The sequence below is a fragment of the Ambystoma mexicanum genome, chromosome 14 (assembly GCF_040938575.1).
Source record: "Ambystoma mexicanum isolate Mex_15411 chromosome 14, UKY_AmexF1_1, whole genome shotgun sequence".
Taxonomy (NCBI): domain Eukaryota; kingdom Metazoa; phylum Chordata; class Amphibia; order Caudata; family Ambystomatidae; genus Ambystoma; species Ambystoma mexicanum.
In genome coordinates this window covers 637,148,882-637,725,597 of record NC_090940.1, presented here as the reverse complement: position 1 = coordinate 637,725,597, position 576,716 = coordinate 637,148,882, and the positions used below count along the sequence as shown (strand labels likewise).

Genomic DNA, 576,716 nt, shown 5'->3' with positions numbered 1-576,716 from the left:
CCCCACCCCCCAGCCACCATGGGCAGCCCCCACCAGGCCCCCACTCATGTCTCCCACCCACCCCCCCCCAGCCACCATGGGCAGTCCCCACCAGGCTCCCACCCATGTCTCCCACCACCCCCACCCGCCAGCCACCATGGGCAGCCTCCACCAGGCCCCCACTCATGTCTCCCACTCACCCCCACCCCCCAGCCACCATGGGCAGCCTCCACCAGGCCCCCACTCATGTCTCCCACCACCCCCACCCCCCAGCCACCATGGGCAGCCCCCACCAGGCCCCCACTCATGTCCCCTATCACCCCCACCCCCCAGCCACCATGGGCAGCCCCCACCAGGCCCCCACTCATGTCTCCCACCCACCCCCCCAGCCACCATGGGCAGTCCCCACCAGGCTCCCACCCATGTCCCCTATCACCCCCACCCCCCAGCAGTGCAGGGGCAGCCTCCACCAGGCCCCCACTCATGTCTCCCACCACCCCCACCCCCAAGCCACCATGGGCAGCCCCCACGAGGCCCCCACTCATGTCTCCCACCCACCAGGCTCCCACCCATGTCCCCTATCACCCCCACCCCCCAGCAGTGCAGGGGCAGCCTCCACCAGGCCCCCACTCATGTCTCCCACCACCCCCACCCCCCCAGCAGTGTGGGGCACCCTCCATCAGGCCCCCACCCATGTCTCCCACCACCCCCACCCCCCAGCCACCATGGGCAGCCCCCACCAGGCCCCCACTCATGTCTCCCACCCACCCCCACCCCCCAGCCACCATGGGCAGCCTCCACCAGGCCCCCACTCATGTCTCCCACCACCCCCACCCCCCAGCCACCATGGGCAGCCTCCACCAGGCCCCCACTCATGTCTCCCACCCACCCCCACCCCCCAGCCACCATGGGCAGCCTCCACCAGGCCCCCACTCATGTCTCCCACCACCCCCACCCACCAGCCACCATGGGCAGCCCCCACCAGGCCCCCACTCATGTCTCCCACCCAACCCCCATGCCCAGGCACCATGGGCAGCCCCCACCAGGCTCCCACCCATGTCCCCTATCACCCCCACCCCCCAGCAGTGCAGGGGCAGCCTCCACCAGACCCCCACTCATGTCTCCCACCACCCCCACCCCCCAGCCACCATGGGCAGCCCCCACTCATGTCTCCCACCCACCACCCCCCCAGCCACCATGGGCAGCCCCCACCAGGCTCCCACCCATGTCCCCTATCACCCCCACCCCCCAGCAGTGCAGGGGCAGCCTCCACCAGGCCCCCACTCATGTCTCCCACCACCCCCACCTCCCCAGCAGTGTGGGGCACCCTCCACCAGGCCCCCACCCATGTCTCCCACCACCTCCACCCCCCAGCCACCATGGGCAGCCCCCACCAGGCCCCCACTCATGTCTCCCACCCACCCCCACCCCCCAGCCACCATGGGCAGCCCCCACCAGGCCCCCACTCATGTCCCCTATCACCCCCACCCCCAGCCACCATGGGCAGCCCCCAACAGGCCCCCACTCATGTCTCCCACCCACCCCCCACCCCCCATGGGCAGTCCCCACCAGGCCCCCACTCATGTCCCCTATCACCCCCACCCCCCAGCAGTGCAGGGGCAGCCTCCACCAGGCCCCCACTCATGTCTCCCACCACCCCCACCCCCCAGCCACCATGGGCAGCCCCCACCAGGCTCCCACCCATGTCCCCTATCACCCCCACCCCCCAGCAGTGCAGGGGCAGCCTCCACCAGACCCCCACTCATGTCTCCCACCACCCCCACCCCTCAGCCACCATGGGCAGCCTCCGCCAGGCCCCCACTCATGTCCCCTATCACCCCCACCCCCCAGCCACCATGGGCAGCCCCCACCAGGCCCCCACTCATGTCTCCCACCCACCCCCACCCCCAGCAGTGCAGGGGCAGCCTCCACCAGGCCCCCACTCATGTCTCCCACCCACCCCCACCCCCCAGCCACCATGGGCAGCCTCCACCAGGCCCCCACTCATGTCCCCCTGCCCACAGGCCCTGACAATCCTCAAGCATGTGCCTCATGGCCAGCCACCACAGCCCAAAGACACAACCAAGTATTACATGCGCCCATGATACTACTCCAATGGAAACAATGTAAATCAACACATGTGTCACACACACACACAATGGTTGCAAGAGAACCTGAAAACCCATATCATGACATGCATGAAAACAATGAGATGAAACCACACATTGAAGAATTAAAAAATCCAAATAATGTATTACTAACAACAGTAATGGCAAACAAAATTAAACAAAATGCATAAGTAAAAAAAAAAAAAATTAAGCTGGCTGTCCCTTTTCAAATTAAAATCAATAAATGATAATCCAAAAAAATGTCTTCCAAAGTTCAACTCCATAAAAAGGAAATGAAGGGAAAAAAGAAATAGAAAACCATTGCTCCATGGGAAAAAATATTCATAGTAAAAAAAAAATCCAAATCCAAAGTCCAACTATGTACAAAGTATTCAGGGTCCATCATCCCAACAGAAGAAATGAAACCTACCAAAAAACCTATCTAAAATGGGACTATATACAAAAGGTGGAGCAGTGTCCGTCGACTCTGAATAAAAATAAACTATAAAGGAAACCTATCACTAAATAACTATATACAATGGCGGCGGGCCAGTCCAGCGGCTCACTTAGTGGTGTTCCGGGCCAGGGCATCATCGAACTCCTCGTCTATGTCCCGGAGGCGGTCCTGTTCCATGGCCCAGAGGGTCCGCAGGGACGCCGACATGTTCACCTCCAACTCCCTGCGGATTGCCTCGAGGCACTCGGCCTGCCTCAGGGCCCTCCGCATGGAGTTCTCCACCCTGACCACGTGAGCCGCGCCTCTTCCGCCCGCCGCCGCTCCGCATCTATGGCGTGGCCCAACCGCTGCCACACGGAAGACATTTCCCGTCCAGGGTCCTCCTGCCCTCCGGCCGATGCCTGCCCCTCCGATGTTGAAGGCCCCGAGCTATCGTGGCTCCCACCTACAGCCTCCTGCTGCTGCAGCTGCTGCTGTCCATGTGCCCTGTCCGATGGTGCCTGCACATCCTCCTCCAGCTGGGGTGCAGTCGTTGATGTGGCCACCCCTGCTGGACGTCCGACTCCCGACTGTGGCAGGGATCTGTTGTCCACCAGCCTGGCCGCACGGTCGGAGGCAGCTCCACAGGGCACCCAGGTGACACATGGGTGGGAAGATGGCATGGAGGACGACTGGGGCATAGGGGTTTCCGTGGAGGAGGGGGTCGGAACAAGGTCCAGGAAACGGAGGAATCCAGCCCTGGTGAGCTGTCCCAGTGGGTCAACGCAGTCAACGAGCCATGCAAGAAGACGTGCAGACTCATCATGAAAAGACTGCAGGTCAGCTCGCATGGCCCGTTGACGCAACGCCACCCCACCCTGGACAGGCTCAACCTGGTGTAGGATAGCCACATCCGCAGGGAGAGGAAGGTCAGGTGTTGTAAGCCAATCCCCTCCCTGAGAACGGGTCTGGAGGTAGGCATCCCCGCTGGTGCAAGATGATGCAGTGACAGGAGCAGGGACAGGATTGCACACAGGCACCTCCGCGGCGGCCTGTGCTGCCTCTTGTCCCAGATCCTGCACTGCACCACTAGCACCAGTGGAATCCCCACCTCCAGACCCCGCCTCTGTCGCTTGCACGGCCTCCTCCTCCTCCAAACCCCCCACCAACCTGGATGACTCCGTGCCATCTTCCTCCGTTGGGCCCTGTGGGGTCCCAGCTACCCCTTCTGCTGCCGAGGAGTCCAACTCCAACCTCCACCTCTTGGACCTCCCCTCGGCAGCTGCGGCCTGGGACACGGCACCGGACTCCTCACTCCCCGACGAGATCAGAACCTGGGAGGGGATCCCGGCCTTGCGTCTCCGGCTGGTGGTGCGACCCCTGCCGCTGTGCTCCACAGCACCTTCTCCGCCCTCTTCATCAGTTGACGCTGCAGACAGGGAGAAAGAAAACACAGGCATCAGGGCACTGTCCAATGGACTCATACACACATGACAGTCATACATGAGTGGCATTGGTAAACCTCAGACATGGCATCACAATCCCCAACACACATGTCATTTCAACTTGCACACATGAGCCATACCACAGCCATATTGCAACAGCCAGCACCATCCATTCACATACAACAGCATGAGCAGCCAAAGGTCATCCACACATCACATGCAACATAGGGAGTACACTGCACATGCACACACACCACCAAACTTGCATGCATGTGTACACCTCCGCCAACTGTCGCAGTGTTCCGATCGACATCCATGTCACACCTGACAATCATTCCTCCACATCCTGTGCCATGCAAGCCCACACACACAAGCACCATCCATGTGTCACACATGAGACCCCTCGCATGTGTCACCCTCACGGCCCTGTACACCCCCCCTACTTGCCCACATAAAAATACATGTTCAACCTGCACACTCCTGGCACACCACACGCACAGCTTACAATCAGTATGCATGTACACTTACCGCTCGACTCCAGACGGGTCTGCCTCTCAAGGACCTGGACGTGGAGCGCTGGGGATATGCGTTCCAGGACCCTCATCTGATCTTCCGACAAGTGGCCCCGGCGCCCTTTAGCATCCGCTGCCTTCAGGAGGCGCCGGGCCTTGTTGAGGGTCCTGGACCTGAAGTCCTCCCAGCGCTTCCTGACACGTTCGTAGTCGCGGACTGCCACCTCCTCCGCGTTGATGGCAGTCACGATGTCCATCCAGATCCGAGTCCGTCCTTCCTTGTCGGCGCGCAACCTTCCGAAGAGGGCATCATATTGCACCAGGACATGCTCCACCAGGACACCAACTTCGGTGGCAGTGAAGCTGGTGCCCCTCTGCCTCCTTGGCCGGGGGTTGCCACTGGTGCCAGATGTTGCAGTGCCCGACATGGCAACCCCAGAGGCAGGAGTGGGTGGGCAACTGGGTCCTGGGGCTGGGCTGTAGGGCGATGGAAAAGCAGTCGGGAGTCTTCGGTTCCAGCAGGGGTGGTCACAGCAACAGCACCCCTGGCTGATGTGCAGGCAGCAAATGGCAGGGCACGTGGGCAGCAGGCAGTCAGGCAGCAGCAGATGGCAGGTGGGAGCGTGCTCAGGGCTCTGGGGGGCAGTAATTCGGCCTTCTGGGCAGGAGCGTGGTCTTCCGTGTGTGAACGCATGGCCAGCTTGATACGGAGTGATTTTACACGTGAAAATCCAGCACGTCTGCGTGTAATTCGAGGAAAGGCCCTTAGCGCGTAAGCGCGTCAGCACACGTCTGTACATTCATTGGCCCAAAGGCCACCAGCATATGCGCGTCTATGAAGTCACGTGCACGTTGAATATGGCACACGTTTGAAATGTTGCGTGTAAAAAAAATGAAAGACACGTCCGAGTGTCAAAGCGTGTAATTGGTGGAAATGGCCTTAGCGCGTACACGCGGAAGTGACAAAGCGTGTAATTGGTGGAAATGGCCCGAGCGCGTACACGCGGAAGTGACGCTGGACGTGTGGGCCTGCATAAAAGGTACGTGTAGAACACCATTTCCTTGTACGTGCTTTTCGTGGAGAGCGAGTGGGTGAAATCTGTACTTTTTGTCGTTTCACACGCGATTTACTTCACGGCGTTTCAAGTTCGTACTCCCTGTTACCTCTGACAGCTTTTTCTCTTTCTTCTCTTTTTCTGGTTTTCCTGGGTCTGTTCCCTCAAACAGCGTTCCCTTCTACTGTTGTCCTGTCTCCTCAGACAGAGTACAATTCTTCTTTTGGCGGGGGTGTTGCCAACGCGCACACACGCTTCTTTTTCACGCTCTTTTTCCTGGCAGACGGTGAGTCACGCACGTATCTAACATCTGTGCTTGCCCCGTGTGTAGCCTACCCCTTCAGAGGTCAATCTAGGCTGCGTGTGACACGCATACGTTCATTCTTGTGTTACTGGGTGCCACAGCGTAGTGCAGGTTTTTTTTTCCGCACACGTGGTCTAGGAGGGGTTGCATGCACGTCATCTCCCTTTTTTGGGCTTCCTGTGCGTTGCGTGACCCGTCATCTTTCCCCAGGGGTCACATTCAGCCTTGCTAGAGTACTAGGGTACAATTACCATCTGGTACCCAACCCCTTTGACCCCCAATTGCCCAGGACAATAGTTTACAGCCTCTCCCATACGCACATTAACATCAGTGCCATGGTTGGGAGGCGAGGAATCCGTAAGGGTGGCAAAGGTGGACGAGCCACAAGTGGTGGCCGTGGTGGATCCGGTAGGGGACGTGGTTGTTACTTGCAGGGTGACCCTGTCCCCCCATGTGTGGAGGACCAGTCAAGGGCACCCATAATCCCCCCCCACCTCCCCTGGTTGAGGCTGATGTGGCTGACACCATCCATGCTCAGCCCTTGTTGGACCAGCCCATTGTGGCACCAGACCTGGCTGACTCCATGGCTGACTTCCAGGTCAGCAGGCCTATGACACGTGCGCTGGTGCACTTTGATGTCATCAGGCCACTGGGATCAGGGGCAGCAAGGTCATCTGCTGCCCCAAGTAGGCAGGGTGGAGAGGCTGCAGGGGCAGCTGCGGCTCCATCCACCCCAGCTCTCACACACCCAGCCAGGACAGTGTCAGTCCTAGTCCATCCTGCTGACATTCCCCCTGACACCATTACACTTGAGCCAATGCCTGCACCAACTCCCATGCTGAGTGTGCAATCCCACACTCCTGATACAGAGTCCACCAGGGCTCCTGCCCCTAGTGTCCAGAGCGGCGTAGGACACTCAGGATCACCACCACCTTCCAAGCAGAAGAGGAAGAGTGCTCATCCGGCACAGGCTGATGCCCCAGACACGGCTACACAGTCCGGCCCGTCGAGGAAGCCCAGCTTCACGGATGCCGAACTGAATGCACTTGTCAAGTATGTGTCCACACATGATAACGAAATGGTCATTGTTGCAGGATCCAAGACCACACCTGCACAACGCCAGGCACACTGGCAGACCGTTGCGGACATCGTAAGTGCCCTTGGAATCGTGAGGCGCACAGCCAATGATTGCTATAAGCGCTGGAATGACCTAAAGTGCAGGGCAAAGAATAAGCTGGCCTCAAGTCATGCCGCAACTCTAGTGACTGGAGGTGGGTCTCCAGTAGAAGACATGGAACTCACTCCACATGAGTCAGTCGCTGGGACCTACGTCACGGAGGAACAGATCCAAGGCGTGGGAGATCTGCCTGATTATGAGGCATTGTCCGGTGAGTGCACATGCATGTGTGTGTCATCCATGTGCATGGTGTGTGTGTGAGGGCTTCTGTTTGTGTGCCAGGTGAGGGTGTGTGCGCCTGAGTTGTTTGGGTCACCCATGTGCTTCATGCATTACATTCTGCGCAGCAGCATTTGGCCATAGCAGTATCCCATCTGCCAACAGTAGACATCTAGCCCAACAGCACGCCAGTTGCCCTTGAAGTGTCACCTTGCCACAACATTGTTGCCTATTTTCTCTGTTCATTCAGGCAGATTGTTTGCATTCCACCACTTTTACTAGGCATTTCTCAGTCCTCTAGTCACATGTCTGACATGGCTATGGTAAAGTGGAGTGACTTTGTTACCTGGATATCATTTGTTTAGACATGTCCCTGTGCAATCGGATATCATTTGTTTAGACATGTCCCTGTGCAATCGGACCATTTTGGACTGGCAGCTCCAGGTGAAAAATCAGACCTGTTTGAATTAGAAAAGCTATTACATGAGGGAACTGGACTGAATGAATAAGTGCTGCCCTCCTCTCCATCTTCACTCAATAGCAATGGTACATGCCATCTGTGTGATGGCATGTGTATTTCACCTGGCAATCACAGGCCAATGTGTGATGCCACTGCCAGGCAGCATGCAGAAAATGTGTTCATCTTCCATCTTGGTGTCATCAGTGTGTGCCATTTGCCTACCCTTCATACGCAGTGAGGGTGCATGCATGGGAGTGTTTTAGTCATGTGGGACATGTGTCAATCAAGTACTGTTTCTGTAGCCTCTCAGCCCTCATTGTGTGCCATGGTGCTAATGCCTGTTTTCATTTGTTTGCTTTTATGTCTTTGCAGGGGAAGACGCACCTGATACTGCTGGGGTTGTGGAGATGGTGCAGACCCAGGAGGGGTCTGAGGGCCGACCGACCACCAGTGAGGGACGTGGTGTGGTGGTGGGTGAGAACCCACAACTGCTGCAGGTCATGCTCTCAAGGGGTGACTCTGGCTGCACCTCCCCCGAGCTGTACTCAGGTGTTGATTCGGATGATGAGACCTACGTGCCGTCGCAGGTGAGTGTTCCTGGGAGGGATTCTGTTCTGTCCCACCTACCTGCACCAGGGTCAGAACCCTCAATGGGGATGTCAGTGTTGGCAGCTACGCCTTTGGTGGTTACGGATGCAGGGTCACACTCCGCGACATCTGATCCTGTTTCTGGGCCAGCAGATCAGAGGGGGAATGCAGTCCTGCAGCCTCAGGCAGTGCCGGCACAGCAAGGCGCAGTTCGCCTTGCCCCAGACAGGTGTGGTGCCCGCCGACGTGGTGGCCGTACGCCACCTGGCAATACGGCATGGGAGCAATCCATTTACGGTATGGCAACCCAACAGGCAGTATCATCAGAGATGATGGCTCAGGCCATGGATAGGGTGGCCACTTCCATTGTCCCCCCCGAAAGGCTGATGGAGCGACTACAGCAGGCAACCGACTCCATCTGCCAGTCACACAGGGAGGACATGTTGGCGTCCAACAGGGACAGGCGGGCGGCACTGGCGACTCTGCAGGAAGCCATCTCCATAGAGTCCCAGGGCCACAGGGAAGCCCTGAGGCTGGAACTCCTTCACCTCAGGACAACTCTTGTTGAGCTTGAGGCTTCAACAAACCGAAGGACAGAACAGCAGCTGGAGCGTCTCACCCGTACGCTCTCAGCTGAGATGCAGGCAACTAGGGCGGAGGTCCGGGCATCCCGTGAGTTGTTGCATGGGGACCTCCGCACACTCATCCTCCAGAACGAGACCTACCACACCCGCATGCTTGCAGCCATGGAGGAACAGACTAGGGCCTTGCGTGGGCTGCCTCCCATATTGCCACCACCTCCGGGTGCAGCTGCACAGGGTGATAATAGCGACAGCAGTGATACTCCCACAATAGGGTAGCCGTGTGGGCCATGAGCCCATGGAGGTGTTTTTTTTTCGCAAGATCCACACAGGTGGGTTTTGGTGTGCACCCTGTCCTCGGACCTCCTGGGTGGCCTCCCCAACCCCCCCCCCCCCAGGCCCATTAATGGCCATTTTTTATTTTTTTTTATTTTTATTTTTATTGTTTTATTTTTTTGGGACAGTGTGTTGCCTTGTGTGGCTCCCGTGGGCATACGCTGCATTGTGGCTGGGCACATGCAGGCTTGTCATGTATTTGGTTCAGATGCTTGGGTTTTTGTCACACACACCCCTCCTGCTTCCCGTTTCCATGGGATTGCAAAGGGTGTGCCCAAGTGACATTGACGTACATGGTGACATTGGACTCCCACTACATGTGTGGGTAGTCTAGTCAATACTGTGTATACATTCCTAGTGCATATTGCTGTTGTGTTGTGCACTGCATGTTGCATTGATGTGTAACTCATCATCCATGTCTACCTCCTAATTTGCAGGTCCTTTCCTCATGTCTACACAAGGCCCTCTACTTTGGAGATGGGGTCCATGTTGGCAGCAGTGCACCGACAACTCTACATGGCGGCAACACTGTACAGTTGGAAGTGGTGGGAATGCAGGCATTTGCAGGTGGTGAGACTACTGATTCCTTACATTCGTAATGTCATGTTAATCGTAGTTTTGAGGGTCAGTAGTTGATAAGTGTTATTGCTAAATACCTGCTCAAGTGTGTTGTTGGTCCTGCATTACTGTGAGCATTTCAGGTGTAGCGAGTTTCAATTAGGGACACTGTACTTTGTGACACTTGTGTCATGTTGTGGGGATTACTTTGTTTACCTGCACATAGCATGACATGGCACAGTGTGTCGTGTGGCGGTGCTGGGGATGGGTTGGGTGACATGGCACTGTCCTCATGTTGCATTTTGCAAGTGGGTATTCATTTTAGCTGCATGAATGTGTTTTTTCACGAAACTGCATTGGTGGTGTCTGTGTAGGTAGGGATGCACACATTGTAACACTTCCAGGTGAACAATCTCAGGCTGATATGGTTTTGACGGTTGATTCTACAGTGTCAGGTTGAGTCATCATTGATTGTAAGATGGTATGTGCCAGGGCAGTGTGCACTCCACAGGGGTGTGATTTCTATGTGAAGTAATTAGCCACTAGCTGTGTACGGGCTGCCTCCCCCCGTGCCCTTTCCCCTCCCATGCGCAGCGGGCGTGCATGTGGTTGGGGACGTGGGGGCACCACCATGTCCACGGCCAGGCCCCGGCGTGTTGCAACGTTGTGCAGGACACATGCTGCCACTATGATCCTGCACACTACTGGGGGAGCGTATAACAGCTGCCCGCCAGAACGGTCAAGGGAGCTAAAGCGTGACTTAAGCACTCCGAATGTGCGCTCCACTATGCCCCGGGTTGCAATGTGGGCTGTGTTATATCTTACCTCGGGTGGCGTGGTGGGGTTCCGAATTGGCGTCATCATGTGGGGGCTGAGAGGGTAGGCACTGTCTCCTGTGGAGGTGGTGATGGGTATCATTGGTGGGGTTGTGACCTTGCTCAGTATCTGACATGCATGCATGTGCAGTGGCATTCATACTCACCAAGCAGCCATGTATCGCCATGCCGCCCAGCTTCTAGGTCCCGGCTTAGGGTGGACATTCGGTAAATGAAGCTGTCGTGGGTGGACCCGGGATAATTGGCATATACTGAGGTGATGATTCCCTTGGCATTACATACTACCTGCACGTTGATGGAATGCCAGTGCTTGCGGTTCCTATAGATGTGCTCAGATGCCCTGGGGGGGACGTAGAGCCACATGGGTGCAGTCGATGGCACCTAGCACTTTGGGGAATCGTGCCACACCGTAAAAATCCAGGGTGGCAGCATGCCTTTCTGCAGGTGTTCTGGGCAGGTATATGTGCCTGCGGACTGATGGGCGTGCAGTGATGATGTTCAAGACCTGGTGTAGGCAGCGTGACTGCGTGGCCTGCGACACCCCACCCACTATGGCACTTGTCCGCTGAAATGATCCAGTGGCTAAGAAGTGCAGTACATTGAGGACCTTCTCCAGGGGGCTGAGTGCTTGGGAGCACAGGGTGGGTGATGTGAGGTCATCCTCCCACTCACTCATCAGGTCCAGTATTATGTGTGGTGGAAACCTGTACCTCCCATACACCTGGTCATCAGGCATCCCGAAAAGGCTGGTTCTGGGTGTGAAAATTCTGGCCCCGACTATCCTCCTCCTCCTCCTTTGGTAGCCCACGGCCACTGCTGCTAGGAACGGTATATTCATCCTGGCGTCTGAGCTTGTTAGTTTTTTGCGCGCAAATTTATGTGTCGCGGGTCGACGTATGCCTGCTTCCTACTGGCGTACGTGTTTCTTTGCGCGTGTTGTAGGCGAGCATGTGAAACTTCCCGCGCACCCCTGAAATCCAGTACCCAGGCCAATAGCGTGTGGAAATTTCCGCGTACCCCGGAATACACGTGCGCTGATGTACTCGCTGTGTAAGTGCCCGCGCACCCCTGAAATACACGTACATAGGCCAATCGCATGTACGCGCACTTTTGTCCAATTACACGCGATGACACCCTGACGTGCAGTCTTTCCACGTGTGCTCCAGCATCACGTGCTATGAGGGAAACACCCGTGCGGGTCACGTCACAGACGTGCTTACTCGCTGAGGGCCTTTGGTCCAATAGAATCGCGTATGCGTGCTTACGCGCTGAGGGCCTTTGGTCCAATAGAATCGCGTATGCGTGCTAACGTGCTTACGCGCTAAGGGCCTTTCCTCGAATTTCACGCTGACGTGCAGGATTTTCACGTGCCAAATCACTCCGTATCAAGCTGGCCACGCAAAAACACACGGAAGACCACGCTCCTGCCCAGAAGGCCGAATGACTGCCCCCCAGTGCCCCGAGCAGCCTCCCATGTGCCATCTGCTGCTGCCTGCCTGCTGCCACCGTGCCCTGCCATTTGGTGCCTGCACATCAGCCATCTGCAGGGGTCCAGTTGCTGTGTCCACCCCTGCTGGAACAGAAGACTCCCGAATGGGATAACATCGCTCCACAGCCCAGCCCCAGGACCCAGTTGCCCACCCACTCCTGCCTCTGGGGTTGCCATGTCGGGCACTTCAACATCTGGCACCAGTGGCAACCCCAGGCCAGAGGGGCAGAGGGGCACCAGCTTCACTGTCACCGAAGTTGGTGTCCTGGTGGAGCATGTCCAGGGGCAGTATGATGCCCTCTTTGGAACGTCCCACGCCAGGAAGGAAGGACGGGAGAGGATCTGGGCCGACTGTGTGGTTGCCATCAACGCGGAGGGGGTGGCAACCCGCGACGTCCAGAAGATCAAGAAGCGCTGGGAGGACTTGAGGTCCAGGACCCTCGTGAAGGCCCAGCGCCTCGTGGAGGGGGGCCGGGGCCGCATGAGTTCCATCCAGATGAGGGTCCTGGAACGCGTACGCCCAGCGCTCCACGCCCAGATCCTTGAGAGGGAGACCCGTCTGGAGTTGAGCGGTAAGTGGCCAAGCATTGCTGGGTGAGACAGGGCATGTTGCGGTGTGCTGATTGTCTGATACTTGCCTGTATGTGTGACATAGGCCATGTATGCATGTATGTGTGCAGGGACATCATGGTAATGCATGTGCGACCAGTGATGTGTGAACCACATGGTTGTTGCATGTGTTTAAATGCGACATGGGGAGCCGTATGCAGATTTTACACATGAGAGCATGCCAGTCTCTGTTCCTGGACATGGGTGGGGGTGAGGGATGGGTGCTGATGCCAGGTACATATATGGTAGCCATGTCTGTGTGCCTGACCTGCGTGTCTGTGACTTGTGAATGCCATGGATGCATGCCACATGTGTGTGACAATGCACAGATTCACTGATGCAGCCTAGTTATCCTTGTATCCGCTGTGTTTGGGGTGCATGAGGCCAGATGGATGTGACTGAGGTGAAGTGTGTGCATGTGATAGGCATGACCCATGATGCATGTGAGTTCCATATCATTGTATGTTTCAAGAGTCCATTGGACATGTATGGAAATGTCCATGGCATGCACCATGCCTGTTACTGTGTGTGTTTTGCCTGGACTGACCCATGTGTTGTGGAGGGACATGATGGAAGTGTACTTTGACAGTGGTACTCATCTGCTATTGCTTCCTGTCTAGGGGACCATTGTACAGTACCCTGATGCTTGTGTTCTATGTCTCCCTCTAAGCAGCGGCTAGTGAAGAAGAGGGCGGAGAGGGCGCTGTGGAGCAAGGCGGCAGGAATGCCCCCACGGCTGCAGCGGAAGGGGTGGGTGAGCCCCCACAGGGGCCTGCTACGGCGGAAGACGGTGAGGAGCCATCCAGGTTGGTGGTTTCCACAGATGAGGAGGAGGCCGCCACTGAGGCACACATGGGGCCTGGTGGGGGCATCCCTGCTGGTGCAAGTGGTGCAGTCCAGGGGCAGGAGGCAGCACAGGTCACCGTGGAGGGGCCTGTGCATGTCGCTGTCCCTGACCCTGTGAGTGCACCACCATGCACCAGCAGGGATGCCCCGTCCCAGCCCGTCCGCAGGTAGAGGGGATGTCCATGTCACCTGACTCCCCTCCACCTGTGGACGAGGGGACCCGTGGCCGTATGGAGAAGGTCCTGATTGGGGTCGCGATGCGCGCGGGTGCAATTCGTGATGACGTGCGTGCTTCCCGGGAGGAGCACGCACGTCATCACGAAGAGCACCGTGCCGACGTGGCCCAATTGGGATCTTCCATGTTCGGGGGTTTCCTGCATGTGTCGGCCAATCTGGCGGCCCTCTCCTCCTCTGTGGAGGCTATAAGCCGGTCGTTCTCCTTGACGTCTTCCAGCCCAGATGCGACCAGGGCCCCCTGTGGACCTGCCCTGACCAATGCACCCAACTTGGTGGGGATCCCATCCCTGCCACCGTCGGGAGTCGGAGGTCCAGCAAGGGTGGACACCACAGCAACTGTACCCCAGCAGATGGAGGATGTGCCGGCATCATCAGGCAGGGCACGTGCACGACGGCGTTGGTGGATTCCATCAGCCTGGATGCCGTTGTGCTGGCAGAGGCAGTTGCGTCGGAGGCAGCAGCAGAGTCAACGTGGGAGGCATCATGGCTCGGGGCCATCAACATCGGAGGGGCAGGCATCGGCCGGAGGGCAGGAGGACCCAGGACAGGAAGTGTCTTCCGTGTGGCTGCGGTTGGGCCAGCAGATAGGTGCGGAGCGGCGGCGGGCGGAAGAGGCGCGGCTCACGATGGTCAGGGCAGAGAACTCCATGCGGAGGGCCCTGAGGCGGGCCGAGTGCCTCGAGGCAATCCGCAGGGGGTTGGAGGAGCAGATGGCATTGTCCCTGCGGACCCTCGGGGCCATGGAACAGGACCCCCTCCGGGACATAGACGAGGAGTTTGATGATGCCATGGCCCGGAACACCACGGAGTGAGCCGCTGGACTTGCCCGCCGCCTTTGTATATAGTTCTTTAGTTTTAGGTTTCCTTTGTTTCTTCTTATGATTTGGAGTCGACGGACACTGCTCCACTTTTTGTATATAGTTGCATTTTAGTTAGGGTTTTTTGTAGGTTTCCTTTGTTCAGTTGGGCTCATGGACCCTTGGATGTTTTGTACATAGTTCTTCATTGGATTGTTTTTTTTATTTTTATTTTTTATTTATTCACCATGGAGCAATGGTCTTTGCATTTATTTTTCTCTCTCGGATTGATTTTATTTTTAATGTGACTTTGGACAAAAAATTTTTGGATTTGGATTTGTAGTTTTGATTTTTTTGGACGGACATGCAGCTTATCTTTTTTTCATTGCCATTGTAGTTTGTTTCATTTCATTTGCATTCAATTTTTTTTAATACAATTTTGTTTTCATACTTCACTGTGTGGTATCATCTCATTGGTTTCATGCATGTCATGTTGGGTGTTTTCCCATTCAATTGCAACCATTGTGTGTGACGGACATGGGTTCATTTGCTTTATGAACATTGGGGGTGTAACATGCAATTTCCATTTCCATGTGGGTGAATGGGTTACTTGGTAGGGCCTTTTGGCTGTGGAGGCTGACCATAACGCACATGATTGGGGATTGTGAGGACCTGGTGGAGGGGGACATGAGTGGGGGCCTGGTGGGGGATGCCCCTGGATGCTGGGGCGTGGGGGTGGTGGGGGACATGAGTGGGGGCCTGGTGGAGGGTGCCCCTGGATGCTGGGGGGTGGGGGTGGTGGGGGACATGAGTGGGGGCCTGGTGGAGGGTGCCCCTGGATGCTGGGGGGTGGGGGTGCAGGGGGACATGAGTGGGGGCCTGGTGGAGGGTGCCCCTGGATGCTGGGGGGTGAGGGTGCAGGGGGACATGAGTGGGGGCCTGGTGGAGGGTGCCCCTGCACTGCTGAGGGGTGGGGGTGGTGGGAGACATGAGTTGGACATGAGTGGGGGCCTGGCGGAGGGTGCCCCTGGATGCTGGGGGGTGGGGGTGCAGGGGGACATGAGTGGGGGCCTGGTGGGGGATGCCCATGGTGGCTGGGGGGTGGGGGTGCAGGGGGACATGAGTGGGGGCCTGGTGGAGGATGCCCCTGCACTGCTGGGGGTGGGGGTGATAGGGGACATGGGTGGGAGCCTGGTGGGGGCTGCCCATGGTGGCTGGGGGGGGGGGTGGGAGACATGTGTGGGGGCCTGGTGGGGGCTGCCCATGGTGGCTGGGGGGTGGGGGTGGTGGGGGACATGAGTGGGGGCCTGGTGGAGGGTGCCCCTGGATGCTGGGGGTGGGGGTGGTGGGGGACATGAGTGGGGGCCTGGTGGAGGGTGCCCCTGGATGCTGGGGGGTGGGGGTGCAGGGGGACATGAGTGGGGGCCTGGTGGAGGGTGCCCCTGGATGCTGGGGGGTGAGGGTGCAGGGGGACATGAGTGGGGGACTGGTGGAGGGTGCCCCTGCACTGCTGAGGGGTGGGGGTGGTGGGAGACATGAGTTGGACATGAGTGGGGGCCTGGCGGAGGGTGCCCCTGGATGCTGGGGGGTGGGATACCGGGGGACATTAGTGGGGGCCTGGTGGGGGATGCCCATGGTGGCTGGGGGGTGGGGGTGATAGGGGACATGAGTGGGGGCCTGGTGGGGGATGCCCATGGTGGCTGGGGGGTGGCGGTGCAGGGGGACATGAATGGGGGCCTGGTGGAGGATGCCCCTGCACTGCTGGGGGGTGGGGGTGATAGGGGACATGGGTGGGAGCCTGGTGGGGGCTGCACATGGTGGCTGGGGGGGGTGGGTGGAAGACATGAGTGGGGGCCTGGTGGGGGCTGCCCATGGTGGCTGAAGGGTGGGGGTGATAGGGGACATGAGTGGAGGCCTGGTGGGGGCTGCCCATGGTGGCTGGAGGGTGGGGGTGGTGGGAGACATGGGTGGGGGCCTGGTGGAGGGTGCCCCACACTGCTGGGGGGGGTGGGGGTGGTGGGAGACATGAGTGGGGGCCTGGTGGGGGCTGCCCATGGTGGCTGGAGGGGGGTGGCTGGGTTGGGAGACATGAGTGGGGGCCTGCCCATGGTGGCTGGTGGGTGGGGGTGGTGGGAGACATGAGTGGGGGCCTGGTGGGGGCTGCCCATGGTGGCTGGGGGGTGGGGGTGATAGGGGACATGAGTGGGGGCCTGGTGGGGGCTGCCCATGGTGGCTGGGGGGTGGGGGTGGTGGGAGACATGAGTGGGGGCCTGGTGGAGGCTGCCCCTGCACTGCTGGGGGTGGGGGTGATAGGGGACATGGGTGGGAGCCTGGTGTGGACTGCCCATGGTGGCTGGGGGGGTGGGTGGGAGACATGAGTGGGGGCCTGGTGGGGGCTACCCATGGTGGCTGGGGGGTGGGGGTGATAGGGGACATGAGTGGGGGCCTTGTGGGGGCTGCCCATGGTGGCGGGGGGTGGGTGGGAGACATGAGTGGGGGCCTGTTGGGGGCTGCCCATGGTGGCTGGGGGGTGGGGGTGGGTGGGAGACATGAGTGGGGGCCTGGTGGGGGCTGCCCATGGTGGCTGGGGGGTGGGGGTGGGTGGGAGACATGAGTGGGGGCCTGGTGGGAGCTGCCCATGGTGGCTAGGGGGTGGGGGTGGTGGGAGACATGGGTGGGGGCCTGGTGGAGGGTGCCCCACACTGCTGGGGGGGGTGGGGGTGGTGGGAGACATGAGTGGGGGCCTGGTGGATGCTGCCCATGGTGGCTGGTGGGTGGGGGTGGTGGGAGACATGTGTGGGGGCCTGGTGGGGGCTGCCCATGGTGGCTGGGGGTGGGGGTGATAGGGGACATGAGTGGGGGCCTGGTGGTGGCTGGGGGGTGGGGGTGGTGGGAGACATGAGTGGGGGCCTGGTGGAGGCTGCCCCTGCACTGCTGGGGGGTGGGGGTGATAGGGGACATGAGTGGGGGCCTGGTGGGGGCTGCCCATGGTGGCTGGGGGGTGGGGGTGGTGGGAGACATGGGTGGGGGCCTGGTGGAGGGTGCCCCACACTGCTGGGGGGGTGGGGGGGTGGGAGACATGAGTGGGGGCCTGGTGGAGGCTGCCCATGGTGGCTGGGGGGTGGGGGTGATAGGGGACATGAGTGGGGGCCTGGTGGGGGCTGCCCATGGTGGCTGGGGGGGGTGGGTGGGAGACATGAGTGGGGGCCTGCCCATGGTGGCTGGTGGGTGGGGGTGGTGGGAGACATGAGTGGGGGCCTGGTGGGGGCTGCCCATGGTGGCTGGGGGGTGGAGGTGATAGGGGACATGAGTGGGGGACTGGTGGGGGCTGCCCATGGTGGCTGGGGGGTGGTGGGAGACATGAGGGGGGGCCTGGTGGAGGCAGCCCCTGCACTGCTGGGTGGTGGGGGTGATAGGGGACATGGGTGGGGGCCTGGTGGGGGCTGCCCATGGTGGCTGGGGGGTGGTGGGAGACATGAGGGGGGGCCTGGTGGAGGCAGCCCCTGCACTGCTGGGTGGTGGGGGTGATAGGGGACATGGGTGGGGGCCTGGTGGGGGCTGCCCATGGTGGCTGGGGGGTGGGGGTGATAGGGGACATGAGTGGGGGCCTGGTGGGGGCTGCCCATGGTGGCTGGGGGGGTGGGTGGGAGACATGAGTGGGGGCCTGTTGGGGGCTGCCCATGGTGGCTGGGGGGTGGGGGTGGGTGGGAGACATGAGTGGGGGCCTGGTGGGGGCTGCCCATGGTGGCTGGGGGGTGGGGGTGGGTGGGAGACATGAGTGGGGGCCTGGTGGGGGCTGCCCATGGTGGCTGGGGGGTGGGGGTGGTGGGAGACATGGGTGGGGGCCTGGTGGAGGGTGCCCCACACTGCTGGGGGGGTGGGGGTGGTGGGAGACATGAGTGGGGGCCTGGTGGAGGCTGCCCATGGTGGCTGGTGGGTGGGGGTGGTGGGAGACATGAGTGGGGGCCTGGTGGGGGCTGCCCATGGTGGCTGGGGGGTGGGGGTGATAGGGGACATGAGTGGGGGCCTGGTGGGGGCTGCCCATGGTGGCTGGGGGGTGGGGGTGGTGGGAGACATGAGTGGGGGCCTGGTGGAGGCTGCCCCTGCACTGCTGGGGGGTGGGGGTGATAGGGGACATGAGTGGGGGCCTGGTGGGGGCTGCCCATGCTGGCTAGGGGGTGGGGGTGGGTGGAATGACATGAGTGGGGGCCTGGTGGGGGCTGCCCATGGTGGCTGGGGGGTGGGGGTGGTGGGAGACATGAGTGGGGGCCTGGTGGAGGCTGCCCCTGCACTGCTGGGGGGTGGGGGTGATAGGGGACATGGGTGGGAGCCTGATGGGGGCTGCCCATGGTGGCTGGGGGGGGTGGGTACTAGACATGAGTGGGGGCCTGGTGGGGGCTGCCCATGGTGGCTGGGGGTTGGGGGTGATAGGGCACATGAGTGGGGGCCTGGTGGAGGCTGCCCATGGTGGCTGGGAGGAGGTGGGTGGGAGACATGAGTGGGGGCCTGTTGGGGGCTGCCCATGGTGGCTGGGGGGTGGGGGTGGGTGGGAGACATGAGTGGGGGCCTGGTGGGGGCTGCCCATGGTGGCTGGGGGGTGGGGTGGGTGGGAGACATGAGTGGGGGCCTGGTGGGGGCTGCCCATGGTGGCTGGGGTTTGGGGGTGGTGGGAGACATGGGTGGGGGCCTGGTGGAGGGTGCCCCACACTGCTGGGGGTGTGGGGGTGATAGGGGACATGAGTGGGGGCCTGGTGGGGGCTGCCCATGGTGGCTGGAGGGGGGTGGCTGGGTTGGGAGACATGAGTGGGGGCCTGCCCATGGTGGCTGGTGGGTGGGGGTGGTGGGAGACATGAGTGGGGGCCTGGTGGGGGCTGCCCATGGTGGCTGGGGGGTGGGGGTGATAGGGGACATGAGTGGGGGCCTGGTGGGGGCTGCCCATGGTGGCTGGGGGGTGGGGGTGGTGGGAGACATGAGTGGGGGCCTGGTGGAGGCTGCCCCTGCACTGCTGGGGGGTGGGGGTGATAGGGGACATGGGTGGGAGCCTGGTGTGGACTGCCCATGGTGGCTGGGGGGGGTGGGTGGGAGACATGAGTGGGGGCCTGGTGGGGGCTACCCATGGTGGCTGGGGGGTGGGGGTGATAGGGGACATGAGTGGGGGCCTTGTGGGGGCTGCCCATGGTGGCGGGGGAGTGGGTGGGAGACATGAGTGGGGGCCTGTTGGGGGCTGCTGATGGTGGCTGGGGGGTGGGGGTGGGTGGGAGACATGGGTGGGGGCCGGGCGGAGGGTGCCCCACACTGCTGGGGGGGTGGGGGCGGTGGGAGACATGAGTGGGGGCCTGGTGGAGGCTGCCCATGGTGGCTGGTGGGTGGGGGTGGTGGGACACATGAGTGGGGGCCTGGTGGGGGCTGCCCATGGTGGCTGGGGGTGATAGGGGACATGGATGGGAGCCTGGTGGGGGCTGCCCATGGTGGCTGGGGGGTGGGTGGGTGGGAGACATGAGTGGGGGCCTGGTGGAGGCTGCCCCTGCACTGCTGGGGGGTGGGGGTGATAGGGGACATGGGTGGGAGCCTGGTGGGGGCTGCCCATGGTGGCTGGGGGGGGTGGGTGGGAGACATGAGTGGGGGCCTGGTGGGGGCTGCCCATGGTGGCTGGGGGGGTGGGTGGGAGACATGAGTGGGGGCCTGTTGGGGGACCTGCCCTGCTACTCATTTGTACTGTCTCCCGCTTACCGTTTTTTCTCCTGCATTGGAACTCTGCACCATTGGTACACGGACTAGAGACTGCCTTTACTGTACCTTTAGGCGTCCTCGTGCCGTCGGGTTAGATTTTGCTCTTTGGACATTCAGCTTGGATCTTCACCCTGCTTCTTGCTTTGCCTTCATTTCTGGATTGATTTCCTGGTCCTTTAGTTTTGGGTTTGCCACTACCTTACTTCTTATTCCTTCCTGGGGATATTCGGAGATTCGGAAGTTCTGAAGAATCGCACAGGTTAGTGGTTGGTTTCTATTTTGATGTCTGCATTTTTGGCATAGAGTCGCATCTGTGTGATTATTGCTCTTATTGCAGCTGTCTGGGGGTCTTGCCTGTTCACCTTGAGAAGACATCCCGTTCCAGTATCCTGTTCCATGCGGTTCTGGATTATTCATTGGCATTCCATCTTTCCGCCAATCAATTGTTCTGGTTGTTCATTGTACTGACTAGTTCGGTAGATTGGCGAGAAGAATTCCTCGGCTACAGTACGAGGGCAAGAGCGCTACTGACATATTCAGAAGCCTTCTATATAAATGGATGCCAATGAGTCTTTGACAGCCATCATGGAATTGGTGGCGGATCTACGCAGTGAAATGGCTAATGCCCATGCTGCCACCGAAAGACGCATTGATGAGCTACAGGCTGGTTTTCAGCCCACCGGTGCTGGGGCGCCTTTGCCCGCTGTGGCATCGGGTTCTGGGCTATCTCCTGCCCGTTCTGACACTGGGCCAGTGTACATGACTGCTCAGTTTCCCTTGGCTCCACCAGAGCGGTTTCTAGGTGACCCTAAGGCCTATCGAACCTTCCTTAACCAGTGTAGGTTACACTTTCTATGTAGGCCTGCCTCGTTTCCAGATTCAACCACTAAAGCGGCCTTCCTATTGTCACACTTGGGTGGTACGGCGGCGGAATGGGCCAATCCACTATTGGAAGAGGGCAGTCACCTCTTGTACAATTGTGACGCGTTGATTGAGGCTATGAGTCGGGTTTTTGATACGCGGTATGCTACGCAAGCCACCGACTTACAGTTATTGGCCTTACAGCAGGGAACTTCTACCCTGTTGGCTTACTTAGCCAAGTTTAATCAATTGGTTGCCGAAACTAGTTGGCCAGAGGAGAAGAAGGCATCCTTATTTTACAAAGGGTTGTCTGATTCCCTTAAAGATACTCTATCCACGGCACCGGTAATCCCTACAGCGTTCTTTGAATTGGTTGACTTGGTACTCCAAATTGACTGTAGACAAGCAGAGAGAAGGGGGGAACGGAGACCGCTTCCTCCTCTTACGACCGACACGTCAAATCCTGCCACCGGGTCCTCAGAACCAATGCAAATCGGAGCATTGCGGGGACCGTTGTCAGCAGAAACAAGGGAACACAGGAAAAAGAACGGCCTTTGTTTCTATTGTGGGTCATCAGATCATTTACTACGATCATGTACTAAGAAACCTGTTAAGAAACAGGGAAACGCGAAAGCCCGGCAATAGAAGGGTTCAGTTGCCGGGTGGTTCTTGCAGCAACCCCCTCATGTCTACACCTTACTGTTTATCCGTCACTCTTAATTCCACCTCCCTCGGTAGGCGGGTGATTCCAGTTGTTTCGGATTCAGGTGCCACGGGGAACTATATTGACGGTGATTATGCTCGAGAGCTGGGTATACAGATTGTTTCCAAAGACTGCCCCGAGGTCGTGAATGCGGTCGATGGCTCAACCCTGGTTTCTGGTCTAGTGACTGAGCGTACTGCTACTTTGGTCATGAGGACGGAATGTGAGCATACTGAAGAGATCTCCTTTGACCTGATTGCCGCCCCACAGCTTAAAGTTATCCTGGGGCTTCCTTGGTTGAAACTACACAACCCCGTGGTGGATTGGCAGTAGGGGGAAGTGAACTTCCTTTCAGAACATTGTGACCAGTTCTGTTTGACATCAGTTCAGAGAACCTCTAGCCCAAGCCATGCTCTCATGGATTCCGCCTCCACGATAGGGGCTGTTCTTAACACTCAATTACCCTCAGAGTATCGAGAATATCGGGATGTCTTTGACGCAAGTGGGGCAGAAATCCTTCCACCCCACAGGCCTTTTGATTGTCCTATAGAATTGGTTCCTGGGGCCAAGATACCATCTGGTAGGATTTATTCGTTAACACCCAAGGAGGATGTCATCCTTAAGGAATACATCGACAAATCTTTAAAATCCGGCTTCATTCGGCCTTTGCGTTCTCCGGCAGCTTCCCCTCTGTTTTTTGTTCCAAAGAAGGAGGGAGACCTTTGCCCTTGTATCGACTATCGGGCCTTGAATGCTGTCACGGTCAGGAACCAATACCCGATTCCTCTGATATCAGTCTTGCTTGATCAGCTCGGCTCGGCCAAGGTCTTTTCCAAGTTAGACTTACGTGGGGCGTACAACCTTGTACGCATACGTGAAGGGGACGAATGGAAGACCGCCTTTAAAACTAAATACGGTCTATACGAATACACTGTAATGCCCTTTGGTCTAAGTAACGCCCCCGCCACTTTCCAGTTCTTCATAAATGAAGTCTTTCATGACATGTTGGATCAATATCTGATTGTTTATCTAGATGACATTCTGATTTACTCCCCCAACCATGAAACCCATGTTGTTCATGTCAGTAGAATCTTACAACGTCTGCGGGACAATCATTTATATGCTAAACTGGAAAAGTGTCTCTTCCACGTACAAGAGGTTGAGTTCCTTGGCTTTAACCTCACCAACAAAGGAGTCAAGATGAGCAGATCTAAGGTCTCTGCTATTCTGGATTGGCCGGTTCCCAACAATCTGAAGGCGTTGCAATCCTTTTTAGGTTTTGCGAACTTTTATTGACGTTTTGTTCAAGACTTTTCAGCCATTGTCTGTCCCCTTACGGCTCTGACTAGCTCTAAGAGATCTTTCCATTGGAATGGGGAGGCTCAGCAGGCTTTTGATTCTCTGAGGTCCGCCTTCACCTCAGCACCGGTGCTCCAGCATCCGGACCCAACCCAACCGTTCATAGTCGAGGCTGATGCTTCGGATGTTGCTTTGGGTGCTATCCTGTCCCAACATTGCCCAGATGATGCAGGTTTACATCCAGTAGCCTTTCATTCCAGAAAGTTAACGCCTTATGAAAGGAATTATACTATCACGGAGCGCGAATTGTTGGCTATCAGGGACGCCTTCTTGGTTTGGAGGCATCATTTGTTGGGTTCTCAAGTGCCTGTTCAGGTGTTCACGGATCATAGGAATCTCTTGGCTCTTCACTCAGTGAAATGCACCACTGCACGGCATGCTTGTTGGCATGAATTCTTTTCAATGTTTGATTTCACTATTTCCTATCGTCCTGGTTCTCAGAATTCTAAAGCGGATGCTCTCTCTCGTCTACATGGACCCGCCAAATCCTCTCACGCCACTGGTGTACCTTTGTTACCCACTCAGGTGGTGTGTGGTTGCTCTTTACGTCCGTCACTTAAGTCCTTAATACAGGAATGGCTTCAAAACGATCCGCCAGAAGTAGCCAAATACAGACTGGAGATCATAAATTCATTGCCCTATAACCAGGGTAAAATATTCCTGCCTACTCTAGGGACGCGACGTACTGCTATACAATGGTGTCACGATTCATCTCTGGCTGCTCATCCAGGTATTAGGAAGACGGTTGATCTACTAAAAAGATGGTGTTGGTGGCCATCTTTATTGCAGGATGTTACTGATTACATAAATACATGTTCGGTTTGTGCTCAGTGTAAGACATCACATGGCAAACCCGTGGGTTTGCTACAACCTATGCCTCTTCCAGATCGCCCTTGGTCCTCCATTTCCATGGATTTCGTTGTGGAACTACCTGTGGTGGAAGGTTTTGATACTATTTGGGTGGTCATCGACTATTTTACCAAAATGGCACTATTTGTACCTTGTCAAGGGATCCCTACTGCTCCTAAACTGGCAGATCTCTTTCTGCGGAACGTGTTTAGGTTGTTCGGTCTCCCTTCTATAATCATCTCCGACCGCGGTCCTCAGTTTACTTCACGCTTTTGGAGAGCCTTGTCGGCTGCTTTAGGTATTGAAGCTCGGTTTTCAAGTGCTTATCATCCTCAGACGGATGGGCAGACTGAACGTCTGAATGCTACTATGGAACAGTATATAAGATGTCTCATCTTTCAGCGTCAGGACGATTGGCTTTCGGTACTGTCTATGGCCGAATTTGCCTATAATAATTCGCTCCACACTGCTACACAGGTTTCTCCTTTCTTTGCCCTTTATGGACAACATCCACATTCCTTGCCTCTTGCCCCTGAACTGCCGGCTCACAACCCTGCTGCCCTTGCCTGTGTTAGGGACATTTCCGGCACCCATGTCCAGGTTAAAAGACAGTTGTTGGAGGGTCAGAACAGGACCAAGTTTTATGCAGACTGGCATCGTACCCCCGCTCCGGTGTATCTCCCAGGCATGAACGTGTGGTTATCTACACGCAACTTACGCCTGCCTGGTCAGAGGAAGTTGCTTCCACGTTTTGTCGGGCCATATGCTATATCGCATGTCATTAACCCGGCAGTGGTGCGTTTGGTTCTCCCACGTTCGTGGAAACTTCACCCAGTATTCCACGTGTGTTTGATCAAACCATGCCGTCTTGATACCCGTCTTCCCTCCCATCCTCCGCCTGTCAGGGTTCGGGGTGCTGTGGAGTATGAGGTTTCAGCGATCTTGGACACCAAGGTTCGGAACGGTAAAAGACTCTACTATGTTGACTGGAAGGGTTATGGTCCGGAGGATCGCACCTGGGAACCATATGAGAACATACATGCCCTGGTTTTGTTGTCCCGTTTTTGGAAATCTAGGAGTGTGGGGGCCTCTTTGGGGAAGGAAACTGTCAAGTATCGGCGGAAATCATCAGTGTTAGGACGCCGTAATTATCCGGCTTCCACGGCTTCCACGAGACCTAATACTTGTGGTTCTCGTATTTGCCGACGAACGGTGGTTACGGTCCCTTTAAGACCTCGTCTGCCGGGAGCTTGGAAGTTGGCATGGAGACGATGGCGTCCTCTCACGTCTTTCACTTTTCCCCGTACACGTTGAAAGACGTATAGTGATCATGTGACTATTATTTAAGCCACGTCTGTGCGTTTTGCCGGCGCTTCTGAATCTTGTATTCTAGCGGCTTGCTTTCTCTCGTATCCAGGTTCTTGTCCCTTTTGCCTTGTTTTCCTGTTTCTCGACCTCGGACTGCCTTCGGACCCGACTTGCTTACTCCTTTGTACTTTTGCTGCCAGTCCTGCTCATCGACCTCGGATCGTCCACGGACCTGCATTGCTTACTCCTTTTTACTTTTGCTGCCAGCCCTGCTCATCGACCTCGGATCGTCCACGGACCTGCATTGCTTACTCCTTTGTACTTTTGCTGCCAGCCCTGCTCTTCGACCTCGGATCGTCCACGGACCTGCCCTGCTACTCATTTGTACTGTCTCCCACTTACCGTTTTTTCTCCTGCATTGGAACTCTGCACCATTGGTACACGGACTAGAGACTGCCTTTATTGTACCTTTAGGCGTCCTCGTGCCGTCGGGTTAGATTTTGCTCTTTGGACATTCAGCTTGGATCTTCACCCTGCTTCTTGCTTTGCCTTCATTTCTGGATTGATTTCCTGGTCCTTTAGTTTTGGGTTTGCCACTACCTTACTTCTTATTCCTTCCTGGGGATATTCGGAGATTCGGAAATTCTGAAGAACCGCACAGGTTAGTGGTTGGTTTCTATTTTGATGTCTGCATTTTTGGCATAGAGTCGCATCTGTGTGATTATTGCTCTTATTGCAGCTGTCTGGGGGTCTTGCCTGTTCACCTTGAGAAGACATCCCGTTCCAGTATCCTGTTCCATGTGGTTCTGGATTCTTCATTGGCATTCCATCTTTCCGCCAATCAATTGTTCTGGTTGTTCATTGTACTGACTAGTTCGGTAGATTGGCGAGAAGAATTCCTCGGCTACACTACGAGGGCAAGAGCGCTACTGACACTGGATGCTGGGGGGTGGGGGTGCTGGGTGACATGAGCAGGTGTGCAGGGTAGTCCCCTGTGGTGTCGGCTGCCTGCAGGGGCCGTGGAGGGTGTACAGGGAATACCTGGGAGCACACAGCCAAATCGCGTGTAGAATTTCCCGCGTACCCCTGAAATACACATACCCAGCCAAATCGCGTGTGGAAATTCCCGCGCACGTACCCGGCCAAATCGCGTGTGGGACTTCCCGCGCACCCCTGAGATCCACGTACCCAGCCAAGTCGCGTGTGGAAATTCCCGCGCACGTACCCGGCCAAATCGCGTGTGGAACTTCCTGCACACCCCTGAAATCCACGTACCCTTCCAAATCGCGTGCGAGACTTCCCGCGCACCCCTGAGATCCACGTACCCTTCCAAATCGCGTGCAAGACTTCCCGCGCACCCCTGAGATCCACGTACCCAGCCAAATCGTGTGTGGAAATTCCCGCGCACGTACCCGGCCAAATCGCGTGTGCAACTTCCCGCGCACCCCTGAAATCCAGGTACCCTGCCAAATCGCGTGTGGGACTTCCCGCGCACCCCTGAGATCCACATACCCAGCCAAATCGCGTGTGGAAATTCCCGTGCACGTACCCGGCCAAATCGCGTGTGCAACTTCCCGCGCACCCCTGAAATCCACGTACCCTGCCAAATCGCGTGTGGGACTTCCCGCGCACCCCTGAGATCCACATACCCAGCCAAATCACGTGTGGAAATTCCCGCGAACGTACCCGGCCAAATCGCGTGTGGAACTTCCCGCGCACCCCTGAAATCCAGGTACCCTGCCAAATCGCGTGTGGGACTTCCCGCGCACCCCTGAGATCCACATACCCAGCCAAATCGCGTGTGGAAATTCCCGTGCACGTACCCGGCCAAATCGCGTGTGGAACTTCCCGCGCACCCCTGAAAACCACCTACCCTGCCAAATCGCGTGTGAAAGTTCCCGCGCACCCCGCAATACACGCACACGTTATTTTTCAGTCAGCGGGTGTCACAGTATAGGACATTCATCATAGCTGTATATAGGTGCTATTTGTTGGCGCACCTTTATTACAGGCGCAAAGACGCTACCGCCTGCTTTCTTGTGGCGGTCGTGTTTGTGCCTGTGCGCTGGTTTGACCGTGCGCTTTTTTGCCCTATTCGATTCCATGAATACGTGTTGTAGGCGAGCGTGTGGGCGTTCCGCGCACTTGCACCCTGTACTTCCCCCGTGACGCCCACATTTTGGCAAGTTGTTCCCCATCGAGTGTTACACCCCGTGTTCCGCCTACTTTTGTTGTGTGCGCCGCGCTATGTGCGATTTTCGCTGTGGCCTGTGCGATTTTCGCTGTGACCTGGCGCACGCCGTCAGATGGCCTGTGCGCCAACGTGCGCCGCGCACTTTTTTAGCGCACATCTGATGGTTTTCTCGCGCACGCCCTTCCATGAATCGATGTGCGCTGCTTTTCGTGCGATTTTCGCACTTGCACTGCGATTTTCGCTATTCCACTGCGAATCGCACGTTTTTGGCCACTTGCGCCGCGCTAATTATTCCATGAATCGGCCTGCAAGTCTTATTTGTCCCTTGGCCTTTGTTTAATTTTCAGGGACTAGGCGAGGAATCCGTGTGGAGGAATGGATTCGCCGAGGTAAGCTCAGGTGAGTACTTTTAATGAATGTGTGCCGTAGTGGTTTGCTCCGACACCTTAATGAGTGTGTCTTATTTCCCCATAGGGGCCGGGGTACGGAAAAGCCAGGAAAGCCGCTCCGACCCGAAAAGGGAACTGAGGTCCCAACAAAATCCAGGTAAGACTTAAGGTGAGTAATCTGTCCTTTTGCAATTAGTTCGTTGCTCACCTTGTTTTGTCCTTTTTCTCCGTAGGTCTTGAATGCGACCGATGTCGCCTATGGGTGCTGAAAAGGTTGCCGGCGCCACGTGAAGGTAAGTGGAAGCGGCGCGGCAGCGTGAGAAGCGGAGCGCTTCTAACTATTGTCTTTCTTTTCCGTAGGTGCTGGGATGCGGCCGATGTCGCCTATGACCGCTGAAGAGGTAGACAGTGCCACGTGAAGGTAAGTGGAAGCGGCGCTGCAGCGAGCGATGAGATGCGTTTCTAACCCTTGACTTTCTTTTGCAGGATCGACGCAGTGAAGAATCCGGATGCTGGATGAAGGTAGGTATTGTCCTAATGCTTGCCTTTCTCTCCTTGCAGGTGTTCCAGGTGCTGGCGGGCGTGGCAGGAGCCAGGATGCAGGAGCCAACTCGGTGAGCGTCCTGCTGCAGAATAACGCGAAGCACGTGTGGCCATCCGGGCGTGGTTTAAATAGCCTTGGAAGAGCTTCAGGTGAGTGTTCTTCCACTGGCCCCACCCGAGTAAGAAAAGAGTTCCTGAAAGAAAATAGTTCCTCCCCAGCCTTAGTTGGCTTGGAGCTTCAGACAGCATGGTCTGCCTCGGGTGAGTATGCAGCATGGTCTGCCTCAGGTGAGTTCACCCAAGCATTACCATATGTTCTGCCATGATGAGCCTGGCGCCTATGGCGCCAGGACAGATGCCTTTTATGAGCCTGGCGCCAAAGGCGCCAGGACAAGGTCCAAAGAGCCCCGATAGGGGTTTGCTTGGTCCTGCTTGGTGAGTATGAAGTCTGCTTCGGGGGACGCTGGGCCTGACCTGGCTCCACGGGAGCAGGCATCATGACACTTATGACAATTCAAACAAAAGAAAAAAATCAAATTTAGCAAAAGCAGATGAAACCTCCCCATGCACATAATTAACCGGGCCCAACCGGGCCTTGGGGATTCCAAAGAGTTTAAACACCGGACCCCAAGGTATGAAAGGGCTGACAGATTAGGTTTATTGGGGACGACACCCTATGAGCGATGAAGAGTGATTCACAAGGAGCCCATCAGTTGGGCTAGTTGTGATCCTGGAGCCTCAAAGTCTCATTGTACCACAGTCCTCGTGCAAGAGTACCACAGTCCAATCCCGCAGGAAGGACTACACTGTGTCATGTGTCAGCGCTGGCGCTATATAATTTTATTAATAATTATACACACCTGGCATATCTCTAGAATGCTGTTAAAGAGGGTGCCGTGAGGTTGGTTTAGGATCTGTCCTGCTAGGTTCTATTCTTGCTCAGCGAGGTTTACCTGAGTCTTTAGATGGCCTGATGGACGTATACCTGGGTAAGATTGCAGATTCCTTTGCTAGAGAAGTTGAGGTGGGTATAGGGCATTCTATAGTTCAGGTGGTGGGGATGCTGCCCTAAGTCTCAAGCTATAGAATACTGCCAACACAAACCACTTAATTATCTCATTCATCGTTGAGAATACTGCCAACACAAACCACGTGAATACTGCCAACACAAACCACGTAATTATCTCATTGTTGAGAATACTGCCAACACAAACCACGTAATTATCTCATTCATTGTTGAGAATACTGCCAACACAAACCACTTAATTATCTCATTGTTGAGAATACTGCCAACACAAACCACTTAATTATCTCATTGTTCAGTAGGAAAAATGTCACTGCACTCACCACTGCTACGAGACAGGGCTTGATGCTGTCGGAGGTCGGTACAGTCCTGCGTTCACAGTAAGCCATACCTCCTCTCCCCTGGTGAGAATGTGTTCTAGTCAGTCTGGAGAGGGGCCACTTCCTCATAAAGGAAGTCTGGCCCACTTCAAGCATACTCACTACTCATCTAAAACATGTTGGTTCCTGGACAAATAGGCACTACTATACTCGAGAAGCTTCACCCAGGCAATCCCCTCATGAAGGCACATTCGATCTAAATAAGATCCTAGCGCTGCAAAAAGCCCTAGAAGGTAAAGGTGCAAAGATGCAACAGTGGAAAGGTTACCTAGATTAGGATTCCGAAACCACCAAGAGACAATCAGAGTCGAAGCGCTCAAAAAACTGCAGGGGCAAGTCAAGACACTAAAGACAAAATGTGCCAACTTACAGGTGCCAAAGCACAAGCCTGGTTATAGTCGTCTATACCCATTCATCCAAGGGGCAGCCCCAAGAAAATAATTGATGCAAGATATTCTGGACTGTTACAGCCCTGCAATCCTGAATCCGACATGAATCCCCCCCACAGGGACAGCTTTCCATCTCTGCCTCCACTTCTGCCCTGCCCCAGAGTGGGCACAGTGCCCCCAGTCCCGACTCCAACATGAACAAACCGCCCTAGTACAACCAGTCCACTGCAATACAATCACTTACCAGCCTGTGCCTATCTTCCTCCATCCTTGACTCTCTCCAAGCCCAAGTATCCAGCCTCTTTCGATTATCATCAAAGACGTGTCCCAAACCTTCCAAAACTTCCCCAATTCCCACAAACCCAGCAATATTGCAGCTTCCCTTTAAGACAGCGCCCCGGAGGAGGGAAAGCAGTTTCTGCGCATGCCCTGTGGAGTGCAACCAATCTGTTTAACATCATTCTGAGGTTTCCTAAGATTCGAGATTTCAGGAGGAACTCAAGCTCATTATTGACTGCTACGGTTCTACATGTGCCAACCATAACAAATTACTAGGGCCTGCTCTGACTTCCAATACCTTTAGCCTGCTAAAACAAGGTACTAACTGGTCAGCTGAAGAACTCCCCACCGAAAGGCCACTGAGATCTTCCCCAGGAAGACCGAATGGTCAAAGATCAACTCCTGCAAAGAAGTCAAGGGTGAAACTCCTGCGTGTTTTCTCGAACAACTGAAACAATGTTTGGAGCAGTATTCCAGAGTATTAGTTGGCTTGGAGCTTCAGACAGCATGGTCTGCCTCGGGTGAGTATGCAGCATGGTCTGCCTCAGGTGATTTCACCCAAGCATTACCATATGTTCTGCCATGATGAGCCTGGCGCCTATGGCGCCAGGACAGATGCCTTTTATGAGCCTGGCGCCAAAGGCGCCAGGACAAGGTCCAAAGAGCCCCTATAGGGGTTTGCTGGGTCCTGCTTGGTGAGTATGAAGTCTGCTTCCGGGGACGCTGGGCCTGACCTGGCTCCTCGGGAGCAGGCATCATGACACTTATGACAATTCAAACAAAAGAAAAAAATCACATTTAGCAAAAGCAGATGAAACCCTCCCCCTGGAGCAGGCATCATGACAGCACTCCCCCCCAAAGCCCCTCCCAAGGCTGTTTCCCCGGGGGTTTTGGTTTGTCTGGGAAGGTCCGGTGAATTTTTTTAATTAACCGAGGAGCATGTACATGCTTGAGGCCCGTAACCCTTCCAATCGATTAGATAGAAAAGCCTTGATCTTATCATTTTAGAATCTAAAATGTTCTTCACCTCGAACTCAGGTTCTCCCTCCACTTGAATGGGTTCTGGGGTTTGATTAGTCTGGTTCCAGGTTGCACAGGTTTCAAAAGTGACACATGAAAAACAGGATGTATTCGCATATGAGATGGTAAATCCAGTTTTACGGCCACAGGATTGATTATGGCCGTAATGGAATATGGTCCCAGGGATTTGGGATTAAAAGTTCGAGGTCCTTTGAGTGATAAGTGTCTGGTAGCCAGCCAGACTTGGTCCCCAATCTGGTACTGAGGTGCCTCACTTCGATGCCGATCAGCACTTTTCTTGTATCTTTTCTTGGCTTGTTGTAAATGTTCAGTTGCTTCTTTGAAGGCTTTGGTAATTGCGGTATGCAGCTGGTCCACTGCGGGTGTTCCGAGATCATGAGGTGGATCCAGGTTTGAGGGTATAGCCCATATAAAGTGTAAAAAGGACTTTGCCCAGTTCCAGACTGCACAGAATTATTATATGCATATTCAGCTATCCAAAGAATGTCTTTCCAGTTACTTTCAGATTGTTGCAGCATACAACGTAAATATTGTTCGAGAGTCTGGTTCGTTCTTTCTGTTTGACCATCGGTCTGGGGGTGATGACTGGTTGATAGTCTTACATCGATTTGTGCCAATTGACAACATCTACGCCAAAAGTGGGAAATAAATTGGCTTCCTCGATCTGAAATCAGCACAGACGGAAATCCGTGTAACCGGACAACATTTTCAAGGAATTCTTTAGCTAGAACCGAAGCTGAAGGTAAACCTTTTAATGGAATGAAGTGTGCCATCTTGGAGAATAAATCCACAATAACAAGAATAGTGTTATATCCTGAACAGGGGGGTAAGTCCGTAATAAAATCCAATGACAGGGTGTGCCAGGGCGATGGTGGAATGTCTAACCGTTGAAGAAGACCGGCTGGTCTTTTCTTTTGGCCTTTATTTTGGGCACACACACCACAGGACATCACAAATGATTTTACATCTTTTCGCCAAGAAGGCCACCAAAATTGTCTTTTCACCTTTTCCTCAGTTTTGGCAATGCCGGGGTGTCCCTCTATTAGTGTATCGTGATAATAAGAAACAACTAGCTTTTGTAAATCCGTGTGTGGAAGAAATAATCGTCCTCGGAAATAAGGCAAATCGTTATCTATAGTAAAATCAGATCCCTTTTGAACCCAGTCCTGCAAGTCTGTTGGGTCCAGGAGTTGTTTAACTCTAGTTTGGATATTTTCTAGCGATTGTGAAGAAGTCATACCTAAGATCCTCTGTTCGGGAATTATCGGCACAGGCTCTGAGTTAGTGACTGTGTCCCCCATTCCAATTCGGGATAGAGCATCCGCTTTGCCATTCTTACAGCCAGGACGGTAGGTGATTATGAAATCAAATTCAGCAAAAAACAGAGCCCAACTGAGCTGTCGAGATGACTGAGCCTTGCCGGTTTTCAAGTACTGTAAATTCCGATGGTCAGTGATCACTGTGATGGTATGTCTTGCGCCAAGGAGATAATGTCACCTGGCCTTAAAAGCAGATTTAATCGCTAACAGTTCTTTGTCCGTGATGGCGTAGTTAATCTCGGGAGCCGAGAATTTTCTGGACCAGAACGCAACGGGATGCAGTTGGTTAGTCTCTGGGTCCCTTTGAGAAAGGACAGCTCCCATAGCTAGACTGGATGCGTCGGTTTCGACGTTATAAGGGAGATCCGGGCGCGGGTGTTTCAATACGGGTGCAGAAGTAAATTTAGCTTTTAGTTCTTGAAAGGCTTGCTCAGCTTCTTTAGACCATTCAAAACGTTTATTTTTTCTTAAGAGTGCAGTGATGGGTTGAACCACCTGTGAAAACTCCGGAATGAACCTGCGATAAAAATTGGCAAAGCCAAGCATGCTTTGAACACCTTTTACAGAGCTGGGTGATGGCCATTTGAGGATAGCATCCACTTTTCGTGAGTCCATGTGAACTCCTTTAGGTGTCAGGATAAAACCTAGAAATTCGACTTCTGTGACATGGAAAACACATTTTTCAAGTTTAGCAAATAGTTTGTGTTGGCGCAATTTCTCGAGGACTGCCCTGACATGGTTTCGATGATCAGATTCTGAAGAGGAGTATACAAGAATGTCATCGATGTATAAGATAACACAAACATCGATGAGTTCCCCGAGGACAACGTTCATGAAATATTGGAAGGCAGCCGGTGCATTGCACAGTCAAAAGGCATAACTAGGTACTCGAACAACCCATATTTAGTGCGGAAGGCAGTTTTCCATTCATCGCCTTCTTTGATTCGCACTAGATGGTAAGCCCCCCGGAGATCTAGCTTGGTGTATATGCAGGCATCTTTCACTTGGTCAAGGAGTTCAGGGATCAAAGGCAAAGGGTATGTTTTTGACAGTTATCTGGTTCAGAGCGCGGTAGTCTATACAAGTTCTGAGATCGCCTTCTTTTTTTGGTACGAAGAATAAAGCCGAGGATGCAGGAGACTTAGACGGGCGAATAAAACCATTGGCTAAGTACTGGTCCAGATATTGTCGTAAATGAAGATTCTCGGGCTCGGTAAGGGCATAGATCCTGCTGCAAGGGGGTGTTGCACTGGGTAGTAGATCTATCTGGCAATCGTATGACCTGTGGGGCGGTAGAGTATTGGCCTGTTCCTTTTGGAAGACGTCTTGAAACTCTTGGTACTCTGGCGGTATTTGCAAACTGACAGGAGTTACGGTAGCTAGGCCAATGCTTGTATTTCGTGGATAGCAGGTTTGTACACACTCTGGAAAGGTTATCCTCTTTGCTCGCCAATCAATTTGAGGATTGTGTGTTTCCAACCAAGGGGTCCCTAGAATTACTTGAAATTGCGGAGCCTTGATTACGTCAAACACCATTGCCTCCCGATGCCCGTCTTGACCCAGCAATGTCACTTCCGTGGTGGAGTGAGTTACCGGCCCAGAGGCGATTTCGGTTCCATCCACAGTGGTGATGACATCTTTATTGGTTTTAGGGCAAAGAGGGAGGTTCATCCTAGAAGCCAATTCACGATCCACATAGTTTCCTATAGCCCCACTATCGATGTATGCCTTAATTGCATGCAACCGTTCAGGCTGCTTTGGATTTACGAGGACCATTGGCATGGTGAAGTGCGAGGTCAAAGAGTTGGTTTTTAAGCTCGGCAAGCGGACCTCTACGCTTGTCGGGCGTGGTACTTTCCCGGCTCAGATTCTACAAGATCTTTATCCGTGGCTCCTACTGCCTTTTTGGGCGGTTTTACAGGGCAGTCTCGTAAGAAGTGTCCTGAAGTTCCACAGTAGAGGCACAATTGCATTTGCCGTCTTCTTTCACGCTCCCTTTGGGTCAAAGGTCCCTTGACTACTCCAATCTGCATAGGTTCAGTAGCATCGACACCCTTGGGATGAACCTGGGCTTTGGAAAAAACCTGGGTTTCAAACCTGGACCGATCTGTTTTTCTGTTTTGTTTTGAAGCCTGTGATCCAGTTGGACCACTAAGTCAATATAGTCCGAGCAGTCCTGGGGTGGATTTACGACCTGGGCCAAGGCATCTTTAAGTTCTCCACATAGACCTCGATGGAATAGCGTAATTCTCTTATCCTCGGGCCATCTTGTTTCCACAACTAACCTATTGAAGGTCGAAATGTAAGCTAAGAGGTCCAGATTACCCTGTCGTAGAGATAGGAGTTCGTTGTCCAGGGCCTGTCCCTGAGAATGCCTCGCAAAAAGTCTTTCCATACTTGTCTGGAAGGCTTGAAAGTTCTGAAGGATCGGGTCGTCTTGAGTAACCAATGGGATTGACCAATCAGCTGCGCTGCCGCTGAGATAAGAAAGTACAAAGGCTACCTTGGTTTGGTCATTCGGGAAGGCCCCAGGTCTGCAGAGGAAATGCAATCGCCATTGATTCATAAATACTACGAATCCTTTGGGATCTCCAGCAAAACGTTCTGGCGAGGCCAGTGGCACGTTTCCAGGTAGATTGATTTGCACTGGATTAGTTGACGCCACAGGGGTGAAACTACCCCCTGAACTTGGTAGAGGAGTTTGACCAGCTTGACTCTGCAACAGATGGCGGGCAAGATCATCAGTTCGTTCCTTTAACACAATTAACTCCCTCCTGAGGGCATTCGTCTCCTGGCGAGCGGAATGAACTTCGGCCCGTAATTCCCCTAATAGCTGGGCCAGCTGGTCTGTCTCGGAAGTTTCCATGGCGCCTGGGTAGGAAGTTATTGGTAGGCTTCGCGTTCTGTAACACTCACCTGATTCCCACGGAGGCGCCAACCCATTCTGGACTGCTACAACTTCTTCCACGGTAAAGCGTAGTGCTTGGAAGATGGACTGGACTGGACCCCCAAACCTCGTCTGTCTGGCCCGTAAAATAATCCTTCTGTAGATGGGAAAAGGGAGTTAACTGTCTGCTAGATTGTGTGTGAGATTCCCCCCTTTTTCCCCTTCTCACCCTCCTCGAACCCTAGCTGTGCCTTCCGCAGACTCTCACCTTAATTTATGTATGGACGAGCTCTCCATCCTGCTTCTGACGCAGGGACGCGTAGATTTCCAGTTACTTCACTGGATCTCGGATTTGGCGAGGGTTCGATGTCTGCTTGCCTTTACCAAAATGCTGCCGTAAGTATTTAGTTTAAAAGATCAAGTCTTATTTGTCCCTTGGCCTTTGTTTAATTTTCAGGGACTAGGTGAGGAATCCGTGTGGAGGAATGGATTCGCCGAGGTAAGCTCAGGTGAGTACTTTTAATGAAGGTGTGCCGTAGTGGTTTGCTCCGACACCTTAATGAGTGTGTCTTATTTCCCCATAGGGGCCAGGGTACGGAAAAGCCAGGAAAGCCGCTCCGACCCAAAAAGGGAACTGAGGTCCCAACAAAATCCAGGTAAGACTTAAGGTGAGTAATCTGTCCTTTTGCAATTAGTTCGTTGCTCACTTTGTTTTGTCCTTTTTCTCTGTAGGTCTTGAATGCGACCGATGTCGCCTATGGGCGCTGAAAAGGTTGCCCGCGCCACGTGAAGGTAAGTGGAAGCGGCGCGGCAGCGTGAGAAGCGGAGCGCTTCTAACTATTGTCTTTCTTTTCCGTAGGTGCTGGGATGCGGCCGATGTCGCCTATGACCGCTGAAGAGCTAGACAGCGCCACATGAAGGTAAGTGGAAGCGGCGCTGCAGCAAGCGATGAGATGCGTTTCTAACTCTTGACTTTCTTTTGCAGGATCGACGGAGTGAAGAATCCGGATGCTGGTTGAAGGTAGGTAATGTCCTAATGCTTGCCTTTCTCTCCTTGCAGGTGTTCCAGGTGCTGGCGGGCGTGGCAGGAGCCAGGATGCAGGAGCCGACTCGGTGAGCGTCCTGCTGCAGATGCAGAATAACGCGAAGCACGTGTGGCCATCCGGGCGTAGTTTAAATAGCCTTGGAAGAGCTTCAGGTGAGTGTTCTTCCACTGGCCCCACCCGAGTAAGAAAAGAGTTCCTGAAACAAAATAGTTCCTCCCCAGCCTTAGTTGGCTTGGAGCTTCAGACAGCATGGTCTGCCTCGGGTGAGTATGCAGCATGGTCTGCCTCAGGTGAGTATGCAGCATTGTCTGCCTCAGGTGAGTTCACCCAAGCATTACCATATGTTCTGCCATGATGAGCCTGGCGCCTATGGCGCCAGGACCGATGCCCTTTTTTTTGAGCCTGGCGCCAAAGGCGCCAGGACAAGGTCCAAAGAGCCCCTATAGGGGTTTGCTGGGTCCTGCTTGGTGAGTATGAAGTCTGCTTCCGGGGACGCTGGGCCTGACCTGGCTCCTCGGGAGCAGGCATCATGACACTTATGACAATTCAAACAAAAGAAAAAAATCACATTTAGCAAAAGCAGATGAAACCCTCCCCCTGCACATAATAAACCGGGCCCAAGCGGGCCTTGGGGATTCCAAAGAGTTTAACCACCGGACCCCAAGGTATGAAAGGGCTGACAGATTAGGTTTATTGGGGACGACACCCTATGAGCGATGAAGAGTGATTCACAAGGAGCCCATCAGTTGGGCTAGTTGTGATCTGGGAGCCTCAAAGTCTCATTGTACCACAGTCCTCATGCAAGAGTACCACAGTCCAATCCCGCAGGAAGGCCTACACTGTGTCATGTGTCAGCGCTGGCGCTATATAATTTTATTAATAATTATACACACCTGGCATATCTCTAGAATGCTGTTAAAGAGGGTGCCGTGAGGTTGGTTTAGGATCTGTCCTGCTAGGTTCTATTCTTGCTCAGCGAGGTTTACCTGAGTCTTTAGATGGCCTGATGGACGTATACCTGGGTAAGATTGCAGATTCCTTTGCTAGAGAAGTTGAGGTGGGTATAGGGCATTCTATAGTTCAGGTGGTGGGGATGCTGCCCTAAGTCTCAAGCTATAGAATACTGCCAACACAAACCACTTAATTATCTCATTCATCGTTGAGAATACTGCCAACACAAACCACGTAATTATCTCATTCATTGTTGAGAATACTGCCAACACAAACCACTTAATTATCTCATTGTTGAGAATACTGCCAACACAAACCACTTAATTATCTCATTGTTCAGTAGGAAAAATGTCACTGCACTCACCACTGCTACGAGACAGGGCTTGATGCTGTCGGAGGTCGGTACAGTCCTGCGTTCACAGTAAGCCATACCTCCTCTCCCCTGGTGAGAATGTGTTCTAGTCAGTCTGGAGAGGGGCCACTTCCTCATAAAGGAAGTCTGGCCCACTTCAAGCATACTCACTACTCATCTAAAACATGTTGGTTCCTGGACAAATAGGCACTACTATACTCGAGAAGCTTCACCCAGGCAATCCCCTCATGAAGGCACATTCGATCTAAATAAGATCCTAGCGCTGCAAAAAGCCCTAGAAGGTAAAGGTGCAAAGATGCAACAGTGGAAAGGTTACCTAGATTAGGATTCCGAAACCACCAAGAGACAATCAGAGTCGAAGCGCTCAAAAAACTGCAGGGGCAAGTCAAGACACTAAAGACAAAATGTGCCAACTTACAGGTGCCAAAGCACAAGCCTGGTTATAGTCGTCTATACCCATTCATCCAAGGGGCAGCCCCAAGAAAAGAATTGATGGAAGATATTCTGGACTTTTACAGCCCTGCAATCCTGAATCCGACATGAATCCCCCACAGGGACAGCTTTCCATCTCTGCCTCCACTTCTGCCCTGCCCCAGAGTGGGCACAGTGCCCCCAGTCCCGACTCCAACATGAACAAACCGCCCTAGTACAACCAGTCCACTGCAATACAATCACTTACCAGCCTGTGCCTATCATCCTCCATCCTTGACTCTCTCCAAGCCCAAGTATCCAGCCTCTTTCGATTATCATCAAAGACGTGTTCCAAACCTTCTAAAACTTCCCCAATTCCCACAAACCCAGCAACATTGCAGCTTCCCTTTAAGACAGCGCCCCGGAGGAGGGAAAGCAGTTTCTGTGCATGCCCTGTGGAGTGCAACCAATCTGTTTAACATCATTCTGAGGTTTCCTAAGATTCGAGATTTCAGGAGGAACTCAAGCTCATTATTGACTGCTACCGTTCCACATGTGCCAACCTTAACAAATTACTAGGGCCTGCTCTAACTACCAATACCTTTAGTTGCTAAAACAAGGTACTAACTGGTCAGCCGAAGATCTCCCCACCGAAAGGCCACTGAGATCTGGCCCAGGAAGACCGAATGGTCAAAGATCAACTCCTGCAAAGAAGTCAAGGGCGAAACTCCTGCGTGTTTTCTCGAACAACTGAAACAATGTTTGGAGCAGTATTCCAGAGTATTCGACATGACTGTTGTCACCACAGAAGCCGTAATATCTCAGTTTATTATGGGTCTGCAACCCAAGGTGGCAAAGGAATAAAACATATCTTGATTGGCTGGAAAGGAAAGAATTTGACTGAGGTTCTGTAGGCAACATTTTCAGGTGAACTGAGACAAAGTATTGAAGCGAAACAAATTGCTTTTCAGATTCAACAGCTCCAGCCCTCTCAAGGAAGAGGAGGCTTCAGACCTACAGCGGGGTGGAGAAGAGGATGGGGGCGAAGATGAAGCCCTTCCCTGCAGACAGATCATGAGAACAGCAGGGAAAGACCTCTTGGAAATGTGTATAATTGTCGAACGGAAAATCATATTGTGCCTCCTATACTGTATGAATATATGTATATTGGCCTACGCCAAGCTGCTTATAAGTCGCTTACGGGGAAAACCACGTTGCAAGGTCTTGACCTTAGATCAGTGTAAGCTGCCATTTTAGGTCTATCCGCCATTTTAGATTCTCCCTCTAAAGTCACCCTGTGTTCTAAGACGGTGGACAGTGTCATTCCGAATGTAACATGGCCGTCTGGACCTCTTGTGTACAAGCTAATGTGCAACTTGCCTGTAGGCCACATGTTAGGGTCATGAACTAAGACCTTGTCCTTCGCTGACCTGTGTGTAGAGGATTACCTGCGCCAACGAAGCTAATCCGCGAGCATATGTTAAACGCAATATATTCAAATACCGAATTGTGAACACTTGTTTGACTGTATTGTATAAAACTGTTTGAGAAGGCTCTACGAGAAATTCTAAAACAAACTGTTGCTATTGTAATCTGTTAGTGAATGTATTAAAGGTAAACCCTAAATGTATAGATGTATGAACTCGGCACGAACCCTAGATCCGTAATGTATTAACTTGTATTAACTTGGAAGTGGGTTGAACATCATGATTTCGAGAGTATAAAAAGTGTGACTATTCTAATATACAGTCCCACTCACTGAGCACACCGAACCAAGCTGGAGTTCGCTGTGTTGTAGTGAGGGCCAATAGCTATCTGTTGCTTTGTTCTTTGAAACTGTTCAGTATAAAATAAAGATCTTTTGTGTGTTCCTTTGTAACCCGCGTTTGGTGTATTTCCTTTTGGGGTACTCAGCCTCGATATCTTCTTTTTCTTTTCACAGTTGGCGCCCGAATAGGGACCCTCAAGATTGATGCCGGATCGTCGAAGGTTGACACGAGCTATCCGTCTGGGATCGGACGGTGTAACAAAATAAAGGGGGCCCCTTTCCGGAAGAGACACGACACCTCAGCAGCGCTGCATGACCCGATCCCTGGACGATGAGCTTGTGGTCCGAGACGGCATCTTGACGAGGGTCCACTTATCGAGGCGGGCAGATTTGCCGAAATACCAAACACGAGGTAAGATTAGTTAGTAAAGAATCTTTGAAATCCGATCGGACCTCCTTAGGATTGATCAGGTGAGTCGTGTCCCGATTCTTAAGTATCCTGATCATTTGTTTTGGCGCATTGTATCTGCAAATACAATTATTGACCAGGTAACACCAATATTTTAATATGCTTGGGAAATTGTCTACCTGCTTCAGGGCGTTATTCCGCAGTGATAGGCAATCTTTGGAATTTAGCCGTCCGGCCCCACAGGAGGGGGTCGCCGGCTTGTACTATGTACTGTAAGCATGGCATTGGTAGTATAGTGTTTAATGATATTTGGCACAGACAAACCAGACATGCTTCTGAACTTCAGTGGCCGATCAATGGTAGTTTTGAAATCCCTCGTATTGAGTATTTAGAATCCATTTTATTAAAGAAAAAGGCTAGACCTGCAGCATTCGATGCTTTACAGAATTGGAAGAAAGAAGCTTTGTTACAGCTTAAGAGGAGAGAAGAACAGGTGCGCCGAAAAAGCGTTGTTATATGACCAAGATAAACAGTCTAAGTCAGCTAGGAATATGGATAGGGCTTTCTCACTTGGCATTCAGAAAATCTATCCTTCTAAAGACTTTCATGTTTCTGACGAATGTATTGATAAATTGTTAAATGAACGAAGGCCTGGTGCCACTGCGCCACCTCCGTATGTTCCTCTTCCTGCTGCTTTGCCTTTTCCTGCTGTTATTCCTGCTCTTCCTGCTGTTGTGCCTGTTGTTACTGCTCCTCCTGTTGTTCCTCTTCCTCCAGTCGTTGTCCCTCCTTTTGTTGCTGCTCCTCCACCTGTTCCTCCACCTCTTCCTATTGCACTAGTAATAGTACCTCCGCTGAACTTGCCTGCTCTTCCTCTTACAAGTGGTCCTGCACCGCTTGTAGTTGATCAAGGAGCGGGATAAAGGGTTGTCACTCGTAATACTGTACCTCCAGAGACGAAACGGAACTTGATTGTGTGGGCTAAGCATTGTATGGAGAGAGATGATCGAGCTAATGTTTTTGCCACACTTTCTAATATGGACAATTTTCCTGAGAAAAATGTTTTTATTGAGGGATTAGGGATTCACTTATGTGTAATGTGGGACAGATTAAACAATACAGATCTCCCACAACGGTTGAGGGATCTGAACACCTTAGCGCTTTCTAGAGACACTGTGGAGAAAGTACAAGAGCATGTTGAGAGGATATTCAAATATAGGAAGGAGTTGGAAAGGTTACAGAATGAGGTTGACGATGAGGATAGTATGCATGTACAAAAACGGTTCCTTCCTTGTCGTAAATTGATTTCCGAGGAAACACGAATTTGTACGAAAGATGCGATTAGATGGATCTCAGACATGTCGATAACTCCAGTTTAAGTATATGACACGTATAGTCAGTATACGCCAGAAATGCAGAGGAAAGTGATACAGGTAATGGTAGAGTACCTGCAGGATGAATGTGTGAAAAGAAAGATTTGTTGTCCCACAGAGTTATTGAGTATTTATAAGAGAGCTTGTTCACTTGACACTTCGACTGCTTTAGCGCTCGATTTGGCTCTGTTGCTTAGTAAGCGTTCGGAGTTGCCTACTTCTCAGTTGCCAATGAGAGAGGTTCCTCTGACATTTTTTCCGAAAGTTGAGATTGCGGCTGATGCTGTAGCAGGTACACCTGCTCAAGATATTCCTGCACATTATGTGTCGCAGTTCGTTCACGTCCTGTTCTCAAGACAGGAAGTGAACACCATTAGACAATCTATTCCCAACATTAGGAAAAATCCGACAGGATTCTATAAAGAAATAGAGTCTGTCTTGTAATCCTCAGTATTCACCTTAAGTGATATTAATCTGTTGTTTCCTGTACTCCTGCCCGTAGATTTGTGGAAACAGGTTAGGATTATAGATGATGTAGCAGGGTTAGGAGATAAATGGGCTAACATAATTAGACTCGATGGAGAAAGTCCAGCTGGCGAGAGACCGCCTCAGGTGATACTAACTTTACCTGATAGAATCGTTGCGAAATTGAAAACCATAATTCCTGAAAAGAGAATTATTTGGGACAAGCTTACGGTCTGTGTCCAAGGGAAGTCTGAGGGTGCTACCGAGTTCTTTAATTGGTTCGAACAAGTATTCTCGGATTTTAGCGGACAAGACTTAGGCACAGAGTCTGGGAAAAGATTATTCATAGACAAATTTATGCGTGGATTGTTGCCCGACATCCAGTCGCAAATTATGTCTTCTGAGAGCGCTTGGCAAGCAAAGTCTCAATCAGAAGTACTGCACATGGCTCATTACTATAAGAATCGTGTCAATAATGAAAAAGAAAGTCGAAAAAAGGAAAGGTGATTTGAAGACAAAAGTATTATTGCAGCAAATTGTTAGAGGCCCTAGAGAGGGTAGTTCACAAATTAGAGGTCAGTATGTTCCACAAGGAAATGTGCCCTTGGGTCCTGTAAACATTAACCAGTGTGCTTATTGTAGGCAAGAGGGTCATTGGCATGCACAATGCCCGGTCCTTTGACTAAGGTCAAATAACGCATTTGGAAACATGGGTAGACGATCCAGAGGTCGCCCGGGTGTTGGGGGCCCTGGTAGAGGTCAGTTTGCACAGGATCCACAGCAACCTTTTTCACAGGATAATCAGGTACCAAATGTGGATACAAGAAACATATTCGATTATCCTTCTGCCGCTTACCTCTCTGAAGAACTTCCTTTTGATGACATTCTGTTTCGTTAGGATTGCCGAAGCAGGGTTTGGAACCGACGCCTATTCCCGTTAATCAGAAAGGTCCCTACGTTGAAATGATAGTGGAAATAGGAAGCATCTATTCTTGATAGATACAGGGGCGCACAAGTGTCCCATTGATCATTCTTGGGTTCCAAACATTCCACTATCAGGGCAAACCAATGTTTCTGTAGGGTTTTCTGGCACACCAGTTGTTTGTCCAGTTTCTTCGCTGGTACCTATTTCTTTGGGTCCCTTTACGGACCACTGTCCATTCCTTTTGACTTCGAATTGTGGAGAGAATTTGCTGGGGTTGAATCTGTTAATTGAATTAAATGCGGTAATTTATTGTTCTTCTGATGGAGTGCGTTTGACGATTTCACCACAGCAACTTTCTGTCTCACAATTATTAACCAGACCTTTGCCACCAGAATTCAGTGATGTACCAGAGAGTTTATGGGCAATTGACGACAATGATGTCAGTGTTTTGCAGATCGAGCCTGTTAAAATACTTCTACAACATGGAGTAAAGCTGCCACGTATTCCACAATATAAGATTTCAGTTGAGGGTGAACAAGCTTTTAAATGCATTGTTTCCGATTTTGTGCATCGAGGGGTGATTGAGGAAATTGCAGGTAGTTTGTGCAATAGTCCAATTTTTCCCGTGTGCAAAAAAGGCGATAATGCAATTCCATTTCGTTTCATAATTGATCTACGTGCCATCAATAAGGTCGTTGTTCCACAATTTCCAATTGTGCCTGATGTGACGACGATATTAACTATGATTCCGGCTTCAGCTACTTACTTTAGTGTTGTGGATCTGAAGAAGGCTTTCTTTAGTATTCATATACATAAGGACAGTAGATATTTGTTCGCGTTCACCTTAGAGGGATGCTCGTTCACCTTTACCCGTGCACCGCAAGGTTACACGGAAAGTCCTAGCATCTATAGTAGGGCTTTGAAAGAACAGCTTGATACCCTTGAGTTGCCCTCTACTTGTACATTGCTTCAGTATGTTGATGACTTACATTTGGCTGCCGACTCTGAGAGCGCTTGTAAGGAGGGCACTGTGTTATTACTTATACACCTGGCTGAACATGGACACAAAGCTTTGCTTAAAAAGTTTCAATATTGTTGTCAGGAGGTCGCCTATTTGGGCTATCTCCTGTCAAAGGAGGGAAGAAGATTGACACCTGAACGGATAAAGCTAATTTCTGGCATGCCTGTCGCAAATACGCAGAAAGAAGTTAGAGCCTTGACAGGAATGGCTTCTTACTGTAGGTTATGGATCCCGAACTTCTTACTAGTGATTAAGCCGATGTTGGCTTTGACGAAGAAGGGCATTTCTTCGCCATTGCCATGGAACATGGAGCACCAGCAAGCATTTGATCTTCTCAAGACTGCATTGTGCTTGGCACCGGCTTTGGGCACACCAAACTATGAAAAGGCCTTTGTGTTGTTTGTGCATGAATGTGATGGATGTGCTTTGGCTGTATTAACGCAGGAACATGGAGGGAAGAATAGGCCATGCGGTTACTTTTCTTCCACCCTTGATCCTGTAGCATGCGCTTTGCCAAGATGTTTGCGAGCTGTCGCTGCTGCGTCTGTAAAAAAGAGTGAGGGAATATGTCCTAGGCCATCCTCTAACCCTGATGGTGCCTCACTCTGTAGATGTTCTATTGAACAGAACTCAAACGCAACACCTCACTTCCGCACGGTTGACGAGATATGAATAGATCTTGTTTGCTCCTCACATACAAATTAAGAGGTGTTGTGTTCTTGATCCGGCTGAACTCTTACCGTTCCCGCAAGGTACTGCTTACAGTGACGAAGAGTCACATGACTGCCTGTACACTACCGAACAAGAGACAAAGGGTAGAATTGATCTAAAAGACACTCCTTTGAATAATCCACAAGGGGAACTGTTTTGCGATGGCTCCTGCTTCAAACTTCTGGATGGTACATCCACAGCTGCTTATGCAATCAGCACATTAAGCACGGTCGTGGAAACCAAGAGAATCATGCATAACTCAGCGCAGGCCGCAGAGATTATAGCATTGACTCGAGCTTGTGAACTTTCCGAAAGGCTTACAGTAAATATATATATTGACAGTCAGTATGCCTTCGGGTTGGTTCACAACTTTGGTAGACTTTGGTCAGAAAGAGGGTTCTTAACTTCACACGGTACAAAGATTCAGCATGGCTCCCTAATAGTACAACTGTTCTCAGCGCTTGCACTTCCCACTCAGTTAGCTGTCGTGAAATGTGCAGCACATCAAAAAATTGTAGATAATATAGGAAAAGGGAACGCTTTCGCTGATCAGATAGCTAAACAGACTGCCACCAACCTCTCTGCAGATATGTATATTTCAAGGGAGACCGTGAATGCCTATGTAATGGAGGAGGGTGTTGACTCTGTAAAGGACATCCAAGCCGATGCCACATTAGAAGAATCCAAGAGATGGGCAGAGGGCTTGGGGAAACTCGATGATGATGGGTGTTGGGTGGATGTAGTTGAAGGAAAATGGCTACTTCCTGACGCATACGTAATGATGATGGTCGTCATGGCTCATGGCCCTACCCATATATGTGCCCGGAAGCTTACACAAATGTTGGAGAAAGTTTGGACAAATGACACAATCTCTAAAATAGCTGAACGTTATGTTCAGAATTGCATGATCTGCTTACAGCACAATGTGGGAAAGGGACCATGAACTCCCAGGGGAGGTTTTGGTCCACCTTCTGTCCCCTTTGAGGTCATTCACTTTGATTTTATCAAAATGGAACGGTGTAATAACTTGAAATATGTGTTAGTTGTCATCTGTGCTTTCAGCAAATGGGTTGAGGGTTTTCCTGTTAAAAACGCTACAGCCATGACTACTGCAAAAACTATGTTAAAATAATATTTTGTAGGTTTGGGCTACCAAGAGTCATCTGGTCGGACAATGGTCCACATTTTGTCGCTGCTGTAATTCTGCAGATATGTGCAGCATTGCAAATCGACAAACGGTTCCATTCGGCCAGACACACTCAGAGTGCCGGACTAGTAGAAAGACACAATGGCATCATCAAGAACAAGCTCGCTAAGACGTGTGCCGGCACCAAACTAAAATGGTCGGACGCCTTACCGATCATGTTACTAGCTATGCGTACAACCCCTCAAACTAAGACGGGGCTCTCTCCATTTGAGGTGGTAATGTGGAGACCTGTGAATATCTGGAACCTTCCGAAATGTCGGTCTTTAAAAAATGTCAAAATTGTACTTTTTTCAGATTACTGTAGCCAGTTGACTAAAATCCTGTATTTGATTTATCACCAGGTGCAAGAGGCTTTACCTGTACGATACGAGGGCCCAGGTCATAGCATTCAGCCCAGAGACTGGGTTTTGACGAAGGCATTTGAGCGATCCTCTTGCCTTGCACCTCCGTGGCGGGGCCCTTTCCAGGTCCTGCTTGTCACACAGACTGCGGTGCGTGTCGCAGGCAGAAAAAATTGGATCCACGCAACGCATGTCAAGAGGCTTCCACACCCGGTGCCATACGATAAAGAAGAAACAGAACCCCTCACCAACACTGCAACCAACGATCCTGAAGCAGTAAATAGCGACGAGAGTGCATCAGAGATTCTCTCTGAGCCCGCGAGGCCTGGGGAACCAGCCATTTTGTCTCCACACTCTCCAAACGTTTTGCTTCCGGAAACTGTTGTTCCGGATCTTGCATCTTCACTTGCTCTTGATATGTCGCTTCCAACGGGAAGTGACGACACATTGTTCTCGGATCAATCAGTACCAGGGACAACAGGGTACAATTTGCGTCCAAGGAAATAGACTTACGGCACGGTTCGGCTGTGCACTCGAAGAAGGAAGGAAAATCATCAAGTGCTTGCTTTTTGCCCAAGTAATTGTTTGAAAAAGGGGATTCTGTTGGCTAGGGTTGTGGAAGGACTAAGAAGTCGCTCGGCCAGGAGGTCGCCAGCAAAAAAACATTGGGGTTTTTCGTTTGAAGACTGCAATGCCTGCAACCGCTACCGCTCGTACAGGACTGATAAATGATCGTGTGACCAGCAGTGAGAACGGACAAACTGTTTGGGCCCCGAAAACGTACTGCTGTCTTTATATAATGTCAATTGTTTTTATAATAGTAATTGTTCTAGGCTTTTGGTACCTGTAAGAAGTGCATCCATTCGAAACCTTGTTTGAAAATGTACCTACTGTTTCTACTCCTTTCATGCATCTGCACACTTTATCTCCTAGAGACTCTCAGCATAGACAGAGATACTACAATAATACATTGTTGCTTATCATGAATGCTACACATGCCATTTTTAATAAGTCCAACTGTTGGGTCTGTTCGCATTTACCACCACACGGGGATAAGGGACTAGGTTGGTATATTCATCCTTTACCTTTGACAACTGCTTGTTATGCTTCTCTTAGAGCACTATTCTTTGGCCGATGGAACAATAGCATCTCGGGGAACTTTGATGGTACTAATTTGAATAGTTTTGAGAGACGTGTTCTTACGCCCTTGGGATGCTCGCTTTTCGCGAATAGGAGCAAGCTCAACGTTGCTTCCATTAGGCCTTCTGATAGACTGTCTCGTCCTTTTCAATCTTTGATCTCTTTCAAGATGGCTCCTATAGGCAATAATGATGCCATGCCTCCTTCTTACACTGTTAACCATAGCCCTTATTCAGTTTCTTTCTGCATACAGAGGAATGGCACTCAGTAAATGGGAAATTTTAAAGGTTGCGCCAACGTTGGGAATTTGACTGGGGAAGACAGACCTTTGTATGTAGGCGAACATGTCTACTTTGTTTGCGGTAATGTAGCATTTCCATGGTTACCCAGGGATTGACAGGGAACTTGTTATTTAGGCATCCTGTTACCCGGGGTATTCATAGCTAGTACTATAGAGGTTTCAAAGGCTCGTCCACGGCGGGATGAGAATGGTGACACTCCAGCACAGGTTCTGGGAGACGTAGCAAAATCCCTTGTGCCATTTCGGGAGACAAATTGCAAACTCTGAAGACATCAGGAGACTAGCAAGAGTACTGGAGAGAACCATCAACCGGACCACGGACATACTCTATAATATGACATTAGAACAGAAAGCAATAAGATTAGTAGCACTTCAGAACCCGATGGCATTAGATGTCATTCTGGCTGAACGTGGTGGAGTGTGTAAATTAGTGGGGTCCGCTTGCTGTGTTTACGTGCCAGATTCCTCCCCAACTATTTTCAAGGCAATACAGAATCTCCACGTCCTTAGTTCAGAAGTGCATGTTCCCGAGGGAAAATGGGATCTTAGCGCTTGGTTCTGGGACTTCTTGCGATCTTGCAGTTGGAAGGTGCTTTCGGTCCTACTGATCACTCTGGGAATTCTGTTGTTTCTTTGTTGCTGTTTACAGTGTTTACCTAGTATATGTTTGATGCTAGGGGGATGTTGCGCACAGGCGATGGGTACAATAGGACACAAGGCATACGCCACAGATAAGAATTCTAAAGAGTATGTGTTGAAAGAAATCCTGATAGACGATCTAATGGCAATAGATATTTCTGACAGTGATTCAGGGTGTATGGACGTTGAGATGTGGAGTTGTTCGTAAAGTGTCCAGAAGTAGCTTAGAGCTTGGCATAGGCCAAAAGGAGGGTTTGTCGAATGGAAATGCATATCATGCCTCCTATACTGTATGAATTTATGTATATTGGCCTATCCCAAGCTGCTTATAAGTCGCTTACAGGAAAACCATGTTGCAAGGTCTTGACCTTAGATCAGTGTAAGCCGCCATTTTAGATTCTCCCTCTAAAGTCACCCTGTGTTGTAAGATGGTGGACAGTGTCATTCCGAATGGAACATGGCCGTCTTGACCTCTGTGTACAAGCTAATGTGTAACTTGCCTGCAGGCCACATGTTAGGGTCATGAACTGAGACCTTGTCCTTCGCTGACCTGTGTGTAGAGGATTACCTGCGCCAACTAAGCTAATCCGCGAGCATATGTTAAACACAATATATTCAAATACCGAAATGTGAACACTTGTTTGACTGCATTGTATAAAACTCTTTGAGAATGCTCTACGCGAAATCCTAAGACAAACTGTTGCTATTGTAATCTGTTAGTGAATGTATTAAAGGTAAACCCTAAATGTATAGATCTATGAACTCGGCACGAACCCTAGATCCGTAATGTATTAACTTGGAAGTGGGCTGAACATCCTGATTTCGAGATTATAAAACGTGTGACTATTCTAATGTACAGTCCCACTCACTGAGCACACCGAACCAAGCTGGAGTTCGCTGTGTTGTACTGGGGGCCGATAGCTATCTGCTGCTTTGTTCTTTGAAACTGTTCAGTATAAAATAAAGATCTTTTGTATGTTCCTTTGTAACCCGCGTTTGGTGTATTTCCTTTTTGCGGCCTCGATATCTTCTTTTTGTTTTCACATAATGATGAGTGGAAATATTGTGAAGAGTTCGGCCACTAGAAAAGTGGAATGCCCAAACAGACCACAGCATGGTAGATGAAGGGGCAGGCTGCAGCCCCAGTCAGCCCCACGTTCTTACCGCCTCCTCCGCTGCCCTCTGTGAATAACTGTTAGGACAGCCAGGGGGTCCATGAAATTGTAGCTTTGCTCATCCCAGTGCTCCCATGTAGGACTGCGCTGTCAATGGTCAAAAGGTTTCCTTTTACCTGATACTGGGGCATCCCACTCCGCCCCGAAAGCTTCAGCTACCCCATGCCATGTATTGGGGGTATGTCTATGCCTCCCCCTGTCTCTCACCCTCTCTCTCTCTCTCTCTTTGGGTCCCATCTCTGAAAAGCATGCCGTCCAACTCAGCCCTTCGACACTGGTTAACTTGGTTGATTTGGATGTGATTTGCAAAAGGAGTTGTTCCATTTACTGCTCCCCGGATGGTATCTTTCTGGACATCCCGGTACATAGACAACTAGAAGTCTTGACTGCATTACAGGATGAGGCTAATCTGACCCAGAGAAACTGCATCACTTCTCCCTCATTGTAACAGGGATGGTTGGATTGAGTCCCTTCCAAATTATGGTCCACACATGCTTGTGGGATGCACACTGAATGCCGAATCTATAGAAATTACCCTGAACCCAGCCAAGCCTTTGCCCTGTGTACCACAGTACCCCATTTCTAAGCAGACGAAGGGAGGCATCTTCCCTACCATTGAATCACTACTCGAACAAAAGATTATACCAACTCGCACGCCCCTGTAACACTCTGATTCTTCCAACAAAGAAACCATGTAAAGAGGTCTACCATTTCATCCAAGATCTGTGGGTGGGAAATGCTGCTGTACTGCCCACCTTCCTGGTGGTTCATAACCCCGCAACTACTTTGTCCTGCATTCCTACCTCGCCCCTCACTTCACTGTTTACTTATGTTCTACTTTCTTCTCGATACCTGTACATCCTGACAGCCAGTACTTGTTCACCTTTACTTATAAAAATCTTACAGTGCATGTTCACTAGGCTCCCAACGGGGTACGTAGAGAACCCCCCACCCTGTTCTCCCAAATCTTGAAAATAAATAATCAACCTGTTCGAGCTCCAAGAAGTGTCGGTTCTGCTGCAGTATGTCGATGACCTTCTGCTAGCTTCACCCTCTCTGGCGGCATGCCAGTAAGGTACTCTTGCGCTGCTGACAGCTCTTGTTCATAATGGTCACAAGGCTTCCAAAGAGGAGCTACATTTGTGTTTACCCATTGTGCGATACTCATGCCATGATATTTTGGTAGGCCAGAGACATCTGTCCCAGGATCGCATTAAGGCGATCCAGCATGTTCCCAAGCCCCAGACTAGAAATCAGATGAGGGGATTCCTAGGGATGGTCAATTACTGCAGGCAATGGATACCACAGATCCAAAAACATAGTTAAGCTCCTCCAGGCTCTCGCGTATGATTCGACCTCTGAACTCCTGCCATTGCCTGACGAATCCGGGGAAGCCTTTGTCACCATTAAGCAAGAGCTCTCAAAAGCATCAGCCCTAGGTCTGCTGGATTATCAGAAACTGCTTTTGTTATATTTCTATAAACGTGATACCTTTGCTCAAGGGGTACTGACGCAGCTGCATGGTGATAAATACAGGCCCATTTCCAAACTCAATGTGGCATTTATTTATTTATTTTTGCATTTATTTACAGCGCACATAACCCATAGGTATCTAGGCGCTAGTTTCATTGCAGGTTATTTATAACGCGCTGGTTTCCCCCCTCGCCCCAAGCACGGGTCGGGGGCTTGAACCTGCGTTTGCTCAGCGTGGTCTCTCTTCCAAGACCCACGCGTTGCCACAGAGTTATCCTCCCGTCCCATCTTCAGCACTGGACCTGGTGGCTGCTGGTTTGCTGGCTTGTCCACGCCCCATCGCGGCTACAGCCCTGCTGGTAGAAAAGACTGACGCCCTAATCCAGGGTCATCCTGTGCTGGCTGTTCTGCTCAAGGGGAAGGCTCAACACATCTCTAACTCCCAATTGACCAAGTAGGTACATGTTACTTACTTGTAACTCCTGTTCCCCTGCATTGCTATCTTTCATGGAGTCACTTGCTCATGAATATTCCCCGTTGTCAGGCTGGGAATCTCCAGTGATATTAAAAGCAGTTTAGCTTTAAAGTTAAAAACTGCATGTCACTTATATAGCCTATTCCAGTCACTTGGGGTCATACAGCCCAATCCAATGGCACTAGACCGCCTTAGCTCCACCCCTGGTGGCCGTCTTCAGATTTGGAAGTGCACATAATGTGCCAGTAGGAACCAGGAAAAGCCATAGAGGGGTAGGAGGGAGGGTTGCATGTAAATTTGTGAAAGATATCCATGCTGGAGAACAGGAGTTACAGGTAAGTAGCATGTTACTTCTCCAGCAGGGGATCTTTCATGGCTTCACATGCTCATGAATAAGAATACATATATATCACAACCAATGGGAGGCGGTACAGCTCTAGAGAAGCAATGGCATTCCCCTCTGGAACAGACTCACCTCAAGTAAATAGGTTGGGAAGCACTGCTTGGCCGACACAGGACTCCTCCCTGGAATCGTCAATGCAGTAGAATCTTGTGAAGCTGTGGGTAGACTCCATGTAGCAGCCTTGCAGATGTGGAGCAAGGGAACACCAGACAGGAACGTCGTCGTACAGGCCATGGCCCTGGTGGAATGTGCTTTAGGTCTACCTGGCAGCGGCATGTTTGCGAGCAGATGACAATGGGAAATGCAGCCAGATAGCCACCTGGAAACGGAAGCCTTGGACAAGGCTTTCCCTTTATCAACAGGTCCAAATGTCAGAAAGAGGTCCAAAGTCTTGCAAAAATCCTTAGCGTGTTTGTTATAGAATTTCAATGCATGGGCAATGTCCAGTGAATGAAAGTCTCTCTCTCTGCCAGAGAGGTGGGAGAGCCAAAGAACACAGGAAGGACTAGAGGTTTGTTGAGAGGAAAAGTCAACAGTACTGTAGGCATAAATGAGGGACAAATATGCAGCACCACCCAGGACGGATGCAACATGAAATGTGGTGGCTTGCAGGAGAGAGTCTGTAACTCTCTGACACGTCTGGCAGAAGTAATATCCATTAGAAAAGCAGTCTTCCATGATAGAAACTTCAGAGAAACCTGGTTCAGAGGCTCGAGAGGCGGGCCCATTGTTGTTAGTGGCTCTGTGATATTCCTCATGTTTCTCATGAGCCACCTCGTCTCAGTACTTTTAGTCTCCTCATTCTTCCAGGCACTGCATTGGTACTTGGGTCTACTATTAGTCGGTGTTAAATCAGCAGGTTTGCAGAAGTACAAGGAAGTGTTGGGTCTACATAGTGGGGAGGGGTGCATGGTTAGGGGTACTGTACCGCTTTCTCCCTAGATGGTCGTCCTTGTCCGTAGAGGGGGAGTCTCTCCCCACAAGATGCTCCCGCTGAGTACCACCCCCAGGGGGACTATCGTGGCCTCATAGGAAGTGGCTCTTCATCTGGCAGAAGTAATGACCTCTCTGGATTCGTCACAGTACCAATGCCACTTTTCAGTCAATGCCATGCCTTTAAAAGGACTGTACTCCTGCGCTGATCATGTCTTTTTCAGGTTGGAATCAGCAATTGCCAGATTCTTATGGGGCTTTAGGCAGGCCGGTCATGCTATCAAGTGCCAACGGCTCGACTACTCGGTTGGTGGTCTGATACCCCCTGATCTGCAGTATTAACTGGCGGCCATGAGCAGATGCTGATTCAACTATCGGACCATGCACTACGCTCCCCAATGATTCCATTCCCGTTGAACCAGAAGGAGAGCAACCAGTATTTCTGTCAACACTGGAAGTCTTGCTTTCTATGGAAAATGCAGATATGATACTCCAAACACTTTAAATAGAGGACAGCTAGACATTAGAAATACATTGAAAATACCTGAATTCTCATCATACGCTCTACTATGGACCATTGAGTCTTCGTCCGCAATCTATGCAGACTCAATTACTGAATTGTGGCATTGGCTAATTCAGCGATCTTCAGCAAGGTACAGCTATGAAATCATTCTCACAGTTCCAAATCGGAGTCCATTATTTCTTTTCAGAAGCGTAAACATTTTTTTAAAAAGAGATACCTCCTAATATGTCTCATTTGAGCAACTCAAATCTATTGATGCTCGTGAACATGGAGGAGGGGTGGAGGGGAAGGAGTACAAAACGCTAAACTCTACAAAATACAGGGGACTGCTAGATCCTCCAACCTCAAGCAAAAGGTGGAAGACAGATAGCAATCCTAGGAACTAGTGATAGCATCCTGGGAACTAGTCATTGCATCCTGAGAACTAGTCATAGCATCCTGGGAACTAGTCATAGCATCCTGAGAACTAGTGATAGCATCCTGGGAACTAGTCATAGCATCCTGGGAACTAGTCATTGCATCCTGGAAACTAGTGATAGCATCCTGGGAACTAGTGATAGCATCCTGGGAACTAGTCATTGCATCCTGGGAACTAGTCATAGCATCCTGGGAACTAGTCATAGCATCCTGGGAACTAGTCATAGCATCCTGGGAACTAGTGATAGCATCCTGAGAACTAGTCATAGCATCCTGGGAACTAGTTATAGCATCCTGGGAACTAGTCATAGCATCCTGGGAACTAGTCATAGCATCCTGGGAACTAGTGATAGCATCCTGGGAACTAGTGATAGCATCCTAGGAACTAGTGATAGCATCCTGGGAACTAGTCATAGCATCCTGGGAACTAGTCATAGCATCCTGGGAACTAGTCATTGCACCCTGAGAACTAGTCATAGCATCCTGGGAACTAGTCATAGCATCCTGGGAACTAGTCATTGCATCCTGGAAACTAGTGATAGCATCCTGGGAACTAGTGATAGCATCCTGGGAACTAGTCATAGCATCCTGGGAACTAGTCATAGCATCCTGGGGACTAGTGATATCATCCTAGGAACTAGTGATAGCATCCTGAGAACTAGTGATAGCATCCTGAGAACTAGTGATAGCATCCTGGGAACTAGTCATAGCATCCTGGGAACTAGTCATAGCATCCTGGGAACTGGTCATAGCATCCTGGGAACTAGTGATAGCATCCTGGGAACTAGTGTTAACATCCTGGGAACTAGTCATAGCATCCTGGGAACTAGTGATAGCATCCTGGGAACTAGTCATTGCATCCTGAGAACTAGTGATAGCATCCTGAGAACTAGTGATAGCATCCTGGGAACTAGTCATAGCATCATGGGAACTAGTGATAGCATCCTGGGAACTAGTCATAGCATCCTGGGAAGTAGTGTTAACATCCTGGGAACTAGTGATAGCATCCTGAGAACTAGTGATAGCATCCTGAGAACTAGTGATAGCATCCTGGGAACTAGTCATAGCATCATGGGAACTAGTGATAGCATCCTGGGAACTAGTCATAGCATCCTGGGAAGTAGTGTTAACATCCTGGGAACTAGTGTTAACATCCTGGGAACTAGTGATAGCATCCTGGGAAGTAGTGTTAACATCCTGGGAACTAGTGATAGCAAGCCAATTCCAGATTCATTTACATCGGTTTACCAAGTAATTATCTAACCAGGATGAAAAGTGCAACATTCTGTTATACAGCACCAATTACCACCATAGCTGCACACTACTATACGCATATATTATAATCCTTTTAAGTGGGACTGTGCTGATAAAGCATACTAGCCACAATGCTGACAGTACTCAGAGGTTAGTCTGGTGTGACGGGGTCAGGCTGCTTAGGTCCACATATTGGAAGATAAAGACGATACTGGAACACGCCCAAAGTCCTTTTTAGATGTTGGGAGGAGCAAAGTAAAATGGCTTTAGAGTTGGAAGTTGTCATCACTTCGTTCGCCGGACTGCGTCAACCCCTCTCACTATCCAATAACGGCGATCGAAGTTTGGGAATTAAAAGTAGTTCTTTGAAAACAAATCTTGACACGTGGCCTTGCAGCACTTTGAAGTACAATGGGGCTGAGGGCAAGCATGAGGGCTGAAGGCAAGCATGAGGGCAAGCATGAGGGGCAGACTGACACACTGTCACTTCCATTTGATTTTAATTCATCAGGACTTACATTTGTATTGTAAATCTTGCGTATTGTCCTTGGTTGAATCGAAAGAATTTAAAACATATATCGACGTAGGGTATTGACACGCAGCGATGGACTGTTGCAGGTGAATCGTGGTCATTAGATAATCTCCAGAATCACGCTGAATGCGTATAAAATCTTAAGGTCACGCTTTTTGTGAGTTGCCCTTTTCAAGTTTAAAATCCTTGATGCCCTGATATATATGTGTGGCTTGGTTAAGCAGGGGTTTTACACTGGAGGCCCCTGGATGCACATTCTGTGCGTTTGTGGCAGACTAGTCCCTCTCCGAGAGCTCGGCACTTCATCTTTGCTGTCATGATCTGCTTTTGTTAAACCCCTGAGGATTAGCTCTCCGCTGAAGCATGCTCCAAGCTTTGCTGATGAATCCTACTGTATAATGCGAAAAAGAGGGCCGGGCCCGGCATTAAACTGCAGTTAATGCTGCAGAAGAAATTCGTGCAATGGAGCGTGAAGTGCGGGCTATAAATGGCGACTGGGTGACTCGGCAATTTGCAGCAGAGTTTGCAATCTTTCCCCTCTCAATGATGGGCTCAGGGCAGGACAAGGGCGGCAGTGAATACATATCCCAGCAAGCTGCTGCTTCAGGGAGCTACATGTGAAGGGGGCTGGGAGCTGCAGACAGCACGCAGGTGTAAGGGGAAACCATATAGTGTAGTGAATGGCACTGCAAGATGGCGTCCTCCGCGGGGAACACTCGAAGAACGCAGAAACCGCATCATGGCTGATACCCGCTGGGAACAGGTCCGCATATTCTGCCCAGCACTCGCGCGGTTTCGGGTAAGGCCACAACAACATAAAAAGAATTGCCGGTTCAATAGCACAGCGAGTAGAGCGCTCGCTTTGACATCTGTGCAAAGGCTGCTGCTGACCCAGGTTCGGTCCCGACTCAGCCTTTCATCCTTCCGAGGTCGATAAACGAGCACCACACACCGTGGGTAATAATACGCAGCGCTCAGATGGCTTCGTAGCGCTATATACATGCTAAATTATTATTAATTGGGTTTGTCTTGCAGCCAATCAAGCACAGTGAAAGGCCCCTTTTTTGTTGCGTATAGATCACACAACTAAATAATAGTCGTTAACATGTTTAAACTATTTAAAACATGGTATCGCCACCCGGATACACAACCCCTTGAGTGGAACAGAAAATATTGTACCATTAATGGACTATTTCGAGGTTCAATAGTTCACTAGTAACCCAGGAGACCAGCCAGTCTAATTGCTTCGATTTTTGTCCAATTCTTTGACATGTACTCCACATCCCACAATGCAGCTCCATAGGATCTCAACTCATGGTCTCTCTCCTGCTTAGAGCCTTTGGGATTGAACTCCACTTCCCGCAATGCAGCTCCACAGGATCTCAACTCATGGTCTCTCTCCTGCTTAGAGCTCAACTCATGGTCTCTCTCCTGCTTAGAGCCTTTGGGATTGAACTCCACTTCCCACAAAGCAGCTCCACAGGATCTCACTCATGGTCTCTCTCCTGCTTAGAGCCTTTGGGATTGAACTCCACTTCCCACAATGCAGCTCCACAGGATCTCAATCATGCTCTCTCCTGCTTAGAGCCTTTGGGATTGAACTCCACTTCCCGCAATGCAGCTCCACAGGATCTCAACTCATGGTCTCTCGCCTGCTTAGAGCCTTTGGGATTGAACTCCACTTCCCACAAAGCAGCTCCACAGGATCTCAACTCATGGTCTCTCTCCTGCTTAGAGCCTTTGGGATTGAACTCCACTTACCACAATGCAGCTCCACAGGATCTCACTCATGGTCTCTCTCCTGCTTAGAGCCTTTGGGATTGAACTCCACTTCCCACAATGCAGCTCCACAGAAACTCAACTCATGGTCTCTCTCCTGCTTAGAGCCTTTGGGATTGAACTCCACTTCCCACAATGCAGCTCCACAGGATCTCAACTCATGGTCTCTCTCCTGCTTAGAGCCTTTGGGATTGAACTCCACTTCCCACAATGCAGCTCCACAGGATCTCAACTCATGGTCTCTCTCCTGCTTAGAGCCTTTGGGATTGAACTCCACTTCCCACAATGCAGCTCCACAGGATCTCAACTCATGGTCTCTCTCCTGCTTAGAGCCTTTGGGATTGAACTCCACTTCACACGATGCAGCTCCACAGGATCTCAACTCATGGTCTCTCTCCTGCTTAGAGCCTTTGGGATTGAACTCCACTTCCCACAATGCAGCTCCACAGGATCTCAACTCATGGTCTCTCTCCTGCTTAGAGCCTTTGGGATTGAACTCCACTTCCCACGATGCAGCTCCACAGGATCTCAACTCATGGTCTCTCTCCTGCTTAGAGCCTTTGGGATTGAACTCCACTTCCCACGATGCAGCTCCACAGGATCTCAACTCATGGTCTCTCTCCTGATTAGAGCCTTTGGGATTGAACTCCACTTCCCACGATGCAGCTCCATAGGATCTCAACCCATGGTCTCTCTCCTGCTTAGAGCCTTTGGGATTGAACTTCACTTCCCACGATGCAGCTCCACAGGATCTCAACTCATGGTCTCTCTCCTGCTTAGAGCCTTTGGGATTGAACTCCACTTCCCACGATGCAGCTCCACAGGATCTCAACTCATGGTCTCTCTCCTGCTTAGAGCCTTTGGGATGGAACTCCACTTCCCACAATGCAGCTCCACAGGATCTCACTCATGGTCTCTCTCCTGCTTAGAGCCTTTGGGATTGAACTCCACTTCCCACAATGCAGCTCCACAGGATCTCAATTCATGGTCTCTCCTGCTTAGAGCCTTTGGGATGGAACTCCACTTCCCACAATGCAGCTCCACAGGATCTCAATTCATGGTCTCTCCTGCTTAGAGCCTTTGGGATGGAACTCCACTTCCCACAATGCAGCTCCACAGGATCTCAACTCATGGTCTCTCTCCTGCTTAGAGCCTTTGGGATTGAACTCCACTTCCCACAATGCAGCTCCACAGGATCTCAACCCATGGTCTCTCTCCTGCTTAGAGCCTTTGGGATTGAACTCCACTTCCCACGATGCAGCTCCACAGGATCTCAACTCATGGTCTCTCTCCTGATTAGAGCCTTTGGGATTGAACTCCACTTCCCACGATGCAGCTCCATAGGATCTCAACCCATGGTCTCTCTCCTGCTTAGAGCCTTTGGGATTGAACTTCACTTCCCACGATGCAGCTCCACAGGATCTCAACTCATGGTCTCTCTCCTGCTTAGAGCCTTTGGGATTGAACTCCACTTCCCACGATGCAGCTCCACAGGATCTCAACTCATGGTCTCTCTCCTGCTTAGAGCCTTTGGGATGGAACTCCACTTCCCACAATGCAGCTCCACAGGATCTCACTCATGGTCTCTCTCCTGCTTAGAGCCTTTGGGATTGAACTCCACTTCCCACAATGCAGCTCCACAGGATCTCAATTCATGGTCTCTCCTGCTTAGAGCCTTTGGGATGGAACTCCACTTCCCACAATGCAGCTCCACAGGATCTCAATTCATGGTCTCTCCTGCTTAGAGCCTTTGGGATGGAACTCCACTTCCCACAATGCAGCTCCACAGGATCTCAACTCATGGTCTCTCTCCTGCTTAGAGCCTTTGGGATTGAACTCCACTTCCCACAATGCAGCTCCACAGGATCTCAACCCATGGTCTCTCTCCTGCTTAGAGCCTTTGGGATTGAACTCCACTTACCACAATGCAGCTCCACAGGATCTCACTCATGGTCTCTCTCCTGCTTAGAGCCTTTGGGATTGAACTCCACTTCCCACAATGCAGCTCCACAGAATCTCAACTCATGGTCTCTCTCCTGCTTAGAGCCTTTGGGATTGAACTCCACTTCCCGCAATGCAGCTCCACAGGATCTCAACTCATGGTCTCTCTCCTGCTTAGAGCCTTTGGGATTGAACTCCACTTCCCGCAATGCAGCTCCACAGGATCTCAACTCATGGTCTCTCTCCTGCTTAGAGCCTTTGGGATTGAACTCCACTTCCCGCAATGCAGCTCCACAGAATCTCAACTCATGGTCTCTCTCCTGCTTAGAGCCTTTGGGATTGAACTCCACTTCCCGCAATGCAGCTCCACAGGATCTCACTCATGGTCTCTCTCCTGCTTAGAGCCTTTGGGATTGAACTGCACTTCCCACAATGCAGCTCCACAGGATCTCAACTCATGGTCTCTCTCCTGCTTAGAGCCTTTGGGATTGAACTCCACTTCCCACAATGCAGCTTCACAGGATCTCAACTCATGGTCTCTCTCGTGCTTAGAGCCTTTGGGATTGAACTCCACTTCCCACAATGCAGCTCCACAGGATCTCAACTCATGGTCTCTCTCCTGCTTAGAGCCTTTGGGATTGAACTCCACTCCCCACAATGCAGCTCCACAGTATCTCACTCATGGTCTCTCTCCTGCTTAGAGCCTTTGGGATTGAGCTCCACTCCCCACGATGCAGCTCCACAGTATCTCACTCATGGTCTCTCTCCTGCTTAGAGCCTTTGGGATTGAACTCCACTCCCCACGATGCAGCTCCACAGGATCTGAACTCATGGTCTCTCTCCTGCTTAGAGCCTTTGGGATTGAACTCCACTTCCCACGATGCAGCTCCATAGGATCTCAACTCATGGTCTCTCTCCTGCTTAGAGCCTTTGGGATGGAACTCCACTTCCCACAATGCAGCTCCACAGGATCTCACTCATGGTCTCTCTCCTGCTTAGAGACTTTGGGATTGAACTCCACTTCCCACAATGCAGCTCCACAGGATCTCAATTCATGGTCTCTCTCCTGCTTAGAGCCTTTGGGATGGAACTCCACTTCCCACAATGCAGCTCCACAGGATCTCAACTCATGGTCTCTCTCCTGCTTAGAGCCTTTGGGATTGAACTCCACTTCCCACAATGCAGCTCCATAGGATCTCAACTCATGGTCTCTCTCCTGCTTAGAGCCTTTGGGATTGAACTCCACTTCCCGCAATGCAGCTCCACAGGATCTCAACCCATGGTCTCTCTCCTGCTTAGAGCCTTTGGGATTGAACTCCACTTACCACAATACAGCTCCACAGGATCTCACTCATGGTCTCTCTCCTGCTTAGAGCCTTTGGGATTGAACTCCACTTCCCACAATACAGCTCCACAGGATCTCACTCATGGTCTCTCTCCTGCTTAGAGCCTTTGGGATTGAACTCCACTTCCCACAATGCAGCTCCCCAGAATCTCAACTCATGGTCTCTCTCCTGCTTAGAGCCTTTGGGATTGAACTCCACTTCCCACAATGCAGCTCCACAGGATCTCAACTCATGGTCTCTCTCCTGCTTAGAGCCTTTGGGATTGAACTCCACTTCCCACAATGCAGCTCCACAGGATCTCAACTCATGGTCTCTCTCCTGCTTAGAGCCTTTGGGATTGAACTCCACTTCCCACAATGCAGCTCCACAGGATCTCAACTCATGGTCTCTCTCCTGCTTAGAGCCTTTGGGATTGAACTCCACTTCTCACAATGCAGCGCCCTGATTTCACCAAACGGCTTTCTCGTACGTAGAAGATCTTGGTATGTTGCCCAATTACCAACAATGCAGCCTTGCGTCTGCGGCTTTGGATAATTCAGCTTTCAACTCACTGAGGTTGCCGGTATCTTCGCAGCCTACTCGCCTGGGAGTCCTAGCAATGCCTCTGCACTACCCCAGTGCCATGGGTGGTCTCTGCAATAGGTCAGTGGACTGGTTGCCACAGCCTCTCTCGCAGAGGGTCATGAGCATTCCCGAGGTTTGTGCTCCAAAGCGTATCTTGTGGCGCAATGGCACAGCTTGGGCCCAGCAGCTTCACACTGGCATTCCCAGCAGTTTGAGTGATCAGCATCTAAGCAATTCTAAATCAGCTAGTGCCTGGCAGCAGCCACCAGCACTCCAAGCAGCTTGCGCCACTCAGCGTCTCAGCAATTCTAAATCAGCTATGGCCCGGCAGCATCTCACCAGCACTCCAAGCAGCTTGCGCCCCTCAGCGTCTCAGAAATTCTAAATCAGATAGGGCCCGGCTGCATCTCACCCGCGCTCCAAGCAGCTTGCGCCACTCAGCGACTTAGCAATTCTGAATTAGCTAGGGCCCAGCAGCATCTCACCCGCGCTCCAAGCAGCTTGCGCCACTCAGCGAGTTAGCAATTCTGAATTAGCTAGGGCCCAGCAGCATCTCACCAGCCTTCCAAGCAGCTTGTGCCACTCAGCGTCTCAGCAATTCTAAATCTGCTAGGGCCCAGCAGCATCTCACTAGCGCTCTCAGCAGCTTGCGCCAGTGCGTCACTCAGCGCCTCAGCAATTCTAAATCAGCTAGGGCCTGGCAGCAGCTCACCAGTGCTCCAAGCAGCTTGAGCCTATCGGCATCTAAGCAATTCTAAACCAGCTAGGTCCCGGCAGCATCTCGCCAGCGCTCCATATAGCGTGCGCCACTCAGCGTCTCAGTAATTCGAAATCAGCTCAGGCCCGGCAGCATCTCACCAGCGCTCCAAGCATCTTGCGTCACTCAGCATCTAAGCAATTCTAAATCTGCTAGGGCCGGCAGCATCTCACCAGTGCTTCAAACAGTTTGCGCCACTCAGCGTCTCAGCAATTCTAAATCAGATAGGGGCCGGCAGCATCTCACCAGAACTCCAAGCAGCCTGCGCAATCAGCAATTCTAAATCAGCTGGGGTCCGGCAGAATCTCATCAGCTCTCCAAGCATCTTGCCCAACTCAGCACCTCAGCAACCCTAAATCTGCTAGAGCCAGGCAGCTTCACACTAGTGTTCTCATCAGTTTGCAATGCTCCGGCACTCATCAATTCTGAATCAGCTTAGGCTCGGCAGCTCACCAGCACTCCAAGCAGCTTGCACCACTCAGCATCTACGTAATTCTAAATCAGCTAGGGCCCAGCAGCATCTCACTAGTGCTCCAAGCAGCCTGCGCCACTCAGCATCTAAGCAATTCTAAATCAGCTAGGGCCCAGCAGCATCTCACCAGCGCTCCAAGCACCTTGCGCCACTCAGCAATTCTAAATCAGATAGGGCCAGGAAGCATCTCACCAGCGCTCCATGCAGCTTGCGCCACTCAGTGTCTCAGCAATTCTACATCAGCTGGGGCCTGGCAGCATCTCACCAGCGCTCCAAGCACCTTGCGCCACTCAGCGTCTCAGCAATTCTAAATCAGCTAGGGACCCGGCAGCATCCACCAGCGCTCCAAGCAGCTTGCACCACTCAGCATCTACGCAATTCTAAATCAGCTAGGGCCCAGAAGCATCTCACCAGTGCTCCAAGCAGCTTGCGCCACTCAGCATCTAAGCAATTCTAAATCAGCTAAGGCCCAGCAGCATCTCACCAGCGCTCCAAGCACCTTGCGCCACTCAGCAACTCTAAATCATATAGGGCCCGGAAGCATCTCACCAGCGCTCCATGCAGCTTGCGCCACTTAGTGTCTCAGCAATTCTAAATCAGGTAGGGCCTGGCAGCATCTCACCAGTGCTCAAAGCAGCTTGCGCCACTCAGCAATTCAAAATCATCTAGGATGCGGCATCTCACCACTCTGCTCCAAGCAGCTTGCTCTTTCAGTGTCTCAGCAATTCTAAATCAGCTAGGGCCCAGCAGCACCTTGCACCACTCTGCGTCTCAGCAATTCTAAATCAGCTAGGGCCCAGCAACATCTCACCAGTGCCCCAAGCAGCTTGCGCGACTCAGCAATTAAAAATCATCTAGGATGCGGCATCTCACCACGCTGCTCCAAGGAGCTTGCTCCACTCAGTGTCTCAACAATTCTAAATCAGCTAGGGCCCGGCAGCATCTCATCCGCGATCCAAGCAGCTTGCGCCACTCAGCATCTCAGCAATTCTAAATCAGCAAGGGCCCGGTAGCATCTCACCAGCGCACCAAGCAGCTTGCGCCATTCAGCAATTCTAAATCAGCTAGGGCCTGGCAGCATGCCACCAGCGCTCCAAGCACCTTGCGCCAATCAGCGTCTCAGCAATTCTAAATAAGCTAGGCCCAGGCAGCATCTCAGCAGCACTTCAAGCAGCTTACGCCAATCAGCGTCTCAGCAATTCTAAATAAGCTAGGCCCCGGCAGCATCTCAGCAGCACTTCAAGCAGCTTGCGCCACTCAGCAGCTAAGCAATTCTAAATCAGCTAGGACCCAGCAGCATCTCACCAGTGCTCCAAGCAGCTTGCACCACTCAGCAATTCTAAATCAGCTAGGTCCCAGCAGCATCTCCTCAGCGCACCAAGCAGCGTGCGCCACTCAGCAATTCTAAATCAGCTAGGGCACGGCAGCATCACCAGCGCTCCAAGCAGCTTGCAGCACTCAGCATCTCAGCAATTCTAAATCAGATAGGGGCCGGCAGCATCTCACCAGCGCGCCAAGCAGCTTGCGCCACTCAGCATCTAAGCAATTCTAAATCAGCTAGGGCCCATCAACATCTCACCAGTGCTCGAAGCAGCTTGCGCCACTCAGCATCTAAGCAATTCTAAATCAGCTAGGGCCCATCAACATCTCACCAGTGCACCAAGCAGCTTACGTCACTCAGCGTCTCAGCAATTGTAAATCAGCTAGGGCCCGGCAGCATCTCAACAGCGCTCCAAGAATCTTGCGCCACTCAGCATCTCAGCAATTCTAAATAAGCTAAGGCCCAGCAACATCTCACCAGCGCTCCAAGCAGCTTGCGCCACTCAGCAATTCTAAATCAGCTACAGCCCAGCAGCATCTCAACAGTGCTCCAAGCAGCTTGTGCCACTCAGCATCTCAGCAATTCTAAATAAGCTAGGGCCCAGCAGCATCTCGCCAGCGCTCCAAGCAGCTTCCGCCACTCAGCAATTCTAAATTAGCTAGGGCCTGGCAGCATCTCAACAGCGCTCCAAGCAGCTTCCGCCACTCAGCAATTCTAAATCAGCGCTCCAAGCAGCTTCCGCCACTCAGCAATTCTAAATTAGCTAGGGCCCAGCAGCATCTCGCCAGCGCTCCAAGCAGCTTCCGCCACTCAGCAATTCTAAATCAGCTACGGCCAGCAGCATCTCACCAGCGCACTAAGCAGCTTGCGCCTCTCAGCGTCTCAGCAATTCTAAATCAGCTCGGGCCCAGCAGCATCCCACCAGCGCTTCAAGCAGCTCGCGTCACTCAGCGTCTCAGCAATTCTAAATCAGCTCGGGCCCAGCAGCATCCCACCAGCGCTTCAAGCAGCTTGTGCCCCTCAGCAATTCTAAATCAGCTAGGGCCCCGGCAGCATCTCGCCAGCGCTCCAAGCATCTTGCGCCACTTAGCGTCTCAGCAATTCTGAATCTCCTAGGGCCCGGCAGCTTCACACTCGTGTTCTCAGCAGTTTGCAATGCTCAGCATCTAAGCAATTCTGAATCAGCTTAGGCCCAGCAGCTCACCAGCCCTCCAAGCAGCTTGCGCCACTCAGCGTCTCAGAAATTCTAAATCAGCTAGGGCCCAGCAGCATCTCAACAGCGCTCAGCATCTAAGCACTTCTAAATCAGATAGGGTCTGGCAGCATCCACCAGCTCTCCAAGCAGCTTGCACCAATCCGCATTTAAACATTTCTAAATCAGCTAGGGCCCGGAAGCATCTCACCAGTGCTCCAAGCAGCTTGCGCCACTCAGCGACTCAGCAATTCTAAATCAGCTAAGGCCCAGCAGCATCTCACAAGTGCTCCAAGCAGCTTGCGCCACTCGGCAATTGTAAATCAGATAGGGGCTGGCAGTATCTCACCAGCGCTCCAAGCAGCTTGAACCACTTAGCGTCTCAGCAATTCTAAATCTCCTAGGGCCCGGCAGCTTCACACTTGTGTTCTTAGCAGTTTGCAATGCTCAGCATCTAAGCAATTCTGAATCAACTTAGGCCCAGCAGCTCACCAGCCCTCCAAGCAGCTTGCGCCACTCGGCAATTGTACATAAGATAGGGGCCGGCAGCATCTCACCAGCGCTCCAAGCAGCTTGCACCACTCAGCGTCTCAGCAATTCTAAATCAGGTGGGGCCCGGCAGTATCTCACCAGCGCTCCAAGCAGCTTGCGCCACTCTGCGCTTCAGCAATTCTACATCAGCTTAGGCCATGCAGCGTGTCTCACAGCCTCTCTCCAGTGGCTTGTTCTTCAAAGCATCTCTCCCAGCGTCTCAGTGCTTCTCAAGCAGTTTTGGTCTCCTAGTAGGACATTGTCTAGCCTTCTACGACCACTTTGTGATACTGGTGGGATGCAAGCTCCCAGTATCCATGTTTTGCCAGCAGCATGAACTACTTATTAACTCTTCTACAGTTTGTAATCTCACTCAATCCATTTCTTCTTTCCGCACACCCTACCACAGGTGCAAGTGCGTTTTTATAGGCATCTTCAGGACTCGAGTTCTTTTTGTTAGAGAAAAGACAAACCAAAAGGATTTTATTCTGTCATCCACATGTGATAACACACATGCACAGTTTAGATTGTGAACTGTCACCAAGGCATAAAATAAGCATTGTCGCATAGCAATTTGCTATGCAATTCTGCAGGTTTGCTACTTAAATTGACACTTGTGTAGCACAGTCTATTTAAATTATTCTGTTCAATGAAAGCACAACACTCTGTTAATTGAAGACAGTGCAACAGTAATCATCTCCAATTCGAAAGTGCAAAAAACCTGTGTGAGCGTGCTAGGCGAGACAAGTTCTTTCTTTTTAAAGTAATTGCAAACCAGAAGTAATCGGGAAGATACTTCTATTAAACATACTCTTTGGCAAAGACTGCTATGGGTTAATTTATTTAAAAGACAGTCCTGCAATTTCCTCCTTAAAATATAAGGTCTTACATAATGCATAATTACAGTATTACTACTGTAAAACATTGCATTGTCTACACTCCATGTTTTTCAGTAAGGTTTAGGTTAGTGTATTTGAATCTCTGTGTCACCTTTATTTCATTTTGTTGGGGAAGATGCATTATATTGACAAGCAGACATTTGTTAGCCTGATGATGGCAGTACGAAAGGCACAATGTTAGCCACCATGCATTAGATGACTGAAAGAGAATTGCCCATGCCAGAAGGGCCAAACGTCACAAACAGCTGTGAAGACTTGGGAAAAGTCCTACTGCGAGGGACATCGAAATTTTAGGGCTCACACCACATCCAAAGAATGCAAGAAGCATTCCACAGGGAACCAAAGAAGACAGGTAACACCACAAGTTTGTTAGGATGGAACGAAGACAGAACCGTGGGCATGGAAGTCGGGTTCATGCAAAGAACCACTTTGAATTTATGAGAAATCAAACAGGGAGGCTTTCACGAGAGTGCTTGGATCTCCCCTCACAGGCCTTGCAGAATAGATGGTAACCAACGGGGCAGTCTTTCAGGACTCGTGCATAGGCTCAAAAGGTGGCCCCATGAGTTTGGAGAGGGCCACGTTTAACTCCCAAGCTGGAGCAGGCACTCAAACAAGAAGGAAGGAGCAAAACAGTCCCTTGGGGAATTTCTTAATGAGCCTGTGTGACTATACAGAAGGTGTTCCAGGGGAATGAAAATGGCAGCTATGTGTACCTTAGTGGTGGAATGAGCCAGACCAGACCGTGCCAAAGACAAAAAGGTAAGGCAAGTTGTCCTGGGCTTGCATGCAGAAGGGGTCAAGGTCTCAACTAGAATACTAAAGGAGAAGCGCTTCCACTTGCTCTTTTAGCAGGAAATCATGGAGGACGCAAAGCTCTGGCCAAAACATCCTGACAAACCGGAGGCATAGATATATTACCCAATTCTACCAATGCAGGAGCCAGGCCGTCAGATTGAGGGAGGCCGGGTCGTAGTGCAGCACTGCTCGGCCGTCTCTGGAGAGAAAGTTGAAGAGCGGCTTCAGCCTGATGCGACCGTGGTCGTCCAAGAACCAGAATTTCCTCAGCCAAGCTGGAGCAACCAAGACCAGTCTGCACTGAGGCGGTCTGAAATGTTGAGAGATGAGAGGGATCGGGGGAAATGCACAAAGAAACATCCACTCACAAGGGAAAGGTGAAGGCTTCCACCAGGCTCCTTGCATGATGGAACCTGCTGGCAAAGGCCATACATTTCTTGTTCGCCTCGGTAGTAAAGACGACACCCGGAATTACCCAACTGAGGAAGATGCTGTGAACTTGTTGCCACTCATGGCAGCATCACAGTTTTCTGCTGAGCGAAACTGCTGCGTTATGTTATGTTGACTTATACCGTGTACTGCTACCAACGAGGGGCAGTCACGTGGCTCTGCAAGAAAGAGGACAGGGTTGGCTAGTGAGGGTAGAGGGACAGGATAGGTCCAGCACCAGGAGAAACAGCGTCTGTGTGTGTTGGGTTGTTTGCGTACACTGGCTTGTTGTATCTGTAAGGGCGAGGCCCAATGCCTGGGTTATTTGTTGTATGTGAATGTCTGTTATGTTGGGAGTGTGTTTAATGTGTACATTGGCTGGTATTTAAGGTTATGGTTGTGCGCACTGGATTGTGTATCCATAAGGGCGAGGCCCAATGCCTGGGTTGTTTGTTGTATGTGAATGTTTGTTGTGTTGGGTGTGTGTGTTTAATGTGTAAATTGGCTGGTATTTAAGGTTATGGTTGTGCGCACTGGCTTGTTGTGTCTGTAGGGGTATGGTCCAGTGCCTGGGTTTGCTGTTGTATGCAAGTGTTGTGTTATGTGTGTTTTTGTGTGTAGTTTGGCTAGCCCATGGGTGTGTGTACTACAAGGAATGTGTGTAGGAGGGGAGCAGGCGCATGCTGGTTATTGCATTGGGTGCTGAAGTTCTTCTAGGTGGCTAATCTTCACGATTCTATCTAAATGTGGCGCATGGCTAATCTTTACAAATCTATCTAAATGTGGCGGGTGGCTAGTCTTCACAATTCTATATAAATGTGATGCATGGCTAATGATAATGATGTGTTTATTTATATAGTGCTTTAATCCAAAGTGCTTTATTGAACACATATTTACATACAATATCACCCAGCCAAAATTGGTACTCATTTATCTGCCTCGGAAGGATGAAAAACTGAGTTGGCCTTGCCGGGATTCAAACATGCGACCTGCAGATCACAGCAGCGAGCAATGAGCCCACTGAGCTATCTTACCAGCACAATCTTCACAATTCTATTTAAATGCGACACATGGCTAATGATGTTTTTATTTATATAGCGCCTTAATCCAAAGTGCTTTACAGAGCACATATTTAAATAAAATATCACCCAACCGAAATTGGTACTTATTTATCCACCTGAGAAGGATGAAAGGCTGAGTTGGTCTTGCCGGGATTCAAACCTGCGACCTGCAGATCATGCTAAGATCGCAGCAGCGAGCACTCAACCCACTGAGCTATTTTACCAGGCTAATCTTGACAATTCAATATAAATGTGACGCATGGCTAATCTTCACAATTCTATCTAAATGTGACTCATGGCTAATCTGTGTACGTTCCTGGCAAGTGCAATGGAATTAGAAACATCTTGTGGGCTAGTGCCCATGTCCACGGTGCCTGAACTTCCATCAACAGTTTGGGGGAATGTGTGCTACCTTGTTTGCGAATGTAGAACATGGTGGTCGTGTTGTTGGTGACCACCCAACCCCAAAGCTGAGGGGAAAAGGACTTGAAAGCCCCGGACATGGCACGCAATTCCAGAATGTTGATATGCAACTTCTTTTCCTATTTGGTATGGAGGGGACTCGTGTACGCTCCCCAGCCCACTAGAGACCAATCTGTTGTGGCTGTGGCTTGATGGTCAGCAGTAACGCACCTCTGCTTCGCTCCGCCACGAGATTGGAGCACAGCATCAACTCAGCATAGTGCGTTCTGAAAGGGAGAATCTCGTTTCACAGGACCCAGAGATTTGCTTCCACCGTGCATCAAGTAATTCATGGAAAGGCCTCACTGAAGCCTGCAGTGCTGGATCAGTGGAATACAGGATGACACTCCTAACAGGGACATCAGGTTGTGGACCGACAGCTGTTTTCCGTGAAAGCAGGAGGCCCTTCGCAAGGATGGACTTCATTCTATCCTACGATGTGAAAGCGATGCAAGACAGCGTGTCCAGATGAGCTCCCAGGAACGCAGCGCGCTGAGGAGTCAAGCAGGACTTTACATAATTGAAAGAGAACCCCAGTGATGACAGACACAGGATTGTAGAATCCGTATGTCGAGGAGCCAGAGGAAGAGATTCTGCCTGGACCAGCCAGTCTCCGAGGTATGGGGAAACATGGCTTTCCGAACGATGTAGGTGAGCCGCAACCGGGTTGAGGTATTTGGTAAACCCCTTCAGAGCGGAATGGAGGCCTCGGGCCAAACCTTGAACTGGAAGTGCTGTCCTGTGACCTTAGAAACCTTGTTTGTTAGCTTATTTATTTATAGCGCGTGCCAGACCCGAAGGCATTGAGAACAAGAATACTTTAGGCTTACAAGGTTACATAGTCACATAGATAAAAGTCAGTGCAGCCGTACACCACGTAGTATATATACATTTACAAATAAAGGATTTGCAGTTGAAAACCGGGGTCCAGTTTAGATACCAAGTCAATCAGCAGGTAATGCTGGAACTACAGATTGTTTCCTTTCAGCCACTTGATGTTTAATCTGAAGTGTGGGTAGGATTGGTCAGTCCTTAAGGTGGGCGGGAGGGAGTTCCACAATTGTGCCGCTTTGACGGGCAAGGCTTGCATGAGAACCGTAGATGATAAGTCCTGCTACCAGACCAGAGGTATGCATAACGCACCATATTGTAATCTGGCCAGCAAGCACCTCCCGACCGCCATCATCTCCTGTCCGCCATCACCTCCCGACCGCCATCACCTCCCGACCGCCATCACCTCCCGACCGTCATCACCTGCCGACCGCCATCACCTGCCGACCGCCATCACCTCCTGACCGCCATCACCTACCTTCCGCCATCACCTCCCGACCGCCATCACCTCCCGACCGCCATCACCTCCCGACCGCCATCACCTCCCGACCGCCATCACCTCCCGACCGCCATCACTTACCTACCACCATCACCTACCTACCTCCATCACCTCCCTACCGCCATCACCACCAGACCGCCATCACCACCAGACCGCCATCACCTCCTGACCGCCATCACCTACCTTCCATCAAGAAATGTTGTGTGTGGTCTTGCGGAGGCAACCTAAAATCAGCAACAGCATCTAGGACTGAGTACAAACTGAGTACCTCTGTGCGACATTTGAATCATTCGCATCGACCCGAGCACTGTCCAATGCCCTGACTCTTTCACTGAGACCATGTAAACCATGTTGGCCTTGCTCAATACATTCTGTGGCCTTTGCTCTTCTGCAGCCTTGTGGAGACACTACGGCGATTCTCCTCAACATTCATATTTGCCCATGGGCGTAGGACATGAGGGGGACAGGGGGGGGCAAAACCCCCCCCAATTTTAAGTGGGGGGATACAATGGCATTTATCCCCCCCAGTTTCCCCCAGTTTGTGTCGCTGTGCAGCCTGTGCAGTGATGCGTGCAATAAACTTCAGACAGCTGCAGCGGGTAAAGAAGTTTCTTCCTTCCTTCCTCCCCCCACCCCCTCCCTTTCTCCCTCCCTTCCTTCCTTACTTCCTTGCTTTTCGTTCCTTCCTTCATTCCTTCCTTTTCCTTCATTGCTTCCCTTCCCTTTTCCTTCTTTCCTTTTCCTTCCTGCTTTTTTCTTCCTTCCTTCCTTCCTTCCTTCTCCTTCCCTTCCTTTTTTCCATTCCTTCCTTCCTTCATTCATTCCTTCCCTTTCCCTTCCTTCCTTCCTCCCAGCCTTCCCCCTTTTTCCTTCCCTTTTTCTCCCTTCCTTTTCCTTCCCTTTTTCTTCCTTCCTTTTCCTTCCCTTTTTCTTCCTTCCTTCTTTCCCTTTTCTTCCTTTCCTTCCCTTTTCTTCCTTCCTTCCTTCATTACCTTCCCTTCCTTTTCCTTCCTTCATTTCTCATGTCAGATGCACATTAAAAAAATAAGGCACACTTTAAACAGCCATTGGTGGTACTTTTCGTTCACCATGCCAAAAAATCCCCAAACCCCTATCGGCTGCTAATGATGGTGAAGAGAGTGGTATTTGCATCGTTCTTACCCAAAGAGCAACTCGACAGCGCCAGAAAGGCGATGACCAACATCCCTTTCATTTTTCCCCGCTCTCCTCGTAGTCATTGGGTGCCCTGATGCCCCTCGTTGAAGTGTCCTCAGGCCTCCCCTCCTTTAGAGAAAATGGCAGTGGTTGGCAAGTAGAACCCTGAATATCTTCTCTGGCACTGCTGCGGACGGGATGAGTCTAGAGCTCCAAACTGGGCATTGAAACAGCCCCATGCCCCGGTGGGTTCTGCCCAGGGCCAGGGTTTGGATGAACCCTGTCCCGCCTGTGCTTGCCTATATTCCCTCCCTCCCCCCTTGCAGGACAGGCCCTGGGACCCCCAGAACACTGAAGGCTGGCTGGACTGTCACCCAAGCTTGGCTGTGAGCCACTGCCAGGCCTCGCAATTGGGCTGGGAGAGGAGAGTTTATGGGAGGAAGACATTCACCCACCAACAATGCAATGTCCTCTGCTTAGGAGCAACCCTTGGCAAAACAATGTTTGTTTGTTTATTATTTGATAATGCGCACAAAACCTAGGGGTAGCCGGGCGCAGCAGGTACAAGGTTACTTAAGCTTAGGTTGCATACAGAGGATAAGAAGCATAACAATACAGTGCATGCATGTCCATACAAGCAGTTGGAAATGAAAAACTAACATGTTACAGTATTAAAGGTGTATACAAAAAGGTAAAAGGGTAAAAGCAGAATAGTCATAGACTAGGTTTCAGGAGTATTATGGTCATAGGTACCGAGCAAATTAGTTGTCGTTGGACCAGAGCCAGTTTTTTACCTTACATCTGAAGTTGGTGTAGGGTAGGTTAGCCCTTAATGCAGTAGGCAACGCGTTCCACGCCTGGGCAGCTCTGACAGGAAAGCTAGCTCTGCCCGCTTTGGATCGTCTAAATCTAGGGGTTTCAAGCAGGAAGTGGTTGGTAGCCCTAGTGTGGTGTCTGGACGATTTTCCGGTCAGTCTGGCCGAGATGTAGGGGGGTGCTGTGTTGTTAAGCCCTTTGTGGGTGAGCGATAGTGTCTTGAGAAGGACTCTGTTGCTGATTTTAAGCCAATCGTGGTCTTTCCTGATGTTGGAGATATGTTCTCTACGGGGTATGTCAAGGGCTGCTCTAAGAGCGTTATTTTGAAGGATTTGCAATTTATTTATAATAGTTTTGTTGGCTCCTGCGTAGAGGGCATTGCAATAGTCCAGCTTGGACATTACTAATGCGTTAGCTAGTGTGATGCAGTTAGTTTTGGAAAGGTACGGTCTGCAGGTCCTGAATAATTTACAAGTATACGCTGTGGAAGATGCCAAGGAGTTAACTTGTTTTTTGAGGGATAGAGTGGAATCGAGGTAAAAGCCTAGAGTTTTTACCTCAGTTGCCACCTTGATTATATGTTACCATCTATGTTGGAGTTACTATAGTTGGGACTCCGTTTTTTTGGTTGGATTCGGAACCCAAGATCAGTATCTCTGTCTTGTCGTCATTTAGACAGAGGTCGTGGGAGGCCATCCATGCCTGAATGAGGAGGTACATTTTGTTTACTAGAGCTGTGTCTTCGACAAAGTTGCCAGATAGTGGTATGAGAATCTGCGTATGTCCCATTGCATGAGTCCTGATGTTCTGTTCTATATACTAGAAAGTCCACCCGACCCACTTTACTTAGAGCACTGCGCACAGTGTAGTCATGGTTTTTCAATCTGCTACTGGCTAGCGACGAAACAAAATGTGATTGCTTACATTCTGACACATGTAAATGTCATGGCATGACTGATCATGTACAGGGCCGTCATGAGGTGGGTGCCAGACGGCAAACTGCCCAGACATTGCAGGGCACAGGGGCCTTGCACGCTGCGGTAGATGCCTTCCTACTGCTCTGACTGCAGTCACATACGTGTGCTCCCTTGCGCATGTGTGTTTTGCAGCACGCCCCTTATGGGGAGGAAGAGGAAGTAGGGTGATAGCTGACTACAAAGGGGTGTTCCCATTGTGACCCCTCCTCTTCATTCAGGACACTGAACTCGTGCAAGCCATAAGTCTATTGGACTGAATACACAGAGATGTTCCAACCTGGCAGAGGCCCCTCACCTGGCAGTGCCCCCCCCAACCTCGCAGAGGCCCCCTCACCTGGCTGTCACATCCAAAGATGTGATCAAACTTTTTTTTTACAAGACTTGCACAAGTCATGGAGATGAATCGTGCGCTGATGAGTCGATGGAAACTAAGTTGAAGGAAATTCATTGAGCGTGTATTTACTGCAGGCCCACTGCATTGCACCCAGTGTCCACTCACTACAGCGTGTAGTGCACTAGATATACTTAAATCTGTGTAAGCGAGAAATGCATTGTGAACTTTCATCAAAAAGCTTTCTGTTCAAGTTGCACAGTTGAAACCCATTAATCAGACGTCGCGCACCAACAAACCTGGGCTACCACAACAAACATCAACACAATGCTGTGTGTTTTCAAATCTTTTCAAGATGTAACTCTGCTAAAAGGGGCAATTCTCCTGACAGGTTTAGGACTAGATGGAGCAGCGCACACCACAATGAAAGACCAGCATCAGCCAGAGTTTTACATTAAGCATTCTCCTCTCGATTTTGCTGTTTACTGTTTCCACTGGCTATGTATTTGCCTGCACATACAGGAAAATCTATCGCACTAGGAGAAGGCCTAACATCGTGCTCTGTCGTTCCATCGGTGTATCATGTTTCTAAAGTTTGTTAATAGTTCAGCTCAGTTAATGGCCATAATTGGAAATGCTGAGTCATGCCTCAGAGTAAGGAGTTTGTGTATGGTATCCTCGCCAGAAGTGGTGGCCTCTTATTGTGCCAGATGTTAAATAGTAAAATGCGTCTCTTGGATACTGCTTTGAAGCTTTCAAAACTTTGTATGTATTGAAACCAGGAGTGTATCCTGATTGGGGATCACCTACCATTATGAAGTCTTAGATACTCCGTCCTTTGCACATCCGGCCCATCTCAACTCAACAGAAGCCAAGCGCACACAGAGTCTATATTCCAATCAGAATGTACACAGGTTCTGGTTCTTTTATCTAATTGCAGAAATGTCAGGCGAACAGTCCTTAAGAATGCTGCTGCGCGAGTGCAGCTTTTTAAGTATCAACAGGAGACTTTGCTTCACTCCCATGGTTGATTCCAATAAGGATTTTGAGACCTTAAATATGTATTTTAATGCTTAAACATTGGTGCCTCCAGTGGAGCTTGTAGAGAGGTCCCCACTCTAGTGTGTGAGCATGGAGTAGTAGGTGAGTGCAGAGTTATTGTGAGATGCGACTGAGACCAATAAACAAGATGCTTGTTCAGGTATTTACAGGAAGATGGGCACTTCAGGGAAGGAATCCCGGCCTCTTAAACTGTTTAATGAATTGAGAAACCTGAGGGGCGTACCCTCGTTTCATTTCATGAATCATGATAACAGGAAAAGACAGTGGCTGTGCCTGAGGGGAGCTGTGTGCATTACCTTTAGTTGTAAATCAGTTTAGGCCCATTGGAGGCAGATTTGTTCCCGCGACCCCTAATACCTGTTGAAAGCAACCAGTCCTTTTCAAACGTCAGTTTTTTTGTGCAATGTACACCCGTGCTTTTTAAATTCCATACAAGAATTCAAGTCGTTTTATTGTCGTCACCAGATGTAAGTAACTTACTTTCTTGGTAACGTAAGGGGATCCATGCAAGTCACATTTGGCTGGGTGGCTACTCCCGCCGTGGCAGATGTGGTAGCTGACAGTCACTCCAGTCCTGTGGCTACCCCCTTCATGGCGCAAAATTGGCTGGTTTCCCTCTAGCTTGCACCCCAGTGAAGGGAGCCTGAGGGCAGGTGTTTTTGGGGCAGACATAAAAGATCTATCGATCAGATGGTCCACACGTTTGATTGCGAGTGGGATAGAATTGGTGCTTTATTCCCGAGGTTGCCGAAATAAATGCCATTATGTTATAATAACCCATGCTTTTTAAACACCCTGAAACTATTGTGTTTGTGTTAAAAAATGGTGAATACGACTATAACATTGAAAAAAATAAACGTAGTGTTAAGAGGGACGACAGAATTGAATGATTTTGTACTCTGAACTGCTTTTCTTTTTCTTAATTTTCTTCTGTTTTCTTTCTTCTTTTCTCTTGTTTTATACAGTGATATGTGATTTAATACCTACTGCTATTTTAATTTTGTGAAAAGTCGAGTTCTTTCACTAAAATACAATAAATAAATAAACAAATAAATAAAGCAAAGTACCAAGGTGTCCCCTGTCTCCCCCAGATTTTATGGGTCTCCTACGCCCCTGTATTTGCCGCTGACTTGGGTCTAGAACACTGAAGTCTAATTATTCACATCCTTCCTGTATTTTGAAAGGTTTCGGACGAAAAGTCTGAATAAAAATTACCGACCCCACCAAAAGACCTAAAACACACACCACGAAAAGTTCTAACTACCAAAAGTTCGAACTTTTCGTGGTATGTGTTTAGGTGTTTCGGTGGGGTCGGTATGGGCCCTGGTGGGTGTCCCCTGCATACATTTCCCATGGAGACATTTCCGTCGCGGTCCATTCCAAGACGGTAAAATCACGCAGATCCATTTTGAAAGCCAATGTGCAGTGTAACCCAGTTAATACATTATACATTGTAAAAGCATTGACATGTTCTTGCTCACTTGCATTTGTACGAGTTGATTTCTAGATCTAGTACTCCTTTGACTGAGTTAAGCCATTAAGCTATTGCGCTCAGCGGGTCCGCAGCTTGTGGCTCTCCAGGCGTTTTGTATTGTGAATCCCATGAGCTCTTACCCTTGACTATGCTGATGGGAGTTGTAGTCCATGACATCTGGAGAGATAAAGGTTGCAGGTCCTAGACTTGTGTGAGAAAAAGGGATCCTAAGGTGCCTCTTCCCCAAATCAATGCTATGCTCAACTATATCCTAGGTAAGCCCGGATCTCCTCTCCCATTTCTGCAGATTCTGCTGGAGTTGTGTTACTTGCTGGTAATCTTCATTACATGGAGTTCTACTCTTCCTCGTCACAGTCCTCAACTTGAGTGATATATCCCTCAAGACATGCCCTAGTCTCGATGAGTTTACACATGCCACACCCCACAAGGGGAGTGTTAAATAATAACCCTTACTCGTTTCTTTTACCCTGTATAACAGCAAGCAGTGCACATAGCATCCATCCTCCAACAGGGCGGCGGGCGGGAACTAGGAGTGTGACAAAGAAGAGTACCACTCAATGTACTGAAGATTACAGTATGTGATCAGACCACTTGTCCGCATTCATCAGCCCAGACTTCAACATGACGATCTACAAAAAACAGTGCACAATACATGGGATTAAGTACCCTGCACCAAACATACAAGTATAAGGACATTGCAATAGGTTCCTTGGGCAAATAGGGGAATAAGACTGAAAGCTAAGTTTCTTTATAAGGTCAGGGAACTTCGAGGTGTATTTGCTATATCGGTTCTACATATGGCAGGGGTATTTTATTATTTATAATATATGGCCTCACTATCCTTCTATTAAATACTTGGTCTCTTGTTTACTCTGATGCAAGAGATCTTCCAGTCGTTCATACATTAAATAAATGTAGAATGTTTGAATGACAAAGAATTCACCAATATGTGGCTTACAATGTGTTGCAAAAATATTTAAAGTGGTTAAATGCAATATATTTAAAAGCCATTTTGTGGTTTGAAATGAATGACGTTCAGACATTAACTCCAACAGTGTGAAAAATGAACAAATGACTTGCCTCTCTGTAACTGTCCTTCCTCGCGCAGAATCCAAAACTTCTATATTTTCTAGCTCTAGCTGTATGCAAAAACATTTCCAGCCACAGGGGGCGCCATGCGGCTATGCCCAACGCCCATAAGCGCCCATGACAACAAGCTATGGGGAGGATTATAAGGAGTCATTGGCACGCCACGATGACTGTTCTGTCTTTTTCCTTGCACTAAGCGGCTAGTCGGCCACAGAACAGCAGGATGTGAACAAGTGAATCACAATGAGTGATAGGATGGGAGAGTGAGGAAGAATCGGTCAGAGGAAGGACATTACCAAGAGATAAGTGTTTTAATCTTCTAATGACAGACTCTTGGACCGCACAGCATACAAGCAGCTGGGCCTTTTCACTGAAGCCAACAACCTCCTAGACCCTGTGCTATCGGGCTTCAGGCCGCGCAGAGTAACAGAATCCTCCCAATTGTCCGTCTGGGGCAACCTAAAAAGAACAGCTGATGCAGAAGACTGCCCTGTACTCGTCCTCCTTGACCTCTCCACAACCTTCAATACCATCGATCACACTATCCTACTAGAGAGGCTACGAAGACTAGGAATCAAAGACACTGCCCTCTCTCGGATCTCCTCTTTCATCTCTAAGCGCTCACAATTCATGCACCTCCACCCGTTCACATCCACCTCACGACCAGTAACAAAAGGGGTCTCACAAGGTGCATTCCTATCCCCCCCTACTCTTCAACATCTACCTAAACACTCTGCCTGCACTCATCCGCTCCACAGTCTTACCTGCTACAATTACGCAGATGACACCCCAAATCGCTGGGCTCCAACCGTCCAGATCTGTAATCATGCCTCTCGGATATTGACTACTGGATGATGACAAACTACCTCATCCCAATCATCGGAAACCTGAAATCCTAGTTTGCAGGAAAACAGTGCTCCTTCCCCAACTGATTCGGTGGCCGCAATCCATAGAACTCCCACTGGCAACTTCCAATTTGGAGAAAAACCTCGCATGCCCACTGGACAAGGACTTAACCCTCTCCCAACACATCAGAGGCGTAGCAGGGTAGGGCCTGAGGTGCAAAGCCCACCCAAAATCTGTAAATGCCCACTGAGCAGCGCTGTGTGGGCATTTACAGTTATTTTTGTCAGTGCAGTGGGCCCAACTACATTAGCATCAGGCCCCATTTGCTAGACAATCCTGGCTACGCCTCTGCAACACATCCCTTCTGTATCTAAAACCTGCTTCTTCCATCTACGGATTCTCAGGCGTATTTTCACTTGCCTTACCTATGCTCACCATTTCTTGGCCAGCAACTCCATCATCCTCTCCTTCTTATACTACGCAAACTGCCTTTACCTATGCGCACTGGCGTTTCAAATAAGGAAACTGCAAAGAATCCAAAACGCTGGAGCACGCCTGCTCATTAACTTACCCCCCAGAGATCACATCGCCCTACACCAAGAGTCCTCTATTTGCTCCCGATTGATCAACGCACTACCTTTAAAGCCATGTGCAGTACCCACTGGGCCATCCACAATACTGGCCCCAATCCAGCGCTGCCACCACTCAAGGAGTCTCAGATCTCCCACAGCATCTCGCCTAGTGGTCCCACTCTACAACTCTTCCGCCAATCTCTTTTTCCGTCCAAGCGCCGATCATCTGGAACTCCCTGCCCCTACATATTTGGAACCATGAAAATCACCTGGCATTCACAAAGGCCCTCAAAACCAGGCTTTTCCCTCCCTCCCCTTGAAAGCCTCCGAACGTTCTGAACTATATCGCTGAACCCAAACACAACATTCCTATCCACCAATACCGCACGGATGCAGGCAGTGTTCGCAGCGCCTCACCATGACAAACTATCGCCCCCTTCCCATGCACAACACAACTCCTCCCTATCAATATCACAGGGATGCCGGCAGCGCTCGCTGAGGCACACCGTAATAAACTTTGTTCCTCCTGAGAAAAAACACTCCTACCCACCAATATCTCACGAATGCTGGCAACTTTCGCAGAGGCACTCTAACATATCGCCCTCCCTATCGTTCTCACTCACCCCCCATTGTCATCCCTCATCCCCCATGCCCCTGTTGCTGAGACTTCTGTTCCTGTGAAACCACGAATAGCAAGTCCAGCCAACCGTATTGGACTAAGACAAAAAACTCTGCAGTCGAACTCCATCCAAGCATATGCTACATATACCTTGCACCACGTCTGTGGCCACAGGCACGGCCAACCATCCACGCACCATAGAATGCAGCTATGGCTATGCCATTCCGGTCTGGCAGCACTCAGCCGTCCATACTGAAACCCGACGTACCTGAACACCTCTGCCACTAGTATACAGCGACAACCAAGGAAAGAAATGTGGTCTACCTGGTCACACATCAAATATCCAGAAATAGCACTCTATCCTAAACCACCAACAGCATTCACCCATGTGCCTGACTTTTCGGCTGCTTCCTGGAGCCAAGCCAGCCACCAAAGTCATAACTCTGCAAATATGCACACACGCATCTTTTAATTTAAACACTTGGAACCTCCTGTGCATGGGTTGCTGACACCAAGGGCGTTCCAACCACAAAGCACATTGATGCCATACAAATGGGGAAAGAATGCTATATAAATAACTAATACAATACAATTCCTTCCTCACACAGATTCCTCTTCTGGGATCAAACTCCCACAACAGTATAGAAACCTAGAGAAGAGAGAAGAGCGACAACCACCGCTTAGACCAGAAAACTCTGCAGTACCACCCGCGTAAAATGGGTATCCTGGCCAGAAAGTAATCCAGGAAGTAGTGCTTGGCTAACAAGTGCAAAGCCCACATCACCGCCTGAGTGTCCAAACCTGGACCACCCTCCTGCAGGGCAGAAGTGGCAACCAGACCTGAGCCCCGAGACTTTCGGGGCATCCTTCCCAGACAGAGCGTTGCACTGGGAGACGCAGAAGATGATCCACTTGGACAGATTCAGCTTGGTGACAACTCTGCCCTAACAAGCACCATCATAACCCACTAAGAGCGGTCATGCTTTCTAATATCCCTTGGCCGAGAGGTATACTAACTGAGACCCCGCTTGGGTCCCAGCCAACGAAACCTCTCCTCCACCTTGGATGGCTGGGGTGGAAGGTAGAAAACCTTCAGATGGATCGTCTGAAAAAGATGGAAATGTGACATGACCTTCGGAAGGAAGGTCAGACGAACGCTCAAAGTCACTTTCTCGTTGGAGAATACGAGGCACATAGACTTCACCAAGAGACCCCCTGGACCTCACTGTGAACGCAACCAGAGAGATCACCTTGAAGGTCTGGAATCTTAAAAAAAAAGAAATATCAGGAATGAAGGGGCTCAACAGAGCCGCCATCAGGAAGGGAAAACCAGATTCAGGTACCATGCCGGAACAACAACCTGGGGCAGAGGGAAAAACAGTCACCCAAATACCACAAAAACTGCATAACGGTGGGGATTTTGAAAAATGACGCCTATTCAGGAGACCTCTGCCAGGCACCCCTTCACAGTGCCAATCTGCAGGCCCACTTTGGCCAAACAGGACAGAAATTCCAGAACAGCAGTGGTCCGAAAAGTTAATGGGTCCAGACATTTGCCCCTGAACCAAGACGAAAGGTTACACCATGTGCAGGCAAAAATAGATCAGATGCCCAATATTCTGGAGGAAAAGACTACTTTCAGAACTTTGCCAGAGACCTTTGCCAGATAAAGTGTCCCTCGCTACACCTTAGACTCTCAGCAACCAAGCCTCAACATTGAGGCTTCTGAGGTCTGGAGGGGACCTGACCCATGACTGGGAGAACAGGCCCAGATGGACATGTCCAGAAGTTCCGGGCACCACATTCTCCGAGCCCATGCGGAGCAATCGGGATCATCGTGGGACCCGTTCTTCTGCAGGATCAGCAGAATGGCAATCGACGAGAATGCATGAAAGACAAGCAAGTCCCATTCAACGAACAATACGTTCAAACCACATCTTCCTCTTCCATCTCAGGGCAATCAGTAATCATCAAAACTTTCTCTCAATGGACTTTGTGCAGCATATGCAATTTAAGGTTTCCTTAAATTTGATTTTTTTCATTTTTTACATGCACAAGACAGAGAAACCTACAATCAGCGCAGATGTTAACTATATCACAGATAGAAGTGGGAACACGATTGCAAAGAGTGGTACGACTTTTATTTAAATAGGTACGTTTTCATTTTTTCCTAAAGCTTTCCAATGACAGAGAAGCTCGAATGTCCCAGGGTAACTGGTTCCAAATCTTTGGTGCAAACACTGCGAACCTCCTGTGTCCTTTGTATACCTTTGTGGTCCGAGGTACACACATCAGGAGTTTATCTTCAGAACGAAGATTTCTTGTTGGGTGGTAGGCACAGACTTTAGATGCAAGGTACCCATGTGCCAGACCATTAATGCTCCTAAATACCAGGCGGGCCACCTTCAATTTAATACGATCTTCGACCTGTAACTAGTGCAATGATCTGCGGAGGGCAGACACATGGTCCCGTTTCCCCAAGTGCCCAATGAGCCTAACTGCAGCATTGTGTGCCTTCTGTACTCCGTTGATCTGCTTACCTGGCAACCCTGCTAAGAGGCTGTTACAGTAGTCTAGATGTCAGTTGGTCAGTGCATCTACTACTGTTGCCTGATCCTCTTTTGGGATAAAGGGGAGTATGTTTCTCAGCACTGGTAATGAATAGTAGACTGCTTTGACTTTAGCCCCCACTTGTGCTTCTCCCCCTAGGTTCTCTTGCCGGAGATGCCCGAGATTTCTAACTTTCTTGGAGTGGCACAGTTCTTCCCCCAATATACGCGGGGCGGGGCGGGGTGGAGAGGCTATTTGTTTCTCCTGAATCAGTTTCCCTTCAGGGCCAAACAGTTTCAGTTCCGTTTTTGAAGCATTTAGCTGCAGTTGGTTACCTGCCATCCACATTTTAATTTCTCCCATGCATTCATTGCTTTTTCAAATGCATCTTCGAAATTATCTATTTCGATGTAGATTTGGGTATTGTCTGCGTAGAAGTGGAATCGCAGCCCATGTCTCGTGAACATGTTCAATACTGGGAGGAAATGAAGATTTAAAATCAAGGGAGACAGCCATGATCCCTGTGGAACTCCACATTTCAACCAGATTAAATCTAAGAGAAAACCTCCTAGGGAAGCCTGTTGGGTTCTATCCTTTAGAAAAGAACTGAACCACTGCGTCACTAACTCGGATGCTCTCCCAACTTCCCTTATCCGTTGGAGTGCAATCCGATGGTCCACCGGATCCAAGGCAGCGGCCAGGTCCAGCATCAGCGGTGCGGTGGCCTTGCCTCTGTCCGCTGGCTCCAGCAGGTCATCCTGAACGGTCAACAGTGCCGCCTCTGTCGCAAACTTGGGTCTGAAACCGGACTGGAGCCCGTCCAGTAGATCCTTATTATCAACAAAGGAATGAAACTGGCTACAAACCACTTTCTTCGATATTTTAGTGGTCCAAAATAAGTTGGCCACTGGGCGATAGTTTTTGTATATTGTGGGATCCAAAGTAGAATTTTTTTAACAAGGGTTTCACTATTGCCTTATTTAGAGGTATCAGCACCTGGTCTTTTTGTAAACATTTGTTGAGGAACGTGGTTACAAATTGAGTTATGTAACTCGCTACGTCTTGAGCCGGCATTGAGAACGTCCAGTCATTTGAGGGCTTCATTTGGGAGCATTAAGGAGTGTACCAATTCTTCATTTACCATCTGAAAATGGAACTCCTCCTCTCCCCTCCCCCCCCCCCCCCCGCCCCGATTTCAGGCATGACGCTTTGGTGCAGTCATTTCCACTACCTCTTCAGATGCTTAGGCAATTTAGGCACCTGCTTTGAAGGGACATGGAGGGTGAGCACCCTTGATTGTGAGGTCTGGGGTGAGGAGGAGGGGGGGAGTGGGAATGGGCCTGGGCTGCGCATGAGACCTTGCTTGCAGGCTTCAATTACACCGAAACAGTCCCTGGATTGCGAGCCGGACCTTCATATAAAAACAGCACATGACCGCGTCAAACTGCACGATTTTAGAAATGTTAGCACGCCCGAGACTTGGCTTCTAAACTGAACAAGAATCGTGGAAGGAGGAGGGGGCAAAGACAGGGAGGGGGAGGTTTATACAGGCATCCCATTTGGACTTTGAAGTAAGCGGCGTGGGGCAGGACATTAATTGTGCTCTTGGGAATGGAGTACCTGTTGCAATTAAATGATTGGAATCGCGCCAGCACCTCGGCCTTGGGCCCTGCAGTACAAGCAAGTTCTATGGAGCACTGGGACAAACGCCTGTTTGTTTTTCTGGCTACCTCTGTGATTCAGAAAAGAAGGTTGTGCCAAAGTGTCCTTGTGGATCCCTGGAGCCACCGGCAAGGGAATTTACTAATGTTCTAACTGTGTGCACATGGGGGCTGATGACACAGGTTGCACAGGAAATCGGATGAGACGGGGATGAAAGCAAGACTTTGTATGTGGGTGTGCAGTAACACAGGTAGTAGGAGGCAATCCTGCACGGACTGGGCAGGGATTAGCACATTACTGTTAAAACACAATCAGTTTTCATTACACAGTCCAATAAGAATCCAAAAACTTGAGGATGGGGATTGAACGATCTGAGCTCCAACGTGGCTCGCCTTCCTGGGCCTACCACCCATTGTCCAACTGCAGAGTGGTGTCCCGGAGAAAGGCGTCCGTGCGCGCGATCACACCGCTTCTTTTGGGAATCCTAAGGTGACCTAGATTGATAGGGGTATCAGGTCATATTATTCCCACCAATAATATCGCCATATGGTTGTCGGGAATGGCCAGAGTCGATACTATTAATGGGGATCATTTTTGGGGTAAATGGGAGGTGTTGTGGGGGTGTCCCAGCTCACTATAAAATAATATAGGGGTTGGGGAGGGGGGTTTCCCCCACAGGTTTAATGGGTCAATATCTCAAAAATATGGCGCCATTCTTGTATGGCAATATTTTTGCAGGGATATTAACACATTGAACCGCATAGGACAGTAGCGGAACTCCCTGAATCGTGCGGCCGAATAGGCTGTGAGATGGAGGACTGGCAGTCATCCTACACTGAGCATGTCTTCCCCGCCAACAGGGGGTGGGGGGGAAATCGGTGGGGGTAATTATCTGGACAGAAGACCCACAAGAATATCCAGAGCCTTCTCAGATAGATGATTAGGCTGTGGCGATGGACGGTTGGTTGGTGCGATGATCCCCTTCCTTTGAAATTGACAGAGGGTTGTTTGGTTCTCACGATGCACCTACGTACGCAGCGAAGCATTGCCTGTGCATAGTGTGTCGGGGGAGACTATTTTGTCTGTCCGGGACTGGTGACTTTTCCCACTATCCAATGCATAGCCGCAGTCTCATCATTTATCGTTGTCCAATGGGGAATCCATCCTGATGGAGGTGCACAAAGGCCATCAGAAAATAAGAAACATGGAAGCCAAGGTGACTGTACTAGAAAATAGGTGTGTTGGTCTTATTCCACGTGCTGATGCGACTGAGAAGGAGTGTAGAAGATGCAATCGTTGGTTGGAAAACCTGAGTCTAGGATGTCTACTTTATACGAGAACGATGTTGACGACCGAGTCCTTACAATCCACAGCTGATGTGAGAATTTGGTGAGGCCATCGAACCGGACCAGCTGAACGCCGGGGGCGATGAAACCCTGAGGGCTCTGGCATAGATGTTTCTAACTACGGCTGAATCGCAGGCAAGAGTGACGCAACACAAGGTGGTCCACCTGGAGACGGTGAAATGATACTAAATGTTATTTTTACTCAGTCTGGATCTGACGGAGGGATATGGGTGTTGGGATATCTTGCTCGATGTTTCTCCAGTAGCGACAACAGGATAAACAGCAGGGAAAGAAGATCCGGAGCTTGAACGAGATCTCAACTTTATTCTATTAAGAATAGTTCATGCTCTCCCAACTTCTGCACCGGTCACTTCTAGGGAACCTTGGTTGCTGGGAGGTCTGTGTCACTGAGTCAATATCTTTGGATCCTACATGGCCATGTTGCTATAATGAACTGAAATGTTTGGGGAAAAGGTAGTCTTTTGGAGTCTGGCACCCTAAATCTAGCCAGTGAAACAATAGTTAATCTTTGTTCACAATGGGTATATTCTCATGTTTAGCCGAGTGATTTTATGCAATACACATTTGTTGAAAGAACACAGGATTTGCACTCCATCGAAACCAGAAACTTGGACCCAGTATTGAAATCTAACCTTGGCCTAAGTGACATTCCATGGCAGCAAACTCGGAAAGAGTGCTCCACAGGAGTTCAGTACCAACACAGATTCATATCGCCCCACTCCTGAAAAGACTACATTGGCCATCGGTAAAGGAACAAACTACATATAAAGAGCTCTTACAATGGCTCAAAGGTTTGTACGATCCTGCCCCTACCGGTCTTCAAGACCAGGTCAAATGGTACTATCCATGCAGAAATCTCTACCCCAATAGTAAAGGATTGAACGCAACTCTTTGTTTCAAATATACGAATGACTGGGCTGCTCCTTCCAGGTGCAGACAGCTAAACTTTGGAACGCGCACACGGACGATGTCCACAGAATTGGTCACCTCCAAATTTCCCTCAAGCGATTAACACCAATCCACTTTCAGTAAACCTGCCTACCTGACTTTCATCTCTTTAGCGCTGTGAACCCCGGTTGGATCTTATTTTGCGCTACACAAGTAAACCCTTCGAAGTCAAGTGATCAAACTCTGATTTGATATAGTGTCCCTGAGGGCTGCCTCAGTTAAAGTGATTCAAAGTAGAGGGGGAGGGCCAGTTAAGGCTAACTTTGCAGTCGGGTGGACTTTGAATTAGGGAAATACAAAGTGCTCATATATTAGCGTTGGTGTTGTCAACGTTTCTGTGACAAGTTTATATGTAGTCACCTTATTGCTTTTAAAAAACTTTTTTCCCCACGGTTTCCGTGTTTTCCATGTTTTGTGTATCATTATTCTTTCGAAACTAAACATACATGTGCATTGCGTTTTTGTGCCCCCATATGCACGTTCCATGCCTATTAGCTAGATTCGTTCTTAGGTTCCATCCAAGCATCAGGCATGTGGTGTATTGGTTTTGCAATCATGTGTGCTCTTTGCGTGCATTAACGACGGACTAGTGGTGTAATCCTGATGATGGAAGTCCGGTACAGGGAACGCATGGCATATATTGGGACAGCCAGCATGGACGTGTTTTCATTAATGACTGTAGGGGGAAAAGTAAACCTGGGTATGTTTCTTACATGGAAATAGTGGAATATTGTTGCGGCCAGCAAGGACATCGTTTTCTTTCACTACTGCCAGTATTGGACACAGCCTGCAAGGACATGGTTTTCTTTCACTACTGCCAGTATTGGACACAGCCAGCATGGGCATGTTTTCATTAATGACTGTATGGAGAAAAGTAAACATGGGTATGTTTCTTACATGGAAATAGTGGAATATTTCTGCAGCCAGCAAGGACATGGTTTTCTTTCAGTACTGCCAGTATTGGACACAGCCAGCAAGGACATGGTTTTCTTTCACTACTGCCAGTATTGGACACAGCCAGCATGGACATGTTTTTATTAATGACTGTATGGAGAAAAGTAAACATGGGTATGTTCCTTACGTGGTAATAGTGGAATATTGCTGCAGCCAGCAAGGACATGGTTTCCTTTCAGTATTGCCAGAATTTGACACAGCCAGCATGGACCTGTCTTTTCAGACCTACAGAATGCTTGCATATATTGTGGGCAAAGGCATCATTGAAAGTGCTCCTAGGAACCCTTAGTGACCTGGCATCTATTGGATTTTGTCATTTGTTACCCTAGAAAACCAATTGTGAATTGTGTCTTTTCATCCAATTTTTCACAAGAAATAAAATGCACCATTTAAACCCATTGTTTAAAAAGAAATATATTTGGTTGGCGAACGCCCCTGGATTAGTGAGGGGCCCCCACACACTGGCGAGAAACATTTAGGCCTCCTTGTACTAGACGTCTTCCAGAAATCCAGCAACTTCCAGAGCATATGTATGCAGGCCTGACCCACACAATATCCGCTCCACTGATCTATACGAAGACAACAATAGATCGTGTAGTATATTGTGTGAGATTGCATTGCTTTTCCTGATCATTTTTAAGCTTTCTGTTTGGCAAACGAGGACTTTTCCTTCCACTTAACTCAATATAAAAAGCATAAGATCTCACAATTGTTTGTCATTACAATCGATAGAATATCGCCCTTTTCCTTTTTTAAAAAATGCCTTTTCCAATTTCCAAATGAACTCCAGCAGATCACTCTTTTCCTTTTGGATCTACTAATATTTGTAAACAGAGTAGAATGGGCCCCCCATAGTCCCCACAGTATTCCTGGCCATATTCTAATACACTTCTGTGATTTCGTCCCGGGGAAGGGCACAGGACCCGGTATGATCTCTTGGTGCAGATGTGTGCAAATACCCTTAGCGGCATCTGAATCATGCATGCTCTCACTCAAAACCCAACTAAGACAAATAAATGTGCCCACTGTAAAAACAGGGTGGAAACAATCGAACATTTTCTTCTGGCACGCCCCTCGATCAAGATGTATTTGCGGGATAGATTCCTTTAAAATGGGATGAGGTCGACAGAGATTCCATGACCTTATGTAGGAGAACAACTGATGAGGTCATGAGGCTCATTTAGAGTTCCCCGGTATCCTTACGGTAATTTCGGCGGGATACAAGGGACCTACCGTACCGTCTCCACTGCCCGATATACCGGTATTAACGGGATGATACAGGTGGCAGTAACTCCCCCATTCCATGGAGTTCTCTGGGACTCCATGGAATGGGGTTGCTTGAATCATTGGCACTGTTAGTACTGGTGCCGGTGATTCAGGCATTGATCTGCCGGTAGGGGCCTGATCTACGGAAAGCTGCCAGCATACGTTATTACCTGCACTTTAGTTACGGACCAGCCAACCTGTAATGAGCCTGATGGTCTTTGCGGTTTCCAAATATGTACTCTCATCATGACTTAGGAGAGAAGGCATGCTAAAGTTGGCAATACGATTCAACAAACTCGAATGGTATATTAATTACTTTTTTGTATGAAATTTTTAATAATTATTGATGAGTCATTGGCTTAAATGCTCTGGAATGTTTTCTAGTAGAGCAGCTTTTAGTCGGATCTATGTATTTGATATACGATTGTTTTTTATGGTGTGCCTAAAGGCAGACGTTGTCAAACAAAGGTATTTTTGACTAATTATTCCGCAGAAGGAGGCTGCCTAAATGTTGAGAATTTGTTTAACGGCAACCTAACATTAAGTAGACTTGGAGACAAATTCTCTAATTTATATCAGTTTTCCATAATACCTCATTTATAAGGGGGCCCAAATTTATTAGAAGTTTTGTTCTTTTCTTAATATGGTTTTAGTTTTACGTGGTACAAATATTGTATACGTGCACAGCACAGAATGCAATTAAATCTTGTATTTCTATATAGCCTAATGCTTCTGAATGGCAATCCATAGGATCGTCTTCAAGGCTTTTTCCACGTGGTGTATCCTATTCGTTTCTTCACGCACAGAGCAATACAGGGCCAAGGAGCAGAATTGCTAACAGAGAAAATAACCATCTCCCCCCAACCCCCCCCCAGCAAGACTACACAGCTCTAGCAACTGCATCTGCCTAGAACCAAAACCATACAATAAAAGAACATTTGGAGGATCAACTTTCTCTCACCTGGCAGCAAAAACCTGGAATTGCCTACCAAAAAACATAAGCAATACAAAGGAGCACCTGGAATTCAGAAAAAAACTTAAAACCCAGCTCTTCACATTAGAATCAGAAGGAAATGACTTGGAAACAGACTTGGCACGAAACGGGAAGCCCAGGGAGATACCCACAAGCCCCCAACTTAATGGTCACTAGTGGAGGGTGGGGGGGGAATGCCCAGACCACCTGTCCACATAGCGCTAGAATTCTACCACCCATGTCCACATACAACTAGAATCTACAGAAGGAATCTCTAACTTTATCATCTCTACCCAAGGGCAGGGGAGCCCGCCCCTACCACTCACATCCACATACCACCAACATTTTACATAGGAAAACCACCAACCCGCAAAGTGCCTGCCGACTAGGCTGCCACACAATATCCAACTCACAGGATGGTCAGAGATGCCGAGCATAGAAGCTCAAAGCAAAGAGGTAAGAAAGAAAAAAGAAAAACCCGCTAACAAAACTCTAAAAGCACCAGGGGACCACTCCGGGGGTGATAGTTCACGGTACAAGTACCCTTTAACATGATCTTTTGGGAAGTTTCAGTTCTGTTTTCTACCATCCTTAAGACTTCATTGTTCAACTTGACAGGATTCTTGATTAGTTTCTATGACATACTATTCAAGAATGTCCCTTTATTCTGTGGCTTCACGGGTAGTTTACCCTTTTCTCCTGCTTTTCCGCTCAGTTGGAGGATCCTCTGACTTTTCTGGCATTTACAAAAATTGTATTGATATTAATGAAGATCCTATGTTGGAGAACTGATTTTCCAGGAACCCCAACATTTGTGCAGTGCAATGTAATTAAGTCCCTTTTTACAGGTTGGGAAGTGTAGATGGAGGAACTCTGGTTGCCATGAAAGACAATCCACTAGACAATGTCACCTGCACAGGTAGTAAACAAAGCATCCTTAACTGCTTCTCCCAACTCCCCCATCTCGATTCCCGACCTCTGTGCAAGAGACAACAAGCAGTCCCCTAAAAAAGAAAGAATTACTGGGACACCATGGCAAAGGTGAACACAGATCTCGATCGCCACCTGTGAACCACAGATAGTGAGTCGGCGAAAAGCTGCTTGCATGCTCGTGGACTGTGAAGTGCTGCTTACCCCCACAGCCATTGATTCAGTGAAGTCGGCTCGGTATATGAATACCGGATATAATCTGAGGAAGCCTACGACAGAGAGAGCTATAGTAGAATCAGGCAGCCAGCCTGACGGGGCTGCCTGACTCCAAGATGGCAACCAACCATTTTATGTCATAGCCTAGGAGCTGTAAGCCTCTCACTGATACTCAATAGATTAGCCACACCTGGGTGGGTCAGGGCAAAATACCAGAATGCAATCATCAGGCATGCTTGATAGGCCCAGGCAGGTAATCCTGCATAGAACGTTATCTTCTTCATTAGCCACAGCTAAGAGTATAACAAGTGACCGGAGTTTGGGGTTCAGTGTAGGAGCGTAAAGATTATCGGAATGCACGAAGGCAAGCACCAGGTTAGAAGAAGTTGGCCGACTCCAGAGAGGGCACACATGCTAGGATGGTACGGTCAGAAAGAGGGAAGGAGAAGCCAGAAGGAGGGAAGAAAGGAGAAATCATGAGCGAGAATGAGGAACGAAAGGCCACAGAATTGGTGAAAGAAATCAGGAAGAGGGAAAGCAAATAGGAGGAAGCAGATGAGTTGGAGGAAGGAGAGAGCACCATTAGGAGGTGGGAACAAGGAGGTGCAGAGCAGTAGGTTCAGAGAAGGACCCTAGCTATTGGCCAAGCCAAAAGGGGGGGCTAGGAGAAGTAAGGAAGAGCCAGTGGGGCATGGGTTGGGGGAGCAGCCATGGTAGTAGGGCTCAGCCAGTTGCATGGCTTGTAGACCTAGAGTCAAAGACTGGCAGGACCCAAGCCTACAAAACCCAGAGAAAGGAAGCAACCGAGTCTAAAGAACACTTGCTGGCCCAGAAAATATGAAACTGTCGACTCTGCATCGCACTTGGTGGAAGGCTACAATGACAATGGCCTGAAACTCTAGCAAGGACCACCCCGGGGTGGGGGAAACAGGGGGGAGCGGGGAGCAGAATAAAAATTTTAAAAAAAGAAATCACAGGGACGAACCATCTCATCGACATGTTAATGTTAAAGGTATTTGCACCGTCCATGGTCACCACCGGAGTGGTCCCCAGGTACTCTGGCGGATCTGAAAAGGAGGGGGAGGGTAAGGGGGATTAGTAGGGTGTAGTGGGAATAAGAGAGGGAGAGTTGTGATGTCCTGTTGGCAGCTTCAGTTTGGTTTGCACCGTTCCCTGAGCTTAAGTGCATTTTTTGGGACGGTGCGAATTCTCATGTTCTGTTGTGCCAGGTTATGAGTTGTTAGTCTGTTGTTGAAATGTAAAGTGAGTGCAAATTGCTGTGCAGAGAGGTGGTTGTGTGAGTTTCTGTATAAGAAGTGAATGGGGAAAGTTGAGGTTTTAGAGTTGGGTTAGCAGGTTTTCCTTACCTCTTTGTCTTTGATAGTGGGAGGAAAGGCATAGGTTTGACAGAATGGTATTCAATGAGAAAACACACCTAGATTGAAAATTCCTAGATAGTGGGAGAAAGACCTAGGTTTCACAGAATGGTATTCAATGAGAAAAACACAATTAGATGTGAGAATTCCTAGATAGTGGGAGGAGAGGCCTGGGTTTCACAGAATGGTATAGAATAAGAAAACACACTGAGATTTGAGAATTCCTAGATAGTGGGAGGAGAGGCCTGGGTTTCACAGAATGGTATTCAATGAGAAAAACACAACTAGATGTGAGAATTCCTAGATAGTGGGAGGAGAGGCCTGGGTTTCACAGAATGGTATAGAATAAGAAAACACACTGAGATTTGAGAATTCCTAGATAGTGGGAGAAAGGCCTAGGTTTCACAGAATGGTATTCAATGAGAAAACACACCTAGATTGAAAATTCCTAGATAGTGGGAGAAAGACCTAGGTTTCACAGAATGGTATTCAATGAGAAAAACACAACTAGATGTGAGAATTCCTAGATAGTGGGAGGAGAGGCCTGGGTTTCACAGAATGGTATAGAATAAGAAAACACACTGAGATTTGAGAATTCCTAGATAGTGGGAGAAAGACCTAGGTTTCACAGAATGGTATTCAATGAGAAAAACACAACTAGATGTGAGAATTCCTAGATAGTGGGAGGAGAGGGTTTCACAGAATGGTATAGAATAAGAAAACACACTGAGATTTGAGAATTCCTAGATAGTGGGAGAAAGGCCTAGGTTTCACAGAATGGTATAGAGTGAGAAGAACGAGTTACTTTAAACTAGTAACGTTCTTTCGACTGGATTTTCCTCCAACGTATTCCACATCTTTGACATGTAATGTCCGCAGCTGTGCACAGAAACTTTTCCGGCAGAGGGAGTCCTGCGTCGATGATGTCGGGTCGATGTCCTGCGGAGGCCTCAGTCGAGGGCGACGTCACCGGATGTTATAAATAGGAGGCACGGCGCCCGTAGCCTCAGTTTATGTTTTTTACCCCAGAAAGTGTGGCACCAATCCAGTGCCTGCTGGACTGCACATAGCCTTGCGGAAACGTAAGCTGCAATCACATAGGAAATTCTCCAGAGGGGCAGGTCGGGAGGGCGATGTTGAATACGCTGGAGGAACATCCAGTCGAAAGAATGTTACCAGTTGGTAAGTAACTTGTTCTTCGAATGGATTGTGTCCTCCAACGTATTCCACATCTTTGAAAGACTCCCAAAGCAGTACCATAAAGATGAAGGAGGGAAAAGAATTTAGAGTACCCAATCAGATGGCGGAATACGGAACCTCCTTACCAAAGGCCATATCTTGACCATGGCTCGTATCCAGGGAATGTTTAACAAAAGTGTGGCTCAAAGCCCATGTGGCTGCTTCACAAATATTCCTAATAGGAACTCCCCGTTGGAGGGCGGTGGAAGTAGCCACGCCCTTAGTGGAATGAGCTCGCAACCCTTCAGGTGGGTCCTTACCCGCCGATCAGTAGCATTCAGTAATGGTGAGGATAATCCACCTGGACAAGGTCCGTTTGGTAACAGCCTGGCCCAATCGGTGTCCAGGATATCTCACAAAGAGTTAATCGTCCACTCTGACCCTGACATCCTAGAAATGTAAAAGCTAAGAGCTCTCCTAGGATCCAACCTATGGAGTCGCTCCCTTTCCTTACCAGGATGAGGAGGACAGAAAGAAGGAACAACCACTTTCTTACTAAAGAAATTCAGACACTACCCTAGGTAGAAAGGAAGGATGTACAACCCTGTCCTTGTGGAACACTGTAAAGGACAGCTTAGATGAAAGTGTCTGCAATTCACTCATTCTGCGAGCGGATGTAACCGCAACCAAGAACACTGTCTTGAAGGACAAGAGTGCAAAGGTTCAAACGGAGCACCAATGAGAATCTTCAAAACCAAGTTCAAATCCCAAACCGGCACCTGGAAAGGGGACGTTGGGAATACATTAGTCAGTCCTTTAAGAAATTGAGTAATCAAAAGGAATCTTAAAGTAAGAGCATTCTTCAGACGAGCCCTTAAATATAGACAGTGCCGCCAGGTAACCTTTAATGGTACCTACACAAAAGCCCCTGTGGGCCAAAGAAAGTAAGATAGACAAAACCATAGAAACGGAACACTGAAAAGGATCAACATTATGACCTCTGCACCAGTCGCAAAACGTACGCCAACGGTACAGGGATTTTGTTGCTGGCCTTCTGGCCGAAAGCAACACCGCCATCATATCATCCAGGAGGTCCCAATCCTTATATCTCAACCTTTCAGATACCAAGCGTGAAGGTTGAGAGTCCTGACCTCTGGATGGAGAACCTGACTCCCCCTGTCGCGAGAGCAGATCCTCTCAGTAGGGAAGACGGCATGGAGGGCAGATGGACTTTGAGACGATACGGGTACCACACTCTCCTGGCCCAATCTGGAGCAATGCGGATCATGTGGGATCCGAATCTCCGACAATCCTTGAGGAATGACAGGGACTGGAGGAAACGCATACAGCAGTGGGAATGGCCAATGCACCACAAACACGTCTCCTAAGGCTCCTTTCAGAGAAAATTCCCTTGAGCTGAATCTCTCGCACTTCCGGTTGGCACTGGTGGTGAAGATATCCACTTGCGGAGCCAACTCCCACTTGTGGGAGACCGTGCTCTGCCTACTCAGAGCGTCCGCTGCACATTTTCGTCTCTGGCCAGATGAACTGCTGAGATTGAATTCCCTCCTGGATGGCCCAGAACCAGAGCTGCATTGCCTCTCTTCACAACGGGAGTGACCATAGCCCCCCTTTTTTGTTGAGGTAATGCATGGCCACTGTGTTGTCCATCATGATCGGGACACTCTTCCCCCGCACAGACGGCAGAAAAGCCTTCAGGGCTAGCCTGATGGCCCTCAGCGCTAACAGGTTGATGTGGAGATTGGACTCGACAGAGACCAACGAATGCTGGCAGTCAAGGCGTTGGCATGAGCTCCCCATCCTGTGAGGAAAGCATCCATCACTACCGTCACCTCTGGCCACGGTTGCCAAAACGGCTCCCCCTTCATCAGGTTCCCTTCGTTGGCCCAACACAGAAGATCCTGGGAGACCTAGAGTGGAATCTGATCGGGATCCGACATCTTGCCTCAGAACTGCGACCACTGCATGTTGAGGACCCATTGCAAGGATCTCATCCTCAGTCTGACCTCTGGCACCAGAAAAATGCAGCATGCCATGAGACCGAGCAACCTTAAGAATTTGAAAGCCGGGAGACACTAGGCATGTTGAAACTTGTCCACGATCTGCACAATGTGATGAGCCCTCACCTTGGAAGGCGAGCACTTCCAAGGACGTGTCCAACATAGCCCAGGTGTACTGGAGCTGTTGGGAAGGTGTCAGATGCGATTTCTTGAAATTGAGGGAGAATCCCAGCTTGTGGAGGGAGCAGCAAGTGAGACTGAGATGATACGTCAGTCGTCGAGGTAGGGGTAGACTTGAATCCCCCCTCACCTGAGATACGCTGCCACCACCACCATGAGCTTGGTGAAGACCCTCGGGCGGAGGTCAATCCGAAACGGCAGGACCTGAAACTGAAAGTGTGAGTCGCTAGCTGCAAACCGCAGGTACTTCCTGTGTGAGGGATGAATTGGCACATGAAAGTAAGCATCCTGTAGGTCCAGAGACACCAACCAATCCTGAAGTTGAAGGGCCTGGAGGACTTGAGAAAGAGTGACCATCTTGAACGTATCCTTCCTGAGAAGTTTGTTCAACCAACGCAAGTTCAGGATGGGTCTCAATCCCCCTTCTTTCTTTGGGATAATAAAATAAGGGGAATACCAACCCTTGTTCCTCTCTGCTATAGGCACCATTTCTATGGCACCTTTCTCCAGCAGGGTCAAGATTTCCTGCACAAGGAGCGGATCTGGAAGCTTCAAAGAGATTCCCCGGTGGATTGTTGTGATGGCCCGGCTAACACTGTCGGCCGTATCCAAACCAGACTGAAGGGATTCCGGTGACTGCCAAGCAACCGCCACCCTTTCCTGTAAAGTGAGATGAAAAGTTAACAACGGGTCAGAGGACGGACTTTGGTCTAAGATGTCCGTAAGATCATCTTGTACAAAATCTTCAGGAGGACTGGACCAGCCCAGATACTCTGTCACCCTAGCCATGAGCCACCTGTATGACGACTCTGCATGAGCCCCAGGCTCAGGCCTGCCAAATTCCACTTCCGGAGAAGTGTCCAACCCACTGGAATCTTGGCGAATTTGCCTTAACTCCTCCAATTGACTGTCTCCAGAAAGGACTGGAGTCAAATCCTGCTCAACAGGGTCCTCAAAATCAGACTTTTCTTCCTCCTCATATGTGTCATCCAGAGGAAGGTGAAACCCAGGTCTGGGGACAGAAGGCCGCCTGGAGTCCACTACTGGCCTCACAGACTTAGCAGTAGCCTTCCTTGGAGGATCCACCAGATCAGGGTACTCTAATGGTTAATTTTGGGCAAAAATCCCTGAAGGCATCGAGGGCGCCGAGGGCTGATAAGTCAAAGCCTCGAGGTCCGATTCCTACTGACACTGCGCCAACGGAGTCGACGCATGCTTCGAACCGTTAGCAGTTTTCTGCGGTCTCGCTGGGGACAAGGACCGAGACCTGGAGGCACGTCTCTTGCGACTTTCCTGAGCCTTGTCCGAACCGGACCTCGAAGGTTCCTAGTGTGAGTCGCGTCGAGGACCCGATCCAAAAGGCGTGTGAGCCACAGTATGAGACCGTTCCCTGCCGGCTTCGTTTGAAGGCGCGACTGGAACCGTGCCCTGCGATTGGAAAATCACCAACATCTGATCCTTAAAGGCAGCCCATTCCTCCGGAGTCGAGGACTTTGTCGGGCATGCCTCTTTCCTCGAGGCACCATCCTCTGAGGAGGACTGGGAAGGTGACCGGTCACGGCACTTCCTAGAATGCCGGGACGAGGAAGAAGAAACACGGGAACCACTCTGGGACCGAGATCCCTGGGCCTCCTCCCGGCGCAGAGAGTCGCCTCTTGAGTCATCGGTGGAAACCCTTGGACGATTTAGATTTTCGGGACTTACTGGGTTTAGAACCCGTACCCACCTGAAGCTTCCCCCTATGCTACTGCAGGGCCTTGGCAGTCAGCGACTGGCATTTCGAACAGTCGTCGGTGTTGTGCCTCTCGCCCAAGCACCACAAGCAAATGCGATGTGGGTCGGTGATCGACATTTTAGACTTGCAGTCCCTGCAAGTCTTGAAGCCAGACCGCAGAGTCCGAGGGGTCGAAGAAGAAGACATCACTATGATGAAACACACGAGGCGCGCCGAGTTCTCGAAGCAAACACGTTTGCGAAAAAACAGAACTGAGGCTACGGGCACCGTGCGTCCTATTTGTAACATCCGGTGACGTCGCCTATATAGAGGAGGTGTGCCCGAGAGCATACAATATACTAGGAATGCTTGACCTAACGCTTCTGCTGCATGGGGCTACCTGGCAGGTGCCATTATTTGTTCTCTTGTCTTGAGATATTCGTGTGGTGGTTATACTGTCTTACGATGATTTCATGACAATCTAGATAAATAAATAAAAAGTTTCCGAAGTGCACAGCTGCGGACATTACATGTCAAAGATGTGGAATACGTTGGAGGACACAATCCATTCGAAAACATGGTATACAACGAGAAAACGCACCTAGATTTGAGAATTCCTAGATAGTGGGAGATAAGCCTAGGTTTCACAGAATATTATACAATGTGACAAAAGGTTTTCAAGACCAGTGGACCCTAAGGAACTGTGAGTAGCTTTGTTTAAAGGGCTCGATCCTCGTGAACGTTTGCTCGTACCTGCTCATTTCTACCACCCCTCACTTTTAGGAACCATGTCCCTCCTTAGTTTTCTTGTTAAACCCTAATCTTCCTCCTTGGTCCTTTGTTTATCTCGCTCATTACGACAGCTATAGTCCCCCCACCCCTTTCCATGTAGATTATTGGTTCTCTTTATATCAGAAGATGTGTTTGAAGCCCCTCCCGACACCTCAAAAAAAGTGCATCTAGATTGTCATGAAGTCATCATAAGACGGTGGTGTTCTATAAAACAACCACACGAATATCTTAAGACGAAAGAACACATAATGGCAAGTGGCAGGTATTTCCATGCAGCAGAAGCCTTGGAGGGAGCATTCCTAGCCTGTGTGATGCTCTCTGCCACACACCCCCTATATGGTGACCCCTTACACATTGTACCTAGAGGCTGAATTTACGCTGCATGGACGAGGCCCAGCGAGGCCAAGTTGCCTCTGGGGTTGCTTGTTGTCCAGCGCATAACAGACGTGGGCTCTTAGTCTGTCGCCGGGGTGCATTTTGCTGAGGCAGCATTGAAGAATTGCACGTGGTTGGTTCACCTCTGTAGAAGGGACACTCTCAGTACTTTCAGTGGGATAAGAAATCGAGGGGGGCTCCAACGCGTCATGATGCGTCTCGTGCATCTTCATTTCCCAAGTACGTAATAAACCTTTAAAAGAGGTGGGCCCTGTGTAACTAAGGGTGTGACCCAAAGGCGCCGATCAAGTGTTCGTTCATATGTGCGATGAAAAGGAGTACATTTTACTTTAAAACATGTAGCAAAATACAATGAATGTGTGTATAGTGACCAAAACAAATGCAATGAAATGTAAAATAGATTATCAACTCAAAATAGGTCAGCGGACCATGCAATCCCCAAGTTCTTTTGAAAGAAATCCACGATTCTTACAAATTAAAATCATTCTAATGACAATTCTTTAATATGAGCTGCAAAAAATACATTTTTTTTTTAATCAAACTATGTTTTTTAATAGCATTTCCACCATGTGTTTGAAAACAGGCAGGTTATTTAACTTATGTATGGTTCTAATCGTGGCTGAAATTGTGTTCATTTGCATTACTGCAGAGAATAACAGTCGTGGCTCAATGTCAATATTTGGAGACTGTCTGGCTGAGTTCTGGCTAGTCCTGGCCCACTTAAAGCCCTGGACAGTTTATTGAAATGGCGGGAGGTAAGTATTATTTGTGGTTCATATGCAGGTCGCTTGGATTATGAGCCAGTATGAACATTAACGCCCTCAGCTATTGTGGAAAGGGTCCTACCTTGCAAGCATATGTCTGCTCCTTTTAAGAGGATGTGGGTATCTTGGAGGCACTGCACCGAACTCGGAAACTAATCGCTCTGTTTCTGTATAAGTGTGGGGAAGTCCAGGCCCCTCAGCCAGCCATATGTGGTTGATGCGTGAGCTCAGAATCTGCACACTAAATAAGGAAATGAGAAACGGAACATGGCGTGGAATGTAATGCTGGGCGAGCGGCCCCAGACCCCATGACAGCAGAGCACCCACCCGCATGACACAGACATGGAAACAAGGTGCTATGCAAATGAGCTTTTATTATTTCAGACTAAAGGAGGCTGCAGAACGATGTACCTTGGGGCTGTGGCAGGCGGGAGCGCTGCTCCTGGGCCCGGGCGCTCTGGCCAGTCTATTCTTGCTCGTGTGTTTAAACAAATGCATACTCAACTCACTCTGACTATATATGGACTTCTCGGCAGCATGAAACGAGGATGGTACAGTCACGCGGGAAAAAAAGCGTCTAAAATAAACTTTTAGTAGCAAAAGTTAAATAGCCGGTGTGTCCCACCACTTCCTTAAGGGGCACTCCGCTCTTGAACTGTGCAACCCCCTGCGGGGCAGGGCACGGCAGGGAACTGGGGGTCCCCGCGCCGAGGTCCGCGATGGGCAGGCTGACGGTGCGCACGTCGTAGACGCGCAGCAGGATCTCCAGCGTGTCTAGCTCCGTGAAGCCGTGCTCCTCCAGCGCCAGGCACGTCCTCTGCACCTGCTCGATGCAGGGCGAGAAGGAGCAGATGCGGCCGCCTGCAAGACACCAAAAGGAGAGAGGGTTACTGTGCAGGCCAGGCAGGGGGGTCACAGGGCAGCTGCAAGCAACACACACGGCGGAGAAAGCACCCACACCCCCACCGTGCACTGTAAGGAGATTGCAAGACACGGAGAGGGTTACTGTGCAGGCCAGGCAGGGGGGTCACAGGGCAGCTGCAAGCAACACACACGGCGGAGAAAGCACCCACACCCCCACCGTGCACTGTAAGGAGATTGCAAGACACGGAGAGGCTTACTGTGCAGGCCGGGGGTCACAGGGCAGCTGCAAGCAACACACACGGCGGAGAAAGCACCCACACCCCCACCGTGCACTGTAAGGAGATTGCAAGGCACCAAGAAGAGGAGAGGCTTACTGTGCAGGCCGGGGGTCACAGGGCAGCTACAAGCAACACACACGGCGGAGAAAGCACCCACACCGTGCACTATAAGGAGATTGCAAGATACCAAGAAGAGGAGAGCATTACTGTGCAGGCCGGGGGTCACAGGGCAGCTACAAGCAAAACACAAAGGGGGGGGGAGGGAGGCACCGTACACTGTAAGGAGATTGCAAGACCCCAAGAAGAGGAGAGGTTTACTGTGCAGGCCGGGGGTCACAGGGCAGCTGCAAGCAACACACACGGCGGAGAAAGCACCCACACCCCCACCGTGCACTGTAAGGAGATTGCAAGACACCAAGAAGAGGAGAGGCTTACTGTGCAGGCCGGGGGTCACAGGGCAGCTGCAAGCAACACACACGGCGGAGAAAGCACCCACACCCCCACCGTGCACTGTAAGGAGATTGCAAGACACCAAGAAGAGGAGAGGTTTACTGTGCAGGCCGGGGGGTCACAGGGCAGCTGCAAGCAACACACACGGCGGAGAAAGCACCCACACCCCCACCGTGCACTGTAAGGAGATTGCAAGACACGGAGAGGGTTACTGTGCAGGCCAGGCAGGGGGGTCACAGGACAGCTGCAAGCAACACACACGGCGGAGAAAGCACCCACACCCCCACCGTGCACTGTAAGGAGATTGCAAGACACCAAGAAGAGGAGAGGATTACTGTGCAGGCCGGGGGTCACAGGGCAGCTGCAAGCAACACACACGGCGGAGAAAGCACCCACACCCCCACCGTGCACTGTAAGGAGATTGCAAGACACGGAGAGGGTTACTGTGCAGGCCAGGCAGGGGGGTCACAGGGCAGCTGCAAGCAACACACACGGCGGAGAAAGCACCCACACCCCCACCGTGCACTGTAAGGAGATTGCAAGACACGGAGAGGCTTACTGTGCAGGCCGGGGGTCACAGGGCAGCTGCAAGCAACACACACGGCGGAGAAAGCACCCACACCCCCACCGTGCACTGTAAGGAGATTGCAAGGCACCAAGAAGAGGAGAGGCTTACTGTGCAGGCCGGGGGTCACAGGGCAGCTACAAGCAACACACACGGCGGAGAAAGCACCCACACCGTGCACTATAAGGAGATTGCAAGATACCAAGAAGAGGAGAGCATTACTGTGCAGGCCGGGGGTCACAGGGCAGCTACAAGCAAAACACAAAGGGGGGGGAGGGAGGCACCGTACACTGTAAGGAGATTGCAAGACCCCAAGAAGAGGAGAGGTTTACTGTGCAGGCCGGGGGTCACAGGGCAGCTGCAAGCAACACACACGGCGGAGAAAGCACCCACACCCCCACCGTGCACTGTAAGGAGATTGCAAGACACCAAGAAGAGGAGAGGCTTACTGTGCAGGCCGGGGGTCACAGGGCAGCTGCAAGCAACACACACGGCGGAGAAAGCACCCACACCCCCACCGTGCACTGTAAGGAGATTGCAAGACACCAAGAAGAGGAGAGGTTTACTGTGCAGGCCGGGGGGTCACAGGGCAGCTGCAAGCAACACACACGGCGGAGAAAGCACCCACACCCCCACCGTGCACTGTAAGGAGATTGCAAGACACGGAGAGGGTTACTGTGCAGGCCAGGCAGGGGGGGTCACAGGGCAGCTGCAAGCAACACACACGGCGGAGAAAGCACCCACACCCCCACCGTGCACTGTAAGGAGATTGCAAGACACCAAGAAGAGGAGAGGATTACTGTGCAGGCCGGGGGTCACAGGGCAGCTGCAAGCAACACACACGGCGGAGAAAGCACCCACACCCCCACCGTGCACTGTAAGGAGATTGCAAGACACGGAGAGGATTACTGTGCAGGCCAGGCAGGGGGGTCACAGGGCAGCTGCAAGCAACACACACGGCGGAGAAAGCACCCACACCCCCACCGTGCACTGTAAGGAGATTGCAAGACACGGAGAGGATTACTGTGCAGGCCAGGCAGGGGGGTCACATGGCAGCTGCAAGCAACACACACGGCGGAGAAAGCACCCACACCCCCACCGTGCACTGTAAGGAGATTGCAAGACACGGAGAGGGTTACTGTGCAGGCCAGGCAGGGGGGTCACAGGGCAGCTGCAAGCAACACACCCGGCGGAGAAAGCACCCACACCGTGCACTATAAGGAGATTGCAAGATACCAAGAAGAGGAGAGCATTACTGTGCAGGCCGGGGGTCACAGGGCAGCTACAAGCAAAACACAAAGGGGGGGGGGAGGCACCGTACACTGTAAGGAGATTGCAAGACCCCAAGAAGAGGAGAGGTTTACTGTGCAGGCCGGGGGGTCACGGGGCAGCTACAAGCAAAACGCACGGGGGATGAAAGCACCCCGCCGTACACAGTGACATAAGAGGTCCCCGATCACACAGAGGAACCAGGCCGAAGGCAGAGTTCCTTTCCAGATCACACACCTCCGAGGTGACTTGCAATACTATTGTATCCTTTTTACAAACTCCAGGGGCCGTTCTATTCCTTATAATGCACGCACACCCCCTCGAATGCCCGGCCTCTTCTTACATTTGCTGTTCCAGGCGGCCAATATGCAGCTTCTCATGCGTTGCAGAAAAACATATTTAAGCAGTTCAATAAAACAAATCGAAATTGGAATTGCGCTTTAAAATAATAAGTACTAACATGAAGCTTCTGGCTCACATGTGTCAAATCCCAAAGTGCGCAAATGAAACATTGCATCATAGACAGTTCCATGTCAATGAACGCTTGCAAGCCGGACTCCCACTGGCTCTAGTGTGCTCCTGCCCTAGGTCCCAGAACATTCCAGAGGGTTCTAGTCAGGTGGTCAGAGGTGGAGAGGAGGGCCAGAGGCATAGCGGTTACACACTAGGCATGTGTCTGGTTTCTGGGTTCTTCCACATACAGGGCAGGTGTGGGGGCAGTGATTGACATTAACATGTTGAGAACAAGAACACACATCAACTATCTGCAACTCTTTAAAACTCGATTTTCTCCAAATTAGGGCATTCCTTGTATAAATCCCCAAAAAACTCACCAGATCATGGTCTGCATGTCTTTTAAGGTTTACTCGTAACTGTCAAAAGAAGCATGGAATGATCTAATATTTTGAGTAAATGTGAGTCCCACCGGGTCTGAACTCGACAGCGCATGGGAACAGTACAGCAATCGGGTCTGAACTCGACAGCGCTTGGGAACAGTACAGCAATCGGGTCTGAACTCGACAGCGCATGGGAACAGTACAGCAATCGGGTCTGAACTCGACGGCGCATGGGAACAGTGTAGCAATCGGGTCTGAACTCGACAGCGCACGGGAACAGTACAGCAATCGGGTCTGAACTCGACAGCGCATGGGAACAGTACAGCAATCGGGTCTGAACTCGACAGCGCTTGGGAACAGTACAGCAATCGGGTCTGAACTCGACGGCGCATGGGAACAGTACAGCAATCGGGTCTGAACTCGACGGCGCATGGGAACAGTGTAGCAATCGGGTCTGAACTCGACAGCGCATGGGAACAGTACAGCAATCGGGTATGAACTCGACAGCGCACGGGAACAGTATAGCAATCGGGTCTGAACTCGACAGCGCATGGGAACAGTACAGCAATCGGGTCTGAACTCGTAGCAATCGGGTCTGAACTCGACGGCGCATGGGAACAGTACAGCAATCGGGTCTGAACTCGACGGCGCATGGGAACAGTACAGCAATCGGGTCTGAACTCGACAGCGCATGGGAACAGTACAGCAATCGGGTCTGAACTCGTAGCAATCGGGTCTGAACTCAACGGCGCATGCGAACAGTACAGCAATCGGGTCTGAACTCGACGGCGCATGGGAACAGTACAGCAATCGGGTCTGAACTCGACGGCGCATGGGAACAGTACAGCAATCGGGTCTGAACTCGACAGCGCATGGGAACAGTACAGCAATCGGGTCTGAACTCGACGGCGCATGGGAAAAGTGTAGCAATCGGGTCTGAACTCGACAGCGCATGGGAACAGTACAGCAATCGGGTCTGAACTCGACGGCGCATGGGAACAGTGTAGCAATCGGGTCTGAACTCGACAGCGCATGGGAACAGTACAGCAATCGGGTCTGAACTCGACAGCGCATGGGAACAGTACAGCAATCGGGTCTGAACTCGACAGCGCATGGGAACAGTACAGCAATCGGGTCTGAACTCGACAGCGCATGGGAACAGTACAGCAATCGGGTCTGAACTCGACAGCACATGGGAACAGTGTAGCAATCGGGTCTGAACTCGACAGCGCATGGGAACAGTATAGCAATCTGGTCTAAACTCGGCAGCGCATGGTAATATTGTAGCAATCGGGTCTGAACTGGACAGCGCATGGGAACAGTATAGCAATCTGGTCTAAACTCGGCAGCGCATGGGAACACTATAGCAATCTGGTCTAAACTCGGCAGCGCATGGTAACAGTACAGCAATCGGGTCTGAACTCAACGGCGCATGGGAAAAGTGTAGCAATCAGGTCTGAAGTCGACAGCGCATGGAACAGTACAGCAATCGGGTCTGAACTCGACAGCGCATGGGAACAGTACAGCAATCGGGTCTGAACTCGACGGCGCATGGGAAAAGTGTAGCAATCGGGTCAGAACTGGACAGAGCATGGGAACAGTATAGCAATCTGGTCTAAACTCGGCAGCGCATGGTAACAGTACAGCAATCGGGTCTGAACTCGACAGCACATGGGAACAGTACAGCAATCGGGTCTGAACTCGACAGCACACAGGGACAGTGTAGCAATCGGGTCTGAACTCGACAGCGCACATGAACAGTGTAGCAATCGGGTCTGAATTCGACAGCGCATGGGAACAGTATGGCAATCGGGTCTGAACTCGACAGCGCATGGGAACAGTGTAGCAATCGGGTCTGAACTCGACAGCGCATGGGAACAGTGTAGCAATCGCGTCTGAACTCGACAGCGCATGGGAACAGTGTAGCAATCGGGTCTGAACTCGACAGCGCATGGGAACAGTATAGCAATCGGATCTGAACTTGACAGCACACAGGGATAGTGTAGCAATCGGGTCTGAACTCGACAGCGCATGGGAACAGTATGGCAATCGGGTCTGAACTCGACAGCGCATGGGAACAGTAGCAATCGGTCTGAACTCGACAGCGCATGGGAACAGTATAGCAATCGGGTCTGAACTCGACAGTGCATGGGAACAGTATAGCAATTGCGTCTGAACTCGACAGCGCATGGGAACAGTATAGCAATCGCGTCTGAACTCGACAGCGCATGGGAACAGTGTAGCAATCGCGTCTGAACTCGACAGCGCATGGGAACAGTGTAGCAATCGCGTCTGAACTAGACAGCGCATGGGAACAGTATAGCAATCGCGTCTGAACTCGACAGCGCATGGGAACAGTGTAGCAATCGGGTCTGAACTAGACAGCGCATGGGAACAGTATAGCAATCGCGTCTGAACTAGACAGCGCATGGGAACAGTATAGCAATCGCGTCTGAACTCGACAGCGCATGGGAACAGTGTAGCAATCGGGTCTGAACTAGACAGCGCATGGGAACATGTAGCAATCGGGTCTGAACTTGACAGTCATTTATGATAAAAGGAAGTCTTTTTCTGTGACGTCGCATCCCCAGTTTTGGGGACATCCTCAGGAGAAGTGGCCAGAGCAGAAGACCACCTGTGGTGTACACCAAGCCCCTTGAATTAACAAAGCCCGGCCGGGGTTGGATCAGCGGAGAAGGTACACAGAGTCTGGCAGTCCCTGGAGTGTTTGTGCAGATGAGGGAAAGCAGGTTCCAAGCGACGCAGAACTCGCTCCATACAAGGGCCAGGCTGCAACCTCCACATGGAAGCAGAGAATCCGCCACACATGAAAGGCCCAGAGAAGATTCCGATCCAGGAAAAATAGCAAATACACAGAACTTTCCCAATGCACTGACTTTCTAAGCGATACATCCAGCAGACATTCCAGCATCCGCCCCGAGTTGTCCTCCACTAGGCCGGTTTTGGTTTGTGAACATAGGACGTCAATATGATGTCTGGGTGGCATTCATGTTATGTTGAGCAGACATTTTTATTTAAGAGGATGAGGAGAGGTCTAGCGCAGAGTTACTCACTGTGCCTCAGTTAAGGCGCGTGCAGTGTGCTCACATCTTCAGCAACTCCCCCTAGCACCCAGGAGCAACAGAACTCACACAACAAGCTAAGGGCCAGCCCATGCATTCCCAAATCTAGGCCAGGGCTGGCTAAACATTGGCCTGGCCAGTGGATTTCAACGGAAACTCAAGAGGGAGAACTATCGGAGAAGGTAGGAGTATAGCGCTACACAAAAAGGGGGACGTGTATCCTGCTCTTCCAATTATCGGTCTGACCCCCAGACCAGTTGGGGTTCACATCTGGAAATATCCCTAGCTGCTTGCACAGGGGCACGTTCTTCTACACCCTTTTGAGTGGGAAAAAGCACCTGTGGCTGTTGGCGCTCGACAGGTGCACGGTGCAACGATGCGCAAGGAGGACACCAGCTCCTTCCTCGTGCAATAATGCTTTCAATGGGACCCAAGAGCGGCGGATTGATGAGAGATTGCAAGAACATAGGAAGCACTGCAGGTATGCAGAGGGTGTGCAGGTCCCACTGTCACGTGCGAGCCAGAAATAGCCGGCCACGTCCCCTCCGAGAGTAGACGGGATCTCGCTGCTACCAGGCTTGCGGAGAAGGTCGAATACAATCAGATTAAGAGGCCCACCTTTGTGATGGTAATACTGCACCCTGCTCCTTTGCCAAAAGTCATTGGATCTCTAAAGCACACCCAAACACAGGACGCAGTAAGAGAGCAAAGCTATGCCTGTTCTGAACCGAGGAGATGAAAGCACACACAGCAGGCCTTCCCCCCCTGCTCTCCCCGTGAATGGCGAGTTCTTCTCCTTGGGAACTCGCCTCATGGCCTTCGGTGCTCTGGGGAGACCACCAGACGAGTGCTCTTATTGCTGCTGGCCCGAGGGCTTAACACGTTAAGTGTTTGCAGAGCCTTAAATCCGCCTGCACGAAGGCAGGGATTACCCTGGAGTATCGGCTCTCATTTACAGAGTACAGCACACTGCACCAGCAAGCACCAGCACAAATTAAATACTCATTGCGATGTTGCACGCCTGACCAAGACCCCAGCGAGTAAACGCAACACCATACCAGAGGAACCCCCAGTCACCCCAGTTCTCCAAACTATACTGACTGTAGGTGCGGAGCTACTCGCAGTTACAAGGCTGTATGTGGCACTACAAGGCAGCAAGACACTACCCCGCCTGAAGGTTTAAGAAAAATGGACGCAGGAGAGATACGGGAGGAGAAGGCATGGTACAAGCTATGCTCGCGAATTAGCAAGGTATGGCTCTAACATTGTGCACCCCGCCTATGCAACCCCCCAGAAACTACATATGATGAACAGATGCACGGCCAAGGTGCAAGGCTGAGTCTGCGGGGTTCTGGCATATGCTTTGGGAATGCCCAGTGTTAGAAGGTTACTGGCAGGCAGTAGTGCACAAAGTCAACAGTTTGCTGGGTAGACAATTGGAATTCACTCCTAAGCTCTGCCCATTGGGAAAGGAGAAGACGGACAGATGAAATGGCCGCCTTTCTCCTACTATTGGCGAGGCGCCCTATGGCATAGGGGCCCTTAGTGAGTCAGTGGTCTCAAGGTGTATTGAAGCGGGTAACGGGGATAAGAGAGGAATCGGGTGGCCTGGAGCTGGAGTGGGGCACCCTTCTCAATGACTTTCAAACGCCCCCACATGATCTGCCGCAGTAAAGGGGTGAACCTATAGACACTGGGGCGACCCAAAGGCCCAACATGCTTTCATACAAGAACCTCCAAGATGTCTGTGAATGATATCGAATCACCCTTAACAGGCCGGGTTACAAGTGGCTAATTCATGACAACGGGGGCGGGAAGTCACTACCGAGATGACATGTCTCTTGCTTTGTTGTAATTGTAAAAACCAATAAAACGGTGGAAAAAATAAATCTTTAATGACATGCTAGATGGTAGCAAGCCCTGTAACATCTAATGCCATCATGGATGACATGCTAGATGGTAGCAAGCCCTGTAACATCTAATGCCATCATGGATGACATGCTAGATGGTAGCAAGCCCTAGAACATCTAATGCCATCATGGATGACATGCTAGATGGTAGCAAGCCCTAGAACATCTAATGCCACCATGGATGACATGCTAGATGGTAGCACGCCCTAGAACATCTAATGCCATCATGGATGACATGCTAGATGGTAGCAAGCCCTATAACATGTAATGCCATCATGGATGACATGCTAGATGGTAGCAAGCCCTATACATTCTAATGCCACCATGAATTACATGCTAGATGGTAGCAAGCCCTATAACATCTAATGCCACCATGGATGACATGCTAGATGGTAGCAAGCCCTATAACATTTAATGCCATCATGGATGACATGCTAGATGGTAGCAAGCCCTATAACATGTAATGCCATCATGGATGACATGCTGGATGGTAGCACGCCCGATAACATCTAATGCCATCATGGATGACATGCTAGATGGTAGCAAGCCCTATAACATCTAATGCCATCATGGATGACATGCTAGATGGTAGCAAGCCCTATACATTCTAATGCCATCATTCCTAGATGGTAGCAAACCCTATAAAGCGTGTGATTGGCTCGTTATTTCAGCAAATTAAGCCCCGACCTGAGAGCCGGCAGGCAAACCAGCCCCCTCAAAGGGCCACCTTTAAGAGCCTTGGAATACCCTGTCTGGGCATGGTAGGGCCCTCTGCCCTGCCCGCTGTTCCTGCAGCTGCCATATGCCTCCCATCGGCCCTGCACGCCGCGATCGCTGGTAAGAACCCCTTCCTATTCCCATCTCTCCCATAGCCTGGGGGTGGTTATAAGAACCCCTGCGATTCCCACCGGGTTCTCTGGTGAAGCGCTCCCACCCTTTGGAGGTAGCCTCTTCGCCCTCCGTCCTGCATCAGAGTCCCCTGCATGGCCTGTTGTGCCAACTCTGTTCTCTGTCCTTCGCCGAAGCCCAACTTGCGCACGGCCAAGTTTCTTCACCTCCCGGCAGCCTGACGCCTTACCTCGCTCCCCGCACCATCTACGATGCTTCATGCTGGCCTGAACTGTCCTGCATTACACCACTAACTTCTCTCAAGTCACCCTGCTTCCTGACTTAACTTCTACAATTTTAACTTGCTAAGATTCTGCAAGTCACGCCGCTACCAACCTTTCCTTGTCTTCTTGGCTGGAGGCCCTCACTTCTGCGCGCATACTGGCCTTTACCAACTATCACCTTGCCTCCACACGATACTACTGGTCTTGTTCCTACGTGTTCTGCTGCCTCACTCTGCATTAGCTCTTACCTGCCTACCCCAGCCTGACACACTCAATGCAGTCAGCGAAATCGATCTGTGTTCTACTGGGCAATTGCCTGCTATGTTTATTGTTAGGCTTTTTACCCCTATTTAGTAAACCGAATCTGGGGGCTCCGATACCACTGGTTGTGCATACAGGTTAGGCCCCCCACCTTTATTCTGAAGTCTTACCTCTGTGCTTTGGAATTGCTGCTGTTCTATAAATCTATGCATCTTCCCCCTCCATTGAAAATCAAATTAAGGTTTTCTGCTACTACTAGATGTGTTTAAAAGTTAGACCCTTTTCCTTATTTTAGAAGTAAAATCTATGCTTTTACTTACCTGTAGGAAAGTCATACCTGCTAACTACTGGCTATGTTTAAAAAAAGTGTGCTTTTCCTCTTATATGTGAAAGTCGAAGCTGCATACTCCTGCCATTGTTCTCGTTCTCTCCCTCTCTCCCTCCCCCTCTCCCTCCCCCTCTCTCTCCCCCTCTCTCTCCCCCTCTCTCTCCCCCTCTCTCTCCCCCTCTCTCTCCCCCTCTCTCTCCCCCTCTCCCTTCCCCTCTCCCTTCCCCTCTCCCTCCCCCTCTCCCTCCCCCTCCCCCTCTCCCTCTCGCTCCCCCTCTCGCTCCCCCTCTCCCTCCCCCTCTCCCTCCCCCTCTCTCCCCCCCTTGCTTCCCCTGCTGTAACCCATACTCCATTCTTTCACTCTTCGCCCGATCGTTGCATTGCTGTGTGGCTAGTTAGTTGGGTCATGCTCTGCAGTTACTCCCTCTTCCACCCCCCCAATCTCCTCATGGTGCTCTCCATCTCCCCCATCTTCTCTAATTGCTTCTCTATCACCTATCCTACCCCTCTGTCAAAGACTGGGATGAGAAAGTTCATGAAGGATCTCCTGGTCTCCAACCCTGGCCTGCCTATCGCCAACACCTGTGTCAAGGCCTCTTCCAGGCAGACCCTTACTGACACCCTCTTCTTCATTCCCTCTCCAGACCTTTGGGTTCCCCTCATGATCTCTACTCACCCCCGCCTCTTCCTCTCCCATTAATGGAGGCCCCCAAACGTGGCAACCTGCTCCACTTAGCTACCCTCAATGCTCGCTCTGCTGTCAAACACTCCTCTGACATCTGCCACCTCCTTAAGAACCTTGACTTAGATGTCCTTGCTCTCACCGAGACATGGTTCATTAACAGCTGTGTCACAAGTTTTGACACTCCTCCCTGAGCGTTACAAGATCCTCTCTAACCCCAGGCTTAACCGGCATGCGGTGCGGAGTGGCCCTGATCTTCCCTGATACTATCATACCCACTCAGACCGATTCCTCTTTTGAATGCCTTGTCTGCAGGCCTGGTGTCTCCCCTGCCCTCTCTCTGACTCTGGCCACCATCGTCTCCCACTTCCTCTCTGAATGGGCTGACCTCACCTCTTCTCTCCCGACTGCGTCCTCCAAGCTTCTCTTCCTTGGAGACCTCAATATTCACCTGCACTCCCATGATGCAGCCTTAGGGTCTTTCTGCAACGTCTGTGACCATCTTTCCCTCTCAATTCTTTCCTCTGGTCCAACGGACTCTGCAGGACATACCCTGGATGCTCTCATCTCCCCAGACCTCCCCATTTCCAAACCTCTTGTTACACCTCTCTCCTGGTCTGATCATGCCCTAATTTGCTCTCACTTGGACCTCCTTAGTTGCCCGGCTAAGCCTCCGCCCGCACTGCCAGCCTCCTACTCCTTCACTCAACCAATGAAGCGAGTGTCAGCTGCAGCTTTTGCCGCCACCTTCACTCCCGCTCCTTCTGCTGATCCTTCCTGTCCTGCAAATGACCACTCAATCTCTACTCACCCCTTCTTGGGCAAACTCTTGGAGAAGCTTGCCATCTCCCAGCTTGTCCACCACACGATGTGTTGATTGCCTGCATGAACACCAGTCTAGCTTTTCAGCTACCAGAGGCAAGGAAACTGCTCTCCTGAACACCTGTGAAGGCTTGCTCAATCTCGATTCCCGTTCTTCTGTTCTCATCCTTCTTGACCTCTCCTCTGCCTTTGACACAGTCAATCCCTCCATCCTGATAAAACGGCTCCGACACCATTGGCATCACGGACCTTGCTCAGGATTGGTTGACCTCCTTCCTCTCTGATAGACCTTCCTAGATCCAATTGGGCCCTTTCCGCTCCACCATCTCACTCCCCACCTGCGATGTCCCTCAGGGCTCTATCCTCTCACCCTCGCTCTTAAATATCTACCTAGCTCCCCTAACCCATCTGATCACCTTCTCCCCTAATGTTTAGTGTTATGCTGATGACACACAGCTCTCTTTCAAGCTACCCTCTCCTACCTCCTCTTCTTCCTTTCTCATTCCTGACGGCCGGTCTGCTATTCAGGCATGGTGCACTACTAACAATTTCTGCCTTTATTCCAATAAGACAGAGATCCTTTACATTGGGACCCCTGCTCCCTCTCTCCCTCCCACACTCTGGCCACCCTCCTTGGGCCCGCTTCCCCTCACCCTTGTATGGAGCAAAACACATTGGCGTCATCTCGACTCATGCCTCTCCTTCTCTTCACATCATGGACCTGCCAAGAAGAAGGCCCACTTTCAGCTGCACCTCCTCAGAGGCATTCCCCCTTTCCTCACCTTCCCCCAAAAACTCAATGTCTCCAGAGCTCTGGTTCTCTCCAGGCTGGACTACTGCAACAGCATCTTCCTCAATCTGCCTAACTCCTCCCTTTGCCCACTTTAACTAATCCAGAACAGGACTGCAAGACCCATCTTTGGCCTCAAGTCCAGGGACTGCATCCCTCCAGCCCTTGAATCCCTCCACTGGCTCCCGGTTGCCGTGAGGATCAAGTTCAAGACCCTCTGCATCACTCACAAGGCTTTCTGGAGCCTGGGACCACATTATATCAAACTCTTTCTCCTTAAATACCTCCCTACTAGAGCCCTTCCCTCCTCTGGCTCTAACTCTGCAAATCAGAGGGCCGGGGATCGAACCTGTGTTGCTCCGCGTCGTTGTGCTTCCAAGACAAGCGTGTTGCCCCTGAACTATCCTCCCGGGTGGAGATGGTAGCAAGCCCTATGAAATCGAATGCCATCATTCATGACATGCTAGATGGTAGCAACCCCTGTAAAATCTAATGCTATCATGAACTACATGCTAGATGGTAGCAAACCCTATAAAATGGACTGCTATCACTGCTAGATGGTAGCAAGCCATATACATTCTAATGCCATCATTAATTACATGCTAGATGGTAGCAAACCCTATAAAATCTACTGCTATCACTGCTAGATGGTAGCAAGCCATATACATTCTGTCATCATTAATTACATGCTAGATGGTAGCAAGCCCTATAATATCTAATGCCATCATGAACTACATGCTAGATGGTAGTACGCCCTGTAAAATCTAATGCTCTCATGAACTACATGCTAGATGGTAGCACACCCTGTAAAATCTAATGCTATCATGAACTACATGCTAGATGTTAACAAGCCCTATAAAATCTACTGCTATCATTGCTAGATGGTAGCAAGCCCTATACATTCTAATGCATTAATTAATGAAATGCTAGATGGTAGCGAGCCATATACATTCTAATGCCATCATTAATGACATCCTAGATGGTAGCAAACCATAACCAATCTAATGCTATCATTAATGGCATGCTAGATGGTAGTGTCAGGAATGGCACTCTGTCAGGAGTGGCACAGGGTACCCAAGTAGGGTTTGGGTGGCTGTGCTGAGGTAAGGTAGCAGATAAGCACACACAGCAGGAAGTTCAACAAGAAAGAAGAGTAGGAAACAGTAGCTGTGAGCCAAAAGGGGCAAAAGATACAAAGGTACAAACAAACTGGATTCCCTCTTGGGGTGTATGCTGAAATGGGAAAGAGTGTTCCACGAACCTTAGGAAACTCCAGCCTTCTGCACAGATTGCTATAACAGAGGCCCACGCTGTATGCTCATGGCTGGGAACAACAGCAGTGGGTGTCTGTAACACTGAAAACGCGACAAGGGAAGGGGCAGAGGTTGCCTGCCGGAAACCAACAGGCAAGCTCTGTACAAAGGGATTACATAAGACACATGAGAAGACAAGAACAGAAATATCCAGCGAAAAGGAAGTCAATGAGCAATCTAGCAGAAGGAAATGAAGGAAAGGCAGTTAGACTGAAATAGATAACCTAAGGTGGAGTACAGAGGACTCAAGGAAGAGAGCAAGGAGCAGCAGGCAGGAAAACAGAAGGCTGCAAAGTAGGAAGCAGGTCTGCAGTCAAGAGTGGCACTAGGTGCAGGCAAACTGTATTGGACTGCGGAGGACTGTAGTAGGCTGAAAAGCAGGGAGTCCAGAAGAACAGGACAGAGAGAGATTAGTAGTAGGCGACAGACGGAGAGCCCAAAAGAATAGGGCCGCGAGGTAAGGAGCCCAGAGGAGCAGGGCTGTAGGCAGCGGAGGGAGACAGGCTGCAAGGAAGGAGCCCAGAGGACATGGGCTGTAGGCAGTGAAGAGGTGCAGGCTGCAAGGTAGGGAGCACAGGGAACAAGGGCTTGGAGACAGCAGAAGGTTGCAAGCTGCACGGTAGGGAGCCCAGAGGACAAGGGCTGTAGGCAGCCGGAGTGAGGCAGGCTTCAGGGCAGGGAGCCCCGAGGACAAGGACGGTAGGTAGCCGGAGTGAGGCAGGCTGCAAGGCGGGCTGCAGAGGACTAGGACTGTAGGCAGCCGGAGTGAGGTAGGCTGCAGGGCAGGGAGCCCAGAGGACAAGGACTGTAGGCAGCCGGAGTGAGGCAGGCTGCAGGGCAAGGAGCCCAGAGGAGCAGGGCAGCAAGGAGTGAGCCCAGAGGAGCAGGGCCGCTGACTGTAGAGGGCTGCAGAGGACTGTAATAGGCTGCAAGGCAGGAAGCCCAGAGGACAAGTGCTGTAGGTAGAAGGCAGCGGAGCGTGATCAGCTGCAAGGCAGGGAGCCCGGAAAGGGCACTGGAACAAAACAGGATAATGCAGCAACAGGAACAGCATACAAAGTAAAGGGTCAAGGCAAACAGGAGCGGGGAGAACTCAAGATGCAAGACACTGTGCTCCTGCAGGCAGCTGCTTATATACAGCCCTGCCCTGTTCTGAGGCAGGCTAATTGACAGCACCTGTAGCAGCACACCTGAAGACAATCTGCCTCCTCCCTCTCTGGTCGTGAGCAGGTGGAAGCAGCACTGGCCGCTAGGGCTTCTGGGGATTGTGGTCCCAATAACGATGAACGAGAATAGCCAGGAATTGAGGACTGCAGCCAGGTGCATTATGGTAAATGTAGTTAATTGAATAAAATAAGAAAGAACCAAAGTTGAGCAAATGGAAATAAAAGACCAAGGCGTGAAAAAGAGTTCTTCAAGGAGTATTAGGAGGATAAATGAGTACCAAGTAGTCCATGATGGTTGCCAATGCGTGCACCAGCGGCGCGGGCATGACAGGTAGCAAGCCCTATGACATCGAATGCCATCATTAATGACATGCTAGATGGTTGAAAGATGGAACCAAGTAATTATTGGATGGATTTGTTCAGAGCGAGGCCTCCTTGGTTTAGGGTCATTGAACGCTCTCCTTTTCCCTTTCTCCCCATTTTTATATTTTCGGGAGATAAAAAAGCTTCACTTTGCCAACTGTGGGGTCTTCTAATGAGTGGCTCAGGGCCCTTGTCTAGGGGAAGACCCGATGGTCTACACAACCATACATTAACCCATGCTGAGAGCAACATGATTCTCAAAGTGACAAGCAATGAAGATAAGCCCTGTAGACCTCCCTATGGGACTGCAGGGAATAGTAACTAGAGACTGGCCATGAGCAAAGTGCCCAAGTGCTTGTTTCTCTGCATCAGTGGGAGTCGCATTGCAGATTGGTAGTAACTAGAGCCTGGTCATGAGCAAAGTGCCCAAGTGCTTGTTTCTCTGCATCTGTTAGAATTGCATCGCGAATTGGTAGTAACTAGAGCCTGGTCATGAGCAAAGTGCTCAAGTGCTTGTTTCTCTGCATCAGTGGGAGTCGCATTGCAGATTGGTAGTAACTAGAGCCTGGTCATGAGCAAAGTGCCCAAGTGCTTGTTTCTCTGCATCTGTTGGAATTGCATCGCGGATTGGTAGTAACTAGAGCCTGGTCATGAGCAAAGTGCTCAAGTGCTTGTTTCTCTGCATCAGTGGGAGTCGCATTGCAGATTGGTAGTAACTAGAGCCTGGCCATGAGCAAAGTGCCCAAGTGCTTGTTTCTCTGCATCTGTGGGAGTCGCATTGCAGATTGGTAGTAACTAGAGCCTGGTCATGAGCAAAGTGCCCAAGTGCTTGTTTCTCTGCATCTGTGGGAGTCGCATCGCGGAGTGGTGTCTGGAGTGAATTAGTTGCCACTGTCTCAATGCTGCTACAAGGTGGAGGGGAATTCCTGATATGATTTAAGCACTAAGCCCCGACCCAGGGGGCATTACCGTGTCAGGGAATGCCCCGGGGCCAATAGTTAGACCCTAGGGAAGCGAGGGCCTTAACGAAGACCCGGGGTAATGCCCCTCCACGCCCCCTGCAACACAATCCATGCAGCAGGCAATTGCTGGCTGACATGACTTCCTCCCCCATTCAGCTTCTGATTGCCCCAAACACACAGGATGGGTACATGTCCATGCTACGGGTGGTGTCCCTATAGTCGGTCTCCTTTTTCTTGTGCCAGCGCCACAGCAACACATAGGATTTTGTGGCAGGTGAACTTCATTGAATTGTTGGCAGTTGGGAGTCAAGAGGAATTTTGGAGACACCGGGAAAGTAGTTCCCATTCACAACTGGAGTCTGTTTTATCTAGTACACACATTTTTAATTTTAAAAAACAGGCATTTGTGCTGTAATCCAAACTTTGTTGCAATGAGTATTTATTGCAAATGAATAGACGGTATCAGGTGATAATACCCCTATATATATGGTCGCCGTATATAATGTCGCAGGGAAAAGGTTGTGGCGACATTATATAGGGGAGTATATGGGATACATTACTCACCGTAATCGTATTTCTGATGCTTGTATCTGCTTAGATTCACATGCTGTGCAAAGGCCGACATCTAGTGGAAGCTGCGGAGTATTACAGTTTGTTTTTCGAAACTCGAAAATGGGCGTCGACACAGGCGTGCCAGTAATACTATCCCTAGTGTGACGTCCACTGTACCCAAGATCCCTCACGCGTCTAAGATCCTCAGATTGTATTTTTTCTGACATGAGGAAGCATGAGGAGTAGCTTGAGTACAGATAATCCAAGCAGATAGACAGGAAGGTAAGACTACAAGCAATCATGCGCCTTCTCTCGGAGGGGAGGAAGGGTGGGTCGCATGTGAATCTAAGCAGATACAAGCATCAGAAATACGATTACGGTGAGTAATGTATCCCTTCTGAGGCTTGTGGAATCTGCTTAGATCACATGCTGTGCATAGATTAGCGAGCAGTACCAGAAGAAGGAGGTGGGATGTGAGAAGGGTCATGAGCAAACAGGTGTCTTAGAACCGCTTGTCCCACTTGTGTATCTGTCTTGGAATGAGTGTCAATGCAGTAATGCTGAGTAAAAGTGTGAATAGAGCTCCAAGTAGCTGCTTTACAAATGGTGTTGAGGGGAACATTTGCAATAAAAGCCAGAGTGGCCCCAATGCCTCTAGTAGAATGGGCCCTTGGCGTAAAAGGCAGAGTTTTTTCAGAAATAGTGTAACACAGCTGTATACAGTTGATAATCCACTTCGAGATTGCGCCTTTAGAGACGCGATCCCCTTCTCTGCCTGTAGCTACGGAGACAAACAGTTGATCTGTTTTCCTTAGCGGTCTGGTTTTATTTACATAGTAGAGGACCGCCCTACGCACATCAAGGGTGTGTAGTTTCACCTCAGCTGAGCTTTGCGGGTTCTGGAAGAAAGCCGGAAGCTCGATGGACTGGTTTACATGGAACTTAGATATAAATTTAGGTGAGAACCTAGGGTGTGTGCGTAAAACCAGTTTGTCTTTGTGGATAGTAAAGAAAGGATCCTGCACTGACAGAGCCTGAATTTCACTGACCCTTCTTATAGAGGTAATGGCTACTAAGAAGGCCGTTTTATAAGTCAGGTGTTTGAGACTACTTTTATGCATGGGTTCGAAAGGGGGGCCCATGAGCTTAGCTAGCACCACATTGAGGTCCCATCCTGGCGGTGGGTTCGAAATAGGAGGGTGAAGTCTCTTTACTCCTTCCATGAAGGCTTTAACTACTGGTACTTTCCACCACGATACTTTGTTATGGGATGTGGTGTAAGCCGAGAGGGCTGCCAGGTGTACTTTCAGAGAGTTAAAAACCAAACCTGCGTCCAGCAGGTGGAGCATGTATGTTACAACGTTGGAAGGAGTGCAATCAACTGGGTTGATTTGTTTATTCTGGCACCAAAGAACGAATCTCTTCCACTTGTCAAAGTAACAGTGCCTTGTGTTTGGTTTTCTGGACTCTTTTAGGATGTCCATACACCTTTGTGGTAAATTGAGATGGCCAAACTCTATGACCTCAGGAGCCATGCTGCCAGGTTCATTGAGTTGGGTTCCTGGTGCACTGTTTGACCTTGTTGCTGGGACAGTAGGTTGTACCAGGCTGGGAGTTTGATGGGCTCGCACACCGCCATCATGCGTAGGTGTGGAAACCATGGTTGTCTCGCCCACATGGGAGCAACTAGGATGAGCGTCATCGATTCCTTGTTCATCTTGTACACCACCTTCCTGATGAGAGGAGTTGGTGGAAAAGCGTACGCAAACATCCCTGACCAGTTCATCCACAGGGCGTTCCCTTGGGAGTCTGGCTGGGGAAACCTGGATGCAAATCCTGGGCATTGTTTGTTTTCGCTTGTGGCGAATAGGTCTATAGTGGGGAAACCCCACTGAGAGAAGAGATCTTCTACGATATCTCTGTGAAGGACCCATTCGTGTTCTATTGGGAGGGAGTCTCTGCTTAGGGCATCCGCTAGGGAATTGAGCTCCCCTGGAACATGTTGTGATGACAGGAAGATGTTCCGTCTGAGTGCCCATATCCAGATTTTCTGGGCAAGCTTGGACAGATTTGGAGAACGAGTCCCTCCTTGTTTGTTCAGATAGAACATGGCTGTCGTGCTGTCCGTTCGGATCTGCACCGACAAGTTTAGCAGATGGGGCTCGAACGCCCGAAGCGCTCGGAATACTGCCAGAAGCTCTAGCAGGTTGATGTGGTTCTTGGCTACTGAGTGAGACCAGAGACCCTGAGCTGTGTGGTGGAGGTGGTGAGCTCCCCACCCAGTCAGGCATGCATCTGTAGTCACCACTGCCTGTACTTCTGGATCGTAAAAGGGTTTTCCCCTTGCGAGATTCTCTCTTGTCCACCAGTGTAAGCTCTGGACGAGTGTTGGCGAAACGACCACTAGATCGTCCCACTGACCACTTGCCTGAGACCACTGTTTCGCCAACCATTCCTGCATGGGACGCATGCGCAGACGCGCGTGGGGGACCAGGTAAATGCATGACGCCATCATGCCCAGTAACCGCATTGCTTTGCGTACCGTTATTTTTTGACCTGACTGATAATGTGGAATTTGCAGTAGTATATTCCGAATTCTCTCTTCCGAAGGGAAGGTCAACCCTTTCTGAGTATCTAGGATTGCTCCTAGGAACTGTTTTGAGGTGCTTGGCACCAGACTTGACTTCTTCTCGTTGATAGAGAAGCCTAATTCGTGGAGGAGGTCGATAGTCCTCTGAATGTTTGACCTGCAAATTCCTGGGGTTTCCCCCGTTATGAGCCAGTCGTCCAGATAAGGGTACACTGGGATTGCCTCCCTGCGTAGGTGTGCAGCTGCCACCACCAGTACCTTGGTGAATACCCTTGGTGCTGAAGCTATCCCGAAGGGCAGTACCTTGAATTGGTAGTGGCGACTGTCCACCTTGAAGCGCAAGTATTTTCTGTGCGCTGGGAGCATGGAAATATGAAAATAAGCATCTTTCATATCCAAGGTTGCCATGTAATCCCCCTTTTTTTAGGAGGGGGATTACCTCTTGTAGCGTGGTCATACGGAATTTTTGGGGCTTGACATACTTGTTGGCAGGCCGTAAGTCCAATACTGGGCGCATTGTCAAATCTTTCTTTGGCACAAGGAAGTAAGTTGAATAGATACCCTTGTTTACCTGGTGTCCTGGGACGAGTTCTATCGCGTCCTTTTCTAGCAGAATGGCGATCTCCTCGAGAAGGATTTTCTGATGTTCTAAGGAGTGTATTCTTTGTCGTGGAGGGTGGTTCCGGGGACGCTGCAGTAATTCTATACAATATCCTGTGGACACTGTTGACAGCACCCATCTGTCTGAGGTGATCCCTTCCCAAGCCTGGGTGAAGTTGGAAATGCGTCCCCCTACTGGGGTTGCGTGAGAAGGGACCCTGAACTGAGCGTCACTGCTTTGGTGGAGGCATGCCACCTCCCTTGTTGGGGCTGCCTCTGCCTCTTCCACGACCTCTCTTGTTACCCCTGCCGTAACCTTGGGTAGACTGCTGGTTGTTGTTCCATTGTGTACCCTGTCCTTGGGCATAGTTGCCTCTTTGTGAATTTTGGCCGCGTGGGCGACGAAAATTACTGTTCCCCCTCTGGTTAGGGGGTTTGTTGGTAAGCTGGCCAAGGGATTTGAGAGTCTCGTATTCGTCCTTGGCATTCTTAAGTGCGTCTTCGACCGCTTTCCCAAACAATAGATCGGGTTCCACCGGCTTGTCTATTAATGAAGCCTGGGTTTCTGTTTTGAACCCCGACTGCCGTAACCACGCATGTCTCTTGATAACAGTACCTTCTGCTATCAATCTTCCTGCGTTGTCCGCGGCGTCGAAAGTTGCTTTTAATATGCAACCAGACACGGCTCTCCCTTCTGCCGAGATCCGAGCCAACTGGCCCTTTACCGGTTCAGGAGCAGAGGCTATGAGCGCCGCGACCTCTTCCCATTGATGGCAGTTGTAACTTGCCAACAGGGTGGTGGAGTTTGCGATCCTTGCTTGGTAGGCGGACGTTGAGGCTACCTTCCTGCCAAACCCGTACAGTTTTTTGCTCTCCTTGTCGGGAGGAGCTTCTGACGACGATAAGGGTGTCCCAGCCCTCTTCCGAGTGTTGGTAACCACTAGGGAGTCTGGTTTAAGATGTCCTCTTATAAAAAGAGGGTCAGACTGGGCTGCCCGAAAAAGTTTTTCGACTCTGGGGTTGACGGCTCTGGTGAGGTTAGGATTCACCAGGGATGGATCTATTCTACGTTGGATGGATTTAAGGATAGGGATGGTCTGAGCGACCGGCCTCCTCTCTCCCACCAACTCTTCTGCGAAGTCCCTTTCCTCCTGTACACCATGGGTGTCGATGTGAAAATGTTCTGCTGCGCGAGCGAGAACTTCATTAAGGAGGGGCTGGTTATCAACTGGCGAGTCGGTAACTGGGGCTTCGCTCTCTACCGGGGAATCTACTCTGTAAATTTCCTGCTCATCTTCTACCTCCTCCAGGTCCTCATCATCCGCATAGTATTCAGTCCCGGTTTGTTCCTCCATAATTTCAAACTCCTGGTCCCCTTCAGGGAAAGGTTGTCCTTGGTATCTGGGGTGTGGAGTAGAGTATGGAGTAGAGTAAGGCTGTACCTCGAAGGGTTCAGGTCTTTCGAACCGGGCCTTTTTACTTAGGGGGATAGGATCAGAGGAGCCTGAGGGTGTGGCCCCTTGAGGGTCATACGAAAGGAAATGTTCTGGGTTTTTGTCATAAAAATCAGCTAAGGAAGACATCCTTGACATGACCCTGTCTATGTCTTCACTGGACCATTCTTTGGAACAGGGTATGACTTTAGTGGGCAACTTAGAGGACTTATCAAGGGTACCCTTGCTGGATGTTGATGTCCCAGTAGATTTGTGTTTGTCTGATGGTCTTACAGGAGTGGAAGGCTGTGCTTTCCGCTGTTTCCCCCCTCTCCGTGCGTGGAAAAATGTTTTCCCTGCCCCTTGGAGGCCCCAGAGACTTTCGACGCCTGGCGTCGAGGGTCTGGAGAGGTATCTGTGTGTTTCGAGCGTGGGGCCTCGCTGGTGTTAACTGCGGCCTCGGTCTCCTGGAGCGCGGCCTGGGGGTGGAAATCGTCTTCGTCTTCCGACGATCGAACTTCCGTTAATCTAGGGAGCGAGGCACTCTTGGCAAGAGTGGATGATTGCCTTGCATCATGAGGCGATCTCGATCGAGAGCGCCCAGAGGACACCGAGTCAGACCATTCTATCTGTGCCTCTTTCCGAGAAGTCGACGTCGTCGAGGTTCGGTTGGACTTAGTGTGCTTAGTGTGTGTAGGGTGTGTAGCGCTTGCGTCGCCGGGGGTCTTCCCCATAGCCGCCCTGCCGGACAACCTTCCGAGGTCGGGGACCTGCGCTCGGCAGTCTTTCGACGCCGTAATGCCCTCGCCGTCCGAAAGTACGGCGTCGCTGCCATCGCTGAAGGCGCCCTCCGCTGCCATGGCCGCCTGCCTGGCGTGGTGGGCCCAACGCTTTGTCGAACGGTCCTTAAGTGTCTTAGGCTTAAACCTACTACACGCTCTGCAGTTCGCTTCGGGGTGGTCCCTCGGCAAGCAGAGATTGCACGTGGCGTGCCTGTCGACCCAAAGGTATTTGCGGTTGCACTTGGGGCAGAATTGGAAAGGGGTACCCTCCATACGCACCTTGAGGCAGCGGGCTGGTAAGTGTAGGAAATATATAAGGTGTACCTATATACCAAGAGTGAAGAGTATGTACCACCCCCCACTCTCCCTACTTGCAGGGCCGAGGCCAGCGGCCTACTAGGCCCGGGCCGAGGCCAGCGGCCTTCCGAGGCCCAGATCCGTCGTGCAGCAGCCGACGGTCGATGACTTCTCCAGCCGTCGTCGAGTGTCGAGGGTCGACGTTGGGGTGGGGAAGGATGTTAATAAATAATTTTAAACTTCAATAATTAGCAAAAGTATGGCTAAGGCCAGGGGACTCCGCAAGATGCTTCCGACCAGTATGGCGGAAAAAAACAATCTGAGGATCTTAGACGCGTGAGGGATCTTGGGTACAGTGGACGTCACACTAGGGATAGTATTACTGGCACGCCTGTGTCGACGCCCATTTTCGAGTTTCGAAAAACAAACTGTAATACTCCGCAGCTTCCACTAGATGTCGGCCTATGCACAGCATGTGATCTAAGCAGATTCCACAAGCCTCAGAAATATATATATATATATATATATGGACAGGGGCAGCGGGGGTGTCCCCCGCTCCCCATGAAAAATGAAAGGATTTGGGGGTTGTGGGGATGTCCCCCGCATGTTCCATGTAATAATGTCCCCACAAAAAACGGTCATGTAATGTAAGAAGCTCCTGTAGCGTGCCCTTCTGCCCCTTTGGGGTATTTTGCTGGGCATGGCCCGGTAAGTAAACAGAGGTTGGTGGTGGAGGGCTAGTGGGGTGGGGCAGAGGTAGCTGGGAAACCTCTGGTGTTGATCAGTGCACGTGGGCATCAGTGCCACTCTGATCCAATGTGCTTGGCTCCGATACTTAGGAGTACGTCGATTCGGAACGGGAGGTCCCCAAGTCTAATACATAAATGCAGCACTAGGAGTCTTCGTTAGCTGGTGGGGCGGGGTGTGGTAGGGCTAAAGGGGTGCGCCTCATCATAGCTCAAATAACCTTGCTGTGGTAACTGAGACGCCAGGGGTGGCCATGTGAAGCATAGGGTGATAGGACATTTTGGGGGGTGAGGGGTTAGTCAGGGAGAAGCGGGGAGTACACAATGGCAAGCTAAGTAGTGAGGCGAGAAACACTTGCCAGGAGCCAGGGAGTTGGCACAATCAGGGAAACGGTTAGGACTGTTAGATGTTTGTGGAAGTTTGTTTATTTATTTATAATGCGCGCCTCACCCTGAGGTATCGGGGCGCAGTACAAGGATATGCAATTTCTTAGTTACACAAAGTAAAAACACATATAAAGTATATTATACAGTATGTTATATACAATGGACAGCGGGAGTAGACAAACAATAACAGTAGGAAACAGTAATAGAGTATGCAGTAATATTTACATGAAAACAGTGTTGTACCCATTTAGGGTGGGTAATATTTATATGAAAACATGTCGTACCCATTTAGGGTGGGTCTCGTCAAATGCAGGTGTCAAGTAGGGAGGATCAAAGTGTTTAGTAGGGTGCATCATTGGTGTTAATCCAGTTTTTCATATCTTTCCAGAATTTGTAAAAAGGTAGGTCAACTCTAAGAGTCGTGGGAAGCGTATTCCAAAGCTGGGCCGCCAGGACTGGAAAGCTGCTTTCACCTGCTTTTTTAAGTTTGTACCTAGTGTGTGTTCCATTCCCAGTGAAACTCTACTTGTGTAAAAACGAACACCTTCTTGTCGGCTGCCTACAATCCTGCGCTGGGAGTTCTCAAGAACTCGCGTTACACAAACGCTCGCTTCCAGGAAGAGGCGGAGCACTGTGGCCGTCACGTGACTGCTCACGTGACCTTCCCTTGCCACAAAGCACAGCTCAGTCCACCCTTGCGGCGTTAAGCCCGACGGAGTAAAGGTCGCTGGCTGTTGTGCGGCTGTTCGGTGCTGGAGGTGCTCACCCTGAAGTTAGCCAGGAAGCGATTAAGGTGAGCTAAGCAGATCATTGCTTAAACTCAGTTGGTATCGTTATCTATTGATAATATTGATCTGTAAACAGTGATTCTTCTTGATCATATCGCATTACTGTAACAGCTGTGCCCGGGCTAGGGAGACTGCAGGGGGTTGACCCCTTTGATCCCTTGAACCCTGTGATCCCAGCGAGTCCTGAGAGCCAACTGAGTTTAGTCAAGCCAACCCGGTTGGACAAACTCTGATTAAATGAGCATATCTGAGCTCTTACGCCAGGAAAGGATAGGCATAGGATGTCTGCAACTTATGGCAAAACTAATACCGAACAGTTGGCACGCGGGAAAGAGGTGCCTAATGCTCCAACACACACGGAGAGTCAGATTCATCACCAAACTAGATCACAGCTGCGCAGATGGAATTTGCTAGCTTCCTCTAGCAAAACCACACGCGCCCTCGTAAGCAAGTCAGACTGTGATTACTAGAGTATGGAAAACAGCCTAACACCTGACTCTGCTTTCGACATGGTCTAACTTCTGTTACAAATCAGATACAATCTGGGAGCTTACACTCCAAAACAGATTGTAATACCCTAACTAGCGAAAAGGAGGTCGCAGACCTTACTGTCATTAATCACCAGGATATCACTGAACCACATGCTGCGAGTGCAAACCGGATGGTGAGCTGCCCGGCCGACTTGTGTCCCGTCAGTTTAAATCCTGATGGAGCCCGCGAAGGAGAATCACTCTGCAAAGCCGGGACCCAATGCGTGTGTGATCATGCGCCAGGCCTTTCTGGTGCTATCTACAAGCCGTCTTTAAAAGATGGAGAGGTGGTGACTCTCGTCCCCGTTGTAAGCGGAACTGTGCCTTCAATCTGTCAGATCGAGGGTTCCACTCGAAGCTCGCTCACAACGGGCGTACAACTCACACAAACAACCTTAAAGAGCCCTCAAATAATCGGAGAGGAGGCTCCTTGTAGAAACTCCAATTGTTGGAAAGACTCTGCACCCCTTGATACCTTGCCTGAAAAAAAGAGCCTAGCGCGCGAAGTTATCTCAAATGACGAAGTATTCTTGCAAGCCCATCATTCCACAATAGAGACTCTATGCTGCGAGGAGTTCAACAGTTCAGGAATAAATAGACGGAACTCGTTGGAGGTTGTCAACAAAATTCTAAATGACATTTCCTCTATAAACAAATTACGCAGCTCTTTCAGTAAAGAAAATGTGGATGCTACGAGACAAAAGGCCAGCATTAAAGAGGCCATCATAAACATCACGGAGGTAATGCACGAGTCGCTGAGCGCATCGTCTATGCGGAATAGGAACAACACCTATGGGAAATGCAGGTGCATTGAAAATAGCGTATCACCACTCTGCCATGCTCACAGACCGAATATAAGGTCAGACTTTAGCCGGGCACAGGAGACCTAAATTCACCGTCTCCTCTTCGTACACTCTCACAGCGTGTTCTTCATTCTCAATGACATGTGACACTTTGTTTTGTAAGCTGATAATCATATGCACAAATGACTAACCCACATCGCATGTCATTGAGTACAGTTTTTCTACAGTGAATTTTCAACTATGTATGTTATTTCATGAATGGACATCATGGATTGTTATGCAAAGAAACAACTTGAAATTGCTGCACAAAAAAGTTTTAAAAAAAGCTTATAATAGAAAGCTAAATGAAAAATTAAAAATTCGTTTTATATATTTTTTGAGTCATGTGTTTAGCATCAGCAAGCATGTCGCTTTTCTCAATGGTTGCCCAGAATGACATGTGCTCCCATTAGGGTCTAAAAAAAACAGTGTACATTGAACTTCCTCCGTACACCTCTCAGATTTATAGAGGGTAGGACAACCCCCTTGTTATAGGTGCTCACAGAGGAAAGACATGAATCCAACTGTCCTGCCAATAAAGAGTATCGATACACCTACTCATACGCATAGAGGTGCTCACAAGGCAAGAAAATCATCTACCTCCTCGTCCTCATCCCCTGACTCGCTTACCTCAGATCAAAACTACACCAAACCAAGATACTCTAAATCTCGACAGCAGGCATCTTTTCAACAAAGGAACAAGGAGGCACGTTCAGAGCTAGTGGGTTCCATAATGAAAGAAATCCAACCCCTAGTGATGTCGTCGCTTGCCATTTCAATAGCTCCATTCATAAAACTCTATGAGCAAGTGGACGGGAATCTGAAGGACCTGACCACCCTGGTCGCAATGATGAACTCAAAATTGGTTGGCATGGACATGGAAATCACATTAACCAACCAGGTACAGTGCGATTCTAATAAAAGAATAGAGGCCTCCTTAAACACCCTGCTGGATCAAAGAAAAATTAATGGTATGGAAAAAAAGCTGCTGGTTGAAATCACGAAAGAGGCACTTAACTTATTAAAAACAAAGAAAATTGACAAAGAAAATTTCATCTGAGATCGCCAGAGAGGAGACCATGCCTGTCAATCCGAATCAACAGGAATTGAGTGTGTCTAACAAGAGACCGAGGGGTCAGGCGACTCCAAATCTGGCACCTTCATCGAACACTGCAGTATATTCGTCTGACCAGACAGCATGCACGATAGGTCGAAGACATGAAGAGATTGACCTAATGCTGCCTCCCATAGACCTAACTAAAGACGAACATATACAGCAAGACAAGATACAAAAGAAAAAAAGCCTGGATACTCAAATAAGAACTGAAGTACATAATAACTCGATGGAAACCAACATACCATGCTCCACTGTACTCGAGGCTGGTAGAAGAGAGGATCCCGAACCAAAAAACATGTCCTGCTTCGAAAGTATTTTGGAAAAAACGAGATCAACAGATAATCCAGCTGTGCTGGATCGACAAATACCAACTACCTCATCAGACATGAGCAAATGCGGAACCCTTCAAACCAGCGAATTAACGATCCCTGATACATAGGAGACAACAAATAATGACATCTTTCCGATCTTCAAGGGAAACAACAATCAATTGTATGAAACACTTAAAATCAAAGTAAAAAAACCGTCACAATGTAAAAAGTCTAAAAACCAATGCAGCAAGAACTTTCGACGTGGTAACGACTCCAGAAAGTTCTTACATAACATAAAACTGTTAATGTTACTGTAAATCAAAATCTAAGAGCAGAAGATCAAAATCTAAGTGCAAAAACTCGAACTCAGCACAAGAAAAACTCTGAAACGGCAAATGTAGGGGAATTGGATGTAAATTCACCTGTGGATGCTAACAAGAACGAGCAAATTAATGAATTACTGAACTTGTCCACCCACGAGGATGCAGATGAATTGGAAGCACCCAAATCTGCGTTACTAAACGGGCCACTGACAGCCCATAAGGTTCCCCTTCAAGAGAATGAATCGACTAACATCGAGCCAAAAGATATGAACCCAACGTTGGCTCCCACTGACCCAATCCCTCAAAGAATATGTTCACTTATACCGAAGTTGGCAAAAACAGTAGATGAGCAGGCCCCTGAGACAAGCCCGATCTTCCTAACAATGAAAGAAAGAAGAGACAACCTCATCAAGAAAAATGCTGAAAGAGATAAATGGGAGATGGACACAAAAAAAAACACCCCTTACTCTGAATGCTCGGAGGAAACTCGAGGGGAGCAAGCGGAAGTTAGCAAGTTTGTAACCATCAACCATACCGGGAAGGGGTCCCTTGCAAGAAACAAATTTGTGCCGAAACAAATGCTTGAGGAGTCTAAAACACGAACAATATTTCAAACACAAAAAAAGTCGGCAAAATTCCTGTTGTAGTGTACAAACCGAAACTAGAAAGAATTGAAAGTCCAGATGATCTGATCATGAACCGCAACAATGTTCTACGCCTCTTGCACTGTGTACCGCGTCTGCGAACCATACAATCGCTTGATATTCAAACAGTGGAATTCCCGCAAGAAGGCCTGAATGATCATGTGATCCTCCATCTGAAGTCAAAAATGATATTTAATATTATCTTAGAGGCAACTTCAGAGATGATGTCTTTAGGTTTTGACATCTTGGAAGTATCTGACAGAGATAACTATAACAAACACATACAAGAGCACACAGAAGCTTGGTCAGCTCCTCCTGACAGGAAGAAATCCATCGAGGCTCAGTTATCGGCGTCAACGCGACAGGACCCGACGCACCAGATAAAACGGGATCACGAAAGTAGTCACGACTCAAAAAATGTGACATACAATGCAAGAGACGTGGGGGAGCAAATCCAAATAACATTTGCTAGTAACGAAGCCTCCAATATGAAAAACAGCAAAAATGAAGATAGAAAATCTGAGATGGAACAACCTGAAAACTGGGGGTGGCTCGCTAAGGCCCTAAATAAGGCAAACCAAAGTTAATGCCAATCGGAGCCCAAGTTACAAACGATTAAGATTGGATCCTGGAATACCAGAGGATTCTGACACTTGTTCCAAGAGAGCTGGTTTTCTGATTTGGATATTGTCTGTCTACAAGAGACGTGGATGGGCAACTGCCCTAGTTCTGGAGACTATGAGATTGCTTTCAATTCCGCCATCAAACAAACACTTGGTAGACTTATGGCAGGCCTTTTAACCTTGGTAAAAAAAAGCTCTGGACACTATATCATCAAATCGGAAAATGTGTCACATTACATTCAGATAATCACAATTGCACAGAAGAACACGTAACAAGAAAACGCATTTTCTAAATCTATACTGGAATCAAAAAGCAACTTGCGGTATTGGCTACGTAGATGAAGTTACTTCGGTCATAGACGAATGGCTAGAGGCTGACGCTGACACCAATATTGTGATCTGTGTAGACCTAAATTTGAATTGCCTAGCACCTTAAAGATCTTAAAGTGACCAAAACTAACAAATCCCAACTCGCTAGTCAATGGAGGCTAGAGATGGAACTAAGAAACTTGACAATGATGAATGGAAACATCGCAGGCGACATCCCGGCCAAACCAACATGGGCCAAAGGTAATCAACGATCCACGCTTGATTATTTCTATGTCAGCGAGAAAGTACACCAAATGTTGATTTCGCTTGAGGTGCATCACACGTCCCTGAGTGATCATAACTTAGTCATTTTGTCACTTGCTACAACCAATGGACTTAAAACCCAGCATGGAACTTTCCTCTACTGATCGAATCTAACAGAGTGAGACTGAGGCTAAAGAAGATGGAGGTTACACACATTATAACGTCGTATGTAGAAGAGCAAAAAGAAATAGAGTATACCCATCTGCTAGTCGATTATAAAGAAAAACAACAGGGCTCTAAAGCCTGTGGATTCCTCACAAAACACAAATTTGACCTAGAGGTGCGAAAAAGGAAGAGAGAACTGAGAGCGTAAATAAGACATCTGACAAACTTGGATTCTAACACCTACTTAAACGCGAAAAGAGTATGTAAACAAAAATACAAACACTGGCTACGAAACCACAAAGCAACTATGTTGCAAAATTATTCAGAATTAATAATGGAAAGGCTGCAAAACAAAAACTCCTCTGAATTCTGGAAGCTAATTAATAACAAAGGAGCGCCACAAATGGCATTGCTGGCTAACGTTATAACCGAAGCTGAATGGGTTAAACACTTTTCAGAATTATACAGCAAAAGAAGAACGGTAAAAGAGAGCTCACCACCCAAACTCGAAAGCTGGAATTTAAACTTTGAAAAAAGTGATATTGATGAGGTAATAAAAAAAGCCAGCTCCTCCAGAGCTCCAGGTCCCGACGGCTTAACAAAACACACTATCAAAGCAAATCCGGAGATGTGGACAGAATTATGCTATGCTTTGTTTCACAGAATATCGGCCAATTGCAAAAGCCCCGAATCGTGGAAATGTGCGATAATTATCCCAATTTTTAAAAAAGGGAACTGCGCGGATCCAAAGGACTATCGACCCATTGCGCTACTAGATGTGTTGGGCAAAGCGTATGCTACCCTATTACAGCAGCAACTAGCGAAATGGGCAGCCAAATCAAAACATCTCGACCCACGTCAGATTGGCTTTGTCAAGGGAGTTGGATGCGCCTTGAATCTACTACTGATAAATCTACTCAAAATGGAAGCCATAAGAACTGGAACAAAGGTGTATCTAGCCCTAATTGACTTCTCCCATGCCTTCGACAGCATGAATCGAGACCTATTATGGGCCAAAATGAAGGCCTGGGAGTGCCCTGAAAATTTGATCGCAGCCATCCGTGAACTCCACACTGGCACAAGCATTAAAATCTGACTTGATCAAAAAGGCACCCTTTCTGAAGCTACCAACACCTTTTGTGGAGTCAAGCAGGGCTGTCCGTTGGCTGCAATGATATTTAATCTATTCCTATCGGATATTGGAGGTGCAATGGATAATGTCCGATCCTTCTCTCCGAAAATACATGGCTCCCCAATAAGTTGGATGTTGTATGCAGAAGACCTGATATTACTGGATACCACACCAATAGGTCTACAGCGTAAGATGGACGCCGTGGAACAGTACGTAAGAGATAACGGTCTACAGATCAACAAAAAAAAGTGTGAGGTGCTAACATTGCAAAACTTGAAGAACTCAAAGAAGAAGTCATTTAAATGGCACCTAGGGAATGAATGCCTAAGTAACATAACAAATACAAGATACTTGGGCATGCAAATCAATGCCAATCTGAATGATAGTCCCTGGGAAGAGATTGTCAAAACCAAATGTCGGCAATTTCTTTGCCAAGGAAGCGTCTTACTTAAAAAATATGGCAAATTCTCCATAAAACCAGTAAGGAACTTCTACTGTCAAAAGGTAGTGCCTGCACTCATATATGGCGCAGAAAATGCATTTGGTTGCTCCCCTGATGTTTGGTTGACTCTAGAAAACATCTTTTGGGTACGAGTCTTGCAATTACCGAAGGGAACCTCAACTGCTTGCATTAGATATGAATTAAATCTAATATCAATCAATACACGAGTTAGTTGGAACATGTTGAGCCTCTTCCGGAAGGTTACCATGAAAGAAGTAGCCCTGCAGTTTGAGATACTCCAAAATCCAAGCAAGGGAAATCCTGAGTGCCTTTTATCACTATGGAATAAACGTTCCGAGGAAATTCTTGCTTTTTACAACATAGACCTAATAATTCTCCACGACAATCCGAATGCAGCAAAAAGCAAAGTCTGGTGCCTAGACTGGATTCTGACAGGGGAGCTTAGGACATCAAACAAGCTAATGAAAGACGCCCTGCCTGAAGCCAGAAAGCTAAACAAGCTGCAGAATTACGTCGATATATATCCAGACAATGTGAGTAGATCGCTGTATATACTGTTTCGACTAAATGTCTTCAAAACTAAAGAGTGGCTAAGAGAGTTACGTAATACAGAAGACTCCAATGCAAAGTGTAGATTCTGCAACCAGACGGACGAAACGCTAAAGCATCTAACACTCTTTTGTAAAGGGCTACTTGAGCAAAGATCGCAGACATTGGGACCACAGCGAACCAAATATCAAACGCCAAGTGCTGATGAATGGTGGCAAGCCTTGTTTGATAGTCGTGAGAAGCAGCTGAACTATGCCTTAATCCGCTTTTTGACTCTGCTGGAAAAATTGTTGACGTAGTACAGGTCGCTGGATGGTTACACGAAAAACATATGTGGGGAAATATGGATATCTGTAATGCTGTACGTGTTTCTTTTTTTAAAGGCTAATTTTTGGCAAAAAAAAAAAAAAGAGGTTTGTACCTAGGTACTTGAAGACACCCGGAGTTGGAGGATCTCGTTAGTTGGGCATGATGGGTTTTGTGGAATTTATCCATAAGGTACTGCAGAGCTGAGTTACTGAGGCATTTATGCGTTAGGGATGCTGTTTTAAGATGGATCTGTTCCTTGATAGAGAGCCAGTTACTGTCTCGTCGAGGAGATATGTTGTCTACGTGGAAAGCTGAGGGCTGGTCTAAGGGCATTGTACTGTAGGATCTGTAGTTTCTTTATGAACTGTTTGTTGGCACCTAGGTATAGTGCCTTACAATAGGCGATTTTGGAGAGTACTAGGGCTCTAGCTAGAGTAATGCATCCTTTTGTGGAAAAAAAGGTCTACAGGAGCGAATAAGCTTACAAGTGTAGGTTGTAGCCGAGGCTGTTGCACTGACTTGTTTGCACTTGTTCAGGGAGAAGTCTAGGTAGAAACCTGACATTTTTACCCGTTCAGCGACCCTGATGACATGTCCGTCAATGTTGAAGGATCGGTAGAGGTCGCCCAGTTTAGTGATGTTAGTAGGGGTGGCTAGTATCTGTTTGTTTTAGATTGTGGGAGTTTGGCCCGGATAAATCCACACTAGAATATACCTTTGTTGGGGAGTTGTGTGTGGGCGCCTGTAAAGCCCATATACCTTTTGTGGATGCTTTCTGTTGGGTTCACATTTCCACAAGGAGGTGTATAACTCGGGGAGCTTTCTGTGCTGTTCACCTGCTACTTCTAGTTGAATGGGTTTTGGTGCTGCTTGCAAGAGAATAGTCAGGCTTTTAGGGCTTTTCTGAAGGCCAGGTGGTCTTCGGGCAAAGTGCCAGCGATGGAGGAGAGGAAGGAGAAGTTGGAACCTCCGTGCTGTTTCCAGTTGGAGCTTGGCAGGGTCATTCATGCACCGTTGCAAAGTAGAGAGCACATGTCCTCCTGATGGATTCAGGGCACCAGCCATGAAAGGCCTGGAGAGTAATGCCAACAGTGCTGGTGTACCCTTAAATGGGAGCCAGCGGAGCGTACCAAGGGCTAGGTGGTGTGTTCGTATGTGGTTAGTCTCCTGATGCCTTTTGGACTCCTTCAGTTGGGTAGATATCCAGGAGTCGAAGGCACAGATGTTTGGAGTACGCCAATCATGAGAGTAGAATTGCAATAACTGCTATGGTGCTGTGGGTGAAGGTCGGGTAGGACATGAGCAGTACAGGTGGCATCACGTGTAAGAAGGCACCTGCATAATGTTACTTTGTTTTCTGTACAGCAGGAGCCTGGCATCAGGGAGTGGAGTGGGCAGGTGCGCTACTCTCGAGCCCTGGCCAATGCCAATTCTTTATCTTGCCACCTGCCCATTTACACAAAGTGGTCAAGAAAAATCACCCAACAAGTCCATCTGTCTGCTCGGAAATTACCTTTAGAACAGCACACGCCGTGCTTCTCTTCACTTGGCACCGAAAAGGCTCTGTAAGGAGCCAAAAAGCCCCCCCAAACCTGCCCCTGCTCCCACCTCCACGTGTCTGTGCGGAGCTGAAGTGTGCCTTTCATTCTACAGTCACACGCCCCTCCTCATGCACCATTCAGCACCACTGTCCCCCTCGTGCACAACACCCCCCTCCGCCCCCAACACTCTTCCTGCACTCTCCTTATTAATCACTCCTCTATGTATGTAGGTGTGAAACCACAGAAATCTTTTCATCACATAAAAGACAAAAACTTTTTTTTTTTGCCAATGTAGGCTGCACCTCGCTGCTGTTTTTGCAACGATAAACCTGCCATTCCACGTCACCGTTCTCCCTCAAGTGCCATGGCATCTTGTTCCCATGGTAACACCTAATTTCAGTCAGCAAACATACCTCCCACAAATAACCCTTGGATTCCACTGTATCCAATGGCAACACCTGTAACACACTCAGACGAGTTCTGCCTCTGCACAGTAACTGTATACACAGCTATGCAGGTTATGCTAAAAGCTGCATTGCCTTTGAAAAAGCAGAAAGCGACTTAACATCACATCGCCTTCAGAACAGGCCCCACCCAAGAGTCCAATTACCACCAGAAATTGACACTAGTTCTCTTGAGTCCTGCAGAACTCCTTCTCGATGGTTTTGTACTTGCTCTTCAGACAGTTTGCTACCACTGCGGTCTGCTTCTTTCCACCTGGACTGCGAGTACCAGTACCTCCGCTTGAGCGGTGCCTCTTGCTGGCGTTTGACCCGCTGCCAGGCTATATACTTGGGGGCATTCCACCCCTCCCAATCACACTCTTATGCGAGGCCGTGATCAGGGACTCGACCTGAGGAGGTTTTCGGGAGAGAGGGAGGGAGGGAGGCAGCAGCCATTGCACCCATAACACACAAGCCCGATAGCTCCGCACTGTTGGAAAACCAAAGCAAACCCCATTGGGCTGGTGGCCCCACTTTCGATTGACACCCTTCTAATCCATGCACATTCTGTCACAAATGGCCTTAATAATTCGCAGAAGCTGGGACACAGGTCAAGGATTTAAATTCTTCTTAAAGTAGTTGAGACGTGGATTTTTTAGACTGAACATGAACACGCGTTCCAATATAATAAGTGTTAAATATACTTCTCACTGGGCTAGAAAGTTAGGGATGCACTCATGGGTGTCGCTCTCATATCTACTGCGGGCATGTCCCTCCCTAGCCTCCCCGAGTCCCTCAACCCAGGGTGGGAACCGCTACACTGTGCAAGTTTCTCTTAATTTGTTGGGATGGCCTAAAGGTAAAAGCCTGATCTTTCTAAATCTCTCTCTGGGAACACACTAAGCCATCCCTGCTCTGGGTTACCCGATGTGATGTAGTGTGATGTGAGCTGGGGCGTATCTTAGGTAGCTATTTCAGCACACTCCTGCTAAAGTTGTCCCAGATTCCTGGAAGAGGGCAGAAATCGTACCCATCGTTAAGAAAGGGAGACGAGATTCCCCGGTGAACTATCACCCCCTTGTTAGGTTCAATTAGGAAGATATTTGTTAAGACTCTTCTTGGGCACCTTCAGGAATGGGCTGACTGCCCAGGTACAATCAGCCACTTACAGCTGGTTTCCAGGCTGGGAACAGCACAGCTGGCCAAGCATTCCGGCTCTAGAGCCACTTACAGCTGGTTTCCAGGCTGGGAACAGCACGGCTGGGCAAGCGTTCCAGCTCTTCAGGCACTTACAGCTGGTTTACAGGCTGGGAACAGCACAGCTGGCCAAGCATTCCGGCTCTTCAGCCGCTTGCAGCTGGTTTCCAGGCTTGGAAGAACACAGTTGGGCAAGCATTCCAAAAGTTGGCCAAGCATTCCCGCTCGCTCTTCAGCCACTTACAGCTGGTTTCAAGGCTGGGAAGAGCATGGTTGGTGAGCATTAGGGCTCACCAGACACTTGCAGCTGGTTTCCAGGCTTGGAAGAACACAGTTGGGCAAGCATTCCCGCTCTTCAGCCACTTACAGCTGGTTTCCAGGCTGGGAAGCACACAGATGGCCAAGCATTCCGAAAGTTGGCCAAGCATTCCTGCTCGCTCTTCAGCCACTTACAGCTGGTTTCCAGGCTGGGAAGAGCACGGCTGGCCAAGCATTCCGGCTCATCAGCTACTTACAGCTGGTTTCCAGGCTGGGAAGCACACAGCTGGCCAAGCGTTCCAAAAGTTGGCCAAGCATTCCTGCTCGCTCTTCAGCCACTTACAGCTGGTTTACAGGCTCGCAAGAGCACAGTGGGCCAAGCATTACGGCTCTTCAGCCACTTACAGCTAGTTTCCAGGCTGGGAAGAAAACAGCTGGCCAAGCATTGCGACAGTTGACCAAGCATTCTGACAGTTGGCCAAGCATTCCCGCTCGCTCTTCAGCCACTTACAGCTGGTTTCCAGGCTGGGAAGAGCACAGTGGGCCAAGGTTTTCGGCTCTTTATGATCTTGCAGAAATATGTCTCTTTCAAGAAAGCCAACATTGACGCAGTCTTCGTCAATCTGAAGACTGTGTTAGATGGAGTTCCACGTGCACGGTTGTGGCATGTTCTCACAGATCGGCATATCCCGGACCATCTCTGCACTCTGATCCAGCTTTTCTATACCAATAACAAAGCAGCTGTGCACTGGGGACTGGGGGCCTCCTCACTCATCCCTTCCCAGTGGAGAAGAGGTTCAGGCAGGGCTGCTCTTTGGCTCTTTGCTATTTTGTGCATATATTAATGAAGTTATAAGGGATCTTGTGGATTATTCAATGGACCAGCCCAGGCGAGGTGTGTTCAGGATACCCGACCAGCACTACATGGTTACACAGCTAATGCCCTGCCTGCTGCAACCTATGGGGCCGAATTAGGAGGTCTCCCCAATATCCAGACATTTGCAAATGCGGAGAACATTTTTCTAAAGAAGCTCTTACTGCTCCCCTTAAGCACCCCCAGTGTTCTGCTTCACCTGGAGACGGATATCAAACCCATTGAAGAAGAGCTTATGCTCACACCTGTTCTGTATTGGATTCAGATATGGGGGTCCCCGGAATAAAAGAAGGCACTGATACATGTTGTGACCATTGAGAGCAGGAGATCACTCCCATAGTTCCCACATAACAAAGGATGCTTGATCACCATGAGGCTGAGATCCTATTGGAATAATCCCCAGAGCATCAGTCCTGGGTCTAACGCTATTGTGAAAGGAGCAGGCATTGTCCTAACACACACCAGGATGAGCAAAGCACGCTCCCGGTTGGGAAAAGGGCTGCAGAATTTTGAATCTAAGCTCGAGTTTGGCTACGAAACAATTTGGATGTAGTAAATTCTCGCCATGCACGCACACTTTACTTAAAACATAGGTTGGGAACTTTGGCTGTGACTAAATAAAATCAGTGGAACCAGCCTCTGCTTAATGTGTGGCGCTGGGGTGGAGGCATCGGTGGAACCAGCCTCTGCTTAATGTGTGGCGCTGGGGTGGAGGGATCGGTGGAACCAGCCTCTGCTTAATGTGTGGCGCTGGGGTGGAGGCATGGGTGGAACCAGCCTCTGCTTAATGTGTGGCGCTGGGGTGGAGGCATCGGTGGAACCAGCCTCTGCTTAATGTGTGGCGCTGGGGTGGAGGCATCGGTGGAACCAGCCTCTGCTTAATGTGTGGCGCTGGGGAGGAGGCATCGGTGGAACCAGCCTCTGCTTAATGTGTGGCGCTGGGGTGGAGGCATCGGTGGAACCAGCCTCTGCTTAATGTGTGGCGCTGGGGTGGAGGCATCGGTGGAACCAGCCCCTGCTTAATGTGTGGCGCTGGGGTGGAGGCATCGGTGGAACAGCCTCTGCTTAAAGTGTGGCGCTGGGGTGGAGGCATCGGTGGAACCAGCCTCTGCTTAATGTGTGGCGCTGGGGTGGAGGCATCGGTGGAACAGCCTCTGCTTAATGTGTGGCGCTGGGGAGGAGACATCAGTGGAACCAGCTTCTGCTTCATTTTATGTTTTTATGTGCAGGACATAAAGATCTAAGAGGCAGATATTTAATGCAGGTTTTTAACCTTTACAAGCCATGAGCTTTTGCAAATCATCAAATGATTTAAATGTTGTTTATTTCGTCATAAAATATCTTCATCAAGCATGGCTCCGAAGGTCTCCATTGCTGAAAAGTGCACCTTAGGCATCAAGGCCCAGTTTCTCTATAGATATGCATGTCTCATGTGTTTAGATTGATGCTTGTTTTATAGTAGTGTCATTCTAGTGATCACCTATAGTTCATTTCGTATATGTTTTTATAAAATGTTTTTCCCATGTGACTTTCAGGTCGAATAAAAGCTGAATGAATGAATGAATTGAATAAGAGTGTGTGCCTTCGTGACACTCGGGCCCCACTGGGCATTATCCTTATGCGCTCTGATGTTCCTCTCCCAATGTCTCTAAGTCGCTCCCACTTATCTCCTCTTACTCCCACCCGAGTCTCTCCTCACACTCCCTAAGACTTCCTTCTCTATCCTTCTTATGCTCCTCTCTCTACCGTCAACCTCCATCCTCCGATCTCACTCCCGGCTACTCTTTCCCTCCCACTCCTCTCAACACGGCTACTGCTCTCCACACACTACACCATTCTTCTCTACCTACGCCTTATCACTCCCTTCACTCCTGATTTACACCTACCTCAACTCTACTCCCATTAGTGTCTTGCACTCTCTCCATCCCCTCCCACCATACACGCTGTCCCTCTCACTTTGTGCAAATACAGTGTTTTATTTCCAGTGATTAAGGAACTCCTAGCCTACATTATTATTCATCAAAAAGCCATTAACAGTATGACAAAAATAAACATTGCTATTGAACACATTTAAAGGGCAGTCTTCAATTCATGGGAACAAACCACCAACCCTTTCTTCCTTAGTTTTCGATGGGGGTTTTGTTTAGTCCCATTCTTAGAGTCCCACCCCCAATACATTTCCTTGGAGGCTCACATATGAGGGTATCCAAGGCATTTGAAAGGCAGGACGGAGTAAGACTACACTGCTGAAAACCACCATCTCTTAGCAAGGTGGTTTCTCAAGTCATTGATACAGAATGCAAATCAAAAGAAAGTAACATTCCAATTTGCGTACCATCACCCATGCAGGAACAGTCGATATGGCTGTTGATTGCCAATTTGCCCCTGTTGGTTGCCAGAGGAGGACACCTCAACCCAAGTGAAATGAGGACAGATTTGGAGGTTGCATATTCATATATACAAAACAAACACGTGTTGGAGGCAAATGCCGCGAAGAAGAGTCGCCAGGCCTTCAAAGAAGACCTGGCCTCAATTCTCCCTTGTATGACTGATGGGGGTGTTTTTTCATTTCCTGTCTGTCACTCAGTTTTCCATTTCCAGGTGCCCTGTTTCGGTTTTGCAGCCAGCCACCTAGCCCAACGCCCATCCTAGGTTAGCCAATTCCTCAAAGGCAACATTTCCCCTAAAAGGAGATCCCTAAGGACTGCAAAAGACAAAGTGATACACCTTAATCAGCCATTATAAGCACACTGCCCTAGGCCCAGGTGAATATTCAAAGTAGTCAACATAGAAAGGAGCATCTTTAGCACAGTGACTCCACACTCATCCAAAGCCATAACTTGACCACAGCCAAGGCACCGCCCATCCCAACCAATTCTGTACATTAACATTGAATCGGCACAGAGTGGCTCCACACTCATTCAAAGCCATAACTTGACCACAGCCAACACACCGCCCATCCCAACCAATTCTTTATACGAACGTTGATTCTGTGCAGAATGACTCCACACTCATCCAAAGTCATAACTTGACCACAGCCAAGGCACCACCCATCCCAACCAATTCTTTACACTAACGACGAATCGGCGCAGAGTGACTCCACACTCATCGAAAGCCATAACTTGACCACAGCCAAGGCACCACCCATCCCAACCAATTGTTTACACTAATGATGAATCGGCACAGAGTGACTCCACACTCATCGAAAGCCATAACTTGACCACAGCCAAGGCACCACCCATCCCAACCAATTCTTTACACTAATGATGAATCGGCACAGAGTGGCTCCACACTCATTCAAAGCCATAACTTGACCACAGCCAACACACCGCCCATCCCAACCAATTCTTTATACGAACGTTGATTCTGTGCAGAATGACTCCACACTCATCCAAAGTCATAACTTGACCACAGCCAAGGCACCACCCATCCCAACCAATTCTTTACACTAACGACGAATCGGCGCAGAGTGACTCCACACTCATCGAAAGCCATAACTTGACCACAGCCAAGGCACCACCCATCCCAACCAATTGTTTACACTAATGGTGAATCGGCACAGAGTGACTCCACACTCATCGAAAGCCATAACTTGACCACAGCCAAGGCACCACCCATCCCAACCAATTCTTTACACTAATGATGAATCGGCGCAGAGTGACTCCACACTCATCGAAAGCCATAACTTGACCACAGCCAAGGCACCACCCATCCCAACCAATTCTTTACACCAACGTTGAATCCGCGCAGTGCGACTCCACACACATCCAAAGCCATAACTTGACCACAGCCAAGACACCGCCCATCCCAACTAATTCTTTACATTAACGTTGAATCCGCACAGAGTGACTCCACACACATACAAAGCCATAACGTGACCACAGCCAACACACCGCCCATCCCAACCAATTCTTTATACCAACGTTGAATCTGCATAGTTTCCCTGCCATTATCATTGCCCATAGACCGCGTCAGTGCTTCAGTGGAATGCCAATGAGAGGAAAGTGCATTTATCCCGAGCACAACATATGGGTAGGTTGCAGACCCATACTAACAGAAACTCTAAGAATGGTCCAAATCGGTCTGAGCCTTCCTCATTGTCTCTTTAGCAACAGGAGATTAACATTTTATTTTTTGCAAAACGGATGTCAAGGTAAATGTAAGGCCGAGTTCCCCCAAAGTATTTTTTTCATTATTTTGTCTTACAACCTAGCGTAGCCAAGCCAACATCACAGTTAATTCAAATGATCTTTAATGAAATACCATTGAAAACAGTGACTTCATTACCATCATCGTCTACCCCCGCTTTAAATTGTATGCTTGAGAAAAAAGGAAAACGTGATGTCAGAAATCATGTTAAGATTAAATATTGCAGTTCCAATATTGTAAATAAAGTGATGATTAGAAGCTGTGTAGCAGCTTAGACTTGTGTATCTATTCAAAATGTACCATTAATCCTTCTCATCGTTTGCCAAATATTAATAAAAAACAAACATATGTAAGGGTGCAGAAGTACGAGTCTGACACAGTGGTGGTATGCAAAGACTTTTTTTATTATGAAAGAAAAGGAAAAACCTACCTTGCCCTATATCTATGAGGCGTTGCCCTACCTCAACAAAAATACTAAAGATGCCCGTAACGTCAAATGTCCACCGTCCTGGGTCCAAACCTATTTCCGACCCCCACAGTAAACTAAGGAAAACTGTGCGTCTTCTTAATGCATGGGGAGGCTTCTCTCGCCCTCTGGATGTGGCCCTTTTAAAGTACACTTCAGAACATGAAAACACTAGTGATACAGTTCCCAAGTATAAAAAAGACAGACGTCCCTTTCCTTTCTTTCTTCCTCCAACTCAAAAACTATAGTGCCAGAGGGACTGTAGAATTCAGCACTCCAGTAAACGTCTCTTCCTTCTAAAGTGGCACCTCGACCGCTTGCACTTTTTTCACATAGATCCCAGAACCCTATGGGTGGTCTCGGGTTCTCCCCAACTTGTTCTGTCACTCCTGTGATGGTCCCAGACCACTTTCGGCTTTCTCAGGTTCTCCCTAAATTGTCTTTGGGCATCAGCCCCTTTTAAAGTGTTTCTCTTTTGTGGTTCGTTGATCCCTGTGCCTCGCTTTTGTGGTTAAGTTCTTGCACTCTTTCACCTGATCCCCAGATACCTCCGGGCGGTCTTGGGGGTCTCCCTGACTTCCTCACATAGATCCCAGATCCCCCTGGGCTGTCTTGGGTTCTCTCAGACTGGTTTTGCCGCTTCTGTGTGGGTCCCAGCCCCCTTTAGACTTTCTCGGGTCTGCCCCGACTTGCTTTGGGCCTCAACCCCTTTGAAGTGTCTTTCTATAGTGCAGGTCCCTGACCCGTGTGGCTTGCTTGTGTGGGCCTTGTCCACCTTCATTTGGGTCCCAGACCCAGGTGTGTTGCACTGTCCCACTGAACAGACCTGGTGCACTCTCCTGCCAGGTACTGTACCGCATATGATATGTTACACAGTTTGCAGAGGAGCAGCTACATGCCTCTGCAGGAAACCCTTCCCCACTACATCCCATATGTTGGGAGACCTGAGATTGTGCCGTGTTTGACACCAGCAGTTGTGCTAATACAGCAGCGTGTGTTTGCAAGAAGATACTCGTTGAGACAACCCTACCGAATGTGTCCCCGAAGTGATGACAACCTAAGGGAGGAACTCCCTGAAGGAATATGAGAAAGCGCTGAAAAGAGAAGCCAGTGACGTTATACAAAGTATGCACGACGTCCCGAGACACTGACTGACGAGAATGTATAGACCTTAAAGAAACTAATGAATAAGTAAAGAATCGAGTAAACCCTCAAATGTAAAAGCAGAAGATTACTTGTGCACAAAGAGCTGAAGAAAATAAACCGTTCAATAAATGTACAGATGCTGAAACACAAGGTAGACTAAGTTATCATAGAAGCTGGCTGTACGCAGTAAATAGAACGCAGGAGAAGCTGCCATTCTATTGAAGCTGGACATCGGTGTCATGAATTTAGTAATCCAGGACCCATGAAGCGGGTAGGGAAAGCTGTGTGGCAGCAAAAATAAGCAGAACCGTGGAGCTGCAAGACGAGGCTGTCTGGCCTGGAGTCAAGACTGAAGCAGCCAAGGTCAGCTACCTATTCGGGAAATGAGCAAACGTGCGAAGGCTTAATCATCCCTTGTTAAGGTGTAAAGAAAGAACACCAAGAGTGTCAAATTTAAAGCATTTAAAACCTGCAAAATTGACCAAATCGTGGGCTCCTGTCAAGTGAGCCAAGTATGAAAACAGAGTTCGAACTTGGGATCCCAGAACACAATAGCGAGTGCCCTCAATCCAGTACATTCCCAAAGACAAGGATACTTTGCAAGGCCAAGTTCAAAGACAATCTTCATGGCAGAAAGACCAAGGATGGGCAACCCCTACAACGTAGACCCGGGGAACAATAGATAAACAGAAAAAAAGAGGGTGCGTCACATGGAAAAATTGACTATAGAGTCAAAAAAGTTGGTTCAACTTCAATTGTATGGACCAAGGATGGGATAGGCCAGGTCAAGGAAGGTGTAAAAAGTACATATTTTATTATTCACATATCAAACACATATATAATGGCACATAATACATAGTAAAAATACATATAAATTCACGGATCAAATTTGGTGCAGGGAAATAAACTGCATATCTCAAAAAATTGTTGATAGCTGTAGTTCTCACTCCGATGCATAGATTATGGTAATAAAAATATTTTATTTCTATTATATGTATCCAAAAACCCCCACTGCAGTTAGGGGTAGGAACAGCGTAATAGGAGTATACTACTGTTAAAAAAAATAGGGGAGAAAAAATACTCTTTTGATAATATAATTGAAGTTGAACCAACTTTTTTTGACTCTATAGTCAATTTTTTCATGTGACCCACCCTATTTTTTCTGTTTATCTGTTGTTCCCCGGGTCTAGGTTGTAGGGGTCGCCCATCCTTGGTCTTTAAGTAGTACAACAATTTAATTGTATGGGCTATTGATTTACATTGAGACTCCATGGAGTGTATTTGTTTGACGGGACATTGACCAGCATTAATTACTGCTACCTTTTTTTTTCCAACCCATCCATAGAATAGCGGCGTACTTTGAGAATATAGACGCGACCCAAGGGTCTGGTGATACCTCGAGTATCAGCAGTGAAACTATCTTGAAACTTAGAAAGAAAAAGTTCTGCACAGAAATGCACAGCTAACTGAATATCTCAAGAAAAATATAATTCCACACGGTTTGGTGGTATGTCTTGAACTATGTTTATTCATTGATGGTGAAGAATATAAACTGGCATTCTCTGGCGTGGCTATTAAGTGCAGTCGCGACTTACTGCTCTTAACGATCAACACAGCTCTCAAAAAGAGTATGATTATTGGCGACGAGATTAAAAAAGCAGAAACAGTATTTTCACTAGATACCTCAATTGCTAATTTAAAAGAAAAACTTGAACTCATCGAAAAACAAACAAATGAGTTCATAAAAATAACTACTAATAAGAAAATGGAAAAACTCAGAAAAGACATCTCTGCCTTTACTAAGGAAGGGGTTTTCCCCTATGTTAGCGCTGATTATAAGGGACCAGGACATTATGGTTCCGAATCCGGCCCTGTACACGAAAAAAGTCACTTTCTCAGATACATCTTCAGATGGCAGTAATTCATATCCCAAAAGAGGCCCTTGTGGTACAGGCAATAGAAGGAATAGAGGACAGAATCGAGGAAGAGGAGCTAGACCGTATTGGCAGTATTCACATTACGCCCCCCCCCGCCTTTTGGCCAATATGGCCAGAATGCAGCCTTTCCGGTTCCTAATCTCCCTTTTCCTCCACCCAAACTAGGACCACCCGCGTTAGACAATCTATTCCAAACCAGGAGACAGTTTTATCAGAGGTAGAAGGCAGATCAGCAGTCTACAATATTTCTCATAAAAACTTGAGCCCACTGAAGTTATCTATGCTTCAAAGAGGCTTTTCGTTCGTTCTGATGAAAAATCCCTCCAAAATGGAGATGGAAATCTACAGAGCCTCTTTCGCAAGATTAGACTCAGGGACTTTTTCGGCTCCAATGAAAGAGAGACATTGGAGGGTGATTCGCATACACCCTTTAGATGTAAATCCACGTTTACTCCTCAATATGATCTCTGGTGAGACAGCCATTTTTGAGAAAGCAGTGCTTAGAGACTTTCACTCCATGTACAAAACACCGGATAGCCATTTACAGACACCTAGCTTTAATTTTTCTAAGAAAGAACAGGACTGCCTTAGAACACTTAAAGAAGATCAGTCCATTATAATCAAAGAGGCTGACAAAGGTGGTGGGATTGTGGTTCCTGATGCTGATGAATATGATCAGGAGATTATGAGACAATTTAACAATCCTACCTTCTACTGTAAATTGAGTGTTGATCCCACTGAAGGTATAAGTAAAGAAATAGGTGCCATTCCTCTATCTGCCCATGAGGCAGAGTTGATTAGTGAAAAGGAATTTCTGCTTTTGACTGCCAAGGGCACCAAGGTCCCATTATTCTATATATTACCCAAAGTACATAAAGAATTTAACAATCCTCCGGGACGCCTGATAGTGTCGTTATGCATCTCTATCGTAGAACCTCTACACCAATTCCTGGATTATTTTTTGAAATCCTTGGCAGCCAGTACAGATTCCCATCTATCGGACACCACAGATGCCATTAAACATCTCGAAGAGCTAACATTCAATCCTGAGTCTGATATGCTTATCACATTGGATGTAGAGTCTCTTTACTCCGATATACCTCAATTTGAGTCATTACAGATTATGAAAAATTTCTTGGATAGCCGACCTGATGTGCAACATATTCCCAGCAAATTCTTGATACAACTGCTAGAGATAGCCCTCAGATAAGAATAATTTTTGCTTTAAAAAAAGGAACGGCAATGGGGCCAGCATTTGCCCCCAATTTTGCTACCCTCTACATGTGGCAATTTGAGAAGACCTTTATTCTACACGACTCGAATCCTTTTTCTGCAGCCATTCGTCTATACAAGTGCTATATTGACGATATAGTAATTATATGGGACACTACGAAGGTAGATTATAACTCTTTTCTCCCTTAGATTAATACTCTTAATTCCAATCTTAAATTTGCTATGCCCAAAAGTAACATTTCTCTTCCATGTTTGGATTTTGTTAAGATCGATGTGGATCACATTATTGAAGACTTGTTTCGAAAAGACAAAGATCGGAACATGATATTGCGTTTCGATAGTTTCCATCGTCAGGCCCTCAGGGAGAGTATCCCATACGGACAATTCCTGAGAGCTAGAGGCAATTGTTCCAAGATCAGTGATTATTCAGCTCAAGCTGATATCATCTCTGATAGTGTTGGCCAGAGGTTATCCTTCCCATTTACTTTAACAGTCACGCAAGAGAGCTAGAAATCAACACTGTGACGTGTTACTTAAAAAAATAGAATGATCGACATTACAAATTAAACGTATTTTATGTGCTACCACCTTTAATACACATCAGAATGAAATGTAAAAAATTATTTATAGACATTGGCACCCTCTCCAATTAAACAATTCTGAATTACAGCGACCCTTGTTTGCCTTTAAAAAAGGTAAAAATTAAAAAAAGATTGGCTCTCGCTGGCCGATCGAGCTAAACCTACCATCAAACAGTCTACCATTTATTCCCAATGGGGCTTTCAGCCCATAGTGGGACATTTTCAATGTGGATTTTGCAGCTCCTGTAGCTCCACTACAGCCTGCTCGAGAGTTACTATTAATGGGAGAGTGTGGTCTCTTAAATATCATACCACATGTAACTCTACTAATGTGATTTATGTAATCATTTGTCCATGTACAAAATCTTACATAGGCAAAACATCTAGACCTATTAAAACACAAATTTCTGAACACACATCTAGAATTCGTACTAGAACGATTAGCTCTCCTTTAGTGGCAGACTTTATGGAACATGACCATAATTGTCACGATCTTAAATGGTGGGCTTTAGAACGAGTGTTAGGGACTGATCGACTTAATACTGCAGCTAGATTGTCGCAACAGGAACAGTGGTGGATGTACCAGACTGACAGCTACCAGAAGGGTCTAAACCATCAGGAAAAATGGCTCCACTGCGTTCCTTGAGGTTAGGCATTTTTTCCTTATTAAGTCGGTTGCACTTCCATTAGAGTGTATGAGTCTGCCATCCCTCAAATAAGGTTTTATTGGAATGTATTCAGGCTTGCCTGAGGGGGGGTGCCCCGCATTCAACTTTGAATCGCTTTTTATTGTAATCTTGCGCAGGCGGGGAAATAATGTATTTTTCCCCTTTAACACGACCTTTGTGTGAGCCGGTCATGTGATATTGTATTCAATCCTGTGACAGGGTTGCGACCTACTTTTACACTTTACGGGCTTAGACGCCTTCTATTCGCTATTCTCATTGATCGCTTGATGGCGGCTTTATTCTCGCCGTGCCACTGCTTGGATGGCGGCGGCTTTGTAGCAAATTGTTTTCTCCTTGGGTCTTCTTTCATAGACGATTTTCGCGGCGGCGATCTGGCCGGTTAAGGTATGTGTATGAGCTCACTTATTTTTGATGCTGTACTCTTACCGCACATGTTTCTCTATGAGCCCCTACGACATGGATCTCTACTGATACGTAGATGTGGATGACCTGCGGAGGCCGTGTCATTTTCCGCTTCCATTATGAAGAGCAAGCTGATTTGTTTAAGAGTGTTCTACAATTCAAGCTTTTGACATGATAGTGCACAACCATGTCTAAACCATGCAAGCCTTTTCTCCTTTTTTTTTATTAGACTAAGCATTCGTGTTTCATGACGGTAGTCTTTGTTTGGACACCTATCATGGCGGTTGGCCAGGCTGTTGGAATTTATGGATTCTAGCTAATATCAGTTTTATAGTCATATTTATCCAACAACCATTGACTATCCAGGACAACCATGTGTTTTGCTTTATTTCTACCTATCGTAGTTGGAGATTCACGAACAAGCAAGCTGTCACGTGCTTTTGAATGGGACCATTCTTTATTGTGAAATCGTAGTCTATGAGATCAGCGCCTCTCCGTTTTTGGCTGAGGATGATTTTCTCCTACGAATTATGAAGGTATGCAAGGTAGTCATGTTTTTTATGTTGGTTGAGTGTCCCGTTTATGACATTACTTTTCCCCAGGGGGGGTAGTGACACTTTAATTGAATTATGCTCTCCTTTCCCCATACTATGTCTCTACAGATTGACACATTTGAGTCTCTGTGATTGTCCCAATTGGATGGATGACGGATCCTTACCTGCTATCCAACTTGTGGACTCTACAAGGGGACTGTTTGGAGCATCTTGTTTTCTCTCGGATTTCTTTGGAACCGTGTTGTGTTGATTTGAACTTGGTTGTTGTTTGGTTACCATGGAGTTGCTAGGCTAGGTCAAGGTGTTTTAATAATGTGTTTTAACATTTTCTCTATTTTATAACTTTGGTTGTTTTGTTTGTTTTAGTGACGAATCAGACAATGATTGAGCAATAAGAATTACTAATGTTCACAGAAGAAGACTCATGATATGGAAGAAAATTAAGATGCTGATCCATTAATATTATTGTTGAGTCACTGATATATCTCCGTTTCTCACCAGTCCTGATGAAGACCATTGTCAATTCGTCCCTCTCTTGCTTGAGAGGCATGACTTAGACAACTCTTAGTTCGTCAAAACTAAACATCTTTGTGGGATACCTTGAAATTTAAAAGAATGCTTAGACTATATAAAGGTACCGGTGGTTGGCTATTAGGTTTGAAATGGTTGGGAGCTTTACATGCAGCATCCCAAAAATGGTTGCGTTGTAATACTCTTTTGATAATACTCATTTGAATATTTCAGGCTATTAGGCTGGAAATGGTTGGGAATACCGCACGGAGCACTTTAATATTTGCTGCATTTTTAATGTTGTTGATAATATCCATGCATAAATTGAATGTCTCATGAATATATTGATTTGATATTGTGAAATTGTATGAACTAACACTACAAGATGGGAATTTGCACTTATCCAGGGACTTATTCAAAGTCCAGTTTGGTTTTTTTCTCCCCTAATTTTTTTTTTAACAGCAGTATACTCCTATGACGCGGTTCTTACCCCTAACTGCAGTGGGGGTTATATAATAGAAATAAACTATTTTTATTATCATAATCTATGCATCGGAGTGAGAACTGCAGCTCTCAACAATTTTTTGAGATTTGCACTTTATTTCCCTGCACCAAATTTGATCCCTGAATTTATATGTATTTTTACTATGTATTATGTGCCATTATATATGTGTTTGATATGTGAATAATAAAATATGTACTTTTTACACCTTCCTTGACCTGGCCTATCTCCCCCTTGGTCCATATAATTGAGGTTGAACCAACTTTTTTGACTCTATAGTCATTTTTTCTGTGTGACCCACCCTCTTTTTTCTGTTAATCTTCATGGCAGAAGGCATGGGCGATGAGAGATGCTGGGCTAATTGGGTGGGGAGGTAGAGTCATGCCCCATCTCCTTGCACCTGGGTCTACATGTTGCTAAGTGAACCGGATGCTCCAGACCTGGCACAAGTGTGCCAACCAATTGTAGTAGTCCATGTAATGAAGGACCCTATATTTTGAAAACCAATGAGAAACTGGGCCTCATTACAACCCTGCCGGTACGGCCCAAGAACGGTGGTGGTAAAACCGCTGCCACCTTTCTTTCTGGACTGGCTGATTAAGAGTCCTGCAGGCGGGAGGTGTCACAGACCTGGCGGGTTTAACACCATCCGCCTGCAGGCGGACATGGAAACACTCGCTCGGTCATGGACGGAACCAGCGATTCCATTATCCCCATGGAGTCCTATGGCCTCCATGGGAATGGGGACTTACACAATTCCGCCTCCGGAATTCCCGGGTCACTGGGGTCATAATGCCCCGGTGATTCCGGGAATCACGGAGGCGGAATGGTAATACGGGTCCGGCGGTAACATGCCGGTTTTTCCGGCTCGGTTATCGCCGGACTCGTGATGAGGCCCACTGTGTTTCTAATGTTTCTGAAGATGGTATGTTTTTTTTTTCTTTCAAAATGTATATTTTATTCAATAATTAATCAAACAGAAAACAAATTAAACAGTAGACAATGGAATTAGCACACGATCGTAATGACACAGTTCATTATACTGGAAGAGTGGATATTAACGGTAAAATTCAGTATGCAATTCATTCCTAAAATGGTATGTTTTAGAGGTATGAATAGGTTATACACCTGATAGTGGGCAGCCAATCACAATCCTAGCTCTTAGAGAAAAGTATACTTAGATGTTCCCCTTAGCCAATCCCAACCCTTGATAGGTTTTTCATTATTGCCACGTAGTAGGACGTCATCTCTGACATACTTTTGATATAAAAGCTATGATTTGTGTGAAGATCGCTGAGAGAAACTGAACGCACGTCTGTTGATGTTCATTGTAAACTCTGTTTTAGATAAATGTTAATAAAACAGTACTTTACCATCTTCCTTTGTTGGTTCAGTTATTTGGACTCAGAATTAATCTGTGTGATCCCACCCATTACATATGCACATTCCTAACGGACCTTCCCCTTCTACTTTCGGGTCTCTGGCCCGATTTAACTTCTGTAATTCCTTTGGGTCCCGGATCGCTTTACATCGGCCTTCCAGGACACTTGGTTCACTATCCTGCCAAGTGCTCACTGATGTAGCGCACTGGTTTGTCCTTACACTCCTTCTGGGATCCTTGACCCACGTGTCATTAGTTTCAACTTGCTTTGTGTCCCCAATCCTCCTTAGGTTCCCTCTGCTTTGGTTTCCAGCCCCTCTGAAGGGCCCACGCAGCACCCGTACCTTGATTGCAGGCTCTGGCTGCATGGCATCATGCTTGGGGTCCTCTAACTCAGGTCAATCTTCTGCTTCTCTTGTTCCTGCTCACGCTTTCTTCCGTGACCCTGCTTTACCTTCAGGGTGTGGGGCGGGGTTGGGCTGCACAGCTCCCTTCACCGTGTGGGGCTCCATGGCTCCACTCAGAATGTGGTGCTGCGCAGCTCCATTCAGCTTCATTGGGTCAGGCAGCAAGGCTTGGCTCCACAAGGCATCCCAAGTGTTCCTCACGCTTGGGTTCGCTCTTGCTTCCCTGGGTCTACCTGCTCATGGCAGCACCTCTGTGGACAGCGGGTTCGTTACACTGTCTTCCGGGACTACAGCTTCTTACTGTGATTCCAGATTTGCGTTATTCAAACTTCACTCTCGGTTCCTCCGGGGCAAGCTTGACACCTGAGTTAGTCCATCTTCTAATTTGTATTCGTATTGCCAACAGGCAGTCTCCAACAACTAGACTGCATCGTCTGGTTCACATAAATAGTTCTCCTTGCTCCACCATTCTTCCTTGTCACAGTACTGTACTGCAAATCTCTATAGAGTACAGTATCACTCTTCTTCGTCTCAGTGGGCCTCAAGACAGTGGGCCTCAAGACAGTCCGGTTTCCCGCCAGGACACGGGACTGAGTCAGCTTTACTCGACCTTAAAATACAACTCGGTGACATCATGGACAAAGGCAAACCGGCACTACTACTCCTCCTAGATCTGTCCGCTGCCTTTGACCTTGTCAACCATGATATCCTAGGAACGCACTTAAAAAATGAAGCCCACTTCTCACCAGAAACTATCGCCTGGGTGGCCTCCTTCCTAAATGGAAGACTCATGAAAGTCTTCTCAGACACCGCATGCGTCTCCCCCACCACCATCCATTACGGCATCTCGCAGGGCTCATGCTCTGTCCCCACGCTCTACACCCTCCCGCTCTTCAACGATCTCGACTGTCGGAACATAGCTTACACCAACTACGCTGATGACACTCGGGTACTACTCCCCCTATCTGGTACATACGAACAAGACTCTGCAGCTCTAACCAAAATCTACTCAGCTATCCAGACATGGATGACTGCCAACAACCTCTGCCTAAACAGGCACAAAATAGAGATCCTCACAGTAGGTACTAGGGAAACTCAAGCTCCTACTACAATACAAAACCTTTACTATTGACAACTCTACCATCACATCTCAACAGCTGTAAAAACCCTAGGAATTTACCTTGACACTTCAGTGTCCATGTCCCACCAGGTCTATGCTATAGCCTCCTCCACCGCACTCACCACCAAGGTTATCAATGCGGTCAAGCCTTTCCTCTCTACCAAAAATTGTCTATCGCCAGAGCCACAGTAGGTACCAAACTGGACTACTGCAATGCTTTATTCCTGGGAACCTCTGCAAAAAACCTTAACAAACTTCAAGTTACACAAAATAATGCCCTTAGGGCAGCTCTGAGCATTCTCAAAAGTGAACACATTTCACAAGCTAGGAAAGATGCCCACTGGCTACCGGCAAAAGAACATATACTTTTCAAATCACTGGCCATTGCACACAGGTGCCTCTCTTCCGATGCCCCACCCTACCCATCAGACAGAATCACCTTCAACTCCTCTAACAGACCCACCAGATCCCATCTGTCCAACCAGATCTACGTGCCCACCTTCAAAAGAACCAAAGCGGGAGGGTCCAGCTTTCAACATTTGGCACCCAAGAACTGCAACGCACTACCCACCACTCTAAGAAACGAAAGTCGCTATACTACCTTCCGCAAAATGCTGACAACTATACTGTTCCGTTAGATCTAACCAATATGTACAGAAACGCTGTTCAACTGTAACCTAAGCAACAGCGTAACATACGTATGTTACCACTGTCTATTCTACTGTACCTGTCCATATACTGGCACCCCTGTCTTTGCCTGTTCCCAAGTGAAGTATTCTGGAACAGCGCCACAATGCCCCAGGGCCATTGTGTGCCTTATAAATGCAAATAAATAAAATAAATTACGAGTCTGCTGGTCCGGGAACTACGGTACCGGTAAGCTTGCCGGTACCGTAGTTCTCAGACTGGCAGACTGCGAGTTGTGCTCGCGGGTGCCTTTCTGCCCGCCAGGTCTGACCGCGCGGGCACACAAGCACCCGCGAGCACAACACGTCGGATGCACCGGCACCATTCATGAATGGTGCCGGTGCATCCGGCTTCCCAATTCCCATTGAGCCTTATGCGGCTCGAGTGGGAACGGGGAAGAATTTTTTCCGGCGCCCTGGAATGGGCAATTACAGGGTCCGCCTGTGTTGTAATACCCTGGCAATTGCCCATTCCAGGACGCTGGAAAAAAAATGACTCCGGCGGCAGCCGTGCCTGTAGTACAGGCACAGCTCCCGCCAAGGTCGTAATGAGGCCCAGTATCTTCTTGAGACTCAACTTCCTCAACTCTACAGAGGTGAATGCAAGTGCGGGGAAATACAGGGTACTCTGTGGTATAAAGGGAAGGAGGGGTAGAGAGAAGGCGGAGAATACTGCGTTCTCCCAAGGTGATGGCCACTGGTCCCATGGAGGATGTCCTCCCCAATAGATCCACCCACTGAGTACCAACCCCAGGGGAACTATCGGGTAGCGGCCTCACCACCTTGACTCATGAGAAGGGGATTCGTCAGACGTATTAAAGAAAAGGAGTTCTGCAGATTTCGGTGCTCCAACTAAAGGATGCTGCCGTCACATTTTGACGATTTACCCGCTAGCATGCCGAGGCACCTTCTCGTCTTCTCCACAACCTTCACGGCTTGCCAAGAATAACTCTGCTCTGAGCTTCGACAACAGAAACTCCACTGACGGCTAAAATAAGCAAAGCATTTAAAAAGGTCCAGAAAAAATGCAAAATCCACATTGAAGCCGGGCGTACGCTGAAAGGCTTACAGAGCTGAGAAAGGCAAATTGAGAGCATGGTGTTTATGCTTATTTACTCGTCTTGTCCGTGTCGCAATAGAACATTTTATCCAGGAAGACGGTCTACTTCGCCACAGGGTGAAGGAATACAACTGCAGCACTAAACAAAACAGGAAAAGTAATTTCAATTTCTTTAAAAAATACTGTCAAATGTTACCTTTTTAATTGAAGGAAGCAGTACTTTCCTACAATACTTCAAAACCTTATGAACTCTCTAAGACTTTGCAGAGTAAGGATGGTGTCAAACCAGTCATTTTTTTCAGACAAATAAAGAAAGCTCAACTGTGGGGAGAGCCTGCACTTATTGATTTAAAAATGTTGGGTATAAAGCGCGAGACCAAGGCCCTGAAGCATCGGGGGTCTGCTACACACAAGACGACTAATAAGAAAAGAAGAGATAATCCCTAGCACAGAACTTAAGCAAAGAGAAATATTTTTAAGGCTTTACAAAAGGAGAGATGGTCAGATAACTCTGTGTGGTGGGAAAGCAGAGTGTTCCATAACTTTGGGGCTAGAACGGAAAAGGAGCGCCCAGCCTCTCCTGCCCTACGGAATCTATAAACAGTGAACAGGATCCGAGGTCCTGAACGAAGGGCTCTTGAAGGAAAATATTGACAATGTTTCTGTTCAAGAAAAGGAGGGCCCACATGCAGGGCCGCTTGGTGAAAGATGCATAGAATCTTAAACTTAATGCGCTGCTCGACAGGAGGCCAGTGTAGCTGACGAAGCAAGGGCAAAGTATGGGAAAGTCTAGGAGCATTAAGTGCGAGACGAGCTGCGGAATTCTGCAGTATCTGTAAACGATGCAGTAAGAACTCTGGCTGTCCTAGATGGATCAAAAACAAAGAGGTGATGGCTGGAAGGTTTAGACTGAATCTTAACCACTGGCGTTGCTCTGGGCAACCTTCCAGACCATCGTTCTTCGCCTGCCAAGCCATTACAGAAGGGGAAAAACCATATGCAAATCAGGCTTGCTCCCACCCCAAAAGGGGCAGTCCAGCCCGAACTGCTAGGTCACATCCCTTCTGCACGAGACCACATGCATCCCCAAACATGTTTTCGGCCTTGTTGGGCCTCATCAGTGAGGAGTAGCTTGGGTCTCTAGGCCCAGCAGGCACGGGACCCACGTCTGGGCATACCCATCCCACTCGGGGTGACAAAGCAAAAACAAAGGGGTGATGGCTGGAGGGTTGCCCCGAGCGATGCCAGAAGTTAAGATTCATTCTAAACCTTCTAGCCATCACCTCTTGTTTTGCTATTGTCCTAGATGTATCCCATTGTCAGGTGAACCCATAATGGAAGCTCTGACCACTCGGGAGCGGAAATCTGCGCCTCTCATGAGCCCGGTGACTGAAGTTTAATGCCAAGGCTCTTAGTTTATACACAGGCCTTTGGCCAATGGCCCAATGAGTCAGCCCAAAAGTCTGCAGTCCACAGGTTACTCTGAGTCTGGTGCCGACCAAGATCTCTGTCCTTTCAGCATTTAACCTCAACCACTTTTTCGTCATCCAATCCCCAATATCAACCATGCAAGATCTAAGTTTGCTGGGAGGGTCAAATTCAGGGGAATTGAGACAAAAACCATTTGGGTATCGGCATAGGTGTAAAACCGTACGCAATGAGACATGATCAAATCCGCAAAAGAACAGAGATGTACGTTAAAAAGAATGGGTGATAAGGAAGATCCCTGGGGGATGCCGCATGTCACACTTGTTGAATTTGACGGAAACAAAGAAATTGTTTGGGTACGATCTGACAGATAAGATCGAAACCAGGCAAGAAGAAGTCTGGTGATACCAGCTGACTCCATCCTTACAAGAAAAATGCCAGCGATCATATCGAAGGCCGCAGAGAGGTTGTGCAAAATAAGCACTCTGACCATGCCGCGGCCCCGAAGGATGGCCATGACGTCGAGGGCGGAGATTATCACAGACTCTGTTCCTCCGCTGGGTCTAAATCCTGCCCGTTAAGGATGGAGATGAAGATTAGATTTAAGAAAATATCAGAGCTGTGGGGTGACAATCTGCTCCATAGGTTTGGCCATCATGGACAAGAGGGAAATCGGCCGATAGCCAGAAGGTTCAGAAGGAATGAGATGAGTTTTTTAGCAAAGGTATACAATGCATGTTTAGCGATTCAGAAATAAATCAACTTAGAAATGAGTGGCGTATAGCCTCAGTCACAAAATGGAAGACACTGAACGATCTTTAATGGCATACAATCCAATGGAGAAGAAGATTTGAGCTTTTTTAGAGCTGCATTGACCATTTCATTTGTAATAGGATCAAAACGGACATGGACTCTAACCCGTTCTAGTATAGCAGGGTTTATAACTGGGGGCACGGTGGGATTCATTATCTCAGTGGCCACAATTTGAGATAGTATTTTGCAAATGTTTTCAGTTTTAAAAAAAAAGCACTGATGGCGTTACATGTGGCTTGAGACCGTGAGGGAACTATTTCAAGGGAAGGAAGGGCAGATAGCTCCTTAGCAACTTTACGAGAAGAACAGGTTGTCTCAATAATACGGCTGACGTAGAAAGAGGATTTTGCATCTTTAATACCCTGATGGTAAACGGTCATGGTAGTGTTATATATCGGTTTAGCTGCCGGAGAGTAACCCATACGTCAGTTGCGTTTAAGCATCCTCAGGTTTGAATTAAACCAGAGAGCTGAAGGCTTTGAACGACAGCAGCCCATTTTCAGGCGCTACCTGATCGGCAATCGCTGTCATAGCTTTTAGAAGAGTTGTACAGGGGTCTAAATTAGCAACATTTCTCAAAGATAATGCGTTAGTGTCTAAAATAGTAGGTATTAGAGCTCGGGGTATCTTTCCAGCAACACTGAATGTTGCATAACGATAGTCCCGACTCGTAGGACAGGGGGAAAACAATTACAAATGGCAGCACTAACTTCGAAATTTGTTGTCAAAGAGATATCTGAAAATAATTAAATCCAAGGTGTTACCCCCAATATTTGTGGGTAAGTGATTATGCAAATAAAGATGATCATTGCTAGAGGCAGCTATCAATCTGCAGCGTAAAGGTCAGAGGTATCATTTGGGTGCACATTGAGGTCACCTAGTACAATCAGATTAGAATAAAGAAGCATCAAATCTGAGAACCATTGGGTAAAGTTGGGACGGGGGTGGGGGGGGAGGACTATGTGCCAGAAGAACATGAGTGGAAAAATTGGGAGAAAGCTGAAAGTGCACCAAAAAAGGTTCACATGAAATCTTATGGGAAATCGGGATCACTCGGCATTTAATAGAGCCATGGTAAACTAAGGCAGGACCGCCTCCCCTGGAAAAACAAGGCCGGTCAAGCCATTCTATCCTATAATTAGCATCTGAACAATAACTGGGTCAGAAGTGGCATTAAACCACGTCTCTGATGCATCAGAAATCAGGCTTTAATTCATCTAAGAGTGAAAAGATATTGTCATGATAGAGACAAAAGCACTAGGGTAACTGGGAACAAGTTGCAAAAGGGAGTCGTTAACTCAACCATGATTGCTGGTTCACATCTTAATATGCGCCACTAGTACTTTAATGAGGGCCGGACTTGCAATGACCTGCTAGCATTTGAGGGATTAGGCTTTTTAAGAAGGCGGGGAGATTTACTGACTCTTCCAGGATTTGATGTGTAATCAGCATCATCATAATCTCGGCCGCCAGCTCTGCACACCCCCGAGCAGCTGGGGGCGCTCTGTCAGTAGAGCAGGAGGGACCCCGAGCGGCTATTCAGGGGATCCGGGGTGCGCCAAGGACCAGTGGGCCGCCTGGCAACAAACGGATGGCCGCAGAATGATATGCTGAGAACGGCTGTGTTGGACTATTACTGAGGCAGTGGTGGAGCACACACACAGTGGGAAGCCTGCAATGTTTGCAAGCCCCTTGTTGGGTAGGTGGAGGGAGTCATGGGTCTCCTACTGAGAAGTACCTCAAACAGGCCACAGACACATTCACAGCAGGTGGCGCAGCGGTGGGCCACGGTCCACTCAGTCACCATTAATACAGCTACCTACTGGCACTGTACGTCGTCTTGCTTTTCGCGCTGCAGCTAATTGCTCCCATGCGCCTGCCAATTTACAATCATGATGAAAGACAAAATAAAGAAACTCTGAGCAGGAAATACTTGGCGCCCTCCAAAACTACTGCGCCCACGCACAACTCGCACAACAAACATCAGGAATGGCTCATTCTATCTTTCGCTGATCGACGACACTCTTACATCTATGTAAGGCAGGCTGGATGGATTATGCTCCCAGGTCTCCCTCCTGCGCCATGATAAGATAAGTCATTTATAACGTGCCTGTAGACTCTAGGTGTGACAAGACAAGGAGGGGGGACAGAAGGAGAACAGAAAAACGATCTTACCAGCCCTTGTGTCATTCAGATAATGCAAGTGTGGGGAGGAGAGAGGGGAGGAGTGCAGGTAACAATACGTGCTGCCACAGGGCACCTCATACGTGCAGAGACCAGAAGGACTGTAGGGTTGCAGATACAGACCCCAAATGCTGGGTCTGTATCTGCAACTCTACAGTCCCGTGACATGCACAAAATGGCCTTGAGAGTGGGGGAAGCAGGGAAACGTATTTCGGACACAGAGGATGCCATCTGTGTGATGGAGCGCCAAATCACAACAGTCACAAAACAGGCAACAGTGTTAGAAAACAGTCGGGGAGTGTGAGAGCCACTCCAGAAGAAATAACATCTGCATCTTGAGACTCCCTGAAGAGTCAGAGGCCCAAGCATTGAGCTCTTTTTAGGCCAATTGTTGGCCAAAGTGATGCTGCCCTTAAAAGCTTCAAAAGGTCTTCTCGGTGAACTGAGTGCATAGAATGCCCACTGGCCAGCTAATACCTGGAGCCTCGACCCGAACAGCGATTGCCAAACCCCTGAATTATCGACACCCTACTCTAAGTATCATGCTCGAAGGGAACGGTCGCATAGAATAGCTCAAAGTGAGAGGTACAAAAAGCCCCCCAATCTTTAGATGGGATTAAAAAAAGGCACTTGACCCGGGGCATTGAACATGCATTATTCTTCCCAGTTGGATTGAAAGTATATTTTAAAGCACTTCAATGATCCCCTGGATGCATGGACTTGTTTTGAACAGAACATTGGGCGGAAGCAATGTTTGAGGACCAAAGACGCAATAACCCATCTTCACAAGATCGCACATCACCACCGCAGCCTACTCGATCCAATGAGCCGAATAATTTTCCTCTGGCAGATGAGGCGAGAGCATTCTGGAATAGTGTCTGAGGATCCCCAGAACTCCAGAACTCACTTAACCCACGGATGGGCAGGCATAACAATGAATACGCAGGATTTTGACAAGGAGGTCAAGCATGAAACACAGGGCCTTGACAGAGATGTAGTTCCCTTCCCCCTGCCCCCATTTACCTCTTATTTTTTGCAGGTTTCAACTTTTAGCAGTAACTGTTTTGCTACGATGTTTGAGCGATAGGTCCTTCAGGTTGGGGTGGAGCATAGGGAAGGGAGTTTTGGGGAAATATTGTTTATTTACAGGTTCAATTGGCACATCACATGAGACATGGATGGTCCATCCCCGCCGGAACCTAAAAAACACAAAGGCAATGTCCCCCGGAGCTGTACACTAGGCCTAGTTCTGTGCTATAGCCACTAAGAGGCTCATTATGTTCCTAATGTGAAATGCAAACGGGATGGGTACCAACATGAAACAGCGGCTAATCTCTACATCTCCCCCACAGATATACCCCAGACTTGGCCCTTCTCACCCTACACACCAGGTGGGATCAGAGTGATCAAGCCACATTAAATCCCATCAGAATACCGGGTACGCGTGCAATCTCTGCTCTTGCTTTCAGATAAGCCTATATGGGGATGGGTGAGACAGAGAGACTCCTTAAGTTCCTGTTGTGGAACGTGAATGGTGTGGGCTCTAGTGTAAAGCGTAGGCTAGTTTTACAATTCCTCAACACACATGGCCCGGATATGGCCCTCCTCACCGAAACACACTTGACTGGGTTGGTGTGTAACTTCTTTAAGAGATCACATTATAAGACTTCAACGCATGCCGGGTTTTCATCCGGGGCTCGGGGCTCAGGGGATCTTAGTCCTCCTACACAAACGCTTGCTGCTCCGGTTGATGGCAGTGCAACAAGACCCACAGGGTAGATTTGTATTGCTGATTGGAGAATTAAGGGGGTGCCACCCGGGGGGTGGTTGCACTTTATGCCCCACCGCCTGTGTTAATAGAATTGTTAGACAAAATCCAAACCATGCTTATACATCATCATGTCGACCTCTGGGTCCTGGAGATGGGGTGGGGGGCATTTTATTGGTGTTATGGATGTATCCCTAGACAGAACGCAGCTCTGTGGCAGGAATCCTAACATGCCCACATTATCCTCAGCGATGTATGGAGGAAGCTACACTTGCATTAGCGTGGCTATTCCTTACACTCCGGGGGGGTGCACACATCCATGTCCCGGGTAGATCATTTCCTTCTCTTTAGACAAGAGGCACATACAGTGACCCCAGCACGGTTACTTGCAACGGGGAATCTCAGACAACTCCTCGCTCCTGATGGAGGCTCAAACTAACCGAATGAAGCACACATCACTATGGCATCTAAATGGCTACTACCCTGGCTTTCCTGATTCGTTGAGGGATAAGTATTTTCCTCTGAACTCTGGATCGGTGGATAGTCCCGTAACACTGTGTGGGAGGGTGGGGGGTACAAGACCATGCTCAGGGGTGAGATGATCTCATGGATCTCTGCAAAAAAGAAAGCCCAATTGCAAGAAATATAAGATGCAGAGGGTGAGGCAGCACGTCCCGAAGCAGAATTTCTCAGTACTGGCTCCCCACGGGTACATGCGTCACTTCGGACGGCCAGGGAAAGGCTTAGAAACATCTCTCAGGATAGCGCAAGGCATGCCTAATGGGAAACACCAAGTCACTTTTATGAAGCAGGAGACAAGGCAGGGAAAATTTTGGCGTGGCTGGAAAGGAGGGACAAAGGGCTCAGACCGGTGCAGGAACTCGCAAATGGTGTAGAAGAAACGGTCAGGGAAGAGGAGTGAATAGCAGAGACCTTCGCTTCTTATTATATCGGTGCCCATGAGGTACATATGACGAAAGGGGCACTGCCCTGTTACGTAACATTACTCTTCCTTAGTTGTCAGATGTTGGAATTGGAGGCGGAGAGCCCGGAAGAAGAAATGATTAGCGCCATCATCCAACTTCACTTCGGGAAGGCATCGGGGCCAAATGGTTTCCCCATTGAGCTATGGAAGAGGCGGAGTATGAAAGTTGCTACCCCCCTGTTTGAACTCTTCTGTCACAGCAGGGACACTGGTATTCTACCCCTGGATCGCCAGTATTGTGGTCTTCCTAAAAAAGGATAAGCTCCCCATGCAATGTGCTTCCTGCCGCTCTATCTCACTCATCAACTGGGAAGCAAAAATACTGGCCAATATACTTGCTGACTGTTTACTACGGGTTATCGCCTCGCTAGTACATCCACACCAATGCAGCTTTTTGGCAGATAAGTCTTCCCGTACGAACATCCGACAGTTGCACTTGGCAATCTCACGCTCCTCTTGATTGATTCAGAGAAGGCGTTTGACACAGTGCGGTGGGATAGTTTATAGGAAATCATGGGAAGGATGGGATTCAGTGCTAATTTTATCCGCTGGGTCTGCTTGCTCTATTAAGCACTGGTTATGGAGGTCAGAGTGAAAGGGGTGATCTCTATGACCCTCCCGCTGGGACGAGGTACCCGACAGGGGTGCCTCTTTTCCCCAGGATATTCACCCTTCCTATTGAGTCACTAGCGATACAACTCAGAACTGACCAAAGGTGAGTGAACTTTAGATGGGTAACAGGTTGAGAGGACAGGGTCTCTCTATATGGGGGACCTGATACAGATCTGGTGACACGGAAGCTCCAGGAATACATGTCCGTTGGTAGGTTGAAAATGAACTGGAACAAATCTGTATTTCCCCCAGTACAGAGCGGTGATCAGGCCATCCCTTCCGATTGCTCATGCCGAGTTGAGTTGACAGGATTTCAATATCTAGGTATATGCGTCAAAACAGATCACTTGAGGTTTATCGTTCATAATCTTCACCCTATTTCAGACAGCATGTTAAACATTGGAAGTCTCTCGAGTTGACCCTACTGGAGAGGGCCGTGTTATTTAAAATGCAAACACTGTCTAGAAACATTTATATCCTTCAGAATGTCCCAGTTTGGGAATTAAAAGTGGAAGTCCAAAGATTGACGCAACAGATCTCTAGTTTTGGTGAACTCAAATATCTGGATTCTGGGCGTAGTGAAAAAAGAGGGTACGCTCGTGCCCTTTGGAGAACTTCAACGATCGCATGGACTTCTTCACACTGAATGCTACCATTATATGCAGCTATTTCATGTATTACGCACACAAAATGGTGACTTTCAAGAGACCACGCAATGCTCCCCAGTGGAGAGAAATATCCTACCAGAGTGAATAGTAAAAAAGGTCACCACCAGGCTCTATTAGGCCATATCCTCTTTTGCCAGAAGTGAGCGCCCCACACTTAAAATCAGGTGGGAATCGGATGTGGGAGTGATCGAAAACAGAGGACTGGATTGAGGCACTAACGGTTCCTAGGGAGATTACGATTTCATCTCGACCAAGGTTGGTGCAACTTAAAATACTACACAGGGTGTACCCCAATTCCTTGCTCTTCGGCTGGGGCTCATTGAAACCCCAAATTGTCCACGATGTGGAGGTGGGGGCTACTTTCTTTCATGTCTTATGGGAGTGTCCACGGATTTGTTATTTTTGGAATACATGTCTGGATAGATTGATTACCACCCTAAGATCATAGATACTGAGTGACCCAAAGCTATTGTTATTCGGGAGCTTTCTTAATACATTAGATTCCAATTTGTTCAATTCCTTAAAATATTTCCCACTCCAAATTTCAGCACCATAAACCATTATCGAACTTTGTTTATTCTTATACAGAATACAGTCTGTACAGAATATCCTCCATTATTGCCAGCAAATAAGTTATAGCTCCTGCAACTTGAATTGCCTTTGCATTCGCCAACTACCAAATCAAGTATACTCTTTTACCAGTTCCATTTCCTGTTGCTCAATGGCCCATTTATACTTCTTAATCTTCATCCGAGAATAGCATTATTTTTGTTTTGGAGGCGTTTATTTTGAGCCCATTCTCCTTCGAGTTTACTTCTAATGGATCTAGTTTCTCTGTAGTCCATGCAGAGTATGATCTATCAATAATACATCATCTGCATGGCTCGGCCAAGATCTCGCCAATACTACCAAACTTCACAGCGATGTTCCAGTTATATCGAGCGCTTCCGGCAGATCTACCAGGTACAGATTGAACAAGATAGGTGCTAGGATGCCCCCTTGTTTGAACACCTCTCGTAGTAGTAGGTATTCAATGTGTTACCTTTCCCAGCCCATCACACTGCACTTGCACCCGGGTATCCGAATGTAGCAATATTAACATCTGCTAAAGACCTTTAGAAATGTTGCTTGCCATTCATTGCTGCCATAGACTTGCTCTCAGAACAGTACTGAATGCTGCACGCTAGTCTATGAAGGCAGCATGGACTGGCAATCTACGCCTAGACCATGGATATTCAATTAGAATAAGCAGCGCCAGGGAATTGTAGCTGGTGCAGGATCCCGTACGAAAGCTAGTTCGATTGGAATGCAGAACCTGCACATTATCACTCCATGCTCTTAGCAAGCATTTCAGAAGGGATTCCTAGCATTGCAAGGAGCCTGCAATTAGAGGGCTCAGCCCTTTTTCTTTTCTCGTGCACTGGTAATGTAATACTAGCACTCCAAGGCGTAGGAATACTTCCAGTACGACTGATAGCAGTGAACCTTTTTATGCGTTTATGCAATGCCTTAGCGCATAGAATCGGTTCCATTTTTAACAAGACATTGCACGTACCATCGGGCTCAGCGGCTCTCAACATATTAAGTTTCCTTATTATGTCAGGCCGCTAATTGTAATATTACAACCATTCGTCATTTATACCTAAATGTGTAATGTCCTCTGGCTGTTGTAAGTGCGCAAGAGTAAGGCTCGGACACAAGTGTGGTATTGTTTTGGTTATAAACTTTGATTCATAAAAGTAACAGGGTTGGAGAAATGCCCTTTCTATCCCTAAACTAAGAGGTGTTTCGCTGCCTCCAAGAAAACAAAGGAAAACGGTCAGAATGTCCAAATAAAAATAGTCTTTCACTGCCGTGTCCCAAAACCCTATTTCTGACCCTAACCCTATTACCTGATAACTAATGTGCTAGGACACCAAAATCCAAAGTAAACAAGTAGTGACAGCTCTTGCCACTTAAAAGTCTCACGTGTTCAAAGGAAAACAAATTCTTAACAATCGATGTCCCAGTGATCAGGGTTTGGCTCCTTTCCTCTGGCTTCGAACTGGTTACTCTCAGGCCATTATATGGGTGCGAGTCACAAAATCTCAAAGCTGCATCACAAAACGTGGATTTATTCTCTTAGCAAACATACACTTCCTTCTGGACAGTCTCCATTTCTCGTAAGGTCCCAAACCCTCTTATGTGTTCCTCATATGGGTGCGAGTCCCAAACTCGCAATGCAGAAACAACACAACTTGGTTTACTCTCCTAATTAAGTCTGCCCCTTTCAAATGTGTCAATTTTCTTCAGGGTCCAAGACCCTCTTGTGCCTTTCGGAATTAGTTTCCTATATGGGTGCGGGTCCCAGACTCGTAATATGTGGTTATCACGGCTTGCTTCACTCTCCTGCCAAGACTGTGGTTCTCTTTCTCTGGTTACTTTTAGGGTCCCAGCCCCTCTCCCTCTCTGTTTTTCATGGGCCACATGTCTCCAACTCACACACTGCTTTCAGGGTCCCCGACCCCTCTCAAGTGCCTTCCACTCTTCTCCCCAGACTTCCCCGGATCTCCAGCCCTGCCCGCGTACCTTTTCTCTTGGTTTGTGTCAGCTGTGAGAGGGCTCTCACTCAAGGCTCCAGTGGCTCTAAGGGACTTGTCTGTGCTGCGTGTCGCTACGCTGCCTTCTGCGTCCTTATCAGAGCAGCTCTGATCCACGTTGCTACTCTCCAGTTCGTGGAACCCTAAGGGTTTGCCTCGGGTGCTCACAACATCCCTTCTTTCTGGACTTCCAGCACTTTACCTCCGCCTTCCTGGCATGGAGTCTCCCCCTTCTTTAACGGGCTTGCAAATGTGGTTCTCGTGGCTGCTCGTTGGCTCCCACAAGCTCCCGACTTTCCTCTTTGGACATGGATTTCAACTCCCACACTTCCCAGTTGGCTTGTTCTCGACCAATCACATTTTGGTGAAGAATAGACCATTCACTCCGGTTCTCTGGGGACTCTAGTTGGGCTTTATTCAGCTGTATTATAGCGCACAGGGATACATGGCCACTCTCTGATGTTATACAAATCACCATATCGACAGCGATTGTCAATGCCAAGTGGTTTACAAAAAGATAGTCAATGGTGGCGGTGCTTTTTCCACAAATAAGCGTGTATCCCCCCACGACAATCTCGGGAGGATAGCTCAGCGGCAACGTGCGCGCCTTGGAAGCAAGACGACACGAAGCAACACAGGTTCGATCCCCGGGTCCGCGCTTAGAAACCTCTGGGTGTTTGAGCGCGTTATAAATACGCAACTAAGACAAAAACAATTATGCAACTAAATGAACAAAAACAATTCTTGTAACAGTGCCTCGATGCTGCGGGCTGTGTGAGCGCTTTAAAAATGTAAAATAAATAATATGTTGCCCATCGAGCATTTTAATCCTGTATAGAGTAAATTGGCCCAAGATATACCCTTTTTATTATAACATATCTTTAATTGGGGAAGAACTTGCATCAAAGAATGTGGAGAAGGCCCGCCAACCACATAGACCGCCTCTTCACCAGGGAGAGATTATCTCCAGCATGTTGTCTTTGAGTAGCGGCACCTCATTTTGCTCCTCAAACATCCCGCGCTACCAAATATGACCCAACATCCTTGCTCTCACCCTTTTTTATCTTCATATTTTCACCAGTACCACCATCACCACCTCAATCCCAGGCAGACCGACTTCTTCCAACACAATATTGTTATTATGTCTTTCAGTATTATTTACACACGTTTTGTTTATTGTATTCCCCATTTCGGTGTCACACTCTTCCTCCTGTATCTTCATTCTCTAGCCCATCGAAAACCCCATTCTCCTTTCAATTGACGTCATCTTTTCTGAGTTAGACGCAATGACATTGTTCTTGCATCTTCCTATTTTATTATTGCACATTATTGCTTGGTGCACAAGCCCTCCCTTCCGTCCCCACTAACATTCGGCGTACGAGTGGGCTCCTCATCAATGTAAGGTTTTACATCAGTAGATCATTTCCCTCCACTTTCCTGTCTCCTATGTTTCAGCATCCTCTACACAGGTTGAGGTGTCGATGGATACTATCCACTCCTGTATGAAATCTCCCAGCAGTATAGTTTCATGTGCAAGCTTATTTTCTACAGATTCACATTTTTCCGTGAACATCATTATGAAAACTGTATTGCTCATTTCCCAATGCACGCACATGCCTTAGGTCTTTCAAAATCACTGTGTGCGACTCCAACTTGGACTATCATTTCACACTTGCCTATGGCTACTGTCAATAGTTGTTTGACCGCCAAGTATTGAGTTATCGAAGACGCGCTCTCTCATCCACTGCATGCAGACTCATTGAGCGCGTGCCACCCATCCACCAAATTGTCCTCCTGTGGTTGTGACACTGCCATGTTAGTTTCTTGGACTACGTCCGGTGTATCGTCAAGTATACAGTCAGCGGCCACATTCTCCTCTGACCTATGCACTTTAATCAACACCATGGAGGCCAACTGCACTTCCGGCCGTTCTACGTTGATATTAGACTCAATATTTGACAATAAGTTCTCCAACTCAGCACTGATTGTGTCAGTCTGCAGCGGTTCATCAGTTATATTTGCCCCCTGCTGTATACTCGAGGTATCCACTCTGCTCGCAACTTTGCCCACTACCGCCTGAGTAGGTCTTCGTGCCTTGTCAATACTATCAGTCAACTTTGAGCCCAGACATGCTACAGATGTAGGCAGCTCCAGCCCCTGTGGCGGTAAGAATAAAATCTCTCTCACTGATAGGAAAAAAAACAAATCAGTGATCTTATTGGAAGGAGTCACGGCCTTCACCTCTTGGTTAGGCCTCACCAGTGCTTTGGTTACTTTGGCTGGACAGTTTCTTGGATGTCTGAGCGAGTACGTGCAACTTGCATGCATTGTAGTTTGTCCCGCACTTCCTGCTGTATTTCCTCCCTTACCTTGTGGCACAGGAGTTTCCCAGCATTTCAGAATTTTCAGCAAGTCTGTCTCCATCAAGCCGCCTTCTACCTCCATTGCTTTCCCGCCTAATGGCGTGACGGTGACGCGCTTCGCACATAACGCTGCGCGTCCAGGCAAATGTATACTGAGGAAACCTGTGGCTCCAAGGGCTCCACCCCACAACCACCTCTGGCTTTTCTGGATTTAGGAGTCCTTCCACCAATTAACTCCGGTAAGACAGCTCCAGTAGGACATTATCCAGCGCCTCACAAGCCTCATCTACTCACAAAGGGGTTCCAGGAACTGCACGTACAGCTCCAATGCATGCCAACAGCCTGAACTGATTTTCTTTCTTTGCTGTAACTTTTTCAGTCACGTTGAAAAGCATGAATATCGTCCTAAAGCAACAGGCAAAGATAAAAATGAAATGTAAACGAGGCCTCTGCAGGGCCGTGGGGATCCAGGGAGAGGTGCTGGGGTGCGGAGGGAGCGAGGGAGGAAGCGCAACATTGGTTACAAACTCAGAACACTGGCGCTTCCGCTTCATCTAAAACGAGAGAGTTGCAAGATTTCCAGTACAGAAAGATTATGCTGCGGCCAAGCGATGGTCAGGAGAAAACTATATTACAAATATTTGTCACTTAAAAATTAAGCATTAACAGCCATTTAAAAATAAATGTAGATGCACGTTTTTAAACATTTAATGGTTAATATCAGATGATATCGCAGCAAACAGTCCTTCATAGCTGGGACATAGGGAGGTTTTTGGAAACCAGCCAGGAGAGGACATTTGTGGGGACAGCTACGAAAGTTTCCCCCAAAAATGAGGTCAAGTGCATAGGTCTTGAATTACACGAGACAATAATGTTAAGAGTTATGCAGTCATTTGACCAAGCACTGCTAAGTAACTTGAACCAAATTTGCCTCATCGAAAAAACTGCAATCCTTGTATCCCGGCATCTCAAGCACGACACACACAGATGCAGCTGTCTGGCACGGAAGCGAATAATCCAAATCCCTGCATCTCAAGCACGACACACACAAATACTGGCACAGAAGTGGATAATCCAAATCCCGGCATCTCATGCACGACACACACAGATGCAGCTGTCTGGCACGGAAGCGAATAATCCAAATCCCGGCATCTCAAGCACGACACACACAAATACTGGCACAGAAGTGGATAATCCAAATCCCGGCATCTCATGCACGACACAAACAGATGCAGCTGTCTGGCACGGACGCGAATAATCCAAATTCCGGCATCTCATGCACGACACATACAAATACTGGCACAGAAGTGGATAATCCAAATCCCGGCATCTCAAGCACGACACATACAGATGCAGCCGTCTGGCACGGAAGCGAATAATCCAAATCCCAGCATCTCAAGCACGACACATACAAATACTGGCACAGAAGTGGATAATCCAAATCCCGGCATCTCATGCACGACACATACAAATACTGGCACAGAAGTGGATAATCCAAATCCCGGCATCTCAAGCACGACACACACAGATGCAGCTGTCTGGCACGGAAGCGAATAATCCAAATCCCAGCATCTCAAGCACGACACACACAGATGCAGCTGTCTGGCACGGACGCGAATAATCCAAATTCCGGCATCTCATGCACGACACATACAAATACTGGCACAGAAGTGGATAATCCAAATCCCGGCATCTCAAGCATGACACATACAGATGCAGCCGTCTGGCACGGAAGCGAATAATCCAAATCCCAGCATCTCAAGCACGACACATACAAATACTGGCACAGAAGTGGATAATCCAAATCCCGGCATCTCATGCACGACACATACAAATACTGGCACATAAGTGGATAATCCAAATCCCGGCATCTCAAGCACGACACACACAGATGCAGCTGTCTGGCACGGACGCGAATGATCCAAATCCCAGCATCTCAAGCACGACACATACAAATACTGGCACAGAAGTGGATAATCCAAATCCCGGCATCTCATGCACGACACATACAAATACTGGCACAGAAGTGGATAATCCAAATCCCGGCATCTCAAGCACGACACATACAAATACTGGCACAGAAGTGGATAATCCAAATCCCGGCATTTTATGCACAACGCATACAAATACTGGCACAGAAGTGGATAATCCAAATCCCGGCATCTCAAGCACAACACACACAGATGCAGCTGTCTGGCACGGAAGCGAATAATCCAAATCCCAGCATCTCAAGCACGACACATACAGATGCAGCTGTCTGGCACGGACGCGAATAATCCAAATTCCGGCATCTCATGCACGACACATACAAATACTGGCACAGAAGTGGATAATCCAAATCCCGGCATCTCAAGCACGACACATACAGATGCAGCCGTCTGGCACGGAAGCGAATAATCCAAATCCCAGCATCTCAAGCACGACACATACAAATACTGGCACAGAAGTGGATAATCCAAATCCCGGCATCTCATGCACGACACATACAAATACTGGCACAGAAGTGGATAATCCAAATCCCGGCATCTCATGCACGACGCATACAAATACTGGCACATAAGTGGATAATCCAAATCCCGGCATCTCAAGCACGACACACACAGATGCAGCTGTCTGGCACGGACGCGAATGATCCAAATCCCAGCATCTCAAGCACGACACATACAAATACTGGCACAGAAGTGAATAATCCAAATCCCGGCATCTCATGCAAGACACATACAAATACTGGCACAGAAGTGGATAATCCAAATCCCGGCATCTCATGCACGACACATACAAATACTGGCACAGAAGTGGATAATCCAAATCCGGGCATCTCTTGCACGACACATACAAATACTGGCACAGAAGTGGATAATTCAAATCCGGGCATCTCATGCACGACACATACAAATACTGGCACAGAAGTGGATAATCCAAATCCCGGCATCTCATGCACGACACATACAAATACTGGCACAGAAGTGGATAATCCAAATCCCGGCATCTCATGCACGACACATACAAATACTGGCATAGAAGTGGATAATCCAAATCCCGGCATCTCATGCACGACGCATACAAATACTGGCACAGAAGTGGATAATCCAAATCCCGGCATCTCATGCACGACGCATACAAATACTGGCACAGAAGTGGATAATCCAAATCCCGGCATCTCATGCACGACACATACAAATACTGGCACAGAAGTGGATAATCCAAATCCCGGCATCTCATGCACGACACATACAAATACTGGCACAGAAGTGGATAATCCAAATCCCGGCATCTCATGCACGACACATACAAGTGGATAATCCAAATCCCGGCATCTCATGCACGACATATAAAAATACTGGCACAGAAGTGGATAATCCAAATCCCGGCATCTCAAGCACGACACATACAGATGCAGCCGTCTGGCACAGAAGCGAATAATCCAAATCCCAGCATCTCAAGCACGACACATACAAATACTGGCACAGAAGTGGATAATCCAAATCCCGGCATCTCATGCACGACACATACAAATACTGGCACAGAAGTGGATAATCCAAATCCCGGCATCTCATGCACGACACATACAAATACTGGCACAGAAGTGGATAATCCAAATCCTGGCATCTCATGCATGACACATACAAGTGGATAATCCAAATCCCGGCATCTCATGCACGACACATACAAATACTGGCACAGAAGTGGATAATCCAAATCCCTGCACCTCAAGCACGACACATACAGATGCAGCCGTCTGGCACGGACGCAAATAATCCAAATCCCGGCATCTCATGCACGACACATACAAATACTGGCACAGAAGTGGATAATCCAAATCCCGGCATCTCATGCACGACACATACAAATACTGGCACAGAAGTGGATAATCCAAATCCCGGCATCTCATGCACGACACATACATATGCAGCTGTCTGGCAAGGAAGTGAATAATCAAACTGCAACAGATAGACCCAAACTCCAAGGAATCATCCATGAATGACAAACCCGAGTCATGCTAATGGAAGCAAGTCCCATGCTGATTTCAGAAAGACAGAACCACTGTATGTGTGCTGGTACTTTCAATATTGCATTCTTCTGTATCTGAAGTGCAGAGCTGGACCTCTGCCTTGTGTCTAAATTACTACTTAGAAAATTGCAACGTCCCCTCTCGTGCTTGGATATTGGTAGATTCAGATAGATTTTATCGAGTGTACTTTGCCAGTGTCATACCCACTCCTGCACCAAGTCTGTGTTAGTCATAAGCTTGCCAACTTCGAGCAATGAATCACAGTCTTAACATGATTTCCATTGTCAATATTTAACCATCTCCACCATCTCTAACATAAGATCATGATACAAACTGACAGACGTAAAATAAATGCATTCAATGTGTAAGAATACTGCACATGAAACACTATGGTTTTAGAAGAACATTTGTAATACCTTTGTCAATCCTTTCAGCTCCACCTTCTAAGAAGTATTCTTCCTTTCCTTGCCTTTCCCCAAAGCTCAATGTCTCCAGAGATCTGGTTCGCTCTAAGCTTGCCTACTGCAACAGCCTCTTCCTCAATCTGCCTTAATCCTCCCTTTGCCCCCTTCAGCTAATCCAGAATAGGACTGCAAGACTTATCCTTGGCCTCAAGCCCAGGGACCGCATCTCTCCAGCCCCAAAAAGGATAAAATTCAAGACCCTCTGCATCATCCACAAGGCGTTCTGGGGCCTGGGCCCACGCTAAATCCAACTTTTTCTCTCTAAATACCTCCCGGATAGAGTCCTTCTGTCCTCTAGCTCCAACTCTCTGCAGACCGAACGTTTCTGCAAGCAGCGAGTAGGGCTCCAAGCAGAGAGTGGGGGGTGCATCTCTTTAGCAGGATCCTCCATCTGGAACGGCCTTCCTGCCCCCTCAGACTTGAGTCAGATCACCTTAAGTTCCGGAAACATCTCAAGACTTTCCTTTTCTTCTCCTCCTTACCTCTCCGCTCCCTTGCTAATAGCCCCCTGCCGCTGCGACTGGCACCTGGTCGCTTATGTGCCTTACAGGGGCCAGGCCCTTCTCGTCCTATCCTCCCCAGCACCCCTTAACCAGCACTTGCCCGTGGGCACCATTCCCTGACTAGCCTGATCCTGGTCCCCCCACCCTGGCACGATCTGACCCTTACCCCTGTCCACCCTGGCACTTGCCCACCTGGATGCCCCTCAGCACTTGGCCTGGCCCTGGGTCCCCATGCATCCAGCACTTTTCCCCTCCCTTCAGCCCCGTCCTGCCCCCTCCGCCTGGACTTCTTGTTACTGCACTTGCAGGGTCTGAATGTCACAAGGCCTAGTAGGACAATTTATTGTTGTTTCTCCCCTGTGCCCCCTGGCCCACTTTTTTATCTTGTGGTGCCTTGAAACACGTGTGTATAGGTGCCTTAACAAATGTCCAATAAATAAATAAAATAAACAAATATTAGAACCCAATACAAATCCACTGCTAAGAAGAAGAAGAAGAGTGGAGGAGTAATGCTGATAGCTCCTCTATGGCAAACAAGAGTATATTGTGATGAATGGAAACTATGGAGTAGGAAAGAATACTCCAGAGAAAGAGAAGGACAACAATCCTCCGCTGGGGAGGACTGAGCTAAGAGGCATAAAAACCAAAGAAGGACTTGCATTAAAGAGTTCTGTTCACCAAGTCCGAGAAGTTCAAACCTAGAAGAGAGAAGCAATGGCTTTCTGGGAGGTCCTCAGTCGAGGGGACGTGGAGAACTAAGAAAGAAAGCTGTGCAGAAGTTGGCAGGGAGCAGACTCGTGTGGGTGGCAAGCATTGCCAGGTGGTGCCGAGACCTCAAGAAGGTGAACCGCGTGATCCGACAGTGACGCAAGATCATCCAGGAAGATACTCTGCAGAGTCGTGGAGATCGAAGCAGAGAAGGAAAGGAAGACGTTGTAAGCGGTCCTCAAGACGGCATAATACAGACTCTACAGGAGGAACCGGTGACGCTAACCCGACAAGCTAACGGGAACGGCAGAAGACACCGGGGGCATGGGCAGAAACTAAACAGCAGAGAGTATCACGAACACTGAGAGACTCATCAAACTCTTCTAAGTATACAGAGGGATTCACCACACTCCTCCCAGTAAGTGTTAAAGCAGCAGAGTATAAATGGAATCCAGAGGGACTCATCACATGTCCTAGTGATTACAAAAGCAGTCAAGCGAGGGAAGAAAGTCAAAACACTGGTAACACGTGCCTCAGTGGTTGGGAAGAGCAAGACAATAGCAAAGAGGAACATACATGGTGGTTACCAAAAAGGGAGCTACTAAGAGGACAACGAAGTGCTAAATGAAACCAGGGACACTGATCTCAAGGGAGTGAGAGACTGAAACAAGTACGAGAGAGATATTAATATAAAGAAAATCCAGAGGAATAAAGGTCAAGAGCCTCGAGTAGGGAAACCAGGCACTGTAAATAAGTCAAGACAGGGGACACCTGAGAGAAGGTGGAAGAGTCCCCTTGAGGAATTAAAGGAACCGATTAACTATGTCACAAGGAACAACTCAAGGTAGACCATTAAGGCTGAGAAGGCATGTCCAGGAGAAGGGGGCCATTCTCCTGGAACCCTCGTTTTGTTGGTTGGTTATAAGTGGTAGGGTTAGAGTAGGGTCGTTTCTGGACTGAGGATGGACTATTTTGATTTGGACGACCTCATTGACGATGAGCGCCCTAGTTAGATTCTGTTAGGTAGGCAAAGCCTCTGTTTTGTAGGGTTAGGTAGGTATTTTGTTTATTTGAATAGAATTGCAGGTAGAAATGCCACCTCTTTATCTGCCTCCTTCTTCTGACCTACCACAAGATCCTGAGAAACACAGATGTGAAGGGCATTGAGCATGCGACGGGGAGAATAGCAGTGTGGCATGAGGTGGCGTTTGTTTTAAGCAACAAGATACTGCATTGGAGAAAGAAGTGCAGTGGCAAGAGAGATGCAAGTGCAAATCTTGCGAGGGGAATACTAGGGCGGGGGAAGAGACTTGTGCGCCAGCCCAGCGGCACTGGTGAAAGGAAAACCACAGTATGAGGCTTTACCGTATGAAAGAGTTTGTGTCAATGCACAGCGGAGTATAACATCAAGCAAGAGAGTGGTGCCTCCAAATGGCAACCTAAGCGCCAAGCGGACTGTCACAGTCGATCTGAAACAGAGCTGGAGGCGTTGAGCAGGAATCAAGGTGGAGTCCAGGGAATACTGCAGACCCTCGTGTTTGGAGAAGAGAAAATGGCGGTCTGGATCAGGCGTGAGTAGGACCGTATGGACCGTAAGGGATACACAGAACAAGCAACAGGGACCATCTATGAATCAGAAGCAACCTTGCAGTAAAGCGTGAGATCCCTGTCTAAGAGACACGTGAATGAAAAGAATGGAGTGAAAGGCAGACCAATGCATGTTGGGGCATGTAGCCCAAGCATGCTTGAGTTGCTGAAACATGAGGAAAACCCAGGCCATGTGAGAAGCCATTCCATGGAGAGAAATAATGGCACATGCTGAGCTCTGTAGTCAAAGGTTCCCCCAAGACTGACCTCAATCGCTGTAACACAGATCTCGGGCCAAGTCAAAGAGACAATGGCACAGATGAGAAGGGGAGATCGAGACTTGAATCACTGGATGTTAGAGCATGTCAAAATAAGAAAGATTTGAAACACTGCAATGCTAAGAGAGTCCAGGTCAAGTGACCGAATCATTGCTCATTGTACAGAGAGAAAACGACTTGCGTCACTGAAGCACTCGGAAAACCCAGACCAAGCTAGAACTAAAGAGGTTCAATTTGAGGTTCTTTTTGGTGATACCCTTAGATTTGTACTCTCGCGACCGATACTTTTGCTCCATATCTTTTTTGGAAATTTTGAATTGGAGATTCTGTTTTGTTAACCTTCAGTTTGTCGCACAGGTGTATGCAAACCCAGACACCATGAGCTCCTCAACTCCGTTAGTAAAAATAGAAAGCGTGTCTCGACGCTTGGAGCATGTATTGGACTTTTTTCAGATGGGATTTGACCCCAATTACTAACTGGACTGCAATAAAGCAGACTATCGGGACCGCAATACTTTAGGAAATGCCCGGTTATGAGAAAGGCAAAGTGTAATGCCGAAACACGTGTCATCCAAAAGGGTCTAGAATCATCACAAAAACAAAATCTACACACAGACGGACTTGAATGCTTTCATTTAATGGTTGGGAATAGCATATGTCATATGTGAAGACAGGAAATACTGGCGCAAAGAAAGATGCAAGCAAAACCAAAAAAGTTTTCTCAAGCTTGAACTAAAGACTGGCATTGTGGTAAAGGTGTGCGCCAGACCAAAGGGCATCAGGGATACACACAGACTGCACAAGAGACTGTTCAAGGTGCTTGCTTGTGGAATTGTGAAAACTAGGGACGCAAAGATGCTTCTTGGATAACAGAGTTAAAAAGACTCTAGACCAGAGGTCTTCAAACTGTGTGGGGGGGGGGGCAGGGGGGAGGGGAGCGCCAGAGCCCAGCATGAAAAAAAAAAAAAAGAAAAAACTTTTCTTTTTCTTTTTTAGTTTGGAGGAAATGGGAAGAGCCAGCTAACATGGTCGTCTGGGCCATAAAACGGTTTTAGGCACCAATGAAAAAATGGCCAGCAGTTGCAAATGGATATTCAGTGTTTAGTCACAGACTGTTTGAATAGTACCCAAGGGGTTGTTTTTTTTGTTCAAATGTAAACAAATGGTGATATTTAAAGAATATTTATTCAGCAACAATGGCCAAAACTACTAGCTGCATAGTGAAGTAACTCCTCAAACTGGCCCACATTGGCCAAAAAAGTGGCCCATTTTTATTGGCCTACACTAGCATTTTGCATTTTTGGTACGGTCATCTCCCTATTGCCCTACAGGCCAGTACAAGCCTGCCGGCTCATCCATAATGGGTGAGGGGGCGTCCACCCACTGGCCACCTCACCCATTATGGAGGAGCCGAGGAGCCAGCCCAGTGAAACACTAAGCAGTCCCTCAGCTGCTTTTTCCAGCTGAGGGAGTGCTCCTGGGCTGGCTGAACTGTCATAGGGAAACTGTTTGCCTTTGACAGTTCAGTTCCCCAGCCGCACATGATCACTGAGCCATGCAACGCTGGGGGCGTTTTGCTTCGCCAGCCTTGCATAACTCATTGGAAATGCTGGCTGGGGCACTGCATGTATGTATGTGCGAGGTGGTGCTCTTGCGCCTCCTAGCACATACAGGCAGAGCAGCCTGGAGCAGGGCATTTTAGCATCCACGCAAGGTACATTTATGGCGATTTATTTTTTATTTAAATGTGTATGGATGTGTGTATGCTTGTGTTATGGGACTGTGGTGGGAGCAGGAAGGGCGGCAGCACTGGGATAGTGGTGGGAGTAGGGTGGGGAGAGCCCAGGATCTGTACTGGGAGTAGGGTGCAGTGACGGCACGCAAATGTTCATAGAAATTTCTACATACTGTCCATCTGGCACTTTTGGGGGGGCCCGGCCTGCCCAAACTTTGCTCTGGGGGGGCCCAGGCCAAAAAAGTTTGAAGACCACTGCTCTAGACAGTAAGACAGAGATTCTCCTCATCAGCACACCTGCACTCTGCTTCCTGTCACTCTCTGGCCGGCCTCCCTTGGCCCTCTTCCTGCTCCCACCTGTGAGGATAAGCACGTTGGGATCATCTTTGACTCCACGCTCTCCTTTTCTCCTCACATCTCTAAGAAGTCAAACTACCAACTGCACCTCCTCAGAGGTATTCTTCCTTTCCTCTCCTTCCCCAAGAAGCTCACTGTCTCTAGAGCTCTGATTCTCTTTAGGCTCTGACTATTGCAACAGCCTCTTTCTAAATCTGCCTGCTTCTACTCTCCACCCTCTGCAACTTATCCAGAACAGGACTGCAAGACTTGTCCTTGGCCTTAAAACCGGGGATAGTATCTCTCCGGGACTGAAATCTCTTCAATGGCTCCCAGTGGCTGCAAGGATTAAGTTCAAGACCCTCTGCAATTTCCACAAGGCCTTCTGGGGCCTGGACCCTCAATAACTCCAACTCTCTTCATAAATACCTTCCCTCTCGAGCGCTTCGTTCCTCCACCTCCAACTCCCTCAGGGTCAGTCGCTTCTCCACGCAACAAGTTGGTGGTAAATCTTTCTAAGGCTGGGGCCTCCCTCTGCAACAGCCTCCCTGCCACTCTGAAACTTGAGGAGAACCATCTCCGGTTCCGGAAGCACCTCAAGACCTTCCTCTTTGCTTCTGTCTTCTCTCTTCCTCTCCCCTGCTGATTTCCTGTCTGATACTGCACTGGTCACCTGGCTACCCTCTGATTTCGGGCCCAGGTCCCTGCCCGCCCAGTTGCACACCCACACTGGTTCCCTGCAATCCCCGCACTTGGGTTTGTATCTGTAACACTACAGTCCCCTTACGTGCACTTTTGGACACCTGCTGTCTGCACTTACCCTTGCACCTGCCACCTTCTGGCCACACTTCTTGTTATTGTTTTGATCCCATGTACAACACAATCCCCGCCCCTTTCCCCTGGCACTTTCCCCTTTCACCTCCGAGCGATCTCAATGTCACTTGGCCTAGTAGGATCGTTGTCTCTGCCCTTCCTCTGTTACCCCCTCCCTTGACTCGTCGCGCCTTGAAACGCTTCTACAAATGCCATATCATAGACGAAATGTATGTTTTACTAAGCCATTCTACTTTTCAAATCGGTTTGTGTGAGCGGAGAACCAGTAAGTCACATCTTTCAGCCTGCACTAAAAACGTTCCATTTGCCTTGAAAAAGTACATTTTTTGCAAAACACGTGTGGACAAGTTACATACTTCATAAAACGTGCCCTGAGACCGAGTACACATGGCTCACGGTTTCTTGGTGATGTATTTTACATACAATGTCCCCTTGTGTCGCATGCCTGGGTCTGCAAGCCACGGGTCATGCCATGTGCGGCCTGTGTTGCATGCGATGAGGAATTACCGAATCCCACTGAGTGGACAGCAGCGATGGGTTCGTTGGTGCAGACTGATGGGAACAGGCAAGGCTGAGCCAGGCTGCTGCAAGCAGAAGGCAGAAGGCAGGCGCCTGTGAAGGAACGCCTCGCTCAGCAGAAGCTGCAGGAGAACGCGTGCAGGATCAGCACTGCAGCAAAGCCAAGCAAGGACCACGCCGCAAAGACAGATGCAGAGGAGGAGGGAGGCGGCGGGGGGGGGGTGCGTGCACGGGGATGGGAGCTGCCGAAATGAGAAAGGGGCACCCCAGTCAGCTACTGCAAAACGCGAGGAGGAACAGAGGCAGGGCCACCGAGTACAGACCGCGTGCTCTCTGTGCTGACTTTTAAATGATCATTCAGACCCTCAACGTGTTCATGCTAGCTTACATTAAGGGGGGTGGGGGGGTCGTAGTTACAGGCGTCACACAGAGGTCACACAGAGGTCACGCAGGAAAAGGAGCAAAGCTCCTGGAGATGGGAAATACAGGCTCCTGGCTCTGGGACCCGCAGAAGCTTCCAGAGAGACGCTGCTGGAAGCAGCAAAGTAGAACCTTGTGAGAGGGTAACCTGGCCGCCTACTTGCACTTTGATGTCGCAGCACCTGCCCCCCCCCCCCCCGGCCGACTAATCCAGTGCTGTACTTGTATGGTACACGTGGTTGTAGGTTGGTGGGTGTGCGGCTCGTGCGGGGCTTTGTGTGCGATCTTCGGCGTCACAGGAACTCAGGGAAAATAGCCGCACATTGGCGCATTATCCCGATGAGCTGCAAGATGCAGTGCTTCTGTGTTACACAGGGGGCGGGGCCTCAGTGATCAGAGACTGGCAAAGCCTTGGCGGACGTGGCACGCCCAAAATGTCCTTTGCTTCGGGTTACAAGACGTCCATTCAAGAGAAGGTGCACCCCACTAGGCTGATTCAGGTCTTAAACACTGGGGTGGACTGGTCTACAGCGAACTCTGGATATTTCCCAGTAGGCCTCTGGGCAGGGGTGGACTGGCCTACAGGGAACTCTGGATATTTCCCAGTAGGCCTCTGGGCTGGCGTGGACTGGCCTAGAGGGAACTCTGGAGATTTCCCAGTAGGCCTCTGCCCCCCTGGGTAGGGGTGGACTGGCCTATAGGGAACTCTGGAGATTTCCCGGTAGGCCTCTGCACCCTAGGCTGGCGTGGACTGGCCTAGAGGGAACTCTGGATATTTCCCAGTAGGCCTCTGCACACTGGGAAGGGGTGGACTGGCCTACAGGGAACTCTGGATATTTCCCGGTAGGCCTCTGCCCCCCTGGGTAGGGGTAGACTGGCCTGTGGGGAACTCCGGATATTTCCCAGTTGGCCTCTGCAGCCTGGGCCTCTTGTGTGGTATTGCCAAATTTCCCCATAGGGAAAGTATTGGGATTGCTGAAAATGTGTCATATGGGGCCACTTTAAAAAAAAGATTTCCAGGGGCTCTTTTGGTTCCCAGGGCACCACCCCCCCCCCCCCCCCCCCCGCTTAAAGACCAGACGAAAGAATGTCACCAACCAAAGAAGCAGCCGCTTCCCCGCGTGACCTCCCCAGCCAAAGAATGCCTGCTAGGGGGGGGCTGCGGAGTGGAGGGAGGCAGGGAGGGAGGGAGGGAAGGAGGGGGGGCAAGTGGGCTCTCACCAGACAGGGGTGCAGCTGAGTACCAGCCCAACCCCCAGAAGGATGCCTGCTAGGGGGGGCTGCGGAGGGAGGGTGGGGCGGCAAGTGGGCTCTCACCAGACAGGGGTGCAGCTGAGTACCAGCCCAACCCCCAGAAGGATGCCTGCTAGGGGGGGCTGCGGAGGGAGGGTGGGGCGGCAAGTGGGCTCTCACCAGACAGGGGTGCAGCTGAGTACCAGCCCAACCCCCAGAAGGATGCCTGCTAGGGGGGGCTGCGGAGTGGAGGGAGGCAGGGAGGGAGGGAAGGAGGGGCGGCAAGTGGGCTCTCACCAGACAGGGGTGCAGCTGAGTACCAGCCCAACCCCCAGAAGGATGCCTGCTAGGGGGGGCTGCGGAGTGGAGGGAGGCAGGGAGGGAGGGAAGGAGGGGCGGCAAGTGGGCTCTCACCAGACAGGGGTGCAGCTGAGTACCAGCCCAACCCCCAGAAGGATGCCTGCTAGGGGGGGCTGCGGAGTGGAGGGAGGCAGGGAGGGAGGGAAGGAGGGGCGGCAAGTGGGCTCTCACCAGACAGGGGTGCAGCTGAGTACCAGCCCAACCCCCAGAAGGATGCCTGCTAGGGGGGGCTGCGGAGTGGAGGGAGGCAGGGAGGGAGGGAAGGAGGGGCGGCAAGTGGGCTCTCACCAGACAGGGGTGCAGCCGAGTACCAGCCCAACCCCCCAGAAGGATGCCTGCTAGGGGGGGGGCTGCGGAGGGAGGGAGGGTGGGGCGGCAAGTGGGCTCTCACCAGGTAGGGGTGCAGCCAAGTACCAAGCCAACCCCCCAGAAGGATGCCTGCTGGGGGGGGGGCTGCGGAGTGGAGGGAGGGAGGGGCGGCAAGTGGGCTCTCACCAGGTAGGGGTGCAGCCGAGTACCAAGCCAACCCCCCAGAAGGATGCCTGCTAAGGGGGGCTGTGGAGGGAGGGAGGGAGGATGGGGCGGCAAGTGGGCTCTCACCAGATAGGGGTGCAGCCGAGTACCAGCCCAACCCCCCAGAAGGATGCCTGCTAGGGGGGGGGCTGCGGAGGGACGGAGGGTGGGGCGGCAAGTGGGCTGTCACCAGGTAGGGGTGCAGCCGAGTACCAGCCCAACCCCCCAGAAGGATGCCTGCTAGGGGGGGCTGCGGAGTGGAGGGCGGGAGGGTGGGGCAACAAGTGGGCTCTCACCAGGTAGGGGTGCAGCCGAGTACCAAGCCAACCCCCCAGAAGGATGCCTGCTAGGGGGGGCTGCGGAGAGGAGGGAGGATGGGGCGGCAAGTGGGCTCTCACCAGGCAGGGGTGCAGCCGAGCACCAGCCAAACCACCCAGAAGGATGCCTGCTAGGGAGGGGGGGGCTGCGGAGGGACGGAGGGTGGGGCGGCAAGTGGGCTGTCACCAGGTAGGGGTGCAGCCGAGCACCAAGCCAACCCTCCAGAAGGATGCCTGCTAGGGGGGGCTGCGGAGTGGAGGGAGGGAGGGAGGGAGGATGAGGCGGCAAGTGGGCTCTCACCAGGTAGGGGTGCAGCCGAGCACCAAGCCAAACCACCCAGAAGGATGCCTGCTAGGGGGGGCTGCGGAGTGGAGGAAGGGAGGGAGGATGGGGCGGCAAGTGGGCTCTCACCAGGTAGGGGTGCAGCCGAGCACCAGCCCAACCCCCAGAAGGATGTCTGACTAAGGCCTCAGCCATGACACACGGATTTTAAGAATAAACTTGCAAGTCTCGGTTTACTGCATGGAATAGTGTGCCTGCGTTGTTTACACTGTAACCCATCGCACACTATCTTTTTTGGCTTTCAATCATATTGGAAGGCAGCTAAAATTTAGAGAACATTTGACAGGGTTGCAAATACACCTCCTTACTGGAGGTAAAACCGACACTCATTCCTTCGAAGGGACACACGTTTAATATCTTTATTACGCTGCACCACCCTAGGTCAGCGATGCACCAATAAAACGTATCGGGTGGGAGGCAATCAGTCAGGACTGCAGCTATGATTTAAGTTGCAGTGGAAGGTGTAATGTTAAAAAAAAAATCCCAGAGGCTGGAAATAACCATATGAGCGTGCTCCCTGATCCCATGGCTGGATTCAGATGCCTTGCAGTTATCATATCCCATAGGTAGTGCCCAGTGTGATGCCACCTTCTAAAGACAGCAAGGAGTCCCCATAGCAGTGACTCTTCTACTCCTAATCCAGTCTCCTTTCCTCCATGCCATCAGGTTCTCTCGTTCCAATTTCTTGGCATGGGTACATTAGAAATATCTAAACATTTGGAAAGAATGCTGCTCCCATGTAGCAGATTAGACCATGCATCTTCCAGAGAATTAAGGTGGGTAGCAGAGGAGACCGGGGAATCCGCGCAGCATCTTCCAGAGAATTAAGGTAGGTAGCAGAGGAGACCGGGGAATCCGTGCAGCATCTTCCAGAGAATTAAGGTGGGTAGCAGAGGAGACCGGGGAATCCGCGCAGTATCTTCCAGAGAATTAAGGTGGGTAGCAGAGGAGACCGGAGAATCCGCGCAGCATCTTCCAGAGAATTAAGGTGGGTAGCAGAGGAGACCGGGGAATCTGTGCAGCATCTTCCAGAGAATTAAGGTGGGTAGCAGAGGAGACCGGGGAATCCGCGCAGTATCTTCCAGAGAATTAAGGTGGGTAGCAGAGGAGACCGGGAAATCCGTGCTGCATCTTCCAGAGAATTAAGGTGGGTAGCAGAGGAGACCGGGGAATCCGTGCAGCATCTTCCAGAGAATTAAGGTGGGTAGCAGATGAGACCGGGGAATCCGCGCAGGTGGGTAGCAGATGAGACCGGGGAATCCGCGCAGCATCTTCCAGAGAATTAAGATGACGTGCATGCGTGGCGCCGTCCCCATCCAGTCCTGGTCTTCACCTTCTCCTCATAGGCGCCCCTGACCCAACCAGCATGCCCCGTCTGCACTGGGTAGCTCCAGAATGGACACTTACGGCTGTAGGGAGAGTGGGGGAAAGCAGCTCTGCAGCAGGAGTACAAGAGTGGTGAGTAACTTGGTGAGTAACTTGTGCTCGTTTCTATCCGGCCCCCATTTCGTCTATATAATGAGACGAAAACATCTGGTCAGTCTTCGGCTGGGTTGGCAGCTATGGACAGAAAGCCACCTTCCTCGAAGATGCTCCATCACACAGATTGACCAAAATGGGCCTCCGTGCTGGAAGTGGTGCCCAAGGATTAATGCTCCCCGAAGGATTGGGGAGTCACCCAAGCAGCTGGCCCGGGGTGATCCCCTAGAGGAACAGGCGCCCGGACTAAATGCACACGCTGCCCCTCCCTGGGGGGGCACAGTCAGGCGTGCAGGGGATTAGCCAATGGGCGCTGTAAAACGTACACATTTATCAATTTTACAAAGTCCATTAAAACATTAATCCGTATAGAAAGTTCAACAGGATTGCGCCCACACAATTCCTGAGATTCGCCTTCAGCATTCACATTCACACAGCTTTGGCATGTGTGGTATTTCCTAACATTTTACATTAACAAAAATAAGGACAACATTTTCTAAGTCATAACTACAAGTTCTACATTGTAATTCTTCCCACTGCACACAAGCCCTTACCCGTGCACCCATACCTGATGGCAAAAACACAACCCTCACGAGTAAGGTCTAATGAACACCTCCCACAGGAGAACTGTTTCCATCCTTTGTTTTCCCTACTCTACCTCCCATAGCAGGGACATTGCATTACACGCATTGTCAACACTTGAATATTTACCCCATGTCCCTGTTCTTTTACGTGCATCCGTCTATTCTAGAGATGGACTTTCCGCTTCCATTACCAGGAGCTGGTGCAGAAGAACAGTGGGCCTGGGTGACCCAATGCATGTCCTCGCCTTTTCAATCTTATGGGATTCTTTAAGCCCGAGCATCATTTCTGGAGCCCTGCTCTCAATTCACATCCATTGTCCCAGCACCTCTACATAACATATACAGATCTTCTATACTATGATCAGGATGATTTTTGATCCATACACAATGACAAATGAAAGCCAGTTCCAAAGGAGGCCTTTCACTTAGAAACTCACAGTGACTATCATCAGGGATACCCAGAATGGGTCCAGTGCCCTTTTATCATTGAAGTTCACGCCTAGTAGAATTTACAGACTGCGGTTTTATCAAAGTTTATCTGCCACATAAAAGGTGAAGTCTTCATTAATAAATTATGACTTGGTATATATTGATTTACTCATTGCATCTAAATCCCTTTGCAAACTAAATCGAGTACCAGGAATAACCACCACAACATGTGCATATGGTAACAGCTGCATTTGCCTACTTATGACTGGCAGGGGACCTTAGTTGGCATACAATCAATGCTGTCTGAAAAATATACCTAGAAAAGTTCATGTACATGAGTGTTCTTGTTTTAGACCTTGCAACCTTGCAATAATCTAGCCTCCATGTACATCCTCATTTGAACACATGTTTCTGTGTGTGGAAGTACAAGGCAATCAATTAAGTATTTTGGGGTACCCCAATGTGTCAGTTTAGCTCATGTAGTGCCCACTTGATCTCCATCAAAGGCGGGAGAAGAAACAATATAAACTACACAAATTGGCCTTTTCCATGTCAAGTATTTCTTAATTAGTCATTTCAACAGAGTTCAAAATACATACTTGCCACTGGCTAGTGATATTTGACTCTTAGTAAGAAATAGTGCACTATATGTATAAAATGAAGGTGTTGGGAGACTTTTATGGCTGATCGACATTTTGCCTCCCTAATTTCAGAGTTAAAGCAATATTTAGCCTGAACCCCCCTCAAATAAGGCCTGTTTCTGTGAATAGTCAGCCTCTCCTTTCTTAAAGCCATTAAGACATGTCAGTACTATTTGTTATAACATTTTCGAAGAATGTTCTTGCAGGGAAATCATCCTACAGATGACAGCACCCTTTGCATTTGGGCTCCAGAATACTTCCTTAGCAGGCCAGCAGAAGCTTCTTACTTCCACCTCCATCATGTGTACCCGAACCTCTGGCCTTACATCCAGATCCTCTTAAGTATATCTATAGGTACCTCTCCCTGCCAAGCGACTAAAGGTTTCTTATCTTTGTGGATTACCTCTGAAAGCATTATGAAAAAAAATATTCAGCCTTTCATTTCAGCCCCATCTTTGCGAGTTCTTTCCACAGTTCTTCAGACAGTTGATGTGTTGGAATTGGTTGAATAATCCCAAACTGCTAGTTCCTTAGGTACGTATTGACAACTTTGTTATAAAGTTTCCGTCAGCGGCTATGCCAAATAGCCTTAGTTTCTATCCTCAGGGAGTCTTTTTAAAAAGGTTATATAAAACATATGCACGTCGCTTTCATGTTTTCTGTTTCTTGGTCCTAATCTCCGGGAAGACTAGATGCCAGTTTTCGTTATCAGTACCAACATACCATGATCGTACCTCATTGTTAGAAAGAGCTACACATGTGGATTTCCTTCACTAATGATGTACAGATCATAGGAACTGCTTTCATCTCAATAAAATGTTGAATGAGCTTTTGCATTTTAGATCCGACACTGGTGCCTCCTGGGTTTAGGTGATCGCCAGATATCGCTCCTGCAATGTGCTTAATATCAAGTCATTATCACTGCACAACATTCCAGGATCTATCTAGAAAGTTATAATACTAATTCTCCTCTCCCGCCATCACCATACCTTTTGAATCAGCCATTATAAAGGTTGTATCATCCTTGATTTGCTTCCTAGATTGTAAAAACATTGTCCAGATCATTTATCAAGCAATTGTTTTCGGTACCCATCAATTTATTCTTCCCCTGCGAGGCTTTGAAGTGGAGGATTAATCAAGGATTACTTCCTCACTCAAGCACCTCAATGGAGGTAATTTCTGTAGGACACTAAAACCACCTGCAGGTTTCCGTTATAGTTTAAACTGCATTCTTACCACATCACCGAAACATTTGCTAGACCCAAGGATCCCACAATGACCCCTGCAGTAGCCAAAGCGCATCGTAATAGTCTAAGATTTCCATATTATTCCACCGGCAATGCTAAAACTCACCATTTCCATTGAATGGCTTGCCCACTAATGGGTTAAAGCTATGTTCTATTTCATGTAGTTAACAATTCCTTTTCGCTATAGGCACTATTATGATCAAATTGTAGTCCTAGGCACCCTTCTGCGAGAACAAACACGGCCCATTGACCTGTTCTTTGGGCAGGTACCCACTCGAGAGTCCGCAGCCACATTTTAGCTCCCTAAGGACTTGGTTGTGACTCTCCCGGGCCCATCCACCCAAGAACAGGTCAATGGGCGGTTTTCGTGCCGGTAGAGGGACTCCCAGAACCTCCCTTGTTTTGAATATTAAATAGTTTTGGGTTTCACCCTAAGTTACCAGGGAAATCCAAACGTGGACCCCTTGCTCACTGTTCTTCGAGAGGCACAGTTCCACCTCACTGATGAGGCCAGACTAGGCCGAAACACCTGTCAGGGGTTGCTGTTGGTACTCTTGTTCAGAGGAGAATTGACTAGCATTTCGGTGTTGGACTGCCCCTGGGCAGGACAAAGACTGATATGCAGGGATAGTTCTCCTCTGTGAAAGGGACAGTTAGCTAAAGATTTGGTTGAGACTCTCCTGGGGCCCATCCACCCAAGAACAGGTCAATGGGCCATGTTCGTGCCAGTAGAGGCACTCTCAGAACCCCCCTTGTTATGGCTATTATACCCAGATCATCCTCAAAATCCCAAATTCCAAAAGATCCGACAGCAGAGACCTGTCATCGTGCCTCTCTGAAATTGATCACTGGATGACGACCAACCACCTCATCCTCAACCCTGGGAAAACCGAAATCCTACTCTGTGGGAAAACATCACTCATCCCCCAACCGATCCCTTGGCCCGAATCATTAGGACAAGCACCTTCAAACGTGGTTACAAAATCTTGGATGTAAACTAGACTCAGATTTATCCTGCACTCAATACACCACTAGCATATCCAAAACCTGTGTCTTTCATTTAAGTATCCTCAGACACATTTTCCTCTACCTCACCTATCCCCACCGCTTCTCGGCTATCAACTCCATCATCCTCTCCCTCCTTGATTATGCAAACTGCCTCTACCTAGGAGCCCCGCATCCCAACTACGGAAACAGCAAAGAAGCCAAAATGCGGCAGCGCGCCTGCTCATTAACCTTCCCGCCAGAACACGCATCAGCCCTAGCCTGATAGTCCTCCACTGGCTCCCTATTGATCGACGCACCACCTTCAAAGCCATGTGTATCACCCATTGTGCAATCCACAACACTGGCCCGGAGTTCCTGCAAGACAGAATTGTCCCTTACCAACCTTCCAGGAACCTCAGATCTCAAAATGCATCTCGCCTAGTGATCTCACTGCATAGCTCCATAAGACTTGGCGGCTCCTCCTTCTCCGTCCAAGCACCAATCATCTGGAATTCCATCCCCCTACAGATTGGCAACATCGGAAACCACATGAAATTCAGGAAGGCCCTTAAAACCTGCCTCTTCACAATGGTTTATAGTGATAATTTAATTTAGAAAATAAAGTTGCGAAAGAAAAAGCTGTGACAGCCTATATTTTAAATGAAAAGTGCATTTCTTTCTAAACCAATCCATCGACAATAGTCATGGACTGTTTTCAACTGAAATGCACTTTTAAATGTTAAAAGTAGCATTTTAATGCTTTTTTTTTGTAACTTTGAAACGTTAGATGGAGCTGTCCAGTGCTGTAATTACAGCACTGGGCAGCTCCATGTAACGTTTCATGGTTTTATTCTTTATTGGCGGCTGGTTACTCCCCCATAACCCCTACGCCACCCTCCCAACCCTATCCCAACCCTAACCCATGTCGACGGCACTTTAGAATTTTTTTCAAAGAAATTGTCATTCGAAAGAATGGCATTTCGACAAAAAAAATGCGAAAGTTTGCCATTCGAAACTTTTACGTTCGAAAAAATGACAGGACACCCTTCACAATACTCTCCTGAGCCACTGCACCCCGTGAATACACCACTAATAAACTCAACCGCTTTCAATCACAACTCGGGGGCCGGCAGCTTTCGCAGCGGTTCTCACCCGACACCACCACATACCGCTCAACAACATGGTCTGCCGACCAGTCCTCCAGGCAAGCCAGCAGCTTTCGTTGTGGCATTCCTGATCCACCACCAACCCACCCACAAAAACATTCCCACCCGACTAGCACCCAAGCTAAACCAGCAGCCTTCGCTGTGGCTACATTTGCATCATTCTCACTGCGCCCCTGCCCACCAGACCACATGAAAGATGACTAACAATGAGATAACTGGCCCAGGTTAGCACATAAACATCATTAACTATAGTTAACTCGCATCGCTTATGCAGGGAAACTCCCAACACTAGCAATCCCCCACCACAGACCTATTCCCCAAGCCAGGTACAACAAACCATCGATGACTGCATATTACGGATTCCTCTATACAATAGGCCAAAACCTACGATCCCCTAAACCTATAGCAATCTAAGTGTAGCCCCCTCCGTTTCTTCATTATATGTTGAGACCTCCTGCACTGTGAAACCTGGGCCGCCTGCCCACCATACAGGATTCTCAACTATAGGTGCAGCCTTCGCCTCGGCTTACTTTATGACAAATCATACTGCAGTGTGATACCTAGGCCTATCTCCCACTATACAGAATCCTCAAATCTAGGAGTAGCCTTGACCTAGGTTTGCCATATGCTTAAACATACGACACTTTGAAACATAGGCCTTTCTCACACTGTAAAGGATCCTCTAATCTAGGTTTGACTCCATCTCGTTATATTAAACGCTAATACCGGCTACAGTCTGAACCCCATCACTACAGGACTCTCAATTCTAGACCCGGACAAATAAGCAATCTCGCAGCCTAAGGTACGTATAACTCGCACCACTAGTGTGGGACACAGGCCGCAGGCACGGCCAAACATCTATGCTCGATAGAACACGCCTATGGCTAAGCACATCTGGCCTAGTTTCACACATAGCCGTCCAGACAAACACCTGACGTACCCCAACACCTCTGCCACTAGCAAACAGCAACCACCACCCGAAAGGAACCCGGTATAGCTGGCCTCACATAGACTCTCCTCAACAATAGCAATCTATCTCTAACCCTCAACAGCACCCACCCATGTGTCTGACCTCTACTGGGCTGCCTAGTTGAGCCTTGCCAGCCACCTACATCTTAGAACGGCAACATGCACACAAGCATCTAAGCTAACCCCCCTAGAATCTCCAACCATATCGACTACGGTCACCAAGGACGTTCCAACCAAGGAAAAAGCGCATTGAGGCCACACAAGTGGGGAAAGAGCGCTATTTAAATAACCAAATACAATACAATTATGGCATTTATTGAGCGCTGACCTAGCTTTGAGAAGCAACAGAGCGCTTTAAACAGGTATGCAACGATACAGACACAACAGAGTACTTTACAGAGGTATACAACTGTACAGATAAATAACAAAGCGCTTTTCAGAGATAACGGAACAGATTTACAGCGGGGGTAGAATACAGAGGGGCACACAAGAGGGTTACATCTTTACTGGGTGGCAGGGGAGAGAGGAGCAGACAGCGTCTAGCAAGTCAGGTGGCACAGGGGCGACATGATGGCCTAGGTGTTAAGGCTCTCATTATTCCAAAACTATCCAATCACTTCAATTACGGGCCCTGACTGGAAGTTTAACTTTGAAGTTGTGAACTCTGAACCATGAGCAATGTCCTTTGAAGTCAGTTCTCTACACTGAGCACCATATTTCACTATTTACAGCATATGTATTCCCTTTCAGTATTTATGATCATCTCATTCCCATGCTGAAATCATAAAATCTCCACACACTCATTTCTTTGCTGCTTTGTCTAAACTTCACTCGTTCTTACTTCCTTTTTCACTCTACCTTTCCCCCTTCTCTTACACATGTCCTTTTGGTTAAAAGTCTTACCATATCTCTACTAGTATCGTCATCACTTTCTGGTCCTTCTTTATGTCCTCCATTATGGCATTTCCACATCCTTTCTTTCTAGTTTTTCTTTGTTGTGTAAATAGTTTTTCCATCCGATGCATAAGAGAAGGTCCCTTTTCATCCTTCCCAGGTGAGCCTTGTCCCCATTATCCCCTTCCTTTCTTTCTGTCGTCTCATTACTTGCGTAGTCTGTTTTAGACTGAATATCATCCTGTTCTGCCGCATCCATTCTCTTTATATTATTTTTCTACCTTGGGGTAAGAGTGCAGGGGAAACCCCCTCCTCCATTTTTCTCTTTTTTCTGTATTCTGAAACATACACTTCAGTATGAACCTCCCGGTATCCTCTACACCAACTTCATTGATAGATTCTTTCTATATTTCCCTTTTCTCCCCCCCCCACCAACACACACACACTTATTTTCCAGTCTCACATATTTCACATTGATGCGCCTTTCAATTATTTTGTCTGCCCATCTGTATGTGAGCCAATGATTGAACCGCACTGATCTATAACAAACCCACAATCGTCCTTTCCTGGTCCTAGATTATAGTTCTCACAGGTGCCGTCTTAGTGCTGTCCTTATCCAATACTGCCTTTCCTTTTGGTCAGAGCTCTCAGGATCATTGTTAATAAGTAGGATTGACGGGAACTTTCCCCTAAACACCAACTTTGAAATATATGTTACCATTAGTGGAAAATTCAGTGGCTGGAGTATTGCATCATCTGTGAGAAACATGAGGGCATCCTCATACCTACTTCTATTGGATCCTCTTCTCAGGTGGTCAGGGAAAGGCCATCGCTTTTGGATCCTGACCCTCGGGGTGGAGAAGCGAGAGAGTATCACCTTGGTGGAGGGTCATTGGACATTGGTGAAGAGGATATCCCGAGGTGAGACATGGTATTCCCCCTTTTCCTTGTAAGAGCCAATCTCCCCCTCCCCAGCCTTTATAGGCTATTGTAAACCATTTTCCGTCATTTCACGTCAATCATACCATTATAGTACTGGGACTAGGAAGAGGCGACTAAGAGTAACAGGTAATTTCACCACTCTAGTACTGACACGAAAAAGCAGCCTACAGACTGGTGTAAAGGTCAGGCATGTCCCTAGTACTCCACTAACTATGGTCAGGCAAGTGTACCTGAGGACTCACACCTGCAACCGATCAACTGGCAGGCCAGACCAGAAGGGGAGAAGCTGGGCCCGAGCGTTGCAGGCCTGAAGAGGGAGAAATCCTGCGGAATACAAACGGCCGAGGAGGGTCCTGTTGGGAAATCAGGACGCCGGCAAGAACTGAAAGAGACTGTGGAGCTGGGGCTTGGTAAACCTATGCGAGGGCCACAGTGTTGGGAGCCTCACTGGTCAATGCCTACAGCAGGAGCTGAGGGCAGAGGAAAAAATCCAATACCTGCAAGTCACCTGCAGCGTCCACGGGAAGTGAGCGGAGCTGCCGGCAACCGAGAGACAGAGGAGCGAACCGCGAGCGGGGCTCGCAATCCACCGAGAACATATATGCAGAGCAGTGCAAGAGAAGACAGGCGCCCGGGGGAGACGCTAGGGACCAGTGAGTGAGAAATAGGAACACTCTAACCAGGGCGCTTCTGGGGGCTGGTGCGTGGCAAAAGTGAATGCCAAATGATAGGTGATTTATAATCCACTTAATACCCAGAGGTTTCTAAGCGCGGACACTGGGATCGAACCCATGTTGCTCCGTGTCATCTTGCTTCCAAGGCAAGCACATTGCCCCCGAGCTATCCTCCCAAGAAATGAACGAAAGATGCTGTGTAAGATATGGTGAACCCAGGTAAACGGGCTGTGATGAAGATTACGAATCAGAGCAGAAGGAAAGAACTTTGAACTATTGAATATGGAATTAAAAGAAAGCCTTTGACAAAGCGCATTAAAGCTTCAGATAATCCTATGAACAGATGAAAAGTTGGTGTGAAATACACATACAATATTTTAAAAGCCAAGAATGAACTGAAAGCAAAATAACAAGTTTTACGAATTGCCATGTAAAGCATTGCTGAGGAGTCTGAGAACATTGTGGCAAAGTGTGCTGAAGGCAAAAAAACACCACTAAATAACTATGAAAAAACCTCATTGTGGCAAAGTGAAGAGACTGGCAAAGAGGAAATCAAGTTGTGGCAAAGCCAAAAGATTGTCAAGGAGAAAGCAAAGTGAGTGTGAACCAGAACACAGAGGCAGTTACAGAAGAACATGTGTCGGCAAGCAAGCCTAAGGTGATTGGTTGCGTGACCTGTGATGGGTGGGCCGTGTGGTCCGACAACTGCGCCCAGACCATGTATACCCTATCTGTGAAAGACAAAGAAACGGAGAGATATAGAGAGCAAATAACAGTGCATGAAAGAGGTTGATGAAGTGAAGCAGAAGAAAGCAATCTGCATGAACTGTCAAGAACCAGAAGACATGTAAAGTTGACCTGAACTCGCTTTGAATCTCAAGAGACTGAACTTGGTAAAATGAACAAGCTGAAGTCTCGGGAAAGTAAATCCTAAGACTTGAAGAACTTTGTGGTTGTCTTGAGGAAGGGAACCTTGAGGCCTCTTTTTTTAACTGCATTATCTTTTTGGGGAAGGGAACCCCCCAGACTTTGTGCTACTGTTTTGAACTTGGGGCAGGGGAGTGGTAGAGCAAGCCCAGAGCTGGAAGAAGCTCAGCACTTTATTTGGAACACAGTTTCTTTTGTTGCTAACATTCCAACACATTGTTTAGCTTTAGTTGTGAGGGCAAGTATAGGTTCTGGACACAGATAGATTTAAGTTGAACTTACAGACTTTCCTTAGTTTATTTAGGTAGGGAAATCCCACCTCCCCATATGGCAAGTAGTCTCTTTGAATCTGTTGTCCGTTTCTTGCCTCACACATCCAATAACATTCCACTCTGGCTCAACTGACTGGTCATACTTACTGTAGTTAGCGGGATAGTAAACCTATCATTTCTCCCAGACGTGCACAAATAGAGTGACTTTATTCATATTCTCGGTCTCAAAGGCAGGAGCTGTTTGCTGGACTACAGCGTGTCATTGTTATTAGCAATGTTTGGTTAGGTTCAGACTAGCAGTACTATTCCCAATTTAATTTCCATATACTCCATCCTCACCTTCTAGGACTATCAGTTCCATCCATTAAAATTGTTATCCCCTGGAGTATGCAACACTAATTCACTGAGGGCCTATAATTGCCCCAATTACCACCTGGTAAGTTTGGGCTTTTACACAAAAGCATTCATCCAGTGGGTCATATTTAAGCCCACTAGCTTTTTTTTATATTCATTCTCCGTTTTGATCATATCCCAGATAATCAATCTGAACCAATTCTGAATTCCAATCAAAGGTGTTCCATGAGTTATATCCTCCAACAAACTATGTCCTCTTTACCCCTTGACCCCCCCCCTCACCCAATGTGCACTCCCTCAGTACTTCCCTGATCTTCTAATGAGGATTCAAATCCATCCGGCCGTTTGCCATTATCAGAATGTATTCATTTCCGGAAGACACTTCCGCTGGATACTGCGACATTCATACCATTTCTCAACCAACCACTTTTTCATTCCTAATCCAATTGTTCTTTTTACCCCATATCAAACAGATTGTATTTTTCTGATTTCCATTGTGAAGCGGGTAAATATACATTTACCAATGTAGAAATGTAAAGGTGTAGCTGTGCTGTACAGCAGAGAGCGCTATATATAACTAGAGCGTGTTCTCTGCAATGGGTGGCACACACTCACTCTCTCGGGCACTATACAAAAAGAGTATCAAGTGATCAGTATTTAGTGGTAGATAGCGAACAAAACATGGGCTTCAGTTCGCCCACACAATTCCCAGTCATGCGGTCTTGGAAACCGTGCCTGGTTACTTTTGTTCTCAAGGTTTCCGTAAATTGGATCCTTATGACACAGATATGACACAGATCCAGTGAATTTCCATAAAACGCCTGGGAAAAGACCTTGTAGGTCAAAACACGTGTCGGCTGTGTGTTACGGTTAGATTTTTGTGAATCAGCGCAGTGGGATAGAGCACGATTCAAATTCTAATTGTTTACTGCATCCCATTGGGTACAGGGATCCAACTGGCATCATCACCCACAGCAGATTGTTTTGCTTTTTTGTCTAATTGTTCTTGTTCTGTGTATTGAATAGACAAACGCAGTCGGTTCTACATCGGAGTGCCCCTTTATTACATGGTTCATAAGCCAAACTATGCTACGGAAGCCCCTAACAGCTCACACGCCTTCGCAAGCTCCTCCGCAATGCAAGACCAGTGAAACGTGGGTGGCTTGCACCCCAGGCCTTGAACAGCATAAGGTGTGGTCTGTTTGTAGACCTCAAATGACATATATGGTCCAGGTAAAATTTGAGGGCGCCCCACATGTTTAGGTTGTGCAAAGTCATTAAGAAAATAATTGTAAACATCTGGAATAACAAAGTCCGTATAGATATGCAACTCTGTTACCACATTTGCAACAAAGCAGAACAGCAACAGAGCATCACCTGATCTCCGTGAAAGCATTGACAGGTTATCTGAACCCAGGGTCTGCTATTTACAGACTCTTCTAGCCAAGTTATGACCACTCACAATGAAGTCATACATGTAACATGTATAGAATGCATACTAATCATAACATGTTTTAAATCAGACGCTGAATGGGTCAAAAGGCTTATTAGTCAAGGTCATTCTCACAGGCAGAGAGAGATCAATAGATGTACTGATAATAGAAAGAAAGGTGTTATTCAATTCAAAACACTGGGTCGGAGCAAAGATGCAGAGGGAAAACAAAGAAACAAGGATGTATAACCATACTGTAGTGTGTGTGGGTCTAAAAAACTAAATAGGTAAGAGGAATGTTAGAATAAACAAATACTAAGCTACAGTCGCCAGACCAGGGGCTTTAGTCCAAGCGCCATAGTCTACAATAGTTTGTGGTCAGAGTGAGATCGCCCAGAATCTGAAGGAACGGTACAACGTCACTCTGAATTATTTTAGGGTACCATGATCAGGGGCTGTGGCTTAGAGAGGGGTCTGAAACATAGGGTCTCCAGATTGTTTGGGCTATGGCTTTCATGTTCGCGAGGCATTGAGTATGCTGGCTAGGACTGATAGTAGTTGCTGTCCAAACATCTGAAGAGAAAAAAGTTGCAAACTGCTATGTAGAGGTTGCTAGCAAAGGCTGCCCCTCCCAGGCTTTGTTAGCTTGAAGTCCAGATAACAGTTGATGTGTTCCTAGTCTGGTCTAGTAGGATTTCCAGACTTCAGGCATTGTTTATGCACCCTGGACAGCATCTGTTGGATTCCAGGGCTGTCTGCACCTCTCTGTCTCTGCATGCAACTCTCTGTCTGCCTATCTCACTCTGTCTCTCTCCCCGAGCCTCCCTCTCCCTCTTGGCATTGTAGGCATTTGTCCCTACTAGTCTCTGGCCCTAAGCTAACAAGGCATTCCGCTTTGCTAGCCCTTGCACACTGGCCACATCCCAATTCACACCCAAATGGTCTCGCCGTCTACCAGTCAGCACCTCTTCTGTCCACAGGTCCGCTTGGCTAATGCAGATTTTCTATGCTGGACCTCTCTTACCACTTCCATCTCCTCTCTGACCCTTCTCTGCCAAAGGTTCTCCCTGCCATGATTAACTCCTCCTCCATCCCTCCACTGGTCTTCTCCAAACTCCTCCTTTAACTCCCCTATCCCCATCCAGACCCCCTCTCGATGCTACTTCTTCCATCTCCTTATCTCGGTGTCGCCTTACTCCAATGAATTCCTTCCTTCTCCTCATCTCGGTGTCGCCTTCCTCCAATGAATTCTTTCCTTCCTCCAATGAATTCCTTCCTTCTCCTTATCTCGGTGTTGCCTTACTCCAATGAATTCCTTCCTTCTCCTTATCTCGGTGTCGCCTTCCTACAATGAATTCCTTCCTTCTCCTTATCTCGGTGTCGCCTTCCTCCAATTAATTCCTTCCTTCCTTCTCCTTATCTCGGTGTTGCCATCCTCCAATGAATTCCTTCCTTCTCCTTATCTCGGGTGTTACCTTACTCCAATGAATTCCTTCCTTCTCCTTATCTCGGTGTCGCCTTCCTCCAATGAATTCCTTCCTTCTCCTTATCTCGGTGTTGCCTTACTCCAATGAATTCCTTCCTTCTCCTTATCTCGGTGTCGCCTTCCTCCAATTAATTCCTTCCTTCTCCTTATCTCGGTGTCGCCTTACTCCAATGAATTCCTTCCTTCTCCTAATCTCGGTGTCGCCTTCCTCCAATGAATTCCTTCCTTCCTCCAATGAATTCCTTCCTTCTCCTTATCTCGGTGTTGCCTTACTCCAATGAATTCCTTCCTTCCTTCCTTCTCCTTATCTCGGTGTTGCCTTCTTCCAATGAATTCCTTCCTTCTCCTTATCTCGGTGTCGCCTTCCTCCAATGAATACCTTCCTTCTCCTTATCTCGGTGTTGCCTTACTCCAATGATATCCTTCCTTCTCCTTATCTCGGTGTCGCCTTCCTACAATGAATTCCTTCCTTCTCCTTATCTCGGTGTCGCCTTCCTCCAATTAATTCCTTCCTTCCTTCTCCTTATCTCGGTGTTGCCTTCCTCCAATGAATTCCTTCCTTCTCCTTATTTCGGGTGTTACCGTACTCCAATGAATTCCTTCCTTCTCCTTATCTCGGTGTCGCCTTACTCCAATGAATTCCTTCTCCTTATCTCGGTGTCGCGTTACTCCAATGAATTCCTTCCTTCTCCTTATCTCGGTGTCGCCTTCCTCCAATGAATTCCTTCCTTCTCCTTATCTCGGTGTCGCCTTCCTACAATGAATTCCTTCCTTCTCCTTATCTCGGTGTCGCCTTCCTCCAATGAATTCCTTCCTTCTCCTTATCTCGGGTGTTACCTTACTCCAATTAATTCCTTCCTTCTCCTTATCTCGGTGTCGCCTTCCTCCAGTGAATTCCTTCTTTCTCCTTATCTCGGGTGTCACCTTACTCCAATGAATTCCTTCCTTCTCCTTATCTCGGTGTCGCCTTCCTCCAATGAATTCCTTCCTTCTCCTTATCTCGGTGTCGCCTTCCTCCAATTAATTCCTTCCTTCCTTCCTTCTCTTTATCTCGGTGTTGACTTCCTCCAATGAATTCCTTCCTTCTCCTTATCTCGGGTGTCACCTTACTCCAATGAATTCCTTCCTTCTCCTTATCTCGGTGTCGCCTTCCTCCATTGAATTCCTTCCTTCTCCTTATCTCGGGTGTCACCTTACTCCAATGAATTCCTTCCTTCTCCTTATCTCAGTGTCACCTTCCTCCAATGAATTCCTTCCTTCTCCTTATCTCGGGTGTCACCTTACTCCAATGAATTCCTTCCTTCTCCTTATCTCGGTGTCGCCTTCCTCCAATTAATTACTTCCTTCTCCTTATCTCGGGTGTCACCTTACTCCAATGAATTCCTTCCTCTCCTTCTCTCGGTGTTGCCTTCCTCCAATTCATTCCTTCCTTCTCCTTATCTCGGTGTCAACTTCCTCCAATTAATTTCTCTCCATGATACTTCATCATATGTCCCGATTTACTTCACACACCTATTCGCTGTCAACATTCCTCCAAACTCCCTCACAATGTTCTCGTCACTGCCCCTTTTTCTATTGAGGTTCCAACTGGCTCTAAAACAACGAGAATCTGAATCGGGACACCCAGGCCTTGTTGTTAATCCCGTTTTAGATGGCGACAATTGCTTTCTCCCACCGGCCCATGTGCGCCTACTTGTGTTTGTATTGCTTGAGACTTACACTTACAAATGCCAGCATTTTATTTGGTGAACCCACCATCTTGGAAGCAGGCTGCCACCATGACAGCCGCCTGATCCTACCATAGTTTCCATGGGTTTGTGTGTTGGGAGCTCCCTCTCCCATGACTGCTGGCCACATCTATCCGCAGCTATGTCTCATGCTGCAGAGATTAATTGGTAAGCTTGTTATCATGTCAACGGTTTAACCTGTGGACCGCACTTGCTTGAAATCTTTTCACTCTTAAGAAAGAAGATATAGATGGTCAATGCCATGCAGAAGACATCCAAGCACCAAAGTTGGATTGGTGATCTTGGGAGAATCTGAAGGAGTCATCAAGAGGGAGACTTGCACATCACCTTGTGAAGAATGTAGGGAGGCAATACGTAACATAGCTGACCTTGTCTGCTGGGACAAACAGATGCAAAAGGGAGTGAGAGGATTATCTGCTGAACAACTTGAGAGACAAGTTCAGGAACAGACAGGAGTCTCAACCGTGCACCCTGCACTCAACGATAGTACCAGATGGATCGCCACCGGGTAATACCAAGAGCAGGCATCTGGTAAACGCAGTCAGCTTCGGACGTCTGTCATACAAGTCCAGGTTAAAGTCTACACATAAAATGACACCAACAATATAACGCAATGAATCATGAGAACATAGTTGTTAAAAACATGTTTTACTTGATTCTCAGAGCCGCAGAGCCTGCAAGACAACACCCAACTCTAGGATTGTCCATCAACATTAAATAAATGTAGACAGCCCCACGTTGTTCCAGCTTAAAAAAGCGTCTCCAGGTGCTATTAAAAAACAAAAATGCGTATTCGATTCAATGGATATGGCATCACAGCGACAAGTGACCGAGCTCATCATGGACCACGCAGCTCCTTTCTCCGCCAATGGCAGCTGGTTAAAACGTAATCTAGCGACGCAGTTCCTGTTTTCATGGTTAGATTCACATTGCAAGTAAGATTCTGCACAAATCGCTGATGGCACATAGCTCCACACCCCGCTGTATACTGTGCACTGCCACATGAGTTTACTTTCAATCTTCACAACATGTCCCCGTATATATTTTGCAGGGAATCTAAAAATACCCACATTTGCGGTCATCTGGTACAGTTAGTACTAGGCACTAACTATAGATTTCCCTTGTAAGGGAGGAGGGACCAGAGAGCTAGGAATATTGCCCTGATGACACATAGGGTCTGCCCTTGTGGGCTCCACAGACTGTGGGCTTAAGGAGGACCCCAAGTTGCTGCTGGCCGAGAAAACGTTTTTTCATGCTTTCTTAAATCCACCAGAACATGGTAACCAAAGTAGATTGTGAGTGAACATCCAGCTTCCAGTAGCAGGCCAGATGGCATATAGTGCGTCACATATGGAACCTAGTGTAGGGAACTATAATAAAAACAACTGCTGATGAGCCCCCTACTACAGGTCTGGAGAATATAGATCCGCGAACTTTACTGGGAGCCTCAATTGCACGCTGGAAGTAGCAAGAGCCAGTCAACCCAGGGTTCCTAAACAAAACCAATATACTCGATCATCTAGCACAGAATTGAAGACTATGTCCTGGCGGGGATGGACCGGCCTAAGCAGAAAGCCAGGTGCAGAAATCTCTCCATGCGGCATTGCTCTCATCTGCCAGCCGTCTAGTTTGGGGTATTTGAGCAACTCTAACCAGTTGGAAAGTAGCTACTTGCCTATCATTTTGTAAAGACTCGGTGTGGGGGGGTGGGAGTCTTACGCCTAACATCAGTACACAGAAATGGTGCTTATTGGCTGTCGCTCAGTGGGAGGTGCTCGCTTGGGGCGTGCCCTCCTAAGGTCCACTGAAGAGGCTATAGCTCTCCAGACCCCTTAAATGGTTCAACTATCTGTGCCGGTTGCTCTGCAGTTGTGTGGTTCCTATCAGATCTGTTTGCCTGTTCATTTCTGCCAGTAACCTTGCAAAATAAAGCCACCTTTAATTTACTAACACTTTTTGTGTATGGTAAACCAACATTGTTTACTTCAACACCACATCTCCAAACCCTACTTTGCTGGGTGCCAACTGCTTTGTAGACCCCAGGAGAGGCAATTATCACTTGGGATAATCACACGTCCCCACCTTCTATAAAGCCATAGTAATGCTGACCAGAAATTTGCCCTCAGTACTAGGAATTGTTAACTTGATTGATTTGTCCCCTCTAGCTCAGGGTCTGCAGCCTTTGGCTCTCTAGATGTTTTAGACTACAAATCCCATCAGCCCCAGCCAGCATAGTCACTGGAGAGGGCTCATGGGAGTCGTAGCCCAGCATCTGGAGAGCCACAGGCCGAAGGTTGCAGACCCCCGCTTTATCCCTTAAATGTTTAATTGTTTGCACTACTAAGAATGGTTACCCCTTCACTACTGCTGTCCTATCCTTGCACCCAGCCACAGCCTTTTCCTGTACCGGCCGGCTATGCTTCGATCCAGTTTTCAGAGAGCTGGTGCGTCATAAAGTAAAAATACTATCTCACAGCCTTTAGCAACTGCAGAAGCAAAGTGATCTTGATTCCACTGCAAAGAAGTGTGCTGGACTCTCCCTCCTAAGAGATGCTGTCTTCTGTAATAATTACAGTACTTCCTTGACTCTGGACTGGCGAGTGCTGTAAGCGTGTAGAAGGGGGAGATCGACCACAGGTGGCATGCTTTTGGCTACAGACTTTTATTAGTGACCAATTATAAGAGAAAACCCTGTCTGTCTAAGAGGGGTTTCTCTGCCTCAACTAATACCAATGAATCGCTCAGGATGTCTGTCTAAAGCAGAGTGCACCGTCCTTAGCCCAAAACCTATTTCCAGCCCTTACACAATAAACTCAACTAAGAAAGAGGGTGGGGGGTGGCGCTGTGGAGCAGCCCAAGATGGCTGCCTAGCTCTTGAGCTCCGTGTGGCTCCGGCTGAAATCCGACATCAACTGCGGTTCCTTTTGCCTGCACTGCCTTATCTTTGGTGGAGCTGTTGCCCCTTCTCTTCTGGCAATCTTGCTGCAATCCCGACCCGAATCGGCCCCGGGAGGCCTGTGAACGGGACTTCTGGGCCTGCTGGCGGTTGGCGTGCCGGGCCTTGGCGGGCGCCTGGCGCCCGCTACCTGCCCTCCTTCATCAGCCGCGGGTGCGTCGGCCCCCCTAAGGACACCATCCGCTGCCGGGACCCGCGTGCACTCGCCTCCTCCTCCACAGTCGGCGCCGGAGCGATCATCCCGGCGTGGCGACCGGACTGGGACCCCGCCGGCCACTTCTCCCTTTGCATACAGCGCCGGAGCGCTCATCTCGTCTAGGCGGCTGGCGGGAGCCTGGTCACCCTGAGCTTGTGTGGCTCACATTACTGGACTAAGGAGGTGAGGAGCGGGGGGGGTGCACCGGGCGGACCCCCATCTACTTGTCTGCCTGCTCCTGTGAATCCTGGCCCTCTCACTCTGCCCTGCGTGTCATCTGAGCGGCCTGCATTCCCGGAGGGCCTGGATCTCTGGCCGCAGGCTGCTGCACTGCTTCCCATACTGGGGGCCCGGACTGCACCTTACGCGGGCTACTGGGGGCCGCCGTGTCTCGGGCCGGCCGGGTACCGAGCCTACACATTCCCATTCCACCGGGGCCACCTGGCGAGCGGCGTCTACACGGCCTTGGCTTCCTACTCTCCTGCAGCCTACCCGGCCCTACTGCTTCTATAATCGGCCTGGGCTGCCTTTTCTACCTGCCGCTTCTGCACGCTCTGCCACGCGGAGCCGGGTCTCCTGGGGGCCACTGGTGCAACTGGTCCCTCCACTCCAGCGGCCATCTGCCATCTCGGTGTCTCTATCTACAATGCCTAATAAAACCAAGGGGGTCTCTGGGAGAGGAACCATGGACAAATTTGCCAAATCCGTCCCTAGGGAGGAGATGGGACACGCATCGTCCTTGCAGGAGGACCTGGAAAGTGACACCCCCTCTGGGGCGAGAACCCCCGATCTGACCACACTTATGGAATCCATGGCCAAGAACGTCACCTCGTTCCACGAAAAATTGGACGACATTAACGCCAATGTGGCTTCTCTTAAAACCCGAGTGGACCGGGCAGGCACCAGAATCACCGAGGCCGAAAGTAGGATATCCACGAACGAGGACGAGATTCATGTGCTGCAGAACACCGTTGCCTCCCTGTCGCGCGATATGAAGAGTGTGAGAGCCAAGTGTGACGACCTAGAATCGCGCTCCCGTAGAAACAACCTGCGTATAATCGGGGTCCCTGAGAACGCACTTAAGGGCCGCATGGAAGACACCGTCGAAGCTCTACTCAAGGATCTACTGGGCAGCCCGAGTCTCTCACCGTACTTTACTGTCGAGCGTGCGCACAGGGCCCTGTCTCCGCGCCCCAAGCCGGGGGATATCCCAAGGCCCATCATCGCCAGGATTCTAAACTATCGGGATAGAGACCTTATCCTCCGGCTGGCCCGCGAGAAGGGAGACTTGCGCCATGAGTCCCACACCATCAGGATCTTCCCGGACTTTTCAATTGCGGTGCAGCAGGAGCGGCGCCAATTCCTTGGGGTTAAGAAACTGCTTAGAGAACGCAATGTCCCATATGCCATATTGTTCCCGGCACGTCTCAAAATTACTCACAATAATAAACTATACTTTTTCACTGTCCCGGATGAAGCGGCAAAATTCATCGAGGCTCACATACCACTCCACAATCCGGCGCCTGACCCTGCCGGCGCTGACTGACCAGATGTAGCTTAGTCTGTCACTGCTTCACCTGTCTGGTAATCCGTCAATGTGCATGGGTCAATGGCAATTTTCTATCATCAACCATGCGGCCTGGGTACCCTTAATATACTTGGGTGTTGGAGACTAGCGTTGGGACCCAACAAAAATTCCGTATTCCGCAGGAACCTGTTATTTGACAGCTTATGCTGTCTTACGCAATGTCTAAATGGCCGTCCACACGGCAACAGCGCACCTCACTGCAATTGCAATGTTTATGTTTTATTGGATGCTACTGCTAGTTGGCCCCAGTTGGGCCCTGGAAAGGGCATATCCCTGTTGGATTTCACCCACCGACCCTTACTTCCAGGTGATGGTCGGGTTAGTTGTTGGCGCGTGCATCCGGGGGGGGGGGTGATTTCCACTGCAAGTTGTGGGCGGGCAGTGAGGGTGGGGGTGGTATGGTTGGGGTTTGGGGTAACAATATTGCAAATGACGGGCGGTTTGGCAAAGCGCACGACATCAGGGCGCCCTCATGGGAGCTCTCCTCATTCACTGTGTAAGTTTCTACGGCGGGTGTGGGATGTACCTTAGTCTCCCGTAATGTCCACAACAGTGATGTCCTGGAATATCCGGGGTTTAAGTAACTTCACCAAGGCACGCAAAATCATAGCCCACGCCAACAGACATGGTTGCAAGATATTACTATTGCAAGAAACACACTGTGGGGGCTTGCTAGCTAGGTGCATCGCACCTGCATGGGGCCCACACAGGTACTTCACGGCTTATTCGACCCGCGCCAAAGGGGTATTGACAATGATCCACAGGTCACTTAAGTTTGTACTCCACAAGAACTACATCGATCCAGAGGGAAGGTACATTATCCTACACTGCGCAATAGCGAACAGGGACTATTTACTGGTTAATACGTATGGCCCCAACGTGGACTCTCCAGACTTTATTGACCGGATTGCTTCCATATTGTTGGGATATGTAGGGGTGCAGATCATTTGGGGGGGGGGGGGACATGAACTTTATCTTAGATACCACACTTGACAGAACTGGCTCGGCCCCCAGACTCCTTTCCAATGCGGCGCGCAAGCTCCTTGCACATACCATTGCCCTTGACATTCGAGACCCCTGGCGGGTAATGCACCCGCAGACGCGGGAATATACTCATTATTCCTCGGTACATGACAGCTCCTCCAGAATTGATATGTTCTTCCTGTCCAGTTCCTTGCTGGGGAGGGTGTTGGAAACTCAAATATTGGCGCGCACACTGTCGGACCACTCACCGATCCGGCTCTCTATAGATTTGGGCGTGCCCGCCCCTACAATTAACTCTTGGCGTTTCAAGTCTTTGGCCTTACGGGACATAGTATTTAAGGCTGATATATTGTCCGACATCCAGTCCTACTTTGAACTTAATACACCTCAATCTACCTCTACAGGGGTCCGGTGGGAAGCTTTCAAAGTCTTCATCAGGGGAATGTCCATATCTAGGGAGGCGGGAACCCTCAAGGCCATTAGGGCTGCCCTCGCCCGATCTGAAGCCAAATTACGCGAACTTGAGAGTGCTCATCCTACGTCTGTCGACCCCCCGACTCTATCCCAGATCAGCAAGGAACTCCAATATTTCAATGAACAAGCCACCAGGGAAGTCCAATACTTCAGTCGCCCAAAGGCGGCTCGTAGATATGGAGAGGGGGACAGACCTGGCAGGACACTGGCTACGTTGGCCAGGGGTGAGTGGGGCCAAACCCAGATAACTTGTATCAAGGACAGCCTGGGGTCGGAACGGTGGTCTGACCAACATATTCTGGAGGTCTTCACGGACTTCTACTCAGAGCTGTACACACAACCCCCTCGAGCACAGTGAGTCCCAAATGCGCGACCTCCTTGAGCAGATCCCCATGACTATCGTCTCCCCCGCTACCAGGGACCAATTGGATTCCCCCATCCTGCTGGATGAAATCGTTGAGGCTATATCTAAATTCCCTAAAGAAAAAGCACCTGGTCCCGACGGGCTGACAGCTGAGTTTTACCAGGAGCATGTGGCCATCTTTGCTCCCAGGCTGCTTGAGGTTTGGAACGAGTCACTTCGGTTGGGCACTCTTCCCCCCTCGCTGCGCGAGGCCACCATCACGGTCCTGCTCAAACCCGGTAAACCCACTAACGAGTGTGGATCATATAGGCCCCTCTCACTGATGAAGTTGGACACCAAAATCTTCGCCAAAGTGATTGCCAACCGCTTCCTCCCGGTCATGTCGTACATGGTCCACGAGGATCAATCAGGCTTTGTACCCGGAAGATCAACATCCCACAACATTAGGAGGCTGCTTAACATCATGGCACGTATTGACCAAGGGGTGAGTGCGGTTGCGGTCACACTGGATGCCCAGAAGGCATTTGACATGGTGTCTTGGAAATACATCTGGTTGGTCTTGGAAAATATGGGGGTAGGGCCCAATATGATAGCATACATTAGGTTACTGTACACTTCCCCGGTGGCCAGGGTGCGAGTTAACTCTCAGACGTCCGGTCCCTTGCCTCTCTTTAGAGGTACCCGACAAGGCTGCCCGTTCTCCCCGATCCTCTTCGCCTTGGCAATCGAGCCGATGGCCGACTACGTCAGGGAGCGGCATTCGCGGAGGGGAGTGCGGTTGAAGGACTCCCCTGAGATCATCTCGCTGTATGCGGACGATGTGCTACTCTTAATTAGAGTCCCAGCTGTTCATCTGGACCCGATCTTACGTGACGTCACCCGCATAGGCACATACTCGGGGTTCACAATAAATTATACGAAATCTGAGATCCTCCCCCTCACTAGCTCCACGATACAGCCCACCACAGAGTACCCGCTCCGTTGGTGCCCGAATGGGATTAAGTACTTGGGAGTCCAGGTGTCCCTCACCAGAGATTCGCTCCTAGCAGACAACTACCAGGCAGTAGCCGAGAAAGCCGAGGCCAAAGTCATGCGCTGGCGTACCCTTCCACTATCACTAGCCGGCAGACTCTCGCTGGTAAAAATGATCCTGCTACCCAAGTTGTTGTACATATTTGGTAATGTTCCTGTCTGGCCGGGTAGGAAATATTTTACGAATCTGCATAAATTGTTTGCCCAATTCATGTGGCACTCTGGCGCGGTGCGTAAAAAGTGGTCGGATATGTCACTACCCTACGACAGGGGGGTTTCACAGCCCCAGACTTGCTGCGATATTGGACTGCTTCACAGGCGCAGTTCGCATCTTACTGGTACCCTGGGCCCCCACCTCGTCCCCACGTCAAACTTGAGGTTCTGGCAGCGGCAGGCACTGATGTCATGTCATTGATTCTCAACCGGCAGTATGTGCCGGACTCTCCCATTGATCCGGTCCGGATCACGGTACAGGCTTGGGGCCAGATATTCAAAACTTGCAACAAGCAATGTCCGTACTACAAATGGCTCCCCGCCTGGAGGTTTCCCGGGCTGGAACCCACGCATGACACCGCCCTGGCACGCCATTGGGAGGCCCTGGGATACCGCGCCCTCACCGATTTCTATCCAGAGGGACAGTTTATAACACCGCAGACGTGGAGGCCGGGGCACTCGGGTTCTGTTCTGGAGCTCCTGCAGTTCTACAGACTCCGCGCTGCCTTCCGAAATCTATGGCCTGTCTTCCCCATCGAACCCCTGGACTCTCCTGCGATCGCTTACATCGCCAACTCGGGTGGCGCCCGCGGGGTGGTTTCCTCATTATATAAGCTCCTCTTGTCCTCGCCCTCTCCACTTCCGTCCAGGGCCCATGATGACTGGGCCTCCGAGTTGGAACTGGTACTTACTGACCAACAGTGGGAGAAGATGTGTTCCCATACTAGCAAGGTGTCCCTAAACTTCCGCTATCGCACCATACAATATAAACTGCTTAATAGGCTGTATTACACTCCAGGTAGAGTGTCTAGGTTTGCTTGCTCCGATCCTCGGCTGTGCCCTCGCTGCGGCGCGGAGGGCGCTGACCACTTGCACATGTTTTGGAGCTGCCCGGAACTGGCCACATTTTGGAGTAAAGTCATAGAGACACTGTCTGAGATCACTGACACTGTGGTAGACCCTGATCCATTGGGGGTTTTGTTTGGAGTGTGGCAGGCTGGGGGAGCGGGAGACATTATTAAATTCTTAAATTTAAGCTGTATCATAGCCAAAAAGTGTGTCCTACTAAGCTGGAAGAGCCCCAGCCCCCCCGCATTCCAGAAATGGTTAAATTTACTCACCTGGTCCCGAAACTGAGGAGGAGTTTCTGGGTATGCTCCCAGTACGTTCTCGTCCTCGAAACATATGGACTGCATTCAACAGCTACTTGATTAGCTTAAATGACACTTCCTCTGCGGATGAATCCCCCTAACGCCCCTATTGCTGTTCGGCTTCTTGGTGCTCTGTGATATGTCATTATTCAACCGCTGTTACCATAATGTTGCCTATATGCTCTGTATTTACCTGTATATGCAACGAATCTGTGGTTATTGCTCGGATGTGTGTGTATGCCTTTTGCCTCTGTCAACAAAAATAAAAGTTTTAAAAAAAAAACTAAGAAAGAGGGTGGTCTACTTGGTCCAGAAGAATGGCTTCCTGGATGGTAGCCGAAAGTTCACCTCTAGGGGATGTAAATGAAATATTCTTCTCGAAGGATGCAAATCAAAGGTCTCAAAAGGTTCCTTGGAGCGACGCTCCAGTAAAGCACATAGAGCAGAATGTCTGGCATCTTCACAATGTTGGGGGCGTGACTCCCTCCCTGCACCTTCTCAGGTTTCTCAGTTGGCTTCCCCAGTGCCAGGAAAAGTGGCTTTCTTCTCCTGGTGTTAATCAGACGCTTCACAATGCCAAGAGAACAACGTCCTCCTCTTGGCTCCTTTCACAATGTTCAAACACCAGGGGCTATGTCTCCCTTCCCACGGCCTTTTTCACAATGCTCGCCGTATTCACAGCCCACCTGGTTCACTATCCTCCCAGGGACTCTGACCAGGACGATGGTTTTGGAGTTAGTTCGCTCTTGGGCGTGGATCCCAATCCCTTCTTGGCACTTCTTGATTCTCAATAATTGTACCCGATTCATTATCCTGCCAGCTATTCGATTTTTGTCGGGTCCCAGTCCCCTGTGGTATTGGTTTCTTCCTCTTGAGTCCCAGACCCCTTTCGTTTCTTTCTCTCGGCCCCAGACTCCTCGGATTTCTTTCTCTCGGGTCCCAGACCCATTTGGTTTCTATCTCTTGGGCCCCAGACTCCTTTGATTTCTTTTGCAAGGGTCCAAGACCCTTTTAGTTTCTTTCTTTCTCTCGTGGTCTAGGAGCCCTGGTCTCCCAGTCTGAAAGGAACTGCCGCGAAGAGGACAACTCTGGATGCCACTCCTTAATGGATGCGGGACCCAGACCATGTCTTGCTGTGGTATGGTTCCTCAGCGTTCCCAGAAAGCCTCCCAGTCTACAACCCACCTCTGGCTGCTCATCGGTCTCCCTCCGCTGCTTCTGGGTCTCTCGCCCTGTTCGGATTCCTCCTCCTCCATCCAAGCTCTGCAGCAACTTCCTGCTTTCGGGCATCACGTCCCAGGCCTGCCACACTCTCCAGCTTTCTCGACCAACAGGCGCTTCATCCTTCTGCTTCCAGACACGGTCCGACCACAGCATAGCTTTCTGGAACATCTCACTGACATTTAAGCTCCCCGTCCTTGACTACTTTGTTCATCTCCTGACCGCGGGCTCTGCAACTCCTGGTTTCTCCAGGGAGCATCCCTCTTCTTGTTTGAATTTCCCGCTTCGATTTCAGTTGTGCCTTGGCCAATCGGAAGTGTATAAAAAGTAGACCGCTCATTATGGTTTAAAGAGGTACTCTTTACACTTGCACACTTCTTCCTCGTCCCAGTACTGATCTTGAGGACTGCCAGTGAGTCAGTTGTTCTCTTCCTCTCTCAGTACATAAGGGATATAGGTCATTTGAAGAGCCGCACTCTTCCTCGTCACAGTACTTCCTATCTTACTGGTTTTAAGGAAACCGATAGGAACACTAGGCATAGTGTTGTAGGGGTTTGGTGAGGAAGGTGGGTTAAGGTAAATGGGGAGAACGCGTTATCTCCAAGTTGTCACTAATCCCATAGGGGGCTTCCCTCCCCAGGAGATACAACAGATGAGTACTACCCCCCCCCCCCCGAGGGACTATCGGGTATCGGCCTCACCTCCCTGACCTCGTGGGAAGCGGGTCCCCCTAGGGGAGAAGTGACGACATCCAGTGATTCGTCACAGTGGCAATAGCCTAAGTGGGCATCGGAGGGCAGGCGCGGGGGACAATTCTGAAGCACTGGAGAACTTTAGGGAACCCATCGTTTCATGAAGAAGATGCTAAGGCGATTAAAAAATTCCCAATAGCAGACAGTGAGTAGACTCCAGAGGGGGCAATACCTTGCTGCCCTAAAGTTCCGCGGGCTTCAAAACACGAGCTTAGAAGGCTAGGAATGAAACGGTTACATAAAGATCACACATTTAATTTGGATTTGCAGGTTCACTGTAGCACCACAGAAGCTGTACTATGCTTAGTCCCAAATTTTAAGCTATAAATTATCAACCGGTTTCGAATTCTGGGTGGAAAGTGGAAAAAAGCAGATGTGAATTTAGAAGCGATGGAGACGATTCCAGGGTGAGAGGAAAGAGTATGTATGAAGAGAGATCATGAATGGGGCGCTAATGAGATTAAGATAAAAGTGACAAACAGACGAGATGAAATCAGTGGCAAAGGGCCAGAGGAGCAGTTCGGGAGATTGCTAAAAAGACATCTACATGGAATTAGGAGCAGATGAGCAATGCTAAGTTTGGATTTGGGAGCAACAAGAGTTCTTAGAAGGCCCCAGGTTAGATGCAATGAAAGGCACAAACAATCCTTGAAGGGGCGTGGGAGCGGGAGGGGTGGTAACATCTGTGGGTGGCGTACAGAAAGGGGGCTAAAGGCTGAAGGGATCAAAGCTAGCTAGCCAAGGTGCTTAGGATCAATTCTTTGAGGTGCAACCGAATTTTAGAGGCTGCCTGGGGTCTACCTAAATGAGAGTAATTGAACAGACCCGTGGACAGTGCTTATATGACGTGCAGAGCCGTGAGCTGAACTCCAAGCACTCACCAAGCAATGTCATATGAGGAGAAAGGGGGGGGGGGGAGAGCAAGGGAGAGGAGCAAGGTAGCAAGGCAGGTATACAGGGTAGCGAAGAAGGGGCGACAAAGTGAGTGTGCACCCTGTGATGCTTACCAGGCTCCAGCGCTCCCTGAATTTTAATAATACAGGAAATGTGATTGGACAAGTCCGAGTTACTGGGAATCCTGTAAACACACTGTATTCCTTTGAACATTGGTCGCTGATAACAGTTTCCTGTTTTCAATGAACACCTTTTCTGTAATAAGAAGATGACGGCGCCAGCGTGCGGTGGCCCAGGACCAAGGCTGCTTCCCAGTGGCGTGCGAGCTAAATCCTAACCCGATTTGGTGACACTGTCGGCCAGAGAGAATTAGCAGCAAAACCCGACCACATCCAGACGCTCCACGGGTTACTAAGTTAGGAACAGCTTCCTTAGTGCAGTTTCAGGCCGGAAGCATTTAAAAATAGGTACCCGCTTCGCTTCTAAGTGAATAAGTAGGGTGTCTTAAAGTTCTAATAATCCCCTTAAAGTTGCCACCCCGACACCTGGGCCCCTCCCAATGGCAATCTCCATGATGGATGACTCCAAGCACTTCCCTGCGAATTGCTTTGCCAAGCGGAAATAGATTTCTCATCTAGTAAAGATGTGGAAAGCAAACAGGGGTCAGAACATTATGCGGGCCCGGAGAATGGGGTCATTACCACATGTAAAAGGCATGTTTTCTGAAGGCCCAGGAGGCTTGTGCAGTCTCAGAACTTGACTGGTACCAACTGCCTTGCACCCCCAACCCCCTCGAGGTGGAGGGAGAGCCGAGTTGGACATCTGAACCTCCCCTGAGATGTGAATGATCAGATCAGTTGAGTGCAAAACCACAAGTCATTAAAGAACAAGTGAGCGCCACCATGAAGACATTTAGTGAGTGCCAAGAATCGGGCCAAGCAAAAAATGGCTGAGCCGAGAACTTGAAACAAGTGCATTCAACAAGTACAGCACAACAGTCGACAGTGGGAAAGGAGTAATGCGGAGGGTGTAGATGAACCGTAGGAAAATTACAGGGCAAAGCCCAATTACGAACCACAGAGGAAGAAATCCTCATGAATGATACGCATGTCAGCGCGCCCACCGCTAAACACACTGAGCTATGCATGGGTTCCTTGCGACCGAAGACAGTTTGTGTACCACCATTCCGCCCCCCCAGAACGCTGAGCTATTTATAGATTCTTTAACCAAACAATGAGCTATTCATGGATTCTTTATAGACAAGGCACATAAACATACCCGCTCTGGTACCCACGTCAAAACATGCACGGCCCTCCAAAGTAACGGAGCGGTGCATGGATTTCTCCTTACTGTGACAGGTTTACGTATTCTCCCCAATCCCCGCTTACATTGACATATACATTGATGGACCCCCACCCACTTGCACCCCTCATATATTGCCATATGCAGGGGTGTTGTTTTCAGGGTGATACCACGTTCAGGGCTCGAAATAAGGATTTGACTAGCAGGAGCTGAAAGCAGCTCTTGGGTAACTGGCATGACACAGTAAGTAGGAGCTACCCTCGGGAAACCAGGAGCTGTTGTTATAGTGTTTCACAAATGTCATTCCCACATAAACTATCATTTTACCAATTATATGTGCCCAGTTATGCATTAAATGCCCTCTAGATGCGTTCTAAGGCTCGTTCCTAAACATTCCCAAACACCTAGATTAAAAGTTACTTAGATATGTTTGGGGGGCCAAAAGTAGCTCCTGGTAGATGTTGAGGCCAAGCCAACCAGGCCCTCCTAGGCTCCAACCAGGAGCTAAATAGCTGCCAGCAATTTCGAACCCTGACTTTGAAAGTTGAAGGTCTAGGCAAGGGAAACCAATGAACAAAGAGCATAAAAGGAAACACTTCTACATGAAAAGATAACCGGCACGCCAACCACCACCAAACGCAGTCGTATAATGCTCATGTGGTCGTAGAATGGGAACAGAATCTTTTGTTTTAAACGAGTGAAAGAAGAAAGATTAGATCCTCAGCACAACTAAATATAAAAGAAATGATGCTTTGGCCTTCAATGCAATGCAGCAACATGTTCTATGTCTTGCCGTATTTTTCTAGGTGCTTGAAAGAGTTAAGTGAAGGAAAATAAAGAAAGAGCGCGCTTTCGTCAGCAGTGCTCCGACGTCCTCCCACTTGTTCCCATGCGCTTACACCTGCAGAGGCTTGAAAAGAATACATTTTACATGCTTCAAAAGCAAACTTCAAAACGCAGTTCCATATTCAGCAGATGGCAACCCCTGGGGGTGGAGAGCTGTGTTTTCCTAGCACCAACCTTCCTCCACTGTTTTGCATTATAGTCAATTTTTTGGAAGCATTTTAGGTCTAAATTCCTTTTCGTCAAAAGGTTACACAGCATATGGACCAACACAAATTCTGCCCTCTTCTGCCTCCCTGGGCCATAGAGACCATAGCAAACTCCAAATGATTACCTTTGACTTTCAGAGCCTCTTTCGCGTGGCCGATGGCTTCCCACGGAGACGGAATGTCTAGGAATACCGCGTCTGCGACATCAGTGACTCCAAATCCACTCTTGCACACATCCATGTTCTTCACGGTCACGAGGTGGCCCACTTTGTGCTCCCGGAACTCTTCCTCTGCCTTTTCTGCCCTCTGTTGGTGGAACTCCACGGTGTAGAGGTGTCCTGTGGGCGCGATAGTACGGATAATGGCGTGTGACAGCGAACCGCTCCCGGTGCCTAGGAAGAGAAGTACATGAGACGGGACATCCAGAGATATTAAACCCTTCAACCAGTGGACACTGGCAACTAATAACTACAACACAACCTAGATGGGATCAAGATTTGCAGAACAGAATCTCTCTTCATTCACAAACACAGCTCGAAGTCTTCTGGGATTATGCTATTGGTGCAATACAGAGTATACAAATGCTAGCAAATTTTCAGAATGTGACCTGCCAATGGATCTTCCTGGACACTTCCAAGTGCCTCAGCTTCGTGCGTCCGATGTCCTGCCTCCCCCACCCCTGCTTGCCTCAGACGCCGTCCCACCCACATTGGAACCGCCCCATACTTCCATAATACTGGTTTACCTAGTCTTCAACACCTACCAACCTCAGAGTTTCTTCTCAACAAGCTTCCCTGTGCAACCCCATTGAATTTGGAAAGTAAAGTTATCTAACAATAACTCTACAAAATCATGCTGTGTGTGACAAAGAACTGGGGTGGCCCAGAAAATCTAAAGCCCAAGACAGTCAACAGGCAGATTAGGAAAAGGATTTGACAAATGTTGCAGCAAAAGCGTGAGGACATAATGGTCTTGTCACTGTACAGTAATGATCTTTTTACCATTAAAGTCAATGTTGAACACAACTGTGAAAGCCTTTCAGCTTTGTTTATTTCAGTGCTTTCAATGCAGAACTCGAAATTCAAACTTTTACAGTGGCTGTTTTCACACAGAACGTGCATGAAACAGCAATGATAAATTAGGACATCGGGCCAAGGTATGTAAGGAGGAACAAGCTATGGGAAGGAACCTAAGGAAAAAGGTTTTACAAGCTGGTGTGGTGGCAGGACAAGTGGTCTGACAAAAGATCACACATAACTTGTGATACAACACAATGACTTTTACAACGCAATTCTAACTCAAAGGTTACACCTAAAACAGGCACAGAATTATCTTTTCAGTTGAAACTAAGTCAACGTGAGGTGAAACATTGCAAAACTTGCATTATAAAAAATCGGTTTTGGGAGGACACTTTTACAGGAGTGCACTCAACTTCAGGACTACATAAGCCCAGGAACATCAAGAAAAGGTATGTTTGCTTGCAACTTTAGTAGTGCAGAGCTATTCATTATTCCGGCGCCAACTTCAGGCACGCACGTGCCCTCAAAGGTTGGCCCATTGTCCTAGCTTTGATAGCTGGGTAATGAGTGCATTGCTGGTCCAAGTTCTTCAGTGGAGGGAGATGTGAAAGACCCCACTCCGAGTCTGAAGAGGTATCCAGTGAATGACTTTAACCCAGACATGATGTGGGGAGCTGTTCCCAAAACTCAGGACACAGGAAGAACAACCAACTTATAAGCCACTCGGCTCCATGTTTATTCTTCAACCAACGAAAAGAGACTGAATATCTTGTTATCGTACAAACCCTGCTTAAACCTCCTTGCGCGTGTATGGAGGAGGCTGCTTTCTTGCACTCTAGGGTAAACATTCCATGCGTAAACCTCCTTGCGCGTGTATGGAGGAGGCTGCTTTCTTGCACTCTAGGGTAAACATTCCATGCGTAAACCTCCTTGCGCGTGTATGGAGGAGGCTGCTTTCTTGCACTCTAGGGTAAACATTCCATGCGTAAACCTCCTTGCGCGTGTATGGAGGAGGCTGCTTTCTTGCACTCTAGGGTAAACATTCCCTGCTTAAACCTCCTTGGGAGTGTATGGAGGAGGCTGCTTTCTTGCACTCTAGGGTAACTATCCCTGCTTAAACCTCCTTGCTAGTCTATGGAGGAGGCTGCTTTCTTGCACTCTAGGGTAAACATTCCCTGCTTAAACCACCTTGCTAGTGTATGGAGGAGGCTGCTTTCTTGCACTCCAGGGTAAACAATCCCTGCTTAAACCACCTTGCTAGTGTATGGAGGAGGCTGCTTTCTTGCACTCCAGGCTATACCCTGCTTAAACATCCTTGCGCGTGTATGGAGGAGGCTGCTTTCTTGCAATCCAGGCTAAAGATTTCCTGCTTAAACCACCTTGCGCGTGTATGGAGGCGGCTGCTTTCTTGCACTCTAGGGTAAACATTCCATGCGTAAACCTCCTCGCGCGTGTATGGAGGAGGCTGCTTTCTTGCACTCTACGGTAAACATTCCATGCGTAAACCTCCTCGCGCGTGTATGGAGGCGGCTGCTTTCTTGCACTCTAGGGTAAACATTCCCTGCTTAAACCTCCTTGCACGTGTATGGAGGAGGCTGCTTTCTTGCACTCCAGGCTAAAGATACCCTGCTTAAACCTCCTTGCGCGTTTATAGAGGAGGCTGCGTTCGTGCACTCTAGGGTAAACATTCCCTGCTTAAACCTCCTTGCTAGTGTATGGAGGAGGCTGCTTTCTTGCACTCTAGGGTAAACATTCCCTGCTTAAACCACCTTGCTAGTGTATGGAGGAGGCTGCTTTCTTGCACTCCAGGCTAAAGATACCCTGCTTAAACCTCCTTGCTAGTGTATGGAGGAGGCTGCTTTCTTGCACTCTACGGTAAACATTCCCTGCTTAAACTTCTTTGGAGTGTATGGAGGAGGCTGCTTTCTTGCACTCCAGGCTAAAGATTCCCTGCTTAAACCTCCTTGCGCGCGTTTGGAGCAGGCTGCTTTCTTGCACTCCAGGGTAAACATACCCTGCTTAAACCTCCTATGCGCGTGTATGGAGGAGGCTGCTTTCTTGCACTCTAGGGTAAACATTCCCTGCTTAAACCACCTTGCTAGTGTATGGAGGAGGCTGCTTTCTTGCACTCTAGGGTAAACATTCCCTGCTTAAACCACCTTGCTAGTGTATGGAGGAGGCTGCTTTCTTGCACTCTAGGGTAAACATTCCCTGCTTAAACCTCTTTGCGCGTGTATGGAGGAGGCTGCTTTCTTGCACTTCAGGCTAAAGATTCAGTAGGTGTCGGATAAGTTTGTTTTAGCTGTTATTTCAATTGCCCCACACAATGTCAGGCGTTGGCAAGACTTTAGTATGAGTAACTCACTACAATACCCTCTGTACTCTTAGTCCACTGCTGCCTCAACCACCTCTTTCCTATAAGTAGGCTGCCCTTCTTGACACTAGAAGGGATTGAAAAATACCCTCTGCACACACCATTCCGATCTGTGCCTTGTCCAGGCCCTACATGGGATCCTTCCATGCTAGTTCCTTTTCTCAAGATGTACCCCGGATTTAAACAGGTACTTGAGGGTTGCGAGGGGGGAGAATCACTGAAAGGTTGGACGAAACAGAAGTAACAATAGACAGTAAATCATGTGCCTTCATTATGGTATGAATGCAATGGTCCCTAAACATAATCATACATGTTATGGCAGAAGTGTAAGAGTGTAGGCAAATGTGGTTCTCAAGAGGGCTTTGCCAGACTGAGTCTTGGCTTTAGCAGGTAGAGCAATGCTGAATGTAAAGCATGGCCTAGTCCAAGCGGATACGCTGCCGCGTATCGCTCCCTTTCCTGCCCCTTGGGGGTTTTACAAGCTGGTGTGGTGGCAGGACAAGTGGTCTGACAAAAGATCACACATAACTTGTGATACAACACAATGACTTTTACAACGCAATTCTAACTCAAAGGTTACACCTAAAACAGGCACAGAATTATCTTTTCAGTTGAAACTAAGTCAACGTGAGGTGAAACATTTCAAAACTTGCATTATAAAAAATCGGTTTTGGGAGGACACTTTTACAGGAGTGCACTCAACTTCAGGACTACATAAGCCCAGGAACATCAAGAAAAGGTATGTTTGCTTGCAACTTTAGTAGTGCAGAGCTATTCATTATTCCGGCGCCAACTTCAGGCACGCACGTGCCCTCAAAGGTTGGCCCATTGTCCTAGCTTTGATAGCTGGGTAATGAGTGCATTGCTGGTCCAAGTTCTTCAGTGGAGGGAGATGTGAAAGACCCCACTCCGAGTCTGAAGAGGTATCCAGTGAATGACTTTAACCCAGACATGATGTGGGGAGCTGTTCCCAAAACTCAGGACACAGGAAGAACAACCAACTTATAAGCCACTCGGCTCCATGTTTATTCTTCAACCAACGAAAAGAGACTGAATATCTTGTTATCGTACAAACCCTGCTTAAACCTCCTTGCGCGTGTATGGAGGAGGCTGCTTTCTTGCACTCTAGGGTAAACATTCCATGCGTAAACCTCCTTGCGCGTGTATGGAGGAGGCTGCTTTCTTGCACTCTAGGGTAAACATTCCATGCGTAAACCTCCTTGCGCGTGTATGGAGGAGGCTGCTTTCTTGCACTCTAGGGTAAACATTCCCTGCTTAAACCTCCTTGGGAGTGTATGGAGGAGGCTGCTTTCTTGCACTCTAGGGTAACTATCCCTGCTTAAACCTCCTTGCTAGTCTATGGAGGAGGCTGCTTTCTTGCACTCTAGGGTAAACATTCCCTGCTTAAACCACCTTGCTAGTGTATGGAGGAGGCTGCTTTCTTGCACTCCAGGCTAAAGATACCCTGCTTAAACCTCCTTGCTAGTGTATGAGGAGGCTGCTTTCTTGCACTCTACGGTAAACATTCCCTGCTTAAACTTCTTTGGAGTGTATGGAGGAGGCTGCTTTCTTGCACTCCAGGCTAAAGATTCCCTGCTTAAACCTCCTTGCGCGCGTTTGGAGCAGGCTGCTTTCTTGCACTCCAGGGTAAACATACCCTGCTTAAACCTCCTATGCGCGTGTATGGAGGAGGCTGCTTTCTTGCACTCTATGGTAAACATTCCCTGCTTAAACCACCTTGCTAGTGTATGGAGGAGGCTGCTTTCTTGCACTCTAGGGTAAACATTCCCTGCTTAAACCTCTTTGCGCGTGTATGGAGGAGGCTGCTTTCTTGCACTTCAGGCTAAAGATTCAGTAGGTGTCGGATAAGTTTGTTTTAGCTGTTATTTCAATTGCCCCACACAATGTCAGGCGTTGGCAAGACTTTAGTATGAGTAACTCACTACAATACCCTCTGTACTCTTAGTCCACTGCTGCCTCAACCACCTCTTTCCTATAAGTAGGCTGCCCTTCTTGACACTAGACGGGATTGAAAAATACCCTCTGCACACACCATTCCGATCTGTGCCTTGTCCAGGCCCTACATGGGATCCTCCCATGCTAGTTCCTTTTCTCAAGATGTACCCCGGATTTAAACAGGTACTTGAGGGTTGCGAGGGGGGAGAATCACTGAAAGGTTGGACGAAACAGAAGTAACAATGGACAGTAAATCATGTGCCTTCATTATGGTATGAATGCAATGGTCCCTAAACATAATCATACATGAGATGGCAGGAGTGTAAGAGTGTAGGCAAATGTGGTTCTCAAGAGGGCTTTGCCAGACTGAGTCTTGGCTTTAGCAGGTAGAGCAATGCTGAATGTAAAGCATGACCTAGTCCAAGCGGATACGCTGTCACGTATCGCTCCCTTTCCTGCCCCTTGGGGGTTTATTCCCTAATGGACATTCCTTTGGCGCCTTATGAGACAGTGCTGTGGTGAATTGGGAGCACTAAAACCTTATTTTCCAAGATACTTCCGTTCTAGATCCATTTCAGGTTTTTGGCAGCCAGTATGCTGCATTAATCAAAACACTATGTTTCCCAGAATGCCTGGCCCACTGCTTCATTTCCACCATTGCAAGACCAGGTTGGGTGGAGGATAATCACACCTGTGGCTGGCAGGTGCAGCAAGCAGCACACCTGATGCATGTGCTCGTTAGCCAGCTTTAAAAACTTCAGTTTGGTCCAGCGCTGGTCATTGATTGTGTTCCCGTTTGCGACCGGTCCCTTGTTCCTGGTTCTTAGCTTAGTGTCTAGTTCCTAGTTTCTAATTTCTTGTTACCTTTCCCCTGGATTTCGAATTTAGGTGCTTATTAGTATCTTCTGTTTGGCAGTCAGCACTTCCCAGTGCTTTCCCTTTTCAGTGCAGCCCAGTTTGTCTGTGTTCTTCATTCCGTTGACTTTGCCTTTTTCTACAGTGCAACCTTTATCCTTAGACTCCCCTCATTTATAGATCTTCCATTTTGTACCATGTTCCTTTCGTGTGGGGAGAGGGGAGATTTTGCACTTGTAACTTCGTTTTCCCTGCTCCTGTTCCTTTACTTTCTCTTGGAGTTTGTTCTGTGTTGGTTATTAGATTTGGTGTGCTGTTGTATCCAGCTCGCCGTTTCATGGGAAGAACTAATCCAAGTGTCTTTTCTTCGCATCTTTTCGAGCACGTCATAGAACACGTGGCGCCTCTTTTTTTGGGGGGAATGTTTTACTAATCTCCACTGCAAGACCCTGAACTGGAGCCCAGTCTTCATACACGTGGATGCTTGATTGACACCATCTACTCCATGCAAAGTCCCACCTACACGTGCCACTTCTGGTCCTGATTCCTCTAATTCTCAGAATCATGGTTCAAGCCTATGTTTTCCTCACTATTCTATAAGCACTATTCCTACTTGTCCCTTGTCAGGCATCTTATGTATGAAGTTACAGTCTGTCTGGGTCCCTATTTGATCCACAGGGCTCGTGGGCTTCACTGACATTTTAATGCCATATTTCTCGACCTCATGAGTATTGTCCAAGTTATTCTATACAATACCATCAACAGTGTTAACTCACAGATCCTGTCGTTGCTTGTCGTGTATGTGGGCTTAGAGCTGACAGTACCTATAACAGTAAGTGTGGGTGAGGAGCTTACCGACATTTTTTGTAATCATAAGGAGCTTCTAAGTGCTTACCCCACATCCCTTTTCATACATGTTTATTCTTATCACACGCTACTTGCACATCCCGGGTTTTAGTGTACAGGTGTCTTGGTTCCTGAGTGCATGTTTGACACAAAGCTCTTCACTGTGTGATCTTGTGCACATTTCCCTTGCCATATTCCCTGCCTGTCCTCAGGACATACGGTCTGAAGAATCCACCTGATAGAACATGCTCTGAAAAGACAGGGAAGGTGCGCTTGACACAGACTTAATTAGCACGTCAAGCCACGAGTACGTGGGAGTACATGCTAAGAAAAAAACTCTGTACTGCCGTATTGCAGCCGGCGGGCTACAGAAACTAAGTATCTTTGCGTGGTAGGGCAGCACAGGAAACAAGTCATATTCACCGGGCATGGCAGAGGCGTTCGCAACATTTCTATCAAACACCAGATCTCTCCATAGACTGCTCCACAATTTAGACATATTTGCTTAACTTGAAATTTACACAAATATGTTACACATAAAATAGTCACGCGTCCACTGTATGCATTAGATTTTCATTAGCATTTTGAAAACGTTTCTATTTAGCCTGAGATGTACATGTTGAGATGTACATGTTTATGACCAATTCCTTACAGCTAGACATCCCTACTGCGAAACATTTGGTGGGTGGTGGGATTGGCTTTTTCTCCTCGTTTCCCACTCCCTCATACCAGCTGAGGGAGGAAGTCAGAGGAGAGGTGCATCCCAACTCATCCCTTGCCCCATTACCAGAGCCCTGGGAGAGAGGTTGCAGCTGCAGGAGGGCCATGGCGAGAGAAAGAGGCAGTGGGAACAGCCGGAGCGAGGTGGGAAGGGCAGCCTGTTAACCGTTGCTTGGTGTATGTCTGTGGTTGTAAGCAAGCGTAGGCCTCATTATAGAGTAAATGCGCGTCTCCTGTGCTTCAATACTTGCTGCACTGGGAGCAGATTCTGTAGTAGACTGTGCATTTGAATAGGGCCAGTTCTTAGCGTACCCCTTGATAGTTCTCTTTATAGGTCTGCTCTCTAACCTCGACTCCAGCTCTCCCTCAGTCCTCATCCTCCTTGACCTTTCTTCTGCTTCTAACACGGTCAACCACGCCACCCAACAGAATCGTTGTGAACCTGGGCATCATGAATCAGGCCCTGGCGTGGTGGTCCTTCCTCCTGGACAGTTCCTCCCTGGGTCCAAATTGGGTTCTTTCTCTCACCACCTCTCTCTCCACATGTGGTGTGCCCCGGGGCTCTCACCCTGGCTCTTCAATGTCTATCTGACCCCTTTGGCCCACCTGATCTCCACCTTCTCTTCTAACTTTCAGTGTTATGCAGATGACACTCAGCTCTCCTTCCGGCTTCCCTCAGCCTCCTCTTCTCCCTCACTCATTCCTGACTGTCTATCCGCAATTCAGGATTGGTGCGTCTCCAACAATGTGCGCCTCCAACAATATTTGCCTTAATGCCAGTAAGACTGAGATCCTGCTCATTGGGACCCCTGTGCCCGCTTTCCCCATCTCACTCTGGCTGCCCTCCTTGGGCACTCTACCCTCGCCTTCCTTTGCAAAAAACCTTGGCTTCATCTTCAACTCCAACCTCTCCTTTTCTCCTCACATTACGGACCTTGCCAAAAAGGCCCACCTCCAGCTGCACCTCCTCACAGGTATTCCACATTTCCTCACCGTGCCCCAGAAGCCTACTGTCTCCAGAGCCCTGGTTTTCTCCAGGCTGGACTACTGCAACAGCCTCTTTCTCAATCGGCCTGCCTCTACTCTCTGCCCCCAGCAACTAATCCAAAACAGTCCGGCAAGACTTATCCTTGACCTCAAGCCCAGGGACTGTATCTCTCGAGCCCTGAAATATCTCCACTGGCTCCTGGTGGCTGCAAGGATCGAGTTCAATAGCTTCTGCATTGTCCACAGGTCTTTCTGCTGGGGCCAGCACTATATCAAACTCTGTCGCCCGAAATAGCTTCCTCTTACAGCCCTTGGCTCAGCTACCTCCACTGTCTGAGGATCAGACGCTTCTCCAGGCAGAGAGTGGGGGGTTGATCTCTCCTCTGCAGTTGTCTCCCTCTGGAAGGGCCAGCCCTTTACTTTACTTTATTATATTTGTATAGTGCAGCCATGGACCCTTAGGCATTAGGGCGCATAACAAGATGGACAACAAGAAACACAGGGGGAGGGGGGGGAGTAAGAAGTAGGTGAGGTCAGAGTACAGAACTAGTCAGATAGGAGGGACGGAGGGGACGTGTCCAATCAAGTTGCGAAAACAGCCACGTTTTCAGCTTTTTTCTGAAAAGACTCAGGGAGGTAGGACCATGCAGCTCGGAAAGGAGCAAGTTCCAAGCCTTCGGCGCTGCAGCAAAGAGGGCTCCATTTTCAACCTTGTTCGTTTTACATCTAGGCGTGACCAGCAGATCTTGATTATTGGACCGAAGGGATCTGCTATTAACCTTTTTATGGATGAGGTTTTGCAAGTACAGAGGCAGAAGGCCGGATCTGCATTTAAATGTAATGACCAAAAGGCAGAAGCGGATTCGAGCTTCCACCGGGAGCCAATACAGAGCATGCCTCGACGAGGAGACATGGTCACGCGGGAGAGACCAACTACGACTCGGACGTGTCCATTCTGGATGACCTGGAGTCTCTATTGATGTCCGCTTTACGTAGGCCCAACAGAGTACTACTACAATAATCTATCTTAGAACAGATAATAGCTGTCGATATGGATGCAGGGTTATCCTGGGAAATAAAATGTTATGCCTGCCCCGCTCAGACTTGAGCCGGACCACCTGAAGTACCGAAAGCAGCTCAAAACCCTCCCTTTCTCCTGTGCATTCTCTCTATCTCTCGCTCCCTTGCTAACTTACCTGTCTGCTGCATCAACTGGTTGCTTGGTTCCCTCAGTCTAACTGGGTACCAGGCTCCTCCAGGACCAGTCTTCCTTGCACTGCCTCCTGGCCTACTGCGCACTTAGGAGCTGTAACCCCTACAGACCCCCTCCTTCTTGCACTTACTTAGATGGCACATTCCCCTTTCCTCTCCCTTGCACTTCGCTCTCCTTCCCCTTAGACTCCTATTGTCGCACTTGCACGATCCGAATGACGGAAAGCCTAATAGGATCGTTTCTGTTGTCCTCCCAAAGTCTTCCATCCCCTGTCTTGGGGTACCTAGAAACACTTGTGTACAGGCGCGTTATGAATACACCTAGAAACACTTGTCTACAGGCGCATTATAAATGGCACATCATTGCCTCTCCATAGCCAGAGCCGCATAGGAGCCAGACTCCATTACTGGAATGCCCTTCTGGCAGGCACCTCTACTAAAAACATCAATAGACTGCAAATAACACTTAACAACGCACTCCGCGCAGCCCTTCACATTCCTAGAAGTGACCACATATCCCAGGCCAGACGTGAAGCCCACTTGCTCCCAGTCAAGAAAAGGATAAACTTCAAAATCCTCACCCTTACACACAAATGCATCAGATCTCTCCGCCCCATCCTACCCATCAGAAACTATATCCAAAAACATCTCTGCCCGCCCTACTAGAAGCCACTATACTAACCAACTCCGCGTACCCTCCATAAAAAGAGCGCTTCCCACACGTAGCGCCGAAACTTTGGAATGCCCTCCACAACGCACTAAAAGCGGAACCCTCATTACTCGCCTTTCGCAAATCCCTCAAAACCCCACTATTCACATAACCCTCATTACACCCGAGCGCCTTAACCTGCTCCGCGGTGCAATCCTTCTATCTGCTAAATATATGCTTTCTGTTATTTTTGCTATGCTCTTTGTACCCCCTTGATGAACCTAAATGCAAATTCATACTACCTGCCGGACCTATGTATCTCCAAGATGAACCGTAAATGCAAATATAATGTGACTACTAAACCCTTCCTTTGTAACCAGCAATGTATATATGAAACAGCACCACGATAGCCCTGGGATGTTGTGCACTACAAAAATACCAATAAATAAATAGGTAAAATGAATCAAGGGTGTGAAAAATCTGCCATTGGTTCAAACTAGTGCTAGTCCCGCTGAGCATCAGCAGCGTTCCCCGCCCACGGATGTGTGGCGTCATCATTATTGTCAGGATTGAAACAGGAAGTAGAATTTAGGGACACAGCCTTGGTAAGTGAAAGACCTATGGCGCGCTGCACTGCTGTAGGGGTATGTGAAAGACCTATGGCGCGCTGCACTGCTGTGTGGGTTTGTGAAAGACCTATGGCGCGCTGCACTGCTGTGTGGGTATGTGAAAGACCTATGGTGCGCTGCACTGCTGTAGGGGTATGTGAAAGACCTATGGCGCGCTGCCCTGCTGTGTGGGTAAGTAAGACCTATGGCGCGCTGCACTGCTGTGGGGTTAAGTGAAAGACCTATGGCGCGCTGCACTGCTGTGGGGGTAAGTGAAAGACCTATGGCGCGCTGCACTGCTGTGGGGGTATGTGAAAGACCTATGGTGCGCTGCACTGCTGTGGGGGTATGTGAAAGACCTATGGCGCGCTGCACTGCTGTGGGGGTATGTGAAAGACCTATGGCACGCTGCACTGCTGTGTGGGTAAGTGAAAGACCTATGGCGCGCTGCACTGCTGTGGGGTAAGTGAAAGACCTATGGCGCGCTGCACTGCTGTGGGGGTATGTGAAAGACCTATGGTGCGCTGCACTGCTGTGGGGGTATGTGAAAGACCTATGGCGCGCTGCACTGCTGTGTGGGTATGTGAAAGACCTATGGTGCGCTGCAATGCTGTGGGGGTATGTGAAAGACCTATGGCGCGCTGCACTGCTGTGGGGGTATGTGAAAGACTTATGGCGCGCTGCACTGCTGTGGGGGTATGTGAAAGACCTATGGCGCGCTGCACTGCTGTGGGGGTATGTGAAAGACCTATGGCGCGCTGCACTGCTGTGGGGGTATGTGAAAGACCTATGGCGCGCTGCACTGCTGTGGGGGTATGTGAAAGACCTATGGTGCGCTGCACTGCTGTGGGGGTATGTGAAAGACCCATGGCGTGCTGCACTGCTGTGGGGGTATGTGAAAGACCTATGGCACGCTGCACTGCTGTGTGGGTAAGTGAAAGATCTATGGCGCGCTGTAATGCTGTGTGTGTCATGAACCATGGACATAGCCCCTTCTGGTCTTCCTGGTCCTGGTCCAGACGGAGAGTGTGCTCCTTGATACTTCCAACATGGCCGTGCCCAGTGCCGTGTTCCGTACTAGCCTGTACGTCAGACACGGCACGTTCTATAAATGGGCCACGCCCCCGCACCTCCGCGCGTCTCAACGCTATCTCTAGGTAGTGTCTCGACGTGTGTGTGCTGCTCGGCGTTACCCTTCCAAGTTCCTGGCCAACTCCCTTATTCTTTCTTCCCTTTTCCCCTGTTTCCAGTATCTCTTACCTTTCTTCGATCCTCTTCCTGGACGTCCTGGAACACGCGACTTCCTGGAACTTTGAACGCTCGCACTGGAGTCAGACTCGACTCGCGCGCACTTATACAAGTCCCGGTCCGGCCGGGAGAAGGAGTCCTCCGCGGAACGCCACAAGAAGAGAACTCAGGTGAGCCGGGGGGAAACCTTTGACAGATTGAGATGCCAAACGATCAACACTGATACCGCTATGGAGAAAGCGGTCCAGGACCTCATGCGCGGCATGCAGGAGCTAACAACCGAGGTACAGAACCTAAAGGCAGAGAACGCAGCCTTGAAACAATTAGTGCTGTCACCTGACTCTGCCAATAAGGAAAGCGTGATACTGGGTGGAGTGGTAGACAAATACGATGGCTCGCCAAAATCCTTACGTGGATTTCTGGATTCCTGCTTGGTGCATTTTACATTCAAGCCCTATTATTTTTCAGCTTCCAGGGCCAAGGTGGGCTTCATAATCTCCCATCTTACAGGGAATGCGTTATCTTGGGCCACTCCCCTAGTGAACTCTGGAGACGTCCTCCTGGATGATTATGATGCATTTATCCAGGCGCTCAAGTCTATGTTTGACCGCCCCGAACAAGTGTTCAGCGCCCAGGAACGCCTACTTGATTTTCGGCAAGGATCCCAGGATATGCTAACGTTCGTTACCAGATTCAAACAGCTGGTGAAGGAGGCTGATTGGGGCCCTGAAGCGAGTTTCACCTTATTTTGCAGGGGTCTAAATGACGATATCAAGGATGAATTAGCCAGAGTGTCTCTCCCCAGTTCGTTTCAGGCTTTGGTAGATCTAGCCTTAAAAATAGACTTTCGTATCCAGGCAAGAAGGGCTGAAAGGAAAAAGGCTAAGACTGCCTTTCAACGAACCCCTCAGGAGTCGACTGTGAAATCCGATCCTGTCTCAACCCCTGATAACGACTCCGAACCAATGCAAATAGGCGCCTTTCGTGGGCCAATTACTCCACAATAAAGAATGAGAAGAATTCACACCGGCCTGTGTATGTATTGTGCCTCAGACAAGCATCTCGTTAGAGAATGTCCTTTAGCCCCTCCACGGTGTTCAGGAAACGCCAGCTCCCGGCCCTAGATGGAGCGAGGTTTCGGGAGAAAGATGTCTGCTCCACATCAATCACATCCTTGAACTCTCCTGGACAGAATAACCTGGTGGTGCTACAGGCCTTTCTATCGCCCTCCAGGCACAAGACCTATCCCATACTGGCCCTGGTGGACTGTGGAGCTATGGGAATTTTCATTGATCAAGACTGGGTTATCAGACATAAAATACCATATGAGTCACGGAACATTAAACAGCCGGTAGAAGCAATTGATGGGAGACCTCTCTCTTCAGGACCCATAACCGTACAGACAAAAGAGGTCCGTCTCTCCATAAATCACCACCAAGAGCAGATTACATTCGACATCATAAACTCAGCCCATTACCCAATGGTTCTGGGTATGCCCTGGCTTCAAAAGACATAATCCGTACATTAATTGGACAGCAGGGTCATTGTTTCTGGGCTCTGAGTTTTGTATGTCCCACTGTTTATCCCTGGATCTCTCCTTAACACCAGCTATTGAACATTCAGGAGAGCAAAAAACCTCACTCATGGTTTCCAACATTGTACAAGTCCCAGAGGTCTACCAAGGATATACTGATATCTTTTCGACTGCCATAGTCCAGGCTTTACCCCCTCACAGACCCGAAGATTGTGCCATTGAGACAGATCCCTCGGCAGTAATTCCCTTTGGCAGAATGTTTATCCTTTCAGAACCTGAGAAAAAGGCCCTCCGAGAATACCTGGACATCAATTTGGAAAATGGCACCATAAGACCCTCAAAATCTCCAGCGGGTGCCTCATTGTTCTTCGTTCCTTAGAAGGATTCCAAGGAACTCAGACCCTGCCTCGACTACCGTGGTCTAAATCAATGCACCCTCAAAGATCGGTACCCTCTGCCTCTGATTTCAGATATCCTGGAAGCTGTCAGAGGCGCCGTAATATTCACGAAGTTGGACCTCCGGGGTGCCTATCACTTAATCCGTATCCGGGAAGGGGACGAATGGAAGACCGCCTTTAGAACGCCCTTTGGTTACTTTGAATATCTAGTCATGCCCTTTGGATTAGCTAATACCCCTGCAGTTTTTCAACGTTTCATGGATAGGGTGTTTTCTGACATGCTTTTTCTCTTTGTCATTGTCTATCTAGACGACATTTTGATTTATTCCAAGGATCCCTTGAAACATGAAGAACATGTCATGGCGGTACTACAACGGCTCCGTGAAAACAAGCTCTTGGTCAAACCTGAGAAATGTCTTTTTCACGTGACTTCAGTTCATTACCTTGGATTCATCCTCAGCCCAGAAGGAGTTGGAATGGACCCTTCAAAGGTAAAGGCCATACTGGCCTGGCCTGCTCCTACATCAGTGAAACAGGTTCAGTCTTTCTTGGGACTTGCTAACTTTTATCGAAAGTTCATTCCTACCTTTTATGAGCTCGTCCAACCGATCGTTGCTCTGCTGAAGAAGGATGTTCCCTTCATCTGGTCTTCCTCGCAAGAGAAGGCTTTTCAACGCTTGAAGACAAGATTCACGCAAGCCCCCGTCCTGGCTCAGCCTGACTTAGATCGCCCTTTCATAGTGGAAACGGATGCCTCCAACCATGCCATAGGAGCAGTCTTGAAACAGGTGCTTGAGGACAAGATGGACCACCCAGTGGCTTACCTCTATAGAACCCTAACAACCAGCGAAACCCATTACTCTGTCCTGGAAAAGGAGCTGTTGGCAATCCGCCATGCCTTCACAGAATGGCGACATTTACTCCTGGGTGCTAGATATCCAGTCCAGGTCCGTACGGACCATCGAAATCTACAAATTCTCCAATCTATGGAGTGCAGGAACAGTCGTCAGGCGCGTTGGGCCTACTTCTTCGCCCAGTACCAATTCCAAATCACTCATGTTCCTGGATCACAAAACGTGATTGCGGACGCCTTGAACCGACGTCCTGACTATTTAACCACTGAAGATAGGACTTATCCTACAATGTTTCCCAACACAATCTTTATAGCTCAAGCGATCAACCTCTTGGAAGAGATTCGAGCCAAAACCCAGTCCTCTGACCTCTGGAAGGACGTCTCTAGGAAGAATCCCTGGAACTTAAGAATCAAGGAAGGATACTTATTCAAGGACAATGCCTTGGTCATTCCCACACCGAAACTTCAACATAAAATAATAAGTCTCTGCCATGATACTTTTCATGCTGGACATCGTGGTGTAACCAACACGCTCCGTCTTATACAAAGACAGTTTTGGTGGCCGGAAATGAAATGCAAGGTACAAGAGTACATCAAGACCTGTACTGTCTGCAGTCAGAATAAGCATGACAATAAGAGACCGGCGGGCCTTCTATTGCAACCTACACTGCAAACAAGACCATGGGAATGTATAGCTACAGACTTCATCGTGGAATTACCACCTTCCCGGGGTTACACGACCATCATGGTAACCATAGACTTGTTTACTCATATGGCACATTTCACGCCTCTATATAAACTTCCTTCCTCTTCAGAGCTTGCAGGAATTTTCCTAGAACACATTTTCCGTCTTCATGGACTCCCTTCCAAGATCATATCGGACCGAGGACCGCAATATATTTCACAATTCTGGAAACATCTCTGTCGTGTTCTAGGGATTCAACGCGCTCTTTCATCTGGATATCACTGTTAAGATAGGTGTCTCGTGGGCGCTGAATACCTGAACTTCCAGTTGATGGTCGTGGCGAAGTAGCCAGGCTGTCCGACTGATGGTTGCTGAATGTGTAACGCGAGGAACCAGCTCAACACCCACCCTGAATTCAAACGAGGTCAGTGGTGAACCAGCTCCCAACGCCACGGATGCGCACTTCCCTGATTTGCGTGACGTCGGGACAGTGCAAGCACTGACAGGGAAGGCGGATCTTGACTGGATGGAAATTCCACAACAGGATACAACAGCTAGGCTCCAGAAGTAACGGTAGACTGATGAAGAGAGCTGAAGATGGCAGATCCAGTGGATGGACAAGTAGGCAAAGAACTCCAGAGAAGGCAGGAGGCCAGGCACAGAACCAACAGGCAAGGAGGCAGGGGGGACTAGGAACCCTGGGGCAGAACAAGGAAAAGAGCTGGAAGGCAGAAAGAGAGCGGGAAGAAGGAGGCCCAGGGAATCTACTGTCAAGAAAGGAAGAAGGCAAGAACTACCAGAGGCAGAAAAGGTAAGGAACACCAGCAGGGAAGGACAAGGAACACCAGCAGGGAAGGACAAGGAACAAGAGGCTGGCAAGGCTGAACAGGTGCTACTCAAGAGTAACACAGGCGAGGACGCGATCAGGAAACAAACCGCGTTGAGACGCGGTTTGTTCAAACAAACTGGCCCTTAATATAGGGCAGGCAGCACCCGGGAGGCTTGGAACGCAATCCGTGCTGTCCCCGGGTGCTGACGCGCCCAAAACGAGGCTTGGAAAGCAAGCTTGCAACTTTCCGAGCGCTCTGTGGACGGCGCATGCGCGGAGGGCGAAACACGGCCTTCCGCGCCTGCGCGAACCACGCGAACGGGAAAACCCGGAAGCGGCATGAGCCGCAGATGACCGAAGTCTCCCCAACCTGTATCGCGGGTAGATGCGCCAAGACGGGAAGCGCCGGGACCTGCAGATGCGCCCCGCACCCCAGGTAAGTGGCATGACAATCACCCACAGATCAACATGGCCACAGAACGTGTTAATCAAACCCTGGAGCAATATCTTCGTTGTTTCGCAACCAAGGTACAGGATGATTGGTCCCTCCTTATACCCTTGGCCGAATTTGCCTATAACAATTCAGATCACTCAGCGATCAACGTTAGCCCCTTCTATTGCAGTCAAGGTTTTCATCCCTCTATGTTACCTTCAGTTCTACCACATCCAACTCCAGTACCTTCACTTGATTCCTGGATTGAAACTCTCCTCAACATCCACAAGGAAGCCAAGGAACAATTGGGAAAGGCCCAGATTCGCACTAAGCGATATGCTGATTCCAAAAGAAGACCAGCACCCTCCTATTCCATTGGTGACCAGGTCTGGTTGTCCTTGAAACTATTACCACGACATCTACGCCCTAACAAGTTAGCCCCCCGATATTATGGTCCATTTTCCATAAAAGAAATCATCAATCCTGTTTCTTATCGGCTCAAGCTACCAAACTCCTGGAAGAGAATACATCCAGTTTTTCACACTTCTCTACTCAAACCCTACATCCACTCCACCCGGAAAACTGGCAGACCCAGTCCTGTGATTGTGGACAATCAGCTGGAATATGAAGTATCCAGAATATGTGACTCCAGGTACAAACGGGGTCGGCTTCAATACCTGGTCGAGTGGAAAGGCTATCCTCCTAGCGAGAGAACATGGGAACCACTATCCAACCTAAACACCCCACGATTGCTGAGAAGATTCCATCTCATACACCCTGGCAAGCCTGGTGGGACGGGGTTTCGGATGAGGCATGCTGTCATGAACCATGGACATAGCCCCTTCTGGTCTTCCTGGTCCTGGTCCAGACGGAGAGTGTGCTCCTTGATACTTCCAACATGGCCGTGCCCAGTGCCGTGTTCCGTACTAGCCTGTACGTCGGACACAGCACTTTCTATAAATGGGCCACGCCTCTGCACGTCTCAACGCTATCTCTAGGTAGTGTCTCGACGTGTGTGTGCTGCTCGGCGTTACCCTTCCAAGTTCCTGGCCAACTCCCTTATTCTTTCTTCCCTTTTCCCCTGTTTCCAGTATCTCTTACCTTTCTTCGATCCTCTTCCTGGACGTCCTGGAACACGCGACTTCCTGGAACTTTGAACGCTCGCGCTGGAGTCAGACTCGACTCGCGCGCACTTATACAAGTCCCGGTCCGGCCGGGAGAAGGAGTCCTCTGCGGAAGGCCACAAGAAGAGAACTCAGGTGAGCCAGGGGGAAACCTTTGACAGTGTGGGTAAGTGACAGACCTACCGCGCGCTGCACTGCTGTGGGGGTATGTGAAAGACCCATGGCGCGCTGCACTGCTGTGGGGGTATGTGAAAGACCCATGGCGCGCTGCACTACTGTGGGGGTATGTGAAAGACCTATGGCGCGCTGCACTGCTGTGGGGGTATGTGAAAGACCTATGGCGCGCCGCACTGCTGTGGGGGTATATGAAAGACCTATGGCGCGCCACACTGCTGTGTGGGTATGTGAAAGATCTATGGCGCGCCGCACTGCTGTGGGGGTAAGTGAAAGACCCATGGCGCGCTGCACTGCTGTGGGGGTATGTGAAAGACCCATGGCGCGCTGCACTGCTGTGGGGGTATGTGAAAGACCTATGGCGCGCTGCACTGCTGTGGGGGTATGTGAAAGACCTATGGCGCGCCGCACTGCTGTGGGGGTATGTGAAAGACCTATGGCGTGCCGCACTGCTGTGTGGGTATGTGAAAGACCTATGGCGCGCCGCACTGCTGTGGGGGTAAGTGAAAGACCTATGGCGCGCCGCACTGCTGTGGGGGTATGTGAAAGACCTATGGCGCGCTGCACTGCTGTGTGGGTAAGTGAAAGACCTATGGCGCGCTGTAATGCTGTGGGGGTATGTGAAAGACCTATGGCGCGCTGCACTGCTGTGTGGATATGTAAAAGACCTATGGTGCACCGCACTGGGGGTAAGCGAAAGACCCATGGCGCGCTGCACCGCTGTGTGGGTAAGTGAAAGACCCATGGCACGCTGCACCGCTGTGTGGGTAAGTGAAAGACCTATGGCGCGCTGCACTGCTGTGTGGGTAAGTGAAAGACCCATGGCGCGCTGCACTGCTGTGTGGGTAAGTAAAATGCCCATGGCACGCTGCACTGCTGTGTGGGTAAGTGAAAGACCCATGGCGCGCTGCACTGTTGTGTGGGTAAGTGAAAGACCCATGGCGCGCTGCACTGCTGTGTGGGTAAGTAAAAGACCCATGGCGCGCTGCACCGCTGTGTGGGTAAGTGAAAGACCCATGGCGCGCTGCACCGCTGTGTGGGTAAGTGAAAGACCCATGGCGCGCTGCACTGCTGTGTGGGTAAGCGAAAGACCTATGGCGCACTGCACTGCTGTGTGCATGAGGACAGAAGCACTGCTCCAGTAGGCAGCACCTGCGCTCGCTCTGCCCTTAATCACTGGGCTTCCTGCCAGGCTTTCTAGTCTGTATTATCCGCTGCCAGGGTCGGCTGCCCCATCTTTCCCGCTGCACAGACTTCTGTCCAGCTCTCCGTCTGCCCCATTTGCTTCGCCTCATCACGTGCATTCAGCCCTGCTAGCGTCTCTGCCGTGCACGGAGGGATCCATGCAGCGAGGCGATGGCCATGACTTTGGAAACCTTGTTAAAGATCAGGGCCTTGCTGGCTTGGCTGCAGTTCCATGGGAAGAACCGAGCCAAGTGCCTTCTGTTCGCATCTTTTCGAGCAGGTCACAGAACAAGTGGCCCCTCTCATTTGGGGGGAATGGGGGAGGGGCAAGTTTTACTAATCTCCAGTGCAAGACCCTGAACTGGAGCCCACTCTTCATAAGCGTGGATGCTTGATGGACACCATCTACTCCATGCAAAGTCCCACCCGCAGGTGGCCCTTCTGGTCCGGATTCCCCCAGTTCTCGGAATCCTTGTTAATGCCAGAGATTAGAGCAAAGTGCGCCATCTAATGCAACCTCTCCCAGCTGCCCAGACTGCTCAGTAAGTCAAGCGCTGATTGGCAAGACTGCGCTCTCCCTTGGTAACCGGTTAAAATGCGAGCGAGGCCGGCTCAGGCTTTTAACATTTCAGGTAGATAAACTGCCTACCATTAAAAGCGATAAGAGCGACGCGATATGCGAAGCACAGCCAGGTGGCAAAAAAAACACAGCAACAAGTTATTAAATTAGCCGGGTGGGCTCTGCGGGTCTCCGTCCAAGCAGCGAGGTAAACCCGAGCAGTGGCACTGATGTGGGTTTCTACCTCTCATGCAAGTGCCATGGGACACTCCCGGGTGTGCTGTGTGTGCTGCATGCACAGTCCTTGTGATCACCAGTTGTGTTGCGATTCAGAATGTTCGTGCGATGCACGCGAGCATCTGCAAGCTCAGTGTGGACACGTTGTCTTCACCACAGGACTGCACCCCGTGGGGCGCTCCTCGCTGCTGTGCCAAGCAGGGTTTGCAAGGCGATGGTCACTTAAAGCTTAACTGGCGGAACGCGCGCTCGCCATGGTTCCGCGAGTATCCCAGTGGCCTTGGCTCTGGGTGGCCTGTGGGAACGCGCGCTCGCCATCGTTCCGCGAGTATCCCAGTGGCCTTGGCTCTGGGTGGCCTGTGGGAACGCGCGCTCGCCATCGTTCCGCGAGTATCCCAGTGGCCTTGGCTCTGGGCGGCCTGTGGGAACGCGCGCTCGCCATCGTTCCGCGAGAATCCCAGTGGCCTTGGCTCTGGGCGGCCTGTGGGAACGCGCGCTCGCCATCGTTCCGCGAGTATCCCAGTGGCCTTGGCTCTGGGCGGCCTGTGGGAACGCGCGCTCGCCATCGTTCCGCGAGTATCCCAGTGGCCTTGGCTCTGGGTGACCTGCGACGCCTTTCACTTGTGTCGGTTCTCCAGGCAAGGGGACGCTTTGTCAAGACCCTGTTCATAATATAGAGACTTATGGACGGGTGCCCTGCACACCCAGGGGTTGCGAGGGCTCTCTGAAGCCCGGGTAGTCTACAGTGTAAAGCGCTCCCTGTATAATATGGTGTTGATGCTTTTTCACCCCTATAGACCACCATCGCAGGGAGCTGTACAGTGGCGGCACGAGAGCGCTATAGACGAGGGATGTGCTGCCCACCCCCTGCCCGCTCTCTGTGGCCAGTGCAAGCATTCGCCCACGCCCGTGTAGCCGCCCTTCTGGGTTTCCCTGCTCCTGGTTTCACCTGGCACTCGCTCACCGTCCCCTGTGACTCTAGATTGTCTACCCCTCACCCTTCATCGCTCGGGCCCTGCTCACATCTATGCTGTACCCCACATTACGACCCCCCCATGTAGTTTCCCCCGTTACCCTATACAGCACTCTGTTTGCTTTCCACAGCTCCGTCCACACTCTACAAATATCCCAATAATAACAAGAACATAAAAAAGACAGTCTCCTCCCCCACCCTAAAAACGGCAAAAAGATATTTAAAACAATGTGCAGACAATCGACTGCATCCCTGCCACCGAGTATGAATTCCATAATCCCCTGCCATGACAGCACAGTAGGATACAGCCCTCAGAAAGAGAAACAGTGTCTAAGGGTTGCCATGGAAACCACACACAATACACGTTTCTTCCACATACTGCACACTCAAGGCTGTGGCACAAAGCGCTATATTCATTCTCATTGAACAGGCCTCTTAAGAGAAATCTCATTTATTTCCTGGGGTGAGGAGGTGATACCCATTTCACCAATCTGCTGGGTGTTCAGCTGCCATGAAAGAGTAGGGGACTTGAACACCCTGCCCCAGCGTCCGCCATGCCAGGCTGGTTTCCCTGTCCTGCATAGACAGACATCCAAGGAGCGTTGCTTGCTTGAAGCCTTGGCCTTTCAACTAAGAAAGGCCCCAATCACACCTAAAACTCAACACCCATCAGCAGGGAACTCCCCCCTCACAGAAAGATAGCACAGCGAGTTGAGCACTCGCTTTGACATCCATGCAGAGCCTGCTGACGCAGGTTCGAATCCCGGCGGGGCCATACTCAGCCTTTCATCCTTCCAAGGTCGATAAATGAGCACCACACACCGTGGGTAATAATAAGCAGCGCCAGATACCGGAGGGTTCGTAGCGCTATATAAATGCACAACAACAAATGGAGACTGAATATCTAATGGGGAGATGGCTTCCCTGAATTGCTGTCCCTGATCCTACAAGAAATGGATGAAAGTCTATAATGGTTCACTCTCCGCTTACCACTTCTACACCTCAAACCCAAAACAATGTGCGACCCTACACAAGTTCGCTGGTTTACACATGTTCGCTGGTTTACACACGCTTCCTAGAAAAGGGTCCTTAGGAGCCAGGAGTTATACAGCCTTTCAGCTCCAGCAATGCAGGGCGTTTAGGACGCAACAGTCAACCAATGCATAGGTTTCATGCAAACTCCCACCCTACCCTTTCATGTGAAGTTGAATCTTGCCCCCCTAAATCCATCACATAGCCCTACACTACAATAAATGGTAACTTATGTCAGATTAGCCTCACATTTTTTTTAATTGTTTTTATTTTGAAAGGTTTTATTGGTTTAAAATATAGACAAACCTTTAGCCACATTTATTCATAAAATGACATTACATGTTCTCCACATAATACAGAAATAATTTACTTTATTTAATATGTTCATTCTTCCAGTCCAATTTCGATCATATTAAGTTTTTTAAAGATTTTTAGCAATAGTTTTATCAACACAGGAGATGGAAATTCGGTTTCCTCTTAGAAGTTCGAGCCACCAGTCTTCCGTGGTTCGCCAGCTCTGTTTTTTAGTAAATTCTTCCATAAAAATTGTTTTCTCTTTCTTCATATTAGCCACACATTAAAGCTCATTTATTCACAGACAACTTGGATATTCTCAATGTTCACCCTATATTTGCTCGATTTCGACGCTAACTGGCATTTCACAAATCTAAGCTTCCACAATCATTAGCCCCAGCTCTTTATCATATTACTTTGTCTTACCCTTTTGACCTTTTATTTTTGACCCTCGTTCACTTTCCCCTTCACCCATTTGCCCCCCTTTTCGCAGATTCCAGGCCTGAAACCCCTGGATGGGTCACAGTGCGCTTCTTTTTACAAAATCCTAGGCACCCAGATCTACCATGGCGATTTGGCAGAGTATAGAAACTTTGTACATAACAGAGGTACCTCAGGATTAAGGGGGCGAGCTGCAAGAGAACAGCTAAGCAAACACACAGAATTACTCAAAAGCATGCCTTGGGCACCTCCACTCATTTGAACACAAGCCCAGGCATGGACTCGCACTGCGATAGCCCACTATTCTGGAAACAATGAGTAGACTAACCTACATTTGTATTCATCTTATCGTTTAAATATGAAATCTTTCATGATCCTAAATACAATGCCAAATCTTCACAGTCAAGGTGTTTAGTAAGTCTTAAATAAAATGGAAGTGCATTGAAACATTACCCGATTCGCAGACGACGGATCCCGGCTTTAGTTCCAGCATCATTGTGATCATCGAGATGTCCGTTGAATACAGAATCTGAGTCCTGTGGGGTAGATTCACTGTCCACAGCTCGGGGGTTGGGTGAAGGACGTAGACCCATCCGCCTTTGCTGCAAGTCACCTTTGAGCCGAATGGCTTTCCGATGAGGTCAGCGGAATGCCGGATAACGCCGTATTTCGTCTGAGTTTGGCTGCCATGTTGAACCTTCACGGGAAACATAGAATCATGGCCCAGGAAGATGATTGCGGTGTCCCCCTCTTTCATCAGTTCTCCGTACTCAACAAAACTCATCCTGGAAGTCTTCTCGGGAGTTTCCTTAAAGGAAAGAAAGCAGATATCTTTAAGTTATGAAAGCAATCTAATTGTAAACAAACCGCCTTATTATGGGATGGAAAAATTGAGTCCAGGAGCGTATTCATGCAAAACACAATAAACGAATAAAGTTAATGATCGTCAAATCTATTTGTCAAATAGCACCAGCTCCCAAGAATAATTATTGGAAAGAAGGTACACATTTTCCAAGGAGTCCTCCCAGGTACCCGGCATGGTCTTTCAGTTATCATACAGATGCTGCTGGTATGCTTGGAAATGTTTTGAGAGGTCAGCCGAACATGAAGAGGACTCCGGACGCTGGACTCGTGCTTATTTTTAGTTCATCCCAACAGGTAGAAAGCCCTCCTGTCATTTGCCAGATCTCCGAGCGGCCATCCTTAAAAGTATCTACTGGAGAATTGCTCAAATTGGAATAGTTCGCTTTATGCTTGGAATCCAGCCACCACTACCCACAATCATGACTGTCTCAGCTCAATAGATAGTACATAGTATAAAATGTCCTCCCTCTTGAACGCATGCAGCTATGGTAGTGATTTGTAACATCTCTTGATTTACTAGACTCTGTCAAAAATCATAAGCACATGTCACCAAGCTATAGCTCAACAATATACATGGCCTGCTGATTACAAACTTCTATCTCTTGCATAAAGTGGAACATGGCAGCACAGCAGGAGTGACAGAATGGATGTTGAGAATGGGGGCACACGCGACAGTGGCCACCTATGCCCCTCCCTGTCCAAATGTCTCTCCTATTATTAGGATCTCATCTCATAAGAAAATGGCAGGCCTATTTAAGACTCCTGGAAAGATTTCCAAACCCAAGTTTAACTCCCAAGAGACCTCCCCACCAGACGGTGCAATCTCGGCAAAAGGTATAAGAATTAGGAAGAGGTTAGAAGTCGGCGAGATGAAGCACCATAGAGCACAGGCCTACTAGACAACACTCTGGAGACTACACCAAAATTGAAGTGCTTCAATGCATGTTCCACCACAGTCACGTCCACGCCTTGCCTTAACCGGATGCATGTAATCCTGGTTGCCGAACAAATCGCACCAGAGATTAGAATAACTCAAGGTGAATTGATCACAGTGTTGTGGAAACCATCACCAGCAATACTAAACCACAAGAGGCGAGGGGCCTCCCAAATAGCCACAGACCGAATCCTACACCAAAGATTCTGTATGCTTTTGTAATATCCTACGAGGGGGCTAATAAAGTCCTTGCCCTAAATTCATTAGGCATGCCCAGCTCCAATACAGATTCACTTTAACCAACAATAGTTACTCAACTTAAAGACCACATACATCTAAATGGGCGGTGTCAACATCCTGGGTTTAAGTCGGAAATATATAAAATGCAAGAGAAAAGGAGATGGACGATCTAGATCAGGTTCCTTCATGGCTGGGTTAGTCAAAGACACTCTAAACAAACACTAGAAAGACCAGTGGCTTCCAGACACCATTCATACATAGGCAGCCACCTCAAACAACTAAAGGCCAAAATAAACAACACACACAGAAAACAGGTGCTAACCGTGGGCATGCAAACAAAGCTCATTGATGGAGAGGAACCTGGAGGGAATCTGTCCTGCTTCCCCATTACTGCCTGTAAAGGGATGTGGTGAAGTACCCTTAATGCAGAGAACATATTGCAGAACAGGAAGTCTTTTGGTTCACTTTATTGTCATGTACTACCGCCAGCAGCCCCACAGACTAGGGGAAGGACTAGAGAGAGCAGAGGAGTTGGATGCAAAGAGGGGGAATTGCAGAAATGCCCTAAGATTGCTATGTTTAGAAGCTGGAGAAGTAGGCTGTAGAGAGACAAACCCAACTCTGCAAGTCAGAATGAAGTCCTGGGCAGAAGCGAGAATGAGAAGTCATTGCACGTAAGAGGAGACCTCACGCCACAGAGGAAGACCAAGGACGAGCAGCACTATGCCAACACCGGCTGTAGGAACCCTGTGGAGTCACCAGCAGATATCGTAGTGGCGAGAGCATAAGAAAGCAGGCATGGCAAGATTGAGATGAGAGGGACACTGGAGAGGAACCAAAGAATGTTGAAGGATAACGAGACAGCACAGAGGCCACCACACTGAGAGGAGGGACTAAGGCCAAACCCTGATAAAGGGAGTGCTGCAGTGCTGAATGCTGGAACTTATGGTGAAAGTTCTGTGAGGGGTCAGAAATGAAAGCTGGACACAAAGTTGTCATGTTTTTGGTTATAGACTAGAATAAAAATTCAACTTAAATGGGTTGGGAAAATGCCTCTCTGGCCCTATTCTAAAGAGGGGTTTCCCTACCAAAAAAACAAAAACAAAGGATGTCTTTGTTCAGGATGTCATTAATCAAAAAGCTGTACTTTTGTCCAAAACTTTCTACCCTGACCCTCACACTAAAACAAAATAACACAAAATAACAAAGTGACAAGGGAAATCTGGTACTTGTAAAAAGTCTTCAACAAAAAAGTACAATGGCTCCAACGTAAATGGTCTCCAAAATAGATGGGAAAAAATACCTTAATTCCAGATGGGTCATTCATTTCCCCTGGATTCTTCACTAGTATCACAAATGTTTCATTAACTAACAATACTTTATGTCTTTCTTGGCTCACAACAATACTGTTATATGAGCACAGTTCAATCTTGTAAGTTCTGTAACCAAAGTTCCTTCTTTTAAGAAAAAAATGTCATTCTTTGTTACCACTTCTGCTCGGCGCTCCTTGTAGGTTTGAAATGTGTGTGGTATACTCCCCTGACAGGACTACATGCATTTCCAACTGCCTGGTGTACTCTCCTGCCAGGACTTCTCTTATCTTGCACTTTCTCTTTATTTTCAAGCAACATATACCCTTCTTGCTGGTTTGGTATATCTACTTGACAAACAATCCTCTTTTCACTTTACTTTTCAAAGTTTCACAATGTTCAAAATGTTGCGCTCTTAATTCATAAGCATCCTTCGTTTCTGTTTTCGTACCTTCCCAAGGTTGCAATTCTCTTTTGCGCAATTGCCAAAACGCACCACAGTCCCCACTTTGCTTTAGCAGACTCACTTGATCACTGTAGAATTTCCAGACTTCCTCGTGCTTACGCAGCGCACCTTCATCGCTGGTCTCCTACTCTGGGTGGCTCCAGCGTCTCTCCAGGCTCTCTCGTGGATGCACTCCTGCACGCAGTCTTCTCTCCGGTTCTGGAACTTCACTGCCCAGAACTAGTTGGGGTGGTAGATTTGGAATTACCAAGTGTAATTGTTTTCCCAAAATCTTAACAGGGAGGCCAGTCATTGGATGTCCTGCTGTATGGTCATGTATACACCCTATGATTTTCCGTCCTGTAGCTCTCCACCCCTGGGGAAGTAAATCAGCTCTTATGGCACATAATTTACCTCCGGTACCTAAATGGGCCAAATGATCTTCCCTTACAATACAACTGGTATTCTTTAAAGAGGTGTATCCCCACTACAGAGCATAGCACTGGATTTCACGAGAGATGCCATTGCTCTAGAATTAAAAGATATAGAACCTGATTCACAGAAGTGTTTGATAATGGCGCAATCCCATAGGAAAACGCTCTGTGAATCAGGCCCATGGTGCTTTCATAGGAGAAACAAACATCTAATTTTTGTTGCTCTTCCGGCGAATTAGTCATTTTTGGGTGATGAAACGGGCAATGGAGTGTAAGATGTTTTAAACTGTCATTGGAGGAAAAAGGCAGTGAATACGGCAAGGGAAACATGCACAAGATCACAATGAATAGCTTTGAGTCAAACAACATGCACTCAGGAACCAAGACACATGCACACTAAAACCCAGGATGTGCAAGTAGAGCGTGATAAGAATGCAAACATATGAAAAGGGATGTGGGGTAAGCACCAAGAAGCTCCTTATGATTACAAAGAAAGTCAGCAAACTCCTCGACCACAATTGTTGTTACAGGTACTGACAGCGCTAAGCCCACGTAGAGGGCAAGCAACAACCGGATCTGTGAGCCAACACTCTTGATGGTATTGTATAAGGTAACAAAGACAACACTCAAGAGGATGATAAATACCACCTGAAATGTCAGTGTTGCCCACCAACCCTGTTGATCAAACAGGGACACAGAAAGGCTATAACAGCAAAGGGAGGATAACATAATACATAAGACTCCTGACCAGGGACAAGTAGGAATAGTGATTACAGAGTACGGAAAACATAGGCATTCACACAGGAGCTGGCTACAACAGCACACTACATCTAACAATCAATACGGACCAAAGGGAGAAGTGCAAAGGAAAACCTGGAGAAGACTCCAAGAGAAAGTAAAGTAACAGAAACAGGAATAAGAGTGTCTAAAGCATCAATATTTCACTGCACAATAGGGCAAAGGCAACAGAATAAAGAACACAGAAACTGGGCTGCATATAAAAAGGAAAGCACTGGGAAGTGCCGACTGCAAAACCGGAAGACCGAAAGGGAATCCAGGAAGCAGGAATTACTAGTAAGCACACTAAATTCGAAATCCAGGGAAAGGGAGCAAGAAAATAGCAACTATTAACTAGCCACTAAGCTAAGACCCAGGAACAAGGGAATGGTAACAAACAGGAACACTGCATTAATGACCAGCGCTGGACTGAAGCAAACGCAGGCTTTTAAAGCAGGCTGAGCACATGCCTCTGGTGTGCTGCTTGCTGCACCTGCCAGCCACAGGTGCTGCATATCCTTCACCCAACCTGGTCTTGAAAGGGTGGAGATTAAGCAGTGGGCCTGGCATTCTGGGAAGCATAGTCTTTTGACTAAAGCAGCATACTGGCTGCTAAAAACCTGGAATGGATCTGGAAAGGAAGTAACATGGAAAATAAGGATTTAGCAATCCCAATTCACCACTGTCTCATGAGGTCCGGAAGTAAAGTCCAGTAGGGAATAAATCCCAACTCAGGTCTCCAAGAGGCAGGGATCGAACCGTGACAAACTTCCACAGATACAACATACCACGCTAAAGAATGGCAATTTCCAAAATACTCAGAATTTTCCCAAGAAAGATCTAATTCCTCAGAATATGAGACATCAGTTTCTTTATTCTCTGGTTTTATGGTTCTTTGAGAAGCCCTTTAAAGTGTGTCGATATATTAATAGGTTTGGTTTCTCTCCTCAAAGTTTTTCTTTTAATCAATTTGCAATCCGTTTCTTTTATTACAGGATAGAAAAATACTAATTTATTATTTTTCAAATTATTCCTAGGTTTTTCTTTGGTGGATTGTTCCCAAGAAATCTCATACACCGGGATCCCCACTATTGTACCCCTATTGATTTTAATAGGGACTGGAGAGAGAGAATAAAAAATGAACCTCAATTCTTCTCCACAAGATATAAGGGGAAACATGTTTAACTTTCCCTCCTTGCAAGGAATAACGGAGGGATACACAGAAGAAAATCTACCATCAGCTGCAAATAAACAATTTGATCTTTTCCAGGTTCACAGGGTTCAAAATTGAGGGGGAGCTGGGAGCTATTTAGCTCCTGCTTCTAGCAAAGTAGAGCCTGGTTACCTTGAAATCAACAGCTAACAGGCACTACTTTTGGCTCCTAGATCCAAACATGCAGATGTGACATTAGAATGTTAAGAATGATTAGAACACAGCTAATACACATTTATATTTTATTAACGTGTTGTACAGCGATACCAATAACAGCTTTTCAACACATCATTAAAACAAACATCCATGTCCACCCCCTCCCTGCCCATTACTCCTCTCAGCATGTACTCAACAATATACTTCCACTCCTAACAATCAGTTGTTGGCATAACAATTCCCCCCTTAGTATGCAGTTTCACCAGCCCAGGCTGCCACCCAATCCACCCTCAAAATCCCACAGCTGGATCCCACAGCCAGCCAATCCACCCTGCAAATCCCACAGCCAGATCACAGCCAGCCAATCCACCCTCCAAATCCCACCGCCAGTCCATCCACCCTCAAAATCCCACATCCAGCCAATCTCTCCTCCAAGTTTGCGAGTTTAGTAGTTAGTGGTCACCCACACCATCCCCTCTAAATGCCACTCCACTCAGTGCACACCTAGGCCCATCAGTATCAATGCTACCTTTTCCTACATCACACTAAAAAATATAATGCAGGGTTCGGTGTTCTCGTTCATCAAGAGGAACCAAGATCTTTCTCCTCTGCCATCACATATTCCAGCTGCCTTCAGCGCACTCGTTCTCAATGCAAGCAGGGACTCGCACTTCATCAAAAAGATGTCTGGCTGTTTCCAGACAAGGTTTGCTGCAAAACAGTAATAGTGTTGATTGCGCAGGATGTTGGTCAATGCCCTCGTGATTTCTAAGGTGTGAATTTTCAGCCTCAAGTAGTCCCATACCAGAGAGTTACCCACACATTGCTGAAGATAACCCGGTGGGCCCTCTCTGTGCATGATGTATTCAAGAAACTGAGTGCCATTATTCTTAGTTTGCAGTTCGCAAATTTGCATTCTTCATCTCAGCTTTGTAACGCCAAAAACAAAGCTTCAGGAGGTCCTCCACAGACATAGAATGCCAACTAGTGGAGGCAGCAATCATTTTCATTAGAGTGCTACATGGCATAGATGGACCTTTGGTCTGCGCAGCTTCAATAATAAGTTAGTTTAAAATTCCAATTGGGGCGTTGCAGTTTCCAATGGGTGTACAGCTTGGAGAGCTGGGCTCTTGCCACACACAAGACCATACCCGGATCTAAATATATAATTTCAATGGGTGTGTGCGTTTGCCAGAAGACGGAGCAGCTTCTTCAGAAGCGAGCCTTCTAGCTAGATAGCATAGCTATATTGGCCATAGCCCAGCTTCCACGCCATACACACATTTAAACACAATGGTTCATACAAAATGGACAATAAGTTAAAGGAGCATTCATGTAGCTTCTGGTTCCCCTATGGTAGCTCCTGCCTACAGGTTGATGCCGATACCCAGGAGGTGGTTTTAGCTCCTGCTCATCGAATCTCAATTTTGAACCCTAACTGGTATCAAACAGTCTTGGAGACAGAAAAGATAGTAAATATTGCCCTCCACAGTGTTTCTAATACACATAATAACTCGACTGGACAACACATGAAAGACCACACCTACATTAGAATGTAAAGGGAAATTTGCATCATGGTCTTCTCTTAAAGGTCCTAGTACAGACGATAAATTGTTTAGAGTTATCTCCAGATATAGATGTTAAGGAAATGGCTTCTGCTTCAATTTATTGGGGACAGGACCCAGTAGGAGGAGGAGTGTTGCTCTTCCACTTTTCACCAGATGAAACGCATGTGGGGCTAGTATCTATAACACTCGTGGGATCCCCAGTTTGTGTCAACTGAATCCGATCCCACTCCTAACACCATATGCGACGGGTCAGAAATGAGAGGCAGACACAAAGTGGTAATGTTCTCAACATCAGACAACTTTATTAAAAGAAAGTGGTGGGAAAAGGCCTCATAGTTCCTATCCTAAAGAGAGTTTCCCTACCTAGGAAACTAGAACTAAAGATCAGTCTGTGTCTTAGTAAATTGTCTTTGTGTCCAAAATATATATGACCCTCACACTAGAAATTAAACAATCAAGTGTATGGTAAATTGTCTCCGATCAAGGTTTAGCCAAAAAAGAATTCAAATATAAAGTAAATAAATATATCCAACACAAAATAGTTTCTTCCAAGGAGTCGTCCCTGCATCCAGATGGAACCCTTGCCATGGATTATTCTCAGAAAGGATGGTGAAAACATCTTTTCCAAACAATGTTCCCTGAAGGATGGTAGAAATGTATTTTCCATGCAACCTCTCAAAGCTGGCAAAAGTGTCTTTTCTATACAACAAAGACTTCAAGGATGGCAAAATAGTATTTTCCAAATAATATTCCCGTAAGGGCGGTAGGAATGTTTCAGGTAGGATGGTGAAGGTGTCTTTTTCAGACAATATTCTCCTTTGTACAACAAACACTCCAAGAATGACTAAAGTATCTCTTATGTATCAACTTCTCAAGGACAACTTTCGGGTATACTCCCCTGCCAGGAATACTTCAGCAGATTCTTTAGATCCCCTGGTATACTCTCCTGCCAGGTGTCTATTGACAATGGATTAGTCTTCCCCTTTCCTATACTTTACAAGGATTACCTAGTGTACTCACCTGCCAGGTATCCCCATCTGGGCCCTGCAGATCGCCTGGTATACTCTTCTGCCAGGCATCTCTTCCCCAAAGGCTCACTGCCTGATGTACTTTGTTTACCAGGACGTTTCCAATGTTCTCTCAATCCTCCAGTATAGCACAGTTGTATTCCTGCACCCTCTATACGTTATTGGACTTAGATATTGCTTGTTCCAATTTTTCCGATGTTGGCATTTTATATATGTGGAGACTTGTTCCAGTTAACTTCTTCACCAATGTTCATTTGCTTTTGGAAATATTTGTTCCAATGTTCCCCATATTAGCATTTTAGATATGGAAACTTGTACAAATTCTGACTAACATTTATCTGCTTGTAATAATCTTTATTCCAATATTCTCAATCTTGACATTTCATGCATGAGGATTTGTGCAAATTCAGTCTTCCTGCCTTACTTAAGCAGTATTCAAAATTAACTTTCAATTGCTTGCGCCTGTCGGTACATCCTGGGGTTCCCACTATCACTGGGCCAACTCACCAGTGTTTTCCAACTTGTGGCACACGGCTGCGATGAAGTCCTTACTCAGGAATGGCTTTTCCCGCTTAGCAGACCCCGTTTCAGCTTCCCCACTTGCACCATCTTTCACTTGCCGATGACGCCGTTTTACGGCACAACCGCTCTCTGGACAGAGTCACAGCTGCTGCCGCCTCTGGAGTGGCTCTTCCCTGGTGACTGCAATTCTTCCCTGGGTCTCCTGCCACTTCTGTAAGGAAGGCTGAAAAGCGGCAGCTTGAAAGCCTCTGCCTTCTGCTGTATGGTTTGTTCCCGTGCGTCTGCCTTCACTCGCGGTTCTGCTTCCCGCTTCGCCCGCTCTGCTGTTCTGCTCTCCGATGCAGACTTGAATGTGCAAGTCATTTTTAAATGTCCCATGCAGCTGATCTCCTCTAACAACTAGCCTGCGTATTTGACTTGAGGTTTCTCTGAATCCCAACCCACTCCTACTTCCACTTCCTCGTCTCAGTACTCGAGGCATTGTGGGAGTTGTAGTCCATATGATTCATAGGTTTTCTAATATGATTTTGTTTAGGATTTGTATTTAGGACAAAACAATCAGAGAAAAAATATGTTAAATGTGAGCCATGTGTACCCGAGGTGTGAATGTTATGCTGCTCAGAGTGTTTTGCAGGAAGAGTTCCCTGGGTCCTAAAATGGGAGGTATTTCTAAAATGACAGTCATCCATTAAGGATTCAGGAATTATGTGGTCTTCCTCATTCATATGGAAAGGATACAGTGTCGCCTGATGGGGTCATTACATGGCCCCGTCAGCCATCTCCTCCCATGTGATCCTCCCCCATAATACCACTGCCCGGGTTAGGAACGAACAGCTAGCGGCTGCCGTCCCCAAATCTCATGCTGGGGTTCAGTAATGACTCCACATGATTCATCACACAAACCTTACTGGCTAGAATGGAATAATTCTACATGCACATCAGAGGAAAGGCTAAGACTTGGATCTCCTCGTTGCGAAACAATTGCTCAGCTGCAACAATTCTCCTAGGTCCTTTCTCACCTACACCGAAGAGTCCCAAAAGACTCCTCACAGTAACCATAGTTGTTTAATGTAAGTCAGCCACTGACGGACCTCCTAACTCAGGGGTTGCAACCTTTGGCTCTGCAGATGTTTTGGATGGCAAACATATGGGTGAAAGCAGATAGGGGATGGGGAAAAAGCAGGCAGGAGGCACAGAGCAGCCCTGGCAGCAGGTAACAAGGGGCAGGGGTAAGGAGGGCGGGCAGGAATAGTAATGTGTACCGTACCAAGTAAGATGGAAAAAAGACCCGACAAAGGACCCTGTCCCCCGTCTGAATAACCCCAGTGCTACATGAACACCAAGAGTCCCAGTGTTTACCAGCACGTCTTTCCTGGCTCTTCAAGGATGCAGAGGCACGCTACTCAAAAAGAAGCCTAATCATCTTAACTTCGCCTCAAATGCTCAAGAATGCTTTAAACATTAACAAATATTTAACAAAAACTTGGATGCAGCCCTGCTAACGTTTTGCCCAGGAAAGCTGCTCTAGCAAACGTGAACCACCACCACAGACACGCGTTTTCCGTTACGAATCCAAGGAGGCACCTGATCGTCCTTCCCCATTTTATGAGATTAACAAAAATAAACCAATGGAACTTTCCAGAGACATCTCCTCTACTCAGAACATCTATATGAATATGATGCATGTTTTTCCTACACACAAAGTTTTAGGAAACATGTACAACAACTTCCATGAGAATTTAAAGGTCGAGAGGGGTATAGTTCCATATTCAATTTGAAGAGCGATCACTAACAATTTTGTTACAATTACCACAGGGACCGACTTCTTTACTCAAAGTGTCCCTTCCTCCATACCATACTTACAGGAGGTCATCCTTAGAGGGACAGAACCAGAGTAGTGTGCAATAGTAATTAAAAAAAAACTGGTAGAGGACCATGCACAGGGCCCAGCAGTGCCTTCTCCCTCACGGCTCCCAGTTCCAGACTACCAGTCCCTTTCGAATGAGTGTCAACAAAGGAAGAGAAGCTTTTTGGGCTATGAACGGGGACCCATATGTAGGAAAGGTGACTATTAACAGTAGTCACGGGAAGTAATGTTAACTTACTTCTACATCCCGTCACCAATCCTCCATACCTGCAGTACACTAACCAGCAATGACTTAACTGTTTGAATTATAGAACCAGCCAGAGATATTCTGCAGAAGAGATTAACCGAACCCCACGCCTTCAAGAATTTCTGCCGAGCAAGTAGTGTCTCCAGAAGGCATGCAAAGTGGACCACGTAGGTGCTCTGAAGATATCCTCAAGCCAGGTAGGGGGTAAAGAAAGAGAGTGTGTGTGAGTGTGCTTTCCATTCAGAGGTGAAAGTTTCCTCAACTTGTACTGAGGAAGAAGGAAACAACTCATCCACTGATTGAGGCCTATCCGTCGGAGGTTTATATTTGTGCTTCATATATTGCAAACCAAGCTAGGAGACCATGGAGTTCTGTACCTGCTGATGAGGGTAAAATATGAAGTAAAGGGGGTTACAATATGTGGCAAGGGGTGTTCTGGAATTGTGCAATGTGATGCAGGAATGCAAGGGATCTGGTAGCACCTAGCTAGTGCCTTAAGATTAAGTGATCGGGATGGCTACCCGGATGGTCTTCCAATAGGCAGGGGCATAGCACACAAAGGCCAGTTTCCTGTTATTTTCCTTGCGTGGCACTTTCATCTCAAGCCTAGATCCCGGCAGAGAATGACGCACTTTAGCGACGGAGATCTGCAGGTGGACAGGCAGTTGTGCAAGGTGTGGTTGCCTTACAGGTGATTTTGGCTTGAATGGGAAGCCAGTTCTGCACCCTAAGGATGAGGGAAACATGGCTGAATATCTAATTTCCCTGTACGGGTCATGTCGCAGGCTGTGGGGCAGCCCCAAGTGGTGGCAGATAGCGTCATAACACGCTGAAGAGGGCATTTCACCATCGATACAGGAGATTTGGAGGGCCTGGACTGTGGTTCTGAATCCCTGGGTGGAAGGAAGGATTTTATCTTCCAGAGAAGGGCCAGCTGGTGCCAGGTAGTTTACACTCTTTTGTTGATATGTGAAAGAGAGCCTGCCGACTATAGTAACCCAGAGAGATTTGACAATCAAGATGAGGTGTGCAGCTGTCAAGGTGCAGGTCATTTAGCAAGCCTTGAGTGTTATGCTGTTTAGAATGGTGAACGAATAGAACACACTCTGTCCTTCTGGGATTGAGCTTCAGGAACCACTGACTTTTCAGGTACAAAAGGATCATCATCTGCATATTGGAGGAGTGAGATGCGAGAGTCACTGTGAAATTATTGCGCCTTGTAACACTTGTGTATAGGCACGTTATACATGCCTTTTCATATCAAAATGGGTCCAAACATGGATTAAAGATCATGGGGGGAGTATTGACACTTGAGAGCTCTGAATGTGACGGGGTGGTGGTGGTCTGCCCAGGAGTTGTCCATCTGGACGGCTTGGTGCCTGTCAGAGAGGTAAGATGCAAACCACTTGAGAACGTTGCCCGGGAAGCCCATTCTGTTCACAAGCAGGCTGGTCATTGTGCGGTGATCAACCATCTCGAACATGGCAGAGAGTTCAGGAAGCACTAGGAGGCATGAGTTGTCCTTCCTCATTATTTGAAAAGCCTGATCTATCACCTGGATGCTCGAAAATCCAGGAGGCTATAAAATGCCGTCTTGAACCGTACAGACCATAGATTTCCTATTTAAATCTGAAAGTGAACCTTCTAGAAAATTCTAAATGTAATCAAACTGATATAACAACAAGTACACTAACAACTGTTTAAGTGCAATACAGATGGCATCTAAAATAAAATAGTAATAGTCCTCAAATATACAAAGAAAATTACTTAATGGCAATGATTACAACTTTGTCAAACGATTTTAAAAAATCAGTGCATAACGCAGGAGGACTTGAAATGGAGAGAGGAGCTTAATTGCTCTGGATTTTACAAAGTTACATGATGGTGTGATTATTGTTGGTTCTGTGTCACAGGGAAAATAGGAGTTAATTCTGGTGTAAGGGGCATGTGCGTTAACCAATTATAGTATAGTTTGGTTGAGAGTTGATGGGCGCAGACTTGGGTGTTGGTTAGAATTGCTAATCTGTGTTCTAGTACTTTTATGGGGAAGTTCTTCAAAGAGCCACTGGAGGACATGGTTGGCTTACCCGGTCTCTTCTTGGACGGGAGGGTATGTGTAAGTAGGACAGGGATGGCAGCATGGTCAATCCAGCTGAGTGGGATAGGGTTAAGACACTTCATCAGTAGAGTGCTTAGAAGGTGTGCTTGAGTAGGTTTCCTCATGTAGGTGGGGTTTAATACATGTTTTATGCCCAGGGAATTAAGAAGGCAGAAGAGAGCATCCATGGTACTTTTAATGGCTTAGTCCCTGGCAAATTGAATTTGCCACGGAAGAAATTTGCAAATGATGCCAAGGTGATGCAGGCAGGTGGTAGATAACATGGGATGTGGTAGTCTGCAGTGGAACGTGTCAGGACACAAGATTGAAGGAATTGATGACTGTTTGGTGGAGCATGGTACAGGTCCCATGAGTTAACCCCCCCCTTCAACATGCGGTTAACATTTTGGACGCTGTACAAAGATGGGATGAAGATGTCAAAGACATGCGATTCTTCTGAGCGCAAAGTGCAGACCTCATTAACTCACATGGTGGAAGGCCACCAGAGGAACTGTTTACCATTTGAAAATCAGTTGATCTCATGGGCTTACACGATTAAATGAGCCAGTGCTGTCTGAACAATTTTGGGGTACCATTGCAAGTGAAACTGACGTATAGGTGGAAAAAGTCATAATAGGAAGTTGAAGTGCTTTTATTTTAACCACCATGTTCTGAAATTAGAACACAGGGTCACCAAAATCAAGGTGGGCATGTACTGCCGAATGATAGGTGTGTCAGTCTACTTTTAGACATGCCTCTCTTAGATGAGAAATTAACGATAGTCTAGAGAAGTACATAGTGGATCGGTGCGTCTCTTGAGAGACCAACAGCAGAAAAAGAACGACTTGCTATTGTAATTAAAGCAAATAGAAGGTATGTAACCAGCCTGTATGGTTTGTAGGTTGTAAGAGGTGCCCACTTTGCCATGCCCTCAGGGACCAAACCGCTAGTTGTGAGATTCTGAGGCAGGATGAAGATGCTGCCTTCCCTGGTGGCTCAGGGAGCCCAAGACCCGGTGTGGGAAGCAGAGTCCCCATGTCCAGGATATCCAAGAACTAACACACCAGACACAGTGGTGCCATCAGCGGTAGGTGGGAGTGAGGGAACTGCCTAGGCCTGTGTTATCAATTTCCCCACTACATGTATTGGGTGAATGCAGACAGAAGCGTGACCTTGCATGAGAGGAGAAAGACATCTCCCAGGGAGTGACTCCCAAGGCTCATCAGGGATGCAAACAGAAGGCACTGTGCATCGTGAACCGTGGCGAACAAATCCATCAACAGTTGCTGCATTTCAAAAGGATGTCTGGCAGTAGCCGATCAATTAATCCTCATGATGGGGAAACCGCATGCTGAGCAAGTTTGCTCTACAATGAGTGCGCTAGACAAGTGGACTGCAGCTGGAAAGGAACAAGCACGACCGCCACATTCCAAGGTTGGGGAGGAAGGACAGCTCTGGGGCAACCTGTTTGTCTTGGAAGCAAGACAACGCTGCGCAACACAGGTTCGAATCCCGATACCGTGCCCAGAAACCACTAGTCGGCATTAAGCGCGTTATAAATGAACAATTATAAAAAGGTTGTACTATACAGGGGTGGAAATGTGGTGCCCAGTTTGTTGTTGATGTTAAACACGGATGCCATGTTGTGTGTGATTGTAGATAAACCACCATTGCTCTCCACCCTGCGAGGGCAGAAAGATCGAAGGGATGAGTGTTAAAGGGAACCCCTTATGGAAAGGTTATGAGTGCAAGATAACAAGACTGTATGGAACACTGGAAGTCAATCCAGATGAGGCAAATGGTCTTGAACCCAATGGGTCCCTTGTTAAAGCTGTCAGCTGAAGCCAAACACTTGTCTAGATACGAGTAGATACAATATGAGCCCTCTCTGCTGAAGAGAAGGCACTCTGGCTCCACTGTTGTCCGAGTCATGCAGAGCCCATATGGCAACCATATGAGTGAAAAAAGTTGGACACTGCAATGCCAAACATACAGATTAAAAACATCTTGCAACACCTCCTAGGTTACATTTTCATTATGGAAATCCACTAAATGAAACTGGCAGTCATAAAACACCAGAAAAACGAGCAAATCCAAATAACAAAATGGTCACTTGATTCGCTCATACTCTGGCATGAACTGTGGGCTTGGGCAATCAGGGGATTGCAGTGTGTCACTTTGTAAATGTTGCGAGTGGGGCGGTTTTATGTATTTATGATCAAGTTTTAATAGTGCACGGTTGGGTGTAAGTGGGGTGCATACTTGTTTACGGTCTTTCACGGAAATAGACACACTTGGATTAACATGAAATGGGCAGAGGAAACGTGCAAGTCAAAAAAACGTGTGCTGATTTTGTAAATGCTGCGTGGGTCATGGGAATCTTTAGGAATGCCAAAATGGAATTATTTTATCAGCAACACCCGCGGCAGCGGTATAGCAGTTATAGCCAAATCTACATTAGACATGAGATTAATAGCTCCAATGCACGTCAATTCTTACGAATCCCTCACCATAAAGCTACCCATCTCAGACTCACAAACTATTACTTTACATCTTATCTACAGGCCCCGGGACCCATCGGCTCCTTCAAAGAGGACCTTTCCCTGCTACTGTCAGACAACCTAAAAAATGCATCCCAGGTACTCTTACTAGGAGACCTGGACCTAGGCTACAATGACCCTAATGATACTCAAGCCACATCCATCGCCAATACCCTCGCTGAACTTGGCTTCCTGCAAAAAGTAACTCAGCCTACCCATAACAAGGGCAGAACTCTTGACTGGGTAGCCGACTACAACTGGAACATCAACAACATCAGGCCCCAGGTTTGGACGGACCACCCGCTTATAACCATCACCATAGACTCTAAAACAAACCAAATTCTCCACAATCCCATAGCTCCCGCTATGCCAACCAGAAATAAAAAGAACATAACCTCAGACAGGCTTCTACCTCTCATACTCCCCACATTAAACTCACTCCAAGACTCACTTGATCCATCCACCTTACTCAATGAATTTAACAAAGTCGTATCAGAAGCTATTGATACTATTGCACCTCTAAAAATGAGGAGCAGTAAACCAAGAGCACATCTAAATGCCTGGTTTACACCATACCTCAAGTCACTGAGAAAAGAAAACCGAAAAGGTGAATCCATATGGTGGGCTACACCCTCTGCGGTGAATAAAGTGAACCTCATTAATATCTCCACAAAATATAAAAATGAAATACGACGAGCAAAAAAAGAAAGCTTAGACAACAGGATACTACAGGGAAAATCAGGTACAAAGGAACTGTTCACCATATTAAAGGAATTAGAAAACCCCATCTCTGCACCTGATAACTGTGTTAAAGACGAGGCATGATGTGCTGATTTACAGAAAGCACTTACTGACAAAATCACCACGCTTCAAGTAAAAATTGCCCCAAAAAAACAAAAATTTACCAACATCCAATACCCAACCTAGAAACACTCTGATCTCACCTAGACCAGAACTTCACTTCAACTTCATTAAAACTACAATATTAGAAGTTGAAAAAATTATACTCTCTCTCTCTCTCTCAAGCCCTCTAACTGCTGAGGAGACCGATGTCCGGCCCAAATATAAAAGACGCCGCAAGAGAATTCTCACCATTTATCTCCAAGCTTATTAATGTGACATTTACCTCAGGCACTATTCCAAGTAACCTCAAGGAATCTTGGGTCCTTCCTCTTCTGAAGAAACAAACACTCGACCCTGCTATACCGACAAATTATAGACCAATTACAACAGTGCCATTCCTCCTTAAGATACTAGATAAGGTGGCTTACGTACAGATTCAGTGCTTTTTGGAACAGAACAAACTCCTGGGTACCAGGCAATCTGGTTTCAGACCTCATCATGGAACTGAAAAGGCACTCATTGACCTCAAGGCCCAGGTTGACGAGCGGAGAGATCAAAGTAAATGTGCCTTATTACTCCTTCTAGACCTCTCAGCAGCATTCGACCTGGTGGATCACACCGTTCTTTGCAACCACCTAGAATCGGTTGCACACTTCTCACAACACGCCATAGCGTGGATCCAATCTATCTTGAGTGAAAGAACAATGAGAGTCTTCTCCACTTCAGAAGCAGCCAACCCTATCCCCATTACATGTGGTGTCCCCCAGGGCTCCTGCATCTCCCCCACTTTGTAGAACATATTCACCATGCCCCTCTCTGATGATCTGGATTGTCTGGGTGTCACCTACACTAACTATGCAGATGACACTCAGATTCTCTTCCCACTTACAGGGGATTACGACGAGGATCTGGCCTTGGTGAAAAGGATATACCTCATCATTCAGGCATGGATGGAAACTCATGGGCTATGCCTGAATGATGATAAAACGGAGCTCATCATCCTGGGAACCCCACCCAACATTAACAAACTCGCCCATAAGTATATCTCCTTCAACATAGATGGCAACACAATTAAGGTGATTAAGGAGGTAAAAACTCTAGGTTTCTACCTGGACTCTGGTCTCACCCTGACAAAACAAGTAAACGCCATGGCATCCGCCACGGCTTACATGTGTAAACTGATTAGATCAGCCAAACCTTTCCTCTCTACAAGTAGCTGTACCACACTGGCAAGAGCTCTTGTGCAATCTAGGCTGGACTATTGTAACGCTCTCTACATTGGGGCCCACAAATATATCACTAAGAAAATACAATTACTCCAAAACAATGCCTTAAGAGCGGCGCTAGGAATGTCTAAAAAAGATCACATCTCCTTAGCAAAGATAAACAACTGGCTATCTACTCTTGATAAAATCAAACTTAAAACTGCCTCCCTAACCTTATAAGCCCTCAACAATGCAGCACCTCCCTATCTCACTAAAAGGTTCAACAGAAGACCGACAATCCGACCTACCAGATCAACCTACACCAACTGCTTTACAGTTCCATCATTTAAACGAGCTACCATCGGGAGAAATAGCTTCCCTGTCAAAGCTGCCCAACAATGGAACTCCCTGCCTGCAACCATTGGAAATGGAGAAGCCACTGGAGCAATCTCATGCGCAGGCTCATCCCCGGCACCACAAGGATGCATGAGACCCAGAAGGCACAGAAAAATCAGAGGCACGGACTGGAACCTGCGATTAGAGGACATTGACCAGCTGAAAGATGTTCGCCCCTCGATCCTCGAGGAGGCAAACCCTGCCCAGGTAAGTACCCAAGATTGCCCCGATGAATCGGAGAGGCTGGGATGGCTAAACCGGAGACTTTTGAAGTTCAGGGAAAAGCCCACGCTGTGCAGAAGAGTACATGTGCGGAGTAGGTGCTCCGACACTGGATCTGGGGAGCAAGCTCGGACATCTAGGTAGGGAAAGTCATGAATCCCTCCCTGCCCGAGGTGAGCCGTTACCACTGCTAGCAGCTTGGCGAAAATTCTGAAACTCTGGGTGCCGAAGAAAGATTGAACAGCAGGACCGTAAACTGGAAATGGTATTCACCCATTGTGAACCTCAGATACCACCTGTGCTTTGGATGAATCGGTACATGGAAGTAGGCATCCTGAAGGTCCAGGGAAATTAACTAGTCCTGCAGATCGAGGGCTTGCAGAATTTGGGGTACAGTAACCATCTTGAACTTGTCCATACGCAAGTACAAGTTCATTCGCATATCCAGAATGGAACAAGTCTCCGCCCTTCTTCGGCACCAGAAAATAGGTGGAGGACCACCCCCTCCCTCATTCTGAGCATGGAACCAGCTTTACTGCGCTTTCCACCAGAAGCTTTCGGACTAGGACGACGGGTTCTGGAGACATGGGGATAGCTAGAGTACTGTGGTCTGGGGGGCACTGTAGAAACTGGAGGCAATAACCCGGTCATGTGAGCTAGAATGCACAAGCATCTGACGTGGTTGACAACCACGGTGTGCTGAACAAGGAGATCCCATCCACCCCCACAGGTTTGTGTACTAAAAGAAATAACACTGAGTTTTGCGGCCATGGGTGTGGCAGAGGCTGCAGCAACGCCACCCCTCTAGGCACCTCTTCCCCTTCCTCTCGGGAAGCATCTTACTCTTCCTCGGTCAGACTGACCACAGCCTCTTGGGGCAAAGGTGGAAAGGGGCGAAAACCCCTGCCTCGAGACAATGGCTGTGTGGAGGGCTGTTACACGACAAGCTATCGCCTTTGACGACTGGAACTTCTAGAGGGCGTTGTCAGCTTTCGCTCCAAAAAGGTTGTTGCTGTCGAAGGGCATGTTCAACAATCTGGCTTCTCAACCAGGAGTGGCCCCTGAGCCTAACCACTGTACTGGTGGCCATGGCCCTATGCACACAGTCTGCTTGTCTAGCCCCGACTGCAGTATTTGAAGTGCCGCCCCCTTGCAATCAGAGACCAGGAAGTGAAACGTCCATCATCTCTCCCTCCGGGATGTGCTCTGCGGCATTGGCCACCGATGTCTAAAGGCTGAAGGAAAACTTTGCCATGGTGCAAGAGGCATTCAGACAGTCTACCCGGTGTGAAAACCTTCTTGCCCCATGTGTCAAACCTCTTACTTTCCCTAACCTGTAGAAAGGATGAAAAGGTAAATGTTTTCAGGCTAGCGTAGTAGCCTGGACCATCAAGGTCTCTGGTGAAGCGTGTGAGGAGAGACAGGCTGGGTCCGACGGGGCAGGATGTTGCTACTTTGCCATGTTTCTGTCCGCAGCCGGGACACAGACTGCTTCTCCCAGTACTTCAATGCTTCCACTGCCACATTGAAGGGCAGGGAAGTCTTTCTTGGGCACCTCGTCCAGAATGTCACACAGTTCATATTGAACCTTGGACCTGGGTGGAGACAACCATCCCAGAGTATTGGCCACCTTAGCCATCAATCTCTGAAATGCGGCTTGGTGCTTTCTCCGTGTGGGAGCTGGCAAGAAATCCATCTCAGGGGAGGTGTTGAGACCGCAGGCCACCTGCAGGTCTTCTGCCAGTGTCAGCCCATCCTCACCTTCCCAGTAAAATTGCTCCAGGAAATCCCTCACCTCAGTGGATCACATAGGTTCCAATCCAAAATGGACCTGGTCAACCTCGTCATAGAGGTCATACATCTTTGACATGAAAGCATCCATAGGGAGCAGGGTGTATTCCTGCAGAGCCACAGTATCCACGGCGCCAATCGGCAATGCCGCCGGTGCCCCAGCACCCGAAGACAGGGCTGGTTGCTGCTGAGCAGTCTAGGCTTCTTTTTCGTCCAGGCCCAAGCCTTTAGGCACGAGTGGACCCCTGAGGGTACCTTACTGGTCGCAACAGACAAGGTGGGACCCTGCGGCGCTGTTACCAATATCGATTGTGCAATAGTCGCAGAGGCTAAAGCTACCGTTGCATTGACGAAGAGGTCTAGCATCTTCTTTTTGCCGCTCATGCAAATCCCTAGAGTGGTGGCTCTTCTTTAAAGAGGAAGACGAATGTCAGTGCGAGGACTCACTCGGAAAGCGCGACGTCTTCCGATCCGATCCTCCTCCTCCTCTCCTTTTGCTTGCGCGGAGCCTCTCATTCTTCAGAGCACTGATCTGTGTGTCCTCGACAGATCACGGAGCCACACCCTTTGCTTTGTGGGCAAAGGTGAATATATTTGCTGCCCTCTGCAGAGTGTGCAGGGAAAAAGGGTACCGAGATCAAGGGGCGTGTTATATCCGGCGCGTAGAGGCGTTGGACAGAGCCGATGGGGAGCTGCACTCTCTGGCGGCAGATAGGTTTTACCGAGAACAGCTCTGCTGGGAATAGATTTCCTAGATGAGGAATCCATGGGAAGAAGGCATCCATTAAAGGTACCTCTATGAGCCAGTCTTGTGGTGTTGACACATGGATGCATGCACCAACATGTGTTTACTCCCCCTGTCCCCACAGGCCATTCCCACCCCCTCTGCCCCCCCTGTGGTGTTCCTATGTGGGCGCCTCCCTTCTCACACACAGGTGTTGCCTGTTTTGCCTGGTTCTTCTACCCTGCTACCCCCGCCCCCCTCTCCAGCCTACTTCTACAGGAGTCTGTCCTGACACATTCTGGTTTCACCGTCTTGTGGCCAATGCTCGAGTTTACTTTTATGGACTTCATTCATTCACGGTGCGTCACTCTTTCTCAACTCTCATGCTGGACTTCCTTTGCATCTTGTACTCATGGTGGCCCTGAATCATGCTGTTCCCATCTTCATCTTGTATCCTGGCTTGCAACATTATGTGTTTCTACTGACTTCTGCAATTGTATTCGCTCTCCCCTCTTGCTTCTCCGCAATGAATATATATCTTACCAAGGTTGTGTTGGAAATGAATGAATGCTGTGGTGTGATTTGTGCACATTCAAAGAAAATGTGCTCTATGTGAGAGTAAGTTTCTGTTTTTGTGTGAAGTGTCTGATGAAACAATGACTGGCGTTGGTACATTTAGTATCAAGTTCGATTTCATGTGGGGTCAGTTAGGGCAGGGATATCTATAGTATTTTGTGGGGCGTATTTGTGAAAAGGAATGTTTGTGTATAATGGGGAGTAGGTGTTTATGAATCGTCATGGTTTGGGCAAATGGGTAAGGAATGAGTAGGGAGAGGTGTGGTGTATACACAATGAGGAGAGTCAGGTCTGAAGAGACTAGTTTATACGTGTGAGCATAAGTTAAAACCTAAAGAGCATTTAACACTGGCTTACATTTTCTTTTTAAAAAGCGTAATAACACTCAACAAATTTGTATTTATTGATTTATAAAGCGCCTTATGCCAAAGCGCTGTACATGGAACAACATAATACATAAAACATGAACGATAAAATTGTTGAAACAATTACAATATGAATCAATCAAACAATAAAAACAGTGAGAAGAGCAATTAACTGAAGGGGAAAGGGAGATGGGACAGGTTAGGGGGGAGTGGAGGAGGAGGGCAGGAGGAGGAAAGGGAGGGTAGGAGAGGGGAGGTAGGAGATGGCAGGGGAGAGAGTTGGGGGAAAGAGTGAGGAGGGGGGAGTAGAAGGGGGTAGAGGTTTCAAGGAGGAGAATGGAGAAGGAGGGATTTAAGGGAAGTGCGGAATGAAGTGAAGGTGGGTGAAGAACGGATAGCAAGAGGAAGGTAGTTCCAGTGTAGAGGTGCTAAGAGTTGGCAGGAGCGAAAACGGGAGGCACAGGGGGTTGGGGGCGAAGTGAGAAAGAAATGGTCAGCGGACCGAAGGGAACGGGAGGGGGAGTAGAAGGAGAGAAGGGAGGAGAGATAAGGGGGGGCAAGGCCATGGAGAGATTTGAAGACAAGGCAGAGAAATTGAAATTTAAGTTGGGAGTGAAAAGGAAGCCGGCCAAGATAGGGGAGAGAGGAAGAGATGGAATCACGGGAGTTAAGGCGACAGAGGGTGCGAACAGCAGAGTGGTAGATGGATTTAAGAGGGGCAAGGTGAGAAGAAGGAAGTCCAAAGAGTAAGGAAGAGCAGTAGAAGAGGCGGGAGAAGATGAGGGAGGAGATTAAGAGTTTAGTGGTGAGGAAAGTGAGAGAGGGACAGATTTTGCGAATGTGGAAGAGGTGGAAGTGACAGGAGCGAGAAGTGAGGGAGATGTGTTGGGAGAAGGAGAGAGAGGAGTCAAAGAGAACGCCTAAGTTACGAGCCTGAAGAGAGAGAGGGAGGTTGGAGGGAAGTGAATGAAAGGGGGAGGAGAGGGAGGTGGAAGAGAGTTGGAGGGAAAGAATACGACTTCTGTCTTGTCGGTGTTGAGAGAGAGCAGGGAGAGCCCCGATTGTTGCTATATTTGAAGTTTCAAACAAGAAGCGGAAGGATAGACTGTCTACAGTGTTATACGTAGAGACTGACAGACACATTATCCTACACCCCCTTGCATACAATGACATAGGAAAAAGAAAAGAAATCAATGCACAGTGCTTTAAATGGGAAGAGGATTCGGGGAGGGGGGCTCAATTAATGGTGTGTGGCCTAAGTGTGGGAGAGGGCGAAATTGCTTGGCAGTGGGAGACAAGCAGGAAAGATGGGGCCCAACATAATTCCTTTTGGTGAGCCTCTCCCCTTTTAAACACAGATTCCGAGCCCCGCTGTCAGATGGGGACGCACTGTTCGATTGATAAACTAAAGGAGAGGGGTGCACACCAAAAGCAATGATAACAGTGTGCTCCATCTCTCCTTTTGCTTCTTCTGGCACCCCTTTAACTCCACATAACCGGATGGTTAATGGGCTGTCTGTGGGGTCGGTGCCTCTGATTAAGGATTGGAGATCCGGGGCACTGCTATTCTTTTGGTGCTCCTATACTTTCTTTTTTCATATCATAAGCGCCAACCCCTACAGGCAGTTCTTTAACCATGCAGCTCTGCGAAATGAAAGGGCTAGATGGGGAGGTGGGGGTTGGCACGTCTTGGTTAGTTCTATGGGGGTGGGGAGGTATCCGGCAAGCTCCATCTGAGGAGCACTTTTTGGAGTTTGCCAGCGCTATGCCCAGTCAGCCCCGGCCCACTTAAAGCCCTGGACGATGCAAGTAAAAGAGGTAAACAGCAGATCTGCACCATACTCTAACATACAACCACCAGAATTAGCAGAAAGAAAACAAAAACAGGTCTATGCATGACACAAAGATGTCAGTGGCTTGCAGTATGGATTTTTTGAAAAGGTGAAAAACAAAACCACCACTACAGGGGGTAATTATAACCTATTATACATTTTTCGGAATCGCTTAAACTGTCAAGCCCCTAAGTACCCGTACTGGTTATGAACGGGTGGTCAGGGGTGCACTGGCCTATAGGACACTCTGCACATTTCTTGGTAGGTCTCTGCACTCTGGGCAGCGGTGGACTGGCCTATAGGGCACTCTGCAGATTTCCTGGTAGGCCTTGGCACCCTGGGTCTCTTTTGCACGGTAATCCATTTGTTTTCCAAATGTTCTCATAAGAAAATGCTTTGGCTTGCTGAAAATGTGTAATATGGACCCACTTTGAACATTATTTCCAGGGCCTCTTTTACATACCAGTCCATCCCTGGCAGTGCTACGCGTCAAGGTGGGCGTTTTACAAAGGGTCTTTCCTCTGGGCGTGAATGGAAAGTTTGTGTGGTGCCAAGTTCCTGAACACTTTATGAATGAAAGTGTTTGTCTAGTTAGGGGAGTGTTTATCTAAAAGAGCGGTTGTTTTTGAAGAGGCAGGGCAAGGGGTGTGTCTGCGGGACGTGCTGTGTGCGAGAGTGGCTGCGGGAAGGATTGTTTGTGGGTGCGTTACCTCTTATCCGTGTATGTCATGTACTGCAATGGTTCTGGAAGGCCCCCGCATTCCAGAACCATTCATTGAACTGTGTTGCTGATGCTCTCCGGGGCTCTTAATAATAAACCAGCTATGTATTTTGGCGACGAGGTGAAGCACTGAGCCCCTGGAGGTGGTGTTGTACTGCTGTGTCTGTGACCCCTGCCAGAGCCGCTGGCAGCTGAAGGGAAGCCACACGGACACGGTGGAGGCAGGACCGGCAATGGTGAGCACGGAGGAGGAAAGGCCCGTTACACTGTGTGCCTCTTTTAAATAGATGTCTGCAACGGGCAAACGAGCGACATATTCGAGGAAAGCATCTTATTGCGTGCACGAACCTGCAGCCATCTTGGTGGTTGTGAGTTGCTTTGACAACCAAACGCACAGAGATTCGCGTAGGAAGCGAAAAGAGTTGTTCAAGCTTCGAGTGAATCATTGTCGAACAACAAGGCGTGTGAGCCCAGAACTGCTGTCCTGTAATATATATATATATGCAATATATAAAAGGAGCAGACGTATACAACATATACAAGTACACACTGGAAAAAGAAAGGAGCTGCAGCACATGGGCAATTTGGTGTGAGGCACATAAGGCAGCAAGCAACACATTCATATTAATCTTGTTTTTGGAAGTTGTGCACTGGACATCACGCAAAGCCACACAATATAAGCCAGTGCATTGTGAATGCACAAAACAGAATACAAGAACCACTCAATACCACCCAATACTGAGTGAATGTAAAGGATATAAGCACGGGGAACAATGCTGCGGCTGGCAGATAGCACCATGTAGCTTACAAAGGAACAACAGCAGCATGTAACTGCGGCAGTTCCGTTTCTTCCACAACCAGGGAATCCAATCTGTCCATGGGAGCAATGGGTAGATGGGTTCCAAGTGTATTTAAGGGCAATTGGAGGAGCTAAATACAGTGAGGACTTGAAAGAAGCAACTTTATTGGACTGTATTGGTGCAGAAGCATTAAGGATTTTTCGTGCATTACCTGATCTTGATGGCATTGAAGATGGATCAGGGGATAATAACAGGAAGTTTGAGTGCGCTTTGCGAAAGTTGGCTAAACACTTCGGAAACAAAGTCAACATTGTTTTAGAAAGGTATCGTTTTCTCCTCAAGGCGACAACTGAAAAAAAGAATCTATTGATGCTTATATAGCAGCGCTTAGAAGTCTTATGTCGGCGTGCAGGTTTACGGGTATTGCCGACGAGTACTTAAGAGACCAGTTGGTGCTGGATGTAGCCGACTCACATATTCAACAACGGCTCTGGCAAGCCAAGGACCCTTCATTAGAGCAAGCTCTAGAGATTGCCAGAACGATGGAGATGGGGGAACGTTGTAGGAGAGAAATACTAGAGAGGGATGAGGTCAAGGAAATCAAATCCATTCAAGAAGAGAAGAAAGAGGATAGTGAAGAATCTCTAATAGCACTGATAAAAAGGGTGACCACTAATACCACCAAAGGAAATCCTAGAAAAGAGAGAGATACAAGTCATAAGTTTTAGTTTAAGAATCGTTGCCAGAAATGTGGGTGGAACAGACATGGTAACATAGAGAAGGAATGTCCTGCAGTTGCAGTTGAGTGTTACAACTGTGGTCATGTGGGACATTTTGCTAAAGTGTGCAAGAATGGCCGGGGAAGAGGCAGATTTGGACAACAAAGACAAATAGACCCCTGCAGAACATAGTGAGGTTGTTGGGAGAAGTTAAAGGCCCTGGCAGTATGCACAGAAGATGTACAAATCCTTACGGTCACGTCCAGTGAAGGAAATAGAGGGCCTTGGGTACACATGCAAATAAATGATGTGTCCTTAGCGATCATGGTGGACACTGGGTCACCTTATACAATGGTGGATGGGGACACTTTTGTTACAGAGCTAAGTGGTAACCTTAAAGAATTACAGTGTACCAGAGTGAGAGCGACTGCCTATGGCAAGACACTGATTGACATCATTGGTTACACATGAGTGAAACTGCGTCTTCAGGGCAGAGAAACTTTCTGCAAATTGTATGTGGCGAAAAATGGGTCATCTGTGGTAGGATGGTGGGAGCAGGCTAGTTTGCAAGTTATAGTCCATCCAGGTGAGGAGGTACCAATTTTGAGTGTGTTGAAGGACAACTGCAACATGAATTTTGCGTTGGCTAAACAGTTTCCCAGAGTGTTCAACGAATCCATTGGACTATTGAAGGGTTTTCAACATAAAATAATTCTCAAGAAAGGGGCGAAACCGGTGGCACACAAAGTGAGAAGTATTCCGATTGGAACTATGGATGCCCTGCAAAAGGAACTCACCAGACTGTGTGAACAAGGAATAATTGAGCCTATAGAGAGTTCAGAGTGGCATTCCCCAATTGTGCAGGTACAAAAACCTGATGGTGCCATCAGGATGTGTGTCGATCTTAGGGATCTAAATACGAATATCTGGGTGGATAGACATCCCTTCCCAAACATTGGGGTATTGTTGGCAACCATGGTTCCAGCAAGGTACTTCACGACACTAGACCTGTCCACAACATATCATCAGGTCATGCTTGATGAGGAGTCTAAACATCTGACCTCATTCATCACTCCAGTTGGGGCTTTCATGTTCAAAAGGATGCCTTTTGGGCTGGCCTCAGCTGTGGCAGTTTTTCAGAGACTCATGATGCATCTTTTTGGAGGGCTCAAAGGAGTATATTGCTTCCAAGGTGATATCCTGGCCCGGACTGAGACAGAAGAGGAACATGATGCCAAGTTAATGGGAGTTTTATAAGTGATTCAAGAGAGGGGCTTACATTGAAAATAGAAAAGTGCAGAATTAAAAAGAAAGAGGTATCATATCTTTGCCACTCTATAAATGCTGATGGAATAAAACCCAAAAAGGAGTTTGTTAATTCTATCATGAACATTCCAGAGCCTGGCACCAAAGATCAATTGAGGAGCTTTTTAGGGATGACCAAGTACTACTCGAAACCTATTGCTAATTATACTGAAAAGATCAAATGTATGAGGGAACTGATGAAGAAATGTGGCACGTTTGCATGGTCAGAAGGATGCAAAATGGAGTTTGAACAAATAAAGAAAGACATAAATAAAGCCCCCACGTTGAGCATGTTTGACTGTAAAACCAAGGCTGTGATATCTATAGATGCCAGCAAGATCGGATTAGGGGGTGTTTTGGAACAAATCCAGGAAAAAGGTTCGGTCCCCATCGCATTTGCCTCAAGGATTTTGAGGGGCGCAGAGCTAAATTATTGGACGATTGAGAGAGAAGCACTGGGCTGAAATGGATTTTACAACATTTAGAAATCTCATATGGGGGTTGCCTATACTGATAAAGACTGATCACAAACCCTTGGTGCATGTGCTACAATCTAAAACACTGCATTTGGTTTCACCCAGGATAAGACAGTGGGTGTTGGATATAATTCAATACAATTTAAGCATAAGTTACACTCCGGGCAAACTGAATATGGTGGCCGATTGCTTTTCGAGGTTACCATGGGACAGTGGAGACTATGATGATGAGTTGTAGTGATTTCAATTCGGAGAACATTTTAGAGGTAGTGAATCCAGGCATAGCGAAAGAAGAGTGGAGCAAAGTTGCCGATGATGATGCAGAGCAATTTAGTCTCAGACGAGCCATAAGTAGTGAGTGGAATGAAATTGACCATAGTATAGGCGTATACTCTCAAATAAGGGATGAGATTCCAATGGATTTGTCATGTGTATACAGAGATCGGATTATTCCTCCCACAGGGCTAAGGGAGAGGATTATAAATTTGGCTCTTGAAGGACATGTGGGCAGAGGTCTTACAAAAAGGAGGGCGAGAGGTAGTTATTGGTGGCCCTGTATGTGGAAAGATATGGAAGAGAGTGTTAAGAACTGTGTAACATGTGCTGCCAGTGACAAGGGAAGGAATGTGAAAAATACCCCTTTACAGCCAGTGGAAATTCCAAGCCAAGTATGGTCCAAATTGGTAATTGATGTTATGGGACCATATGAAAATTTGGACTCTCAAAAGATTTACATTGTTGTTCTTTTGGACTTCACCTCAAAATGGGTGGAGTGGGGCGTCGCTGAAGGTACGGTCATTGCTGTAAAAATAGTCAAATTGTTGAGTGAGATTTTCAATAGAGAAGGCGATCCATTGGAAGTTGTGTCCGACAATGGGGCCCAATTTGTATCAACAGAATTTCAGTCATTTTTGAGAGGGAGGGCCATAGAACCACGTCATTGAATCAACCCATGGCAAACAGACTTGTAGAGAGGATGAATAGCTTTGTTAAAAGTATCATTCAACTAGCCCTTGCCAAAGTGCTTCCACAGAGAGAGACATTGAGGGAAGCCCTCAACACGTACAGGACAACCCCGCATTCGGTGACGGAGGTGGAACCATTCACCATGATGAGGGGAAGGGCGGCATCGAACAGATTGAGGCCTGCATGGATGTTTGCAAGTGACAGACAAATCGACATTGCTGACATTGTAAGGAGAGTAAAGGAGAAACAAGCCAAGTACAAGGAGTACTATGACCAGAGGAGCAGAGTGGTGGAGAGTAAAATCAAAGATGGGGACTGGGTTTGCATAAAGGAGCCCAAGAAAGTGATTAAAGGGGAGTCAAAATTTAGATCCCAGCAGAGAGTGATAAGTTGTTTGAGGAAGTCGGTGTTATTGGATGATGGCAAGAGATGGTCCTGCGATGATGTTGTACACATGGAGAAGGGCACTAAGGAAGTGACAAGACCTGGAGTAAAGAATTCACAGGATGGGGGGGTTACAGGACTGTGGTTCTAGTACAGAGATTCAAGATTCTGGAGTAAAAACTGATGGTGCAGAAGAAATGTTATCGAGAAGGAACCGAAGAGTGATCCAGAACTTTAATAAGGACTATATTTATTATTAGTCTTCATTGGTGATGAGGATTCATCCCTTTGGATCATCTCCACATCCTTGGTTGAAGAATGTATCCTTTTTCACAAGCCGTGTGTTTCAGAACAAGTTTATTTTTTCCAATTTTGTGTTCCCCGTTTTCCTTTCCCATGTTTCCCTGTTTTACTTTCCTTTAATTGATATGTTGTGGGGGGTGGGGGGAGATGTTATAGTGTGTTACCTCTTATATCTGTGGATGTCATGTACTGGAAGGGTTCTGGAATGTCCCTCGGCCCACAGCAGGACCTCCACGTGCTCCGTGCATGCCGGTAAGGAGTACTGTACAACACCAAGCTTCATACAAGCCATTACTGGCAGTTGCCAGATACTTTGGATGCCCCAGGCGTCACACAACCATCCTCCCCATTAAAAGAGGGGGCCGGGGCACAAACACCCAGGGGTTTGGCGCAGCTCTCTCAAGAGAGTGCTCATTCGCCGCCCCTCACCAGTTATACCACACGGGGTGCGACCCCACGCAAAGGGTGCCTGCACGCCAGTTATACTGGTGTGGGCAATCCTAGTGCCCATAAAGGGACTGCGGCTCCTCCAGGAGTGCCTGTGCACCCCAAAGCGTGTCCTGTGCCAAGAAAAGGAAAGGGGCAGCTACTCCTTCCGGAGTGCCTGTGCACCTCATTCCAGTATCTGTGTCGACCCGCACATAAGAAAAAATGTCAAGAGGATGCTGCCGCACATGTGCCACCACGCCATCAAGGGGGTGGGGGGCCTCCCGACAATGTGGATCACTCGCACCCTTATGCAAGTTTGACATCTACGGAGCACCAACATCACTAGGCCCACGGTGGGAATTATGGCGGGAACGCTTGGATATGTACTTTAATGCCACAGGGGAAAAAGACAATTTGACCCAAAAAAAAGCACGCTAATCTATTCAGCGGGACCTCCAGTCCACAAGCTGTTCAAGATCCTGCGCCCCACTGACGATTCATACAATGCAGCTGTCAAAGTGCTGATGGATTACTTCGCTCAGACTACGAAAAATGTGTTATGTGCACCGCTATGCAACAAAGTGAGGAAAACCTGGACAAATATCACAGTCGGTTGAGACAACTGGCCACAACCTGTGGGTGGGAGAATTAAGAGGAAGGGGTGAGACTCGAAATTATTATTGGTGGTCACTCAGTAAAACTACGAAAATAAATCTTGCGGGAACCAGGTATTACCCTCCATAGGAGTTGGGACGCTCCCACAATCTAGCAGATGTCAAAGCCTCCAAGATGGAGTCGGCCCTGAAGTCGGGTCAAACTGGAAGAAGTGTGTTCAGTGGAGAGACAGATCCCGAAAGCCCAAGGAACACCTTGTGACAGAAGAAGCAGCGGAACCCTGCGACACCAGATCCCTGCCCACAGTGTGGGTATGACCTTCCCCATGAGAAGGACTGCCCAGCAAAGGGGTACACCTGCACTAGGTGCGGAATCCCAAATCACTTTGCCAGAGTTGCTAAGTCATATCCCCTGCCAGTGTACCAAGAGGAAAGGAACACACCAGAAGGTTCCCACAAAACAAGACGACCCAGTCCAACACTACATCCACTGACCCAATGATGGACCCTCCAGGCACAAGCATAGGGGATGAAGAAGATGGTTTTCTTCATTTCAGTTGTACTCAGTCGGCGGCCGCGGGAAACACCAACCCTGATGCACAGTGACCATTCTGAACACCCCCTTCCATGTGCTTCTCGACACAGGTGCCTCAGTCAACGTAATGGCCGACGAGCAGTACCGGACGTTACCAGGGCCCCCATCACTTCAACAGATGGGAGTGTGTATATTTACTTTGGGGGCAAGACCCCTCTACCATTAGAAGTTGCCTTCATTGCCGCTGTTCAGCACCATAGTGTCTCCATACGAGCCAGATTCTACGTGACGAAGGTAGCAACCCAAACACTACTTGGCTGTGCAGGAGCGGAAGCCCTGGGTTTCATTCACTTCGTCCATGGGTTGTTTGTTGAAGATGTACAGATGCTACTACAAAAATTCCAAAACATTCACAGGAATAGGGCGGATGGAAGGCAAACCAATCCGGCTCCACATTGACGACACAGCCAGCCGGTGGCATTGAAACACCGAAGAGTGCCCTTCCACCTTCGTGAGAAAGTCGAGAAGGAGATACAAAACCTCGCAGACCTCATCATTATCGAGCATGTTGAGGGGCCCACATCCTGGGTGTCCCCAATCGTCGTTGCCCACAAACCTAAACAACCGGACAAAGTCTGTATTTGCATGGACATGAGATTGCCCAACAAGGCAATTAGAAGAGAAAGACATTTGACCCCCCTACACAAGACAACATTGTTGCAGAACTGGAAGGAGCAACAGTCTTTTCCAAACTTGACCTCCGCTCAGGTTCGTTTGTTTATTTATTTGTAATGTGCACCAGACCCAAGGGTATTAGGGCGCAAAGGAAGGAAAAGAGGATTGTTCAGCTTAGGTTGGCGAGAATCCAGTCCCTGGGCCTAACCCTCCATCATGAAAAGTGCGAGTTTCTGAAAAACAAAATCGTGCTTTTCGGGTTCATCTTCCAAAAAGGAGGACTATCCGCGGACTCAGTGAAGGTCAGGGACATCCAGGAAGCCAAACCCCCAGAATCCGTATAAGATGTAAGGAGCTTCATGGCGATGGTCGCTTTATCGTGAACCTGGCCACCCTGTCCGAACCCCTAAGAAACCTCGCAAAGCAATCCACAGCATAGAGGTGGACAGCCGTGGAATAAACCTCATTCGAGATCAAGAAAACAAAAAGACACAGAAAACATTGTGGATGCAAGACCATTTGGACTTGGGACCATCCTCACATGGAATAATAAGGACGGCTCACTGTGCATGGTGGCATATGCCAGCCGAGCACTCTCGCCAACCAAGCAGAGGTATTCCCAGATAGAGCGTGAAGCTCTAGCCGTGCTGTGGGGATGCTGCCATTTCCATGTATATATCTATGGGAAACCTGTGAAGATAGTCACAGATCATAAACACCTTCTTCCCATCATGATGGACGCTGCGGCCAACCCCCTGCCGCATATAGAAAAATGGTTGAATGTGGACCTAAAATACAGGCCCGGACAGAAATACGCTGCAGATTACCTATCCCGGCACCCCAAAACGACAAATGCAGCACCCCCTTGAGGAGGTCGCGGCAGCTGAAAAACACTTACAGCTCATCATAGAAAGCTCAATCCCCAACTCGAACGTCACCGAACTTAAGGCAGCATCGATAAACAATGGGTTTTTCCAGATCATGCGCGATGCCATGGAGTCAGGACAGTGGAAATCCGCTCTTGAAGACCTAGGCTCAAGGACACAGGAAGCAAAAAACACCCTAGAGTAATTATGGAATGTGCAAAGTGCACTAACGTTTACGGATGATGGCCTCCTCCTGAGAGGGCCCCACATAGTCATCCCTAACGAACTAACCAACAGAGTGATCGCCCTTGCCCATCACGGTCATCAAGGCGCTGCCAAAACGAAAAGCCTCCTTAGGCTCAAAGTGTGGTCTCCAGTGCTTGAGTCGAAAGCAGAAGATTTTATCCGCGCCTGCAAGTGGTGCCAAGCCGCTGCTCCACATATTAGAGAACCTTCCATCCATTGCATGCCTTGAAGCGAAGAACTGTGGGAAACCATCCATATGGACTTTGGCTCAAACCGCATTTCCTGATCATGATAGACCAATGGTCCTGGTACCCTGAAGTTGAGTTTGTCCCGTCCCTGGCACTCTAAGAAGGAATACTGGTGATGAAGAAGATGTTTGCTACCCATGGTTTCCCCAAAACAATATGCCCGGACAATGGCTCCCCGTTTTAAAGTGCGGGCCTAGAAGGATTCCTAGCGAAACTGAGAATTGATCACCGAAAAATCATACCCGTATGGTGCGTGCAAATGGTGAAGCAGAGCGCTTCATGCGCACACTCAACAAATGCTTCCGCATAGCACACGGACAAGGGACATGTGAGAAACGAGCCTGGTTTCAATTTGTACTTGAGTACAGAACAACCCCCGAGTGCTCCACAGGAGTAGCCCCGGCGGAAGCCCCATTTCAGGGGCGTCCTCGCATGTGTTACCCGTATTAGAGGGGAGAACTCCAGGAACAATAAACAAGCAAAACATGCGTACCCGTAGGGAAGTCGCGATCCAATAGCAGATCAGGTGAGGACTACGGGAACATGACATACCGGTAGGCGACAGTCCTAGTTAGAGCTTGCCACCCAGAAGGAAAATGGTCTCTCCCAAATGTGCCTTCACCTCTAAAAGTAGTGCGAGAGCAAGGATCGCAACTAACAGCAGCAGACGATCATGGACTAGTGACATGCTTTCTTTAGAAGGCTCTCAGGCCCACCCCGACTGCAAACCGACTGGTTCAAAGGATGGACAACTCCCAACCCTCAGAAGCAAGTGACACATAGAACATCATCATAAGGGATCCTTATCCAAGGGGGATAACAGAGCCAATAACGCATGGAGGCGGACATCCGGCCATTAATTTCACTCCAACCATTCTCTTCCACGAGTGCGTGAGGACAACAGCGCAGCGCAAGCTCCCAGTCGCTGCCGGATGGTGATGTCATCACTATCACCATGTCCCCTGGAGAGCTGGGCTGTCACAAGGTGCAGTGAGTCCAGGGCAAAAAGTTTAGCGAGTCCCCCTTATGATTTTTTTTGCACTGGGCCAGCGGCGGTACAGCCGCAAACAGGAGACGCAAGAAATGTCCCCTTGAGTTTACGTGTGGAGGAATCCAAATATGGTTTATTACTACAACTGCAAATCAACTTCAGCAAAGTTAGATTTCTATATTGAAGAATAAGGTTAACTTTTGTTAATATGCACAAATATATATGTAGGATGGCATGAGGCGGTGTGGTGCGTGATGCCAGCTTTAAGGCGCTCCCTGCCCCGGTGTGCGCGTTAAAACACACATAATACACAGTGACAGATTGATGTGCAGTGGAGGCTGATGCATTTTTGAACTGAAGAGGCTTAAAATGTTTGCACCAATTATGCAGGATCGACAGAACACAGTGGGGGAGCCCAACCCAAACAAAGGGCGCTTGAGAGGGTTTCTCACTCCCAAGAAAATGTTTGAAACATTGGGTCAAAATGGTGCATTTTACAGCACTTTCTTATAAAAATGGGGTAGAAAGCCATGCAATTTGCAAGTGGTTTTGTATGGTATCACATGGAAAACCCCAATAGTTGCAAGTCGCCAATCATGCCCAGGAACATTTTCCAATGCATTACATGCCGCCTTTGCCCACAACATATGCCAGTATCAAAATATATTCCTGCTGGCTGTTGCCACATATGGCCATGCAGGCTGCACCAATATTTGCCAATATCGACATATAAGGACTCCCAGCCGGTGTTCCTTGGCTGTAGTAGTCCCAGCATGGCCCACCACAAGAGCAGTACCCGGGCACTACCAAAGAGCACCACCCAGCACCCCTTGCCATAAAGGTCAACACCATGCGCAGGGTCAGACCTGTCCTGCCCCGTATCGCAACCCAGGCCCTCGCCTCTCCAGATTGTGCCTTTGCCCATTTTTCCAGCTTAGGGAAACCTCCATCCAGTGCTCTCCACTGGCACCCTGCACAGCCCTCCTGCTGGCACATCCTCAATTGCCAAAACGCTGTAGGGTCCATCCCTTCTGCAAGTATGATCTTGAGGGACCGATAATATGAAACGATTAAAGCTGACCAAGAGTGCAGTTGTACTCAAAGCCAAGCGACCCCGCAACCAAAGAATTACACTGCTCTATGTAGCAGAGTGTGATAGGACTCCAAAACGTGATCCTCACACCTAAGCGTGCTGCAGAGGGACAGGTTCACACCCAAATTCTGGACAATCACTACAATATTTTTCACCAAAACATGACTCGCAGTCAGCTCCTTCTATCTTTTCCTGCTTTCTCCTCCATCCATATCACCCTCACTCTTACATACTGACTATCCAAACTTGGATGTCGGGCCACTACCTGGTTCTTAACTCTTCAAAAACTGAGGTCCTTTTCTTTCCTTCCTCATCAATCCCCACTCCTCTGTGCCCTCCTCCTATTTCTTTTCCTCCCTCCCTACTATTGGTTTCCCTTCCACTTTCCCACCTGGTAACTTCGTCCTGTGTCTCTCCTTCCTCACTACTCTAAAATGCGTGAAGGTTCAACCCTCTTACCAATTTCCTAGACATCCACAACCATTGAGACCCCCCTAAGAGCAGGTGTCTGCACCCGTCACTCCACAGAAACTGCTCTCATGAATGTGTCCAACCTCATTGCCTCTGCTAAGCACTCCAACCTATCCTCTATCCTACTTCTCCTTGACCAGTCTGCTGCCTTTGACACTGTTGATCACTCCGATCTCCTTAATACTCTTTCTTCTTGGGAGTCGTGATCAAGCCCTTGCCTGCATTACATCCTACCTTGCGCCTCACCAATTCTCTGTCTCCTGGAGCAACAACTCCTCTCAACTCACTCCTCTAACTGCTGGTGTTCCACAGGTTTCTGTCTTGGGTTTGCTCCTGTTTACAATCTACACCTCGGCTCTTGGGGCACTAATCTCCTCCTTTGGGTTGGCGTACCAACTCTTCGCAGACGACACCCAAATCGTAATTTTCCTGAACTCTCTTCGGATTTTTCTATCAACATTTCCAACTGTCTCTCTGCCATTAAATATTGGATAGCTTTGCACTCTCTGATATTAAACTCTACCAAAACAGAGGTGCTTCCCCGTCAAAAGCACTCTCATCTCTTCCTCCGCCTATCCAGTTCCCGCCCGACACTCTCCCCTACCCTTCTTCAGCTAGAAACCTCAATGACACTCACACCTTCTCTACTTTCATCTCCAAAACGGGAACAGCAGCTCGCCTCAACCTCCTAAATATTAGGAAAATCAGGCACCCCCTTCCTTTCAACACTGCCAAGCATTTCATTTCATTTAATTTATTGAATTTATAAAACGCCTTCCGCCAGAAGCAATATTACAAAATATTAGAAAACAGTACAATTTACATTGTATGATACTATATGGCTTTTATAATGCGCCTGTACACAAGTGTTTCTAGACGCGACAAGACGGGGAAACAAAGGGAGGACAAAACAATCTTACTAGGTCTTGTGTCATTCGAATAGCGCAAGCGCAGGGAGGGGTGAGGGGAGAAGTGCAAAAGGGGGGTGGGATGGAGAAGTGCTTAAGAGATGGGAGAAGGAGAAGTGCAGGTAACAGAGTGCAGTCAACAGATGGCTCATAAGTGCAGAGAGAGGGTGGTCTGTAGGGTTACAGACAAAGACCACACGTGCTAGGGGGGCGCCAAGAGGCAGTGCAAGGTGCAACTAGCCAGGCAGGGACCTGGTCCCAATTTCAGAGGGTGACCAGGTCGTGGAACAGATAGGTCATCAGCACGGGAGAGGAAGAGAGAAAGCAGAAGCAAAGAGGAAGGTCTGGAGTTGCTTCCGGAATCGAAGATGGTTCTGCTCAAGCTTGAGAGAGGCAGGGATACTTAGGAAATGAGAGTTGGAGGTAGTGCAGGCCCAGGACCCAGAAAGCTTTGTGGACAATGCAGAGGGTCTTGAACTTGATCCTTGCTGCCACTGGGAGGCCAAGGAAGCGTTCAGACCTGGAGAGGTACGATCCCTGGGCATAAGGCCAAGGACAAGTCTAGCAGACCTGTTCTGGATAAGTTGTAGAGGATTGAGAGTAGAGACAGGAAGATTTAGAAAGAGGCTGTTGCAATAGTCCAGCCTAGAGAAGACCAGAGCTCTGGAGACAGTGAGCTTCTGGGGGAAAGCGAGGAAGGGAAGAATACCTCTGAGGAGATGCAGCTGATAGTTTGACAGTTTGACTTCTTAGAAACATCAGAAATGTGAGGAGTGATAGTCGAAGAAAGAAACAAACAAACAGAAAAAAAGGATGGAGCTGGTGTTCCGATGAGTAATGCAAGAAACTAAAAACAGAAGGAGGAGGAGAGAAACAGAAAGTCACTGAGTAGAAAGAAGGGAGGAGAGTGGATAGGGAGAGAATTCCAGTGTTTAGGGGCTAGGAGGGCAAAAGATCGGAAACAGGAAGACGCACAGGAGGATTTTTTGGACAGTGAGAAGAAGCATATTCTGTTATCGGAGAGTCCGAAAGGGAGAATAGAATGAGACTGCAATGAAATATGAGGAGGAGCAAAGCCATGAGTACATTTAAAAACAATAGAAAGAAAATGGTAGAGAAGACGCGATTCAAAGGGAAGACAGTAAAGTACATGTAATAGAGAAGCGAAAAGGTAAAGAAAAGACGAACCAAAAAATTATAAACAGATCGGAGAGGAAGAAGATGTGAGGCAGGCAGACCAAGAAGAAGAGAACAGCAGTAATTGATACGAGAAAAGACCATGCACAACAGAAGGTGGCTAGTACCATGAAATAAGAGATAGGGGCGAGCACGATGGATGTTAAAAAGGGTGTAGCGGCAGGAGAAGAGATATGCAGTTTAAAGTTAAGCGAAGGATCAAAGATAACCCCCAAATTGCGTGCAGAAGAGGAACAGGGAAGAGAGGAAGGAGGTGAAAAGAGAGACAGAGGAGAAAGAATAGACAGAATAGTTGAAGCCGGATTAAACAGAACCTCAGTCTTAGAAGGATTGAGGTGTAGAAAATGAAAAGACATCCAAATTTGGACAGCAAAAAGGTAAGTTGATACAGTAGAGTGCAGAATAGAGTCAAAGGAAGAAAAAGAGGAAGATACATGTATCTTCTGCATACAGATGAAAGGAAAGATTAAATGAAGAATAGCAAAGAGTGGTGTAGTGTAGAGAGAGAAAAGGAGAGGACCCAGTACAGAATCTTGAGGGACACCATAGAGAAAAGGAAGTGAGGAAGAGGTGTGTCCAGGCCAAGTATTTTTTTTTGGGGGGGGAATTCAATTTTTTATTTTCATTGTAACAAACAAGAACAAAATGAACACTATTCCAAGAAATTCGCATATACTAACCAAGTGAAAGCAAAGTAATCATTTAGTCACAACCAATCCAAAACATCATATAAACATTAAAAAAGAGAACAAGAAAGAAGGAAGGAAAAAGACAAGGAAGAAAAGAAAAAGAGCGCAAATGTAGGAGAAAGGGACCAAGAAAGACAATTGCAAAATATTATACATCAAACCAAAGGCATTACAAAACCATCACACAAACCATAAGTATCATACAGAGCATGAGCGCATAAAGACATGCATATAATACCCCAGAGCAAAGTTCAGAATTATCCATAGGCATCAAGAAAGCAGCTCGAAATGTCCCACAATTTGTCATGACATGTCCAGCCCAAGTTACAGAATAGGACCGCAGAAAAATATAGGAGTGGAGCAATTCAAGGACAGACCCAGTAATACCCAAAGAAGAAAGGGGGGAAATACGAAGAGTGTGATCAACAGTATCAAATATTGAGAAGAATAAGTATAAAGGAGAGCTTAGAATGACGGGCAGAGAGAAGAGATTTAGAGACATGCAAAAGAGCAGTCTCAGTAGAATGAGAAAGCTGGAACCAGATTAGAGAGATGGTAGGAGAGAATTAAGATTTAGGAGTCTAGCAGCCTGGGCATATGCAGCCCACTCAAGAATTTTACAGAGAAAGGGAAGAAGAGAAATTGGGCGGAAATTAGCAGGAGTGGAAGGGTCAAGAGTGTTTTTATGTAGAATTGGGAGAATAAGAGCATGCTTAAAGGTAGCTTAGAAACACGAGTTAGAAAGAGAAGAATTAATGATTGAAGTAAAATGATGGGAATAGACATGTGGAATAAGAGGAGAGGGAAGATGGCTAAGAATGGCAGAAGTATCGGAATCAGTAAGAGGACAGAATATGAAGGTAAACTGGAAGAGGAAGGAGTAGGAGTGGGAGAAGAAGCAACAGAAGAACGATGGTTAGTAACTTTAGATGTGAAGTAACTAGCAAAGTCAGAGGAAGAAAGAGATGAAAGGAGGGACCGGTCAGGAGACAGGATGTTGTGGAGAAGTTGGAAAATACGACAAGGGTGGTGAGAAAGAGAAACAGTAACATCCAATATGTCCATTATGTTTCTGTAAGTAAGGCAGAGTCAAAAGAAGAGTGTAAAGATGGAAGTGCAGCAAGATCAGAGAGTGATCTAGATTTTTTCCAATGCCGCTCAGCTTTATGAGATGGCAGCGGAGGGAGATCAGAAGTACGCCAAGCCAAGCATCTCGTAACCACTCTTGTCTTCCCTAAACTGGACTACTGCGGCAGCATCCTCTTTGGTCTCTCCAATTATACTTTCTGTCCTCTGTACAGGATTCTCCTGGTTCACATATCTATCCACAGTAAGGCACCACTGTATCTATCCTCCTCTATCCAACTCTACAAGCCTTCTTGTAATCTCTGCTCTGCTCCTCAACTACCCTGGTGGCTCCAAGCCACATCCCTGTGCTGCCTCTCGCTGCCGCTCTTCTTGCTCCACTTGCATGGAATTCTCTTCCCCGTGCATCCAAGAAACAGTCCACACGGATTGTTCAAAACCAAACTAAAAGCCTACCTCCTCGCCTCAGAGTTCCCCTCATAACCTACCTCTCATCTGCCTGCTAGCTAACATTTTTCCCTCACCTGTAACCTGCCTCTGTCCCTCACTTCCACTCTAGCACTTCATCCATCATGGTCACATCCCATGGACAGCTGGCTGTACCACCTACCTGCACTTAAAAATGTCCAATGTTGGTTGTCCTTAATCTATGTCTGTACACTGATGTTTTGTCCCTGGTGACTGTTCCATGTATGAATCGCAGGAATGTGTCTCTTGTCCCCAAGGGGGAGCCCCACCCTGTGAGGCTGAGGCTAGGCAGGTGAGCCAGCTCTGCAGTACCCTCCCTAGGGGGAGAGGCAAGTGGGACCTCACCAGGTGAGACTCCCCCTTTGGGGACAAGAACTCCTTTTCCAATGAGGAACTCCCTAAAAACCACCTCAACAAAACCTCTGAGAACATTCACTATGGAAACATGTCAAAGGGAAAGCATACGTCACGCATAATGAGGGAGAAAACTGACAAAGAGAAAAGCCTGCGAGTTACAAAACAGGGCTGCTGCCTGCTACAGAATTAGAGTTGGACGTGCAACGTCCTGGGACCAGAAAGAAACATGCTGCGTCTTAGCTGGAGGAGAAAAGAGAAGTAGTCGGACACAGAGTGTCCTGGAGTCTAGAGAAAGAGGAAGACACCGAAGGTGGTGGCGTGGCCACAAAAAAATCTTTATCGTGGACCAGAAGTCCCCCAAACACGTGACGCTGAACTTGGCAGTTTGGATAGTGCCATACTATTATTCTAGATAACAGCATGAAAGAGGAAGCATTACATGAGCAAGAGAGAGAACCCTAATGGTACAGAAAACCGATCCCAAGCAGATAGAATCCCCAGTGACGTTATCCCTAGGAGCCGCAGGTAACCGGGAGAACGGGAGACCCGCGTTGGGAAAAGAGAATCGTTATGGGACCGATCATACTCGTCCCAGTCAAAGTAAGGCAACTGTGATACTTAAACCCAGAAGAGTGATTGAAATTCATTACCAGACCAATCTTATGCGTCTCAGTCAAGATAAAGAAATCCAAATAGTGAAACCTCAATAAGTGAATGAGAGTCAATACTATAATACTCTGCTCTATATCAGAAAAGTTAAAGAAAGTAAAATAGAAGGAGAGATTTATTAATGTTGGATAACTTTCCAATGGTAAGAGAGAAGAACAAATCTCCCTAGAGAGAATCAAGAGGACAGGAATAGAACCCAAAAGGGTAACCATCAAGGAAAGGCGAAGCCAAGCAGTCTTGAACGATTTGTATGAACTGATCAAACAGTCACCAGAGACTGAAAATGACTATTGAAATAAATGTTTGGAGGAAGCAAAATACACTACAGGAGAAGGGAGTCATTCTCCTGTCTTTAGTTATTATAGTGGTAGGGTTAGTAAGGCTCAGTTTTGGATGGTGGACAGTTTCTGTTAGGACATTCACCGATGACTGATTAGCACCGTAGCTAGTTTTGTTAGGTTGGGGCACCTTATAGAAAGGGAAAGATCGGCCCTTTTGCTTTTCTTTAATAAATCTAATAGTGAAATGATTTAATCATAGTCTGCATCCTTCTTCTGACCCACCACAAATCCTACTGACCTTTTGAACATGACATCCCAGAGAAACCAGGTCAGTGATATGTAACCCAACTGGCTCTTCCACATATTGAGAGAGAAATCAGAGGGTGGGTGATATGCAACACTACTGGCTTCTTCAACGCGACATCCAACAGAAACCAAGGCTGCAATATATAGGCCATCTGGCTCTTCCATATGACACAGAAAGCAGTTAATATGCAGCCCAACTTGCCTCTTTGACATGACAGGTAAAAGTCCCAGTAACATAACATAGAAACAGGGGGTGGGTGATATATAGACCTACTGACCTTTTCAACGTGGTATTTGCAAGAAACCCAGGGGACAATATGTAACCAAATGGCTCTTCAACATGACACAGAAACCAGGAAGCGGGCGATATGCAACCCTATTGCCTCTTTAACAGGACAGCATGCATATGTAACCAAATGGCTCTTCAACATGACACAGAAACCAGGAAGCGGGCAATATGCAACCCTATTGCCTCTTTAACAGGACAGCATGCATATGTAACCAAATGGCGCTTCAACATGACACAGAAACCAGGAAGCGGGCGATATGCAACCCTATTACCTCTTTAACATGACAGCGTGCACAGTAATGTAGAAAACACGGGGTGATAAGTAGATCCCCCATGTTCTGAATGACATCACGTGCCACTGAAACCAGGAGGGAAAAGTACCCCGAAAACCTGTGCCACACAACATCGCATGACTTTAAATGCCAATCTTTGCACAGACCAGCACATCAACACATACAGAAACCAAGGGGAGCTCTCAGATTAAAGTCAGGGCATGGAACCATGCAGCTTTACCCACAACATAACAGGCGTCCGATCCCTTCTGTTTAAGGGAGAAACGCCCGCAGTACTTGCTAGCGTGCATGTTCATAACCCTTTATGCCTGCAAGCAAGTTACTCTATGCGTCTTCTCTGTAAAGTCCTTCTGGAACAGCTTGGGGCCCTGTGGGTTAGTAGTCTCTGGGGTGCTTTGTTTGGGCCTGCGTCGTCATGGTGCAGCTTGACGCTGTGAGACCGCCAATGTGCTCTGTGTAGACTTTGCTCCCCAAGGCACGCAACTAATAAAGGTTGTTGTATCCCTCTCAACTTTAGGATGAAAATGCAAGTAGGGCAAGCAGAAATTCGAACCTGGACCTGTATTGTTATCAGTAGATGCCTTAATCCCCTGCCCTCAATGGTGCAGCATAATTCAATCCCATAAAATCGCATAAAACCAAGCATTATAAAAAAAAAAAAAAAAAAGTTCTTAAAACAGCCAATTACTTAACACCCAAAAATCAAAGCTTAACAGCTGGTCCTGAGCCATCGAACAACAACCATGGAGAATGGCGACATGTTTGTCGCATAACAAACCCAAACATTCATAAATAGACGTGATACAGCAATTGCTTCAAACAGCGCCAAAATCAAGCAAGCTGAGCTCATGACTCTCAGATGCCCAGATGAAAAATGAACATTGTCCTTTGAATGAGACTGCAAATGCACTATCATAAAGAGAAGAAAAGGATATCTCCAATGAAGAAAAAGCAGCATGTCAACAGTGTCGAGAGAATCATTGAATCGAAAAGACCCAAAATAGACGAGAGTTTTTGATGACGTGTGTGCAATATAGAATTTGAGACAGCTAAGAGAGCTGTCTCGGTAGAATAACCAGCACAAATACTTGACTGCAAAGGAGAGAACAGCCAATAGAAATTAAAATAAGATTAGAGTGTGCATGAACAAGCATTTCCAGTCATTTAGATCTAGAGCGCATAAGATATTTGCAGGACAATACCTACAGATCCACAGGGTTTCGTTGCTGGCTTTTTCCACTCGTTTTTTTTAATCGTATATTTTTTGATACAGTAATTATTCCCGATTTTCTTTTCCCACCAACCCCCATCTAGTCCACCGCCCCAACTTGCCGCCATCACCACCCATAATACCCTACCCCAAACACACAATACAGTGTAAAAAGCCGGCGGTAAAAACACAGCCAACGATAGTTACAAAGACTAGAAGAATCCAAATTAGGCTTTTTTCAACCGTGGACCAATTATAGCCTTTTTGAAACAATCAGGAAAGGCAAAATTGAAGTAAAGCATTGAAAAGACAAGGAAAGTGGGAAGAAAGATGAAAACAGGTTTAACTAAAGAAGCAGTTAAAGGGCCAGACGTAGCCACTGTTGGGTTAGACTGTACAATAAAATGAGCAATATCAGATTCAGAAATCAAACAAAAAGAAGAGCTGGAATGATGACTAGAAGAAGGTGAGGAAGAATTAGAAGTAGCATCTAGACTGTTCCCCTTGATTAAATGTAGATCTAATACATGAGCGAGTGTTGATGAAAAACAAAGCAAAATCCTCAGAACTATTTGAGGAGTGAAGAGCTGTAGCTTCACCTGTACATGATGCAGGTGATTTTAACTTATATACTTCGATCAGGTGATGCCACAGTTCCGGCCTGTTTCTCACTAACAAGGGCACTTCACTCATACGTGCCCCAAGAACCAGCCAGAAGAGCCAATGGAAAGAGACTGGGTGAGGGTAGAAGAATGGGAAGGCTGGGAGGAGGCCAGGATGAGAACCTTGAGGAAGTCAATGTCCGCTTGGGAAATAGTGTTCCCTTTCAAGCTTGAGAGCAGGTCAGGGTGAATGAGACCTGGGCTACATCTCCAATTGACTTGGGCAGTATGTGGTTTGTCCAGACCGGTCAGATCCAAACGATGCAGTAAAGATCACCTGCGCCCGTGGGGATGCAAAAATATACCCTAAAATAGAGGTTAGGGGAGCCCCCCCCCCACCACCCTGAAGGTAGCAGTGGTCTCAGGGCTACCAGAGAAGATAATTGTAGGGACTGATTGTCAAGAACCAACTCACATTTTCATTGAGGACCCGAGTCCTTCCTTGGTTCTCATGATCCAGGAGGAGCAGCCGTGATGGGATTGCAGTGTAAGATATGATATGATATGATAGGTTATTTATAACGTGCTTAATACCCAGAGGTTTCTAAGCACGAACCCAGGGATTCAACCTGTGTTGCTCTGCGTCGTTTTGCTTCCAAGGCAAGCATGTTGCCCCTGAGCTATCCTCCCAATACAAGCAACACAAGAGACTACCCAAGTGACGTCTGGATTGCTGCATATCTGGTAAGATAGCAACTGGACCAAAAGGGTATGGCAGCAAACAGTAGGGATAGGCGGAACAGCCAGTACTATAATACGGAGCAGGAGAAGGCAACCAGGAAACAAAAAAGGAGCAAAAACAAAAAAGGAGAGGAAGAGACCCAGCAGAGGGAACAAAGAGGGAAGGCCAGGACATAATAGTAAAAGAAAGTGAGGCAAGGGAAAGGGGCAGGTAGGAAGAAGGACCAAAGAAAACAGTGGCCAAGACTGACAAAACGGCAGGACTTGCATTTAGCATTAAGACACACCAACCTCTAGTCCTGCAAAGCCTATAGTGTAATCTCACACTGTAGTGTGAGACATGCTGCCCTGGTAACGAAGGATGCTCAGGGAAGTCAAGGGTAGGGCCTCTGACCCACCGCAAAGAAACCATCAGGGTGCTGATCCTTGGCGCGCGATGTTCCCTATGCGGGTCCTATCCCCAGCACGGGAGGAGCCGCCACCACTGATAGACCCATCATGAATAAGCAGGTAAGTTGTGCCGTGGCGTGTGTGTAAAGATTGTACGCGCGCAGCAAGCCTAATACTAATGTCCCAACATTTTCAAACCTCCAAAACCCCAAGGAAACAATCCTAGAGCTATATTCCTCTCTGATCCCCTGGGAAGAATATCCAGGCAAGAACAGTGAACCACTGGGGGTTGGAAAAAAGGGACCTTTACCGGAACAGCTCCCCGAAAAGGAGGGGACTCCCATCTAATGGAAGAGGTATGTGAAAAATCCAGGGAATTCGTCCCTTCTTCCCATGGGAGAGTCACCCCGATTGGGAATAAGGAGGTGAGCCCCCTATACATTACCCTCCGTGAGGGACAGGGCAAGCATGATCCTATTGAGGGTGATCCCATTTGTAGACAAGGAACGCCCAAATAAGGATACCATTCCACACCCCTCGCATAAAAAGCCCCTATTGTTGTTGGTTATATGGGTGTTGAACTGGGCAATCACATACAGGGCGCCTTTAAAATAAATGACAAAGAAAAAACCTGCATTTTTTTTATTTTTGCACACATCAATGTCCAGCCATAGGGATATTACATCCCAGGAGAAGGGAAACATTGTATATTATACAGGCTACCTGGCAAGCACATTGTTTTGACTGAGAGGAGAATCTTAAGAGACATTTCTTTTGTTTGGAACTGTTCTACGAAGCAGAGAAACTGGAAGAAACCGTAAGAACTCTTTTTGGGTAGGTTCAGAAAACCAGCCACCACTAAGTTAACTAAGGGGGAGCAATCCTCTCCTAAGGTTTAACGTAGAGTCTTTGTCTGTCTTTCTTTATATATCAGTAGGAAAGGGGTAGGTTCGGACAGAGGACTGGATTTATTTGCATGACCTACTGATGAGCACCCATTTTTGTTGTTTTCTAGTAGAGGGAATCCACCATAGGAGTAGGGCCTAGAAGAGGCTAAATTGATTTCTTTAATAAAGAACACACTTCAAATATGTTCTCTTGTCCATCTCCTATGTTTGATTTACCACGAGTGGACTAGCAAGAGTGCCGAGCATCCGGATTGAGCCGAGTTAGCATAATCCTGTTTTGGTCTGCAGATTGAAATGCAGGCAATCCTGTACATCATGATTGTGGTGCATTGATAGAGCGGTCTGGATCTAAATACTGCAATAAAGAGGTGCTGAAAGTCAGGCCTGAAGAAGTGCGCTAGAACGAGTGGGCATATGTTAGACACCACCCAAGGGCAAACAGCCTTCTAGAGGCACCAGCTTGTTATGAGCGCTCTTTAAGTCCCTATGGGCCAGTTTGACTATTGCTACTCCCACTGTGGATGTTATTCTGCACAGTTATTTGGGGGTTATCCTATCTTTATAGATCTAGACCTCTGGCCGTATAAGGCCCTACAGATCTTGCTGAGCTCAGGCCTTTAACACAGTCTCATGGCCCAAGACGCCTGGTACAGCCTTCATTCTATAAAGTTTAATTAGTACATGGATTCCACTATAGACCGTATCAGGATGCAATCTCTGGCATAGAGTTCATTCCAAACAATCTGACAAGCATCACAGAGACAATCGTCTTCAGCTGTGTAAAGACAGAGGGGAGCATGTAAAGGATATTTCCCCAAAAAAGGAGAAATGAAACACAAAATCTCTAATGTTTATTGTTAATAGTTCCACAATCGTTAAAAATTAACATTTCAAGTTACTTGTGCTAGGTCATCCCCTCCCCCCCCCCGCCCCCGCCCCCAATAAAAACACTTGCCAAATTGATAGCACAACTCCCTGTGCTACTATCCTTGTAGACGTGAAGGTGGGTCATTAACACTTGGGACCGAGTTGGTACCCCATGATAAGGACCCCTCACAGGGCCTCTCAAGCTTAATTAAAGCAGGGCTTTGGAGCAGCAGGAATGTGGCCTGACCCTCTATTTGAGAAAATATTTTTTAATCAAGCCCTCTGGCTTCTGAGCAATCAGGGCACACTAGACCCATTCGTGTGCTCATAAACGATTGTCACTTTTACAGGAAACGCACACAGGAGATACTTGAAAGAGTCTATTAATAGAGCTAGGGGAGCCAGGGAGGTCTTGGCTACGGCCGAACCAGGGGCTCTGATCTGGCTCTTAGGGCCAAACACGAGCCGAGCCAGTGAAACGGACGCACAAAGCAGGACTGCTCTGTGTCAGGGGGTGTGAGGCATAGAAAATAAGCAGTGGGTGCAGAAAAGGGGTGTGGGGGGTAAGGGCCTGGAAAAGGGGCGCAGTGCGGCCGAGAAGATGGGTCGAAGGGGGATGGGGAAAAACGGGTTCAGGGGGGACCGAGAAAAGGTGCAAGGGGAGTTGGGTGGGGGGGCCAAGAAACAAGGTGCGAGGGGGCTGGAGTAGAGCAGAGGGGACGAGAAAAAAAAGGTACCGAAGCCGAGAAAAGGAATGAGAGGGGCCATGAAAAGGGGTGATGTGGGCTGGGGCGGAGAAAAGGAGGGGGAGGGGGCTGGGGCGGAGAAAAGGAGGGGGAGGGGGTTGGGGGCTGAGGAAAGGAGTGCTGGGGGCCAAGAAAAGGGGTGATGTGGGCTGGGGTCCAAGAAAAGGAGAGGGGCCTGGGGGCAATAAAAGGATGGAGAGGAGGGCTGGGGGCCAAGAAAAGGAGGGAGAGGAGGCGACTGGGGGTTGAGAAAAGAGGCAGGCGGGCGAGCGAGCGCTGAAAAGTGGTGCTTCAGGATGGGTGCAAGGGTTTTGGGGCCGAGGGAAGGAGTACAAGGGCGTCGGGTTACGAAAAAAAGTGGCGCGGGGGGGGCAAAACAAAAATTCACTTACACTTCAATTCGCCAGCACATAACAGGAGCACGCTTGCCTGACTTCCTATCTGTCCTAGCGCCTGACTTCCTGTTGTCAGGTCGAGGCGGAACCGGAAGTCAAGAGGCAGGCGAGAACAGGAAGTCAGGCAAGCGTGCTTCCGTTGTACGGTCGGCATTTCAGGAGCGTGGCTTTTTCAAACTGTATTTCTTCATCCAGCACTGGTGTTGCGGCCCGCCAGAGGCGGGGTTGGTAGCCGGCCCCTTCTCTGGGCAGGCACTGCCCCTCACCCAACTCTTAATACACACAAGATGCTTTAAATGGCATTTTTTTGTTAAGCTTCCCGAAAATGGCTTTAACTTTGCGCTGACCCTTAAAACTGGTGATGATTGGCTTGAAGAGGTTTCTATGCAGTGATAACACGTGCTTATTTTTATGTGCAGCACAAGAATGTGTGCCTTATGCGCCTGCCCTACACAGTGAGCAAAGCAGATTACCTGTTAATGTTAAAGGACATTTGTACCGCGCACTATCACCACCGGAGTGGTCCGCTGGTGCTCTGGCGGCTCTGAAAGAGGGGAGGAGAGGGGGTGGGTTAGTGGGAGTAAGCTGGACAAGTGCAAGAGAGCAGTGATGAGCTGTTGGCAGCCTCAGCCCGGTGGGTCCGTCGGCTGGGCTTGGGGTGTTTTATGGTCCGTAGTCGTCGTGTGCTCTTGTGCGAGTCTATGTGTGGTTTGTTTTGTTGTTGCATTGTTGTGAAGTTTGTGCGGATTGCTGCGTTTAAGGCTTGTGGTTGTGTTTGGTTATAGTTTGAGAGGTGTATGCAGAGGGATGGAATTGTTAGTTGGTTGGTTAGTTGGCATTGCTGTCCTTGCAATTGTGGGATTCCATCTAGGTCCGGTACATGCTAACAGTCACATTTCTATCTAGAAGCCACGCAAGCTAGGTTCATAATTCTAAGTGTGGTGCATGCTACGAATCACATATGCTAACAATCACATTTCTGAGATTCCATCCAGGTGTGGCACTCGCCAACAACCACATTTCCATCAAGATGCAACGCGGGCCAAGTCCGAGAATCCGGTCCAAGTGTTACACATGCCAACAATCGCACCTCTGCCCAGAATCGGCGCAAACTATGCTTGAGAATTCCATCTAAGTGTGGCATATGCTAACAATCACATTTCTGAAAATTTCATCTAAGTGTGGTATATGCTTACAAGCACATTTCTGTCTAGATTTGACGCTTCTATCTAAGAGTGGACATGCTAACATTCACAATTCTATCTAAGGGTGGACATGCTAGTATTATGGCACTCTAAGTTATTAGTAGGTAGGATAGAGTGGCAGGGTTTTCTGGAATAGAGTGATTGCTCTACTCCCCACCCATGCCACACTCACGTTTTTTTTTTTGGTTGGTGTCTGTTGGCTGCTGGCTTCCTTGGCGTCCCCTGCGGACACCTGCAGACACATCTTGGGGCCGTCCTTTGCCTCGGGGTCCTTCGCTGCCAGGCAGAGGGCTGCCCTTGGATGTCCTTGAAGTGGGGTATGGGGACCAATCCGGATGGAGTGGGCGTGTTGGGAGGCGGGCACAGGGGAACCAGGAAGCGGGTGGACTGGGGAGAGGGACCACACGCCGAGTGCGCTATGGTGCTTTTAAGCACCTATGCAATATTGCATTGCAGGGTTTGGGGAAGAGGGGGTCGGGAGACTCCATACCTTGGCCTGGGTCACTGCAAATGGGGGAATCTAGTGCAAAATGGAGCACTTATGAAAAATGAGGAACCCGTACAGGGCCACCTGCCATATGGCTTCATCACTTAAGAACCAGGCCCATCAGATATGATATGATATGGCATTTATAACACGCCTATACACAAGTGTTTCAAGGCGTGACAAGGCAAGGGAGGGGGAACAAAGGGAGGACAGAGGCAACAATCCTACTAGGCCAAATGACATTGAGATCGCGCAAGTGCAGGGGATGGATGAGTCGGAGGGGGGGTGCAGTACATTTGGGTAATAGGATAGCTAGGTGTGCATTGTAACCCTACGACTTTGGAAGGGTCAGAGACGAGCTGGCGCCGCCGGGCTTTGACAGACAATCTACGCATTGAACAGAGATCTCAGTAGAAAGCCTTTAGCTAACTGAGCTGCTTGACTAGCATCAGTTGGGCAGAGTCGGTAGGACATTCCCGCTCGCCTGGCTAGTTCTGAGGGCCAAGGAGGTAATAAGACATCCTCATCCTGGACTAAACAAGACTTACGTCACAATCTTTTACACAGGCCGTAACACAAACATAAGAGTGCCATTATTGGTGATGTTCAGTGAAATGCACGCATTTTAGTTTTTTGGAAAGTTCATTAGCTCCATTTCTTTTCCTTGTATCTGCCTGGTTATTATTATTTTTTCTATCCTACTCCCTGTTCGTTTGCTAGGATTCTGTGTTTAATTTTCTTAGTTTCACCATCCTGGCGTTACCCTTGCAGTTGGGACTCCAATCGCTGCAGGTACCAGAGAGAGTGTCAGCATCAGGAGGGACTTCAGGGGCTGCATTTTCCAGCACATCAGCCGGATTATTCCTCCTGAAACAGGCGTCATGTCTCTGATGGTGTAATCTACCCCCGGAACCCCTTGTGGTAAGGCCTTGCCCACAGAGCCTTCAATGAGTCACACGGACACAGGACTTCTCTCATCGGGCTCCCGGCGCACACTGACGAGCCGTGGGCACCCCCCTTTATTTCAATACATGCGCAACGGCTGAACGTTGCCATCGCGCCACGTGATACCATCACCTTCCCCCTTTTTCATAACAAAAATTAAACACAGCTTTTCAGCACCAACCACTGTCAACATAACAGACTGTCACAGTTCGTCTTCGATAAGCGGCAGTCACCATTGAGCCCTTCACCTGGACTACTCCCATTGGCAAGGGTTCATAATTGAGGGACAGCTTCGATGTTCCTACCACCAGATGAACCTGCTCCACAATGTCTACCAGTGTTCTTTCTTCTTGTTCACCGTCACACCTAGGGAGCCACAACAAGTAGTCCGCAGGATTGTGGGCTCCTGGTCTGTAGGTCAGTTCAACCCCATACTCCATTAGAGCCAGAAACCACCGCTCAATCCTGGGGGGTAGGTTTTGATGATGACTCAACCATGATAGGTAGTAGCGGCTTGTGATCAGTAATCACTGTGACAAGTTTTCCTAGTATGTCAATGCGAAAATGCCCGCATCCCCACAATACCACCAGCGCCTCCCTCTCTATCTTTGAGTTTTGTTCCGTGCTGGTGAGTGCCTTGCTAGCATAAGCAATCGGCTTCATCTGCCCTTGGGCATCTGACTGTGAGAGTACTACTCCTAGTCTGACCGGACTGGCATCAACGATAATTTCTGATTCTTTCCCTGGGTCAAAGAAAGCCATTGTTTCATCCCCCGTGAGTGCTTTCTTGTTGGGGTATCAAAAGCTCTTTGTTCATTTTCAGACCACACCCAGGCTGTGTCTTTTCTGGTCAGTGTCCGTAGAGTCTCTGGAAGGGTCACCAAATTGGGTATGAACCTCCCGGAGTAGGTCACCATTCCTAAGAAGCTTCTCACCTCCAACATGTTCTCTGGTGGTTTCGTCTCCTGGATGTCTCTGACTTTTTGCGGGTCTGGGGAAATTCCTTTGGCATGAAAGATAAACCCAAAGAACTCAATACTGTCCTTTAGAAATTCACATTTTTCATGGTGCAGGGTCAGCCCTAGATTCTGAATTCTTTACAGCGCTTTCTCAAGGCAAACCATATTTTCAGTTTCTGACATGACGTAGACCAAGATGTCATCACTCAGGTTTATCACTCTTTCCAGGCCAGCCAAGGCCCCTCGGATGACGTTTTGAAAAACATCAGCCGCTGAGGTGACCCCGAAGCTAAGGTGTTTATACTGGTACAACCCATGATCAGCCGTGAAGGCCGTGATGTAGCGCGAGTCCGGGTGTAGCTCTAGCTGATGGTACCCGGACCGCAGGTCTAGTTTTGAAAATACTTTCGCCCCTTGCAATTCTCCCACCACGCCATCTAGGGTGGGCGTGATATGCCCCTCGCGCTTGATAGCAAGGTTGGGCAGCCTCATATCTACGCAGATCCGGACAGATCCGGGTTGCTTTGGTATGACAGCCACCACAATGGGGGACACCCATGCCGTTGGGCCTTTCACTCTTTCTATTATGTCCATGTTTACCGGGTTCTGTAGTTCTTTCTCCACCTGTTGTCTCAGGTAAAATGGTATTCGCTGATGCTTTAGTGCCGTTGGGTGCATAGCCTCAATGTGTAGTTTAATGGGTTCACCTTTGACTTTCCCGATACCCTGAAATACTGTGGCAAAACTCTCCAGAGTCTCATTGATGTCTTTGGCATATACTGTGAGGGCAAAGTGTACAATGCCCAAGGCCTCCGACACTGCAAAGCTTAGCAGGGAGTATGTACTAATGTCCGTGATGAAGAATTTCGCTCTGATTTCTTTACCCTCATGGGCCACTTTGGTCACAAACGCACCTCAGAAGGACAGCGGTTGAGTCCCACCAAACGAGAATATTTTGGCACGTGCTTTCACTAGTGTTGGGGCCCCTGGGAGTGCCTCAAAGTGGCAGGTCGCCAGAACGCACACATATGTGCCTGTGTCCACAAGCAGCAGTGTCATTGTTACGCATACGGCCAGCGTGCACATAGGTTGTCTTCTCTTCTTTTTGAGAAATTCACTGCTCAAGATAAAAAATATCTCTTCCTCCTCTTCAGCTAAACTCCAGACTTTGCATCTCCTGTTCAACAACTACCACCTGTCTCTGTTGCCGAGGCGTGTCACTGGGCATTGTACTTGGCCCTCTGGGAATGGTGACTGGAGTGGGGGCTCTGCACATTCTTGTGAAATGCCCCGCTGCTCCACAGCATCCACACACTCTCCCCTTTGCTGGGCATTCCCCTTCATGTGGGAGGTCGTAACCACAGACTTTTTGGGGGCCATCTAGGCATCGATGTGCCAGCATTTGGCGGCCGCCCAATTGCACATGCATCCTCCACTTTTAGTGACTTGATCCGTTTTGGTGGCAAAGCTGTCTGCCAGTTCATAAGACCTCCCCATTTGAAGAATGCGGGCCAACATCAGTCCGGGCTCACGGAGGACCTGTCGGCATAGTTTCCCTGAGCTGCACCCCTGTATCAGCTGGTTATGTACCATGCCGGCCTCATTCTCCCAACTGTATGTGCTCGCCAGGTGACAAAGCCTGCCGTAGAATTGATCAAGGGCTTCCTCCTCCCGCTGTTTCTCACTACACATGACAAATCTCTCAAAGTCCTGGTTCGCCAGGGGCATAAAGTGTTCTTTAAGGCAGTCTTTAGCAGCCTGGTATGAGTCATTGGCTGGAACGAGGGACTTCAATATTCTATGGCCCTCAGACCCAGCTGCGTAAATGAGGGTCATCGTCTGTCTCACCAGTTGCTTTAAAGTACATGTCAACTTTCTCAACCCAGAGGAGCCACTTTGGCCCCAACTTCGAGGGAATACCCGAGGTGTCGAAATCAGGCATCGGGGCCAGTGTACCTTGTTGGCCGGGTGTTCTTCTAACTTGTTGGGGCCCTGCCGCATCTTGGTCGTCATCTCATGCTTCACTCATGTCGGCAGATCACACAGGTACCTGCCATGAAAGTGAAGGCTGCAATCTGCTTCCTCAGGCACACTACCGTGGTGGCGCTACCGCACAGGCATGCTCCCGAGGGCTGCGGTACGCACCTGTAGGTGCAGTCCTTCGATATGGTGTTTCAGTCCCTGTCAACCACCTCAGGATGGTATACAATGGAGTTAGAGGAGAAGATCTTGTCTTCCAGAGAAAAATTGCAAATTGAGATTTTTGAAATATTTTTTTTTTTTAAGGAAATGGCCCCTCTGGCCCAGTTATTGCCCCTGTGGCCTTCTTGTGAAATGTTAGCCCTTGTGGGCTCCAAAATTGCCCTCAAGGCGCACGAACACTCCACATGTGGAGCCGCAACCGTAGGGTTCCAAAATGGCAGTGGTTGTATTCCCTGTGAGGGTTAATGCACCAGACAGGCATCGGAAATTGTTACCGAAGCAAAATAATGCATCAGAACATTATCCCCCAGCCCAGCTTTATCCTTGTATTCAATGTGATGGTGTAAGCTGCCCCGACACCCCCGTGGTAAGGCCTTGCGCCCAGTGCCTTCAATGAGACACACAGACACAGGACTTCTCTCATCGGGCTCCCGGCGCGCACTGGCAAGCTGCGGAAACGCCCCTTTTATTTCAATACACGCGCAACGTGATACTATCACAATGTCCATAACAGCCAGCATGTTACAGACTCAGAACAAATCTGCATCTAGGCTTTCCAACCGTAGGAGTGCAAACTGCACTCCCAATTCTCATATTTACAGACAGGATTTAGCACCTTAAATTGAAAAGGAGCTTAGTGTCTATTAGTTGGAGGAAACTATTGGTGAGTGTGTGTCCGTGCAAGGATCTGTTGGCGCATGTGTGCACACACTTCAAGCGTGTGTGTGTGTGCATGTATGTATATATTTTTTTATTCGTATAGCGATCTTGTTAAACATAACTACACAATACCTTTCATGCGGACATCACAACACAATTAATTCAGGTTACTTATACTGCGTTCCCAATCATTTTACAAATCTCATTAAAAAACATAGACAGAATAGCCATAGTACAGTTACAATCAATGGTTTTGTATATATCATGCAATCTATATCTTACACATCTCATATGCACATTGTCCTCTAAGGAAACATTTTACAATTCTCATAATTAAAACTTCAATAGCCATATGTGGGGGGGAATTGGGAACGGCATTTCAACCTCTGCTTTCTCCTAAAACCAAATGTCTAGAATTGTGCATGCCTCCCTGAATCCCCCCCCTGTCTCTGATGGAAATCTCTTCAATGGACTCATGTACAATTCTCTCCATTGCAGGGTGAAGAGCTGCAACAAATTGCACTAAAATAGCAAGATGGGATACAAACCGACCATGCATGCACCATGTTTATTCACTGAATGAGTTATGCTCAAATCTCCTCATTCAGGCAATGCACAGCCCATCGCAACCGGGCACATAAAAACAAGTCTTAATACTAATATTTAATATGTGCATTACAACCTCTCATATTATACAATATTCTGCTTGGTTGTGTAACGCAATGACGGTCCAGACTGCCACAGCAGTCAGTGTCCCAGATAAGATTTCGAGGTAGGTGTATTTTAGTTCATATTTTTAAACTTTCAGAGTGAATGCAATTTCAAGGGAGTAAAGATGAGTTTTCTGCTTCGTAAAGGGAGTCAAAAGTAAGTGTCATCCAGCCGACGCGTGCAAAAGGCTAACTGCATGGAAATTATTCTCATTTGTCAGCAGTCCACGTTGTGACAGAAAAGTAGGTTTCTCTCGCAATTAACATATAAAGCACAGAGTGAAGCAGCACCTCTCACCAATGGCACAGATGTGCAAATAATAATAAAAGGAAGCACCCTTTCCTATAAACTTTGTCTAAGGGTAACCAGAATCAAGAAAAAACTAGAGAACGACAAAGTTGACTTCCCTTTGCTAGTAAACCCACACTCTTCAAAAGTATTTATGCAAAATGTATCAAAATGTATTCATCTCATTATACAAAAATATGACAAAATGTATTCAGTTTAATAAAACAGTCCTTTAAAATTAGACACAATGAATGATACTTTTTTTAAAAAAACACACACACAACACCAAGAACAAAGTGCAAGTGAAAATTCCAAGTTTTACAACCTTCGTTGACCATGAATCCAAAACCACCCGATGTCAAAATGACTTCGGTGTCAGCCACCTTTAAGTTCAAATTAACATATACCAGGTGGAACCCTAAACTTTAGTACAATTTCAAAAAATGGAAAACAACACACACAAAGATCAAGTATACAACATTACTAGTCTTTTGCCTCGACATGTTTCAGTTCTCTAAACTCAATTAAGAACTTTCTTCAGGAGGAACAAAGTATTAGTTGTCACTTTCCCAAGAACACTGAAAACATGTGATCTTGATACTGTTTTTCACAAATGGGTCTACTCCAGACTTAGTGGCTCAGTCCTCAACCATCTCATGTAGTATGGAGATCAGCCGGACCCACCAGGACCCAAAACCAATTAGGGGCCGGTGCGTTTTAATATTAATACAGAACTTGTGGTTCTTTTCTTTTCCATCTAGGTTGAGTCAACAACGGCACCAGGCAACCATCAAACGGTGCAGTTCTACCTTCCTGACCGACAGGATCGAAATACGATCTCCATTACTCCCCCGGCAGGTCGAAATCATGTGATGCTCCTTGCTTATTCCTGGAATCGGCTCAAGCTAATCATTCCGGGCCGCCGCACTGGTTGCTGTGTGTAACGCTACAGATGTGCACTAACATTCTGTGCTTCCTTTGCATGCACTAAACTCATTGTCGAATTGTTTGCTGGACAATCAGCCTTACATCCTTCAGAAGTCGGTAAAGTATCGACAGAGGCAAGATAATTACAGTGCATAGAAGTTGAAGGAGGTCTGCATGAACCACTACATAAAGTAAAATACTTATCTGGATGACAGCGACATATCTTGCTTAGTTTCTATTTCAGTTACAAATGATACTAATTATTTAAGTTTTGTGCAATACTTGCACTGGATGGAATGTCAGGTTTTGAATGTTACCATTGTAGTCTTGAAGATTTAAAGATGCTGTGACCCTGTGATTGGTGCAATGACCAATACTCAAGTGCAAGCAAGGGCCTTGCTGCCGCTAACCAATTATTGTACGATTTACCACACTGGCTCCAAGGTAAGGTTATTGGATTTTTATACTAGTCCTTCCATACTCATCTGTGCCTCGTATATGGTTTTGAGGCGCAGATATTTTACAGCCTTTTAAAATGAGTGTTAATTAAATTGTAAGAGTAAAAATGATTTGTAAAATGTACCAGGCAACCAAAGCATGACTAAACTTGAAAATGAATAAAACACAGCAATAAAACAGAGTTCTGCAGCAAAGATGTTTGGCGTCAAACAGTATATTACATTTGTAGAGAACCTTCTCCTACACATTTATATGAATGAACACACCACATATATGCATCTTGATGATAAATGCACACCAGGCAGGAACTGGGAAAATTATTGCAATGCAACCATGCATTCAATTAAAGCATAATGTGTTTGTTACAAAGGATACAACCCAATGGTAACTACTTTTTCCATCGTATTACGGATAGAACAATAACATGCTAGGAAATTAAATATTCATGCATAATGCTCCTCTCCATGCATCTGCAGACACCGCACACAGCAGAAGTTGAACAAAAGAAGCCTTTCATTTCCGCACTGTGTGCTGTTTCTTTCTGAAAGGCTAAATGCACACAGTTCAGAGAGCAACTGCTTTGTTTTTAGACTGCTTCTCTACGGCGCGTGCAATTTCATCCAGGCACATACAAATCAAGATCTTCGTGTTTCTGTCAAGTGACCTGACCTTTGCACTGCTCTTTGCTCTCAACTGATGCGTAATTAAACGCACAGAAAAATAAAAGGTGTTGTATTTGCAATAATTAAATGTGTAAAAAGGCCTGGTACGACCCCTATCTGTAGGCCTGGCCACAGTGTTTCGGGGATGCCATCCTGAAAGCCACCTAGCATACCATAGTCTAATCTATGTCCATCCACAGGAATCTGTAGACTATGAAAGGTTTTCTAATAGCAGCGATTGGAAGTAAGGTAGTGTCCTTGGGTGTACAGCAATGGCGACAAGTCTGCTGCAAAACAAGGCGGACGAGGCGCCTATATAACTGGAAGTCAATATAGAGTTATTGTGAATCGAATTATTGCATCGAAATACAATAAAACAGGGGTACTTACTGTATCAGGTTTCTTACAGAAATATTAATAAAGCCCATGTTCTGCAACTAGTACACTCGGAAAAACGTGCCACTGATTTAGTAATTTGAACCCTTTTTTAAAATAAATAATGATTGGGCTGGGGGAATTAGGGCATGCATCTTACAGCCCAACTTTAATTGATTGAACTTGTCCATGGATTTCTGTGTTAGGGCAGATGAGTGGTGCACAGGAGGGAATAAAGAGTTCTGTTATTGTGAAAAAAACAAATTGAATCTACCTACCAATAGACAAGCCTGCTTATCTTATGTAACTCTGATAAACACTTGGCTGAGAAGAGTGGACAGCAGAGTCATTAGGTCTTGAAGTCTTCAAATATGTGGACATATAGCTTGTTACATACATGAGCATACATGTCTGATGTTTGGTACCTAAACTGCACCATGATAAACTTTTCAGTCTGCCACCATCGCTGGCATCGTGTCTATCTGCACTACTTGCCACTCTCCACCAAATGTAACATGCAGAACCACCACGAAGCACAGACCCTACATGTGTGAAGTGATGCACGTATACACGCAAACCCAAGCGTGAAGTGACATTAGCCCACAGATCGCGCCGCATGACCATAACGCTAGAACGCATGGGTACCCACTTCAGAGTACATCTAGGACATGTATGGCCCACCATAATTCCCAAACATACCATTATGGACATCGACCAGATACACATCATGGGTACCCACCACAGAGTACACCTAGGCCACCTCCCACCATAATTCCCATATGTACCATAGCAGACATCGACCAGATACACATCATGGGTACCCACCACAGAGTACACCAAGACCACATCCCACCATAATTCCCATATGTACCATAGCAGACATCGACCAGATACACATCATGGGTACCCACCACAGAGTACACCAAGACCACATCCCACCATAATTCCCATATGTACCATAATGGACATCAAACAGATACACATCATGGATACCCACCATAGAGTACACCTAGGCCACGTCCCACCATAATTCCGAAACTACCAATACAGATATCGACCAGATACACACCATGGGTACCCCCCACAGAGTACACCAAGACCACATCCCACCATAATTCCCATATGTACCATAATGGACATCAAACAGATACACATCATGGGTACCCACTACAGAATACACCTAGGCCACAACCCACCATAATTCCCAAATTTACCATAACAGAAATACACATCATGGGTACCCATCCCAGAGTACACCTAGGCCACAACCCACCATAATTCCCAAATGTACCATAGCACACCTCGACCAGGCACATATCATGCGTACCCATCACAGAGTGCGCCTAGGCCACGTCCAACCTTAATTCTCAAAACATACCATAACGGATATGGACCAGATACACATCATGGGTGCCCACCACAGAGTACACATAAGACACTTCCCATCATAATTCCCAAATGTACCATAACCAGACATTGATCAGGCACACATCATGGGTACCCACCTCAGAGTACATCTAAGCTACAACCCACCATTATTCCCAAAACATACCATAGCAGACATCGATCAAATACACATCATAGGTACCCACCACAGAGTACACCTAGACCACAACCTACCACAATTCCCAAAACGTATCATAAGAGACAACAACCAGATACACATCATGGGTACCTACCACAGAGTACACCTAGACCACGTCCCACCATAATTCCTAAATGTCCCATAGCAGACATAAACCACATACACATCATTGGTACCCACCTCAGAGTACACATAGGCCTTGTATGTCCCACCATAATCCCAAACCTTCCATAACATACATCGACCAGATACACATCATGGGTACCGACGACAGAGTAGACCTAGGCTACAACCCACCATAATTCCCAAAATATACCATAATAATTAATTTCGGATTTTATATAGTGCTACAAACCCTCAGGTATCTGAGCGCTGCTTGGTGTGAAACTCATTTATCGACCTCGGAAGGATGAAAGGCTGAGTTTGGCCCTGCCTGGATTCAAACCTTTGTCAGCAGGCTCTGCACAGATGTCAAAGCAAGCACTCTACTCGCTGTGCCACTTGACCGGCTGACCATAACAGACATCGGTCACATACACATAAGTACACCTAGGCCACAACACACCCTAATTCCTAAACGTACCATAGCAGACATCGACCAGATACATAATATCGGTGCCCACCTCAGAGTACACCTAGACCACGTCCCACCATAATTTACAAACGTACCTTAGCAGACATCGACCAGATACACATCACGGGTACTTTGAAGGCATCATGAGTCCAACACAGACATCAGGTTCAAGTTTCTCAACAAAAAGTCAGGATGGAGTAAGGCCTAACTTGCCCTATGCTAAGGTGGGATTTCCCTACCCAAAGAAAACTAAGGATAGTCTGTGTCAGGAAGTCCAAAGTAAAACATCAGTCTGTGTCCAAAACCCATACTTTCTCTCACAACGAACTGCATACAATGTGTAGGGATGTCAGCATCAAAGAGGAACAGTGTTCAAAGTAAACTTCAGAGCTTCTTCTAGCTCTTTGGCTTGTGATCCGCTCCCCTTCCTCAAGTTCAAACTAGTTCATCATCTTCCCCAAGAGTTCAATTCTTCCAGCTTTCAAAACAACACTTAACATGAATATCACAGCACAATCCTGGCACAAAACAAGCTTCATGAGAGGTGTTTTTAGTTCAGGGGTACCTGGTGTAGGCGCAGTTGTCAGACCACCCATTACAAGTCACGCAACCGGTACCCATCCTTGACCGTTCTCCTTGAACTCCAGTCCAGTGCTTCTCCTCAGCAGTGAGATTTGCCTCAGTCAAATGTGTCATACCTTTCTGACAATGTATTGTGGCTGGTCTGAACACCTTTTGCTTGTTACACCTACTTGTGTTTCCTTGGCTCTTGCCAATGCTTGTTTCCTTATATGAATATGAAAGGTTATTTATAACGCACTTAATACCGAGAGATTAAGCGCAGATCCGGGGATCGAACCTGCGTTGCTCCGTGTCGTCTTGCTTCCAAGGCGAGCACGTTGCCACTGAGCTATCCTCCCGAGACTAAATGTACAGTTCCTTGCACTTGCTTGGCTGGGGCCAGTATTAGATTTCTCATATCTTGCATTCAACTCAATGTGCTCTCTTGGATTTGCTAGCACTTGTTTCACTTAGTGCAGTTCATTATTTCCATGCAGTTCACAACTTTCCTTTCAGGAAAGTTCACACTCTTTCTCTCACTCCTTTGAGGATGCCGCAGTGTTTTCAACTTGGTCTCAATTTGTTCAATATTCAAAATGCTTTTCCTTTGCTTTAACTTGCTTTCAATTCTTCAATATTCAGAAAATATCTTGCTTTCATATCGTTCGGTATTCAAAATGCCTTGCATTCACTTTATTTCTATCACCGCCTGCCAGCCCTGAGTTCTACCTTCCTGGTTTCACTCACGGTCGGTATTACGGTTCGCGAGTCCATCCGCTACCACGGGTTCCTGATTCTCTGTGTGGTCGCTCGCGTCTTCTCCCAGTTGTCTTCTTGTGGCTCGCCCACACCCAGCAATACTTCCAGGGTGAAGCAGTATACATACGACCACTTCCTTCAGTCCTGCCAGCCTCTATCTCATGGCTTGCTAACGGCCTGTAGCTTCTTCTGTCACCGCTTCCTGCTGCATACACTGTGCATTGCTTCACGGGCTCCCAACGCTCCTCCTGCCATGCCGTCACACCAGAAAGGTCTCCCTGCACACAGCTGACTGTAATCTGGCAGCTGACCCTGCTTCCACAGCAGGCACCATTTGATTTGGTATTCCAGCTTTTAAAGCTCCTGCCCCCAGTTTCATTACAAAAGGAACAGACCGCTCACCAGCAAAGTGGTAGTCCTGCCTTGATCTTGTTGTCCTCCTCCTCGTCCCAGTACTTAGTTGCAGTTGAACATTTTTCATTTTCACAAAATGAGGATGTGTTGGTCCAGTTGTCCTCTTCATCATCCCAGTACCATAGTGCTGCATTTTGAGGAATATTGTAGGGGTATCACAGTGACAGGGCTGACAAAATCCTAAGAAGGCTTGAGGGATGGAGTGTTCGTAGTGAAAGGGAAATGGGGGATACCATGTCTCACCCTAGGACGTCCTCCCCCGCTGCCCTAGTCTCATCCACCCAGGTGTTCCTCGCTCGCATATCCACACCCAGGGCCGGGATCCAAAAGCGATGGCCTTTCCCTGGCCACCTGAGCAGAGGATACTGGGGGGAAAAAGTGAGGACGTCCTCAGGTTCCTCACAGTACCCACCAAAGAGTACAGCTAGGCCACGTCCCACCATAATTCCCAAATGTACCATAATAGACATCGACCAGATACACATCATGGGTACCCACCACAGAGTACAGTTAGGCCACGTCCCACAATAATTCCCTAATGTACCATAACAGACATCAACCACACATCATGGGTACTGTGAGACAGGCATGGTATCAAGAGATGACACGGACAACAGATGCAACAGTTTTGAAAACCTTTATTAAATGTCAGGATGGGTGTAACGTCTACCCTGCCATATAGTTATGGTAGGGATTGCCCTACCTAAAAAAACAAAGGAAAGCCTATGTCCAGAAGTCCAGAACACAAGTTTGGTTGTGTCAAAACCTATGGTTTCCCTCACGTCTAATACCTACATTTAGTGCACAGATATTCTAACTCAATATAGTATGCAAATGAAAGTCTGCAGCAATCTCTAGCGCCCGCCCCAAGTTCAGGATACAGTACCAAAGAAAATGTTCTCAAGAAACTCAGGCTTCTCTTCCCCAAGTTTCAAGTACTAATTCACAAAACAATGTTCAAAAGTAGCTCCGGACTCTTCTCCCAAGCTGTAGGTACTGGCTTCCCAAAACAAAGCTCCAAATTAGCTAAGGGTTCCCTTCCTCAAGCTTTTTTTAATTTATTTTTTAATGTATTTATTTGTTTTTGGTTTATCATAAACCTTTACAAAAATTCTCAATAAAATTTAAATAAAACCGAAAAAAAACATAAACATTTACATATCTTAAATACACATTTATTTAGGTTACATCAAAATGTACATACCATGGCTAAAACTAAACTTTTCCCTGAGTCCAACACCAAACCCAGGTGATACTTCCATATCTACTACACATTGAGTATACAAACTATACCACCATCTTTAAAACTATCTACCGTACAAGACCCATAAAAGTAATTGGTCAGAACCCATTAGCACAGATCACAAATGGTTTTCAAGAATGTGATCACTTGTATAATCAGAATTAAGGTATTTTCATGCAACATTCTATACCAGATTAAATCTCTGTCAACAGAAGCAGTCGATGGAACAAATTGTGCAAAATAAGTAATTCTTTGGCATATCAAAGTAGGGCAAATAAGAATAATGTGTTGAAGCGTTTCTTCGACACCCTCCATTTTACAAAATCTACACCATTTCCAGCCTATGGATGTTTTATTTCTAATGTTCATAATTTGATTAGTTTGCATAACGTTCATCCTGAAATGCATAAAATCGTTCTGAATCCTCTGGGAAGGGTACTTCAACAAATATCGTTCCATTACCAGAAAGAATTTCCGAAATGAATGTGCCTGATTGTACAGACGGGAATTGGTGACTATGCTCCTTGTATTAGACCAATCATACCCCAGGATAATTTGTTTAATCTTATTAGGTTTATGCATCAGTGTGCAGTAAGCCATCCCCAAATCCCTTAGCGATTTTTCGACCTCTATTTTCAATTTGTTCATAAATGCACATGATGAATCCATGCCAGGCATGCATATAAATCATTCTCCTTATTCACCATACATTTTCTCCATAATAGTAATCTTTTCCCAGTTACAATTGATTGCAAAGACTGAAGGCCAAATTCGTATCTTATTAATTCGATTGGTATGCATTTAGGAAGAAAGAACAAAATACATCTCCACAATTTGCTTCCAACACTTTTAGATATTCCATAAAGTCTGAAGCAAACAATTCTAAACCATAAATCTGCCTCGGAACTACTTTCATCTTATAAAATTCCTTCAAAGGTTTCAATGAAAACGTATCGAATTTCCTTTCAATGAGACGCATTTGCCGTAGAGCTACATCTGTTTTTACCATCAACTGATCTTTAATTACTGAGACAGAGCCTGCACCCACAAAGCAGTATAGGAAAAAGGAGAAGAACCAGGCTGCCCCACCCTTTAAAAAAAGCATAATGTTAAAACCTACAAAACAACAGGACAACAGGTCACTGTTATCAACCATTAAGACAAGGGTTTACGTATCATGTCTTAGATGGTAAATCAAAAAATAGACCTGCTGTCCTGTTGTTTTGTAAGTTTTAACATTATGCTTTTTGAATTAAACTTTGTTTTATCTGTATGATTAGAATTGTGATCTTCATTAGCTAATTCGAATAATCTCTAGCTGTTAATAGGTTCTCCCCCTTGAGCGTGTAAAGGGTGGGGCAGTCTGGTTCCTCTCCTCTTTCCTATATTTATTTGGCTTTCCAGAACCAGGACCCCCATCAAGAACAAAGAAAGCTAGTGCCCATTTATTTTTTCTCCCACCAAGCAGTAACCAAGATACTTAAAGGCGCTTTGGTATTTAATATGTTTTCCTTCGCAATACCATGTAAATGCACCTTGCCTCTTATTGGGTTTACCCATGCGAATAATAATGGTTTTAGTTGCATTAATCTTAAGATGTAATTGAGAAATAACATTTTCAAACTCATTTATCAGCCGTTGTAACCCAACTTTAGTGTTATCTAATAAAAGAAAATCGTCTGCATATGCAAGCCAAGGTATGCAAACATGTTAGAACTCTGTCGATTCCTAGGTGGAGTTCGGCTCCAGCAGTTCCGTCGTGTAGCCAACAGTTCTTTCTGCCAATGTACCTTTCAGGGGTATAAGTAAAACCACCTGAGAAGTCTATTGACCCAAAGAGGGATGGATGCCACAGGATCCCACTGGCCTGCAAAGGAAAGTCAAGGTTAACACCACAATGTATATCAAGAAGACAATAATCAAAGACAATAAGGTTTGTACTTTGCGCCCTGCAGGAGTTTCCCTTTAAGTGATTTATGAATCCTGTTGGATGCTAACTGGCGTATCCTATGAAAAGGACAACACAAATATTAAGGAATGCAGAATGTTTAATCAGTGACTATACTTTTAGCATGAACAGTGCCGTAATAATCAGAAAACAAGCTTACCAATGAACACAGTGTAGAGTTCCATAGAAAACTTGAATGTCCGGAGGTAGGTTGAGGATGAAAATAAATGCTCCTCCTAACACCCGCCGGCACGAGGACGCCTAACAGTGTTCCACAAGGCAGTCCCAGTTCAACAGAAAGTTCCAAAGATAAACCTAACACCCGCTAGCATGAGGATGCCTAACAGTGTTCATGAAGACAATCCAAGTTCAAGCGGTAAGTAGAAGTTCCAATAAAGGTGAGTAGAGAGGAGTCAGCAGGTTGCGGTGTGAGTGATGATTCCAAGGGAAAAGAGGGGGCGAAGCACAGAGTTAACAAGTTGCTCGTCCGAGGCCATGAATACAAGGATATGTAGTCAGGAGGATTCCGGGTCGGTAACAGTGCAGGCAGAATGGAATACAAATCGGTAGACAAGGCAGGTCAGTAAACGTTCCAGTAGTCGTAAAAGGGCTTTTTTGATACCAGGCAAAAAAGGGGCAAGACAAATGGATCACCGTGAGACGTAGCCAGGTCGGAAATCAAAGCAAAAAGTCACAAGGTTCACAAGGCTGCAGAAAACAACTTTAGAAGCAGTGAATTCAAAACAGGCAGAGCATAAGTAGGAAAAGTACTGAACACATGTGACCCTGTGGGATTGGGTGTAACGTGAGAAAACACATGACCTAAGGAATGCGTAATGACTGCGTTTCCACGGCAACCCCCAACGCCGCCGGAAAGAAACACTGCGTGTTGTTGTGGGCTTGGGAATTCGAAGGCAATGCCGTTCAGCTGCTTTATTGGGAAAACGGGAGACAGATGCAGAATGGGGACTTCCTGATGCGAGATGTGTCACTGTGCACACAGAGTACCTGGGCAGCTGTAGTTTCCTGACAGCATCCTCCCCCAAAGATGTCACCCCCCTCCAGGAAGACAGAAAACGTGACACGAGTGAGGCATGGCTGTTAGAGGCGGGTTCCCAATTCCGATCCGCTGGGCCATAGCCCTTCCAATCCACCAGAAACAACCCGGTACCCCAGGAGACCTTAGTGTCAAGGATGGCATTTACTTCATACTCCTCAGTAACCTGGACCATGAGACGAGGAGGTCTATCCGGTAGCCTGGGATCCTTAACACGAGGTTTGAGGAGGGGCACGTGGAAAACAGGATGTATCTTCCATGACAAAGGTAACTTCAACTTGACAGCCACCGGATTTACAAGTGCCTGTACCAAAAAAGGACCCACAAAGCGAGGTATCAGACACCTACGGCCTAGGAGGCGAGGTTTTTGGTGGACAACCATACCTTGGTACCAGGGGAGTACTAAGGGGCCTCCTGACGGTGCTGGTCAGCATATGTCTTAGTTTGTTCTTGTGCCTCCGTCAAGTGGACTCTTACCGCTTTATGCACAGCAAAGAGGTCTCGAAGGAAAGCGTGTACTGCAGGGTTAGTCATATCTGGAGTTAAGTCCATAGGAAGAGTACGCAGATTTTGGCTGTACATAGCATAGAATGGCGTGGTACCAGTAGAGGCATGGATGGAGTTATTGTAAGCAAACTTGGCATGAACGAAGACTGAAAAACAAGTTTCCTGGCATTGTAGAGTGAGACAACACAAATACTGCTCCAAGGTAGCATTAAGGCATTCGGTCTGACCATCCGTTTGGGGATGATAAGCGCTAGAAAACCGATATTCTATACCAAGGGAGCTAGTGAGGTGTCTCCAGAAACGGGAGGTGAACTGTGTACCCTGATCTGAAACAATAATGTCTGGTAGACCAAAGAAATGGAAGACATTGTGGAGAAAATGTTCAGCGAGAGCAGGAGCGGTAGGCAATCCCTTGCAGGGGACAAACATGGCTAACTTAGAAAATAAATCCACTACCACCCATATGGTGTCATGGCCCATGACCGGAGGTAAGTCCACAATGAAATCCATTGAAATCATGGACCATGGACGTTCAGGGACGGAAGAGGCTGCAAAAACCCCTATTGGCTTGGCAGTAGTTCCCTTACATTGTGCACATATGAAACAGGATGATATATATACGATGACACATCCCAATGCACATATGCCCGCCAGCACCAACGTCGCAATAATTCCATGGTCTTGCGTATACCAGGGTGAGCCGCTACTAGTGAATTGTGGCACCATTGTAAAGGGACACGCCTAGTAGCCTGATGGGAATGAAGACACGGCCCTGAACATATGGTAATGATTAAACAATGTCTATGTTGTATTCCTTGATTTCGCTTGGTTCTTTTGCTACCCATTCCTGGATTAAAGACTTCAATTAAGGCTGTAGAGTACAGGAGCAAACCCCCTCATTATCTAGGAGACTGTACCATCCCAAGTACGAGGAGGAAAACCATGTTGCCGTGACAAAGAATCAGCTTTTGAGTTCAGCAGACCGGGACGATATACTAACACGAAGTTGTACATGGAGAAAAACTTGTGCCACCTGGCATGACGTGCAGTAATGCATTTTAGTGATTGAATGGCGAGTAGATTCTATGGTCCGTGTACACCTGTATGGGAGATACAGTACCTAGTCGGTGGTGTCTCCAAACTGTGAAGGCGTCTCTCACGGCTAGCAGTTCACGTTCCATGACCGTATAGTTTTGTTCGTACGGAGTGAGTTTACGTGAGTGATAAGCCACCAGATGTAACAAACCGGAATCCTTGCATAACTGTAATAGCACCGCACCTACTGTGACTTCCGAGGCGTCAGCCTCCACATAAAATGGATGTCCGGGATCAGGATGTTGAAGTACAGGTGCAGTCGTAAAGGCCACTTTCAAGGCGTCAAAAGCTTGTTGGGTCTCAACACTCCAAATGAACTGACGTTTGTTACTGGTCAATGCAGTGAAAGTGGTGACTGTTTCAGAAAAGGGGCAAATAAACCACAGATAAAAATTTGCAAAGCCAAGAAATGACTGTCAATGATGGCACTCTATTAAGAGTGGCACAGGACACCCAGGAAGGGTTTGGGTGGTTGTGCCAAAGTAAAGTGGACAGATAAGTACACACACAGCTGAAAGAAAAGAGAAAGAAGAGTAGGCAAGAGTAGCAAGGAAAAAGGTACAGAATGAATTCCCTCTTGGGGTGTATGCAGATATAGGAAAAGAGTATTCCACGAACCTTAGGAAAACTCTAGCCTTCTGCACAGTTTGCTATGACAGAGGCCCACGCTGTTTGCTCATAGCTTGGAACAACAGCTAAGGGTGTCTGTAACGCAGAAACGAGACAAGGGAAGGGGCAGAGGTTGCCTGACGGAAACCAACAGACAAGCTCTGTACAAGGGGTTTACAAACAGTACAAGAGAAGAGACTAACAGATAAATCCAGGGAAAGGAAGTTGAATAGCAAACTAGCAGAAGGAAATGAAGGGGAAGCCGTATAACAAGATTGGATAGGGAGAAAGAACTGAGGGTTGAAAACAAGGAAGAAATCAAGGGAGCAGCAGTCATGAAACAGAGGAACTGTAATAACTGAAAGTAAATAATGAAGGTAAACTGATGTGGATAGCAGAGGACGGTAGGGTACAAGGTAGAAAGCTCAGGAAAGCAGGGAAGCAATGGGCAAGTCCAAAAGGAGCAGGGCTGTAAGGAAGGAAGCCCCGACGGATAGGGCTTAGGCCAGCGGAGTGAAGCAGGCTACACGGCAAGGAGCCCAGAAGGGCCAGGCAGCAAGGAGTGAGCCCAGAGGAGTAGGGCCGCTGACTGTAGAAGGGTGCAGGAGGACGGTAGAAGGCTGCTAGACTGGAAACCCAGCGGACGAAGACTATAGGTTGAAGGCAGTGGAGCGTGATCTGCTGTAAGGCAGAAGCCTGGGAGGCAATGGCAGAAGGTAGCAGCGGAGCGTGATCGGCTGCAAGGCAGGAGCCTGGAAGAGCAGGGCTGAGGCAGGGAGCCCAAAAGGCTAGGGCTGTAGGCAGCAGGGTGTAGCAGACTGCAAGGCAGGATGCCCAGAGGAGCAGGGCTGAGGCGGGGATCCCAAAAGGCCCAGGGCGGAAGGTAGAAGGCAGACCGTGATCGCTGCAAGGCTGGAGCCCGCCAGGGCACTGGAACAAAAGCAGGTGTAAGCAGGAAACAGCATACAAAGTTTGTAGCTCGAAGCAAAAAGGTGCTGGAAGGACTCTCAATGCAAGAGACTGAGCTCCTGCAGGCAGCAGCTTTTATACCACCCAGCCCAGCACAGAGGCAGGCTAATTGGTTGCACCTGGCTCAGCACACCTGCAGACAATCGGCCACCTCCCTCTCTGTTCCTGAGCTGGTGGAAGCAGAGCAAATCCCTAGGGCTTCTGGGGATTGTAGTTCTGATGAAGAAAAATAGGAATAGCCAGGAATAGATGGTTATAGCCAAGTGAATTGTGGTAAGTGTAGTTTTTTGGGAAAAATAAAAAAGCACCAAAGTCTCGCAAATGGGAAATAAGGTCCAAAAAGTGAATAGCGGTTGATCCAAGAGTTTTCTGTAGATAAATGAATAACAATTTGTCCATATTGATCGCCAATGTATGCGCCCATGGCACAGGCATGACAATGACTGCAAGGCCTTAACGGTGGTAAGGGTGGGCCAATCCAAAACGGCCTTAACATTGACATCGCTCATCATGATGCCTAGAGTGGTGATGTCATAACCGAAGAATTCAACCTCCTTAACATGGAACAAACATTTCTCGAGCTTGGCGTACAGGCGGTTCTCCTGCAGACATTGCAGGACAGTAGACACGTGTTTAACATGTTGTTCATAGGATGAGGAATATATCAGAATATCATCCAGATATACAACTACATATTGATACAACATGTTGCTTAGTACGTCATTGATAAATCTCTGGAATGTAGCCAGGGCATTACAAAGCCCAAACGGCATTACAAGGTATTTGAAAAGACCATATTTGGTTTTAAATGCAGTCTTCCACTCATCCCCTTTTCTCATCCTTACGAGGTTGTAAGCACCCTGTAAGTCTAATTTCGTGAAATACTCAGAGGCACCCAACTGATCCAACAAGACAGATATAAGGAGAATGGGGTGCTGATTGCATGTAGTAACAGCATTCAGTTCGCGATAATCAATACATGGCCACAGGTCCCCCTCCTTCTTGGGTACGAAGAATAGGGGAGATGTGGCTGGGGAACGAGAATGTCGTATGAAACCATTCTCTAGGATTTTGTCCAGATATTCCTTGAGAACGGTATTTTTCTTTTGAGTAAGAGAATAGATCCGCCTTGAAGGAATCCTAGCCCCTTCCACAAGATCTATGGGACAATCATAAGGGCGATGTGGCGGAAGCACCTCTGCTCCTTACCTTGTCGAAAACGTCCCAGAAGATCTTATACTCCTTAGGAAGAACAACTGTTGATATGCCCCCAACCACAGAGGCTGAATGCAACAATGAAAGACATGGGCTGAAGGTTTTAGCCTGTGCAGCTAAGCAGTGGTTTTCACAGTGTTTCGAAGCAAACGTGACCAGCCCAGTTTGCCAGTCCACCAACCATGATAAATCCAGTATAACCTTGAACTGGGGTGCTGCAATAACAACAAAATGTATCTCCTCCACATGCCAAGAGGAGAGGGTCATAGTGAGATCTGTGGTACGCTCTGTGACCAGACCTGATAACAGTGTGGAACCATCCACTGCATTAACCAACTCCGGATGGTCTTTCGGTGTGACAGGGATGTTCTACTCATGTACATATTGAGCATCAATGTAGTCCCCTGTGTTTGAGTCCAAAACCGCCTGAATAGACCATGGTTCTCTAGAAGAATAGGCCAGCGTAGCTTGTAAAACAAAATGAACAGACAAGCAGGAACCCTGTTTCTTATTACTCGGCAAAGGGGTTCCCTCTATTGCTGGGCCCTGGCATTTCACTGCTTCTTGGGTTTCTTTGGGCACATTCTTAAATAGTGTTCTGGGGAGCCACAATAGAAGAATAAGTTGCTTTTCTTATGGCGTTCCCTTTCCTCAGAAGACAGAGGGCTCCGAATTGCCCCGATCTGCATGGGTTCCTCCATCGCCTGCAGACGGAGCGCTTACTTGAGGTAGAGCAAGAAACACGCCTCTTTTTTCACCTTTCCTTTCTACCCTACGGGCATCTATTTGCAGGACCAAGCCCAAAAGTTTGGGCAACTTAGAAGTCACCACAGGTACCGTGGCTAGAACATACTTCAATATATCCGATAAGCCTTTGTAAAACAATGCATCCTTCTTTTCGTCAGGCCACCCTGTTTCAGCCACCAACTGATTGAATCTGGCTAGATTAGCCAACAAAGGGGTGTCGCCTTGTTGTAAAGATAGGAGTTCCAAATCAGTGGCCTGGGATTTGTATCTTGTATCGAATACACGGGACATAGCAGTGATCAATGCATCACAATCATTGAGTAATTGGCTCCCCTGTTCCAGCAACAGATTTGCCCAAACTGCTGCTCTACCTCCCAAATAAGACAATACAAACGCTGACTTGGTGGTAGAGTCAGGGCACGAGGATAGGTGACACAAAAAGTGCAGCTTACACTGATTGATGAAGGTACAAAAGTGTTTAGGATTGATATGAAAATGTTCCGGTGGAGCTAGGGGAAACTGAGCAGCCATGTACACAGGAGCATTCTCCTGTCTGGTGGAGGAACCACCTGAAACGGAAGCTGAGCCTGATGCTGTACCAGAGGGGCCCGCTCCACCTGATTGCATGCTGTCTCGAAACTCGTGAAGATTGCTTTGAGTGGCTTCATGGGCAGCTGTCATATCAGCTCTTCGGTCTGCCACTATTTGAGCCAATGCGGTCAGCGGGTCACTTGCCGTGTCCATTTTGGAATACTTCTGAATATGTTAAAGCTCTGTCGATTCCTAGGTGGAGTACGGCTCCGACAGTTGAACCCGTCATGTAGCCGACGATTTCTTTCTGCCAATGTACCTCTCAGGGGTAAAGAACAACCACCTAAGAAGTCTATTGGCCCAAAGATGGATGGACGCCACAGGATCCCGCTGGCCTGCAAAGGAAAGTCAAGGTTAACACCACAATGTATATCAAGAAGACAATAATCAAAGACAATAAGGTTTGTACCTTGCGCCCTGCAGGAGTTTCCCTTTAAGTGATTTATGAATCCTGTTGGATGCTAACTGGCGTATCCTATGAAAAGGACAACACAAATTTTAAGGAATGTGGAATGTCTAATCAGTGACTATACTTTTAGCATGAACAGTGCCGTAATAATGAGAAAACAAGCTTACCAATGAACACAGTGTAGAGTTCCATAGAAAACGTCAATGTCCGGAGGTAGGTTGATGATGAAAATAAATGCTCCTCCTAACACCCGCCGGCACGAGGATGCCTAACAGTGTTCCAGAAGACAATCCAAGTTCAAGCGGTAAGTAGAAGTTCCAATAAAGGTGAGTAGAGAGGAGTCAGCAGGTTGCAGTGTGAGTGATGATTCCAAGTGAAATGAGGGGGCGAAGTGCAGAGTTAACAAGTTGCTTGTCGGAGACCATGAATACAAGGATACGTAGTCAGGAGGATTCTGGGTCGGTAACAGTGCAGGCAGAATGGAGTCCAAATCGGTAGACAAGGCAGGTCAGTAAACGTTCCAGTAGTCGTAACGGGACTTTCTTGATACCAGGCAAAAAAGGGGCAAGACAAATGGATCACCGTGAGACGTAGCCGGGTCGTAAATCAAAGCGAAAAGTCACAAGGTTCACAAGGCTGCCGAAAACAACTTCACAAGCAGTGAATTCAAAACAGGTGGGGCATAAGAAGGAAAAGTACTGAACACTCGTGACCCTGTGGAGTTGGGTCTAACCTGAGAAAACATGTGACCTAAGGAACGCGTAAAGACCGTGTTTCCACGTCAACCCCCAACGGGGCCGAAAAGAAGCAAAGCGTGTTGTTGTGGGCTTGGGAATTCAAAGGCAACGCCGGTCAGCTGCTTTATTGGGAAAACGGGAGACAGATGTTGAATGGGAGCTTCCTGCTGGGAGATATGTCTTCGTGCACACAGAATACCTGGGCAGCCGTAGATTCCAGACAGAACATTATTCAATTTGGGACATAACAGACCCTTATTGTCTAGAGCCCCTTCGGCACCACTGACATACAAATTGAAAATCGTAGGTGCTAACATGCATTCTTGGCGTAAACCATTGGTCATATCTATCTCCGATGATAATTGCCCCTCCGAGTTTAACCGTATTACAAGCCTTGTGTCTGTATATAGGGCTATTAAAATCTCTAAAAGATGTTTCAGCATACCTAGTGAATTCAAATTTCTCCATAGGGTTGACCTATCTACCAAGTCGAAGGACATACTCAGGTCCATTGATGCAACAAAAGTTGGTCTTGATCCTTTTTTCATCAATTTGCTTTGTAAGCATCTGAACATAAGCCCACCACAATCAGTTCCACAATTTTTTATAAAACCGATTTGTTTGCAATCCAGGATTCTATTGTTAGAAATCCACTCATGAATATCAACTAATACCATGGAAGGAAAGATTTTTGATTCGGGATCCACAATAGCTATCGGTCTATATGTTGTGGGTAACAAGCGCAAACCTTTTTTAAAAATGGGTAGAACTATGGAGACCCTCCATGATTGAGGAATAGTCTTGCTTAACAGTACATCTTTAAATAATATACATAGTATTCTAGCCCAATACAAAGGATTAGATTTCAAAATTTTGTTAGAGAGCTGGATAGGGCCGGGTGCGCCCGAATTCTTAGATTTCATTATTAGTCCCTTAACTGTCTCAACCGTGTTATTAGTTGATCAATAAAGATTAGTATCGCCTATTGTCGTGCTTGCGCCATGGGCGCATCGATTTACGCTCAATATGGACTATTTGTTTATCATTTATTTACAACAGACTCTTGGATCAATCTATATTTACTTTGGGGACTTTATTTCCCATTTGCGAGACTTTGGTGCTTTATTATTTTTTCCAACAAACTACGTATACCACAATGCACCTGGCTACAAGCATCGATTCCTGGCTGTTCCTATTGGTCATCAAAGGAACTACACCCCCCAGAAGCCCTAGGGACTTGCCCTGCTTCCACCAGCCCAGGAACAGAAAGGGAGGTGGCCGATTGCCTGCAGGTGTGCTTAGCCAGGTGCAACCAATTAGCCTGCCTCTGTGCTGGGCTAGGCAGTATAAAGGCTGCTGCCTGCAGTGGCTCAGCCTCTTGCATTGAGAGTCCTTCCTCCACCTTTCGCGTCTTCCTATGGATCTTGTATGCTGTTTACCTTCACTCCTGCTTGGACCCTACCTTGTTGCTTGCTCCACCCTGCTGCCTCCAGCCATAGCCTTCCAGGCTCCCTGCCTCACAGCCCTGCTCCTCTGGGCTCTCCACACTGCAGCTGATCACGCTCTGCTGCCTTCCAGCCTCCACCCTTGCCCTGCCGGGCTCTCCACATTGCAGCCGATCACGCTCTGCTGCCTTCCAGCCTCCGCCCTTGCCCTGCCGGGCTCTCCACATTGCAGCCGATCACGCTCTGCTGCCTTCCAGCCTCCGCCCTTGCCCTGCGGGCTCTCCACATTGCAGCCGATCACGCTCTGCTGCCTTCCAGCCTCCGCCCTTGCCCTGCCGGGCTCTCCACATTGCAGCCGATCACGCTCTGCTGCCTTCCAGCCTCCGCCCTTGCCCTGCGGGCTCTCTACATTGCAGCTGATCACGCTCTGCTGCTTTCCAGCCACAGCCCTTGTTCTCTGGGCTCCCTGCTCTGCAGCCTGCCTCACTCTGGCTGCCTTCAGCCCTTGTCTTCTGGGCTCCCTGCTCTGCAGCCTGCCTCACTCCGGCTGCCTTAGCCCTTGTCCTCTGGGCTCCCTGCTCTGCAGCCTACCTCACTCCGGCTACCTACAGCCCTTGTCCTCTGGGCCTTCCTACTTTGCAGCTTATCACGCTCCGCTGCCTACTACCTACCTTTTCCGCTGGGTTCTCGGCCTAGCAGCCCTCTACAGTCCTCTGCTACCTTCTATGTTCAGCGGCCCTGCCCCTCAGGGTTCACTCCTTACTGCCCGGCCCTTCTGGGATCCTTGCCGTGCAGTCTGCTTTACTCTGCTGCCCTAAGCCCTTTTCCTCTGGGCTTTCTACCTTACAGTCCTACTCCTGTGGGCTTACTCATTGCTTTCCTGCTCCTCTGAGCTCTCAACCTTGTTCCTTACTGTCCTCTGCTATCCTATCCTGTTACACGACTTTCCCTTCATTTCCTTCTGCTAGTTTGCTATCACCTCCTTTCCTGGATTTGTCTGTAGTATCTTCTCTTGTACTGTTTGTAGACCCTTTTGTACAGAGCTTGTCTGTTGGTTCCCATCAGTCAACCTCTGCCCCTTCCCTTGTCTCGTTTCTACATTACAGACACCCATAGCTGCTGTTCCAAGTCATGAGCAAACAGCGTGGGCCTCTGTTATAGCAAACTGTGCAGAAGGCTAGAGTATTTCCAAGGTTCGTGGAATACTCTTTTCCTATATCTGCATACACCCCAAGAGGGTATTCATTCTGTATCTTTTCCCTTGCTACTCTTGCCTACTCTTCGTTCTCTTTCTTTTCCGCTGTGTGTGTGTCATGATCTCTGCTTCCAAAAGGTCAGGGTTTTCCCAACTCCCTTGGAAGCAGATCCATAACCCAGGTTCCGAGTGCCAACCAGTCCCAATTGGGACCTTTTGGACCCAGTCCTGGCGCTAGTGGCACCAGGCTCATAAATATGCCCAGTCCCAGCGCTGGAAGCGCCGGGCTCATAATGCTTGGGTGGACTTACCTGCAGCAGACCATGCTGCTTACTTGCCTGCCAGTTGAGCCTCTGATCCTCTTCTGTTTGGAACTACTTTTCCTGTTGGGTGGGGCAGGAGCCACTCCCTAGATTCAGAACACTGGAACTCTTCTGGAAAGCAGGAACTCTTTTCTTACCTAGGCGTGGCTGTGGAAGGAGACACCTAAGCACTACAGGAGGCTATTTAAACCACACCCGATGGATGAATCTTGCTTTGCGTTATTCTGCATCCTCTGCAGCAGAACGCTCATCGTGTCTTCTGCATCTGATCCTGGGCCTAAGGAAAAAGGCTTACCATCCTGAATCCAGTCTTCAGCAACACCTATAAAGACAAGAAAGAACAGGTTAGCATTACGGTCTTCAGTGACAGCTCTTCACTTACCTGGTCCATCGGCTGTCACCAACGCCTCGCGCTGCATTCCGGCATCTGAACGACAAAGGCTTACCTACTCTTCGTGCGCTCCGGAGGTCTTCACACTGCATTCCGGCATCTGAAAGACAAAAGCTTACCAACTCTTCGCACGCTCCGGAGGCCTTCGGCGCTGCATCCCGCATCTGAAAGACAAAACAAGGTGCATTTAAAGACATTGGGGAACTTTAATACTCACGTGCCATTACTCCTTTCCACATCTAACCCAGTGGGTATTCCGGCACCCTGCAGCCGCTCCAAACTTGTACCTGCAAAATAAAAAGACAGTTAGAGCGCATCGTGAAGCAGGCAACAAGCGCTTACTTACGTGCTTCCAGGCGCTTCTATTCATCACACGGGCTCCATCTTCAACTCACTTCAGCCCGTCATCTGCCATCGCCGGAACCCTGCAAAACAAGAAACATCATTACTAAAGACTTTAAAGACATTAGAATTACTCGAAACTTACCGTTCGTGCAGTAAACGACGGACAGCAGTCCTCTGAAGTCAAGAGGCCTGCTCCCCTTATCCAGTGAAGAAACTGGTTACAGCACCCTGCCCCGAGGCAGATGGAGAGCACGGCGTTCACTTACCTAAGACATCTTACCCTTCGAGTCAGACATACAGTGCACAGAGGTCCAGCCCAAAGAGCCAGCCGTGTGTTACACATCACCTTTGAAGATACGGTATACGCCCAGTCAAGACCGGCGCCTCTACGGGAATCAGGTGAGCGTTACAGAACGCAAAGCCTACCACAAAACTCCCGTCCAGGCGCTATGGAAACCTCGGATACCGACCAGCTAGCCCAGTTACTTGGGGAACTAAGGGCAGAAGTGCATGCAGCCCGTCAGGAAACGAACGCTCTAAGAAGGGAACTGATTATTTCCAAGGAGCGAACAGATGATCTCGCTAGACAATTGCTACAGTCACAAGCCAGACAGACCCCGTTACCCGCATCTGGGGGAAATCTTCCTTCTACATCCTCTATGAATCCAGTGCAGATCAACCTACCTGGGAATGTACCTCTGGCTCCGCCCGAACGATTCTCTGGTGACCCAAAGAGGTTTGCAGTATTTATCAATCAGTGCCGGTTGCATTTCTTATGCCGGCCAGCAGCCTTTCCAACTGATCAAGCTAAAGTAGCTTTCGTGCTTTCGTACCTTAGTGGCAATGCGGCAGACTGGTCGATCCCTCTAGTAAATCAAGATGATCCGGTCCTCCATGATTTTCAAGCTTTTCAGCTCAGTATGGAAAAACTGTTCGCAAGACATTCACAGGGGCAGGCCTTGGACAATGAGCTTCTTTCGTTGCGACAAGGTAATCAAGACCTTTTGGCTTATATTGCGTCTTTCAACAGACTGATAGTGGAAACTCAATGGCCTGAGGACAAAAGGATTACGCTGTTTTATAGAGGTCTACGTGGAGAGCTCAAAGATGTGTTAGCCCAAGTAGTGAATCCCCCACAAGATTGTTCGGACTATATAGACTTAGTCGTTCAAATAGATCACAGACTGCAGAACAGGAAGGCCGATCGTTCCAAGTTTGATGCTCGAGAATTTTCCAAACCGCCAACTCCTTCCAAAGGAGTAGACTCCGGGGAACCCATGCAAATAGGGGGTATGAAAGGTCCTCTAACACAAAAGGAGCGGGAAAGGAGAAAACTGTTGCAATTATGCCTCTATTGCGGAAACTCAGGGCACTTTCTTCGAGACTGTCCGGTGAAACCTGCCAAGAAGGCAGTAGGAGCTGCAGTTACCAAAGTTACAAACTCTGAGCAGGGAAACGACCTCGCCCGACAAGAATAGAGGTCCTCTTGCCGAGCCTGAAAACCAGTTCCGTGACCTCGCATTTCGTGATACCTATGGTCCTCATTAGCCCTGATAATCCGGATCGATTACATGCAATTGAAGCTTACGTCGACAGCGGTGCCATCGGCAATTATGTGGATCATGAAATGGTTTTGAGGATGAATCTAACTCTTTGTCCCAAGGCTGTAAAGGACGTCATTACTACGGTGGATGGTACGGAGATAGCCTCCGGGCCAGTAACGCATACCACTCAAGAGGTGACGCTAGTAAGTCAAGATGGACACCATGAGAAGATCGTGTTCGATGTGATCAAGGCCCCTCAGTTTCAGATTATTCTAGGAATACCTTGGTTAGAGAAACACAATCCTCTGATCGATTGGCGAGCAAGAACGGTCCAGTTTCCAGAATGTGTCTCTACTTGTCACCCTCCACCTGGTGTTGCACTGGCAGCAATTTCTTCAGAGACTCCCCAGTTACCTCCCGAATACCTAGAATACCAAGATGTTTTCCGGAAGGATCAGGCTAACTCTCTACCTCCTCATAGGTCTTATGACTGCCAGATAGACCAGATACCTGGACCTACTCCTCCTTGTAGTAGAATTTATGCCCTCACCGAGCCTGAGAACCTTCACCTTCGACAATACCTGGATCAATACCTGGCAAATGGGTTTATTCGTCCTTCCAAGTCCCCTGCTTCTTCAGCTTTGTTCTTCGTTCCAAAAAAGGAAGGAGACCTTAGAACTTGTATAGATTATCGCTCCCTGAACCAGATCACCGTTAAGAATAGATATCCGTTACCTTTGATCCCTGAACTCCTGGACCAAGTCAGAAAAGCATGCATATATACAAAGCTGGATCTTAGAGGAGCTTACCACTTGGTACGAGTAAAAGAGGGCGATGAATGGAAGACGGCCTTCCGCACCAAGTATGGGCTATTTGAATATCAGGTCATGCCCTTCGGACTTTGCAATGCCCCGGCCGCCTTTCAATATTTTATGAACGATGTCCTCAGAGAGCTCATAGATGTGTGTGTTGTTGTTTACATTGACGACATCCTCGTTTATTCTTCATCGGAATCTGAACATCGGAAACATGTGAAAATGGTCCTCGAAAGATTGCGTCAACACAAACTTTTCGCTAAATTGGAAAAATGTGTTTTCAACGTGACTGAAGTTGAATTCTTGGGATTCATATTATCACCTGGCGGAGTGCGTATGGATTCAAAGAAGGTTGATGCAGTTCTCAAATGGCCATCACCATCCTCCGTAAAAGGTGTGCAAAGCATGTTAGGCTTCGCTAACTTTTACCGCAGGTTTATCCCCGAATTCTCTCGAATAGTCCAGCCCATCACTGCCTTGTTAAAGAAAAACAAACGTTTTGAATGGTCTACCGAGGCGGAACAAGCTTTCCAGGATTTGAAGACTAAATTTATCTCTGCACCAATCTTAAAACACCCTCGCCCCGAACTCCCCTACATCGTGGAAACTGATGCTTCAAGCCTTGCCATGGGGGCAGTTCTATCACAAAAGGACCCGGTAACCAATCAGTTGCATCCCGTGGCATTTTGGTCCCGCAAATTCTCGCCTCCTGAAATCAATTACACGATTACTGACAAGGAACTTCTGGCTATCAAGTCTGCCTTTAAGGCTTGGCGGCATTATCTGCTGGGGGCCCGACACACCGTTACTGTGATTACGGATCACCGAAACCTGCAATATTTGAAAACCGCAAAAGCCCAATCCTCTAGACAACTCTGTTGGGCATTATTCTTTGCCGAGTTTGACTTCATAATTACCTATCGACCTGGTACAAAGAACGGTAAAGCTGATGCCCTTTCTCGGATGGGAGTGGAAGAACATTTGATCAACCCTAAACCTGTACCAATCATTCCCGAACAAAGAATTCTGGGTGTAATCGCCACAGAATCCATAGAGGAAGTTAAGGATAAAGCCAGGCAACTTGTAACTCCAGCAGACATACAGAATTGGCATCTGCAGGGAAAGGACTTTGCAGTAAAGGACAACTTATTGTATTTCCAAGAACGATTATACCTACCCAGCACAGATTTACAGAAAAAAGTAATCTCTTGTTATCACGATTCTTTAATGGAAGGACATCCCGGTATGGCCAAGACCTCAGAAAAGATCAAGCGCTACTTCTGGTGGCCGTCTTGGAAAAAAGATATCAGAGACTTTATAATGTCCTGTGGAGTATGCGCCCAAAACAAGAGTCAAAAGGAAAGACCAGCAGGCCTCTTACGCCCTATTGACATCCCACCTCGCCCTTGGCATACGCTTTCTATGGACTTCATCACCGATCTACCTCCATGCTCCGGGTACAATACGATTCTAGTAATCGTGGACTTATTCTCCAAGATGGCGCATTTCATTCCGCTCAAAGGCTTGCCAACAGCAGCAACTCTGGCCCAAGAATTTCTCGAAAACATCGTCCGACTGCACGGTTTTCCTTCGGTTCTAATTTCGGATCGAGGTAGTCAATTTATTTCTCATTTTTGGCGAAGTTGCTGTCGGTCGGCTCAAATTGATGTGAGACTATCGACCAGTCACCACCCTCAGACCGACGGACAAACCGAGAGGACCAATCAAACTCTGGAACAGTATTTACGCTGCATGCTGCAACAAACTGAAAAAACTTGGAAAGACATCCTTTGGATAGCCGAATATGCCTACAATAACTCTGTCCATTCGGGAACTGGGAAAACCCCGTTTTTTCTTTTGTACGGCAGTCACCCTCGAACCTCGGAGTTGGATCCCCTCCAAGATCTTGAAACACCAGCAGTAGACTACCTGCATTCTACAATCACCCAAGCCTTTAAGGAAGCTGTTTCTCACCTTCAAAGGGCTAAAGAACAATACAAGAAAGGAGCAGATCAACATCGGAAGGAAGCCCCTCAATATCAAGTAGGGGATCAAGTCTGGTTAGCCACCAAATATCTACCTCTAAAAGGACCACGCACATTCAACCCAAGATACCTTGGTCCCTATTCCATCACTACCATAGTAAACCCAGTAGCGGTCAAGTTGGACTTGCCCCCGCACATGAAGATACATCCGGTCTTCCACGTCTCTCTATTAAAACCTGTGCAACCTCAAACCCGACTAACTAAATCTCCAAAACCTATCCTAGTTGATGGAGAACTCGAGTTTGAAGTCAAAAGCATTCTGGACTCCAGGATCTCCAAATCTAAACTATTTTACCTAATTGACTGGAAAGGCTACGGCCCCCAAGAGAGATCCTGGGAACCTGCTGAATATGTCCACGCTCCTCGCCTAATCAAAAGATTTCACCGAACATTTCCTGACAAGCCAAAACCCCCGGAGAAGCCCGGTTTGGGAGGGGCCTTGAGGGGGGGTACTGTCATGATCTCTGCTTCCAAAAGGTCAGGGTTTTCCCAACTCCCTTGGAAGCAGATCCATAACCCAGGTTCCGAGTGCCAACCAGTCCCAATTGGGACCTTTTGGACCCAGTCCTGGCGCCAGTGGCACCAGGCTCATAAATATGCCCAGTCCCAGCGCTGGAAGCGCCGGGCTCATAATGCTTGGGTGGACTTACCTGCAGCAGACCATGCTGCTTACTTGCCTGCCAGTTGAGCCTCTGATCCTCTTCTGTTTGGAACTACTTTTCCTGTTGGGTGGGGCAGGAGCCACTCCCTAGATTCAGAACACTGGAACTCTTCTGGAAAGCAGGAACTCTTTTCTTACCTAGGCGTGGCTGTGGAAGGAGACACCTAAGCACTACAGGAGGCTATTTAAACCACACCCGATGGATGAATCTTGCTTTGCGTTATTCTGCATCCTCTGCAGCAGAACGCTCATCGTGTCTTCTGCATCTGATCCTGGGCCTAAGGAAAAAGGCTTACCATCCTGAATCCAGTCTTCAGCAACACCTATAAAGACAAGAAAGAACAGGTTAGCATTACGGTCTTCAGTGACAGCTCTTCACTTACCTGGTCCATCGGCTGTCACCAACGCCTCGCGCTGCATTCCGGCATCTGAACGACAAAGGCTTACCTACTCTTCGTGCGCTCCGGAGGTCTTCACACTGCATTCCGGCATCTGAAAGACAAAAGCTTACCAACTCTTCGCACGCTCCGGAGGCCTTCGGCGCTGCATCCCGCATCTGAAAGACAAAACAAGGTGCATTTAAAGACATTGGGGAACTTTAATACTCACGTGCCATTACTCCTTTCCACATCTAACCCAGTGGGTATTCCGGCACCCTGCAGCCGCTCCAAACTTGTACCTGCAAAATAAAAAGACAGTTAGAGCGCATCGTGAAGCAGGCAACAAGCGCTTACTTACGTGCTTCCAGGCGCTTCTATTCATCACACGGGCTCCATCTTCAACTCACTTCAGCCCGTCATCTGCCATCGCCGGAACCCTGCAAAACAAGAAACATCATTACTAAAGACTTTAAAGACATTAGAATTACTCGAAACTTACCGTTCGTGCAGTAAACGACGGACAGCAGTCCTCTGAAGTCAAGAGGCCTGCTCCCTTATCCAGTGAAGAAACTGGTTACAGCACCCTGCCCCGAGGCAGATGGAGAGCACGGCGTTCACTTACCTAAGACATCTTACCCTTCGAGTCAGACATACAGTGCACAGAGGTCCAGCCCAAAGAGCCAGCCGTGTGTTACACATCACCTTTGAAGATACGGTATACGCCCAGTCAAGACCGGCGCCTCTACGGGAATCAGGTGAGCGTTACAGAACGCAAAGCCTACCACAAAACTCCCGTCCAGGCGCTATGGAAACCTCGGATACCGACCAGCTAGCCCAGTTACTTGGGGAACTAAGGGCAGAAGTGCATGCAGCCCGTCAGGAAACGAACGCTCTAAGAAGGGAACTGATTATTTCCAAGGAGCGAACAGATGATCTCGCTAGACAATTGCTACAGTCACAAGCCAGACAGACCCCGTTACCCGCATCTGGGGGAAATCTTCCTTCTACATCCTCTATGAATCCAGTGCAGATCAACCTACCTGGGAATGTACCTCTGGCTCCGCCCGAACGATTCTCTGGTGACCCAAAGAGGTTTGCAGTATTTATCAATCAGTGCCGGTTGCATTTCTTATGCCGGCCAGCAGCCTTTCCAACTGATCAAGCTAAAGTAGCTTTCGTGCTTTCGTACCTTAGTGGCAATGCGGCAGACTGGTCGATCCCTCTAGTAAATCAAGATGATCCGGTCCTCCATGATTTTCAAGCTTTTCAGCTCAGTATGGAAAAACTGTTCGCAAGACATTCACAGGGGCAGGCCTTGGACAATGAGCTTCTTTCGTTGCGACAAGGTAATCAAGACCTTTTGGCTTATATTGCGTCTTTCAACAGACTGATAGTGGAAACTCAATGGCCTGAGGACAAAAGGATTACGCTGTTTTATAGAGGTCTACGTGGAGAGCTCAAAGATGTGTTAGCCCAAGTAGTGAATCCCCCACAAGATTGTTCGGACTATATAGACTTAGTCGTTCAAATAGATCACAGACTGCAGAACAGGAAGGCCGATCGTTCCAAGTTTGATGCTCGAGAATTTTCCAAACCGCCAACTCCTTCCAAAGGAGTAGACTCCGGGGAACCCATGCAAATAGGGGGTATGAAAGGTCCTCTAACACAAAAGGAGCGGGAAAGGAGAAAACTGTTGCAATTATGCCTCTATTGCGGAAACTCAGGGCACTTTCTTCGAGACTGTCCGGTGAAACCTGCCAAGAAGGCAGTAGGAGCTGCAGTTACCAAAGTTACAAACTCTGAGCAGGGAAACGACCTCGCCCGACAAGAATAGAGGTCCTCTTGCCGAGCCTGAAAACCAGTTCCGTGACCTCGCATTTCGTGATACCTATGGTCCTCATTAGCCCTGATAATCCGGATCGATTACATGCAATTGAAGCTTACGTCGACAGCGGTGCCATCGGCAATTATGTGGATCATGAAATGGTTTTGAGGATGAATCCAACTCTTTGTCCCAAGGCTGTAAAGGACGTCATTACTACGGTGGATGGTACGGAGATAGCCTCCGGGCCAGTAACGCATACCACTCAAGAGGTGACGCTAGTAAGTCAAGATGGACACCATGAGAAGATCGTGTTCGATGTGATCAAGGCCCCTCAGTTTCAGATTATTCTAGGAATACCTTGGTTAGAGAAACACAATCCTCTGATCGATTGGCGAGCAAGAACGGTCCAGTTTCCAGAATGTGTCTCTACTTGTCACCCTCCACCTGGTGTTGCACTGGCAGCAATTTCTTCAGAGACTCCCCAGTTACCTCCCGAATACCTAGAATACCAAGATGTTTTCCGGAAGGATCAGGCTAACTCTCTACCTCCTCATAGGTCTTATGACTGCCAGATAGACCAGATACCTGGATCTACTCCTCCTTGTAGTAGAATTTATGCCCTCACCGAGCCTGAGAACCTTCACCTTCGACAATACCTGGATCAATACCTGGCAAATGGGTTTATTCGTCCTTCCAAGTCCCCTGCTTCTTCAGCTTTGTTCTTCGTTCCAAAAAAGGAAGGAGACCTTAGAACTTGTATAGATTATCGCTCCCTGAACCAGATCACCGTTAAGAATAGATATCCGTTACCTTTGATCCCTGAACTCCTGGACCAAGTCAGAAAAGCATGCATATATACAAAGCTGGATCTTAGAGGAGCTTACCACTTGGTACGAGTAAAAGAGGGCGATGAATGGAAGACGGCCTTCCGCACCAAGTATGGGCTATTTGAATATCAGGTCATGCCCTTCGGACTTTGCAATGCCCCGGCCGCCTTTCAATATTTTATGAACGATGTCCTCAGAGAGCTCATAGATGTGTGTGTTGTTGTTTACATTGACGACATCCTCGTTTATTCTTCATCGGAATCTGAACATCGGAAACATGTGAAAATGGTCCTCGAAAGATTGCGTCAACACAAACTTTTCGCTAAGTTGGAAAAATGTGTTTTCAACGTGACTGAAGTTGAATTCTTGGGATTCATATTATCACCTGGCGGAGTGCGTATGGATTCAAAGAAGGTTGATGCAGTTCTCAAATGGCCATCACCATCCTCCGTAAAAGGTGTGCAAAGCATGTTAGGCTTCGCTAACTTTTACCGCAGGTTTATCCCCGAATTCTCTCGAATAGTCCAGCCCATCACTGCCTTGTTAAAGAAAAACAAACGTTTTGAATGGTCTACCGAGGCGGAACAAGCTTTCCAGGATTTGAAGACTAAATTTATCTCTGCACCAATCTTAAAACACCCTCGCCCCGAACTCCCCTACATCGTGGAAACTGATGCTTCAAGCCTTGCCATGGGGGCAGTTCTATCACAAAAGGACCCGGTAACCAATCAGTTGCATCCCGTGGCATTTTGGTCCCGCAAATTCTCGCCTCCTGAAATCAATTACACGATTACTGACAAGGAACTTCTGGCTATCAAGTCTGCCTTTAAGGCTTGGCGGCATTATCTGCTGGGGGCCCGACACACCGTTACTGTGATTACGGATCACCGAAACCTGCAATATTTGAAAACCGCAAAAGCCCAATCCTCTAGACAACTCTGTTGGGCATTATTCTTTGCCGAGTTTGACTTCATAATTACCTATCGACCTGGTACAAAGAACGGTAAAGCTGATGCCCTTTCTCGGATGGGAGTGGAAGAACATTTGATCAACCCTAAACCTGTACCAATCATTCCCAAACAAAGAATTCTGGGTGTAATCGCCACAGAATCCATAGAGGAAGTTAAGGATAAAGCCAGGCAACTTGTAACTCCAGCAGACATACAGAATTGGCATCTGCAGGGAAAGGACTTTGCAGTAAAGGACAACTTATTGTATTTCCAAGAACGATTATACCTACCCAGCACAGATTTACAGAAAAAAGTAATCTCTTGTTATCACGATTCTTTAATGGAAGGACATCCCGGTATGGCCAAGACCTCAGAAAAGATCAAGCGCTACTTCTGGTGGCCGTCTTGGAAAAAAGATATCAGAGACTTTATAATGTCCTGTGGAGTATGCGCCCAAAACAAGAGTCAAAAGGAAAGACCAGCAGGCCTCTTACGCCCTATTGACATCCCACCTCGCCCTTGGCATACGCTTTCTATGGACTTCATCACCGATCTACCTCCATGCTCCGGGTACAATACGATTCTAGTAATCGTGGACTTATTCTCCAAGATGGCGCATTTCATTCCGCTCAAAGGCTTGCCAACAGCAGCAACTCTGGCCCAAGAATTTCTCGAAAACATCGTCCGACTGCACGGTTTTCCTTTGGTTCTAATTTCGGATCGAGGTAGTCAATTTATTTCTCATTTTTGGCGAAGTTGCTGTCGGTCGGCTCAAATTGATGTGAGACTATCGACCAGTCACCACCCTCAGACCGACGGACAAACCGAGAGGACCAATCAAACTCTGGAACAGTATTTACGCTGCATGCTGCAACAAACTGAAAAAACTTGGAAAGACATCCTTTGGATAGCCGAATATGCCTACAATAACTCTGTCCATTCGGGAACTGGGAAAACCCCGTTTTTTCTTTTGTACGGCAGTCACCCTCGAACCTCGGAGTTGGATCCCCTCCAAGATCTTGAAACACCAGCAGTAGACTACCTGCATTCTACAATCACCCAAGCCTTTAAGGAAGCTGTTTCTCACCTTCAAAGGGCTAAAGAACAATACAAGAAAGGAGCAGATCAACATCGGAAGGAAGCCCCTCAATATCAAGTAGGGGATCAAGTCTGGTTAGCCACCAAATATCTACCTCTAAAAGGACCACGCACATTCAACCCAAGATACCTTGGTCCCTATTCCATCACTACCATAGTAAACCCAGTAGCGGTCAAGTTGGACTTGCCCCCGCACATGAAGATACATCCGGTCTTCCACGTCTCTCTATTAAAACCTGTGCAACCTCAAACCCGACTAACTAAATCTCCAAAACCTATCCTAGTTGATGGAAAACTCGAGTTTGAAGTCAAAAGCATTCTGGACTCCAAGATCTCCAAATCTAAACTATTTTACCTAATTGACTGGAAAGGCTACGGCCCCCAAGAGAGATCCTGGGAACCTGCTGAATATGTCCACGCTCCTCGCCTAATCAAAAGATTTCACCGAACATTTCCTGACAAGCCAAAACCCCCGGAGAAGCCCGGTTTGGGAGGGGCCTTGAGGGGGGGTACTGTCATGATCTCTGCTTCCAAAAGGTCAGGGTTTTCCCAACTCCCTTGGAAGCAGATCCATAACCCAGGTTCCGAGTGCCAACCAGTCCCAATTGGGACCTTTTGGACCCAGTCCTGGCGCCAGTGGCACCAGGCTCATAAATATGCCCAGTCCCAGCGCTGGAAGCGCCGGGCTCATAATGCTTGGGTGGACTTACCTGCAGCAGACCATGCTGCTTACTTGCCTGCCAGTTGAGCCTCTGATCCTCTTCTGTTTGGAACTACTTTTCCTGTTGGGTGGGGCAGGAGCCACTCCCTAGATTCAGAACACTGGAACTCTTCTGGAAAGCAGGAACTCTTTTCTTACCTAGGCGTGGCTGTGGAAGGAGACACCTAAGCACTACAGGAGGCTATTTAAACCACACCCGATGGATGAATCTTGCTTTGCGTTATTCTGCATCCTCTGCAGCAGAACGCTCATCGTGTCTTCTGCATCTGATCCTGGGCCTAAGGAAAAAGGCTTACCATCCTGAATCCAGCCTTCAGCAACACCTATAAAGACAAGAAAGAACAGGTTAGCATTACGGTCTTCAGTGACAGCTCTTCACTTACCTGGTCCATCGGCTGTCACCAACGCCTCGCGCTGCATTCCGGCATCTGAACAACAAAGGCTTACCTACTCTTCGTGCGCTCCGGAGGTCTTCACACTGCATTCCGGCATCTGAAAGACAAAAGCTTACCAACTCTTCGCACGCTCCGGAGGCCTTCGGCGCTGCATCCCGCATCTGAAAGACAAAACAAGGTGCATTTAAAGACATTGGGGAACTTTTATACTCACGTGCCATTACTCCTTTCCACATCTAACCCAGTGGGTATTCCGGCACCCTGCAGCCGCTCCAAACTTGTACCTGCAAAATAAAAAGACAGTTAGAGCGCATCGTGAAGCAGGCAACAAGCGCTTACTTACGTGCTTCCAGGCGCTTCTATTCATCACACGGGCTCCATCTTCAACTCACTTCAGCCCGTCATCTGCCATCGCCGGAACCCTGCAAAACAAGAAACATCATTACTAAAGACTTTAAAGACATTAGAATTACTCGAAACTTACCGTTCGTGCAGTAAACGACGGACAGCAGTCCTCTGAAGTCAAGAGGCCTGCTCCCCTTATCCAGTGAAGAAACTGGTTACAGCACCCTGCCCCGAGGCAGATGGAGAGCACGGCGTTCACTTACCTAAGACATCTTACCCTTCGAGTCAGACATACAGTGCACAGAGGTCCAGCCCAAAGAGCCAGCTGTGTGTTACACATCACCTTTGAAGATACGGTATACGCCCAGTCAAGACCGGCGCCTCTACGGGAATCAGGTGAGCGTTACAGTGTGTTCTTATCTGTCCACTTTATTTGGCACAACCACACAAACCCTTTCTGGGTGTCCTGTGCCACTCTTAATAGAGTGCCATCCTTGACAGAATGCAAGAGCCAAACATTTCTTGTTCCATTGGCCGGAAAGGCACACACAGACCAAATATGCTTTCCTTTCGAGTTAAGAAACCTTTGCATAAACCTATGGTTTCCCTAAAGACAGCAAACAAGAAACTTAGTCTAAAGGACAGTCTCGCCTTAGTAAACAAAGATTTACAAGCACGGTACTATACTCACTGGCTAGCTGACCCTTCTTCCATGTACAATTATTATGACATTTGCGACTATGATCCGCAGTCCTTATCTGTTGCAGAGCTACAGCAAGATAATGAATTCTTACAGATCTTGTTAGACCAAACAGTGAAAAACTCTCCTGCGTCTTCTGACAAGCCTTCTAACACCGCAACAGCTAAGGATATATCACTCATTGTGGGAGACTCTAAACCGGAATACGCTGTTGCCAGAGTGATATGCGCAAGATCAGCTTGGCAAGCTCCCCAGAATGCTGAAAACCCTATTTTGACAGGACAAGGCAGTCAGTATCCTGAGGTTTGTGCATCTGGTCCTGGGTACAAAAGACCTATACTAACCATCTGTTGTCTTAATGCTTCCACAGTATCTACTAACCACAATAACCCTAAGGTCAGTCTTCCCATTGCTACAACCGAATTTTCTGCCACACCAGCTTCTGAAGCTTTAGATCAAACTAATGATACTTACCTGCTACACGAACAACTTCTACGCCTTAAAAGAAAGACCGAAGACCTCTATGATGACTTTGTTTATTTGCATTATAAGAATCTTATGAAGGGACACAAGTTACCAGACCATCTGACACTATGTCCAACACCTGACATCTTATCTTTAGAGATCGACATGATAAGGCCTGGAATTGTCACGCAGAAAAGTATACAGACTTATGCCAAGCAGATGGAAGACCTAAATATAGCATATGTATCCCTTCTAAAGACTGACACAGCTCTTTCACCTTCCAGCCACAGTAACTCAGCTTGTTGTACTGACAGAAAAGAATTAACTCCTCCGGTGGGTCAAATCACTCACACAGCCATAACACCACAAAACAAGGGTGGTCTTCTGATTGGAGATTCCTCTGAGTCAAAGGATGGTTCCGCCCTCACCCTTGCCTATTGTCCAGTACTCACACTTACAACCTCTGAAATGACAACGGCAGCTGAGGAGACTGGCGCAGTTCTCACCAAGCATGCTGAGTTGGCAAGCGGGGCTTGCGAAAGTGTGGCTGTGCTATCAGACAACACTCTTGAGCAATCAACATCTTCAGTTTCTTCGATACCCCCTGAATCGCCAGTGGTTGTGGTACCCGATCTACCAGTAGTTGCAACACCTGAACTGTCTGTAGCTGCTACAGCACCCGAACTTCCAACTGCAATTCATGATCTTCCTGCTGCTGTGGTTCCTAAACTCCCTGCCACATTTGAGACTCCTGAAGTCCCTGCTGCAAATCTTGAGGTTGCTATAGCTACTGTGATTCCTGAAGCTACTGCTAATTCTGATGCTCCCGATGCCCAGATTTCTACTTCCTTCGCAGCTGTGCTCGCTGCAGCAGAATCCTCTGCTACACAACCTGATTCCGCAGCACCTTCTCTTCCTGATCCTACATCCGCCATGCTAACTGTTGCAAAGTCAGCGAAGGGTTTTCCTGTTAAGACTACTGCTCCAGTTGTTCCTGCTGGTGTATCTATAGCACTAACACTGTCAGACTCTACTCTACCAGTCTCAGGTGCATTCCAGCCCGCTGGTTCTCTCATGGCACCCACACACCCAGTTGCTACAGCATCGATACTCTCTACAGCCATTCAAGATCTCACCGCTGCTGTAACCTCTGAACTCTCTACTAATCATGGGGAAACCGCCGCTGTGACTCCTGAACTCTCTGTGGCTAACCCTAACGTTGTCATTGCTGCTCCGGATGTCTTAGAAACCCTTCCTAAAGCTACCAACTCTGCTGTACCTATGGCTCCACTTTCCAGCATCATACTGTTGGCTGTCAAAGCAAAATCTATCATGGAGCCTGCAGCAGTTTTTCGCAGTTCCTCTCTTCATGCACACACAGTTGGGGTTTGTGTTCCAAAGACTTCGTCTTTTCTGATTTCTACATCCAAAGTTCAGAACATTGGTACTGTCTCCGTCATTCAAGACTCTCACCTTGCAACCCGTTTCTGGTGCTTCATGATGTGCCTTTTTGGATTAAGACTCTTGTACGGTGTGACAGACATTCTTCCTGTAGGTCGGTCTTCAGGGAGCCTGGAGAGGGGCATACTGTCATGCTTGCGCCATGGGCGCATCCATTTACGCTCAATATGGACTATTTGTTTATCATTTATTTACAACAGACTCTTGGATCAATCTATATTTACTTTGGGGACTTTATTTCCCATTTGCGAGACTTTGGTGCTTTATTATTTTTTCCAACAAACTACGTATACCACAATGCACCTGGCTACAAGCATCGATTCCTGGCTGTTCCTATTGATCATCAAAGGAACTACACCCCCCAGAAGCCCTAGGGACTTGCCCTGCTTCCACCAGCCCAGGAACAGAAAGGGAGGTGGCCGATTGCCTGCAGGTGTGCTTAGCCAGGTGCAACCAATTAGCCTGCCTCTGTGCTGGGCTAGGCAGTATAAAGGCTGCTGCCTGCAGTGGCTCAGCCTCTTGCATTGAGAGTCCTTCCTCCACCTTTCGCGTCTTCCTATGGATCTTGTATGCTGTTTACCTTCACTCCTGCTTGGACCCTACCTTGTTGCTTGCTCCACCCTGCTGCCTCCAGCCATAGCCTTCCAGGCTCCCTGCCTCACAGCCCTGCTCCTCTGGGCTCTCCACACTGCAGCTGATCACGCTCTGCTGCCTTCCAGCCTCCACCCTTGCCCTGCCGGGCTCTCCACATTGCAGCCGATCACGCTCTGCTGCCTTCCAGCCTCCGCCCTTGCCCAGCCGGGCTCTCCACATTGCAGCCGATCACGCTCTGCTGCCTTCCAGCCTCCGCCCTTGCCATGCCGGGCTCTCCACATTGCAGCCGATCACGCTCTGCTGCCTTCCAGCCTCCGCCCTTGCCCTGCGGGCTCTCTACATTGCAGCTGATCACGCTCTGCTGCTTTCCAGCCACAGCCCTTGTCCTCTGGGCTCCCTGCTCTGCAGCCTGCCTCACTCCGGCTGCCTTCAGCCCTTGTCTTCTGGGCTCCCTGCTCTGCAGCCTGCCTCACTCCGGCTGCCTTAGCCCTTGTCCTCTGGGCTCCCTGCTCTGCAGCCTACCTCACTCCGGCTACCTACAGCCCTTGTCCTCTGGGCCTTCCTACTTTGCAGCTTATCACGCTCCGCTGCCTACTACCTACCTTTTCCGCTGGGTTCTCGGCCTAGCAGCCCTCTACAGTCCTCTGCTACCTTCTATGTTCAGCGGCCCTGCCCCTCAGGGTTCACTCCTTACTGCCCGGCCCTTCTGGGATCCTTGCCGTGCAGTCTGCTTTACTCTGCTGCCCTAAGCCCTTTTCCTCTGGGCTTTCTACCTTACAGTCCTACTCCTGTTGGCTTACTCATTGCTTTCCTGCTCCTCTGAGCTCTCAACCTTGTTCCTTACTGTCCTCTGCTATCCTATCCTGTTACACGACTTTCCCTTCATTTCCTTCTGCTAGTTTGCTATCACCTCCTTTCCTGGATTTGTCTGTAGTATCTTCTCTTGTACTGTTTGTAGACCCTTTTGTACAGAGCTTGTCTGTTGGTTCCCATCAGTCAACCTCTGCCCCTTCCCTTGTCTCGTTTCTACATTACAGACACCCATAGCTGCTGTTCCAAGTCATGAGCAAACAGCGTGGGCCTCTGTTATAGCAAACTGTGCAGAAGGCTAGAGTATTTCCAAGGTTCGTGGAATACTCTTTTCCTATATCTGCATACACCCCAAGAGGGTATTCATTCTGTATCTTTTCCCTTGCTACTCTTGCCTACTCTTCGTTCTCTTTCTTTTCCGCTGTGTGTGTTCTTATCTGTCCACTTTATTTGGCACAACCACACAAACCCTTTCTGGGTGTCCTGTTCCACTCTTAATAGAGTGCCATCCTTGACAGAATGCAAGAGCCAAACATTTCTTGTTCCATTGGCCGGAAAGGCACACACATACCAAAGATGCTTTCCTTTCGAGTTAAGAAACCTTTGCATAAACCTATGGTTTCCCTAAAGACAGCAAACAAGAAACTTAGTCTAAAGGACAGTCTCGCCTTAGTAAACAAAGATTTACAAGCACGGTACTATACTCACTGGCTAGCTGACCCTTCTTCCATGTACAATTATTATGACATTTGCGACTATGATCCGCAGTCCTTATCTGTTGCAGAGCTACAGCAAGATAATGAATTCTTACAGATCTTGTTAGACCAAACAGTGAAAAACTCTCCTGCGTCTTCTGACAAGCCTTCTAACACCGCAACAGCTAAGGATATATCACTCATTGTGGGAGAATCTATACCAGAATACACTGTTGCCAGAGTGATATGCGCAAGATCAGCTTGGCAAGCTCCCCAGAATGCTGAAAACCCTATTTTGACAGGACAAGGCAGTCAGTATCCTGAGGTTTGTGCATCTGGTCCTGGGTACAAAAGACCTATACTAACCATCTGTTGTCTTAATGCTTCCACAGTATCTACTAACCACAATAACCCTAAGGTCAGTCTTCCCATTGCTACAACCGAATTTTCTGCCACACCAGCTTCTGAAGCTTTAGATCAAACTAATGATACTTACCTGCTACACGAACAACTTCTACGCCTTAAAAGAAAGACCGAAGACCTCTATGAGGACTTTGTTTATTTGCATTATAAGAATCTTATGAAGGGACACAAGTTACCAGACCATCTGACACTATGTCCAACACCTGACATCTTATCTTTAGAGATCAACATGATAAGGCCTGGAATTGCCACGCAGAAAAGTATACAGACTTATGCCAAGCAGATGGAAGACCTAAATATAGCATATGTATCCCTTCTAAAGACTGACACAGCTCTTTCACCTTCCAGCCACAGTAACTCAGGTTGTTGTACTGACAGAAAAGAATTAACTCCTCCGGTGGGTCAAATCACTCACACAGCCATAACACCACAAAACAAGGGTGGTCTTCTGATTGGAGATTCCTCTGAGTCAAAGCATGGTTCCGCCCTCACCCTTGCCTATTTTCCAGTACTCACACTTACAACCTCTGAAATGACAACGGCAGCTGAGGAGACTGGCGCAGTTCTCACCAAGCATGCTGAGTTGGCAAGCGGGGCTTGCCAAAGTGTGGCTGTGCTATCAGACAACACTCTTGAGCAATCAACATCTTCAGTTTCTTCGATACCCCCTGAATCGCCAGTGGTTGTGGTACCCGATCTACCAGTAGTTGCAACACCTGAACTGTCTGTAGCTGCTACAGCACCCGAACTTCCAACTGCAATTCATGATCTTCCTGCTGCTGTGGTTCCTAAACTCCCTGCCACATTTGAGACTCCTGAAGTCCCTGCTGCAAATCTTGAGGTTGCTATAGCTACTGTGATTCCTGAAGCTACTGCTAATTCTGATGCTCCCGATGCCCAGATTTCTACTTCCTTCGCAGCTGTGCTCGCTGCAGCAGAATCCTCTGCTACACAACCTGATTCCGCAGCACCTTCTCTTCCTGATCCTACATCGGCCATGCTAACTGTTGCAAAGTCAGCGAAGGGTTTTCCTGTTAAGACTACTGCTCCAGTTGTTCCTGCTGGTGTATCTATAGCACTAACACTGTCAGACTCTACTCTACCAGTCTCAGGTGCGTTCCAGCCCGCTGGTTCTCTCATGGCACCCACACACCCAGTTGCTACAGCATCGATACTCTCTACAGCCATTCAAGATCTCACCGCTGCTGTAACCTCTGAACTCTCTACTAATCATGGGGAAACCGCCGCTGTGACTCCTGAACTCTCTGTGGCTAACCCTAACGTTGTCATTGCTGCTCCGGATGTCTTAGAAACCCTTCCTAAAGCTACCAACTGTGCTGTACCTATGGCTCCACTTTCCAGCACCATATTGTTTCCCGTCAAAGCAAAATCTATCATGGAGCCTGCAGCAGTTTTTCGCAGTTCCTCTCTTCATGCACACACAGTTGGGGTTTGTGTTCCAAAGACTTCGTCTTTTCTGATTTCTACATCCAAAGTTCAGAACATTGGTACTGTCTCCGTCATTCAAGACTCTCACCTTGCAACCCGTTTCTGGTGCTTCATGATGTGCCTTTTTGGATTAAGACTCTTGTACGGTGTGACAGACATTCTTCCTGTAGGTCGGTCTTCAGGGAGCCTGGAGAGGGGCATACTGTCATGCTTGCGCCATGGGCGCATCCATTTACGCTCAATATGGACTATTTGTTTATCATTTATTTACAACAGACTCTTGGATCAATCTATATTTACTTTGGGGACTTTATTTCCCATTTGCGAGACTTTGGTGCTTTATTATTTTTTCCAACAAACTACGTATACCACAATGCACCTGGCTACAAGCATCGATTCCTGGCTGTTCCTATTGATCATCAAAGGAACTACACCCCCCAGAAGCCCTAGGGACTTGCCCTGCTTCCACCAGCCCAGGAACAGAAAGGGAGGTGGCCGATTGCCTGCAGGTGTGCTTAGCCAGGTGCAACCAATTAGCCTGCCTCTGTGCTGGGCTAGGCAGTATAAAGGCTGCTGCCTGCAGTGGCTCAGCCTCTTGCATTGAGAGTCCTTCCTCCACCTTTCGCGTCTTCCTATGGATCTTGTATGCTGTTTACCTTCACTCCTGCTTGGACCCTACCTTGTTGCTTGCTCCACCCTGCTGCCTCCAGCCATAGCCTTCCAGGCTCCCTGCCTCACAGCCCTGCTCCTCTGGGCTCTCCACACTGCAGCTGATCACGCTCTGCTGCCTTCCAGCCTCCACCCTTGCCCTGCCAGGCTCTCCACATTGCAGCCGATCACGCTCTGCTGCCTTCCAGCCTCCGCCCTTGCCCTGCCGGGCTCTCCACATTGCAGCCGATCACGCTCTGCTGCCTTCCAGCCTCCGCCCTTGCCCTGCGGGCTCTCCACATTGCAGCCGATCACGCTCTGCTGCCTTCCAGCCTCCGCCCTTGCCATGCCGGGCTCTCCACATTGCAGCCGATCACGCTCTGCTGCCTTCCAGCCTCCGCCCTTGCCCTGCGGGCTCTCTACATTGCAGCTGATCACGCTCTGCTGCTTTCCAGCCACAGCCCTTGTCCTCTGGGCTCCCTGCTCTGCAGCCTGCCTCACTCCGGCTGCCTTCAGCCCTTGTCTTCTGGGCTCCCTGCTCTGCAGCCTGCCTCACTCCGGCTGCCTTAGCCCTTGTCCTCTGGGCTCCCTGCTCTGCAGCCTACCTCACTCCGGCTACCTACAGCCCTTGTCCTCTGGGCCTTCCTACTTTGCAGCTTATCACGCTCCGCTGCCTACTACCTACCTTTTCCGCTGGGTTCTCGGCCTAGCAGCCCTCTACAGTCCTCTGCTACCTTCTATGTTCAGCGGCCCTGCCCCTCAGGGTTCACTCCTTACTGCCCGGCCCTTCTGGGATCCTTGCCGTGCAGTCTGCTTTACTCTGCTGCCCTAAGCCCTTTTCCTCTGGGCTTTCTACCTTACAGTCCTACTCCTGTGGGCTTACTCATTGCTTTCCTGCTCCTCTGAGCTCTCAACCTCGTTCCTTACTGTCCTCTGCTATCCTATCCTGTTACACGACTTTCCCTTCATTTCCTTCTGCTAGTTTGCTATCACCTCCTTTCCTGGATTTGTCTGTAGTATCTTCTCTTGTACTGTTTGTAGACCCTTTTGTACAGAGCTTGTCTGTTGGTTCCCATCAGTCAACCTCTGCCCCTTCCCTTGTCTCGTTTCTACATTACAGACACCCATAGCTGCTGTTCCAAGTCATGAGCAAACAGCGTGGGCCTCTGTTATAGCAAACTGTGCAGAAGGCTAGAATATTTCCAAGGTTCGTGGAATACTCTTTTCCTATATCTGCATAAACCCCAAGAGGGTATTCATTCTGTATCTTTTCCCTTGCTACTCTTGCCTACTCTTCGTTCTCTTTCTTTTCCGCTGTGTGTGTTCTTATCTGTCCACTTTATTTGGCACAACCACCCAAACCCTTTCTGGGTGTCCTGTGCCACTCTTAATAGAGTGCCATCCTTGACAGAATGCAAGAGCCAAACATTTCTTGTTCCATTGGCCGGAAAGGCACACACAGACCAAAGATGCTTTCCTTTCGAGTTAAGAAACCTTTGCATAAACCAATGGTTTCCCTAAAGACAGCAAACAAGAAACTTAGTCTAAAGGACAGTCTCGCCTTAGTAAACAAAGATTTACATGCACGGTTCTAAACTCACTGGCTAGCTGACCCTTCTTCCATGTACAATTATTATGACATTTGCGACTATGATCCGCAGTCCTTATCTGTTGCAGAGCTACAGCAAGATAATGAATTCTTACAGATCTTGTTAGACCAAACAGTGAAAAACTCTCCTGCGTCTTCTGACAAGCCTTCTAACACCGCAACAGCTAAGGATATATCACTCATTGTGGGAGACTCTAAACCAGAATACGCTGTTGCCAGAGTGATATGCGCAAGATCAGCTTGGCAAGCTCCCCAGAATGCTGAAAACCCTATTTTGACAGGACAAGGCAGTCAGTATCCTGAGGTTTGTGCATCTGGTCCTGGGTACAAAAGACCTATACTAACCATCTGTTGTCTTAATGCTTCCACAGTATCTACTAACCACAATAACCCTAAGGTCAGTCTTCCCATTGCTACAACCGAATTTTCTGCCACACCAGCTTCTGAAGCTTTAGATCAAACTAATGATACTTACCTGCTACACGAACAACTTCTACGCCTTAAAAGAAAGACCGAAGACCTCTATGATGACTTTGTTTATTTGCATTATAAGAATCTTATGAAGGGACACAAGTTACCAGACCATCTGACACTATGTCCAACACCTGACATCTTATCTTTAGAGATCGACATGATAAGGCCTGGAATTGTCACGCAGAAAAGTATACAGACTTATGCCAAGCAGATGGAAGACCTAAATATAGCATATGTATCCCTTCTAAAGACTGACACAGCTCTTTCATCTTCCAGCCACAGAAACGCAGGTTGTTGTACTGACAGAAAAGAATTAACTCCTCCGGTGGGTCAAATCACGCACACAGCCATTACACCACAAAACAAGGGTGGTCTTCTGATTGGAAATCCCTCTGAGTCAAAGGATGGTTCCGCCCTCACCCTTGCCTATTGTCCAGTACTCACACTTACAACCTCTTCTGAAATGACAATGGCAGCTGAAGAGACTGGCGCAGTTCACACCGAGCATGCTGAGTTGGCAAGCGGGGCTTGCCAAAGTGTGGCTGTGCTATCAGACAACACTCTTGAGCAATCAACATCTTCAGTTTCTTCGATACCCCCTGAATCGCCAGTGGTTGTGGTACCCGATCTACCAGTAGTTGCAACACCTGAACTGTCTGTAGCTGCTACAGCACCCGAACTTCCAACTGCAATTCATGATCTTCCTGCTGCTGTGGTTCCTAAACTCCCTGCCACATTTGAGACTCCTGAAGTCCCTGCTGCAAATCTTGAGGTTGCTATAGCTACTGTGATTCCTGAAGCTACTGCTAATTCTGATGCTCCCGATGCCCAGATTTCTACTTCCTTCGCAGCTGTGCTCGCTGCAGCAGAATCCTCTGCTACACAACCTGATTCCGCAGCACCTTCTCTTCCTGATCCTACATCCGCCATGCTAACTGTTGCAAAGTCAGCGAAGGGTTTTCCTGTTAAGACTACTGCTCCAGTTGTTCCTGCTGGTGTATCTATAGCACTAACACTGTCAGACTCTACTCTACCAGTCTCAGGTGCGTTCCAGCCCGCTGGTTCTCTCATGGCACCCACACACCCAGTTGCTACAGCATCGATACTCTCTACAGCCATTCAAGATCTCACCGCTGCTGTAACCTCTGAACTCTCTACTAATCATGGGGAAACCGCCGCTGTGACTCCTGAACTCTCTGTGGCTAACCCTAACGTTGTCATTGCTGCTCCGGATGTCTTAGAAACCCTTCCTAAAGCTACCAACTCTGCTGTACCTATGGCTCCACTTTCCAGCATCATACTGTTGCCTGTCAAAGCAAAATCTATCATGGAGCCTGCAGCAGTTTTTCGCAGTTCCTCTCTTCATGCACACACAGTTGGGGTTTGTGTTCCAAAGACTTCGTCTTTTCTGATTTCTACATCCAAAGTTCAGAACATTGGTACTGTCTCCGTCATTCAAGACTCTCACCTTGCAACCCGTTTCTGGTGCTTCATGATGTGCCTTTTTGGATTAAGACTCTTGTACGGTGTGACAGACATTCTTCCTGTAGGTCGGTCTTCAGGGAGCCTGGAGAGGGGCATACTGTCATGCTTGCGCCATGGGCGCATCCATTTACGCTCAATATGGACTATTTGTTTATCATTTATTTACAACAGACTCTTGGATCAATCTATATTTACTTTGGGGACTTTATTTCCCATTTGCGAGACTTTGGTGCTTTATTATTTTTTCCAACAAACTACGTATACCACAATGCACCTGGCTACAAGCATCGATTCCTTGCTGTTCCTATTGGTCATCAAAGGAACTACACCCCCCAGAAGCCCTAGGGACTTGCCCTGCTTCCACCAGCCCAGGAACAGAAAGGGAGGTGGCCGATTGCCTGCAGGTGTGCTTAGCCAGGTGCAACCAATTAGCCTGCCTCTGTGCTGGGCTAGGCAGTATAAAGGCTGCTGCCTGCAGTGGCTCAGCCTCTTGCATTGAGAGTCCTTCCTCCACCTTTCGCGTCTTCCTACGGATCTTGTATGCTGTTTACCTTCACTCCTGCTTGGACCCTACCTTGTTGCTTGCTCCACCCTGCTGCCTCCAGCCATAGCCTTCCAGGCTCCCTGCCTCACAGCCCTGCTCCTCTGGGCTCTCCACACTGCAGCTGATCACGCTCTGCTGCCTTCCAGCCTCCACCCTTGCCCTGCCGGGCTCTCCACATTGCAGCCGATCACGCTCTGCTGCCTTCCAGCCTCCGCCCTTGCCCAGCCGGGCTCTCCACATTGCAGCCGATCACGCTCTGCTGCCTTCCAGCCTCCGCCCTTGCCCTGCGGGCTCTCCACATTGCAGCCGATCACGCTCTGCTGCCTTCCAGCCTCCGCCCTTGCCCTGCCGGGCTCTCCACATTGCAGCCGATCACGCTCTGCTGCCTTCCAGCCTCCGCCCTTGCCCTGCGGGTCTCTACATTGCAGCTGATCACGCTCTGCTGCTTTCCAGCCACAGCCCTTGTCCTCTGGGCTCCCTGCTCTGCAGCCTGCCTCACTCCGGCTGCCTTCAGCCCTTGTCTTCTGGGCTCCCTGCTCTGCAGCCTGCCTCACTCCGGCTGCCTTAGCCCTTGTCCTCTGGGCTCCCTGCTCTGCAGCCTACCTCACTCCGGCTACCTACAGCCCTTGTCCTCTGGGCCTTCCTACTTTGCAGCTTATCACGCTCCGCTGCCTACTACCTACCTTTTCTGCTGGGTTCTCGGCCTAGCAGCCCTCTACAGTCCTCTGCTACCTTCTATGTTCAGCGGCCCTGCCCCTCAGGGTTCACTCCTTACTGCCCGGCCCTTCTGGGATCCTTGCCGTGCAGTCTGCTTTACTCTGCTGCCCTAAGCCCTTTTCCTCTGGGCTTTCTACCTTACAGTCCTACTCCTGTGGGCTTACTCATTGCTTTCCTGCTCCTCTGAGCTCTCAACCTTGTTCCTTACTGTCCTCTGCTATCCTATCCTGTTACACGACTTTCCCTTCATTTCCTTCTGCTAGTTTGCTATCACCTCCTTTCCTGGATTTGGCTGTAGTATCTTCTCTTGTACTGTTTTTAGACCCTTTTGTACAGAGCTTGTCTGTTGGTTCCCATCAGTCAACCTCTGCCCCTTCCCTTGTCTCGTTTCTACATTACAGACACCCATAGCTGCTGTTCCAAGTCATGAGCAAACAGCGTGGGCCTCTGTTATAGCAAACTGTGCAGAAGGCTAGAGTATTTCCAAGGTTCGTGGAATACTCTTTTCCTATATCTGCATACACCCCAAGAGGGTATTCATTCTGTATCTTTTCCCTTGCTACTCTTGCCTACTCTTCGTTCTCTTTCTTTTCCGCTGTGTGTGTTCTTATCTGTCCACTTTATTTGGCACAACCACCCAAACCCTTTCTGGGTGTCCTGTGCCACTCTTAATAGAGTGCCATCCTTGACAGAATGCAAGAGCCAAACATTTCTTGTTCCATTGGCCGGAAAGGCACACACAGACCAAAGATGCTTTCCTTTCGAGTTAAGAAACCTTTGCATAAACCAATGGTTTCCCTAAAGACAGCAAACAAGAAACTTAGTCTAAAGGACAGTCTCGCCTTAGTAAACAAAGATTTACATGCACGGTTCTAAACTCACTGGCTAGCTGACCCTTCTTCCATGTACAATTATTATGACATTTGCGACTATGATCCGCAGTCCTTATCTGTTGCAGAGCTACAGCAAGATAATGAATTCTTACAGATCTTGTTAGACCAAACAGTGAAAAACTCTCCTGCGTCTTCTGACAAGCCTTCTAACACCGCAACAGCTAAGGATATATCACTCATTGTGGGAGACTCTAAACCAGAATACGCTGTTGCCAGAGTGATATGCGCAAGATCAGCTTGGCAAGCTCCCCAGAATGCTGAAAACCCTATTTTGACAGGACAAGGCAGTCAGTATCCTGAGGTTTGTGCATCTGGTCCTGGGTACAAAAGACCTATACTAACCATCTGTTGTCTTAATGCTTCCACAGTATCTACTAACCACAATAACCCTAAGGTCAGTCTTCCCATTGCTACAACCGAATTTTCTGCCACACCAGCTTCTGAAGCTTTAGATCAAACTAATGATACTTACCTGCTACACGAACAACTTCTACGCCTTAAAAGAAAGACCGAAGACCTCTATGATGACTTTGTTTATTTGCATTATAAGAATCTTATGAAGGGACACAAGTTACCAGACCATCTGACACTATGTCCAACACCTGACATCTTATCTTTAGAGATCGACATGATAAGGCCTGGAATTGTCACGCAGAAAAGTATACAGACTTATGCCAAGCAGATGGAAGACCTAAATATAGCATATGTATCCCTTCTAAAGACTGACACAGCTCTTTCACCTTCCAGCCACAGTAACTCAGCTTGTTGTACTGACAGAAAAGAATTAACTCCTCCGGTGGGTCAAATCACTCACACAGCCATAACACCACAAAACAAGGGTGGTCTTCTGATTGGAGATTCCTCTGAGTCAAAGCATGGTTCCGCCCTCACCCTTGCCTATTGTCCAGTACTCACACTTACAACCTCTGAAATGACAACGGCAGCTGAGGAGACTGGCGCAGTTCTCACCAAGCATGCTGAGTTGGCAAGCGGGGCTTGCCAAAGTGTGGCTGTGCTATCAGACAACACTCTTGAGCAATCAACATCTTCAGTTTCTTCGATACCCCCTGAATCGCCAGTGGTTGTGGTACCCGATCTACCAGTAGTTGCAACACCTGAACTGTCTGTAGCTGCTACAGCACCCGAACTTCCAACTGCAATTCATGATCTTCCTGCTGCTGTGGTTCCTAAACTCCCTGCCACATTTGAGACTCCTGAAGTCCCTGCTGCAAATCTTGAGGTTGCTATAGCTACTGTGATTCCTGAAGCTACTGCTAATTCTGATGCTCCCGATGCCCAGATTTCTACTTCCTTCGCAGCTGTGCTCGCTGCAGCAGAATCCTCTGCTACACAACCTGATTCCGCAGCACCTTCTCTTCCTGATCCTACATCCGCCATGCTAACTGTTGCAAAGTCAGCGAAGGGTTTTCCTGTTAAGACTACTGCTCCAGTTGTTCCTGCTGGTGTATCTATAGCACTAACACTGTCAGACTCTACTCTACCAGTCTCAGGTGCGTTCCAGCCCGCTGGTTCTCTCATGGCACCCACACACCCAGTTGCTACATCATCGATACTCTCTACAGCCATTCAAGATCTCACCGCTGCTGTAACCTCTGAACTCTCTACTAATCATGGGGAAACCGCCGCTGTGACTCCTGAACTCTCTGTGGCTAACCCTAACGTTGTCATTGCTGCTCCGGATGTCTTAGAAACCCTTCCTAAAGCTACCAACTCTGCTGTACCTATGGCTCCACTTTCCAGCATCATACTGTTGCCTGTCAAAGCAAAATCTATCATGGAGCCTGCAGCAGTTTTTCGCAGTTCCTCTCTTCATGCACACACAGTTGGGGTTTGTGTTCCAAAGACTTCGTCTTTTCTGATTTCTACATCCAAAGTTCAGAACATTGGTACTGTCTCCGTCATTCAAGACTCTCACCTTGCAACCCGTTTCTGGTGCTTCATGATGTGCCTTTTTGGATTAAGACTCTTGTACGGTGTGACAGACATTCTTCCTGTAGGTCGGTCTTCAGGGAGCCTGGAGAGGGGCATACTGTCATGCTTGCGCCATGGGCGCATCCATTTACGCTCAATATGGACTATTTGTTTATCATTTATTTACAACAGACTCTTGGATCAATCTATATTTACTTTGGGGACTTTATTTCCCATTTGCGAGACTTTGGTGCTTTATTATTTTTTCCAACAAACTACGTATACCACAATGCACCTGGCTACAAGCATCGATTCCTTGCTGTTCCTATTGGTCATCAAAGGAACTACACCCCCCAGAAGCCCTAGGGACTTGCCCTGCTTCCATCAGCCCAGGAACAGAAAGGGAGGTGGCCGATTGCCTGCAGGTGTGCTTAGCCAGGTGCAACCAATTAGCCTGCCTCTGTGCTGGGCTAGGCAGTATAAAGGCTGCTGCCTGCGGGTGGCTCAGCCTCTTGCATTGAGAGTCCTTCCTCCACCTTTTGCGTCTTCCTACGGATCTTGTATGCTGTTTACCTTCACTCCTGCTTGGACCCTACCTTGTTGCTTGCTCCACCCTGCTGCCTCCAGCCATAGCCTTCCAGGCTCCCTGTCTCACAGCCCTGCTCCTCTGGGCTCTCCACACTGCAGCCGATCACGCTCTGCTGCCTTCCAGCCTCCGCCCTTGCCCAGCCCGGCTCTCCACATTGCAGCCGATCACGCTCTGCTGCCTTCCAGCCTCCGCCCTTGCCCTGCGGGCTCTCCACATTGCAGCCGATCACGCTCTGCTGCCTTCCAGCCTCCGCCCTTGCCCTGCCGGGCTCTCCACATTGCAGCCGATCACGCTCTGCTGCCTTCCAGCCTCCGCCCTTGCCCTGCGGGCTCTCTACATTGCAGGTGATCACGCTCTGCTGCTTTCCAGCCACAGCCCTTGTCCTCTGGGCTCCCTGCTCTGCAGCCTGCCTCACTCCGGCTGCCTTCAGCCCTTGTCTTCTGGGCTCCCTGCTCTGCAGCCTGCCTCACTCCGGCTGCCTTAGCCCTTGTCCTCTGGGCTCCCTGCTCTGCAGCCTACCTCACTCCGGCTACCTACAGCCCTTGTCCTCTGGGCCTTCCTACTTTGCAGCTTATCACGCTCCGCTGCCTACTACCTACCTTTTCCGCTGGGTTCTCGGCCTAGCAGCCCTCTACAGTCCTCTGCTACCTTCTATGTTCAGCGGCCCTGCCCCTCAGGGTTCACTCCTTACTGCCCGGCCCTTCTGGGATCCTTGCCGTGCAGTCTGCTTTACTCTGCTGCCCTAAGCCCTTTTCCTCTGGGCTTTCTACCTTACAGTCCTACTCCTGTGGGCTTACTCATTGCTTTCCTGCTCCTCTGAGCTCTCAACCTTGTTCCTTACTGTCCTCTGCTATCCTATCCTGTTACACGACTTTCCCTTCATTTCCTTCTGCTAGTTTGCTATCACCTCCTTTCCTGGATTTGGCTGTAGTATCTTCTCTTGTACTGTTTGTAGACCCTTTTGTACAGAGCTTGTCTGTTGGTTCCCATCAGTCAACCTCTGCCCCTTCCCTTGTCTCGTTTCTACATTACAGACACCCATAGCTGCTGTTCCAAGTCATGAGCAAACAGCGTGGGCCTCTGTTATAGCAAATTGTGCAGAAGGCTAGAGTATTTCCAAGGTTCGTGGAATACTCTTTTCCTATATCTGCATACACCCCAAGAGGGTATTCATTCTGTATCTTTTCCCTTGCTACTCTTGCCTACTCTTCGTTCTCTTTCTTTTCCACTGTGTGTGTTCTTATCTGTCCACTTTATTTGGCACAACCACACAAACCCTTTCTGGGTGTCCTGTTCCACTCTTAATAGAGTGCCATCCTTGACAGAATGCAAGAGCCAAACATTTCTTGTTCCATTGGCCGGAAAGGCACACACAGACCAAAGATGCTTTCCTTTCGAGTTAAGAAACCTTTGCATAAACCAATGGTTTCCCTAAAGACAGCAAACAAGAAACTTAGTCTAAAGGACAGTCTCGCCTTAGTAAACAAAGATTTACATGCACGGTTCTAAACTCACTGGCTAGCTGACCCTTCTTCCATGTACAATTATTATGACATTTGCGACTATGATCCGCAGTCCTTATCTGTTGCAGAGCTACAGCAAGATAATGAATTCTTACAGATCTTGTTAGACCAAACAGTGAAAAACTCTCCTGCGTCTTCTGACAAGCCTTCTAACACCGCAACAGCTAAGGATATATCACTCATTGTGGGAGACTCTAAACCAGAATACGCTGTTGCCAGAGTGATATGCGCAAGATCAGCTTGGCAAGCTCCCCAGAATGCTGAAAACCCTATTTTGACAGGACAAGGCAGTCAGTATCCTGAGGTTTGTGCATCTGGTCCTGGGTACAAAAGACCTATACTAACCATCTGTTGTCTTAATGCTTCCACAGTATCTACTAACCACAATAACCCTAAGGTCAGTCTTCCCATTGCTACAACCGAATTTTCTGCCACACCAGCTTCTGAAGCTTTAGATCAAACTAATGATACTTACCTGCTACACGAACAACTTCTACGCCTTAAAAGAAAGACCGAAGACCTCTATGATGACTTTGTTTATTTGCATTATAAGAATCTTATGAAGGGACACAAGTTACCAGACCATCTGACACTATGTCCAACACCTGACATCTTATCTTTAGAGATCGACATGATAAGGCCTGGAATTGCCATACAGAAAAGTATACAGACTTATACCAAGCAGATGGAAGACCTAAATATAGCATATGTATCCCTTCTAAAGACTGACACAGCTCTTTCACCTTCCAGCCACAGAAACTCAGGTTGTTGTACTGACAGAAAAGAATTAACTCCTCCGGTGGGTCAAATCACTCACACAGCCATAACACCACAAAACAAGGGTGGTCTTCTGATTGGAAATCCCTCTGAGTCAAAGGATGGTTCCGCCCCCACCCTTGCCTATTGTCCAGTACTCACACTTACAACCTCTGAAATGACAACGGCAGCTGAGGAGACTGGCGCAGTTCTCACCAAGCATGCTGAGTTGGCAAGCGGGGCTTGCCAAAGTGTGGCTGTGCTATCAGACAACACTCTTGAGCAATCAACATCTTCAGTTTCTTCGATACCCCCTGAATCGCCAGTGGTTGTGGTACCCGATCTACCAGTAGTTGCAACACCTGAACTGTCTGTAGCTGCTACAGCACCCGAACTTCCAACTGCAATTCATGATCTTCCTGCTGCTGTGGTTCCTAAACTCCCTGCCACATTTGAGACTCCTGAAGTCCCTGCTGCAAATCTTGAGGTTGCTATAGCTACTGTGATTCCTGAAGCTACTGCTAATTCTGATGCTCCCGATGCCCAGATTTCTACTTCCTTCGCAGCTGTGCTCGCTGCAGCAGAATCCTCTGCTACACAACCTGATTCCGCAGCACCTTCTCTTCCTGATCCTACATCCGCCATGCTAACTGTTGCAAAGTCAGCGAAGGGTTTTCCTGTTAAGACTACTGCTCCAGTTGTTCCTGCTGGTGTATCTATAGCACTAACACTGTCAGACTCTACTCTACCAGTCTCAGGTGCGTTCCAGCCCGCTGGTTCTCTCATGGCACCCACACACCCAGTTGCTACAGCATCGATACTCTCTACAGCCATTCAAGATCTCACCGCTGCTGTAACCTCTGAACTCTCTACTAATCATGGGGAAACCGCCGCTGTGACTCCTGAACTCTCTGTGGCTAACCCTAACGTTGTCATTGCTGCTCCGGATGTCTTAGAAACCCTTCCTAAAGCTACCAACTCTGCTGTACCTATGGCTCCACTTTCCAGCATCATACTGTTGCCTGTCAAAGCAAAATCTATCATGGAGCCTGCAGCAGTTTTTCGCAGTTCCTCTCTTCATGCACACACAGTTGGGGTTTGTGTTCCAAAGACTTCGTCTTTTCTCATTTCTACATCCAAAGTTCAGAACATTGGTACTGTCTCCGTCATTCAAGACTCTCACCTTGCAACCCGTTTCTGGTGCTTCATGATGTGCCTTTTTGGATTAAGACTCTTGTACGGTGTGACAGACATTCTTCCTGTAGGTCGGTCTTCAGGGAGCCTGGAGAGGGGCATACTGTCATGCTTGCGCCATGGGCGCATCCATTTACGCTCAATATGGACTATTTGTTTATCATTTATTTACAACAGACTCTTGGATCAATCTATATTTACTTTGGGGACTTTATTTCCCATTTGCGAGACTTTGGTGCTTTATTATTTTTTCCAACAAACTACGTATACCACAATGCACCTGGCTACAAGCATCGATTCCTTGCTGTTCCTATTGGTCATCAAAGGAACTACACCCCCCAGAAGCCCTAGGGACTTGCCCTGCTTCCACCACCCCAGGAACAGAAAGGGAGGTGGCCGATTGCCTGCAGGTGTGCTTAGCCAGGTGCAACCAATTAGCCTGCCTCTGTGCTGGGCTAGGCAGTATAAAGGCTGCTGCCTGCAGTGGCTCAGCCTCTTGCATTGAGAGTCCTTCCTCCACCTTTCGCGTCTTCCTACGGATCTTGTATGCTGTTTACCTTCACTCCTGCTTGGACCCTACCTTGTTGCTTGCTCCACCCTGCTGCCTCCAGCCATAGCCTTCCAGGCTCCCTGCCTCATAGCCCTGCTCCTCTGGGCTCTCCACACTGCAGCTGATCACGCTCTGCTGCCTTCCTGTTACACCTCGCCCTCGGCCGCGCCATGCTTCCAGGGTCCTGCCTCGTTGCTCTCGTACGAGCGAGAACAATCGGGGAATTTCGGGCAACACTAAAATAAGGGACAGGAAAGTGATCGCCCTTCATAAAGGGTTACGGCGCCGGCATGCGCCCTTCCTATCGCGCTGGCAGCTGCCATGGCAAATAACTACACGAACTACAACATCCAGAAAACCTGCTACGTTGTAGTGCTCGGCGTTGAGAGGGGAGCCTCATTTTCAAACTATACGCCTCTTGTTGTTATTTATTCCACCGCGGCATACAGAACGCTGCTTCTGTGTAAAGTTACAACCGGCATACTTTCTGAAGTGCCCTCCCGGTATCTTGAATTGTGAAGTCCTTGTTTTCCCGTGTACCGACCCTGCCTGCACACGGACTCCTTATTCTGAATCCCCGATTGAACTGTTTTCTGACCACCCGTGTACCAGACCCCTTGCCTGCTTTCGGAACTCTTGGACACTGATTCTGTTGTGTTTCGTGACCGCTCTTGTACCAGACCCCTTGCCTGCTTTCGGAACTCTTGAACACTGATTCTGCTGTTTCGTGACCGCTCGTGTACCAGACCCCTGCCTGCTTCCTGGACTCTGAGACAGTAACTACTCCGGTAAGAGAACTCTAACTGGAACACCATTTTTCTGTGGAACTCGACCTCCTAAGTGCATCTTCTGAACGCTTTGCTGTGGTGCACCATCCCGAAACCAGTGCGACCCTCGTTCCGTTCGGGGATAGCTACCTTACTAACCTCCCTATTTTTTATTTTATACTTTCGTTGTTTTCCAGGACTCTTTCTTCAATCCTATTTCCATCAGGGGTAAAGTATAGTTTTTCTTGGTTTTTCATACTGCAGAATTATACGTTAGCCATATACTAAGACCTCTCTACTTTATAGGTTACTCCGGTTCCTTTGGCTTAAGGGGAGATTAAACCAGGTACTACTAAAGGGGAATAGTCTTGGGAATAAACCAGTCTCACTATTGGCAAATTATTTACTTGTTATCCTTTCCTTTACAGCCTGGGTTTGAGACGGTCGGTTCTCCCCGCTTTTTTGATCGATCGGACCCCTTGTCTGTACAGTTCAGCAAGTGGTCATATCGGTTTAAAGAGCTCATTCGCTCACAGAGAGGAGGCTTGGGTAGGAGGCTCCAACCCTAGCTCCTTCAAGCAACTCCCCAGCAATAGAGGTCCGGCCTGTTTACGCACTCCATCTCGGTGAGTAACAGAAACAGAAGAAGTTGATCCTTTAACAACCTTGGTCCGCCTGGTATCCGAACTTCGTTCTGATATGACAACCGCACATAGTGCTCTCCATCTAAGGATCGACAATTTGCAGAGTTTCCCAAGCCCCCACACCCTGGGGATAGATACGTCTGCTGCTACGGCATCAGGTTCAACCGGTCCCATACCCTCTGCCTCTGGCTTTACGACTACCCCGGTGCTTATGGCTACTCAATTCCCACTGGCCCCCCCAGAACGATTCTCCAGGGATCCTAAACATTATCGCACGTTTATCAACCAGTGCAAATTACATTTTCTCTGTCGGCCCACTGCTTTCCCTAATTCTACAACGAAGGCAGCTTTTGTTCTCTCTCATCTTGGGGGTACCGCAGCCGCTTGGGCTAATCCGTTACTGGAATCTAATAGTTACGTCCTGTATGACTGCGATGCTCTCATCACGGCCATGAACAGAGTATTTGACACCCGCTATAAATCCCAGGCTACTGACCTGGAGTTCCTCAATCTGCGTCAAGGCACATCCTCTTTGTTTGTATACCTTACTAAATTCAATCAGTTGGCAGCTGAAACTGATTGGCCGGAGGAGAAAAAATCAGCCGTGTTTTACAAAGGGTTGTCAGAGGAATTGAAGGACGTTTTGGCCACAGTACCAGTGGTTCCAACCACTTTTGGTGAACTATTAGACCTGGTATTACAAATAGATGCTAGAAGAACCGAAAGAAGGGGTGAACGCAAGTCACCAGCCCCTGTTACACTACAGGTGGAACAGTCTTCTCCTTCTACTTCGCTTCCCGAACCTATGCAGATCGGGGCAGTAAGAGGTCCTTTGACTTCTGCACAACGGGATTATCGCAGAACGCATAATTTATGCATGTATTGCGGATCTGCTGAACACCTTCTGAAAGACTGCCCTAAGAGACCTGTCAAAAAGCCGGGAAACGCCAGAACCCGGCGATAGACAGGGTCCCTACGCCCGGGGTGCTTTCTTTGGACTCTCATGCTGCTGTTGCTATTCCTGTTAGCCTTCCTGTGGTATTTACCACAGATGATAGTACCTTTACTTCCTTGGCTATCATTGATTCCGGGGCCACCGGGAATTATATGGATTACGATTACGCCACAAGTAAGAACGTTTCGGTTGTCTCTAAAGCCCAACCCGAGGCTGTTCATGCTGTGGACGGTACATCCTTGGTCTCTGGTCTAGTTACACAAAATACCTCCTTACTTCATATGCAAACCAGGGAAGGACATGCTGAGTCGATCTCCTTCGATCTCATTAAAGCCCCTCAATTCCAGGTCATCTTGGGCATCCCTTGGCTACAACATCATAATCCAGCCATCGACTGGACAAGAAAAACGGTGCAGTTTCCTTCCACTGAGTGTAACGAAAAGTGTTTCCTAGACACTAGTGTGTCCTCTGAGTCTTCTTGTCAAGCCTTGGTAGCCTCCATGTCCATGATTGGAGCCATTACTAAATCTCCTGATACCGAAATCCCTCCTGAATACAAGTCTTTCTGTGATGTGTTTGACAAGGGAGGGGCAGACCACTTGCCACCTCATAGGCCTTACGACTGCCCAATCGATTTACTGCCAGGTGCTAAGGTCCCGGTGGGTAGGGTCTATTCCCTCACGGTTCCAGAAGATAAAATATTAAAGGAGTATATTGACAAGGCATTGGCCACTGGGTTCATTAGACCTTCCAGGTCCCCTGCGGCTTCTCCGCTCTTTTTCGTTCCAAAAAAGGAGGGCGACCTCCGCCCCTGTATTGATTATCGGGCATTAAACGCGGTAACGGTAAAAAATCAATATCCCCTCCCGCTCATTTCAGTACTCTTAGATCAGCTTGGTTCTTCTGTAGTCTTTACCAAACTGGATCTTAGGGGTGCATATAATCTCGTTCGAATGCGAAAAGGGGACGAGTGGAAGACCGCATTCAAAACACGCTACGGACTGTATGAATATCTGGTGATGCCGTTTGGTCTCTGTAATGCCCCGGCTACCTTCCAGGCATTCATGAATGATATTTTCCATGACTGTTTGGAACAGTTTGTTGTAGTATATTTGGACGATATCCTCATATATTCACCCTCCAGTGAGGAGCACACGAGGCACGTGCAAATAGTCTTGCAACGGTTGAGGGAAAACCACCTGTTTGTCAAAGCTGAAAAATGTGTCTTCAACTCCACTGAAGTGGAGTTTCTTGGCTATGACCTGACTAGTAGGGGTATAAGGATGAGTCGCTCTAAAGTCAGGGCTGTATTGGATTGGCCTGTTCCTACATCGATTAAAGCCTTGCAATCCTTTCTGGGGTTCTCGAACTTTTATAGGCGCTTCATCCGTTCTTTTTCTTCTATATCTGCGCCATTGACGGCTTTGACCAGCCCTAAGAAATCCTATCAATGGAACCAGGAGGCACAAAGAGCCTTTGACACCCTTAAGGCAGCTTTCACTTCCGCCCCAGTGTTACAGCACCCTAATCCGTTACTCCCATTTTTGGTGGAGACCGACGCCTCTGGCTCGGCTATTGGGGCGGTTCTATCTCAAAAGTGTCCGGATTCAGGGGAAGCCCATCCGATTGCATTCTTCTCAAGAAAATTGACGCCCTATGAGCGCAATTACCCAATCACAGAAAGGGAACTCCTAGCCATCAAAGACGCCTTTTCCGAATGGCGGCACCATCTTTTGGGGGCTCGACATCAGGTCACAGTTTTCTCGGATCATCGGAGCCTTTTGGCGTTTAAATCAATGAAATGTCTTACTGCACGATAGGCTCGCTGGCATCTTTTCTTTTCTCAGTTTTATTTTACCATCACATATCGCCCGGCACGATCCCATTCTGACAACAAAACCTCTGACAAACCGCTCTTGTTGCCACATAACGTTGTTTGTGCCTGCACTCCTCAACCTAGCCTGCGGACGTTGGTTTCGGATTGGGTCTCCGAGAATAAAGAAGAATGTGAGAGACTCAATCTTGATGTGGTTCAAGGCCTACCCTACATCCAAGGACGCTTGTTTGTGCCTCCAGGACAGGCACGTCTACGTGCTCTGGCCTGGTCTCATGATTCCCTATGTGCGGCTCATCCGGGTCAGCAAAAGACGCTGGAGGGATTACGCCGTTGGTCCTGGTGGCCTACCATGTCAAGAGATGTGATTGACTATCTGGCATCCTGTTCTACCTGTTCCCAATGCAAGGTCTCCCGCTCCAAATCTGTGGGTTTGTTACGCCCTCTCCCTGTGCCTCACAAACCATGGTACATGGTTTCCATGGACTTTATTGTGGATTTACCTCCTGTGAAAGGTTTTGACACCATCTGGGTAGTAATTGATTACTTCACCAAGATGGCGTTGTTCATTCCATGTACAGGTCTTCCTTCTGCCCCTGTGTTGGCTTCCCTTTTTCTCCAGAACGTTTTTCGGTTCTTTGGATTGCCTGCCATCCTGGTTTCGGATCGTGGTTCTCAATTTACGTCACGTTTCTGGAGGGCTTTGACTGCTTCATTGGGTATTGACGATCGGTTCAGTTCTGCTTATCATCCTCAGACGGACGGGCAAACCGAAAGGGTGAATGCCACCCTTGAACAATATCTTCGGTGTCTCTGCCTTCGTTTCCAAGCATCCTGGTTGACGATGCTTCCCTCTGCCGAATTCGCTTACAACAATTCCATGCATACCGCCTCAGGGGTTTCCCCGTTTTTTGCCCTATACGGTTGCCATCCACGATCTTTACCGTTTGATCCTACGCTTCCCATTGATAACCCGGCGGCTCGGGACTGTGTAAGGGAATTGGTGACGACCCGTAGTACGGTTCGCTCTCATCTGCTTCTAGCTCAGGCCAGGGCAAAGAAAAATGCTGATCGTCACAGAAAACCGGCACCTACTTACAAGGTGGGCATGAAAGTTTGGTTGTCCACCCGTAATTTGCGGATTCCTGGCAAACGCTTGTTGTTGCCTAAATTCGTGGGTCCTTTTCCCATTATTGAGATCATTAATCCAGTGGCTGTACGCCTTTCTTTACCTTCCTCGTGGTATCAACATCCGGTATTCCACGTATGTCTCCTGAAGCCTTGTCCACCCTCTGTTCGGCTACCCGATCGCCCTCCTCCGATTCATGTGGATGGGGATGAGGAATACGAAGTGGCGGACATCCTGGATTTCCGTCTCCGTAGGGGGCGCCCCTTTTATTTGGTGGATTGGAAGGGTTACGGTCCCGAAGACAGGTCCTGGGAGCCCTTGTGCAATATACATACTCCGGCTCTCTTGCGCCGTTTCCATGCACGGAGGGGGTCTGCGCCGCCTTTGGGGGTGGATGCTGTTACACCTCGCACTCGGCTGCGCCATGCTTCCAGGGTCCTGCCTCGTTGCTCTCGTACGAGCGAGAACAATCGGGGAATTTCGGGCAACACTAAAATAAGGGACAGGAAAGTGATCGCCCTTCATAAAGGGTTACGGCGCCGGCATGCGCCCTTCCTATCGCGCTGGCAGCTGCCATGGCAAATAACTACACGAACTACAACATCCAGAAAACCTGCTACGTTGTAGTGCTTGGCGTTGACAGGGGAGCCTCATTTTCAAACTATACGCCTCTTGTTGTTATTTATTCCACCGCGGCATACAGAACGCTGCTTCTGTTGAAAGTTACAACCGGCATACTTTCTGAAGTGCCCTCCCGGTATCTTGAATTGTGAAGTCCATGTTTTCCCGTGTACCGACCCTGCCTGCACACGGACTCCTTATTCTGAATCCCCGATTGAACTGTTTTCTGACCACCCGTGTACCAGACCCCTTGCCTGCTTTCGGAACTCTTGGACACTGATTCTGTTGTGTTTCGTGACCGCTCGTGTACCAGACCCCTTGCCTGCTTTCGGAACTCTTGAACACTGATTCTGCTGTTTCGTGACCGCTCGTGTACCAGACCCCTGCCTGCTTCCTGGACTCTGAGACAGTAACTACTCCGGTAAGAGAACTCTAACTGGAACACCATTTTTCTGTGGAACTCGACCTCCTAAGTGCATCTTCTGAACGCTTTGCTGTGGTGCACCATCCCGAAACCAGTGCGACCCTCGTTCCGTTCGGGGATAGCTACCTTACTAACCTCCCTATTTTTTATTTTATACTTTCGTTGTTTTCCAGGACTCTTTCTTCAATCCTATTTCCATCAGGGGTAAAGTATAGTTTTTCTTGGTTTTTCATACTGCAGAATTATACGTTAGCCATATACTAAGACCTCTCTACTTTATAGGTTACTCCGGTTCCTTTGGCTTAAGGGGAGATTAAACCAGGTACTACTAAAGGGGAATAGTCTTGGGAATAAACCAGTCTCACTATTGGCAAATTATTTACTTGTTATCCTTTCCTTTACAGCCTGTGTTTGAGACGGTCGGTTCTCCCCGCTTTTTTGATCGATCGGTCCCCTTGTCTGTACAGTTCAGCAAGTGGTCATATCGGTTTAAAGAGCTCATTCCCTCACAGAGAGGAGGCTTGGGTAGGAGGCTCCAACCCTAGCTCCTTCAAGCAACTCCCCAGCAATAGAGGTCCGGCCTGTTTACGCACTCCATCTCGGTGAGTAACACTTCCAGCCTCCACCCTTGCCCTGCCGGGCTCTCCACATTGCAGCCGATCACGCTCTGCTGCCTTCCAGCCTCCGCCCTTGCCCTGCCGGGCTCTCCACATTGCAGACGATCACGCTCTGCTGCCTTCCAGCCTCCGCCCTTGCCCTGCGGGCTCTCTACATTGCAGCTGATCACGCTCTGCTGCTTTCCAGCCACAGCCCTTGTCCTCTGGGCTCCCTGCTCTGCAGCCTGCCTCACTCCGGCTGCCTTCAGCCCTTGTCTTCTGGGCTCCCTGCTCTGCAGCCTGCCTCACTCCGGCTGCCTTAGCCCTTGTCCTCTGGGCTCCCTGCTCTGCAGCCTACCTCACTCCGGCTACCTACAGCCCTTGTCCTCTGGGCCTTCCTACTTTGCAGCTTATCACGCTCCGCTGCCTACTACCTACCTTTTCCGCTGGGTTCTCGGCCTAGCAGCCCTCTACAGTCCTCTGCTACCTTCTACATTCAGCGGCCCTGCCCCTCAGGGTTCACTCCTTACTGCCCGGCCCTTCTGGGATCCTTGCCGTGCAGTCTGCTTTACTCTGCTGCCCTAAGCCCTTTTCCTCTGGGCTTTCTACCTTACAGTCCTACTCCTGTGGGCTTACTCATTGCTTTCCTGCTCCTCTGAGCTCTCAACCTTGTTCCTTACTGTCCTCTGCTATCCTATCCTGTTACACGACTTTCCCTTCATTTCCTTCTGCTAGTTTGCTATCACCTCCTTTCCTGGATTTGTCGTAGTATCTTCTCTTGTACTGTTTGTAGACCCTTTTGTACAGAGCTTGTCTGTTGGTTCCCATCAGTCAACCTCTGCCCCTTCCCTTGTCTCGTTTCTACATTACAGACACCCATAGCTGCTGTTCCAAGTCATGAGCAAACAGCGTGGGCCTCTGTTATAGCAAACTGTGCAGAAGGCTAGAGTATTTCCAAGGTTCGTGGAATACTCTTTTCCTATATCTGCATACACCCCAAGAGGGTATTCACTCTGTATCTTTTCCCTTGCTACTCTTGCCTACTCTTCGTTCTCTTTCTTTTCCGCTGTGTGTGTTCTTATCTGTCCACTTTATTTGGCACAACCACACAAACCCTTTCTGGGTGTCCTGTGCCACTCTTAATAGAGTGCCATCCTTGACACCTATGGGCTTGTCGCTCAGATCCTCACCTTTATATAAACTGGAGAAGCGACCCAACCACACCTCCTCAGAGATAGGATTCAAAGCTAGATCTTTCTGTGATCGCTCCAAGTTGTTCATGAGATACCAAAAGGCTGAATTGGAGCCCTTCAATGCATTCAGCATCTCTTCTCCATCTAATTGAGCTGTCCTACTCCAATGGTTAATCAGCCAATTTTTATAGGACTGTTTGGTGTTTTTGATCCGTTTCAGGATCTCAGGTTCATGCCGTCCTAGTTTTTGAAGTCTCTGTATCTCTTTTTGGAGACAGGATTTCTGTTCGTATACCTCAATATCGGAGCAGTGTCTATGAGATTTAATTATAGTTCCCCCATACACTGATTGGCCCTCCACTGTCTGAATAGTTTTAGTAATGTATCGTTCAAAATTGTTTGCTGGGTATTTATACATACATTGGTTCATGGGAGGTATCACATTCCCTTATCATAATAGCTGTAAACTTCTGTGTTTTCTTAAAGGACCATTTGATACTATTCCCTTAAGGGTTTATCGAGATGCCTACATTATAAAAACAGGGTTTGGTTTGTTGAACCTTAGTCTCAATCTCCAATAATAGCATACAGTGATCACTAACAGGGACTTCTTTGACAACGAACTTGGCAAGACTATTACTCAGGACAGCCGAAAGAAAAATATAATCGATTATTGATGAATATCCTCTGGCTTTCCAAGTATAGTGCTCATTATATACCAATTCCAGGCCCCATAGGTCCCCGAAATAGATCCAGAGGATACCCCTCAATTTGGAGTTACCACCTTTAACAAAAAAGGTATCCCTCTTAGAGTAACGGTCATCCCCCACTGTTCTATTCACCGAACAGTCAGCATTTAGATCGCCCGCAATTATAATTTGACCCCCTAAATTATCCTCAAGCCATAACTCGATCTTGTCCCCAAGGCATATTAACTCGGTCTCCAGCTGAGAATTGGTAAGTACATTTGCGTTCCAATATACATTGGCAATTAGCAGAGGGTATCCACCTTTACCGGCCCCTATGTCAAAAGTAACTACTAGAATCGATTAACAATTGCTCCATCCCCCCGTTTTAACTATGTTTATAGTTTCTTTGAAGGCGAGGAGTAGGCTTCCTTTGGGACGACCCCTCAAACCAACAGATGCACAAATTGCCTCCATTGAATATCCCTCCCATTGCAGCCTTTCCCTAGCCCAGGTTTCCTGGAGTAGAATAAAATTGAAAGTTGAGAGCTCCTCCATGAGGTTCACATTGTTCAATAGATGGTGGCAACCTCTTGAATTCCAACATATCAATCGCCAATTGTACCTAACTGCTAGAAGGGTTCCCCAGCTGCTTCAGCGCATTGATCGAGTCCCGTAGGGACAATGCCAGCCATCTCCAGTCCTTTTTATCAGAATTCTCTTCATATCTGGAGTTAGCTGTTTCCTCCCTTTGTTCATTTGGGTGCCCATAGCTTTTCTCGGGCCCACCTCCCTTTGATTCAATAGAAGATATTGGAGATTTAAATAGAAAAAGATCAAAACCCCTACACTGAAGTGTTTCTGCTTCGTTCATTAGCAGCGACCTTACTAGTGGAGAGGGTATGACTAGTCTTACAAAATCGTATCTGTACTTATGGATAAAATCTACCAAGAGTAGATCTGCCAGAGCTATTAAATTCAGCTTGGGAATTGATGCAAAGAGAGAAAGAATATATGGCCTGTTTAATGCTGGGTGCCCGCCTTCCTTAAACAGCGAGCAAAGAATCAAACCTGGTTGGTCAGGAAAAACAGGTTTGCTCAAATCTAGTTCTAGATCCACCAACCCCGTATCCCTTGTACCATACTCTATTTCAGCAGTGTTGCAGAATGGTTCGAAGTTATTTCTAATGCATGTGTAATCATAGCTGGTTGACTATCTTCTGTGGGTAACTTTATTGTATCCTTTGTGGATGTAAGTTATTCTTTCTCTCTAAGTTGTTGGTTTTCCGCCAAGACCTTCTGAACGACTTGGAACAGAACTTCTTTGTTCAGTTGGGTCACAGTGGAAACATTGTCAGCTGTCTTATTGGGGTCTCTTATCTCTGAGTTTGTTAACCCCTTTGGTTCTTGACCACACTTGGAGTATGTTACCACAATCCTATTAGTAAAAGGGTTGTTATTGCATTTGACCTTGTCCTTATGACCAAGGCCTTTATTAACTGTTTGAATATTTCCTTTCTGAGAGAGTGGTCTGAACTCCAAGGGCTTTGTCCAAAACGAATACTGGATTAGAATTTTCAGTACCCCTTCCATTACTATTCCATCCGATCTGGGTCTCATTTCTTAAGTCGTTGGCCGGATTTTTGAAGATTTCCAATATATCATTCAGTCCGTTTTCCAAGGACTTCAATTGGTTAACAATTGCAAATGGATCTTTTTTCTTTTTCATTATATCAAACATACCCTCCTCCCCTTCCAAATATTCGCTCTGAGTAGCCTGATTATTTGAGTGTTTAGTTTCAGGCGTCCTTGTCAAATCAACCCTCCCTTTGGGCGGACTCGTAGGGGGAGCACTCTGTGCTGAAACACTTGTGTATTGGCGCGCTATAAATGCAATATCATATTGTATCATATCCGTGACAACACTTTCCTCCTCAATTAAGTGTTTGAAGCCCGTATCCCTCAGTAATTTTCTGAATGATTTATTTTTTAGGTCCGAACCTTTTTTTGTTTTTGTATTTATTTTCTCCTGTTTTTTCATTCAAAGTTTTATTTTTTGCTTTGGTAGGCCCTTCCACTGGCACCAGTGCTCCCCCTTCTTTCTCCTCCATACTATGGTTCAAAACTATTACTTCCTTCTGTGACTCCACCGGAATAATAGCATCAATAGTTGGGACTAGGTTGGCATGAGCCTCAGAGTTTTGTGGAGACAGAATTTTCCTTTTGAGTTCTCACCCACATCCACAGACCTCAAGTCTGTATTCACTGGGTGAGTCCCTAATTTCGACCCCTGGAAAGTTAACAACAGGGTGTCAGCTAGGCAGGAGGGTAGCGCCTCTGCGTCCTTAGCTATCTTTATCAGGACTTCCGTCTGTTTGCGTAATTCATTCAAGATTACTCTATTAAAGATGCCCAGCATCGTAGATAGCTCCCCCCACCCATGACCTTCCCTTCTTCACCTCGTAAATCGAATGAAGACTCTGGGTGTAGGTCCTCTGGTAGAAAAATTGATGGTGTATCACTGTAAGGATCATCAAAGCTAACACCGCTTAACGGTCGAACACCTTCTGTTAGCGCAGGACAGTTTGAAATATTTTTCAAATGACCCATAGTCAGGTCTTCCAAAAATAAAGGTTGGGACATAACGATTTAATTATTGGTGTTCTTTAATGCAACCAGGCAGTCCTGGGCACACTGCAGGAGCTCCTCCTCCTCCGCACAAGGTAGAGGAAGTGGGAGCGCTGTAGCCCGCGCCAGGCTTGCTCGTCGCATATTGACCGCCTTAAAAAAGTCAGCCTCTGGCTCATTCCTAATCAACAGGATTTTATTCCTCTTCATTCTCTGCCAGTCGAGGTTTGACCTAAATAAGTAGCTTTTCGATGGAATCACACCCCTTTAAATGTCTGAGTATTAACAACTAAATTTAATCCGTGCAGAATTAACACAATTGATCAGATGAAATACTGTTACCAGATAATCAAAATTTAGACGGCCCTCAGCCCCGAGACACCCGAACAGCCAAACAGCGACCACACTTGCGGTGCTGACTTTGGGTGCGCGCGCACAGGAGCACGCAGGGCGCAGTCATATAGGCAGTCATAGTCTCAAGGGGGCGGGGTCAGCCGACGTAAATGCGTACTGACTTAAAAATAAAAAAACAATCAATTTGGAGACCAATGAAACCAGTCCGAAAGGCTCAGTTCAGAGAGTGGCCTGCCTTTAGCAGAGAACAAAGTTCATCATTTTACATGTCCATATAGGTTTTGCCTCGCGAAATTGCCACTGTCTTCCTCTTGCGTATACACACTCCTTCCAAAATCTTCAAGGGAGCAGCAAACCCAGCCAAACAGCGACCACACTTGCGGTCACACTTCGGGTGCGTGCGCACTGGTGCGCGCAGGCAGCAGTCAAATAGGCAGTCACAGTGTCAAGGGGGCGGGGTCAGATGACGTAAATGCATACTGAATGTCCATATAAATTTCGCCTTGCGAAATTGCCACTGCCTTCCTCTTGCGCATAGACACTCGTTCCAATATCTTCAAGGGAGCAGCAAACTCAACTAAAGTCTTGTCTTGAGAGTATAGCTCAGCGGCAACGTGTTCCCCTTGGAAGCAAGACGATACGGAGCAACGCTGGTTCGATTCCCGGGTCCGCGCTTAGAAACCTCTGGGTATTAAGCGTGTTATAAATAACCAATCATATCATAAATAAATAACCAATCATAACAGCGACCACACTTGCAGTGCATACTTCCCCAAGCTTTAAGCATGGATTCACAACACAACGTTCAAAAAAGGCTCAAGGCTCTTCCCCCAAGCCACAGGTGCTGGTTCACAACAAACAAAGTTCCAAATGATAATGTTCCCAAGAAGCTTAGGTCTTCCTTCCCCAAGCCTATAGTCTTGCTTCACCAATAATCTCACAATGTTCAGTAGGAGTTTAGGTTTCTTTTTTCCCCCAAGCTTGTTGCACCGATTCAAAACCAATATTCTGTTCTATCTGGTTTCACGGTTGTTTGTACAGTTCATTGTTCATTTTGTTGGGGCTCTCTGGTCTAGGCACAATTGACAGACCACACAGTCCACCCACTACAGGTTGTGCAACTGGTTAATCTTACCAAAGCACATTATCCCCGTAATTTAGGATTGTTGGGCTATTCACAGTTGGAAGATTCAAATGCAGCTTATACTTTCAATTTGGCATTTTGCTCACACTTCACTGCTCCCCTCGGCTGCTTACTTGCAGAAAACTCTCTCATAATATCACTAGCTTGCATTGCTTTAGAATTGTCCTTTACCATTCATTAGGACATTGTTGGCCTTGCATTTGTCTATTTCATCATTTGGTTTTCATCAGAGGCTTTCAAGAACGTGCTGCCTACACGTGACCACTCTGATACAGCGTAGCTTCACTACCTTGCAAACGCGCACCGAGTTTCTCTCATTCGTTGGCGCTCACAGTTTGCGTAACTGTTCTTTCCAGTTTTCTTGGTTCGTGCGTTGAGGCTCTCACTGCCTGCCCCGCAGACCCCCTAGACCAGGGGTGCACAACTGATTTTGCCAGATGGCCGAATGAACCTTACATCCTGCCTATAGTGGCCCGAAAAAAGTAAATGTGGGAGGGACGGTACATGAGGCGTTAGGAGGGGCGGTGGCATGGCACAAGGCTTTTCCAAACCCCAATTTCTATGAAACACATGGAAAAAGAATACCCTTTTGAGGTGAACCAGTCTTTATTTGTATTTCAAATTTACATTTTCTACTACACATTTTCCATTCCACTTTTATCATTTCTTTCTTTCCAAAGGACATGTAGGCAATACTAGAAAAAATAGACAAATCATACAGGAGGAAAACACTGCGCTCAAACGTTTCAAACGTTATGTTGCTTTAGATTTGCAAGACGCAAGCTCTGCCACTTTGCACAGCGTCTGGCACGGCTGTAAGTGAGCAATGAACCATGAGTATGGGGAAATGCTGTTTCTTTTTTTAAGTGGGAGATGAACAGTGAACCAACATGCAAACATGCTTGATCAGTGAGAAACATTTCAGCGTTTCTCAGCTGTCAGTTTCTGGATCCAGGGCTACAGTGATGTTGTGCCTACTCGCAGGATCGCATGGAGATGGTGGTCAGTCAGTCTTGTCCTTAGACTGGATTTATGCAGTTTCAAGCTCACAAATGTGGGTACTGCCAAACATGGACACCAACTTTAATGCTTCCCGGGACAGATTGGGAAATTGAGCAGTGTTCATAAACTGGTAAAAGGCTAATAAAGGCATCTCTCTGTGGGTATTTTTGAGGGCACTACAGCACTGAAGTTCAATCACTCCCAGTTGAAGTTCAGGTGGCATATTTTCAACATCAACAGAGAAAGGGTCTGAAAAAAGTTTAAAAGAGGCTTGCTGTGATTTAGATTGTGTGAAACAATTCCCAAAAAAACGTGCAATGCCTTCAGGACCTTCACATGCCAATGCCATCCTACATGTCATGGGGGAAAGCCTCTACACAGCCGGGGAAGTGTACCAACATCCCTTTCTACAGTAGGGCTGTCAGAAGTCTTAACTTTATTTCAAAAGCAGAAACTGCCTCAAACAGATCAGATATTAGATTTTGGCATCCTTGCAACTTTAAATTTAAATAATTCAAATGTCCTGTCAGGTCAGTCAGAAAAGCAAAGTCAGCTACCCAGTCAATATCCTACATGACAGAAGTATCTATTCCCTTTTCATCAAGGAATGCTTTTATTTCCTGCCGTAAAGCAAAGAATTGCCACGACCAAGCCAGCAAACATCATTGTGATATAGAACATCACCATAATCCGACGTTGCCTCTTCTAAAAACGCCTGAAACAATCTGTGATTTAAAGAGCGTGCACAGCTAAAATTGACTGTTTTCACAATGAAGTGCATGAGTTCTGTGAATTGCAAATGTTTTGCACATAATGCCTCCTGATGTATGGTGCAATGGTCATTTTTTAAATGGACACCCTTCTCACCCAAGTGTCCTTCCAAGCAGCCAATAAAACATTTTGCTCTCCAACCATGGCTGGGGCCCCATCAGTGGTCACGCCTACCAGATTATCCAATGGCAAATTTAAATCATCGATTACTTTTTGAAAAGCATAAAAAATGTCAACACCAGTAGTCCTGCCATGCAAAGAAACCAGGGAAGCCAGTTCCTGAAACACTTTGCATTCGTTATTGACCCCACAAATGAAAATTAAGAGCTTGGCTGTGTCACTTTCATTTGTGCTCTCATCAAGGGCAGCTGAAAAGAACTTGACATCCTTACACTGCATTTTCAGTTGGCTGTAACAATTGTCAGCCATGTCTACAATACGCCGCTGGATACTCATACGTGAAAGGGGAACATTTGTAAAAACATCTTTTTTTTCTTTACACCCTGACCCGCAAATCTCCATCAGGCTGTCTCTAATGAAATCCCCATCTGTGAAAGGACGTGCTGACCTTGCAATAAGTTGCGCAACCTTAGAACTTGCAAAGGTGGCACATTTAGATTCTTTTTTTTCTGCGCAAAAACACCTTGCTGCTTGGTCAGCTGTGTTTTTAGCTCCCCAGCTTTTTTTACTCTTGTTTCCTCCTTCACCTCCGTATATTGTGAATGTTTTGTTTCACGATGCCCGCGGATATTATATTCCTTCGGGACTGCAATTCGCTCGAGACAAATAAGGCATGAGTACACATTAAGTTTTGGCTCAATTAATAGAAACTTCTCAGTCTACTCATCCTTAAACTGACGGTGCTCCAGGTCAATTTCTCTTTTTTTAACAGCACTGCACTTTGGCAGGGACATCTTTGGAGCACAAACAGCGATGCAATGCAGACTGTGACCTCTGCACAGAGATGGAGTACCAACGATGAAGGGCAGGTGCAATGGTACTTCGGGCAAGATAGGAACTCCACTGTTATGCTCCCACTACGATGGTCCATGTCTAGAGTACATAAAAAACATATACTTTTTAGACAAGCCTAGAAGCGACAAAAGGATAAGATCAGATCAAGAACATAGCCTCTGTGGCATATCTTTTCATGCACTTCTGGACGGATACTGGCTTAAAAAATAGCAGGCTACATAGCATATCAAATGGCCATGTAATAGATTGTGGCGGTGAATGCAAGGATTGCCTGGCCCTACTGCAGTAGCCATTTGCAATTTCTAAGTGGCAGAGCTGTGCCGTTCAAATCCCACCTTTGAAATTAACATTGACCCGGAGCACAAAATGTAGAAACCTGCACTGTTGGAAGCCTCTACTTTCAAATGTCACAAGCGCGGGTGGCATTGTGTGATCTTGGTAACAGTGGCCACGTGTAGGTGTTTAACAATAAAGGCCTGTGTGAGCAGCCATAAAGGAATCCTCAAGAGTTGTGTTTTTTACAGTGTGGGTGAGTACCCCTCTTTGGACCCACTCACTGCCTGTGGTTAAAGAGGAAGGAACATCCCGACGGGTATGTGCCGACAGGCTCCATGCCAATCAATAAAGGGGAATTAGAGGTGGGCAATGGAAAGAAAATAAAGGATCATTTGCCCAAGGTGCTTCCAGTGCAGAAAGAGCCACATCGGAGCCAAGGCAGGGCTTGCTATAATTAGAAACAGCGCAACAAGCAGTTTATATACACAAACGCATCACGTCCAGGGATGCAGAGGGCCTCAGGAACAGATCCATTTAAGATTTGCAGTAACGTGAAACCTTTGCACAATAAACATAGGTTTATTTGACCAAGAAAGAAATAGATCAATAATTCTAGCCGCATCTGAAGCCATGGTTTTCGGGAAATAATGGGCTGCCCCTGGGTCATGCTTGCCATCAGACTCTCTGGTGCTTATTAGGATAACAAACAATTTATTTATACAGCACCAGTCTAATGGTCAGTAATATTTACATGATCCCATGATTCGGTTTTGGGGCCCTAGGAATGGAACCTTCCTTGCTGAGCTCTGTTGTTTGCTGTGATGTCCTTTTTTGTTGTTGCAAGGTCACAGTATGTGTTTTTTTGAGGTGAAGCCCACACCTCTTTTGTAGTATGATCTGGTTACCTTGCTGTTGGTCTATTTTTCATAAATGGATTTTCCACACCGTTAGTAATTGGTGATAAGTGTAAACATAGTTTTTATTCATCAGTTTGTTTTCAAAACAAAGGGCTCATGGACCCAATAGTTGTCAGCCGACACGTGCTTCGACCCGAGGGTCTTTTTCAAGGGTTTTATCAAAAGATGAGTGCCCCCTGCGGGGTCCTAAGAGGGTTGTAGTAGGTTGGTCCTGTCAGCGACAGCTGGGCTCCTCCTTGGGCCCTGTTGCGCGCATAATGGCGGCGTCAATGCGGCGGCGGATTACCACTGTCAGGACCAACCTAGTACAATTCTCTCAGGTCCCCACAGGGGGCACTCATCTTTTGATAAAAGCCTTGATAAAGACCTCCGGGTCGAAACACGTGTCGGCTGACAACTATTGGGTCCACGAGCCCTTTGTTTTGAAAACAAACTGATGAATAAAAACTATGTTTACACTTATCACCAGTAACTAACGGTGTAGAAAATCCATTTATGAAGAATAGACCAACAGCAAGGTAACCAGGATACCCCCTGACAGTGATATCTCCAGCATGCCCACCTTTTAAAATCGGCAAAGTGAACGATACTACTTGAAAAGTGCAGCTTGCTTTTCATCGCAAGCAAACTCCTGGATGCCATGTCTGAATATTAGAAAACATACATGAGGGCAAGCGCGGGAAGATAACCGAGTGGTTAAGCTGCTATCTTAGTACACACGAGGCTGCAACCATACAGATCCCAACACACAGATCCCCCGCACCCCGCCACGATATGCATCTCGGCACACACAGGGATGCAAACATACAGACCCAAGCCTACAGAACCCTCGCGGCCCCCCAACCCCATTCTTGAATCTTGGCATCCAAGAGGTTTGCAAACATACAGAGGCTGAAAACATACAGACCCCTCCTGGAAAAACAAATCAGCCAATACAGTCAGAGCTGTCTCCCACTGCACCGTCTTCACGTGCTTCTGACTCTGAGGCGAATGGCAGAAGGGGCCTGTTATGGCGCATTAGTAAATAGCCCCCATCCTGCACTTGTGTGCCAGGGATGGTGGAACCAGTACTAGCCCAGTCCTGTACAAGCCGGCGTGTCTCCTGCCCGTTCGGACTGGCGTAAGGGGCAATACTTGAACCAAAACACGATGGGCCACTCTGTTGGCCCGTGTGAGCCAGTTTGATAAGCTACTTCACCATGTGGCAAGAAGTTCTGACCAGTGTTACTGAATAAATCTTCTTTAAAATGCACAATTTCCATCACATTTTTATCAATTCACCACTCAACTTTTAACAAAGTCAATATGGGATGTGCGCCCTGCGGCCTGCGGGCATGTGGCGTGTTATAAAAAAATGTAATAAATAAAATAAATAAATAAAATGTGGACTGTCTGTATACAACTTAAAATCAAGATGGTCCTTCATCTCCAGCAAATCTTTAAATGTGCCTGTAAAAATACACGCAACAGCCACACCACCACGCTGAGCTATGTTTCCAGCGGCCTGTCACACAACCCATTATTCAGCTTTTAAAAATATGCAACTCTCATGTGCCCCAAAGAGATCAATCTCAGGAACCGTCACTAAACCTGCTGAGCTACCTTTTCAGTGTTGTGCCCCATGTATCATCATTCAACATTTAAAGAATGGAACACTGGATCTGGGTTTGCGATACTGGAAAATGTGACTGAATTAGCAAGAATCTATAGAACAGTACATATACATATTTTGAAAGCAACGCGGTATTTCCTCTCCGGCAACCTTTAAATGTCAAAACGAAAGACTGCAGCTCTGACATTAAGCGCCGAAGAGAAACAATTAGGCGTGTGGGAGACTTCTTTAGAAATGGGCAAGGTGGGGTAGTGTGGGAAGCGAGTTTTTACATGGGTGTTGGGGCGCAAAGGGCATCAAAACAATAATAGCTGCATTAGGACAACAGCAAGTGCACGTGGCATTGCAGGAATGTACTAAGGGGCCGAGGGTAGTAAGGAGTATTTTAATGGCATTCTGGGGCCTCAATACCTTCAACTCTCTCTTCCTAAATATCTTCCTTCTCGAGCTCTGCGCTCATCTGCCTCCAACTCCCTCAGGGTCAAGCGCTTCTCCAAGCAAGGAGTTGGTGGTAGATCTCTCTCTGATCTCGGGCTCAGGTCCCTTCCCCGCCAGTCACACACACCTGCACTGCCTGGCAACCCCCGCACCTGGGACTGTTCCTGTATCCCTACAGTCCCACCATCAGCACTTGACACCTGATGTCTGCACTTACCTTTGCACTTGCCACCTGCTGGCTGTTACCTTTACTTATTGTTATTATTCTATGCACATGTACAGCACTGTCCCTCCCCACGCACTTTCCCCCTTCCCCCATCCCTTGCGCGATCTGAATGACACCTGACCTAGTAGGATCGATGTCTGTCCTCCCTTTGTTCCCCCTCCCTTGACTCGTTGCGCCTTGAAACACTTGTGTATAGGCACGTTATAAATGACATATCATATCATATCATATCATGGCAGGTTGCCCACCATGGACACCCAAATAGTTGCCCAGGAAGGGAGTTTCTTACAGCTGCAAACTATTTTTGTCCTCCCCTATGACTGGCGTGTTTTGTGAGACCAACAAGCATTATATTTTTGGACAAATGTTTTTTTTTGTCGACAGAGTTCTAACTTGAATCTACCTTCCACCATTTCACTGTGCCCAGAATCACCCAGGAGAGGCTGCTTCGAGCCAGTGCAATGTGCGCGTACAGAGAATGCTGGCTGAGCAAGGCCCGGCCAGGAGTCGCAGAGTGGCTAAGCATTGCGCCGCACACACAGGGCTGCAAACATACATAACCCCCATGCTCGCATCTCGGCACACAAGCATACAGAGCCTGAAAGCATACAGACCCCCAGAATGTACTTACCGGAGAGGACAGCGGATGAGCTGCAAGGTAGGCAGGCTAGCTAAAGTCCCGGTCGAGGTGGCTGGAATCCTGTTGAGGTGGCAGGAATGCTGGAGTGCTGGCGAGGTCTTGAGGTAGCAAGCAGAACTCTTCTACTGCGGCTGGCGTATCAAGGCTGAAATGTCTTCCGGCATCAAGCCTTATTGGCCACACCAGCCGCAGTGCTGGACCTCCATTGGTGCAGCATACACCCACTACATGACTCATAAGAGCTACGTAGTGCGTGTGCACTGAGCCAATGAGGGTCTGTGTTTTCCCCGGGCCGGAAGGCAAACAAAGACTTTGCTAATGGAGGGTGGCCGTTGCTGCTTGTGGGCCACCCTCCATTAGGAAAGTCTTTGTACCTGGTGGGCCGGATAAAACAGCATGCCAGTCCGCACATTGCCTGCGGGCCGTATGGTGTGCGCCGTGCCCTAGACTGTTGTTTCCAGTCCGGGAACGAGCACCTCTCGGCCACAGCATAGGGACCGCCTGTTTCCATGGCTCCCTTCTCTAACGCTCCTCGGCTCCTAGGAGACACTGCTTCCTCGCCATGCCGTGACACTCTATTATACTGTGCTTTTCTCCAGCATCTCAGCGTTATGTTCACCTCTGGTTTCTCACAGGCTGTGCTGGTCTTCCTGCTCCTCTCTCACTCCAGAGGCTTCTCACTTCCTTTGCTGTTTTTGGATTCCACCTTTTATACACCTGTGTGTCTCTAACAAGCTGCAGGTGTCAAGTCCCAGGCTCAATTGCCTAAACACAGTTAGTCCAATTAACAGGACATACCTGACCTTTACCATTAGCTCTATAGACTTCAGGTGTCTCCTATAGGTCATCTTTATTACTCTTGGTGTTAGTTTCTTTTTTTTAGTTTTTTTTTATTGTTGGTTTGGTCAAGAAATTAATCTGACCTTTCAACATAGGTATACAAAAGATAAAAACATTCTCATAAAATTAAATTTGTCTATAGCATCACATACACATTCAATTACATTTAAATTCATTTAAGTTCAATAAATACATATGACCATCATATTTTAACCTGAAATATATCAAGCAAAGTTAACCATCTTGTTACTCAAATCGAATTCCTCAACTTTAACATTGATTTTGATCTTCAATTGATTCAAATATTTCACAACTGCATATCTCATAGACTTAGAATTCCCGGTATGCATTATTAACCACAATTCATCAGGAAATAGCAAATGATCATCATTGAACAACTGCTTAAAGTGAAAAATTCGAAGCGGTAGCAGAACTTTACACTCAACCATTAGATCTTTCATGGTTTCAATGACTTGATTACAAAATCGACATCCAATGTTACCTTCAGAAATGTTTCCCCATTTATACATAATTTCTCCTGTTGGCCATATGTTCAACCTAAATCTCCTAAAATCAGATCGATGAGCTTGGGTTGGGTGATTGTTTTAAATATTTTTCGGGTTGACCATAAGCTTTAAGAGCAAACGGATTCCGATTGAATTTTTGTATTTTCATACATGCATCTCTTGTATTAATCCAATCGGATCTCCATAGCTTAGTTTTGGCCTTATTTGGATTTTCTATTAGCAGTCATTGCGTTATATTTTCTCCAATCATAATTTTACTAGCAAAGGCCCGCCAGCTTGTTACAAAAGGGTCTTCAGATGTTAATAGGTATTTGGACAAAATCAATAGTAAACCATTGCTGTTTTCTCTCATTATACATTTCCTATACATTTGGCATACTTTCCATTTGTAGATTGCAAAGACAGAAATAAGTCCCAACTCATGCCTGATGACAGGCATGGATTCAGACAATGGTAACAATAGTGACTTCTTCCAGAAAATATTTCATACTTCGACCAATAAGTATAGGTTTGACACCTTTTTGTTTCTGAGCCATACAATATGGTAGGAATGTACTTTTGCTTATGATTTATAATCAAGGGATCCATGGAAAATGTGCAGTATTTAGTTCGAATGAGTCTCATTTGTGACAAAGCCGTATTCTGTTTTAGGTGAAGATAATCTTCATACGGTGTATCAGACATGTGATCATTCACACAGGTTCCAAGATACATATATGTATGCACCAGCTGGAGTTCAATGTTCTGCAGCCTCCACTGATAACATTTATGTCTTTTTTTGTTCCAAACTTCATGACTTGTGTCTTTTTAACATTGATACTGATGCAATTTTTACTGGCGTAGACATCTAAAGCATTCAACATATTACGTAATCCAGCTGGTGTTTGTGATATAAGTACCATATTGTCACCGTAAAGAAGCCAATTAATCGCTGAACCCTTTAAATTAACTGGATCTGTAATCAGGCCACGAAAACCAAACCCAATATCCAAAATAAAAAAATTAAACAGGGCAGAGGCCAACAAGCATCCTTGTTTTAAACCTCGAGTGGTTCCTATGGGGTCTGACAATAACACATCATTACTCAACCGTATTTGTATGGAGGTATTGGAGTGGAATTCTATGATCCATTTTAGAATGAACCAAGGGCATGCCGAATCCAATAGTTTCTTGAATAGTAATTCCCTTGGCACAAGGTCAAAAGTCGACAAAAGCAGTGTACATCGGTTGCTTGCTCCGCTTCCCCTGCAAGATGATGGCATTCAGGGCTGTTAAAGTAATGGCCATACCCAAACCTGAGATAAAACCCGTTTGAAACGGGACCCTGTAGTTCAATTTGTTTAACCATTTGTTAAATTCCCCCAAAATCATCCGGGCGAATATTTTCCCCGGTCAATCCAGGAGAGCAATGGGTCTATAGGAAGTTGTATTTGTACGGTCTCCTTTCTTGAATATAGGGAGAATAACAGAGGTTTTCCAGGAAGGGGGTATATTCCCAGTTCTCATGATCTTTGAGAAAATTAGATGTAATATATCAGCCCATAAATCCTTATTCTGCTTAATCAATGAGTTGTGAAGCCCATCCGGGCCAGATGCTTGAGAAGTACTCAGCTTGGATATATCATGAATAATATCTTCCAAGTCAAAGTTCGCTGTATGGTCAGCATCTATTCCATCCCATTCTAAACAGATCTCTGGGAATGGAGTATGATAGATGTTCTCGAAAAAGGTTTTCCAGCCATGTTCCGGGATGGGATAAATCTGGACCGTTGTCTGATTTTTATGACAGACACTGTTCAAAAGCGCCCATATCCCCAAGACGATTTAACAATGATCTGTTTCAGCATGTCTTCACCATCACGTTGATATTGTATGGCACGATGGCCCAAATGCCATCTTTTATAAAGTTTTTTTTAACCGTTTTATCTGTTCAAGGTTGGAATCTAAAGAATCCTTGAGGGCCCTCAACAACATCTTGAAATGTTTTCTTAATTCCCTCTTTTTATTTTTTACCTCCATGTCACAATTGTGTATATGGGTAGAATGACTCCGGTAAGCAAGCGTTCCCTTAGATGAAAACAATTGCATAGCATGGGCATAACAAGGGCTGTCAGAGTCATTGGAATCACAAAAGACATCACTCAAATTTTGCCTGTAATGAAGGAGTTTAGACCTGGACCATTTTATGCGATTGCCCGCATTACTAACTAGTAAATTCGAAGTATTATGATTAATGACCCTAGATTGGTCCAAGGGTCATTCACAAGTCATACAAAGTTGACTGTGATCACTCATTATTGTGGGCTGTTTATTGAAGGATGATATTTTAGAAAAAGATTGGTTATTTACATAAATATAGTCCAGCGATGAATGACAGCCATCTTTATGCCATGTAGCCCTTGGGGGAACATCTCTCTGAAACGATCCATTCAACATCACAACATTTCTATTAGCCATTAACATGGACCAGCGATGTTCATCCATTGTTCGTGATAATGTACTCTCAGACAATAAATGCAAATTCAAGTTGCCCATGATGAAGGAGTCCGTAATGGAATGATCCAATAAGAGCTGATCCAGGATAATACTAAATTGATCAAACAATTGGTGTGATGTTTCCTTCCCCAATAGATATTAACAATGGGACAGTAGTTTACTCCTCGTCGAATTTGTATGATTTGAAAACAAGGAGACGTGGAATTATGCCACTCTACAACAGAATGTTTGTCCTTGTGAAAGGCCCTTGTGAAAGGCCATCATTAAGCCTCCCATCAGCCTCATTAGAGATGCAATAGCAGGTGTCAAACATATCTCATAAAGATCCCAGGCTGGGGCCGGGGGAAGCCAGGTCTCCTGGAGTACTATTATGTCGTGTTGTAAAAGATCCCTACTTGTGTTATTAATTAGATGTTTGAATCCCCTAGTATTCCAGGAGACAAGACTGACAGAGTCAACTATCTGGGATTGTTATGATCTTCCACTATGATTTGGATTCGCCCAATGCATCATGGGCACACATTTCAGAATTCCGTTGTGCGACTCTTTTAACCCCATAAATTCTGGTCTGTGGTGGAGTTGATTTGACCATCATCTGTTCTCGTATATACACATCTTGACTCAAGGTAAAGCCTAGATTATAAAAGGCTGTCCGGGCTAACCATAAAGTGTTGAGTATGACTCCGGATTGAATATACAGGCGAGCCTCTGTTAGATCAGGGAGATTCACAAACTCAACTAGATCAATATCTGCTGACGTCAGATCTTCTAAGGCAGTTATTTCCGCACAAATGTTTAACACACTAGCACGGTTCAAGTCATAGTTGGTAAAAGGGTGGCCTCGACATTTAATCACTAGATGATGGTGGTGTTTATATTGTGCCTGACCTTTAAAGGTAGAAGGAATTGATCTAGGCTCAGTATTAGACTTGGAGTTTAATCTGCCACCCGAACAATCTGGAAGTACCATTTTAGAACTCATGCTCACTTGAGATTCATGGTCTTGGGTCAACAACCCTGGGCCTTTCAGAAGCGGTTTAACATTGGGAAAGGCAGTTTGTAGCAATTGACCAGCTTCATTAGACAGCCCTTGCTTCGATTGCAACATGATCTGCTTGATGTTTTCATTTTCCTTTTTATAATTAGCAAAAGAGGCTCGTATCTCATCACGTAGCTCTTGTAATGTGCAATCTATATTTCTAACTGACCCTTCATGTGCCTGGTGATTGTCAGAATGCAAATCACCTCGTAGCGGCATGATGTTATCTGTGTCAGATGTTGCCGCTTGTGTACCTGTAAACATTTTTGATTGTGAATTCTTTACTATTTTTGTTGTTGCTATGATATCTATTGGTTTTTGATTGAGGCTGGAAGTTGCAGACTGCGAAAGAGACGAGGGAGCCGTAATAGCAACTAAATCATCCAAAGGTTTATATGCTAATGGCGTCTTCCTTTGTGACTGCGTATCCATTTTGAAGTGTAAGCGTCTTTTTTTTCTTGGCTGCCGCTATTAATCTTTACGCCTTTTTGATTTTGGTTCTAGAACTCACTTCATTGATTGTTTGCATTTGATTAGATGGTTCATTAACACTTATGGTGTTTGATGGGGGAATATTTTGTGTTAAAAACATGGGTGCAAATGCTGTTATCAGTGTTTTCAAAGGAGGCACAGTTGGTAGAGATGGGCCCACCTCCACGGTTGTTTGCGTAGACTCTTGCAGACCATGAATAACAACTATGTCAGGGGAAATTGTATGTGTTGCATGTTCTTTTAGGACGGGTCGGATGGTAATGACCACATCTGCTATATTTGTCTGTGTTCCCTGACTGATATGGTTATATGGCTGTTTAGTAACTGCTTGCATGTGTATTCCTATCTCTCTGACAATATTTACATGGGATTGCTGGATGAAATCTGTCTGATTTTTTAACTTTTCATCCAACGACTCATATAGCTTAGCCAACGAGAGAAGCGCCGTATTCATAGCAGTCAGCGTATTGTTAAGGGCAGGCGCTTCGGGAAAAGAGAACCTGTTCTCATTATAGTTAGTCTGAGGATCGCGTATGAAATATGGATGATTACCAATGGGTTCGTGGAATTGCGTTCTCCTTGGAGTGGGCGCTACAAAGGAGAGCGATCGATTAGAGACACTAGATGGTGATTTGTCAAACATCACTGGTGATTTATACAGTTTCTGATTATCTTTCCCACATGTTTCTCCTGCAAGACAGAAATGTTTCGACTGGGCAAGCTTTGCTTGACAGATCCATCCTTTAAATGTATCAAATCACCGGTATTAGAGCAGATATACTGCACATCAGGTGTAGCAGGCTCATGACAGCTTGCGTCTCTGCATCGATTTCACCAGCCATTGTCAATTTCTCATATTCATTTCTTAACAATTGCTGTGCCTGCACTGTGCACAAAGGGGGATTTTTAAACGATGATTCAGTAGGAACCAGGGGTGTTTTAACACCGTCATCAATAACTTGAGTGATACATATTTCACCCGTTTTACCAGCTAAGGCAATAGAAGCATCAGCTAGTTCTTTGCTAGGCATATTTGTAATTTTTGCATTAGACTCTTCCAAATTCACCTTATCTGAAGCTTCCTCTAAAGATACAGCAGCTGACAAAGAACACAAGGATTTTAAAATTGGAACGTTAGTTGCTTCCACAGGGACTGTATTTCGTTTCTTCGCACCGTCTATTTGACAGAAAGTACGAATGTCAACATTGAGTGAAATTGATTTTTTTTTTCTTGATTCTCTTTTAGCCTCTTCGCAAAAAAGATCTTTCTAGATTCCACGGGCGAGATATTATATAAGCCAGCACCAATTTTTGGCATGCCTGATTTTAACGACATGATAGAAGTAGACATGGTGCAACCAACATAAAACCAAGCTCAAAATTGTGAAAAGTGAAAGTACAGCTATTAATAGATTTTTGAAGTATTACCGTTCAGAGGATCAAGAACAATTCGCAATGGCCACCGCCCCCGCCACCCAGCTAGACAGCAAGACAGTACAACACACTTGCTCCAACGCACTTCCGCTCAACGCGCACGCGTTCATGTATTTGAATTGAGGAAGGCGGGCTTGGGGGCGGAACCAAACATAACAACAAATAAATGGAAAAAACAAAACAAGGAACATGGATCAGCGTGGGTCACAGATGATTCTAGTCCAAATCCAGCTTCACATCCAGCAGAAGGCCTACCAGCACAGCCAATCCCCAAGTATGCAACAGAAAGGATCAGGGATCACGGACAGCAAGACAGTCCAACACGCTTGCTCCAACGCACTTCTGCTCAACGCGCGTGCGCTCATGCACGGGCGTCGTGTATTTGAATTGAGGAAGGTGGGCTTGGGGGCTGAACCAAACCAGCACAGCCAATCGCCAAGTATGCAACAGAAAGGAGCAGGGATCACGGACAGCAAGACAGTCCAACACACTTGCTCCAACTCACTTCTGCTCAACGCGCGTTAGTTTCTTCTTCTCTGTACTTCAACTTCGGCCAGCAATATCCTGCAAAGGCTGAGGGAGGGTAAGGTGAATCACTGTCAGGAAATGGGGGATACCATGTCTCGCCTTCAGCTACCCTCTCTCCAATCCCCAAGTTCCCTCTGCCCTCCCTCCCTAGTTAGTCCACCCCCAGGGTCGGGATCGAAACTGATGGCCCTTCCCTGGCCACCTGAACAGAGGATGCCTGGGGAGTAGATGTGAGAGTACCTTCAGTTTTCTCACAGTACCCATCTCAGAGTGCACCTAGGCCACAACCCACCATCATTCCCAAACATGCCATAGCAGACGTTGACCCGATACACATCATGGGTACCCACCACAGAGTACATCTAGGCCACGTCCCACCATAATTCCCAAACATACCACAGCAGGCATCGACCAGATACACATCATGGGTACCCAGCACAGAGTAAACCGAGACCACGTTCCACCACAATTCCCAAAACGTATCATAACAGACATCGACCAGGCACACATCATGGGCACCCATCCCAGAGTACACCTAGGCCACATCCCACCATAATTCTCAAACGTACCACAGCGGGCATCGACCAGATACAATTCATGGGTACCCACCACAGAGTACACCGAGACCACGTTCCACTATAATTCCCAAAACGTACCACAGCAGGCATTGACCAGATACACATCATGGGTACCCATCTCAGAGTACACCTAGGCCCTGTCTCACCATAATTCCCCAGCACTGGTAGTATAGGTCAGTGGCAACACGCTTGTCTTAAAAGCAAGACGGCACAAAGCAACACAGGCTCGAATCCCGGGTCCACGGTTAGAAACCACTTCGGTATTCAGCGCGCTATAAAAAAAACTATTATTAATTCCCAAAACATACCATATCAAGCATCGACCAGATACACATCATAGATACCCACCACAGAGTACACCTAGGCCACATCCCACCATAATTCCCAAACGTCCATAGCAGACAACAACCAGATACACATCATGGGCGCCCACCTAAGAGTACACCTACGCCATGTTCCACCAAAATACCCAGACGTACCATAGCAGACATTGACCAGGTACACAATATCAGTACCCACCTCAGAGTACACCTAGACCACATCCTACCACAATTCCCAAATGTACCATAGCGAACAGCTACCATATACACATCATGGGTACCCACCACAGAGTACACCTAGACCATGTCCCACCATAATTCCTAAACATACTATAAAAACCATCGACCAGATGCACATCATGGGTACCCAGCACAGAGTACACCTAGGCTATGACCCGCCACAACCCACCATAATTGACATTGACCATCTCCTCAGCCTCATTTCCCCCAGTCCCACTCCTTTACTTGTTCTTGGTGACTTTAATCTCCACCTCTCTTTGAACTCTCTTTCCTCTCCTCTCTTCTCCATTCTTGACTCCTACCTCCTCCTTCCCCTCCTACTCACCAATCTGGCTCTACCATTGACCTCATCTTTACTTCCTCTCTCATTGCCTCCCCTGTATCCTCCCTTCCCACCTACTTATCTGATCAGTCTCTACTTTCTTTTTCCCTCTCCCCTTCCTCCCCTTCTCCTCCCCCCCTCCTTCCTCCACCTCGTTCTTCCGGCGTGACCTACGTGGCTTTAACTCCTCTCTATTTCTTACATCCCTCTCCTCTTCTCTCCCCCCCATCTCCCATTTCTCTTCGCTCTCCGCATCTGATGCCTCCTCCATCTTATCCTCTTCTTTCTCGTCTACTCGCGATCTTCTTTACCCACTCTCCTCATTTTGCCCCTCTCACCGTCCTGCTCAACCTTGGCTTTCTTCTCATCTCTCCTCCATGCGCCGCCTCCTCAGGCGCCTTGAATGTCAATGGCTCAAACACCCTACCCCGTCTAACCAATCTGCATATTTCTCCTGTCACACCCTCTACGACTCATGCCTCAACTCCGCTAAACGCACCTACTTCTCTGATCTTCTCCAGTCTCAATCCTCCTACCCTCGCCGCATTTTTCAAACTTTAACCCGTCTTCTCTCTCCTTCTACTCCTGATCCCTCCATCACCTCTTCCCTCTCTGCTACTGATCTTGCCTCCTTCTTTTCTAGCAAAGTGTCAGGCGGGCTCTCCTCCTCCCCTGACTCCTCCTCACCTGTATGCTCAAGTACTTCCTCTACCCTGGCTGAGCTCTTCTTCTTGGTCTTTATCTCCGTCCCTTGTCCAAGCTTCTTCTCCTTTTTTTGACGTAAGTAGGGTCGCACTCCCTCGGCCGCCTCCGTGGTCAGAATATAGTACAGAACCGGAGGTAACCCGAGGAGCACGCCCTAAAAATGGGGAAAAAGCCAGTTGGCTGAAAAAACCCAGATGGATTCCAAGACAGTTGAAATGGGAATGTCCGATAATAAACCCGAAGACTTACAGAAGAGGGATTCTGGTCTGCTGACTCCAAGGAAGCGAGGTTCTGATGTATATAGATGTAAATAGCAGAGGCAGGTTGCTCGAAGCTATGGGACCCAGTGAAGGGGGTCCGAAGGGTTTTAATGGTATAGCGGACTTCGGCGAAAAATGCTACCCAGAGGTAACAATACAGGTAGGAATTGATCCGAAAAGGTAACAATAGAAGGAACACGGAAATTAGGATAGAACAGAGTAAAGATAGAAGTCTCCCGACTCTAGAGAGGTATAAGAAGGCAGAGACTAAGAGGGTAGCAGAGAGAGACAAGTACCCGGAATACGCGTGGAGAAAGGGAACGCGTAGTGAAAGCGAAAGTCGCTAGGAAAGTCCCCAATCACCTTACCTGAAAACCTTTAGACACCGCGAGTGGCAAGAAACAGTAAAGGCAAAAGCAAAGTAATACGGGAGACGGAATAAAGCTAGTAAGAGACTGGCAGCGCAGGTAACACATACGATACAACGCGCCGTGCGCTAGTTTGATCAGCTAGTTATAGGTTCCGTCAGCCATCTTGGAATAAGCTAGACCGTTGGTCTTGCTGATGGATTCCATCTTAGTAGTACGTCCAACGGTAAGCAATCTTCCAGGGCTGGTGCATGACAGTATGCCCCCTCCTATACTTGCTTCCTTCTGGTTTCCCCGGATTAAGTCTATGGAAATGCTGTACTAGTCTGGGGGCATTCACATGGGTTCTTGGTTCCCATGTTCTTTCGGCTATAGGATAGCCCTTCCAGTGGATCAAATATTGTAATGTTCCTTTCCTGTAACGGGAATCCACTATTCGGTCCACTTCATATTCTTCTGGTTCTTCCTGAGGTGTGACTATGGGTCTTCTCCTAGATCTCTTAAAGGGATCCTCCTTATGTGTCTTGAGTAGAGAGGAATGGAAGACCGGATGGATCCGCCGCAAGGCGTGAGGTAGCTTTAATCGGAAGGCTACTGGATTGATCTGAGACTGAATCTGATAGGGACCTATATATGTGGCGGCAAACTTTCCCATATTCGCCCACCGGGGAAGATATCTTGTAGAGAGCCAGACCAGATCACCCGGCTTCCATAGAGGAACATCACCGCGTTTGGCATCAGCATAAGTCTTGTATGTCTTGCGGCTGTCCTCTAGTGTTTGTAAGGCTTCCTTGTGAGTACGACGGAGATCAGTGAGCATCCTTTCCAAAGCGGGAGTGGTTGTCTGATCTCTGAGAATGGAAGTTCCTGGTAGATGGTGAGGATGGTATCCATACGTGCACTTAAAAGGACTCATCTTGATTGCAGTGTGGTAGGTGTTATTATAGGCGAATTCCGCCATAGGCAGTAGGACTGCCCAATCGTCCTGTTCCTTGTTACAAAAACAGCAAAGATACTGTTCTAGATTGGCATTTAACCTCTCTGTCTGCCCGTTGGTCTGCGGGTGAAACCCAGAAGACAGGGCCTTTTGGATACCCAGTTGGGTGCACAATGAATTCCAGAACTTTGAGGTAAATTGCATCCCTCTGTCAGATATGATGGAACGCGGTAACCCATGTAATCTAACCACCTCACGAAAGAAGATGGTAGCTGTCTCTGAGGCAGAAGGAACCCCTGAAAGGGATACGAAATGTGCCAGTTTTGAGAACGAGTCTACTATCACTAGAATAGCGGTCCTTTCCTTTGAGATGGGAAGTTCCATTATAAAGTCCAGTGAGAGATCTTCCCAGGGACGTGCAGGTGCCTTAGCTTGGTGCAAGAGCCCTTGGGGTCTATGACGGGAGGTCTTGTTGATTGCGCAGGTAGGACACGAAGATACATAAGATGTAATGTCCTTTCGCATAGCCGGCCACCAAAAGCTTCTGGAGACCAGCTCAAACGTTGCCTTCTCTCCCTTATGTCTGGCTAGGGGTAGGTCATGACAAAAACCAATGGCTTGTGTTCTCAGAGTGGGTGTGGGAAGAAACAAAGCCGATTGATGGAACCACAATCCCCCACGTTCCTGCAACTAGCAGGAGTTCTTCTCTTCCTGGGAGCTATGAAGTTGTCTCTCTCTGACCTCTTGATGGAAGAGATTGGCAATCATAAGGAAGTGGTGTTTGGGCAGGATCATCTCCTTCTTCACCTCAGATAGTTCCTCATTAGCCCAACTTCGGGATAAGGCGTCAGCAACACTGTTTTGAGATCCCGGTATGTGGGTGATCTGGAAGTCGAAGTTAGAGAAGTAGTATGCCCAACGAGCATGTCTTGAGTTTCTGCACTCCATCTGTTGAAGAACCTTCAGATTTCGATGATCCGTCCGGATGATGAACTGATGTAAGGCTCCTTGTAGAAGATGTCTCCATTCTTGGCAGGCACTTCGTATAGCCAATAGTTCTCTCTCGAGTACCGAGTAGTTCCTTTCGCTTCCTGTCAAGGTACGAGAGTAATAAGCAATCGGATGTTCCAACTCATCAGTTCCTTCCTGTAACAAGACGGCTCCCAAGGCACCCTCAGAGGCATCTGTCTCCAGAACAAAGGGTTTACTCTGATCAGGCTGGACCAAAACAGGAGCAGAGGTAAATGATTCCTTTAGGTTCCTGAAGGCTTCCTGTGCGGAGGGTCCCCAATGGAATGCTACACCCTTCTTGAGAGGATTGGTGATGGGTAATACGAGGTCAGAGAACCTCGGTATGAACCTGCGATAGAAATTTGCCAGACCTAAGAAACGTTGAATCTCCTTGACTGAGGAGGGTTCTGGCCATCGATCTATAGCTTGAACCTTGGCTGGATCCATGCGGATTCCCTTGGCGGATAATATGAATCCCAAATAAGGTACCTCTGAAGCCTCAAATTGACACTTCTCCGGCTTTGCAAACAGGTTGTTCTCTAACAGTCTGCGGAGAGCCTCACTTACATGGACACGATGTTCAGCTAAGGAAGGAGAGAAAATCAGTATATCGTCGAGGTATACGACAACTGAAATGTATAACATATCTGCGAATATCCTGTCAACAAAACGCTGAAACACCGCAGGGGCATTCACCAGACCGAATGGCATAACACAATATTCGAACAACCCCAAAGGTGTTCTGAATGCCGTCTTCCACTCGTCCCCATTCTTGATCCTTAACAAGTGATATGCTCCTCAGAGGTCGAGTTTGGTAAACACCTTGGAGTCTCTGACCGCCTCGAGAATGTCTCGGATAAGTGGCATCGGGTACCTGTCTCGAATGGTTATACTGTTCAGACCCCTGTAATCAATACAGGGGCGTAATTCCTTCGAGTCCTTCTTGGAAATGAAAAACAATGATGCTCCTCCTGATGATCTCGATGGCCTGATAAGGCCGTTTTCCAAGTTGGCAGCTAGGTATTCTTTCAAGGCTTCCTTTTCGGCCAAGGATAGCGGATACATGCGTCCGAATGGAAGTGAAGCTTCTTCCTTGAGGTCTATGCTGCAATCCTCGTTGCGATGAGGCGGGAGGAGTCGAGGGTTTAGATCTTCGAATACTCTAGCAAAAGACTGGTAGTGCCTAGGTAAAGAGGAAACCAAGAGGCTTCCTTGAATATTGGCTAGACTGGATCGGACTTCTGTGGAGGAGACCCTCGGATAAAAGCAGTGTTCTTGACAAAAGTCTGAGTCGAAATCGATCTTGTTCCTTGCCAGTCAATTCGGGGATTATGTCTTCTCAGCCATGGGATTCCCAGAATCAAAGGAAAATGGGCTGCCCTGATTACATCAAAGCGAAGAGTCTTGACATGATGCTCCATTCCGATCATAATGGGAATGGTCTCCATAGTAATGGGTCCAGAAGTTAGAGGACGCCCGTCCACCCCCTCTACTGGTACAGGTCTGTCCTTTTCTCTTAGTGGGATCTTGTTCTCCTGGGCCCACGTCACATCAATGAAGTTTCCTGCCGCTCCACAGTCCAGCATGGCCAAAACTGAGAGTTCTTGCCCTGGTTTGCAAGTAAACGTAACTTGGAACACCATCAATCGATTATCTTCTACTCCTTCTGGGGAAATTCGGGTAAGATTGCAAGGGGTTGGGCTGTCTTCCCCAAGGTTTCCCTTGCAATCCCCTGGGGTCTGGCGTTTCCCTGTCGCTTAGAGGGTATGTCAGGACAGTCCTTGAGAGTATGTTTCGCTGACCCACAGTACATACAGAGATTCAGGTCCTGTCTTCGCCTCCTTTCGGCCTTGGTAAGAGGTCCTCGGGTAGCACCTATTTGCATGGGTTCCTCTATGTTAGGACGTTCTCTTCTTCCCTGTGGGGGGCTATATTGAGTGGTCGTTCCCCTTCCTCTTCTCCTTTCTTTCCGCCTTTCCTGAAGACGGAAATCGATCTGGAGTACTAGGGTAACTAGTTCTTGGAAGCTGTTAGGCCGAACCACCCGAGCCAGCTCATCCTTAAGTTCTTCATTTAAGCCTCGTCTGAATAAGGACTGTCTTGCGGTGTCTGGCCATTCAGTTGACACGGCTAAGGCCTGGAATTGTGCAATATAACCTTGTAAATCTTGATTCCCCTGTTTGACTTCGAGGAAGGCGTCGTACTTAGAGTACTGTACGTCAGAGCGCTCAAATCTGTTCTTGAATCCTTGTACGAACAGGGCATAGTCATTCACCATTGGGTCTTGGCCGGTAACTAACGGGGTCACCCATCCCAGGGCACTTCCAGCCAGATTGGCTATGAGGAATCCAACTCGAGCCCTTCCAGACTCAAATGCTCAAGGTCTAAAGGAGAAATAAACCGAGCAGGCATCTAGAAATTCTTTAATATATTTTGGATTCCCGTCGTATTTCCCATAGGTAAAGGGCATTGGAGGTAAGTCATCTCTGCTGGCGTCTCGAGCCGCAGCTTGCTGTCGAAGAAGGAGGTTTTCAGCATGGAGTGATTGCACATCAGCTCTAAGACCTTGTATGGCGTTACACATCTCTTGTATTTGTTCCGGAGATGCCATTTCCTTCTTTTGGCGTTGTATACTGTCAGACAGGCTCTCCTCCTCCCCTGACTCCTCCTCACCTGTATGCTCAGGTACTTTCCTCTACCCTGGCTGAGCTCTTCTTCTTGGTCTTTATCTTCATCCCTTGTCCAAGCTTCTTCTCCTTTTTTTGATGTAAGTAGGGTCGCGCTCCCTCGGCCGCCTCCGTGGTCTGAATATAGTACAGAACCGGAGGTAACCCGAGGAACACGCCCTAAAAATGGGGAAAAAGCCGGTTGGCTGAAAAAACCCTGATGGATTCCAAGACAGTTGAAATGGGAATGTCCGTTAATAAACCAGAAGACATGCAGAAGAGGGATTCTGGTCTGCTGACTCCAAGGAAGCGAGGGTCTGATGTATATAGATGTAAATAGCAGAGGCAGGTTGCTGGAAGCTATGGGACCCAGTGAAGGGGGTCCGAAGGGTTTTAATGGTATAGCGGACTTCCGCGAAAAATACTGCCCAGAGGTAGCAATGCAGGTAGGAATTGATCCGAAAAGGTAACAATAGAAGGAACATGAAAATTAGGATAGAACAGAGTAAAGATAGAAGTCTCCCGACTCTAGAGAGGTATAAGAAGGCGCAGACTAAGAGGGTAGCAGAGAGAGACAAGTACACGGAATACACGTGGAGAAAGGGAACGCGTAGTGAAAGCGAAAGTCGCTAGGAAAGTCCCCAATCACCTTACCTGAAAACCTTTAGACACCGCGAGTGGCAAGAAACAGTAAAGGCAAAAGCAAAGTAATACGGGAGACGGAATAAAGCTAGTAAGAGACTGGCAGCGCAGGTAACACATACGATACAACGCGCCGTGCGCTAGTTTGATCAGCTAGTTATAGGTTCCGTCAGCCATCTTGGAATAAGCTAGACCGTTGGTCTTGCTGATGGATTCCATCTTAGTAGTACGTCCAACGGTAAGCAATCTTCCAGGGCTGGTGCATGACACAAAGTCCACAACCTTAGTCAAACTATTCTCTCCTCCCCCTCCTACTCTCCTCCTCCTCCTCCTCTTCTCCATACCTTTTCTATGTCCTCCTTCTCTCCCGTCACTAATTCTGATGTTACCCTCCTCCTTATCAATACTCATCCTACTGCTTCTCCCGCTGACCCCATTCCTACCCCCCTCATCCTGAAAATCTACCCCTCCTTATACCTTACCTTACCTCCTTCTTCAACATCTGCCTCTCAACGTCCACTTTTCCTACCCCTTTCAAGCACGCGACCATCATCCCTATTCTCAAAAAACCCTCTGCTAACCCCCATCTTGTTTCCAACTATCGCCCCATCTCTCTCCTACCCTTCCTCTCCACACTTCTTGAATGCATTGTCTATTCTCAACTTTCTTCCTTCATCTCTAACCACTCCCTCCTTCCTGATTCCCAATCCGGCTTCCGCCCACTGCACTCCACTGAAACTGCACTCACCTCTGTCCTGAACTCTCTCCTCTCTCACGTTACTCAAAACACTCCTCCATTCTTATTCTCCTTGATCTCTCCGCCGCTTTTGATACTGTCGACCATCCTCTTCTTCTCAATTCCCTCTCCTCATTTGGCTTCAAGGACTCTGTTCTTAACTGGCTCTCCTCTTATCTCTCTAACTGCTCTTTTTCTGTCTCCTGGGGTGGCTCCTCATCTCCCACACTTCCTCTTAACCACGGAGTTCCCCAAGGTTCTGTCCTTGGCCCCTTTCTTTTCTCTCTTTACACCTCCTTCTTAGCTCCTATCATCTCCTCCTTTGGCATCTCGCACCATTTCTATGCGGATGATACCCAGCTTTTCCTCTCCTTCTCCTCTTTCTCTCCCGACATTCATGATAAACTATCTTCCTGCCTTTCCACTATCAAATCCTGGATGTCCTCTCACTTCCTTACTCTTAACGCTGATAAAACTGAACTCCTCTTCTTTCCTGCCAATACTCTTCCTCCACCCTCCCCTCCCGCCTTCATTCTCTTTCCCCCCTCCCAGCTCTCCTTCTCTCCACATGCCCGTAATCTTGGTCTCCATATTGACTCTCTCCTCTCTCTATCTCACCACATTTCTCTTACTGCCAAGTCTTGTCGCTTTCACCTCTACAACATCTGTAAAATCCGACCCCTCCTTACCTTTCATGCTACTAAACCTTTAATTACCTCCCTTATCTTCTCCAGACTCTTCTATTGTTCCTCCCTTCTCTTTGGACTCCCCTCTTCTCACCTCGCCCCACTCAAATCCATCTACCACTCAGCCATCCGCTCCCTCTGCCTTCTCTCACCTCTTGATTCTATCTCCTCTTCTCTCACCTCTTTAGGCTGGCTCTCATTTCACTCCCAGCTCAAATTCAAGTTCCTCTGTCTTGTTTTCAAATCCCTCTATGGTCTTGCCCCCCCCCTACCTCTCCTCCCTTCTCACTTTCTATACCCCTTCTCACTCTCTCCGCTCTGCTAATCTCTTCCTACTCTCTCCTCTACCTCCTCCCTGTGCCCCCTCCCGCTTCCGATCTTTCCAACTCCTTGCTCCCTTCCATTGGAGCCTCCTCCCCCTTCGCATCTGCTCTTCCCCTTCCTTCCCTTCCTTTCGCTCTTCTCTCAAATATTATCTTTTCCACTCACCTCCCTAACACCCTTCGTTTCCTCTCGCTCTTCCCCCTCCCCCTCTTTCCTCACCTCCTACCACTGCTCTCCCTATCCCGCCCTACCTCCTTCCCCCCAACTCCCTCCTCTCTTCTAGTCCTTCTCTTCTCTCTCCTCTTCCTCTCACACTCATACATTCCCTCTTACTCCTGATCTTACCCCCACTAACATCTCCCTTTCCCTCTCTCTCCTCTGCCCCTCCATACTCCCTCCTCACCTCTGCATTATTGTAAATTGTTCTTTACACTGTTTTCAAGTTATGATTCAATTTCTATATTATGCTTGATGTATTTTGCGTGTTCTCATGTAAAGCACTTTGGATTAAAGGGCTATGTAAATTCAATAAAATACAAAATACAAATAATTCCCACATGTACCATAGCAGACATCGACCAGATACACATCATGGGTACCCATCACAGAGTACACCTAGACCACGTCCCACCATAATTCCCAAAACGTTCCATAAGGGACATCAACCATTATGGGTACTGTGAGGAATCTGAGGGTATCCTCACCCCTTTTTCCTGAAAATGCCTCCACCCTGGTGGCTAGGGTAAGGCTACAGCTACTGCATCCTGACCCTGGGGGGGATATGCGAGGGAAGACTACCTAGGTGGAGGTAACTTGGGGAGAGGAGGTGAGGTACACTTAGGTGAGACACGGTATCCCCCTTTTCTCTTTCATAATGAACCTTACCTTTCCCAAGACCTTGTAGGCTATTGTCATTATCTTCCCCATTTTCTCAGCGGGTCACCTACTAACATCTCAGGTTAACTAGTTGGACGAGGAAGAAGCAAACAAGATCAATGCATTCTTTTCCCATTGACTCGCACAATCACCTACACTAGTTACGTACTGGGGCGAGGTAGAGGCAAGCAAGAGTAAAGCAGAACTCCCAAACAGGTAGTGAGCGGTCTAGTCTTTTTTGGACTAATAAGCCTGGCGGGAGCTTACAAACTGACATGAACAGAGAAGATGGCGTCAGCTGGGAAAGCAGGTCCACGGACTGCTGGAAGAGCAAAGACCCTTACTGGAAGGTAGCGTGGCAGAAGAAGCATTTGAGAATACCAGACAGATACACAGGGTATGCAGCACGAAGCAGAGCTGAGGGAAGCTGGAAGCCCATGGCACACTGCAGAGGGGAAGCAGTTATGATCAGGCAGAGCTGCGAAACATGGCCCAAACTGCGAGAGACGCATCAGTGGCAGAAATGAAGCTACAGAGAGCTGCTGCAGAGGAAAAGTGAGGCCCTGCATGAGAGAGAGAGGGATTGTGGCGGTCAGAAGCCGTGCTTCATCCTTGTGCACAACCAGTGAATCAGCCTAGAAAAGAGGGACTCTGGGCACTGCAAACGGGCACTCAAACCCATGAGGGCATTTATTTTTGAATACCAATATGAATGAAAGCCAGTACTTTTGAATACCGATTTGAGCCAAAAGCAATTACTTTTGGAATACCGAATGAAAGGGAAGATATTAAAGAGCAATTGTAAAACCATTTAAAGACCCCATGAGAAACAGAAAGGGGACTTTTCAGAAAACAGCATTTTCTAAATTTATGAAGGAACTCTATGAATATAAAAGAAGTGTGTGGTTCAAGTCAGGGAACCTTTGCTTTGTGAATCCTGTGAAATGTACCTTTTCATAAAAACCATTTAAAAGTAACCAAATCAGAGGAGCTGGAACATATACCTGAGAACTATATTTTGACAAAGTTGAGAGACTTGAAAGCTTGGGGAAGGGAATCCCTTGGCATTGTGGACTGTCTTGAAGTGTGGGAAAAGAGAACTCTGTTGCAAGCCCAGAGCTGGGAGATGCTGTGAACAATTATTGAACACGTATTATTTAGATTTTCAAACCTGTACACATTTTTCCAAGCATTAAGTGAGGGCTAGGTTAGGTTTGGACACAGTTAGAACTTTTAAGTTGGACATCCTGACACAGGCTTTCCTTAGTTTATGTTAGGTAGGGAAGATGTTCCTTAGAATGGGGCAAGGTAGGCCTTTTTCCCAACATTATTTTCATTTAATAAAGGTTTATAGCCAAAACTATACATCTCTTGTCTTTGTCTACTTCATGATGCCTTCACAAACGGTGTCAGGAGTGGGATGCAGCTCCACTTATACAAGTTGGGGGACGCTTACATTTGAGATGTTGAGTCCACAAGCATCCATCCCGTCTGTAGCCACTAAGGGCTCTACTGGATTTGATATTTGTAGCAGTACAGAGGAGACCATTCCCCCTGGTAAAAGAAGATTGATTCCCACCGATTTAATCTTAATACCTCCTACAGCGACATACATTAGATTAGCTCACAAATATGGGTTGTCCTGGAAATTTGGCATCAATGTCTTAGCTGGAGTCACAGACCCAGATTATAGGGGCAATATAAAAGTACTGCTGCAGACCCACGGGAAATATCCCTTCCTAATACATCCAGGGGATACAATTACACAAGGAATCCTCGAAAAAGCCATGTTTCTTAAGACAAAGAAAGACACAGAGAAAGAGGTCACAGACCGAGGGCCAAAGGGTTTTAGGGTGGCGGATGAACCTCAGGATGAAGCCCCCATATCCGAACCCAGAAAAATCATCAATAAAGAACCTGATATCTCCGCTTTTCTCAATGGAATGATCCACTCTTAGCAGAGGCACTCCTACAGACAGTGGCAGAAATAGATGAACCTGAGAAGGAGGGACCTGTTTTGGCTACTATATCGGAAAGATACAAAAACAGACGGCATAATCAGAACACAATTAATGATCACCAAAAGTCATAAACAAGTAGTTCTGGAGATCGCCCCCTATCACTTAACTGTCGGATATTTAGGGTAAGCAAAAACTCAAGCCCAAATTCTCAATACATTCTATTGGCGAGGTATCCATTCAGATATCAAAACATTCATACACATCTGTGATATTGGTCAGAAAGCTAGTAGTCATTTAACACCCCCTGCACCATTACAACCTCTCCCGATAATTTAAATACCATTTACCAGCATAGGCATGGACATTATAGGTCCCTTAGAAACCTCCAAGATGGGGAACGAGTACATTCTCGTCATAGTTGATTACGTAACCTGGTACCCTGAGGCGTTTCCAGTCCGAACCAATACAACTCAGCACATTTTAAAACATTTGTGTAGTGATGTTTGGTTGGAAGCTGCTGATGTCATGGCCCTGAGTGTGGAATGTGGTGGTTCTGGGTGTTCTATGTGAGACGGTTGGGCTGGTAGTTGGAGAGTAGTGGTGCATGGGTGTGGGGCAAGCCCAGTGTTTTTCCTCTATGTAGGTTGTGTCTTTCGTGTCCCCTACTAACCTGTATGTTTCGGAAGGCATACAGGTCCAGGACATTAAAGAACCTATAACCTACCTGACGTGGTCGGGCATTCTTCTCTACACTGGCGACGAGGATGGGATGATAGGTGGACCGTGCCTTTGACATCGCGCGCTGCTGCGGGGGGTGCAACTGATTGAGGACACTGCCCCGGTTGATCTTCCCCACACCCAGGCGGGCCCTGTGTTCCGTCGGCCCACCAACGCCGCTGTTAGCACCTGAGGCCAAGGTTGCCAGCGCTGTGGTTTCCGTGAATGAGCAATGAGCAGCTGTTCTGGAGCCAGGAGTCGTACGGCTGCATTTCGCCTTGGGTTTCTGGAGCTTGGAGGGGTGCCGCAATGAGAAGAGGAGGATGGGGGAGCCCTCCTTTCTGCTAGAGAAGGGACTCGAGGAGTGTGCGTCTGGTTCCTCCATCGATACGGTGCCTATATTGCATGAATTGCGGTTTGGAGATCGTCGCCCATGGATCCCTAGTTTGCCGGCTCGTTGGTGGGCAGCTCTCGTGAGGGTGTGGGAGAGCTGTGCCAACCTAACGGCTCACCAAAGGGCACGTAGTCTGCTGCCAGTTCGTTGTCCGGTATCGGAGGGCAGAGAGGTTGACTTCTCAGCGGTGCCGGTGCAAGTGGTGACGTCACTGGGAAGGGAGGTGTTGCGACTAGACCGCGTGGGTGGCCGTTGGAGCGCCTATGCGTCATGCCCTGCGTACGGCGTGGCGTTTAGAGAGGCCGCCAGCAAAGACGCCAACGCAGGTGTTCGCCTTCTGAACAATTTTGAAATGGGTGATATTGAGGTGTGCAAAGCGGATGAAGAGGAAGAGCTTTCCGGGACCACGGCAATAAAAGAAGTCGTCCTCGATACATTTGAACTCATAGACAAGGTTCTGGGTCATTTTCAAGACCCGGCTGAACGCGATATGGATGAAGAAGCATTTTTGGTGTCTGCAGCTGTGAAGAAAGCGTGCTTTGGGCACAGTGTCTACGCTTCGTTGTGGATGGGGCAAACGAAGGAGTTGCATTGTGCCCTAAGTATATGTGAACTCATGGACAGTGTTCTAGGGAATTTTCACGACCCAACTGAACGTGATCTGGGGTAGGGCCCTGTTAGAGGTAGGTGTGTGCCAAGGGCCTGTAGTGTTGCTGTGTTAATGTTCGTGGCTCACGTTTAGGGGTGTAGGTTGTTTTCCCTGGGTATGGGATTAGTGGGTGATGTTGTTTGAGGACGTTGTCTGTATCCTGTTGCGTGTCTTTTTGTGGCCTCTGTTCCCGGTATAGTTCCATCATTAGTTAAAATGAAATGTTTATGTGCAGTTTAATAGGCTCTTGTAAATTGTAATGGGGATGTGTTTCTAACGGTAGTGTTGTTGTTTATTCCGTTTACTCTACATTTGGACATTTGGGGGAAGTTTTGGCGTCCCTACCAGGAGAGACTGGGGGGTTTCTCAACATTTGCCGGATGGGACAAGCGTTTTTTTCGAATGCTTTTGTATTTGTGCGCTCATTTTATGAACATGAGGGTGCGGGTGGGGGGCCGGGACATGTTGCCGGATGGATATGGGTCTTTCCGCATTTTGGACTTGAGTATAAATATTTTGGGACTTTAAGGTGGGATTTCATGAGGTTGCTGGGATTTCCTGAAGTTGCTGAATTTTCGATGTGATGTATTATATGTTTACAGTATCATTCAGTGTTCCAGTGTGAAGGTGGTGCGCCTATTGTTACCTAGTGAGGTGTTGCGCGGTTGAGTTTCAAGTGAGGTGTTAGTTCTGTTTTGACTTGGTATTCTGTGAGAGTGGTGAGCCTGGTGGTGAATGATGTGCGAGCACAGTGTAGGTTAGGTTTCATTTGGTTTAAAGTTGAGCAGGGTTGCTCTGCCTATTGGCGTTCGTTTGGGGTTTGGAGTTGAGCAAGTGTATTGGCGTTCGAGGTGTAGACTTGGCACGGTTTGTGCTCGGTCATTAGTGTTACTGATTATGTTCCCGGTTCGGGTTGTTAAGTCCAGGTGGATATTACCCCAGAAATGTAGGGGTAGGAGTGTGGTGTCCCGGTTCATGGGCATGTGATATTTCTTTAAATTGTGTTGTGTGAGCTGTGGATATGCTCTGAGCTATGGTTAAGCTCTATCGAGGCATTTTTGGATGTTGGGTTCCATTTGTTTTTAGTGTCCTTACTCTGATGTATTGGAGCCGAGTAGGGTGTTTCCTGGTTATCTGCTTTTTATGGATTGAAGGTGGGTGATGATTTGTTTGGGAAGTATGTGCGCCAGTTTGTTGCAAGATGCCAGGTGTGTGGCAGGTTGACAAGAGTAGTGGTGAGTGTTTTGGGCAGTTAGTGGCAGTGAGTGTTTGTGTCGTCGGATTTGGTTTTGTTTTATGGGTCCCTCAACCGGTCTGTTGGGCAAGGTGGTTGCTCGCAGTTGAGCTGGTTGGTGCTGAGGTGTGGCAGATCTGAGGCTCTGGGGGGGAGGCCAGAGTGGAAGGAGTTGTGGCGTTGTTGGTGAAGTTTGTTAGCAGGTGATTGATCTTCGAACAATGGGTATGCTTAGGTGTGGCAGGCCTGAGGTCCCTCGGGGCAGCTTGGGACAGGTGCTAGTGCTTGTTGTATTGTTTTGTGTCCTCAGTGGTTGCTGGTCGAGGGATGGTGGTAGTTAGGGGTGATGTCCTTTATCCACTTCGGGGGACATTGTGTTTTTGGTGTAAGGAGGAGTGAGTGAGGTGGTGTAAGGAGGAGTGAGTGAGGTGGTGTGTGTAGTGGTGTTCCTGGGATAGGGCCCTTGGTATTTTGATTGGTCCGTTTGGCCTGTGTAAAGTTTTCCTTCCGTTTTTCTCTGTTCTAGATTTTTGGTGAATGGTCGGCCGCTTTGTGTGGGAAGTCTGGAGCATGTGTGAGTGTGTTATGAGTGGGATTTATGCAGGTCACGTTTCTCTCTTCATTCTGCGTTTTGTCATTTCCAAGGGAGGGAGAAGTGTAGTGATGTTTGGTTGGAAGCTGCTGGTGTCATAGCCTTGAGTATGGAATGTTGTGGTTCTGGGTGTTCTATGTGAGACGTTTCAGCTGGTAGATGGAGAGTAGTTGTGCATTGGTGTGGGGCGAGCCCAGTGTTTTTCCTCTATGTACGTTGTGTCTTCCGTGTTCCCTATCATCCCGTATGTTTCTGGAGGCATTCAGGACCAGGACATTAAGAATCTATAACCTACCTGACATGGTCGGACATTCTTCTCTACAATTTGCTACCTTTTATTTCCAGGTAGGTTTTCCCAAATAAATATTAACAGGCCAAGTTTCCTCTTTCATGAGTAAGTTGATGGGAGAAGTAAAGCAAATCCTACATATTACTACCTTAAGAACGCCTGTGTACCATCCCACACAGACCGTCTGGTAGATAAATGTACCCAGTCTTTAAAGAACATATTGAAGAAGTTGGTAGAACAAGATGGGAAAAATTGGGACCAAATGACTTCTTGGGCCTTGCTTTCTGTAAGTAAAACACCACAAGCATCAACAGGATTCTCCCCATTTGAATTGCTATATGGTCGAGAACCCCGAGACATCTTCGATATGTTACGAGAATCATGGGAGGAGAGAAAGGAAGGTCCTATACCACTCTCCCAAACTGCCCATTGTCTGAAAGAACATACGACCTAGGTAAGATCCCTGGTACAAACCCATATGGCTAAAGCCCAAAGTCACCAAAATACTGCATACAATAAAACAGTTGCTTTGATATCACTCTTATTGGGCAGAAAGTGCTTGTATTGTTGGCTACATTGGATAACAAAATGATATCCAGATGGCTCTAATACCGTACAAGGTATTAGAGTAAACTTGACGCTGTAATTATAGAGTCTCCCTACCAAATTGTCAATTAAAGACTCAAATATATCATGTAAATCTTTCAAGGAATGGAAAGAAATCCCCACTGCGTCTTCCGCTACCATCTTAACATGCCTATAGATTGCCAGAGGCAAGAAAAGCAACAGTCATAGAGGAAGTTAAATCCATGCTCCAAGCAAATATGATAGAACCTTCCAATAGTCCCTGGTCTTCTCCCGTTGTGCTGTTGACCAAACTGGACGGAAGTTGGTGCTTCTGTATTGACTTTATAAAAGTCAACGCCATTTCTGCATTTGATGGGTACCCTATGCCTTGCGTCGACAAACTCATGGAACTAGGTAATGCTTCATATCTATCAACCCTATATCCCACCAAGGGCTACTGGCAAATCCCATTACATGGACCTGATAAGGAGAAGACAGCTTTCGCAACACCTATGGAAACTTTTGCTTTGAGAATCCTGTGAAATGTACCTTTGTGAAACCAGTGAAAAGTAATTAAATCAGAGGCGCTGGAACATATCCTTGCGAACTGTATTTGGACAAAGTTGAGAGACCTGAAAGCTTGCGGAAGGAAACCCCTTTGCATTGCAAACTGTCTTGAAGCTCGGGGAAGGGAATCCCTTGGCATTGTGAACTGTCTTGAAGTGTGGGAAAGAGTACCCTGTTGCAAGCCCAGAGCTGGGAGAAGCTCTGAACAGTTATTGAACACGTATTATTTAGACATTCAAACCCGTACACATTTTTCCAAGTATTAAGTGAAGGCCAGGTTAGGTCTGGACATGGACAGAACTTTTAAGTTGGACATCCTGACGCAGACGTTCCTTAGTTTTTGTTAGGTAGGGAACATTTCCCTTAGAATAGGTAAAGTTAGGCCTTTTTCCCAACCTTATTTTCATGTTATAAAAGTTTGTTGCCAAAACTATACATATACTTGTCTTGTCTACTTCATGATGTCTTCACAGTTCCCATCCCAGAGTACACCTAGACCACAACCCACCATAAACCCTGAATGTACCATAGCATGCATCGACCAGATACACATCCTGGCTACCCACCACAGAGTACACCTAAGCCACGTCCCACCATAATTCTGTAGAGAGGCAGATGTACACGTAATCTATGGAGCCCACCCCTCACCTCTGTCATATTGGAAGAACAACAACAAAGCACTGCGTTTGACACCTGGTATAATTCCAATACCACATCGAAGATATGAGAGACGTTATGCATTCAGAATGTACCCTCGAACTAAGGCAGTAGACATGAGTCTGTAGACACCACTGGACATAGAAAAACTATAAGTTAAGTCTGACAGGTGTGAAGTAACATCATAAAGAGAGAAGATACATGGACGCTGATGCACTAAACCTGATACATGGATGTCTGAAGAATGAAGATGTAACTAAAGTGACCAATTAAACATATATATGACTATGAAGAAAACGATATTCGAAGAAGATAAGTGACAAAAGATGCAATAGATGTATATACGCAGAAATGCAAAGTAGATGTCGGAATGTACCAAAGTATTAACTGAAAAGGATACAATACTCAAAAGGATACAGGAGGTAGGGTCTTCCGGATCCCTGTTCACACGATTTGATAGTCGTGAAGTCAATAAAAGACCTTCCAAATGATACAACCCTCTGGCTGATAAAACAGGCAGAGCGATGGATCACTGGAAAGGGCGTGGGTAAGGTATAGTAATCCAGCCTAGGACAAATTAAAGTATCATGAATAACTGCTCCAACCTGAGTATGATGAATTAGATAATGACAGGAATGTTCACACTGACCTTTAGATTTGGGTAGAATAATCCAGAAGTCTCTTGATGGATTTGAATGAAGAACAAACGACAAGGAAGGGAAAATTAGTAAGGGAGACTTATCCCGAACGGAACGAGGCTCACGCTAGATACGGGTTGAATTCACCACAGGATAGCGTCCAAAGTTCAGTTCAATGTCACTTCCAATAATCCTTGAAAGGCTTCCTTCCCACTATAGGGATCAATCCTTCTGTTAATTCCACAGATGCAGGAGTTAGAAGTACACGCGGTTATAAACAGCCGCGAAGAAAATAACGTTTGAAGACAACGTGCGCGTGTGGATTTTACACGCGGGCAGGATTCGCGCAGTCTGGGCTAGCCGCGTGTGAAGACAACGTGCGCGTGTGGATTTACACGCGGGCAGGATTTACGCAGTCCGGGCCAGCCGCGTATGAAGACAGAGAGCGCGTGTGGTTTTTACACGCGGGCAGGATTCACGCAGCCTTGGCCAGCCGCACTTGAAGACAAAGAGCGCGTGTGGATTTTACACGCGGGCAGGATTCACGCAGCCTTGGCCAGCCGCACTTGAAGACAAAGAGCGCGTGTGGATTTACACGCGGGCAGGATTCACGCAGCCTTGGCCAGCCGCACTTGAAGACAAAGAGCGCGTGTGGATTTTACACGCGGGCAGGATTCACGCAGCCTTGGCCAGCCGCACTTGAAGACAAAGAGCGCGTGTGGATTTTACACGCGGGCAGGATTCACGCAGCCTTGGCCAGCCGCACTTGAAGACAAAGAGCGCGTGTGGATTTTACACGCGGGCAGGATTCACGCAGCCTTAGCCAGGCGCGCTTGAAGACAGAGAGCGCGTGTGGAATAACACGCGGGCGGTGTTCCCGCAGTCCGGAACAGCCGCGTTTAGAGACAGCGTGAGCGTGTGGAATTACACGCGGGCAGGATTCCCGCAGTCCGGACCAGCCACGCTTGAAGACAGAGAATGCGTGTGAATTATCACGCGAAGGGATAGCTCCAGGAATCAGCGTGTGGCGGAACACACGCTATCGAAGGCCCAAAAGTAGCTGTAGAAATATGCCAGGATGCAGATCAGAGGTTCAGCTACACAACGCCAATAGAGACGATCAGAAGCAGCGAGTGAAGTTTCTACGCTGCTTAAATACGTAATACCGTAGTTCACGTGACGAAGCAAAAGTCACGTGAAGTTAGCGACGTGAAAAGTGCAAACGTCGTTTTCCCGGTAACGTATCGAATAACCTCCATTTGGAGTAGAACGGTCTAGCTGTTCTACGAGCGTAGCGTCCAGCATGCATGACAGTAGATAAGACAACGTAGAAGCTTGCTAATGTAGGAAATATAACGTGAGTAAAGCAGCCATGTTGAGAAAATGGACGTCGTCGTCGTATAATAGTAAGAGAGAAGCCTCGAGGAGAAAGACAAAATCTGCAGAGCTGACAGAAACAGGCGACGGAATACAGATTTGTGCAAGAGCAAAGGATATTTGTTTGGCTAAGAATCAAGGATGCCACAGCAAGAAGCAACTGCAAGGCATGAAAGGAGTCAAAGAGGATAAGCCATGTACATAGGACATATTTCTCTTAGATTAAGTAAAGGAGTGGATAATTGTGAGTGCCAAGTATTGAACAATCAAAGATGCAGAGAGCACATGCAAGACAGAGCAACCAAGTCTCCAGAGGCCAAGGGAAGTAATAGCTCCCGTTATAATTGAATCAAATAGCACTAAATAAAAGGAGAGAATGGACAAAATCATGGCTTCGTCACACGTGTTGTAAGACCAGAAGACTAGGCCTATTCACAAAGTTCCAGATGAAGATAGCAGTGTACCTTCACTCCCTATAAAGTTCTGGGAGAGAGAAGTCAGCAAGGTCAACTACAAAGAAGAAGCCTTGTCTTAGGGCCTAACTGATGAGAGATGGTGGGCTAATTAGCCCAGAAAGGCAGTTTTGTGATGCTGTTCCACTGCACCTGGAATTCACTGCTTACAGGCGAGTTCAATGTCCAAAGTTGGAAGAAAGTGACAACCAGTTATGAGGGTCTATGGAATGGTGGCAAGAAAAATTGGATCTTACTATCCTTTTATGATAACATTTCAAAATTTGATTAAATAATCAAATGGTTATTACATTACTTCATAATACATACATCTCACTAAAACCATTACAAATTACAAAATTACAAAATATCAATTACAAAAGCATCTTATTCAAAAAACAACAGAAAAACATAATAAATTGCTACAATGACTCTTATCAACTTTCTATCTGTCTCCAAAATACTGCAGATCAGGTAGCTTGAACTGAGTTGTGTGGGACTTGTGTGGGACTCAACACGATCTGACTGGTCCTTTTTAACGCTCGACATGTTTCTGTTCTCGTGTCCTTTAGATGGTGCACATTCTTCAGGAGCTTAACTGTAGGTCACTAGTAGTATGTCCAGTTTTTTACTTCTAAAAACCTTTTCCTCCAAAAATGATTCCCTGTCACTTTATAAAAGACAAGCAATCAATTAGCTCTAAATGCTATTTATATAAATTGGGGTAGTTAATTGTTCCCCCTTTGATAGAACTCAATTGCCTATCGGGAAACATTTGGCAGTCCCTTCTCGAGATCTGTGTCTGAATCACAATATACTCTCACCTGGGTTCTCTTACACCTATTGGAACATTTATTTTCAAATTTCTTTATTGGCATTTATATAAGAGACAGTTGCATCGTAACATTGTGCGATCACATTGGTATAAGTCAGGATTAATCAAGATAGGCCAAATAGAAATTAACAATTAAACAGAAACAACAAAACGTAAACAACATTAACAAGTCTCCGTATGGTCAGTGGCGTAAGCAACGTAGGAAGGTCAGGCAACAAATAAGTTCAAGTTATGGACTGCGCAAATGTTCTGTGTCAGATAGCATGTTTCGATAGTGGCAAGTTACTCAAGGGGGTTTATCGTCATTAGGGGGGTTAAGTAAGGCCCAGGTGAGAGTTTTCCAGGCAGAAAGTGCCAAGCTCGTGTCTTCGGGGGATGTGGTAACCCCATCCTCCCAAGCAGAGGTTTCTGCCCCTATCCAGCGCTCCAGTTCGTTACGCCATACCTGGTATCGTGGGCCTCCAGGTCGCTTCCAGGCCATAGCAATGGTCCTTTTGACCAGAATGCATACTAGGTCCATGAGCTTAACTGAGTGTTTGAACTTGGCCAGTCTGGGATACGTTCCGAGAAGGCACTCCTTTGGGGTCCACTCATATCTGGTCATGCCTGCCTCGCTACAGAGGAGTTCCACCTTCGCCCAGAGTTGCCGGACCTGGACACATCCCCAGAACATGTGTAAAAGATTTGCTTCATCTCTGCCGCACCAAGGGCAGTTATGTTGGGGTAGCCCATATATTTTGGCTATTCTAAGTGGTGTCAGGTACGAGCGATATAACATATTAAGCTGAATCAATTTAAATCTAGAGTTTCTAGATACCACGTTGGGAAACGCTAGTGCTCTGCCCCATTCTGCTTCAGACAATTCATGCCCCAAGTCTTCTTCCCATTTGAGTTTGAGATCCTGACTGCGGGGATTGGGCCTATCGATTAGGTGGCTGTATATACGGGACACAGGCCTCCATCCATCTCCCAAACTATATAGGAGTGTTATGAAGGGGTCAGTTTCAGGTTCTTCTGGCCACGCGTCCCATTTGGTCCGAGCAAATTTACGGATCTTTAAGTACCAAAGGAATTGGCCAGCCGGGACGCCATCTACTGACTGCAAGGAGGAGAAATCCCGGAAGGAGCCCTCGTTATATAGATCCCCCCAAGTGTACACTCCCAGCCTTTCCCAGTATCTAATGGAAGCAAGGTCTACAGAGTTCTGACACAGGTCGGCCAGGAGCGGTGTGTCTGGAGTATATCTATGTTTCAAGTGGAGAAGAATTTTAACCCTTTGCCATATCTGACGACCCAGGGTAGCTAAACACCTATTGGAACATACACCGTATTTTGTGTAAGACCCTTTTATTGAAAATTCCATTTGACACCATATCCAGTTTGCCTCACCTCCATACTCAGCTCTCGTCACTGTTGGAGGTGTGGTGTTTTCAATTCTTAATCCTTGTATCTCGACCCTGGTTGCTGCAATCGCGGTTTCTGTCTAATTATGTGACGTACCCCTGTTGGGCCTTTGTGTCTGTCGAACAAGCATACTTTGTACCCATAGGTATCTTTAAATCTGGCCTCACTAGTACTCTTTTTCCTGGCTATTCTATAGGGAGTGATATAGATGACTCACCTATCCAGCCCTCTGGATTATCACCTGGTAGTTGTCTGCCTCTGCTACCTAAGACTCTACAAGTTACTCGCAAAATAGAAGAGAGACGCTGTTAGTGACTGGTCACGGTATGGGTAAACCTTTCTTTCCATCATTTTGAGCTATGAGTGAATACCAAGTTGCCTGTTCACTCGTATAAAATGGTGCAACCTCTTCCAACGTTGGACTTCTCTGTCCTCGTTATACCGTTTGGGACTCCCTCTTTAATATGGAGTTTCAGTCGCAAATACTTGTGTCTGTGAAATAAACACAACAAACATGCCGGACATCACATCTCCATTTTAGATATTATTTTCAAAGTGATTTTTGCCCTCTCATATATCGGGTGGCCTTCCACATTTCAATATGTGTATCATTCGCTTTTCAAAATGCTCAAATTAGTTTACCTTGTGGTTACTCTGAGCCCCACTTCTTCTCTGTGTCAGCTAACGTGAAAACTACTAACGCAACGTTAGTTCCTCTATCTTAAAAAAGCTTGCCATGCCTGTTAGCTTTTAGTTGTTCGCCGGTGGCCATCTTGAAACGGCTGAGTGCCGTACTTATATCACTTATTTCCTTTGTGTTTCTCATTGTACTTCATTTGCAAGAAGTGCCTCAATATAATGAAGTCATTTCTATTAAGTCATACCTCATCTTAATAATAAAAGTCCCATTCATACGGTCATCAATTGGTCTCCCGTGGCCATAGCGTGTTACTGGACCTGTGTATATTCACATGTCTAATGTCCATTTAAGAGTGGCATTTAGTAGAGTTGGACTCAATATTATCTTTTTCTATAATAGGGTATATAAGCAGCTAGACCTATAGTTTGGTGGAACTATAAGTCAATACCGATTCCAGGTGCAATATAATAGGCTGCTCTTTTAATCAGTAGTTAGTTCTTAGCTATTTTGACTAATTTCCATTCTTTTTACATTTATTAACCTTTTGTGTGTTCAATTTGGTTCTCTGACCCTCTTTGGTTTTTAAGCAGGGTAGCTTTTATTATTCCCGGATTCTAAAGAAACATTGGACTATATCCTTAGTTCTTTTTGTTTTATTTAATGTTGTGGCACTCAAACTCCTCATTGAGGCCTCTCTTGTCACTTTGTGTGAGGAATATCAATTCTTGTTTGCTCGTTATCAATATCCTCTCTTTGTCCTTTACATTATGACTTTGTATTTTGTGTATCACTGTCCATTTAAACTCTTCACATCCATGGTCCACAAAGTGTTTCACCATGGCTGGTTGCCCGATCCGGATCCTTAGGCAACTCCTATGTTCCATTATCTGAGTTACCACTTTCTATTTGTCTTCCCTATATATTTTAATCCACATGGGCAAGTAACCATATAGATTACATGGTCTGAGTTACAGTTAGTTAACATGTCTGAGTCCATGATTTTCCCACGCCTATTTCAACTGTGTTTGGCTTGCCAGTGAGTCTACAAACCCCACAGTTCCTGCATTGATAATGACCTGTAATAGGTGTCAGACCCTACGCTCTCTGGAGTGTTCCTACTTTCTCTCTGCCTGCACTTATCCGGCTTTTGCTCACAATGGTGTCTATTGAAGTGCTTTTCTGGTAGGCAAACATTGCGCGTTCTACATGAGTATCGTTCTTTTCGAACACTTGCCAGTGTTTACATATGGTGACTGATGTAATCCAGCAGGGAGTTTTTGTCGGTGGGTTTATGATGTGATCTTAGCAGCGGTCTTCCTTGTTCATGACATATCGTTATATCCCAAAATTGTATTTCCCTGTTACTCAGGCTCATAGTAAATTGTAGGTGGCAATTTTTAGTATTTAGCCACTCGAAAAATGATTTTGCTTCATCCTCAATCCCTTCCCATGCCATCAGGACATCATCGATTTATCTAGTCCATTCTTAAATATTATCGCTATATGGATTGCAATCAGCATAAATAACAGATTTTTCAAAGCTTTCTATGTAGAGATTAGCTAAACTCAGCGCCATGGTGGCCCCCATTGCAGTCCCCTCAATTGGATGCTATATCTTCCCCAGGAAATCAAAATAGTTTTGTGTGAGCGCTAATTCTGCGCACCAAATCAAAAACGAATTAGGGACCGGATCTGGATCTGTTCTTCTCCATGGTACTTCTTCAATTACTTCTAGGGTAGCTCTTTGAGGTATGTTGGTATACAGAGCCACCACATCTAACCCTATTAGAATGTTCTTCCCTGGTCAAATTCAAAATTCTAAAAACTTGTTTATCGCACTCATAGTGTCCTTCAAGTATGATCTCATTGTACCAACAACGCCTTTTAGGTAGTAGTCTACTAGGTAGTAGTCTACAAATGTGGGTCGCTGTTCTAGGATGGAGTTAATCCCTGATGCAATTGGCCTCCCTCCGGGGTTTGCTAGTGTTTTATGTATTTTGGGGAGACAGTAAAAAACGGGAATGACTGGATCTATCTTACACAAAAAGTCTGCTTCCTGTTTGCTGATCCAGCCTCTTTCTTCGGCTTTTGTCCCCCTGATAGCTATATTCTTTTTCAGGGCCTCTGTAGGGTCCATTGTAAGGAGTTTGTATCTCTTGATATCTGCAAGTTGTCAGAGGCATCTTTTCACATAGTCTTCTTTATTTTGGATTACTATGCCCCCACCTTTATCGGCTCTTTTTATCACAAGTGATTCATTGTGTGCCAGTAATTTTATCGCTGATTGTTCTTTCTTGCTCAGGTTCTGAAATATTGGTTTTATACTGTGTCTCCAATTTACTAATTTCTGCCAGCACTTTCTTTTCAAATATTCTCGACTCTGGAGCATGTGTATGGGCCATTGCCATAAAAGTGGATAGATTTCTCAACCCGGTTGCATTAGTGGACTGTGGACACTCACCATAAAATACTCTTTAAGGTACATCATCCTCATGAATTTCATGAATTCCTTTCTAAACTCAAACGGTCGTATCTCTTAGTTAGGACAAATCCCAATACTTTATTCAAGACGTCTTCTTCACTCTCTTCTAGTCTGTAGTTGGAGATGTTCACTACGAGTTAGCCCCACTTCTTGTCACTCTCCCTTCTTGTACCCATTCCCCTCTGTTGTTGGCCTGATGTAAAAAAACAGAGTTACCATTTCTCCAGTTTCTGGGTGGGATTATACTGTGATTCAGACACAGATCTCGAGAAGGGACTGCCAAAAATGTCCTGATAGGTAATTGAGTTCTATCGAAGGGGGGACAATGAATGACCCCGATTTATATAAATAGCATTTAGAGCTAATTGATTGTGTGTCTTTTTTGCAGTGCAGTTTTTTGCAATCGTTTTTGGAGGAAAAGGTTTTTTAGATATACAAACTGGACATACTACTAGTGACCTACAGTTAATCTCCTGAAGAATGTTCACCATCTAAAGGGCACAAGAACAGAAACATGTCGAGCGATAAAAAGGACCAGTAAGATCGTTTTGAGTCCCACACAACTCATTTTAATCTACCTGATCTGCAGTATTTTGGAGACAGATAGTAATACCTAGAGGGTTGATAAGAGTCACTGTAGCACTTTATTATGTTTTGATGGTGTTTTTGGAATAAGGTGCTTTTTTAATTGATATTTTGTAATTTTGTAATGGTTTTAGTGAAGATGTATGTATGGTTGTAGTGAAGGCGCGCATTTGGCAAGTGAATTGCCAAGTGTATTGCTGTCTCGCTCACGAACGCTGTCGGAGTTCCATTCTACTTCTGCTTGTACCTTGGAAACACAGTTTGCTTTCATTGGACTGGTACGAACACCATCAAGAGCCGGATACTTGTGAAAACACATGGAACATTTACCATTCTATTTTGTCTTTGATCTTTGTTGCAGAGTGAGCCCTGCCTCCCTTCCCAGCAGCCTTGGTAAGGCAAGAATCTTGCGCATTTGCACACGCGCATTTGGCAAGTGAATTGCCAAGTGTATTGCTGTCTAGCTGTCTAGCGGGAAAGCGGGAGGCGGAGGACTCGCTCCTTGTGTGGGGTAAGCTTCATATATTCGTTAAGTTTCATGTACTCCTTAAAATCAGGTATGCCCCGGTCCAATGTGCCTGGTGAGATTTTAACTCCCGTCTCTTTCTTCCCGATCAAAACTGTGACCATACCTGTTGTTAAAAAGAAACGTGTTATGAAAATTCTCCAGCGTTCTCCCTCAGCCTCAAATGACATCCGGTCCTTTTATTAAAAATACCTTAAACAATCCATTCAGGAAGCAAGCCGCACGGCTGCTGTGACGGATGGGCCCTTGGCGCCTTCTTCAATTGTGCCTCCCCTGAATAATGAGACAATGTTGCATAACAATACTGTTCATACCGCACTGTGCAACAAAGTCGACCAAACCCCGCTAGAACACATTGAAATCACAGACTCAGCTCTTGAGTCTGCCTGTCGGAGTGGAGAATTACAATCAATATCTCCGTCTGACAATACTTTGTCTCAATCACGCTCCTTACAAGGTGAACTACCGCAAACCACATTTCCAACATGCTCAATCCAAGCCCAGCATAAATTGCGGGCATTTTATAATGAGCTGACCATAACAGGAGAAGTGGATGACGATGCATTTGAGTTCATGAATACACATAATAACAGATGTCCCGATTCTCAAGACATATTATATATATATGTGCGAACACGGGTGACTTAGTCAAGTTAGATGACTGACGACTTTAAAACAACACATTCTCCAACGAACAAAGTCATTTCGACCAATGACACAGTCAAACCGGATGTACATGACCTTTCAAAATCACCAGTCATGTTTGATAAATCAGCCAACCAATCCTCGGCCCATTCAATATCTTTCATAGCCCCGACTCCGCTGTGCTGGAAATTTACTGAACTAGCCAACGAACGACAGTTCTTCATTCGTGACCAACAATCACAACGCTTCTCCTTTCCTGAAGCCCCGGCACTTAATAATATGCTAATTGCCATGAATACTGCGTTACTATCAATTGCCAGGCTTTATGAAATATTGGATCAGAAAGTGTCCAGTCAAACGGACTTACCCACTCAATTATTGAATGATACTATTCAAATCCAAGCTTCATATAAATACATGAACATTCAGTCTCCCTGGTTGCAAAACAGCTTGAAAAAATGGCTGCAGCGAATTTTCACGCTAAAAACAATGACCAAGGGTCAATTGTGCAGAATGGCGAAGTGGAAAATAATATGGTCATGATCAATGAATCTACACCCTCGATTACTAAAAAAGACATTTCGAACCAACTGTGTACCATAGACAACTTGAGATCGAAAGATTCCTGAAAAACCCAATACAAACCAAGTATAAGGTTTATCAATAGGTAATCATTTTGACATGTTTAAAAAATCAAAATGTACAGCTGCTAATCCAAAGAAAAATACATTATCAGAATCCAAACGAAAAATAATAATTACCAAGAGCTTGCCATTAGGGAAACAGAAATCAAAAACAAGACGATTCATCAAAATTCTATCCATTCCTGCAAAATCCAAAGATACTGGGAGAGCAGTGAATATCAAGAACCTGAAGAAAAAAAAAGGAAATACAGACTGTAGAGGAGGTCCCAAATATGGCCTACACTCCAGCCACCCATGTCGAGATGCCAGAAGCATTCTCTCCAAGATATGTGATGTCTAAGGAGCAAATGAACCAACAGAGAGCCATGGTGGGGCTCTGTCCAATACCCATCAGAAGGACATGTATACCTATTAAAGCGCCAATAACCAGACAACCGTGGGCTGCAAGGTACCCACTGAGACAACTATACCAGCAGCTGACACGAAACAAAGATTACTTACAAACGGTCCCTCAAGAGACCCAAACAGCCTTAATGGAGGGCAAATTGTGACAACAAAAGAACCCAGACAGACGTACAAATTAACATAAACGACAAACGAAAACTGACACGCAAGGGCGGAATATAAAGAATAACGATGTAATGGACATATAAGAAGAAACGATGTTAACGAAAAGAAACGTAACCATGAAGTAAGATGAAAATATGCGACTAACTGAATGCATGTAAATAGGCTTGGAACGCAAGAAGCTAAGAAAGCAGTACTGCTTGCAATGCTTAGTAGAAGAATAGAACGGCATGCGCCAATTATACATCTACCTCAATGAATCACGCTATACAAATGCGACTCCATTTTGTAAAGCAGAACTAAGCCCAGGCTGCAAGGGGCCATCAAGGCCGAGATTCATATTCCAGCTAAAGACCAGAAGGGAAGAGCGGAATCGAAACTCGGCAAGAAGTAGCTCATGCTTGGGAATTCAAGGTCAACTCCAGGAAGGGAGGAGAGCGGCAACTCTGAAGAATCGAAACTTCAGAGCATGACTGCCAGCCAGTGAAGGTCGAGATAAAGAGGCCCCAGGCAGGTGGCTAGGCTGAACAAAGAATCAAATATACGAAAAGAAGGAAAATGAAGCAGATTCATGGTGAACAGACACGTGACTAGCCAAGGGCAAAGAGGTACCAACGTCTGATGTCACCCAGAACCCGAGGATGCCATAACTTTTCCTGATAAGAAGCTACAGTTCCAAGGCCATCCTCAGCCAACTAATTGACACATAGCCCTAAAGCGCTGATTGATGGAAGGGAGGCAGGGTGAATCTTGGGGCACTCCGCATCTGGGTGTCCAGTCTGCATGCTTCTAATTAAACTGGAGATTTATGCCTAGGGGTGTAACCCACCCAATCACAATGGACCAAATAATCTAGGGTCCTATAGTTTGTAGAGCCAATCAGACGTAGTAGTTGTAGTGATGTCTATCACGAATGGTGTAGAGGGATGGGCGTACACGCCCACCCGATAAGAGTTATCCAATCCACATGCTCTGTTACCATATACAGATATAGCACCTATACTTAAGTTACCTTTTCCAACCAATAGAATTGCATGTCAAACTTGAGTTTTACACATCAATGATGACACGAATTTGCTATAAAAGTTACTGTCAGCATGAAGAATTTGGAAGTTGAAGCGAGACAGGCGATCGCAATACTGCTGATTTCTATTTGTTTCCCTGTTTCTTGTACTTGTCATTAAACGGACTTCCCTTTGCCAAACCATTGAGTTGTCCTTATTGATCAGTGTTGGAGTAAGAGAATCCCGCACCCCAACCACCTCGAGGTGCAGCTATCTTGTTTTAAAGGTACCCGAGGGTGAGTTCTGACCTATGGGCCCGTCAGAGGGTGCTCCGCCCTCCAGTACACTTGGTAGCTGTTACACCTTTTCGCCGCTGGTCATTGTGGCAGCGCCGGCGATTGTGCAATACCATTCAGCTTGACTCACCTAACATGGCTGACGACTATGCCATCTGTACTATGAACAACAGAGCTGCCGACGAACGTCTACTGAGCACGCACAAACGAAGTCACGTGACCCCATATACAGACATCCGGAAGTCAAGCAAATGCGTCGCTACTCTCCTACACGGCGCTTCGTAAGTTCGCACCTAGACTTTGTGAATTCTATAGTCTGTTACTCTCTCCTCTCGTCAGGACCTTCACTGTTAATCTCTTCTTTCCAATTCCCTCTTTAGACATCGTCCACTTGTTAAAGTGCCAACCCGCTTTCTCATTCCATCTTCACTCCCTCTCGCAGGTCTCCCTTCTACTTCTGAAAAGTGAGTTCCCTGAGTTTGCATCCATTCTACCTCTTTATTCCCAGTCCATTTCTATTTCCTTACTAACCTCCTTTCTTGCCACACTATCAGTGATTTGTTTTCAGCATCTGAGGCAGAGAACGGATTATTTCTTCTTTAAACCAAGAAACCATTTTCCTCCTTCTTGACTGTAAGTTAAATCTATCACCACCTTCTATCTACAGTCCATTCGCTCTCCCCGTGGAGTACTCACCTCTCCTGTCTCTTACGTAGGTCGGCCCTTATCATCATCCAGCAGTCTCCACGAGCCCAATTTCCAGGAAACGACCGACTGATCAAAACCTCCAACGAGTCGGCTCAGGGTTTTTCTTCCCCGGTGGGTTTTCCCTGGAAGTTGTGTTTCTTCCTCCACCAAACAGTACACGTTGGTGGGGAGGGAACAGGATTTTCCGGGAGATCTTCCTTATCTGCAGAGTTGCACCTTTGGATTCAGCTGACTGCCCAGGTTAGTGTCAATTCTATTGCGGGATACATTTATTCCTGTTTGAAAGTACGTCTGAGCTTAACAGTTAGCAACGCCATAAAAGACACTACTGGACTATCAGCGGAGTTCCGATGGATCAACAAATGCAACAACTTATTGCTGCTATGCAGTCTATGTCTTTAGAGATGCAATCTCTCAAATCAGACAATGCTCAATTACGGCAGCAAGTCGCACAAACATTTACTGATACTCCTCCTTCCACCTTACAGAATGGTAAATATGATGGAGACCCGCACAAGCTGAAAGAATTCCTTGACAGCTGTACGGTGCAATTCACCTTTAAAGCCCGTTTTTTCCCTACTGATAAAGATAAGGTTGGATTTTTGATCTCGCACTTAACTGGGCCCGCTTTGGCTTGGGCTACCCCTTTGGTGACTTCAGGGAATGCAATTTTAGATTCATATCCCGCCTTTACCAATAGCCTACGTTCTATCTTTGGCCGACAAGAAATATCGGTTGCTACCCAAGAAAGGCTATTAGACTTAAGACATGGTAGTAAAGACCTCATGACTTATATAACCCAATTTAAACAGTTGTCTGCCGAAACTGTCTGGCCAGACGATGGTTTACTCACCTTGTTTCGACGGGGACTCTCCGAGGATCTCAAGGATGAGGTTTATAAAATCCCCCGCCCTGCAAATTTAGCCGATATGATTACACAAACCATGCAAATCGACTATCGTCTTCATGAACGTTCTCAAGAAAGGAGGAGGGGAAGAGTAGTAAAACCCTTTCCGAATCTCTGATTGTGGTTAACAAGCCTATGTCAGTAGAGTGAACCTATGCAGATAGCTTTAGCCAGGGGTCCATTGTCAGTTAGCGAAAGAGAAATACGAATGAGTCAGGGACTATGTATGTATTGCAGAGCTTCCTCTCATGTTCTACGGGATTGCCCTGTAGTTCCTCCTCATCGATCACGCACCCCGATGCAGGGAAATGCCAAAACCCTGCCGTAAGGGGAACTACGACAGGTGTTACTAAACAATGTTCCCCTAAGAGAGTAGGTTTATCCTTGGAGGCCTATCCAACTGAACAACCTATGTTGGTTCTCTCTCTCGTCATTGCCCTACCCAATCAAATTTTACAAGGAGTCCCTGCATTAATTGATAGCGAAGCAGCTGGCAATTTCTCGGACGATATGTGGGCTGTCCAACATGGAGTAAGCAGATCCACCAAGTCTGTTGTCACCCCCATCCAAGGCGTTGATGGCTGCCCGTTGAGCTCCGGACCCATTAGAGAACAGACAGCACCCATAACTTGCTTAATCGCTTCCCACACGGAGACAGTGGTATTTGATTTAATCAAGACCGCACATTTTCCCCTCATTTTAGGGCTTCCGTGGTTACGGACTCACAACCCCTTTATAAATTGAATTGGACTGCAGCCACTCTTTTTCTAGGATCTGAATACTGTGTTTCCCACTGTCTTTCTCAGGCCTTTGTAGGGATTCAGATTCCGTCTATGGTGATAAATCCTGCTGTAGTTCCTTCTATCGGACGGATACTTAGGTAACATTCCGGTTTGTCACCAACAATTTCAATCAGTTTTCTCACACCCTGACTTCCCAAAGTTGCCTCCTCACAGAAGAGACGATTGTCACATTGATTTACTCCCAGATCAACCAGTACCATTTGGCCGCATGTACATCCTGTCCCAACCAGAAAAGAAAGCCCTCAAGGACTATCTTCATACTCACCTGCAGAATGGATTTATATCAGAATCTAAATCACCTGCTGGTGCCTCGCTGTTTTTCATCCCTAAGAAAGATTTAGAGTAGCTGAGACCATGTATTGATTATCGAGGACTCAATAAGATCACTATAGCAGATAAATATCCTATGCCGTTAATCCCAGACATTCTGGAAGCTGTTCAGGGGCTTCTTTCTACACCAAGTTAGGTCTACGAGGTGCGTATCATTTGATTCGTATCGCCCCAGGAGATGAATGGAAGACATCTTTCCGGACCCCATTTGGTCATTACGAGTATTGTGTAATGCCGTTTGGGCTGGTAAACGCACCAGCAATCTTCCAGCGATTCATGGATCATTTATTCGCTGACGTTCTTCTCCATTTTGTTATCATCTATCTAGATGACATTCTCATCTTTTCATCCAGTAAAGAAGAACACATTCAACATGTCAACCTTGTTCTAGCCCGTCTCAAAGCCAATCAACTGTATTGTAAGGATACTAAGTGTGAATTCCACAAGGAACAGGTAACTTATTTAGGGTTCGTCTTATCCGCCCAGGGAATTTCTATGGATCCTAAGAAGGTATCGGCGATTTTGGATTTGACTTCACCCACAAGTATCAAAGATATCCAATGGTTCTTAGGATTTACTCATTTTTACCGTAAGTTCATTCCATGTTTTTCGGAAATGATTCTTCCTATCACCCGACTTCTTAAAAAAGGAAGAACTTTCCGATTCAGGGACGATTCAGCACAAAAGGCGTTTCTGGACCTCAAATCTCTTTTTACCTCTGCTTCTATCTTGTTAACTCCGGACCAGTCACGTCCCTTTATAGTAGAAACGGATGCATCCCACCATGCTTTAGGAGCTGTCCTATTACAACGGAATGATCTAGGCGAAGAAAGACCCACTGCTTATCTCTCCAAAACTTTCTCATCTTCTGAAGAGAATTACTCTGTTCTTGAAAAGGAATTATTGGCAATCAAAAAAGCCTTTGAGGAATGGAGGCATCTTTTGTTGGGTTCTATGCATCCGATTGAAGTCCGTACTGATCACCGCAACCTTAAAGTCCTGCAGCAAGCTCACACCACGAACAGCAGACAGGCATGATGGGCTCATTTTTTCTTACCCTATCGGATAGAGTTTACTTTCCTTCCTGGAAGTCAAAATCTACGAGCAGATGCCCTTTCTCGAAAAGACCCTCCGATTAAGAAATTTCATCCAGAGTTACTATTCCCAAAGGCTAAGTTTCTGGCAATCGTTAAAGATTTCCTTCAAATTCTCAGACAGGAGACGGCTTGTCTCGAACAGTTCTGTATAAATTTGTCTCCTACTCATCAGCTTACCAAGAATAATGGTTACTACTTTTTTAAAGACCAGGTGTTTGTCCCCACCTCCGATCTACAGAAGGAAGTGCTTTTCATGTGCCATGATTCAAAGGCAGCGGGGCATCAAGGTTATCAAACTACTCTTGATTTCATTTCTCAGCACTTTTGATGACCTACTCTGAACAAGGATGTTCGAGACTATGTCTCAGCTTGCACTATTTGTCTACAATCCAAGACTCCACAAAGCCCTCCGTTTGGGTTACTTTTGTGTATGCCCATTCCGGACAGACCATGGCAAGTCATTTCCACTGACTTTATTGTTGACCTTCCTCCTTCTGTTCATCACACCACTATAATGGTGACTATAGATTACTTCACGAAGATGGCACTTTTTACCCCATTAGTCAAGCTACCTAGAGCGGATCAGATGTCTAAGATCTTTATCTCTGAAATATTTTCCCGCCACGGACTTCCAAACACCATTGTTTCCGATCGGGGTTCCCAATATATTTTCCTTTTTTGGAAGGGTATAGGCCACGTACTGGGTGTTAAGAGAACTCTCAGCTCAGCCTACTAACCCCAAATCAATGGCCAGACGGAGCGTCTCAACCAAACATTAGAAGGCTACTTACGTTATTTTGTTTCTGCTGCACAAGATAACTGGGTGGATTTACTACCATTGGCAGAATTCGCATATAACAATGCCAGACATTCGGCGCTGAAGACCAGCCCCTTCTTCTGTTCCTATGGATACAATCCATCCTTTGAGCCTTCTGTATCCAAGTCTTTCACCAACTGTCCAGGAGTGGACAGTTTGATCGCTGATATCCAGAAAGGACATCAACTTGTTTGTATCTCTCTACAAGAGGCCCAGGATCGAGCTAAACTATTAGCAGATCGTCATCGCCAAGATCTCCCAAACATTAAAGTGGGTGACGCTGTCTGGTCATCTGCCCGCTTTCTTCCGAGACACCTAGTGCCGTCCACATTATCTCCAAAATTCTTTGGGCCTTTTAAGGTATTGTCTTTGGTTGGAACTGCTGCTGTTTGATTGGCTTTGCCTTCTTCTTGGTCTCGTATTCATCCCGTATTCCACTTCTCACAAATCAAGATGTCTGTGGAGGATCGTTTTCAACGTACTCCTAATACTCTTCCTCCACCGGTGATGACTGATACTGGGCCTGAATACGAGGTTGCTGGCATCTGCGATTCTAGATATTTTCGAGGTCGCCTGCAGTTTCTAGTCGACTGGAAGGGTTACTCCCCAGCAGAAAGGACATGGGAGTTGGCCTCTGGAGTCCATGCTCCTCGTCTGGTTCGGAAATATTTCCGGCTTTGTCCCGGAAAACCGGGCTCTCCCCCCTTGAGGAGGGTGCATACTGTTACACCTTTTCGCCGCTGGTCATTGTGGCAGCGCCGGCGCTTGTGCAAAACCGTTCTGCTTGACTCACCTAACATGGCCGACGACTATGCCATCTGTACTATAAACAACGGAGCTGCCGACGAACGTCTACTCAGCACGCACGAACGAAGTCATGTGACCCCATATACAGACATCAGGAAGTCAAGCAAATGCGTTGCTACTCTCCTACATGGCGCTTCGTAAATTCGCACCTAGACTTTGTGAATTCTATAGTCTGTTACACTCTCCCCTCGTCAGAACCTTCACTGTTAATCTCATCTTTCCAATTCCCTCTTTAGACATCGTCCACTTGTTAAAGTGCCAACCTGCTTTCTCATTCCATCTTCACTCCCTCTCGCAGGTCTCCCTTTGTCAAGACTTGAAGGTCGTGTAGCCGATGAAACCTCCGTCCCCAAGTACCACTCGAGCAAACAAGAAATTACTGCCCGAGCAGTCCTTGAGGCCACAGGTGGTGATCTTCGTCAGCCGCAACCAGGAATGCCTGAAGAGGCCGGAAGGTGCCCCCTATGACCACTGTAAGGCAAACACGGAGTTAGGTCATAAACACAGAACCCCAGACTTGTATATGAATGTGTAATAAGTCTAGAATAAAGCTTACCCTTAGGAGTTGGTCGGGACTTAATAATGGTGTAAAGATGTTTGTCGGAGGCAGCCGGCAAGGGTGACGACCAGTTGACAGGTTGGTAAAGCACTTACTATGAATGAAATCACCACCTTACGTAGAAGCCAGAAAACGTAAGTCAATCAGTTGAAAAGTGCGTAATCCAAGAACATAGTTCATAACAAAAAGGCAATCCAAATAGCAATCCAGGGACGGAAATGAGGTCGAATCCAGTAGAAAATAGTTCCAAACAACGGTACCGTGAAGGAAGAAGCCAAAATCAGAGTCCAAGATCAATCCGAGGTCAGTGGTAGTAATCTGAATCCGTAATCCGTAATGCGCCCAACAGGATCAGCTGTGAAGCGCTGAAGGGCAGTCAGCGCGTCCCTTTTGAACGCTGACTAATGATCACATGACTCTCATCATCCGTCACGTGATCGAACGTGCTGAAGGAGGAGCTCTCAGGTGCCGGCAACGGAGACGTTGTAGAATGCCCGTGGCGCGTCTCCATGGCAACTGCCACCGCCGGAATGGAAACCAACGCTGAGATGGCAAGAACCGGCGTCGTTGACCTTGTCCCATTCCTTGCCGGCAGGCCTGCAGGGGAGAGTGTGTTTTGGCATGTATTTTGGTGGAGATAGTGGGAGCTGTATTGTGAGATGTGTTCCTAGAACGTAGGGGCGTGACACCCTTCTACTTCTGAAAAGTGAGTTCCCTGAGTTTGTATCCATTCTACCTCTTTATTCCCAGTCCATTTCTATTTCCTTACTAACCTCCTTTCTTGCCATACTATCAGTGATTTGTTTTCAGCATCTGAGGCAGAGAACGGATTATTTTTTCTTTAAACCAAGAAACCATTTTCCTCCTTCTTGACTGTAAGTTAAATCTATCACCACCTTCTATCTACAGTCCATTTGCTCTCCCCGCGGAGTACTCACCACTCCTGCCTCTTACGTAGGTCGGCTCTTATCATCATCCAGCAGTCTCCACGAGCCTGATTTCCAGGAAACGACCGACTGATCAAAACCTCCAACGCGTCGGCTCAGGGTTTTTCTTCCCCGGAGGGTTTTCCCTGGGAGTTGTGTTTCTTCCTCCACTGAACAGTACACGTTGGTCGGGAGGGAACATGATTTTCCGGGAGATCTTCCTTATCTGCAGAGTTGCACCTTTGGATTCGGCTGACTGCCCAGGTTAGTGTCAATTCTATTGCGGGATACATTTATTCCTGTTTGAAAGTACGTCTGAGCTTAACAGTAGCGACGAGGATGGTTTACTGACCATCGAGCATTAATTAACTATTGATAAGACACCTATTGACCGCCGACACAAAGTAACTTTAGGTTTTCGGCAATATCGCAAGTCCTTCGCCATCCGGCTGAGTAGACTGAGAAGCTTCCCGTGGACAATGATAGTATAAGCCCATAAAACTGCAGTGGGTCTGAAGGAACCTGCCTTACAGAGCATTAACCCTTCTCATTCCTACGGGCAGCCAATCGGACGAAAAGTCCGGTGAGGCGGTAACGACGGAGGGGCTGGTGATTTCGAAGATCCAGAGAACCATGCGAGCGGTGAGTGAACGAAAAGACTCAACACTTTGGCAAAAGTTTTGTAGGCATTTGAATAAGTAAGGGAAAAGGTAACAGAGGGTGGCAGAAAATAAAATAATCAGAAGTAGAGAAGACTGTATATATATATAAGGGGATAATGACTCGAGAATAAGAGAAAAACAGTGGTTACCGGGAGGGCACCCGAGAGAAAAAGCAGAAGTTACTGGGAGGGCACCCTATAGAAAAAGCATAGATACCAGGAGGGCGCCCGAGAGAAAAAGCAGAGGATACCAGGAGGGACACCTGAGATTTAAAAAAGTAAGGATTCGCCTTGTTCCTGCGCTTTAATATAGCGGTCAGAAGAAACCTGAACTCAGAGCCGGTAACGATTGAAGACGCCACTAAAGGGTTTTGTTTAAACTCCATGTCGGGGTATTGATTAGAAGGCAGGTATATGTGTGTCCAGCTGGTGTCCGTCTAGTCTGTCAAATATCTGTCATGCGTGTCCTTTTATATGTCAAATGTGAAGAACTGAATCATTGATTGTGTGAAATGAAGTTGGGTTTTACGCGATTCCGAAGCTGAGAGGGAATCGCACACGGATTGATGTTAGAATTCAAGCATGGAGGATATTACACCACTCGCCCACTTATGTAAGCAATTGCCTAAACATGCCCCCAAGCTTGAGAAGTATAGTGCGGAGTGGGTTAAAGGTACCGCCCACAAGATGTTTATGCCGTGGCCACAGAACGGGTCCTTATCTAAAGCCGTCTTACAACAAAAGACGACTTATCTACATGCCACATATACAGGTAAAAAACTAGAGTAACGTCTTGCTGTTCTAGATCTGTGGAAAATGTTTGAACAGCAAAAGGAGGAAGAGCCTCCTGCAGACTGGATATTAAACGTATGCACGGAGGGGGGTGAGACGCCTACCGCCCCACCAGCCCTGCCTGAGCCAGAGATCGAGGGAAGTAAGTCAGAGGGACTCTACCAATTAAGAGAGCTTAAGGCAGCCACCGGGTATAGCAACCCTGCATATGAGTCACCTACGTACAGTAGTGATGAAATCAAGGAGAAGGAGCAGGAAATTAATCTTACCTCTGTAGTCCCGAGGGACAAGGAGAGACGCGATAATGAAAGAAAGGACCAGGCACAGATTAGTGCACCTCTCGATAAAGAGAGAGAAGGAAAGAAGTGAAAAGGAAGTGAAGACAGAATGGATGAGATAGCATTTGCAAAAGACGAATGGATGGGAGGACAGATATTGTTGAAACTAGATGATAAAGGAAGTGATGATGTGAGACCGAGAGAGAGGTCTGATGATGCACAAAGAAGGGCAAAGGAAAAGGAAATAAGGGACGAGAGAATAAGAAAGAAAGATAGGCTGAGGCGAGAACAGCTGTATCGCGAAGAGCAAGAAAAACAGCTCAATCGCAAACAAAAGGCAGCCCATGACAAGTACAGACAGAATCAGAAAAGTTTGGAAGAAGAGCAAAGAGTATGTGAGAAAAGGATAAACAGGCGAAAGGATGAGAAAGTTAGAAGGGCAGAGGAACGTAGAAATGAAGGAAGAAGATAAGGGCAGAGAAGAGGCAAGGAAGCATGAGGAGATCGATGGTGATATGGAACGTAAGCGTACACAGAGGGCACGCAATCTCGAATATCTGGAGCGGGAAGTTAGGAAACCCAATCCTGTTGTAGAATGGGAAAATATTGAAGAATTCTTTCCTGCGTACAACTCAGTACCAGGCTCGAGTGGGGCGAATATCGAAGATGACTTCGACACCAGAAGCATCGGGGAAACGATCGATAAGATATATGATGAAATGGGGTTGGAGCGGATATCCCACGGGGAAAGGGAAGACGAGCGCTTGGAGAGCACTCAGTTATATGATACAGAGGAGGTCACCCGAAGTAGTGGAAGCGGGAGATTGTCCCTGGACAGGTTAGAAATTAGTAAGAACGATGAGGATGCAAGGAGTTGTGCGGGTTCGGAACAATCAATGTCCGACTCCAGTGGGGAGACGGAGGACGAGGCACACAAAGAAGGGAGACAGGGCGAAAAGCGGCTCCCAAGGGACAGAGGGGTGCGATGGTCAGATGCCAGTGAGTCTGCATATGGGGCCTCAGAGTCTGCCGCGCAGCCTGGCTGACATGAAGGAACACCCCACGGTCTGAGGGGGGTGTCAGCACATGCCTACGTAGACAGATTGAGGACATTGCCGGGTAGACAGCGATGTGGGAATGATACTCCAGTAATAAAGAGGAGAGCCATGGGGAAAGAAAAGGAGGACTGCGCTTTCCAATTCCCGCTACTAGAGAAATGGGGACTAAGACCACAATATATTCCATGATATATTCCATGGCCATACATGGACAGAGAAAACCTGAAACACAAGCTTCCAATGTTGACATCGGGAGCCAGGAAGTGGATACACGAGTTAGAAAAAATGACAGGGGGTGTCACGTTAGCTATAGGGGACATTAATGGTCTCCTGATCGCCATACTTGGTGAGAGAGCAGACGATGTATGGAAGGGAGCTGGGTACCCTGGGGTAACCATAATTAACACGACCCATGATGGAGCGCCATTTAATAATTGTAGAGCAGCAGTGTGGAAAGCGCTACGAGTATTGTACCCAGACACTTCCGATATGGGAGCTATAATGACTCGGAAAATGAAAGAGTCAGAGGATCCGTTGATTTATATGCAGAACTTTCAAGATGCATTGTTGCTCGAACCGCATGAATCTTGGACAAAATCTATCCCTGTATTGTAACATATATTGTGCCAAGGGTTGCCTGAACCGGTGCAGAAACAGCTCAAGAAATTGGTAGGAGTAGAAGCTAAACCTTGGGCCGAAATACAGTTGACGATTGCACATTACTGCAGATTGTTGCAAGAAAAGAATCGAAAAAAGGAGGCAACTCGTAAGGGTGAGGAAGCAAAGCTGGTGCAAATGAAACTCTCAAAGTATGCTCCCGAAGGAGCTATACTGACGGGTCCAGCAGAATCGAACTTACAGCAGGCGACTAACTTGCCGCAGAACAACCAGGAAAACGCAGGATTTTACCCAAGGGGTAGGGGATTCAGAGGAAGAGGATGGCAGAGTAATAAGGGAGGATTTCAAGGTAATAAGGGAGGTTTCCAGAATAATCAAGGAGGCTTTCAAAACGCGCAGATGGGCAATCCAGATATGCCATATGGACAGATAGCCCGAACACCGCCAGTTTGTTGGCTGTGTGGTATGACAGGGCATGTGGACCGTGCGTGCAGAAACCAAGGCACGTGACAAAATGGACAAGGAATGGGAGCAGGCACGGTGAATCTGCCTGCTGTCCCGCTACAGGGCAGTGCACAAAATCACACAGTGCAGCAGCAAGCACCAGGCTTGCAGCAAGGTGCACAGCAAGGGGTTCAACCCTCGAACATGGAGAACGCCCTACGAGGGCAATCCCAACAGGCACCACCGCAAATGTCCCAGGAAACAAACCCCAGAGGGGGAATCAACCCTGGAAATGGAGGGAATCCACAAGTATACAGTGGACCGAACCTATACATGAACTAGGACAGCTCGCTGGGAACCCTGATGTGTTCTACCCTATCAGTGACACCAAACCCTAACAGGGAACCAAGGGTAAATGTCGTCATAGGAGGGAAAGAATATTCCTTCTTAGTTCACATGGGTGCAACACCCTCGTGCATACGAGAAGGCAAGTTTTCCTTGTCCGGCCAGGCCATAGATACTGAGAGTTTTACTGGAGCTCACAGCAGAGTTCCCTTTACGGATAATCTCCCAGTCTCTGTAGGAGAGTGCGAAATGAATGTACCAATATTATATTCACGTCAGACCCCAGTAAACATTTTGGGTCGAGACTTAATGACAAAGTTGAATATGACTATCTCGTTCACAGAGGAGGGCATAGTATGCTCCACTCCAGGAATGCATTATTCTAACGTGTGCAAAATGGTCAGAGCATACTCAGGACACATAGCCATGAGAGCTATACCATTAGAGCCAGAAGTCTTCACATATGGCGTGGGTGTGCTTATGGCGGGATTGCCAGGCCTCACAGATAGAACTATGAGAACCCCCGAAGAGTTCCTGTTCAGGCCAAGAATACCTATTCATGAAGAAGAGGGACAAGTATTTCCCTTGATGATACATATTGCTGCAGTACGAGGGAAAATAGCAATGGTCGAAGGGTTCGACGAAGAAGGCAGACAATGGTGTGCAATTATCGCCATTGAAGTAGGATATCGAGTGACAAACATCACCGATGACGATTTGTTCGAAGAACACCCCGACTTAGAAGAGATGAGGGTGGAAGTAAGTCTCATATTCCGGGTCAACATGATCAAACGGGAAGTGCCTCAGAGAATGATGTTGGCGCTGATCCGCCCGCATACTTTGACGATGATATGGCCCAGGTGCCTGTCTCAGTATGGACTACAGGACCCTATGACGTAGGCCTCCTGAAAGGAGCAGGAGAAGTGAAAATTAAATTGAAACCAGGAGCAATTTTACCTAGGGCACGACAATATCCCATGTCCAGAGAAGCGGATGAAGGGATCGCGATAACAATTTCCACCATGATGGATCAGGGCATCCTAGTGATGTCAGAATCACCCTGTAATACGGTGATTTACCCCAGTCAAAAAAACAAAGGGAGGGTTGTGGCGTTTAATCCAAGATTTAAGAGAATTAAACGATATTGTTGAAGAGGAGTTCCCTATAGTCCCTAATCCATCTACGATCTTGTGTAACATACCGATCGAGGTGAAATACTTCACGGTGATTGATTTGAAAAATGCTTTTTTCTCAATCCCGCTGCACCGTGACTCACAAGATCTGATGTCATTTACTTTCAGACAAATGCGCCTAAAAAGTACAAGGTTGCCGCAGGGGTATTGTGAGTCCCTGTCCATTTTCAACAGAGTCTTGCAAATGGACCTAGGCAATATTGCAGTAGACAGTGTTGTTTTGCAGTATGTGGATGACATTATGATCTGCAGCACCACTGAAGAGCAATCTAGGCGCGATTCAATCCAGCTACTGACTATATTGGCTGAGAAAGGATATAAGGTTGACAAAGAAAAGTTACGATATTGTCAACAAGAGGTGCTGTACATAGGCCAGCTAATCTTGCATGAGGGGAAAAAGGTCACCCCAGAAAGGGATGAAGCTATCATGAACACGTCTAAGCCGCTCACGATAAAGCAAATGCAGAGCTTCCTAGACCTGTGCAATTATGTTAGAGCATGGGTCTTCGATTACAGCTCGTATACCAAGCCCTTGCTCCAGACCCTGAAGAAGGCCCGAGCGACAAAAGAAAAAATGTAATGGACTGAAACGATGGAAGAAGGGTTCACAGAACTCAAGAGGGCAATTTGCGCGGCTCCAGTTCTCGGGATTCCTAATTATGCAAAGGAATTCTACCTGTTCTCGCACACAAATGGCAATGTTATGACGGCAGTACTCGCTCAAAAAACCTCATTGGGGTATAAGCCCCTGGCGTATTACAGTGGGAATCTGGACCCAGTAATGAGAGGCCAGTTCCCATGCGAACAAAGCTTAGCTGCCGCAGCGTTCGCCATAGAGAAGGCGACAACCATTGTAATGGGATGCTCCATGATGTTATACGTCGAGCACTCATTATTTTCCATATTAGAGAAACCAAAAGGTACATTGACATCTCAAAGGGATTCTGTGTTACACCTTTTCGCCGATGGCAGCTTAGGCGGCATTGGTCCCTGTGTGGAGCTATGATTCGAGGAAACTCTGATATAGCAAGAGAATCCTATGCCAGCAGTCTAGTTGTTTCACGTTGCCGTCAGGAACACGTGATCAGTCATCTGATCCCTCTTAAGGAACCCGGAACTCCGCTTCAACGCGTCGCTTCTGCTGAATGTGATGCTCTGTAAGTTCACTACGAATCAGAACCTCAAACCCTATTCTATCGACAGCTAGTCAACCATCTTTTTCTCTCTAACACTCCTTTTTGTTATAGAATTGTATCTCGTCTTGGCCTGCTCACTTCCTCCCCTTCGTTCAGTCCAGGGAATCCCCTCCTCTCTTCAAGCAGGGCTCTCCATTTGATATTCCGCTCTAGCCAGAAGCTCCGCCTTTCGGAAGTAAGTCCAATTCCGACATTTGGTCTTTCTTTTCTTTGTTTAGAACCACACTTACCATTCTCCTTTTTTCAGTTGTTACCCTCTTCTTTGGAATACCACTCCTACGACTGCCCGGGAATGCCCATTCGAAGGATTTAGCTCCAGTAATCTCCAAAGTTAGTTCCGTACTTTCCTCATCAATTTACCCTTCATTCTGCTTTCCGTATTCTTACCTGTTATTCTCGTCCTGTAGGTCTCTTTCCACTCGCCACTTAGAGAAGGGCCATCCTGAGAGACCACCAGTCCTGACGTCCTTACAAGAAGACTGGTTCAAGATCTTCAGGGTTTTCTTCCCCAGAGGGTTTCCCTGGGGTCCGTGTTTCCCCTCACTGATTCTTTTATGTTCGGTACTAGGGGGAACAGGGATTCCGGGGTGATTCTTCTCTTCTGCTGTTGCTGCTCTGAACACATTGGCATCCGATCAGGTTAGTGTTTTTTCTAAATATCCTTTTTGGGAATTGATAACCTCAAATGAGTTACCATTGTTACAGTAAGCAACGCCATATAGCTGACAAGATCGGGTGGCAATAACATGGAGCAGCAAATGCAGCAATTAATGGCCGCTATGCAGTCTATGTCACTAGAAATGCAAGCTATCAAGCAGGATAATGCTCAATTAAGGCAACCGGTGACCCAAGCTTTTTCTGAGACTCCCTCAATTTCATTGAGTATGGGCAGATTTGATGGGGATCCTCATAAACTCAAGGAATTCTTGGATAGCTGCACCGTACAATTCACATTTAAACCCAGATTATTCCCAACCGATAAAGATAAGGTGGGATTTTTGATCTCACATCTATCTGGTCCTGCCCTAGCTTGGGCTACCCCTTTAGTTACGTCAGGTAACGCAGTATTAGATTCCTATCCAGCATTTGTAAACAGTTTGAGATCTATGTTTAGTCGCCAGGAAATTTCAGTTACTACACAAGAGAAGCTTCTTGATCTCCGCCAAGGAAACAAGGACCTTCTTGTTTATATCACCCAGTTTAAACAATTGTCCTCAGAGGTTGGATGGCCAGATGATGGTCTCTTAACTTTGTTTCGCCGAGGACTCTCTGAGGAGTTGAAGGACGAGGTCTCCAAAGTTCCTCGACCGGCCAACTTGGCTGAAATGATTACCTTCACCATGCAAATAGACTACCGACTTCAAGAAAGGGCGCATGAAAAGAAGAAGCCTAAGGGAATCCGTACTCATTCTGATCCTCTGCCCAGTATTCTTAAGGTCCCTACGGGTGAGGAACCTATGCAAATAGGATCTGTCAAGGGTCCTTTAACAAACATCGAAAGAGAACGAAGGAAGACACTGGGGCTTTGTATGTATTGTGGCTCCCCTTCTCACATATTACGTGATTGCCCGATTGTTCCTCCGCGCAGAACCAAACCTCAGATGGCGGGAAACGCCAAAGCCCTGCCGTAGAGGGAACCATGGTAGGGAAATCTATTCAGAGTTTCCCACATGCTTTAGGAGTGTCTCCTGAACAGCCCGTCTTCCACCAATCTATGATTGTGCTAGCATTGACCTTTAGCCTTCCAGATCGTTTAATCCAAAATATCCCAGCTTTACTTGACTGTGGGGCGGCTGGAAACTTTTTGGATGACCAGTGGGCATCTACAAATGGCATAGCAAGGACTCTTAAATCTTGCTCCACTCCACTCCAGGGAGTAGATGGCAGTCCCTTAATATCTGGACCTATTAGAGAACAGACCAGTCCTGTGACTTGTATGATTGCCTCACATAAGGAGAGTTTGACTTTCGATCTGATAAAGGCTGCCCACTTTCCTGTCATTTTGGGACTCCCTTGGCTACGCACTCATAACCCGTTTATAAACTGGATAGCAGGGACTCTTTTTTTGGGTTCGGAGTATTGTTTAGCCCATTGTATATCACAAGAGGCAGTTGGAATTCAAGTTCCATTGGAAATTTCCAGTACTCCCACAACTTCTTCTATTAATCAGTAACAGACAGTGCCTGAATGTCATCAACAGTATCACAAGGTTTTTTCAAAACCCCTTTTTCCCTCTTTACCACCTCATCGTCGGGATGATTGCCACATCGCCCTGCTTCCTGATCAGCCTCTTCCGTTCGGAGGGATGTATGTCCTGTCTCAAAAACAAAAAGCGGCTCTCAAGGAGTATTTTCACTCTAATCTACAGAATGGGTTAATTACTGAGTCCAAATCTCCAGCTGGGGCCTCTCTCTTTTTTATCCCAAAGAAAGATTCAGAGGAGATACGTCCTTGCATAGACTATCAGGGACTCAATAAGATCACCATCCCAGATAAGAACCCAATGCCACTGATTAAAGACATCCTAGAAGCAGTTCAAGGAGCCGCATTTTATACCAAACTAGATCTTCGCGGGGCTTACCATCTGATCTGAATCGCCCGCGGAGACGAATGGAAAACAGCTTTTCGCACACCTTTTGGACACTTTCAGTATCAGGTGATGCCTTTTGGACTGATAAATGCACCCGCTGTCTTCCAAAGGTTTATGGACCATTTATTCTCCGACATTCTTCTTCATTTTGTAATCATCTATTTGGATGATATCCTAGTGTTCTCTGCAAATGAGGAGGATCATATTCATCATGTGAACATCGTCTTAGAGCGCCTTCAGGCTAATCAATTGTATTGTAAGGCTGAAAAATGTGAGTTTCATCAAGCACAGATCTCCTACCTGGGATTCGTTCTATCAGCTCGCGGTATCTCCATGGACCAGAGGAAGGTTTCAGCCGTTCTAGATTGGCCATCCTCCACATCGATTAAAGAGATCCAAAGATTTCTAGGATTTGCAAACTTTTATCGAAAGTTTATTCCTTGTTATTCTGAGACTGTCTTACCCATAACAAGGTTACTCAAGAAGGGCGTATGTTTCAAGTGGGATGAACAAGCTCAACAGGCATTTGATACTTTGAAAGGTCTCTTTACCTCTGCATCTATCTTGGTTACACCAGATCAGACTCGTCCATTTATTGTAGAAACTGACGCTTCTCATCATGCGCTAGGGGCGGTCCTATTGCAACAATCCAGTACTGGTGACGAAAGACCTGTAGCCTATCTTTTGAAGACATTCACTCGTTCTGAAGAAAATTATTCCGTACTTGAAAAGGAGCTTTTGGCTATAAGGAAAGCCTTTGAAGAATGGAGACATCTCTTATTAGGTTCCCCCTTTGCAGTAGTGGTACGTACTGATCATCAAAACCTTAAAGTACTTCAGCAAGCTCAAACCACCAATAGCAGGCAAGCAAGATGGGCACATTTTTTTCTCCCATATCGGATTGAGTTCACCTTTTTACCAGGGAATCAGAACCTACGAGCGGATGCTTTATCCCGTAAGAATCCTCATGCTACTAGATACTGTTCTGAAAAAATGTTTCCCCAAGCTCGATTTATCTCCATCATTTTTTATTTTCTCCAAGCCCTTAAATCTGAAACCTCAAATCACAGTCAACTGTGTGAAGGATTAGCTACTTCCTACCATCTAACCAGAGATCAGGGATTGTATTTTCATGAAGGCCAAGTATTGATTCCTACATACCCATTACAATTGTAGGTTCTTCGAATGTGTCATGACATCCGTGCAGCAGGACATCGAGGTATTCAAACTACTCTTGATTTGATTAAATGTCACTTTTGGTGGCCTACCCTTCAGTCAGACGTCACATATTATGTAAAGGCACGCAGTGTTTGCATTCAATCGAAGACACTACGGTCTCCTCCCTTCGGATTGTTGGCCCGCATGCCTATACCAGAAAGACCATGGCAAGTCATCTCTACTGACTTCATTGTCGATCTTCCACCTTCTTCTCTGAACACTACTATTATGGTCACTGTCGATTACTTTACCAAGATGGCCCATTTCACTCCATTACCCAAGCTTCCAGGAACTGCCCAGATGGCTAAAATATTCATCTCAGAAATATTTTCAAGACATGGTCTTCCTGATACTATCATTTCAGATAGAGGCCCTCAATATACATCCTGTTTCTGGAAGGGAGTTTGCCAAGCCTTAAGCATCAAGAGAGCTCTAAGTTCAGGATATCATCCCCAGACCAACGGGCAAACTGAGCGCTTGAAACAGACATTAGAAGGCTACCTCCGCTGCTTTGTGTCGGCTGCTCAAGACAACTGGGTAGAGCTTTTACCTTTTGCAGAGTTCGCCTATAACAATGCCAAGCATGCAGCATTAAAGACAAGTCCCTTCTACTGTTCTTATGAATATCATCCTTCATTTGTGCAATCCATCTCCGCAACCTCCTCACAAATTCCTGGAGTAGACAGTTTGATAGCTGATATACAAGAGGGACATCGAACGGCACAAGTGGCACTACAAAGTGCACAAGATCATGCCAAAAAATATGCTGATAAACGCCGTCAAACCGAGCCAAACTTGAATCCAGGAGACAAAGTTTGGTTGGCCTCTCGCTTTCTGCCCAAACATCTGATCCCTTCCAAACTATCCCCAAGATTCTTTGGACCCTTTGAGGTACTAGAACTGGTGGGTTCAGTGGCAGTGCGCCTGTCTTTACCTCCCTCTTGGTCTCGCATTCACCCTGTTTTTCACTTGTCCCAGATCAGGCTGGATGTACCAGACCGTTTCCCTCGATCCACCAAACCTTTACCTCCTCCTGTTCTGACTTCTTCTGGGGATGAATATGAGGTTGCCGGTATCTGTGATTCCAGATATCGTCGAGGCCGTCTCCAATTCCTTATTGATTGGAAGGGTTACTCCCCTGCAGACAGAACATGGGAACCGGCATCAGGAGTACATGCACCTCGATTGGTGCGCCGTTTCTTTCGCCTTCACCCGGGTAAACCGGGTTCGCCTCCCCTGAGGAGGGGGCATACTGTTACACCTTTTCGCCAATGGCAGCTTAGGCGGCATTGGTCCCTGTGTGGAGCTATGATTCGAGGAAACTCCGATATAGCAAGAGAATCCTATGCCAGCAGTCTAGTTGTTTCACGTTGCCGTCAGGAACATGTGATCAGTCATCTGATCCCTCTTAAGGAACCCGGAACTCCGCTTCAACGCGTCGCTTCTGCTGAATGTGATGCTCCGTAAGTTTGCTACGATTCAGAACCTCAAACCCTATTCTATCGACAGCTAGTCAACCATCTTTTTCTCTCTAACACTCCTTTTTGTTATAAAATTGTATCTCGTCTTGGCCTGCTCACTTCCTCCCCTTCGTTCAGTCCAGGGAATCCCCTCCTCTCTTCAAGCAGGGCTCTCCATTTCATATTCCGCTCTAGTCAGAAGCTCCGCCTTTCGGAAGTAAGTCCAATTCCGACATTTGGTCTTTCTTTTCTTTGTTTAGAACCACACTTACCATTCTCCTTTTTTCAGTTGTTACCCTCTTCTTTGGAATACCACTCCTACGACTGCCAGGGAATACCCATTTGAAGGATTTAGCTCCAGTCATCTCCAAAGTTAGTTCCGTACTTTCCTCATCAATTTACCCTTCATTCTGCTTTCCGTATACTTACCTGTTATTCTCGTCCTGTAGGTCTCTTTCCACTCGCCACTTAGAGAAGGGCCATCCTGAGAGACCACCAGTCCTGACGTCCTTACAAGAAGACTGATTCAAGATCTTCAGGGTTTTCTTCCCCAGAGGGTTTCCCTGGGGTCCGTGTTTCCCCTCACTGATTCTTTTATGTTCGGTACTAGGGGGAACAGGGATTCCGGGGTGATTCTTTTCTTCTGCTGTTGCTGCTCTGAACACAGTGGCATCCGATCAGGTTAGTGTTTTTTCTAAATATCCTTTTTGGGAATTGATAACCTCAGCGGAGTTACCATTGTTACAAGCTGTTATGCAAATCAATGTAATGAACACAGGAAGGAGACAATGCTAAAAATAAGGAAACGTGTTACTAGCCATGATGAGAATAACAGACCTGTCAAACGTGTGTAAATAGGCTTGGAACGCAAGAAGCTAAGAAAACGATACTGCTTGCAATGCTTAGTAGAATATTAGAAGCGGCATGCGTCAACTATATGACTACCTCAAAAGCACGTTATACGAGTGCAACTCCATTTTGTAAAGCAGAAATAGGCCCAGGCTGCCAGAGGCCTGGCAGGCCAAGTTTCACAACTCAGCCAGAACAGAGAGGAAGAGCGGAATTGAAACACAACAGAGAGCGGCTCATGCCAAGGAAATCGAGGTCACCCAGAGAAAGGGAGGAGAGCGTCAACTCGCAAGAACCTAACTTCAGAGCATACCAGCTCGCCCGTGAAGGTCAAGATAAGAGAAGCCCAGGCAAGTGGTAGAGCCGAAGCAGAATTAAATACAATAAAAACTGGAAACTGAAGCAAATTCATGGTGAATAGACACGTGATCAGCCAGGCGCGAAGAGGTACCAACGCCTGATGTCATCCAGAACCCAGGATGCTATAACTTTTCCCGATAAGAGGCTACAGTCTCGAGGCCAAACCCAGCCAACTAATTGACAAATATCCCTAAAATACTGATTGATGGAAGGGAGGCAGGGTGGAACTTGGTACACCAGGCCCTTGGGTGTCCATTCTGCATGCTGCTAATTAAAAGTGGAGATTTACATCTAGGGGTGTAACTTACCCAATCACAATGGACCAAGTTATCTGGAGTTTTATAGATAGTAGAACCAATGAGACATCATACTTGTAGTGACGTCATTCACGTGTGATGTAGTGGGATGGGCATAGACGCCCACCCGATAAGAGCTATCCAATCCGCATGCCCCATTATCATATACAGATATAGTACCTATACATAAGTTACCTTTCCTAACCAATTATATTGCAGGTCGAGTTTTGTAGAGTTAGACGTCAATGATGACGAATATTGCCTATAAGAATTGCTGTTCAACTGAAGTTCGAGGAAGTCAGAGCGAGGCAGGTGATCGCAATGCTGCTGATCCCCATCTGTTTCTTTGTTTGATGTACTTGCCATTAAACGGACTTCCCTTTGCCAACTTACTGAGTCTTCCTTATTGAGTCGTGCTGGATAATGTGAATCCTGCACCCCCTGTCCTCACATGGTGCAGCTATCTTGTTTTATGAGTTCTAGAGGGTGAGCGCTGACCTATGGGCCCGTCAGTGAATTCCTCCCCTCCTGAACACTTGGTAGCGTGAGGATGGTTACGGCCATCGATTATAGATCATCGATTGATATAGTTATAAGACATCCTTAGACCGACGGCGCGAAGTAACTCTAGGCCTTCGGTAAGATCTCGAGTCCTTTCGCCATTCCGGCTGAGTAGACTGAGAAGCTCCCCGTGGACAATGATAGAGTAAACATTTCAAAAATCTGCAGTGGGTCTGAAGAAACCCACCTTTCCAAGCATAACCCTTCTCATTCCCACGGGCAGCGGATCGGACGAAAGCCTTAAAAGCAGGAAGAGGAAGGGGCGGTGATCCCGAAGTTCCAGAGAGGAAACGATGCGATCGGTGAGTGAAACAACAAACTCGTTACTTTGGCAAATGTTGTGTAGGCATTAGAGCCAGTAAGGGAAAGGTAACGGTGGGCGGCGGAGAAAAAATAAAGTAGTTAGGAGTAGAGAAGACTGTATATATATAAGGGGTTAATTACTCGAGCATAAGAAATGCATCTTGGCTTTACGCGATTCTGTAACTAAGAGGGAATCGCCACTGAATTGATGAGTTATGAGTATTTTTTTGGTAAAAAACATGGCGGGAAAAGATTGGATTGGATTGGATTGGAGCTTGCGTATTTGGTGCTTGCTCATACTGGTGAAGGATTAAAGAGCTGTATGAATACTGGTAGTGACGAAATCAGAAATGGAGGAAGTTACCCCACTTGCACATCTATGCAAACAGTTGCACCAAAGCTGAAGAAATACAACCAAGAGTGGGTTAAGGGTACCGCAAATATAATGTTTATGCCATGGCCCCAGAACGGGTCACTCTCTAAGGCTGTTTTGCAGCATATGACTACCTTCCTACACGCCACATGTACTGGCAAGAAGCTAGAGAAACGTCTTGCCGTCCTCGAACTTTGGAAAATGTTTTAGCAGACGAAGGAGGAAGAACCACCCGCAGATTGGATATTAAATGTATTTACAGTGGGGGGTGATACGCCAACCGCGCCACCTGCCTCGCCTGGGCCAGTGATCGAAGGGATTAAGTCAGACTTATTTACCCGCTAAGAGAACTTAAGGTAGCCACGGGGTAAAGCAACCCGGCATATGAGTTGCCTACGTATAGTAGTGACGACATAAAAAAAAAAGAGCAGGAAAGTAATCTTGCCTCCGAAGTCCCAAGGGACAAAGAGAGATGCAGTGATGAAGGAAAGGATCAGGCACAGAGTAGTGCATCTCTCGAGAAAGAGAGCGAGGGAAAGAAGCCGAAAGGAGGTGATGGGGAAAGAGAAGGAGGACTGTGCATTCCAATACCCGTTGCTAGAAAAGGGGGAGCAAGACCACAATATATTCCATGGCCACACATGGACTGAGAGACCCTTAAAAATAAGCTTCCAATGCTGACGTCGGGAGCCGGAAAGTGGATACATGAGTTAGAGAAAATGATGGGGGGTGTCACCTTAGCTATAGCGGACTTAAAGGGCCTCCTAATTGCCATACTTGGTGAAAGAGCCAATGATGTATGGAAACGGGCAGGTAAGGTAACCCTAACTAACACCTCCGATGATGGGGTGCCATTTAATAACTGTAGGGCAGCAGTGTGGAAAGCACTGCGAACGCTATATCCAGACACGTCTGATATGGGAGCTATAATGACTCGAAAAATGAAAGAATCAGAGGATCCGTTGATTTATATTCAGAATGTTCAAGACGCATAGGTACTCGAAACGCATGAGTCTTGGATGAAATCTATCCCCGTATTCTACCACATATTGTGCCAAGGGTTGCCAGAACCGGTGCAACAACAGCTTAAGAAATTGGTAGGAATAGAAGCTAAACCATGAGCCGAAATACAGTTGACAATTGCACACTATTGTAGATTGTTGCAAGAAAAGAATCGGAAAAAGGAGGCAACTCGTAAAGGAGAGGAGGCAAAGCTGGTGCAAAAGAAACTCTCGAAGTATGCTCTCCAAGCACCAAGCGACTAACCCATCACAGAATAATCAGGTTAACACATGATTTTACCCGAGGGGAAGGGGTTTTGGAAGTAGAGAATGGCAGAGTAATCAGGGAGGGGTTCGGGGTAACCAAGGAGGCTTTCAGAATGTTCAAGGTGGCTTTCAGAACGCACAGATGGGCGGTCCAGCTATGCCAGATGGACAAATGGCCTGACCACTGCCGGTGTGTTGGTTGTGTGGAATGATAGGACACGTGGCGCGCATGTGCAGAAGCCAAGGCATGTGGCAAAACAGCCAAGGGATGGGGACAGTCATGGTGAATCAAAGCTCCACCCCGCAGGAGGGCGGTGCGCAAAATTACGCAGTGCAAACACAGGCGTCGGGTGTGCAGCAAGGTGCACAGCAAACGGTTCAACCACCGAACATGGGAATTTTGCCACAGGGACAACCCCAGCAGGCGCCGCCACAGATGGTACAGGGTAATAATTCTGGAGGGGGAGTTAACCCTGGAAATGGGGGGAGCACACAAGTATACAGTGGACCGAACCTGTACAGGAAATAGGACAGCTCATGGGGGACACTGATGTGCTCTATCCTATCAGTGACACCAGACCCTAACAGGGAATCAAGGGTGAATGTCACCATAGGGGGGAAAGAATATTCCTTCTTAGATGACACGGGTGCAACACATTCGTGCATATGAGAAGGCAAGTTTTCCTTGTCCGGCGAGGCTATAGATAATCAGAGTTTCACTGGAGCTCATAGTAGAGTTCCCTTTACAGACGCACTCCCAGTTTCAGTGGGAGAGCGCGAAATGAATGTACCCCTATTATATTCACGTCAGACCGCAGTAAATATTCTGGGTCGGGACCTGATGACTAAATTAAACATGACAATCTTGTTTACCGAGAATGGTATAGTGTGCTCCACCACAGGAATGCATTATTCAAACGTGTGCGAAATGATCAGAGCATACTCAGGACGTGTAGCAATGAGGGCTACACCATTAGAACCAGACGTTTTTGCATACGGCATGCGGGTGCTTATGGCGGGGTTGCCAGGCCTCGCAGACAAGACTATGAGAACCCCTGATGAGTTTCTATTCAGACCAAGAATACCCCTGCACGAGGCGGAGGGACAAGTATTTCCCTTAATGATACAATCTGCCGTAGTGCGAGCAAAGGTGGTATTGGTTGAAGGAAATGACGATGAAGGCAGATAATGGTGTGCGATCATCGCCATTGAAGAACGGTATCGAGTGACTGACGTCACCGATGACGATCTGTTCGAAGAGTACCCTGACCTACAGGAGACAAGGGTAGAGTGAGTCTCATATTTTGGGTCAAAATTATCAAATGGGAGGTGCCGCAGAGAATGGTGTTGGCACTGATACATCCAGAGTACTTTGATGATGACATGGCCCAAGTGCCTGCCGCAGTATGGACTACAGGGCCCTATGACGTAGGTCTCCAGAAGAGGGCAGGTGAAGTGAAGATTAAATTGAAACCAGGAGTGGTTTTGCCACGAGCGCGACAATACCCCATGTCCAGAGAGGCAAATGAAGGGATCGCGAAGACAATCTCCGCCATGATGGAGCAGGGCATCCTAGTGACGTCAGAACCACCTTGCAACACAGTGATTTATCCTGTCAAGAAATCAAAGGGAGGGTCTTGGCGTTTAATCCAAGATTTACGAACATTAAACGACATAGTTGAAGCCGAGTTCCCTCTAGTCCCTAATCCATCCACAATATTATGCAATATACCAACTGAAGCAAAATATTTCACGGTGATTGATTTGAAAAATGCGTTTTTCTCGATTCCATTGCACCGTGACTCACAAGATCTGACGTCATTAACTTTCAGACAACAAAAGCGTCTGAAAAGCAAGAGGTTGCCACAGGGGTACTGCAAGTCCCCATCAATCTTCAACAGAGTCCTGAAAATGGACCTAAGCAACATTGCGGTGGACAGTGTTGTTTTGCAGTATGTAGATGACATTCTGATCTGCAGCACCACTGAAGAGCAATGCAGGCATGACTCTGTACAGCTATTGACTGTACTGGCTGAGAAGGGATACAAGGTTGATGAGAAGTTGCAGTACTGTCAGTCAGAAGTGTTATACATAGGCCAACTGATCTCTCATGAGGGGAAAAAGGTAACCCCAGAAAGGGCTGAAGCCATCATGAACACGGCCAAGCCGCGCACAATAAAACAAATGCAAAGCTTTTTAGGCCTGTGCAATTACGTCAGAGCATGGGTCTTTGACTACAGCTCAAACACCAAGCCCTTGCTTCAGGCCCTAAAGAAGGCCCAGGTGGCAAGGAAAGATATCGAATGGACTCAGGCGATGGAAAAGGGGTTCACATAGCTCAAGGGGGCAATTTGTAAGGCCCCAGGTCTCGGGATTCCTAATTATGCAGAGGAATTCTACCTGTTCTCACATACCGATGGTAATTTTATGATGGCAGTGCTCGTGCAGCGAACTTCGCTGGGGTACAAGCCCCTAGCATATTACAGCGGGAATCTGGACCCAGTCATGAAGGGCCACTTCCCATGCGAACAAAACCTAGCTGCTGCCGCATTCGCTATCGAAAAGGCATCATCCATTGTGAAGGGGTGCTCCATGACATTGTATGTGGGGCACTCACTGTTCACCATACTAGAGAAGCCAAAGGGCACACTGACATCTCAAAGAGCATCCGCCTATGAGGTGATTATCTCCAACCCATAAATCAAAATAGTGCGATGTAAAACTGTTAATCCAGCTACGTTCATAGCAGAGCCAGTCACAGAGGGAGAACCTATACACGACAGTGCAAACTATGAGGAATTCTATGATGAGATCCCCAGGGTAAAAGAAAATGCCCTGGCAAGTGGAGAGATCGTCTTTATTGACGGGTCTTCGAGAATCGACCAAGAAGACGGACAAAGGTATACAGGCGTGGCTGTGGTAAAACACCTAGCAAATGGAGAGTTTCAAGTACTCGTTAGTGCACGGATACCATCTCATTATTCGACACAGGCTGCAGAACTATTGGCACTGATACTCGCCATTGAGAATCATGCAGACCAGGAAGTAACGGTGTCCAGTGACTCCGCCTATGTGACATCCACTGTACATGCAGGTCTGGCGTGCTGGAAAAGGAGGGGCTACCTTCAAGCAGACGGCACGCCAGTGCAACATGCAGCCCTATTGGAAAAGCTGATAAAAGCACTACAGCTCCCAGTGGGCATAGCAGTCGTGAAATGCCCCACTCATACCAAGGGGACGGATTTCGTGTCACGTGGAAACCATGAAGCGTACACGGAAGCCAAACGTATGGCATCCAAGAATGAAACAATCATGGACGTGGAGGTGGCATGTACCCATGAGCGGATGATGGTGGCGCGATCCACACCAGAAGCCTATAGTAATATGGGGCAGGCTCAGCTAATGGAGCTCCAGGGGGAGGCACCTCAAGAGGAGAAAAATCTGTGGAAACGTCGAGGGTGTTCTTTAAATCCCTCTGACGGGTTATGGAGGCAAGACAGCACTGGTAAACCAGTAATGCCTGTCACCCTCCTAAAGTTAGCGCTAGAACAACTTCACTACCCCATACACATGTCAAAAGAGACCCTAGCTGCAATGCTCGCAGAAGACTGGTTCACACCGAATTTAGCAGAGGACATAGCATTTTTTATGGTGAACTGCATTATCTGCCAGCAATTCACCGCTGGGCACACATTAAAAGTAATGAGAGAAATCTTTCCCAGACCAAATGGACCATTCCAGCACTTGCCTATCGACTACGTCGACATGATTCAAGTGTGCAACGGGTACAGGTATTTAATTGTGGTGGTGTGTCCATGCTCTAGATGGATCGAGGCAGGCCCCTGTACACACCCCGACGCTACCTGTACGGCCAGGTTCCTGGTAAGAGAAGTGTTTCCTAGATTGGGGGTGTTCGAGGTAATGAGATCAGATGATGGGACCCACTTTGTAAATTCAGTTTTCAAACAGATTAGTTTGTTGCTTGGTATAAAGCACAAGTTCTCGTCGGCGTATCATCCAGAGGGGAATGGGATATCTGAAGGGATCAACGGCTTGCTTAAGGGAAGGATAGCCAAGTTGAAGCTCACATTAAAGAAGGGATGGCTGCACTGTCTACCATTGGCATTGTATGCACTTCGGAACCAACCAAGCTCCGACCATCATCTCACGCCGCACGAGATAGTTACAGGCAGAAGGATGAGAACCCCTCTTACCCCCCGAGATAGAGCTAGTTGTGTTGCCCAGCCGACTAGAGAGGTTCTGGGAACAGAGATGCAAAAGTACATTGACTGTATGACATCCAGTGCCTCTGTCATTACAGGCCAGTTGCAGCGATGGCGAAGGGGAGACGGTGCAGCACGAAATACAACAGGAAGTGCTGAAGCAGACACCGAGCAAGGTGTACATGCGCCCCTCGTCTTCCCTGGTGACCGCGTACTGGTGAAGAACTTTACCAGGAAAAGGTGGGACGAGCCAAGATTTAATGGCCCTTTCATCGTGCAGGACAGCACCCCCTCCGCCGTCAAACTCCAGGGCAGAAGGGCATGGATCTTCCTAAATGACATTAAACCTTATATAGGAGAGAGCCCTCCAGCTACATCTAACTGTGAAGAATCTACAGACAACGGGGAAGAACCTCAGCACGTGCAGACAAGATCCATGGGGAGGAAGAAGGACGCATGAGCAGAAAAGAAAAGACGAGAGAGCTTTTCGTGAAAATCTTGGCCTTACACTGAACATTTCCTTTAAGCACCAAAGGGATAAAAGACAAAAAATGGACACTCTGTGCAGCAAAAAGTGCAGGGTAAAAGAAGAGAACCGCACATCAAAAGCTGCAGTAACGCCACCCATATGAACTTTAAAGCCACACACTTGTAGGAAGAGACACCAGTATCCCAGATTTCATTCAAAATCCAGCTAACAGGAAGATAATATGGCAACTACTGACTGTCCTCGCGGAGGCTCTTGCCAAGGTGCCCGAGTACAGTGATAAGGGAACAGATGCTCCCACCACAAGTGATCATTGATGAACTGACTTACACTCTGTTTTTCCGCATCATAGAAGAATGCCCAGGACTCGTCGGGAGAACCACAGATACTTTATCCTTTATCAGAGATCCAAGAAACAACGAATTCCTAAACCAAGTGTGGTACAAACTGAACTACGTGGTCGCAATCCACGCAGCAGGAAAGTGTAAAAACTGTTCACGTCACAAAAAAGGCCTATGATCTAGAGACCAGAAAATCAGAACGAATGGCGTTGTCACCAGAAGACAACAGATATGCATACCATGTCTTCTCCCTTTCCAGGACTAGTGGGTAGACCAAACAATGTTGACGTACCCGCATTTCTCAGAGACCCAGCAAAGAACGTGCAATTATACAGATTCCTTAGAGCCATCATAGCACAACTGAGAAGTAATTATGGTCATCCACTGCTGAGAAGAGCCTTAGAAGGAGGAGATCCACAATAAGACTTTCTGCCGAGGACAGATCGAGAAGAGCAGAAACAAGGATTACGACATCTTGTTCTTAGTTCATTTTTATTTTTTCTTCTATTTTTCTTATTTTCCTTTTCATCACCCTTCCGCCGTGAAGCAGATCGAGGAGAAGGACGCTGTTCTTCAACTTGTCGCCGAGAGACCGAGTGAAAGGAGCGGACACAAGAACTTCACCATTTTATTTTCATTTTTCTGCATTGTTCTCATTTTTTCCTATTTTTTCATATGTTCACTTTCATTTTTATTTTTTGTTTTATTTGTACAAGATTTTATTTTTGTGTGATTTTTAGCAGTTCCCTCTTTTCATTCGTTCACATTGAGCAAGTTCCAGCATGTCCTCAGGACCAAGGCAAATTCGAGGTAAGCATTGGGACCTCACCTATTATCAATATGCATAATGAATGTGATGGCGAGGAAGAAGGACGCATGAGCAGAAAAGAAAAGACGAGAGAGCTTTCTTGGCCTTACACTGAACATTTCCTTTAAGCACCAAAGGGATAAAAGACAAAAAAAATGGACACTCTGTGCAGCAAAAAGTGCAGGGTAAAAGAAGAGAACCGCACATCAAAAGCTGCAGTAACGCCACCCATATGAACTTTAAAGCCACACAGAGCATTGAAAAAAAAAACCAAAGACTCTGATAAGCGGGATACAAGACATTTCAGAGAACCAAAGAACGATACCCTGAAGAAACTAGCACCAAGACTTTGTTCATAAAACTCATGGTATCCCCCAGTAGAAATATCACAAATAATGTGCTTTCTTGGTTTCGGCTAGTACTAGAGACATTTCCATCACTTGTAGGAAGAGACACCAGTATCCCAGATTTCATTCAAAATCCAGCTCACAGGAAGATAATACGGCAACTACTGACTGTCCTCGTGGAGGCTTTTGCCGAGGTGCCCGAGTACGGTGATAAGGGTACAGATGCTCCCACCACAAGTGATCATTGATGAAATTGACTTACACTCTGTTTTTCCGCATCATAGAAGAATGCCCAGGACTCGTTGGGAAAACATCAGATACTTTATCCTTTATCAGAGATCCAAGAAACAACAAATTCCTAAACCAAGTGTGGTACAAACTGAACTACGTGGTTGCAATCCACGCAGCAGGAAAGTGTAAAAACTGTTCACGTCACAAAAAAGGCCTATAATCTAGAGACCAGAAAATCAGAACGAATGTTGTTGTCAACAGAAGACAGCAGATATGCATACCATGTCTTCTCCCACCTCATCGAGAACTTTCCAGGACTAGTGGGTAGACCAAACAATGTTGACATACCCGCATTTCTCAGAGACCCAGCAAAGAACGTGCAACTAAACATGCTCCTGAGAGCCATCATAGCACAACTGAGAAGTAATTATGGTCATCCACTGCCGAGAAGAGCCTTAGAAGGAGGAGATCCACAATAAGACTTTCTGCCGAGGACAGATCAAGAAGAGCAGAAACAAGGATTACGATATCTTGTTCCTAGTTCATTTTTATTTTTTCTTCTATTTTTCTTATTTTCCTTTTCATCACCCTTCCGCCGTGAAGCAGATCGAGGAGAAGGACGCTGTTCTTCAACTTGTCGCCGAGAGACCGAGTGAAAGGAGCAGACACAAGAACTTCACCATCTTATTTTCATTTTTCTGCATTGTTCTCATTTTTTCCTATTTTTTCATATGTTCACTTTCATTTTTATTTTTTGTTTTATTTTTACAACATTTTACTTTTGTGTGATTTTTAGCAGTTCCCTCTTTTCATTTGTTCACATTGAGCAAGTTCCAGGATGTCCTCAGGACCAAGGCAAATTCGAGGTGTGCATTGGGACCTCACCTATTATCAATATGCATAATGAATGTGATGTACCAAAGTTGCTAGCCTAACCCTTTTCCATAGTCTAGCACAGGATCTGTACTGAGTACCCAGAGACTACCATCGTCACTCACGTGAGGGGGGACATTTGGAGAAGCACTCGCCCTCTAATAGTAACAAACTCTCGAAATACGAGACCAGAGCAAAAGACCAGAGCAAAAGAAGGAATAAATAATTGACTATGAACTCATTCGAAATGGGGGCCCAGAACAGTAACTTGGTTTTACCCCCAACAGAAGGGTGCCCCCACTTCCCTGGAAGAAAATGCTGCAAATTGTCGTTCTGAACGATTATATGTATATGTATAGTTATTATTATTGTTTTTCTGTCTTTAACAATCAGAACTGCTTTCTTTATCGGTGCGCGAAGTGCCCCAATCTCAGTGCACTCACCAGATAATGAACATCTGGGGCCTACAAAAGCACCCAGACCCTATATAATCATCAGAGTCCCAAGAAAACCTGATGATGAAAGTAACGAACTCAATTTAAATGTAATGAGCAATGATGTAGACACATCTGAGGTAACAAATGAAGAGAAAAGCTGGAGACAGGGTCAGCACGGAATGAATGAAAACGCTGCACTGACCACTGCACTCACCCACAGCCAGAATGCACACAAACAAGGGCAAGTGTCAATGGCTGCAAGGCCTCCAACGAAGGCAGCGGAGAAGGAGAGACTGCCTGCCGAACATTCAATTCTAGAGAATAGCGGAAGTGACCAAGAAAAGCCGAGAGAAATATCAAAGACGGAGTGAATTGCAAAATCCCTTAAAAGAACAGAAGTGGCCACAAAAGAATTCACGGAGAAGACACAAATGCTAATAGACTACTTGTTCCCATTCACAGTCAGAGCAAAGAAACTGCACGAGGAACTGAAAGGCAGAACTATAGAGACTATAACAGCAAGCACACCAGCTCGAAAGCAGGGAACAAGCACCAGACCTACAACACAGCCGCGCATTGAAGAGCTGGGGAGCCAATGGCGGTTAGGGGAAGTCTATGACAACATACAAAGAGGAAGGAAAGAAAAAACAAACCCTTCTCCTACCACATCAATGCTGTTGAGGCAGCCAGCCCCAACCGAGATACCCAAAGAGGAAGAGCAGCACAGACGCATTTACAGAAGAACGCTGAGAATCAAGAGAAGCCCATATGAAGATAACAATGAACTTAACGACTACCTGGACAGCACAGCCCATCTCGGAAACAACATATGGTACCAACACATGAAGGAAGTAGGACGAAGGAAGTCAGAGGAAGAATGCTTCGTCTGTGCTCTCCTACCATACAGCATGGGAAAATCCAAGATCTTTGTGGCTGTAGAAATGGATGTCCCTACAGCACACTGTATGTCACATGTAGCAATGTGCAACACCAGAGGACAATTTATGGGAAGAGACCCCTCGTTGATATGGGCCAACGAAAAGGATTACCCGGATGAAGATGGCTATGTCCAGGACATTAAAACAAGAAACCGAGCGCACACTAGAAATCATGTGATCAGGTATGAGAACCCTGGCATCAAAGGATCAGGGATAAGATGGGAAGTTAACCCGAGACTGAACGTTCGAGGGAAGACTGCAGAAGAGGCTCAAATCTGGAAGAACAGAGGCCAAATGCAGATCTGGGGGTCAGTGGTCTCCCCAGATGGATGGGAGGACGGAGTAGTAATCTGCCGAGCATGGATGGTCCTTGGAGCCTGCAAGGAAGCAATAGAGAATTCGCAGAGGTTATGCAAACCTCTGTGGCCAAAGCTAGTAAAGTTACTAACATGGGTCGAAGATAGAGGGGGACCCCTGCAGATGGTACCACTGGAGAGCCCGAAACTATTCTTCAGAAACAATGGCACAAGGAAGATGGGAGAGAATCAAAACTGCAGAATAATCTTTGAAGCCCCAGGAATGACACAAGGAACCGCAGTTATTATGGACCATCACAGGGCGTGTGGATCCCAGGCATACATAAGGTTGCCGAAGAACTGGGGAGGCATATGCACACTAGTGAATGTCCAAGTTCCCGCGCTAGTGATCCCTAAGAATGACCTGAAGTTGGACAGTTTCCTGAAAGCAGATGCTCATCTAAGAAGAAGGAGATCTGTAGAACTGGTATCCAGGATGAAGAGGGAAAACTACTTTTCTCCCAAATCTGAAGAGGCATTCCATGCAATCCCGTATGAACACAGGCTGTTCAGCCTCACCTCAACAGTATTCACAACACTACTCCTGCCCCACATCCAAGTTGGAGTGAATACTAAATGGTTGCAGATAACCAGATGGGAGTTATTGCAGACCATCAATACCACTATAAAAGGATTCAACGCGATCAAAGAAGAGCTGAGAGCGATCATACTTATGACCCTCCAAAACAGATATGTGCTTGACATGATCACTGCAATGGATGGAGGTGTTTGTGCAAAAATCTGAGAATCATGTTGCACATTTGTACCATCACACGACGAAGAAAACGGAACCCTAACAGAGGCCATAAGCATGTTGAAAAACCTGAAAAACCAGATGATCGATGAAAGTGATGAAGTGCACGATGACAGCTGGTTTGGAGACCTATTCTCGTGGGTCCCACAATGGGTGGCAGATATATTAAAGTTTCTGGGAGCTCTACTCGCAATGGTATTGCTAGGATTCTGTGTAATCAAGATAATCATTACACAGTGCCAGAAAACTGCGAAGAAAGCCATTGTCATGATCACAGCAAAGGTTCCTACAATTGCGTCCAAAAAGAGTTGGTCTTCACTCTACCATTCGTGGAGTTTAAGAAAAAGCAACTCAGAGCAGTATTAGGTATGGGCGGTACTTCCCAACTCTCAACAGGGCTGCCTGGTTTATGCTGGTGGAATGCGCAGTGTAGGTCTAGTTGTTTTCTCTCTCAGCCTATTTAAGCCCCTCCCCTCGAGCATTCCCTGCTTCGCGTTCGGAAGAATCCAGTCAACGCTTGCCGCTGTCCCGCTTTAGGTCCTGTCACGTTTTAGCGCCACCTGTTACTCTTTCCCTTCAGTCATTCCGGTTCCCCTTTTGGCCCGTTCCAGTTTTCCTGAGCTCCCTGCTATTCCTACAATTTCCAGTCATAGTATTTTCCTCAGTCGGCGTTTTTGGGTACTCCTGTCACTCCTTTAGCCCCGTCATTTTTCCAGTCACGGAACGACTTCCATGATTCAAGAGGTTTCCTGTCAGAAAAGTTTTCGCAAGTATCTTTGCTCTATTCTGTGAAGCAGCATAAGTCTTTTCATGATTATAGTGAAAATTTACATTGCATTGTAATTTAGTTTCTGAACATTGTTGCGCGTAACTTATGGAGCTGAGTTGCGCTTCATAACTACTGAGTGTTCCTCAGTGAAGGATTTTAGCTTGGCTTGTGTTCTTTACATTTGGTTTGAGTGCGTTCCTGAGGTAAATTCGTTTTTTTTGGGTTGAGGTGCCCATGAATGCGTGGGTGTAGAATTTCCTCACACACTCTATGCACTCTTACATTTCCCAGTCCTAATTCCAGTCACCTTAGTCCGGCCCGGTTATCCTGGTTCCATCTCCCCTCTTCAGAACTAGCGCCCCTGCACAGACGCAGGATGGAGAGCTAACAACATTAATTCCTAAGGTAATTAAAGAAGGGGCTGTAGTGTCATATGAGAGTGTAGAACTAGTCAACTCCATAGAAGTGCTAATCAAAATCCTTCGAAATCTCTTGTGTTTGTCCTAGGAACTCACATTCGCATGGTTGAAGGGAGGGACTGGGAGCTACACCAATTGAGAAGAACAGAGTCACGTAGTTCCATTGTGAGTGTCCCCGCAGAGCCAGGTAAGCGTTACAGAACGCGAAGCCCTTGAAACATACTCTGCCTGGACATCATGGGAACTCCTGAGGTTGATCTGTTGGCCCAATTGTTGGGGGAATTGAGAGCGGAAGTGCATGCAGCACGTTCCGAAACTAATGCTCTGAGGAAAGAGTTAGTGGTAAACCGGGATAGAACTGAGGAGTTGGCCCGCCAATTATTGCAGTCACAAGCTGGTCAGGTTCCGTTGCCTCCTGGTAACCCCCAAGCTTCAGCCCCAATTGCACCATCAGTTCCTGTCCAAGTAATCGTACCCGGAAATATTCCCTTGGCCCCCCCAGAACGCTTTTTCGGAGACCCAAAAAAGTTTGCAGTGTTTCTGAATCAATGCAGACTACATTTCTTATGCAGGCCAGGAACGTTTCCCACAGACCAATCTAAGGTGGCCTTTGTGTTGTCTTACCTGGGTGGGTATGCTGCTGACTGGGCAGTTCCTCTTGTCAATAGAGATGATCCGGTGTTGAGAAACTTTCAAAACTTCCAATGCGAACTAGAAAAACTTTTTGCCCGCCACACCCAAGGACAAGCATTAGATAATGAATTATTGTCACTTCGACAGGGTAATCAAGATTTGCTAGCATATGTAGCCACTTTCAATAGACTTGTTGCAGAAACCAATTGGCCTTCAGAGAAAAGAACTACCTTGTTTTACCGTGGGTTGCGGGGTGAGCTGAAGGATGTCCTAGCACAAGTGGTGAATCCCCCAGAAGGAATTGCCGAATTCATAGACTTAACCATCCAGTTGGATCACCGACTTCAAGATCGGAGAATGGATCGAGGTCGCCCAGAGAGTCGAGCATATTTTGTTCGCCCCAAGGAAACTTCTGGAAGGGTGTCATCAGAGAACCATGCCGAACCTATGCAACTGGGTGTCATTCGTGGTCCTATCTCCCAAGCTGAGAGAGAAAAGAGGCGGCAGCAACAGCTCTGTTTGTACTGCGGGAAGGCTGGTCATTTCCTGAAGGACTGTCCTGTGAAACCTTCACGAAAACCACTGGGCGGTGTTAGTCAGGAAAACAAGGAGCAAACTCCGGAAAACTTAAGTGCCCGACAAGTATAGAGGTCAGCTTGTCGAGCATGAAGAAGGTTTCGGCGACCTCACACTTTGTGATTCCAGTTATCCTATTCAGTCAGGATTGTCCTACAAAAAGATTCACGTTAAACGCTTACATTGATTGTGGGGCCATCGGCAACTATATGGATTTAAACCTGGCAAGCAGATTGGGCATCCCGTTAACTGATAAGTTGGAAGCAGAAAATGTTTCTGGAGTGGATGGCACTCCCCTTGTGTCAGGTCCAGTTACACAACGCACTAACGATATCATAATGCTCTGCCTGGGGGAACACAAGGAGGAGATTTCCTTTGATCTTATTCAGGCGCCACAATTCCAGATCATCCTAGGAATTCCTTGGCTAGAAAGACATAATCCTGTCATTGATTGGCGTGCAAGAACTGTGGTGTTTGGTTCAGAGTGTAAAGAAACTTGTAATGGGACAGAACATGCTCAGGAAAAGAAACTACAGCCGAACACTCCAGAAGTCACGCTGGGTCTCATTGGGTTGTTGCCCTATGAATATCAACGGTTCCAGGATGTTTTTCAGGAGGAGAAGCAAGCTGAGGTCCTGCCCCCTCATAGACCTTATGATTGCCAGATAGATCTGGTTCCAGGAGCCCAACTTCCGTGCCATCGAATTTATGCATTAACTGAAAAGGAAAACCTCCATTTGAAAACGTATCTGGATCAGTATTTAGCCAACGGATTTATTCGACCATCCAAGTCCCCAGCAGCATCGCCTTTGTTCTTCGTGCCCAAAAAGGAAGGAGGCCTAAGAACCTGCATCGATTACAGGGCCCTAAATCAAATCACTATAAAGAACCGATACCCCTTGCCTCTGATTTCCACGTTGCTGGACCAGGTGAAAGGAGCCAGGATCTTCACCAAACTAGACCTTCGAAGGGCATACCATCTTGTTCGTATTAAACCTGGAGATGAATGGAAGACTGCCTTTCGCACACGTTATGGACTTTTTGAATATCAGGTTATGCCCTTTGGGTTATGTAACGCTCCAGCAGCCTTTCAGTCATTCATGAATGACATTTTTCGGGAGCTTCTGGATATCTGTGTTGTGATATATGTGGATGACATCCTGATTTTTTCTGCCGACCCCCAGGAACATGTCAAACATGTAACTTCTGTTCTTCAAATCCTCGAGGAAAACTTCTTGTATGTAAAATTGGAGAAATGTCATTTCCATGTTCCAGAGGTGGAATTTTTGGGATTCATATTGTCTTCGGAAGGAGTGAAAATGGACAACAGAAAGGTTGACGCAATTCTATCCTGGCCAGCTCCAACATCAGTTAAAGGAGTCCAAAGTTTTTTGGGGTTCGCTAACTTTTATCGACGATTTGTGTCTGATTTTTCTCAGCTGGTTCATCCTATCACATCGTTGCTGCGAAAGAATAAGACCTTTGTTTGGACAAATGAGGCGGGTGAGGCCTTCCAGAAACTTAAAGAGAAATTCACTGCAGCTCCTGTCCTTCAACATCCTAAGTTGGATCTCCCCTTTGTGGTAGAGACCGACGCATCCAACGTCGCCATGGGCGCAGTCTTGTCGCAGCGTGACCCTCTCTCGCACGAATTACACCCAGTGGCCTTTTGGTCAAAAAAGTTCTCAGCAGCGGAATTGAATTATACAGTCACCGATAAGGAGTTGTTGGCGATCAAGTGTGCATTGAAGGAATGGAGACATTATCTGCTTGGGGCTAGGCACACAGTTACCATTTTCACAGATCATCGGAATCTGCAGTACTTGCGTTCAGCAAAGGCACAATCTTCGCGTCAGTTGAGATGGGCTCTTTTCTTTGCCGAGTACGACTTTGTTATCACATTTCGGCCTGGTATCCGTAATGGAAAGGCCGACGCGCTGTCCTGAATTGGTAAAGGAGAAGAAGCTTACAGTGCCACAACTCCGGTGGAGATAATTCCAGTTGACAAAGTGCTAGGAGTCATGGATGTTACAGATCCATTATTTGAAAAATTGAGAGTTGAAATCAAAGCCAATATCAATACTGCAGAATTGCAAAAATGGGAATCCGAAAAGAAACAATGTTATGTACAGGACGAATTGCCCTTTTATAAGGGGCGACTATTCTTGCCCACTCAAAAGCTACAAGAGCAAGTGATCACAGACTACCATGGTGCACTGATGGAAGGACATCCGGGAGTCACTAAAACATTAGAAAGAATCAAGAGATCGTATTGGTGGCCAACTTGGCGTAAGGATGTAATTCAATTCATCAAGACCTGTGGAGTTTGTGCTCAAAATAAATCACAGAAAATGAAACCTGCCGGTCTTCTCAAACCATTGGAAGTTCCGCCTCTTCCTTGGCATACACTCTCCCTAGATTTTATTACAGACTTACCCAACCGTGGAGGATTTGACACCATACTGGTGGTGGTGGATCTATTTTCTAAGATGGCACACTTTGTGGCATTGAAAGGATTGCCTACTGCATCGGTCCTAGCTAAGGTATTTTTGGAGAACATTGTAAGACTGCATGGCTTTCCTTCCATTGTGGTGTCTGATCGGGGAAGTCAATTTGTCTCTGAATTCTGGAAAAGATGCTGCAAGATGGCTCAGATGGAGATACGTTTGTCCACTAGTTATCACCCACAAACTGATGGGCAAACAGAACGCACAAATCAAACATTGGAACAGTACCTCAGGTGCATGCTTCATCAAACTGACGACTCTTGGCAGAAAATATTGTGGATTGCAGAATATGCCTACAATAATTCCGTACACTCCTCGACTGGATTAAGTCCATTCTTCACTGTTTATGGGCGACATCCACGAACCTCGGTTCATGATCCACCTGAATCTCTGGAAATGCCTGCTATTAAGACACTGCATGACAACATTATAACTGCTTTTCACCTCGCCAGAAAACAGTTGTGCTTGGCGAAGACTGCTCAGAAGAAGTTTGCTGATCAAAGGCGAAGAGACTCCCCAGAATACAAGGTGGGAGACTCAGTTTGGTTGGCCACAAGGAATCTGAGGTTGAGAGGATCCAGGAAATTTCTTCCAAGATTCTTGGGTCCTTTTACCATTGAGAAGGTCATCAACCCGGTGGCCATGAAATTAACGCTCCCCAAAAACATGAAAATTAATTCAGTGTTCCATGTGTCTTTGTTGAAGGCTGTAAGTCCAAATACCCGAATCCAGGGTCCACCGGCTCCTGTAATTGTGGAAGGTGACCAGCCAGAGTACGAGGTAAAGGCTATCTTGGACTCTAAGGTTGTTCGCAGAAAATTGCATTACTTGGTGGACTGGAAGGGTTATGGGCCGCAGGATAGAACTTGGGAACCCCTCGAAAACATTCACGCTCCTCGATTAATTAAATCCTTTCATCTGAATAACCCCAGCAAGCCAGGAGGAGAAGGGTTCACCGTAGGAAGGGCCTTGGGGGGGGGTACTGTCATGATCACAGCAAAGGTTCCTACAATTGCGTCCAAAAAGAGTTGGTCTTCACTCTACCATTCGTGGAGTTTAAGAAAAAGCAACTCAGAGCAGTATTAGGTATGGGCGGTACTTCCCAACTCTCAACAGGGCTGCCTGGTTTATGCTGGTGGAATGCGCAGTGTAGGTCTAGTTGTTTTCTCTCTCAGCCTATTTAAGCCCCTCCCCTCGAGCATTCCCTGCTTCGCGTTCGGAAGAATCCAGTCAACGCTTGCCGCTGTCCCGCTTTAGGTCCTGTCACGTTTTAGCGCCACCTGTTACTCTTTCCCTTCAGTCATTCCGGTTCCCCTTTTGGCCCGTTCCAGTTTTCCTGAGCTCCCTGCTATTCCTACAATTTCCAGTCATAGTATTTTCCTCAGTCGGCGTTTTTGGGTACTCCTGTCACTCCTTTAGCCCCGTCATTTTTCCAGTCACGGAACGACTTCCATGATTCAAGAAGTTTCCTGTCAGAAAAGTTTTCGCAAGTATCTTTGCTCTATTCTGTGAAGCAGCATAAGTCTTTTCATGATTATAGTGAAAATTTACATTGCATTGTAATTTAGTTTCTGAACATTGTTGCGCGTAACTTATGGAGCTGAGTTGCGCTTCATAACTACTGAGTGTTCCTCAGTGAAGGATTTTAGCTTGGCTTGTGTTCTTTACATTTGGTTTGAGTGCGTTCCTGAGGTAAATTCGTTTTTTTTGGGTTGAGGTGCCCATGAATGCGTGGGTGTAGAATTTCCTCACACACTCTATGCACTCTTACATTTCCCAGTCCTAATTCCAGTCACCTTAGTCCGGCCCGGTTATCCTGGTTCCATCTCCCCTCTTCAGAACTAGCGCCCCTGCACAGACGCAGGATGGAGAGCTAACAACATTAATTCCTAAGGTAATTAAAGAAGGGGCTGTAGTGTCATATGAGAGTGTAGAACTAGTCAACTCCATAGAAGTGCTAATCAAAATCCTTCGAAATCTCTTGTGTTTGTCCTAGGAACTCACATTCGCATGGTTGAAGGGAGGGACTGGGAGCTACACCAATTGAGAAGAACAGAGTCACGTAGTTCCATCGTGAGCGTCCCCGCAGAGCCAGGTAAGCGTTACAGCCATAGGGATGAAAATAATGGTCAATGTTGAACCAGGATGGAAGCCCAGAGACCTGACTGATGAAGAAATAAGAGACGTTGTGAAGGCCAGCAAATTTGCACCAGAAGGAACAAGGTTCACATACCCTAAGAAACAAAGAAGGTATGAAGGAAAATGGATCTACTGCAGCCCAAATGGAAAATGCCAGCTAATGACCTGGAACAAGGATGAACATGTGAAACAGTAGGGAGTTTGAAAGGCGAGATAAAAATATGGACTCCAAAGACGCACATGTTCACACCAGTATGTGCCAACCCCAAAGACGATGAACAAAACACTGAAGAATCAAAAGAAATAGAGATGAAAAATGAAGCAGAAGTGGTCGATGAACCGAGCAGAGGGGGGAGTGTAAAGGAAGTCCCAGACATGACCTGCACCCCTGCCCCTCCTTTCGAGGTACCAGGAAGGTACTCGCCAAGGTATGTGACGTATGAAGAGCAAATGAACCAACAGAGAGTTGCACTGGGACTCTGCCCAGTGTACATTAGAAGATCCGTACCTGTTGAAGTGCCCATAAACAGACAACCCTGGGCGGCACGGTACCCTATCAGACAGCCATACTAGCTGATAATACGAAATGAGGAGTACCTACATACAGTCCACGAAGAAACCCCAAGAGCCTTAATGGAAGGCCAATGGAAATGACAATGGCCCGAACCAGCACGCGAGTAAGCAAGTCAGCTATTGGAAATGACACGTTAGAACAAGCTGTTATGCAAATCAATGTAATGAACACAGGAAGGAGACGATGCTAAAAATAAGGAAACGTGTTACTAGACATGATGAGAACAACCAACCTGTCAAACGTGTGTAAATAGGCTTGGAACGCAGGAAGCTAAGAAAATGATACTGCTTGCAATTCTTAGTAGAATATTAGAAGCGGCATGCGCCAACTATATAACTACCTCAAAAGCACGTTATACGAGTGCAACTCCATTTTGTAAAGCAGAAATGGGCCCAGGCTGCCAGAGGCTTACCAGGCCAAGTTTCACCACTCAGCCAGAACAGAGAGGAAGAGCGGAATCAAAACTCAACAGAGAGCAGCTCATGCCGGGGAAATCGAGGCACCCAGAGAAAGGGAGGAGAGCGTCAACTCGCAAGAACCAACCTTCAGAGAATACCAGCTCGCCCGTGAAGGTCAAGATAAGAGAGGCCCAGGCAGGTGGTAAGGCCGAAGCAGAATTAAATACAATAAAAGCTGGAAACTGAAGCAAATTCATGGTGAACAGACACGTGACCAGCCAGGCGCGAAGAGGTACCAACGCCTGATGTCATCCAGAACCCAGGATGCCATAACGTTTCCTGATAAGAGGCTACAGTCTCGATGCCAAACCCAGCCAACTAATTGACACATAGCCCAAGATACTGATTGATGGAAGGGAGGCAGGGTGGAACTTGGTACACCAGGCCCTTGGGTGTCCATTCTGCATGCTGCTAATTAAAAGTGGAGATTTATTTCAAGGGGTGTAACCTGCCCAATCACAATGGACCAAGTTATCTGGAGTCCTATAGATAGTAGAACCAATGAGACGTCGTACTTGTAGTGACGTCAATCACGTGTGATGAAGTGGGATGGGCATAGACGCCCCCAGCCGATAAGAGCTATCCAATCCGCATGCCCCATTATCATATACAGATATAGTACCTATACATAAGTTACCTTTCCTAACCAATTATATTGCATGTCGAGTTTTGTAGAGTTAGACGTCAATGATGACGAATATTGCCTATAAGAATTACTGTTCAACTGAAGTTCGAGGAAGTTGGAGCGCGACAGGTGATCGCAATGCTGCTGATCCCCATTTGTTTCTTTGTTTGATGCACTTGTCATTTAACGGACTTCCCTTTGCCAACTTACTGAGTCTTCCTTATTGGGTCATGCTGGAGTATGTGAATCCTGCACCCCCTGTCCTCACATGGTGCAGCTATCTTGTTTTACGAGTTCTAGAGGGTGAGCGCTGACCTATGGGCCTGTCAGTGAATTCCTCCCCTTCTGAACAGGTGTTAGTGTAACATTTTTCCATAGTCTAGCAAGGGAACTGCATCCCTTTACCCCAGACAATTGTCACCCGCAAGAGTGGGGACACTTACGAAGCACAAGACACTTTATGTTACACATTTTCTGAAAGACAATAATGGAGTAAATGGAAAAGAATAGAACTTTATAGAACTTCAACAATTGATATTATTGAAATGGGTGCCCAAAACACTAACCTAGTCCTCCCAAAGACGGAGGGGCGCCCCCACTTCCCTGGAAGAAAATGCTGCAAATTGTCGTATCGAACGATAATGTACATATGTATAGTGATTATTATTGTATTTCTGTCACTAACGATCAGAACTGCATTTTTAATTGGTGCACGAAGCGTTCCAATTTCAGTGCACCCACCAGATAATGTACGCATGAATCCCACAAAATCACTGATACCCTATATAGTCATTCCAGTTCCAAAAAAATCTGATGATAAGGTAAACAAACTAAAATTGAATGTAATTAGCAATGATTCATATACACTTTAGGTAACAAATGAAGAGAAAAGCTGGAGACAGGGTCAGCGCGGAATGAACGAAAATACAGCACTGACCATGACACACACACAAACACTGAATGCACACGTACAAGGGGAAATATCAATGGCTGCAGAACTTCGAACAAAGAGACTTACTTTACTGACAAGCATGCCCGAGAATCCTCCAGCAAGAAAAAGTCACACAGACGCATTTAGAGACGTAGTTATAGCTAACTACAAAAAGACACTAAGAATCAAGAGAAACCCACATGAAGACAACAATGAACTGGACGATTACCTGGACAGCACAGCACATCTAGGAAATAACATTTGGTAACAACAAATGAAAGAGGTCGGAAGAAAAGCTGAAGGAGAATGCTACGTTTGCGGACTCCTACCGTACAGCATGGGAAAATCCAAGTTCTTTGTGGCTGTAGAAATTGATGTCCCGACAGCACACTGTTTGTCACACGTAGCAATGTGCAACACCAGAGGACAGTTCATGGGGAGAGATGCCTCACTGATATGGGCAACAGAAACAGCATACCCTGATGAAGATGACTATATCCAAGACATTAAGACAAGAAACATAGCTCACACCAGGAATCACGTGATTAGGTATGCAAAGCCAGAAGCACAAGGAGCAGGAACAAGATGGGAGATAAACCCGAGACTGAATGTTCAAGGAAAAACTCCAAAAGAAGCCCAAATTTGGAAAAATAGAGGCCAGATGCAGATTTGGGGAACAGTGCTTTCTCCAGACGGATGGGAAGCAGGAGTAGTGATATGCCGAGCATGGATGGCCCATGGAGCCTGCAAGGAAGCAATAGAAAACTCACAAAAACTGTGCAAACCTCTATGGCCAAAGTTGGTGAAGTTACTAACATCGGTCGCAGACAGAGGAGGACCCCTGCAGATAGTGCCTCTGGAAAGCCCGAAATTGTGCTTTAGGAACAATGGCATGAGGAAGATGGGAGAGAATCAGAACTGTGGACGGATCTTTGAAGCTCCAGGTATGACTCACGGAACCACAGTAATTATGGATCACTACTGGGCGTGTGGATCCAAAGCATACATAAGGTTGCCGAAAAACTGGGGAGGCATATGCATGATAGTGAATGTCCACGTTCCAGCACTAGTGATCCCAAAAAGTGACTTGAACATTGACAGCTTCCCAAAGGCAGATGCTCACATGAGAAAGAGGAGCTCTGTAGAGCTGGTATCCCGAATGAAGAGAGAGAATTACTTTTCTGCCAAATCAGAAGAAGCATTTTATGCAATCCCATATGAGCACAGGCTGTTTAGCCTCACCTCATCAGTATTCACAACAATACTCTTGCCACACATCCAAGTTGGAGTAAATACAAAATGGTTGCAGATAACCAGATGGGAGTTATTGCAGACCATCTGGATTCCACCATGAAAGGATTCAACGCAATCAAAGAAGAACTAAGAGCAAACCGATTGATGACCCTCCAGAACAGATATGTACTCGACATGATCACTGCGATGGATGGAGGTGTTTGCACAAAAATCAGAGAATCATGTTGCACGTTTATACCTTCACATGATGAAGAAAATGGAACTTTAACAGAAGCCATAAGTATGCTGACAAACCTGCAGAATCAGATGATCGATGAAACTGACGAAGTTGATGATTACAGCTGGTTTGGAACACTGTTTCTATGGGTCCCACAATGGATGGCAGACATATTCAAAATTCTGGGAGCCCTGCTAGTAATAACACTACTAGGATTTTGTGTTATCAAGATAATCGTAACACAATGCCAGAAAACTGCGAAGAAAGCCATTGGGATGAAAATCATGGTCGATGTCGAACCAGGGTGGAAGCCCAGAGACCTAAATGATGAAGAAATAAGAAACTTTGTGAAGGCCAGCAAATTTGCGCAAGAAGGAACAAAGTTTGCATACCCCAGAAAAAGAAGAAGGTATGAAGGGAAATGGATCTACTGCAGCCCAAATGGGCAATGCCAGCTAATGACCTGGAACAAAGACAAACACGTAAAAACAACAGGAAGTTTGAAAGGAGTGATAAAGATATGGACTCCAAAGATGCAAACGTTCACACCATCATGCACAAACCCAGAAGACGAAGAATTGGATATAGAAGAACCAAGCAAGAATAATCTAAAGAAAGAAGAAAAGGTGGTTGATAAACCGACCAGCAGGGGGTGTGTAGAGGAGGTCCCAAATATGGCCTGCACTCCAGCCACCCATGTCGAGATGCCAGAAGCATACTCGCCAAGATATGTGACTTATAAGGAGCAAATGAACCAACAGAGAGCCACGGTGGGGCTCTGTCCAGTACCCATCAGAAGGACATGTATACCTATTAAAGCGCCAATAACCAGACAACCGTGGGCTGCAAGGTACCCACTGAGACAACCATACCAGCAGCTGACACGAAACGAAGATTAATTACAAACGGTCCCTGAAGAGACCCAAAGAGCCTTAATGGAGGGCAAATGGTGACAACAAAAGAACCCAGACAGACGTACAAATGAAAATAAACGACGAACGAAAACTGACACGCAAGGGCGAAATATAAAGAATAACGATGTAATGGACATATAAGATGAAACGATGTTAACGAAAAGAAACGTAACCATGAAGTAAGATGAAAATATGCGACTAACTGAATGCATGTAAATAGGCTTGGAACGCAAGAAACTAAGAAAGCAGTACTGCTTGCAATGCTTAGTAGAAGAATAGAGCGGCATGCGCCAATTATACATCTACCTCAATGAAGCACGCTATACAAATGCGACTCCATTTTGTAAAGCAGAACTAAGCCCAGGCTGCAAGGGGCCATCAAGGCCGAGATTCATATTCCAGCTAAAGACCAGAATGGAAGAGCGGAATTGAAACTCGGCAAGAAGTAGCTCATGCTTGGGAATTCAAGGTCAACTCCAGGAAGGGAGGAAAGGGAGGAGAGCGGCAACTCTGAAGAATCGAAACTTCAGAGCATGACTGCCAGCCAGTGAAGGTCGAGATAAAGAGGCCCCAGGTAGCTGGCTAGGCTGATCAAAGAATCAAATATACGAAAGAAGGAAAATGAAGCAGATTCACGGTGAACAGACACGTGACTAGCCAAGGGCAAAGAGGTACCAATGTCTGATGTCACCGAGAACCAGAGGATGCCTTAACCTTTCCTGATAAGAAGCTACAGTTTCGAGGCCATCCTCAGCCAACTGATTGACACATAGCCCTAAAGTGCTGATTGATGGAAGGGAGGCAGGGTGAATCTTGGGGCAACCCGCATCTAAGTGTACAATCTGCATGCTGCTAATTAAAGTGGAGATTTATGCCTAGGGGTGGAACCCACCCAATCACAATGGACCAAATAATCTAGGGTCCTATAGTTTGTAGGGCCAATCAGACGTCGTAGTTGTAGTGACGTCTATCACGAGTGATGTAGAGGGATGGGCGTAGGCGCGCACCCGATAAGAGTTATCCAATCCACACGCTCCGTTACCATATACAGATATAGCACCTATACTTAAGTTACCTTTTCCAACCAATAGAATTGCATGTCAAACTTATGAGTTTTACACGTCAATGATGACGCGAATTTGCTATAAAAGTCACTGTCAGCATGAAGAATTTGGAAGTTGAAGCGAGACAGGCGATCGCAATACTGCTGATTTCCATTTGTTTCCCTGTTTCTTGTACTTGTCATTAAACAGACTTCCCTTTGCCAAACCATTGAGTTGTCCTTATTGATCGGTGTTGGAGTAAGAGAATCCCGCACCCCAACCACCTCGAGGTGCAGCTATCTTGTTTTAAAGGTACCCAATGGTGAGCTCTGACCTATGGGCCCGTCAGAGGACGCTCCGCCCTCCAGTACAAGACAGAGATAACACATTAACAAGCTCGAAACCAAAGGCATACAAGCCGATGGATGGCCTCATAGCTCTGACAAGGCTCTTGGACCTCGAACAACCTGGCCAAGACCAGACCAAAATGGTGGCCTTGGACCGGACGGGTTCCTTAGTACCAATGAAATCCTCCGTTCCCACCATCGATCAAATGCGAGAGGAATTTTAAAAAATCAATTGAATAATATATTTTAGAATCCCAAGGGGAAGGCAAAGAAATCTATACCAACCATATCTTGCCTCCATCGGTTCCATCATATGCTCCCATCCTGAGAGGGCCCTCTATAGTCAATGAACTGATGCTTCAATCATCAAACTCAGTCCAAACAGCTAAGTTGGCTGATACGAGGCCTAACAACTCACAAAGAATGTTCACTAACCATTGTGTGGCCAAACCTCCTATAAATCCTGGCATTAACCAGCACAATTATGCGAACGACCATCGTCTTCTATTAAAATGCTGAGACCATCCATATACGAAGAGCGATTTAAATAGAACAAGTATATTAAACATCTGCATGGAAGTACCATGCCTAGCAGATCTAGCCTCCTCTGAAGTTGACCTAGTGGTAGATGATGAAGATCTAACTGAAGCGAGACTTTATATTCACGCGGGAGTGATCCTATACACTTTGTGGCATGCAAGAGAAGCTTTATACGAGTTGGGTATTTTATTAAGTCAAGATCTGACCCCAAGACAGATGAATGGGGGCACTTCACCAATGGCCAAATCATGAACTTACGAAAGTACACATAAAATGTATCAGAACCATTGCCCGAAATCTAGATTTCTTGAAAACTCTCAGACTAAATTGAAAACCACAAGACAATAACAATCTCAGCCTGATGATGTCGTTAGGCTATTGTCTTGGAGCACACGAGGTCATAGGTATTTCATCAACAGGAAGTGTGATGAACTAAGTGAACATGATATCATCGTGTTCCAAGAAACATGGCTTACAGAGGACCCAATTTGGGACTTATTCAATATAACAACAGTCCCGGGTATAGTCAACCCATGGGGTCGCACGATGGCCGGACTACTCATTGCAACGAAGAAGTCAAAAAGCTTAAACGCCACTCAGTATAAATCCCTTACCTCTTATATTCAGGTAGTTAAAATTGAAAAGAATCTATATAATTTTGCCATTATCAACATATACTGGAGAAGATCTCATCTATCCTCAGATATGTTCTTTGATTATGTACAGAACATCCTGGATGACTTGCTACTTGATTCGACCATTAATCACACCCTCATAATGGGAGACTTGAATCTACACTTATTAGCAAAGAATGCAGGTCAAATTTCTATTGATGAAACGAGTTGGAGCCAATTAATGGCAGACAGGAATTATGTCAACTTAAATGGTTCCGTCCAGGGAGACACACTGCCACAAAGCACCTGGCACAGAGGGTCACAACAGGCCACAATAGATTACATTTACAGTGACAGAAAATGTATGGATAGGGTAGATTCATTAGTTATCAAGGTAAATGACTTAAGTGATCATAGTCATCTATGTCTTACATGGACCTGGCCTCTTCAACCTTTGGCAAAAGCATTAAACTATTACACCGTTTGTACTACCGTGAACAATGAGGGAAATCGTATAAAATTGAACAATATCAAATTAGCGCACTATGAAAGAGCGCGCAACGAGGCCCACCGAAGTCCAAACTGTTGTGTAGAAGGTTGTTATGTCATGACAATGCAGAAATACAAACAGAGAAGGGTGTTTGATAGACAATATAGTCATAAGCCTCTCCACGCCTTTGATCCAGCAGTAAAAGATAAGAAAGCACAACTAAGACAAAACATCCGAAATTTAAGAAATTAATCTTTAACAGTAAGAATGACTCAAGCAAAACATCTTAAATTAGCATACAAGAACTGGTTACGGGGTAGGAGGTCCGTTCAATATCAGAAGGACAGAAATCAGATGCTAACCCAAATTATGACTAAGTCGGCGGCTGGTAAAAGGCCCTATTCAACAAAGCTCTTCACAAGACACAGGCTTCAGTACAAATAAATCCCATACCAGAAATTTCTTGGTGGAATTACTATGACTCTGTCTATCAAACTCCCTTTCCTGAATCACAACATCGATACATTTTGAACATAAATTCTTCTTTGATAAAGAGGACATTTTAAACTGCATTTCAAAACTCAGTCAATCTCGAGCCCCGGGCCCTGATGGCCTACATAATTGCATGCTCAAACAGAATCTGCAATCATAGGCCGCAATCTTGCATCAAATTTATACACATGTCATGAGAACTGGCAGAACTCCCATTTCTTGGAATAAATCGATCATTCTGCCCATATTCAAAACAGGAGCCAGATTTGACCCGAAATCATATCGTCCCATTGCTTTGCTAGATTTTCCAGGGAAATGATTTGCCCGCCTGGTGTTAGCAGAATTTAACAAATGGCTAACCACACAGAGACTGACAGACCAATTTCAAACGGGCTTTATTCCAAGCCTGGGCAGAGCAGTCAACCTGGTCACACTAAATGCAATCATAGAACATGCTAAACAACATAAACAGCCAGTTTGCGCAGCATTTATAGACTTTCGAACTGCGTTCGATTCAGTGCCCAGAGAACTGCTCTTTAAAAAAACTACTAGATCTAGAATGTCCATGGCATATCCTGAAGTGAATATATGAACTGCATACAGAAACCAGCATACAAGTTCGTTTTAATCGTGATGGCCTATTATCCAACCCAATATTGACCGAGTGAGGGCTCAAGCAAGGTTGTTTATTAGCCTCAGCTACTTGCTCCCTCAACTCTCGCTCTGCTGTCAAACACTCCTCTGACATCTGCCACCTCCTAGAAGAACTTGACCTTGATGTCCTTGGTCTTACCGAGACATGGTTCACGGCCAGCTCTGTCACAAGCTTTGACACTATCCACCCTGACGGCTACAAGATCCTCTCCGCCCCTAGATTCACCCGGCCTGGAGGGGGTGTAGCCCTGATCTTCCCTGAGTGGATTCCTGCCTCTATCATCCCCACTCAGACTTAATCCTCTTTCGAATGCCTTATCTGTAGGCTCTCTCTTTCTCCTAGCCACTCTCTTACTGTTGCTACTCTCTACCGGCCCCCTGGCCAAATCACCTCTTTTCTCTCTGAGTGGGCAGACCTCTCCTCATCCCTCCTGGCCTCAACCTCTTAACAAGATAAAGAATAGAGTCAACGGCTACCCCTTTCTGGCATTATTTCAGAAGGACTCCAAGTTAAAAATATTCCACAAGTCTTCCTAAACAACCCAAGATTTATGACTAAATTCAGTGGCATCGGTAACAAGTGCTCTCGTTAATGAGTGATCCTTGTGATAGAGACAGCAGAAGAAGAAATGAAAGCCCAGAAAGAAGAACTCAACACCCTTGAAGAAAACATTTTAAACGACTCTACAATATAGGATGTTAAAACCCACCTGGAAAAAATAGGGGAAGAGATCACCAAATTCCAGAAATTCACAATAGACAAAAAACTGTGGAAACTGAAAAACTATGTAAAAAATTATAGAGAAGAAAAGACCTACCCTTACCTAGTTCTAGGCTTCTACAATCAGCTGAGCCAACAAATATCAACTAACAGGCAGAACCAACGACGTTTCCCTAGAACATTTGTGACTATTTCTAATAGTTCCAACAGTAGCGACTCAGACTCCACCAATCCCGCACCATCTACATCCAAGCAAGCTTCCAATCAACAGTTTTTTCAAGGATGTGGGTAATACGGCGGACCGCGGTATCAAGGACCACACACAATAGATCCCGCCACCACAACAGATGTGGTAACACTCACAACACCATACAACGCGGACCAGATACTGGACCTTACCGTTCCTATAGAGCTCGCCACCACAATAAATGTGGCAATACCTATTTTCAACCTGAGCAGCCATATCTTTTCAAGTGCTGAAATTGATATCCTAAGTAAGGGGCTTACCTTTATCACCAGCACACATGCCGATAGATTCAGTACTGAAATTGAATTGCACAAATTTTTCAGGATAATCCGTTTGAGGTATTTCTTTACAGACAGCCCAGAGCGAGTTCCACCTAGATGCACTGGCCTCAAACCACCATCAACATTTATACCATTGTCCTCCATGGTCTGTCCGGAAATTTTAGCCTACGAAAATCAGATTCTAATGGAAATGCATCACCTTTTCTCAAAAAATATCCGGTATTCACATAACCTGACAAACGAAGAAAGGATGGCTTTAAAATCACTCGAAGGCGACCACGACTTTGTCATCAAGCCCACGGAAAAGGGAGGCAGCATCGTACTATGGAGCAGGGTCCTCTACGACGACAAAGTAAAAAAACAATTGTCAGACACTAAATTTTACAGGTAAATCAACACCAATCCAACTACTAGACTCCTCTTGGAAATAGAAAGCCTTATGTGTCATGCTTGGAAAGAAGGATGGATTGATGAGGAAGAAAAATCTTTCTTGGTCAACCATCACCCTATCCTCCCTGCCTTCTACCTGCTCCCCAAAATACACAAGAACCTTCCCTGTCCCCCAGGAAGACCAGTAGTTGCCGGGATCGGCTCCGTTCTAGAACCACTATCAGTCTATATCGATCATTTCTTGCATCCATTCATTAGCAAAATGCCGTCCTATATTCAGGACACAACTGCCATGATAAAGAAACTAAGCACTTTGACAATCAACCACAAAGACATTCTTGTAACACTCGATATCGAGTCACTATATACAAGCATCCCACAACTAGAATGCATTGAAGTACTAGAAACCTACTCAGACCAAAGACCCAAACTAGAACCACCTACGGCATTCCTACTAGAATGCATGAGACTCTCATTGACAGAAAATTACTTCATTTATGAGAAACGTTTCTACCAGCAATGTCATGGCACGAGTATGGGGCCACCTTTGCCCCCGATGTAGCCAATCTTTTCCTTGACTCTTTTGAGAAAACCTCTATCTATCATGAAACCAATACCTTTAGTTCCAACGTAGGGTGCTGGTATCGCTGTACAGACAATGTCTTCATGATATGGAAGGGAACAGAGCTATTATTACTTGACTTTTTACAGTGGCTAAACTCACGTAATACGTGCATCAAATTCACGATACATCACGAAAAAATGCTTATACCTTTTCTCGACCTAGAAACTTACAAAGCCAACAACAACACTCTGGGGGCTACCCAATATAGAAAACCCACATCTAAGAACACGCTTCTAGAATACAACAGCTTTCACCCCGCAGGGTTTAAAGAGATCTTGCCCTATGGACAATTTTTAAGATTGAGACGTAACTGTACAACAATGGACGACTATGACATCAATAGCATTGATTTGTCTACGCGCCATAAAGAACGTGGTTATCCGGGGCACATCATCCGAAGAGCCAGAAAAAGAGCAAAACATACCAAAAGAGACTCCTGCCTCACTCCAATGGTAAGAGGAAAACCAAAAGACAAAATCGCATGTGTAACGACTTTTACACCCATAAGCAACACACTCAGAAAAGTAGTACTTTGACATTGGAACACCTTGTCAACAGAAACTTTCAATCCAGAAAATCCGCATTTTGCATTTAAACGCAGCAGAAACTTAGAACACTGCTTAGTCCACACTTATGAAGAACCTAGCCAAACTCCTAATCCTCAGCAAACCCTTTGGCACCTTCCACCTGTAAAAGGACACTATAGATGTGGCACTTGCTCGGTATGTTGCCTCACAAACAACATACAAGAAATAGATCTTAATGGAAAAAGTTGGACTTTTAACACATTTACCAACTGTAACACTAATTGGTCTGTATATGCCATCAAGTGCCCCTGCAACCTACTTTACGTAGGTGAATGTAAACGTGCAATCAAACAAGGCATATATGCGAGCATAGATCTTGCATCCAAAACTTGACAGAGGATAAACACGTGGTGTCACATTTCAAGACTAAGAAACATAGCCACAACGATTTGCTCTGGTTCACTTTACAAACAGCAAGAAATGTATTTTGCGGCGGTAAATGCGATTTAGCACTACGCAAACTCGAACAACAATGGATTTATCGCTTGGACTCTGTGAAAAAAGGTCTTAACATTTGCATTGAATGGAACTTGTTTTTCAACTAATACTACCCTAAGAGGTGGTAGACAGACTCTCTACCTCCAGCCACACCAGACAAGCCGTCCACCACTGTAACCCAGGATAGCTGTCCTTCACCCACACACTCTGTGCCCTGTGCCCAGGCAGCCATTTAGCGAACACCATGGTATACACCCTTGTCAAACACTGAGCTTTTGATACATTATGTTGTATGTTCTCTGTGGAATTCTTTGTACCTTTGTGACCATGCTAGAACAATCTTTGTAGCTGCTTGCTTTGTATGAAATCACCAAACACTGGGTCCCATACTGCATGTGACTCCATTTCCTAGAATGTCTACAGTGTATACGACACGGGCAATACCGAAATCACTGGTACACCTGTGCTCTTCTTTCTTGTGATGTGTTTAGGAATTTGTGATGTACATGTTTACGTACATTAATGCTAAAACATTTTGACACGTTTCACCTGATTTTGCAATTCTGATGTATTGCCTGGGCATTAGAAACCCCTATAAGTCAACCACTTCCATGATTTCAGGTAAACACCTGCGATAAAAACACTGGCATATATGTTCCAAAACTTTTGTGCAGACTAAGGCTCTAATTGATTTGCAAAAAACGGTTTTTTGGAACACAGGTTCCAACTGTTCCTGTGCTTCCGCCGTGACGTATTCCTTACGTTCCCTTCGCAACCTATTTACACGGCTGACACACGCTCAGCTTTCACTGCTCCGGCTCGTGCCCCCCACTCTGACACCCACCAGGGTCAGATTTATCATGCCCCCTTTAAGACACCCCCAGACCTTGACACGTCCATTCAGTATTCGTTTTAGATGAATACACTCGTGTCCACGCTCCAGACAGCTGAATAAAGCTGTCCTTCTGCATGCATATGCGGGAAGGAGTAACATGCGTCTCCAGAGTAGAGAGGTAGGCCCCCGCCCCTCGCGTTGCTTACCCTAGTTCCACAGGGCCTTTGTCTCCCTGTTTCACCGCTCTTCTATTCAGTAGCTGGGATTCAAGGGACCAGGCCGCATTCTTGTCCATAATAACGCGGTGATCGTAGCACTGCCCTGTCAGCTACTTCTTCCACCACACTGGCTGTCATTCCACCTTTCTGGCCATTGATCACCCTAGTGCCCACAGATCTCCGTGGGCACTCTTACTGACAGAACGGGATACCGCCAGAGCCCCAGTTTAGGGTGCCTCCTTTCCTTCCAGCTTCACCGGCCTCACCCTCCTCAGTTCGGAATCCGCCATTTTCCCTAACTCAATCCAAGGTCTCCTTGAGAGCCCTGTCCTGTTGATCCTTTGACAAGCTGGTTTTGCAACCATCACAACCTCCCGGTTCATCCGATCTGCCATCTCACTCAGAAGACATCCTGAGCAGCCAGGCAGGCTTCCATCCATTCACACTGTTTCTCAACTCATCTTTCTACTCATGTTCTGGCTAATTCCAACACACTGATTCATGGAATTATTTGCGCGAAAAACGCAGATTTGCGCGCCTTTCTGCCCGAAAATCCCTGTTTGAAGAATGGGGATTTTCGGGCAGAAAGGCGCGCAAATCTGCGTTTTTCACGCAAATAATTCCATGAATCGGGCACCAAGTCTTTTTCACCAGATACCAGTCCCTGCCGTGTCTCCATTCATTTTCGTGCCTGTAGGAAAGACAGCAATACCTACTCGTTAGTTACAAGACGCCACCCAAATCTTCTGTTGGTAGGTGGTCACCTTCTACAGTTCCCCCACCTCCCTCATTTCTCTTTGGGGCGATCACATTTTTAATACAGATTTTAACATATCATTTTTAACACCTTAGGCAAACCAAGCCGCTAGACCAATTGACCTCCTGCACACCACGCTGCAAGTCCTGGCGACAGTTCGGTACCCACAGTAATCTTTGCCTCATCATCGCAGCACCTCTGGTTTCCTATTTGTCATCAGAACCAGAAACACCAAATATAAGTGTCGACAACAATTGCGTGCCGCTATGGATAAAGCAGCATATCAAATTTGCACTTGACTGTTACTAACCCACCATTAGTTTGTCTTGGTTTTGCTAGTTTTTCTTCAAAACAATGTTGTTGCCTGGGCCTCCTGCCTAAATTTTAATTGTTAAACACTTAATTAAACTTTGTTGTATGACACTGCCTTTGTGATCCTTGGATTAGCATAAATGGAAGCTATCCTAATTGTATTATAGGTGCACATCCTGTGCGTCTATGAAAGGGGTAGCGTTGATCCTGTTCTTTATCTTGTTATTCCCCTTTTACTCTCTAGAGCAGTGGTCTTCAAACTTTTTTGGCCAGGGCCCCCCTGAGCAAAATTTGGGCAGGTCGGGACCCCCCAGAAATGCCAAATGGACAGTATATATTGCGCGCCGTCACCTGCTCCCATCAAAGTCGCTGGGCTCCCTCATCCCACTCCTACCCAGTCGCTGGTCTCTCCCCACCCCATCACACACCCAGGGCTCTCCCCACTCTGCTCCCATCACTATCCCATGGTTCCCGCCCATTGTGCTCCCACCATAGTCCCTCGGTTCCCCCATCCCGTTCCCAACACAGTCAGAGGGCCAGTGGCGGCTGGTGAATCTTTTTTAAGTGGAGGGGCATTAAGGGGAGGTTCGGGGGGGTTTCCCCCTGTGAATTTGTTTTTAAATAATAGGTTAAAATGTTGCATTGTAGAGCATACTTTTAACAAAAAATGGGTAAATAGCCAAACAGTTTGCAATTGTTGCTGGGAGTCCAGGGGGCAGGCATTGATATTTTATTTCTATCGCGCTCAAGGGGGGCAGGCAAGGGAGGGGAACAGAGGAGAATAAAACAGCGATCTTACTAGGCCCAGTGACATTGAGAACGCGCAAGTGTGAGGGGAAAAGTGCATGGAAGGGGGGAGAAGTGGAAAGTGCGAAGCAGAGGAGAAACAGATAAATAACAATAAATAAATAATAAAGGCAACAAACAGTGGTAGTGCAGCCAGCAATTTGCAAGTACTACGTTTAAGGCAGCAGACAGGGTAGGTCTGATAAGTGCAGGTAGAAAGATGGTTCTCCTCAAGTTTTAGAGTGGCAGGGCGCTGTTCCAGAGGGAGGCCCCAGCCGAAGACGGAGATCTACCCCTAGCTCGTTTCTTTGATAAACGACTGACCCTGAGGGAGTTGGAGGTAGAGGAGTGAAGAGCTCGAGAGGGGAGGTATTTGCGGAGGAATAGCTGAAGGTATTTTGGACCCAGGCCCCAGAAAGCCTTGTGGACAAGGCAGAGGGTTTTGAATGATAGATGTCCGGTAAAAAGATACCATCCCTGTCCCCTGGGCCCCACTGGTCCTAACACAATGAACATGATTATGTGTATATGCAAGGCGCTGCACATTCATACAGCAATCACTCTATCATTCACATGAGCATCCATCACCATACACTCACTCATAACGCATCCATACACATGTTTAAATAAAAACAATGAACATAAACGTACCTTCTGCATTGGCCTGTGTGTGGGTGCTGAAACGGCCTGCTCCAGCTGCTCTGTCCGTATGTGCGAGGAGGCGCAGGAGCTCCCCCTCGGACATACAGACATGCAGTGCCCCAGCCAGCATTTCCAATGAGCTATGCAATGCTGGCGAAGCAAAACGCCCCAGCACTTGCATGGCTCAGTGAGCATGTGCGGCTGGGGAACTAAACTGAACTGTCAAAGGGAAACAGTGTTTCCCTTTGACAGTTCAGCCAGCCCAGGAGCACTCCATTAGCTGGATAAAGCAGCTGAGGGAGTGCTCACTGTTTCACTGGGCTGGCTCCTTAGCTCCTCCATAATGGGTGAGGGGCCACTGGGTGGGCGCCTCTTGCCATTATGGATGAGCCGCCAGGCTCGGACAGGCCTATAGGGCAATGCCTGTACCAAAAATGTAAAATGCTAGTTTGGGCCAATCAAAATGGGCCACCATTTTGGCCAATGTGGACCATTTTGATGAGTTACTTAACTATGCAGTTAGTAATGTTGACCATTGTTGCTGAATATATCACAATTTACTTACATTTTAACACAAAGCACCCCTTTGGGTACTATTGAAACAGTGGGCTTCATAACTACTCTGGCGGTAGCTGTGCCAGTAAAACCGGCACGGCTGCCACTGGAGTTGCATCCGGGTCTGGCACCCGCAAATGGGCAATTACTAGGTCATGCCGAGTTAGGCGGACATGATAATTGCCCTTTCGAAGGTGCCGGTAGATCCCCATTCCCATTTGAGCCCCATATGGCTCAAATGGGAAGGGGGAGCTCGGATGCACCGGCACCGTTAATAACGGTGCCGGTGCATCCGACGAGCTGAGGTCAGACCTGGCGGGGGCTGTCAAGCACCCACGAGCACAACTCTTACTATGGCGGAACGGTAGCAACGGTGCCGGTAGCTTACCAGCACCGTTGTTACTGGTCCGCCATAGTAGTAATGAGGCCCAGTCTGTGACTAAAGGAATGAATATCCATTTACAACTGTGGGCCACTTTTTCATTGTTGCCTGAGACAGTTTCATGCTTCAGCCCGCCCATGTGGGCCACCCCTGCCCATTTCTTCCAATCTAAAAAAAAAAAAAAAAAAAAAAAAAAATCTTTTTTCATGCTGAGCTCTCAGGGCCCCCCTGGGATGCACCCGCGGACCCCTAGGGGGTCGCGACCCACAGTTTGAATACCACTGCTCTAGAGTCAGGCCCCGATACACAAAAAAGAGGGATCCCTGCCCCTCTATATACTTCACTCAACCTCTCAACTCCTCCTCCTTGGTGACCTCAACATCCATCTTGATTCTCCCTGTTCCTCATCTGCGCTCTTTCGTGACCTCTGCGATTCACTCTCCCACTCTATCCTCCCTTCCGGCCCAAACCACTCTCCTGGTCACACAATTGATGCCTTGATCTCCTCTGGTCTCCCTCTCTCTATTCCCCTCACCACTCCTCTCTCCTCGAGTAATCACTGCCTCCTCTCCTCTCATCTCTCCATCTCCTCCCCTCAAGCCAAGCCTACCTCAAGATTGCCACCCACCTTCTCGGACATCCGGCCCATGAAACGTGTGTCAGTCGTGGCTTTCGCTGCCACCTTCTCCCCCCCTCCTTCACCCCAGGCTCGGGGACGTCATTTCACCAAAATTCCAGGGGTAGCGGAAGTGACATCACACAACCTTTGATCCTATGATGACATCACAGGAAGTGATGTCATTTGACCCCACCCTGAAGTGATATCGCGGGAAGCAATGGAACACAGCCTTTCACCCGTTGAAAAAAACAGGAAGTGGCATCACATAGCATTTTACACTATGAAAAATATGGTTACGATATCACTATAATGTGTTGTACATTTCATACAAGGATGGATCGCCATATGTATCGTTAAGATGAGTGTGTATAGGCCCATATTACCAAATTACTGTAAATGCAAGCAGACGTCCATGACCAAATGATAATGATGTGTTATTATATAGCACTTACGCTTAAGCGCTTTATATAGAAAAATATACACCCAATATCACCCAACCTGTGTTGGTACTCATTTATCGACCTCAGAAGGATAAAAGGCTGAGTTAAGGCATTTAAGAACAGACTAAATCAGTGACTCACCCCCTGAAGTGTGCCTGAAATAAACCTTTAATGAGTCTAGCAATTATTGTATAGAATTCCAGAAAGACACATTATTTGGTATTCCTATTCTTTCTTATTTAGGGTCAGTGCTGAAAGTGTTAGACTTGTGGCACCCCTGTTCTTATTTTTCTTCTTTTTTTTAAGGAGCCTGAAAAAGAAAGCCAGCCACTGCAGAAGTAAAGAGCCCCATGGTGCTGACCACAGCCCAAGAGCTTGCATTAAAAAAAAAATAATAATAACTATTTTTTTTAGAGGTTGCAAGGGGGACCCATAGGTCGCAAGGGAGACCTCAGAGGTCGCAGTTGTGTCCTCTGGGGACCCCTAAATGACGTCCCTGCCCAGGCTGACTCACACCCTGACACAGCCCTGTCTCTGCTCTACTCCTCTATTGCTGCCATTCTTGATGCTCTTTCCCCTGTCATGAGGATCCGTTTGAAGTCCAAAGTCAAGTGCAATTCTTGGTATGACTCTGACCTAGCTACACTTAAATGTAAGTGTAGGGCGGCCGAGAAGAAATGGAGGGCCTCTTGCTGATCTTCTGACAAACTGGCCCGCTGTCATGCATGGCGGCAAATTACCTCGGGACCTGGAACACTGTCTTCACACAGAACTGGTTATGCCCATAGAACTGCTAAGCCTTTCTATTCTAAATGGAGGTTGTTTGATATCTTGCCTGGAAAACGACGTTTCCATTATTCACGTCGTTGAATTCACGTAATTAGGGATTGTCACATGTGTTACTGCATTACGTTCATAAGCAGCGTAGAGACGTCGCTCGCTGCTTCTGATTAAACCAACATGGCATCTTGTAGCTGAATCTTTGATTTGCGTCCTCGCATCTCCTCAGCTACTTCTTTGGCTTTCCTCGTGCGTGTTACTTCCACACACAAACTCCTGTAGCTGCTATCAAGAAGTTACGGCAGCTTCCTTTGTTTGTGTGTATCTTTCTACACGCTACCATCAACAGCTGTCTACTAGAAGACCAACGGACGGCTTTTCCTGCACACGCGAGTGCTTGCAGTCCCGTCTGAATGGACTCTTGTCGCGTGTAAAACCCCACGCGGTTTGCTGAACTCTTTAAATGGGGCTTTCCCGACTGCGTGTAAGATTGCCACGTGTAAAAACACACGTGGGTCCCTGAACTCTGAACGTGCGGCTTTCCTGGAAGCGTGTAAGATTGTCACGTGTAAAAACACATGTGGGTTCCTGAACTCTGAACGTGCGGCTTTCCTGGCTGCGTGTAAGATTGTTGCGTGTAAAAACACACGTGGGTTCCTGAACTCTGAACGTGTAGCTTTCTTGGCTGCTTGTAAGTTTGTCACGTGTAAAAACACACGCAAGTTCCTTAACTCTGAACGTGCAGCTTTCCTGGCTGCGTGTAAGATTGTTGCGTGTAAAAACACATGTGGGTTCCTGAACTCTGAACGTGCGGCTTTCCTGGCTGCGTGTAAGATTGTTGCGTGTAAAAACACACGTGGGTTCCTGAACTCTGAACGTGTAGCTTTCTTGGCTGCTTGTAAGTTTGTCACGTGTAAAAACACACGCAAGTTCCTTAACTCTGAACGTGCAGCTTTCCTGGCTGCGTGTAAGTTTGTCGCGTGTAAAAACACACGTGGGTTCCTGAACTGTTAACGTGTTGTTCCTGGCTGTGTGGACCATTGCATGTGTAATTCCACACACAAGTTGTGCTACGCTTTTGATTTAAACCCTGGCACCTGTGAGGAGATTACAGGTGGATTTCTACTCTTTATTTTATGTTCTACGTGGGAAAGGAAGTACAGCCAACAACTGTTACTTAGAAGGTGATTGTGCACAGTACTTTGGGCGCTATCCTGTGGTGCACCAACCCGGTATCTAGCGAAGAGCCTCGTGCCGTTCGGGATACGTTTTCCCTTACTAACCTACCCTCCTTTTGTCATTGTTTCCTTATTTGGATTACTTCAGAGACTTGTTGGCGAAGCCCCAGTTATCAGAATCTACAGGTTAGTGCTGTACTAGTTATTATTGCTGTGCTATTAGTTTGAGTTAATATTGGGACACTGCCTCATTATTCTGTATTGTATCCTAGGCTGACTTCCAATGATTCTCTCAGGCCCTTTCCAGTGATCCCTCTCTCTGCCTGTTTAATTAGTCAGAGAGTTGTATCATTTGGAAGGTCTATTTTTGACTTCACTACTTTCAAGCCATTTGCCTCATTAAGGATCCGGAAGAGCCCTATCAAGTGAATCCTTTATGGTTATACCTGTATCCTTTTACATAAGATACTTGGGTGATTTATGACACCTGCCGCCTGCTCCAAAGGCAATACCGTCTCTCTGTCCTCACCAAGAAACGAGTCCACATTCAAGCCTGTGTCTTTGCGGCATCTAAAAACTCGGCCAAACTCTTTAAAATCTGCCAGGAGCTGGCCAACCCTGCTGCAGTCTCCACCCCTCCTCTTGCCTCCCAGGCTCTTTGCAATGCCTTTGCCTCAAACTTCATCTCTAAAACCCAGGACATCTTGTCCACACTATCCTCCACTCCCCCTCCTCTGCCCTCTCCTTCTATGCTTGCTGACCCACCTTCAGCTACCCCCTCCCTCTTTCTCCTCCTTTCCTCTTTTCTCCCCTGATGAGGTCGCTAGACAAGTCCGATCTATGAAAGCCTCATCAAAATAGGTCCGTCTCTGTTCCTCTAAAACCATTAAGGACCACATAGATACCCTCGCTCCGACCCTTGCCGATTTCTGCAACCTCTCCTTTGCCTCAGGATCCTTCCCCTCCCCTCTGAAGCACTCCCTTGTGCATCCTCTCCTCAAGAAACCCACAGCTGATCCTTCCTGTCCGGCTAACTATCGCCCAATTTCCATTACTCCCTTTTTGGGTAAGCTCCTGGAAAAGCTTTCCATCTCTCAGCTTAACCTTCATTCTGACTCTGTTGGCTCGCTCCATGACCACCAGTCCAGCTTCAGAGCTGCCAGAAGCACGGAAACTGCTCTCCTGAACATCTGTGGAGACCTGCTCTCCAACCTTGACTCTAACATTACCTCTGTCCTCATCCTACTTGATCTCTCCTCTGCTTTCGACACGGTCAACCATACCACCCTGCTCAATCATCTCCTTGACAACCTGGGTATCACTGATCAGGCTCTGGCCTGGCTGACCTCTTTCCTCTCTGATCGACCCTCCCAGGTACAACTTGGGTCCTTCCTATCTTCTATCTCCTTCTCTAGCTGTGGGTCTAACCCCTCACCCTGGCTTTTCAACCAATACCTAGCAACTCTCGCCTACTGCATTTCCATTTTCTGCTCAAATTTCCAGTGGTTTGCCGATGACACCCAACTAATTTTCAGGCTTGCTTCAGCCACCTCCTCTCCGTCCCTCATCTCTGACTGCCTAATCGCCATTCAGAATTGGTGTGCCGCCAATGATCTTTGTTTAAATGCCAACAAGACCGAGATCCTCCTCATAGGCACACCTTCTCCATCGTTTCCCCCTCACTCTCTGGCCGGCCTCCCTTGGTCCTCCTTCTGCCCCTACCTGTGAGGCTAAGAACCTCGGGGTCATCTTTGACTCCACACTTTCCTTCTCCGCACGCATCTCTGACGTCTCTAAAAAATCAAATTTCCTACTGCACCTCCTCAGAGGACTCTGCCTTTCTTTTCCTTCCCCCAGAAGCTCATGGTCTCCCAAGCTCTGATTCTCTCTAGGTTGGACTACTGTAACAGCCTCTTTCTAAATCTACCTGCCTCCACTCTCCGCCCTTTACAACTAATCCAGAACAGGACTGCGAGACTTGTCCTTGGCCTCAAGCCCTAGGATCATATCTCTCCAGCTCTGAAATCCCTTCATTGGCTCCCAGTGGATGCAAGGAGTAAATTCAAAACCCTCTGCATTGTCCACAAGGCTTTCTGGGGCCTGGGTCCAAAATACCTTCAACTATCCCTCTGTAAATACCTCCCCTCTTGAGCTCTTCACTCCTCTACCTCTAACTCCCTCAGGGTCAGTCGTTTTTCAAAGAAACGCGCTGGGGGTAGATCTGTCTTCGGCTGGGGCCTCCCTTTGGAACTGCCTCCCTGCCACCTTGAAACTTGAGGAGAACCATCTACGGTTCTGGAAGCTCCTCAATGCCTTCCTTTTTGCTTCTGCCTTTGCCGCTCTTCTCCCCTGCTGATCTGCTTTCTCTCTCGGCACTGTGCACCTGGCCACCCTCTGTCCTTCGGGCCCAGGTACCTCGTCGCCCTGCCACCCTCCTGCACTCCCTTCTGGCCACCCCTTGCACTGGGGCCTGTATCTGTACCCACACAGTCCCCCACCCACTCTTCTTCTGCACTTATCATATACACCCTATCTGACTAACCTAGCACTCTGCCACTTGCCGGCTGCACTACCACTGTTTATCACCTTTATTTATTTATTTATTTCACTTATTATTATTTTTTCTGCTCTCTCCTCTGTTCTGCACTTTCCAATTCTCCCCATTTCATGCACTTTCCCCCCCTTTTCCCTTTCCCATGCACTTGCGCGTTCTCAATGTCACTGGGCCTAGTAAGATCGTTATTTTTGTTTTTCCCCTGTTCCCCTCCCTTCGCCTGGTCGCACTCTGAAACACCTGTGTACGAGCGCGATAGAAATAGAATATCATAGCACTAGTCAACTTTTTCATCCCTGATATAGATCCACATTCCAAAGGCCTCTTAATTGATCCACCAAGACTAAAAAGCTCTCAGGTAAAATGGTGACTGTGTGCGGATGACACAATTATGCTATCTAAAACACTGAAAGGCTTGAGACTAATATTGAAAGCTTTGGACAGTTGTGCCCAGACCAACTGTATCACAATCAATACAACCAAAACTCAAATAATTCAATTTGGGAACTTAAAACAACGATCAATCCACAATTCCTGGCAACTCCAGAGTGATAACATACAAGTGTTCTCTCATTACACATACTTGGGAGTAATTGTCAACAACCATCCAAATGATAAACCAGATGACCAAAGTATAAAAAACAAATTATCAACAGCTATTTCTCAAACTAGAATTATTGAAGCCAAATACTGTAAATTTATGATCAATACATTAATATATTACAAACCGAAGGTGGCTCCTATTCTGCTCTATGGACCCGAAACCAAAAAATGGAAGCCTTATTTGTATTGGACCAAGATCGAAGGCCTGTATTGGAAATAAGTGTTACATCTACCCATGTCAGAATCCATTGCTATAATCAGACATGAGTTAGGATTGATTTCACTTAGCGCAACATACAAATGGAAACTATGTGCACTATACCGTAAATGTATTATTGTAGATGTTAAGAATGGGCTATTGCTAATAATGTCTAATTACTTGCAAACATCTAATGACTATTTTCCTAACCTATGGCGATGATATAAGGTGCTAAAAATCTTGCACGATGCAGACATTTCCATAACCCTTCTGACAACTAATGCAGACAAATCAAAAAAGAAACTATGGGAATACGAGTGGATCAAAACAAGGGAGCAATGTATTGCAGTATAACAACTTTAGTCAAAATCCCTTTAGTCTGAAAAAACATGGCATAGCAGCTCCATATCTGATAAAATGTCTGAGTCCTCAGCTCCGTGCAGATTTTATGCACTTTAGATTAAACCTGTGGCCAACCAAAGAAATATTGAGCAAATGAAAAATATTGCCTCAGATAGAAACCAGGTGTCGATATTGCAATCAGGAAATTGAAACTTTGAGGCATTTGATGACATCCTGTCATGAATTAAAGTCACAGCGAATGTTTTATTTTAAGTGTTATTTTGAAGAGCACATGGACTTAACTCCTCAACAACTGTGGGAAGCACTAGTTCACGCAAATAGAAAGTCTGTGAACTATGCAATCATAAATTACCTGCGCTGTCTAAAGCTAAAGGAAGATGTTTAATAATAGAAAAATGCATGGAAATTGAAAGCATTGGAGACATCTTGTATCACCATTCATCATGTATCGAAAACGGATTGAAATGAATGTGTGGACATAATGGCGGTCATTACGACCCTGGCGTTGGCGCCGTTAAACCCTTACCGCCTGATTACGAGGTCCCTTTGCGGCTCCCGACCTTAACGGCTGGTCTGGACCAGCCGTTAAAGTAGGGACCCGCAAAGGGACTTTCGAGGTTATTACAGTACCGCAATTTGCGGTACCGTAATTATCGCCTTCCCCAGTCCCATTGAGCCCTATCGGGCAAAAATGGGAATGGGGAAGGGCCAAGGGTAAATGGGGAATTACCGCCCCGCCAACCTTGCAATGGGGTGGTAATTCCCCATTTACCATTGGCGGAATCGGTAAATTACCGGCGTTAACCATGGCGCTATTAGCGCCATTGGTTAACGCCGGAGTTGTAATGAGGGCCAATGCCTGTATTTTTCACTACATTGTTTTATGGTAAATTTTATATTGAAAGGTTGGAACTGTCTCCAGCCATAACAACGATAATAATGTATTTTCTTTTTTTTTGTTTTAAGAAGATGTATGTATTATGAATTAATGTCATAACCATGTGATTATTTAATAAAATGTAAAAATGTTATCATAAAAGGGTAGTAACTAACTACTACCTACACCCTGTAATTTGTGTATTTATATACCCGTCCCCACTGCAACAGAGACAACCTGGAGTCTCACATCCAATTTTTTCTTGATTTAATAGTCTGTCTGGACATAGGTTTGACTGTTCTAACTTCCATCTAATCTAATTTGGCCCAGAGTTTCCTCATTTTGCAAATAACTATGAAATAGTTGCAGAAGCCGACCCGCGGCGGCGGCTGTTATGCTATTATCAGTATTTTACATATTTAGAGGTTGTTCAAGGCGTGCCTACCAGATAACGGGTAGCCAATGATGATACTAACACTTATATAAACTAGAGGTATATATGTTCCCTTAACCAATCCCTCCACCCGGTAGGTTTTTACTGTTTGCCACGTAGGATGATGTCATAGCTGACATGCATCGAGGTGTAAAGCCTTTTGCGCTGAGCGTGTGTGAGCTGCAATCTGTTTGTTCGCTGGGTTTACCTACTTTATTGAACTGATAATAAAGTAGTACTGTGCCATATTCTTTGAGTCTGTCTGGTTATTTGGGCCTAAAATCATTTATTGTGGTAATCCCATCCGGCACGTGGAACGCGCCAGGTGCTACTGCACAGTTTCCAACACGTACCACAGCAGGCATCGACCAGATACACATCATGGGTACCCTACACAGAGCGCACATAGGTCACGTCCCACCATAATCCCAACACGTGCCGCAGCAGGCATCGACCAGATACACATCATGGGTACCCAACACAGAGCGCACATAGGTCACGTCCCACCATAATCCCAACACGTGCCGCAGCAGGCATCGACCAGATACACATCATGGGTACCCAACACAGAGCGCACATAGGTCACGTTCCACCATAATCCCAACACGTGCCGCAGCAGGCATCGACCAGATACACATCATGGGTACCCAACACAGAGCGCACATAGGTCACGTTCCACCATAATCCCAACACGTGCCACAGCAGGCATCGACCAGATACACATCATGGGTACCCAACACAGAGCGCACATAGGTCACGTCCCACCATAATCCCAACACGTGCCGCAGCAGGCATCGACCAGATACACATCATGGGTACCCAACACAGAGCGCACATAGGTCACGTTCCACCATAATCCCAACACGTGCCGCAGCAGGCATCGACCAGATACACATCATGGGTACCCAACACAGAGCGCACATAGGTCACGTCCCACCATAATCCCAACACGTGCCGCAGCAGGCATCGACCAGATACACATCATGGGTACCCAACACAGAGCGCACATAGGTCACGTCCCACCATAATCCCAACACGTGCCGCAGCAGGCATCGACCAGATACACATCATGGGTACCCAACACAGAGCGCACATAGGTCACGTTCCACCATAATCCCAACACGTGCCGCAGCAGGCATCGACCAGATACACATCATGGGTACCCAACACAGAGCGCACATAGGTCACGTCCCACCATAATCCCAACACGTGCCGCAGCAGGCATCGACCAGATACACATCATGGGTACCCAACACAGAGCGCACATAGGTCACGTCCCACCATAATCCCAACACGTGCCGCAGCAGGCATCGACCAGATACACATCATGGGTACCCAACACAGAGCGCACATAGGTCACGTTCCACCATAATCCCAACACGTGCCGCAGCAGGCATCGACCAGATACACAGCATGGGTACCCAACACAGAGCGCACATAGGTCACGTTCCACCATAATCCCAACACGTGCCGCAGCAGGCATCGACCAGATACACATCATGGGTACCCAACACAGAGCGCACATAGGTCACGTTCCACCATAATCCCAACACGTGCCGCAGCAGGCATCGACCAGATACACATCATGGGTACCCAACACAGAGCGCACATAGGTCACGTTCCACCATAATCCCAACACGTGCCGCAGCAGGCATCGACCAGATACACATCATGGGTACCCAACACAGAGCGCACATAGGTCACGTCCCACCATAATCCCAACACGTGCCGCAGCAGGCATCGACCAGATACACATCATGGGTACCCAACACAGAGCGCACATAGGTCACGTTCCACCATAATCCCAACACGTGCCGCAGCAGGCATCGACCAGATACACATCATGGGTACCCAACACAGAGCACACATAGGTCACGTCCCACCATAATCCCAACACGTGCCGCAGCAGGCATCGACCAGATACACATCATGGGTACCCAACACAGAGCGCACATAGGTCACGTTCCACCATAATCCCAACACGTGCCGCAGCAGGCATCGACCAGATACACATCATGGGTACCCAACACAGAGCGCACATAGGTCACGTTCCACCATAATCCCAACACGTGCCACAGCAGGCATCGACCAGATACACATCATGGGTACCCAACACAGAGCGCACATAGGTCACGTTCCACCATAATCCCAACACGTGCCGCAGCAGGCATCGACCAGATACACATCATGGGTACCCAACACAGAGCACACATAGGTCACGTCCCACCATAATCCCAACACGTGCCGCAGCAGGCATCGACCAGATACACATCATGGGTACCCAACACAGAGCGCACATAGGTCACGTTCCACCATAATCCCAACACGTGCCGCAGCAGGCATCGACCAGATACACATCATGGGTACCCAACACAGAGCGCACATAGGTCACGTCCCACCATAATCCCAACACGTGCCGCAGCAGGCATCGACCAGATACACATCATGGGTACCCAACACAGAGCGCACATAGGTCACGTTCCACCATAATCCCAACACGTGCCGCAGCAGGCATCGACCAGATACACATCATGGGTACCCAACACAGAGCGCACATAGGTCACGTCCCACCATAATCCCAACACGTGCCACAGCAGGCATCGACCAGATACACATCATGGGTACCCAACACAGAGCGCACATAGGTCACCTCCCCCACTGACTGCACTAAAAACAGCTAGAAGCCAACCCACCCCCTCACAAAGTCTGTGTCCATTACCACACAGCAAAATCAGCATTGCACTGCTCCTGCTTACCGAGCCCAACCCATTTTCCTGCAGGGCCTGAAGTGCCATGAAACCATGAAAACGGCAGCAATGTGCTATATAAAACCCAATAGGAGAACATACACAGAGTGGCGTCAGAAAGAATGCACATATCTGTGCATCAGTATGCAGGGCACACACCGGCTGCTGCCCTTCCTGGGACGTGCTCCAGGCTGCCCCTGGGGTCAGGGGCCAGAGACGCTGCCCCCCAGGGAGCAGTCAGGCCTGAGTTCTTCCTGGGTTCTTGCCATCGGCATTGGAGCAGGTCTGGGCTTGCCGCAGCTGCGTTGCTAAGTTATTAGCACCGATGCTTGTGTACCCTTTGTTCCTTTTGCTCTACTGTGTTATTTTCTCCGATAAAGGCCTGGTTGCTACAATTCAGCCTTCCTCTGCCCGTCTCTGCGGCCCTTTTTGTTCTGCAGTTGGAGTCTTGCCACCTGCCAGGCTGCACTGGGACCTGGCCACTCGGGACTGCCTTCTGCCGGTCCTTTCTTTGCTGCTGCTGCCCCGTGTCCAGCTCTGCCATGGGGAACCGAAACTCTGTCGGGACTGGTAAGTCTATGCCTGGCTCTGCTTGCCTTGCTGCCCTCCCTCGGGCACCCAACGACTCCAAATAGCTTCCTGCCAGGAGCTGAACTTCCACACTCGATGATAGGTTATTTATAACGCGCTTAATACCCAGAGGTTTCTAAGCGCGGACCCCGGGATCGAACCTGTGTTGCTTTGTGTTGTCTTGCTTCCAAGGTGAGCACGTTGCTGCTGAGCTATCCTCCCGGGCGATGTGGCGTCCTCCCCGAGTTTATTCCCCTTTTCTGAAAAGTGTATCTCCCTTGCAAGGCAACCAGTTCGGTTCACATTGATTCTAAATAGCCCTTTCTTGCCATGTGGGCTGCAGTGCACTGTATGAAACAGAAAAAAATGCACTCTTTCATTTCTGATTAATTGCCAACTAAGAAACATGCCCGCCTTGCTGCCAAGTAGCCTTGCGCTTGCTGTGACTCCTTGAGGTGGCCCTCACGTTTTGCTCATTCCTATACTGGTGTGGTGGGGACTACAAGTCCCAGAATCCAAAGTGAAACGTTAGGACTGGGACGAGGTGTCACGCTTGGCAGCTCTGTTCCAGACTCAACCCTCCCGAGGGATAGCTGTATGCTCTACATCACTGTATAATGGGCCTTGGTCCCCCGGGGTCATGCAGTGCCCCCCAGTGGCCCTCCATCATACCTGGCAGGTTGCAGGTGGGTATACAAGAGATGGCTGGGGGTGTGTTCTTGCAATGTATAGGTTTCTAGGTGGTCTCTCATATTGCTCCTGGCTTGTATCACTAACGAAGGGCAAGTATGCACACACGTTGAAAAGAGTGGGCATTGGCTGCATATTAGAACAGTGGAGGTGTCATTGGGAAAGTTCAGGCCGGTAAGATAGCTCAGTGGGTTGAGCGCTTGCTGCTGCGATCTGAGCGTGATCTGCAGGTCGCAGGTTCGAATCCCGGCAAGGCCAACTCAGCCTTTCATCCTTCCGAGGTCGATAAATGAGTACCAATTTCGGTTGGGTGATATTGTATGTAAATAGGTGCTCTGTAAAGTGGATTAAGGCGCTATATAAATAACACATCATTATCATTAAGCATTCATGTTGCCTGTGTTTCCCTGTAAAATATTATTTCAAGTTATGGAGAATCTTAAAAAAAAATCTCAAAATTGTGTTTCTCGCTTTGGGTGCAGGGGGGAGGGAGGGTGAAGCGGTATTTGAAGAGACGTAGCGGTGCTGTGGACTGTGCACATTAATAACAGCGGCTGCTGCATCCCCCCTCCCCCCACACCCCCAGATCTGCTGACCACGCAGCTGCTTCTGCAGTGCTTCTGCAGTGCTCCTGCCCTGCTCAGCAGCCTTTTCAAAGTTACCTTCCCGGCGCTCCTGCAGAAACTCCACCACCTGGCCATCGGATTAGAATGCATCAATTTCCTCCACCTCCCCCCCCCCCCACTTAGAATGTGCATGTTTTTTGAGGAGGGATGTGAATCAAGGGGGTTTTGGCGCCTATGCAAGCTATATATTCTACCTAGCATTCAGGAAACTCCTCAAATCATGGCTCTTCACAGCGTAACCACGACGGAGACGCACTAGAATGCCCAGACATTAAAACAACGATGACAATAACTCCAACCTCAGCCTCTCTCAAATGGGACAAACACTCAAACCAAAGAACCAACCACTCGACAGAGCATAAGATATCATGGAAAATAGCCACGAAAGGAAGGCTCCAGAGACTGATCACATACTTAGACCCAGACGAAAGCCCTCAAGTGACTCACCCACTCATACGTACCGGACGGACCATATCCAGACCGGCAGACGCATCTAGATAGAATTGTGAATATTAGCATGGCCACACTTAGATAGATTTGCGAATGTTGGCCTGCGTCGCATCTCGATAGGACTTTGAATGTTAGCATGCCTGCACCTATGCGAAACCTGAAGACTAGCACAGGCCACACTTAGAATTGTGGACGTTGGCCTGCGTCGCATCTAGATGGGAATGATTGAGGGACGGCACGCCCGCGCCTGGATGAGACCTGAATGTTGGCATGTGCCACACTTGGAGTTGGGAACACTGGCCTGCGCCGCATCTAGATAATGCTGTGAGTGTTGGCATGCCACGCCTGGATGGAATTCTAAAATTTGGCCTGCGCCGCATCTAGATGGGATTGTGAAGGCCAACAAGGGCCACACTTAGAGAAAACTGTGAATATTAGCATGCTAAAGGTCATGTAACCCACTAACCAATGTAACCTCAAACTCTGCATACTTATCTCACTCAAAAACTCACACAACCATCTCTCGCACCACAAACCGCACGCACTTCACAACACTGCAACAACACATAAGCCGGAGCAACAGCACACGCGGACTGACACTGATCCAATACCTGCACCAAAGCTCAGTATCTGGTGTATACCGAGTTGAAGCTGCCAACAGAACACCACTCATCTCACTATCCTACTCCCTCTTCACCTTACTAACCCATCCCACCTTATCATTTACAGATCCGCCAGAGTGCCTGGAGACCAATTCCTTTGGTGACGGTGCGCGGTACAAATACCTTTAACATTTAACATACATGGTTGCCTTATATCAGCAAGCTCTTCCCCTGATATTCTGGACATAAGAAGTGTTCCTTCTGTGCCAGAGATCCTGGGGCCCCTGCCATCTCAGAGTCATATAGGGGCCCCTGCCATCTCAGAGTCACTTGGGGGTCTCTGCCATCTGAGAGTCACATGGGGGCCCCTGCCATCTCAGAGTCACATAGGGGCCCCTGCCATCTCAGAGTCAGACAGGGGCCCCCTGCCATCTCAGCGTAGGTCCCAAGACCTGTGCATGCCCACAAAGTGGGGCGACTGGATTCGGGTGCCGACACAGGGGTGCTGCGCCCGTGTTGGGACCCTCTCCTGCTGGCGCTCTCTGCTTCTGCCGGTTGGCTAGCTCCGCATGGGAAACGTGTCATACTACAGTGTGCTTGGCAGTGCCACTTTCTGCCCTAACTTCCCCATCAGAACCCCCAGAATGCCCCCAAGGCAGGAGGAACCAGTGCCCACCCGGGTATAGGGAGAACGCCCTGGATGCTGCCGGAATCCTTGTACTCACCCTAGCCTCGCTAGTGCAGAAAAGGTCCTGAAATGCTGGTCCTGTTAAAAAACCCAAACCACTTAAGGGGCGTGTCCTTCGGTCAACAGTCTAAATGTACTTTTCTGAGTGAAAATCTGGATGGACTGAGGCGAGGATCCGGTTGAATACAGATAGCGGTAATTCCGCTTCCTGATTCCGCAAGTAATGTTTAACTCCCCCAGGGTCCGGGGGACATGGCAGCGCACTATGATGCAAGGAGGCCGACCATAGGTTGCCATGGCGTGGCTACAACATGGTGCAACGGGGCCCCGAGGCAACTGAAGACAGACCGAGGCAATCTAAAAGGTCACCCGCAGAGGTTGAAGGGAGCCGGAACGCGCCAGAACTGAGTTCCACTGCTTTTATTAGTTTTGTAGGTCTGACATAACATAACGTAGCATAAAATGACCGGACATGTTTATTTATATTTGTAACTCGCACTAGCAGCCCAAGGGCATTGAGGCGCTGACTACTGTATAAGAAATCAGCAAGAGAACCGTTCCCCCCACGCCCCCTCTCCCGCGAGCAAACCTACTGAGCTAGTTGCGGGGTCCCGGGCTCTGCCCTTCCCAGAAGGTGCATGCACGTGCAGCCAGGCAGAATGAGGAAGCACATGCGGCTTAGAGGTGAGGTCGCATGTTCAGCTCCAGGCGGTCATGGGTGCGAGTCCTCAAGTGCCTGTGCAGACCAAGGCCACAGCAGTGGTCTTCAAACCGTGTCATGCCCAGCCCCCCTTGAATAGAAACGTGGGTTCTGGGCTCCCCTAGATGTCATTTATGCTTATATTTTCTATTAAAATCAGTCACCGTACACCCTTATGGAAGAGCCGTGCGACCCTCTGGACACCCTTTTATATATAATTGTAAATAAATAAATAATAAAAAAAAATCATTCATGAAAAACTGTGCATTTAAGAGTAAAGATATATGTGTTAATTTGGGGGAGGGGGTGGAGGGTGTTGTGGGGACTGCCTGCCTCAAGGCTGTAATGTCCCTGGTGCATGTCCCATGTCTCCTCATGGTCCCATCATCTCCTCGTCGCCCCCTCACCGGTGAACTGATCACGTGACTTCCCACTATTCTGCGGCTTCTGCCTGTAATTTGCTTTTGTAAGTGTTTCTGGTCGAAACCTCTTGCACTTGCAGAAATGCAATGCAGGTGAATCTTACCAAAGGTTAGAAAAGCTGAGTATTAATCCCTTAAGTGCCAAGGACGAGCTTGCTCTGCCTTTTTGCATGGACTTGCACTTTTATAATAGCCTGGCAGTTCTTGTGCATAGTGCGCCCTACAATTGCAAATGTACCAAAGCCCACGATGCTCCCAGTGTGAAATGTGACAACATATGTTTAGGTGGGTTTCTGTCACCACCTTAGTGACCTTAAAGTGCTGAGACTTGTCCGTGACCTAGCCCGGGGTGGCAGCCAATCTGTCATCTGTGGGGTGAAAAGGAAATGGGGTGAAGGCGAGCAGGAAACAATGATATCATAGGTTATTTATAAGGCGCTTAATACCCAGAGGTTTCTAAGCGCAGACCCGGGGATCGAACCTGTGTTGCTCGGTGTAGTCTTGCTATTAAGGTGAGCACGTTGCCCCTGAGCTATCCTCCCGGGACAATCAATGTCAAAACTCACAACACATAGGCACATGTAAACATAAGCGGGAGTGATAGTAATCAGAAGAAAAGGTGTTCCCTTTCGCCTTACCTGGTCGCCTACTCATGGGTGGTAGTGACAGGGCCGCCGGACGCCCCAGTTTGGACTCCCCCACAACGTTGGGGCTACCATTGCAACATTTTCTGGAGCTGACGGGGAGCGGAGGTGGAGGTGCTTTTGTGCAACGGCCACTGGTAAGCGGACTGGTGCCATCCCTTCAGTCGCGTGACAGGTTATATAGGCCGCGCAACAGGGATTCCTGTTTGCTGTTTCTCTAACGTTTTGGGGGGGGGGGGGTTATTTGTATTTTGCGCTAGTGTGGGATATTGAGATGAAAGGACTTATGATGTCACTTCTTTTGCTGGGAGGACAGTTCAGGAGCAACACTTGGAAGCAAAACAACACAGAGCGACAACGGCTCGACTCCTGCGCTTAGAGACTGGTGTCCGGTGAGAAGCGTGTTATAAAGGATGAATTAATTAAGCAATCATCACGTGGTGTAAAAAAACCTCTCCACTGGCTCCCGGTTGCTGCAAGGATCAAATTCAAATCCCTCTGCATCATTCACAAGGCTTTCTGGGGTGGGGGACCCCACTATCTACAACCTGCTCTCACTAAATACTCTCCCTCCTGATCTTTACACTCCTCCGGCAACAACTCTCTGTGTGTCAAGCGTTCGCTAAACAGCGAGCCGGTGGCCCATCCCTCTCCTATGCGGGCTCCCTCCTATGGAACAGCCTCCCCCTTCCTCTTCCTCTTGAGCGGGATCTCCTCAAATTCTGAAAGCTCCTCAAGACCTTCCTTTTCACCTCCTCCTTCCCTTCCTCCCTCCTCTGCTAATCCCACAGTGGCTGAGATTGGTGACCAGGGCCCTTATGTGTCCTGGCCTCCCGGGTCCTGGCCTGCCACAACCGATCGCCTACAGCCTCCACCCCTCCCAGCATCTTGCCTTGGCATCCCCTGGCCTATGCCACCACAGGCCTGCAGTTACTAATGTACTGGCGGCTGACCACTCCCTAGCAATTCCCTCTTCATTACACCTAGCACGTACCCCCCGCACCCCGTCCCCCTCTCTGCACTTGCACGTTCCGTTCTGAATGCTCACAAGGCCTAGTAGGACCACCTCTGTCTTTCATTGTTATATTTGCCTTTCCTTCCCATGTTCCCTGCCTGTTGCCCTGTGGACGCTTTGAAACACAATTTACTTGACGTATAAGCGCCGTACAAATGCACAATAAATAAATAAACTATCACTAATGCAACCTTTACGGTTTTTGTGACACGTTGCACACATTACGGGACAGCAAAGTCCTCCATCCCTCGGCTTTCAGACGGTTTCACCCCAGAAGCAAACTGAACGCGCATGCGTGCGCAGGATCTGACCAACAAGAAAACACAGGCTGTACTCCCCTTCTGTGCCTGCGCTGGTTGCCTAGCAACACACATGGCGTGACCACACATGGCCCTTCATAACATTTCATAAGATTCAGCCGGCGAAAATTCAGTAACGAGGGGCTCCTGGCCTGGAGGGCCATAAGGGCCAAGAGCAGAGAAAGGGAACCCCCGTTTTCACTGTTGGTTTCATTTTAGTAAACATGTTTTCATGCTTGTGTGGGAGGTATGAATGTCCTTCTGTCTCCCAGCCCACAGAATGGGCCTCCCTGCGTAGAGGGGACCCTGTCGTAGTTTGTGGGTATCTCTTTATGACTTTTGAAAGCGAGATGGCGCCTTGTTCCTCATTTTGAATCTGGAACGTTGCCCTGGGAAGGATGACACCGTTTAGGGGATACATGTATAAACCCTACCGTTTATTGGTTCACACCTTGCATGAAGGTGGTAAGATAGATAGTGCTGTTAGTTAATGCACGTGCTGAAGAGCTCTGTGGATAGAGAGAAGGTAGCCCAGCAGGGTTATGCATCGTTTCGGAGTCATTTAAACAAGTCTCATCCCGTTTGGTGTTTGGAACGTGTGTTGGTCGTCTTTGGCGCACGCCACTGCTGCCTCTGTGATGCAGGAGCTTGGGGGGGGGGGAGGGGCACTGTTCAGGAACGCCCCCATTCTCGCATGGTTACTGGGCATGTCTGGGGCCTCTCCTAATATTTTGGAGGCTGCCCCCATCATTTCGTATTACGCCCCTGTCTGTGTATAGCGCCAAGATAATAGTCCATGTGTCTAGTGCACACTATACAAATTCTCTCCAAGTAGAGTTTAAAATGTTGAAGTGGTCCATCCTGGTTTAAAATCCAATCTGGTTCAAAAGCTGCAAAGGGTCATTTTGGGTCATGGGGTGGTAGGCTTCCATTCCACCACAGGGACATCATTTGGGGGTCGCTAGGGGTTGCAAATGCGCCCCCTAAGGTCTACCTTGCTACCCCTAAAAAAAATGTAAATTGCAAAGCAAGTTTTTCTATGAGGCATGGGCAAGATCAATGGGCATAATATGGGCGATTCCGGGTGCCAGCGGGAGGCCGGTTGGAGGTATGTGGATTCTTCTTGATGTGAAGGGCCCCAAAGACAGCAGAGTCGAGCACTCGCCGTGTGGCCCCTCTCCCCTCAAGTCCCATGGCAGGATGGATGTCCCAGACTGGCGGAATTTCCAGGGCATCACCAAGACATGGTTTCTCCTGATCCCGGTGTGTCTGTTTGACACTTGGACACAGGGCTAATACATGTCAACTAGTCAAAGCCAAACACCAGCAGACGCCAAGGGTGGATGGAGCGGAAATATTCTACATAGTAGTTCAGGGGCCGCCCGGCCGCCCATAGGACCCCACCTGGATGCAGCCAAAGCCATGCGACACTGGAGACCCTACCCCGGCACGGAGCATGAAAGGCCTGCTACCACGGTGCAGCGTCGAGAACTTCCACTCTGCAAAACACTGGGACAGTTCCACATGTTGGCGTAAGATTGCGGGCACCTGCCCAGAGACATCAACTACACTGCGCGGGGAACCCGAGGCAGTGGTACAATGGCAAAATGGCCACGCTGAGATACACGCCCTGTAGATGTGGGGCGAAAACCTACAACTAAACGGTATCACAATGGGCTAAACTAAATGGTGACCACTCAGTGCTCCCAACTATCCCTGCGTGATCAAACATAAAGGTCCGGACCCCTCCCGGGGGCACCCAGCTTCCAATAAAGGAAACTCCAAAGGGTTGATAACAGAAATCGTGCCTCTCTCGGCCCATGGATTTTTCAATTCATGACCGGTCTTTCCTGGACCTTGGGTTTCTGTATAGTTGCAAAGTTTCAACCGAGTCATGAGTGACACCTCAATCTACTCCTGTTTTTTCTCATTGTAAGTATTGCCCTATGAGCCTCAGCGTGCAATGGGAAAAACCAGGACTGGATTGAGGTGTCACACATGGCACTAGGTCACCGAGCAGCTATGTTTCAGACTCAGGACAGGTCTCTCCTGGATCTTGGCTTCAGGATCCACGACAGATCCCTCATGGACCTTGGTTTCAGGATCCACGACAGGTCCCTCCTGGACCTTGGTTTCAGGATCCATGACAGGTCCCTCCTGGACCTTGGTTTCAGGATCCATGACAGGTCCCTCCTGGACCTTGGCTTCAGGATCCACGACAGGTCTCTCCTGGACCTTGGCTTCAGGATCCACAACAGATCACTCATGGACCTTGGTTTCAGGATCCACGACAGGTCCCTCCTGGACCTTGGTTTCAGGATCCATGACAGGTCCCGACAAGTCCCTCCTGGACCTTGGTTTCAGGATCCATGACAGGTCCCTCCTGGACCTTGGTTTCAGGATCCACGACAGGTCCCTCCTGGACCTTGGTTTCAGGATCCATGACAGATCCCTCATGGACCTTGGTTTCAGGATCCACGACAGGTCCCTCCTGGACCTTGGTTTCAGGATCCATGACAGGTCCCTCATGGACCTTGGCTTCAGGATCCACGACAGGTCCCTCCTGGACCTTGGCTTCAGGATCCACGACAGATCCCTCCTGGATGTTTGCATTAGGATTCACATTAGGCCTCTCCTGCATCTTGGCTTCAGGACCCACGACAGGTCCCTCATGGACATTGGTTTCAGGATCCATGACAGGTCCCTCCTGGACCTTGGCTTCAGGATCCACGACAGGTCCCTCCTGGACCTTGGTTTCAGGATCCAAGACAGGTCCCTCCTGGACCTTGCGACAGATCCCTCATGGACCTTGGTTTCAGGATCCATAACAGGTCCCTCATGGACCTTGGTTTCAGGATCCACGACAGTTCCCTCCTGGACCTTGGTTTCAGGATCCACGACAGGTCCCTCCTGGACCTTGGCTTCAGTATCCACGACAGATCCCTCCTGGATGTTTGCATTAGGATTCACATTAGGCCTCTCCTGCATCTTGGCTTCAGGACCCACGACAGGTCCCTCATGGACATTGGTTTCAGGATCCATGACAGGTCCCTCCTGGACCTTGGCTTCAGGACCCACGACAGGTCCCTCCTGGACCTTGGCTTCAGGATCCACGACAGGTCCCTCCTGGACCTTGGCTTCAGGATCCACGACAGGTCCCTCCTGGACCTTGGTTTCAGGATCCACGACAGGTCCCTCCTGGACCTTGGCTTCAGGATCCACGACAGGTCCCTCCTGGACCTTGGTTTCAGGATCCAAGACAGGTCCCTCCTGGACCTTGCGACAGATCCCTCATGGACCTTGGTTTCAGGATCCATGACAGGTCCCTCATGGACCTTGGTTTCAGGATCCACGACAGTTCCCTCCTGGACCTTGGTTTCAGGATCCACGACAGGTCCCTCCTGGACCTTGGCTTCAGGATCCACGACAGGTCCCTCCTGGACCTTGGCTTCAGGATCCACGACAGGTCCCTCCTGGACCTTGGCTTCAGGATCCACGACAGATCCCTCCTGGATGTTTGCATTAGGATTCACATTAGGCCTCTCCTGCATCTTGGCTTCAGGATCGATGGGCTTTGGTTTTAGGATCCACAACATATTCCCTCCTGGATCATGGTGTCAGGATTCACGACAGGTCCCTCATGGACCTTGGCTTTAGGATCCATGGCATATCCCTCCTGCAGCTTGGCTTCAGAGTACACAGCAGGCCTCTCTCCTAGGCCTTGGGTTACAGGGCTCACAGTTGACCTCGGGTTGCAGCACACACAGCAGGCCTCTCTCCTAGGCCTTGGGTTACAGGGCTCACAGTTGGCCTTGGGTTGCAGCACACACAGCAGGCCTCTCTCCTAGGCCTTGGGTTACAGGGCTCACAGTTGGCCTCGGGTTGCAGCACACACAGCAGGCCTCTCTCCTAGGCCTTGGGTTACAGGGCTCACAGTTGGCCTCGGGTTGCAGCATACACAGCACAGCAGGCCTCTCTCCTAGGCCTTGGGTTACAGGGCTCACAGTTGGCCTCGGGTTGCAGCACACACAGCAGGCCTCTCTCCTAGGCCTTGGGTTACAGGGCTCACAGTTGGCCTCGGGTGCAGCACACACAGCAGGCCTTTCTCCTAGGCCTTGGGTTACAGGGCTCACAGTTGGCCTCGGGTTGCAGCATACACAGCACAACAGGCTTCTCTCCTAGGCCTTGGGTTACAGGGCTCACAGTTGGCCTCGGGTTGCAGCACACACAGCAGGCCTCTCTCCTAGGCCTTGGGTTACAGGGCTCACAGTTGGCCTTGGGTTGCAGCACACACAGCAGGCCTCTCTCCTAGGCCTTGGGTTACAGGGCTCACAGTTGGCCTCGGGTTGCAGCATACACTAGGCCTTGGGTTACAGGGCTCACAGTTGGCCTCGGGTTGCAGCACACACAGCAGGCCTCTCTCCTAGGCCTTGGGTTACAGGGCTCACAGTTGGCCTCGGGTTGCAGCACACACAGCAGGCCTTTCTCCTAGGCCTTGGGTTACAGGGCTCACAGTTGGCCTCGGGTTGCAGCACACACAGCAGGCCTCTCTCCTAGGCCTTGGGTTACAGGGCTCACAGTTGGCCTCGGGTTGCAGCACACACAGCAGGCCTCTCTCCTAGGCCTTGGGTTACAGGGCTACAGTTGGCCTCGGGTTGCAGCACACACAGCAGGCCTTTCTCCTAGGCCTTGGGTTACAGGGCTCACAGTTGGCCTCGGGTTGCAGCATACACAGCACAGCAGGCTTCTCTCCTAGGCCTTGGGTTACAGGGCTCACAGTTGGCCTCGGGTTGCAGCATACACAGCACAGCAGGCCTCTCTCCTAGGCCTTGGGTTACAGGGCTCACAGTTGGCCTCGGGTTGCAGCACACACAGCAGGCCTCTCTCCTAGGCCTTGGGTTACAGGGCTCACAGTTGGCCTCGGGTTGCAGCACACACAGCAGGCCTCTCTCCTAGGCCTTGGGTTACAGGGCTCACAGTTGGCCTCGGGTTGCAGCACACACAGCAGGCCTCTCTCCTAGGCCTTGGGTTACAGGGCTCACAGTTGGCCTCGGGTTGCAGCATACACAGCACAGCAGGCTTCTCTCCTAGGCCTTGGGTTACAGGGCTCACAGTTGGCCTCGGGTTGCAGCATACACAGCACAGCAGGCCTCTCTCCTAGGCCTTGGGTTACAGGGCTCACAGTTGGCCTCGGGTTGCAGCACACACAGCAGGCCTCTCTCCTAGGCCTTGGGTTACAGGGCTCACAGTTGGCCTCGGGTTGCAGCACACACAGCAGGCCTCTCTCCTAGGCCTTGGGTTACAGGGCTCACAGTTGGCCTCGGGTTGCAGCACACACAGCAGGCCTCTCTCCTAGGCCTTGGGTTACAGGGCTCACAGTTGGCCTCGGGTTGCAGCACACACAGCACAGCAGGCTTCTCTCCTAGGCCTTGGGTTACAGGGCTCACAATTGGCCTCGGGTTGCAGCACACACAGCACAGCAGGCTTCTCTCCTAGGCCTTGGGTTACAGGGCTCACAGTTGGCCTCGGGTTGCAGCACACACAGCAGGCCTCTCTCCTAGGCCCTGGGTTACAGGGCTCACAGTTGGCCTCGGGTTGCAGCACACACAGCACAGCAGGCTTCTCTCCTAGGCCTTGGCCACTTCTGCCAGGGCCTGGAATCTCGCATTATCCAGGGGTTGCCGGTGGAAAGCCCTAGGCTTTGGCTTTCCGTTTCCCCATAAGAGTTGATAGGTGCTGCGGTGTCATTCTCATCGGCCTTCCTTCTCTGGGGCTTCCATCCCCCCCCCCCCCACCCCGCCTCTCCAGGCTTGCTCTGCCTTGCTCCAGGCAGCATTCCCTCCAGCCTTCCTCTCTACAGCAGCCTCCCCTTACACCCAGGCATCCTCATCAGGCCCGCTTGGGCCCTGCTTGCTCCGGGCCCAAGAAACAGACCGAAGTCACCCAGACCCTTTGATATCCATGGGGTTATGGTGCAATTTCTAAAATGGTTCCTGGTTGGTCTGCTTCCAAGGTTTCTTTGTTTCCATTCCTGGGATTGGTTATGTTGGTACTGCTCTAGTGTCCTCTTATTAGGGGCTGGTCTTCTGGGTTGCCAAATAGCCTCATTGATTTCATTCCCTGTGGCAGACAGCTGGTAAGTTCCTAAGGTATCCGCAGCGTATGGCACCATTTGGGAAGTCCATTGGTCTGGGGCAGTGCCTCCACCGCGTTTCATGGTCTCTTCTGCTCGGTGCAGGGCTTCTACCAGTTTGGGTGCTGGAACATCTGCTCGACGAGCACCCCACCGCTTGTCTCTCTATTCTGGTCCATGGGCCAGTGGACTCCCTTGTAGTGTATTCTGGGAAACCGGGTTCCCGAGTGTGAAACTCCGCAGGGTTTTACTTGTGGCCAAGCTATCACGTGCTCTCTCTGGGAGCCCCGGTGCATGTATGTGACCCTATGCCGCATGCGCGAGACAGGCGCGCCTCCTGTTCACAGCCCATGGGCCGCTGGTCATTGAAGTTCACTGTAGCTGGGGCAGCCGGAATGCAGCGCCCCGGTCATCACAGGAAATACATTGAGCACACGCTCTCTGAGAGGAAGACCAGGCTTCAGTGAGGCCCTCTCCAGTGGCCCTCTGGGCCCACATACCGGGGAGTCAGGGTCAACCCATCACCACAGGAGTGCGGGGAGATGCAATGGGTAGCCGAGTGTTGTGAAGCCAGAGGGAGAAGAGAGCGATAGTTGTTTTTTTTTTCAACAAAGGGACAGGAGAAATTAACCTGATGGCAAAGAAGCATTGCATTTCTCAGTGGAGGAAACTCCGCAGTTAAAACGCAAAAGATTAAGGGCCAATATTTATTCTCACTTGTTTGTACTATTAATGCAATTATTTATCCTTGCTGTGTAATTCATTGTCTACCTTCCGCTGTCCCCACCCTGTTGCCCTGTGGGCGCTTTGAAACAGTTTTGCTAATTGTATAAGCGCCTAACAAATGACCAATAAATAAATAAATAAAATACCTCCTATTTGGGGATTCAACCCGTGCCACGTCCCAAGCTTCATACATAAGGAAGCAGGACTTCCATTGGCTTGAACCATTACTTCTCGGAGACAAGAGAATGCCTTGCCCAACGTTGGCCTTTCGCGCGCGCCCAGGCCGCGTAGCACTTCACACTCAGCTACAAAACCCCCCAAACTATTGGCTTTGTCAATGCTCGTTTCTGAGCGCGCCAGATCTCCTGCAAGGAAGGGTGATGGTCCGAGCAAAAGTGAGTGCACATCAAGGATATCTGGGGACCTCAGTGCTCAAATCGCTGCCACAACCACCGCCCCACCCTCCCTATTTTCCAGGAATTTGACATCACGCAGCACAGCTCCAAGGAGAATTGGAAGGCCAATATGGCATCTCCAAGTGGCCCTCTGCTCACGGCACCCTGGGGGTCCACCTGGCACTGCCTCACTGTTGATGAGGTGCAGGGCTTAGAAGGGTCAAAAGCTTGGGGTCTGTATTAAGATTCTGTGGGGGCAGCCGACACAGGCACCGGGATAGTACTTGATGGAGGCAGTGCAACTATTTCTGTATATATGTCGGTAGCGCAAAATTAGCCCGAAGCAATGGAGCGCTGTACAAGAAATGTAGTGGAATATGGCGTGGGGGGGTGCGGGGGTTTGGGGGGTTGTCTTGTCGGCATGCAGCCTTTATAGGAAACTTTACCATTATGAGAAATAGTAATATAAGGCGCTTTGGCCATAAGCACACGTTGTTTTTATTGAGCCATTTATTCATTCATTCATTTTCTCATTTTTATAGCGCCTTTCACCAAAATTATGGTCCCAAATCGCTGTTGGTTGAATGCTCTCGGAGGGACCAGAGTCTGAATTTGGGGAAATTGAGAGGTGCTATAATGCGTGTCCAAGGCCCTGCCAGTCACCCATGTCTAAATGGAGTGTGTATGGGTGCAGCAGAGGAATGCTATGAACTAAAGGAGGGGTTCTTTTTAAGGAGGTAGAAAGTTATGTTAGAAGCTACAGTTCGAATCTCTGTCGTTAAAAGTAGCTTTATTCTTATGGCCGAGGTTTTGTACAATAGTGTTTGTGTTATATGTGAGTGCAGGGTGTGTTGAGTGAGCCCGTGCTTTCCGCTAAGTTGTACTACTCGTCCTGAGTCCCGAAGCAGATCCAAGCGCTAGACGGATCCGTACTACTCGCCCTGAGTGCCGAAGCAGATCCAAGCGCTAGACGGATGCGTACTACTCGCCCTGAGTGCCGAAGCAGATCCAAGCGCTACTCGGATGCATACTACTCGCTGTGAGTGCCAAAGCAGATCCAAGCGCTATACAGATGCATACTACTCGCCCTGAGTGCCGAAGCAGAGCTAAGCACTAGACAGATGCGTACTACTCGCCCTGAGTGCCAAAGCAGATCCAAGCGCTATACGGATGCATACTACTCGCCCTGAGTGCCGAAGCAGATCCAAGCGCTAGACGGATGCATACTACTCGCAGTGAGTGCCGAAGCAGACCCAAGCGCTATATGGATGCATACTACTCCCCCTGAGTGCCGAAGCAGATCTAAGCGCTAGACGGATGTGTTCTACTCGCCCTGAGTGCCGAAGCAGATCTAAGCGCTAGAAGGGTGCGTACCGTACTACTCGCCCTGAGTGCCGAAGCAGATCCAAGCGCTATACGGATGCGTAATACTCGCTCTGAGTGCCGAAGCAGATCCAAGCGCTATACGGATGCGTAATACTCGCCCTGAGTGCCGAAGCAGATCCAAGCGCTATACGGATGCATACTACTCGCCCTAGACCTCTTGGCCTCCTCCCATCTCTTCTGACTACTTTTGCAGCCTCTCCAGTAGTAGCTGCTTGTATACTTTCCTTCTAAATGATTTTCACAATCCTGTAAAACCACCCTGCTGAAATGGCAGCCGGCCTGCTCCAAAAGCATCCAATGGATTCAGTTTGCGGTTGTAGGCTTAATGAAACTGGACTTCAGGTATGTGGCGGACAAATCTATGGGCACTCTAGTGATTACAAACATGTGATTAGGTGTGCCAGGAGGCAACATACACAAACAGCTTCAAGGTACAGCTAGAATAAACTGACATTTAATCTATAATGTTTTCCTTAACCTATGCAAGCAATGCCTGGAACACATTTCATTACAAGCTACCATTGTAACCAACTTGCTCAAGTAAAAAAGCGCCTGGATGCCTCTGGGCTTGGCGCGCTATACAAATGTCTAAATAAATAAATAAATAAATAGTATTTCAATAAATGCCAGAAACCCCTGTATGTCAGCATACGGATCCAGAAAAACCGTGTCCACTGGAGTTCCCAGACCCAAACATAAAGGTTAACACCCCAATCAAGATTCAGTCACATCACAAACTCAACACACTCAATTGCAAAGCGCGGGCACTGCACGGTGTCCCTGCGGTGTGACATGGGCGTCAATCTGTGTGTTTAGTTAGTGGTAACACATTACCTTTGGTTTTGTACACTCCCTTTGCCGAGCGGGGTGTAATGCAAACAGGAATCAGGGTTGGTCCCGTGCCCAGACAACAAAGCGATCTAAGAAATCCCTGGAGGCGAGGACTCGGTGAGCGCAGAGGGCACCTTCACAGCGAGGGCTGCACGCAGCGCCTGAACACGGAAGTCACACCAACTTGGATTTCTTTTCAGTTCTTTGTGTGGTTGTTCAGTTCCTGGTCTGACAGGAGGGACGCGGGCTGTGCGGGCGGGTCCTGTCCAGAATACACTGCTTTCCAATACGATCTACAAATATGCACACCCTGTTTACGGAGGTCAAAGTGAGGGGAAACCTAGGGGAACGGCGTTCCATTACTTTTCAGGGAAAGCTGCCATCGTTCCCTTAGTTAATGTGGGCAGCAGCAGCAGCGTTGCAAAGCAGCAGGGAAGGAGACCTTCACCTGGGCCCGCTGGTAGCAGCTCCAGTGTCACATCGCTGCCCCCCAGGCCTTGGGCTGCTTGTGTTTAGTTGTATAGACTGCTTGGGGCAGAATGCACATTGCCAAGCTCACCAGTGCCCTGTGTGTGTGTATTCTGCAATTAAGCATGGATTGTTGCAGACCCAGACCCTGCACAGGTAATAGGTGGGGTGGCTATAGTCCTGGCAGAACGCTGCATGCTGTGGGGGACATTGACACACGAATGCTGTTCATTTAAATGCATCGCCCTTCATTGTGTTTTTGTCAGTCTTGATAGTACAGTGGAGGAAAGGAATGGCCCGGGTACGGGGTTTGAATTTGGGGGATGGTGAGTATAGGGTTGGTAGGGTGCGAGGGTGAGTCCAAGGGGAGCATAGTTCCACTACTTTTTGGCGACACTTTGACCCTGGGCCTGTTTACACCCACTCTTGCTTATCAACGCTGCCAGTCTTAGCCCTTAAGACAAACAGCATGTATTTACTGTTGTTTTGTAAGGTGCCAAGCGCGCGCGCAAAGGGAAGGGGGACAAGAAGGAAGGGGTCTGTTCCTTCAGAGCCTCGGAACATTCAAGAACAGTTAAGCACCAGGGAGGGGCAGGAGGGGGAAGTGTAGTTCAACCAAGTAAGACAAGATTAGAAATAAGCGCAGGTAAGCGCGGGCAGGGCTATTAGATTAATGCACGACCGGACTAGTAAGAGATCAAGAAGACTGTAAGGAGTCTCAGATTTCATCAGCAAAGCCATGGAGCCAGCGTCATCATCAAGGGTCAAGAGAAAGCATGAAAATAAAGTGCTCTAACACTTAGGCGTAGCCATGGAGCCAGCGTCATCATCAAGGGTCAAGAGAAAGCTTGACAATAAAGTGCTCTAACACTTAGGCGTAGCCATGGAGCCAACATCACCATCAATGGTCCAAAGAAAGCATGAAAATAAAGTGCTCTATCATTTATGCACTTATCAAGGGTCAAAAGAAAGCTTCAAAATAAAGTGCTCTAACACTTATGCACTTATCAAGGGTCAAGAGAAAGCTTGAAAATAAAGTGCTCTATCACTTATGCACTTATTAAGGGTTCAAAGAAAGCTTGAAAATAAAGTGCTCTGACACTTAGGCGTAGCCATGGAGCCAGCGTCATCATCAAGGGTCAAAAGAAAGCTTGAAAATAAAGTGCTCTAACACTTAGGCATAGCCATGGAGCCAGCGTCATCATCAAGGGTCCAAAGAAAGCATGAAAATAAAGTGCTCTATCATTTATGCACTTATCAAGGGTCAAAAGAAGCTTGAAAATAAAGTGCCCTAACACTTATGCACTTATCAAGGGTTGAGAGAAAGCTTGAAAATAAAGTGCTCTATCACTTATGCACTTATCAAGGGCTAAAAGAAAGCTTGAAAATAAAGTGCTCTAACACTTAGGCGTAGCCATGGAGCCAGCGTCATCATCAAGGGTCAAAAGAAAGCTTGAAAATAAAGTGCTCTATCACTTAGGCCTAGCCATGGAGCCAGCGTCATCATCAAGGGTCCAAAGAAAGCTTGAAAATAAAGTGCTCTATCACTTATGCACTTATCAAGGGTCAAAAGAAAGCTTGAAAATAAAGTTTTCTAACACTTAGGCGTAGCCATGGAGCCAGCGTCATCATCAAGGGTGAAGAGAAAGCATGAAAATAAAGTGCTCTAACACTTAGGCGTAGCCATGGAGCCAGCGTCAACATCAAGGGTCAAGAGAAAGCATGAAAATAAAGTGCTCTATCACTTATGCACTTATCAAGGGTCAAAAGAAAGCTTGAAAATAAAGTGCTCTATCACTTATGCACTTATCAAGGGTCAAAAGAAAGCTTGAAAATAAAGTGCTCTAACACTTAGGCGTAGCCATGGAGCCAGCCTCATCATCAAGGGTCCAAAGAAAGCTTAAAAATAAAGTGCTCTAACACTTAGGCGTAGCCATGGAGCCAGCGTCATCATCAAGGGTCAAAAGAAAGCATTAAAATAAAGTGCTCTATCACTTATGCACTTATCAAGGGTCAAAAGAAAGCTTGAAAATAAAGGGCTCTAACACTTAGGCATAGCCATGGAGCCAGCGTCATCATCAAGGGTCAAAAGAAAGCATGAAAATAAAGTGCTCTAACACTTAGGCGTAGCCATGGAGCCAGCGTCATCATCAAGGGTCAAAAGAAAGCATGAAAATAAAGTGCTCTAACACTTAGGCGTAGCCATGGAGCCAGCGTCATCATCAAGGGTCCAAAGAAAGCATCAAAATAAAGTGCTCTATCACGTATGCACTTATCAAGGGTCAAAAGAAAGCTTGAAAATAAAGTTCGCTAACACTTAGGCGTAGCCATGGAGCCAGCATCATCATCAAGGGTCAAGAGAAAGCATGAAAATAAAGTGCTCTAACACTTAGGCGTAGCCATGGAGCCAGCGTCATCATCAAGGGTCAAGAGAAAGCATGAAAATAAAGTGCTCTAACACTTAGGCGTAGCCATGGAGCCAGCGTCATCATCAAGGGTCCAAAGAAAGCTTGAAAATAAAGTGCTCTATCACTTATGCACTTATCAAGGGACAAAAGAAAGCTTGAAAATAAAGTGCTCTAACACTTAGGCGTAGCCATGGAGCCAGCGTCATCATCAAGGGTCCAAAGAAAGCATCAAAATAAAGTGCTCTAACACTTAGGCGTAGCCATGGAGCCAGCGTCATCATGAAGGGTCAAAAGAAAGCATGAAAATAAAGTGCTCTAACACTTAGGCGTAGCCATGGAGCCAGCATCATCATCAAGGGTCAAAAGAAAGCATGAAAATAAAGTGCTCTAACACTTAGGCAAAGCCATGGAGCCAGCGCCATCATCAAGGGTCAAAAGAAAGCATGAAAATAAAGTGCTCTAACACTTAGGCGTAGCCATGGAGCCAGCGTCATCATGAAGGGTCAAAAGAAAGCATGAAAATAAAGTGCTCTAACACTTAGGCGTAGCCATGGAGCCAGCATCATCATCAAGGGTCAAAAGAAAGCATGAAAATAAAGTGCTCTAACACTTAGGCGTAGCCATGGAGCCAGCGTCATCATCAAGGGTCAAAAGAAAGCATGAAAATAAAGTGCTCTAACACTTAGGCGTAGCCATGGAGCCAGCGTCATCATCAAGATTCCAAAGAAAGCATCAAAATAAAGTGCTCTAACACTTAGGCATAGCCATGGAGCCAGCGTCATCATCAAGGGTCAAAAGAAAGCATGAAAATAAAGTGCTCCAACACTTATGCACTTATCAAGGGTCAAAAGAAAGCTTGAAAATAAAGTGCTCTAACACTTAGGCATAGCCATGGAGCCAGAGTCATCATCAAGGGCCAAAAGAAAGCATGAAAATAAAGTGCTCTAACACTTATGCACTTATCAAGGGTCAAAAGAAAGCATGAAAATAAACTGCTCCAACACTTATGCACTTATCAAGGGTCAAAAGAAAGCTTGAAAATAAAGTGCTCTAACACTTAGGCATAGCCATGGAGCCAGCGTCATCATCAAGGGTCAAAAGAAAGCATGAAAATAAAGTGCTCTAACACTTAGGCATAGCCATGGAGCCAGCGTCATCATCAAGGGTCAAAAGAAAGCATGAAAATAAAGTGCTCTAACACTTAGGCGTAGCCATGGAGCCAGCGTCATCATCAAGGGTCAAAAGAAAGCATGAAAATAAAGTGCTCTAACACTTAGGCGTAGCCATGGAGCCAGCGTCATCATCAAGGGTCCAAAGAAAGCATCAAAATAAAGTGCTCTATCACGTATGCACTTATCAAGGGTCAAAAGAAAGCTTGAAAATAAAGTTCTCTAACACTTAGGCGTAGCCATGGAGCCAGCGTCATCATCAAGGGTCAAGAGAAAGCATGAAAATAAAGTGCTCTAACACTTAGGCGTAGCCATGGAGCCAGCGTCATCATCAAGGGTCAAGAGAAAGCATGAAAATAAAGTGCTCTAACACTTAGGCGTAGCCATGGAGCCAGCGTCATCATCAAGGGTCCAAAGAAAGCTTCAAAATAAAGTGCTCTAACACTTAGGCGTAGCCATGTAGCCAACGTCATCATCAAGGGTCAAAAGAAAGCATTAAAATAAAGTGCTCTATCACTTGTGCACTTATCAAGGGACAAAAGAAAGCTTGAAAATAAAGTGCCCTAACACTTAGGCGTAGCCATGGAGCCAGCGTCATCATGAAGGGTCCAAAGAAAGCATCAAAATAAAGTGCTCTAACACTTAGGCATAGCCATGGAGCCAGCGTCATCATCAAGGGTCCAAAGAAAGCATGAAAATAAAGTGCTCTAACACTTAGGCGTAGCCATGGAGCCAGCGTCATCATCAAGGGTCAAAAGAAAGCATGAAAATAAAGTGCTCTAACACTTAGGCGTAGCCATGGAGCCAGCGTCATCATCAAGGGTCAAAAGAAAGCATGAAAATAAAGTGCTCTAACACTTAGGCGTAGCCATGGAGCCAGCGTCATCATCAAGGGTCAAAAGAAAGCATGAAAATAAAGTGCTCTAACACTTAGGCGTAGCCATGGAGCCAGCGTCATCATCAAGGGTCAAAAGAAAGCATGAAAATAAAGTGCTCTAACACTTAGGCGTAGCCATGGAGCCAGCGTCATCATCAAGGGTCAAGAGAAAGCTTGAAAATAAAGTGCTCTAACACTTAGGCGTAGCCATGGAGCCAGCGTCATCATCAAGGGTCCAAAGAAAGCATGAAAATAAAGTGCTCTAACACTTAGGCGTAGCCATGGAGCCAGCGTCATCATGAAGGGTCAAAAGAAAGCATGAAAATAAAGTGCTCTAACACTTAGGCGTAGCCATGGAGCCAGCGTCATCATCAAAGGTCAAAAGAAAGCATGAAAATAAAGTGCTCTAACACTTAGGTGTAGCCATGGAGCCAGCGTCATCATCAAGAGTCCAAAGAAAGCATCAAAATAAAGTGCTCTAACACTTAGGCATAGCCATGGAGCCAGCGTCATCATCAAGGGTCAAAAGAAAGCATGAAAATAAAGTGCTCCAACACTTATGCACTTATCAAGGGTCAAAAGAAAGCTTGAAAATAAAGTGCTCTCACACTTAGGCATAGCCATGGAGCCAGCGTCATCATCAAGGGCCAAAAGAAAGCATGAAAATAAAGTGCTCTGACACTTATGCACTTATCAAGGGTCAAAAGAAAGCTTGAAAATAAAGTGCTCTAACACTTAGGCATAGCCATGGAGCCAGCGTCATCATCAAGGGTCAAAAGAAAGCATGAAAATAAAGTGCTCTAACACTTAGGCGTAGCCATGAAGCCAGCGTTATCATCAAGGGTCAAAAGAAAGCATGAAAATAAAGTGCTCTAACACTTAGGCGTAGCCATGGAGCCAGCGTCACCATCAAGGGTCAAGAGAAAGCTTGACAATAACATGCTCTAACACTTATGCATGGCCACGGAGCCAGCGTCACCATCAAGGGTCAAGAGAAAGCTTGAAAATAAAGTGCTCTAACACTTAGGCGTAGCCATGGAGCCAGCGTTATCATCAAGGGTCAAAAGAAAGCATGAAAATAAAGTGCTCTAACACTTAGGCGTAGCCATGGAGCCAGCGTCATCATGAAGGGTCAAAAGAAAGCATGAAAATAAAGTGCTCTAACACTTAGGCGTAGCCATGGAGCCAGCGTCACCATCAAGGGTCAAGAGAAAGCTTGACAATAACGTGCTCTAACACTTATGCATGGCCACGGAGCCAGCGTCACCATCAAGGGTCAAGAGAAAGCTTGAAAATAAAGTGCTCTAACACTTAGGCGTAGCCATGGAGCCAGCGTCACCATCAAGGGTCAAGAGAAAGCTTGACAATAACATGCTCTAACACTTATGCATGGCCACGGAGCCAGCGTCACCATCAAGGGTCAAAAGAAAGCATGAAAATAAAGTGCTCTAACACTTAGGCGTAGCCATGGAGCCAGCGTCATCATGAAGGGTCAAAAGAAAGCATGAAAATAAAGTGCTCTAACACTTAGGCGTAGCCATGGAGCCAGCGTCACCATCAAGGGTCAAGAGAAAGCTTGACAATAAAGTGCTCTAAAACTTATGCATGGCCACGGAGCCAGCGTCACCATCAAGGGTCAAAAGAAAGCATGAAAATAAAGTGCTCTAACACTTAGGCATAGCCACGGAGCCAGCGTCACCATCAAGGGTCAAAAGAAAGCATGAAAATAAAGTGCTCTAACACTTAGGCGTAGCCATGGAGCCAGCGTCACCATCGAGGGTCAAGAGAAAGCATGAAAATAAAGTGCTCTAACACTTAGACATAGCCATGGCGCCAGCGTCATCATCAAGGGTCAAAAGAAAGCATGAAAATAAAGTGCTCTTACACTTAGGCGTAGCCACGGAGCCAGCGTCACCATCAAGGATCAAAAGAAAGCATGAAAATAAAGTGCTCTAACACTTAGGCCAAGTGTGGTGATTACATCCAAGGATGGAATAAGGAAGTCCATGGGATGGTGATACCCAGTTGGGAGTAAGGGAGGTAAAGACAGGCGTAAAGTACTCCTCCCCGACCCTCAGATAACCCAGAGAAACAGGCACCTTGGACATAGAGGTCCAAGTCCGGGCAGGAAGGAGAGAGGAAGGGGAAACGGGAAGGAGACTGCCACGGACGCAATAAGGAGACGAACAAAAAGAACGCAGGGGTTACCCGGACAGCATGAAGGTGCAAAAGAGCGAGTGGTGAATACCATGTCCAGGTCACCAAAACCGGGTAGCAGCAGGCAGAAGCACAATCTGAGAGTCGAACAAGAGTCAAACTGCAGGGCCCTGAGGGAGGCAGGCAGGACTATTCAGGGGCAGCATGTGCACACCTGGGCACGTGCACTTGCCCTGGATGCTATCAAGCAGAGCTGGAGGAGCACATGGAGAGATTTCCCTTTCTTTATGATTGAGATCCCGATGTGTGGGCAAGTTGCCTGACTGATGGCCGCACTAGCGCCAGCTAGAGCACTGTGGGTGTCTGTTCAAGGGCTCCCCACTCTCCAGCCCAGCAAATACATGATGCACAGTTACTCCTGCAGAGTGTCATCAGATCAGAAGCCGCCGGGGCACTTTTGAACCGAAGACTGTGGACCTGTAGGATGCACGCTGATCTCACTACTCTTCTGTTCTTTGCCACACCATCAGGGTTAGTAGTTTCACATCTTTTCAGCAAATGGATCAATACTGTCATGGTTCACTGCTTTTGGAAGAATTCCAGGTAAAGCAGCCTTGGAAGCTGGCATTCACTCTTTTACTCTTGAGGCTCTGAAGGTGTATTCTATGTCTTCAGAAGGACATTGTTAGTCAGCCTTATACCCAATTTTCTGTCCATTCACTTCTGAAAAGTCGTATACAACCATACCCCTCACAAACAGTGTCCACCAGGCCAGGCTGAGGCAGTGCAGCCGTATCCCTCACAAACAGTGTCCACCAGGCTAAGGCAGTGCAACCATACCCCTCACAAACAGTGTCCACCAGGCCAGGCTGAGGCAGTGCAGCCGTATCCCACACAAACTGTGTCCACCAGGCTAAGGCAGTGCAACCGTATCCCTCACAAACAGTGTCCACCAGGCCAGGCTGAGGCAGTGCAGCCGTATCCCTCACAAACAGTGTCCACCAGGCTGAGGCAGTGCAACCGTATCCCTCACAAACAGTGTCCACCAGGCTGAGGCAGTGCAGTCGTATCCCACACAAACAGTGTCCACCAGGCTAAGGCAGTGCAACCATATCCCTCACAAACAGTGTCCACCAGGCTGAGGCAGTGCAGCCGTATCCCTCACAAACAGTGTCCACTAGGCTAAGGCAGTGCAGTCGTATCCCTCACAAACAGTGTCCACCAGGCTGAGGCAGTGCAGCCGTATCCCTCACAAACAGTGCCCACCAGGCTAAGGCAGTGCAACCATACCCCTCACAAACAGTGTCCACCAGACCAGGCTGAGGCAGTGCAGCCGTATCCCACACAAACAGTGTCCACCAGGCTAAGGCAGTGCAGCCATATCCCTCACAAACAGTGTCCACCAGGCTGAGGCAGTGCAGCCGTATCCCTCACAAACAGTGTCCACCAGGCTAAGGCAGTGCAGTCGTATCCCTCACAAACAGTGTCCACCAGGCTGAGGCAGTGCAGCCGTATCCCTCACAAACAGTGTCCATCAGGCTAAGGCAGTGCAACCATACCCCTCACAAACAGTGTCCACCAGGCTGAGGCAGTGCAGCCATATCCCACACAAACAGTGTCCACCAGGTTAAGGCAGTGCAACCATATCCCTCACAAACAGTGTCCACCAGGCTGAGGCAGTGCAGCCGTATCCCTCACAAACAGTGTCCACCAGGCTAAGGCAGTGCAGTCGTATCCCTCACAAACAGTGTCCACCAGGCTGAGGCAGTGCAGCCGTATCCCTCACAAACAGTGTCCATCAGGCTAAGCCAGTGCAACCATACCCCTCACAAACAGTGTCCACCAGGCTGAGGCAGTGCAGCCGTATCCCACACAAACAGTGTCCACCAGGTTAAGGCAGTGCAACCATATCCCGCAGCCATATCCCTCACAAACAGTGTGCACCAGGCTGAGGCAGTGCAGCCGTATCCCACACAAACAGTGTCCACCAGGTTAAGGCAGTGCAACCATATCCCACAGCCATATCCCTCACAAACAGTGTGCACCAGGCTAAGGCAGTGCAGCCATATCTCTCACAAACAGTGTCCACCAGGCTAAGGCAGTGCAGTCATATACCTCACAAACAGTGTCCACCAGGCTAAGGCAGTGCAACCATATCCCTCACAAACAGTGTCCACCAGGCTAAGGCAGTGCAGTCATACCTCACAAACAGTGTCCACAAGGCTAAGGCAGTGCAGTTATATCCCTCACAAACAGTGTCCACCAGGCTAAGGCAGTGCAGCCATATCCCTCACAAACAGTGTCCACCAGGCCAGGCTGAGGCAGTGCAGCCGTATCCCTCACAAACAGTATCCACCGGGCTGAGGCAGTGCAGCCATATCCCTCACAAACAGTGTCCACCAGGCTGAGGCAGTGCAGCCGTATCCCACACAAACAGTGTCCACCAGGCTAAGGCAGTGCAACCATATCCCTCACAAACAGTGTCCACCAGGCTGAGGCAGTGGCAGCCGTACCCCTCACAAACAGTGTCCACCAGGCCAGGCTGAGGCAGTGCAGCCATATCTCTCACAAACAGTGTCCACCAGGCTAAGGCAGTGCAACCATATCCCTCACAAACAGTGTCCACCAGGCTAAGGCAGTGCAGTCATATACCTCACAAACAGTGTCCACCAGGCTAAGGCAGTGCAACCATATCCCTCACAAACAGTGTCCACCAGGCTAAGGCAGTGCAGTCATACCTCACAAACAGTGTCCACCAGGCTAAGGCAGTGCAGCCATATCCCTCACAAACAGTGTCCACCAGGCTAAGGCAGTGCAGTCGTATACCTCATAAACAGTGTCCACCAGGCTAAGGCAGTGCAACCATATCCCTCACAAACAGTGTCCACCAGGCTAAGGCAGTGCAGTCATATACCTCACAAACAGTGTCCACCAGGCTAAGGCAGTGCAACCATATCCCTCACAAACAGTGTCCACCAGGCTAAGGCAGTGCAGTCATACCTCACAAACAGTGTCCACCAGGCTAAGGCAGTGCAGCCATATCCCTCACAAACAGTGTCCACCAGGCTAAGGCAGTGCAGTCGTATACCTCATAAACAGTGTCCAGCAGGCTAAGGCACTGCAGCCATATCCCTCACAAACAGTGTCCACCAGGCTAAGGCAGTGCAGTCATATACCTCACAAACAGTGTCCACCAGGCTAAGGCAGTGCAACCATATCCCTCACAAACAGTGTCCACCAGGCTAAGGCAGTGCAGTCATACCTCACAAACAGTGTCCACCAGGCTAAGGCAGTGCAGCCATATCCCTCACAAACAGTGTCCACCAGGCTAAGGCAGTGCAGTCGTATACCTCATAAACAGTGTCCAGCAGGCTAAGGCACTGCAGCCATATCCCTCACAAACAGTGTCCACCAGGCTAAGACAGTGCAGTCGTATACAAGTGAGGCAATAGACTAGATGGGAAACCTAGTCACACAACCGCTCTCCGTTTGTACCCAGTCTGGGTAATTATATTCGAAAAAACAATTCCAAATAGTTTTAGTTTGGTTCTTCTTAATTTGAGAATTGTTCATAGAAAAATGAGTTCCAAGACTTTGTTTATGTAATATATATTCTTTTATCAAAAGAATCAAAAGAATGATCACTAATCAAATCTTAGTGAGGACGCAGCTGACATGTTGCATTATGCAAGTAGACTTAAAATGCCAATGCATTTTGGAGTATAAAGCTCCTTCATCAGGGCAAGTCTGTACTTTTAGGAAAACATAACATCAACAAAAATGCATACAATGTATATAAAGCAAGAGATACATAATGATATGTAATGGTAGCATAATGATCATAAAGCGCATAGAAGAATAATGGTTACATACCCCAATGGAAGAATTCGAGTCAAGGTGTAATATGTAAAAACAGAAAAAATAAAGTAAATAGAAATCAGTGCAGATTCGCGTTTACAATCATTCAATTAATGTCATGAGCTCATAGGTGGAAGAAAATTACCTCGCTTAAAGAATGGAGTCAGGCGCGTTAAAACAGGAAAGAAACAGTATCAGACGTATGTTTTCGCAAAGAACATGATCGGATGCTGGAGGGAATCCAGTGTGCGATCTGTAAAAGCGAAATCTACTTCAGTGGGTGCGGTTGTAAAGAGTAAGTACACAGAGTGTAAGAAGCCACAACCGAAGCGGTTACCTGAGTTCAAAGAATAGTGTCAGCGGTGGACGCAGCGAGCCGTGGTGCATCGCTGACTGAAATCGTTGCCAGGGAAACGGTAAGTGAAATAGGCACGTGACAACAACCCGCTGGGCGAACCCGCGCGATGCAAAATGTGATTCAAGTGGCAGCATACTGCCGTTGGGGGCAACAATGGTGCAAGAAAAACCATTACGGGGGCTGTAGGGGCTGAGTCATGAATAATAAAAAGGAAAAAATAAAAATTGTGCATAACATAGACATAGAAAAAATACTCTCATCATATGTAAACATCCACATTATAAGTCAAACATAACCTATATAAGGCAAGTGTAAACGAACTCCATCGTATTCAAAAAGTGTTATACAGAACTGTATCACCTTGAAATGAAAAAATATCAAAGCGTTCATTAAAAGTGCTATGCCTAATGTATCAAGACTAATAGATGTATACAATAACATAATGAACATTCAAAACAGCATAAACAATGTATACGACCGATCTGCAAGTGGTGGTGCCAGGTGGTACCACCTTGGGTCCCAGTCGAATGACCAGGAGAAGCAGACTGGTTGGGGTGAATCATAATGTATCATATTTGTAAAATGAAACAAGCAAATAGAACAAAAATCATAACCATGTGTATCTATGCTTATTGGCATATGAATCAGACAAAAAGTCTGAAACCGGTGGCATGGAAAAGTACCACCTTGGGTCCTAGTCATGTGACCAGGAGAAACAGACTTGTTGTGTTAGAACCTATGTCGTGTTCAGAGAATGAAGAGACACATCCACATCAAAACAAATGCATTTCAATGGTAACAGATTGACTGCAAGTTGAAGCATTAAAGATAGCAATGATAGTTAATCTCATCATTGAGACCATTGGGATGCAAACTCCCAAGTTTATCGATCCAAAATGTTTCTCTCTGGTTGAGGCGAAGACTCAAATCTTCATGTGGATTGATCTTGGTTAGTACTTCCAAAATCAGGAACCTGATTTGTGCCAAACCATGTCACTTCTCACTCCAATGTCTGGCCACTGCTGAATTGGGATTTGAATTCCGGATGCACGAGCGGTGCTCATTCCATCGTACTTTAGCAGCTCTCGTGGATTGGCCGACATAATATTTACCACATGGGCACTTAATTCCATATATTATGTTCACACTGTCACAAGTGCCGAAAGACTTAAGAGGAATCTTGTTGCCTGTGCGGGGATGGTGCACAACATTTACTTTGATCACCATGTTACAGTTAGCACAGTGTAGGCAGGGATATGTGCCCGTCCGTTGAGTGCTAGGTTCTTTTAAAGGAGGTCTAGTATGAACAAGTTCATCAGGAAGATTCCTACTTCTTTGATAGGCGAATACTGGTGTTTGATCAAATAGTTTCTGAACTCTCACATCATCCTTGAAAATGCCCCAGTGTTTTTTAATGGAATTCTTGATTTTATTGCTTTGAATCGAATATTTTGAAACATAGACCGGAGATTTAAGTTCTCTTTTGGATTTGGTGATATTGGTCAACAAGGTCTCACGGCTGAGGGCATTCACTTTCTCAGATGCTAAATGTACTTCTGCTTGCTTATAACCCCGTGCCAGGAATGCGTCCTTCATTTCGATTTGTTGGGCTAGGCACTCTTCAGGGTCACTCACAATCTTTTTGACTCTCAAGAGTTGACTGTATGGAAGATTTCTCAAGAGACTGGGCTGGTGAAAGCTGAGACGGTGTAGCAAATTGTTACGGTCAGTGGTTTAGCGGAACAGAGTTGTGCTGTAACCGCTGTTTCCCTTCTTTATTAAGACATCAAGGAATGTGATCCTATCTTTGGATATCTCACTCGTGAACTGGATACGCGGATAAATGCTATTGAGGTATTCAAAGAAATTGTTAAATGTGGATTCGGTTCCTGTCCAGATTCCAAAAATGTCATCGATGTACCGTGACCATAAGTGAATATTGCTGTTCCATTCTTGATTCTTCAAAATGTGTTCTGTTTCAAATTTATACATGAAGCAATTTGCATATTATGGTGCCATGATGGCGCCCATCGATGTACCCGATGTTTGAAGAAAAAACTTATTCTGATATTGAAAATATGAATTTTCTGCAATGAATTGAAGAAGAGCGATGATGAATTCTTTCTGAGCACGGACCTCGGGTGTTTCCAGTAAGAGCCATTCAACAGATTCAATACCTAGATCATGCGGTATGGATGTATATAGGCTCTTAACATCAATGGTAAACATCAAATGTTCGCATTGGAAAATCGAGCTATTAAGTTAAGTGTTGTGTCTCTGATGTTTTTCCAGAAAATGGTCACCAGAGATCTGGAACGCATTAGCTATAAAATTCCACCCTATAAGAATATGAAACCCCACGAGATGCAAACCATCAGAAACCTCTACTGTGATAAAAATATAACCATCCGTCCAGCAGATAAAGGGGGAGCCCTGGTGATCATGAATACCTCTGACTATGATGCAGAATGCAACCGGCAATTACAAGACCAAACAGTTTATGCACCCCTTGACCATGATCCTACAGCCTCAATCAAACAGAACTTGGAAACAATACTCGACAGGGCAATGGAACTGGATTGGATAAATGAACACACTCGCAAATTTCTGAACAACAAGCATCCCAGGATACCCAATTTTTACACTTTACCTAAGATTCACAAGGATCAGGCTAAACCACCAGGGAGACCGATTGTTGCCGGCATGGACAGCATCAATCAGCCATTGGGAATATACATCGACTTTTTTCTTCAGCCACTCATACAAAAAACTTCCACTTACATCAGAGACACAACACACTTCCTGCAAAAACTTAATAGCTCGATTTTCCAATGCGAACATTTGATGTTTACCATTGATGTTAAGAGCCTATATACATCCATACCGCATGATCTAGGTATTGAATCTGTTGAATGGCTCTTACTGGAAACACCCGAGGTCCGTGCTCAGAAAGAATTCATCATCGCTCTTCTTCAATTCATTGCAGAAAATTCATATTTTCAATATCAGAATAAGTTTTTTCTTCAAACATCGGGTACATCGATGGGCGCCATCATGGCACCATCATATGCAAATTGCTTCATGTATAAATTTGAAACAGAACACATTTTGAAGAATCAAGAATGGAACAGCAATATTCACTTATGGTCACGGTACATCAATGACATTTTTGGAATCTGGACAGGAACCGAATCCACATTTAACAATTTCTTTGAATACCTCAATAGCATTTATCCGCGTATCCAGTTCACGAGTGAGATATCCAAAGATAGGATCACTTTCCTTGATGTCTTAATAAAGAAGGGAAACAGCAGTTACAGCACAACTCTGTTCCGCAAAACCACTGACCGTAACAATTTGCTACACCGTCTCAGCTTTCACCAGCCCAGTCTCTTGAGAAATCTTCCATACAGTCAACTCTTGAGAGTCAAAAAGATTGTGAGTGACCCTGAAGAGTGCCTAGCCCAACAAATCGAAATGAAGGACAAATTCCTGGCACGGGGTTATAAGCAAGCAGAAGTACATTTAGCATCTGAGAAAGTGAATGCCCTCAGCCGTGAGACCTTGTTGACCAATATCACCAAATCCAAAAGAGAACTTAAATCTCCGGTCTATGTTTCAAAATATTCGATTCAAAGCAATAAAATCAAGAATTCCATTAAAAAACACTGGGGCATTTTCAAGGATGATGTGAGAGTTCAGAAACTATTTGATCAAACACCAGTATTCACCTATCAAAGAAGTAGGAATCTTCGTGATGAACTTGTTCATACTAGACCTCCTTTAAAAGAACCTAGCACTCAACGGACGGGCACATATCCCTGCCTACACTGTGCTAACTGTAACATGGTGATCAAAGGAAATGTTGTGCACCATCCCCGCACAGGCAACAAAATTCCTCGTAAGTCTTTCGGCACTTGTGACAGTGTGAACATAATATATGGAATTAAGTGCCCATGTGGTAAATATTATGTCGGCCAATCCACGAGAGCTGCTAAAGTACGATGGAATGAGCACCGCTTGTGCATCCGGAATTCAAATCCCAATTCAGCAGTGGCCAGACATTGGAGTGAGAAGCGACATGGTTTGGCACAAATCAGGTTCCTGATTTTGGAAGTACTAACCAAGATCAATCCACATGAAGATTTGAGTCTTCGCCTCAACCAGAGAGAAACTTTTTGGATCGATAAACTTGGGAGTTTGCATCCCAATGGTCTCAATGATGAGATTAACTATCATTGCTATCTTTAATGCTTCAACTTGCAGTCAATCTGTTACCATTGAAATGCATTTGTTTTGATGTGGATGTGTCTCTTCATTCTCTGAACACGACATAGGTTCTAACACAACAAGTCTGTTTCTCCTGGTCACATGACTAGGACCCAAGGTGGTACTTTTCCATGCCACCGGTTTCAGACTTTTTGTCTGATTCATATGCCAATAAGCATAGATACACATGGTTATGATTTTTGTTCTATTTGCTTGTTTCATTTTACAAATATGATACATTATGATTCACCCCAACCAGTCTGCTTCTCCTGGTCATTCGACTGGGACCCAAGGTGGTACCACCTGGCACCACCACTTGCAGATCGGTCGTATACATTGTTTATGCTGTTTTGAATGTTCATTATGTTATTGTATACATCTATTAGTCTTGATACATTAGGCATAGCACTTTTAATGAACGCTTTGATATTTTTTCATTTCAAGGTGATACAGTTCTGTATAACACTTTTTGAATACGATGGAGTTCGTTTACACTTGCCTTATATAGGTTATGTTTGACTTATAATGTGGATGTTTACATATGATGAGAGTATTTTTTCTATGTCTATGTTATGCACAATTTTTATTTTTTCCTTTTTATTATTCATGACTCAGCCCCTACAGCCCCCGTAATGGTTTTTCTTGCACCATTGTTGCCCCCAACGGCAGTATGCTGCCACTTGAATCACATTTCGCATCGCGCGGGTTCGCCCAGCGGGTTGCGGTCACGTGCCTATTTCACTTACCGTTTCCCTGGCAACGATTTCAGTCAGCGATGCACCACGGCTCGCTGCGTCCACCGCTGACACTATTCTTTGAACTCAGGTAACCGCTTCGGTTGTGGCTTCTTACACTCCGTGTACTTACTCTTTACAACCGCACCCACTGAAGTAGATTTCGCTTTTACAGATCGCACACTGGATTCCCTCCAGCATCCGATCGTGTTCTTTGCGAAAACATACGTCTGATACTGTTTCTTTCCTGTTTTAACGCGCCTGACTCCATTCTTTAAGCGAGGTAATTTTCTTCCACCTATGAGCTCATGACATTAATTGAATGATTGTAAACGCGAATCTGCACTGATTTCTATTTACTTTATTTTTTCTGTTTTTACATATTACACCTTGACTCGAATTCTTCCATTGGGGTATGTAACCATTATTCTTCTATGCGCTTTATGATCATTATGCTACCATTACATATCATTATGTATCTCTTGCTTTATATACATTGTATGCATTTTTGTTGATGTTATGTTTTCCTAAAAGTACAGACTTGCCCTGATGAAGGAGCTTTATACTCCAAAATGCATTGGCATTTTAAGTCTACTTGCATAATGCAACATGTCAGCTGCGTCCTCACTAAGATTTGATTAGTGATCATTCTTTTGATTCTTTTGATAAAAGAATATATATTACATAAACAAAGTCTTGGAACTCATTTTTCTATGAACAATTCTCAAATTAAGAAGAACCAAACTAAAACTATTTGGAATTGTTTTTTCGAATATAATTACCCAGACTGGGTACAAACGGAGAGCGGTTGTGTGACTAGGTTTCCCATCTAGTCTATTGCCTCACTTGTTTTCTTGGGTCAGGGTGACTCCAGACCCTTCTTAGCCTGCTCCCGCAAGTGTTTAGATATTTCTTTGCTAAAATTTAAAATTTAAAATACAAATACGGACTGAAGACGACAAATAATAATATTTACCCTGTGGTGCCCACTTATTTCTCTTTTTTTCGTCCCTCCTGTTTTGAGTGCAGTCGTATACCTCACAAACAGTGTCCACCAGGATAAGGCAGTGCAGCCATATCCCACACATACAGTGTCCACCAGGCGGAGGCAGTGCAGCCGTATCCCTCACAAACAGTGTCCACCAGGCTACAGCCGTGCAACCATATCCCTCACAAACAGTGTCCACCAGGCTGAGGCAGTGCAGCCGTATCCCACACAAACAGTGTCCACCAGGCAAAGGCAGTGCAACCATATCCCTCACAAACAGTGTCCACCAGGCTGAGGCAGTGCAGCCATATCCCTCACAAACAGTTTCCGCCAGGCTGAGGCAGTGCAGCCATATCCCTCACAAACAGTGTCCACCAGGCAAAGGCAGTGCAGCCATATCCCTCACAAACAGTGTGCATCAGGCTAATGCAGTGCAGCCATTTCCCTCACAAACAGTGTCCATCAGGTTAAGGCAGTGCAGTCATATCCCTCACAAACAGTGTCCACCAGGCTAAGGCAGTGCAGCCATTTCCCTCACAGTGTCCACCAGGCTAAAGCAGTGCAGCCATATTCCTCACAAACAGTGTCCACCAGTCTACGGCAGTGCAGTCATATCCCTCACAAACAGTGCCCACCAGGCTAAGGCAGTGCAGCCATATCCCTCACAAACAGTGTCCATCAGGCTAAGGCAGTGCAACCATATCCCTCACAAACAGTGTCCACCAGGCTAAGGCAGTGCAGCCATATCCCTCTCAAACAGTGTCCATCAGGCTAGGGCAGTGCAACCATATCCCTCACAAACAGTGTCCACCAGGCTGAGGCAGTGCAGCCATTTCCCTCACAGAGTCCATCAGGCTAAGGCAGTGCAGCCATTTCCCTCACAGTGTTCACCAGGCTGAGGCAGTGCAACCGTATCCCTCACAAACAGTGTCCACCAGGCTAAGGCAGTGCAACCATATCCCTCACAAACAGTGTCCACCAGGCTGAGGCAGTGCAGCCATATCCCTCACAAACAGTGTCCACCAGGCTAAGGCAGTGCAACCATATCCCTCACAAACAGTGTCCACCAGGCTGAGGCAGTGCAACCATATCCCTCACAAACAGTGTCCACCAGGCTAAGGCAGGGCAGCCATATCCCTCACAAACAGTGTGCACCAGGCTAAGGCAGTGCAGCCATATCTCTCACAAACAGTGTCCACCAGGCTAAGGCAGTGCAACCTTATCCCTCACAAACAGTGTCCACCAGGCTAAGGCAGTGCAGTCATATACCTCACAAACAGTGTCCACCAGGCTAGGGCAGTGCAACCATATCCCTCACAAACAGTGTCCACCAGGCTAAGGCAGTGCAGTCATACCTCACAAACAGTGTCCACCAGGCTAAGGCAGTGCAGCCATATCCCTCACAAACAGTGTCCACCAGGCTAAGGCAGTGCAGTCATATACCTCACAAACAGTGTCCACCAGGCTAAGGCAGTGCAGCCATATCCCTCACAAACAGTGTCCACCAGGCTAAGGCAGTGCAGTCGTATACCTCATAAACAGTGTCCAGCAGGCTAAGGCACTGCAGCCATATCCCTCACAAACAGTGTCCACCAGGCTAAGACAGTGCAGTCGTATACCTCACTAACAGTGTCCACCAGGATAAGGCAGTGCAGCCATATCCCACACATACAGTGTCCACCAGGCGGAGGCAGTGCAGCCGTATCCCTCACAAACAGTGTCCAGCAGGCTACGGCCGTGCAACCATATCCCTCACAAACAGTGTCCATCAGGCTGAGGCAGTGCAACCATATCCCTCACAAACAGTGACCACCAGGCTGAGGCAGTGCAGCCATATCCCTCACAAACAGTGTCCACCAGGCTGAGGCAGTGCAGCCATATCCCTCACAAACAGTGCCCGCCAGGCTGAGGCAGTGCAGCCATATCCCTCACAAACAGTGTCCACCAGGCAAAGGCAGTGCAGCCATATCCCTCACAAACAGTGTGCATCAGGCTAATGCAGTGCAGCCATTTCCCTCACAAACAGTGTCCATCAGGTTAAGGCAGTGCAGTCATATCCCTCACAAACAGTGTCCACCAGGCTAAGGCAGTGCAGCCATTTCCCTCACAGTGTCCATCAGGCTAAAGCAGTGCAGCCATATTCCTCACAAACAGTGTCCACCAGGCTAAGGCAGTGCAGTCATATCCCTCACAAACAGTGCCCCCCAGGCTAAGGCAGTGCAGCCATATCCCTCACAAACAGTGTCCATCAGGCTAAGGCAGTGCAACCATATCCCTCACAAACAGTGTCCACCAGGCTAAGGCAGTGCAGCCATATCCCTCACAAACAGTGTCCATCAGGCTAGGGCAGTGCAACCATATCCCTCACAAACAGTGTCCACCAGGCTGAGGCAGTGCAGCCATTTCCCTCACAGAGTCCATCAGGCTAAGGCAGTGCAGCCATTCCCATCACAGTGTCCACCAGGCTAAGGCAGTGCAGTCATATCCCTCACAAACAGTGTCCAGCAGGCTAAGGCAGTGCAGCCATATCCCTCCCAAACAGTGTCCACCAGGCTGAGGCAGTGCAGCCATATCCCGCACAAACAGTGTCCATCAGGCTAAGGCAGTGTAACCATATCCCTCACAAACAGTGTTCACTAGGCTGAGGCAGTGCAACCATATCCCTCACAAACAGTGTTCACCAGGCTGAGGCAGTGCAGCCATATCCCTCACAAACAGTGTCCACCAGGCTAAGGCAGTGCAACCATACCCTCACAAACAGTGTTCACCAGGCTGAGGCAGTGCAGCCGTATCCCACACAAACAGTGTCCACCAGGCAAAGGCAGTGCAGCCATATCCCTCACAAACAGTGTCCACCAGGCTGAGGCAGTGCAGCCATATCCCTCACAAACAGTGTCCACCAGGCTAAGGCAGTGCAACCATATCCCTCACAAACAGTGTTCACCAGGCTGAGGCAGTGCAGCCATATCCCTCACAAACAGTGTCCACCAGGCTAAGGCAGGGCAGCCATATGCCTCGCAAACAGTGTGCACCAGGCTAAGGCAGTGCAGCCATATCTCTCACAAACAGTGTCCACCAGGCTAAGGCAGTGCAACCATATCCCTCACAAACAGTGTCCACCAGGCTAAGGCAGTGCAGTCATATACCTCACAAACAATGTCCACCAGGCTAAGGCAGTGCAACCATATCCCTCACAAACAGTGTCCACCAGGCTAAGGCAGTGCAGTCATATACCTCATAAACAGTGTCCACCAGGCTAAGGCACTGCAGCCATATCCCTCACAAACAGTGTCCACCATGCTAAGACAGTGCAGTCGTATACCTCACAAACCGTGTCCACCAGGATAAGGCAGTGCAGCCATATTCCACACATACAGTGTCCACCAGGCGGAGGCAGTGCAGCCGTATCCCTCACAAACAGTGTCCACCAGGCTAAGGCAGTGCAACCATATCCCTCACAAACAGTGTCCACCAGGCTGAGGCAGTGCAGCCGTATCCCACACAAACAGTGTCCACCAGGCAAAGGCAGTGCAACCATATCCCTCACAAACAGTGTCCATCAGGCTAAGGCAGTGCAGCCATATCCCTCACAAACAGTGACCACCAGGCTAAGGCAGTGCAGCCATATCCCTCACAAACAGTGTCCACCAGGCTGAGGCAGTGCAGCCATATCCCTCACAAACAGTGTCCACCATGCTAAGACAGTGCAGTCATATACCTCACAAACCGTGTCCACCAGGATAAGGCAGTGCAGCCATATCCCACACATACAGTGTCCACCAGGCTGAGGCAGTGCAGCCGTATCCCACACAAACAGTGTCCACCAGGCAAAGGCAGTGCAACCATATCCCTCACAAACAGTGTGCAGCAGGCTAATGCAGTGCAGTCATATCCCTCACAAACAGTGTCCACCAGGCTAAGGCAGTGCAGCCATTTCCCTCACAGTGTCCATCAGGCTAAAGCAGTGCAGCCATATCCCTCACAAACAGTGTCCACCAGGCTAAGGCAGTGCAGTCATATCCCTCACAAACAGTGTCCATCAGGCTAAGGCAGTGCAACCATATCCCTCACAAACAGTGTCCACCAGACTGAGGCAGTGCAGCCATTTCCCTCACAGAGTCCATCAGGCTAAGGCAGTGCAGCCATTTCCCTCACAGTGTCCACCAGGCTAAGGCAGTGCAGTCATATCCCTCACAAACAGTGTCCACCAGGCTAAGGCAGTGCAGCCATATCCCTCACATCCAGTGTCCACCAGGCTGAGGCAGTGCAGCCATATCCCGCACAAACAGTGTCCATCAGGCTAAGGCAGTGCAACCATATCCCTCACAAACAGTGTCCACCAGGCTGAGGCAGTGCAGCCATATCCCTCACAAACAGTGTCCACCAGGCAAAGCCAGCGCAACCATATCCCTCACAAACAGTGTCCATCAGGCCAAGGCAGTGCAGCCATATCCCTCACAAACAGTGTCCATCAGGCTAAGGCAGTGCAACCATATCCCTCAAAAACAGTGTTCACCAGGCTGAGGCAGTGCAGCCATATCCCTCACAAACAGTGTCCACCAGGCAAAGGCAGTGCAACCATATCCCTCACAAACAGTGTCCATCAGGCCAAGGCAGTGCAGCCATATCCCTCACAAACAGTGTCCACCAGGCTACGGCAGTGAAGCCATTTTCCTCACAGTGTCCATCAGGCTAAGGCAGTGCAGCCATATCCCTCACAAACAGTGTCCACCAGGCTGAGGCAGTGCAGCCACATCCCTCACAAACAGTGTCCACCAGTCAAAGGCAGTGCAGCCATATCCCTCACAAACAGTGTCCATCAGGCTAATGCAGTGCAGCCATTTCCCTAACAAACAGTGTCCATCAGGTTAAGGCAGTGCAGCCATATGCCTCACAAACAGTGTCCACCAGGCTAAGGCAGTGCAGTCATATCCCTCACAAAGAGTGTCCACCAGGCTAAGGCGGTGCAGTCATATCCCTCACAAACAGTGTCCACCAGGCTAAGGCAGTGCAGCCATTTCCCTCACAGTGTCCATCAGGCTAAGGCAGTGCAGTCATATCCCTCACAAACAGTGTCCACCAGGCTAAGGCAGTGCAGTCATATCCCTCACAAACAGTGTCCACCAGGCTCAGGCAGTGCAGCCATATCCCTCACAAACAGTGTCCACCAGGCTGAGGCTGTGCAGCCATATCCCCCACAAACAGTGTCCACAAGGCTAAGGCAGTGCAGCCATTTCCCTCACAGTGTCCATCAGGCTAAGGCAGTGCAGTCATATCCCTCACAAACAGTGTCCACCAGGCTAAGGCAGTGCAGTCATATCCCCCACAAACAGTGTCCACCGGGCTGAGGCAGTGCAGCCATATCCCTCACAAACAGTGTCCACCAGGCAAAGGCAGTGCAGCCATATCCCTCACAAACAGTGTCCATCAGGCTAATGCAGTGCAGCCATTTCCCTCACAAACAGTGTCCATCAGGTTAAGGCAGTGCAGCCATATCCCTCACAAACAGTGTCCACCAGGCTAAGGCAGTGCAGCCATTTCCCTCACAGTGTCCAACAGGCTAAGGCAGTGCAGCCATATCCCTCACAAACAGTGTCCACCAGGCTAAGGCAGTGCAGCCATATCCCTCACAAACAGTGTCCACCAGGCTAAGGCAGTGCAACCATATCCCTCACAAACATTGTCCACCAGGCTAAGGCAGTGCAGCCATATCCCTCACAAACAGTGTCCATCAGGCTAAGGCAGTGCAACCATATCCCTCACAAACAGTCTCCACCAGGCTGAGGCAGTGCAGCCATTTCCCTCACAGTGTCCATCAGGCTAAGGCAGTGCAGCCATATCCCTCACAAACAGTGTCCACCAGGCTAAGGCAGTGCAGCCATATCCCTCACAAACAGTGTCCACCAGGCTGAGGCAGTGCAGCCATATCCCTCACAAACAGTGTCCACCAGGCTAAGGCAGTGCAGCCATATCCCTCACAAACAGTGTCCACCAGGATAAGGCAATACAGCCATATCCCTCACAAACAGTGTCCAGCAGGCTAAGGCAGTGCAGCCATATCCCTCACAAACAGTGTCCACCATGCTAAGACAGTGCAGTCGTATACCTCACAAACCGTGTCCACCAGGATAAGGCAGTGCAGCCATATTCCACACATACAGTGTCCACCAGGCGGAGGCAGTGCAGCCGTATCCCTCACAAACAGTGTCCACCAGGCTACGGCAGTGCAACCATATCCCTCACAAACAGTGTCCACCAGGCTGAGGCAGTGCAGCCGTATCCCACACAAACAGTGTCCACCAGGCAAAGGCAGTGCAACCATATCCCTCACAAACAGTGTCCATCAGGCTAAGGCAGTGCAGCCATATCCCTCACAAACAGTGACCACCAGGCTAAGGCAGTGCAGCCATATCCCTCACAAACAGTGCCCACCAGGCTGAGGCAGTGCAGCCATATCCCTCACAAACAGTGTCCACCATGCTAAGACAGTGCAGTCATATACCTCACAAACCGTGTCCACCAGGATAAGGCAGTGCAGCCATATCCCACACATACAGTGTCCACCAGACGGAGGCAGTGCAGCCGTATCCCTCACAAACAGTGTCCACCAGGCTAAGGCAGTGCAACCATATCCCTCACAAACAGTGTCCACCAGGCTGAGGCAGTGCAGCCGTATCCCACACAAACAGTGTCCACCAGGCAAAGGCAGTGCAACCATATCCCTCACAAACAGTGTGCAGCAGGCTAATGCAGTGCAGTCATATCCCTCACAAACAGTGTCCACCAGGCTAAGGCAGTGCAGCCATTTCCCTCACAGTGTCCATCAGGCTAAAGCAGTGCAGCCATATCCCTCACAAACAGTGTCCACCAGGCTAAGGCAGTGCAGTCATATCCCTCACAAACAGTGTCCATCAGGCTAAGGCAGTGCAACCATATCCCTCACAAACAGTGTCCACCAGACTGAGGCAGTGCAGCCATTTCCCTCACAGAGTCCATCAGGCTAAGGCAGTGCAGCCATTTCCCTCACAGTGTCCACCAGGCTAAGGCAGTGCAGTCATATCCCTCACAAACAGTGTCCACCAGGCTAAGGCAGTGCAGCCATATCCCTCACATCCAGTGTCCACCAGGCTGAGGCAGTGCAGCCATATCCCTCACAAACAGTGTCCACCAGGCAAAGGCAGCGCAACCATATCCCTCACAAACAGTGTCCATCAGGCCAAGGCAGTGCAGCCATATCCCTCACAAACAGTGTCCATCAGGCTAAGGCAGTGCAACCATATCCCTCAAAAACAGTGTTCACCAGGCTGAGGCAGTGCAGCCATATCCTTCACAAACAGTGTCCACCAGGCAAAGGCAGTGCAACCATATCCCTCACAAACAGTGTCCATCAGGCCAAGGCAGTGCAGCCATATCCCTCACAAACAGTGTCCACCAGGCTACGGCAGTGAAGCCATTTTCCTCACAGTGTCCATCAGGCTAAGGCAGTGCAGCCATATCCCTCACAAACAGTGTCCACCAGGCTGAGGCAGTGCAGCCACATCCCTCACAAACAGTGTCCACCAGTCAAAGGCAGTGCAGCCATATCCCTCACAAACAGTGTCCATCAGGCTAATGCAGTGCAGCCATTTCCCTAACAAACAGTGTCCATCAGGTTAAGGCAGTGCAGCCATATGCCTCACAAACAGTGTCCACCAGGCTAAGGCAGTGCAGTCATATCCCTCACAAAGAGTGTCCACCAGGCTAAGGCGGTGCAGTCATATCCCTCACAAACAGTGTCCACCAGGCTAAGGCAGTGCAGCCATTTCCCTCACAGTGTCCATCAGGCTAAGGCAGTGCAGTCATATCCCTCACAAACAGTGTCCACCAGGCTCAGGCAGTGCAGCCATATCCCTCACAAACAGTGTCCACCAGGCTGAGGCTGTGCAGCCATATCCCCCACAAACAGTGTCCACAAGGCTAAGGCAGTGCAGCCATTTCCCTCACAGTGTCCATCAGGCTAAGGCAGTGCAGTCATATCCCTCACAAACAGTGTCCACCAGGCTAAGGCAGTGCAGTCATATCCCCCACAAACAGTGTCCACCGGGCTGAGGCAGTGCAGCCATATCCCTCACAAACAGTGTCCACCAGGCAAAGGCAGTGCAGCCATATCCCTCACAAACAGTGTCCATCAGGCTAATGCAGTGCAGCCATTTCCCTCACAAACAGTGTCCATCAGGTTAAGGCAGTGCAGCCATATCCCTCACAAACAGTGTCCACCAGGCTAAGGCAGTGCAGCCATTTCCCTCACAGTGTCCAACAGGCTAAGGCAGTGCAGCCATATCCCTCACAAACAGTGTCCACCAGGCTAAGGCAGTGCAGCCATATCCCTCACAAACAGTGTCCACCAGGCTAAGGCAGTGCAACCATATCCCTCACAAACATTGTCCACCAGGCTAAGGCAGTGCAGCCATATCCCTCACAAACAGTGTCCATCAGGCTAAGGCAGTGCAACCATATCCCTCACAAACAGTCTCCACCAGGCTGAGGCAGTGCAGCCATTTCCCTCACAGTGTCCATCAGGCTAAGGCAGTGCAGCCATATCCCTCACAAACAGTGTCCACCAGGCTAAGGCAGTGCAGCCATATCCCTCACAAACAGTGTCCACCAGGCTGAGGCAGTGCAGCCATATCCCTCACAAACAGTGTCCACCAGGCTAAGGCAGTGCAGCCATATCCCTCACAAACAGTGTCCACCAGGATAAGGCAATACAGCCATATCCCTCACAAACAGTGTCCAGCAGGCTAAGGCAGTGCAGCCATATCCCTCACAAACAGTGTCCATCAGGCTAAGTGTCATGCCTTCGGGTCGTTCCTCCGGCCATGTCCCGACACCCAGTCTGGTAGCCTGTCCCTCCCATTCACCTGTCTCCCGGGGCTCACGCAGGCAACCCAGTTTGGCTCGCGCGCTAGCAAGACAAACACCATACACCCTACAGTCGCGGTTGCGGCCGTTTCTCCATTGGCAGTTGCCATGGAGATTAGGCCACCGCTCGAGCAGTAACACACTCGCTCGTACCGTTGTGGCCCGATCACGTGACCCGAGGAGACGGTCACGTGCCCCAGGTTCGCGGTCACGTGACTCCGTTTAGTGTCATGTGACCAGGAAGTAGACGATATTTAAGCAGTGCAGTGCCGGTACACTACGCTTCACAGCTGGTTTACCTGGAAACACTGTTTGGCTTACGTACCCATGTTGCTTACCTGGCTTCCTTGGACCTGGCTTTTGTTTTCTGGACTTCTTGTGGATCACGCTTGGCTATTGCTACATCGGCTCTTCTGTTCATCACGGCTCCTGACCTCGGACTGAACTACGGACTTCCTCTGGATCACGTTTTTGTTCTTCCCTTTGGTTCGGACGGCTCTTCCTGGCTTCAGACCTTTTTCTGCAACGGACCTCTCTTGGGCCTCCCTGATTGCACCTCTGCACGGGTAATCTCACTTTCCAGTTGGTGGCTGCCATCTGATTACCTGGGGCCCTTCTACAATACCTACACTCTCCAGGTGGAGACTGGCAAAGAACATCCAGACCTATCCCGCAGGGTGGGTCCTTTGCCTACGTGAGTCCCGGAACCATCCTCCCGTTCAGGTTCACCATCCCTTTCATCAGATCCCCGGTAAGACTCTGATTGTCTTCTGATTAATATATGTAGTATCCTGTCTGCTTGGTATATAATCATTGCCTTTTTTCACAGCTGCCTTGGGGTTCCTAGTACTTCGGTTCCGGCTCCGGATTATCTCCACCTGTGGCCTCAAAGGTTGCACAGGGAGTGAAATAGTGGTTCTCCCTGTGCGGCATTTGGGGACGGAGGTCTCCTATATCTTCACGACTCTCAACACGAGACAGACTGTGAAGCCTGTCGTGTAAGATATGGAGGGTGCCGCTGAAGACCCCCTGGCCGCTGTCATCCAAGCGATCACGGTACTACGGGCCGACATGGTGGCTGCTAATACAGCGGTCCATCAGCGTCTTGACCTGTTACAGAGCGCCCAACATCCCTTACCCGTGGACCCGGAGCTCGGAGACGCCCCTCCAGCACTGATACCCCTTGCACACCCAATCCCGATTCCCTCGGCTCCCGTTCCGGTGGTCCTGCCTTCTCCCTTTCCTTTGGCTGCCCCAGAAAAGTTCCATGGGGACCCGAGAAAGTTTAGGACTTTTCTCAACCAGTGTAAGCTGCACTTTTTGTGTCGACCCCTTGTTTTTCCAGATCCTACCACCAAGGCGGCATTCACTCTCTCTCACCTAGCTGGCACGGCTGCTGCTTGGGCAAACCCGCTGTTAGAAACCGATCATCCTGCCCTCTATGATTTCGACCAGTTAGTATCAGAGATGTCCCGAGTGTTCGACACCAGGTATAAAGCACAATCCCACGATCTAGAACTGCTGGACCTGTCCCAGGGTAAGGGCTCCCTTATTGAGTACATTACACGATTTAACCAACTGGCAGCAGTGACCTCATGGCCCGAAAGTAAGAGATCGGTTGTATTCTATAGAGGGCTGTGCAGCCCTATGAAAGACGCCTTGGCTATGGTACCGTCTCTACCAGTCCAGTTCCCGGCCCTGGTGGACTTGGCTCTCCAAGTGGACGCACAACGCTCTGAACGCAGGGCTGAGGCCGGGTTTTCCCAGACGGCCAGCTCTGCTATCCCGTCGTCGTCCTCTGAATCCACCGGTGAGCCTATGCAAATAGGGGGTGTTAGGAGTCCCATCACCTCGAGAGAGAGGGAGCGCAGAAGGGCTGAGAACGCCTGTTTTTATTGCGGCTTAGGGGGGCATTTTGTGAAGGAGTGTCCCCGGAGACCCAGACCCAAGAAACAGGTTTTTCATCCAGCTCGATCCTAGATACGGGGGTAGGATCGAGTTCTCCATGCCCTTCCCCGAGAATCATTCCATTGTTTGGTCAAATCAGGCCCATTCAGGTAGAAGCCACCATACAGCCTGCCCCTGGTATCATCCACCCCGTGCGGATCATTATTGATTCCGGGGCCTCCGGGAACTATATTGATATCGCTCTAGCTCAGACACTGAACCTACCCCTGATCAATAAACCTCGACCCGAACCGGTTCAAGCAGTCGATGGGACAGAACTTGCTTCTGGTCCCATTAAGCAACAGACCACCCCCCTTGTCCTAACCATCCTATCAGTCCATAGGGAAACCCTCCACTTTGATCTGATATCCACGCCTCAGTTCGGCGTCATAGTAGGAATACCTTGGTTACGAGAACACAACCCGCATATCGATTGGGGAACGGGACACGTCCATTTCGAATCTGAGCTCTGTCAGAACTTCTGCCTCCCCGTGGACAGAGAAGCAGACACCCCAGCATTAGCACTTGGTGCTGTTGCCCAACTCACGATACTGGGCAACGACATTCCCCCTGCCTCGCATATAGTGGGTTTAGTCACCGCTCACATCCCTGTGGTTTATCAGGATTACACAATGCTATTCGATCAGGGCTCCTCTGAAGTACTCCCTCCTCACCGCTCCTATGACTGTCCGATTGACCTAGTTCCCGGGGCCTTGGTGCCTTCAGGCCGCATCTATTCTTTGTCTCTATCGGAGGACCTGACTCTTAAGGAGTACATCGATAAAGCGCTGCGTCTGGGTCACATACGTCCGTCTAAGTCAGCTGCAGCTAGTCCCATATTCTTCGTGCCTAAAAAAGAGGGCGACCTTCGTCCTTGTGTGGATTATCGTCGGCTTAATGCCGTCACGGTGAAGAACGGCTACCCGATTCCACTCATCTCTCCCCTCTTGGACCGGTTAACCTACGCCTCCATATATACCAAGTTGGATTTGCGGGGGGGCCTATAACCTCGTCCGCATCCGAAAGGGTGACGAATGGAAGACCGCCTTCTGTACACGGTATGGCCTCTTTGAGTATACGGTCATGCCCTTCGGCCTGTGCAACGCCCCTGCCACTTTTCAGCATTTCATGAACGACATCTTCTCGGACATATTAGACACGTTTGTGGTGGTGTATCTCGATGATATACTCGTCTTCTCTCACACTCTGAAAGAACACATACAACACGTACGAGAAGTGTTGTCCCGGCTGCAAAAACACTCGTTGTTTGTCAAACCCGAAAAATGTTTGTTCCATGTGTCTAACGTGGAATTCCTAGGGTTTAACATCACACCTGGTGGTCTGGCCATGAATCACGCCAAAGTTCGGGCGATCCTCGAATGGCCAACACCAAAGACCCTAAAGACTTTGCAATCCTTCTTGGGTTTCTCTAATTTCTATCGGCGCTTTATCTCTGGGTTCTCTTCTCTTGTGTCACCTCTCACATCCCTTACCAGTCCTCTTGTTCCATTCAAGTGGCAGGAGATACACCAGCAGGCCTTCGAGGCGTTGAAGAACGCCTTTACCACTGCCCCTGTGCTCCAACACCCCGACCCCGACCAGCCCTACGTCGTTGAGGCTGACGCCTCTTCTTTTGCATTGGGGGCGATCCTGTCACAGGCCTGTCCCGCTACAGGGCGGTTGCATCCTGTAGCCTTCCATTCGCGTAAGTTCAGCCCCGCAGAATCCCACTATACCGTAACCGAAAAAGAGCTACTGGCGGTGATGGACGCCTTCCGAACCTGGCGTCATCACCTGTTGGGGGCCAAACATAAGGTTACGGTATACACAGATCACAGGAACCTGCAAGACCTGGCAGCCCTAAAATGCGTAAACAGTAGACAGGTCAGGTGGCATCTGTTCTTCGCCGCTTTCGACTTCCAGATTAAACATCGCTCTGGTACAGAGCATAGCAAGGCTGACGCTTTGTCTCGCTCCCCTGGGGGGGTTTCGTTACCGGTGTTTCCTGACACGCTCTTACCCCAGGGGCATGTTGTCTGCACATGTACACCCCCTCTGGCACTACTAGAAGAGATTCGTTCTTGGGTTCAAAAGCACCCCGATCAGCTGTCAGAATGGGATCCCACTTATCACAACGGTCTGCCATATGTACAGGATCGCCTAGTTCTCCCTTCCACTGACACCAGAAACTTAGCCCTGGAGTGGTCCCATGACGCCCCGATCAATGGTCACCCGGGCCAGGCCCGCACCTTGGACCTCTTGAAACGCTGGTGTTGGTGGCCTTCCATGAGACACGACGTGGGCTGTTACGTAAACTCATGCTCAGTCTGTGCTCAGGGCAAACATCGTAGGGGTCGTCCATTGGGGCTACTGCGACCCTTACCCGTGCCACCAAAACCCTGGCACACCCTGAGCATGGATTTCGTAACCGATTTACCCAGGATCCAGGGCTACGACACTGTATGGGTAGTGGTCGATGTCTTCACTAAGATGGCTCATTTCATCCCTTGTCATGGTATCCTGTCTGCCCCTGCCTTGGCCAAGCTTTTCTTTGATACCGTTTTCTGTCTCTACGGCCTTCCCTCTGTCCTTGTGTCCGATCGAGGCTCTCAGTTCACATCCCGTTTCTGGCGTGCATTGACCGCTCTGCTAGGTATCGATGCACGGTTCTCCTCCGCGTACCACCCGGAAACCGATGGCCAGACCGAGAGAACAAATCAGTCCATGGAACAGTATCTGCGTTGTTTGATGCTACAACAACAATCGACCTGGTTACAGAACATACGTTACGCTGAGTTCGCCTACAACAACGCTACACACTCCTCCACTGGTCTTTCTCCGTTTTACGCCATGTATGGCCAACATCCCAGGGTCCTCCCTATCCCCGACATTTCACCCACCGAGAACCCTGCCGCAGCAGCCTGCGTTCGGGATATGTCAGCCCTCCATGCCCAGGTCCTCGTTCATCTGCAGGAGGCAGTGCAGCCATATCCCTCACAAACAGTGTCCACCAGGCTGAGGCAGTGCAGCCATATCCCTCACAGTGTCCATCAGGCTAGGGCAGTGCAGCCCTATCCCTCACAAACAGTGTCCACCAGGCTGAGGCAGTGCAGCCATGTCCCTCACAGTGTCCAACAGGCAAAGGCAGTGCAGCCATATCCCTCACAAACAGTGTCCATCAGGCTAATGCAGTGCAGCCATTTCCCTCACAAACCGTGTCCATCAGGCTAAGGCAGTGCAGCCATATCCCTCACAAACAGTGTCCATCAGGCCAAGGCAGTGCAGCCACATCCCTCACAAACAGTGTCAATCAGGTGAAGGCAGTGCAACCATTTTAAGGCAGTGCAGCCACATCCCTCACAAACAGTGTCAATCAGGTGAAGGCAGTGCAACCATTTTAAGGCAGTGCAACCATTTCCCTCACAAAAAGTGTCCATCAAGCTAAGGCAGTGCAACCATATCCCTCACAAACAGTGTCCACCAGGCTGAGGCAGTGCAGCCATATCCCTCACAGTGTCCATCAGGCTAGGGCAGTGCAGCCCTATCCCTCACAAACAGTGTCCACCAGGCTGAGGCAGTGCAGCCATGTCCCTCACAGTGTCCAACAGGCAAAGGCAGTGCAGCCATATCCCTCACAAACAGTGTCCATCAGGCTAATGCAGTGCAGCCATTTCCCTCACAAACCGTGTCCATCAGGCTAGGGCAGTGCAGCCCTATCCCTCACAAACAGTGTCCATCAGGCCAAGGCAGTGCAGCCACATCCCTCACAAACAGTGTCAATCAGGTGAAGGCAGTGCAACCATTTTAAGGCAGTGCAGCCACATCCCTCACAAACAGTGTCAATCAGGTGAAGGCAGTGCAACCATTTTAAGGCAGTGCAACCATTTCCCTCACAAAAAGTGTCCATCAAGCTAAGGCAGTGCAACCATATCCCTCACAAACAGTGTCCACCAGGCTAAGGCAGTGCAGCCATTTCCCTCACAAACAGTGCCCATCAGGCTAAGGCAGTGCAGTCATATCCCTCACAAACAGTGTACATCAGGCTAAGGCAGTGCAGCCATATCCCTCACAAACAGTGTCCACCAGGCTGAGGCAGTGCAGCCATATCCCTCACAAACAGTGTCCACCAGGCAAAGGCAGTGCAGCCATATCCCTCACAAACAGTGTCCATCAGGCTAATGCAGTACAGCCATTTCCCTCACAAACATTGTCCATCAGGTTAAGGCAGTGCAGCCATATCCCTCACAAACAGTGTCCACCAGGCTAAGGCAGTGCAGCCATTTCCCTCACAGTGTCCATCAGGCTAAGGCAGTGCAGCCATATCCCTCACAAACAGTGTCCATCAGGCTAAGGCAGTGCAACCATTTCCCTCACAAACAGTGTCCACCAGGCTAAGGCAGTGCAGCCATATCCCTCACAAACAGTGTCCACCAGGCCAAGGCAGTGCAACCATATCCCTCACAAACAGTGTCCATCAGGCTAAGGCAGTGCAACCATATCCCTCACAAACATTGTCCATCAGGTTAAGGCAGTGCAGCCATATCCCTCACAAACAGTGTCCATCAGGCTAAGGCAGTGCAACCATTTCCCTCACAAACAGTGTCCACCAGGCTAAGGCAGTGCAGCCATATCCCTCACAAACAGTGTCCACCAGGCCAAGGCAGTGCAACCATATCCCTCACAAACAGTGTCCATCAGGCTAAGGCAGTGCAACCATATCCCTCACAAACAGTGTCCATCAGGCTAAGGCAGTGCAACCATAACCCTCACAAACAGTGTCCATCAGGCTAAGGCAGTGTAGCCATATCCTTCACAAACAGTGTCCATCAGGCTAATGCAGTGCAACCATATCCCTCACAAACAGTGTCCATCAGGCTAAGGCAGTGCAACCATACCTCTTACAATCAGTGTCCATCAGGCTAAAACAGTGCAACCATTTCCCTCCCAAACAGTGCCCATCAGGTGAAGGCAGTGCAACCATTTTAAGGCAGTGCAACCATTTCCCTCACAAACAGTGTCCACCAAGCCATGGCAGTGCAACCATATCCCTCACAAACAGTGTCCATCAGGCTAAGGGAGTGCAACTATTTCCCTCACAGTGTCCACCAGGCTTAGGCAGTGCAGTAATGTCCCTCACAAACAGTGTCCATCAGGCTAATGCAGTGCAACCATATCCCTCACAAACAGTGTCCATCAGGCTAAGGCAGTGCAACCATACCTCTTACAATCAGTGTCCATCAGGCTAAAACAGTGCAACCATTTCCCTCCCAAACAGTGCCCATCAGGTGAAGGCAGTGCAACCATTTTAAGGCAGTGCAACTATTTCCCTCACAAACAGTGTCCACCAAGCCATGGCAGTGCAACCATATCCCTCACAAACAGTGTCCATCAGGCTAAGGCAGTGAAACCATTTCCCTCACAAACAGTGTCCATCAGGCTAAGGCAGTGCAGCCATTTCCCCTCACAGTGTCCATCAGGCTAAGGCAGTGCAGCCATATCCCTCACAAACAGTGTCCACCAGGCTTAGGCAGTGCAGTAATGTCCCTCACAAACAGTGTCCATCAGGCTAAGGCAGTGCAACCATTTCCCTCACAAACAGTGTCCATCAGGCTAAGGCAGTGAAACCATTTCCCTCACAAACAGTGTCCATCAGGCTAAGGCAGTGCAGCCATTTCCCCTCACAGTGTCCATCAGGCTAAGGCAGTGCAGCCATATCCCTCACAAACAGTGTCCACCAGGCTAAGGCAGTGCAGCCATACCCCCCACAAACAGTGTCTATCAGGCTAATGCAGTGCAGCCATTTCCCTCACAAACAGTGTCCATCAGGCTAAGGCAGTGCAGCCATATCCCTCACAAACAGTGTCCATCAGGCTAAAGCAGTGCAGCCATATCCCTCACGAACAGTGTCCATCAGGCTGAGGCAGTGCAACCATTTTCCTCACAAGCAGTGTCCTTCAGGCTGAGGCAGTGCAACCATATCCTCACAAACAGTGTCCACCAGGCTAAGACAGTGCAGCCATATCCCTCACAAACATATCCATCAGGCTAAGGCAGTGCAACCATATCCCTCACAAACAGTGGCCACCAGGCTAAGGCAGTGCAACCATATCCCTCACAAACAGTGTCCATCAGGCTAAGGCAGTGCAACCATTTCCCTCACAAACAGTGTCCATCAGGCTAAGGCAGTGCAACCATTTCCCTCACAAACAGTTTCCATCAGGGTAAGGCAGTGCAACCATTTCCCTCACAGACAGTGCCCATCAGGCTAAGGCAGTGAAACCATTTGCCTCACAAACAGTGTCCATCAGGGTAAGGCAGTGCAACCATTTCCCTCACAAACAGTGTCCATCAGGGTAAGGCAATGCAAGCCATTTCCCTCACAAACAGTGTCCATCAGGCTAAGGCAGTGCAACCATTTCCCTCACAAACAGTGCCCATCAGGTGAAGGCAGTGCAACCATTTTAAGGCAGTGCAACCATTTCCCTCACAAACAGTGTCCATCAAGCTAAGGCAATGCAACCATATCCCTCACAAACAGTGTCCATCAGGCTAAGGCAGTGCAACCATTTCCCCCACAAACAGTGTCCATCAGGCTAAGGCAGTGCAACCATTTCCCTCACAAACAGTTTCCATCAGGGTAAGGCAGTGCAACCATTTCCCTCACAAACAGTGTCCATCAGGCTAAGGCAGTGAAACCATTTGCCTCACAAACAGTGTCCATCAGGGTAAGGCAGTGCAACCATTTCCCTCACAAACAGTGTCCATCAGGGTAAGGCAGTGCAGCCATTTCCCTCACAAACAGTGTCCATCAGGCTAAGGCAGTGCAACCATTTCCCTCACAAACAGTGCCCATCAGGTGAAGGCAGTGCAACCATTTTAAGGCAGTGCAGCCATTTCCCTCACAAACAGTGTCCATCAGGCTAAGGCAGTGCAGCCATATCCCTCACAAGCAGGGTCCACCAGGCTGAGGCAGTGCAACCATATCCCTCACAAACAGTGTGCACCGGGCTAAGGCAGTGCAACCATATCCCTCACAAACAGTGTCCTTCAGGCTGAGGCAGTGCAACCATTTTCCTCACAAACAGTGTCCTTCAGGCTGAGGCAGTGCAACCATATCCTCACAAACAGTGTCCACCAGGCTAAGACAGTGCAGCCATATCCCTCACAAACATATCCATCAGGCTAAGGCAGTGCAACCATATCCCTCACAAACAGTGGCCACCAGGCTAAGGCAGTGCAACCATATCCCTCACAAACAGTGTCCATCAGGCTAAGGCAGTGCAACCATTTCCCTCACAAACAGTGTCCATCAGGCTAAGGCAGTGCAACCATTTCCCTCACAAACAGTTTCCATCAGGGTAAGGCAGTGCAACCATTTCCCTCACAGACAGTGCCCATCAGGCTAAGGCAGTGAAACCATTTGCCTCACAAACAGTGTCCATCAGGGTAAGGCAGTGCAACCATTTCCCTCACAAACAGTGTCCATCAGGGTAAGGCAATGCAAGCCATTTCCCTCACAAACAGTGTCCATCAGGCTAAGGCAGTGCAACCATTTCCCTCACAAACAGTGCCCATCAGGTGAAGGCAGTGCAACCATTTTAAGGCAGTGCAACCATTTCCCTCACAAACAGTGTCCATCAAGCTAAGGCAATGCAACCATATCCCTCACAAACAGTGTCCATCAGGCTAAGGCAGTGCAACCATTTCCCCCACAAACAGTGTCCATCAGGCTAAGGCAGTGCAACCATTTCCCTCACAAACAGTTTCCATCAGGGTAAGGCAGTGCAACCATTTCCCTCACAAACAGTGTCCATCAGGCTAAGGCAGTGAAACCATTTGCCTCACAAACAGTGTCCATCAGGGTAAGGCAGTGCAACCATTTCCCTCACAAACAGTGTCCATCAGGGTAAGGCAGTGCAGCCATTTCCCTCACAAACAGTGTCCATCAGGCTAAGGCAGTGCAACCATTTCCCTCACAAACAGTGCCCATCAGGTGAAGGCAGTGCAACCATTTTAAGGCAGTGCAGCCATTTCCCTCACAAACAGTGTCCATCAGGCTAAGGCAGTGCAGCCATATCCCTCACAAGCAGGGTCCACCAGGCTGAGGCAGTGCAACCATATCCCTCACAAACAGTGTGCACCGGGCTAAGGCAGTGCAACCATATCCCTCACAAACAGTGTCCACCAGGCTGAGGCAGTGCAACCATTTCGGCCGAAGGAACTTTTGATGCCCTGCCTTTTGACAACGGAGCAATGTTTGCTGCTTAGCGAGATAAACCAATGCCATCCCTCACATGGCAGGCGCTATGGAAATCCATTTCCCTAGAATCCCATTATGCTCCTGCTCCGTTCCAACAGGGAGACCATATACCACAAGTATGGAGAAATGGGGACAGGACTTAGACCCCCTGCTGCAGATAGAACCTCATACGGCCGCCTAGAATTGCCCCCGCTCTGCTCCGCGCCCCCAGGGGACTCTTTTCCTCACATGTGGAGGAAAGGGGACAGAACTTAGACCCCCTGCTGCAGATAGAACCTCATACGGCCGCCTAGAATTGCCCCCGCTCTGCTCCGCGCCCCCAGGGGACTCTTTTCCTCACATGTGGAGGACAGGGGACAGGACTTACACCCCCTGCTGCAGATAGAACCTCTCACGGCCGTCTAGAATTGTCCCCACTCTGCTCCGCGCCCCCAGGGGACTCTTTTCCTCACATGTGGAGGACAGGGGACAGGACTTACACCCCCTGCTGCAGATAGAACCTCACACGGCCGTCTAGAATTGCCCCCGCTCTGGTCCGCGCCCCTAGGGGACTCTTTTCCTCACGTGTGGAGGACAGGGGACAGGACTTACACCCCCTGCTGCAGATAGAACCTCACACGGCCGCCTAGAATTGCCCCCGCTCTGGTCCGCGCCCCCAGGGGACTCTTTTCCTCACATGTGGAGGACAGGGGACAGGACTTACACCCCCTGCTGCAGATCGAACCTCTCACGGCCGCCTAGAATTGCCCCCGCTCTGGTCCGCGCCCCTACGGGACTCTTTTCCTCACGTGTGGAGGACAGGGGACAGGACCAGGGCTGGACTGGCCCGTCGGCCAATCGGCCCGTGGCCGATACGTTCCGAGGCCCTGGGGGCCGGTTTGCTGTGTGTGGGCCGGTGTGCTGGCTGGCTTGCACGGCGCACAGCGTGTGCATTCATTAAAGGGAGGTAACACGCGAGTGTTGCCTTTCTTTGGTGAATGCACTGGCCTGGTGGTGCCCTGGGCTCTGGGCCGATCCGCCGACAGTGTGGCGCCAGTTGTTGCAAATGCAGTGGGTCACGGCAAGGGGAGCGGCCCCTGGGCCAGGAGCCGCTCCTTTTGTTGCGATTCATTGCATTTGCAATGGCAGGTTGTTGGGGGCAGGGCCGGTCATGTGAGTTCCTGAAGTCTTCCTGGTGCTGAGAGGGCTGAGCCTGATTGACCCGACGGCCATTCAGCCCGTGGCTGCTGGACCGAAATCATGGATGAGGCAGTGGGCCTGGGGCCGGTTGCTGAAGCCCACGCCTGGGCCCGCAGTCGGCGGACGTAAGTTACACATTTCTTTTTTTTTTTTTTTACTGGCTGGTGTGATTTCCAATACGCCAATCATGCAGTGTTAATAAGTAACGCTGGTGCGCACAGAGTAGTCCTCCATTACGTGTTTGTGATCAGAGGGAACCGTCATGAGGATTTCCAAAATGTGACCGACTATTTCTTATGGCCTATTTGGCGTGGCCTGGCTGACCCAGAGTCATGGCAGGACAGGACAGGACACAGAAAATAAATAGTGCCCTCGGCTGCACAATTAACACAAGCCCGGCAATTACTAATGCAACACGTTTCACTGTTAGTACTTGCGTTCTTATACATACGTTTGTAGACAATTGAAATCGGGATTGGTGGGGGGTGGGTCGGGGAGTTAGTACTTGCATGTCAGTGGAGGGATCGGAAGATTAGGGGGTTCAGACCGCTCATTCTCACTGCAGTTATTAGGTGTGTGTGGTTTCAGATATGAAGGGGAGAGTTAATTGCTTGTAACGTTGCGAGTGCACTAGAATAGTCTCTTTTGAATGTGTAAAGAAGTTAGCTTCCCCCACACAAGGAAGTGTCCCCCTCACACATTCTGTGATGTTAGCGCCCCTCCCAACGTTTGAAAGGTTAGCCCCAGCTCTCCCGACAAAATGTTAGTGTAGATGCACCCCTGCCTAGTCCTACTCTGTATTTCCAATTGCATGCTGGAACTTGTAGTTTGTTTTTTCCCGCTGTAAGGAATAGCCTACAAGTCCCAGCATGCAGTGGGGAACAGAACCAGGACTGGCTCGAGGAGTCAGACATGTATGTGGGCAACTTGGCAGCTATGCGAGTTCAGGGAGTAGGGTCTGCATGAAGAGTTGCGTGAACGTGGCACTCTCCAATCAGGGTGTCAAAAGTGAAGTCCCTTAATGTGCGCATGTGGGGCTGGCTATGCAGGAAGCTTTGCATAGATTGCAAGGGAACATGAAGGCCCTGACTCGGTGCTAGGGGAGTGAAGGTACGCTGACAGGGGGCGAGGTCTGTTGCTGCCCCAGGTTCCCTTGTGTTCGGTTGTGTGAGTGTCCACACGCAGTCTGTGAGATTGTGTGCCTCGATAGCCCTCTGCACAGATGACTGGGGTGTGTGACCATTTCGATGATTGTGAACTTTCCGCCTCTCCTGTCCTCTGTGCCCTACACTGCTTTTCAAATGCAAAATACAACATTAATATTATCACGTTTATCAGAAGTGTGCCATGACACACCCTTCCTGCTCCTAAGCGCTGTAATAATAGGCGTTACATTATCATGAAATCTAACCCTCAGAATCAAGGCATTACCAACAGCCGGCTCGATAAATGGCTGGTAAGAGAGCACAGCAGGTTTCAGTGCTTGCTGCTGAGATGGGTGTGTTCTGCCGGTTCCAATCCTGCCAGAGTCCACTCAGCCTTTCATCCTTCTGAGGTCGCCAAATGCACACTAATTGCAGTTGGCTAATGTTGATTGTTTATAAAAGTGTTATATTTAAAGCGCCTCGGTGAGAGTGCTATGAAAAGAACAGATTATTCTTATGATAAATGCCTAAGTGTTGAATAATGTCACCATCTTGCATTAGTGTCGCTGCTGTGTGACTCCGTTTCAGGCAGGCCAATATAAGCATCATTTCGAAAGGTTTCCTTGCTTCCTTGAGAGATATACGCATCGCTCTTTTCACTATGCTGTGTGTGAAGCAGGATGATACTGGGTATGCATGGATGGGCAGGGAGATGATAGCGCTGTAATGCAGCTTGCGGGGAACAAAAATTAGGATGTTTGCAATATAGATTCCTTGCCTAAGTCCCTTCCTTGGACAGGACGCCTGGGGTGCCTGTCCCTGCCACCCTCAAGCACTTTAGGCGTTTTCTTTATGGATAAACCACTGTGGATTTTGTGATTTTAGAAAAGGTGTAATGCGTGTGTGTGTTGCGAGGGGTGGGGGAATGCATGCAGCAGGGACAGCACTGGATGACCAACTATGCAGGACCTCTTTTTCCAGTATTCATATTTATAATTTGAGGTAGATCGATATGCTCAGAATCACACATTGTTTATTGCAGGCACCGGGATTAGAACCAGGGCTTGCCCACTATTTCACATCTTCTCGACAGAGTTTCTAGAATTCTGCAGTGCTTTCAGCAAAACATTTCGCTTAGAACATTTTCAAAGGCACACATTTTTCCTAGCATGGTTAGGTTCGCAACCAAAGTCGGTGGCATAGTTTCCAAGGAGGCATAAAAGTCAGACGCCAGTCTCCCTGGGGACGGTACCGGTGACCACACGATAATTCATGATTTGAATGACATCATGGCACTGAATGAGTTCCGGAGAGATCCCGCCTGTCTGCAGAGGGATGTTGCGATGATTTATGGCAAAGCCGAGACAGTATTTTATGGTCAGATGGAATTAGTGTCTCATCAGACAGAGGGATCCCCCTCCCCAATGGGTGAGGTTAAACCCAATGATTTAATGTTCTCCATTGATTCCCGGTTTTAAATCCACAGGAGAGGCACGGGTGTATGCGTTACTTAAGGGGATTTGAGGAAAGAAAGTGTAAACGTTAGTCACTGTGTGAAACACATTAGTAAAGTTGGTTCCCAGTTTAGTGCAATAAAAAATAAATAATTGAGGACTAGAACAGAATGTCATTAGTATATGGCAAGAAACCATCTGGGATATTTTAAAGGCATTTCAGATTGGTTTGCAAAGCCATTTTGAAAAGTTGGCCACCCTATTGCAAAGGGCAATTTATCCAGGTGTGAGTTTTTGGCATAGCATTTTCTGTAAAGTCGTGAATTGATGCGCTTCAGGGATTATGGTTTGAGGGCCACTTTTTTGAGGCGAGGGGTGGGCCACTTTTTTGAGGTGAGGGGTGGGCCACTTTTTTTCGGACGTCCGGGCCTATTTCTTGTCCCAGTCCGACCCTGGACAGGACTTACACCCCCTGCTGCAGATAGAACCACACACGGCCGCCTAGAATTGTCCCCACTCTGCTCCGCGCCCCTAGGGGACTCTTTTCCTCACATGTGGAGGACAGGGGCCTGAACACATGTGTGCTGGTGCCCTTCTACCACTTGGCATCAGACATGGTCGTCTAGAACTCCTTTTCCCAAGAGCCGCCGCTGCTGTCAGGAACCCTCCTAAATCTCCACTGCCAACATTTTTCTGAAAGCTCCATGAACCGGCTTCTTCCAATTCCACAGCCAGATGGGTTACGTGAGTCACGATGCTGGCAGATATAAGCATTGCTAAATTAAGGAGACACTCGGCCAGAAGTGCCATGGCAACCAACACTCTTCGTCTGGAGGGAAGCGCTAGGGTGTACTGCAGTCAGAATGTCTTCTGAAACCCTGTTACTAAACCTTTCCAGAGTGATGAGCAATGCACCTACACTGTGCCTCTTACCAGAAAGTCCCTGGTCATGGGAGGAAGCCTTGTGTGTAGTGGCTACACCCACAGACCCGCAGAACCTATCACAGACCCCAAAGAGAGAACTGGCCCACGTCTTACTGGAGTCCTTAAGGGTGGTCCCTTCTCCAGTCTCGCAGGGTCTGGCTTAGAAAAGCAGGAGCCTTTCCCGTTATTTTATTTTAAATTTCAAATTCTAGGAAAAGGGAGAAGTTATCTCTGAGGGAATCCTGCCATAGCTGAGACATGATCACACATACTGATCCTTCACATGTCACGTGCTAAGCTGAGACATGATCACACATACTGATCCTTCACATGTCACGTGCTAAGCTGAGGCATGATCACATGCTGATCCTTCACATGTCACGTGCTAAGCTGAGGCATGATCACACATGCTGATCCTTCACATGTCACGTGCTAAGCTGAGACATGATCACACATGCTGATCCTTCACATGTCACGTGCTAAGCTGAGACATGATCACACATGCTGATCCTTCACATGTCACGTGCTAAGCTGAGGCATGATCACACATGCTGATCCTTCACATGTCACGTGCTAAGCTGAGGCATGATCACACATGCTGATCCTTCACATGTCACACCTTCACATGTCACATGCTTAGCTGAGACATGATCACACATGCTGATCCTTCACATGTCACACCTTCACATGTCACGTGCTTAGCTGAGACATGATCACACATGCAGATCCTTCACATGTCACGTGCTTAGCTGAGGCATGATCACACATGCTGATCCTTCACATGTCACGTGCTTAGCTGAGGCATGATCACACATGCTGATCCTTCACATGTCACGTGCTTAGCTGAGGCATGATCACACATGCTGATCCTTCACATGTCACACCTTCACATGTCACGTGCTTAGCTGAGACATGATCACACATGCTGATCCTTCACATGTCACGTGCTTAGCTGAGGCATGATCACACATGCTGATCCTTCATATGTCACGTGCTTAGCTGAGGCATGATCACACATGCTGATCCTTCACATGTCACATGCTTAGCTGAGGCGTGATCACACATGCTGATCCTTCACATGTCACACCTTCACATGTCACGTGCTTAGCTGAGACATGATCACACATGCTGATCCTTCAAATGTCACGTGCTTAGCTGAGGCATGATCACACATGCTGATCCTTCACATGTCACGTGCTTAGCTGAGGCATGATCACACATGCTGATCCTTCACATGTCACGTGCTTAGCTGAGGCATGATCACACATGCTGATCCTTCACATGTCACGTGCTTAGCTGAGGCATGATCACACATGCTGATCCTTCACATGTCACGTGCTTAGCTGAGGCATGATCACACATGCTGATCCTTCACATGTCACACCTTCACATGTCACGTGCTTAGCTGAGGCATGATCACACATGCTGATCCTTCACATGTCACGTGCTTAGCTGAGGCATGATCACACATGCTGATCCTTCACATGTCACGTGCTTAGCTGAGGCATGATCACACATGCTGATCCTTCACATGTCACACCTTCACATGTCACGTGCTTAGCTGAGGCATGATCACACATACTGATCCTTCACATGTCACGTGCTTAGCTGATCACACATACTGATCCTTCACATGTCACGTGCTTAGCTGAGACATGATCACACATGCTGATCCTTCACATGTCACGTGCTTAGCTGAGGCATGATCACACTTGCTGATCCTTCACATGTCACGTGCTAAGCTGAGACATGATCACACATGCTGATCCTTCACATGTCACGTGCTAAGCTCAGGCATGATCACACATGCTGATCCTTCACATGTCACGTGCTAAGCTGAGACATGATCACACATGCTGATCCTTCACATGTCACGTGCTAAGCTGGGGCATGATCACACATGCTGATCCTTCACATGTCACGTGCTAAGCTGAGGCATGATCACACATGCTGATCCTTCACATGCCACGTGCTAAGCTGAGGCATGATCACACATGCTGATCCTTCACATGTCACGTGCTAAGCTGAGACATGATCACACATGCTGATCCTTCACATGTCACGTGCTAAGCTGAGGCATGATCACACATGCTGATCCTTCACATGTCACGTGCTAAGCTGAGGCATGATCACACATGCTGATCCTTCACATGTCACGTGCTAAGCTGAGGCATGATCACACATGCTGATCCTTCACATGTCACGTGCTAAGCTGAGGCATGATCACACATGCTGATCCTTCACATGTCACGTGCTAAGCTGAGACATGATCACACATGCTGATCCTTCACATGTCACGTGCTAAGCTGAGGCATGATCACACATGCTGATCCTTCACATGTCACGTGCTAAGCTGAGGCATGATCACACATGCTGATCCTTCACATGTCACGTGCTAAGCTGAGACATGATCACATGCTGATCCTTCACATGTCACATGCTTAGCTGAGACATGATCACACATACTGATCCTTCACATCTCACACCTTCACATGTCACGTGCTTAGCTGAGACATGATCACACATGCTGATCCTTCACATGTCACGTGCTTAGCTGAGGCATGATCACACATGCTGATCCTTCACATGTCACACCTTCACATGTCACGTGCTTAGCTGAGGCATGATCACACATGCTGACCCTTCACATGTCACACCTTCACATGTCACGTGCTTAGCTGAGGCATGATCACACATGCTGATCCTTCACATGTCACGTGCTAAGCTGAGGCATGATCAGCTTAGCTGAGACATGAACACACATGCTGATCCTTCACATGTCACGTGCTTAGCTGAGGCATGATCAGCTTAGCTGAGACATGATCATTCATACTGATCCTTCACATGTCACGTGCTAAGCTGAGACATGATCACATGCTGATCCTTCACATGTCACGTGCTAAGCTGAGGCATGATCACACATGCTGATCCTTCACATGTCACACCTTCACATGTCACGTGCTTAGCTGAGGCATGATCACACATGCTGACCCTTCACATGTCACACCTTCACATGTCACGTGCTTAGCTGAGGCATGATCACACATGCTGATCCTTCACATGTCACGTGCTAAGCTGAGGCATGATCAGCTTAGCTGAGACATGAACACACATGCTGATCCTTCACATGTCACGTGCTTAGCTGAGGCATGATCAGCTTAGCTGAGACATGATCATTCATACTGATCCTTCACATGTCACGTGCTAAGCTGAGACATGATCACATGCTGATCCTTCACATGTCACGTGCTAAGCTGAGGCATGATCACACATGCTGATCCTTCACATGTCACACCTTCACATGTCACGTGCTTAGCTGAGGCATGATCACACATGCTGATCCTTCACATGTCACGTGCTAAGCTGAGGCATGATCACACATACTGATCCTTCACATGTCACGTGCTAAGCTGAGGCATGATCACACATGCTGATCCTTCACATGTCACGTGCTAAGCTGAGACATGATCACACATGCTGATCCTTCACATGTCACGTGCTAAGCTGAGGCATGATCACACATGCTGATCCTTCACATGTCACGTGCTAAGCTGAGGCATGATCACACATGCTGATCCTTCACATGTCACGTGCTAAGCTGAGACATGATCACATGCTGATCCTTCACATGTCACATGCTTAGCTGAGACATGATCACACATACTGATCCTTCACATCTCACACCTTCACATGTCACGTGCTTAGCTGAGACATGATCACACATGCTGATCCTTCACATGTCACGTGCTTAGCTGAGGCATGATCACACATGCTGATCCTTCACATGTCACACCTTCACATGTCACGTGCTTAGCTGAGGCATGATCACACATGCTGACCCTTCACATGTCACACCTTCACATGTCACGTGCTTAGCTGAGGCATGATCACACATGCTGATCCTTCACATGTCACGTGCTAAGCTGAGGCATGATCAACTTAGCTGAGACATGAACACACATGCTGATCCTTCACATGTCACGTGCTTAGCTGAGGCATGATCAGCTTAGCTGAGACATGATCATTCATACTGATCCTTCACATGTCACGTGCTAAGCTGAGACATGATCACATGCTGATCCTTCACATGTCACGTGCTAAGCTGAGGCATGATCACACATGCTGATCCTTCACATGTCACACCTTCACATGTCACGTGCTTAGCTGAGGCATGATCACACATGCTGATCCTTCACATGTCACGTGCTAAGCTGAGGCATGATCACACATACTGATCCTTCACATGTCACGTGCTAAGCTGAGACATGATCACACATGCTGATCCTTCACATGTCACACCTTCACATGTCACATGCTTAGCTGAGGCATGATCACACATGCTGATCCTTCACATGTCACGTGCTAAGCTGAGGCATGATCACACATACTGATCCTTCGCATCCCACATGTTAAGTTGAGGCATGATCACACATGCTGATCCTTCACATGTCACGTGCTAAGCTGAGACATGATCACACATACTGATCCTTCACATGTCACGTGCTAAGCTGAGGCATGGTCCCGAATACTGATCCTTCGCATCCCACATGTTAAGCTGAGGCATGGTCCCAAATACTGATCCTTCGCATGCCACACGCTAAGCTGAGACATGATCACGAATGCTGATCCTTCGCATCCCACGTGTTAAGCTGAGACATGATCACGAATACTGATCCTTCGCATCCCACATGTTAAGCTGAGGCATGATCCCGAATACTGATCCTTCGCATCCCACATGTTAAGCTGAGGCATGATCACGAATACTGATCCTTCGCATGCCACATGTTAAGCTGAGACATGATCACGAATACTGATCCTTCGCATGCCACATGTTAAGCTGAGACATGATCCTAAATACAGATCCTTTGCATGCCACATGTTAAGCTGAGACATGACCACAAATGCTGATCCTTCACATCCCACATGTTAAGATGAGACATGATCACGAATACAGATCCTTCGCATGCCACATGTTAAGATGAGACATGATCATGAATACTGATCCTTCGCATGCCACACGTTAAGCTGAGGCATGATCCCGAATACTGATCCTTCGCATGCCACACGCTAAGCTGAGACATGTTCACACATGCTGATCCTTCGCATGCCACATGTTAAGCTGAGACATGACCACAAATACTGATCCTTTGCATGCCACATGTTAAGCTGAGACATGATCCTAAATACAGATCCTTCGCATGTCACATATTAATCTGAGACATGATCCCAGATACTGATCCTTGGCATGCCACGTGTCACAGGACCCTTTTCTTCTATGTCCAGCTTCCAGTTTTTACAGCGGGGTGGAGTGAAGTGGAACCCCCTGGCCTCAGCGCCTTTATTAAGAGTATTGTTTTTTACATTCCTGCAAGTAAGAACACTGGTCTGTGTGTGCTCTTTTAAGGAACACTATATTGAATTATGACTCCAGCTGTTGAGTGTACAGATGAATTGGACATTTGTGAGGTGGGAAGCATGAGCTTGTTGGGGCCTACTGCCAATCAGTTACCTCCCAAGTTGGGGTACGGTAGTACTGAGCTGAGGGCTATGTTCACTTGTGCATGCCGCTCAACTCACACACTCTTGGCTGCCGTCAACCGCCATACAATCACTTCACTCACCCGCCAAACCCCTCACATACCAAACAACTTCAATGCACGTTCACCTACCAGCCAAAAACCAAAACATTGTCTGTTTTCACCCTCCCTGGAGACACAAAAGATGGAGAGGCAAGCGTGTGTGCCTGTACTGGTTGCCGGTACCTGGTATGGCAGTTCCACTGCAGTATGTCAAGAAGGCCTGGAGTTCAAGGCTGGCCTTCATTTACTGCTCAGATGTCAGGTGACATTGTTATATTCTGTTAACATGGTCCATGTTGTAGTGCAATCAACACCCTGAGGTTTGGTAGGGTTTACGGTATTTTATCTCGATCCTTATAATGCGCAAAATGATAAGAGACCCCATTCTCGGCGCCTGCGGAGGAAGTGGATGGGATGAGGGGACAGTGACATATATGTCCTGCGGAGTTCAAAGGGTTAACGTGTTGTTTCTTTCTGTGTAAGTCTTCGGACGGTAGGTTGGTAGATTCTATCCAGAAGTAGACGTCAAAACACACGTGTGTTATAGGAATCCATGGAAACACGCTGGCAGCCCCCCCCCCCCCCCAGGCTTCTCACGTGACGGCGCGGAACTAACTCTGATATGGAAACTGCGTGTGGCTTTGCAGTGTGTGCTTTGTGGTCAAGCAGAGGCTGGGTCACTAAGCAACGAGGCAGAGGAGCACAGAATGAGGCGTAGCTGGGGGAGTTATAGGGCCGGGGAAACGCATGCATGGGGGGGGGGGAGTTGGCCCTGTGGTCTGCAGCGTGGGCCGGATGCGGGCGCGGAGGACGGAAGGAGATTGTGGACTTCCTGCAGAGCGGCGCTCCAGAGCAAGCACAAGGCAGAAGCTGCAGAGAAGGAGCTCACTGGGGACCAACAGTTCAGATGCTGGGGAAACATGGCTGCCCCAAGCTGAGCTAAGACTGTTGGGAGTAAGATGGGGTGCCATGATTTCTGCTCCTATGCAGAGGAACTGAGAAGAGTGCAAGTTAGCTTATATTTGCACCCCGTATGTGCGCTTCCACCCATCCCTGCTCAGGGAGCCTGGGCTGTCACTGCCGGTCATGTGACCCCTGTGCACTCAGCAAGCCGCTAGGCTCCCAGCAGCGGCGTCCTGCTCCTGGCCTCTTCTCTCCTGTGTAGCCGCCTGCATCTCACAGCTATGGTCTGTCAGCCCCGCGCGCCACTTCTTCTCTTTGCTATAGAAGCTCTTTCCCCACGGGCTCTAATCACGATAATTGCCTGGTGGGACAGGCTGCTACCCTGGGTCGTTAATAGTCGGTACACATGTCAATGGCTATCAATGACACCAAGAAAATATAGCTGAAAGTGGCTGAGAGCGTTAGAGAGTGAAAAAAACACCAAAGGCGTGATTTACAAAGCGTTTTCCAATGGGATTGCGCCAATGAGAAAGGCTCTTGTAATTCAGGCTCAAGACCCACTGAAAGGTTTGTGGGATTAGGAAATCCAAGGAGCAAATGTATTTATTTATATATTTATATCACGCCGAAGCCCGCAGGCATCAGGGCGCGTACACATAGACAAGGACATACACAAACATAACAGGACATCCCAGATAAATGGTCATGTAGGATAATACTCAGGTCATTCCTGTCCAAAGAGGTCATAATGATAAAAGGCCCAGAAGATACGCTATCAAGGAAGATCTTACCTTACATCCAATTTCCGAGGGTTGCACTTGGCTGGAAGCGAGTGGGTCGACGCAAGGAGACGGGAAATAAGGGATTCGGTTATGACCTTTGGATTAAAAGAAGCCAGAACATCTGTGTCTCTAAGAAAGAAATGGTTAACAAGAGTCTGTTTTTTGAAAATAATTTATCAATAATACCCAAACCGACGGGGAGGATCAAGTGCTAACGGTCCCAGCCCAATGGTACAAGCCTGAGCACAGCAAGGGCCTTACTGATGAGCCCCAGTGCCGTTACCAGCCAATCCGGCCTACCGGATCGGGTATCATTGCCCCAGGTTGGCAATTTGGTAACCTGGGGTGTTGACAGCCATGGTTTCTAGTATGAATTAATGGGAAACATTGCGGCGCCCCGTTCATGCTTACAAAATACTTACACAAGATGGCCACCACCGAGCTGGAAAAAGGGGCTCCACGCATAGGCCTTCTTCCGTTTCCATGGCGGCAAGCAGGAACATGGAGCGGTCGCCTGTGAAGTAAACATGTAAGTGGGGTTAGGGGTGCGAGGGATAATCAAACAGAGGAGAAGGGAAGGGAGGGTGGGCGGGAGCATCCGTCAGGTTTCTTGGAGCGCGGGCTTGGATCGTGGGATTCAGCAGCGATCCAAGCAACCTGATTGGTTGCTTCCCCCTTCCCAGGTGCTAAAAAGAGTTCTTCCTGTGGCAGGGATTTCAGTTCAGATGAAAGCCTTGCTCTCAAGGGCTCCCAATCAAAGGCTTCATTTGACCCCTGGAGGCTTTGCCAAAACAGTTAAAATACAATTCAGAATCCATTGTGGAAAGGTTTCCCTATAACGAGGTTACAGCGGCGTTACCCCATCAAAGTGCCTTTTTATAACTGGTGCAGACAAAGGACACTTCATGGCTTGGATATTTGCACAAAGCTTTATTGGTGATGAACGAGGGTTGCAGGCAGCAACGTGTATAGTTGTGTTGGCTTAACACCTCCTGATAGACATGGCACCACCAGCAGGACAATGAAATCCATTGACAATCAAAAAGTCTGAGACACTTACTCGTGTAATGGCCTTTCTACGTTCAATGTGGATACGGAACGGTTTAGATTCTGGAAAATGAGTGCTTCAGAATGAAAAGGTTAAAGGTCAGCAAAGGAAAGGGGGGTCGTGGAGTGCCCTCCTGCTGAGTGGAGCAGTGTATCGGCTCAGAAAGACTGAGACTCAGGCTGTGGGCTGGGAGCAGAGCTTTAGAGATTACAAAACACGTGAAATCTTTCTGCAGAGAAGAGACCAACAGAACCTACCAAAAAAACCTGCAGTGATTTGCTCTCACTGCTTCCAATTATCACTCAGCTGAGGGGGAGGGGGGGGCGAACTCGCCGGGAACATGTTGGGGCGGCGGGGGATCATAGGGCATGATGCATGCTGGAAACGGCATAGGTCCAGGTTATTTTAAAAAAAATGTTTTTCCCACTTGTGGGCGCCAGGTGTGTGTGCAGGTGGGGAAGAGCCAGAAAACAGCAGCTGCATGGGGGAAGGACTTTGCAGGTGATGTTTCTGGCCACGCGGAAAGGCTGCATGTTAGGGACGTGCTGGGGGAGTCGTAAGCATGTTGCACAGGGATGGGCTCCGCTGCGGCCTGTGGCTGTACCTCCTGTGCCTGGCCAGAAAATAAGAGTGTAGAAAATGCAGAGCATGAGCGTTTCCATTTCTTTTACAAGAATGTGATATTGTTTGGATGTTTTTCATGTAAAATGCGCATAGCAAGGGACAGGGCCCTTAAAGCCCATGGCCTGCTCTGCGGCCCACGTCGGTGGAGGGTTGACCCTAGCCCTCCCACCCAAATGGGCTCAAGCGGCAGATGCATATCCAGGAGTTGGGTGTCCTCATTGTCTGATAATCCAGATCTACTTGCAGCTCGTCTTCCAGCAACAAGTCCCCCGCGAGTTAGCAATGTGAAGAGGTTGGATTTCAGAATGCTTCCCGACACCCCTTTAGACATCTTAAGCAGATGTGCTGATGATTACCCAGACTAGCATTGATTCCAGATGTTACGTCGTCTGGCCGCAGTAGAGACAGCAACATCTCGACTCTCCCAAAACACATGGGCGGTATCCCTTAAATGCGGCGTTAACGCTATTACAGACGCATTTAAGGGTCCGCCCAAACATGAGTTGGCAGCATTTCCCCCCAGCTCTAATCTGGGAGTAAATGCGCCAGAAAAATGCAGATTTTCGGTGCGATAATATCGCCGGAGGTAAGTGCGCTGAAAATTCCCCATTGGGTCCCAATAGGGAATACCAATTACCGGCCAACCTTTGATCCGGTGCTAATAGCGCCAGACCGGTTGGCAGTAACGTTATTAGTGTGGGTGGTATCGTGATGAGGCATGTGGCTTGGAGACCTAACTCAGAGCGAGCGATAGCTGCTCTATGCATCAATTTGAGGAAATATTGGTTATCACCCCGCTGGTGATCACCATGGAAACATAATGTTAAAAAATCCATCGATATTAAGCATTTAAAGTGTTGTTCTATAGCAATAAAATGGAATGCGCCATATAATAAGAATAATATTCATGTGTGGATCATTTACATTCTTGAGTCCCCAATAAACATTTAATTGTTCAATATCAAACAGCAACTTTGTCCTTAAATGAGATATGGTGTGAATGGTAGCGGTTAGCGGTTGGTGTGAATGGTAGCGGTTAGTGTGAATGGTAGCGTGTGGTGTGAATGGTAGCGGTTGGTGTGAATGGTAGCGTGTGGTGTGAATGGTAGCGTGTGGTGTGAATGGTAGCAGTTGGTGTGAATGGTAGCGTGTGGTGTGAATGGTAGCAGTTGGTGTGAATGGCAGCGTGTGGTGTGAATGGTAGCAGTTGGTGTGAATGGTAGCAGTTGGTGTGAATGGTAGCGTGTGGTGTGAATGGTAGCGGTTAGTGTGAATGGTAGTGGTTAGTGTGAATGGTAGCAGTTGGTGTGAATGGTAGCGGTTGGTGTGAATGGTAGCGGTTGGTGTGAATGGTAGCAGTTGGTGTGCAGGGCTGGACTGGGAAATAAAAGAGGCCCTGGAAATAATTACTGGGGATCGAAAGAGGCCCTGGAAATAAAGTTCAAAGTGGCCCTATATGACACATTTTCAGCAAGCCCAATGCTTTTCCTATGAGAAAATTTGGAAATAGCACAGAAAAGAGGCCCAGGGTGCAGAGGCCCACCGGGAAATCTCCAGAGTTCCCTAAAGGCCAGTCCATCGCTGTTGGTGTGAATGGTAGTGGTTAGTGTGAAAGGTAGCGGTTGGTGTGAATGGTAGCGGTTGGTGTGAATGGTAGCGTGTGGTGTGAATGGTAGCAGTTGGTGTGAATGGTAGCGTGTGGTGTGAATGGCAGCGTGTGGTGTGAATGGTAGCGGTTGGTGTGAATGGTAGCGGTTAGTGTGAATGGTAGCGTGTGGTGTGAATGGCAGCGTGTGGTGTGAATGGTAGCGGTTGGTGTGAATGGTAGCGTGTGGTGTGAATGGCAGCGTGTGGTGTGAATGGCAGCGTGTGGTGTGAATGGTAGCGGTTGGTGTGAATGGTAGCGGTTAGTGTGAATGGTAGCGGTTAGTGTGAATGGTAGCGTGTGTTGTGAATGGCAGCGTGTGGTGTGAATGGTAGCGGTTGGTGTGAATGGTAGCGGTTAGTGTGAATGGTAGCGGTTAGTGTGAATGGTAGGGTGTGGTGTGAATGGTAGCGGTTAGTGTGAATGGTAGCGTGTGGTGTGAATGGTAGCGGTTGGTGTGAATGGTAGCGTGTGGTGTGAATGGTAGCGTGTGGTGTGAATGGTAGCAGTTGGTGTGAATGGTAGTGGTTAGTGTGAATCGTAGCGGTTGGTGTGAATGGTAGCGGTTGGTGTGAATGGTAGCGTGTGGTGTGAATGGTAGCGGTTAGTGTGAATGGTAGCGTGTGGTGTGAATGGTAGCGGTTGGTGTGAATGGTAGCGTGTGGTGTGAATGGTAGCACTTGGTGTGAATGGTAACAGTTGGTGTGAATGGTAGCGGTTGGTGTGAATGGTAGCGTGTGGTATGAATGGTAGCGGTTGGTGTGAATGGTAGCGGTTGTGTGAATGGTAGCGTGTGGTGTGAATGGTAGTGTGTGGTGTGAATGGTAGCAGTTGGTGTGAATGGTAGCAGTTGGTGTGAATGGTAGTGTGTGGTGTGAATGGTAGCAGTTGGTGTGAATGGTAGCAGTTGGTGTGAATGGTAGCGGTTGGTGTGAATGGTAGCGTGTGGTATGAATGGTAGCGGTTGGTGTGAATGGTAGCGTGTGGTGTGAATGGTAGCAGTTGGTGTGAATGGTAGCGTGTGGTGTGAATGGTAGCAGTTGGTGTGAATGGTAGTGGTTAGTGTGAATGGTAGTGTGTGGTGTGAATGGTAGCGGTTGGTGTGAATGGTAGCGGTTGGTGTGAATGGTAGTGTATGGTGTGAATGGTAGTGTGTGGTGTGAATGGTAGCGGTTGGTGTGAATGGTAGCAGTTGTGTGAATGGTAGCAGTTGGTGTGAATTGTAGCGGTTGGTGTGAATGGTAGCAGTTGGTGTGAATGGTAGCAGTTGGTGTGAATGGTAGCAGTTGGTGTGAATGGTAGCGGTTAGTGTGAATGGTAGCGTGTGGTGTGAATGGTAGTGTGTGGTGTGAATGGTAGCGGTTGGTGTGAATGGTAGCAGTTGGTGTGAATGGTAGCGGTTGGTGTGAATGGTAGCGTGTGGTGTGAATGGTAGCGGTTGGTGTGAATGGTAGCAGTTGGTGTGAATGGTAGCGGTTGGTGTGAATGGTAGCGGTTAGTGTGAATGGTAGCAGTTGGTGTGAATGGTAGCGGTTAGTGTGAATGGTAGCAGTTGGTGTGAATGGTAGCAGTTGGTGTGAATGGTAGCGGTTAGCGGTTGGTGTGAATGGTAGCGTTGGTGTGAATGGTAGCGGTTAGTGTGAATGGTAGCATGTGGTGTGAATGGTAGCAGTTGGTGTGAATGGTAGCGGTTGGTGTGAATGGTAGCGGTTGGTGTGAATGGTAGCGTTGGTGTTAATGGTAGCGGTTGGTGTGAATGGTAGCGGTTGGTGTGAATGGTAGCAGTTGGTGTGAATGGTAGCAGTTGGTGTGAATGGTAGCAGTTGGTGTGAATGGTAGCAGTTGGTGCGAATGGTAGCGGTTGGTGTGAATGGTAGCGGTTAGTGTGAATGGTAGCAGTTGGTGTGAATGGTAGCGGTTGGTGTGAATGGTAGCGGTTAGTGTGAATAGTAGTGTGTGGTGTGAATGGTAGCAGTTGGTGTGAATGGTAGTGGTTAGTGTGAATGGTAGCGGTTGGTGTGAATGGTAGCGGTTGGTGTGAATGGTAGCAGTTGGTGTGAATGGTAGCGTGTGGTGTGAATGGTAGCGGTTGGTGTGAATGGTAGCGTGTGGTGTGAATGGTAGCAGTTGGTGTGAATGGTAGCAGTTGGTGTGAATGGTAGCGGTTGGTGTGAATGGTAGCGTGTGGTATGAATGGTAGCGGTTGGTGTGAATGGTAGCGTGTGGTGTGAATGGTAACAGTTGGTGTGAATGGTAGTGGTTAGTGTGAATGGTAGTGTGTGGTGTGAATGGTAGCGGTTGGTGTGAATGGTAGCGGTTGTGTGAATGGTAGCGTGTGGTGTGAATGGTAGCGTGTGGTGTGAATGGTAGCGGTTAGTGTGAATGGTAGCGTGTGGTGTGAATGGTAGCGTGTGGTGTGAATGGTAGTGTGTGGTGTGAATGGTAGCAGTTGGTGTGAATGGTAGCAGTTGGTGTGAATGGTAGCGGTTGGTGTGAATGGTAGCGTGTGGTGTGAATGGTAGCAGTTGGTGTGAATGGTAGCAGTTGGTGTGAATGGTAGCGGTTGGTGTGAATGGTAGAGTGTGGTATGAATGGTAGCGGTTGGTGTGAATGGTAGCGTGTGGTGTGAATGGTAGCAGTTGGTGTGAATGGTAGTGGTTAGTGTGAATGGTAGTGTGTGGTGTGAATGGTAGCGGTTGGTGTGAATGGTAGCGGTTGTGTGAATGGTAGCGTGTGGTGTTAATGGTAGTGTGTTGTGTGAATGGTAGCGGTTAGTGTGAATGGTAGCGTGTGGTGTGAATGGTAGCGTGTGGTGTGAATGGTAGTGTGTGGTGTGAATGGTAGCAGTTGGTGTGAATGGTAGCAGTTGGTGTGAATGGTAGCGGTTGGTGTGAATGGTAGCGTGTGGTATGAATGGTAGCGGTTGGTGTGAATGGTAGCGTGTGGTGTGAATGGTAGCAGTTGGTGTGAATGGTAGCGTGTGGTGTGAATGGTAGCAGTTGGTGTGAATGGTAGTGGTTAGTGTGAATGGTAGTGTGTGGTGTGAATGGTAGCGGTTGGTGTGAATGGTAGCGGTTGGTGTGAATGGTAGTGTATGGTGTGAATGGTAGTGTGTGGTGTGAATGGTAGCGGTTGGTGTGAATGGTAGCAGTTGGTGTGAATGGTAGCAGTTGGTGTGAATTGTAGCGGTTGGTGTGAATGGTAGCAGTTGGTGTGAATGGTAGCAGTTGGTGTGAATGGTAGCGGTTAGTGTGAATGGTAGCGTGTGGTGTGAATGGTAGTGTGTGGTGTGAATGGTAGCGGTTGGTGTGAATGGTAGCAGTTGGTGTGAATGGTAGCGGTTGGTGTGAATGGTAGCGTGTGGTGTGAATGGTAGCGGTTGGTGTGAATGGTAGCAGTTGGTGTGAATGGTAGCGGTTGGTGTGAATGGTAGCGGTTAGTGTGAATGGTAGCAGTTGGTGTGAATGGTAGCGGTTAGTGTGAATGGTAGCAGTTGGTGTGAATGGTAGCAGTTGGTGTGAATGGTAGCGGTTAGCGGTTGGTGTGAATGGTAGCGTTGGTGTGAATGGTAGCGGTTAGTGTGAATGGTAGCATGTGGTGTGAATGGTAGCAGTTGGTGTGAATGGTAGCGGTTGGTGTGAATGGTAGCGGTTGGTGTGAATGGTAGCGTTGGTGTTAATGGTAGCGGTTGGTGTGAATGGTAGCGGTTGGTGTGAATGGTAGCAGTTGGTGTGAATGGTAGCGGTTGGTGTGAATGGTAGCAGTTGGTGTGAATGGTAGCAGTTGGTGTGAATGGTAGCAGTTGGTGCGAATGGTAGCGGTTGGTGTGAATGGTAGCGGTTAGTGTGAATGGTAGCAGTTGGTGTGAATGGTAGCGGTTGGTGTGAATGGTAGCGGTTAGTGTGAATAGTAGTGTGTGGTGTGAATGGTAGCAGTTGGTGTGAATGGTAGTGGTTAGTCTGAATGGTAGCGGTTGGTGTGAATGGTAGCGGTTGGTGTGAATGGTAGCAGTTGGTGTGAATGGTAGCGGTTAGTGTGAATGGTAGCGGTTGGTGTGAATGGTAGCAGTTGGTGTGAATGGTAACAGTTGGTGTGAATGGTAGCGGTTAGTGTGAATGGTAGTGTGTGGTGTGAATGGTAGCAGTTGGTGTGAATGGTAGCAGTTGGTGTGAATGGTAGCGTGTGGTGTGAATGGTAGCGGTTAGTGTGAATGGTAGCAGTTGGTGTGAATGGTAGCGGTTAGTGTGAATGGTAGTGTGTGGTGTGAATGGTAGTGGTTGGTGTGAATGGTAGCGGTTGGTGTGAATGGTAGTGGTTAGTGTGAATGGTAGCGGTTGGTGTGAATGGTAGCGGTTAGTGTGAATGGTAGTGTGTGGTGTGAATGGTAGCAGTTGGTGTGAATGGTAGTGGTTAGTGTGAATGGTAGCGGTTGGTGTGAATGGTAGTGGTTAGTGTGAATGGTAGCGGTTGGTGTGAATGGTAGCGGTTGGTGTGAATGGTAGTGGTTAGTGTGAATGGTAGCGGTTGGTGTGAATGGTAGTGGTTAGTGTGAATGGTAGCGGTTGGTGTGAATGGTAGCGGTTGGTGTGAATGGTAGCAGTTGGTGTGAATGGTAGCAGTTGGTGTGAATGGTAGCGGTTAGTGTGAATGGTAGTGTGTGGTGTGAATGGTAGTGTGTGGTGTGAATGGTAGCAGTTGGTTTGAATGGTAGCGGTTAGTGTGAATGGTAGCGTGTGGTGTGAATGGTAGTGTGTGGTGTGAATGGTAGCGGTTGGTGTGAATGGTAGCGGTTATTGTGAATGGTAGCAGTTGGTGTGAATGGTAGCGGTTGGTGTGAATGGTAGCGGTTAGTGTGAATGGTAGCAGTTGGTGTGAATGGTAGCAGTTGGTGTGAATGGTAGCAGTTAGCGGTTGGTGTGAATGGTAGCGTGTGGTGTGAATGGTAGCGGTTGGTGTGAATGGTAGCGTGTGGTGTGAATGGTAGCAGTTGGTGTGAATGGTAGCAGTTAGCGGTTAGTGTGAATGGTAGCGGTTGGTGTGAATGGTAGCGTGTGGTGTGAATGGTAGCAGTTGGTGTAAATGGTAGCAGTTAACGGTTAGGGTGAATGGTAGCAGTTGGTGTGAATGGTAGTGGTTGGTGTGAATGGTAGTGTGTGGTGTGAATGGTAGCGGTTGGTGTGAATGGTAGCGTGTGGTGTGAATGGTAGCAGTTGGTGTGAATGGCAGCAGTTGGTGTGAATGGTAGCGTTGGTGTGAATGGTAGTGTGTGGTGTGAATGGTAGCGGTTGGTGTGAATGGTAGCGTGTGGTGTGAATGGTAGCAGTTGGTGTGAATGGTAGCAGTTGGTGTGAATGGTAGTGTGTGGTGTGAATGGTAGCGGTTGGTGTGAATGGTAGCGTGTGGTGTGAATGGTAGCGGTTGGTGTGAATGGTAGCGTGTGGTGTGAATGGTAGCGTTGGTGTGAATGGTAGAGGTTGGTGTGAATGGTAGCGGTTGGTGTGAATGGTAGCGGTTGGTGTGAATGGTAGCGTGTGGTGTGAATGGTAGCGTGTGGTGTGAATGGTAGCGTGTGGTGTGAATGGTAGCAGTTGGTGTGAATGGTAGTGTGTGGTGTGAATGGTAGCAGTTGGTGTGAATGGTAGCGGTTGGTGTGAATGGTAGCGTGTGGTGTGAATGGTAGTGGTTGGTGTGAATGGTAGCGGTTGGTGTGAATGGTAGCGGTTGGTGTGAATGGTAGTGGTTAGTGTGAATGGTAGCGGTTGGTGTGAATGGTAGCGGTTAGTGTGAATGGTAGCGGTTGGTGTGAATGGTAGCGGTTGGTGTGAATGGTAGCAGTTGGTGTGAATGGTAGCAGTTGGTGTGAATGGTAGCGGTTAGTGTGAATGGTAGCGTGTGGTGTGAATGGTAGTGTGTGGTGTGAATGGTAGCAGTTGGTGTGAATGGTAGCGGTTAGTGTGAATGGTAGCGTGTGGTGTGAATGGTAGTGTGTGGTGTGAATGGTAGCGGTTGGTGTGAATGGTAGCGGTTATTGTGAATGGTAGCAGTTGGTGTGAATGGTAGCGGTTGGTGTGAATGGTAGCGGTTGGTGTGAATGGTAGCAGTTGGTGTGAATGGTAGCAGTTGGTGTGAATGGTAGCAGTTAGCGGTTGGTGTGAATGGTAGCGTGTGGTGTGAATGGTAGCGTGTGGTGTGAATGGTAGCGGTTGGTGTGAATGGTAGCGTGTGGTGTGAATGGTAGCAGTTGGTGTGAATGGTAGCAGTTAGCGGTTAGTGTGAATGGTAGCGGTTGGTGTGAATGGTAGCGTGTGGTGTGAATGGTAGCAGTTGGTGTAAATGGTAGCAGTTAACGGTTAGTGTGAATGGTAGCAGTTGGTGTGAATGGTAGCGGTTGGTGTGAATGGTAGTGTGTGGTGTGAATGGTAGCGGTTGGTGTGAATGGTAGCGTGTGGTGTGAATGGTAGCAGTTGGTGTGAATGGCAGCAGTTGGTGTGAATGGTAGCGTTGGTGTGAATGGTAGCGTGTGGTGTGAATGGTAGCGGTTGGTGTGAATGGTAGCGTGTGGTGTGAATGGTAGCAGTTGGTGTGAATGGTAGCAGTTGGTGTGAATGGTAGCGGTTGGTGTGAATGGTAGCGTGTGGTGTGAATGGTAGCGGTTGGTGTGAATGGTAGCGTGTGGTGTGAATGGTAGCGTTGGTGTGAATGGTAGAGGTTGGTGTGAATGGTAGCGGTTGGTGTGAATGGTAGCGGTTGGTGTGAATGGTAGCGTGTGGTGTGAATGGTAGCGTGTGGTGTGAATGGTAGCGTGTGGTTTGAATGGTAGCAGTTGGTGTGAATGGTAGTGTGTGGTGTGAATGGTAGCGTTGGTGTGAATGGTAGCGGTTGGTGTGAATGGTAGCGTGTGGTGTGAATGGTAGTGGTTGGTGTGAATGGTAGCGGTTGGTGTGAATGGTAGCGGTTGGTGTGAATGGTAGCGGGTTGTGTGAATGGTAGCAGTTGGTGTGAATGGTAGCGTTGGTGTGAATGGTAGCGGTTAGTGTGAATGGTAGCAATTGGTGTGAATGGTAGCGGTTAGTGTGAATGATAGCAGTTGGTGTGAATGGTAGCAGTTGGTGTGAATGGTAGAGTTGGTGTGGATGGTAGCGGTTAGTGTGAATGGTAGCAGTTGGTGTGAATGGTAGCGGTTGGTGTGAATGGTAGCGGTTGGTGTTAATGGTAGCGGTTGGTGTGAATGGTAGCAGTTGGTGTGAATGGTAGCGTGTGGTGTGAATGGTAGCGGTTAGTGTGAATGGTAGCATGTGGTGTGAATGGTAGCGTGTGGTGTGAATGGTAGCGTGTGGTGTGAATGGTAGCAGTTGGTGTGAATGGTAGCGGTTGGTGTGAATGGTAGCGGTTGGTGTGAATGGCAACGTGTGGTGTGAATGGTAGCGGTTGGTGTTAATGGTAGCGGTTGGTGTGAATGGTAGCAGTTGGTGTGAATGGTAGCGTGTGGTGTGAATGGTAGCGGTTAGTGTGAATGGTAGCATGTGGTGTGAATGGTAGCGTGTGGTGTGAATGGTAGCGTGTGGTGTGAATGGTAGCATGTGGTGTGAATGGTAGCAGTTGGTGTGAATGGTAGCAGTTGGTGTGAATGGTAGCAGTTGGTGTGAATGGTAGCGTGTGGTGTGAATGGTAGCGGTTGGTGTGAATGGTAGCGTGTGGTGTGAATGGTAGCGGTTGGTGTGAATGGTAGCGGTTGGTGTGAATGGTAGCGTGTGGTGTGAATGGTAGCGGTTGGTGTGAATGGTAGCGTGTGGTGTGAATGGTAGCGGTTGGTGTGAATGGTAGCGTGTGGTGTGAATGGTAGCGGTTGGTGTGAATGGTAGCGTGTGGTGTGAATGGTAGCGTGTGGTGTGAATGGTAGCGGTTGGTGTGAATGGTAGTGTGTGGTGTGAATGGTAGCGTGTGGTGTGAATGGTAGCGGTTGGTGTGAATGGTAGTGGTTGGTGTGAATGGTAGCGTTGGTGTGAATGGTAGCGGTTAGTGTGAATGGTAGCGGTTGGTGTGAATGGTAGCGTGTGGTGTGAATGGTAGCGTGTGGTGTGAATGGTAGCGGTTGGCGTGAATGGTAGCGTGTGGTGTGAATGGTAGCGTTGGTGTGAATGGTAGCGGTTGGTGTGAATGGTAGAGTGTGGTGTGAATGGTAGCGTGTGGTGTGAATGGTAGCGTGTGGTGTGAATGGTAGCGGTTGTTGTGAATGGTAGCGGTTGGTGTGAATGGTAGCGTGTGGTGTGAATGGTAGCGTGTGGTGTGAATGGTAGTGTGTGGTGTGAATGGTAGCGTGTGGTGTGAATGGTAGCGTGTGGTGTGAATGGTAGCAGTTGGTGTGAATGGTAGTGGTTAGTGTGAATGGTAGCGGTTGGTGTGAATGGTAGCAGTTGGTGTGAATGGTAGCGTGTGGTGTGAATGGTAGCGTGTGGTGTGAATGGTAGCAGTTGGTGTGAATGGTAGCTGTTAGTGTGAATGGTAGTGTGTGGTGTGAATGGTAGCGGTTGGTGTGAATGGTAGCAGTTGGTGTGAATGGTAGCGGTTAGTGTGAATGGTAGCAGTTGGTGTGAATGGTAGCAGTTGGTGTGAATGGTAGCGTTGGTGTGAATGGTAGCGGTTAGTGTGAATGGTAGCGTGTGGTGTGAATGGTAGCAGTTGGTGTGAATGGTAGCGGTTGGTGTGAATGGTAGTGGTTAGTGTGAATGGTAGCGGTTGGTGTGAATGGTAGCGGTTAGTGTGAATGGTAGCGTGTGGTGTGAATGGTAGCGGTTGGTGTGAAGGGTAGCAGTTGGTGTAGGGTCCGAGCAAACCGTTCCTTTATGGCAGAAACCATCCCAAAAATGCCAAAGGGGAACTGATGATCCTATGGAGAGGACCAGTACACGGCACAATTTTCAACCCATCATGGTGCTTTCAATTCTTAGCTAATGTGTTTGGTGCAGATATCGTAAGCAAGCAAGGACGTTATCCCAGCTTTTCTCAATTGTCTGTCCAAGAACTGTCCTGAAGTTTACTTTTTATAATGCTACTGGAGGCAAGGGGTTTGAGAATGTGTGATTTAGTAAACAGTGTAATTCCCGCAGTAGAGAATCCTTGACGTGTTTTACCCCAATCTTGTAGGACACGTGACACCCACGCGCACCCCATGCTCTTTTAAAGGACGGATTCCCAATTTTTGTTTACCTCATATTTTTATTGTTATGACTTTAGTCTCAGGATTGTCACTCGCCAATGGCTGGTGGCGAGTTCACATTTTGTGGCCAGTTAAGGGGTTATTCATGCTTAAATATACACCTGCATCCAATATTGATTGATTGTTTATTTATATAGCGCCTATACACAATGTGTTTCAAATATGGTCTGAAACCAATTCTTTTCGGTTTCTCTGGCCATTTTATATATATATTTCAGTGCCCTTGTAACTTTGCCCTGGAAGGCCCTGCCGGGCACAAAATGAAGCAAATCAGGTTATGGGTCTTAGAAATGAGCTCCTGAGTGGCGAGTCTATGAGGTAGAAACCCCAGGAATAGGCGCTACCCTTAGACCCCATGGTAGGCCTTCACGTTTCGGCTTTCATTTTGGACAGTTATTTCTCAACCTCTTGATTACGTGAGGACTGGATGCAAAGTCTACCTTCAGAAGGCTGAAATATAGGCCTGCTTGCAAGGGTACGGTGGAAGGAGCCGTCAATATCGATTGGCCCGGGAGAATAATTAGACTCCAAGGCCATCCATTTCTTTCTTTTAATCAATATCTCATCCAAGCAAGAACATGGGGCCTTTTAATTACAGTGACTAATAGGAACCCTAGTCCTGTTGCTGACAGACGGCTCATGCATGCATAACTTGTCAGGGCCAGGCACGGTTGCAAATTCCGTAGATGAAAACAGTGGGAGGAACGGGACTGCAAATGGTCCCTTGGAAGAAAGCCAACACCTCCTTCTATTAAAGAGATTGCAATTGTAATGGGTTTCTAAGCGCAGACCCGGGAATCGAACCTGTGATGCTCCTCGTTGTCTTGCCCCTGATGTATTCTATCCACAGATGGTGTGCGTTACATCTGTGCACTGATTACAGGCAACTGTGTGCATATAGCACATTCTTGAAACTTCTCAGAGAGGTCAGTCGCCCATACAGGGAGTCTTTGAATATTACAGATCAGAGCATGACATCTTATGACCTAAACATCAGAACTGTATTCACTTTCAATGCAGGAGAAACATGAACGACTACTCACGATAGTAATGAATCGGCCTTCAGTTTCCCACGGACACGCAAAACATACGAATGTTTTGTTATTAGCATTTATACTGCAGTCTGCTGCCATTTTGGGGTCTCCGGTTGGATCTGACAGACAGGGGGGTAGGTGAGGTTAGTGGGGATAGGGGGGAGACTGCAAGTAGGCTCTGCTGTTATGCAGACTGCGAGGCGCTCTGTGTGCAGGTCCGTTTCCAGGTGTTCTGTGTTACGAACATAGGAGCATGTGTGTCCTGCGTGGAACCTCGTGTGCCTTGGAGCTGCGATGCACTGTCCCGCCGTGTGCTGTGCAAGTTGCCTGTAGAGGTGTCGTGTACTGATTTTTCATGTCTATTGAGAGAGAGGGGGGCCTTCTATTGCCAGGTGTGGGTGGCTTAGTTGGCATGCGGATTGTGTGTTTGAACGTACAATTTGAGCGTGTTTTGCAGAGGGAAGCCAGAGACCATGGGAGGCAAACAAACCTTAAACTACATATGGCAAGACTTGCAGAAAAGCACGAAAGTCACCACAAAGCATTGCAAGTCCTAGAAACACAAGGAAAAGGCCGTGCGACCCTCACCACCCTCCAACCAGTAGCCTCCTGTACAGGGGTAGAAGTGTGCTGAAGAAAGTAGTGGAACTGTGGTCTCAGCAAGGGAGAGGGTAGGCGGAAGCGTGGTGCAACATGTGAGCAGGTGTTGCGGCCTGGGCATTGCAATAGTCTAAGTGACTAGTAACCAAGGCTGCTATTGCAACTGTACACTTGCACAGGGACAGGAAAGGACACATCCTCTCTATAGAATGGCGAATATGGTCATAAAAAGTAGCGGAATGGTAACCAGAAAAAAGAAAACTAGTGGGACACCGCTCCCGGCCGTTCCCGCTCACTTCGATCACTGCCTGTAGACAGGTTCCATTTCACTTTCTCACATGCCAGGCCATGCCCTCCTCTCCCTAGCTGTCAAATGGATACATTGTACCCCATGTGCCACAAGGATCTGGGAGGTGGCAGATGTTGGAGGGGGCCAGTCTGCAGACCCCACTCATTAGCATATATATATATATATATGCCAGGAGTTCTGTGATGCAAGACATTTTGGTTGAGAGAAACAGCTGCTTGTGATTGGAAGATGTTCCAGACGGGGGCGGGACAGGGTACATTTATGCCAGTCTACCCCAGTGTCGCCCCCAAATCTCAACTCCTCTCACATAACCGGCACACAGCCACCGGGCCAAAATGAAATGAAAGCTCCACCACCCTTACAAAAACTAAAACCAATATTCCCCCTGCGTCAAAACCCCCGTATTTCTCTTAAGAGCCCGCCCTTTTCAGGATATGCAACTCTGATCTCAGAAAACCATATACTGCCCACTCCTAGGTGGTATGCCCGATACACTCTACACGCCCTGGAGAACAGTGCCAGGCTTTCCCATCTCTACGCAGATCATACCTATGGAACCCACCCTGGCTTTACCGATGGAAGGATAGTGCCGTTAAAGAAGTTCTATTGGGGGGATTAGGGGGGCCTGAGCTGGTGTGTATAGTCTGCCCCGCCTCCTATATCATGAAGGCCTCTATACATACATTCGATATCACTTTCCTTTCTCCAAATAATAAATCAAAGCACGGAGAGCTTGGCTCCGCCCTTCTTTGGCCCTTGGCTTATTGCAGTCATTCCCTGTGTCTTCTATGATGCCCCTCTACATCAGAATGGCATACCCTTGTGGGGTGGCCTCCATCACAAAGGATTGCAAGTTGATTATTATTATTGTTATTGTTGGTATTATTATCACGGTATTTATGAAGCGCCGACCTAGCTTCGGCGAGAATCAACGGAGCCAAGGACGTCATTTCACCAAAATGCCAGGAGTAGCCGAAGTGACGTCACACGACCCGTGACCTCTGACGGCATCACAGGAGTTGATGTCATTTGACCCCACCCGCATGTGACATCACAGGAAATGACGGAACAGGACCTTTCGCCCCTTGACAAAACAGGAAGTGGCACCACGTACCATTGTTTCTAAGTACACTACGAAAAATATGGTTACAATATCACTGTAAAGTGATATACATTTCATACAAGAATGGATCAGCATTTGCATAGTTAATATCAGTGCTATAGGCCCATATTACCAAATCACTGTGAATGCAGGCAGACGTTCAAGGCCAGACGATAATGATGCGTTTTTATAGAGCACTTACGCTTAAGTGCATCATATAGAACAAATATACATACAATTACACCCAAACTGTGTTGGTACTCATTTATTAACTTAGCAGGATGAAAGGCTGAGGTGACCTTATCGGGATTCGAACCTCCAACCTGCAGATGACAAATACATTGCAGCAGCAAGCCCTCAACCCACTGAGCTATCCAACCAGCTATGGCAGTGGTCTTCTAACTTTTTATGCCGAGGCCCCCCTGAGCAAAAAATAAATTGTTCGGGACCCCCCCTTGTCCTGCCCCGCCCCTCTGTGTTGGTGTTATTTCTTTTTATAGAGGTGGCTGCGGAATACATAGTGTCCATACAAGAGCACACTGGAATGTTTTGTATATGTGGCTCTGACGGGCATGCCATACTGTGCCCACACTTAAAGGCATAAAGCAATCAAAGAAGTGGCCTCACATTGTAAATCCACTAGGCCAGGCGCCGTTTCAACACTGCCACACCATGTTTTTCACTAGCTGCAGGCCAGCACTAATAAGAGATGCTAATGCCAGCTCTGTTAGATAAAGCATAGGCCTGCTAGTTTGTAACCCCTGAGTCCTGCATAATATTGAGGCGGTAGTGGCTGAGGATCTGTGGACCCTCTACCATGCATTAGAAGATGGTTTTCTTTAAAACGCTTCATCAGCCTATTACTGGTCAGGCTAAAGTTTGAAAGTGGTAAAATCCTTTCTTTGTAGTCTTTCTGTGTATTGTTTATTGGGTCTCTCTTGTGCAGTATCCAGAGATATCATTTAGGGGTCGCCAGAGGTCACAACTGCGACCCCTGGGGTCTCCCTTGCGACCACCATGGTCTCCCTTGCGACCTCTACAAAAAACCAAAAAAAAGATATGTATCTGTTTTTTTTTGTAATGCAAGCTCCTGGGCTGTGGCCAGCACCATGTGGCTCTTTGCGTCTGCAGTGGCTGGCTTTCTTGCTCAGGCCCCTTAAAAAAGAAAAATAAGAACAGGTGTGCCAGAAGTCTAAGACTTTCAGCACTGACCCTAAATAAGAAAGAATAGGAATACCAAATAATGTGTCTTTCTAGAATTCTATACAATAATTGCTAGACTCATTAAAGGTTTATTTCAGGCACACTTCACGTGGTGAGTCACTGATTTAGTCTGTTCTTAAACACCTCAACTCAGCCTTTCATCCTTCTGAGGTCGATAAATGAGTACCAACCCAGGTTGGGTGATATTGGGTGTATATTTTTTCTATGTAAAGCGCTTAAGCGTAAGTGCTATATAATAACACATCATTATCATTTGGTCATGGGCGTCTGCTTGCATTAACAGTAATTTGGTAATATGGTGATCCATTCTTGTATGAAATGTACATCACATTATAGTGATATCGTAACCATATTTTTCGTAGTGTACAATGCTATGTGATGCCACTTCCTGTTTTGTCAACGGGTGAAAGGTCGTGTTCCATCGCCTCCCACGATATCACTTCAGGGTGGGGTTAAATGACATCACTTCCAGTGATGTCATCAGAGGTCAAGGGTCGTGCGATGTCACTTCCGCTAGCCCTGACATTTTGGTGAAATGACGTCCCTGGCGGTATCCTGCCCTGTCTGTACATATAATTCCCTAAAGATGTTTCTGTATTGGAGTTGGGCATGCCCACACTGAGACCCTGCCCTTCCTCCTCTAAAATTCTTCAGAAACAAGAAGCAAAAGAGCCCTTGTACCCCATTTGAGTGGCTGATGTTGCAACCATTTTATACTTGCTTCCAAAAACGCAAGTTGTCCAAATGAGCATGTATGTTCATGGTTCCTAACGTTTTAATGTTAGGGTGAGTATTGTGAACCGTGATGTGAGCACCAAGCCATGCATCTGTTATGAACCATCTGTTATGAAAGATTCACGAATACAATCCTTAAATTACAGACTTATTTATCAAATGTAGTGGTCTCTGATCACTGGTATAGTCCTGAAATGCTCTGTGATTTAATGCAAAGCATACAGGAATCCTCATTGGTGATATTTGTCCCCTTTTACACTCGCAGAGAGGTATTTTGAAAGAGTATAACAAGAGTGTCCCAGACTGTCCATCTTGGAATGATAACCTTCTATCAGAAAATAATTCATATGGTTGGTCTAGTATTGCCTCTTGTGAAATACAAGTGAGGTGGTACGAACAGAACACCTACAACGCAGGGACAGGCCAGTGGGCCCTCAGACCCTGGTAGGCTGTTCACACCGCAGTGTGCCAGTACGGACAGTTTGAAATTGCATTCAGGCAAGGCCTTCCCTAAGAGCAGGTGACAGAAAAACCATTTACTTGGGCAGCAACAGCTGTGTTTTCACATTACAATTCTTCTGTAAAGTATTTGAATTACAATGTAATGAAAGCAGCTTAATTTATATAGCAATATTATTCATATTGAGGAGGGGTTTTGTCACACGACAGAGGTGTAGTTTGGGAGTGATGTGTGCCAGTCGGCTCTATTCTTCATGAATAGGCTTCTAATGGAGCCTGAGGAACCAAACATGCCTCGCATCTGTACTTAGTGTGACAGGGGCCAGGCCTTTGCGATGGCCATCATCACGGCAAAAGGTGTGCGCAAGCCGAACCTCGGTTTGCTGAGAGGCCAGGCACCCTCTGCCCAGAAGTGGGCCGTACAAGGAAAGGAAATGTAAGGATGGCAGTAATTAAAATAATAAAATACAACATTTAAAATGAAGTGCAGGTAAGAAGCGGCCGGTCACCTGCCGGCTCCAGGGAATACCCCTGGGCCCAATTCATGCATCTCAACCTCTCAGAAACCAGGCGTGAAGGTTCAGGGTCCTGAATTCTAGGTGAAGAATGCAGCCATTGTCTCACGAGAGCAGGCCCTCTCTTTGGGGAAGACGAATTAGAGGGCAGATGGTCATGTCCAGAAAGTCCGGGGACCACGTCCTCCTGGCCCAATCCAGAGCAACCAGGGTCATGGTTTTCCCGAACCTCCTCAACCTTCTGTTGACGTGAGGAATGACAGGGACTGGAGGAAACACGTGCAGGAGTGGAATGTCCTAGTTCACTACGAACGCGTCTCGAAGAGCTCCTCTTGGAGGAAATTCCCTGGAGCAGAACAGGTTGCACTTTCTGTTGACACTGGACAGATCCACTTAAGGGGTTCCTAACCTATCTCCCACTCGTGGAAGACCGTGCTTTGCCTGCTCAGAGCATCCGCTGCTGTGTTCTCCTCTGGCTAGGTGAACTGCTGATAGAGAGATTCCTTCTTGAAGTGCCCAAAACCAGAGCTGCTTTGCCTCTCTGCACATTGATGGTGACCCTAGAAGTCCTCTCTTGTTGAGATAATGCATGGCCACTGTGTGGTCTGTCGTTATCAGGCCATTCTTTCCCCTTACAGAGGGCAGAAAGACCATCAGTGCTAGTCTGATTACCCTCAGCTCTAAAAGGTTGATGTGTAGTTTGGACTCCGATGGAGACTAAGGACCGCTGATCATCAGATTGCTGGTGTGGGCTCCTCACCCTGTGAGGAAGGCATCAGTTACTACTGTAATCTCTGGCCATGGCTGCCAAAAGGGTTCCCCCTTCAACACATTCTCCTTGCGGGCCCACCACAGGAGATCCTGCGTGACTTTGATCAGAACCTGAAGTAGATCCATCATTCTGCTGGAGAATTACGACCACTGGGATCTGAGGGCCCATTGATGGGACCTCATTCTCAGCCGGGCCTCTGGCACCAGGAAAATGTAGGATGCTTGGAGGCTGAGCAACCTCAGAAAATCAAAGGCCGGGAGACATGAGGCACTTTGTAACCTCATGACCATCTGTCAAATGTGATGATCCTTCAACTTGGGTGGCGGGGCATTCCTCAAGAAGCATCCAGGACTACTCCAATGAATTGGAGCTTTTGAGCAGGGACTGTGACAGGGTGGCCCAACACAAGAACCATGCCGACTCTGATGACAAATCAATGGGTGTTTATTTTTGGTTTACAGACTGGTTTGATGTTTAATGAGATAATGTTTGTATAGTTCTCCCGGCTTGGGGCTTTTGACCCGCTCCCTCTCTCACTCAACTTTTCCTGGAATTTCCTCCTTCCTAGTCCAGGCGTCCTTATCAGGGATGTTAGTGCTTGCCAACGGTAACACCTAGGTGTCTGTTCTCGTTCTAAAACTGGTGCTGATGGCCCTAATACGATGACTGACTCCCTATGGATCTTCTAACGGTCCCTCAACTATACCTGCTTTGTAATCTCAGGAAGTAATATGGTGCCTTCTGCCACCTAGTGTCATGCTTACTCCTTTGAGACCCTCTTGAACCTGACCCTTTGCTACACCAATCTCTTACGTTATTCTCCTCACACCACGTCACTGTCCCTCCAACGTCTCACTCTGACTTTACACCTCCACCCTTCGATCTAACTTCCTTTCTTACTCCTGTTTCTTACTAAAAATGTGTACCTCCAACAACCCATGTCTCTGTTATTCTCTCTTCTCCCTCTTCCTCTCCCCCTACACCAATGACAGTTCCTACTTCCTCTCTCACTGTCACTTTTCCCACTCCCCGTCTACTACTGCTCCTATTCCGCCACTACCTGTCTCACTTTACTACCCTTACTCCTTTAGCACACCCAGGGATATGATGCCCTGCTCACCCCTCGACTACCAATTACCACTCTACTTTTTATCGCCTTCACTTGCTACTCCCACCGCCTACTTTACTCCTTCGCAACTACCATTACTCCACTCCACCACTAATCCTACTCTACCTCTACAACTTACACTCTCCCCTCTCTCACATAAACACCTCAAAGTCCTTCTTCTTAACAATAGCCTCTGCACTCCAATCGCTCTCACCTCCTCAGGCCTCTTGAAAGTCCTCCGCCAACCAATCCTCACCCAACTGCAGCCCACAGCAAACAACTCCCAAACTCCCTCTTATATATCCCTCCCACTCTCTGGATTGGCCACTCACCCTACCAATGGCGTACCTTACTCTCAGGGGGTGTGACAGGGGAGGGCTTGGGAGGTTACATAAGGGCTTTAAGCCCCACCCCCTTTTCTATGTGGCTTTGCTTTACTAGGGAGTTTCTCTTGGTGAACTGGCTCTTCTCCTTTGCTGGTTTGTGTTTTTCTTGCGAGGGTGTTGTGCAGCGTGACGCCAGGTCCTGCACTGATACTGTCCTGGCAGGTAATGAGATGCTGGGAGGAAGCTGATATGCACATTCTCTGGCACCAAGGGTGGTTGGGGTCGGCTCCCTCCCACCCCTGAGAGGGCTTGATCAATGACCCTGTCACAGTACCATCTGGGACTCCTTAAAATTGAGGGAGAAGCCCAGCTTGTGGAGAGTGGCAAGTGATGCTGAGATGTTCCAGAGCCTGCTCAGGGGAACGGGCCCTGATCCACCAATCATCTACCTAGGGAAATATAGGAATCCCTCCCCTCCTTGGACTTGCTGCCACTACCACCATTAACTTGGAGGAGCACCTCATGGCGGAGGTCAGCCCGAATGCCTGAAACCGAAAATTGCCAATGGTGAACCTCAGGTACTTCATGTGCTTGTGATGGCTAAGCACATGAAAGTAAGCATACTGAAGGTCCACCAATACATCCAATCATGGAGCTGGAGGGCCTGGAGGATTTGAGAAAGAGTGACCATCTTGAACTTGTCTTTCCTGAGGAATTTGTTCAAACATTTTAAGTCCAAGATGGGTCTCAATTCTCCATCCTTCTTTGGGATAAAAAAATAAGGGGAGTGCCACCCTTGGTTCCTCTCTGCCACAGGCACCAGCACCGTGGCACCTTTCCCCAGCAGAATGGCAATCTCTTGCAGAAGAAGCAGATTCAGAACCTTGAAGGAGAGTCTCTCTGGTGGGCAATTGGGTGACCTTCTCGAGAAAGGGAGGCAGTGACCTTGGGCTATAATCTGCAAGGCCCAAGCATTGTAAGTAATGCCCTGCCATTCTTCCAAATGCTGACTCAGCCTGCCCCCATTTCAGTCGTGTGGACCAGGGACTCAGAGAGGCTTTGGTGCTGTTGTGGCGGCAGCTGGTGGTAAGAAGGCTGCAGCTGTTTGAGGGATTTTCCACCTCGACCTCATCCACCGTGATGAAATCTTCTAAGGCTCCTTTGAGTGGCCTGGCCCCTCGTCCTTCCGAATTATGAGTAATATCGAAAGGACCGGACCCTCAGTGGACTTTCTGCGGCTGACGAATTGCAGCATAAAAGACTTTGCAGCCACCTTTGATGATTGGAGCTTTTCTAAGCTCTTATCAGCTATGCTACCAAACAAGTGGGAGCCATTGAAGGGCATGTTCAACAATCTCACCTGAACGTCAAATCAAGACTTATGCAGCAAAGCAGACCTGCGTGAAACAGTGCTATCTGCCATCGCCATGCAGATACTGTTAGCTGAATCAAGCCCAGTTTGAAATGGCTCGCACATAGCCTCCTTCCCATGATGTTTATGAAACCATTCCATTCTTCCCCTCCTGGGATATGCTCTGCAGCCATAGCTATGACATCCCATAGCATGAAGGAAAGCATGGCCAGAGCACACGTAGCGTTGATAGATATTAAAGCCATGCTACCTGCAGAAAAAAATCTCTTGGCCAAGGTGTCAAATCTTTTGTCATCCCTGTCGGGTGGTATAGTCGGGTATTCAGCAGCCCCAGATGATGAGGTGGCAGCCTGGACTACCATCCTTTCAGAGACGGATGCTTAGACAGAAAGTCCAGATCCACAGAAGAAGGCTTATACTTCCTTGTGAGATCCTTACTAACCGCAGGGTTAGTATCTAGAGCTTCCCAATTGGCCATTACTCTTTTCTTCAGAGCAGTATGAAAAGGTAAAATGGGATCTTTCTGAGGACCCTTATTCAAAATATCAGTTAGGTCACCCTGCTCAAAAACTGAGTCAGGCCTTCCCCAACCTAGATATTCTGCTACCCTACTCATAAGTGCCCTGTAAGGGGCATCTGCATGAGCAGGGGGCTCTGGACTAGCAAACACTACATCAGGCGAGGTGTCAAGGCCACTTGCATCCCTCAATGAGTCTACCTTATGCTGCATCTTAGACTCTACAGAAATAAAGTCTTCAGGAACACTAGGTGTCCTAAATTCTAAGCCTAAAGGAGGGGTGTCAAAAATTCAGGACATTGACTTAAAAAATTCTATTTTTGGCTGAGTCTTGTAAATCTTCGAGGGTTCTGTCGATGATATCAATGGCTTCGACGCCGAAGCATCTGGCCCGAGACTCGTTGAGGTAATTGAAGTCTGAAGTCTCGGCCTCCTCATAGCCCCCTCCCCACCCCCATTGGCCGCTGACCTTGCTACTGGGAGTGTTTTTCCATCCGCAGGCCCCCCTGCACTCCATTTCCAGTGCTGGAGTGCAGGTGAGTGGAGAGCCCTTCACCTTGTGTGCCCCGACCCAACTTTCAGCCTAACTGTCCTTGCTGTTGTTTTTTCTCTTTTTGCTGTGCTCCTAGCGCTTGTCTCTGCCTCCTCTGCCCGCTTCCTTGTTTGTTCTGTTTCCGTCCCCATAGCTCTGCCCCCATTGGCTGCAGAATTCGCTACTGCGTGTGTTTTTCCATCTGCAGGCCCCACTGCACTCCATTTCTAGCTCTGGAGTACAGGTGATTGGAAACCCATTCTCCCTGTGTACCCCAACCCCCCTTTCAGCCTAATTGTTCTTGCTGTTGTTTTTTCTTTCTTTTTGCTGCGCTCCTAGCGCTCGTCCCTCTGCTTCCTTGTTTTTTTTCTTTTCCCTCCCCATTGCCCTCCCGCCACCCTCCATTGGCTGCTAACCTCCTCTTTAGTACAGCCCTCAGGACAGCCTCACTGCCAGTGCAGCACCATCAGCAAAGGGCCCCTAGGCAAAGGGCAGCACATGCAGTAGTAGCTCCAGGTAAGTGTTTGCCAGTGTTCGGCAGTGGAGCCTGCTGCCCATTAAACTGTTCCACCTCTCTTATTACTCCTTTTACCAAAAATGCTTTAATCTGCTGCATGTTGCCCACACTTGTATGTTGTCTATATCTGGCACTTGGGCCCTATCCAGGAAACTCGCATCTAGGTGTTTTTGCTTTTTCTGCTGTATGTTCAGGCCTAGACTTTTTCCCTGTATCCAGGAACCTCGCATCTAGGTGTTTTTGCTTTTTCTTCTGTATGTTGAAACCTGGCTTTTTCTCTTTACCCTGGACACTTGATTCTAGGTGGTTGCATTGCTGTCGTGTTGAAGTTGGCATTGTGCATTGCAGTTTCTCCCTCCCTCTCTCTCTCCCCCTTCCTTCTCTACGCGCTTTACCTCCATGGTCCTTTCAATCTCCCCTATCTTCTGCTACTCTATCACCGATGCAATCTCTCTTTCGAAGTCTGAAAGGAAAACGTTCAAGAAGGATCTCCTGGTCTCCAATCCAGGTCTGCACATCGCTGACACCTATGTCAGCGCTTCTTCCAGGCAGACTGTCACTGACATCCTCTTTGTCGTTCCCTCTCCAGAAACTTTGGATTTCCCTTATGGTCTCAGAGCTCTCCCCCTTCTCTTCTTCGACCATTAATGGTGGCACACAGTGGAAAGTACTCTTGATATAAGTCATTTATAACGCGCCTCTACACAAGTGTTTCTAGGCATGACAAGAACAGGGAGGGAAACATAGGGAAGATAAGACAAACGATCTTACTAGGCCTTTTGCCATTCAGATTGTGCAAGTGCGACAATGTATAGTGCAGGGGAAAGGGAGGAGAGGGGAGTTCCAGGAAGAGGGAAGTGCAATCAGGGCAGCATTGCTCTGAGAAAGTGCAGCCAGGGCAGCGCGGCTCTGGGTAAGTGCGAGGAGTAAGGGCACTGTGGGTAACTGTAATAGCCCCGAAGTGTGTGGTGGCCCATAGGCAGTGCATGGGAGACTGATCATGGAGGAACCTGGTACCCTCACCACTGAGGACAGTCTTGGCTACTCTCAGACTGGAATCTGAGAGTAGCCAAGCAACCAGTTGGCGCAGAAGACAGGGAGTTCAGTAGGTTTTGACATATTTCCCATCCTCTAGGGCTATCATGAATGTGTACCTGAAAGGCACTGTCATGGTCCAGGGCTCTCAGCCCAACCTCCACCTTTTTGATAGGCCTCTTCCATCGCTCATCAACTTCTCCCTTCTCCTGCCAATCCTTCTTCTGCCACCCCTCTGCCACCACCGACGGGTATACCACATTCCTGTACCCCTCCTCGGAAGACCTTCAAAAGTGGCAACCAGCTCCACCTAGCTACCGCAAGTCTCGCTCTGCCGTTAAACACTCCTCTGTCATCTGCCACCTCCTTGAAGATCTCAACCTTGACGTCCTCGCTCTCACCAATACGTGGTTCACGGCCAGCTCTATCACAGGTTTTTGACACTCTCCTCCTGGTGGGCTACAAGATCCTCTCTAAGCCCAGGCCTAACCAGTCCAGGGGCTGAGTGGCCTGGATCTTCCATGAATGGGTCTCTGCAACTATCATACCCACTCAGTCCTACTCCTCCTTCGAATGCCTCATCTGCAGGCTTGCTTTCTCTCCTATCCTCTTGTGGACTGTTTCCACCATCTACAGGCTCCCTGGTCCGGTCTCCCTCTTCCTCAGAGTTGTCTGACCTCACCTCTTCTCTCCTGGCCTTCCTCTCCAAGCTTCTCCTCCTGAGAGACATCAATATTCACCTTGACTCCCCTGATGCGGCCTCTGAACTCTTGCACTACCTCTGTGACTCTCTTTCCCTCTCCATTCTTCCCTTTGGTCCGACACACTCAGTCGGACACACCTTGAATGCTCTCCTCTCAGCAGACATCCAAATCTCCAGCCCTCTCACTAAACCTCTCTCCTGGTCTCATCATGCTCTCCTGTCCTCTCACCTGGACTTCTTGGGTCCCCCGGCTAAGCCCCTGCCCGCCCTGCTGGTCTCCTTTTCTGTCATTCGACCAATGAAGCGAGTGTCAGTGGCTGGTTTTGCCGCCACCTTCATCCCCCTCCCACTATTGCCACTAATTCTCATACTGACACAGCCCCTGCTAACCTTCCACTCTGCATTGCCAACACTCTGAACATCCTAGCCTCTGTCATGAGGATCCCCATAAAACCTGCCTCCAAGTACAACACCATTATGACTCTAACAAAGCCTCTCTGTTCAGAGCTGCTGAGCGGGACTGTCAGGCTTCGAGCATATCCTCTGACAGACTGGCCTGTTGCCTGCCCCATGGGCAATACAGACTATCCATCCGCTAAATAAAGAAGGCCTATATCCAAGCCTGCATCTCTGGGCCACTAACATCACTGCTGAACTGTTGAAAATCTACAAAGAACTTGCCAATCGTACTGCAGTCTCCATTTCTCCTCTACCTTCCCTGACCCTGTGCACTGGCCTCTCACTTCATTACTAAAACCAGGACATCCTGTACTCACTCTCCTCTACACCAATCCCTTCTCCCTCACCCACTCTCAGGCCTGCCGTGGCCCCCCTCTCCCCTTCCATTGTACTCTCTCTTTCTCTTCCATATCACCTGATGAGGTCTCTAGACAAGTCAGCTCTATGAACATCTCATCCAAGCAGGTGCTCCCCTGCTCCTCCACAACTATCAAGGACAACATTGCCTCCCTTGCTCCAGCCTTGCCTGATTTCTGCAATCACTACTTTGCCACTGGCTCCTTCCCACTACCCCTCTAGCACTCCCTTGTGCACCCTCTTCTCAAAAAGCCTTCTGCCGTCCCTTCCTGTCTGGCTACCTACTGCCCTATCTCCATTACCTCCTTCTTGGTCAAAATCTTGAAGAAGCTGATGTGCCGAGAGATACAAGAAGCGCTAGAAACAAGTGAATTGACATAATCATACATTTCATGTCCCAAAACATCAGGCGCACTCTCACTGTCTTTTACTGCCCTCGTGTGTGGAGCCAGTGGGAGGTACATGCGGCATCCTGTCACCACCTCGTGGGTTGTTAAATAGTGGTCAAACCCAGGTTTATTACGCAATTTGAAAAAGGGCCAGGGGCAGGCAGTGGAGCCAATTCTTTTTGGTGCTCTGCTGAATTTCAGCTATTCTCTCTTTTAGGAGACCCTCGTTCTCCCACCCCATTTCCTTGTGGATGATATGTACATGCAAATGTATGTGTTTTTCCGAGCATGGCAGTTATGCATTGGAACATTTCATTGGCGAAGTGAGGACCATTGTCAGACCGCAATACCTCACAGACTCCCCATCTTGGAAATACTTCTCGGACCAGAAATTTAGCAGCTCTGCGGGCGTCGACATGAGAACATGGCCCAGCCTCTATCCATCTTGAGAAGGGACAGACCACCACAATCATATAGCGGTAACCTTGACATACTTGGATCATATCCACGTAGTCAACATGAAGATGTAGAAACGGATCTTCGGGTCTGGGGATTGTTCCTCTTACAACTCTTAATGTGTGCCCAGCAGTGAACTGCTGGCACGTTAAACAATTGCTAATAAAATTTGCAACCTGTGCATTTAGGTCGGGACAGAGCCACGATTCTCCAATGCGTGCTGCAATTACCTTTCCCTGTGTGCGTGGGATGATGCAGTTGTGTTAGTGCTGTTTTTAATAATGCAAGTGGCATCACTACCTTCCCTGTATTATTTTGTCGCCATAGACCGTCAGTAGCGGACATTGAACAACCTCTTTTTACCCAGAGTTCCTTTTCATCCATTGGTGCAGCTGCCTGTAGCTCCATTATCTGAATTTCTGGTAGGTAATTGTATCCCTCTTTCAGTAGCATATGTCTCACCCCTCTCCTTTCTTTTTGCTTCTCTTTTAAATCCCACATTTCTCCAAAATATGATGCAATTTTTGCGTAATAGTCTGCTGCTTCACTCCCCTTAGAGATGGGGTCTTCCCCATTAGTATGGATTTGGCACTTTACTAATGCTAGTTCCAATGGATATGTTATCACTTCAATTAGTTCCCCTAACAGTAATGCATGATGTACTGGTGTTCCATCTGCTCTCCTGAACCCCCTTCTCAGCCATCTTGCTAGCCCTGAATGTACTGTTGATGTTACATAGGCGCTATCTGTTTATATTGTCACTCTTTTCCCTTCACATTTTTGTACAGCTAATATTAGGGCCACTAATTCTGCTGCTTGCGCTGAATACTGGGGAGGTAGTTGTATACTCGTCACTACTTTGCTCGTCCAGTCTTCCCTCAATCTAACCACAGCTGCTCCTGTTCTCCTGATACCATCACTTTGATCGATTGTTGAGGACCCATCAATATACAGTACCCCCCCACCCCCAAGCGCTTCGTCCTCTACCTTCCGTTTTTCAGTGTAAAACTGTATACTTTGAGTGCCGTCATGAGCCCATACTCCAGGTTGGTGGACATCTGCCAAAAATAGCAAAAATTGTGCTGGATTTACATTTTTACACCTCACTATCTTTAATTCTGGCTTTGATAGTATAATTTCATACCCAGTTGCTCTTTGTGTTGTCAGAGTGCTTTTTGGCTTGCGCAGGATCGCAAAGAGGGCATGTTCCACATGAAGGGTGGTGAGGCACCCCATAGTTATTAATGAAGCCTTCTCTACTGAGAAAACTGCAGCAGCCAAGTGTTGTTCGCACAAAAGGTGTCCTTTCATTACCGGATCTAATTGTCCACTGTAATAAGCAATTGGCTTATGGCCCATACTTGTTTTCTGTGTCAGTACTGCTTTCATAACCACGCCGTCGTAGTGTGAAAACAGGAAGATTTTATTTTTGTAATCTGGGGTCCCTAGAACTGAAGCTGTGGATATCGCCTCTTTCAGTTCATTGAATGCCTCTGTCATTTCCCTTGTCAGTTTCACGGCGGCGTATGCGTCAAAGCTATCGGCCAATACCGATATCACCGCCGTGAAACTGACGCGTAGGGAAACTACCGCTAAAAGTCTGTGGACACTGAAACCACCGCCACCCTTAGGCGATAAGTGACCCCTGTGGACCGCACCTGCTGGATTGAAACCAAGACGCAGAGGCCACAACAATCACGTTGTATGTGCACTTTAATGCAGCTGTGCAAGCGTGTTGAAGATAGTTAGGCGGTGATCTGTCGTCGTACATACACGACAATATTACAGTCTACCATTAAAAGTACAGAATGAATCACTGAGGCAAAATGGTGACGCCGAATTACGTATTTAGACTCCCACATGTAGAAAGAAGCTACGCGAGTAGCAGGCAGTATATGGTGATCACATTACTGACTGTTTTTCTGAAAAATTAACAGCATCCTGAAGAAGGGGATAGACCACACATTCCATATCAAGATATGTCAATCGTGGTGTTTGTCTCTCTCCTGAAAAACAAATTGGTGTAGACGTGTCATGATATTAGAAAGGATGTCATGTTTTCTAAAAATCACCCTGATACTAACATCACAATTGCCAGAATAGACAATATCAGAGTCTGACTCCTTAAATTAGGTGTTTGTAGTACACCATAGAAAAATGTACAAGACTGAGATCTTGACCAAAATTTTCGAACATGTCGAGAGAACGCTGATTTACCATTATTTTTGTATCTGTGTTGTGTTTTTTTTTAGCAAGATAATTGTTATATGAGTTTGACAGATGGTCATTTTTAACAATTTAAAAATATATTAAAAATTGTTCTTTTGCTAATACCTATGTTCATGTGATTCATGCAGTTAAGTGTTTATAATAATCACTTACAAGAATCCCCATCTCTCTGACAGTGTGTTGGGAAGTTGGGTAGCAAAAGGTATATCTTTGATTGTGTTTATTGTATACTCCTCACATACCCTTGCTCCCTTACCAAAAAAAGGAAATACGTGATTGTGCTCAATCCACTTACCATCTCATTATGTCATGTGCCATTATGTTTACAGGGGCTTGTTTGGAGTAAAGTAGAGGTAAAGATAAGTTGTGATCGTCTATGGATAAGGAGATGTTATCAATAAAGGAAACCACTTCTCGAGCCCCAGAGAATCCTTGAGTGTTCATGGCATCGCCCGACACCGCAAATGTCCCTTCTCGGATATATGACATAGTCGCCCCAGTGTCAACAAGAAAGGAAAAAGTTTTGTCACCTATCGCCACCCTTATGCGAGGTTCCTCCGCAGGATTGGGTGTGACCGACAGGATGGGACACAAAATGTTTGTCTATGGGCTGTCCTATTGTGGGTATAACAATAATCCATTACCCGTGTAGGGATTGTGCCCCACTAAGGTCACCCCTCCCATCCTTTTCACTGGTATGGTTGCCAGTGTGTCCATGGGTTCTGGTGAGCGGTCCTGTAACTGCGTTAGCTGTTGGGCTGCTTGCAAATGTGGTGGTAGTGGTGCTGTCATTTGTGGCGCTGTAGATTGGTGTATCGCCATTGGTTGTGTAGTTAATGCAGCCTGAGGCTGTGTCCGTGCAGGGGGTGGCATTTGCTGTTGTATGTTCTGTATCTGTCCTTGTTGCTGCATGTCTTGGGGATAATACACGTCCTGCCCTCCTTGATAGCCTTGTTCCCCCCACCCTTGTTGCATCCCCCTGTGTCTGCAGGTACGGGAGATGTGACCTACCTGCCCGCAGGTCCAGCACTGGGGTGGCTCCCTTGCTTGCTATGGGACATTTGCTGTGTGTATCCCCTAAACCCCCCAAGGGTTGGTGTGACTGTGGACCGAAACCTTGTCCTCGTTGGAACCCTCCCCAGCCACGATAATTTTGTTGGTGTCCGCCCCTTCCCATGTATCCTCCTCACATGGGAGGTGCGCATTGTTGAATGGCGCTGTATTGTGGCTGCTGTTGATACTGGAGTTGAGGCTGGGACATTGCTGTTTGCGTCTGTGGACCGGGGCTTGTTGTTAATGCTCCTTCTAGTGCATATTTCGACAATTTCTTTTGGACCAATTTTGTTTCATCTGCCTTCCTCTCCTCTGCCTTTTGTTTTACCTTTTCCTGCCATAGCCTGCAATGGTGTACTATAGTGAGTTGTATTTCCGGCCAAGCCTTTGCTTCCATTGCTACCAATTTTTTCAAATTCTAATTCTTGGACCAGAAGAGTACATTTTTTCGATCCTCAGAGTGGTTTGCAGGGACCACCTGTGAAGGATAGGGATGAACGGTTTGTGGTCAGTAAGGAACTTGAATTTCTGGCCAGAGAGGTACAGATGGAAGTGCTGACGGTTCCATGTCATTTCATCGCAGGATGTTTTTTCGCAGGGTTTTTTACTGCGATTTTTTTAATGAAAAAACCCATCAAATTTTTTTTTATTATTTTTAGGGGGGCCCCCGATCACCCTCATTTTCTTTAATTTGTATGTATTCCCAAACACCCACACCCCATATATATAATTTACTAATCCCCCCCTAAAAAAATAATGGGTTTTTTCAAAAAAAAAAATTTGCGGCAAAAAACCCAGCAAACAAACATCCCTCGATGAAAGGACATTGTACTGTGCTGACAACCACACACCATAGCAATCGCTTCTTTCTCGATCTGAGAATACCATGTTTCGGGTGGCGTCAGTGCTCGTCTCCCAATGGCCCGGGAATTACCTTGCCTGAGGGCATGTTTGTGTCACCCTGATCCCAAGCCTGTGGGGGCTCGTGTCCACAGCCATCTTGGTGTTGAGTTTGGGTCAAAATAGGCCACTGTGGTGCCTTACCCCAACATGCTCTTCATGTCCTTAAAGGCTTTTCCTTAAGTCACACCCAACCCCTAGGGCCACAACTATGGTATGCTCTGAGCGTTTCCAAGATTGTAGACAGTTTGGGAATGAGTATTCCAGAATACGTAATCATGCCCATGAAGACTGGATCTCGGATTGCTTCTATGGGGTGAGGGCCGCCTTTCTGTCCCTGACCTTTTGTCGGGTCGATGGAGACTCCATCTTTTTGAAGTATACATCCCAAGAATTTGAGTCTGTCCTTGAGTAATTCTAATGTGTTTTTGTTAAGCATGAGGCTAATGCCTGGGTCACTGTGGACCACTTTGTTATGGTGCCTTGGTCTATTTTATGCTTTGGTCCGCCCCTGCGTAGTGCTCGGAGTCATGAGATCCAACATATTTATGTGTGGTCAAAATTCTTTGGTGGCCCCTGTGCTTTTATAAGTTAATGGCATTTGGCGGGCCCTAGGCCTATACATATCTCTTCACATTTCAGGGTCTCCGGTTTTGTGGGGGGGCTTTATGGGGCCAAAGCGGCCTATAAGCATCACTTCACATTTGAGGGTCTCCGGTTTTGTGGGGGAGCTTTATGGGGTCAAAGCGGCCTATAAGCATCCTTTCACATTTGAGGGTCTCCGGTTTTGTGGGAGAGCTTTATGGGGCCAAAGCGCATATAAGCATCCTTTCACATTTGAGGGTCTCCGGTTTTGTGGGGGAGCTTTATGGGGCCAAAGCAGCCTATAAGCATCCCTTCACATGTTTTGTGGCGGAGCCTTATGAGGGCCATGGCCTAGGTGTTCTCTGAGGGTCTCTCGGTTATTAAGCGGGAAAATGGCTGCACCTGAGGCCACAAGGCGCCATCTGCCCGCCCTCGACTCGCAGCGGCGCGCACCGTCCCGCGGGGCGAGGCCGGCTCCAGGGCCGCCGCTGACAAACCGACGACGGCCCCCGCGCAGCCGTTAAGGTCACTAACCGGCGGGCTTTACCCGCCAAGAGCGCGTGAAGGTCGCGCCGCGCCGCGTGCGCGCCGAGCAGGACACGCGTCGACGCCACCGCCCTCCTCTCTCTCCCCCTCGAAATGTCCGGCGCTCACAAAATGGCCGCGCCTCCGAGGCGAGCGCGAGCCCCCCCCCCTCCCGCCCCATCGGGTCACAGCCGCTCCTCCTCCAATGGAATGAATGGAGCCCGGCGGGCGGCCAATGGGAGCGCGGCGCGCGCGCCGTACATAAGCGGGCGGCGGCCGCGAGCAGGCACCACTTCACGGAGGCAGCCGAGGTGGACACAGGGGCTCCCGCGGGGAATCGGCGCATATACTGCCTGCCTACCTAAGAGCTCGGTGAGTCCGTGGCTGCGCTTATGGGCATTATCTGGAGTTACCACCTTCTTTCATGGCGGTTAAGTGCGTGGTCCGGCGTTGCCGGTTGTAAACGGCGGGATCGCGGTTTAAGCGCCTTAATTATAATCAATTAATCTCCCTAAGGCGCGTGCTGGGAGTCAAGGGCATGGCCTTTTAATTAAGTCGCCCCAGGCCTGTCCTATTCGGCATCCCAAAGAGGCGCAGTGTCTATTCTAGGGCCCCGGCCAGGGACTGGCTCAGAGCATCCTGCGCCATGGGGGCTCAGTGATTAATTCTATAACGGTTTATTTACTCCCCACCCCCTTCTATTGTCCCACTTCTATTGTTATGAGACGTAATGTCCCATTTACAGACCCCCCCCCCCCCCGCCGCCGTCTGCCAGTTGTGGAGTTTCTGTTATGGGATTTTTTGTATAGCGCCTCCTGCCATTTGTAATGGGGTTGTAGCGCTATAGGAAGCATGCCGGGATAATTCCAGGTTCGCAATAGCATCTGAGCCCGGGCGTCGTCCTTGGGGCTCCCCCCCCCCCCATGGATTTCGTCTACATTCGTGGCAACTATAACTATTGCTATAACGGTGGCTTTACCATGGTGGGGCTTCATGCCTATGTGTGTGTATATGTATATGTGTATATATATATAAATGAACGGGACCCCAACCCTCCCAATATGCGAGGTGCAAGCCTTTAAAGGTCACCCCCTGTTGCTGAAGCATGCCCGCCCTGTTTTTGTGCATTGGTGTGCCTTCTGCAGGATGGCAGCATTGAAGGCATCTGGCACTGGGAGGGGGCAGAGATTGCAAGGCAGCCTGCATGCTCTGTGCAGTGAGCTGCTGTGTGCCTTCTGCAGGATGGCAGCATTGAAGGCATCTGGCACTGGGAGGGGGCAGAGATTGCAAGGCAGCCTGCATGCTCTGTGCAGTGAGCTGCTGTGTGCCTTCTCCAGGATGGCAGCATTGAAGGCATCTGGCACTGGGAGGGGGCAGAGATTGCAAGGCAGCCTGCATGCTCTGTGCAGTGAGCTGCTGTGTGCCTTCTCCAGGATGGCAGCATTGAAGGCATCTGGCACTGGGAGGGGGCAGAGATTGCAAGGCAGCCTGCATGCTCTGTGCAGTGAGCTGCTGTGTGCCTTCTCCAGGATGGCAGCATTGAAGGCATCTGGCACTGGGAGGGGGCAGAGATTGCAAGGCAGCCTGCATGCTCTGTGCAGTGAGCTGCTGTGTGCGTGCCTTCTCCAGGATGGCAGCATTGAAGGCATCGGACACTGGGAGGGGGCAGAGATTGCAGGGCAGTCTGTGTCTGCATGCTCTGTGCAGTGAGCTGCTGTGTGTGTGTGTGTGTACGCCTTCTCCCGGACACAGGGAGAGGGCAGCGATTGCACGGCATCTTGCATGCTCTGTGCAGTGAGCTGCTGTGTGCCTTCTCCAGGATGGCAGCATTGAAGGCATCTGGGAGTGGGCAGAGATTGCAAGGCAGCCTGTGTCTGCATGCTCTGTGCAGTGAGCTGCTGTCTGCCTTGATTCTCTCTCGCAGAGCGTTTTCATTCCCGCCTGCGCCGGGGTTCAGCTGGAGGGACCAGATCTGCATGTGACCTCACTGGTGCAGACCGGGGAGGGCAGCCTGCTGCAACGCCCGGGCACGTGCCATGCATGCAGAGCAGCAGTGGCGCTGCATGCATGCTGCCTGGGACCAGGGCACTTGAAGTTTGTGCTCGGGGTGTCGAGTTGGAAGTGGCTGGAATGTTCTTCCATGCCAGAGATCCCGATGGTTAAAATGCAGGTTTGTATTCGGCATCTGGGAGGGGGTGGGGGTGCGCTGTACTCTCCATCCTGAGCAGCTGCTTCCTATTAAACCACAATCTGCGTGCATTCCTTCCCGATTGCACAAGGCGTGGAGGCGCTTTGCACGGGGCTAGATTACGCTGCCTGCCCTGTCCTGGGCGGATGGACAGGCCCCTGATCTCTAGCCCCTCCCTCCCCAGGACTACCTTTACAGAGCTTGCTTCGGCGATGGTCCGGGCACACTAATGCTGCATGTCGCAGCTTGAGCCCTGATGCACGTGACGACCTCACTGCGTCCCTGCAGAGCCCGGCTCTGGCGTGCTATGAGGCATTGGAGGTACCCGCCTCTACAGGGGGCAGGCTGGTGTTCTTGCAATACTCGTTGGAGCTCTGATAAAGTTAATCACCTTCTTGCGCCCTTCCCTATCCACAGCTGCAGAGCCCAGCACTGTGTGAGGCACCTGCCTCCCCAGGGGTGGACTGGCCTATAGGGAACTCTAGAGATTTCCCGGTCGGCCTCTGCACCCTGGGCCTCTTTTGTGTAAGATTTCCAAATTTTCTCATAGGAAAAGCACTGGGCTGGCTGAAAATGTGCCACATGGGGCCACTTTGAAAAGTATTTCCAGGGCCTCTTTTAGTTCCCAGTACACTCCTGGGGTAGACTGACCTCGTTGGGGCTGTGATGCACATGGCAAGCTCGCACCTCCCTGCGTCCATCACTGTCCACAGCTGCAGAGCCCAGCACTGGGGTATGAGGCCGTGTGGGGCACCTGCCTCCCCCGGGGGTAGACTGACCTCGTTGGGGCTGTGCTGCACATGGCAAGCTCGCACCTCCCTGCGTCCTTCACTATCCACAGCTGCAAAGCCCAGCACTGGGGGTGTGGGGCACCTGCCTCCCCAGGGGGTAGACTGACCTCGTTGGGGCTGTGCTGCACATGGCAAGCTCGCACCTCCCTGCGTCCTTCACTATCCACAGCTGCAGAGCCCAGCACTGGGGGTGTGGGGCACCTGCCTCCCCCAGGGGGTAGACTGACCTCGTTGGGGCTGTGATGCCCTTCACTATCCACAGCTGCAGAGCCCAGCACTGGGGGTGTGGGGCACCTGCCTCCCCCAGGGGGTAGACTGACCTCGTTGGGGCTGTGATGCCCTTCACTATCCACAGCTGCAGAGCCCAGCACTGGGGGTGTGGGGCACCTGCCACCCCCAGGGGGTAGACTGACCTCGTTGGGGCTGTGATGCCCTTCACTATCCACAGCTGCAGAGCCCAGCACTGGGGTGTGAGGCTGTGTGGGGCACCTGCCTCCCCAGGGGGTAGACTGACCTCGTTGGCCATGTGATGCCCAGCACTGGGGTATGAGGCCGTGTGGGGCACCTGCCTCCCCTGGGGGTAGACTGACCTCGTTGGCCATGTGATGCCCTTCACTACCCACAGCTGCAGAGACCAGCACTGGGGTATGAGGCCGTGTGGGGCACCTGCCTCCCCAGGGGGGTAGACTGACCTCGTTGGGGCTGTGATGCCCTTCACTATCCACAGCTGCAGATCCCAGCACTGGGGGTGTGGGGCACCTGCCTCCCCAGGGGGTAGACTGACCTCGTTGGGGCTGTGCTGCACATGGCAAGCTCGCACCTCCCTGCGTCCTTCACGGTCCACAGCTGCAGAGCCCAGCACTGGGGTATGAGGCCGTGTGGGGCACCTGCCTCCCTAGGGGGTAGACTGACCTCGTTGGGGCTGTGATGCACATGGCAAGCTAGCACCTCCCTGCGTCCTTCACTATCCACAGCTGCAGAGGTCAGTCGGCACTGGGGCTAGGAAGCACTGCCGGCCTTGTACCCTTGGGATCTTGATGGAAGGGGTCCCAGAAGTACATCTGCAGGGCCCCTTTCTCCGAGAGATTAAGCCCCCCCTTATTTGTGCAGCCTTGCCAGGTATATGAAGGACCCGGTTTTAATTAGTTGGGGGGGGGGGGGGAGCGGTTATACTGGTTTTCTCAGCTGATCGTGTTCACATATTGGAATTCCTTTCCCTACTGCAACTATTGGACACGGGCTCCAATGCACGGGTGCCCACTCCTGGCTGGGCTGCAAGGCACGGGCTGCAAGGCACTGGTTCCCATCTCCGTTCAGGCTTGGTTGCCAAGCATGGGTGCTCGCCAGCATGTGGCGAGCGGAGTGGTTCTGGGGGGTGTGGAGGGGGGGGCGCGTGTGCAGTGTTTGGGCAGCTTGCACTTCCCCTTAGCACCCTAGACAGCTGTGACGCCCGAGAACCTGGCCTTTTCTTTGCCTTGAAGGTGGGGGTTTTTCTTGCTGTATTATTGCAAACCCTTGGTTTTCCTGGGTCCCCCACAGGCCAGCTTTCTGCAGGCCCCAGGGCCTTTGCTGGCGACTCCCGCAAGTGCTTCGATTCTTGCATTGTGGTGGTCATCTCGGTGGCTACTGGTGCCTGGCACAGGACCACCCCTGAGCTGTTGGCACCCAAGCAATTCTCGGACCCACTGTTAACATTCCTGTGCGGAGGCTGATGCTGGTGGGTGGAGGGGCAGCTCCTGGCCCCCCGGTGCTGAAGGAGCTGGTGTCCTGGAATGCATGGAGTGGTCTCCGCCCTGCACCTAACCTGGCCCTCGATGCCGTGCTGCAGTGATCCGCCTGGTCGCCATGGACCCAGGAGGGTGATGCTGCACGGATACTGCAGCGCAGCAAGAGCGCCCTCCGGCGATCACGGCTAGCACTGCAGCCTCAGAGCTGTACCCCTCTCCCTTATCAGAGCGAGAAGCTACCCCTGTCGCTTTCCTAACACTACTCTCCTGTAGTGGGCTTGGGAATTCACCCTCACTTGCACTGTCCCTCAAGGCTTTCATATGGGGCCAGCATGATGCAAGCCCCCGCACTGCCTCGTGACGGTTTTCCCTCCGGGCTGCTCGAACACTTTCTCTGTCTCATCAGGATTCTGGCGGCATCGGCCAGAGCAAATGGCATTACTGCTACTCGATCCAACACTATTGTTGCTGCATCACGAGTAGGGTTACTGCGGTAAGTTTACATCCCCCATTGAGTCCATTCGACCCAATGGGTTCTGGGGGGTGCAAAATTGTGCTGGCGGTAATGGCACCAAAAACGGGTAATGGGAGCATGTTTACCTCGTGGAAAAAGCTGAAGGTAAAACGCCTACATACCGCCCCACTCATGATTGGGCCAACCCTTAAATGTGGAAGTAATAGGGTTACTCTGCATTTGGGGGCTAAGACCCAACTTGTGATGAGGCCATCTGTATGGTTTGGTGTTGGGGTCTTAATATTGTAATGGTTGAACTTGCTTTTCATACCAGGCCTAGCCATTATTTGCTGAAGTCAGTGCGTCATTGGGATCTCCTCTCACCACCCCAGCCGCAATCCAGAACATTCCAGGGTTTGTCCTTCATTGCTTCTGGTCATCCTGGCACCTGGCCTTCAGCACTTGGCTGCACGGATAACACCCACGTTCAGTAGTGGCCCAGCTCCATGTTGTGCATTACCTCTATGTAATTGGGAGTGTTTAATTTTTTGTGTTGTCCAGCTCGCGTGTTTATTTTTTCATATATGCGTGAGAAATATGGACTCCCGCATTCTCCAATAGTAAAAGCCCCTGGCCAGATTAGGCTGGGTGTGGTGGAACAGACTGTGTGGGCTGGCCAGATTAGGCTGGGTGTGGTGGCCCCTGCTGTATGGGCAGAATAGTAAAAGCCCCTGGCCAGATTAGGCTGGGTGTGGTGGCCCCTGCTGTATGGGCAGAATAGTAAAAGCGGGTGTGGTGGCCCCTGCTGTATGGGCAGAATAGTAAAAGCCCCTGGCCAGATTAGGCTGGGTGTGGTGGAACAGACTGTGTGGGCTGGCCAGATTAGGCTGGGTGTGGTGGCCCCTGCTGTATGGGCAGAATAGTAAAAGCCCCTGTCCAGATTAGGCTGGGTGTGGTGGAACAGACTGTGTGGGCTGGCCAGATTAGGCTGGGTGTGGTGGCCCCTGCTGTATGGGCAGAATAGTAAAAGCCCCTGGCCAGATTAGGCTGGGTGTGGTGGCCCCTGCTGTATGGGCAGAATAGTAAAAGCCCCTGGCCAGATTAGGCTGGGTGTGGTGGCCCCTGCTGTATGGGCAGAATAGTAAAAGCCCCTGGCCAGATTAGGCTGGGTGTGGTGGCCCCTGCTGTATGGGCAGAATAGTAAAAGCCCCTGGCCAGATTAGGCTGGGTGTGGTGGCCCATGCTGTATGGGCAGAATAGTAAAAGCCCCTGGCCAGATTAGACTGGGTGTGGTGGCCCCTGCTGTATGGGCAGAATAGTAAAAGCCCCTGGCCAGATTAGGCTGGGTGTGGTGGCCCCTGCTGGATTAGGCTGGGTGTGGTGGAACAGACTGTGTGGGCAGTTCAGGTGCTGTCGTCGTGGCTTAGGTGCATGCGGTCACCCATTTTAACATAACGCATATTGTAATGGTTATCATACTCCAATAACTATATTGGCTCGGTAGACTACCTGAAGATTTCTGGGCTATTGGCAAGAAGGAACCAAATTCAGCATTGCATTGTTTTCTGCAGGACTCGAGAACTTTCTGCTCGATGCCAAGGGCACGTCCTTCCACTCCCCCCTCTAACCCCATTTAAATAGGCTTTGGTCTTGTAAAGTTGGGACTGGGTTGGCTCATTCATGGTGAGCCCAGGGCGCTTAGTGCTGTGATGCTACACCTGTCTATGTGTCTATGTTCTGCTGTGGGTCCTTACAGCCATGTGAGTGATCTCTGCCCTTTCTCCCCCCCCCCATGCAGAAACCATGCCTTTCGGCAACAGTCACAACGAGAACAAGATGAAGTTCCCCGTGGAGGATGAGTACCCGGACCTGAGTGCCCACAACAATCACATGGCCAAGGTGCTCACCGTGGCCCTGTACGAGCAGCTGAGGGGCCTGAAGACGCCCAGCGGTTGCACTGTCGATGATGTCATTCAGACTGGTGTTGACAATCCAGGTAATGGCCCCATCTGCTGGGCACTGAACAGCGCTGACCCATTCCGGTGATTGGGGAGGGGACCGTGTCTTGGGCTTGTGCCAGGTCTGGGTGGATGCCCCGATGACCCTCTTGGTCAACCCTTGCGCCTTCCTGCACATGCCCCACTAACCTCTAGGTAAAGTCTTGGTGCATGGCACTCACTGCATGCTGGGGGCCCCATCGCATTATGGGCAATGAAGCGGGACTTGTGGGGTTCCTCTCGTAGCTGTGGCACAAGTAAGGGCTTGGAATGGAAGTACTGTTTTGCCCAGGCGAAGAGAGCCTGTTGCACCATTCTCTGCTGGGAGAAGCATTTTTACTAATTTTTGTGTTTAAATACATTTGCGGGTGAACATGTAAACAAAAAAAGCCTGCACTGTGTTTGCACACACCTACTCTATCGGCTGCAGTAAAAAGGTACATGTTTAACTCACGACCGAAGAGTGCCGTTCTGCTGGATCTGCCCATATAATATATAGTAGGGATGTCTGGGAAGGCAGTGGTGGGTCGCATTTACTAGGCTTTCCAGATAAAGCAGGATGGGGTGCAGTGCTGGCGGCCCAGATGTGGCATGCGTGCCCTCTGGCGGAAGGGCTCTGGCAGGCACCCTCGGTATGTGAATGGCAGCTGAGCAGTTGGTGAGCGTGGCCGCAGGCTTGTTGGATGGGGCACCCTGTGGTCTAGACTACTAATAAGGCATCTCGATCTGTCTCCTCTGCGGATTGGTGCGTGGTATGCCTGCTGCGGTATGTGTTCTGCGGGGGGGGGGAGCGGGGGGGCAGTGCGCATGCAGAATGAAATGTTAGTGGATTTAAACCTGCCATGCCCACTGCTACTTCACAAGCGGTGTTTCTGCTCTAATGCTCGTGTACTTTTCCTCAGGGCACCCCTACATTATGACGGTGGGCTGTGTGGCCGGAGACGAAGAGTGCTATGATGTCTTCAGCCCTCTCTTTGATCCCATCATCAAGGACCGACATGGCGGCTACTGCCCCACTGACAAACACAAGACTGATTTGAATCCTGCACACTTGAAGGTAAGGGCTCCGGGGCTCCTTACTTGCCTGACGCACTGGAGCGACTGCAGACAGTCCAGTGCAGGTATTATCGCAACCATGTTTGCAGGACCCTTAACTCTGCCGGGTGTTGGTCCGTCTTTGGTTTCCATGGAACTGCTATTGGCCCGTTTGCAATCTAGTAGGAAATCTGCAGTGGTGACACTTGTCGTCTGGCATCTTTTGTAGGGTGGTGATGACCTGGACCCCACATATGTAATCAGCTCGCGTGTCCGCACTGGCAGAAGTATCCGTGGGTTCTGCTTGCCCCCTCACTGCAGCCGAGGCGAGAGGAGAGCAGTGGAGAAACTTTCCGTGGAAGGTAGTTGCCCCTCCTCCGCTTAACGTTTTTTATCCAGGCTCTTTCTTGAGTTGCCCCTGAGTTTGTTCTGTTGACCTCTTCAGCTTTGGCCAGTCTGGACGGCGACCTTGCAGGGAAGTACTACGCCCTGAAGAACATGACGGAAGAGGAGCAGCAGCAGCTTATCGATGACCACTTCCTCTTTGACAAGCCTGTCTCCCCTCTGCTGCTCGCTTCTGGAATGGCCCGCGATTGGCCGGATGCCAGAGGAATTTGGTGAGTGTCGCCTTGCGGGCCAACTGTAGGATGGTTGGATTGCCCCAATAGTCTCCCTTTCCCGGCCCATAATGTATACTTTCTGGTGCAGTCCTGGTGTCGCACCTGTGGCGCCCCAATGATTGATAGGCCGGTTATCAGAGTTGTCTATATTTTTTGCTGGATTAGCAGGCACAGTATGACAATCAGTGTACAGAAGTGTCACCATGTGGTTTTTAATGCAACAAGTTAACATTCATGTTGTGTGTTGGAAGTGGAGACCAGGCCAAGCACTGCATCTTCTCATTGCATGTTACATACCTAGTACGGGTTGTCTCTGGGTGGATTAAGGCCAGTTTTTTGTAACTTGCATGTTTATTTCCTAGGCACAATGATAACAAAACCTTCCTGGTGTGGCTCAATGAGGAGGATCACTTGAGGGTGATCTCCATGCAGCAAGGCGGGAACATGAGGGAAGTGTTCGAAAGGTTCTGCACTGGTCTCACCAAGGTAAGCTCTTCCTGCTGTGCTGTGTATAAACTGGCTCCACCATTACCCTTGCCTGCCATTTGGGACATGTAGAGTGGTCGAATTATGTGATGGTGGGCTGATGGTGTAACACGTGGGTTGAGTTGCAAGAACCTCCACTAAACCCTAATGGCGCGCGCCGCAGCCCACACATCCCAACCCAGTAGGGTGTGCTGCCTGGACTTTCTTCAGGAAGTCTTTAACGGTGCTGCAGCTTTCTGCGCAATGACTAAACGCCTGTTCATGACTTTGTTTTAGATTGAAAATCTCTTCAAAACGAAAGGCTACCAGTTTATGTGGAACGAGCACCTTGGCTATATCCTCACCTGTCCGTCTAACCTTGGCACTGGCCTCCGTGCTGGTGTTCATGTCAAGCTGCCAAACCTGGGGAAACATGCAAAGTTTGGAGAAATCCTGAAATGTCTCCGACTCCAGAAACGCGGCACAGGTGAGACCCAAAGCAGTTGTTCCCCACTGGCATAGTGCTCTTGAGATCTGGAACAGTGTACTTGGTGGGCATAGTGCTCTTGAGATCTGGAACAGTTTACTTGGTGGGCAATCTGGTGGCCGCCTTGCTGCAGCTTTTGTGCTCGTTGCTATCAGTGGCAGGAATTCAGCCAGCATGTTATATGGGCCATTAGCTACTTGTCTACACCTAGTCCATGCTTGCCTGGTCTTCCTTCATTGTCTATTGGCTTCTGCTACTTCAGGCCATCACATGCTGGGTGATTTCAGAGATGGTGGTTCATGTTTGAGCAGGAGGAGTTGGCAACATCCTTTGACCCCTTACCAGTTGGTCACTAAGTTGTTTTTTATTTCAGGTGGTGTTGACACTGCTGCAGTGGGAGGAGTGTTCGACATTTCCAATGCAGATCGCTTGGGCTTCTCTGAAGTGGAACTGGTACAGATGGTGGTTGATGGAGTTAAGCTGCTGATTGATATGGAAAAGCACTTGGAGAAGGGAGAAAGCATCGATGGCCTCATCCCAGCTCAGAAATGAGCGAATAGCACAACCATTCCATGCTCCTATTTATTGAATTATACAAGCACTCCGAAAAGAGACCTTGAACAAATGCCCACATTAGTAACACCCTAGGGAAGTCTTCCATCCGTCTGTTGCTTAGAGGTTTATTTTTTTGACGGCTGAATTGTCACTGAAAATAAAGTATTGTTTTGGTCTGAAAGGCTTCCCTGGTGGTTTCTTAGGGTGCAAAGCATTTGAATGGCCAGCTTTTGGGTGCTGGCCTGTAGACTTGCAGCTCTGGAGGCTCCTCGCAGGATCATGGTGCTGGAAGATGTTGTGCTGATGTTCTCACCCTAGAGCCACGTGGAATGCTGCAGCCCTCCTGCATCCTTGGGAGCCTTGCTTCACATAGAAAGGGCCTATGTGCAGCCTTTAGGTAGCATGGCCTCTAGATTTCATGCATGTAATGAGCACACTGGCCATGGCAACAACCCATAGGAGGCAGTGGCTGGTTACACTTTGGTGTAGGGTTGCTTGATCTGTTTAAGCATTGCTACTTTAGTTCTGAGTGCTGGGCTATTATTGGAAAGGGGAGGAGGGTACTGGTTGCATTTCACCCTGACTTGAATCTGTGCTTGTGGTGACCACTTGGCCATAAGGTAGGTCCAAAGTCTATGCCAGATTCCGCAGAATGGAGCCTTCTGGACTTGCTTACGGTCACCGTCTTGGTTTGGCATGGATAGAACATTGAGCTCTTGGTGCTGTTCCGAGGAGCTTAGTGACACGGGCATGCAGATTTTCATTGTAGCCTGTTGGTTGCTGCATCAATGCTGTCTGTAAGCAGTTGCCCTGTCATTGCACAACTATTTGCTGGTCAGTCAATCCGGGTTTTTCCAGTTGGATGTTTTCCTTGGTACTTTATCACTACTCGGGCACTTTCTGTGTGTACTCGGTGAACATCTACAGGCCATAACAAGGAAGGACTTCCTCCTTATGCTCTACTAAACACCTGTGAGGCTTTGTCTAATTACACCTGCATAAAGATGTGGCACAAGAGGAGTTTCTGTCGTCTTTCAGCCCGATGCTTGGGGTACATCTCACTATTGCAGTTTTAGACTGAATGTAACTGCTCTGTAATACCCCCCTCCGAGATCGAGACTAATTGTGAGTCTTCTCATTGGCCGGCCCGTGATCCAATGGCAAGAATTGCCTGACCAGGCTTGCAGCACTAGAATTAAAAGCTGGGCTTGCGTTGCCTACGGTGCTCTGCTGTAGCAGTTGGCCCATCATGGCTAAATCTTCCCTTCGCCCCCCCCCCCCCTCCCTTTGCTGGGAATTGCAATTCTGTTCAATATGGTGAACCTCTTTGTATGCTTTTACTACACTAATCCAAGACCACCCCACTGTTCATTGCACGGAGCGTACCGTTTACAGGGTGACTGCACTGGATTGGGCGTCTGCTACTAAACGAGTGGGGTGCAGTTTATAATGACTTGTTATGTTGGGATAATGCCCTAGAGCTCTTGCCCCAATTCTGCAGGCGATGACTGAGCCACGGACAGAGCTTCTGAAAAGGGCTGCCATGTAGGCTGGTGCTAGTACAGATTACCACGTGTACCTTTTTTCCTTGGTTTCACTAACAAAATTGTGCCCCAGTAACGTGCATGTTCCAAGTGACGGTGGTGGCCATTGGATGCCATGGACGGTTTATACGGCCTAAGAAAAGCCACTGTCATAAGTGGCTTGTAGTAAACCACTCGGATACTGGGGTTGTCCCCTGCAATGCTAACCACATTGGATTTAGTTCCCCGGAGGATCTATAAGTTGCCAATAAACGTGGTTTGCATGGGACTTTAGTTTGCTTGGTTGGGTATTCTGGATGGCATCCATTAACTGAAGAGCTTACTGTATTCCCCTGGCGGTGTTCTCCAGAGCCTAGGCCATTTCTTGGTGGGAGAGCAGCATCGATTTGCTATAATCTCACGATAAACCAGTTCCCTTTTGTTCTCAGGGGCCCCAAAGAGTGGGCTGGGGACCCATAAACGGATCAGGTTTTTTTGGGGCTTCT

At 48.1% G+C, this 576,716-nt stretch overlaps 3 protein-coding genes across 5 annotated transcripts; 2 read left to right on the top strand and 1 right to left on the bottom strand.

The window, feature by feature from the left end:
* Positions 1-98,942: 98,942 nt before the first annotated feature.
* On the bottom strand, positions 98,943-483,800 carry TRMT61A (tRNA methyltransferase 61A). 2 transcript variants are annotated; one of them, XM_069638131.1, is made up of 4 exons: positions 282,807-282,902; positions 234,822-235,176; positions 211,269-211,535; positions 98,943-100,086 (listed from the first exon to the last, which is right to left on the bottom strand). In XM_069638131.1, the coding sequence occupies exons 2-4, from the start codon at positions 235,150-235,152 to the stop codon at positions 99,803-99,805; spliced, it is 882 nt and encodes a 293-aa protein (XP_069494232.1). In that variant the 5' UTR covers positions 235,153-235,176; positions 282,807-282,902; the 3' UTR covers positions 98,943-99,802. The 2 variants fall into 2 exon arrangements, with proteins under 2 accessions (XP_069494232.1, XP_069494233.1); XM_069638132.1 differs by lacking the exon at positions 282,807-282,902 and adding an exon at positions 483,664-483,800 and having other exon boundaries at positions 99,580-100,086.
* On the top strand, positions 381,848-382,342 carry LOC138527231 (uncharacterized). The gene has a single exon (XM_069638347.1). It carries the CDS (start codon positions 381,848-381,850, stop codon positions 382,340-382,342), a length of 495 nt encoding a protein of 164 aa, XP_069494448.1.
* On the top strand, positions 467,845-574,868 carry CKB (creatine kinase B). 2 transcript variants are annotated; one of them, XM_069638129.1, is made up of 8 exons: positions 467,845-468,053; positions 571,327-571,524; positions 572,428-572,582; positions 572,790-572,922; positions 573,006-573,177; positions 573,543-573,666; positions 573,943-574,132; positions 574,506-574,868. In XM_069638129.1, the coding sequence occupies exons 1-8, from the start codon at positions 468,026-468,028 to the stop codon at positions 574,682-574,684; spliced, it is 1,179 nt and encodes a 392-aa protein (XP_069494230.1). In that variant the 5' UTR covers positions 467,845-468,025; the 3' UTR covers positions 574,685-574,868. The 2 variants fall into 2 exon arrangements, with proteins under 2 accessions (XP_069494230.1, XP_069494229.1); XM_069638128.1 differs by lacking the exon at positions 467,845-468,053 and adding an exon at positions 564,616-564,740.
* Positions 574,869-576,716: the final 1,848 nt, after the last annotated feature.

Coding starts and splice junctions, on each gene's coding strand:
- LOC138527231 (XM_069638347.1), top strand. CDS start 381,848: ATGTTGAGTCCACAAGCATCCATCCCGTCTGTAGCCACTAAGGGCTCT.
- CKB (XM_069638129.1), top strand. CDS start 468,026: ATGGGGAACCGAAACTCTGTCGGGACTG. Junction 468,054..571,326: donor CCGAAACTCTGTCGGGACTG/GTAAGTCTATGC, acceptor CCCCCCATGCAG/AAACCATGCCTTTCGGCAAC. Junction 572,583..572,789: donor TGAATCCTGCACACTTGAAG/GTAAGGGCTCCG, acceptor CATCTTTTGTAG/GGTGGTGATGACCTGGACCC.
- TRMT61A (XM_069638132.1), bottom strand. CDS start 235,152: ATGAGTTTTGTTGAGTACGGAGAACTGATGAAAGAGGGGGACACCGCA. Junction 211,536..234,821: donor ATCCGTCGTCTGCGAATCGG/GTAATGTTTCAA, acceptor TTCTCTTCCTAG/GCACCGGGAGCGGTTCGCTG. Junction 100,087..211,268: donor AGAGGCTCTGAAAGTCAAAG/GTAATCATTTGG, acceptor GGTGTCTTGCAG/GCGGCCGCATCTGCTCCTTC.